At 36.4% G+C, this 576,716-nt stretch overlaps 1 protein-coding gene, 1 long non-coding RNA gene and 1 pseudogene across 2 annotated transcripts; 1 reads left to right on the plus strand and 2 right to left on the minus strand.

The window, feature by feature from the left end:
- The first annotated feature begins 39,368 nt into the window (after positions 1-39,368).
- LOC128111561 (uncharacterized) lies at positions 39,369-95,314 on the plus strand. The gene is made up of 3 exons (XR_008218673.1): positions 39,369-39,554; positions 73,651-73,749; positions 94,403-95,314. It is a non-coding gene; the product is annotated as an uncharacterized LOC128111561 (long non-coding RNA).
- A 27,289-nt stretch (positions 95,315-122,603) lies between these two features.
- On the minus strand, positions 122,604-439,975 carry Epha3 (EPH receptor A3). The gene is made up of 17 exons (XM_052740962.1): positions 439,769-439,975; positions 419,531-419,595; positions 348,643-349,303; positions 224,941-225,096; positions 223,883-224,218; positions 187,544-187,668; positions 185,142-185,304; positions 180,381-180,483; positions 179,130-179,197; positions 174,253-174,378; positions 171,660-171,845; positions 160,472-160,533; positions 159,147-159,356; positions 147,169-147,318; positions 145,426-145,619; positions 131,447-131,602; positions 122,604-125,319 (listed from the first exon to the last, which is right to left on the minus strand). Exons 1-17 carry the CDS (start codon positions 439,854-439,856, stop codon positions 125,214-125,216), a joined length of 2,955 nt encoding a protein of 984 aa, XP_052596922.1. The 5' UTR covers positions 439,857-439,975; the 3' UTR covers positions 122,604-125,213.
- An 84,300-nt stretch (positions 439,976-524,275) lies between these two features.
- LOC128111437 (zinc transporter 2-like) lies at positions 524,276-525,465 on the minus strand (annotated as a pseudogene).
- Between the last annotated feature and the right edge of the window lie 51,251 nt (positions 525,466-576,716).

Genomic DNA, 576,716 nt, shown 5'->3' on the forward strand with positions numbered 1-576,716 from the left:
ATGGAGGGTTGGAAACAAAGTTGCATCCATAACCAAGAAGTGATTTTCAATGATAACAGCTAGGAAAGGGAAAATTAGTTTCCTTCAATGGAGTGTCACTGGGTGTAGCAAACCACACACCTGTTCAGGAGTAGATGGCCAATAAAAAATGGACTCCATGTTTTTGTGTGCCCCCTCTTTTTTGACTTTTTGGTTTTTTTCTTTGTTTTTTGTTGTTGTTATTATTGTTTTGTGTTTGAGGGAAAGTAAGAACATGAAGTTTGGTGTGCAGAGATATGTTTGCACATCAAAAACATCTGGAGATATTCAAAATATTGTATCCAGGCCTCTAGCTGGGCCTAGTATGTCAAAAATATCTTGACTTATAGTACATTTGATTATAAACTATGAATACGATTGAATACAATATAGGAAAATAGTCTAGGAACTGAGGTTATTCCAGAGAATAAGAAAACCCTAATACTTATACCTTAGTTTTCTTTCTATTTATATGATAAAACACAATGACCAAAAGTACCTTGGGGAAAGTAAGGGGTCATTTGATTACAAGTTGCATCCATCACTGAGGACAGCCAGGGCAGGGAAGAACCTGGAGATAGAAACTGAAGCAGCCAGACTCGGTGATGTGAGACTCACACAAGTGGTACAGGTTTTGAAGGTAGAAAGGGATCGTGGAGAGCAGCTGAGGCTTGGCACTTTGTGACAGGGCTGGAGAGTTCAGGAGAGGCTGTTTGTGGACGTGCAGCCCAGTTGCTGCAAGAGACTCAGCATGATAGGGACGCCAGTAGAACCACCAAGATGATCACCAAGAACAGCAGCAGCAGGAGTAGGGCTAGCTGGAGCCTAGAAGACAAACTGTGTTTGCTACAGAGGACAGATCCAGAGAAGTGAGCCAAGCCCGTTGGAGAAACCCAAGATCGCGAGTGGATCCTAGACATTGGATGCTGGGTAATTTAAGTAGTTAGAGTTTGGCTTTGATTTGTTCCAATTGTGACTGTGCTCCAGTTCTCCCCTGCTGAAGTAAGAGAGTCTTTAACTATTTTGATTTTGCAGGAGCCCACAGTTGAGAGAATCTGAACTTTAAAAAGAGATTTTGGATTTTTAAAGAGACCGAACTTTTAGCTGGCATTGAAGAGTATGGGACTGTTGAAGTTATTTGTGTTTTATATTGGGATTTTAATACTAACATGCCATCTTGGGGATAAATAAAAAAGGAAAGGTTCTAATTGGAAAGTGATAGGTTTGTGTGTCAACTTGACAAGGGATTAGTTGCTCTGGCTAGTTTTATGCCAACTTGACACAAGCTAAAGTCATCTGAGAGGACAGAACCTCAAATAAGAAAATGTCTCCATAGGATCATCTGTGGAAGAGACTATAGGGCAGTTTCTTAGTGATTGATGTGGGAAGTTCCAGCCCGTTTTAGGTGACAACCTTTGGGTGGTCCTGGTTCTATAATAAAGCAGGCTGAGCAAGCAAGGAAGAGCAATCCAGTAAGCAGCACCCCTCCACGGCCTCTGCATTACCTCCTATCTCCAGGTTGCTGTCCTGGAGTTCCTGTCCTGAATTCCTTCAGTGCTGGACTATGATGTGTAAGTGTAAGCCATATAAATTCTTTCCTTCCCAAGCTATTTTGGTCCTGGTGTTTATCACAGCAATAGAAACTCTAGGACTCCGTTGTAATCCATTCTTAAGTTGATCTAAATGACAAAACTGAGAATATCACTCTTTTCCATACTGCACTCAGTGTCAACTCATTGTACTCCAAATAAACCCCATTTCCTTATGTGGAACTCTTCACGTCTACTCATACTTTAAATGTGATTTGTACCCTACAACCTCATTCTAATTAAGCACATTTCCTTTGTTTGTGTTTTATCATTCTCTCTCTTAGTTCTGCCTTGTTATTACTTCTGATCTACACCTTATTATATTTAAGAACATTGTGTTCTTAAATGTAGACCATCCTATTAAGATGTTTTTGACTGTTTCTGAAATGTAAATTTACGAGGAAAGACTAGGAGAATATTTCTGATGTTCTTCTATGTGTGTTATCTAAATTAAAGTGAGAAGAACTCTCAAGGGCTATTTTGGGGGCTCCCAGTGTTATCATTGTGTTTTTGAACCCTTGAATTCTCTGAATGTTGGCTCTGTGACCTGCATCATGCTTTAAATCCACATGATGGAGTACTATACAATTCTCTCAATTCTATACGTATACCATATATATATTCACCTGGTTCAAGTTCAAGGTGCTCTTTGAAGTACAATATCCTGGGATTCACAACCATTGATATTTTGTTCTATTGACAAGGGTATAGAGTTGTATTTCTTTTAGAGTGTTTAATGAAGACTGATTTCCTGGTGAAAATGTAAAGTAATTGAAATAACAAGCATGTCCTGTCAGAAAGCAAGTCATGGAGAGTCCACACTTACCAGTGAAATTCTATGATACTATGACATTTTTTATTTTGTATATTATACCTTATCTTTAATCCTTTAAAGAATTGTAGAGTTCAATTTAAGGGATTACTTTACAACATGTATGCAATTATTTAAGGTTTGTGAGATTATCTCTTTTTTTATATATATATACTGGTGATGAAGTTAAGAACTAAAAATAGTGCTGGCATGAAAAACTTTATATGTACTATCTTGAGTGCCCATATTTTTGAATGATGTTAAATGAGCATGGTACTTTTTAAGAATAATTTTAATTCATGTGGAATCTTGTAACCTCTACCCATTCCACAAATACATGAACCTCTGGCCTGCTTTAAGCTATTTAACATTAGGGAGTTAGAATTCAAATAGATCTCTGGTGGGAAATCAAATGATAGTGAGGTGATTGGAATATGGCATACTACTGAGCTAATTTTCAATGTTATGTCAGTGGTTTGGTTCTCAACCTTCCTAATGCTATGACCCTTTAATACAGTTCATCTTGTTGTGGGGATCCCTAGCCATAAAATTTTGTTGCCACTCCAAAACTGTAATTTTGCTACTATTATGAATCATGACGTAAATATCTGATATGGAGAATATCTGATATGGCACTTTTATGAAAGTATTGTTTGAGCCCTGAAGTGGGTCATGACCTACAGGTTGCGAATCACTATTATAAGCAAAGGTAAGCTTGCTTTACCTAGTAAAATGGTGAAGTATCAATGAGCTTTATTTAATAAGGGAGTGCCTATGGAGAAAACATGGCTTACATTAATTGCTGTATTAGTGTCCAAACTTTTGTCCTGCAACCAAAATGTGTTCCAAAGTCCACAAACTGACTGCTGGTAAGAACAGAAGAGTGAAAAATCTCTATGGGCAAGAACAAATTCCAGACCAGTTTCACTCTGTAGGAAAACGTCTTCTTTTTAGGTCATGTTTATAAATGTATCTCAAGAAAACAAAGATTTGGAGTTGAACTGCTGCCCTCTTACAAATAATAAAGTCTTTTTTGTTGTTTGTTTTTCGAGACAGGGTTTCTCTGTGTAGCTTTGCGTCTTTCCTGGATCTCACTCTGTAGACCAGGCTGGCCTCGAACTCACAAAGATCCTCCTGCCTCTGCCTCCCAAGTGCTGGGATTAAAGGTGTGCGCAACCACCACCTGGCAAAAATAAAATAAAATAAAGTCTTACTAGCCTTCTCTCTGTCTCTATTTTGGAGGCAGACCATTGGGATGGACCTCTTTCCTATAGTTGACTTTAAAATTTGGTTTCCTTGGTAACGGTAAAAAGGGAAGCTTCACTGTTGCCCCTCCTTATGATTTAAAAACCAAATGAAATGATTAAGATGTAAGAGTTTTGTAGAGGTGAATTAAGATAAACCTATTCTTCCTGGTCTAAAGAATAGAATCTGAGTTCTACCTTTGGCCCTAGGTACAGACTTGGTCAGCCCTAAAGACTAGAATATTATGTACGTACTACTGTTCTTCCCTTAAGAGTTAATCCAACTGGGCCTGCCAATCACCTGCCCATAAGATCACTTCCAAGGAAAACTGATTCTTCTGAAGATAAGCTAAGCGGATGAGAGCAGTAAGTAGCCCCTTGATGACATAATGTATTTCTCCCTCTCAGAAGCCACCCTGCTGATGCAGTTACATATAACTCCTCACTGCCAAGTCCACCTGTGTTTCTACCTTAAAAAGCTTAACTTTCCTCGTCTTTCTTTTGATCTCTTTCTCAAATACTGACCAAAAGTGATTAGAGATTAGTGCAGTGCTCACAGAGTCCAAAGTATAGGATCTCCTAGACCTGTAGTTACAGGTGCTTGTGAACTGCCCAACATAGGTGCTTAGAGTGAACTTTGCAAGAGCAGTATGTGCTCTTCATTACTGAGCTGTCTCTCCAGGCCACTGCTCATGCCTGACTTAAAAGACATGCTTTCTCTTCCTTTTCTCACAGTATCTGTCAGCATTTGTAGCTTGCATGGACTATGGTTTTTCTCTTTAATAATTTTTTGTATTTATGACTATCTTTATTTTTGTTGTTTTTTTATTAAGAAAATTTTTTATTCATTTTACATACCAACTACAAATCCCCCTCTCTTCCCTCCTCCCGCTCTCCTCTAGCCTTTCTTCCCCATCCCAATGCACCATCCACTCCTCTGACCCATGGGGAGTCAGCAGAGCCTGGTCCATTCAGCTGAGGCAGGTCCAAGCCCCTCCCCCCTGCATCAAGGCTGTGCAAGGTGTCCCACCATAGGGAATGGGCTCCAAAAAGCTAGTTCATGCACCAGGGATAGATTTTCTTTAAGCTTCCTTCTGAATTGCTTTAAATTTCTTTTATCAGTGAATCTAAGAAGTCATAAAAGGGAATTTCAATTCTCTGGTAACACTGTTTTAAGTATCTATTTCCTAAACAATTCTTATCCAACAACATATAAACATGTTCCTGTTCACTAACTTATAAGCCAAAAAAAACTAAAATAAAACAAAATGTCCTCTCAATGCTCTCTTTTGTAATTATGATTATTTTCTTTCATTTTCTATTTTTCCTAGAATTCACTTACCCTTAACTGATGCAAATCTTGCTTCCTTAAAGTAATTTACCATAGTGGTTGTGGGTGAGTTTTGTTTAACAGATGACCTGATACAAAACAAAATCCTTTTATTGTCCATGCTGATGGCATATTTAGTGATCTGTGTCTTAATTTTCTCATCTAAATTGTGACTTGATTATGGTTGATTATTATTAAAAAAATAATAGATGTGGTCTGCATATATTCCCTATATCATGTATATTAATGAATATCAGTTATTACTGTTACTTTTAGCTTATTTTTCATAATCTGAAATACTTCTAACATTATGAATGATCTCATTTTTGCTAAATGTGAAAAGTTCCCAGGCCCTGGCAAGCTGGCTCTTCCTGTGGAACTCTTGCCACTCTTTCCTTTGTCTTTCTTTACCAGATTTCCTGTTCTATCACTCCCCAGTAATCTTTCTGAGAAATCTTCTAGTTTATGTAAACCGTAGTTTCTTTTCTAGAAAGTTTATTTTATTTTTCTTTCTGTGTGTGTGTCTATGTGTCCGAATGTGCACACACATACATCAGTGTGCTCACAGAAACCAGAAGAGGATATTGGCTTCCCTGGAGAGCTGCTCAACATGGATGCTGAGACCATACTGCGTCCTCTGCAAGAGCAGTACGCACCCTTAACTGATGAGCCATCTCTTCAGGCTCCTAAACCATAATTTGTGATGTAGATTAGTTTCTCTCTTATGTTACCTTCCTTTTATATGAGACACAATAAATTGTTGATTATTTCTAGTAAAATCACTGTAATGAAACCACCCTATTGAGCCAATTTGTGCCTTGTTTTTTATTCTCAAACCTCCCAAATTTCATTGACACATTTATCCATGGGTATCTGTTGCTTGATCTCATTTTAGGTGAAATACACTTGTCCTCAGCTCCTGTTGTGGTTTGAATAAGCATTGTTGCCCATAGGCTCTCATACCTGAATACTTATTCCCTTGCAGGTAGTTCTGTTTGGCAAGGTTATGGAAACTTTAGGAGATGCAGGTTTACTGGGGGGAATTATACCACTATGGGTGGACTTTGGGAGTCTTCTCTCTGCTTTCTGTGTACCGCTGAGATGTGAGCCCTCAGTCACCACGTTTTCTCCCATTATGGATATATATCACTCTGGAACTTTAAGTCAAACCAAACTCTTCCTTAAGTTGCCTTTGGTCATGGCATTTTATCACAGCAACAAAAACCAAGCTAGGTGAACTGCTGGTTTGCCTGTAACACACCTGTCAGACTAGAATACCCCTCTGATATTCTGATTATTGCAACAAATGCCACACTTTGTTTTTTGCTGATGCCCCTCTCCTCATGCCTGCATAAGTCTACTGGATCTGAGATTAGATGGAACCAGTGTTTAAATGAATACCTGCAGAGATGTGTTTATTGCAACTCTATTCACCATAGCTAAGACATGCAATCCAGCTTAGTGCCATTCATCAGATGAAGGGACAATGAGAATGTGTTATAAATGCAAAGCGGAGTATTAGTCATCCATGAAGAAGAATAGAATCCCCAACTTTGCAGCAAATTTGACAGATTTACATTATGTTAATTAAATAAGTCAGACAGAAAGAATATTATTTTGCTATTTCTTCAGAATTGTTAGTTATAAAATGCAGAACTAAAATTAGCATAGGGATTGGAGATTTAGAAAGTAGTGTGTAGGTTGGATAAAGAATGGATGGATTCATTCAATACATATAGTATGTTGAGGGCTTTTTCTCTAAATTAAGGAATAAATAACTTAATATTCACTGGGCATTGCTAGGAAGACTCTAAGCTACACTCTTCTAAATTTCTATTGAATCTTAGACTTGCTCTCTGTTACATTTATTAGGAAATCCATAATTCTGTCAGCTTGGAGGAAAACTTGGAGGTTGGAAGGCTGTACAGCAGACTGAGTCTGAGCTGCAGTCTGCTCTGACACCTTACCTAATGATGCAGCACCGTTAATAGTGAGGAAAACACTTGTGGCAGATTGGTTTGTTGGAAGGCTCTTTGGCAGGTTCCAATTGAATGGTGAAATGCAGAACTCATGCACCTCTCTGCCTTCACATGTTTAGTCTTTATTAACTATAGAATCCTTATATCTGCTATTGGCTACAGGATTTCATCGTAAAGTGAAATGCTGTGTGTAAGGCCAGGCTTCTGGCAGATACAGAAGGCACACACAGGCACTCAGCATAAGCATATGGCTCAAACCCACAAAAATGACACGAGCAGCTTCATCACTTTTCACTTAACCTCTCCATATTCCTTCATAGTGAGTTCTTAAAGGCCAATGAACTGAAGTAAAAGCATGGGCCTAGCTTACAAATGGATTTCTGCATTAGCATCTGGCAGGGCATAAATGATACACAGCAGCCCCATCTAGAAAGCTGACAGAGAAAGCTCGTGAACATAATGTCAAGGCATATGGCTAATTAGTATATATGTGTGTGCCTATATATATATATATATATATATATATATATATATATATATATATATGAACTTATTGCTAATTATTATGTCTTAACTTACTGGAAAAAGACAGTGAATACAATTGTAATATTTGTAATGAGAAGAACTGGAAGAAGTATTGCTCTAGACCTCCTAGAATGAACATAAAAGGCTATGATAGATAGGCCAGCTAGTCACTTTCCAGCGTTGTCTAAGGGATGGTTTAAATAATGTGGATAAGGTGGGCCATTCTGCGCGTGTAATTCAACCTCATTTCCCAAATACCCTAAGGCCTCTTCAAGGGGCCCAAATAGATATAGAGGGGGAAATGGACTAGACGTGGGCACAAAGAACACAGACTTGTGCTCATTAAGGCTGATCTGGACACCAGCTGCCAACCTGCTAGTAGCTGTTCCTGTTAGATTAGATTTGACCTCTTTCTGCAGGTGTGAGGCAGCAGTTTGTCTTCCTGGGATTATGGACATAAGAACTTGCCTTCCTTGTTTGAAGTACTCATGCCAGAACATCCATTAGCAGATTTGCAAAATGCCGTATTTATAGCCGTTTCTTCTGCATATGACTGTTTCCAAACACTGAACTCATTTCCCAATCATGGAAACGTAAGAGTGAGCTCATGTGCGAGAGATTCATTAGTCTTGCTACAATCTCTTCACTTGGACAGAGTTTCTTCCTAAAAAAGTAGTATGGTCTGCAAAAGGTTTATTTACATAGGAGAGTTATATTGTAGTCCAATTTATGGTTCTAATTTCTTATTAGCTAGTGATATGTGTAAGTTTGGGAAACAAGTCCAAGATAGGCACCTTTCACTGATATATTTAATAGTCCTCTGTGTTGGTCAGTTTCCTATTAATGTAACAAAATACTTGGGATATAAACTTTTAAAGAGTTAGGTTTTATTTTGTCTTATAGTTTTGCAGGCTTTAGTCCATAAACAACAAGCTGCATTACGTATGGCATGCTTTAACACAATGCATCATGGCAGGACCACAGGACAGAGGGATGCTCTTCACTTTATGGCTAAGCACTAAAGAAAAAGAAAGGAAAAGGTGGGATCCCACTGTTCCTGTAAAAGCCTGTCATCAGTGGCCAGACAGCATGAATTAGGCCCTATTTCCTAAAGATGTTGCCTCCTTCTGATAAAGCTATGGGCTGAACACCAAACCCTTTACCACACAGGCCTTTGGGAAAGATTCCAGGCTTAATCTGTTACATTCTGTCTATTCCCCATTCCCAAAGGCTTATTTATGCTTAACTCATCATGAAAAAGCTATTCAGTCAATTCCTAAGAGTTATCAAAGCTCAGTTATTCCAGAATTGCTCCAAAGTACAAATCCACAGTCTATTGTGAGACCTAGGGAAAACTCAGTGGTGAGCACCTATAAATCCAACAAAAAAGAAAGAAGTTCCTACTTCCAAGATACATGGATAGTATCCCTATTCGAAAAGGAGTAAGACAACAGAAAGGAGAGATCAGATTAAAGCAGAAACAAAAGCCAGTGGGACAGGTATTGATTCCTAATCCTCCAGTCCTAATATTGGCCAGGTGTGGTCCTCTGAATATTGGAATGGGGTGCAAGCAAAGATGGACGAAAGTGGAATATCTCCATTGGAAGTGGACGATCTCCATTGCTTTCCTCTGTCTTCAGTATGTTTCTCACACTGTTGAGCCTCCTCTGTTAGAGCCTTGCCTCTGCGAATCAGCCATGCCTCCCTAACCTTCTGCTCTTACTGGGTTTGGTGAATATAGATGCTAAGAGGTGATGCAATCCAATAGTTTGTAGAAAGAAAGCTGGGTTGTAATTCTAACAGTGGCTCTATTCCTCTGGTTGTAAAGCTCCTACTAAGTTGAAATACTGCTGACAGGACCTTTACTTGTTCCTCTTTGGTTTTGTGGCTGGTTTTCAAGACTCAAGACTTGTTTATGGAAATTCATCTCTCCGTAAACATTGGGCACATGCCTCAAGCTTTTTCCTAAGTATGTATTCTGTTGTTAACAGTTGGAAACTAACATAGCTAACTTTCTCAAAGGAAGTGTGATCAGGATCTATCCCTGGTGTGTGGTGATATTGTGTCCCCCAATATATTGTGCACCCTAATAAAGTTATCTGGGGTCAGAGAAAATGGTGGGACACACACATTTAATCCTAGCATTCCAGAGGTAGAGATCCATCCAGACCTCTGTGAGTTCAAAGCCACACTGGAAACAGCCAGGCATGGTGACACATGCCTTTAATCCCAGGAAGTGATGGCAGAAAGCCGAAAGGTATATAAGGTGTGAGGACCAGGAACTAGAGCCGTGTTAACCTTTTTTTTTTCCTTTCCCATTGGAAACAATTTTATTTATTTTATAATTTAATTTAATTTTACATATCAGCCACAGATTCCACTGTCCTCCCTCCTCCTGCCCCCCCACCTTCCCCCAACCCACCCCCCCATTCCCATCTCCTCCAGGGCAAGGACTCCTGTCCTTAGTGCATGAGCTGGCTGTTTGGAGGCTGGGGCCTATGCAGGGACACTTTGCTTGTTAACCTTTTAGGCCTTTAGCAGCAGTTCAGCTAAGATCCATTTGGATGAGAACTCAGAGACTTCCAGTCTGAGGAAACAAAATCAGCTGAGGAACTGGCAAGGTGAGGTTGGATGTGGCTTGTTCTGTTTCTCTGATCTTTCAGTGTTCACCCCAATACCTGGCTCCGGATTTGTTTTTGTTGATAAGACCATTTGAAATTCGTGCTACATTGGTGCATGAGCTGGCTTTCTGGATCCCATTGCCTATGTTGGATACCTTGCTCACCCTTGATGCAGCGGGGAGGGGCCTGGTCCTGCCTCAACTGAATTACCAGGCCCCTCCCCCCATGGGAAAACTTACCCTTTTGGAGGAGGGGATGAGGGGAGGGTCAGGGAGGGAGAAGGCGGGCAGGATGGGGAGCATGAAGAGGGCTGAGAGGGGGATCTGTGCTTGATATGTAAAATGAATTAAATATTTTTTAAAAAAGACTTAAAAGTAGGTAAAAAAAATTTAAAAAAAGAATGTAGGATAACTAGATTCTGCTTACACATGAGGATGGACAATGGTTTTTAGACTCATATGAAATTGTTTCAGCATATGAAAGATTCAGATGTAATAGTTTAAAATGTGTGTAAAATATACGTAGGCTTGAAAGAGACAAAAAAAGGTGATATATACAGTTATAGAAACAAACACATAGTTTTAAAAAATAAAGTCTTTAAAGAGACAGTAAAATTAATATAAAAAATAAGCCACATGAAGATGAATATTACACAGAGAATCTGGATTGTGTTGTCTTTGGGATATTTAACTGCAGAAAAACATTTGATTGTAAAAGCTGTTGAGTTATGCCAAAATGTATATTTTAAAGGTAACTTGACTTCAAAATTTGGATATAAGGATATGTTGCTTTGGAAAGGAGATTCTGCTTTTGTTCTCACAGAAAGCCAGAGGCTATGGATTTATTCCAGATTAAGATACATCAGGTTTGACCAGCCAAGACCCCCTGAAAGGTGACACCAAGGCTCAGATGATTCAACATCCAGAATGGTTTCAAGGCAACTGGCTCAGACGATACAGCCTCACGGAGTACTCCATGATCCTAAAATTTTCTTTGTTTCCCCAGAAGATACAGCGCCCCCCTCCAGCAGGAAGTAGTAAGTGAACCTACGCCCAAATTCCCAAATATACCAAGCTGACTTTGGAGATGTGTAAAGGTTAAAACCTTCCTTTTTAAGAAAAGAAAAGGGGAAGTGCTGTGGGATGGTCTGTATGTCAAATGTGTTGCTGATTGGTCAATAAATAAATCACTGATTGGTCAGTGGCCAGGCAGGAAGTATAGGCGGGACAAGGAGGAGAATAGAGCTGGGAAGTGGAAGGCTGAGGCAGAGAGACACTGCCAGCCGCCGTGATGACAAACAGCATATGAAGATGCTGGTAAGCCACGAGCCATGTGGCAAGGTATAGATTAATGGAAATGGATTAATTTAAGCTATAAGAACAGTTAGCAAGAAGCCTGCCACGGCCATACAGTTTGTAACCAATATAATTCTCTGTGTTTACTTGGTTAGGTCTGACGGCTGTGGGACTGGCGGGTGACAGAGATTTGTCCTGACTGTGGGCCAGGCAGGAAAACTCCAGCTACACCTCCCCCCATGGGAAAACTTACCCTTTTGGAGGAGGGGATGAGGGGAGGGTCAGAGAAGGAGAAGGCGGGCGGGATGGGGAGCATGAAGAGGGCTGAGAGGGGGATCTGTGCTTGATATGTAAAATGAATTAAATATTTTTTAAAAAAGACTTAAAAATAGGCAAAAAAATTTAAAAAAGAATGTAGGATAACTAGATTCTGCTTACACATTAGGATGGACAATGGTTTTTAGACTCATATGAAATTGTTTCAGCATATGAAAATTATTCGCCCTAAATCTTGTAGTCTTATTCCATCTTCATTAATTCCTCTTCCTTCTATAATGGACAATACAATTGATTTTTGTCTTCACTTGTGGTTCCCCAGGAATGAACACTTAGCTCTATTTTGATTAACAGCACATTTCCCCCTACAACTTCCAGAACCAAAATACTGTTTAAAAAAAACTTTATTATTATTTTGTGAATGTAAATGTGTGTGTGTGTGTGTGTGTGTGTGTGTGTGTGTGTGTGTGTGTGTGTGTGCATACAGGGGTGAACATGATATGATGCACATATGGAAATCAGAGACAACTTTCTGTAGCTCTTGTTGCTTCCTGTGCCTTTGAGTGGAGAGTTCAACGATCTTAGCGTGCATTTTCTGTAACCTTCTCTGTGCCAGGGGAAGTGGTTTTCTCCCTGCAATTTCATTAAGCATCACAACTGTAATAGTGAATAGTCCTGGGAATCCACTCCCAGCTCTTCTACAGTCTTCCACTAGAGAGACACAGTAGTCTCAGCAACTATAGGAAACCATTTTTATAATCTTAGCACTTCTGTAAATCATTGATCAATAATACCCCACTCTAGTAGATGTGTAATTAACCTCTGAAACCTCACTTAAAATTTCCATCCTTGGACTACTGCTGGTACCAGAAATGATACAAGCAAGTCCAAATAAGGTATACTACTCTGAATAATTAAAACAAGCCTAATTTACCAGAGGGAAAACGTTGCATAAATAATAGAAATAAACCTACAGAAAATTTTAAGGAAAACCCACAGTGACTACCAGCAGGCATCTTTACCATGAATATACTGGAGGAACAAAATAGAATATTGTTTCCAGAGCTCAGAAATCTACATCCTTTCCAGGAATTTGGAATCATATGAGGTCAGAACTGTGGCAGCACTTGATTCCAGAGACACCCCTGGGTCCTGCTTGTATTTATTCTACTTTTTTTTTTTTTGCCACATTCAACCTGAAGCAACTTGACACGGGAGTCTGGGGGATGCAGCTCTTGGTGTATGATCTGTGTCTGGTGATACACAGAGCAGTAGAAAAGGGGGGATGGATCTGAGTTCCAACAACCCAAGGGGTGGCAGACACTAATGGGCTGTACTGAACGCTGTTCACTTAGAATCAATTTAAGGGCTCATTTCCGAATACTTGTCAGACCACAAAGGGATCAGGTCTCAGTAGAGATATTTGACTTGTTCTTTCCTTCCCAACCTAGTTTTACTTTTATTCAGGATGGGTTGCCAGAAAACAAAGTAGCAACCTCAAACAACATGTGAATGTGTAAGATTTATTACTTTTAACCAGGTGGACAAATCTAATTCAATCCAAACCAAATTCCCATTAGTTCCTAACTATACACTCAGGGTTCCCATTAGGTATTTCCTTTTCTATTGTTTTGCAAGTTCTTGAGAATTTAGATTCCAACCAAAACTCTCAGTCAGGAAGGACAATGGAGAACTCATTCTTTACAGTCAGACGACATATGAATCATGAGCAAATGACTATGTGCATCATTTGTAGATATCTATAACATCAGAAAGGCACACTCAGATGACCAAAACTCAGTCCAGGTAAGCACATCTTTAACAAAACGATTGAAGAAGAGAATTGTCAGGGAGATTGACTGGGGAACTGTTGGTTCCAAGTCTTAGATGATCTCATTGCTGCTTGCTTTGTGGGAAAAAACATCAGAAACAGAAAGTGGAATGACACTTGTCATCAGAACAGGCCTTTGTCTTCCATCCATTGTAACTTCTGTTATCTCTTCTATTTTTCCCTGATTTATACACCAATCTTATGTCAGACATCTGAGTGGTTGTGATGTCTTATCTATAAGAATGTCAAATGTCAGACCGATGTTTATTTTTCTTTAAGCTTATAAAACGGTCAGAGGGACGATGCAATTTAATAATACTGTTCACCTTAGAAAGTTTTCAGATGGTTAATTGAGCTCTTTTATCCATAGGGCACTTTTTTCTCTTTCCATAAAAAAGGAATCTTTACTTTGTAAGTGCTAAATAGCCACAAATATTCATTCCCTCAACAATTTGCAAATTCCTCCCTAGGGTGTAGCATGAATCTTAGAGGGTCTTATTAATAAAATCAAACCTGAGCCACGTATTGGGGTAAACACTGGAAGATCAGAGAGACAGAACAAGCCACAGCTAACCTCACCTGGCCAACTTCTCAGCTGATCTTGTTTCCTCAGACTGGAAGCCTCTGTGTCCTCATATCCGAATGGATCTCAGCTGAACTGTGCTGCTCAAAACCTAAAAGCTTAACCAGCCAAATGCTTCTAGTTCCTGATCTTCGTGCCTTTTATACCTTTCTGCCTTCTGCTTTACTCCCTGGGATTAAAGGTTCACTTTCTGGGACTAAAGGCATGTGTCACCATGCCTGGCTGTTTCCAATGTGGCTATGAACTCACAGAGATCCAGAGGGATTTCTGCCTCTGGAATGCTAGGATTAAAGGTGTGAGTGCCACCATTTTCTAGCCTCTGTATCTAGTGGCTGTCTGTTCTCTGACCCCAGATAAATTTATTAGGGTACACAATATTTTGAGGAACACAATACCACCACATTAGGGTATAGGGGAATTCTTTCTAATTGAGAGACAGGCAGGATTTACCTCACCCCATGTCTGTTAAAAGAATGTTTTTAGCACTGTTTTCTCCTGGTAGTGTTTTCTGTTTGTTTGTTTGTTTGTTTGTTTGTTTGTTTTTGTCCAGAAACTAGTTATTGTTGCATGGCAGTTTCTCCCAACATCTTTATAATTCCAATTCTACTTTCTTCTCTTCTTATTTTTTCATTAAGAAACAAAATGAAAATTGTGGAAGTCTGTGGGAGTCTAGCTCCAACCTGTTGAAGGGTTCTTGGTGGGGAGAAGAGAGGAATGAGGAAATATTAGGTAGAAAGATAGAAAGAGACAATAAGAAGGGCAGAGATACAGGATAACTTCGGGAGGGTCCTGGGTCAATACTCAGTCGCCTCGAGGTTTATTCCAAAGGTCCTTTTATCCACCACCCACGGGGGAGACAAAAGACCTCCCCCTTGCCAGATCAAAGCATGATGTATAGCCAAATGCAGACCCTTCAAGATACCTGGTAACCACGCCCCTGGCCAAATCATCCCATTATGTAGTCCTGCTGGGTAAAGCAAGCTCAGATTCTCTGACTTTGAGTAAGGTCTCACTAGGAAGCCTCTGTGGGCCACCACAGACAATGTAAAATTTTCTCATACACTCGATGTTTCATACATTTTATTTTTCCTACATTTCCATCTTCAGCTCTTTTCTAAAGTCCAAAATCTTACTAGTCTGATTGTTTTCCTTCATTAGTCACAAAGAACTCTGCTTACACCTTCAGCATGAAGGAGCTCATGTTCTGTTTATGTATCTATTTCCCTACCACTCTCAGGAGGCAAGGATTGAAGCTTTTATCAGTGCTTGGGTCAGGGTGCCGCTCAGAGCCTGGCACATGGAAGGACTTAACAACTCTTTAATTCAGCAGACTAGTTGTAAGAATAAACAGCGTGCTTACATGAATGGCAGCATGCAGGTGCTAGGCAGAAAATGCCAACGTATACCCGATACATATTTAGTGTTATAGTAAGCAATTAGTCTGAAGATGGATTTGGAACTCAGTGAGTAGATATTTTCTATATATAGTAACTAATTATATATATCAGGGTGTTTTCTTTTAACTGAAACAGAGGCTGGAAAATTTCTCACTATAAGAAGTCAGCAATCTCTACCCTATGTTAACCTAAATCCTTCTGTAAGATACCCTGACTCTGAAAGAGGCAAACACTCTCCTTTGTCATTATTTTGTTAATCATCAGCAATGATTAAAATACAGTAGGTATTCAATAAGCATTTCTTGGATTATTGAATACAACATTCAAAATATTTTAAGAGATTAGAATCAGTGCCATAACTGACAAATGAAGTAGCAGACACAAAAGGTAGAATGACAAATAATTCTAGCAAAATACAACGAAAAATGTCTGAGACGGTAGCTCAGAATATGTGCAGGGAATACACAAGGTTTTGGTTTTAATATTCAAAATCTCTCTCTCTCTCTCTCTCTCTCTCTCTCTCTCTCTCTCTCTCTCTCTCTCTCTCTCTCTCACACACACACACACACACACACACACAAACACTAAAATCAAGAAAACTATGCAACTTAAAATGTGCTTCTTGTTTTATTCCTCAGAGTATTAATAACTGTGACAATAGTTGATCCTCTTTTATTGTTTGTGATGAATCAGTGAAATTTCTTTATGTGAACTATAAGTTTAGGCCCTAAAGAAAAACAAACCTATGAGGTGTAGTGTCTTCTACTTTATAGATAAGGAATTTGAACCACACAGAGGCTCTGTAAATTATTTCAAATCATATATGTCATCCCTAGTCTTGACTGATTAACATGCAAACATTTCTGTTTCCTTTTCATGATGTCTTCCACTAAGCTCTAATAAATTTCAAAGTGTAAATGTATTTGAATATTTCCAGGCACTGTTAGTGCACTACATGTGAAATGCAGCCCTTTTATGTGTATCAGTATGTTGAATCAAGTTGAACATACTCTCTCATTTTATTTGATATATGTTGACTTTGTGTGTGTGTGTGTGTGTGTGTGTGTGTATGTGTGATTATATATAAATTGGACTTTTTCACTGCAGGGAATTCACTTCCTTTAAAGGAAAGTATCCACTGTCTACAGGTTTTCTACAAGAAGATGCTGAACACAAAAAATTCACATGAAAATGGGACACAGGAAGCATCTTCTCTTCAAAACTTGCCAGTCATTAAAAATATGCACTTGTGTCTTCTTTTCTGGGGGTAGAACCTGTTAGGAAATTTTTAAGGTTTTGTTTCACATAAAAAAATAAGAAATTAATCAGATTTCTATTTCAGCTTTGCTATACAGTTTTTAATTAGTAAAAATATTGTATGTATATATATATGTGTGTGTGTGTGTGTGTGTGTGTGTTTGTATGTTAGGAAATTTGACTATTGTATGCCATTAATTTGACAAATTGTGTCTAATAATTCCTCTAAAAATACTACTTGGTGAGTTATATTATTTGTATAATTACATGCTGTTATATTGATAGTATAAATCTACAATAGATTATAGATCTCAGCTTGACATTCCTCAATAATAGTAATAATAAGCTTATCAACTTTGCTGCTATATTTAATGCTTACTTATTCTCTCACCTCCTAGTGCTAAATTTTGTTCTCTTTACAGGATTATTTGAATTATTTCTTTTTTACTAATGCAATGCAACCTTAGCAGGTCTTAGATCGATTTTTATTGCTTGTGGAATACAGGCCTTTTTTTTCTTTTTCTAAGAAAAAAACCAGGGGAGGAACCATGTTTCCTGTGAACTTGGAAAGGATTCAAAGAATCAAGTGTTTTATGAAAAGGATAAAATTTAAGGCTGTTTGTTAATCTGCACAGAAGAGATAGGAGGTCTCCACATTCTCAGCAGTTTGCTTGTAAATCCAAATGGCATGCATGATGTGTTGAAGTATCCCATGACAGGCTTACCACATTTCCTGTGGTATTCATATACAGGGCTGTTCAAATGGCTTACCTTCTTGCTTACTGGTACGTGCAGTGTTTTGGGTCTCAACTGGCACTCTAATTAGCAGTTGCCGCCGCCGCCTTCTCTGCCTTTCAACACTGGAAATTCTTTTGAGAAAATCCTAAGCACAGAAGGAGCACATTGATAGCAGAAGGATGTTTAAAATAGGTGACATAATTCATCAAGTACTAACTCACTCATCTTCTCAAAGTTGGCAACTCTTTAATATAGCACAACAGAAATTATAGAAGTTAAAATGGTATATTTTCATTCTCCATCTTTTTTCACCTAGAGACAGTTATCAGTTTGGATTTTATTTCCATTACTGTTCTTTCTGTCTAGGAATCTGATTTAAAAGTGACCAAGCAACCAATCACAACTGGAGAAAAAAAATGTCAATGTAATGATGTCTAATGATATTCTGCTATACTTGTAGATTGTTGCCTAACCAAATTGTCATTAGAGAGGCTGAATCCAGCAACTGGTGGAAATAGATGGAGAGACCCACAGCCAAAGACTAGTCCAAGCTTGAGAAATCTTGCTGAAGAGAGGAAGGAAGGACTTAAGGGGCCAGAGGGGTCAAGGAAATCACAAGAAACTCCACAGAATCAAGTAACCGGGGGTCATAAGAGCTCACAGAGACTGAATCAACAACAGGGAGCCTTCACGTGACTGACCTAGGCCGTCACTATATATGGGACAGTTATAAAGCTGGGTCTTCATATGGAACTCATAACAGTGAGAGCAGGGACTGTCTCTAACTCTTTTACTGGCTTTTGGGAGCCTAATTCCTCATACTGGGTCGCCTTGCCCAGCCATAATACAAGGGGAGGTGCTTAGTCTTACTGCAATTTGATATGCCATCGTTTCTTGATACCCATGTGAGTCCTACCCTTTTCTGAACAGAAACAGAGGATGAATATGTTGGGGAGGAAGTGAATGGGAAGCAAATGGGAGGAGGAGGGAGGGGAAACTGTGATCGGGATAGAAAAGAAATAAGTAAATTGAAATAAATAAATAAAATGAAAATAAAAACATGAACATGCACAGTTGTGTTATTCATGTGCAAACTAGACATTATAATGGAAGAATAACATGAGATTTTATTCTAAACTAAAATTTACTCTAAACTTTCTTATGTAGTCATGGTTTTATAACAATGATTTCTAATGAAAATAAAACTCTGATAAGGTAAAATAATTTCCAAACATTTGTGTGTTAAGCATTGTAGTCAAATCAATAATAAACTTGCTATTTCTTTAAATTGTTTAAATTTCATTAATTCTTTAAGAGTGTTGTATCGTTCATCTTGATCATATGCACTCTCTTTCTACCACTTCTTCCCAGATCCAGTCTCCTTCCCTCCTCACCCAACTTTGTGTACTTTAAAAATTATTATTATCTGAAACCCATCAAGTCCAGTTTGCACTGCTCAAATATTCTTGAATGCACTGTCTTCCCTTGGAGCATGGTCAACTCCCCAGGGGCTGCACACTTATAGAAAACCAACTCTCCTTTACCAACAGGTAAGGATTGTTAATCGCTCCATGACCAATAATACGAGTTTTGCCCACTCCCATTCACATGTTGGGATTTGGTCTGGCTTGTTTTTGCACATATCTTGTGCAAGCTGTCACAACCCCCATGATTTCATATGTGTGATTTCCCTGCTGTGTCCCACACCATTGTTTTCTTATAACAATTTACCACCTCTGGCTCTTACTCTCTTTTTACTCCCTTTTCCTGAATGCTTCCTGGGCATTGATGGGAGGGGTGCAGTGTATATGCTCTACTCAGAGGTGAGCATTCTCTACTATCTTATTCTTTGAACCATGCCCAGTGGTAGATTTCTATGTTAATCACCACCTACTGCAAATAGGTTTTCAGATGAGATCTGAGTGGTGGATTGATCTATGGGAAGAACTATAAATCATTAGAGTCTGCCCCTCCCTCCTTTTTGGCTGAATTATAGTAGTAGATTCTCCCTTATATCCTATTTCCTGTTTAGCTATAGGTTCTTGACCTGATAATAGTAATAAGAATACAATTTATTCTGTGGAGTGGGACTTAAATGTAGCACGAATCTTAAAAGTTCTTATTAATAAAATCAAACCTGAGCCAGGTTTTGGGGTGAACACTGGAAGATCAGAGAGAGAGAACAGGCCACAACCACCTCACCTCGCCGGTTCCTCAGCTGATCCTGTTTCCTCAGTCTGGAAGCCTCTGAGTCCTCATTCAGAGTGAATCTCAGCTGAACTGCTGCTCCAAAGCCTGAAACCTTAACCAGCTAAATGCTTCTAGTTTCTGGTCTTCACGCCTTATATATCTTTCTGTTTTTGCCATCACTCCCTGGGATTAAAGGCTTACTTCTTGAGATTAAAGGCATGTGTCACCATGCCTGGCTGTTTCTAATGTGGCCTTGAACTCACAGAGATCCAGAGGGATTTCTACCTCTGGAGTGCTAGGATTAAAGGCGTGTACTACCACTGCTTATCCTCTATGTTTAATATTGTGGCTGTCCTGTTCTCTAACCCCAGATAAGTTTATTAGCATGCACAATATTTGGGGGAACACAATACCACCACACTTAAATCCAATAATAAAACTGTATTTTCATGATGTTCATGCTAGTGGACAAGTCTTGCCAGGCCTGTCTTTCATGCAGCTTGTAGAATTCATAGCTGGGTTTGATTGTGAATCATGTTTTTCCTCTGCTAGTATACATAACACCTTCCAGCACTACAAAAGCTAGCCAATAAAGATATAGTTTGATTTCTTGATGTTCTATGACTCAAATACGTGGTGTAATCAGTAATATGGTCTTACTTATCATTAAGTCCTTTTTTCTGATTTTTTTTTTTTTGTTGTTTTTTGTTTTTCAAGACAAGGTTTCTCTGTGTAGCTTTGCGCCTTTCCTGGAACTCACTTGGTAGCCCAGGCCAGCCTCAAACTCACAGAGATCTGCCTGGCTCTGCCTCCCGAGTGCTGGGATTAAAGGCATGTGCCACCACCGCCTGGCTAAGTCCTTTTTTTATGTTAGTATTCTTTTTTTCCCACTTTATTCTTTTTTTAATTGATTCTTTGTACCTCTATTTTTACATTTGTCTTATTAAATATATGTAAGACTGAAATAAATACATTTTTTTAGTTATTGTACCCAGATATCATAGTAGATGACTTATCTCCTTAAAACTAATGAGTTCCATTTGGATCAAAATGATTTACTTTAGATTAATGCAATATAATTACAACAAATATATAAACTTTATTATAACACAGCTTCAGTGTCCTCCTTTAAATAATTTTATCATATATATGAATGTATAAGCTAATATACTTAATAATATAAGTTTATATTAAATACATGTAAAATACCCCATATTATTACATAAGTTCAATAGATTACATTATATAACTCTAAGTATACCATCTTATACTTACTATTTTATTCAATATTCTTTTAAGTTAATTAGGCAAATAAAATAATATGTTTGCATTATCTGTTTTATATTTACCTACATAATTATCTTTAATTAGGTTCTTTGCTCTTTACTGTGTGAATAAGTATTAATGTCTGTATCCATGTGTTGTTATTTGCTTTTTCTCTTTTGTCCCTCCCTCCCACTCCCAAATAAATCTCACACAGGCTTAATATTACTCATAAATGCCTGGGCTTAGCTTGGCTTGTTTCTTGCCAGCTTTTCTTAACTTTAAATTATCCCATCTACCTTTTGCCTCAGGGCTTTTATCTTTCTCTATTTTTGTATACTTTCATTCTTACTCTGGTTTTATTTACAGGATCAAGTGATCTCTACGTAATTTAAATCAGTTCTTTTAGACCTGTGTTCTGTTTCTTTGGGAAAATATGACAGTTTACAAAAAAAAAAAAGTAAACAAGGTTGCCAATACAGCACACTAACCCTAAAGGTACAGTAGTGATATGCATACCTTCCTGATAACCATCTGCTCTCTAATAGGACTTAAGATCTGCTCAACAAGAGGAAAGTCATTCCTGGTATTGGAAATCTAGGGAACTACCCAGGACTTATAAGCCATGAGTCTTGGAGGACAGCCTGCAACCATCATTTTTCTAAACCAACATACTCCCTAACTACATTCTGAATATTTGTCCTTATACCCACAGATAAGTGTAGTCCTCACCCATTATCAAGGAAACTTATCTTAGCAACAAAGAGAGACTATTACATAAAACCTCAACCAATCAAGATGTAGAGTTGTGGAGCCTGCTCCCAAGTGATACATCTACAAAATGTTACCATTCTTTAGGGTTTGGGAACATTTTGGGAGAGAATGAAGAAAGGTAGAGTTTTCTATGATATTGTACCTCCTAGAAATGTCTGAGACTACAGCCATGAAGTCTCCCCAGCATGGTTGCCTAAGCATGATGTGAACAAGGACAACACCAATTAACATGCTAATGTGGAAGGGATACAGCTCAGGAAACCTTAACCCAAGACAAAGAACTACAAGCACTAAGGAATGCTCAGAATGAGGGAAATAGTCTTCCCCAGGGAAGAGCTCACCAATTGATGATCTGGTACCAAAATGGTGAGTCCTGAAAATATGCACAAACAACTAACATTATACAGACTGAGTGGGTTGTATTTATGTATTCATGAATATACATACCCATGTGTGTAATAACAAAGTAAAAGAGACAATGAATATGAAAGAGAGCAAGCTTGGGTAAGTGGGATGGTTTGAAGAGAGGAAATGGAATGCAGAAATGATGTAATTATATTATAATCTCAGGAAATTGATCCAATTATTAAGAAATAGAAAAGTGGAATACTATGTCCAAAAAAAGAATATGTTTGATTAATTATAATGCATCTACCTAATTTAAATTACAGCTATTATAACTTGTGTCACAGGATAAAGCTTTAATTTTCAAAATAAGAATCTGAAAAGAGAATATCAAAGTTAGAATGACAACAGGATGATCTATTCAATATTTGAAAAGCAGTCCTTTTATTTTAAAAAGGAAGTCAATTTATAGTCTTGTCAATTCTCTGCTATGGCACTGATTTGTGGTAAATAGAACCCTGAGAGCAGGAATGTGACATTTAGACAAATCTGAATTCTTGCTACTTATGCAGCTTGAATGTGTTCCCTTAAAATCATATATTGAAATTCTACCCCATAATACCTGAGTATACAACTTTATTTGGAGAATATATTATAGATGAAATTCTAAACGGTCTTATTAAATAAGATACACAAAGCCAAATACAGAGTTAAAAGTACAAGAGATCAGAGCACTAGCCTTTAGCTTACCACTGGCTGCCGTCCTTTCCCTGAAAGAGAGACCTTCTCGTGTTTGACCGTTTTATTGCCTTTCTGTTCTACCTTCTCATTGGCTCTAAACCCAACCACATGATTTCCTCTTCACTGCCTGTCTATACACCCTGCCAGGTCTCTATGGTTCGTACTGAGATTAAACGTTTGAGTCACTGCTTGGCTGTGTTCTTGAACACACAGAGACTCTGCCTGCCATGTGATCGGATTAGGGGTATGTGCTACCACCTCCGAACTTCTGCTAAATGGCTTGCTTTTAGCTCTGATCTCCAGGAAACTTTATTTATTAACATACAAATGAAATCACATTTCAGCACAAATAAAATTTCACACACACACACACACACACACACACACACACACACACACACACATACACACACACACACATACATATATAGTTTGTTAGTTCAGTTAATCAGCTAAGGTCTCAGATAATGACTGATATCTGCATAGGAAGTAATCTGGATACAGAGACAAATAATATTATTCAAACATGAAAGTAGAGATCAGGACATAATGTACATGTAAACCAAGAGATACCAAAGATTGTCAGAAACTAGGATGTACATATGGAGCAGATTTCTATTCATAACTTTCAAAAGGAGTCATGTTTGCCACTGCTCAGCCTCAGATTTCCAGCCCCTTCAACTGTGAGACAATAATTTCTGTTGTGCCAGGACCTCAGTTCATGAGATATTTTCATCAGTAGTCTTAGAAACGAAGTCAGATCTTATTCACCAAGGCCAGTACCTCCCCATCTTGCAGAAGCAGTCTATCATCTCAGGATGTGGCTATATATTTCTTTACAATAGTTCATCATAGTCCAGAAATTATGGTAGCAGATATGCTCATTAAAATCTAATTCCTAAATATAATTATGTGAAGTACCATCCTTATTTCAATACAAGGTCAAATAAATACAGAAAATAAAATAAAACAAACAAAATACAGAATAAACAAGCAAAAAAAAATATCTCAGCTCTAGGAGCCAGATAAGCATTGCTTCTATAATGGACAATAACAATGAGCTAGTGGTAAGAATGATTTCATCCACAGGAACATTTTAGTGAATGGCTGATTACCATTGCTAGAGCTGACATGATTTCATCTACTAATAGCTTGCCTCCTTCGTTTGCAGTCTCCACAGTCAGCAAAACATAAAGCATTGCATTTGATTAACTTTTTTTCTGGAGGGAAGAATCATCAGAGACCCAAATCCATATAATTTCATGGAAAAACAAAATGGTTTGATGGTCTGTTCAGATAGTTGTAAAAAACAACATTGATGATAAGTTCTGTGGAAGGGATATTAGTATGGGCTTTCATGAAGGTGTGAATAGATTTGGCATTCACAGTAAGATTCAGTGGAAGCCTGTATGCAAAGTGGGTACCAGTGTAGCATTTTCTGTGTTTAGTAGTAAAAGCTAATACAAATTACATGAACTTAGCCCAGGAAAAATAATTACTATATGGACTTTTCCTAAGTGAAGACCTTGAACACTTATACCAGGTAAGGGACTCTTATTGTCTTAGTTGTCGACTAAAATCAAAGTGATCATAAAAAGAATAATTGAATGAAAGAAGTTTTAAATACTATCCATAACTATATTTCCAGTTGTATGAATGTGATTGTTATATATTTACTCATTTTATTTACTCATATGATTTGATATTTATGCATTTGCATTTATATAAGGCATTTTTTCATTGTTTCCATTTCCTTATATTGAATACAAATGCATAAATATGGTTTAGTACTTTATTCAGTGTTTCAATTATGGATATCTATATATCCATGTATGCATACATGGATTGTCTTAAATGGATCCAGAAGATAAATAAAATTTACACTGAGATATATGCACAGAATATCAGACTCTGTGTCTCCTCTTCCACACAGAGTAAGTATGTGATGAGTAGAGTTAGATTAACTTAAAGTTTAGTCAAAATTGAAAAATGAAAAGAAGCAATGTTCATTACAAGATGTACTGCTGGGTTTATTAGTTTTAACCAAACATCATGACAAATTGTTCTCTTCTTCATTGCTTGGAACTACATTCCCCAGAGTCCCTTCTTTGTTTGATAAAAGACTGGTTCTCTACTAAGAGGACAGAGACTAATGTTTGAAAGTCAAAAGTGAAAGAGAAATCAAACATCACCAAATCAATAGGACATGTGAAATGCCCACTAAGGACTCAGTTGGCAATAGCTGAAATTACAGGTGCAAACTTCATAGGCACTTACTAAACATAATTTACTGACCCCGTGGTTCATCAGCACACTTCACGGTAGTACCTTTTCGGCACTCTTGATTTTGGGGATGGTTGGCGATAGAAGCCTGCTGTAGCTGTCCAGCATGGTGAGGGAAAACCACATTGCGTTTGCATAGCCTGTGAAAAGGACATACTCAAAATGCAGAGTACAGTATCTACTGAATGAATTTTGTTTTCTCACCTTGATGCAGTCAAAATAGCATAAATAAGACTGTAATTGCTTGGTGACCATCTGAAGTTTCTTTCTTTAATTAATTTGAATACAAAGAGAATCCCTATTTCAATGTACTGTCTACTTAAGAATTGTAATGTTTGTGTTGTTTGTGGCTAATTTTTATATTATGGGAAAAAATTAAGTTTCACAGTAGAAATTAAGAATTTACAGTAGAAATGTAAAATTAAGATTACATTAGCCATGTAAACTTCAAATTCTGTCTCTTTGGGACTAGAAAATTTTTTAATGATTCTTTTTTGTTGTTGTTGTTCCAACATAATATTTTTATTGATTGTTTGGGAGTGTCACATAATGCACCCTGATCACATTCACTTCCCTGTCTTCACAGGTCCTCTCCTCATCCTTGTGACCTCCCCACAAAAAAGGAAGAAAAAAAATAAAGAAAAAAAATACCAAGTCCAATTTGTGTGGCCCATATGCTCACTGGAGCATGGTCAAACTCCCAGTGGCCAGCCCCTTAAACCAAACTGAGTTCTTCCTCACCCCCACTCCAGCCAGAAGCCATAAACTGTGAAGAACTAAACTGCAGGATCTTCATCACAATGTTTAAGAGTTCTCTTCCTTTCCATACTTTAATTTGTAAATGTCATAGGTACTTAAAACACTCTAGAAATCAGTATGGTGGTATCTCAGAAAATTGGGAATCAACCTACCTCAAAACTCAGCAATGCCACTCCTAGGCATATACCCAAAAGACACTCAACCACACCACAAGGACATTTGCTCAACTATGTTCATAACAGCATTATTTGTAATAGCCAGAACCTGGAAACAACCTAGATGTCCTTCAACCAAAGAACGGATAAAGAAAATGAGGTATATTACGCAGTGGTTAAAAAAAAATGTCAGTATGAAATTTGTAGGCAAATGGATGGAACTAGAAAAAAATCATCCTGAGTGAGGTAGCCCAGACCCAGAAAGACAAAAACGGTATATACTCACTCATAAGTGAACATTAGCGCGCAAAGGAAAGGATAACCAGGCTACAATCTACACATCCCCCCCCCCCCCCCCGAGAAGCTAGATAAAGATAAGGACACTAAAAGGGACACATATGGATTGCCCCAGGAAGGGGAAAGGGTTAAGATCTCCTGGGTGAACTGGGAGTGGGGAATGGGGCGGGCGGGGGGGCGGGCGGCGGAGTGGAGGTGGGAACATGATGACTGGAGATGGGTGAGTTGGGGGAGAGATGGGGAGGGAGAGCAATTAAAGAGATATCTTGACAGAAAGTACCATTAAGGGGATGGGGAGAAATCTGCAGCTAGGGAAATCCCTAGGAACTCACAAGATAGTCGTCAGCTAAGTAGGACTCATAACAATGGTGAAGAGGGCATTTGAACTAGCCTTCCTCTGCACTGAGATTGGTGTCTACCCTAATTGTCATCATAGAACCTACATCCAGTGACAGATGGAAGCAGATGTAGAGACCCACAGCCAAGCACTTGGCCAAGATCCTGGAGTTCAGTTGAATAGAGGGAGGAAGGATTATAGGAGCAAGGAGGGGCAGGGTCAGGGTCATGATGAGAAAAACCCCAGAGATAGCTTACCCAAGCTAGTGAGAACTCATGGATTCTGGACTAACAGCTGGGGAGCCTGCACGATACCGCACCAGGCCCTCTGTATGTAGGTGAAAGTTGTGTGGTTGATGTGTTTGTGGGTCCCCTGGCAATGGGACCAGGACTTATTCCGGGTACACGAACTGGCTTTCTAGACCCCATTCTCTATGGTGCTATGCCTTACTCAGCCTTGATGCAGTGGAGAGGGGCTAGGTCCAGCTCCAACTTGGTATGCCAGCCTGTGTTGACTACCCAATGGAGGCCTTACCCTCTATGAGAAGGGGATGGGCGTAGGTGGAGGGGAGCAGGAGACAGGAGAAGGGGACGGAGGGGGAACAGGGATTGGTATGTAAAAGGAAGGAAAACATTTTTAAATAAAAAATATTAAAAAAATAACCCAAACATTATTTACTGATACCGTCTATGACTCATCAGCACGCCTCACTGAGAGTGTCTCTTCCTTGGCTCCTGTGTAATTAAAATTGGTTTGAAATATATGTGGAAAAGTTAATTTCATCTTTAATACGTTTTGTGAGTCAGCAACCAAGTTGGAAATGTCTGCATTACCTCTGCTATCACCAGTGTTGTTTGCTTTTACAAACACATTTTAAATATCTTATTGCTATGTGATTATTTATATCAAATGCAAATTAAAAAGTTCAATAAGCTTTGCCGTCAATACCAGTTAATAATTTAGTTTCCAGCTTCAAATGTATGATGTTCAGAGACCATGACCAATAAAATTCAAAATGAATATAAAAGGAATAGATGAGAAGGTACAGAAGGTCAAAGCATTTTACATCACTACTGTATTGCTGGCCATGAAAACTCATATACAAAGTATTGTGTGGAGGAAATTTGAATTATAAAATAAAATAGGGTCACATTAATTACAATATATAGGGCCAGGTAAGCAATAGACAAAACTGTTAATTTTGAATTGCATTTTAAGTTTCTTTTATGTCTATACTTTCCTCAAAATTATTTCAACTAATATTAAGAAAATAAACACTGTATTTCTTTTATAATGATCTCACCAATTTGAACAAAATCCATCCAATAAAAATATAGCAATTATTTAGAGGGAAATGATAGATTTTAGAAATGATCATTTTATCAAGTATATTTGAGACCTTCCAAAGAATGAGAATTACTGAGTCACAGTCTTGTCAATAACCTTGATTTTATAATCTATTTAAAGTAACCGAATTATTAGGGTCAGTTGAATACAATGTGATTTTCTGTAATAAACTATAATCCATACAACAAAAGTCATTTATAAGCTAAGCCAGTTAGTGTTCCTTTCATATAAATGACAATATTGATTTCTTATTTAAAAACTTGAATAGGAAATCAAAGGCCTTAAATGTGATACAGCATTAGATGTCAAGGATGTTGCTATTGGCAAAGGAAAAAGGGAATCAAGAGGTCTTGCTTATTGAGTTAAGATTTAGTTAGAGGTCTGGAGAGATGGCTGAGAGACTTAGAGCACTCACAACTCTCCTGGAGGAAGTCAGTTCAGCACCCATATACAGCAGCTCACAATAGCCTGTAACTCCAGTTCCAGGAAATCGAACACTTTTGGTCTCCCAGATACCTGTGCTCATATAAACATACCTCACAGACAGATAGATAGACAGACAGGCATATATGCAAATGTATGTATACAGGCAGACAGACCCCCACACACACGAACACTCAAATTAACATGAGAGAACTAAATCCTTGTTTGAACATGAATTTTAAAAAAATTGTGATTATAATTACATTTCACACTTCTCTTTCCTCCTCCCAAAACCTCGCATCTACCCCTCTTCTTGAAGATATCTAAACAAGATTATAAATGATAACTACAATCTTCCATTAAAACATTCTAGTACAAACTGAGGGAGAAAAATGTAAGAAAGTGTAAGTCGTGTGGAAGAAATAATATAAATAAATGTAGTTTTTTTAAAAAAAAGTAACAACAACAAAACTATAGTGAAAATGAGCCATAGGCGATCACTTCCTTCAAATATTATAAGTAATGGCCATAAATAGCATTTTATCAACTGACTTATCTATTGATTTTAATATAAACAAAAGCTGCATGAATTCTTTCATCAAACTATAATCATAAGAACTTAACTGACATCTAAAAATTTATTTCTCTTTGGAATGTACACATGTGTGTAGTTTTAATATTGTAGAAGTTGACAGTAAGGCAGTAAGACCAAAGAAAATATTTGGTCACTGAGATTTAAATAACTGAAGAAAATGTGTGTTGATTTGAACTGCTATGTTTGAATTTATTACTAAGTCCTTTACATTATATGTCTTTCAATAATTGTTTTAATTAATGAAAACAATCATTGTGGAACAAAAGTCTGGCACAGTATTTGACTTTAAATATATTAATTGGTTTATGAAAATTCTATAATTCTCTCACATTTTCCTGATGTGAATGTGGGCAAGGATGACTTTTGTTTCTTCTTGACAACAGCACCTGATTGTTGACCATATATAAGAGGTGGGCATTATCTTTTGTGACCACATTGGCCAATAATTGAAAGTCTCTATTCCTTATTATTTCATGTCACTCATGTGCCTTGATGGAAAGAGTCTTGAAGGTACATGAAAAATGTTAAGTTTCAGGACACCATATGTGATATATGATTATTATTTTCTTCTCAATTGAACCAGATTCTCCAGGGGATGGGAAATGAATTGTCAAGTTACCCTCAGGCCTCTGTTGCAGAGGCAGGAAAATTGGGAACTTCTTGTAACTGCCAAATGCTATTTCCTTCTAAGTGAAAAAATACATGAAAACTGGTCTTGGCAAAGTAAATATTTCGAAATGCCCTTGGATTCTCCCAAGCCATGTACTTCAATCGTAAAGCTAAAATATAAAATTCATAAACTGGATGTTACAGTAAAAAGACTCACTATAAAATTATCAAGATTTCCAATTGTGATATCAACAACTGAAAATTTATTCAGATTAAACAGGCTTCTCTATGAGTGTTTATGCTCTCAATAACTTCTCTTTTGTCTTAGAAGTATTTTAAGCCCTAATCCAGTACAAACTTATGTATTAAAACAAGTTTAGTCACAATTAATTAAAAGTACACTCTGGGTTCAGTGATGGCAGGTGCTGAGGTAGGCAATTTAAAAGGAATGTGAAACTACAGTTAGTATTATAAAATCAATAGTTTTCAAAAAGCAAATAAATATGTACATTGAAAAATGGCATGAATGTTGTAAGATATAAATGCTTACGTTCCAAAATATTTGGATCACTGCTTTTAAATCACACTAACTGATTTTGGAGCATTGCCGAATTTACTCTCAGGCTCAATGCTACTTTCAACACTGAAACAGATCCATTAGACCTGGCTTTTACAAGTTTAGTTGTTTTTACCTTTTATATGAGATTCAATTTTGCATAATTTAGTTAATATTGCTGCCTATACAAATGAGATCCACTCTACATTAGACATCTTGAAGTTATTAGTATATTAAATAAAGTTCTCTTTGTTAACTATAAATTAGATAGTAAATGAGTTAATGAGTGATCAGCAACACAAGAAATACAGTTTTGTTGTGTTAAGCCAGTGAAACTCATTAGTAATTATAGAACACATAGTATGCAAAGAAATTAGAAAAATCTTTACTCTATAGATCTCAGTGTGTTTTGGTTTATACAATTTTGGCAATAACTACTAAATATTTCTGTTATAGCACAAACACAGTAAAAGACAGTGACTATATGAGTAACTTTTGCCATGTGTTAGTAAATTCTAACAAAGAAATCTTAAAGGCTAGATGGAATTTGCTGATATATATTATATACCTCTAATTCCAACAAATTTGCAATCAAGTTTATTTTTAATCAAAGTCAATTCCACAGGTCACATATATAACATAGTATAATGTGTAAAACAATATAGCAAATGTGCAAAATTAATGCAAATAATTGAAGTCTATTTTAAATGCTGTGGTTGATACACATACATACACCAGGGCATCAGCTAGTAGAAATACACGTACGAGAAACACACGTACACCATGAAATATTTTGCATGGTGAAAATATGTGCATGTCAATCAGGAAAGAAAGAGTCATCAATGACATTTAGACAATGCCATGTGCGAAATGTTTATAATCAGTGTTTGAATTCTCATATCAGAAAATTCTCAAGGAAAATGTTCAAGTGCTGTTTTTTAATTGAACAGTGAAAATAAAACATACACAGTTTTATAACTGTCATAGACTGTGAAAATCATAAAAAGTGACACCAATACGTATGTTTAATGTGGAAGGGGGAAATCGTTCACAAGAGCAGAACCCAAGACAAAGAACTGCAGGAATGAGAAAAGGCTGAGAGGAGGAGAAATATCTTCACCAGGGAAGAACACACCAACTGGCTGTCCAATACCAAGTCATCAGCCCTAAAATCATATGCATACGAAGAACGTTATACGAATTGACTAGGTTCGATTTATATAGTGTGGAACACACACACACACACACACACACACACACACACACACACAAAACAGTAAATAAAGAAAAAGACGTTATGCATTAGAAATAAAGTGAAGGTGGATAGGTGAAAGAACTTAGAAGGAGGAAAAGAGAGGAAAATGAAGTAATTACATTAAATTCAAATAATTTAAAAATATTTTAAAATATCATGATGCTAAATCCAGAAATAATGTAAAACAATGAATTAAATTAAAATAGACTCCTATATAGATGGCATGAACAAAATCAAGAGAAGCTAAAATTTTGGACATATATTTCCAGACGTGACAGCTTGATTCCTGCTAAATATGCCTACAAATTAAAGCCAAACTCAGATCAACAGCTCAATGACAAGATGGTACAGAACACTAAAACAAAGCTATAGGAAAATAAAATGCAAAGGCAGGCTAGAGAGATGGCTCAGTCCTTAAGAGTGCTTGCTGATCATCCAGTGATCCTGAGTTCCATTCAACTTACAAAAGAGACTGATAGTTTGCTCCTGTTTATTTTATTATTGCTTATGTAGACTAATGATTATTTTAAGACCTTGAACATGTAGTGTAGAATTAAATTTGTTTTCTACTGACTGGTAGTGTTATGTTGGATAATTTACTTGTCTTAATATGTGTGAATGTAAGACAAAAAATGAAAATATAGTTTTTATTTTTTTGGTGAAAATTAAGGAAGATTTTAATAATGTTGTTGTGACACTTGAAAGTTTTCAACAATAGCTGATATTTTGGTGACATGGAACTACTCTGACAATATGAAAATAATGCTTTTATTACACAGATTATAATAAGATTGATGAAACTGTATCTGTTTACAGTTTTAAATTAGTAACAAAGAGAACATTCTTTCAACTGAGGTTTGCCTGTGTTTTCTCTGTATGGAAGAAAAGAGATAAATATATTTTCTAAAAATGTATGACCCTGAGGGGTGCGGTGTGGTAGCCAAGTTGGGAAAGTGCTTGCTGCATGAGTATGAAGCTGGAGTTCAATGGGCAGCACTGGCATAACAGCCAGTTGTGACAGTGTATGTCTACAATCCCAGAGCTGGAGAGGCACCCAGGAAGATCCCCGGGGCTTGGTGCCAGTCAGTCTAGCTGCAGCAACCAGCTTCGGGTTCAATAACAGACTCTGCCTCAAAGCAATAAGGCAAAGAGTGATTAGGAATGTACTTGAGGTCAACTTCTACCCTCCATATGCATACACACCTATGTACATGTATATCTCCCACGGGCTTACACATATGCACATCCATCAATATGCATAAACAGAAGCACCCACTAAACTACATTACAAGGTGTAAGATGCAATAATGAAGAATACAATAATGTGGCAATGCCCTGGTAAGGATGGTGTACCAAAAATTGGTTTCTTGTATTCCTTTGATTGTGAAGAGTATTCTTTCATACATTAAGTAACAGAAATAATGACACTGAGATATTTCTGTGCATGAATCAGAAATAAAGAAATTTACAAATTCTCCATTACAATACTTTGAGTATAGCCAATTGGGCTATTACTTTGAGATTAAAGGATAAATAAAGGATTTATGGTTTTCAAGAAAGTTTTAGGTGTAATTATTTCATTAGTGAAGGCAAAAAAAAAGCAACAGGAAGCTGAAATGAAAAATGTAAAGTCAAATAATGCAGCCCAGGTGTGACAGTCATTTTATTTTTTACTTTCCTTGGTTAAGTTCTTTTGCTGTAAATTGGCAAACAAGGTGTCTGATCTTATTTTCCCAGGTGTGGGATCCTCATAGACATGCTGTGTAATTCTATATTTCATTTCCATTACCTATAAACCAAGATTACCCTGTGGAGAAGTCTACACAGATGTGCCCCACAACTCCTCTCTGGCTTTCGCTCAGTTTTCAAAGAAGTTCCTTGAAATATCACCCCACACCATTTTTCACATCACCAACCTGCACCAATAATACCATTCTAGATTACCATATAGACAACCACATTGCTTCAAAAATATAACTCTAAGGAAGATATTTTATTGTGTTTAACTAAAGCTTGGTAGCTAAGTTGCCCATTATCTTACATTATCTAGAAAGGAGAGATCCTCACAGTGTACTTGTGCCCATCCAGGCACTCTTTCCTTCCTGGAGAGTTTATACCACTTCAAACCCTGCATTGTATGTATATAGCCTCCTTATCAAATCTTTATATTTAGAAAATAATCATATCTCTGAAAAGGAAAGTAGCATTTCTTATCATCCTTACATTTATCTTAATTCAAGCGATATCTCCAACTTTAGCCTAATACTCAGACAGACGTTTTGTGCAACATTCATAGATTTCCAGTGGAGGTGATTGGAGAAAAAAATCTATCTTACTTTCGAAATTTGGCTTTGCATTAATAGGGAACACTGTTCCTATGATATGAAACATTGAAGCCCAAAAAGGTTGTCTATAGTTCCTTTACTGATTTCTAATTAGGTTTTGTTGTTCAGAGAGGTTGTTCCCAACACCTGCGTTACAACTTTGATTAAATTACTGAACTATGTCTCACTCAAAAGAGAGCTGAGCCAGGCTACTGAGGGTGTTTTTCTTAGAATAGTCTATAATCAGCCGGGCGGTGGTGGCGCACGCCTTTAATCCCAGCACTCGGGAGGCAGAGCCAGGCGGATCTCTGTGAGTTCGAGGACAGCCTGGACTACCAAGTGAGTTCCAGGAAAGGCGCAAAGCTGCACAGAGAAACCCTGTCTCGAAAAACCAAAAAAAAAAAAAAAAAAAAAAAAAGAATAGTCTATAATCACTCCTTTTTAAAAAAATTATTTTTCCTCTAGAAATCAGTGAAGAACTGGTACTCAAGTGGTAGAAGTGCTACCTAGCCAACACATGCAAAAATAGAAAGGTCTGTCAGGGGAGGCATTGTGAGAAACATGAAGTATTCTATATTTTGGATGGTTGATTTTCAGGTTTAATATTTAGACAAATACAGGACTTAAAAACATACATTATAACAATGAAGACTAAAAGAATGCGTGTTGACAGTATTCTTAATATGATGGATATAGTGAATCAGAGAAACCACAGTTATGAACAGTTACAAAAAATCATGAAGCACATTTTTGATGGACAATAAGAGAAGAGCTTTGACACACCTGTAGCGAGCAGGAATAGATGAAGAGCTGCCCTATATGCCCTATGTTTGGGACATAAGCAAGAAATACAGCAATAAAGAAATAGTAATAAATGTGTTTTCAAAAGTAAAACTTCTCCTCAATTAAGAGGAAATGTATATTTCTTTTAAGACTTGCCTATGGATTGAATAATAAATGAAAACAAGTTTTTTTAATTATGAAACTTCAACTTATATTTGGAAAGAGTAGGAGTGTTCCAATAAAGAAACTAAGTAGCAAGTGGTTGGAAGGAGTGGTAGAGACGTAAAGAGGATATGAGGATCCAGGGAGCAGCTAAAATGTTAGCATTGAAGACAATGAAAGGACAATAACTGCTTCTGTTTGTCGACTTACATAGAAATGTATAGTTGCTTGTCAGCTAACATCAGCTGTAAGACATAGTGAAGGCTCAGCTTCCATGCTGTCTACTCAAAGTCCCAGCCCCACTGAGACTCACTCCACTTCCCCTCCATTAGGATGGGAGCTCCAGATGCTATGGACAGTCTTGTTCCTCTATCGTTAGGGAAGGGCATTTCCCATATCTATGCTTTCTTTTCTCCAAATGTCTTGGAGAGGTTAGTTATTTCCTGCTCCTTCAATTCTTTTGTGTTTCAAACTGTTCATACTAATACATTTTTACCTGCAAGTAAAATATGCCCTCTCAGTGACTTTGCCGATTTCTCTGGTCCTTGGATATTTCTCTAGAGAATTATGTGGGGGTTTTTTGTGTGTTTGTTTTTTTTTGTTTTTTTTGTTTTTGCCTAGGAAGCTAAATCAATTCCCTTCAGAACAACGCTATTGGTGAAATTATTAAGTCCACTCCATGTAGTTAAAAGGGAGGTTTATTTTGTGGGGTAACTTACAAGTGAAGGGTTAGTTCACAGAGTCTGGGAAAGGCGTGGCGCAGTCTGGCGGTGTTCTCTGGAGGACTCTGCTCAGTCTATCTCCAGCGTCCAGGGTCCAGGCACCAAGAGAGCCGGCGCATCCAGATCTCGGTTCTTCAGGGTCCTCTCTTGGCCCCACCTTGTAGGCGTGACAGTTTTCGAAGCCTCAGTGGGGGTTGGAACTTCCAGATCAAAGCTGGAATCCACTACATCTCCCGCTTTTGTCGAAATAAGAAGGTTCTAACCTAATACAAGACTATATACAAAGGAATGGTTATCAAATATTGTTCAGGAGTAATGAGGGATAATGACCTAGATAAGATGGGAACTACAATCAATGTGAACAATATCAAGCAAGAAACACATACTAAAATCCAGAGGAGTCTAGAGCGTAGGTAAATGGCATGTTACAAAGATCATTCCAAAAGGTGTCCTATCCTAAATAACCTGAATCTAATACTTAATATAGTATATCTAAGATTATATATATATATATATATATATATATATATATATATATATATATATATATATATATACTAAGTTGTAACTCTAACTGCTAGTCTTCAATCCCATCAAAGACCTGAGAAGGAATATAATGGTATCTGAGAAATGGAAGATGGATGCAAGCAACTTTTGGGAATCTTGCAAGAGTAGACCGAGACAGCTGGCAGCCTGGACAGTCACCTAATGTTTCTCAGCATTGTTGGTGCATTTAAATTGGCTACAGGCCTAGAGTATCTGACAGACCATTTTCAGAAGCAGGAATTCTGAAAGACCATCTTACTCTGTCTTGGCAGAGTTCAGAAGTCACTTTTCCTTGTGTCCTGCTTGTCCAGAAGGACAGCACTTGTATTGTCAGCAGTTGAGGCAAGGGTAATTCTTTGCCCAATAGGCCATTTTGTGCCAAGAAGACAAACTTTCAAATGGAAATGTCTTAGAAGCCCAACATTCTCTTGGCATCAAACTGGTGCTGCCAGGAGCAATTGTGTCTCATGTCAACAGAATTCTAAGTTATTTAAATGCCATATTCTCTAGGTCCATGAAGTGTTTGAAGATTAACTGTCCATCTGACCTATGTATCTGTAAATCTGGATAACCTAACTAACATAACTATAGATATGACAAGCATAGGTGACTATAAATCTGTAAGTCTTATCTACCTAAATAACCTAAGGACTAAGGCTTCCTGTAAACAAGGTAAACAGTCTATAAGCAAATGTACGGCAAAGGACAATGACTTCAAAATTATGATAATAAGCAAGATATTTATAACAGAGGTAGGAATGTATAGTGCAATATGCAATATGACAATAATCTTAAATATATATCAATATACAGAATATCCTAAACAGAAGTAGAACATACATACAGTATGACATACAAATTTACATTTGTATTAATATACAAATATTTCAAATAAGAGTAGAAATATATATACATTATAAGAAATATAGTTCTGTATTTGTATCAATATACAAATTATCTTAAACAGGAATATAAAAATAGTTTACATTTGTATCAACATATAAGAATCCATAACAGTGCAAATTACAGTGCAAATTACCTAGGTCTGCTATTTTACTAAATTTGTTTACTAGTATATACAATAATCTACCATAATATCTTATACCTATCCATTCCACTTCTTTTCCCCCTTTTTTTTGAGACAAAAAAAAGCAAAGGGGAAGTGCTGTGGGATGTTCTGTATGGCAAATGTTTTGCTCTGATTGGTTAGTAAATAAAACACTGATTGACCAGTAGTCAGTCAGGAGGAAGTATAGGTGGGACAAGGAGGAGAAGAATTCTGGGAAGTGAAGGCTGGGTCAGAGAGACACTGCCAGCCGCCACCATTACAAGCAACATGTGAAGATGCTGGTAAGCTACGAGCCATGTGGCAAGGTATAGATTTATAGAAATAGATTAATTTAAGATAAAAAAAACTGTTAGCAAGAAGCCTGCTACAGCCATACAGTTTGTAAGCAATATAAGTCTCTGTGTTTACTTGGTCGGGTCTGAGCGGCTGTGGGACTGGCATGTGAGAGAGATTTGTCCTGGCTGTGGGTCAGGCAGGAAAACTCTAGCTACACAACGCTGTGTGTTAGTTGTGTATGGCCATCCTAGTAGTTGTCTTAGCCTTCCTTTCTAAAAATAGAGCCAGGTTTCTTCATCTCTCTGTCCCAATGGGGGGACTTCAGGCTTACAAACATTTTCTTCTAAGAGCTGCATAAGTCTTGTAATCGAAGTCTGCTTAAAGGTAAGCATGAGATTCCCATCCTTTCTTTTCTGAGAGCTTAAGGACAATGATATACACAGAGTTGATATTCCATCATCCCAGTTTCTGAAAAGGAACATAGATTAAGTTTCTTTTCTATTTTTGTTATATTTAGTTTGGGGGCCTGTGTAAAATGTAAATAACAATTTTCTTTGATATTTAGTATCATCATCTAATGCTGATTTTTGACAAAACATAAATTTTATAATTTATATCACATAAAATTCTGCATTCTCAAGTGAACATAAGAATGATTGAAAGTAATTATTTTATTGTACAGGCTATGTAAAATCTGTTGTCATCCAAAATGCTCTATGATGATAGACGAAAGGATGAATTCTGACACTTGACACATTTTCTGTGATGAATTTTTTGATGCTTTGTTCTGTATAATTGATCATTCTCCAACAGATATGACAGATATGTCCTGTAATTAACCAATCCTGTGTCCACCCAATTTTGACAGACATTTCAACACAGTGTTCAAAACAGTTGGATGAAACATGTCAGATCTGTTTCTGATTTTATTTATACATGCTCCATTTTGGAAAACAAAACAAATGTGAGAGTCTTAACTCCAATTACGTATAGCTTTGTCCATTTCCTTTTAGCCGGTCAGAGTTGCTGAATTGAATACAGCATTAGTTATTTATATTTCCCTTGTAGGCTCCTATCACTTCTCTAAGTAAATGCTATCATGACTTTAGCCACCAAGGCCTTGCTTCACTGAAACAAAAACAAAACCTCGAAGCTCTGTGGAACATGCCTCTCCTGCTGAGCCCCCATGGACCAGGTGTTAAAATTTGGACACTTATTTTTTCATGCCCTTGATATATGAAAACAAAACCAGAAGGAAGCTTGTTGAGGAAACTGTGTTTTAAACGGTAGTCACTGGATCTGTTGATTTACAGGCTCCTGATTTACAAGCTGTGAATGAATTGAAGCCTTCAGCAACAGGAAGCGCTGCCATTGGGAAACCCTAGAGCTACAGCTGGAGCCCAGGGACCTGGTTGACTGCTTACAGGAACACTCACTCCAGGAACCCCTGTAATCAGAGTTGTTAAGCAGAAGGAAATGTCTTCAGTGCTCTTACATGGCTCTTAATCAGATACTGACAGAGTGCCTTTGATCAACACATTTGCACCACGAGGTTAGCCATCGGGTTCAGTCCGTCCGAATAGATTTCACAGTCAGCTCCCAATGTATACAACCAACAGAGGACCCATTCAAACTGATCTTGTTGCTGGCATCATTTCTGTCCTCTAAACCTCCTGGGTCTGTTGCAAGGATTAATGAATCACTTTTTTTCCCCCCGCTAGTATCTTGCCATCTCTGAATTCGAACTGAGAGAGAAATGTGAGGCATTGTCGGACAAGCCTGCTTGTTTCTTCTTTGATATTTCCACATCTTAATTGAAACCTCAGACAAGTGACGCCGGGCCGGAGCCTGGCGTTAGGCCTTTGAGAACTTGCTAGTGGAGAGAAAGAAACCTCAGGGAGGAATTAGCTACAGACAGAGCTCACTGGTGGGTGAAATGTCCCCGGCTGAGTTACTTTTTATTTGCCAGCTTGGTTGGTAACCAGAATCCGTGACTAGAAATGAAAGTGCCGTGCCCTACAGAGCCGAGAAACCCAGAGGGCACGGAGGTGCCAGTGCAAAATCCTGGCAAGGTGCAGCTCCCAATAGGAGGAGAGCATAGCTCGAGATTTTCCTGTGGCTTTAATTGCCTGTGAAATATTCCAAACACATTGTATTGGCCGATAAGTTGAACTGACTGCCTTTCGTCCCAGGGAAAGGGACTGAGGACTTCTTCATGAGCTTGACGCGGAGATAAAGCTAGATGGAAGGTAATTTTATTACGTCCTTTGAGTGTGCATTAAAGAAGCACAGGACTGGGTGAACGCTTAGCTCTGATACGTTTACCATCAGTAGAAAAATATAAATAAACACTAGTAGATTATGAATTTGTATGGAACTATGGGGCAGAGCTTAAAGTAGGGTTAAAATAAGTGTCATAGGATGCCCAAAGCTGAGTTTTCTGTTAGTGGTTGGCATATAATTAATAATATTTATCCAAGAATGAATAACTACAGTAATCCACCACTGGAGGAAGTATATTACTTTAAATAGTAAACAGAAATTTCAAAATATGATGCAGTACTTGAATCACTTAGTTTTTATTTTCAGAAGCTAGAAACAGAACACTGAGAAATTATCTACCATGCTTTAATATCTGGCCTGCAAAAACAATGGAAAAATCAGATAAACAATTACGGCTGCTTGAAGATAAATTATACTGACCTTTATAGTAATTAAAGTTTACTGGGGAACCTTTTTCTTCCATTTCCCCAAACTAGTTTTTATTATTCTAATTTGAAAGAATAGTTAATAATTCAGTGTAAATTTCAACATGTGTTTAAAATCAAGTCATAGTCACTTTATTGATTGAGACTCTAGTTTATATTTAAAGCTAAGCACAATGACAAGGAATTAATTCTCAAAACCTTTATAGAATTCATGTATTTCACCTCTCACTTAGATATATTTAATTAAAAACTGCTAAGTGTGATGCTTTGGTGTGTTTTATCAAAATAATGATAGACTAGTATAACGTTTCATGTTCTTAATTGAGAAAATTGATGTAAGTTTTTAGATGTGCCAAGGAGATAACAGGATATCCTTTGAAGAGAATGTTGAGAATTGCATGATGTACCCTGTGGGTTTATCTGCTTGTGTGAGAGTCTTCTTATGATAGACAGGAGTTTACTTGGATGAAATAAGATAATGCACATATTCCCTAGAACAGCATTACACAGCAATACATATAGTCCATGCTCTTGGCAATGAAAGTAATCTTATATTGAATATCAGTCTTTGTGATTCTCAGTTGAATATGTTTTAATATCTTACTGTATTCCCCTTTAATTAGAGGTTTAAAGAAAACCTTTGACAATGTTCTTCATTTTATTATGAAAGTTACAATTTAATGTGTCTGAAGACTACATGTTATCAGAAATAAGCTAGAAACAAAAGAGCTATTTCAATAGAAGTAAACCTAACTTCTGTTTATGTTCACTTAAAATATATTATAAAAATAGTAAATGCTAGGTCTGCTGGTAAAAGATAAATAAAAGGTCTATATAAGTCTGGAATGTGGGTTATGTTTTTGTCTTGCTTATTGTTATAACTGTCCTGTTGTATCCATTTATTGTTCTGCATCCCCACATAGGGACAGAAAGTGAATAATTGAGGCAAAAATCATAGCTAAATGTAAATAGGAAAAACAGTATGCAAATACAGATGAAAAATGGATCTGCTATTCTTCTTTCCCACATGAAAACACATGTTAAATGCTGTTCAGATTCTATGTTAGAATATACTCCAGACTCGACAGAGAAGTTTAAAAACAGGGTCTAGTGTTAGGGAGTTTGATTTTAGTTTTGTTATTTGTATTCCTTTCATCTTATTTTGTAATAAAACCACCATGGATATTAATTTGAAAATACAAATGTACTTCTGGAGTTTGTCTGAAGAGGTCCAAACACTGGCTGTGGAGCCCTTCTTGGAATTCAGAACATGCTTACTTACTCTAGTGCAGCAAGTTAAAGACAAAGTCTTCTGAGATAGTCTTTTCACATACGATCATATCAAGCCTTAGGAAACAACATAAAGGAATTTTTATAACTTCCCCTCTCACTGATTACATTTTAGGTCAACTTACAGGTCAAAAGGATTCAATTTCCAGGTTTGAGGCATGAATCTGTTTTTTCATTACTTATCTGGGAAGGCAAGGCCATTTCTGATGCTTCATTTCAGGGAGAGTTGCAAAGTTCAACAGGGCATCTAACATAGCCCACGTCTCCCCGCCCCGCCCCCAGTCACAGCAACAGAATAATTTAGTGCCCAACAAAACGCCTCCTTCTTTAACTCATGCTAAAGTATTTGTAAGTAAAAAGGCATTCTTTGGACACAAATATTGCCAATGGTAAGAAAAGAATATAGGCCTAAGATTTCCCTTTTTTGGGTAAATTAATGTTTTTACATTAAGGTTAGAGTCAGAGAGGAAACGATGGGGCAAGAGAGTGTACAAAAAGAAGATGAAAATTCCTAAATACGGAAGACAAAATGCCAACAAGAGAACAGAAAGAGTGTGTGGCAAAATGAACTTAGCCGCTACAAAGCATCTCTGACTATTTTATAAGATAGAGTTTATTTTTGTTGAATGAAAAATTTGAAATTTTTATTTCATGGGTTATTTCTAGTTTCGAGTTTTATATAGTATTATATTCACTGGAGAAAAAGAGGTATAACCTTGTCATTTTTACAGTTTAAAACTAAAGATCTTGGACCAATGAGATGACTCAGCAGGTAAGGACACTTGCCATCTGGCCTGAGAACTTGAGTTCCATTCCCTGTACTGAAATGGTGGAAAGAATCAACTTCCCAAAGGTTGTCCTCTGGCTCTTGCAAGTACACACATGTGCACATGCCCATGGACACGCACACGTACAAGCATACACACACACACACACACACACACACACACACACACACACACACAAACACACACGCACCAAATGTTCTAAAAGGTTTTTAAAAATTTAAATGCCTTTATATTGACTAAGTTTGATGATAGTAAAACTAGAGATTTTTCCACAGATGGATTAAAGAAGATGATCCATCGGGAATTATATCACATCAATATTTTACTTTTCTTTGTTTCTCTATTTTCATTTTTAGCAAGTTTTCAAAAAGGCCACTGAGAACTCTGTAAGACTGTTTATAAAAAAAGATTCCTATTTTATAATTTTCAGTCAACATTTCAGTATTACTTGTTGACAGATCAGAATGTATATAATATTTTTCTTCTACAAGATGACCTAGACATTATTCACATAAAAATTTTATTTGCTATTATAAAGAGACTGAATCAAAAATTTGTAATAAATAAATTTGTAATAATGAATAAAATTTGAGCATTCTTGATTTTATTCATAAAGATCATAAGTTTTAATGAAAACAATTTAAGAGTAAAGATTTATCAGAAATTCAAAGAGAATATTGGACACATAGCAGTTAAAAATTCAATAAATTCAAAACCTCTAAGAATAAATTAATGAAGATTTTTCCATAGCACTAGAGATGTGTTCTTAAACATGCTCCTGGTGGTGACAATGTGACTGTCACTGACTTAAGCTACTGTGGCTGTTATCTTCCAAAGTTGCCTTAGTAAATATACAGACATATCCTAATATTGAAGCTTTTTGTTGACAGGGTACCATAAGTAGCACATATCTAAAGAATCACTCTTGATTATTTCTTTTGATAGGAATATTGTTGCAGAATATCTCATCATACTGTGTGAAAGACATCTTCTAATTGGTTTCATAAAGAATTAAATGGCCAATAGCTAGGCAGGAGAGGTTAGGAGGGACTTCTGTGTAGAGAGAGGAACTCAGGATGAATTTAGCCATGAGAGAAGCCAGCAAGACAGATGCACAGAATGGAAGAGAAATAAAAAAGAATGTGGAAGAACATAGACTAATAGAGATAGGTTAATTTAAGGCATAAGAGTTAGTTCGGAACAAGCCTAAGCTAAAGGCCAAGTTTCCATAATAATAAGTCTTCATGTCATTATTTGGGAGCTGGCCATCCAAAAGATGTCTGACAAGAAAGACTTGCTATATTTGGCACCCAAATGTATGCCTGACCCATACACCCAAACATAGAGTCTGAGAAAGAAAAAAAAAAAATGTTCCAAACATAAAGTCAGATGAGGCTTTCTGCCAACCATGGAAAGGCTCAATGCTTATGTCACACAGACGCACAGCTCCTTAAGAAGCCCTGCTATGCAGCAGAGCACTTAAATGACATGCTACTGGTGGAGGACTAGTTAGAAATACCTGCCACAACACAGGCCCAGAAACTTCCCAGAGCTGGGACAAATAGATGCAGTCCCAGCCCGGGGCTGCAGGCATGATGCTTGGCTCTCACTGACCCAAAGCAGGCAGAGCCAGCCACCAGCACCATGTGCTAGGCAGAGCCACAGGGTATGTAGCCTAGTCGGCTGCCTAGCTGTTTAAGGTTTGGCTCATGTGGTCAGAGAAATGTTGCAGATGCATAAAAGAAAAAAAAACAAAGAAAGAAAGAAGAGAAAAGGAAAGAAAAGGAAAGAAAAGAACAGAAAAGAAAAGAAAAAAAACAGGTCCAGGCCAAGAAAACCTCTGAACATGTACAGTATGCTTAAAAATCGGCTCAGGGGATGAAGAAAGAAAAGAAAATGGGTATAGTAAGTCATAAAAATAAATAGTTTGAAAATAATAAGTGAAGTCTATAAAGAGAGAGTAAAGTAATATAAAAGAAATAAGCCACATATGGATGGGAAATAAACAGGGAATCTGGATCCTGTGTGGTACTCTGTTGACTTTGAAATTTTTAAATGCTAATAAAAAAAAAAACAGCATCTGCTGAGAGATATTGGATTGTGGAGAAAATTACTGAATTAAATCAGCCTATATATCTCAATACTATCTTAACTTCAGGATGGAAGTCAGGAAATATGTTACATTGTGGGGGGGGGCACGAAGGTTATGCTTTTGTTTCCACAGGAAACAAAAAGGCATAGATTTCTTCAATATTAATACAGATCAAATTTGATTGAGTGATACCCCCTGAAAATCTAGGCTTCAGGCATGAAGAAAGAAACCAAGAAAAACTATGACAGGTGACATGTATGCTGATCCCTCTACTATGGGAACATCTCTGATACTGGATCAGATATGATAAACCTTCTTAGCTATAGAGTCATCATGACTTATTATTACATGCCAACCTTTCATATGGCATGGATAAAGATTTTTATTACAATTTGGTTATACAGTCCAAACAGGCTTATAAAGTTGACAGATGTCCTTTAGCTGCCCCAAAACAGAACAGAGAATCAATCATGTGTAGCTGATTTATGCATAGTATACATTCATATATGTGTTAATGCAGCTATGTATATGCTTCTTTTAAAAGTTTGTGCATTTTTAGGGAAAAAAAGGACCAGAGACCAATGAAGACAAGTAGCCCAGATGATTCAGCCTCATAAAATGCCTCTGTTACAATTTCCTCAGTATTCTGCATAAAGAACAATTTCAAAGCTGCTAGTTAAGGTGGTTCATCCTCACAGACTACTCTAGCTAGGACTTCAGATAAGCCTGTGCTTTCCCATTACACAGAGACTGGACAAGAAATGATATACCTAGCTCTTCCAGGACTTGTCCACTATCTCAATTTTCTCAGAGTCCCCTAAAGAAGCTGTCACCTCAAGACAGAAAGAAGTAATTTTAAGAACATAATGCCCACATTTCTGACAGGTGGGTTGAGTGGTTTTTGTTTGTTTGGTAATTTATAGATGTTTGTCATCATTTAGGGGGATTGGTTGCAAATTGTTACTTGTCAGAATCAAGGAGGAAACAAAGCAAAGGAGGTTAGATTCAGGAATCCCTTTATAAAAAGATAACAAAGGGGGGATATAGTAATTATAGGATAAAGGGTAGATTATTGAATCTACTTTTAAACTAAAAAGCATCTATTAATCTCAAGTGTTTTATATTGGTATGGATTTTTGTATATTGATACTAATTAAAGGCTATTTTTAAACACACACACACACACACACACACACACACACACACACACACATATGTTTTTACTCTTAAGGTATTGTACCTATACAGCTCATTTAAAAATGTAAAGTTTTAATCCTTGAAAGCTATTTCTATAAACTATTTAAGAATATTAAAAAATATGGATTAGTAGTTAGTCATCAATAACAATCAAACTTGTGGTCATATTAAGTATGTTTTCAAGGTTGAACAGAGACATATTTTAGATAAAAAAGTGGTCTTCAAACACTTCAGAGACCTACAGACTATGACATTTAAGATGTTTTAATAACATAAGGCTTTTCGACAGTGAGACATGTCTGCCCCTGGCAGCAACTATCTACTTCAAAAAATGATGATGGGCATCAAAGAACCTCTCTATGGAAGTATGCTTTCACAGAGGCATAGTAAGCCACTGGGCAAGAAACTTCCCTTGCCTTGACTGTTGCTAGAGTTTTCCTGCCTGGCCCACAGTCAGGACAAATCTCTCTCACCTGCCAGTCCCACAGCCACTCAGACCCGACCAAGTAAACACAGAGACTTATATTGGTTACAAACTGTATGGCTGTGGCAGGCTTCTTGCTAACTGTTCTTACAGCTTAAATTAATCCATTTCTATTAATCTATACCTTGCCACGAGGCTTGTGGCTTACCAGTACTTTACATCTTTCTTGTCCTGATGGCGGTTGGCAGTGTCTCTCTGACTCAGCCTTTCACTTCCCAGCTTTATTCTCCTCCTTGTCCCACCTATACTTCCTACCTAGCCAATGGCCAATCAGTGTTTTATTTACCAACCAATCAGAGCAATACATTGCCATACAGAACATCCCACAGCACTTGACTGCTGAGAGTATGCTGTCCAAATTGGACAGGCAGGATACAAAAGAAGGTAGCTGCCAAACTTTGCCAAGACAAGGTAGGAGAGTCCTTAAAAATTCCTGCTTCACTGAAAGGTCTGTCAGATATTCTAGGTCTGTAGGCTGATGATGGATGCACCAATGTTGCAGAGGAAACAAGGGTAGCTTTCCAGGCAGGCAGATGTCTCTATCATTTCTGTAGTTTTGGAAGTTGTTTTCTTTGCACTTCCTGTTTACTCAGGTAATATTTTTATCCTTCTTGGGTCTCTGATGGGGTGAAGACTAAATTAGTTATAGTTTTGCAGTTTTCCTTGTTACCAAATTCAGAAAATAAACTCAGAAAAGAGATGTAAACTTTATAAATGTTGAGAGACAGAAAAGCTTAAATTGTTTATTTAAGAAAAGGTTTTAAGGCCTAAAAGGATACTTTTAGGCTAGTAATACAAGTTATGATAGAAAGTGGTTTAGATATAAAACTTGGATTCATCAACATAGGATAGATAATAGAGTAATTTCTTCAAATTTACCGAATACAAATGGACTGTACATTGTGGATGTAATTTTTCCAGATAATTGTTTTTATTGTATATAGTTTTACTGTGTTAGAGTTAACACCTTTCCTTTTTGCTTAGGCAAAAAGGGAGAAATGTTGTAGGATATTTGATCATACTGTGTGAAAGGCACTTTCTAATTGGTTTACTACAGAGCTGAATGGCTAATAGCTAGGCAGGAGAGGTTAAGCAGGACTTCTGTGCAGAAAGAGGAACTTGAGATGAATCTAACCATGAGAGAGATACCAGCAAGACACAGCACAAGTCAGGTACACAGAATGGAAGAGAGGTAAAAAGCCATGTGACAGAATGTAGATTAATAGAAGTAGGTCAATTTAAGTTATAAGAGTTGGGTTGGGAACAAGCCTAAGCTAAACACTAAGATTTCATAATTAATAATAAGTCTCCATGTCATTATTTGAGGGTTGGCAGTGCAAAAGAAGTACAACAAGAAAGACTTGCTATAGAATATATCTGAAGAATCACAAAAAAAATAAGAAGGGTTTTTATGTCTTTTAAAAAATAATTCTTGCTTCCAGATTTCTCCTCCACTGTAATGACATGTGATCCTAGTGTGTTTTGTATAGCTATAGATGACTATATGTCCTCAGGAGTGATTCTTGACAACATCTGATCAACCTCTTAATTTTCTTCATTCTAATGTTTGTGTAGTGGTGTCTTGTTAGATTTTCATTCAATTTCCTAGCAACATTTTAAATTTTTAGAATTACATTGTACATGCACCTGTGGGACACTTGTGTATCTTTAATGTAAAGTGTCTATTCATAACGTCTGAGTGGGTCTTCATTGAAATTGTTGCCTTATTATTGAGCTGGAAAAGATTCATATGTTCTATGTGAAATCCTAATGACAGCAATATTTTAAAAGTGATTCTCCTTTTTCTTTTGACTTTTACTTGTAAGTCTATATGTATTTTAAAGAGAAAAAGCATTAGACTATTATGTAGGAGTAATTCATCAAGATTTTACTCCTTGCCCATGGTTTTTGTTTCTTATTTATATTTTTTTCAAAATAAAAGTCTGTAACACTTTAGCCTAATTTCTCCTCCAGAAACTGTATTATTTTTACTCTTCCACTTAATTCTATGATCTGTGAGTAAATGTGATGGTAGTTATACATTGCTTTTAGGAATAAACACTAGTTAAGTTAACAGTAAAGCTGTAGCATAGGGAAGAGAAAATGGTTTTAATTTGCCTAGAATTTAGGAAAAAAAAAACCCTCCCTGTTAGTGTGTGTAGTAAACTAGGGTAGCATAGATGGTGTCTACTACAAGGTATAGAATATGGTAGGTGACTAAGCTGTAATTTCTTATTTTTTTTCATTAAGTGATGAAGAAAACGGAGAAATCAAAAAGCTGACAAGGCTTCTTCTGTCCCTATTGCTGATGCTTATCCATCATAACCTTCTGTGAAGTTTGCATAGTTCACATCCAAATGATCCTTTTCATCACTTTCTACAAGATTCATACTCAAATATGATCCACAATTCCACATATGTCATATCACTTCACAAGAGCTGTTCAGAATGCAAAATTACAGGCTAGAGATTCCATTTGTGTCAGGGACAAGGACAGAATCTCTAGTTAATGGAAAAATACAGACCCCCATAAGACAGGGAACTAGAACATCTTACGGTCAGGTTGCCTAATGACAGGACATTGAGTAGAGCCCTTGACCTTTTCACCCTGTCAACATCCTGCATAAACATCCTGTTAGCTTGCCCCACCCTATGCAGATAACAGCTTCCTGCTCCCTCTACCCTGCAGGAACTATATAAACCCTCCCGGAGAAAAATTGCACCTTGATCAGAATCTTGTCTTGATGTATTTCCTTTGTGTCTTCTGTCCCTATCATTCCATCCCTAGGGTGGTCGAGAAGTCATTGAAGCCCTGCTGGCTGGGGCATATTTGTAAAACGCTCACCTAACACACACAAGGCCTCTTCATGTTAAGCACTTCACAAACCTGGTGCAATGTGCATGCCTGTTATCCCAGCACTTGGGAAGTAAAGGCAGGATGCTCAGAAGTTCAAGGGCATCTTCTACTGCATAATAAGTTAAAGGTCAGACTCAGCTGTAAGATACTCATGAAACAAAAACAAATATATGATTTTTGAATCCAACTTCCTAATTCAGAATTTGCATTTTGACAGAATCCTAGGGGATGCCTGTGTGTGTGGTATTCACATTTGGGAAGTTCCTACTTCACTAATGCTCTGTCATTGGGACCCATGATTGGCTTGGCAGCCTGTGATAATGCAGCTTGATAAAGGGTCTTTCATAGAAGAGCAAGACTTCTTATAGAACTGGGTTGGGACTGGTAGGATAGCCAAGCATATGCATCTGTAGCCAATATGCAGAAGCCCCAAGAATTCCCCCTCTCTTTCCCAATACTTTCTTCTGGGTTCCATCTGTCAGCCTGAGATTAAGCATGTCAGCTACAGCAGCAAAAGAAAAATCACTCTATCTTACTCATGCCAGTTGGAGGATGCTTTGTGCATTCTCTCCCTCTGGCTACTTGTCTCTTCTAAGCCAGAGCATTAAGATCTGGCTTAGCTTCATCAGAAGCATTCAGTGGGAGAGAAAGTAGAGAACACGTGTGTGACAGTAGAACATGTATCAAGGAATATGCAGCTTGTATTTTCATAGGTAGATGCTACTCACGTATTTTTCTCCTAGAGTAACTCACAATGATAAAATAATTATACTGTTGACAGCTGGCCAACTTCAGAACAGATAAAACCTGGACCGGACATGTTAGTCACTAGCTGGGTTAAAGGGTGAATCACCGTCTCCCAACGCATTTTCTTAAGCTGTGTTCTGGATCCCCGGCAGCGTGTGGGAAACAGATCTGTGTGCTTCACTATGAACCTGACAGGTTTCTTTGTAGCTGATTAGATGAGAGGTCAGACTGAAGGTAACAGTCAGGATCATGCTCATTTCCTGATAGCATGTAAAGAGGATGAAAAACAGACACTGCCTTCGTAGCACTCTATTCTCTCTCCGCGGGACAGCACTGGGCAGAAATCTGGTGCTTCATCAAAGACTGGGGATCTCTTCAGCATCCATGAAAACAGAGGTTTTGTTATTTTATGGATGTGTGACACCAGAGAAAAATGCAGAGAGGAGTCCTGTAGGAGTGGGAATATATTGAGTGGGAAAAAGTGAGTGTTAATGGACACCCTGACACCACAAAGAAGCCTGGGAACGGGGGCACCTGGCTAGAAATGCAGGCTGTGCAGTTTAGTAGGTTTGGCTCAGGGGAAACCTGGGAGAGGGAGAGAAATATGCATCCGGAAAATACTACAGACTCCAGAAGAAATCTGCCACACATGGTCCAGACAGAGGTCTAGTGTGTGACAGGCAGGAGTAGCTTTCTCCATTGTGAGGCTTGTCAGACAGGAGTCTGTAGAGGAGTTTGAGCTGGAACTGGACTTTTCAAATGCAGCTTAGAGACGCATAGTATAAAGATGACAGGTATACCTGAGGGAGAACTCTGCCTCTCTCTCTCTCTCTCTCTCTCTCTCTCTCTCTCTCTCTCTCTCTCTCTCTCTCTCTCTCCTGCATTTGTGTGTGTGTGTGTGTGTGTGTGTGTGAGAGAGAGAGAGAGAGAGAGAGAGAGAGAGAGAGAGAGAGAGAGAGAGAGAGACTGTTCTCAAGAGAATCATAGATGTTCCCAAAGCCTAAATGATAATGGTTCTTGCAGACCTCCTGGCAGCTCTTCCCAATGAGGTCCTATGTATAATGTATTCCTAGCAGCTTGCCAGGGAATAGATAGAATTCATTTCTTACTGGAGGTTTTGAAACATGTCCCTTCATGTTTAAGAAAAAAACAAGGCTATTTTTCCAGGTTCCTAGGTGCTAGGTAGCGGTTTGGGGGAACGGTAATGTTCTTCTAGGCAAGTAGTATGTTGTCACTGTTAGCAACTTTAGATTTTACTCTGAAGTCTTTTACACAAATGCTTCTAACAAGACTCTAGGACTCAACTCCTTTAGTATGTTTTCTACTTTCTCATGTTACGGGGTATCACATTTGGTATAACTATGGGCGTGGCAGTAGTTAAATGAGTGTATTAGCACTCCCATCACTTCAATCACTGCCTTTATGTGTCTAGAATTTTGTAGCCTTCTTGTCTTGTTAAACTATATCCTAGATTGTTAATCAATGGCAGCTCTACTGTGGTATAGAAGAACTGAAGCGATTCCTGGGCTCTGTTTTGATTCCCCATTGAAATTCTTGCAACTCCACTCTCCTGGCTCCTCTAAGTTTCTGGTGATCATTGTTACATTCTTTTGTCCTTTTTTTAAATTTTTGTTTTGTTTTATTTTGTTTTTGTTTTTTTGAGACAGGGTTTCTCTGCATAACCCTGGCTGTCCCGGAACTCACTCTGTAGACCAGGCTGGCCTCAAACTCAGAGATCAACCTGCCTCTGCCTCCCAAATGCTAGGATTAAAGACATAGGCCACCAGTGCCCGGCCCATTCATTTTTCTATGAAATAGACTGAATCGTTTTCATAAAGTAAGTGAGATCATGTGGCACTTTTGTTCTGCATCTAGTTTATGTCACTTAGCGCAATGACTTCTATTTCCCCTCACATCACTGTGAGTGTCAGGATTTCATTGTTTCTAAGGCCAAATAATGTTCCACTATGTATTATTTATTATGGGTGGAACTTGAAAGGTCCTCCCCAAAGCTCACGTCTCTGTTGTTTCTTCCCTAGTTTGGTAGCACTGTGGGAGACTGAGGTGTTGGGGCATACAAATGTGGTTCAGAATTGTTCAGTACTGACAGGACTAGAACAGGCAGTGAGGGAGCTCTCCACGCTTGAAAGCATTTCTGACAGTTCAGTGAATGACTGCAGTAGTGTGGGAAAGCACTAAGCCATTGTCTCCTGAATAGAGAGGGCAAGTTCCTTTTGGGCAATAATGTTAGCATGATCCAAGTTAGGTAGGAGGAGGTTGAGTGAGTAGACAGAAATCTGAGGTTCTTGGTTAAACTGAGACTTGTTTGGGTACCAGAAACCTTAACATGTAATCTCAGATCTTGAGCCACATACTTCCCTTAAAGTATGTTTTCTCATAAAAAAAGAATAAAATAAAAAGAAGGTTGGGATTATGGTTTGAGAAGTGAACTGATACAAATGTTAGTTTAATAGCATACTGTACCTGAAAGCTGAAAGCCTGCCGCAGATGCAAATTCCAAGCCTTGTGATAATTCCTTAAGATTGTGAAATCGTCAAACTATAAAGTTTTACAATACTGTCTGATGGGTGGATTGCCATCGAACCATTTCTTTGGGTTCTTAAGCATGAACTCTGTAATATTAACATTCAATATAAAGTAAATACATGGAAAAAGAGTTGGGGCATAGCTGAAAGAAGTACATCATTAGAGATGGATGACCCATGATGATCAAAGTCCAAGTCCTGTTTCTGATGCCCCACTCTGTTCTTCCTGGTCTACTACCATATGAATAACCCCAAATCACATGCTTCTGGCACCATGGGCTGGGCCATTCTCACTCCTTCTTTCCTTGATGGGTTGAGCCACTCTTCTGTATGTTTCCTATTAGATGGGCTAAGCTACTCCTTCATGCCTTTCTGGCTTGATGGACAGGTCATTCTTCTGCTTCTTCCTGGCTTGATGGACAGGTCATTCTTCTGCTTCTTCCTGGCTTGATGAGCTGAGTCACTCCTCCATGCCTTCCTGGCCTGGTGGACTGAGACTCTTTGAAACCATAAACCAAAATAAATCATTCCTCCTTTAAGTCATCATCAGTTATTCTCTCACAGCGTTGCAAAAGCAACTGGAGCTCATGCATACATTATATTTCTTTTATCTACTCACTCACTGAAGGAAATCGAGGTTGAGTCTTTATTTTAGCTGTTATGAACAGTACTGCAACAAACCTGAGCACTGAATTCTCCCTTTTCGTGTTGCACCCCATTTGTCTAAGTTATAGCACACTCTGCCTTCGCTTTTAACTCTTTCTTGGGCCATATTTGCCTTTGTCAGTAGGCAGATATCACCTTGAATTTGTATACAGAGTTTCCCAGCAGTCTATCACCTTCTCATGGAGTGTTGTATGAGGAGAAACAGAGCATGTGATTGTTGAGAAGGAGCATATGAATCTCTAGGAATTTGTTTGGACACAGTAAAGGGTGAGAATTCCGTTAACTAACTAGTTGTTTATGTTCCCTTAGGGAGTGAAAGGTAAGAAGTATTTAAAACTAGAGATATTTACTCTGATTTAAAAACTCCTAAGTTAATTTCAACAATCTTTTTGGAAACTTAAAAGCCGATGACAATTATCATGAGTGTGCAACTAAAAATTAGTGCATACCATTTATATTGTAAATAAATCATAATTCTTAGATACAAATCAAGTAATTGTACATGGCCACAGTTCATCTATAACAGATATTTGTCCCGTGCTTTATATATAAACACAAACACATAACACACATATAACATATATCATAACAAACATGTTATATACATGCAGTACATGTGTATATGTATATATGTGCATATGTATACATATATGTAATATACATACACATATATGGTATATGCAGTATATATATTGCAGATCATAAGTGCTGGTTTAGAACATTATTATTGCCCTATGGTGAGAATAGTTTTCAAGTTGTCTATTGAAATTTGAGAAAACCCTAGCAACTATGTTTGACAAGAGTTGGTGTTCAGGACATAGAAAGAAAGCCAAAATCCAATATAGAATTGACTAATTAAAACTGATTGATACAACGAAATAAAAATTTTAAAGGAAAATATAACAATTTGCCAACAGATGCATAAGAGAAATAAAGCATCAAGAAAAGGTAAATCAAAACCAAAGTGAGGTTATCAACTCAAGCCTTTAGGAACAGCTATGATTAAGGTGACTAAGCCTTTCTGTGAGGATACTGCATGCTCTACCCCCTGCCTTTAATTTCTCTTTTAAGTTATGACACGTGGAACATGGTTAGCAGACGACTAGACTTACTATTATTTTTCCATATTTAAATAATTACAAAGTCTACCCCCAAATTCATTTCCTAAAAATACTGATATTCTTTCTAGAGGAAAAAGGCACGACCATTTAGCTGTTAAGGTACCTAGTTCCCATTCCTAGCATGTGAGGAAAAGAAAGGATTGGTGAGGTTGGGAAAAATAGAGAAAGGAATTCAACCTAAAATAGAGATGATGCTCTATAAAATTTGAGGGTATTTTTTGGAGAAATTATATTTACATTAGCAAAAAACAATTTTTAGATAGGCCAATAAAATTTTCTCATGTTTTACCATAAAGAAAGTTATCTGAAGCCAAGATAATTGACCAAACTCAGTAAATAGAGTTCTTGGGGTGAAAAGTAGTCCACAGGAGCACCCAGACACCAGGGAAAGGGTTAAGTTGCTTGTTGTTATGGTTAGTCTTAATATTGCATCAACAATGCCTGGGTACTGATTTGGAATATGAGAGATCTCAGATTGCACAGATGTAGGTCACACATATGTTTGGGGTCATAGTCTAGTCTAAGTGCCACTTCTCAGACTGTAGCCATGTAGGGAATAATTAAGATTTTTCAAATTAAAGTAAAGCAATGCAGACAGAGCCAATTCTTTAGAAGGCCTTTTATATGTTCATATTTGTAATTTTAAGCCTATTTCCTTTCATCCTCCTCTTCCCCTTTCGCTTCATCCTCCTTTTTCCTTTACTGGTTAGCCTTCATATATACCCAGTAATTGTCTCCCAAGTCAGTCATTTCTTCACAACCACACCCAGTTCAACAGTCCTTTTAAAACTGGGAGGCAGAGGCAGGTGGGTCTCTGAGTTTAAGGTCAGCCTGGTCTACAGAGCCAGTTCCAGGACAGCCAAGGCTACACAGAGAAATACTGTCTCAAACGAACAAACAAACAAACAAAAATACAAAGAAAACAAAAAAACAAAGCAAAAAACCCACAGAAACAAACAAACAAAAACAAAAGAAACAAACCAAACCAAACCAACCAAACAAACAAAAACCCCAAGAACTGAGCACTGATACGGAATATTATCATAGTATCATTTCTTTCATAATAGTCCAAACAAGAAGGTCAATAGAAGGAGAACTACAATGACAAACCCTCCACTCTGTTGCTCTAGCTTTCTGTGGTCAGCTATATAGCATGCTTGCTTTCTTTAATTCCAGTGTGTTGGAAATAGAGATTTCTGAAACAGAAACAGCCAAACTCATAATAAGAATGAAATGGTATTTCTATTTGCTATTCTCTGCTGTGCCTTGGCAGTCTTGTATGGGATCCAGGGGACCTGTCAGGTACAAAGATGGCCTCAGATTCCTTTAAGACCAGTGTTCTTCTTTTGGAAAGGAGCACAGAGAAGACTGCAACTATAGTGATAAAGACTATAACCTTGAAGACCATCTTAGGTTTAAGATTCAGAGAGAGAGAGAGAGAGAGAAAGAAAAAAATGGGTAAGTGGTTTACATTTAAATTCCAAGGTTATATATACCAAATTCTGTTAAAAGAACCACTTATTTACTATCTAAATATCCAGCAAGTCAAGATAAGAAGTTAAAACCCATACCGTAAATATGGTAAATAGGGTGAATTAGAAGAAAGAGGAATATGTTTGTTCTGCATGAGTTTTCAATTTGGTAAGGGAAGTAACATGTAAATATGATGAATGCAATAATACTAGTTGACAGAATCATAAACAGAGCAGACTGTTAGAATTGCATTTCAACATAGGAACCAGTAGAGCCTTATTGCTGATAAGATTTGTTTTGTAGAAAAAAAGGATAGTCAAACATAATACACATTACACTCACGTATAGAGGAAAACTCTGTGTTGGGAACTTAGGTAGTTTGTGTTATAGGATGTTTAAGCCTTTAATATAGTTCTATAGGTAATCATTTTATAAGAAACATGTATGGAAATATTTTGGATTCCCATCTCAGCAATGGTACACACAGACTAATGGAGGAGAACATAGTACACTTGGATGGGTCTAAAGTACAACTTGTGGATTAAACCTTAAATAATATTAGTTACAGTTAAGAACTCTAAAAGATAGCTGGACGTGGTTAAAACACCTAGAATCCCAGTACTTGGCAGCTAAAGACAAGAGGATTAGGAGTTCAAGGCCATCTATACCTGTGTGGGAAGATCAGGAAAACAAAGACATAGCTAAGTAATGGGTTAAGGTTGCTTGAAACTTAGCCTAGAAAACAAGCAAATACAAAATCTAAAACATCTTGTTATAGGAGCCAAGTAAAATTCAGATCAATTATATTAGTCAAACAAAGAAAGATGTATGAACATGACAAGTCAAATAGAGAGAAGGCTTTCAGAAGACTGAGCAATGTGAAGCCAAATAAGATATGTTTCTATAGTAAACAAAGGCTCATAAATGTCTGGCTGACAAAAAAGTTAGGGATGGTAAGTTGCTCAGAGAAGGTACTGACTTAGAAAATGTGTGACGTTGATTTATTTTTTTCTTCACAAAACGAGTTTTGATAAATCATTGAAGACCACTCAACAGTAATAGACAAAGTAACACAAGAAAGATCAAGCTCTGAGCATAAACTACCCATATCGAGGAATTTAATTCTTAAAGAACTAGTTATTGAATGGCTCATTGGAAATGACATTCTGCAGAAAATAAGCTTACTTGAGTGAATGTCAGCTTTTGTCTCTGAATAATAAAGATTTAATGTTGATAAAAGAGTAAAGAACCACGGAAAAAGTCTAGTGAACTAGGGAGAAGAGGGAAGAGGGAGAGAAGAGTGGTGTTAGTATTTATTATTTTCTTTAGGAGAAGAGACATGATGAGATGTGTGATACTCCATTATTTCCCTTCTTTCAAGTGTTCTTCTATGATCTCACCTGTATTACATTCTACAGCCTTCTGTCTGCCTTGGAGACAGGGAACATGGTTCACTCACATTTACAGACATTGTTTGTTTCTATAAAGCTGCAAATGCCTTCTGAATGTCTTGATCATTCTGACTGGGGATCACCTCTCTAAATGGACAGTCAGTGCTAGTATTCAGACTTCTAGAAACACATTTCCCTTGCATTTAGTTTATGATGAAAAAAATAATTCAGTCAACATACTATTTCTTTCAAGCAAATGGTATCTCTTGATAAGTTTAAGATAATTAAAAAAAATGAGGCTTAGTAGTCATCTATAACAATCAAATTTGTGGACATGTTAGGTATATTTTCAAGGTCAAACAGATATGTATTTTAGACAGACAGATGGTCTTCAAATACTTCCAAGAGCTACAGAATATAGCATTTAAGATGTTCTATAACATATGGCTTTTCATGACACTGAGACACATCTGCTCATGGGAGCATCAGTTTAATTCAAAAGAGGATGACAGGTATTAAAGAACCTCTATATGGAGTTTGCTTTCATTTGTGGCAAGGTTAGCCACTGGGCAAAGAAATTGCCCTTGACTCAACTGCTGAAAGAATGCTGTTCCAATCGGCCATGCAGGACACAAAAGGAATCGGCTGCCAAACTTTGCTAAGACAAGGTAAGACAGTCCTTCAAAATTCCTGCTTCAGAGAAAAAATCTGTCAGATATTTTAGGTCAGCTGGAAGAAGATGGATTCCCCAACATTACAGAAAAACCTTGGGTGACTCTCAAGGCAACCAGCTCTTTCTGTCACTTCTACGGTTTTGGAAGTTCTTTTCTCTGTATTTCCTGTTTAGTCTGTTAATATTATATTCTTCTTGGGTCTCTTATGGAGTTAAAGACTAGATAGCTATATTTACAGTTTTCCTTCTTACAATTAAAAAAGGAAACTCACAAAAAGGTATAAACTTTATAAGGTTGAGAGACATAAAAGTTTAAATTGCTCATCTAAGAAAATGATTTGAGGTCTAAAAAATAATTTTGGGTTGGTAATACAAGCTAATATAGAAAATGAATTAGGTACGAAACTTTGGATTCACCAAAATAGGATAGATAATGGAATATTTTCTCTGAATTTGCTGAATGCAAATGGACTGGATGTTGTGAATGTAATTCTTACCTGATCATTGCTCTTATTGTATATAGCTTTACTGTGTTACAGTTAAAACTTTTCTTTTTTATTTGGGCAAAATGGGGAGATACTGTGGAATAATTTTTTTGTACACTGTGAAGATGTGACTTCGCTATGGCACCTTCTGATTGGTTTAATAAATAGCTGAATGGTCAATAGCTAGGCAGGAAGAGGTTAGGCGGGACTTCCAGGCAGATGAATCTAGGAATGGGAGATATAGCAGAGGACATGGAGAAGAGACAGGAGGTGCAAGATAGAATAGAGGTAACACCACATGGCAAAACGTATATTTTAAAATAGTGGTTAATTTAAGTTATAAGAGCTGGTTGAAACAAGCCTAAGCTAAAGACCAAAATTTCACAATTAATAATAAATCTCTACGTCATGATTTGGGAGCTGGCTGGCGGGAGAGAAAAAAGACTAGCTACAACTGATTTTTACCTTGGTTTGAAAAAGATCTCTTAAAATAAAAAATATACAAAGTCTAATTTGAATATCATGCAAACTCGTGGCTAATTATCAATAAACTTACATTTTTGTTAATGGTTTAGTTAGCTACGTGGAATACTATCTCATTATGACATCTTATACTTTTGTACAATTGGACTCTGTGCATACTTGCTCTCATTACCTTGTGCTTCTTATATGTGCAAACACAGAAGTATGGTTTTCTTCTCCTATTTTTGTTGTTGCAATTATCTAGAAATCTACTCGATAGTCCTATCCTAAAAAGACGGTTCCATTAGCTGGAATGAGATACCTCAAAGGAAGATGACAGATCTTCCTTCATGCCAAGTTGTTAGTCAAGTATCTCCAGGATGCATTTTTTTCTAGATTGCTTTTTTACTATAAAAATGAGAGCACAAGCTCACTCACATACCTGACACTTCATGAGATGATAGAGCAGCTGTTTTTTTTTTTTTTTCATTCTTATACAGTTTACAGAGAAAGCTCATTGCTGTGTAAGATACTATTCCTGGGAAAAGATTCTTGCAGAAAAGTTTCCTTTGCATTATGCATGAAAAGAAAGACATGCTACAAAGTAGATACATCTTCTAGTATTTAATTTTATCCCAATGCATGGGACAATCCTCAAGATTCTCTAAGTGTCAAAAAAATTTTTTTTGCCTGCGTGTGTGTGCATGTTGAATGTGTAGAAATCTTTGTGTGTGCAGATGAATTTGCACATGTGTGTGGAATCTTCAGTTGCTTTTTACCTTATTTTGTGAGTCTAAGTCTCTCTATGAACCTGAAACTCTCTAATTAGCTTACACTGGTTATCTATCAAACCCCAGAGATCCTCATTTCTCTACCTCTTCAGAGCTGTGATTACAGGCCAAAGCCTTTAAGGCTGGAGTTTTATGGGTTCTGTAGGATGCAGTAAGCATGTTACTAACTAAGCCATCTTTTCAATCCTTGTAAATGTCAATGCTTATGAAACATCAAAAACACTTAGTCCTCAAAAGGATAACTCATCAATGTACTTAAAAAGTCCATGTAATTTTCAAGAAAAGGAAAACAAATAACTCTCAAATAAGATAATCTTTAGGGGTTGTCCATCTAATAAACTGCTTCAAAAGTTACTAGCATCTAAAAATGTACTCTTCCACAAAGTTTGAATTTTTTGTTGGTTGAGAACACATACACATGTTAAAGAGAAAGGAGGAGGAATGTTGTAGTACAAATGGAAAGTAAGAACAACAACTGGAGCCCAATGAAAATAGTACAGTTGGGATGACTTTCTGCAGAAATGCCTAGCAGTTCTGTGGAAAAAGCATCAACATTGAGGATTTCAGGTACAATTGAGGTCAACTAGGGGTAGGGAGGAGGAGGATTGGGGAGAGGAAACTTTGGAACAGTAACAGAGGAATTCAAAGATTCTCCAGTAAGAGAGGAGAAAGGATTCCACAATCCAAACATACCCAAGCACACATGCATGCAGGCAGGCATGCAGGCAACCAAGCCATGTACACCACACACTCCAGGAAGAAGGCAGTCAGCCTGAACAAAGATAGAAAAGCACAGTATTCTAAATCCATTAACAACAGAATGCTGCTTATAAAAATGCACCTTTCTTAGCCAGAGAAGTGTAAAGCATATTCTTAATCACTATATCTAGACACAAAGACTTGGAATCTATATTTATATGAGTTCCAAGCATGATTATTCTTGCAGAAGTTCAAGGATCACTGCTGATTCTGCTGCACCTTCTCATGTCAAATTTTGATGAAGTAGAAGAAGAATGAAAATATACTCACAAAAGGATTACAGAGTGGGCACTTTGTTGCTGATACTCTAAGATGTTTTTAAGAATAAATAATTTACTAAGATCTGTATATTAAGGTCTTTGGTACACAAAACTATGCGAATTTACTATGACAAATTGTCAACTAAGAACTAGAAGGCCTATTTCCAAATAAGAAAGTTATAATTGCATCTAAAATATAATAGAGATGTTTTTAGATGTTTAGATGTTTTGGAGATGTATTTCAGTGGTAGAATGCTTAGCTTGCATATACAAGGGACTAGGTTCATTCCCCATACCTAAAAAACATAAAGAAAATTGGACTGTTTAAATAATGTCAAAGTAAAGCAAAGACATACTAAAGCCTAAGTTTATAGCTCTATGCAAGTAGGTAGGTAGATAGAAATAGGCTATAATAGGAGAGAAAGACAGAAGAATTGTTTAACTATTTTCCATACAGAGTATGTGAACATTTTTATTAAAAACTGTGATTCATTAATGAAAAACAATTAGTTTTAGCAAGTTTCTAATTTGAAGTATACTATACTTCTTTAGGAAATCAAATGTCCACTGCTCTTAAGTTTCCAAATCTCTTCCTGTTTGCTAAGCTCACCCCGTGACAGATATCAGGTATTGTAACACGGTTGCCATTGTGTGTATGTTTACATATAATTCAAGAACCAAGACATAAATAAACAAAAGAGCCCACTGTGCTAGCCCTGGTACAAGAGCAATTCTATGCTCAAATTTAGAGATTGGAAACAGATGTAAACATTTCTAATTGTGCATGTTTCAGGCTGCCTTACATGTACAAACAGTTGCTTTAGAAATTGTGGGTGGGGCTATGCTAACACAAACACCATTTGTTTTTCAAAGCATAGAACAGGAGATGGGAGTGAATGTAAGCACATTAATCATGAGATGAAATTCATAAAGAGGCCACTCACTTGTGAACTTCTGGTGCCATTCAAAACTAAGTTTTCAAGCTGTTTGATTTTACCCCTGTGTCTATGAACTAATATCCTCAGCAGATAGGAAGGGGGTCTGGGAAGGTATTTGCTCTTTCCCTTTGTTATATCTCCTCTATTCCAGGTAAATGGCATTTGGGCCTCTTTTACTGACACATAGACATAATATTGAAACAAAATATCAAGCAACACCCAATAACAGGCTTTAGCCTGTCCGTCGAATGCCCTCATCTACTTTTTCTTTGTAGTTGTGCTTTGATTTCTAGCTTACTCCTTGCTAAAGAACTATATTTCCCATCCTCTCATAGCTGTAACTATGGCTGTGCAATTACATTCAGGACAGTTGCATATAAATAGACAGGTCTCAGACTTCAGGAAGTGGGTTAAACAGACCTCTCTACTTCCTTCACTCAGGCATGTATGAAATCCTGAAAATGAGAGCCACATGTTGAGGTGGACAAATAGACAATATATACAAAGTGGGAGCCAAGAATTTAGAACACCACAGCCATGAAGCCACTCTTCCTGCTTGGTATCATCTATATCTACAATTCACTTACGTATTGGAGAAATACGCCATCTTATTTAGTCACTTAGTTTGACTATTAGTAGCCGATGCAAGCTCTTTATATAGTACAGAATGAATTACAAATAGGATGGAGTGCTTTCTTTGGTCCAGGGACTAACCGGAGCTACGATAGTATAGAAGTGCAGTACAGGGTTCAGCAAACAGTGACCCATAGAGTCAATCTCCCACTGACAGTTTTTGTAAATAAACATATCTTTATTAGAAAACAGTGTTGCTTATTTTCATTGGTTTCTTTCATGTTAAAATGACAGGTATTGGTAGTTATAAGTAACCTCATGACTTGCAAAACCTGAACCTCCTGGAGAGTACATAGAAAGAAGTAAAAAAACCTGGATTTAGAGAGCAGGAACTATTCTTCATAGGTGGTGCTCTTTGAGAGGAACATGGAAGGTGACTGGGAGCTAACCAGGTGAATGAATCAATGAATCATTCTAAATAGAAAGGTAGTGGGAGCAAACCGGATAAGTGAATCAAAGAATCATTCTAAATGGAAGGGAAGTGGGAGCAAACCGGATAAGTGAATCAAAGAATCATTCTAAATGGAAGGGAAGTGGGATCTAACTGAGTAAATGAATCAGTGACTTATTCTCATTTGGAGAAACTGTGTGAATTCCAAACTCTCACATGTCAAACTATAAAATAAGGAATCCTGAAGAGTGTCCCTTAAAAGTATAGAAGAATAACTCCAACCTTTGAAGTGGTTGAAGTGGAAAATGAAAAGGAGACATGATTAAAGTCGTCGTCAGAGTGTAGAAAAAAATCAATGCTGTCATTTACCTGAAAGATAACGCTGACAGATGTTTGCATTTCAAGCCTAGTTGTGTTTTAATTTTAGGTGGAAAACAGGTTAGATTCTACTTTAGGAACTCCTTGACATTAAGTGCAAAGTATGTGAGTGTGTTAGAGTGAGAGAGAAGATTAAGATTTTCCTTGAAATGACCCTGCCTACTAGACATGACAGCCAAAATTAATCATGAATACCAAGTGCTTGAGAGGCTGGTTAAATTACAGATTCCAGGAAATACCATTTAAAGACTGATTCAGTGGTTTCATTCAAACTCTACAACTGGACATTTAGACATGCAAAACAGCAATCCCAACTAACTACTGGAATAGAGAATATACTTCCTGAAATGTTGCTTTAATGAATGCAACAAATGGGTCTGGAGTCTCAAGAAAATGACCATAGAGTCAAAAGTATTTTAGTAAGGCTAAAAGTTTTACTTCTACACAAATATATAACTCAGATAGGCAAGTAAAATCAGCGGGGGTCACTCTGGGTTATTATTACAAAAGCAATGTGGTCCTGTGCTCATTTTGAGTGGTCAGAGATCTGCTTCATCTTCTTATGTGATTTTACTGGCTAGTTTTATGTTCACCTCACACAGCTAGAGTCAACGGAGAAGAGGAAGCCTCAATAAGAAAATGCCTCCTTAAGGTCAAGCTGTAGCGAAACAGTAGGTCATTTTCTTACTTAGTGATAGATGTGGGAGGGCCTAGTCTCCTGTGGGTGGGACCACTCCATGGGCTGGTGGTCCTATGTCCCATAAGAAGCAAGTCATTAAGCAGTACCCCTCCCCAGCCTCTACATCAGCTCCTGAGTTTCTTGCTTGAATTCCTGCCCCAACTGTCTTAGGTGATAGACTGTGACATGGAGGTGTAAACAGAATAAACCCATTCCTCCTCTCCTTGCTTTGCATATTTCATCACAGTAAAGTTAACCCTACCTACAACCAGGATCAACTTAAAGCAATGATGCTGTAGATGATTGATAAATAAAGTGCTGATTGGCCAGTATCCAGGCAGGAAGTAATGGCAGGACAAGAAGAGAGGAGAATTCTGGGAAGTGGAAGGCTGAGGCAGAGAGACACTGCCAGCCGCCATGCCATGAGAGGATGCTAAGATACCGGTAAGACACGAGTCACGTGGTAACTTATGGATGAATAGAAATGTGTTAATTTAAGATATAAGAACAGCTACCTAGAAGCCAGAGCCATTAGGCCAAACAGTTTAAGTAATATGAGTTTCTGTGTGTTTACTTGGTTGGGACTGAACAGCTGCGGGACTGGCGTGTGAGAGATATTTGTCCTGACCATGGGCCAGGCAGAACCAGAAAAACTCTAGATACAAATGGTTCCCAACGGGTTGGCAAGAGTTCCCACCTAAAACCTGAAACAAAAAAAATTCTAGTTACACAGTGGCTTTGACAAGTGGAGTAAGACTCTTGAGAACAGGATGCAACTTGACCACAGACATTGATCTGAGAAAAGTGTGAAGCGGGGAGGGATCCTTTGCAAGATGGTTTCTTTACAAAGCTCTTTAAATCTGGGAGTTCCTTTGTGCCATTTAACCCTTTGATATAAAAGACAGCACATTTTATTTACTTTTCCAATAGTGAAGAAGCATGCACCATGACTTTCTAGAGGACTTGAAAAATGTACACTCGTCTGTCATATTCTGATACAGAGAATAGGCATCCAAAGGCCATGTAGATCAACATCTCAAGGCCAGGCTGCGTGAGGAGGGCAGCCACAATAACTTACAGATTTCTCCAGTTAACGTCTCTTGACTTTACTTTCTGCTCTTTCTACGGCTCGTTCCACAGATATGACCTTGTTTCCGGGCTGTTTAGACTGAAGGGTCCTCATGAGGAGAATGTGCTCATAGATGCCAAATACTGATCACATACACTGCTAATGAGACCTGGAGGGAGAAATTGGTCAGGAAGCTTTCAGGCAAAGACTTCCAAAAGGAACTGTTCCATTCTTATCTTTGGTCAGAGCTGGAAATAGCCTTGATCTTGTTCCTGCCAGAGGTCAGAAATGAGAGCAGTGTTTAGAGCTCTAGTTATTACTGGTTTCTTGTTTTCTTTCTTTATCTTGAGCAGAGACCGTTAGAAGCTATACCTGAAAGTATGACCAAACTCTAGTCTAGATATCAACCTCTTTTGAGGAAGAGTGATGAAATTGGTCCTCTGGATTTTCATGGTAGAAATGGTTCATATTTATTATACTATTAATAGTGATGCTATGGATCTTTACACCTTGTGTGCTCAGCTGCTGTCTTAATTTTATGTTCTCCCATTAACTGGGGATCCGCTATCTGATGGTCTTGCTGTAATCTAATTATATTTGAGTTCCTTTTCTACCTCCCCCCCACACATGCACACATGCAAAAACTCACACAATAAGATGCCTATTTTGCAATAAAAGGCTCTTTCTCAGTATTAAAATCTCCCAATATACTTCAAATGTGCTGAAAAAGTAGGTTAGTAGGTTTCATATTGTGTTCTTAACATCTGGTAGGGAAGATAATTTGTAGGAATGTGGGAGAGAGAGAGATAGGGAGGAAGAGAAAAAGAGAGAGAGAGAGAGAGAGAGAGAGAGAGAGAGAGAGAGAGAGAGAGAGAGAGAGAGAGATTGAGAACGCTGTGGAACCTCAGCACAGCCATTGAAAATTCTCTAGACGAATTCCCTTCACACACAGTGTGAGGTCTGGCCACATCCTATCAGTCTTCTCTTCTAATTGATACAGTGAACAAGCCAAGATTTTTCTCAGTTATGGGTCGGTTTGCAGGTCAGGAAGAAAATTATTCTGGATAGCTGACAATGGTTTTTTTTTTTTTTGAAGTTCTTGTTGTTGTTGTTCATTTGTTTTTAAATTTGAAAACCAATTTGAAAGAAGTAATTATTGGGAAATCACATAAGAGTGATATATTTTTTGTTTTTGTTTTGTTTTGTTCATTTTTATCTATTTATTTGTTTGTTTGTTTTTTGAAACACGGTTTCTCTTGGGTAGCTTTGGAGCCTGTCCTGGAACTCACTCTGTAGCCCAGGCTGGCCTCAAACTCACAGAGATGCGACTGCCTCTGCCTCCTGAGTGCTGGGATTAAAGGTGTGCACCACTACCACCCGACTGAGTGATGTGTTTTATATTAAGAAAATACGGGTGATGCACTTCAGGGCTTTACTAAGTCTCTTATCTTCCTTCCCAAAATTGTCACACTAAATAAATATCCTTTTCTGATTCCCAGTATTTGTCTCTTTATTGGCTTATTTTTCTTTTTAAATTTGCTTATTAAATATGGGTGGCTGGAATTGACTTGGGGCATAGGTTGTGGCCCAAGATGTCCTTAAATACAAGTAATGACTGACTTAAGCATGTGTCAAATCAATCTTAATTTAAAAAAAAAAACTATAATCATTATATTCAATGAAAGATATCCCCCCAAAATATACAAATTGTGAGTATATATTTAAACATACTTACTGTGTATAGCGGTGTATGACTATGTATAAAATATTTATATTTACATTTTCATATTGTGAGCAGAGTCAAATATTTTCTGGATACTTGATTTATATTAGATATACCTGTACATTTACAATCTCTACAAAATTTTAATTTTGTCACAATTTGGAATTTCAGTTTCATCTGGATAGGCTTAGTTTTATTGGTGTAGAAGCAGACCTTTTTTCTGAAGATGTATTAGTATAGGATACTGATTATCCATTCTGTAGGTTGATTTACAGTGTATAAAACAGGAAAGCACTTAGAATCAAACCTACATGAATTTCAAGGAAATATTTTGTAGTCTTAATATGAAATGAGAAATCTCTTTCAAATATAGTATGCACTTCTTAACATCCAGTTACATTTATCAAAGTGATTTTTTTCATCTACATATGCTGTGCACCTATGCCGTGAAGCTTGACAACGACTTTGAATTATTTATTTGGAAGTTATTTGGTACATAGGGATACACTTGATCAGAAAGTAAATTTTGAGATGTCATTTGTCTTATTTTCATCAATATCTTACATTTTCAGTTGGCTAACATTTCCAGACATTTTTAACAATTTAGCCTTACTTAAAAAATTTAAACCAGTAAGCATAATGTTTCAATCACATTTAACCAACAGAATCTGCACTTTATAGGACCATGAAAGTCTAAAATGCTGTAAGTGAATAAACGGAGGTTAAAAAAAAAAAAGTAGGAAACTTTCTTTTTGATACAGATTATAGATTTCCACTTTATATAAATAAAAGCAGGAGAATTGTGCACAAAGGTGTGACAAATATATCATTTGATATTTCCCCTTATAGATGACAGAGAAAAGAGGCCTACTACACTCATAACTTTGATAAAATTGGCATGACAAAATATAAATAAAAATACCAGAAAAATTTAACCAACGTGTTATTTATCAGGACATATATAATCCATTCATTATATGTTTGTTTCAGCTCAGAGATCTAGCAAATATTTTGATAGGTTTGACAGTCTAATCTTAGAGAGTTGTGGAGATAATTGCACCTTTATGTTTATCCATTAAATTTTCTATAACTGTAGAATATTTATTAGAGCTTGACTGAGAAAAACAGGAACAAAAATACATGCTCTACTGGTGAAACAGTATACCATATGTATACCATAGTATAACATTGCAACATAGTGATTTGCAAATTTTACCATAACCAGTGTTCTAGGAGGTGTGTAAAAAATATACTGCGTCCATTAACCTCCCCACATTTTCTCTATACGGTTTAAGTAGACATAATATTACTTTTAGTAATTTTGTATTCATGTAATGTTTTTATATTATATGCAGTTTTAAAGGGAAATTAAGTTCAAGTTTTATATAATTAAAATATTTGAAAGAATTTAATTAAGTCTAGTAGATTTCAAATATGTTAGAGATTTGATTTTTTTATTTTCATTGGGGATTTTTAATCTACTGATTATATATCAGATGCCAAAATATTTAGAGAAACATCATAGTAGTTAGTTAACTTACTATGTAAACATTTTAAAAAGCACAAATCTAAGGACCCAAATAAAAAAAATTCAATTATCTAAAATTTCTAGATTTCTGCTATAATTTGGAAAACATTTAAAAGATTCCATTATTTTTCTGTCTTTTATACTGAATTGCCCAAATAAAAATATTCAATATGCAAGCTATGACTCCATGTAGTAAGTGTATGCATATTAAAAACAATAATATTCTCAGTGGCTCATTCTCATTGGACAATAATTGACCAATTATGGCAATCACCTTGCTGTGATAGCTCGAAGAAAGACTGATGACTGGTGTGAAGATGTTCCTCATGAAGTCTTTCTTTGTGCCTTTCATATCCCAGGATAATCCATCTTTCTTTTATCTGGGCAGTCACGTTATGAACACGATATATATTCACTTTAAAGTAAAAATTTCTTAATCTGGAAAATTAATTCATATTCAGGAATAAGTAGTAGAAAAACCTTTCTCTAAGAAATATAAATTGAAAAGTAATTATGGAAACACTATCCAAATCCTTTTGAAATATTAAGTCAGAATTTATTGTAGCTGTGGAAAATCACACATTTGTATATTATGCAAAATACACTAGACTTTGAACTAAGAATAGCAGAGATATGGTACTGTGTTTTAACCAAAAACATTACTTCATGTCTGTAAAAGATGATCAGAAATTATTAGAAATCATGCATCTTTTATTTTCTTTATATAGTATTACTGCTAAAAATTATTCCTATAAAATTAGATAAAATTTAGGTTATCTGGAGCCTAAGACAGTCACTTTTTGACACTATCAAATTTAAATGAACAAATGAGTTCTGAAAAATAATTAGAATTAAAGACATCTCAACAGTCCACACATGAATCATTATCTAAATTTTCCTGAGGAAAAAATTGATAGTGGTTACATTCTGTTGTTGAGCAATAAAACATGCTCAGAATTAGTGCCTTTAAATAATGAAAACTTACTATTTTCATAAGTTTGTAAATGGTCTCATTACTTTCTAGGATCACTTTCTTGCCTGTATTCTGCTCCATGGAACCTTCAGTTGGCTCCATTAGATTTTTATTGACCAATGGACTATTTGAAAAGTTTTCTCACAGTGGTTCAGCATTCCAAAGAGCAATGAAAGACTTCAAACATTCCTGGAGAGCTAACAGAGATTCAGTCATATCAATATGATCCTTTGTGTATGTTGCTGGTTTCCTGTGTCAGAACTGATGTCTCATGATTCCAGTGAATGATGTCAGGGCAGTAGAAGTTCAAGAAAGCAAAGTTTTTTGAGAAGTAAAGTAATTTCTTCCCATAGCAAGGAGGGGTCTCAAAGATGAGTTGCCAAGTAGCACTTTGGAGGAGATGTTCTTTGAAATCCAGGGAAGTGTATTGTATGGTCTTACCTGCATGTGAGTTAGAATTTAGCTAGAATGAACCTGATTTCTTGACTTCTTTTAGAAATTTAATTAAGTATGTGTGTGTGTTTTGGTGGGGGGTGGTGATTACATGCATATGAGTGCAATTGCCTGTGGAGGCCAGGAGAGGGTGTTGGGTTCCCTAGAGATGGAGTTACAGGTAGCTCTGAATAGCATACAGTAGGTGCTAGGAAGCAACCCAGGTACCTCTATAAGAGTAATAAGAGCTCTGGACTAGATCTTGGTTGGTTCATTTTTACATATGTTGGGAATTCTGACTGGTTGACAGATTAGGTAAAAGCGTGCCAAAAAGTTCCAAAGGAGTTGGGGTGAAAGGACAAGGCAGTCAAAATACCAAAGGCTTCTGACTCATGGACATTTTAATGAGTTGGGATATTTGGGATTAGGGTTCCATAGCTTCCACGGTGTAGAGTCTATTGTAAAGAGCTGGTATTCTTAGAACCGAAGCAGGACATACAGACATTTTGTTTTCCTTAGGCCTGAAACCCTGGCTAACTGTAGATAGAATGGTGGCAACCTTACTCCTAATTACATCTGTCAATACATTTGTTTGCCAAATCAAGCCACAAGGCCATTCTAGATTCAGGACTATGAAGAGCATTGTCCATATTTTGACTGGACAATCTGTAAAGCTACACTGCAAAAGCACTTCGTTGAGTGAGGAGTGGTGAATGAAGTCATCTTTGCAATCAATCTGCCACAGTATTTTTCTGCACATATACATGTATATCGCAAACATATTTTGGAATAAATTAAGTGGATGTGTTGAAATAGATGAGACATATCTGAATTTCAAAAATGTCATTAAAACAGATTATTTCTATAATATGTGTGGAAAAGATGTCAGCACACTGACATTTCGGGTTAAGATAATAATTAGGCAGCCTTGTGATATGTTAAATGGACATATTCAAACATGCTTATTTATAAAAGAGTGTCAACTTAAAGAGACAGTTCTGGTAGCAGCACATAAGGATTTTTTCTCAGCTCTGTTCAGTTTAATATTTAGCACCATTTATCAATGACTTGTATGAAAACATGATTACTCAAATAAATGTTGACATGAAGCTGGAGGGAACAGATAGTATTCTGTATAAAAGTATGATTTTTAGAAAAATGCTCTCAACCAGATGAAAGAAGATGAAATCAAATGCATTAATTTTACATGGATAGATGTAAAGTACGAGGATAAATTAAAAATCCCCAAATGTCAGGCTTCATGACAGAATACTTGCCTAGCATGAGTGAGCTTTTGAGTTTGATTTTCAGGATTGAACAAAAAAATCCTCAAAGACTGGCTATTGGTAGGTTTGGTTGGGTGAGCATTGTAATGGAGAAGAATCTGTGCGTTTTGCATTCCGACCTTGGTAGCTGTAGCTCACATTCTATAAAACAGAGTATATTCTAAAATAATGCTTTTTTGCACTTCTGTGTTCACTTATGGAATCACTTATGTTTAAGTTGTTATAACAAGCAGTAAAACACATACCATGATCTCGTTATTTTGATTTTCAGTTAGGTTCCCAGTGCCGTTGGAAGGTCAGTTTCCTTGAGCATGCAAATGCTCACCTATCAGGGGAAGTGAATTAAAAGTAGGTAACTTTGTGGGTCAACTAGCAGGTGTTGCTTGTGTTGTTACAGTCTCTTGTTATAATATAATAAATAAATGCATTGTAAGCATAAGGAACTGAGCCTGTATTTCATGAACCCGTATAAAAAGTCAGATGAGGTGATACAAGCATGGAACGCCAGCACTGAGCTGGGCATGCAGGGACAGATCAGAGGATCCCTGAGGTTCACTGGCGAGCCCTTCTGACAAAAACCAATGAGTTTCAAGTTTAATGAAAGACACTGTCTCAAAATAAAAGTAGATAATAACTCAAGAGTGATATCCTATAACTGCTTCTATCCTCCACAAGCTGGGCACATACCCACACTAGAAAGTACATAGATAACATGAATAAATATATAATGTAACTACACACACGCAAAGCACGCACACACACACACACACACACACACACACACACACACACACACACCATGAAGTTGATAACAAAGTTACATTTACTATCAAATATTAAAACAAGATAAATAGTTAAACAATAAACACAATAGTAAAGCTTTTAAACCACTATAATGAGTGATTTTTAAGTATCTTCAGTTACATTTTATATAAAAATGAGGCAATGTGATTAGACATAATCAGAAAATATGTGGAACTAATATTTTATTTTATTTAAAAGTTTTTTTTATTTCATTTTGCATACCAACCACAGTTCCCCTTCCCTTCCCTCCTCCTGCTACCCCCCCACTCCCCCCCTCATCCTCCATCCACTTCTCAGAAAGGGTAAGGCCTCCCACGGAGACATGAGGAGTCCACAAGGTATGGCACATCAAATTGAGGCACGCCCCAGCCCCTCCCCCCTGCATCAAGGCTGAGCAATGTATCCCACCATAGGGAGTGGGAGCCAAAAAAGCCAGTTCATGCATGAGGAATAGATCCTGGTCCCACTGCCAGGAGCCCCAAAAGTAGACTGAGCCATGCAACTGTCACCCATATTCAGAGGGCCTGGTTCGGTCCCCTACAGGTTCTCCAGCAGTCCATCCAGAGTCCGTGAGTTCCCACTAGCTCTGGTTAGCTGTCTTTGTGGGTTTGCCATCATTACCTTGACACACACACACACACACACACACACACACACCACCTTGCCTGTGCAAATCCTCCTCTCTCTCTTCAACTGGACTCTAGGTGCTCAGTCCCCAGCCTAGCTGTGGATCTCTGCATCTGTTTCCATCAGTCTCTCAATGAAGACTCTATGATGACATCTGGGGTAGTCACCAATCTGATTACAGGGAAAGGTCTGTCTAGGCAACTTCTCCACTATTGCTAGGAGTCTTAGCTGGCGTCATCCTTGTGGATTTCTAGCAATTTTCCTAGCACCAGGTTTCCCCCTAAACCCATAATGGCTCCTTCTATCAAGATACCTCTTTCTTTGCTCTCCCTCTGTGTCTCTCCCACTACTTGACCATCCTGTTCCCTCATGCTCTCATTCCCCATTCCCTCCCCTTTCCTCCACCCCTCCCAGTTTACCCAGGAGATCTTATCTATTTCCCCTCTAGGGCCTTTAATGGGTGAGGTAACACAGAACCAGAAAGACAAACATGATATGTACTCACTTCCTGTAAGTGGATATTAGATGTAAAGCAAAGGATAATCAGACTACAATCCACACCCCCAGAGAAACTAGGTAACAAGGAAGACCCTAAATGGGATAGGTGAGGAACTAATAGTTTTAATTTAAATAAAAGATTGGAGTCTGATTTCTTCTTAGAATGTAGGAAGCACAATATAGCATAACTTCATCAGTACAGTCTATAAAGTGATTATTTTTCCTGAATACATTTTATTTGATGAAAGTTTAAGGAAATCGTGTTAGAAGCTTTCTGATACTTGAAGCATATGAGAATCATTTAAAAATGACACACTTGGTTCCTGAAGAATTTTTTCAAGCTCTGAGCCCCCTGGACTATCTCATATTGAGTCTGAAGACTGATACTGGGAAACCCCTGACTCCTAGCAGAGGTTGGCAAGCAACAAGGATCAAGCAATTCCAGAATATTGCTCAGGCAAAGACACACAGAAGGGCAAGAGCTGTAAGGGTGCATATAAAAAGAGAACCTGAGACTACGTAGATTAGAGAGACGACTCAGTCCATAAGACAGTTTAAGAAAATGCAGGAGTACCTGGATTCATATGCCCAGCCACACAATGCAGCATTTGGGCACAAGAGTATGCACCTGTAATACTGGAAAGGGAGACACTTGAGAATATGGGGACTCATTCGCCAGCCATGCTTGTTGAAATGTGAATGCATGTTCAGTGAGGGATCCTGTCACACAAAAAAATGAGAAAAATGGTTGAGAAGATACCAGTGTTGACCTCTGGCTTCTACAGATGCTCATCCTCCTACCCCCCCCACTCCCCACCCTACCAACACACACACACACACACACACACACACACACACACACACACACACACACACACACACAAAAGAAAGACTTAAATATGAACAGCAAGAAGAAATTCAAGAAAACCTTCAAGCCCAGCATGAACACACAAATATAGGAAATCTCACGGGATGATGGAATTGGAGCAAATACTGAAATGAAAGCAAGCACCTCCAGAAACCCATGTCTGAAAAGGAATGGGCTGGAGAGAAGACTAAGGGGTAGTTTCACAAAGTCCTGTAGCTCCAACTCCATGGGTATCCATCACTTTTCCCCCAGAGGCTTAGGAATTCATAATCATATGCCCACATGTAGATCTGTAGACATAAACATAATTTAAAATCATAAAAATTAAATCTAAAATTAGTATTCCATAAGAATGATTTAACTTAAAAGCTAGCAGCCCCAAAAATGAAGCCTAGAATATGAGTTACCACCTTCCATATGATTTTAAACCTATGCATATCCATTATGAAACACTCATGTGTTGTCATATCATGGATCATCCCCCCAAATAAACTCCAACTAAATAAAGCAATATAATAAAAGAGGCAATTATCTGATCAAAATTCATTCAATTAGAAATTAACAACTGAGAAGTCTGAATATTTTTCAAACGTTTGTAAAACACCACATCTCTAAATACCACCAAATGAATTAAAGATAAAGTAGATAAAGGCTAAAAAACAAATGAAAGCCTCAAACAAACAAACAAAGAACTCCAAACAGCAAAACACTTTTTGTATTTCCATTAGGCTTTCCTTGGTGGATATATGCAGTACACAGAGCATCTATGTGCATCATGGAGTCCTCAGACAACACACCCAGCATACATGATCACTGAAGCCAGAGAGGTAAGAGTCATGATAACCAGAGCCAATTCCAGTTAGCTTCAGCAAGGCAGTGTAATCTGGCTAGTTAATGCTTTGGTGAAGGTAGTGTAGAGTTTAGTTTTATAATATTTCAATGATAGATAACGTAACTTACAGTATGCACATGTACAGTAAGTCATGATACAGTGAATTGGAATTAAAGCACAATCCAAAATCTATAAGGAACAGCAGTATGAAAATTCTAGTGTATTTTTCAGTAAAATGATCATATAATTTGTTTCAAAAAAGTTATTAGTTTTGTTTTTATTTTATTTAAATTTCCTGTTGTTGCAATTATCCTTTTAATTGAGTGTATATGTATCTTGTGCTAAAGTTCCTTATACAACAGCGTTTAAAATATTTTGAAGCATTAGAAACTTCCTACCATATTATATCATGTCAGAAATTTTAATTTACTATTGGAAAAGAGTATTCTCTTTTTTATTGTTAAAACTACATTTAATTTCAAGCATTTTAAATTTAGCACCCAGATGTGGTAACCACCAAAATACTGCAAGTTTACACTGTTTGCTATTTCTGTCAAATTAGATGAATGACTTTCCTATAAATGTAGAAACTTTCTAGCTTATAATTATTTCAGCAAAACAGCTACTCATTCAAGTCTGCACAAAGAATTTTACAGTTTTGTATTTTCTTTTCCAGAACTTTCAACTCTAAGATGATCACAGGTTAGCCCTTTTTTGTTTCAAGCTAGAATTTCACTCAAATGGTGTCATCCTCAACTCAGTCTTCACAACCTGCACAAAGGCTTTCTAAATTCTATTTCACAAGTCTATCTCCTTAAATTCATTATGAATGATCTAGTAAATGGAGCCTATGAGTTTCAGAATGGACTAAACATCTAAAGCCTGCCCTCCGAATTAGCACATGACCAGTCTCTCGTTCCTCTGCCCAGTGTGCAGCTGACAAGAAGCAGAACCTTTGACAGCGATGTGTGTGTGTGGCCAATGGTTTCATGGAAAATTGGAGAAGAGAGAGCTGTGTTTGTACTGTCTAGCAAGTGATTTTACATCAGCCAGCTTTTCTTAATAAAGGGTAACTTGAACCACAAATTGAAGGAGCAAACATAATGATCAAAACCATTTTATAGTAAGTGCTATTGTCTTTGTCTCACTGTTAGGCTTCCTAACAAGGACCACACAAGTTTCATGGAAAGACAATTGTGAGAATCAACAGCCCTCTGTGCACAGCAGAGTACAGATATCATGCAAGGTCTTGGATTAGGTCATTCTTCGTTTTTCTACAAATTGAAAAGGCATGCTAAATTTCTGTGATTAACACTAAATTCATCCATCTCAACAGTACTTCTCTTGTAGCATCTTGGTAATGCTTTAAGTGTCTCTAAAGTTACAGCAAAATAGGCAGAATAGACTTTTCACTCTCTAGCCAAACTGAAGATCTTTGAGAAAAAAGAAAAAAGAAACATCCAACGTAAAGCAAGTATAGAGAACATTGTGTAATTGTAGGTATTGATTATGTACTGATTTTGTAACATTTTCTGCTTTTCTTCCTTTAACCAAATAAATAGCCACAGAGTTCTCTTTACATCTGTCAGATCATTGTTTCTTAGAAAATCAAGTCTTTCATGATTTAGATAAAGTCTTGAATATCCTTTATAGTTAAAAAAAAATCATGGGTACATTGATATTAGTTATTACTTAGAATCACATCTTACAACTATACTCTTGATTCTTTCCATAAAACACTGATTTTTAAGGGTTACTTACAGGTAATGCATGGATTTTAGTTTAATATGTAACAATGTCTGTATATTTAGGTCCTAAAATAAATTTTTCTGTCTATATCCTTTCCTCTTTTATTACTACAGAGTGAAGACCCATAGGAGGAAATGGGAACAAGGAAAGTCCAGGGCCCCAAGCAGTTAGGGAGAGATATTGAAGCCTCTCTGGAGGGAATAATAATAGATGTAAACTAAAGAGAGAGAAAGAAGCTCACTAAAATCCATAGGAAAAAATGTTTTTCAAATTGAACTGCCATTCAGCATATTCAGATTTAAGCAATAATCTCAATGACTTGCATGAAATAAAACTGAAAAATAGATGAGCGTCCCACCCAAGTTGACCTGAATGTCCTCTGTTAAAACTCTCCTCTTGGGGTTAAAGTTTCTTTATTAACTGTAAAAATAACTAAAATATACTTTATGTATTCTGATACTTCTGCTTTAACGATAACCCTAAAACCTAGTATTAAAAAATTATTTAATAAGGTAAAAAAATTCAGATGTTTTTGTCTCATTTAAATCTCAGTGTAATAGGAATGCATTTTCATCATGTCAAATCACCACATTTTGGAACAGCAAGCTGACAACTTCAAGAAAGATCTTTTAAATTTCTTTTTATTGTTTTGATACTTAAAATATAGTGATAAAATTCTCAGACTTAAAACATGTTTGCAAACACTTCAAGATTTAAAAGAAAATAGACTTCCAAAATCAAAATTTAGTAAACCAAGAGAGTAAATTTTAAACCACTCTTGTAGAAGAGCTCATGAGAATGTGGTGAGGAACTCCATGCCCACTGTACCAGAAGTGCCAGCTAGTAACAACTGTAATGGTTCCTAAATAAATTAACAAGCTAACAAGAGAGCTGTCATATAATTAGCTATTCTATTCCGTGGTATATATCCGAAGGAGACGACATAAGCATGGAGAACAGACATCTGTGTTCTCGTGTTCATTGCCGCATTATTCGCTGTAGTCAAGACAGGGAGACAATTTTTGAGTTACTTAAACAATGAGTGGATAAAAACATGTAGTACATACACATGAAGGAAAAGTGTTGTGTATCTAAAAAAAAGGATAGATTCCTGTCATTTAGTACTACACTGATAGAAAAGGAAATCGTTAAGTGAAATAAACAAAGCATAGAAAGACAAGCACCACATAAGTTTATTTGTACATATAATCTAAAAGCTGAATGGAGAATGATCGTCACCAGCGGCTGGCAATGTAAGTCAGCAAGAATTGGGGAAATGTTGATCCATGTTACCGTGTTTCAATCAGATAAGAGCAAGATGTTCTTGTGTGCTATTACACAGCAGAGTGACTTGGGGTAAAATTTACAGTATTTTTCAAAAAAGTTAGAAGAAAGAAGTTTTGAAACTTTCATCATAGACTTATTGCAAACTTTAGGTAAGATGTACAAATATGCATTCTATATATCAAGTAGATATAAGCTTTTAAAGGCCTACAGATGTTGTCTCAGGGAAAAAGACACAATTATATTTAAGAAGTATTGTGTTCAGTTCACAGTACTGGATAAGGAAAATCATTCATTCGTATTATACAATAAAACTCACTGTTTCTAATTTTACTTATTGTATATTATGCAACTTAACACAGCCATCTCTCTCCGGCCATTCCTCTTTATGTATAAGCTTTCTTATTTTGCATCTTATATTATGGTGAGTTTGGAGCTTGACTCTTATGTTGTACCATAGGCCTACCAAGGATGGTAAAGCTGGTGTTCTCCCATTCTTCACAGCACAGGGCACATTTTCCTTCTATGTCTGATGTTCCAAAATGCTTACTCAAAATTAGAGAATGTTAACTGGCTTAAGAGTTTAGGAAGTTGTCTTTGTTTGTTTGTTTTGTTTTTTTTGTATGGAAGCATCAATAATGAACCTGGATTTTATCTTGCTGGAAAAAATGCATAACACTAAATACAGAACATTGCTAATTTGTTTGCCATTAGTTGAGGTGATTTATTTTTTCCCAGGGCTGCTATTTGTTGGTAGTAAAATAAAAAGTAAAAAAGTTCGTTTACACAGGTTTCATTCAAATAATACTTTGAAAAATTTGGCAATAAAATAGTAGATCATGTTCTTTTAAGTAGATATATATATTTAAGTAAATATGCATATATATATTTAAGTACATATATATTTAAGTAAATACATATATTTGAGTAAAAATATATATACTTATATATGTATACATGTATATATACATATACACACATACATACATATATATATGTGTATATATATAAATGGTTGGTATCATAGGCCAGAATCTAAAAGAACTTGTTTGATGGGTGGCTACTCAATAGGACTAGTTGTGCACGTAGAGAACTTAGTCAGCCACAAAAATGTGTCTCTACAGAAATACCTGCTAATCAGCAAAATGATTTCCCTTTTCCTGACAAAAACAAGGTATTTCTTTAAGAAAAGTGATCACAGTAGCAAAGTCATGAGAAAAGGAAATGTTCCCTCTTAGATTTTATAGTTGTGCAGACAGAACATGCTAGCTAAGTAGCAGCACTCAGGGAATGAGGAGGCTGTGCAACAGAATTGAATATGCCCCTGTCAGAGATTCTAAAAATATTTCTTCCACTCCAAAAATGAAAGGTTTGTGAGTTTGGTTTAGCTTTGAGTATTTGGTCAAAATGCTGTTGCATATGCTATAGACGACCTTGGAATTCTAGCAGTGAGTCAGTGGAAAGGATACATCTAATTTCAAAGGTTCTTACCTGAAAAGCAAACTTTCATGAGTAGGTTAAGGACAGTCTGCATGTATGTTCATTTGGAGACACTAGTACTATGGCATATCCAAATTTGAGAATTGGTGGGTGTGGTGGTGCATGCTTTTAAAGCAGTTCTGGGGAGGCAGACCCCTGCACATCTCTGTGAGCTCCAGGCCAGCCTAGGCTACATTCCTCACCTTGGTTAAAAAAAATGAGACTAGTAAATGAAACCAGTCATCTATGAAAGTGTCACAAATGATATGCATTACATTAGCAAATGTTCCAACAAGTATTACATCCTTCTTTCCTAAAGTTGGAGCGGGGGGGGGGGGGGGGGGGGGGGGGGGGGGGGCGGGAATCCTGAATATTTCTAGTTCTGTTTGATGACAACTCAGTGTTACTGAGAGTTAGTATATTGTGAAAAAATGTTTATCATTTGGGAACACCATTTTTGTTTGTTTTCTTTTGTTAATTTGAAGCAGGGTTTCACTCTGCAGCCATAGATGTCCTGAAACTCGTTTAAATAGTCCAGACAGGCCTTGAACTCAGAGATCTGCCTGCCTCTGCCTCCCAAGTGCTAGGATCAAATGTATGTGCCATCTTTTTCTAATGCTGTTCATCATCTTTCATCTTCAACTGTCATAATAATGCAAATGAATTATGTTTAACAGATTTTGCAGGAAGAATCCTAGAAACAGTACATAATTTCAGTTGTTTAATTTGATGTGGAGGTATGGGCTGATAGACTGCCTAGATATTCAGCTCTAAAAGTATAGACTACAAGCATTAAGTGATACTCAGAATATGGTTGCCATCAGTTAACTAACAGATGAACTGAACTTAATGCACAGAATATAGGAATACCATCTGCTATCTTTTCATTGATAAAGGAAATGCAGGTTACATTTTTACAATGTATGCTAGGTATAATTTTTAAAAAGTATCCATGACTCCCCATCCTTCCTGGTTTTTCTATAACTCTGACATAAAGATGGGAAAATGGACTGGAAAGAAACCAGCTTGCATAGCGTACTGTCACCGTAGCACGACTGCTGTTCCAAATGTCCTTTCTATGTCACTGAAGACTAGGCATTAGCAGATTGGGGAGGTGATCAGATCACCATCAAGATTGGGCGTAGTTATTTGTGGTGGGAATGAATCAGGAAAGAGAGACTGGGCACTCAGATGTAGAGCCTTACATCACTGGACTCCAAAGCTGAAAATAGAAATCTGTGTAAAACTTGGAAAAAGAATGGTCCTCAGAGAGTCAGAGGACCACTGATGAAAGCAGCCTGTTGATAGGTGGTCCTCAGAGAGTCAGAGGACCACTGATGAAAGCAGCCTGTTGATAGGTGGACAAAGGAAGACTTTGTGTGAACACAGGCTAATTAAGTCTTGCAATTACTCAAAAGGCTTTTCTTTTGTGTGGAGGAGCTAGACATCTACGAGTGATGTACAAGTTCAGATTGAAAATTCTTATTTATATTCTCAGAGGGAAGGGCCATTTGCCTAGGAGACAAAGCCGGAGCTGACAAGTTCCCGCTTTGAGCAGGCATGAGGAGAGTGGGAAGAGGCAGGCTTCTGAAGTAGGTGAAATTGTTGATCATGAAAAGTGCCTTTGACTCACTGTTTCAATGGATTTAACCTTTATTAAATATAGAACCCCTATGAAAATAGCCATAAGCTGAGAGAATTGCTTCCAATACACACTCCTTTCTTGGTCGTCATAGAAAAAACAAAGCCTGATAAGCTCTCGAAGCTGGAGTATTCTTCTCCCATATGGGAGTTATTATTTCCAGTTCAGTGTGTCTCAAAGTAGGGGTCAGGTCTCCCAGAGGCCATCGGGGTCTGAGAGGGTTAACACAGAACAGAGCTACAGAGCTCTTCAGTGATCAGTGCAGATGATGCTAGTGAGCTCCCAGCTATATAAACCAGATGAAAAGGCCTCTGCTTGCAGGCCCTGCCCTTCAGTTGTCTGGTAATAAATACTTCAGGCACTCCATCTCCAAGAGGGGGCTCCAAACTACTATTTGAAGGCTACAAAGAGCTTATAAAAGCCAGACTTGTTTGTTTTTCCTTGGGGGAGGGGTGTAGCCAACATGAGAACCAGAAACAAGAAGGGAGAAGAGACACTGTCTTAAGAGCAGCTTCAAATGTATGGGTCTTGGCAAACTGTGGAGACAGACACACGCCTCAGATGCTACAGCACTTCTGGCCCCAGGAACAATGGACTCCTGTTGCTTTCTTTGTAAGGTCTTCCCAACATGTACCTCTAACAAGGCCTCCTTCCATGAGTCTTTGTTGTTGTTGCTGTTGGGTCTTTCATTCTACCAAACACCATTCTGTGTCAGAATAGTAACCCATCTTATAAATAACCTGCAAACCCGTGGAAGACGCAGTTGGGTTTTGTTCCTAACCATGTCTAAGGACTGTTTTCTGAACCCTTCCTATGGTCTTACAATCAGTGACAAACAAGGAGGGTAAGAGGAAGAATAGACTGTGGTAGTCCTTAGGATCAGCCCTTTTGTTCGCAAACTTTATTCCTAGAGCAATAGATAGAGTAATACATCTATGCCCATCAGTCTGCATGTTGTCACTTAAGGAATTATGCCCAAGAAGCTGACTTTTTTTAGACATTTCTCTTCTCTTTAATGGAACAAATCAACACTATCAACCCTTTTAAGCAAAATGTCCTCCTATGAGCCAGATAACTTGTTGGGCAGAAAATGCCACAGACACTTTAGTTGCCCTCTTTCAAAATTCCTCATGCAAATGAGACGTGATAGTTAGTGCTAACCTCCCACCAGGCTTGCGGGTTGTCAACTGGCTCAAGAGGGTTATCGCTTACACACATATAAACAAGACAGGAGTTGGGAAAGAGCTATGTTGTAAAGCATATGGGGAGAGTTGGATGGAGAGCAATGAGGTGTGTATATCATACTTTACTGTATACATGTATAGAATTCTCAAAGAATAAAAAGCATTAAAATCCTGCCTTATTTCGTGCAAAAACATATGTTCATGAGTCCTCCTAGGAACAGGTGTTAGTGCTAAGGGCATTTATATACAAAGTACCTTCTTATTACAGAATAAATTGATGCTTGTGGATAAGTGTGGTGTTGTTTATAGAAAGTACTACTTTTCAAAATATTATCTAGGAAATGTTTGGCAACATTATTATGATGTTTGTTGCACATTCAGAGTCTAGAGCCACACTAAGACTAGTTAAAGACAACTACCTGCATATTCACAAGGCTTCTGAATCTACATTTGCACAGACGTCTTTCACAATTCACTTACACTAAAGTTTGGGACTAACTGGCTCAAAGGAAGGATGCATTCATTGATGATAGTAACCAGTTTGTCTTCCCATCATTCAATTCTGTAAAAGGTATCACTTTTTATTTATGAAAAGTGATGGTGTATTTGAAAGCACACATAACGAGTTTGGTGTGGGCCTTCATGAGGCTTAAAGTTTATTAACCTAAGAAATATGTTCAATCAAAGAGTTAAGAATGGAAGCTATAAAGAACTCTAGATGCATATTTGGCACATACTAAGAAAAATGTCACAGATTTGAATCTGTCCTTTGCTTTGTTCTGTGTGCCCTGATGGTTATGCTTGTTTTATATTGAATAGTCATTTATAATCAAAATTACAGGACATATTTTTGAAAGATATAAACTTAATTATAAAAACAACTAAAAAAGTGTTCGTTTTCCAACAAACTGGAAAAATATGCATTTAAAAATTCTGTTTTCAAGTATATATAAGTATATGTGAAATACCTAGAATTTAGCATATCCAGAAATATATAACTTTTCTAAGATGTTTGTATTTCTTCAAGGTACAGAGGCAATTTGTCATGATCTTTTATTCTTTAATTGAATCTAAGCTTATGCAAATGATTACTGAAAATTCTCTACATAAGAAAGGTGTTAGGAAATGAGAACCTTATTAGAGTAAAATAGAATGTGTATCTCTCCAAATTCATAAGGTAAGTGAGCAAAACCTTCCAGAAGCCTGAGGTTTAGCTTGTAGAATTGTTGAAAAATTTATTTCACAAGATGATAGCAGGTGGACATCATTGTGGATCTGTGTGTTTTCTGGAATCAATTATTTTTATATTAATAGAAATAATCACCATCATACTCAAGGTCACCTATAAGATAGTACAACTACCCAAAGATGAATTTTACTTGGACCACAATTGTCGCTCACTGCTTTTTTGAACTGTAAATACATAAGGCCTGTGCATTCCCTGCTGTGCTGGGTCTGCCTCTTGGGTGAGATCTAACAACTGAAGAGCCATTCACTTGTTGTGGAAAGTGCTGAATGTGTAAGTGCTGCCTCAGCTGGGATGGAGGTGGTAAGATTAATGACTACAAACCTGTAGGGAAAATCAGTCTGTGAGTGTTAAGGGCCTTAGAGGGAGGAACGTTTTCCCCGTGAAAGAGAGAGCACACACTTTGCCCTTCCATCCACCCCACTGCCCAACATCCTGTTGCATAAGTTGGAATCTCACATGCTGGTTCTTTTGGAAATTTATATCTCTTTTCAGTAATGATTCAATCGAGCACCAACTCATCACACATCTGATCGTAAACTTTAACTGCTGTGGGACTTTTAAAGGGACCAATTTTATTTTCATCGACAACATATGCATTTCGCATAAAACAGAAATTTGATTAAAAGAAAGTCTCTCAAGGTACACGTGAAAATAAAACTCTATGCAAGTGCTTGTCTTCAAGTGGCCCTCAGTCTCACAAATACTAAGGCAGAATGGATGGCCATACAATGTAAAAGGGGAAAAATACATTTTAAAAAAATTAATGCCATGACACCCAGCAGTATTTTATTCTTTTAGGTATATTTAAAGTTTTCATAGTAAGTAAGAACAAAAGATATTCTACGTTTTAATTTATGATTCCAATAATATCTACAGCAGAAAAAACTACATTTCTTATTTTGTATTTACTGTTTATCCAGGAGAGATGACTCTTTAACACTCCCCCTTAGTGGACAGGATGAGAGTAAGTGACTTAAAGCAGACTTAGGAAATGAATATTTTTGTTTTGTTTTGTTTTTCGAGACAGGGTTTCTCTGTGTAGCTTTGCGCCTTTCCTGGAACTCACTTGGTAGCCCAGGCTGGCCTCGAACTCACAGATATCCGCCTGGCTCTGCCTCCGGAGTGCTGGGATTAAAGGCGTGTGCCACCACCACCCGGCTGGATATTTTGGTTAACATGGTTAATTAAATATTGGGGCTTGCTCCAAGCAAACTGGGTTAACAGTATCAGTTTTGCAGATACAAATACAGTTTGTGTACTGTGTAAATATTTACTGAGTCTTGTGTACCAGCAGTTCTCTTTCTAGTCACCAGAGAACGCAATAAATCAATAGTGGAGAATTAAGGGGAAAGGAGTGTCAAGAGGGTGTGAGGGGAGATATATAATTTAAGTTGAATGTAATTATGAAAAAAAAAATGTCGTCCTTGCCAAATCGTGGAGAGAACAAGCACAGATGGCATTGTGTTGTCTCCTCTACCTGTCTCCACATCTGCTTTTGTCCCTTTCCTTTGTCGAGTCAGTGTACCACAAATGATAGGATGAAAACCAAAAAGCACAAAGCAAGAGACCTGAGAGTTTAGCATCAGCTTTCACAGTAATTAACACTATGCCCCACAATAAATTAGCTACATTTCTCCAAACTTCAGTTTCCTGTGATAACGGTCAGAATTTTACTGAAGATAATTACACTTTTATCTTAAAAGAAAAGCTCACTTAGGAGGAAATAAACCTTTGAGGTAGAACATTAGCTACATAGATGGGATACATGTAATCTACTAGGGCTTCCGGAATCCAGGGGAATGTGCTCAACATTACAAGACAGAAAAAAATGTTGGAACCACAACAATTTACAGAAAACAATGATAAGCAGGTATAGAAGACGTGATTCCTATGTATTTTCTTTATAAGCACTTGTTTTCTTGAGTCTGCCTTTCTGAGAGTTAAATTTTAAATATAAAGAAATCAACAAGGAAATATTTGTTCTCAGCTAAAAAAAATTGTCTTTGAAACACACGCATACATATAACAAAGTGTAATTCCCACAGGACCTCATGCTGTACGAGCATTCTGTACAATGTGTCTGTTACGTTATCTCAAAGGAGAGAGTCAAGCATGTAAGTGACAGCGACTGTGGTGCTGGGCAGTCCAGTGATACCTGAGGCTGTTTCCAGCATTTGTTTTTCGAGCAGTGAAAAGATGAAGCATTCCCCACTTTCGTTCAACATTTTTGTTTCTGATGTTTCCTTTAAACAAGTATTTATATTTTGGTTCCTCTTTCTGCCTGAATTAATTTAGGAGAGGTGGATGGAATATCCTGAGGGTTTTTTAATCCTTTCTTTCAGGAATGCTTATGTCAACAAAAAGGAGGGTAGAGATAAAGTCATTACACCAGGGAAAGCTCAACCCTCTTCCTGTTGTTTAGTGTATAGTAAAATGGCAATTTGCCTTTGTGGGGTCACAATATCTTTAAAACAGTATAGGTTTGTGCTTCCGCCAAACAAACAGACAAACAACAACAAAATCACTACTAGCTGATTTAAATACATCTCTTGCTTAAATATTTTAACCTTTAATCTCTAAACCATTGTTTTCTTCACTGTGCAAGAAACCCTAGCTGTCATTAAATCACTGACTCTTTATGTTTACAGCTAGCAAGGAGTAGGAGAGACAGACCTATGTGTGAGCAAAGCTTGTCTAATTAGCAACAGCCTTCGCATTGCCCTGCACTGACAATAGGCTTTCAGAGCTTGCGTTATTTTGGAATACATCATGAATGCCACATGTAGAATAACTCTCCATTATTATTTTATTGTATTACTATGATTACTCATTTGCAAGGCTTCTTTTTTGTCCCCCACTCCCATTTATTTCTCCCAAATTCCTTCAGCATTAAGACCTTCAGAATCCTCCTTCTTTCTTCCTGGGTATGGGTCATGGTTTTAAGTTTTAAAATGCTAATGTTTTTATATCATCAAACCTCATATTTCTCTTTTTTTGCAGTTATTTGCTGCTTTGGGTTGCCTTAAGAGTCATAATTGGTGTCCAAGAGAGAAAGCTATTGTGAATTACATAATACACAAACATATATGAACATATACACTATTTAAATACTCTAGGTATAAGGAAATTATTTAAAGGAGCCAATGGTTAAAGATTGGACTATTCTTATTATTGTGACTTAAAAATTAGCAATTTAAGCATAGGAATTTTAACTTAAAATCCACACAACTGTTACCATGCTGTTAAACTCTCCTGTAAAAAGAAAAGCAAATAGATATGTGCATAATTTCCATGATAAGCATATGTCTGTGCCATAGTGTAACTTTTTATGTGCATGGTCTCTTTAAAGGTGATGTCCACTTATTTTAAAAAACAAAGCTGTATTTGATCTTTTCCAGGAACTATCTCATCCAAGCCAAGATGAATGTTTAATGTGGCTGAGCTTACAGTTTAACTTCTTGATGAAGATAGTACATTTACATTCATATATGATACAACAACATTTGTATTTCATTAATTGTGCTAGTAACACCAAAACAAAATAAATCAATTGCCTTAAAAAGGTAAAAATAGTACGTTCAAAATTGTTTTCTTAAGTAGTTCTTGATGATGTATTCTATACTGAATCTTACATTAAATTAATATGCATTGGAGCTTACCTAAACTTATTGGGTAACGTGTCTTATTCCTTTTTTATTTTTAAGCTTTTAAGGCTGAATAATTTAATTTTCATATATATTCAGTTTAGAGCCTAGATTATAAAAATGAATCACAAGAATGTAGGTCAATCAGTCACTGACCCATCGGGGGACTTAAGTATTGTGCTATGGATCCTACTTGTTTATCTGGAGCATCTGTGTCTTTCTTTACCACAAGTTCAGTGAAACGTCTGGCTGGAGAAGACAAAACCTGATACTGTTCAATGAGACAAAAATATAAATAAATACGTTTTCCTGAATAATGAGAGATGAGAGTTTTTTACATGCACAATACATCATTCAAAGGTTTATTTTAAAATAATCACTCTTAAGTGAATTTAGATTAAAACCACTGGCATGGTCTGAGAACAAAACTAATAGTAGATTGTACACTGAGCAAAGTTTAGGTGGGGAAGAAATCCTTTCATCTTACCATTTGCAACATTCTGTGTTGACAAAAAGCTTCATTTCAGTCATGTTCCACCCCAATTTGGGGGTAGTTGGGACTCCTTGGACACAATACCCCAGCCAAACACTTTTGTTAAGTGAACTTCTTAAAATGCTGTTCATTACTGAAGAAGAAAGAGAAGATGATAAAAAGCAGAAAGGAAGAAGATGAAGGAAGATGGAGTTCCTTCACTATTTAATTCAATAAATAATTTCAGAAATTTTCTCAAGTTTGTCTTAAATTAGGCTAAGGAACAAGTTAAAGCTGGTGACTTTTGATATTTCATATTTGCCTAGAAAATTTATCACTATCGCTTCTGAGTATTATTTATTTTACCTTCGTATAGACCATAGGCTGATTGTTAATAAAATTAGAACTCCGATTTGGGACTAGCACTGTCCCAAATTTTATCCAATATTATAAATATATTTCTAGCTGAAGTAGAATTACAACACTTTCCCCACCCTTCAATATCCCCCATCTCCTGTACTCTCGAGTTGATAGCTTCTTTTTCTTTGATTATATTTTATATATATATATATATATATATATATATATATATATATATATATATGCATATGTGTGTGTTTGACCATATTTATCATACATGTGTATGTATCTGATATATACCCATATATACCATATTTATGTATGTATATTTGAATATATATATATATATAACCTTCTGAGTCCATTTTGTCGTGTGTGTATATGGTTTCCAGGCTGACCACTCTCCTTTGGACAACCAGTAAGAGTGCTGTTCTTGGGAGAGGCTAATTCTTTTCCCATTAGTTAATTGTTTCCTGCAGTTCTTCATTATTCTACTTTAAAACTTAAGTGGTCATGTTACATGCTAACATTTTCCTTAATTGAGTAGAAGCTAAAGATAACATTATAAATAATTATCTACAATGTCTATATAAAAATCATGTAATAAAAGTGAAATATGGCCGGGTGGTGGTGGCGCACGCCTTTAATCCCAGCACTCGGGAGGCAGAGTCAGGCGGATCTCTGTGAGTTCGAGGCCAGCCTGGGCTACTAAGTGAGTTCCAGGACAGGCGCAAAGCTACAAGAGAAACCCTGTCTCGAAAAACCAAAAAAAAAAAAAAAAAAAAAAAGTGAAATATGAAAAAATGTATGCCCATGGGAACCTTACTAGATTAGTTAATAGATAAAATAAGTAGACATAAAACACTCACTTGAAAATGAATCCAAGTATTTGTATTTACATTGATTTCCATCATAATTTTAAATAAAGAGTCATCCAGATAATTTTTTGTTCAATCATAATATAAGAGAATACAACTTTGTATAGTAAGTTTTAAATATTTAAGTATTTAATAGCATGCTTTAATAAATCTTAAAACATCTGTATTTGTGATAAAGACTGAACTATCAACTATAGTTTATTACAACTATTAGTTGCAGCTTTCGGTGAAGTTTTTCGTGGAATAAAACAAACAGATGAGAGCCAAAATTTCATAAGGACTTAGAATTTCCAGCTAATTAAGGGTAAATTGCAATATAATCTCTGGAGAAAATTAGACCTGAAAGTTTTTCTCCCTTTAGCCTGTCACTTGATGTTTAAACTCTTTCTAAAGCACATCATGATGGCTTGGATTTATGAACCAGATCAAAGCAGAACTCTTCCAAAAATAAATCAGCTAATTTCAACATCAAATGTGTTTTTAGAAGGAAGGTTAGACATCCAGTTTTAAGCTATCAACTAACACTTAAATACTATGTCTCTAATCAACACAGTATCACAGAATTCTAGATACAGTATGGAAGAGGGAGATGTGTATTTCAAACTCTACCAGAGATGAAAAGAAAAGTTGTCCAAGTATCATACCATTTAGTGATAAAGATAGTAAGTTAATAGGGTGTCCTGACTGACAGTGTGATTCCTTTTCTAACATAAGCTCTTTTTTAGTAAAGTGTAAGAATCATTTCAGTGCTCTACATGGAAGGTATCCTGAGTTCTTTGTATTGTAGTTGAAAGGATGACAGAGATGTCAGTTAAAGCTAGGAAAATAAACTACTAGGCCATACATAAAAGGTCTGCAACAAGTATTCTAAGTTTGTGAGTTCTTTATGGTGGTGTTTAAGTGGAGGTGTTTGTGTTCTATCTTTTTATTGAAGAAAGTGATTCCGTAATGTATGCTTAAAATTTCACTGTCTTCAAACTGCATTTCACCTTGTCCTTTCTATCAAGAGGGGCATATCATGTGAGCTAGTTATCTGACTAGATGTCAAGTATCAGTTTGTCAATGTTATCAAAACTGAATATGTAAGAACAAAATTCATCTCAGAATTAAAAAAAAAAAGAAGAGAAAAGGGAAAGTAGTCACCTTTTATTTCATATACTAAATAGTATTCCAGCAGCTAAGATGAGATTATGTAGTTTATCACGCAAAGAAAATGTTTATGTTAAAGTGACACATTTCATTTTTGAATGATGAATATATTTTAAAATACAGCCATTTCAATAACTGATTTTGTAGAAAGCATATATCTGTAAGTTAACAGAAGTTATATTGCACATTAGGTTAAACTGAATTTATGGATGAAGATGAATGGATTTTTTAAAACACTAATTTTTAATAGTGTGTGAGAGAAAAAGTGAGGAGTGAAGGAGGAAGAGAGAGACAGAGACAGAGACAGAGACAGAAACAGAGACAGACAGGCACAGAGACACAGAGACACAGAGAAAGACAGAGACAGAGAGTTGGGAACTCAGCCAGGCCAGATGATGTCATCAGATCCCCTGGAGCTGGAGTTACAAGTGGTTGTGAGCCATCTGGTGTTGGTAATGCAGGATCAGTAAGTGCTCTTCACTGCTGAGCCATCCTCCTAGTCTTGAGATGAATGAATTTTAAGAGGCAAACTTGATCACTTAGTTCATTTCCTAAGACATATACTTTTGACACATTAAAGATCTTGCGATTATGCTACTCGAATGTGGAAAATGCTTGGGAAATTAAGACTATGATAAGATATAACTAATACAAGAAAATACAACAAAATGACATCATGTCATAGAATCATCTATTGCTCTAAGACACCATGACCAAAAGCAACTGGGGGGAAAGTTGCTTATTTCAACTTACACTTTTAGGTAACAGTCCATTACTAAGGAAACCAGGGTAGGAACCCCAGAAGGGCAGGAACTTGGAGGCAGGAACTGAAGCAGGAGAAAGCGAGGAGTACTGTTTCTTGGCTTGCTCTTCATGTTTGCTCAATCTGATTTCTTACATAGTTAAGGGCGACATAGACATTGGTGGCACCACCCACAATGACCTGGGCTCTCCCACATCCATCAGCAATGAAGAAAGTTCTCACAAGCTTACCCACAGGACAATTTGGTGGAGCCTTTTCTCAATTTTACTCTCTTCCCAAATGACTCTAGCTTGTGTCAAGTCGACACAAAAACTAGTCAGGACAAAATGTAAACACATTAAATCTGAACAGCCATTTTAAAAATAGTAACATATTATAGCCAAAGGTGTATTTAAAAAAATAGGACAAAGTATTTGCTGGAATTCAAGGTTTAGAAATTAGAATGTTAGTGAAAAAAAATCTATCAATTATACTTAAATAGTGACTTACTTCGTTTACATTACAAGATATAAAAGAAAAGTATCCTTATACTGAAAAGTTAAACTTAGTCTTTATTTATTAAAAACTCTAAAGACATTTCTTTTGCCTCATACAAATTATTTATAAAAAGCAAACAACAATAATATTTTGAAATAAGGAAAAATTACATTATTACCATGATTTAGGTTTGAATTCAAGCAGTATACTGAAGACACTAAGATTTTAAAGAAAGTGACATAGTTGAAATTTATTAATCACAATCATTTAATGAAACCTAAGAGAACTAACATAAGTATACCAGCACAGATAATGAAACCCAGGGAATAAATATCTAAAATTTAACTACTAAGGTTTCTACTAGACAGAATTCAACAACCCAAATCAACACCAAGGGTTAATTAAGTGTCTAATTAAAAAAAATCACTTCAAACACATGCTGATCATATGGGCCTAGTTCTAAATCTAACAAGAAATATGTAAGAAATATGCAACAAGTTTACAAAGACAACTGTAAACTATTATCAAGAGACATTTTGAACTATATGTACTGAAATCTATGGTGTTCACAGACTTTTATGCATAGGCTGAATACCACCATAGTCATCTATTAATTTAAAATATCTCAATTTAAATTACAAGAGACATTTCAAAAGAACGAACACACCATGTCAAGCTTCCTATGGAAGAGAATTGTGATAAAATTCTCTTTGAAAGGAAGGTCTCATAATTTTTAAAATTCCATTCAAAGTTTATATTTGTACTGGAGTAGTGCACTGGACCTCCAGAAGACCATGGCTGAACCCCTGGCCTTGCAGAGATGAGAAACTCTGATTTTACACATGAACATCCTCTTATATGTGATCACTCCCTTGGGATTATTGGGTCAGGAGAAAAAGTGAAAAATATCACTTAGTGACTCTGGCAAGTTTGGTCCTTTCTGCTGATGATTCTTGTTGACATCCATTACTGTTTTACTGTTTAAAATGTATGTGGAAGACATCATCTGGAACGGCAGAGTAAGGACCATAGAAAGTCCCATACTCCGTGTAAGAATTAAAAAACAAAACAAAACAAACAAACAAAAAAACTGAAGCATTTCAAAACCCTGGAATTTAATTAGGTGCTTATGTAGCAGCATTTACTCAGAGAGAGAGAGAGAGAGAGGCATCTCAGAAACAACCAGCTGCTTTAGCTAAAACACCCAACAAACTAGTTCTATAAAAGAACTCCACCAGTCTGGCATGGTTCACTTTATGAAAAACAAACAATAAAAACCTTCCATCTTCCTTTATACTTAATATTGGTGAGTACTGAAAGCAATTCAGAAATTCAGGAATTCAGACATGAGTCAAGAATGCTTACTCTTACAAACTATAATATTTTGCTGCCTGTCTTAGCCAAGGCATTTGACAAGGAAAAACAATATGCATTCTTGTCAAAGAAATGTCTTGTGGAAGCATCTTGAAGAATCTGTGAGAAAAGCACTAATGATTGACCTCAAAAATGATTCAGGATCAAGATCATTGTAAAAAATGAATTGTATTTATATACGTTAGCAATGGAACATATGAAACTGAAATTAAAAAGCAGTTTGAGTTACATACAATAGCATCAAAAAGAACAAAATGCTTACGTACAGATTCATCATGCAAGGAAGATTCATACACTACAAACACCACAGAAAGAAAAACAGAAACTAATATTTGTGACTGAAATGTGTGAATAGACTAATAACCAGTAGGAATTTTAATACGGTCAAGATGACAATACAATACAAACGTATTCATTAAGTCAATACAAATTTTATATAAATTTATAAGACTTCTCTGAAAAAAATAGTAATCTGCTTCTAAAAATCACATGGGACTGTAAGGGAATCATTTAAAAAGGAAAATAAAGTTATGTTTAAAACTGGTTTTCTTAATTTCAACATGTAATGAATATTGAGTGTGCTATTCTCATAAGAATCTATATATAGTTCAATGTAATGTATTTGAAGGGTCCTAAATAAACACATAGCTATGGTCAATTGACTTTTAATAAAAGTACCAAGGAAATTGATTAGAGGAGAATAATATTTTCAAGAAGAGCACTTGGATAATTGCATTTTCATATGCATTGGAATGAATTTGTGCCTCTAATTTGTACCATATAGAGATTAGTTCCAAAGGAATCATATTCTGAATGTAAGAGCTGAAAATAGGAAACTCTTAGAATAAAATAAAAAATAAACTCTTCATGATATTTGATTAGAGACTTATTTATAATACATGGCATCAAGCACAAATGAAATACATTTAAAATGTATGAATAAGATTTCATCAAAAAGAAATCTTTATTATTTCAAAGGACATATTATAAAAGTTAAGTCAACACGGAATTTTAGAAAATATTTGTAAGCCAAATATATGAAATGTAAGAATTATATAATATAAATAAGTAAATCATAGAGTAATAATTAAAAGAAAATTAATCTAAATTCAAAGGCGCAATTTTGAATAAATAAACAAACTTTGATTAAATAATCTTCCCCAGAGAAGATATACAGATTGCTACATAGCACAGGAAAAGCTGGTTAATAAAATTAGTCATTAGGGAGATGAAAATCAAAACCAGGAGACTACTTCATAACCAGTAGAATGTCTACAATAAAAAGTAAAATAAAAATGGTAGTGGGTATGTGGAAAAATGGAAACTTTCATATTAAGAAAGCTGATATCACTTAGTCTTAATGCAGTTTCAGAACATGTTGGATGGATGAGCTTGGGCCCCCTTGAAGAAGGACTCTGGTACACTGAAAGAATTTATGCTTTTGATCTTTCAGTCTTTGCTCAAAGGGGCCTACCAATACTTACCTGATTGGCTGCACTTTAGGAAAAGGACAACAAGCAAACTTATATGTATTAATGCGTGACAGTTCTAAGTGCACACTAGTTCTTGGCCAGTCAACTTGTTCTTGTGGTTCTCTCTTCAGAGTAAGTGGAGCTCATGAGATCAGTGGAGTGTTCACATTCACCTCACAGAAGAAGCAATGAGCCACTCTATTTCTCCAGCTGAAGATCACACAATTTAGTAGAAAACTAGTAAACCTAGTCTTATAACTGCTATATGTAATACATACATATTTCTTGTGGAAAGCTAAAAAGAGACCCTAGTAATTTTAAATTTATTAATTTGTGTGTGTGTGTCCATGTGAGTATATGCACATATGCGCATGCCTGTGCATGCACAGAAGCCAGAACAAGGAGGTAAAACGCTCAGAACTGGATTTGAGGTATTTGCCTGAGTCCTGGCTTGCTGGGGATCCTCATGATTTTGTAGCCAGCCCGTGCATCCTCTGACTTATCTCTCTAAACTTACAATGATTTTTAAGTCCATTAATATTTATGATAAATTGGATAATTAAGTTCTTATACCCTATTTTAGTCTAATTATATCTGAAGAGTATAAGGTTAATTTATATATTAAGGATGATATTTATGTACCAGGAATTTCATGAAATCTGAAAATTTAAAAATAAATTGCGCATTAATCTTTCTGGGAAATTTTTTAAAAGCATTTTCTCAAGATTAGAATCCGACAAATACTCTACAAAATGTATAGTACATTACAAATGCAGAAACATTTCTGGCCATTTGTTTAAGATTTTTATATATGTAAAGAAGTCACCTGATAAGTTCATAGTGGAAAGTGTAAATACCTTGAGGACCTCATGTTTCAAGGACAGTGTTGTTGAAGCAAGTGGAAAACTCCTTTCTCAAATAAGAAAGGATTCACTTGCAGTCTATGAAGAAATGCAACTAATATATTCATAATTTCTTATGTTATTTTATTTGAATGCTTATTTTGTGTTTTATAATGATAAATAACCTAACAAAAGATTTACTAGGCCAATTTGTTCACCAAGTTTTTAAATGCAACATAACCCCTTAACATATTAAAATAGAATAAAATGCGTATTTGTTCCCCAAAGGACACAAAGCTAAAGTCAAATGCCAAATGGTAACACAATCATTAAACCAGTGTTCTCATCAAGATAAAGGAAAAACAAACTTGATTTTTATACTGTTTTTGCATTAAAACCCCCAAACTGTACAAGTTGGTCATCATTTTCCCAGTGGTATACTAAGAAAGATGCCTGAGTTTTCCCTTTTTACTTGAGGACAGCTGTAAATGGGACTGAAAGTTCAGAACAATGTCTGGTTCCATGAACCCACCCACATGGTTGTATAAACATTCAGGATCGTACATGTGGTATCACTCAGTTATTAAATGGAGGCCTGAACTTTGCTGTTTCCTTCTTGTCACTGGGCAGGCCTCTCTGCTTCATCACAATGCATCATATCGGATCCGGCAAGCAACAAGCTTCTCTGAGATCAACTGCAGAAGTACAGGAAATGCGGCTGAGGAGACAGCACAGGAGGTCGTTTGTTTGCCTTGCAAGAATGAGGACCTGAATTCAATTCCTAAAATAAAAGAACTAGATGTGGTGGTACACATGTATACTCTCAGACATAAGATACCTTTTCTGCAAAAATTAATAAATAAATGGTGGGTGGTGCCCGAAATTGTCCTCTGGCATTTACATGGATGCACACACACACATGAATTTGCACCTCCCCTGTGAAAATGCACATATACTAACACATGCACACAAAATGTCCAGTAAAGAAAAACTTACGACAAGAAGGCAGGTAGGGTGAGAGTCAGGCAGGGTGTGAGAGCCCTATTCCACAGCACCCTATGGAACACAGGTACAGATCTCACCTCCAGGCACCAGTTTTAGAAGACACTCGCATTGCCATGGTAGAGACAGCTTTGTGTTCAGGAGAAGGCGAAGCACAGACAGAGGAGGCATGCCCCCAAACCATCCCATCCTGAGATAATTTTACACAGCTAATATTTTTATAGCAAAAAATGGATTTTATTATTATCTATGAACTCATACTCCTTACAACCTATAAAACCTTGTGAAACTATCAAAGCTTGTTTCTAAACTTGCAACACTCCACAACCCTGAAAAGACACGGCAATAGTACGCGTCATTCCTGGTATTTATTCTCCATCCTACACTCTGGGAAACAAACCTCTGCTACTATGAGCTTACTCTATGACATGCATTTCCCTGGGCAGTCAGCATGTCACTTGAGTTTCAAGCTGAAGTTGGACATTTAAAGCTCCCTGGAGACAGTCTGAATAACTTCTCCAAGTGCTTTTTGGACATGAAGTCCTTTCTCTAAAGACCCAGGAGATATTTAGTCCCAGTAGGAATGTGTAAAAGTGATATCTTATAAGAAGTGTAAGGAATAATATAGATCTCATTGCTCCCCAACATTCAGATCTGAAAAATTCCTCTTCCTTTTGTATGTTTACATTAGGAAAATCTTATATTTGAAGATTTGAAGATTTTTAAAGGTGAATTTTTTTTTGAAAACAAAGTAATAAAAGTTGCATCCTGTGCAGTATTGCTCAAGACTGACTGGAATCACTTCATGTCTTGTGATGTGACATGAAAGTGATATGTGGATGCTTGCTGTTATCCATGAGCAGCTCCATGTCTGGATAGCACCAGCTTCTGATTTGACTGATTTGTGTCGGGCTTAATGCTGCTTGAAAAATAACGGCTCAGCTCCTGCATGCGCATAGCTATGCCCTCTTAGAATTATCAATCAGGTTTTCACTTCCTGGCTAGCAAAAGTTCAAGAAGTCCTTGAATTTATACTGGTGATCTCAGACACTAGACACTAAAAAGAATGAATCCAGACAAAGCTAAGCTAGCTGTTACATAGGGCAGAAAACACTATTTTTGAAAGATTCTGCATATGATATCATTCATTCATTACATTGTCTTTTTCTATTCCAAAGACACATTTTTCTATTTCTGTGTAATTCATCATCTCTTTTGTTAGTCAAATGAAAACAACTATCTATTCAGTTTTCTTCCAGAGGCCACTAACCATCTGTACCCACTGTTGCTTGAAGATATACAGAAAAAGAGACAGAACTCACTTCACAGAAAAAACAAACATTGAAACTCACTTTATGCAGTGTGTTAGTTTCAATGAAGTAACTTGTTTGTAAACATTGACACAAATAGCTGTGGTAATGTCGACATGAGTTAGCACTCCCAAATTCAAACAGTTTGCTTCTATCACTGCCCATGGTCCCTGCTGGAGCCTCTGTCTGTAATCTCTAAAAATCGCTTTGAAGATGTCCAGTAGTCATTTTACCAGTCACTGCCACAAAATTCAACATATTTTACCTTGACTTTATAAATACCACGTGCCATATCTTCTAAACACGAAGAGCCTTAATATGGCATCTATATTGCATATCTCAGGATGACTGGCTGACCTGGTTAAAACAAGCTGACAAGGTATGTGGAGCTATTTAAGGCTCTGAATTATTGGCAGGAAACAGTCGAAGATGAGTTGAGGAGACCTGGTTGCTTAAGTCTCCAGCAACAATAATTTAAAAAAGAGGTCATATTAAGGTCAAAATTATTGGATGAATATTGCTAGGTTCTTTAGGTGATTAGAATATTTGTGCATATTAACATACTTTCCCCTCAAATCAATCCTGATGCAGATCCTATCAACTTGATGTGTTACGTTTTGCATTTCTATTTGTTGGTGAGAGTATGACTTAACTCTCTATGCTAGGATAGGTCGGTACACCGTGAAATAGCTCCTAGCACCAAATGACTTTGCTTGAAGAATCCTCTCAAACTTTGTGGCAGTGTCCATTGTTTGTATCATATACCAGGAAACCCAGGTGGTAGCAGTAGCTGAAGGTCTATTTGATAAGCAGAAGAGTTCTGTTAACCTGCAGAATGCTCCAGAAGGAATGCTATTAATAGCTTTTCTCTGTCGGTCCTTCAGGAGGTGAAAAAAAAATGAGAATCATAGCTAAACAAAAAAAAAATAATTCTTTTCTTTCTTCCCATAGATTACTGTCCTATCTCAATAATTTCTCTTAGTTCCAACATTAAATATTAAGTAGAATTTTCAAGAGGACACTGAGCCAATACTAGAGTAATAAAGGGAAATGTAGGAAAATTAGAATTACATTCAACTGCTGGCAGGGAGCATCAAATTTTGCACTTGGTAAAAGGAATGGAAACTTGACACAATTAAAGAAACCTAATAGAAGACATGGTCTATAGGTCAGTTGTACCCTGGGATGATTTCTAACTCAATATTTTTGTAAATATATCTTTTGGTGGCATCATATACTCCTAGTATATTTAGGCACTGCTTTAGAATAAAATGACTCACACTAAAATCCTGGCTGCTTCTTTATTTGAAAATAGTATTGTTCAAGATTACCTTAGATGACATTTTAATAATTGGCATCACTAATTGTACATAAAATAGCCCAGACATTTTGCTAATACAAAAAAAAACATAAAATATGTCATACCAGCAACAAATTTCAGATAATTAATAATCTTCTCAAATATGTTATTGTTTTGTATATGTTTTATGTTTTATATTATGTAAATAGCATAAAAGGAATATCTAAATATGACATTGATTTAGGTGTTATGAAATAGAAATTTGGTTTTGACTAGACTATGGAAAATATAGATTTTTAATTTTGGCCTCATAGATCCAGCTTCTTCTGGGAGTCTTACTTTCTTTGATGATTGGATATAGTTAAAGAAAAAGCAGTCTGACATAAAATTGTCTGTTGAATCAGCAGAAGAGGCATTTGCAACAGCTTAGAAAAAAGGACAAAAAATATACACAGAAAATCACAGGTCTCTTGACAATCACGTTGCCTTACATATTTGCCATAACATTTCTAAAGGTTAAAAGCAAAAACAAGCAAAGAAAACATGTCCACCTTTGACCATGATGTCAGTACAAAATATTGTACTGTGATTCAGAGCCATGCGCGACAGCTTTTCCCAGCATGTGCTCCCTTCTGCAAAACAGATACCTAGTCAAAAGCATTCTCTGGTCAAATAAATTTGAATGATGTCAAATGAACTCAGTTAAACAGATGTTTTCAGAACTGCCCTTTCTAGAGGCTTTAACCGAGAACAATGAAGAGATTCACCAGCGGACAAACAGAGCATATGGTCATTCCCAAACTGAACGGGTCACAGTAGCTCTGTTCCTTTTTTCAAAGGAAAGAGTTTTGTTTAAACTCTTTCAACTCTTTCATTTTCTACCTAAGGGGCTCTGGGTGTTTCATTGAAATGTTCCTATATCATAGGATTACTTATTAGCAATAAACATTCACAGGGAGGCTTGGAAGGAAATTAACCACAACTCAAAGTGATACTTCAACTATTTGTCTCACAAACTGGCATGTAGAATCATCACACGTGGCTCAAAAGTTTTAATTTTCATTGTTCTCTGTTGCTCTCTCTCTCTCTTTCTGCTTAGAGATACACTATGGTCTTGATTGATTTCTATCATACTTAAGTCAAGAAACATTCTGAATATCATAAAAAAGAAAAACACATGAACTATATAATTTACCATATTCAGCTGTGGATGCAATAGTGTTTAAACACAAAATAGTAGTGCCACATATTTGTTGTATTGTTGGAAGAAAATTAACATTAAACATCATTAGGCTTCTACAAAACATCAAAGATCCCTTATAATGTTTGTATTCTCTAAATATAGAAAAAGAAAAAAATCAGAATTGTGAATCATTACCTAGAATATAGTGCTTATTTTCCACTCATTATATTTCTAAACCCTCCTTTCTTTATACTGAAATAATCAATCTGATGCATTTGAAACTCTCTTTTTTTTTGTCTAAATCATAATTCAAGAAGACATCAGTTTTTAATGCAAGTTAATCTTAGAAAATATTTGTTTTTCAGGAAATGATGAAGAGATCCTCAACTGTTTGTATCTAAATCAGAGAAATATAATTTACAATAGTCTTGAGATTTCAGATTATATATATTCTCATATATATATGAGAAAACAGTCTAGGAAGACAATAAGTTTATGAGCAGCTTTGAAATATTTTCTCACTATTTTTGAAATGTTTCAGATATTAAAACAGTCAAAATTATTCCTACAACATTCTAAACATGGACGCAGCACGGATCAGGACTCTGGGACTGAAAACCCCTCTCAAACTCCAAAATTACGAGCAGCTGCTCCCTTCGGATGCCTGTGAAGTACGGTGCTCTGGTTCAAGAGTTTCCATGTCATGCAATCAAAGGACGGAAACATTAAGGCTGCAGATGGAGAGTGGTGACACACTGTAATTTCATACAGACACAAGATGGTTCGGTGACATAAGAATTACTAGACCATGAGTCCTTGGGTCCATGAAGTGGATTAAAGCTTTATTGCTCTTTGGAGTTCTGACAATGACAAATGTTCTCTCTGATGTTGGGATTATCTTGTCTAAACTTTTGTTTCCTCAGTTTCAGGTTTCATTTCTTGCCTTAACCATCTTCTAAGATCCCAAATAACTTCCTTTTGCCATTGTTATTGGAAGACATTTAGTAACACTAACTAGTTTAGTGCCTTACTTTTGGCATCATATCCACACGTAAATCATTTTTCAATTTCCAATTTTCTGATGAAGATTGAATGATAGGCTTAACCACATGGTCACATGACTCAACTCTAAACTATCATTAAAAATCAAAATAGAAGACAAATATGAAATAAAATAAGAGAATTCTCCAAAAGAATTCAGATAATAGATACTGTATTTTGTACTAATTGTTAGCATTAACTGACTAAAATTTTTGACAGCAAGCTTAAATACATGTATACAAATAAGTGTTTGTCAATGTGTAAGTATGCGCAACAGATGAATTCCTGGTGCCTTCAAACATTTCAGGATGCCATTGGATGCCCTAGAATTGGAGTTAAGGATTATTGTGGAACACTATACTATGTGGTTGCTTGGAACTAAGCAATAAGTGCCCTTAACTATGGAGCTATTTCTACAACAACTAATAGCAAATTTTTTCTTTGGCCTTGATACTTATTGTACTTTTTTATTTCTCCATCATTCTGTCTTTGTCATTATCATATCTAGTGAAAATTTTACTTCTAATGGTTTTAAGAAGCTAGAATCTGCAGCTAGAAAGCGGTAAAGCTATAATCAGGCAAAATTTGATGGTGTTAACATTCAGTATTTTCCTAGTACTAACAAAAGCTGTATGAAGGCTTTGCATATGGAAACACATAAAAATTTTACATGTCTTACTACTTGAATTTTGTTTTTCTAAAAGCATTACTTCCCAACAAAGCTTCTTCAGGTTGCTCTTGAATATATTAGAATTGTATATACTTTCAAACATTTGAATAAGTGTATATTGATAGCTGTAATTCAGTTACACTAGCTTGCTTGATAGTTTTTCTATTTTATAAGAAAGAAAAACATCACCACAATCTGGATTCAGAAGAGAAGTTAAAACAAGGGTGCAACAAAATGGCATGGACCTTGCCTTGGGGAGAATTCAAGGAGATCTCAACAAAAGTGACTCCTTTTCCAGATGCAATATGATTTTTTGAGCTTGGGATGTACCATGAGATTTTAAACAACCAGATACTAGAAAAGATGTTATTCTTCTCTTCCTTTTAATTTTCTAGCAATTAGCATGGTGTGGTGCAAGAAGCAAATAAGTGTTGAAAACATTCACCAGCTGAATGTAAATACTTAACACTCCACAGAGTATGAATATTGCTTTAAAACTTAAGGTAACATAGAGTTCCTAAAGAACCGTCAAGGAGTTCATAGTTTTTAAATGCTATCTTTCTGACAAAGGAAAGCAATGAGTTCAGAGGTAGACTAGCCTGAATTTACATCTAACTTGACGTTTTATTTCTCAGTCTGCAACATGAAAAAAGAAAGAGCTAAGGTTAGTCTATAAGTTCTTAATCAAAAGGCCTCTTTTAACTTTCAAAATGCAACCTGAAATACCCAGTATTAAGGATGCTAAGAAATATAACAAAGCAGGGGAGATGGGTAAATACTTTTAAAACTTCAATTACATGTGCTCTTCATTCATGCATTTCAATATTGCTAGAGCAAGACAATCTATCTATAGTTAAGAAAACACAGCAGTGATCCTGGGAGCAAAGGGTTGAGAAATTAAAGCAAGGAATGAGGGAATATGCTGGGATGAAGAAAGGGTTCAACAATGGACAGCGGTGTGTCCGATGCAATGATAAAATATTAACAAACTTAGGTCTGAGCAGATGGCTGGGTGGGTAAAGCATATGCTGTACAGGCATGAGGACACATGTTGTGACCCTCAATTGTAAAGAAACGAATGTGGCCACACAAGTCTGTAACCCCAGAACTGGAACAAGGGAATCTCTAGTCCTTGCTGGACAGGGAATCTGGACCAAATGGGTAAGTCTAGGTTTAGTATACACACACAGACACACACACACACACACACACACACACACACACACACACACACACACACACACACATTAATTAATTAATTAATTAATAAAACAATAAAATAAAATGTTATTAAAAACTTGTCAAATTGTACACTTAAATGCTTAAATTTATGGTACATGAATTGTAACACAATAATGCTATGTGAAAACAAATTGTAATATAGAATATAAATGTCTCCATAATCATATTTTTCAGTGATTGTTAAAACTCAGGGTCTTACTCATGCTAATAAGCACTCTCACTGAACACTACACCTCAAGCCCAGTGTTTATCATCCTCTGTATGTATTCCTCTCAAGCCTGAATATCAACAACTCACTGTGTCCAGGGGGTGTTGATCATTCCTATACTTTCGTTTAATAGTAGTAGAAGTTCAACATTCATTTCTTTGGGGAAATGTCATATATAATGAAGAATTCTAGTATTATATTTAATGAACTGACAAAAATAAGCTGAGAAGAAGCTTCCAATTCACAAAAATCTAATCTACTAACTAATCCACCTTCACCCAGACTGCCTTACTGTATTCATCCCTACCATTTGGAATTATTTGCAAACATTAAGGAACTAAACGAAGAAGAAAGGTTGTTTTGTTGTTTGCTTTTGACAGTTAAAAATGTGAAATTTTGCACACGCATTGTAAATATTATTCTTTGTTATCCTCTAACATATATTGAAGCATTTCATTACTTCCAAACACTTTTGACATATAATTACTTATGCATTCATGTAGCTAACAATCCAGGGGAGTCTATAAACATTTCGTTACAGTGGAAAGAGCCCACAGTATTGCCGTTACACTGCTGAGAGCTGTCTCTCGTCTTCCATTCTGTGGGTTTAGGGGATTGGGCTCTGGTGAAGTATCCTTACCTACTGACCCACCTCATCAGCCTGAAAAAAAAATTAAAAAAAAAAAAAATAAAGAAAGATAAATCTTACTAGACAAAGTATTTTCCTAAGAAAATTCTATTAATATTGAGGGGGAAAGTGGTATCTTATGTTATTTATATCCCTTTATTTGCAAACACATGTGTGGTTTATAATTTCCATATTAGGTTGCCACTGATATTGGGCTCCAGAAAAAACCTATCTCTTATTCCACTAAAAAATAAAACGATTCAATTGAACAAAATTAAGATTTCCAGGCAATATGTACATGTTCACAATAACCAAACAAAGAAGGAAACCAAATGTCCATCAAAGAATAAGTTGATAAGGAATATTTCAGTGCTGCTTCATGTAAGAACATAAATGACAACTAAAAGTATTACAAATGAAATAAGCCAACATTTTATATATATATATATATATATATATATATATATATATATATATATATATAACACATATGTTTGTGTGTGTAATATAAACTAATCAAACTCAGAAGCAGAGCATAGAGTGCTAGTTGCCAGGCTTGGAGAAGGGGGCTGAAATGAAGTGTCAGTTATTCAGGAATGCTAAGTTCTAAGAGATTTGCTGCACAATATTGTGGCTATGGTAAACAAAAACGTGCTACACACTTAACATTTGCTGAGGGAGAAAAATCTCATGCTAAGTTCATAGGACAATTTACAAGAAATGTAAAATTCACCAATATCTTATGGGTTTAGTTCATCAAATTTTAATTTTATTTATATATATATATATATATATATATATATATATATATATATATATATGAAATTTCCATTGTTTGAGCATTTCAGTGGTGCCCTCAATGGCCTGGACTACAAGCTGAAGTGGTCCAAGAATTGAGAGGGAAACACAACAAGCACTGAAATGGAGAGGGTAAGAGGTCAGCAGGTCATTGAAAATAGTGTCGATACAAAACAGTGAATGGTAGTAAAGCATCTAACTGTGGTTCGTCTCTGCTTCCTGCATGCTCCTGCGTGTGGTTTGAATCTTAAATGGTCTTATAACAAAAAACTCATAGCCAGATATTGGAGTAAAAGCTGAACGATCAGAGAAGCAGAGCAAGCCACAGCCACCACCACCACTCACCAACTCCATGAATCCTCTGACTGAAATCCTCTGAGTCTTCACCCCGAAGAGTCTTAGCTGAACTGCTTTATTTCCTGTTTCCTCACTCCTTATATACCTTTCTCAACACTGCAATCACTTCCTGAGATTAAAGGCATGTATGCTTCCCAGTATTGGTATTAAAAATGTGTGCCACCACTGCCTGGCTCTGTTTCCAGTGTGGCCTTGAACTCATAGAGATCCAGAGAGATCTCTGCCTCTGGAGTGATAGAATTAAAGGTGTGTGCTACCACTGTCTGGCCTCTATATCTAATCTAGTGGCTGGCTCTGTCCTCTGATCTTTAGGCAAGATTTATTAGGGTCCACAATATATCACCACACCTATGACTATTTTTAAATGATTAAATTTATTTTTATTCAAAGTGATATATACTTATAGACCAATAAGATAAGCAGCTATAAAATAGGAATAATTAAAATTTCAGTGTAGAATTTACATCAAATTAGTTCATATGATTTGGAGGAATGTAGAAAGTTTGGATAGAATGATTTAAGAATAATTCTTACTTAAATCTAAGGGAGCAAAATTTGAATCTTTCATCATATTTCAGGCAGTGAAATTTCTGAAAGAGTAAAAAAAGTCTTAGAACATTAAAATTATATGCAAGTCAAGCAAGGTAACTTACCTTTAGATATTACAGTTATAATGGAATCATGCAATATAGTATTAGGCCCTGCCTATCAAATGAAACACACTCAGTAAAGTATTAACAGAAGAAAATAAAGAAAGAAGGAAAAAAGAGAAGGCATGAACTCCTCGAAAATCTCTGTTTTGTTTTGTTTTCTTTCTTTTGAGTAAAAACAGTGAAATCCCCTCATACTATGTATAGCCAACTACATGATGCAAAACATGCTGTTAACTGTACCATTAAATGGTGCAATGATCCCCTGAAGGCAAACACAGGGCTGAGACAGATGTCCTTAATCATGAAAGTTCATACAAAAACATGTTCCATATGGTTTAGGACACAAGATGTATGGCTTAGCTGGCCCACGAACAAGAGGAACACACAGCTAGCCGTGGAAAGGGAAAACAATATGAGCTCAGTGCTGTGTTGATAAGAGTGTCCCTCCTAAGGCAGCCATGAAGGGCTCAGCAGCTCTAAGTAGCCCATCATACATGCAGACATTCTTTGCATCTTGAAGTTCCATTTTACTTTAGACACACGTTTCCATTGCCCCACATTTGTGAGATGATTATGAGGGGTAGGCTTTAATGTAGCTTCATCATTAGATACACATGCCCATAGCTTTAGTGAGCATAGGAAAAAAATTGTTAAAATTTATTTTAGAGTGAAAAGACCAAATTGCATCCAGCCCTATAGGAAATTGTCTGTCTCCTGCACATGTCTAAACATCCAGTCAATGTGCTCTAGTAATGTTATAAGAGACAGTTCCAGAGATCTGCCAGTAGAATTTTAATCGGGTGCTTCCTGAAATAAGAGGTTACTGTTAGGGAGCCAATAAAAGTGCCTCTTCCCTACAATTTAATAAGGAGATTTCCACCATGGGTAAACAAAAGCAATCCCAAAGCAGCATGAGATGCAAACCTTGCATAAATACATTTCCTTCTATCGTCACCAAAGTGGTACCAATAGCAACCCAGCTGGTTTTCCATACTCTGACTGTATAGGATGAAATATTTCTCTCAATCAGAATATATATTTAGAAACTAAACCACATCTTCTCAGAGCCTCGCATAATTTTCTATTAATTGTTAAGAGATATGAGAAACATTTCCCCTTTCAGACTAAATCTATTAATTCATATGTTATACATAGCAGGGAACCATATTTACAGGACAGCTATTTATTGCCCTTAATAGCTGTCCTTTTGAAATATTTCTATCCTCTAAATGTATATAGTCCATAAACTAGAAATATATGGCTTATAAATTAAAATCAGGAAATGGAAACTAAACTTACTATTATTTAACCTGGGACCAAACATAATAGCTCTCAAAGAAAGTGGAGGTACCCTGATTCACTGGAGGAAAGTTACTGCCTTCTATAACTTTTGATTTTAGAAATGTCAAAGGTCAAAAATTACTTTATTCACAGTGAAGTATAAGAGGAGGCTTGTTGTGCAGTTTTTGAGAAAAATGACTGGAAAGTTATAATGTTAAAAATTTAAAATCCATGTTGGTCAAATTTCTACAATTTGGGTTACCCAAAGTTTATCATCTGAGTATAATTGGTTCAGAATTCAATTTTAATAAACCGAAGTCCAAGAACCAGAATCAAGGTATATAATTAGGGACAGGCCATATCAGTACGTAGGTAGGCAAACTGAGAGGGGAACTTAATAGTTAACTTTAACTCTCTAACTTTATTAGCTTTATATACTTAATCTTATTTTTATGATGAAGACTGACTCTAAAATTCAGGCGTGTTAAGTTCAGCTAAGAAAAGCTAATGTTTTAAGGTCTTAAAATTACTCCATTTTGTAATTCCTTTCCATTCTGGTAAAGCATAACAAACACAAAAGCAAGTACAGACACAATACACAAGTTCTAAAGTATCAGTCTCCATTCACTTTCTACTAAACCAGCCATTTATAAAGTCCTTTCGGATTCAAATAAAAATAATTCTAGCTGAGCATCCTGAAATGGAGAGTCAGTAGTCTGAAAATCTAAGCTGCTCTTCAGGCTCTTTCACAGGATTCTTTACTAATGAGTTAGACCTAGGAAAAGCAATTGGTCTCAGTACCAGAACTCTTGGGCTGTTAAGACAGAAAGAAAGCGTGGCAGGCTTCAAACATAGAAGCTCATACTGGCTATAACACTGAATAATGAGTATAACACTGAATAATGGCTGATGAGTATTCAGCTATACCTTCCCATGAACCTTGCGCTGTGATGCCCAAGGGGACATTACAGAAGAAAGCATGGAAAGAATTTAGCAGTTTCAGAGGATGAGGAAGGGTATCATAAAACTCTGCCATCCAGATATGACCCTGCTGTTGCAACCACAAACACTCAATAGCTATGAACTTCTGCACCATCTTGGGCCACCACCTTTTCTCCACGGGTAGAAGTGGCTCTTAGGAAGCATTATCTTTTCCTGAAGAGCTAATGACTGGTAATGGATGCCAGAGGAGAGGTTTCATCTTCTTTTAATCTTGTAGCCAGTGGAGGACTAAGTGGGAAGACGAAGGGGGTTAGCGGGAAAGGAAGGGGAGTGGCCGACGGGAAGGAGCGAATGAGTGCAATCAGCATACACTGGACACATGTATGAAACAGTCAAGGATTAGAGAAGATAAACAAAGACGACACAAGCCATGTGAGTAATTTGGAGCTGTAATTATAATTTTTCAGATAATAGTTCTTTATCTCCATTTCATATATATTCTAATCTCCCATGAGTACAATTAACTTCACCCTTTCCTCACTATGGCAAAAGGAAGTATGAGTGTTTTCACAGAACCTCATGAGGAAAATTACACCACCAAGGTCCATGTAAAGGGGCTTGTATTAAATTTAATGAATAATTAAAAGTGTGTTTAATTAAATTATTAATGTTTTTTTTAACAGATAAAGATATACACACAAAAAATACACATAAAATCCTTTAGACGTTTGAAGAATTTGATGAGAAAGAAAAATAATGAACTCCACACATTTTTCAACTAATCTCCAACTATTACAAGAGTGTCCTAAACTGTATCCACTTAAATCTTTTCATTTTGTGCAGGCCTATTCTGGAGACCCTGCTCCATAACCCTTTTAAGATCTGAAGGGTTTATTTTCCCATACAGACCTTTACAATTTTAAAATATCAATATTTTATCATATAAGGTGCATGTTAAAACACAAAGGACCTGTAGAAAGTATCTATGGCATTTTCATTTGGCACAAATAAGAATGAAATCAATTATTTACCTCAATTCTCAATAATATGGGTTTGGACATATTTTTAAAGTTTATTCTAAATGTTTAATTTAATTACTTTGAACAATTCATGATAATCAAAACTCACAGGAAAATAATTAGAATAAATCAAAAAACAGTTCTAAAATCAAAGTCCAAATAACTTACAAGAAATTAAGAAAGAAGAAATGATAACATTTTTAACATAGTAAAAAATTAGAAAATGCATTATAGATTCTATATTTTGTCATATTGTATTAATTTCAAAATTAAATGATTCAATTACTACCATTAAAAGAAAGTGGTGAAAAATGCATAAAAACTAGGTTCAACTACATGAAGTAAAAAATAAGACAAGTATGTTAATAATTAAAGATATAAAGACATATATTATGCATCTTTGATTTTAAAAACCAATTCAGCTACATTTATGTCAGATAAAGTAGATCGTAGAACCACACACTTCTATGACTAGAGACAAAAAAAGATATATGTAATAATGAAAAGCCATAGAAATAGTAAATGTGTCCAGACCAAAGAAAGATCTTGACAATTAATAAGAAAAAGAGGTGAAAAAAGAGGTAACTATGCAAGGATAATTTAGATTTAAAAACCTAACCTCTCAGCAATATATAGAAGTACCAGATGGAAAAACAATAATGACAGAACTGGAAAATGCCATCAACTAAAAACAATCCAATAGTCACCCACAGACCAACCAACTAAGTAACATCACAACGTGTATTTTATTTATATTCTGATAGATCATTCACTAAGATATCTCATAAGTTGAGAAACATTTTCAGAAGAATGAGACTATACAGCCATAGTATTTAATCAAATATAATAAAAAAGAAACCAGGGACATAAAGGCTACAAAAATATCTGGATCTAAATAATGAAACAACATTTTTTTATCGTTTGAGTATTTTAGAAATGGCTATAACTTATTCTGTCCAAATCTACAGCTTCTACTCTTCTCTAAATTCTTCTCTATCTTCCCAGAACTTTTCTCTGACAACTCCAAGTGCCTTTCAAAAAATACACTAATTTCATCTAGTGATGCCTCTATGTCTATGGGTACAGGACCATTTACAGGATCTTGGTTGTTCTCATAGTCATCACTGAAAAAACCTGATTCTTATTCTAAAGTAGCTATTGATTGTTAATAGCTACTTGACTAGAGGTGAAACTTCAGCAGCCCTTCATTAGCTATGCCAGCATGTTGGCTGACCTGATTTTGTGCACTTAGTCTCAGTCACTGTAAATTCTCACGTGCAATGGCATTGTCATGACTAGCAAATACCATGTCTCTGCAGACTTCCATTATGTCTGGCTCTTACAATCTTTTCAACCCTCTTTGGAGATGTTTTAAGTCCTGTGGATACGGGTGTGACATAACTGCTGTAGTTAGGAGGAAACATTACAAAAATTTCTTGTTCTCTCTATGTTGTCTTGTGGGTATGTATATTAATGATCACCTACTTTAAAAAGAAACTTTTCTAGACCACACTCCTGCAGCTATCTGATTCTTAACAGGGAGGCCAGCAAAACACGTTGGAGAAAAGATAGAATCTTCAACAAATAGTGCTGGTGAAACTAGACAGCTACATGTAGAAGAATGAAGCTTAATTCTTATGTCTTACAGTGCACCAAACTCAAGTTCCAAATGGATCAAGGGCGTCCAAATAGTACCTGGGACCCTTATGAAGGGAAATTAGGAAGTATGCCTGAACTGTTAGCATAGGAATGTGGTTTCTGAACAGGACCTGATTTCATAGGCATGAAGTACAACAATCAATAAGTGGGACTTCACGAAGCTCAAAACAGTCTCTGTATCATAGGACACTATCATTCAAGTGAAGAGAGAGCCTTCAGAATGGAAAAACAATTCTTTCCAGCTATTCATCTGACAGAGGGTTAGTATCTAGACCACATAAAGAACTAAAAAAAAAAAATAAGAAACAAAAGTTGAAGACTGAAACTCAGCAGAGTTCACACATTATGAAATACAAAGTAGCTGAGAAACGTAAAGAAAATGCTCCATATTATTTTTTCATCAGAGAAATGCAAACTAAATTCACTTTGGAATTTCATTCTGCCCCAGTAAAAATAGGTGAGAAAAAATACAATAAATGCTGGAGTGGATGAGAGAAAATGGAGAGAACACTTAATCGATTATTTCTTACGGGAGTAAACTGCTGTAGCTACTGTGGAAATTAGCATGGAAGTTTGTTGAAAAGTTATAAATGGATCTTCCACATGATTTAGGTATATCACTTTTTAGGACATACTAGCGAGAAGCTTACTCATTCATATTAATTACTGCTGTACTCAAAACAGGCAGAAAATAGAGACAGTCTAGATGCCCATCAACTGATGAATGGATAATGAAGTTGATGATGGAATATTACTCAGCTGCTTGAAGATTATAAAATTTGAAAGTAAATAAATGAGACTGGAAACATTCATTCTGAATGAGATAACTCAGGCCCATAAAAGACTAATGTCACACATTTTCTCCATTTGGGGATGTTAGCTTGTAATCTTCTGATATATTAGTTTATAATACACATAGAGGTCAGGAAATTAGTAAGTGGCTTGGAGAGAGAGGCTTTCCAAGGAGGAAACAGAGAATATAATTATATTAAGTCCTAAATGGTAATAATGGACTAGGGAGAGTTAAATTTGGGTGCAGGATAGACCGGTGGGGAAGAGGAAGGAAAACAGGTAGGAAATAATGCTAAAGAACTTTTCAAAAGCTTGTATGGAAATCTGTGGTTATATATTGTGCACCCCAATAAAACTTATCTGGAGGTCAGAGGACAGAGCCAGTCACTAGATTAGACTTAGAGGCCAGACAGTGATGGCACACACCCTTAATCCTATCACTCAGGAGACAGAGATCCATCTGAATGTCTGTGAGTTCAAGGCCACACTGGGAACAGAGCCAGGCGTAGTGAGTTTAATGCCTTTAATCTCAGCAATAGGAAGGAAGATGGCAGGGCACAGAAAGGTATATAAGGCATGAGTAAGCAGGAAGTCTTGCTCTTGAGGCTAAGAATTTCATAGTGGTAAGCTGGTGGCTGGCTTGTTCTGCTTCTCTGACTTTTCAGCTTTCACCCCAATATTTAGCTCCAGATTTTCTATTAATAAGACCATTTTGCAATTTATGGTACAGAAATGCACTACAGTAGAAGCTACTACTGTACATATAAAAAGCTAAGATTGAGTTGCTCTATCAAAGGACAACAATACTCTTACTATAAACCACAGATAAATATAAAAAAGGTAAGAAAAACAGTCTTAGTAATGAGGCACCCCTTTGAAGTTGTTGGCCACTTAGTTTCTGTATACCCCCACACATTACAAGACATTGTCAATGATATTTGTTAACATCTAGAACCTGACAGCTAGATGCCATTGCTGAAGACACCACATACTTGAATTATAGAACATGGAGAAATCAAGCTGGCAATTACCAGGAGTCTCCATGTCTATTGGCTATCTTTCATGGTGTTGGAAGATGCTATAACATGCTAATGGAGGGGAAAAACAATCACCAATCCTACTTATGAGTCATAACAATGATTGGCTTTTTAAGACATGCCCATTGGTTCAATAGTGGCATGAACATCATGGAATTAGCCAACTACTTTCTGATTGGATTTTACTTTCTTTCCTCTACATGAAGCCTATAGCTGTCAGAAATATAGGGCCAAGAACATGTGGCTAGGTAGGTCATAGGTCCTAGAAGAGAATCTACTACTACTATTCTATTAAATGGACTAGAATAAAGCTGGCTTTCTAAGCATATTGTTATACCCACAGATCAATGCATCTTTTAATCATCATCTGAGTAGGTTCTATTTGTACAAGACTGTTTAATGCAGAGATTCCAACATCCTAAGGGGCAGAAAATAAGAGACGATCTAATGGCAAGCTCTAATTTGAACTTCTATATCATGTCCTTTCCTCCCAAGGTTCAGGGATCACTGCAGAAGAGGGACCAGGAAGAGTATGAACCAGAGGCAATGGATGGCTAGAAGGAAACAGCAGGGCAGCATCTTAAAGACAGAATCCTGTTAATTATACCACGCCCCAGTGGAAGGTCATACACCACAAAACATAAAAGCAAAACAAATTGGACTTGATGGAATTAAAAATAAATGATAACAGAAAGTTGGGTGGTTAGGGAAGGGTGGGAAGTTTGGGGAGGATGTGGGAGAGCAGGGTGAATATGATCAAAATATACTGTAAGAATTTCTCAAAGAATCAATACCATTGAGAGAAAAAGAAAACAATAATAACAAAAATAGTATGTTAATTCAAGAAATTAGCAGGATATCAAATTTAAGCAAAAATGACCTATAGAGTAACAATTGAGCATGGGTAGTTAAGGTTAAAAACACTGTATTATTTATTGTTTCTTCAAAGACAATTAAGTGCTTAGACAGAAACTAAAATCATATATACTATTATGCTTAAATAAAGACACTGATGAAAAATATCAGAGTACCTAGATTGAAATGTATGCTTTCATACATACGCAGGCTTGAATTCTATTATTTCAAAGATATCAGTTCTATCCAAATTATCTGTTGCTTTAATAAAAATACTATTAAATTATATACTTTAAAATATTCATATGCCTTATATTGTTTACTTAACAAACCACTTTCTATATACACATTTCTCACTGTACCTAGATGAGCATTCTTGACCTGTAGAGTCCAAAGGGGTTTATTGTTCCCTCCTGAAAATTCTCACATGTGAAGTAAAGGAATCAGGAAAGAAGGGTGAAGGAATGATTGCTTTAGTGTCTTTATACTAATTTATTTTATTTTTCGTATCAAAAGGAGATTTTTTTTTGTTTGGTTGATTGGTTGGTTTTTTTGGAGCAAAGGCAATTACCTGTCTGTCATTTTGTTTCTGTGTGTCTTGCAAAGAGAATCATTAATTAACTTCTTCCTGATTACCTTTTCAAGAATGTTTTCATAGTGAATAAATTAGGAATATGAAATACCTTCTGCTGCAGCAGTTGGCAGGTTTACTTGCTCTGGCATATGATAGGCAAGATTGTTTTCAGTTCCTCATAAAATATTGAGGCCCTTTATATGTGGGCTTTCTTTCTTTCAACACAGCCTGTTGCGTATGTAGGCATGACTTGGCTCATTCATAACTATGTAAACTGGGGAAACAGAGCATGAAAATGATGACACTCTGGATACTGCATCTGCAGTGAAAGCCAAGCTTTTTGTCTCTGACCCAAAACCTCAGATCTTCTGCCAGCAGCCCTGGATGTGTGGCAGGCTAACTTGATGGCTTGGAAACTGGGTAAAATCTGAGTCGTGATAGTTCTTGATGTTTTTCTCTCTCCTCCCCTCCCATCTTACACCAGGGCTTTGCTTGAAACCAAACACTATTTTGTGAGGAAGCACAGACAGAAAGTAAAAACATGTCTGAGTATTGCAGCTAGTAGCCCAGTTATGCCCTTTGGTGACAGCCAAGTAAGATAAACAGATATGTGGATGAATGAAATACAAGATGGCTCCAAAGCCAGGATGAGTTTTCCTTCTGAGAGCCAAGCTACATGGAGTAGAGACAACTTCTCCCTCAGGGAAGGCTTGACCCACAGAAAATATGAGGGATAACTAGCAATTTTCTTTCAAAATCCTGAAGTGATATTATGAAAGCATGGTGACTGGATAAGTGACTAACAAAATCAAATGAACCACTTATTTTATAGTTTTTGATCCCATTCCTGCACACCCTGTCTGAGAAGGAAGCACTTCTCAGAATTTTTAAATCTTATTCTTGGTTTGGCATTTATTAATCCCTTAAGTATTAGTAGGTCATTTACTACACACTTATTTTTCCCTTTATAGCAAGAAATTATATAATTTTATTTGCTGTCATCATAACAGTGTTTTAAAAATGTGTGTTATTTGATAAACTGTGAGATTATTCTATGGCCCAAACCCTGGATAGGTCCATATGATACAATATATTTACTGTTAGCAAGTTCTTTGTAAGTTTTCAGTAGAAGAAGGATCTGAATAGAATCAAATCTCATGTTATGCACAAGACCAATGACCCATTACTTGAAAAAGGTGATTTTACTCATTAGTTTTTCAATAATACAATTTTGTCTTATTTAAGTAATTACTAACCACTGGTAATGTCTTCTATTAGGCAATCAACTAATATCCCACCATTTTCAGATGAAAAATTGCATTAATAATACAAATAAATTAGATTCCCACACTCAAATAATGCCTTAAACTGAACTAATTAAATTAAATAAAGGAAAATATCTCTCCTGTAAGATTTTCTTTAACAACTTGAAAATATTAAAACAATCTGCACACACTAACTTTATATTATTAAAATTCAAGTTTTGGCTAGTGATATGGGTAAAGCATCATAACATGAAGCCTGGTGACCTAAATTCAATCCCTGTGACCCACGGTAGAAAGAAAGACTAAATTGACTCCTACAAGTCATCTGCTCTCCACTTTGCAAATACACATAAACACACACACACATGTTTATAAACATGTGTGTGTGTGTATATAAACATATTTGTTAATCTAAAATATTACTGTAATTTTCTTTTAATAATATACCTACCATAGAGTATTTATAATATACTCAGAAACATGAAACAGAATATATATTAAAGCATGAGCCAAGGATAAAAATGATATTGGCAAATTGTACATTCTCTGAAGGAACATATGCAAATGAATTTTGACTTCAGTCTTTTTCAATTTTTTTACAGCTGTGTTGCTGATATGAAATATATATTTGTGATACAAAGCATACCTAGGGCAGTTAAATTCAGATAGTGTTATCTATAACAATTTGTATTGGCTTCTTCCCAAGGCTTTCGATTTACCAAGTACGAGAATAAATGGGAACCATATGAAAGTCAGTAAGTTCTTGATAGTACATGACATTCTGTGTTCTCTCATGCTTGATTTCAGCAAACATTCCGAGGTTTTGTCTTCCATCATTGAGGGTGATGGACTTCAGAAATGTAAGCATTTTTCTTTGGCTTCAGATAAGAATCCCAAACTTAACACACTTCCATAAATCATTGGTGTGGAAACCTGTCAGAAAAGGGCTTAAGAGCCCTACTTTTTCTTTGTGGTATTCAGTGTTTCTAAATTATATTATTTGTTGCATGTTCCAGAGAGCATGCTTGCTTGAAGTGTTCACCATATGTCAGGCAGATCGCATACTATTGAAATAAAGTTCACTGAGATGAAATCAAGGGTAACTGTCTGTTCCTCTACCATGGCAGCAGCAATCAAAGGATTATTTAGGAACGTGTTACTACTTGAGCTAACCAGTAACATTATACCTCTAGAAAAGTGTCAAAATGGTGATGACCCAACACATTAATTCCATAAAGCATTCCGTTATTATTCTTCACATTTCACTGTCAGCTGCATTAATACCCAGAAAGTTAATAGGCTAGTGTTTTGGAATAAACATTCTGGGGTCGATTTTGACTTCCATTCTATTTGCTGTGCATTGCTAGCCGATTGGATATGATCCACCACACTAAGCCTCATCTCATACAGTATCTCTCAAAGAGCTGTGGGGAGATTTAAATAATTTAAAATTGGTCTGGCATGTGGTAAATACTCAATTGGCAATTAGCTGAAATTATTAGAATAAACATAGAAGGTATATATGTTTGTAACAGATAAATAATATATATTATTTGTAGCTTATTTTTATTACTTATTGTTTTTATTGCTTTTATTACTTTATTTTTATTTATTTATTCTTATTGTTTTTATTACTAATTTCAGTAGAAAATATTTTTTTTCATAGAGGAAATATGATAGCCCACCTAGTTTGATTTTAAAAAAAATGGTTCAACTAAGACTCTTCTCTGTCAACTTATAAGCAAGTTTTCCCAGAGAATTTCATAGAGAAAATGTTTATAAACTTCTAAAAATCTTCATTTTATGGTGTTTTTAACTCTACCACTTATTTTCCCAAGTTGTATCTAGGTCCTCTGGGTCAATGGAATGTTCATCCCAGATGCCCCATAAGAAGGGCCGTTTTAGTAGGCATGCTGATGTTATTTGTACACAGTAAGAGAGTAGAGAGGATCAGAAAAGCTTTGGCATTTTTCTTGTTAAAATTTTATAGCTAAGCTCTGGTTCAAGGATCTACTTAAACGACTTAGCTGCATGAAAAAAAATGGGAGCATTGAGACCAATGAAATAAGTCTACAAAATTCAATGAAAATGAACCAGTTCTAGCAGAGATCAGCATAGCCAATGATCCAATGTACATAACTAAAATATTAACTAGTTTTATTGACATGAAGGAAATTGACAGTTTTCCCTATAGGAGAAAAGTCAGGGATATATCCCTTTATTATATTATCAAATGTTACTATACTGTAGCAATTTGACTCAAAATTCATGTGTATACTTATTAAACATCAGGCATATGACTGAGAGCAATATGACCACACTGGTTCTCAAGGCATGAATTCATTTCAAGATGAAAAGAATTCTTTTCAGGGCAGGGTGATGATGGGAAGTAAAGAAAAGGTATTTTAGTTTAAGATGGTAAATGCTGGGAAAATATGAAGCACAGAATTAAAAATTTTTTTTTCTTGGCAGTACAAGAGAAAATCCCTTCATCCTATAATGGAGAAAGGGTGTCTGAGGAATAATATATATTGATTAAGATTCTAAACAGAGGAACAGAAAAGACCATTATATTATGGAATTTAAAAAAATGTCATTACCTAAATACTATATATAGTTTGCAATAATTGTATGGTGTTAGATATATGATATATGGTGGAGAGATGAGAACATAAGAGAAAATTAGTATTTTCTTCAAGGAGGATCTCATGTACCAATAATCCAAAGTATTCTGTATATTAGAAATACAAAGTACATGTATAGGTACATATCAGACCATGGATTTGTTTTCTGCTTTTTCAGGTGTTTATCATATTTTAAACATATGAATAATTCTCACAAATTCATATTAGAGATTTTCATGAAAAAAAAAAACCAGGAACTGACATTAGATTAATGATGTCTTGTATATGAGTTGCTTTAGAGGAAGTAAATGTGCCTTTTATGGGTCACCGTAGTCATTGCTGGCTTCATGTGTTTATATATAGGTTTATATAACCTTGCAGGCTCCTGAGGCATTTGAGTTTGTGAGCCTCCTGAGGAAGAACTAAAAACTTAAACTTGCTAGGGTATGCTAGTCTGGCTGCTTACTGGAAAATATGTTGGAGATAATGCGACTGGAGTAAGGGAAAGTTTAGGAGAGTCCTTGACAGGATGGTGACATGCAGAGGAATGAAATTAGACCTGCATCTATCCCCTTGCACAAAAACACAAAATCGATAGAGAAATCATTGATACTAGAAACACTGTACCTACTAGAGATAACACAGGCAGTACCCTGGAGGATACAGTTGTAGAAAAGGACTTTAGACAGCCGGAACTGACCTACTCTGGTGATGGGATGGCCAAACACCCTAATTGTTGTGCTAGAAACCTCATCCAGTGACTGAGGGAACCGAATGCAGAGATCCATGGCCAGGCCCCAGGTAGAGCTCCAGGAGTCCAAGTGGCGAGAAAGAGGAGGGTTTGTATGAGAGAGAATTGTTGAGACCAAGGTTGGAAAAAGCACAGGGACAAATAGCCAAATGAATGGAAATACATGAACTATGAACCAATAGCTGAGGAGCCCCCAACTGGATCAGGCCCTCTGGATAAGTGAGACAGTTGATTAGCTTGATCTGTTTGGGAGGCATCCAGGCAGTGGGACTGGGACCTGTCCTCAGTGCATGAGCTGGCTGTTTGGAACCTGGGGCTTATACAGGGACACTTGGCTCAGCCTGGGAGGAGGGGACTGGACCTGCCCGGACTGAATCTACCAAGTTGAACTCAATCCTCAGGGGAGTCTTTGCCCTGGAGGAGGTGGGAATGGGGGGTGGGCTGGAGGGAAGGTGCGGGGGCAGGAGGGGGAGAACAAGGGAATTCGTGGCTGATATGTAAAATTAAATTAAATTATAAAATAAAATTTAAAAAAAAAAGAAAAGGACTTTCTGAACTCAATTTGCCCAGGAGCTAAAGTCAACTACTGACCACCAAGAACTGTTAAAATAAGAAATAGTCTACACAGCTAAAGAAACAATTAAAAAGGTGAAAAGAAAGAAAACAGAGTGGGAGAGAATCTTTAACACCTGACAGAGAATTAATATCCAGAATATATAAAAAATTAAAAAAACAACAACAAAGAGTCGTAAAATTAAATAGCTCATTCCCAAAAAATGGGTCTGGGAACTGACCAGAGAGTCCTCAAAAGAAGAAATAACAATCTCTAAGAAATCACAGCTTTGAAATTTCTTCCTACCCAAGTCATAAAGGCAAAAATCAACATAATAACCCAAAATAAATGATAGAGAAAAAACAAACAAACAAACGGAGAACCTGTATTCACTATTGGTGGGATTGCAAACTGGACCGGCCACTCTGGAAATCTTTGTGGAGGATCCTCAAAAAGCCAAAAATAAAACCCCTCTATGTCCCAGCTACATGCTTATGTATATGCCCCAAATTCTTGTCAACCCACTCCATAGATACTTATTTTGCCATAGTCATTGCTCCTTTATTCATAATAGCTAGGAGATGGAAACAATCTAAATATTCCTCAACTGATGGGAATTGGTACATAAACAGTGTATAATACTCTTCAGCTGTGAAGAAAAATGAAATTATAACAATTTCAGGTAAACAGATGGAACTAGAAAAAAATCATATTGCTGGAGGTATTCCAGGCCCAGAGAGTCAAACATAATATGTTCTCTCTTATCGTCAGTTCCTAACTCCAAATCACCATATGCTAAGTATATAACCTAGAGCAACAGCAGAAACAAGGAAGATAAAAGGGATGAATGTGAGAAGGTGGGTTTTTAATTATGGAAGGGGAGGGAGATGAAGAACAAGGGAAAAATAACAATATGGATTTTCAAAAAGTCATCAGGCATCATATCATTATTTATCTACCTCAATTATGTGTAATGCATATAAATCTGTGTATGCATATACATGTATAATTTAAATGAAAATTTGCCATCTGTGATAACAATGTTCTTCTCAAGAGCCATAGACTATCTAACAAGAACCACAACACCAGGCATAAGAAGCCTTTTTTGAATTGTCAGGGTTGTTGAAGAGACTCCCAAAATATTATAGGACATTGCTGTGTCCTTGTTTGCCTCTCAGAGATCGGAAGGGAAATCCCTACTGCTGAAGACAGCATGATTCTTAGATCTATGACACAGAGGACCTGAGCTGAGTCTTCAAGAAGGATTAGCTTTTATGGTACGAGAAGGGAATGTGCAAGTTTCCAAGGGAGGGAAGCAAACAACAGTCCTCGCCAGCTAAGATGCCTGTGGTCCACAACAAAGGCAATCGTGGCATGCTAGACCTATGGCTCTATTAGCAGCATGCATACATTGCTGTTAACCAACAGCTCACTAATTGGACCTAAGATCGACTCAACAAGAGTGAAAGCAGACTTGGTACTGGAAACCTAGCCAAGTATCTAGGAGGCTAGTGAAGTTATGCATCTTGAAGATTACTCTCCATTCACCACTTTATTTAACTAGCATAATTCCTAAACATATTCTAAATATTTATCTTATACCTGTAGATAAGCGTAGTCCTCATCTCTCATCAAGGAAACTTCTCTTTGTAACAGAGGGCCTGCAACATTTGTAACATTGCAGAAAGCCTCAACCAATCAAAGTTCAGGGAACAAGAGATTCTGTGGTGTTTGTCCTGTCCCCAGTGATATATCTATGGTGCCAACTTCCACACCTAAGGCTCAGGGATCATTGAAGATGAGGGGAAGGAAGGATGTGAGAGCCAGAGGAAGAGTTTTGTTGTGATATTGTGTCTCCTAGTAATTCCAGAGAGACTTCACTTGTCATGTCTCATCAACATGACTGCCTCAGCAAAACCTGGACAATGATGATACCAATGGACCCCATGGACATAGGGAAGCATTTGGGGTCTCATCTACAAACAAGTACTATAGGCAACTGGGAAATGCTGAGACCAGGAGAAATGGGCTACCCAGGGATATTACCCCAACTGGTTTTCTGATACCAAATGGGATCATATACATTCTGTATATATGTCATTTGTCATTTGTCACATAGATACTGAACAGGAATATGTAAACATACACACACATTCACACACACAGACATACATACACATATATGTAAATATGTAACAACATTTTTTTTAAAAAAGGTCATTAATTTGAAAGATAGCAAGGGAAGTATAGGAATGATTGGAACGAAGAAGTGAAAGAAATGGAAATGATGTAATTATATTACAATTTCAGAGAAAACACACACACAAATATATATGTATATATGTATATGTATATATTTCAAAGAGTATATATTTTAGAATCAGACAGAACCAGTCAGACTTGCTAGCACATATGTGGTAGAAATGCCTGGTAATCATTGGCACTAGGGTTACAAAAACCCTAGGGAATTTTCAGATTACCTACCATGCAGATTCTAGGCCTTGTATATTGAGAAGTTTTGGTGCTGAGAAGAGAGGTTTTTTCAAGCTTTTGGGTCATATATGTTTTGTGTTATCACAGGTTGCAGAGAATTAACTTAGGTCTTTTTGAATGTCATTCTTTCTTCCTTCATGTAAGGACACAGCATTCATCCTTCTGCCTCTGAAAACCCCTACTAGGCTCCTAACGATGGGATTTTGATGTTGGGTTTTCGAGTCTCCAGGACTGAGAGAAATGAATGCTACTGTTTACCAACTTCCCAGTCTGTGATATTTTGCTATAGCAGAACATACTAGCACAACTATGAAAAATGATAGAAGGAGAAAGACTAGACAGGAAAGAGCTCAGGGTACAGGGAATGTTTAAGGAAGTCTCAGTCTGGACTACTGCAGCATGCACAGGGCCAGATAGTTTCCCAGGACTGAGATGGAGAAGGGGGAAACTCTCATGCCCAATCGAAAAGCTATATTCAGTTAACAATTGTTTGTAAAGGAAAAATTAGTCTTCTCCAACAGAATCTTGCTGTGCATTCAAACTCCACTTAAGGGCAGGCCCTATCCCCATCAATAGATGACCAGCACAAAACTAACTTAATGGTACTTTTGGAGATTTTGAATTTTCAGCTCATGTTGCTTTGTGCATTTTTTGACCATACTTGTCTTTTGCTTGTAGACTATGATTCCCAGTTTTGCATTTTATGGTGTGTGTGTGTGTGTGTGTGTGTGTGTGTGTGTGTGTGTGTGTGCCCTTGCACAGGCACAAGTGCATACATTTCTTCTGTTCTTTCTTTGTTTGTTTTTATTTTTTCTATTTTGTTTGTTAGTTTGTTCCATTTGTTTTGTCCTTATTTTTTTTATTAGCCTGTCTGTTTTCTTAATACAGATAAAGATGTCATGGAATTGGAAGGGTAGGGAGGTAGGGAAGATTTGAGAGGAGTTGAGGGAGGGGAAATGGTGATCAGACTATTTTGTAAAAACAACTTTATTTTCATTAAGAAAAAAAATAAAAATAAAGACAATCTCAATCCAGATGACTATAGTAAGACTGAAGATTTCTTGTCAACAACAGTTTACTATGTGAGAAAAAATGACCTGCCTCTGCTGTTTCTATGTCCGTAATCTTTTCCAGGGACCAACTGAGGTAGAGCAAGGCCTGGTACAGGATACACTCTGGAGTTCTGAAAGCTTAGCAGCTCACAGGGATTAACTCCCTGTATGGCAGGCCTGAAAGGAACTAGCATCAGAAGGGTCTAGTTCATTTCATAAATTCGTTTATGCATAAAAGTGGACTAGACTCTCGAGACGGTCACTTGGCAATTTTGAACTTAACATTTCTCCTCTATTCAAAGTAGCTAGTGGTTACTCATGAAATTGTTTTAAGTGGTTAATGAATGACTTGTGACTAGTCAAGAACAAAGTGCCTGGCTGTTCAGTGATAACATCTCAGGGCTACCCGCATGTCATCCCTGGGAACCTGAGGCAGGAGGATTGAAAGTTTTAGACCAAAGTAGTTCACAGACAAAGCACTTTTCCTATAATAATAATGATTAAATGCTCACAGAACAAATGAACATTTTTTCCTTTTTTTCTGCCAATGAGTTTACTTACCTTATCTGTTACTATTTATTCTCTACTACACTCAACATGATGAGATGCCATTTCTCCTTCAAGGCAAAATCACTTCTAATTTGTTTTGTGTTCTTTTCCTAATTACTTCTGCCTGTTTGGGTCTCTTAGTTTGATTTGCTTCTCTTTGAATGAAAAACACTTCATTTTCGTGTAAAACACTTTCTTTAAGTGGACTTTATGGCAAGAAATTTACTTTACCTCAAGTATTAGGTATGCCGTAGCACGTAGCTTGCAATTTAGTTATTTGCTTTTCAGTTATATTTGACCCATCTATACCATTCTGGCTTCCTTTATGCCAGCCGCATTCTTTCTTTTGGACAGGAACCATTCTGAAATATCTATCATAGTTTCGGCACAATCCCATCACTACCTCCCAGGACAAACACAGATATGAGTATTTGTCAATTTGAATAATATTTATCCCTACCTATTGTGAATCAAGGCAAGGCTTTAGAATCTCTGTTCAGATAATTAAGGAGCAATGATAAATCCACAGGATTTGTATTGACTTACATTAGAATTAGAGTATGATTTTCCACTTGTAAAAACATATAGCTTCAAATTGACTGGTAGAAATGGGCTGAAGGAAAGAAGACATGAGAGACTTATACATGATATCATGGCTTAAACTTTGGTTCCACCTCTGCCAGATATGTGGACTGGGGTGAGAGCATAAGAATTTTACATTCTTATGTAAAGAGTGAGTATATATGTGAAATAGATGCATAATCAAGGGAACTAGTATGAATATATTTACTCTCTATGAAAATTAGAATTACTGATGATTTTTCCAAGCTTTCTGATAATAAGATTGGGATAATAATGAGTTTTGTTACAATAACGAAGAGGACAAAGAAACCAAAAGCACATTCTTAATGACATAGATAATGCTTCATTACTTTGCTGTTTAAATGAGCACATATTTCATGTTTAAATAAGACATCAAAGACCACTTCTGTATTCCAATCTGTAAAAATATTTTCATTATGTTTATTATAAAAATATAAATGTTCCCACTAGAAATCATTTTACATTAGTAAGAGGCCATCTACATTGTGCAACATAAACTAAATGAAAAATGTTTTGAAAATGCAAGTTTAAAGTAAACACATACTGCCAATCATATATCATATTTATACATGGCTTGGTAGATACTTGGTACAGCATAGACTGGATGTGTTGCCAGAAATAAATAAAATCTATAAATCAAATTTAAGATACAAATCAGATAATATGGTACATGACTTTGCGAGGGAGTGGTAGCCTCATTGTTATGGGAAGGCAATGTAGTTCCTGTACAAAGAGATGGCCATAAGTGTTCTAGTACCTCTACTCCCCAGTCCAGAATCGTACATTGTTATGTTTACATATGTACAGGGAAGGGATTATGCAACGTAAATTCGTAAGTGGTCAGATAGAAAAAAATAAATGATGAATGAAGAGCGATGTATTGTGTAAACCACCTCTACTTTCAAATGTAAAGAAGAAACTCAGTCCAAATAAATGCAATAGATTCAACAATTTTCATCATCTACTTATTTTGAAATTCATTGTTGTTGAGTGTGTACAGAATATTGCCAAAGAAAGTGAACACTAGTATGAGCAACTTGGTTTAGAAGCAAGATTTAAGTTTTGACCTATATTCCAAAATGTAAATTACTTGATTAGAGATTATTCTAGTTGCGTTCAGGGGATATAAGCAAAATTTATGATTAATTTCATCAGCCTGTTTCCAAAATGTTCATGCTCTTATAAGTCCAATAGAAATTCTAGTAGCATTATTTGATTACAAGGAACATTGCCAAAATTTGGGAAACAATTTCACATCTGAAAGTACACACCTAACCCTTAGTATACTGAACCTACAAAGATCAGCATTTGGCAATTTTCCTCTATGATTGGAAGCTGTATTTCTTTAGTGTCCCATTTTGCATATACACATACTTGTTGCAGGATTGTTTTAACTGTCTTCTTTTTGTGACATGTGCATTTCTTGAACCTATGAAATGGTGATATCAGCATGAGAAACCAGCATCTAAAATATTGCTTCAGCATGTATGGTTAGCAGGATGCCTACCAAGCACATCCTTCTTAATATTAATGAACATGCTCACAATTGGCCTTTAGAGAACAGCAAGTCTACAATCCTCACAATGAGACACATCTCCATTGCCTGCATATGTGCATTCATTTGCTAGATGAGTTGCTATTTCAAAAATGCTATGTTTAATAATATGTGTAGAAATTCAAGGCTTCTAGTCATGCACCCAACTCACAATAGGTACATTGAAATGGAAGACCCAAAGATAGTTATACCTGATACTGATGATGAAAATGTGTGAATAATTGACCTACATCTCAGTGATGCAGATGAGTAGCTTAATAATCATCATTCTCTACAAAGAGTTCTGCATGTTTAAGCAATGATACTAAGAGACTTTCCAAAGTCAGTGACTTATTTTTTGGCTTCATGCATTTACCTATAGGCTGCTGTCAATTCATGTAACCATCTAACTTCATTTTGATTTTTCCAGTGTTGCAAATCTAAGGAGCTCTAACAAGCTTCCTTCATGAATGGAAGGAATTGATGTCCTCTAAGCACCAGAGCAGGAAAGGTATGACATCTGGTTAAAAATCTATTACATACAAGCCAATATATTACACTAAATTAGGAGGATACAGTTACTGATAAATGGAGAGACAAAAATGAGTGGAATAATTCAAGCTGTGAGTGATTTGGTTACTGTATGAGCACTGAAGGAGTTTCATTTCGTTGGTACACATAAATGAATTGTTCAACAGTTCTAGAAAGGAACACATCATTCTCTGGGTCTAGTTAAACATGTTTCTTACTGCTGACAATTTGAGATAGCATTTGGCACTTGGCTGTAACAAAACCCAAATTAAATCATCAAGGCATAAATATAAAACAATAAAAACCATCCAAAAGAAAATAAATATGCACTTTCCCCCTCAAATTAAGACATGTTTTTACATGGTATGCTTAAAGAAGTTAACATTTAAACACGTGTAGCATTTAAAACAACTACAAACTTCATCTCTATGTTTTAAACAGATAAAAGAGAATACTAAAGAGATAAGGTAGTAAATATGGCCAGATAGTTTGAGGTATAAATGCCTCTATTTTGTTTGCTTTTAAAGAAACAAAATACCTGTTACAGATTTCTTCTGTGTATAAAAATATCACAAGTCTTTTCTTCTGTGGCCATTCATAACAAAGCCGTCAGGTCCATTTTGCTAGTTAACTTGGTTTACTTTTAAGAGAGCTTATGATCAATGGCTCTACACTAGTTCTTCCGTTTTGAGCTGAAGAATTTTAATTAACTTCATCAATTAACATTAAAAAAGCAATTACAAAACAAAATGCACCCACCCACCCATCTGTAAAATGATAGGGGAAAATAAGGAGATTTTCAATTCCATTTTAAGGCATTTGGACTTATAACTGAGTGTCTTATTAGACTTGGCGCTTTCACCAGTGTCTCCAACTTTTCCATCTGTCTTAAGATGATGCTGCATCTTCTCCATCTCTTACATCCTTCTGGTACTTTACACTGGAACTGGACCATTCTTAGATTGTGTTTCTAGGGCTTTAATGCTACTGATGATCTTCTTCTGTGGCCCAACCACAGTCACACCAACCTTTTTCATGTCACTGTAAAACAGGAAAATAAATAAATAAATAAATAACTGATGAGAATCCTGGAGTTCTGAAGAGTGTAGAAAGGAGACACTTTTTTCTTTTTTAGTTTCAAATGGACACAATTATATATCCCTGTGCTTGGAGCCTGGTTTTCTAATTTTTTTAAACATTGATATGTTATTATATTTGGCCAGTCTATCCCTGTCTTAAGTAGGAATATAGATGTGGTAGTGGGTTAAGTATGCTTCTAAAATCTTTTGTCACCCACAACTTCACAATATGTCTTTGTGTAGAATGAGTACTTTTTGGAGATACACTTCAGGCAGGGATTAAGGAAATAAGAGTACTAGGTAATGGTGGACACTAAATCCAGTGTGTGTATCTTTATAAGAGACAGGCAAGCAATCAGAGTGACATGGAGAAGAAGAAAATATGCCAATGGAGGCAGTGATTGAGTTTTGCTGTCACTCATAAATCTCATGATTCACCAGCAGCTAGAAGAAGCAAGACTGTATTTAACAGAGATTCCTGAGAGAGTTTACCATTGCCTTGATGTCAGACTCTTTCCTCCAAAATTACAGAGAATCCACTTGTTACTGAAGCTGACAACTTTATGGAAATATGTGATGGCAGAACAGTAAACTTTTATTTATTATTCCAACTGAAAATAGATAATCACACATTCTCTTTGAAATCTTTTTTTTCTATTCTCTTGAATCAGGACCACTTCAGGGGCTGTTTTGACTGCTGGTAGCTAAAATCCAAGTCAATATTGTATTGTTTCTTGTACTCAGGTCTTATGACATAGAAAGCTTCTACTTTGTTTCTCTTGAAATACCCTTTCTGGGATGCTAACTTATAAGTCTGACTATGCTGAGTCCATGTGTGAGCATGTTGGTCTACTGTACACTCTAACCTATACCAAGGCAGATATTGATGTGAAAACAGTGCTGGCCCCTAGATGGGAGCTCTTCCTTTATCAACTGAAAGTGTCAGTCAAGACTAGACCTAGAGCACCAAGATTGGATCTTCATTGGTTCCTCCCAAATTCCTCACCCACAACACTGTAATTAAAATTGCTGATTCCTTAGCCTTTATTTTTTTCTGGTCATAGATAAATGGACAAAGGTATATATTTATTAAACATAAAGTAGTTTAAGCTCAGAATTATCATTAAAATAAACATTGCAAGAAAAATAATTTCATCTTGAATTAAAATAGGTAAATTAGTGTATTTTATGAGTTGCTCTTTGTTTCCTTCTCTGATATGGGCATGTTTCAGGTCCTCCTCAAGTATTCTCTTCTATTGAGAACTTCCTGATTTTTTTTTCAAGTAATACAACTTCCCTGGACTTCCTATTTCCTTTTCTTTTTTCAGTTCCTTCCCCATTTTTATTAGCATCAATTATGCCACTTTTCTGATTTATTTTGTTGTTATCTATCTTGTCCCACAAGCAGGTGAATTCTATGTGAACAGAATTTCTAGTTTAATTTGACCTTGCAAAATGACAGCACACTCAAAAATGGGTTCCATTTAGTAGATGCTTTATATTTACTACAAAAAGGAACATATATATGTCTTTAACCCCAGCACTTAGGAGGAAGAGGCAAATGTATCTCTGTGAGTTCAAGCTAGCTGATCAGTATAAGTGAGTTTCAGGACATCCAGGGCAACATAGAGAGAGCCTGTCTTGAAGAAGGAGGAGGAGAAAGGAGAGAAAGAGGGGGAACTACTGACAGTCCACAAAATAGCTTGAGCATTCCTTATTATTTCTCTATAGATGCCATCCTCAAACATACTCCTAAAGAAATCTATATAAACATGCCTTAGGTCCTAAGTCAGTGATATAAGTGAATAGTATCCCTATATGTGTTTAGCTGTAATGCAGAAGATTACATGTGAATTTGGAGAACATTGATAAATTATTCCTTTCGGTTATTCCATGTCTGGTTTTTATCTTAAATGGATCCTCTACTTTTGTAACTTCTTTGTCTTCTTGTCTACCACCCTGCCATGTCCAGAGTCTGACTACCAGCTGCTGCAGTCTCAACAGCATGCTCTGTGTACACATGACATTTGGATTATCCTATCCAGAAGAGAAATGGAAAACTTCAAGACTATAGAGTACCTCCATGTCAGAACCAGGCAAAGGGATGGCGGGCAGGGGTAGCACTTAGGGAATTCCATCAAAGGGTGCATAATAATGACCTGTAGCAATTACTGTTTGGTGTTCATTACCCAAGTTGAATCCTCTCCTGTCTCTACCATTTCCATCGCCTTGCTCATCTCTGTGCTCTCCTTTCTCGATAGAACCTCTCTAAATCTACTTCACACTGCAAAATAATATCTTAATAATGGTAATTATCATTCAAAGCATTTTCTTGGCTTCATGTGGAAATTAGGGGACTCAAGTAGCTGTCATTTTAACAAAATTCCTAAGTTTATTGAAATTTATCTGCGAGGGAAACTCTGCTGACCTTTTCACAGGGCTTGGTCTATTGAACTAGGAAACAGAAAGACATTCAATATCTACCCAGGTGTATCCCTATTCCAAGAGAATTTCTAGGGTTATTTGGTCAAGTGGATCATTACTGAACTGAGCCTGGATGTCACAAAGAAAATAGCAGTTGAAGCAATTAAATTCAAAAGATAAGAACATAAGGGCAAAAGGAAACTCAAAATGTCAAGCTAAGGGTCTTTCAGCATTTGAGATGAAATGTTGCCTGATTATGTTTATCCTTGTCATAGGGAATTAGAGAGTGCACCTGGGTGTGTAGGTATTTGTGTGTGTGTGTGTGTGTGTGTGTGTGTGTGTGTGTGTGTGTGTGTGTGTGACTGGGCTTTGCTTTTATGTGAATGCTGGCATTGGAACTCAGGTCTTAGGTTTGTGCTTGAGTCACATTACGTAATGGACAGAGCCTATTCCTCAGCCAAGTAAGGATTTTCTTTTTCTTTTTTCTCATTTTTTACTTCTTTTTATTTTAATCCTGTAATTTTGTAATAATATAGCCGTAGCCATGCATAACATACAGGATATAGTGACTCAGGGTAGAAACATTATTAAGGTGATAAATATTGATCCTACATTGTTCCTAAACTGAGGACAAAAGAGAGAGAAAAAAAGACATCTTAGGGAGTAGAAGACAGGGACATCTAAGACTATCTGTGGGGATTGAATGGGAATGCCCCAATCATACATTTGAATCTTCAGATTCCACTTAGTGGGACAGTTTGAGAAAGATTAGGAGATATGGCTTTGTTGAGGAGGTGTGTCAGAGGGGGTAAGCTGTGAAATTTTAAAAGCCCAAGCTCTCTCTCTCTCTCTCTCTCTCTCTCTCTCTCTCTCTCTCTCTCTCTCTCTCTCTCTCTCTCTCTGGACGTATGTGTGTGTTTGTCTCCAACTGTGGATCAGATGTCTGGCCCCAGCTACTGTATCAGTATCATGCTATCTCATGCTTGCTGCCGTGACGGTCAGACACTAACCCTCTGAAACTGTAAGCAAGGTATCCAATTAAACGCTTTCTCTTATAAGTTGTCTAGGTCATAGTATCTCTTCCCAGCAACAGAACAGTAGCTAAGACACCCTCAGAATCTGAATAACAAGCCTGAAGGAAGGGAGACACTCAGAAGAGGAAAACTTGCTTCCTGAATGCAAACTTGCCAATTATTCAAATGCAAATAATTATGAAAGGAAATTTTGTACCAGCCCAAATAGTTTATGGTTCACTACTGTAATGTTGACACAAATAAATTCCTAATTTTTAATTAAAAATGCTTTTGTTTCACCTGTTTTGAACAATTACTTTCTTACTCCATGCATATCTTCTAAAGGTTGACTGTATTTATACTACAAACTAGCAGTTAATCTTATGAAGAGTGTTCTGCCTTCTATATTTCTATGCTTTATTTCATTATTCATTATGGAGAATAAACATTTGCATAATTTTGCTTTTGAAAATCTGACAATTTGGTGGAAACATTTAACCGTGTGGTTATTCTTTGTCATGCTTCTAGGCTCTAAAGCAGGTGTCTTGTATATCATAACCCTAACTGTTTATGTTACTAAAATAAGAATGTATAAAAATGTTCAAAGGAAAAAAGTTTGAATGCACAAATATATCCTGTAACTGTGGCTGATCAAAACATCTACCACGGAAACTCAGAGTACTGTTGATTGGATAAGAAATCCACTCAGTAAACATCACCTTCCACTTTAAACAGGACTGTCAGTGTATTTTAGATGCACTGAAGTAAGTTTACTTTCTGAGGACAAGTTGTCCTTCCCAATAACAATAAACACTTTCACAAAGTTCTTCTGTGATCTTAAATGTTACTGATCTGAACACAATCATACAAATTGTACAAATTATTTGTTGTGTATTTATGCATGTATTAATTACACTATGTACTCCTCTTTTGGAGATCTAACATGTGCCCCCTTACAGTGACATTGTTGAAATGACTGTCAGGGTAACATCCAAAGTCTTTATACATGCAATAACTTTTAAATACCGCAGTTGAAGAGGGTAAGACTTAAATGAACTTGAAATGACTAACAGCTACATTCAACAAAGTGAAGACCAAAGAGAGAAAGACTCTGACACAGTATTTTGGTCAACTTGGAGTATATCTGCCCTATACAAACATCTTTCTTTAAGACACTCTTACATTTTACAATTGGATGAAGACCTCTAGAACTAAATGAATACCCTCTCACCCTACTTCTGGACAGAATTGATAAGTAATGGCAAGCATGTGGCTTTTGGCTAATGTCCAAATATCCTTGTATCTCTACTAGTGACTTAGTTAAGAGAGCTGCTCCATGCTCAGGTATAAGATAGAATGGTAGACTTGAAGAGCTTGCGTGTGTGTGTGTGTGTGTGTGTGTGTGTGTGTGTGTGTGTGTGTGTGTATGCACACGTGTGATCAGAAAAAAAAACTGACATTTAGAAGATGAGAAAAGGATACATCACATCAGCAAGTGAGGTAAATTGAACCTCATTTACAAAGAGATAAAGAACATGACCAATTTTTTTGGAATTTTTTTGGTTTTTTGTTTGTTTGTTTTTTGTTGTGGTGTTTTTATTTTTTGCTTTCTGTTTTCCAGTCACCATACACTGAGGGTAAGAGAAAAATATGATCATTTTCACTGGGATAACTTGGTTCTTTCTTATATTTTTCCTTTTGGGGGACAGGATTTCATGTAGACCAGACTTGTCTCAAACCCTTTATGTAGATAAGGATGATCTTGAACTTCTGATCCTCTGTTTCTTTTCCAACTGCTAGTATTACAGGTGTGCACCTCTACACCCAGGCTATATCGCTCTTGGGATTAAACCCAGGAACTCATTCATGTTATGCAATCACTCTACCAACTGAGCTGTATATCCAGCCCTCACTTGATTCTCTAGGAAACCCTTTTCCTTTAGTAACAAAGTTTCTCAAATAAGAAGATTCTTCTCAGAGTAACCCCTAAGAAACACAGTATGGCATAATTGGTTACTCTTGATCTTTAACACAGAAAACTATGTTAAGAGTGACATCCCCCATGAAGTACCGACTGTCATCCTCAACTACCACTCTTTTAAATTAAACAAAAATGTCCAGTTTAAAACTTACTGTCAGTTTCCGTTTTTTGCATGCTTTTCTTCATGGAGTAAACACTTAATAATGTATGACAATAGAAGATATTCAGCAGTTGTGGAAACTGCTTTTAGATTTTGACATGTTTCACTCTCTAGTAGATCATTCATTCACTTCTCAGTTTCCCATGGCCACAGATATGAAACTTTCATTAAAAAAATAAAACCCCACAGGAAGTCACATACACCGGAATACATGTTGTACCTGTTAATGTTTTTTTTTTATTAGGAGTTTGGGGTAATTTATCTACCAGCACTTCCTGCTATCTAGGAAGACTCTGTCCTGAAGATTTTTCATGAAAAGGGAGACACCTCAACATATGTCAATGTAGGTGTTGTATAAAGGACGCCAGGGCCCTGCTCTGCTGTGACAGCAGATACTATAACCCATCAGTCTTAAACAGACACAATCAGGTATTTATAATCCATTAATTAAGATATATATGATCTGGAGGAAATTCACCACCCTCCGTTTTCTCTCCAGTATGCCACTTACTCTGTGGAGATCTTGGCGATGGTGTCACAGGAGCTATACTCCACCCCTGTGAAGATTTCCTTACAATGTGCTGTCCGGACGCCATTAAGCCAATCACCGGTTGTGTGGAAGGTAGTGATGTCAACATTGCTTTGGTCCAGAAGAAGGTTTGATGGCCTGCAAGAAAAGAAAACATCCAAAAAAAGGGAAACCAGAGTGATTGGAGTGCAAGTGTCAAAAATCTGACACCATCAGCAGCAGGAACTTCCAGACTGCATGCGGTGTTCCTGTTTATTTGAGGAACTGATCTGCCATGAAGTCTTCATCTGTTCAAGCTGGCTCCTTGGAAGGAGACGGCAATCATCATCTTGTCTAAGTGCTCCCTTCCCTGCCCTTCTCAGCTTTTTAAACCATCAAAAATTTGCCAGCAAAATACATAAACATACCACACATATCTTTTGGTATTTGTACATTTTAATTCATTAACAAAATGGTATAATTTAGATATAGTTGCAGCAGTAAATACTTTGCTATCTGCCTTTTAATGGACTCTGTTTCAATATGCAATCCTTCATAAATGAATGATTGCTGGTAGAGAGAGTGTATAGCTTTGGTGGATAAAGAAGAATTTGAAATATAAGGTACATTTACAGCAAGACATGAAGTCATCACAGATTTCGATAATACTACCAATGCCATTTAAAAGTAAAAGTTACAGAAAGTATGGAAAATGGCAGGTGAATCATAATACATGAAATTATTCCTTATTAAACAACACCAAATGGATATTGCACATGCATACACACACACATGTATGTGTATGTGTGTTTTGTATATATGCAGAGAGATACAGATACAGAGGTAGATTGTGACTTATATTGACAGCATTTGTCAACATTCATTAGAACATATTTAGGATTGGGTCTTATTCGCACATCCAGGAAGGTAAGCCAGATTTGTTGACACGAAGGTCTTAAGCTGAAATTTAGGAAATGGTGGACACTGTGTTTCTATTCCTGAAGAGTAAACACAAGCAAGCTATGAGTAAACTCTCTTAGGGTGGGGCTGCTTTTGTTTGATTGGTTTTTCATCCCTCTTAGCTCTTAGTGACATCTTTCTTTAACTGTCCTTTAACTCATAAGACTGGGAGAAATTATTGACACCTCTATTTTTTTTTTTCACGAGGAAAACAAAGTCGCTACAAGGGCCTTGTTTGTGGATTAAAATTTAAATTTATGAGCACTTACATTGTTCCAGGCCCTATGCTAAGCACACTACACAGACATCAGAGTTAACCTTTGCAGCATCAGTTAGGCACAGATGGTGTATGATTTGTAATCGATAGAGAAGCCAACACTAACAGAAATTAAGTCCCAGTCTTGGTTTCCTCAGGCAAGGGAGACAGAACAGGGAGTTAGACACAACTTGTACTGGATCTGATATTCTCCACTGTTCTGCGACACCATTTGGTTGAAAGTTGTTTAAATTGGTTTTCCTTCTTTTTTTTTTTTTTTTCCTTAATGTATTTGTGATCGTAGGATGTGGCCCGTGATCCATACTTGCTGTGAAGAGTCGGGGAGGAATCCAGTGTATAACACATACTATCTATATAGCCTGGAGAGTTTTCTGTTTTCCTTATTTGTAAAATGGGATTTATGTAATAGAAGCGACATAGGTGTCCCATAGCTGAGAGGTAAATATATAGGTTATATTTAGAGTAATGCTTCATCATAATTGCAGAGATTTGCTATTATTCTAACATAGGTTGCATACTCATTGAATCCAGTTTATATATTTAAAACTTCAAGAAGAAACCGTTTCAGTAAATTCCAAGTTTTATATAATCCATGGATTGGCGTGATACTGTTAATTGCTGCACGAGGGGCCATATGTTTAGTCATGTGTAATATTATGCATATGATAGTGCAATGGCCCTGTAAAGTAGCTATGATTAGAGGCCTAATTAGAGTAGTCAATAACTTTTACAAGCTCATTATGAGGTCACAGGCAACTCTTGTAAATGGATGTGCTGTTCTGCCTAATGTCATTATTGTTCTCATTATTAAACAGAATATATTGTTTACATTAAAACTTTATCTACAGTAGTCTAATTTTTATAATTGTGAATATGTATCTTGGTTTTTTTTTACCTCATCAGAATTATTGTTCAAAATATTTTATCTTTTGTGAAGTTGACATTGGATTTAATCTTTATTCCTCTCTTAAGACATTTTACTGTATTTTTAAAATACCTAAGACCAAATGTGTAGTTCAATTTAGAACATACTCCTAGCTTCCTAGATTCGGTTTGGGGCATGAAATACCCATTATCATCAGTTTTAAAATGCTTTTATTTTTATCCTCTTAAAAACATGCGTCTACACTAGATATATAATGTGAAGTGTTAAAATTCAACATTTATAAATATGGGAACTCAACTTGGGGATCCAGAGGAGTCCAAGATATGTGAACAATAATTAGTATGCTCTCCTCCTTTATTTCTGAAGTAAATTGAGCTGGGGTTAATTATAGTCATATCTTATTAAGTAACTGCAAGCATTCAGATGCTCTGGAGCTGTATGCTGTCTCACGTATGAAAGCAATCACTGGTTATCACATAGGCCATATGGGGAAATGTTCCTGTTGTAAATAAGAAAATGGCTCCGAGGAGAATTCATAAATGTGCCAACTCTGCATCTCAAATGTACTTTTAATTGGGAAGTTTCATCTACCAATGTTGATGGTCCCCATCATTCCTTAACATACAAAAGATATGTAATGTACAAAGTTGATGAGTTTTAAATTTTATTTTATTTATTATCCCCCCTCGTGTGTGTGTGTGTGTGTGTGTGTGTGTGTGTGTGTGTGTGTGTGTGTGTGTATAAGAACAGTGTGTTGTAGATGCTTGTGCCACAGTGCACATGTGGATGTCAGAGGACAACATTGTAGGATAGGTTGTCTCTGTCCACTGTCATGTGGGTAACGGTGATTAAACTCAGTTCAATAGCCCTGGCAGCAAGTCCCTTTACCCTCTGAGCCATCTTCCTGGCCTAGAACTTGAGCTTTTAAGTAAGGAGAATTTCACAGCCTGCCCCAGACCTAGATACCATGATTCAGCATCTGAGAAAACTATAAGCTGATATACTATTATATGGATACACTAAAATAATTTGATTGAAACTTTCAAATTTAAAACTGATTTAAGGAACAGAGGGCAATGTTACATTTCAGTCTGCCTCTACTCTTGTCAGCTACAGTCTACTCTGGTCAGCTACAGTCAATATAGCTGAACAATGAACTTTTTGGGGCAAATCATCCTTCCTATATATAAAGTACACAGAAACATTAAGTCAAGTATGTGAAAGTTTTGTGAGAAAAGTCAAATGAGGCTAAAATACAAGACAATGAGATACAAAAGTACCTTGTATGTGAGGAATATAAAAGTACCTAGGAAGTGAACACACACAGACCAATTTCCACGTCTCCAGTAACTGTTGCATAGAACCCACGTCGTCCCTTAGTCCCATGAATAGTAATACTTTTTTATTTATGGGTTTGTGGGTACAAAGAATCAAACCCCAGGCCATTTATTCAGGATATTTATGAAGTGTGCCTAATAGCAAAATGGGAAACATTTTCTTCTCAGCTCAGGATCAGCTCAGGATGGTTTGTATTTTTAAACTCAACACTTTGGACAGACTCAACAAGAAGTTGGAGAAAATTAGTATAAACAAATTGAAATAGAACAGGACGTGTGGATTAGGGATTAGAGTGACCCCAGCTGAGTTTTTCTGTTTATGACTTGGATCAAAGTGCAACCAAGACAAAAAAAAAAAAAAGAAAAAAAAAGGAACCTAATTTTAATGCCAGTGACCTCAGAATAACCAGTCCTGCAAAGTATCATTTTTCCACTTCCAGGATTTCTCTAGGGATTTCAAATAAAAATTGGTTCCTTTCCTCCTCAGAGAGGACATCTGGAGAGTTTATCAATGGATAGGAATTTGTCTCTCACTGTGAAGAGCCTGTGATGTCTCTTCATGCACACCAAGGGAATCCAGCTTTCTGAGCAGCTGCAGGCAGCAGGGTTTTTTTAGACCCAGCCCCAGACTTTGGGTCTGAAGGGGAAATTTATAGGCCGGGCGATGTGCACCGTGAGCTCACACTTTTACTAGACAAATTAGATAGGTTTCAATCCATGCAGCTGTAAACGATGTCCTACAGAGTTCCACCTGATCTTTTACAGCTTTTCATAAATCAGTGCCTACTGGCCACAGACCGCAGTCATTAAAAAGAAATCATGGAAATTACATGTTTGCTCAGGGGAAGCAAAAAATAACTCTCCTCCCCTGCTTGCTGCCTCCTTGTATTTGGGTTTGTGAATTATTCTTTTATGGGCTTTCATACCCTTGCATTAAAGAGGTACACATATTTTTCTTCCCATCAACTCCTACTTTAGCTGCCAGTGCTTACATACCAATTAGCACCAGGTAGAGGGGAACAAATGTCAGCTACCAAATGCCAAGTCCAAGAAAATTTCCTGATAATCAGCTTGTTTCAATAATGTCCCAGATTTATTAGGACTGAGGGGTTATTCTTTTCTGGCTTTTTCTTTACAAATTTCTCTACTTCCATGCACCAAGATTGTGAATGATATATATTTCTTAAACCAAGGAACAGATGCCATGACATCTAGGAAAGATCACTAATATTAGAGATGCATGGTATAAATTATTTAAATTTTATTTTTTTATTGAGAATAGTCTCAGGGAATGCTAAGTTATTTCTTAAAGCCAAAAATATTAATGACATTTTCCCTTATCATTTTCAGTTCCTTTTGAAATTTGCTTTTAAGTTTCAATTTGATGCCTGTTCACTATATTTGAGAAGGAATGTTAGATTTTCAATTTATTTTAATGTGGATCAAGACTTGATCTCTTTATCTCTAAAATTAAAATTCCAGATACTATTAAATATATAAACTTTCCACTGGTAATGAAAAATAGCCTTGAATAGGCATTATGCATTCAAAATTATATGTAGAATAAATATGTTTCCCAAGGAAAAAATACTATGCAAGTGAAACCTTAATAAGGCTATTGTATTACTTTAATTATCTTTATCTTTTAAGAGAAACTTGAGCAGTTTTAGCTTCATGTCCACTTTTAGCACTCCCTATAGTAAAATTAGTTACTTTGATTTTAAGATTCTTAATATGAAGATGAAATTGCCTAGGTATCTAGCATATTTGTTTCCCTGTAAAATGTTCTTCATAATATTTCTCAGAGAGCAAAATCACCCTGTCAGTTCAGAATTTGAGGTCAAAGTCATTTTGAAGAATAAAGTGGAATTGGCTTTTTGTTGTAGGTTTTATCCTTGAAGTACAAATTATTTGTCAAAACATCAGCTCTCTGAAAAATATTGTTTTATGTACTCAGAGGTAAGAAGTGTTTTAAAACAGCATTTGTTTATGGCCATTAACAGGGAAATGATGAGAGTTGTTTGCTTTTGCTCTTATTTGTGCTGTAAATTCATTAACATGAGCCTTCCATAGTGAGCAGTGTAATGAAAGGCAATCTTTACAATGATTTCAATTAACTTTATATGACTTGGTCTTCAGGACCTCATTATACATATATTAATTAGAATACTTAAGTCTTTATGCCATTGGTTAATTTCATTTCACAACTTCAGCCTAATCATTTGAATGCCTTTTTAAAATTCCTATGTCAAGGATTTTGATTCTTTGAATCAATTATAATATAAATGGAAATTGGCTTTGAGCATTAGTAAGATGACTCAGCAAATAAGCCATGCCTGCAGAAGCTCTCAACCTGTGGGTAGCAATCCTTCTATTGTTAAGTGATTCTTTCATAAGGGTCACACATCAGATATTCTGCATTTCAGATATTTATATTACAACTCATAATAGAAGCATAGTTACAGTTATGAAGTAGCAACGAAAATAATTTTATGGTTGTAGGGGTCACCACACCATGAGGAACTGTACTAAAGTGTCACAGCATCAGGAAGGTTGAGAAGCACTGAAATCCTGTGTACAAAAAGCCAGATGGAGTGATGACCCACCTCTGATCCCAGTATCTGTCCTTTTGTAACCATCTTATTTTCTATGGCATTTCCATCATGATCATTTTAATAAAGATGTCTCTGAATCTTAAAGCAAAGGAGATGGATTCATGCTTCCTTCCCATAGAAGTACATTATAATTTGTTTTTCTTCTAAATTTCTCAATGGCACCTTTTTACATTTTCTCTCCTCTTCATCATCTAGGTATTAACAGACCTCCCATAATTTCAGATCTGTCACTCTAAAATGACTGGAGTTCTCAACCTTCAAATGATGTGATCCTCTTTTATTACTTCTGCATAACTATAATTTTAGTGTTGTCATGAATCATAATGTAAATATCTGATATGCAGGATTTCCAACATATGATTCCAAAGGGGTCATGGCCCACTGGTTGAGAACCACTGCTCCAAAAGAACCAAAATAGTTCCCAGAAAAGAATCCAGCAATCTTCTACTGCTGAAGTCCAAGTCATTCTGCCCCCTCAGTTTTATGATTCTCACCGTTCCACTTACCACAATGTTTTGCCCACTGTTTATTAATTCTTTATATTCCACTTAACATTTCTCTGAGTTAGAGGAGATACTATTTCCCAAAGCTCTACAGGAAGTTTTCTTTCTAGGTGGAAGCGACTGAATTGTGTTATGACCTTGGATATCCATTGGATGCTTATCTCTCTTTTCTTTGTAGGGTTAAAAATCTCCTGGTATCGAGTGACTGCACAGTGCCCACACAAGCAGCCTGAAATCTTCCCAGGTACCACCAAAAGCAGTATATTCAACAGAAGCTTTTGACCATTTCAGTGAGTGTCTTGGTACTTGTAGAATTTAACTTGGCTACTTGCAAGTTTTAACTGAGCTGTTTAGAGGCTTTACCATGATCTTTGAATCCTACAGCAATATGGAAGTTGCAAGGAGATGAAAATTATAAACTTGCAAATTGGAATTAGGGTAGCTCACTGTCAATATATTAGATCCACATATCCCCTCCATAAAGTCACACGGTAATCCATGGCACAAGTACTTTTTTAGAAATTAAATAATGCTGAGAATGTCATGCTAGAAACCTCATCCAATGACTGAGAGAACCGGATGCAGAGATCCATGGCCAGGCCCCAGGTAGAGCTCCAGGAGTCCAATTGGCGAGAAAGAGGGGGGTTTGTATAAGCGAGAATTGTTGAGACCAAGGTTGCAAAAAAGCACAGGGACAAATAGCCAAACGAATGGAAACACATGAACTATGAACCAATAGCTGAGGAGCCCCCAACTGGATCAGGCCCTCTGGATAAGTGAGGCAGTTGATTAGCTTAATCTGTTTGGGAGGCATCCAGGCAGTGGGATTGGGACCTGTCCTCAGTGCATAAGCTGGTTGTTTGGAACCTGGGGCTCATACAGGGACACTTGGCTCAGCCTGGGAGGAGGGGACTGGACCTACCTGGACTGAATCTACCAAGTTGAACTCAATCCTCAGAGGAGTGTTTGCCATGGAGGAGATGGGAATGGGGGGTTGGGCCGGGGGAGAGGCCGGGGGTGGGGGGTGGGGGAGGCGGGGAGGTGGGGGAGCGGGACGGGGGAGAACAAGGGAATCTGTGGCTGATATGTAAAATTAAATTAAATTATAAAATAAAATAAAGAAGAATGAAAAAGGATATATTGGCGATGAATATCACCAATTTGAGATTTCACTGCTTAAACATACAACCATGTCTGTGATTTCATGTTTATATAAAGAATACTCCAAACACAGCTTAGCTTTCACCTTCCCCTCCATACTGTCATGAACTTTCAGCTTCCTGTAGCACTCATTTTTATACTGTAGAGGATGTTTCATGTGTCTGTGCCTCACCCATCTGTCTACTTCTTTTCTCTTTCTCTGTCCAGGAGTATGCAGGAGTCATACCCCTTCAAATGTAAGACCCAGAAGTATGTGCTAATAAGTTCCACCACTCTGTGCATCTCATTTGCTACCATGTCCTATAGCATTTGCGTTGGTAGAACTGTTTCCTCTACTGTATCCCAGCTTCATCCTTTTTCAGACATTCCAGTTGTTTCCTCCTTCCTTACTTTTGCTTTGTCCACTTCTAGTTTCTCTGAGGTAAGGCTGCCACCAAACCATTGCCTGCCATTTGCACATGCATGAAAGTTCACTTTCCTCTAGATGATATTCAATCTTTATCATTATACAAAAATAATTTCTTAGGCTCCTACTCATAATCCTTATAATCTCTTTTTAAATCCTGTCTTATAACTGTTTATGCCATTCAATTTAGACCCATCTATTATGTTTCTTTTGCAGTTTTCCTTTCTCTTCCGAGTTTCCCAGCCTGCAAAGGTTAATACTGTCAGTTGTTTACAGAAATTTAATATAAAGTACAAAAGTAATTTCTTATGTCCAACTTCCAGGGAATTATAAAACTAAAATTAATCTCACATCCCTTAATGGCTCCTGAATGATTTGTGATTTTCTTTCATATTCTGTGAGGCATTATATAGTTTCTGAGTATCCTTCCCCCCCCATACTCAAATGTAAGCTGGGAGTGGCTGTTGCATCTTCTACCTATATAATTATCATGAGACTTATCATAATATTATATGGAGGATGCTTTTTAACTGAGATTGTGTAGTCTCACGGCTGTACTGTCAGCATACTAAGCTCATATATGTCTTTTTCCATTTACTCTACTTTTAAGGAAATGAATCAATTGCTTGAAAAGGGAGTATAATGTAAAATTTAATACAACATCCCTTCTCGCTATGCCTTGTGATATCTAATGTAGGCTTGGTTATGGGAGCATCTGACCATCTACTTTACAGTCTACTCTAGTCATGGACTCTAAGAAAGTGATGTTCATAAAGGCACACATAATAGAAAGATTCTGTTGTGAATCTGTTCAAAGAGAGTTATAGTTTTAAAGAATTCACACAGAAAATCCAGAATGAAGAGAATGCTCGCTGTCCTATTTCATTCTGTAAAAGAATAATGGCCTTGGGTTTTAATTATATGATCAGAAAATCTGGCAACAAATGCATGATGCATTAGCTGACTCCTTAAGGACAAAGAGATGCAGAGGAAAATCTGGGATGGGTGAATGTGGGTGCTTCTGCTTCCTGAAATGCTCAGTGTGCTAAGGACCTGGAAGTACCATTGAGGCCAGTGTGCTGCTCAAGTGGAAATGCTCAACTGTAAGGTTAAAACACCCCCTCCTCCTCACAGGTTCACCTTGCCTCCAGAAAGCAGCTATGCAAATCACATCATGTAACTTCTCTGCTTCAGACATTCTAATGGATTCCTTATGCATTTGAAAACTAATCCCAAGGTCTTCACTATGGCCTCATACCATAAGTGCTCTGGCTTCTGTTTGCACCTTGAGGCTATGACAAAATCATCCTTTCTCCACTGCTCTTCAGTAATATAACTCATCTCCCACTCACTCCCAAGTACCTCTAATTCGCTTCTCATCTTAAGATATCTTCAGTTCACTTATCCTATGCCTAGAATACACTGTGTGTGTGTGTGTGTGTGTGTGTGTGTGTGTGTGTGTGTGTGTGTGTGTGTGTGTAGGAAGAGGGGGCTATTGACTCTTCAAACAGCTAAGTCAACTGCCATGCAGATAAAAGCTCAAATTCAAGCTCTTCAGAGGATTTATTTTCCACATCGCTACCTATTTATTTCATCCTATAATCTGTACTATAAGCTGCATATTGTACATCTTCTGTAGCATAATTATCAATATGTTCAGAACCATCTGGCTTCCTCATTTCCAGGGACTACATAGTTTCTATTACATAGAAAGTTGGTTGCTGTGGATATCACTCTGTATGCTGTGAAAATGTTGCTCTGATTTGTTAATAAATAAAGTTCTGATTGGCCAGCAGCCAGGCAGAAAGTATAGGCGGGACAAAGAGAGAGGAGAACAGGAAGGCTGAGTCAGGAGTCTCCAGCCAGACACAGAGGAAGCAAGATGTGAATGCAGAATCGAGAAAAGGTACCAAGCCACATGGCTAAACATAAATAAGAGTTATGGGTTAATTTAAGTGTAAGAGCTAGCCAGTAATAAGCTTGAGCTAATGGGCATACAGTTCGTAAATAATATTAGCCTCTGCGTTTTTGCTTGGGTCTGAGGGGCTGTGGGACTGGCAGGTGAGAGAAATTTGTCCTGACCACAGGCCAGGCAGGACACAGGAAAACTTCAGCTACAGTAGGTCTACCATAAGCACCCATAGAAGTTAGTGAATGAATGAAAAGTGTTACTGGAGAAAGCAAAACTTTTTGAACATTCAAAGGAGTAAATCAATTCTTCTGTGTTATAAAAAGAATATCAAATTAGCTATAAACAACTGGTTGAAGTTATATTTTTTTGGATAAAACAATCTGAGTGCTATATGGATAGATGTTTGGTACAGGGAAAAACAGAAGAGGAGCTTAATTAGGCAGTCAATGTAGTAGTCTAGTTTACAGGAACAGATGTTGCAAGATGGCATGTTAAAAGTTATTCCTATACCCCACTGGGTAAATGAATAGGTATTGTTGTATTTACCTCAACTCCCCTGGAAAAACAGTATAAGGAATCTGGTTAATTGTAGGACAGAGAAAGATGAATGTTTCCAAACAAAAATTGGAGATATCATTAAACCAGTGCTTGGGAAGTTTGGTTTGAGGAATGTTAGAAAAATAGGGATGTAGTGATCCAAGATATCTGCCCATACATGTGGTACTGAACACAGCATCTTAAATTCATCTGTTGAGGAAAAACAGTCACCAGAGTTTTATCAAATAACCGGATTCTAGAGTTCTTTCTTAAAGATTCAGAGTCAGATGCACTTTGTAAATTCCCCTGGTGATGCTTGTCACCATGAAATGTGAGAAATAATATCATAAGATAAATCGATGGCAAAGATGACATAGAAATAAAAACTTTAGATCTATGCAGAGGAGACAGAGGACAAGGAACGCAAAAAGGAGAGGAATTTGATCATGACGGTCCGAGGGCCACTTCCTCGAAAAACTGCCAGAAACGACGGAGTGGGTAAGAGTAAGAGGCAGTAAATTTTATTTTGTGGCCAAAAATATCCAAAGTACATAATCATTCTCTTGAAAATTATAGGAGAAAATGAGTTCAATTGGTTTTGAAAAAAGTAACCATCACTCTGAAGCAGTGGGAATTCATTTTTATTTCTAAAGGAAAACATATATTGAAATCCTTGAGTGGCGATGAATATGGTTGATAATGACTTTGTATTGACTGGTCTCCCAAGGTAATTGCCTTTATAAAAATAAACAAACATAGAGTTCCCAGTTTTCTATTAAGCAAACTAAAACCAATGGTACTTTGTAGAAAAAAAAATCTATCTTTTCCCTAGAATTTAATGTTTTATGACTAAATATTTGGAAATTGTTTAGGAAGTTAATGCTATAGCAGCAAAAAGTCACATAATAGAAAAATCAAGTTAGAAAGTCTCTTAAACATTGGATACTTGTGTATATCCCAGCATTCTGTAATCTGATGTAAGACTATTTTCATCCCTGAAATTGAGGTTAAATATCTCTAAATCATATAGCATAATTTATCTTTATTGGGATAATATCATCCAGTGGAAGGCTTAAATGCCTTCTTACGAGATGAAGAGAGCTAAAGGGTTGTTTTTCCCTGGTACAGTTACTACTGAGCAAAGATCAAAAGAAATGGCTTCAAGGTGTAAAATGAGGACCATATGCCCTGGCTAGGACGGGTCTATAATCCAGGCAGTTGTCAAACTGTCAGGTAGATTTCCACAGAGTCTGCATTCTCTCTCTCCTTGTGAAGTTTGGAACAGAGATGAATTTTGATAGAATAAATTATGGTAAATCTCATCTAAAGATACATCAATAAATTCTACTGTAGTAACTGCTAAATGTTGTATGAAACTAATAAACCATCATTCTCTTGTAATGACATTAAAAGCATGATTTAGGTTTCCTTCCTTTTATTGAAAATCATATAAATCTTGATCATGTATGTCCATTCTACACAATTCAAAGTGGATTAAAGACTGGACCATAAGATCTGAACTATAAAATACTTACAAAAAATATAGATTTAAAAAACATCATTATATTGGTCTTGGAAATGACTTTTGGATATGGCCACCAAAGCAAAACCAACAAGTAAAAAGAAAATAAGTTTGATTACAACAAACTAAAAGCTTCTGCATGACAAGGAAATCATTAAAAAATATGAAAAGGAAGCTAAAGAATGGAGAAATCTTTACAGACAATACAGCTAATAGTAGGTTAATAGCCACAGTGTATAAGAAACTGACATGTTAACAACAAACAACCCACAAATGACTTAATAAAGCATAGACAAAAGACTTATGCAGATTTCTTATGTAAAGGGACCTGAAAAAGTTAGAATTGATACACAAACCATTCACCTATCATTGGGACATGCAAATAAAAACTACTGTAAAAATCACCTCACATCTGATAAGATGAGCATAATTTAAAATGCTATAGATGTTAAGAGTTATTGAAGATGTGAATAAAAAGTAATATTTTTGGTGGAAATGTAAATTCATATAATATAGAATTTTCTCAAAAATTAAAAGTAGAGTGAAATATTACCCAGTACTCCCAATTCTAGATGGATAGCAAGAGGAATAAACTAATTATCTTGCAAAAATACCTTCCCTATTGCATCAATGGGAGTGAGGTAAATAACACAAACACCAGCAATAAATGATTAAGAAAACATGAGAACTCATGCATGTTCTTATCATATATTGATACATTTAATATTTATGACAATGTGAATAGATCTTGTGAAATAATCCACAGATGCACAAAGAACTATGGTATGAAATCACAAGCTGAATTTAAACCTGGTCCAACACAGAAACAGAGAGAATAGATTTTACTCTAAATGAGAGTTGAGAAAGATTGGAAGGTTGTAATCAAAAGAAACACACTTGTATTATAAGATAAAAAAGCTGTGAGACTTAATGTACAACATGCTGATTGTAGAAAATAGTTTATAAGCATTAGGATATTGGCTTAGAAAGATCTTAAGATGTCTCCCTGTTAAGTTAACTAACTGATCTGAAAGTTAAATATCTAAAATGATTAAGCATTACTTAGTTTGATCATGCTACTCCATTTATAACACATGTTTATAAAACCACATTACAGAACTTGATTTTTTCAAGAAAAAAAAATGAACACACACATGTATATATATGGGTGCTCATTTCCCCTTTGGCCTCATTTTCAAAATGTTGTAATTAATGCTTGTATTTTAAATTTTAATATTTTCTTTAATGTAGATTAGGGACATTCCTTTATCTCTTAAAAATTACATTAAGTATTTATATAAACATTTTGTCAAAATTCATAATTAATTGAACCTCTTATGTATTTACATATTTACACACACACATACACATAACCAATCACACACTCACACACTGCCTGATCTATGGGTTTGTTTTGTGTTTTTGTTGTTGCTGGTTTTTGTTAAGAGTCTCCTGTAACTCAGGCTGGCTTGATCTCATTATGTGTCTGAGAATGACCTTGGATTCTTCCACCTCTCCAAGGCCGGATTTACAGGTGTCCACCATCAGACTGGGCTCACCTATTGGAAGATAGCTTTAAGCAAATAGCTCACCTTCCTTTTCCTTGAATGATGGAGGTAAAATAAGCTATGTGTTCCGCTTTCATATTTCCCAGACTTAAGCTTGGAGAGACACTTCTAAGTAAGAATCCTAGTAAAATTTTTGTCATTATTCTAAAGTCACATGAGAATTATTCTCCAAGTTAAGGAAAGACAAGCCAACAGTATCTCTCCAGTTCTGAGAACTATGGTTTCTAAGAACACAGTTGGAGGGGAGTGGGGAACATGCATTGTGTAGGGCATGCATCATGCACATCTAATGTGTCACCTTGCTGCTGCACTGGTGATGATCTTCAGGCTGCCTGGGTTCCGGATGAGCTTGTCCAGAATGCTGACGATCTGCTCAAACTTGGGTCTGTTGTTTCTGTCTTTCTGCCAGCAGTCCAGCATCAGCTGATACAAGGCAGCTGGGCAGTCCATGGGAGGTGGGAGGCGATAGCCCTCATCCACTGCTTTGATTACCTATGTGAGAAGCAGAGTTTTCAGGGACAGAAAACAAGAGACTCATTGGATGTTTTCAGTCACACTGGTAGGAATATTTTAAAGTTCAATAAGAGGCTTTTTTTTTAATTGCCCAAGAAGATACTAGCTGGCTATAGACATAAAAAAATTATCCATGCCTGAAAATGTTATATAAAGGAAGATTAAATAAGAGAAAGCAATGTGTGTAAAGGTCTTTTGCAAATCAAGGCAAAAATAAAGTTCATAGTATGGGAAATTTGTTGCTACTAAAAATTATTTTTATTATGCAGATTATTATATAAGCCATGTATTGGTTCATGCAAAATAAATCAGGATGCAGATTCTAGCCATACCACAGTTCAGAATTTTGTAAACCAGAGGTTCTCTTTTGTAAACTCCAATACGTAGTGTATTACTGTTTTAAAATACATAAAGCAGTAATTTTAAAAGCTTAATGTAAATCAGAACCATCTGGAAGAGTTCTTAATGTACAAAGTACTTTTCTCTCAATAACTGAGTTTCTGAATCATCCACCCAGGGGGATAAATCCTGAGAATTTTTGTTCCTAACAAGTTCCTAGGCCATGCTAAATTTGCTGGCCCAGGTACTATGCATTAGATGCTCTGATATAACAACAATTGGGTGAAAATATATGGAAAACTTAGTGTGATTTTACTATACTTATTGTATTTAAAAACACTCATCACATTTGAGAAAGTCCATATTATCTATATATCAAAATACAGTAGAGGCAATCTCATAAGCAGTGACTTAAAATTGGTTAGCATCATCTCATCTTGCTTTCTTATATATTTGAGTTCATGCTCAAAATTTCTGGTAAACATGAAGAAATGTGCTAATCCCATGTGCTAATACTATCTTTTTCCTAAGCAGTAGAAATATGTAATAAATTCAAGCACAGTTCCTTAAAAAAAACTCATATTATAGTTAAGATTGTTTCCTCCAGCCTGACTCAATTTTTGTGATGAAATTCATGTGCAAGCCTAGAGTATTATTAGAAACAACATGGTAGAGATTATTAATTTTGTCATTTTGGAATACTAAATTTAAGTAAGCTAAATACTGGAACAGTTGTAAAAATTTAGTCAAGAAGTGGTGGCAGACATATTCTTCTTTTTTTTTCTTTTTGTTTTTTTGAGACAGGGTTTCTCTGTGTAGCTTTGTGCCTTTCCTGGAACTTACTCTGTAGCCCAGGTTGGCAGGCATATTCTTAATAAAGTTTAGTAGAAACATCATATTCCATGATGTGCCTGCACATGCACATGAACACACACATTATTTTATTACATTTTCGTTAGAAATCCTCCTTTTTGTTCCATTCTTAAGTCTCTGATTGAGGGAAACAAGTTCTAAAAACAGCTCAATTCATACCCTTACAAGATGCAAGAATATTTTTTCTATTTCATTTAAGTATTCAGCTTTGGTGTCATCAAGTAGGCACCACCTGGCTTCATTATGCTCCACTTCCTTGCACAGCTTGAAGTTTTAATCTCAACTCATAACTCATAAACCACAAGCACACACTTACATCCTGATTGGACATCTCCCAATATGGTCTTTCTCCATAAGACATCACTTCCCAGAGAACAATCCCATAACTCCACACATCGCTGGCCGATGTGAACTTGCGATAGGCAATTGCTTCTGGTGATGTCCACCGTATTGGTATCTTCCCTCCCTTGGGACATAAAAATTGCATGTATAGTGAATAAGAAATATAACATACAATGTACATAATATACTCTGAAATCAGACATAATTTTTCAGGGTATCTATTCTGAAGGAGAATATAGGATTCTGCTACAACATCCTAATGTTCTATTTTTCCATATTTAACTTGTATTTTTTTTCCTTTCACAATTTCATGCATAAAAAAAAACTGGACTGTGGTTACAGGAAACCCCTAGTCTCTCTAGTATCCTTCCCTACTCTTTGAACATTTTTCCTCCCTATAACACCTTTTCAAGTATCTATATCCTTTTTCCTTTAAGTCCTACTGAGTTTAGCAAAGATGATATTTGTGACCATGGGTATGGAACTAAGCATGTAAGCCTGAAGGGCAAATTATTTTGCGCACAGCTATAGACAGTAACTACTTTTCTCCCAGAAGCTATTAGCAGCCAATACTTCAGCGGGGAGTGGTAGGTTCAGTGGGCATTTTCTAAGATCTGATTGGAAAACATCTTGAGAAATAAATTCACCCCTAAATATATCAAAGAACACCGAAATCACAAAAGAAATTATAAGTTCCCCAGTATTTACAACTCAAGTCATCCTCTTAGAATTTAAAGATATCACAAATAAACCTTTATTGATTTACTAAGAAATATTAGTCAAGAAAAATTATATGATGGAGACTTCTTAATAATTAGAATTTCCATAATTAACAGAAGGTTTGCACTATATATTCACAAAAGATAAAATGTGTGATCCTTAACAAATTGAACTGTAAGCATCCTATCATTTCCTCTCATGCAACTAACTTCCATTAGTAACTAGTTAACACCCCTTCAATGGTACATAAATTCATTAGGTGAGGAAATCATGAAAAGCTCACTATTGACTACAAAGCAATATTGAAAGTTAGCAGTTTTTGCTGTCCTTATTAACTAAACCAGACTAAAAAAGTTTTGAACTTTCCATGTGGGGCAATATCAAGTCACTCTGGCTTTAAATGACCACAGAAGAACTTGACCTTGAATATATTTAATTAAAAACACTAACTACAGAAGAGGATTAAAACCAATAAAATGACTGTAGAATTAAAAGGAAAAAAATGAGCATATCATTACAAATTGTTCAATTCCAGCCTTGTAGTTTCAAAATCCTTTTCTTCAGCACTAGTACAAAGATATAGAACTAATATAATGAACTAGTAAAACATCCATTGACTTAAATAAAAAAATAAAATACAGTGTTCCCAAACTATAATTTGAAGTCACAAGCTCAAGAAAGCTGAATGTGCAATAAAAGTAAAGGTTATGAGTGCAGCACATGTAGGTCCATGTCGACCACACAGAATTGTTGCTTATATTTAGATTTATTGTCTTTGCAAGAGATCAGGCATTCAAGAAAAGCTTACTTATCTTAGTCGAATCCCTTTTCTCCTAAGTTCTTGGTGCCTTAAAATCACACTGTTTTTTCCCCCCTTGGCAGGCCTTCTTCCCACTGCTTTCTGTGATAGGACCCTCCCTCCAGCTTTTTAAAGTGTATAGCATATTATTATTGTCTACACTCACCCATGCACAACTTCTGGTTTTTGTCTATCTTCAGCGCAGCACCTATTGGTTAACTATTTGCCTTCATTCCTCTACCTTACACCCTCCATCCCTTCTTGGTAACCATCGTTCCATATTAGTTTCTATGAGATCAGTTTTATTAGAATACACATGAACCACTTAGCATAGCATTCCCCAGGCCATCAATGTGGATACAAATGGTAGGATTCTATTATTTTCAGAGAAGAATATTCCATTGTGCACCTATACTGCCTTTCTTTCTTCCTTCTTTCCCTGTTGCACCTATATTCGATGAGACTAGAGAACATGGCTGTCTTCTCACTCTTATTCCTTACACATGTAGGGTAACATTAAAGCCAGGTTCTCTAAAAGGCTGCTCTTGGCATTTCAGATCAGATTATTCCAGTGACGGGGACTCTGCATTCTGGATGCCTTTATTCCCTTTGTGTGTAAATGATACTAGTGATTCCCAATTATGAAACCCCAAAGTGGCTTGAGACAGTAGCAAATGTCCACTGGGGAATGGCATCACCCTGTGTGAGAGCTGCTGCTTCAGATGATGTATGATAATCCATGAGGAGCTAAAGAAAAGGAGCCAGATGAATCCAGGACTGGGGCTTTTATATAAACTGGTTGAGCTTGAACCCCTTGTTTCAGATGCTCACTCTTTCTGTAGATAGTTCTGTTCTTGTCCTAGGATTTAACTTCATTATGAAAATCAACAGTACAATTCTCAAGAGCTAATTTAATACCTAGATTTTGATGATTTAGCCATATCCTTTCTGGAATTTTCCTTAATTCCAATTGTTCTCTCATTTTTTTCTCTCCTGTCCTTGCCTTCTCCTATTCTTTTTTTTTTTTTTAGGGGTGATTATTTCTATTCTCAGTGAGTCTCTAATTAATCTAATAGGTTAGGTATCATTGTACTTCTCAAGTGGTGCTTCCTAGTGGCCTAGGATTTCAGTAGAAGCACTGACTCTGGAGAGCAGAGTGTCCTCATCTGCGATACTGGCAAGCCAAGGGCACAGAACAATCCTGAAGAAATGTGTGACCTGAAGAAAGTGTGACTCAGAAGCTTTGATACTGTCATAACTTACAATGGAGTCTCTCTTTTGCCTGAGTAGGGTTGAATTGAATGGTATGAAAGACACACTATATTTCTTACAAACAATTAACCCCAAATCTCATACATCATTCTGCTCATGATGCTTAACACAAAACTTCTTTCTTCCTCATCATCCACCTCAACAGTTCATCTCAGATTTCTTAAGGTTTGTAGTTTGTTTTGAAATCAGCTTAGAGTTTATTAATAAATACATTAAATATGTGTAACTAGCTTTTTAATAACTGCCAAACACAGGTTTCAATGAAATATGCAAAATGTTGGATTTGATGAGATAGTGTGCTGTCATTATTTGGCCCATCTGATTTCTGAACAGCAAAACAACTTTATTACAACTTTATTGATGTACTTAAACTTGGGGCTCATTTCATAATTTACATCTTCTTGGTAAAATACCACCCAGTTTTCAGAATACTTTAGAAGTACAATTAGTTATACAAATAATTTATGATGATGCATTTTTCCATATTTTAATAGGTTTTTAAACTAAGCATTTATTTTAATGTCTTCTATATCCACATTTAAAACTCCTCAGATACTTATGCATTTGAGGAAAGATCCCAGTCCTTTGGAGCAATCCCAGAATAGCAGCATATGGACTATATCTAAAACCTCAACTTCAGAGGAATCTCCATCTCAATCTCAGCAGAATCGGAAGTTAATGCTTGCTTCCTATATTTGAAGCATCAGACCTAGTCATTTCTAAGCAGTATCCATCAATGTGAAGCTCTAAGAATTGGTGCTGCTGGGGAATATTCAGTTATTTGTCCCACTTGAATACTTCATTTTAGTAGAAATAATAGTGTTGTTTTCTGGGACCTGTGGTGATCCTCCTGTTAATTTTGCCAAGTTGCTCGACATTTCTGAGGTTATTTTACCATATATAAACTGAGGGCCATGGGGAACATGAAACTGTTAGCTTCTCTAGCAGCCTAACAGCTTGACTATCTTATAAACCTTAGCTCTTCAGTTTTCAAATTTCTGTGCTAAATGTACGTAAACAACAAGGGGGCTGACATTTACAGTGATAACTAATTTGAGCTTTTTAAGAGAGATTACCTTCATTCTAAACTCAGTATCATCTTGAACATGTATCTTGTGTTACTTCAATATAATTTATAGAATAATTATAAAGAGTTTCATTATTTATTTATTTTTGTGTGTTTTATTTAGTTTTGAGGCAGGGTTTGAGTAACAGCCTTGGGTTTCCTGGAACTTGCTCTCTAGACCAGGCTGGCTTCAAACTCATGGATATCTGCCTGCCTCTGCCTCCAGAGTATTGGGATTATAGGTGTGCTCCACCACACCCAGTGAATAAAAAGTTTTAAATACATGTGGTAGAGGTTCAATGAAATAGTGCTTAACTGCTATGTTCCAATCCAGCGTTAGTCACAGAAGTTTAAAACCTTTTCAAGTCTTTAAAATAAAATAGTGAACTGTTCTTACAAAATTCTGAAAGTCAGAATTTTAGGAAATCATGATTTAAATTTGATAGTTTTTTTTTATCAGATCTGGGCTCACAACTTTGCTAATGTTGCAACCCTTTAATACAGCTCTTCATGTTGTGGTGACCCCCCAACCATAAAATTACTTCATTGCTACTTCATAACTGCAGTTTTGCTACTGTTATGAACCATAATGCAAATATATGATATGCGGGATATCTGATATGTGGCTCCTGTAAAAAGGGTCATTCTACAACAGAAGGGTCATGACCCACAGGTTGAGAACCACTAAATAAGACACTTGGCCAAGTTATAATTTCCCCCCACCCAGGAGCTCATTTGATGTCAGTTCATTTGCTGCATGTGGGTGGCCTCTGGTTTGACTTCTAAAGGTAAGTACAATGGCTTAAATGCCTTTCTAACCTCTATTTGTTTGTGAAAATAATTCCCTGTTGATTTAAGAAGTATTCTGAGAATTCTCATTTCCTATCTTTGCCTGTGAGCTCTGTCAGATTGTACTTCAAATGACAAAGTACTCAGGAGGGTTAATCTGAATCAACTCAGAGTGATTGAGTATTGAACCTGTAGACAAATATTAGCCTCTCAGGTTGAAAGCTGAACTACAGAGATAAATCATTGTGCTGAAGGTCTTAGCATCTATCTGTTATCAGGGACTCAGCTTCACTCATTGCAGCAGACAACAAGGCACAATCCACAGGGAAGCACGTCCCAGGGGGAACATCTATTCTAATCCTAAGTAGCTCCAACCTAAGGGCCACTGAGAGAACGGTTTCCACAGATGTTGGTCGCCATGAGAGAACAGAGACAGATGGTTCTAAAGAAGCAGAAGCCCACCCTTGAACTTGAGGTGTTTCAACATTATGTAAAATGATTAAGAATTTATCAACAGACAGGAGAATACTCACATTCGGAGATTTCTAAGGATGCAAAAATGAAAGCACAAGTAAGCAATGTTTATGGTCCTTCTAGATGCTCCCAAAACAATATAAAAGTAAGTTAATATGGTGGGAATTGTGCACCTATAACACAAAATAAAACCTGAAGAATAAGATAAAATATGACCTAACATGGCTCCAGTTTTTTTTTCCAAAATTCAGTTAAATTTAGATGACAGAGTCTGCATTTTATTTATTTATTTATACACACTTTATTTTTTTCTTATTTAGAGAAATTTTTAAATTGAAGTATATTGTGATCATATTCTTCTCCCCCAATCCTTCCAGATACTCTCTCTACCTATATTTTGACCCTCTCTCCCTCTTTACTCCTCAACTTTAACTTCTTTAAAAAAAAAATCCAACAAAAAACCCTCCAAACCCAAAGTTAAAAAAAAAAAACAAACACCAAACTGTATCCAAATGAAAGCACATAAAAGAATCTGTGGAGTCCAACATATATTGGTCAATTGCTCCTGAACAGGAAGCCTGTCCTGGAGTAGCTGATACACCTATTGTCACTCTATTAGAAAAAATTGTCTTTTCCTCTCCCAGTAGGTATAAGTGACAGTTCAGTTGTTAACCTAACTACACATCTGATGGGGTTAATATCCAAAATATATAAAGAGCTCAAGAAACTAGACATCAAGAAAACTACTATCCTAATTAAAAATGGGGTACAGATCTAAACAGACTTGTCAAACTGGAAGACTGCATGTAGAAGAATTCACATAGATCCATACTTGTTATCACACAAAACTAAACTCCAAATGGATCAAAGATATCAACATAAAACCTGACACTGAATCTGAGAGAAGAGAAATTGGGAAATAACCTTTAACTCATTTACACAGGAAAAGATTTTCCAAACAGAACACTGTTAGCACAGGTTCTAAGATCAACATTTAATAAATGGGACCTCGTGAAAGTGCAAAGCTTCTGCATGGCAAAGGACACCATTATTCAGAATAGCAGACATGAAAAGAGATTTTTATCAACTACACATCTGATTGAGGGTTATATCCAAAATACACAACGAATTCAAAATACTAGATATCAAGAAAGCAAATATCCCAATTACAAATAGAGTGCAGATCTAAACAGAGAATTCTAAAAAGAGGAAACTCACATAGCTGAGAAACACTTAAAGAAATATTCAGCATCATTAGCCATCAGGGAAATACAAATCAAAACTACTGTGAGACTTCATCTTATACCTGTAAAAATGTCCAAGATCAACATAACAAGTGACATCTCATACTTGTGAATATATGAATTAAGAGGAACACTTATCCATTGCTGATGGGAGTGCAAACTTAAACAGCCACTATGGAAATCGGCGTTGTGTTCATCAGTAAGACAGGGATTGATCTTACTCAAGATCTGGCTATACCACTCTCAGGCATATATCTAAAGGATGCTTCATCCTACTGCACATGGACACTTGCTCAACCAGGTTCATTGCTATCCTTTTTAAATTAGCCAGAAACTGTAAACAACCTAGATGTCCCTCAGCAGAAGAATGGATAAAGAAAAATGCACAAGGGAGTATTACTCTGCTGTTAAAAATGACATCATGAAATTTGCAGGCAAATGGATAGAACTAGCAAAAAAATCATCCTGACTGAGATAACCTAGACCCAGAAAGATAAATATGGTCTATATTTGCTTATATGTGGATATTAGGTGTAAAATAAATGATAGCTAAGCTACAATCTATAGAACCACAGAGGGTAGGTATAGAGTAAGTGATTAGAGGGAACAGAGCTTGTTAGGAAAAGGAAATGATAGAGATACATAGCGTATTTTAGGCCTGGTGGGGCTACAGAGTAACACTTGGCCCCTTGGCTAGAAAAGGGGGGAAAGATAAAAAACAATGAGCTTTTCCTTTTATGTAACTGCTCTTCCTTCACTTACTTTCCCTGCCTGGTCTGAGTTACAGTGAGTACAAACCCATGATATCAGATCTTGGCTCTGCTCACTTCAAGATTCTTAATCTCCAGGACTGTGTCTGTAACAAGTAGCCACAAGTTTACTGCACAAATCTGTGAAGCAGTGAATCATACATTTCATAGAAAAATAACCCCTCCAGGGACCATGGATAATATATTTAAACACATTTCCATAAAGCTTCCTTACTCAGGGTTCCACTTTCAAATTACAGTCTTGATTCTCTGTCACATGAATACAGACAGATTTGTTTTTTCCCAAGCTAAAATGATCACAATAGCCATCTGTCTAAAATGAATGTTGAGAATGTTCCAGGTGACTTATCAGTTTTTGTTATAACACTGATTACTAAAATCAACAAATCATGTAGACTTTGTTTGAGTAAGTAGCTTCATTTTGTGAAGTTACATACAGGACTTGTTATGACCGATATAAAAGAGTGGGAAGTAATTTGGGCTTGGTTTTATTAATTGAGTTTGAAAGTTTCTTGTTAACATACATAGAACATTAATTAGAAATTGATTGGAAAATATTTTTTATTCATATGAAAACGAAGTATCTATCTAATATGTTTTGTACCATGTCACTTTTGATGTTAATAGCTTTTAGTTGAGAATCCTTCAAGAACAAAGAGTAGTAACATCATTTAAAATGGAAGTTTTGTGAACAAGACAAGACCAGTTAAGTTCTTCACATTAGTCATCATTTTTATTCATTGTAAATATGAAGCTATATAATACAAAGCTATCCATAATCAATCAAGTCAGCATAGTTACAAATATAAAGCTAGAATGAAGTCAGTAGAGTCACAGATCGAAAGACTACAGAATATAAAATTTTCTTTATGACCAAAGATGGGATGCTTTAACCATGCTTGAAATTTGATTGGTTATGCTCATTATGCAACATCAGAATGAAGCAAAGAGAAAATGATGTAACACTGGAAGATAGAACCAAGAGAAAGTCAAGTGGTTTTCTCAAATTTCCTAAAACAATCTGTGCAATAATTACATGCCTAAGATGATTGAGATTGTAAAAAAGAGTAGGCTGCCTGAGTGCATGGCATATAGATTAGGTAAAAGTCTACTCTTTCTCCAGATAGCTTAGGTAAAAAAGTCTATTCTTTCTCTTGTGGGAACCATGCATGTAACAGCAGATTCACCACTGGTATACTGGAATTGTGGGTACTATTTGAACATGATGGTAAGAATGTTAATTGGCATAGAAGCATGCTGATATGAATAGATAAAATACGTTAAACTGAAAAAAAATCACATAGAAAAATATTGAAAACTTATTGAGTGGCACAAATTTCTCACCAATAGCAATATGGCTCTTTTACTTAATTTCTTTATTTGTTTTGTGTTTTCATGTGCATATATATATATATATATATATATATATATATAATGTATGTATTTATGTATATGGGTATGCATGAGTATGCATATATGTGTATGTGTGATGAGAGAGGGGAAGGAGGGAGAGCAGAAGCCACAGAGCATGTACCATGGATTATCCATATGTGTGGAGGTCAGAATACAACTTCTATGATTAGATGCTTGCCTTCTGACATGGTTGTTTCAAAATAATAGTTATATAGTACAACAGGCTAAAACAATGAAGAACAGACATGTCATAATTATACTTTGAAAGTAACATGTTGAAAAAACGGAAAGAGGAAATTCTTTGTTGTTTGTTGCTGAACAGCAGAATTTGGGGGGGATTTATATCTGTGGGGCTGCATGTTCCAGTCCCGCCCACCAAATGAAATCCAGGGGCTTCCAGTGTGATTTGTGAAGGTAGAGTGCAGCTGCAGTTACGCTTCACAAACAGCTCTTTAAAACATATCAGATTGCATAAAACTACATCATATTTTAGATGTATGTCATTGAATGGCTACTGAGATATTTATTTAGTTTCTAAGGTACTTTTCCTGATGAAGCACTTGTGGCAATTGTCTTCAAAGTGCCATTCAGGCATCTGTAGGGATCCCAAGAGCATTTCAGGGAGTCTATGAGGATGAAGCCATTTTCATAACAACACTAAAATTTTATAGCCTTTTCACTTGCAACATTCCAAGAGTTTGAAGTGGGATTTTACAGAGGGTACAGGATGCATAACAATGTTGCAAAATGTGCAGTGTCAACATTTGAAATTTTTGCATAATTTACAAGTGAAAAATGAAGAGTAACAACTGGATGTAAGTACTGAAGACAGCTGATTTCTGCTTAAAATACTTATAAAAATAGAGTCACACACAAAACACACACATGCACATGCAAATGACTGCTTATTTGACCCCTTATTTCATAACACTGCTGAGAACATAAGGAAAGATCACTTTATAATTAAGACCACAGAAAAGAACAGCAATGGAGAAACAGGCAATATGTTTAGAGACCAAGCACATTCTCAACTTCCTAAATACTCTATCTAAGATTTACATTTTATTTACTTACTATTTAAATTATGTTTGTATGAGCCCAAGTTTTTACATAAGTGCTCCTGCCTGCTGATCTGTGTGTCAAGTCTCTAAGGTTTTTGTTGTTTTTTTTCTTTTAAGTACACAGTTAATTGACAGAATTTCTGCACTTCTCTTTTATTTTGCCTGAATCTCACAGAGATTTTTGAAAAAAAATGGAAGGAGCAGAAATCCTCTGTCAACAATATAGAATCAAATATAGTTCCTGATGTCTTTGTTTGGTTTCTCTCTACCTAAAGGCAACAGCATCCAGAAAGTCATTGGCATTGAAATACTGAATGCTACTTCCTGAACTGTAAAAAAAATACAGAGACAATGCAAAATACGTTAAGTGTTACTTAAGTAATAAAGTGTTATGTCTAAAATGGGTTCATCAGGTTCATATAAAATATGTGCATTTTGAACATTTTTATTTATATTTTGTAAAAGACAATAATCACTGAATATTAAGCCAAATAAATAATATAGCATTTTAACTGGATAGAACTAGTTTTGTTTAGAAAACAAAATGAATAAACATTATTATGTGTTATATATTTTATGTGGCATTAGTTTTCTTATTCATGATAACAAACTTTTCTCTCATTCAAGTGTATTTCCCCAATTATTTTGCTTAAATAATTTGTATTAATGCTACTTGACACATTCAGCTTTAAATTTCAAAAAGAGGAGCTCTCTAATATTTTTGCTTGACAGTGATCCTTCAGTTAGTATACATCCTCTACAGAACTGCTTAGTATGGCAACTCAGCTGTTTCGGTGTGTTTACATAAAAAATAGCAGCCCAATGACTTTATAATCATACTCATCTTAAGAGTAAATCATGAAATTACTGTACTAAACAAAGCTTGTTATTGGAGATTAAGTCAATGACTTCCAAATTACTGTAGACATGCAGATGCCTCTCAGAAGGAAGCTGGGAACCCCATGGGTATTTGAGAGAGTGCCAGAGGAACACAAGGATGAACACTGAAGTGCTCTGAGCAACTGTGTGTGGGAAGGGAATGAATCCACTTGGCTGGTGTGGTTGGCAAGAATCTTCTGACACTGAAATTTCAACACAAAGCCTCTTGCATCCTTATTCAGAAATGATACATGAGAATACTGACATAGCAATTCCTCCTTCCTTACTAAAGCCGAAGAAATGGTCCTCAAGTGTCTTTACTTCTAACAAAGTCACAACCAGTATAATGAAACTCTGAGCAGAAACACACTTGAATCTCCAGAAAGCAGATGGTCATATTTGTAAAACCCTTTCAGCTTCCCACTAAATCAGTCATTCCTTTGAGGATTCTGGGATCAAGGATCGAATTGGGGTCAAGGATATTCACATTAAATAGTTGTATGTCACAGAGAAATTAGAGCCTGACTCAAGAACTAGCTTATACTATAAATAAGTTCAAATATAAGTCTTCTATCAGATGTGCTTTATTAAACCTGGATGATCTTTCGGGATATGACAGTTGTTATAGGAACAAAACAAGCAACAATACTGCTTCTGGACTGTTAGAAGTTTGTAGAATGGCAGGCACTTACAAAAGGTATCTTCAGAGGACAGAGCAGTAGTGGGGAGAATAAAGTCATTTCTTAGGATGATAAGTAAATATTTTCCTTTGCTACATATGTTTTCTCCTGGGAGGAGAGAGTAGTCAGAAATACGATGTTGTTTTTGTAGACCCTGTACCGGCTGATGTTTGTGGAGAGCAGAGAAGCATCAAGGGAGACTGTTAATCGTTGTCTAACCACCCATGTTTCTAACTTCATCAGGTGTTCAGAGCTGTACATTTGAACTCACTGTTGTTATAAACACATTCTACTAGCTACAAGGGGAAATGTTTTCCTTATAGACAAAGAATATATTCATTAATGAAGTGAACCTGCTACACAAAGACATATATTTAGAACATACATGTTATGGGTGAAAGAAAGCCTCAAAACGGGATAAAGAATAGTCTTCCTTTAACTTTTAAATATTTATTGAGGACATTAATTTTAAATGCTTTAAAAATAATCTAGTAGTATAAGAACCCAGAGAATTTACCAAACATGCCTGTTATAAAGGTCATTCAATCAAAAATAGTGTGTAGTAAAGTACCAATAATTTAGGCAGGTAGAAATCTTGCTGTGTTTGGCTGTTAAATGAAAACTATCAGTTTTTCACAGAATAAATGATATTTTTATTATTCAGAGTTGTCTCCATCCATGGGAAACAAAACTGACACATGATTCTAAGTTTCATTTCTACTTGTTTGTACACCCAGATATTTATAATATGGAAAACAAAGATAGTGGGAATCCCCGTTACTCACTCTAGTTGTATAAGCAGCTTCAGGGTCATCTTCAAGCACCCGAGAGAGTCCAAAGTCAGAAACTTTACACACCAGGTTACTATTGATCAAGATGTTCCGAGCAGCAAGATCTCGGTGGACATAGCCCATATCTGAAAGGTACTTCATGCCTGATGCTATCCCACGGAGCATTCCCACCAACTGGATGACTGTGAACTGGGCATCATGTTTCTGAAATGCATTTGTAATACAGGCTAGAATGTGTTCCTTTGACTTTACAATTTCATATGCCAACATTTTTCATTATTAACTCCACACATTTTCACTAAAAACACATAATACTACCAAGACCTTTAGATAAATGAATGCATGGCTAACAAAATTGATAGTGATGGCACTACTCAGTACAGTATCATATAATCTGAATTCAGTTCAAAAGCAGGATTGTCTTGACCTTTGTATGATTCACAAGTCACTTCTCAAAAACTAAGTTTAAGAACAACATCAACAAAAAAAGCATTTCATTGAAATTTTATTCTTTTCTCTTGGTTAAAGTTTTAATCATCATAAATAGTATATGAGAAAGGTGTGTTGACCTAATTTGTATGGTTTTTGCCTGATCTTTAATTATAGCTAATCAAAGAAATTATGATTAAAGATAAAGTCATAGAGTAATTGACAGAGAAACCTTCCAATAGATTTGTATTTAAATAGCAATATATAGTGTTAAAGGTGTGATTTGGGACAACACAAAAGCCTTATACATTTAAAAAAGTTCTAAAATACAAACCATTCATGTTTGGAACTACAAGATAAAGATGAAATTTTACAATTTTCTCTTTGCAAAGTAATCCTAGATTATTTTAATTTTACTTAAAATTTAGACACGAGCCAAGCGACCCTGCATAGGCCCCAGGTTTCAAACAGACAACTCATGCAATGAGCACAGGACCCGGTCCCACTGCCTGGATGCCTCCCAAACAGATCAAGCCAATCAACTGTCTCACCCATTCAGAGGACCTGACTGGACCTGCCTGGACTGAGTCTACCAGGTTGATCTCAGTCCTCGGGGGAGGCTTTGCCCTGGAGGAGGTGGGAATAGGGGGTGGGCTGGGGGGAATGTGAAGGGGGCGGGAGGGGGGAGAACAAGGGAATCCATGGCTGATATGTAGAACTGAACTGTATTGCAAAATAAAAAAAATACTTAAAAAAATTTAGACATGAAAATGTTTAGCACAGTATTAGAAAGTATCTAATATTTCCTATAACTTACTTGTCAATATGTACATTTATATACACTATATCATATAAACACGGAAACATTATACATATGATATTTTACTCACACGTAAGAAACTGTCCAAGGAACCATTCTCCATGTATTCTGTAACAATCATTACTGGCTTACCTAAACATATAATAAATGATAAATATTTATTCATCAGTGTACTGAGTTGGCATCAACCAAAGAACATACCTATATAATACACTTTGAAACATCTAATAAATACAAGGAACTTTTTGTCCTCTAAACACTACAAAGTTGTAATAAAAACAGCCATGTCTCAAAATAAAATTAAAAAAAAAAACCACAATGCTAGGTTCTAGAACACAGGCCCATAAACTACTTCATCTAAATTAAATTATTAACCATAGTGTTCAACAGACATCCAAGAATACCTTTTTATTCTTTTGCTTCTGAGGTATTTTTAAGAATCAAACCTTTTGTCTTCAACCTCAATGCCTTAGTTTTATTTCTGTTGCTATGATAACAATACCTTGCCAAAAACCAGTAAGAGAGAAAGGGTTTGCTTCAATTCACAATTACACATCACAATCCATTATTGTGTGGAATAAACTTGCACTACTTGTTATTGTGTGGAATAAACTTGCACTACTGAGTTATTTTCACAGGTAAGAACTGAGAGATACTGAATGTATGCATGCCAGTGCACTTTCGCCCTTTTCAAAGAGTGCAGGACCTAAACCTAAGAACAATGCCACCCACTTTAGGCTGGGTCATACCACATCTAGAAGCACAGTCAAGACAGCCTCCTATAGGTCAAGCCATCCAGATAATCTCTCATTGAAACCCTCTTCACTGGTGATCCTAGACTGTGGCAGGTTGACTATTAAAATTAGTCACCACACTGAGGACACTCAGGAATTTGGTATTCAGTTGTCTGTAGTAATTATGAGCAGTAAGCTGTTTGTCATACTGATAGGAATCCCCTGGTTTTACTTTCCCCCTAATTTCTAATGTTAGCATGCCCATAGTTAATCTTTCATATGATAACATATTTCATAACATAATATAACTGGTCCTCTTCCAAGTCTATAGGACCCACGTTAGATCAGAACTCAGAGTTCTTGAAAATCCTTAAACATAATAGGCTTTGACCAAACAATCACATCCATCTAATTATATGACACAGTCCCACAATTCTTCCCTTCTAAGCATCTTCTCTGATACGGGGATACATTTATTTATTTATTTATGTATTTATTTATTTCTAATTTTACTTTCTCTCTGGTATTTTTCATTTGTATTTATACATTTTGATTATTTTAATAGTATTAGGCCTGTCTTATTTTTTTCTTCCTCGTGGTTTTAGTGACCTAATTTTAACTTTAATACAGGCTTTCATGCAGCATAGTCTGGCAGTGAAATTCGGATAACCCCTCTTTCTATTTGTTGAGTGTTCCCCTTGTGCACATCTGCCACACTCAGTAGGTCCAGCGCTAGGTGTTAATGTTGTGAAAGAGTGCTAGAGAGGCTTTGGTGGGCTTGGACCAAGGTACCCTGCACAGGGGCAGCAGATGGTGGTGTGGCGTGGTGTGGAGGAAAGTTACACTACCTGGAAAGTTTATTTGGGAGGGAGGGGAGAGGGAATGAAGGGAAGGGGAAGGAGGAAGGAGAGGGGGGAGGGAGGGAGGGGCAGGAGGGTGAGGAGAGGAGGCAGGGAGGGGGCCAGGGAGAGAGAGAAGTGTGTGAGAAGGGGGAGAGAGGGGGTGAGAGGTTTGTTTTTTTTTTTTTTTTTCTCTTAAGGGGGCTTTAACATAAGATGATGTCAGGACACTGGGTGTGTCTCCAAGGAGCAGATCAGAATGCACTAGGGATCAGACCGCTGGCCTCTTGTATCAAATAAGCTACCCATTCAGCTAGTTTGCCCTTTTGATACTACAAACTGTCTTCATTTCTTTACATTTTCCTTATATAGGTGAAAATCGACATTGAATAATGAATCAGTAACATGAAAATTATTCTTACAGCACTTACAGTTTTAATATTGAGAGGGCCGGGGAGCCAGAGCCATGGCAGGTTTCTGATAGCCCTGCTGGGGACCAGGCCTCACTGGAACTGGCTGGAGCTGAGCAAGCAGTTCTCAGGAAGAGCATAACTCAGGGGCAACCAATCAGCAGGTGCCCTACAGCCTTCTGCTGCCTCAGCAAGGGGCCCACAGCCTTCTGCTAGCTAAAGATAGCTTTTCCTACACTGTAGTTGGAAGGTCCATAACTACTAAAGCCTCCCACCAATCAGCCTCCAGACTAATCTTTCCTCCACCAATCAGCACCAGATTAATCCCTCCTCTCTGGAATTCCCTAAATCCCTTGAAAGGACCTTTTGACCTCTCTTCAGGGTAGTTATTTGCCACCCCAATCTGTTGGAACCAATAAATGCATTTGTTAAATTGCATATGTAACTGTTGGTCTTTCTTGGAGGCTTCTCTTGAGCCCTAACAAATGTATCTTAATAACTGTTTTTAATTAAATATCCAAACATTATAAACAGTTATAAAAAATTCTCAGATAATTTTCACATATATTATTCCGACTGATCCAGTGGCCTATTTTCATTAAGGCATTGATTTATTTATAGTCTCTAGGTGCAATCAATCTACCTTCTTATCTATCATATCTAAAAAAATACTTTAGTCAAAACCTTCATCATTTATGCCTTGCTTTGTCCAAATCCTAGCTAAACTTTAGTTTGATAATTTTCAAGAAGAGATACAAGATTTACTTGTGCCTTAGAAATTTGATGTCTCCTAAGATACTTTCCGAAAGTCCTGTCCTGTAGTAAAGTAATTGAATGATTTAAGGAATGAATGAAAAGAAAGCCTGCTCATTCTAAGTCTCTATATATCTTTATCAGGGCCTGTGCTCCTCCATTATACATTTTGGGGGAGAATAACATGCTACCAAACTTGAGTAGATGCTTCAATAGTAGTCAAAGACACTGCTTCATTTGGCTGGTGACTGCGCTTGTATACCACTCAGATCTCTGCTTATCAAGATTTCCTTTGGCTCTCAGCCTTATGGCTATTTCATTTCTCATTAGCATGTCTTGTAAAATGTTTGGCAAGGGAAATAAAAGTAGCTAAAAAGTCAAACCAGTCAATTAAGCCATGGCCCCATGACCATTCAGAAATCAGATCAGGCTGCCTTTAGCTCTTCCAATTTAGGTATTTGTAAACACTTCAGTTAAGATAGGCAAGCCTGGAAATATGCTTTGCATTAAGTTCAAAGATCCGGCAACCCAAATGTACAGACAAAGAGCAAACAAAATCACTTGGAAAGCAATATCTTAACTTAAGAGTTTCCTTTGTGATCTCGATGAATATGGTTAGAAACAAAGGCTCTGGAGTAGTGGTGAGAATTTGCTGTAACGTGTAGTAAATACAATGGGAAATGATCTCCAAACAGCAGCTCATCTGCACATTATGCAGTGTGCTGGTATTAAAGTTTGCACGACTCATCCTGGATGGTTTGATTAGTACACGACACAATCTGCTTCCTAAAATTGGAGTCAGTGTCATTTATTGTCATGAGAGACCCCAAAACATATCTGAGGAAATTCAATTCTATGAGGGACTGAAGAATTGCCATCAAAAACCACCGAGGCAGATTTAACAGTGCAGTTTCATTTCTGCTTCTAAATGTACTCAATACAGAAAGAAAATGGGGGGGGGGGGTTGGGGGGGGCAGTCTCTTACAGCTGTACAGTAATAGAATCAAGTCAGTCTGCTATAATAAGTTCATTTTCCCAATTATCCACAGCGGCTCAGAGATGCTAGAAGTCACTTAATCACTGCCCAATGGCAATATCTAAGAATTCCAGATTCAGCTCTGGATATTAAGGACTACAACTATCCTAACCACAACTTCCATAAAGACAAGACTTAGATGCTGTAATACAGTCCGTTGTAGTCCTATTGTCTTTACAAATTTCTAATCTTATTTTTTTGGGTTAAAATAATTGTATTCAAATTTAAAAATATTGATCATCACTAACATATTAAAGGAAATGCTAGTGGCCCAGAAACAATACCAACTGTGTCTAGCGCTCTAAATATGCTATTTCTAGTCCTGCATACACTGTTTACTTCTCTGTCTGTTTTGAGACAGAGCCTTGCTATGTATCCTGGTTGGCCTGACACTTGCTGTGTTCCCCATGTTGCCCTTAAACTCATGACACTCTTGCATGAACTTCTTATGTAGTTGATTACCAATGAGCAACATGTGGCTCCTTAAGCATACTTTTATAAATGGATGTGATATAAAATAAAAATCATTGCCACTAGCAGATAGTATTCTTTTGGTAATATTAAGTAATCGGTGAATAAAAAATATAAAAAAGAAACAAAAGAAATTGGAACAAATTCCAAAAAAACTACTTCACAGTATTTCTGAGACAGAAGAGACAGAAGATTTGCATAATGAAAACATTATAGATTTTCCTTTGTAGATAATAAATCAATACAAATATTGTAACAAATTAAATATTTTTATTTTCTTATGAGACCATTACAAAAATATAAATGCAGTATTTCCTGATTCCATTTTAACAGAAGCATTCTTCCAGTGAAATAACCAGTTATGTCCATTAATGTGTGTGCTAGTAAAAGCAGAGGACAACATACAACATACATATAACAAAGAGGCCAAACAGCAATTTCAGGTCTGTTCTTCTATTGATTTCCACGTAAGGTTTTTGAGACAGAATCTTTTCAATGACCCTGAGACTCACTGACTCAGCTAGAAGGAAATACCAACAAGCTCTGGGGATCCACTTGTCTCTACCTCATCTCCCTTTTAACCCAAGCAACTGAGTTCACAGTTGAGTGGACAGCTGCCACACACAGCTCTTCTCCTGGTGCTGGGGATCAAAACCTAGGTCATCATCCTTGTGTACAAGAACTTTACCCACCAAGCCATGTCCCCTGCCCATTAAATTTATATATTTTCTATGTATGAAATGTTAAATAAATCATTTAAATTAAAAGTAGTTTATTTTCTGAAGGTATTAATATTTTTATTCTTCTTAGCAAGGCAAGTATTTCAAATTATCAACTACTAAACAAATCATTTTTCATTCATTTTCTTATAATAAACTCAACTTGGGCATAGTGTACTACATTTTTGTCTATATCTAAATTATTCCTACTAACAACTCTGTCTTTTATACATTGGTAGACATGGCTTTATAGTTTCTATTACTAAATTTTATTCTGTACTGTCTTTGTGTCTATTTTTCTTCCCTTAAGAAAGTCACTTTTGGCCAGGTAGTGGTGGCCCACACCTTTAAGCCTTGTCTCAAAAGAAAAAACAAAAAAAGGGAAAAAGAAAGAAAGAAAAGAAAAGAAAGGAGTGATTTAATGCTATTTGAAATGCAGATATCAGGTGCCAGGGAATCATTCTCTAACAAATTTTATACATTAAAAATATTCTTGTATGTTATTAATTCTTTAAGAATTTTAAACAATGTGTTTTTGTCATATTAACCCCTTCCCCAGTCCATACTACCCTAACTTTGTGTTTTCCTTCATTGGAACATGGTTGACCTACAAGTGTCTGTTCCTTCAAGAAGGATGACTCCCCTTCTCCCATCAGTTGTCATTTCCCAACAGTTCCTTAGCGATATATGGGACTTCATGCCATCTCCAATCTCCACATGGAGATTTTTGCCTGCCTTGGCCTTGCATAGGTCATGCACATGCTGTCATAATTGCAATGATTTAATATGCTCAGTTGCCCTGTAGTGTCTTGAAAACATGGTCTCCTTGTAGCTATCAACCCCTCTGGCTATTACAGGCTTTCTGCTACTTCTTCCTTAGAGATCTCTAAAAAGAGGGTATGATACAATTGTCCCATTTATGGCTGAGCATTCCACAGTCTCAGTCTCTATAAACCGATCACTTCTGGGTCTCTATGCTCATCATTATCTACCTTAAGTTGAATTTAATCTTATGATAATGCCAGAAAACCATGCTATTTATATAAATGAGGAAAATATGCAACACCAATTCCTTTGTAATTACAATGTAGCTATCCATGAGAAATTAGTAAACAATAAAAAGGAAATAATCCAAATCATTTATACATGTAAAACCTCATTCCCTTCTTATTTTTCTTATAATACACCTATAGAGACCTTCCCAGTTATGCTACACGACATGCTGATACATTGTTCTGACTCAGTCATTGATTTGCAATCGTGAATGTATGAAAATAACTTGGATCATTAACATTGCCAAAATTCACCAAAATCATTCCTACAATTGGTGAAATAAATATCATATACATACTGGCTACTGAAAAAGTCATATGAAATATAGTACTATAGTAAGCACAGATGAAACTTTTAGAGAAAAGTGTGTGAAATAATGAAGATTTGGTATTGTCACTTAAATATGACATCATCTTCTAGCAATGTTTTCTCATCTTATGTGAAGGTAATAAAAATGTCCAAGCCTTTTGTGCCATACAGGCATTGAAAGAGACACATAAGAAATCATTTAATGCACTGTCCACAGCATTCGGTGTCATGCAAGTTTACATGGGAGATACGTAGTAAATATTGTTGTTGCTATAATTTTATTTTAATTTCTAGAAAATAATTCAATGGGAAAATATACCAGTCACATCTAGTACAACTCTTTTTCTATTCTACTAGGTAAAATTTTGCTAGTGGTAACTATTGTTGGAGCCGGGAGCATCATTTAGCTAATGGTGTGATGGCAGAAATATCAAACATTTACTGAAACTAAGTTCCATCCTTTTGAACTTCAAGTAAAATTGATAACACATGTTATTGCCTAGCTCTGAGCAGAGTGTGCCCCAGCTTTCTGCTACTTTGAAGATCACAGACTCTATCACCTTCTCCTGTTCAAGGCCATCAGGCTCGGCAAGTAACATGCCATTAACATTGTTTATGGCTGAACTCAAATAAATTAAAAAGTAATGACTATATAATGAGCTTTCCCCAAAAATTGATCTGAAAATAGCAAGTTACATAGGTTGAGTGCTTCCAAGTACACAATTAATAGTGATAATAAAAAATGACTTTTGAGCAAAACCCAAAAACCAAAACAAAACATCATCATCAACAACAACAACAAAATAAAAAACAACAGAAAAAAAACCTCAAAGAATTATTTTCCAGAATTTTCTTTTGTTGACTCATTGACTGCTGCTTACTCAGAAGTGATGAATCTAGTCTTGTATAATCTCATCTGATATTAAAGTGTCTGAAAGCACTGTTAGTTCTTTCTTTCAAGGAAACACTTGTAATGGTTTGATGCGCAAGAGGTCTCACACTGAGTAAGGTTGACTTGGAATTTGATTTCAGACCCACTGCTTCCTATTTAAAACATGACTATTTGCTTTGTAAATGCCATTTTACTCCTGAAAAGTAAGTTCCCCTTCACTCTGCTTGTGGGGGCAGAGGCCTCTCTGTACTTTGTAGACTGAAATGCTTTGGAAGTCAAAGAGCTTTAGGAAACAAAAAGGACAATAGAACAACTAACTTTTAGAGGCAGATTAACTCGATTTTGTATTAAATGAAACATATTAAATCGATACTAAAAGGTTTGTATTTCCTTCTGCCACTGCAGGAGGCCAGACTTACAGCCTCTAAACATGCCACTGAGAAGCTCACAATTGAATTCTAAGCCGACTACTCTATTATGTTTACAGTGCATGTGGCGGCTGTATTTATGGAGTGGGCTTGGCAGCTGCTCATGTTCTTATTTGAGCAGAGAGATATGGCAAATTTAGAACTTTCGCTCCAAGGAGGTAGTTGTAATTGACACCAGAACATTCCAGCATCAGACTTGAGTAAGATGTTCAACACATGCTACCTACATTTTGAACACCTTTTTGATCTCAAATATGTTTACTTTTTCCTACATTTTTGTCTTGGGGATTGTTTTTTTTTTTTTTTTTTTTTTTTTTTTTTTTTTTTTTTTTTTTGGTTTTTTCGAGACAGGGTTTCTCTGTGTAGCTTTGCGCCTCTCCTGGAACTCACTTGGTAGCCCAGGCTGGCCTCGAACTCACAGAGATCCGCCTGGCTCTGCCTCCCGAGTGCTGGGATTAAAGGCGTGCGCCACCACCGCCCGGCTTGGGGATTGTTTTAGATATTTTATTGTTGTTGTCATTTCTTTTTGGTTATTGTAATTCAAAGTATTTTTCTATTTTGGGATGCAAAGGTCATTTCCTGCAATGTTCACTGTTTTGCGTTGCTTTTGATGCAGTAAACACGTTCTTAAGTCTCAGCAGGACAGATTGCTTTTGCTAACTCATCACACTGGATTCAAAGGAAACAATGCCTGGTGGGTGAAACAATAGAACCCATCATCAGTTTAGGCCTAGCATTCTGTTTGATGGTGACCTTTACCCACTCTTTCTTAAGTGTATATGCTGGAAAAATTAGTGATGGTTCTATCCAGACTAAAACGTAATCATTTTCTCCATCACTCTCTGATTGAAGCAATCAGTCATGTAGTTGACCTTCTGTGAAAAATACACTCAATTCAATGATACTGGAAGCCTACTACCAGTAAATATTGCCCCTCCCTTTCTCATTCACTTCCTGCTCTTTACCTTCCTACATCTTCCTTTTTCTCTTAAGTTCACTTATATACGTGGTCATTGTTTTGTAATTTTTACATTACATTTTATTTTTCCAATATTACAATATAATTACGTCATTTCCCTTTTCCCTCTCCGTCCTACATTTCTCTCCTTGCTCTCTTTCAAATTTGTGGCCTGATTTTATTTTATTAATTGTTTTTACATGCATATATGTATATACATGTATATCACTTTTTTCAATCAATTCATTTTTGATTCCTGACACACTGGAAAATTAAATACCTATTTTGATCCAGGGCTAAATTTAGTCATTATCCCTGTCATCTCTGAGATATTTTATCTTGTTTGTTTTTTTTTTTTTTCATTTACTTATTTAGTTTTTTAGTGTGGTAAATGGAACTGGGCACAAGCATGCCTGGGCCAATGGAGGATATCTGCTGTTCTCTATTGTTCTCTGTCTCATTCCCTTGAGATGAGGTTGTCAGTGAACCTGAGGGTCTCACTTTATGCCCAGCAAACATAGTGACCCTCCTGTCTTCTTCCTTTCCAGCACTGCAGTCGGAGGAACATGTGGCCATGCTTTTTGCATGAATTCTGAGGATTTAAAAATGAGATATTCATGCTTACACAGTAAGTGGTCTTAACTACTGGATCATCTGCCCAGCCCCTTGTGTTAGGGTTTAACAGTAACAAATTAATGCAAAATGTTTCAGAACCTTGAGATGGTGGTGCTTTGCCATGGAAGTTGGCAAATTATATTTTCAAAATCAAGAAATAAGATTACTAAGTGTAATATAAGAATATAACATGAAACCTGGTCTTGTGAGCTGGCTCAGCAGGTAAATGCATTTGTCTCCAATTTGGATGGTTTGAGTTAGGTCTGCAGGACTCACATAGTGGAAGATGAGAATTACATTCTTTGGTTGTCTCTGACCTACTCACACGTGCTATGACACACATGCGTCCTAATACACACACACACACACACACACACACACACACACACACTAAATCCATGCTAAAATAAGAAAATTAAAACATGAAAATCTGTTTTTATTCTCATGTTTGGGGATAGAGTTAAAAATAGAAAACTGTATTTCTCAACATCTGTAGTGACTTCTAGAAAAGAACCTTATGCTGTCTGGTTGTCCATGAAAATGGAAAAGAGAAATGATGGATTCTTCTGCACCAGGTGGTAGTGGCGATGGAAGTGTAGCACAGCTCAAAGTCAAAACCAGCAGGCCCTTCACGAAGTAACACGAGAAACTAAAACTGTAAACTGAGAATAGCGCGAATAGCTGCACAAGTACAAATGGATTGACTTTCCCAGTTGGGCTCCAGATCCACGGAGCAACCACTTGATCAAGATGTCACGAAGGACATTAAATGTCTAAGTGACACTGAAAATCCAATGAAATGTGATCTTGTACATCTAAAGCACTATGATCTTTCCCTGGAGGAACAACAGAATCACTCATTTTCATAATCCCCACTTCTACTATTAATGTTTTAATTAATTGCTGAAACAAAAATATTTTCATCAATGAATATTTCGGTATTACTGAATATAGGATGATAGTTAAGAGTACGGAGGCAAGAAATAAATACAAGATTTAACATAGTTATGTTGCATATATTTAAATTATTACACATTGGTAAGTCCTCAATTCTATTTATTTCATATGGAAACGCAAATGAAAATCAAAGTATTCTTTAATTACGCTATGCACTTGTTTAGAAGGAAATCCTTTTTAACTACACTAAAATGAAAGAAGGTATCAGTGCCACTTGGAAAGGACTGCATGTAATGTTAAAGAAAAATAACATTGTGCAAAATATAACGAGTAATGTCTGTTGGTAACCATAGAGTATGGAAATGTGGTGCCAGTGAATTATCCCCTGAAGGATGCCAAATTTTCTGCCATATGTTGTCATTCACTGTATGGAGTCTGTTGCCAATTTCACTTATTCTTCACCCTGTGCTTCAAAATCTTGAGAAAAAAAAAATTCCCAGTGCATTCTCAAGAGGTTTTCTTTGGGACTGGAGCCAATAATCACAGATCTGCCTCACAGGATCCCCTTAGCCTGGCTGAAGAAATCATCATGGAAATAAATCCAGACCTCTGTGATGGCTCTGAGCCAGAGGCTCCCCAGCACAGCCAGAAATGCACCTGGAAGCCTAGGTCAAAACTACCTGAAATCCACGGAGAAACAAAGAAAGGCTTGGATCTCCTCTAAATCCCAATCTCACATCTTAGAAGCATCCCCAAGATTCCTATAATTTTCCTACAGGCAGGAGGAGAACAAGGGGGCAATGATCTGAGAGCTTCAACCAAGCTGGTGAGTAACAGGAGAAAAGGCAGCTAGTTGGGAGTTCATTCAAAATCCAGCCACTCTTTATCCTGCTACTCTGCGAATGAGATTGTTCTCTGCGATTCTCTTCAAGACAGGCTTTCAATCAAGTGACTAATGTCAAAAGTCAAAGGTTTCTGTGATGTAGAACAGCACTGCTATTCAATCTATTGCCAGAAAAAGTATGTGTTCATCCAAGACAGAATGTTAGTTAGACCCAGGCTACTTGTGATGTGAAAATCATAAATTGAGTTTATGCAGTATCTACTCAGCATAAACAAAATTGGGCATTGTGATTTTACTTACTTTTAGTGACAACTCCTTCCAGTCGGATGATGTTGGGGTGGTCAAACTGTCCCATGATGCTGGCTTCTCCCAGGAAGTCTCTCCTCTGCTTCTCTGTGTAGCCCACTTTCAAGGTCTTGATGGCTACAGAGATCTCTTTCTTTGAAGGAAGTTTTAAGCGACCACTGCAAACTTCTCCAAATTCACCTGTTAGAATATAAAAGAAAAAATATAATCAAAAATTAAAGATTCATGGGGCTGAGTAGACGGCTTAATGGGTAAAGTGCTTGCTTGCAAGCATGACGTCCTGGGTTAGGAACCCTAACACCCAGGATAAAGTCAGGCATACAATATCATGCTGGGAGGAGGCAGAGACAGGAGGAAGCCCTGAGCTTGCTGGTCACTCAGTCCAGCCTCAGTTTTAAGCTTCAGATTAAGTGAAAGTCTGTATCTCAACCACAAAACAAAATCAAAAGGAAACCATCCAAAGTCAAGTTCTGTCTTCAATGTGTACAGGCATATGTGATTGCACCTATGCATGCACATACATATGCCATACACACACACACACACACACACACACACACACACACACACACACACACCAAAATAATCAAAACAGAATAATTGCTGCTTTTAAATAATTCCATTAAAATATGCATGTTTTCTCTTTCGAGGTACAGTCCATAAGCTCAAAAATATTTTGGAAGATAGCAATATAAATGCCCTAGGCATTCCCAGGCTATTTCATGGGCCTTTCAAGGAGCCCGACATGGTTTAAGTCACCACATCATGAAAATGCAAGAGGAAAATTGAGAGAAGCATCTCTAAGGCTTTGCATTCCTTGTTCTAACAGCTAACATTATCTCAGGGTTATCAGTGGGCCAGTACAGATATTAGGGTTGAACACTGTATTAATTTCAAATGTTTGGGAAACTATTCTCTTTTTACTGTGAGGGCCAAATTGGCTATAGACTGAGGCTCACTGAAAATGAGAGGGAAAGCATCTGCTATCCATTCACTTTATTGGAGTATTGGTTTGTTGTGTTATTGACACACTTGCTATAAAGCTCTCTAGGCTTCTGGGAGGAGAACAATAATATAACAATATCAAATGAAGCATAGCCAGTTTTATCTAAAAGCTTACTGAAGAAATATTTTCTTAGCCTGGATGTCCCCTGTAAAGTTGTCTTGATGTGCAAATGATCTAAAAATTGTTGAACATAAAATATTGCTGAATTTTAAAGTTTCCAATAGAGTTGATATAAAATTTCCCTCAACTATTAGGACCCTATCAGGTTAATGATAAAATTTACCTATCCCTCTTCCAATAGATATGCTGAGCTTCCTCTGAGCAGAAGCCCTTGGCAAATAGTTCTCTGCCCCCATGGCAGCCATGATTGTTACAAAATAGTGCCTCCCACAGAATCTCTTCCTATTGTTTTACAGATTATTAGACCTGTATTGTATCATATTTAAAAATTAATCTTGCAGTAACAAGAAAGAGGTTATTTTAAAGTGTGCTTTAATTAACTGTGTGATAATTTTGTCCGTTTATGGTCTTATGTTGCTGTGATTTTCTCGAGTATGGTGCCTTTTGTATCAGTTAGAAAGAAGGGTGATAATCTTCTATTTATTTATTTACTTTTTTTTTTTTTGCCCGAATGAGTGGTTTGACCTACAAAATAGAATATTCTATTGACTTACCAGATCCATCACAACAAATTGTTTACAGTCTCTTCAGGTAGTTTTAACCCCTGACTTTACCTTATGTTGAGAAAGAAAATCTCCATTGTTTCTGAAGCAATGACTTATGCTGTAAGTTGACAAAGCCACTGAAGGAAGCCAGGAAGAACTAATCCTTGCTTCCCGGCAATAGTCTATAACTCTAGTGTTCCTCGGAGTGGAAAGAATGAAGGAGCAATATTTGAGTAACCAATTGTTTTCCCGAACTCAAGTTAGAATATGTCACTACAGATGTTGGGAAAATAGGAATTGCACCATAACGTAGAACGAAAAGCAAGAACAGGAGTTCCTTTCCTTTCATGGGGTTAGCTGAACACTGCCAGAGAGTTTTAGTGCCATTTGTGGAAAAACCTATGAGGTGAGTGCTAAAGTGATGTATCTCACATTATTTAAAACATACACTCAAAACAGTCATATGGAATTTACGCCAAATGTGTCAGCCTTTTATTTTTGATTGTTGGTTCTCTGAATTTGAGACATTTAAAATCAAAATCAAGATTTATAATTACTAGTCTTGTTTTATCACAAGACTCACTTTTATCCTGCTGTCCCCAGTTAGTCAGTAGCTTTGTGACACATGATCACCTTTTAGCTGCTGCTACTGCTGTCCCCGGAATTCAATAAATGAAAGGCAGCCATGGTACGAGAGACGGTAAGTCTGGCACCTTTGAAATCATTGCATTCCACTAAATGGTGCATTTTTTATTGCCTGTCTTTGATCATGAAATCAGAAAATGACTCTCTCCATAGGAATATACATAGATCTCAAAAAAGTTAGCAAGCTTGTTTTCCTCATGTAGCATTCTTACTGCTAGTTGAAAACTCATGACTAGCAACTTGTTAGGAGAGCTATTCACATGTTAGTTACCTGCTCCAACAACTTTGTCGATGGATATGTTGGTGGCATCCAACTCCTTTGCGAACTCATGAACAGCTTGTGTAGGGTCCTCATATGTATGTGGATCAACATATGTCCTGAGACCTGGAAGTTTTACTATTAAAAAAAGAAAAGCATGATTTTATGGAGTGAATTTCAAAATATTAGTTACTGAAAACATCTTTACTCTATTAAGTTGTTTTGATCTTTAGTCTACTCAATACTACTCTGTAGTAATTAAAAATCTGATATAAGGTCTCTTTCCCTCGACTCTCGCCCTTCATTACCCCCACTCATGTCCAGGCAGAACAAGGAATAGGAGACCATGGTAAATGAAGACCACATGAGAATAGGAAGAAGCAAAGTGCTAGAGAGGCCCACAGAAATCCACAAAGATACCCCCACAACAGACTGCTGGCAATGGTCGAGAGACAGCCCAAACTGACCTACTCTGGTGATGGGATGACCAAACACCCTAATTGTCGTGCTAGAAACCTCATCCAACTACTGAGGGATCTGGATGCAGAGATCCATGGCTAGGCCCCAGGTGGATCTCTGGGAGTCCAATTAGCGAGAATGAGGAGGGTTTATATGAGCGAGAATTGTTGAGACCAAGGTTGGATAAAGCACAGGGACAAATAGCCAAACGAATGGAAACACATGAACTATGAACCAATGGCTGAGGGGTCACCAACTGGATCAGGCCCTCTGAATGGATGAGACAGTTGATTGGCTTGATCTGTTTGGGAGGCATCCAGGCAGTGGGACCAGGTCCTGTGCTCATTCCATGAGCTGGCTGTTTGAAACCTGGGGCTTATGCAGGGTTGCTTGGCTTGGCCTGGGAGGAGGGTACTGGACCTACCTGGACTGAGTCTACCAGGTTGATCTCAGTCTGTGGGGAAGGCTTTGCCCTGGAGGAGGTGGGAATGGGGGGTGGGCTGGGGGGAAGGTGAGGGGGGCGGGAGGGGGGAGAACAAGGGAATCCGTGGCTGATATGTAGAACTGAATTGTATTGCAAAATAAAAAAAATCTGATATAAATGTTGCAGTAAGCATAGAAAAAATTTAAAAAATTGTCTATGATATACCATAAAATGGAAGCAAAACTAAGGTATCTTCCCTGCTAAAACAATGGGAGGGGGCATTGAAATGCAGGTCTCAAGAAGGAAGAATGAGTAGGCAAGGTAGTTACTATCAAATGCCATCATGCCACTGTGCTACTAAACATTTCTGATTCGGAGGCACTAGACTAGCCAAATATCTGTTGCAGTGTACTATCTGACAGTAAATCAAAACACACAAATATGCGCCAGAGGCAGAAGAGAGACTGAAGGATGAAGTAACTAAAATATTTCAGAAAGCAAAACATCTCCGATACTACTGTGGTTTTATTTATTCACAAATGAGTTCACCTATCTGAACTGAAAATTTAAGTTAGGCTGTATATTTTATGTACATATCAGGATATTATCAGTGGACAGAAATCACATATGACTTTCAACATAACTAAAGTCAACATAAATATTGCTTATAAGCTTAATAGTTATTTTGAAATGCTGTCTCAAGCATAAATCATACATGTAACTTCATGCTATATTTATTTATTGAATTATTCTGAATGTGAACATCTCATGGCTTTCTATAAATAAAACATAAAACAATCCATAAGTAAATCTTTTCCATATTATTTAGTATTATGGGATTTGGAAAAAATGATCACATTTGGAAAAAAAGGTAACATAAAGGAATGTTCAAACAATCCTTCTCTAAAAAGAAAACTTTTCAAACAAGAACATAAGATCAATCCATGAACACACTCTAACATTAAGGATGAAAATTGATTGCCACATTACATTTGTTGACATTATAGATGATTTTAATTTCGGCAACATGAATCATATTGTTTTAATATGAACCATGGATGCTTAAAAGATCTAGCTTTTTGTTTAATTATACTTAAATATAGAAGGACATCTTCTTTTCATTTAAAAAAATAAAATAAAATCAGACACCGTAATTTCTGAAAATTACTTTAGAATTGGAGCATCTCTTCTCCAAACATGTGACTAAGGATTGTATAGACCCAATAGATGTTTGAGTTAGCTTTACTGAGTATTATACAGGTGCTAGTAGTTGTGCTAAAGGTAACACAGCAGAGCATTGCCAGTGAGCCCAGCATTCCATAGTATATTTGTTCCTTAAGGCTGATTTATTTCATAAAACTATTATTCTTTTCTATAAAAATGGATGGTGTCAAAAAAATTGACACAAGGATCTATTATTTTTAATAGTAAGCTAATACAGCTCCTATCAATACTATCAATACTCAGATACTGTGCCTAAGGAAAACTGTTATGATTTCTTGATTTGGAAACCACTGAGTTACTGTAATATTTTAGGAAGTAAATATGTGTTAGAATCTTTTAGCTTTAGTCAGAGTTTGGTTACATTTAAATACTCACTTCAGATTACTGATTCTCTGATGTATTTTGATCTGCTTCTACATTTGAACAGTAAAAGAACCTAGCTTTTCTCTTAAAGAAAATAACATTTTGAACATTATATAAAGTTGAATATTTTTGTTAAATAATTGCAAATCTTTGACCTTGTTACATTTGAAGAATAAAGCTCATTTTAGGGGGAGTTTCTGGCATTAGAATTTATTTAATTGGTGAAATGCAATGTCTGAAATTTTTAAAAAAATAAACTGCTGCTTTAAAAAGTTCTCAACTGAGTTTTTAAAGTCAACCCTCGAGAAAAAATATGTTTCACTAAATAATATGAAGCTTGGATAATCATTCTTCCCTCAAAATCAATCACATTCACTTCTATTAGTTAGCATAAAGTAAATTGATTTTCCATCCACATGACATTTGTGAAAAATTATAAACATAAACACACACCCATGAGTAAAATGGTCTGTTCACTAGGGACTTTGGCTGTTGATTTTTAACTGCTCACCCTTGACGTTCTGGGAACCAGGAGGTTTGGGCTGCAATGCAAGTAATCCCTTCACACCAATAATTAAGGGCACCATACAGAGTAACTGGGCTCTGCCATGAAAACCAGATAATAAACACATGCGCACGTGTTAAGCTGCACTACTTTACAGCTCATTCTGTGCAAACACAATAATTTACATTTCCATTTTACCAGCATGAGTTGCCCTAAGGATAGAAAAAAAAAAGAGTGAAAAAAAATGCCCAGGCAGTAAGGGCAAGGGGACAGGATCTTAAGAGGCAAAACACATTTCTTTTCTTTTGAAGCAACATTATAGGATTTGTAACAAGGCTTGAGGGAATAGTTCATAGCTAGAGCTTTTTAAAGTAATACCAAATAAATGGTCTGAAATAAACCAGCTGTAGTATTGAGAGGCAGAAAGTCTATGACACGCATGTAGTTGCTGTATAGTTTTAAAGCTGAGATAATATGCATTTCTTTTTAAAATTTGTCTATTGTAAAGATATGGTGCATTGAAAAAAATTGTTTTAAGAAACTCAGCCATAAAAACCAAAATACTAGAACTTACTTGGAATTGCTGACAGACATTTATCAAAGTCTATATTCATAAGGCTTATGATCCTCGTAAAGATAGTTAAGTCAGCATGGTCCAGTATAGAAAATAGTCACAGTAACCGTCCACCTCTAACTAAGAAGAATTCAGGTAATAAGAATCAAATGGCCCAACTGAGTCAAACTAGGAAGAAACAGAAGCCCATTCTTCTGTAACTTGATGATTTCACTAGGTATATTTGGTAAGCTAACTTACCTGAGTTGGAGTAACCTGCATAGAAGTGGCATTAAATTAAGATAAAACCTTGGTGTTGTATTATAAAATGAATATTTTATTACAACTGTACAATGAAATGAACAAAAAATACTGTGTCTGTAAACTCTTGTACTGCTTCAACACATAAATTTACATTTTCATAAACATTCTTTTTTCTTTTGTTCCAATCTATTGTTTGCTTTCTACATGTAAACTAGGAAATAATTGTTTTTACATGAGTTATAGCTACAATGATAATTTTTTTAGATTTCCAAGTCAGTAACTGACAGCAAGCATCCTTTCTATTTGGAGACATTTTTTTAAAAGGCAATAGCAAATGCTAAAGTTATTCTTGCTTACAAGACTTCATTATTACTTCTATGAAGATATTTCAGACAAGTGAGCATCAGTTTGGACTTTTGCTAACTTCCATGAGATCTTGCCATTCCTCTGAAGGCCATGGATTAGTATTTGCCCCCCTGAATAAAGCTGATTTGGAAAAGTAGACACATGAAATGATTCATTTCACCAGAGGGAATAAGGAAAAAAATACATCTTTTTGTTAGATGCAACATTTTGTTACTGAAAAGTGTATTTCTATTACTAGAGGTTAAAATTGGTTGGTATAGAAATTGAGAGGAAAAATCTTGTCTTTCCCACCAATCGGATGACACGTACTTCAAATAAACAGTTTATTCTAAAAGCTCTTTCCTGGTTGAAAGAACAAATGGAGTAAGGCATTTCACATACACATTGGTTGTTTATATTTACTTGGCAGTCAAGAGAGGGAAAATGCTCCTATTCAGATTTCTGCTCAGAATTACTAATGAAGAAGTTGAGGGTATGCTTTCATTTCGGCCATGCAGAGTCGACTACAGTTCTCAGGATTCGTGACAGACATTATTTGAATATAAACCACAGGTTACCCTTCACTTTAAGTATGCTGAAATGCAGCCATGGGAAAAATCTAAAATAAATTTAATTTGTTCATTTTCCCCTCATAAGACTAATTTAGAATTCTTTTTGTTGAAGGGAGGTTACCCAATCATAAATCAACAACTGCTAAAGCTGAATTGTTAAAACAAAGTTTGGAAACTCACAGTGCCCATTCCCAAAGTGAAGCCGCTTCTCATCTGAACTATGTTTTGACTTGTGATAGCCACAGAACCTAGAGGCAAAACAAAGCAAGAAAATACATAAACGCACTATCCATGCTCAGAATATATAAAGACCCCCCCCAATAAAGCTTTCCCTTGAAACAATATTTTAGTGAAAGTTTAACTGATGCTATATTTCTAAGTCCTCCCCTGAAAGCTTCTTTTTGGGGGGACCCTGGAAGGCTGCCTAATGAGGAGATATGTAGAGTTGCCTCCCCACTGAGCAGACACCTCCAGTTCAGCTTTTATAATGGCGTTAGAATGTGTTTATAGTATTTTTAACAACTACTGTTGGAATGAATAAAGGATAAAGTCTCCGTTGGTAATGATTAGTGCTGCGGCCTGTTACCAGTGTTTGGGGTGAGAAAGTGTTAAGGAAATCTGGGGTTATTCGAAGAGTGAGGGGATAATTGGAAAAAGAAGGTGGAGACTAGGGGGTCAAAAGAAGTGTTTTGTGTTAGAGGGTGAGGATTAGAACTAATGGAGATCGGGGTGTTTGTTGTGACAGTGTCATGTTGGAAGCTACACCCACAAAGTCTCATCGACGTGACTCCCTAAACATGGGCTAGACAAAAACAATAACAGTAGACATGCTCAAGTGGACAGTGGAAAGCCCATGAGGCCTCAACCCTACACACTCATATACACAAACTACAGGCAAGTAAGGAATGCTGAGAGCTGGAGAAACAGTCTTTCCAAGGGAAGAGCACACCAACTGATTATTTAATACCAAACTGTTAGCCCTGAAAACATACATACAAGAGATATTGTATAGGCTAAACAGGTTATATTTGGGAATATATATATATATATATATACACACACACACACACACACACACACACACACACACACACATATATATATATATATATATATATGCATTCGATAACAATGAAATGACAAGACCATTATTTGACAGAGAAAAAGGAGAGGAGAGGATTATGGGAGGCTTTGGAGGGAGGAAAAGAAAGGATGAAATATTGTAAACATACTCTAATCTCACAATTTTTTAAAAATGTAGAAATGAAACTGAAAGGAGGAATGGATGAAAATACAAACAGAAGGATCTAGAACAGAAACATTCTAATCTCTTCAATGACTTCTTTGAGTACACACTCTTCACATTCTAAAGAAACTCAGGACAAGGAGAAAACCACAGTTAAGGTCAATAGTTCAGCAAAATCAACTCACCTCCCAATCAAAACATAAACGACAACAGTGAGGACAATGATGGCCACTGCTGCTGAAATAGCGATCATTACCACGTGACTATTTTCACCAGAGATGGAGAAAGCTGTGAGATTGAAGGAAAGAAATATAAGAACAAACATTACCACCATGACTGACTACGTGGCAGTGACTATAAATTCTTCCTACACCCTGCTCTTATCGGAGAAATAGTTTTTATCTGAGAAATAGAAACTCTTTCAGAAATAATACTGGAGAAATTCGCTGAATTTCAAACAAAAAAGAGACACACCTCTCATAATTTTTAACATAATTTCTCATTAATGTATTTGGTTTAATGATAAATTACTCTGTTTTCATACCATCAACATTACTTGAGTGTCTACATATAAAATATGGTGGCCAGTTTTAAGTCTCTCCATATTGGCATGAAACCCATTGGATAAAACAGAAGTTACTGGCCCTTCACAGTGAACAGGTAGAGTTTCCAGTAAGAAACCAAATGAGCTTTGGGAAGAATCTTCCTTTGAACCTGATATGGCTATTTAGTAACAAAGACAAGTTTCATTTACATCAGTATGGATAAAGCTGGGAGGTATTGTATGAACTGAAATAACTCAGGCAAAGGACAAATACTTCATGTACACACACACACACACACACACACACACACACACACACACACACACTGAGTTTAATAAAAGTTTGACTCATATAGTTAGAAGATTTGCAGATATCAGAGGCTCAGGGAGAGTGATAGGAGGAAACGTGGCATGTGGGAACCAAGTTCCAGGTGGAAGGGACTTTTCAAAACTCATGCTAATGTAACTACAGCTATTATAACATGTTACATATTAAAAACCCTCACTACAAAAGATGAAGGATGTAAGAAGATAATTTTTAATTCTAGGAGCTTAACCTATTAAATATTTTAATATAAATATATGCATAGTTTATACATACTTGCTATATATACACGATTATTATTTTCTCAGTTTCAAATACAATTTGAAGAACACTAAAGTCATGAAATGCTGATTTGTATACATCACATCACCAATAAACTCTCCCTATGTTTCCTGTCTTCTTAAATAGTCCATCATTCATTGATTCATTAATTTAGAAAGGAGGCAAATAGAAATGAATCTAATGCCAAATCTACTCATCTTCCAGATTTTATACAGCTCTCAGCTAAAAAATCTTTACTTTTTGTGGTAAGTATGAAAAACTCAAAAGAGCAAAATCTTATAACATTTGACAGTTCTATGAAATTCAGTTTTCTATGTTCAGTAATAAATATTCATTGGAACATAGACACAATTGGGAATGACTAATTTTGTTAAAGTGAGCACCATCAATAGAGATTGTATGTGAACATAAACTCAACTATTTATTTGCCCAATTACAGTTTATGGAATTTTTCCTAAGACCAATGCTTCTCTAAGTGTAATGTAAACAACAAACCACTGAGGGATGAAGTAAATTCCAGTTGTGTATTGTGGAACCAGAGTTAAGGCTGTGGGCATTGCTTATGAGATCCCAGATGATGGTGGTGGTCCTGGCTCCAGAGCATGCATCTAGCTATGTAAGAGCAAGACTTCAATTATGAAGTCTCCTCTTCATTTCACTCCTGATAATTGCACATCTAAATGCTGAATACTCTCGATACAGTATTTTGTGTCTTCATTTGTCTTCTAGATTATAATTAGGAGCTCAAAATCGTTCTCTATTTGCCTTTCTTCTCTTTTCCCTCACCATTCAAATATTTCTTCTACAAAACCAGTCTGCTGTACTATTATTGTACACAAACTCTTGGTTTCTGACACCTTCAGGACTGAGTACAAGTTTTAAACAAGGCATTTAGATTTAGGGCCCAAGTCTCTGGTTTCACGCATTACAAAGTTCATGAGCATCCTAATCTGCAGGCTTTCAAAATGCTCAAAGTTCCTGGGAAAGCACTGTGCAAGCTAATAGTTGCATATTTCATTGTGCTGGCAAAATGGTGATTGAACACAGGGTGAAATTTTGACTCAAAAGAGAAAATGGGGGCGGGAGGATACATCAAAATTTAATCAGAGAGAGAGAGAGAGAGAGAGAGAGAGAGAGAGAGAGAGAGAGAGAGAGAGAGAGAGAGAGAATTGGAAGGATGGGGAGGTAGGGAGGCTCCAGGAAGAAAGGAGGAGGTTTCCTCTGATCAGAATATATTGTATGAAAATAACTTCATTTTCAATTTAAAAAAAAAAACAGTAAAACAAAACAAACAAACCAAAACCAAGCTGTTTCTCAGGAGCAGTTAACAGATGCAAGATAAGAAGCAGGGCAGAGCAGCTGTTCCCTGTGTTCCCTAGAGTCCCCCATGCATCTGAGAAAAGAGGCTGGAATGGGACTGGAGATCACACCAGAGTGTAACCTGTTGTAAGCCCTTTATCTTGTGCATCTAGCTTCCTATTGCTTTCAGCATTGTGCAGGTGATAGAGGGGACTGTGGGCTCAGATATTTCTACTGCACAGAGTACAGTAAACAAGCAGCCTCTAGCTGCTGCACTTGTAGTATCCACTGCCATCTCCCGGCATAGACCATCTCCTCCAGGGTGACTAAATAGAACAGGGACAGGAATGCTGAAATCTGGGGATGTGGGACTAGTAAAGGATTCCTGGATCCACTTTAGGTCCTTCCTGGTGTGATGAGACTGTCCAATCTGTATGCAGCTGGCACTCCCCTCTCTAGTCTTTCCCTCTTGCCCTCTTTTCAACATGCCTGATAAACATCTTACTCTAATAATTTTCACAAACGTCTAGTGCATCCCACCTTTTGACATTTCATGTACCTCTCCATCAAGCCCTTGCTCTTGAAATTGTAGCTTCCTATCCGCTTGCCATATGTATTCCTGTCCACTGGCTACAGATGTGTGATTAGTTGGTACACAGCTTAACCTGGGTTCCATAATGCTAATAAACACATGATGACAACTCTACTCTTCATTCTGTATGATGTAATTTTTAATGACCACCAATTTAAAATTTCTGTGGACTATTTAAATAGCCTAATTGATTTAAGGTAGCTCACTGAGACAGGAAAAGGAAATGATAAGGAGATATAATGCTCTGTCTCTTCTCTTGTCAGCCATGGGATTAAGATATGAGTTCTCTGCTCAAAACATGCATTATTCCTAGAAATTAACTAAACTGTGCAAGAAATCACATCTCATTTTTTCCTTTATTTTAGAGATTATAATAACTTTACATCATTTTCTCTTTCCCTTGTTTCCTCCGAAGCCTCCCATATGCATATCCCCCTTCTTCCTTTCAAATTCATGGTCTCTTTTTTTTGTAAATTGTTACCTGCATTTATGCATATACATATATATTCCTCAATATAATTCCTAAATTGTATAATGTTACTTGTATGTATGCTTTCAGGGCTGACCATTTGGTATTGAGTGGCCAATTGGTATACTCTTCTCATTTTAATCCATGCGGTTGCTAATGTACTAATGTGGAAAGTAAAGAGTTAAATAGGATGAATGTTGCTTTGACTTAGCAAAAGAGTGGGAGCATATATATGTGTCCCTAATCTATTTACCTGGAAACTTAGAATCCATAGAGGCACGTGGACATTATTGCCCAAGGATGTGAGCCCCAGCACTATTAAATTAGTATACCTGAATAACTCAGATCATGTTATTAGCCCGGTGCATTTTCACTAGGCATAGATAGATCACTATACCAGTTTAATGGAATTTTTACAGTGGAACAAAAATATTTAGAAAATAGAAAATGCAAGTGCCAGAAAAAATGGGAAATTAGAATGGTCAGAAGAGATTATAAGGTTTCTCTTCAGTAGAGTTCTGAGCCTCATGGCTCTTTCCAGGATAATCCGGGTCTGACTGGTGTGGATCTTTGATCATCTCTGAGGGCTATTTTCATAACTGTGGCTTTGGCAGTATGAGACTGTTAGTGTCATATGTGTTTTTCTATTGTAATTAAAATATCTATTCACTATAGATACAATGAATCATATCTTATAGAAAAATAGTCTTTAACATTAAATTTCTTTGTCCCATGGGATAAAATCCATGTAATACATTAATGACTATTATCCTATGAACAAATTTTTTAAGTATGCCTCACTCTCAACACACACATGCATATGTAATTATGTACACATGTGTTTAAATTTTGCTTTCAATTAATTTTAATCTCATTTGTGATTCTTTCAAATTAATCTTTCACTTATATTTATTTTGTATTAGCACTGTAGTAATGATAAGTATCCTTTGAACAATTCTATTATAGCAGAGGACTTTTAAAATAAGAAACGTGTACATTTCAAGAAAACTAAAGTTATGGAGAAAAAATGTTTGCCAATTTAGAGAAATTTTTTCCACCTTTGAGTGAAATGGATAATCTATTCAAATTGCTTATGGATACAAATGAAGCTCTATGCACATTTTTAAAAATTTAAAGTCATTTTCTCCAGTTTGTATGTATAGGGTGTATTAAAGATTAAAACAAACCTAATGTTAAAGCTGTTAATTATTGCTAATTAACAAAATTCCAGGAGTTAAAATAAATTTAACTCTTGAAAGAGAAAAGGACACAGATCTACAACCACATCAATATAACACCACATACACAAGAACATACAACTTGCTAAAGGTCCTCTCAATACACCTCCACTTTACGACTTTTGGCTAATGTTAAAAACAATTGATCAGGTTTTTGCAGTACCCCACTTCTCATCGTAAACCAAAGTGATACATACAGTCTGGACTAGTTTCGAACTCAAACTTGCGGCTGTTGGTTCCATATCCTGCTGCTGTCCGAGCTCGAATTTGAAATACATAAATAGTATCCGGCTTGAGGCTACTAATAGTGACATTCGTGCCTCTTGCCCTCAAAATGGTATAACTCGTCTCTTGCTCCTGCTTTGGAGTAAGAAAAAAAATCATGTTAATATCGAACCTTCATAATACTATCATAGTAGATATCTTGGATTTTTTCATAAAGCATAAAAATCTTAAAGACATCATGTTAATTATTTCATTATTTGGGTACAAAGGATCAGTCTAATTTGTATGGGATGATTTACATCCTGTACAGAAAGCAGGAAAAATTAGCTTTCACTCTTGTGAATTACCTAATATCCTTATGAATACACATTCTCTTCAAAATCAAAACTGATATAAAACTTTAAAGTAATTCTAAGATTAAGCTTATAAATACAATACCTCTTCTGAGTTAAATGGAAGAAAAATATCCCATGAATATCCAATAGTAAATACTTATATTAATCTTAGAATATAAAAAAATAAACTTTTGCCTGGTGGTGGTGGCTCACACCTTTAATCCCAGCACACGGGAGGCAGAGTCAGGCGGATCTCTGTGAGTGTGAGGCCAGCCTGGGCTACAGAGTGAGTTCCAGGAAAGGCGCAAAGCTACAGAGTGGAACCCTGTCTCGAAAAACCAAATAATAATAATAATAATAATAATAATAATAAAATAATTTTTAATCATTTAAATAATTTATCTTAGTATACCTATATCTATATTACATTTAATGTAACTAATTGTAATTGATTAGAGATGAATATTTTGAGTATTTTCACATCAAAGTCTAGAAGTATTTCCCAAAATAAAAAAAAAAAAAGTACTTCCCCCCAAAAATCACAGCTTCCTCTAGAGCAGCTATCCTCAACTTGCATGTTGCAACCCCTTTGGAGTCGCATATCACATATGCTACATATCATATATTAACATTATTATTATAACAGTAGCTTAATGACAGTTATGAAAGTAGCAATGAAGTAATTTTATGGATGGGGGTCACCAGAACATGAGAAACTATATTCAGTGGTTGCAGCATTAGGAAGGTTGAAAACCACTGCTCTACCTGGTTTATATGGCACATTAAAATTCCTTTCATCAAGTACTGTTTAAAACATGAATAGATGTAGAAGTTTATTTTGCTTCTTGAATATGTTCATGTGATAATTGGACAGATACTTCTTTTTCACTTTCCTTTCCTTTTAGTTTGTGTATTTGCAGAGGCCAAAGACTGACATTGATTATCTTTCTCAATTGGTTGCCACCTTATCTTTGAGACAGGGTCTCTCACTGAACATGAAGCTAACTGAATGCCTAGATGAACTTGCCAACACTCCTTAGGTACCCTGCTCTGTCCACCTTTCCTGTTCTTCAGGGATTCCCGGGTACATGTTTACACTTGGATTTTCATGTCTTATTAGGGATCTGAGCTCTGGTCCTTACGCTTATACATCAAACTGTTTACCAAATGAACCATCTCTCTAGCTCATAATTACAGGTGCTCATTAACTAAGGATACTGATCAGATGATATCTGAGCTACTACATTAATGAACAGAGTTGAATATATTTTTACATCATTAACTTACTCATTAAAAAATCATTGCTCTCATACTCAAAACCAGGCCCTCTTTATTCCCATTAGCAAAGTAAGCATAAAAGAAGATAGATCTTGTGGGAAAATTTTACTAAAACATTCAAAATATTTATTTGGGAACAATTTTTAAATTCATGTCTGGATGCTATAAGTGCATTATGTATGTGTATGTAGTCTAAATATTAAATTTATGCATGCACATTTTTTTTTTTTTTTTGGTTTTTCGAGACAGGGTTTCTCTGTGTAGCTTTGCGCCTTTCCTGGAACTCACTTGGTAGCCCAGGCTGGCCTCGAACTCACAGAGATCCGCCTGGCTCTGCCTCCCGAGTGCTGGGATTAAAGGCATGCACAATTTTTAATGCCTAGAATTTTTATCCTATATTACCTAATGTTTTTTTTAAATGATGTTTATCAGTTGTCTGAGGAATCACTATAAAAGTGCTGTTATAGCAGGAGTTTTGACGAGAACAGACTTAAATGCCCTGTCTATTGCCATTTCTAACTGGCTTACATTTGAAAGTGACATTCTTAATGTTACTATTTGCTGCAGAGAAAAAGAGGAATTGACAAGATGTTTTTTAAAATTTCTTCTACCAAAAAAAATAGAGAGGTCACATGACCATGTTATAAACAGGTCTCTACTACTCATAAGCGTCATTGGGATATTTGAAAGAGTGTATATATCTCATGAGACAACACGGTTTTCTTCTACACAATCTCACCCTGTAACACCTTTTCCCCTACCTTTTCATAGTATTTGACCTCATAATCCAGGATAATTCCATTGGGATGTTCAGGTTCTTGCCAAGATAAAGAAATACTATTTCTGGAGGTCCGATCTTTCTTAATTGTCACGACAGGTGATGGAGCTGTAAATAGATAAAGGGAGGAGAGAGTGAGGTGTGAGGATTAAGAATACAAAGAGAAGGTATCAAGCACAGGGAGTTTTCCATTGCTCTAATCTTTGGCAAGAAGGCCTTTTTTCCCCCCATTTCCAAGGCTCTTGTGTATTAATCTGGCCTCCTGTGCTGCTCCAGCAGCTGGATTGCCTCCCTGATGCAGGACAGCCTATAGAAAATGAGCTGAATTTTTCTCCTGCTGGTGGACTAGTGGCAAGTGAGCAGATGTTTTCAATCCGCTACTATAATGTAAGCAGTGAAATGTACTTGATGCATTAAAACATGGAACTAAACATCAGGACTACCTATTTGTTATAATGTTGCAAAGTTATTAATGCCAGATTCTTCAGCTCATTCTCATTGATAACATTTTCATGTGCAACTCTGGAAGTGGACTGGAATCCATTATGTACAAGGAGTTCCATGATATCCACAGGTAATGGTAGTATTTAGTGTATTATACATTAAATATGAAACAACGTATTACAGTAAATCTTGACTTCTAACATAAATTTCATGAAATACATATTCAAGAAATAATATTCTACTTTTAAATTTTCATCTATTAAGAAAAAATTAATAAGAAATATAAAAAGATTGCTATATGTGTTAAATATGCTAATACATTTTAAAATACCTTATTTAATGGTGATTCTACATATGTTATGCAAATCATGAAATGGTAATGGAAACTCATCTATGTAGGCCAGATATAATACAGGCATCTTCATTTCTAACTTAAGATGAAATGTATTTGAAGAGATTTTCCATTTAGAATCCTTTCTTTAAGAAGAAAAATACATCCTGTCCATCCTGGTACTTACAACAAGTCTTGTTTCCCAAGATAACTGAAATGCTTTGCTGGGAGCAATGGCACTCTGCCCTAATTGAATATACTACTCTGCATTATAAACACCAAGCAAACACTCAGGAAGTTTTAGATACATTAGCCACTGAAGTCCTTTCATTATGAATGAAGCAATTTTTAATTATTTTTAGCAATGTTTAGTTTTTTTATGTTATCAGCCTCATACAGAAGCCTTATTTATTCAGGCTTAGAAAAATGGTATTATTTTATCCTTTTCTTTTGTAATTTATTAGTTCACTTAACTCCAAAAAGGAAACTTGCCCTCACCCATTCATTGATTACTTCTGTGTATAATTTGAATAAAATTAAATAAATGCTCGGCCGATTTTATTTGCTTCTGACTTTTAAAAATAATGTTTTCTGACATCATCCAAGAGCGACCAATACAGGGCTTTTCTGTCATTATAGCTTGGTTGGTTTAGTTGTATTATATGCTTCAAAATATTGAAATTATACTGACAAAGGATAAAAAGAAACTATAAATTCTTAGCAATTCTTACAAAATCAAGCACTATTTGAAATGGGTCTGTCTTCCCACCAGGGAGAACATCACTAGGTTACATACTAGCTCTTAATTAGGGGTTTCTGCAGTCAACACATGACAACTTTATATCCAAGATTTCATTCAAACTGCCCCTGTCGACAGGTGACTCTCATGTTTATTATTTTCCTAAAAGTAAAGCTTCCTTCACTACTCATCACTGAAGTACTCCAGCTAGCATCCATCACAATATGTTTCCACCCTCCTCTTCCTTTTGTTCGTTAGATCCCAATATTACCTTAGGCTCTGACGAAAGCACTGCTATCCCAAGTGGACTGGGAATGATAATATAATATTTTATGCTAAGGAAAAATGCAATTTTTTTGAATGAAAGCCTCAGTTGATTTTATTTTAATTTTTTTCTCATTAAGAAATAGTTATCTTTCTATTTCAATTAAGTCATTTACCTCTCAGGCCTACTACTCTTCATCTATTCAATATTCTGTTTTAATTGACAAAATGCCCTCTACCCACCTTTGCTGCCCTGAAGTTAATTTCAAGCATAATATGTTATTTTCATTGTAATCGACATAAACATGTTCAATATTTATAGCAGAAAATAGTAGCAGCTATGTTGAAAATTTGAGAATTATTTTCTCTCTACTTACCCTAATACAAAAATGAATTTGTAATCCAACCACTAATAAAAAAAAAACTACAGCCCTCAATGTCCTTGGAACCTCATTGAATTCTTATACAAACAATGGAGAAGTTTCTATAGTTTTTCTGCTGAAGCAAATCTTTTAACACAGTAACCTTTAATACCTGCTTCCCGAGTGTTTCAAAGAAGTTAATGTTGAAAGCCTTTCCATTTAAGCACAAGAAGCCTTACATTGAATTCTGTATCATCATGAAACTACATTATACTTCATTATGATTAAAATACATGTCAGGGTAGTTTTGAAAAATAACCAGGTCTAATATTGCCCCTTGTAAATAGCTGAGAGAGAAAATAATTCAGGTCCAGGAAAAGTTAGGAGGAGGATTGTATTAACCTTTTGTAATGAAAGCATTCATAGGCAGTTTTGGGGTCTGCCCAAATTTTACTGCTTCTGAAGTGAGCAAGACTTTGTAACTGTTGGATTTCTTCAAAGGCTTTTGAGCAAGCTGCAGGGCCCCTTTGGACTGTAATAAATAGCCTTTTGTAATCCCACACTTACTTAAGTAGAGGCAATTGCTTGAAGCTTGTGCCATCTCCGTGTTAAATGAACCTTTTCTGATTGCTGCTTTTAGGCCCCTGTTAAGTCATTTGCTCTGCTCTCTCAACACACGCCCCTTCTCCTGGCTGTGCTGCTGCACGTCCACCCCGGTTCACCAGCTGAAAGCTCATTACTCTTAGGCAATGTTCATCAATATTTTAGTATTAATAAATAATTAACAGAAATTGTTTTTCTCTCTCCTTGTAAATAATGGTCAGACATAACCAAATAATGCAGGAAGACAAATTCTATGAACACTGTATTTTATCAATGTTTTTTTTTTAAAGTTTCTGAGAGCACTTTTTAGTTCACATATTAAATCATACTTCTTTCATACTTCATGTGCTCTAAAACAATTTATAATACTAATGAAAAAGCCATTTGAATTATATTTCTTTAGTTTTCAGGTAAGAATGGTGACTTGTCTTAATTGCTAAATTCCATATTTAGCAGTCCATTAATTCATCTGTGTAAATAATACAGTACTGTATTATTTATATATTATTTATTATTATTATTTATATATTATTTATATAATATGCATATTATAGAATCAGTTTGACTAATTTTCTTCAGATTCCTCTGTTTTTTCAAAACTGCCACTTGAAGCAATGAAGGTAATGGTTGCGTTTGAGGGGGGAAAAAATAAAGCTCAACTAAAACAGAAGAATCAGAAATTAAGGATAAAGTCACTCAGTGGTCGAGTACTGCCTCGTATGTGCAAAGCCCAAGCAAGATTCTACCTGTAGTATGTGTTTTCTTTATGAGAATGCTGAGTAGGCAAACTAGTAGTTACTGGGGAACACATTCATAAATTCGCATAGATTTTAACTGTGTGTCTTTAATATGCTCTAAACAAAGGATAATTAAGGTTATTCTCCCATTTAAGAGGACAGATTGGATACTGATAACTTTAATAAGTTTTTATGCACACAAATATTATTAACTAGATAATGTACTGAGAAAAAAGGTAGAGAGAAAATTTTGAAATAAGTGAAGATAATAATTTTTCATTGCTATGAAATATGTCTTGATAGGTGAAACTGTTTCACTGGCATTTACAAGGAAGATAATATGTGGTTTTAGCTTTGTTGTCATAGGGTAAAACTAGTAGGTGAGTCCTTTATATAACAATGCAAGAGGAAGACAGTACATCAATAATATACTTAACTAATTTATATTGACTATCTTCATGTTTCTTTAAAGAATAAAAATACAAGCAAAATGTAGTGAGGTTGGTACAGAGGGTCAGGTTCATACATCACACAACTAACTGTCTTCCATGAAGCTCTCCTTGATTTATATGTGAGTGAGTAGTAATAAATTCTTAACTCCTGCCACAGTGTATTTGTGCATGGTTCTTATAGCTCATTAGCCATGAAAATAATAGTTGTTGTGGCCTTAACAGGTGACTGGACAGATAGATATTTTCTCCCTTTGTTTTCTGCTACCCTGTGTCTTCTGAGAGCTTCTGTCACAGTGTTTTTCATTCTGTGTTGTGAGGAGACATAACTCTATGGAAATTTGAGGCTGAATGATTCTCTTGATGGCTTTCCAAAGCAAAGAAATGCTTTTGAGTCAGCAACATGCAATGTTGAATTCAGGCATGTGACAGAGAGGCAGATATAATCCATAATAGTTTAGAGTTGAGACAGAGCCTAAAGGTGGAAAAAAACTTTCTAAAAGATTTTTTCTTCAGTTACCTATAGAAGAAAGACAACAGTTTTATGGTTAATGAAACCTATGTCACTGGCTCCCTGTACTGAAAAGACAGAAAAATGAGTTATATCAGTGTGGTTTCAAAAGGTTTTGCCTGGGAAATTTTTTCCTGTGTGAAATTATTGTGTAAGATATGGGGCATGCTTTGCTTGTGACCTGTATGAGACAAGATGAACCCCGATGCATGCCAAGTCAGCTGACAGATAGGGGATGGGTCCATTTGAACTATGATGCTTTTCAAGCTGCAGGCCCTCTTATTCTGTAACTAAAATACAGTCCCAGGAAGCGAAAACTTTGAAATGCAACTCCCAAAGGATCTGATTTGGTGTGTTTGTTTTTATTGGGACCTTCCTCTTTCTGGGTTTGGGAATTTCTAATGAACATCTGAGGTATCTCTGTGGTCAGGAGTTTGTGTAAGTTAAAGTAATAACAAAAGGGGCTCAGTATTTCTTGTCTAAGTGAGCCAAGACTTTTAAAAATGATCTCTATGGGAAAACACTGTGCAGTAAATGGTGGAAAGATTTTTCTCTTGAGTCACACATGCCTTCCAAATCTTTACTTCTTTAGTTTTCTTGAACATTCATTACAATGCCCACTTAAGAGTATTTCCTTTGCAGTATTTTTCAGACATGAACATTTCTATTAAATCCAGAAACACTCCTGGGTTTGATTTAGCATAATCTTTCATAGCTGAATGTCCTCCATCATCCCACCCCAATTCAACTTCCCGTAAACGTGTCATTCTCTGGAGTTCCCCTTTTGGTCACACACATCGCTATTTTTGGTGTACCCCATTTATAGTATTAGAGTTATACTTCTTTGTATCTTTTCCAGGCTTACCATCATCTCCATCTTCTGAAGGCTGACATATTTTCTTTCAGTTCAATTCTAGTTTTTCAGCTTTAGGTCAGGGCCTATCATATGTCCCATATTGGATTTAATGCTTTTAATCTCACAATTTCAAGAACTTCCACTTTCTGTACATTCAAATGAGCTGTCAGTTCATGAAGCAAGTGAAATATCCACTTCCTGATTCTTCAACATCTCAGAATTTCAACTGTTAAGTAATGCCTAATTACTATGGGCTAATAAGCTCCAAGAGAAAAACCTAGACATCTATATTTTTAAACAGTTGACTTCGGAAATCTTTTGGGTTCACAACCATTTCACAAATGTAGTACACAGTATGATATGCAATTTATTCCATTACAACCTAAGTCTTCTTTAAGGTCTGCAATATAACTACTCTCTTACTCATTGCTCCCTATTTAAACATAAAGTTTTAATGACAGTTCTGTGTTCCTCTGTCAGCATTTATGCCAGCTGTCTTTCCTGACCTCCTCAGTTGACATCTGAAAACATGCACAACACTGTTAGATAGATGGTATAGCTTACTTTACAGTCAATTGTATGAAGGGTTTTAATTTATAAAGCAGGGAAGATAATACATCAGTTATAATGCCAAGTTCCTAAAGTCAAGTAGGCACCACGGTCCTCAAGTAGTCTGCATGGTAAGCATGGAACCAGCTATGTGGCTCACAAGCTGGGGGCAGGTTAGGATATAGAGGTAGTGTGCAAAGAGAGTATTCAAATCCCAGGTGGGGCACAGAGAGATATCATGGCATTTCATCGCACCACTCAGAACCATGAATGATTTAACACGTATGAATTGTTTATTCCTGGAATTTTCCATTAATATTTTAAGCCACAGTTAATGTCAGGCTACTGAAACCAAGAGAAGTGAAATCATGAACAAGGGTAATCTACTGCAATTTATCCCCAGGTATTCTTACACTTATCGTTCTCCTTCCTCAGCCTTCTGGGACTTGACTAAAGGTGAGTGCCGACTCACTTGACTACTCTATTGTTTTTTTCTTATCACTACGGCTTCTCACTAGATGCTAATTATTCTATCTTCTAGGTAGTCATATTATTCTATCTTCTAGTCAGCCTTGCTCAATTCTACTCAAACTGCTTAGTTACCTTTTGACAGAATACAGAACATACTTTGAGTCCGGTTCTTTTCAAGGATAAATTTTCTTCAGCATTCTATGTTAAAAATAACAAAACTCATACCAAATGTATAATTAAAATATACTTAGAAGAGAAAAAATTGCCATCTGAACTCTACAGTAAAGACAAAAGTTATTTTCTCAACCAAATCCTTGTTATTGAGAGAAAACAGTCTAAGATATCATGTATTGAAAATAAATGGTGGTCATTAGAGTGGGATCGGTATTTGGATGTCTCAGTCCTACATATCTTGAACACTAGAAGGGTTAACCATCGAATATTAAAGATTTGAGGATAGTTATAAAGTCTGGAGTCTACAATTACAATTTATAATCACATCTCAAAGTCTGTGTAGAGCAAGGAAAAAGAGAAAAACTAAAGAGATGGGCAGTGGTTTTCAACCTGTCGGTCTCAGCTCCCATGGGGATCACATATCAGATCTCCTGCATATCTGGTATTTATAGTATGATTCATAACAGTAACAAATTATAGTTACGAATTAGCAATGAAATGATTGTATGGTTGAGAGTCACCACAGTGTAAGCAACTGTATTAAACAGTCACAGCATTAGGAAGGTTGAGAACTTCTGGTGCTGTGGGATGGTCTGTTTGTCAAGTGTGTTGCTAATTAGTCAATAAATAAAACACTGATTGGCCATTGGCTAGGCAGGAAGTGTAGGCGGGACAAGGAGGAGAATAAAGCTGGGAAGTGGAAGGCTGAGTCAGAGAGACACTGCCAGCCGCCATGATGAGAAACAGCATGTGAAGATGCCGGTAAGCCACGAGCCATGTGGCAAGGTATAGATTAATGGAAAAGGATTAATTTAAGCTATAAGAACAGTTAGCAAGAAGCCTGCCACGGCCATACAGTTTGTAACCAATATAAATCTCTGTGTTTACTTGGTTGGGTCTGAGCGGCTGTGGGACTGGTGGGTGATAGAGATTTGTCCTGACTGTGGGCCAGGCAGGAAAACTCTAGCTACATTCTGGCCTAGAGGAAGAATTCATTTTAAATTCATTCTTAAATATAAAATTATTTATTATTTGAAACCACCCAATGTCCGAATGGAATCATAAGCATCTTACCGTGAACCATGGTCTTAGGAAGTCTATGTGATGAATGTAATGTTTCTAAGTACAACTTCTCATATGAATGAATTTACTGTTTGCAAATAGCCACATTTAAATCAAAAAGAGCATTTGAAATTGATTAATCTCAATAATTAGAAATTGTTTATGTAGTAAATGATGCGAACCAGAACAGACAAGCTGTTTAAGGTAGCGCTTCTCTTTTGTAAAGTGTTGGATCCTAGAGTCTTAATACATACATACACATGCATCCAATATCAGTATATTTTAAGACAAATATTCCTGGCATTTTCTGTGATTTTCTTCTCTCTTTAGGTCTACTGAAGGGTCTTAAGACTGCCACTTCAGGTTCAGAAAACTTTACTCTAAGAGATCATGTTTTGTTATTCAAGACTGTGAGAATGATTGTGTTCAATGTCTGAGGAGTGTTCAGCCTGAGTTTTTGCTCTACTTAAGCAGTATACTGCTGCTGGAGCATTTGACTATCTTTTGTTTTAGACACAAAAGAAATGAAATTCTAGTACATCTATATATCTTTCCATTTTTAAAATCCATTGCACTTGAAACATAACATGCTCAAATTCCTAGACAAATAGTTATTTAACTCTGAGTTCAACTTTGAAATGCAGTATTTACCATTTCATATCTAAAAATACGTGCTTTATAGTCTAAGTATTTATCTGAGCCTCAAATTAGCAAAATGCATTCCAAATGTAATAAAAATAATCCACATGCAGAGAATAGAATCTTTCCTTCCATAATGCCAAGAATAGTTTGAGAAACTCCTCACTCCATTAAGTTTCTAAATAGCTTTAAATGTCCAAAACATACTACTTAGCTTTGAGTGTAGCCAAATGTTTAATTCTAAATTAGGCAACATTTTGCTTATAATTTACTGGTGATAGCATTTAGAAGAAATTCTTTGTTGGAGTTGGAAGAGTCCAAGTCCATAACCAATGGTGGGTTGCTCTAGACAGTACCTCGGCTTGTTTCTTTAATAAAGAAATTTGTTTAATCAAGTACTGTCTACAAATATGAAGTAATAATACAATAATCAAGTAGGTAAACATGAAGTCGTAGGAACAATTAGAAAACATCAGACAGAACTTTTGAGTGCAGACAAGCTCATTCTTATTAGAGGTGGTCCCCCAAGACTGAGGAGGGGAGTGGTTAGATGTTAGTAAAGAGATGAAGTGAGGAGAAGAGAATGATCACAATCTTTTGAAACTGAGCCCAAATAAACTGAGAACACAATTCTGATTAGAAGCAGGCTAATCACATGGAGGTTTTACTACACTGCTGGTTTCGTTTGAAAGGCCTGCTAAGATGACTATTCTGTTTTGAATCCTGATGACTGGGGTGGAGTCACCACGTTCTAGTACAGCACAGATGGTTCACTTCTGGATGCAGCTGGGACACTGCGTGGGGCTTCTCAAAAAACAACAACAACAACAAAAAGAGATGTCTCAATTAGCTAAAGAATTGAGAGGTATAATTAAAAGACACTTTTAGTATAAGAAAGACTTTCAGATAATTTCCACTTTAAAGATTATGATGAGAAAACATTATTGAATGGCAATCTACCTTGTGTTATTTGGTTTCTAGCCTCAAGCTTCAGGTCGGAAGAATAGAACAATTTATATCTATTAGGCTATACTATGTTTACAAATTAGGGAAAATGCACACTGGCCTTAAACAAATTAAACTTCAATTAACACTGTAGCTATAGACTAGACAGCAGAACCAGAGATCACTCTAAAGTGAAAGAAGTAATCCATCTCTATACAATTTCAGGTATGAGTGTTTGTCATAGGAGTTTTGCATTAATGATCAGCCAAGTCCTTTGTGTGTAAATAGTAGTCCTTTCTGTGCCCCCCCTCACATCTATCTGTTGATCAACCTTCCAATATCTCCTTGTGGCCCCATGTCACAAGGCATCCCATGGCTTTTAGGGAACTTGAACAGAAAGTTTATTTTGGGTTGCAACTTTTAAATGTTATCATATTTTCACTTCCACACATACAAACAAAAACATACATGTTTAGTGGATAATATGATATTTTGATACATGAATGTATTATACAATGTTTAAAAATAGGCTGGGAGCTTCGATTGTGCAATCAATTATCTCACAGTACTTACAAAGTATGTTAAGAATATCTGAAACCTCAAATATTTATCGCTTTTTAAAGGTGAAAACATTCAAAGTCTTTCCTTCCAGCTTTACGAAATATACTGTATATTACCAGTCTTTGCAAGGGAATAATCCCACTCATGTGAGAACTATGCTCAGGACCTAATCATCTTCCCAAGGCCCCACCTTCTAACGCCATCACATTGGTTATTAGGTTTCAGCTTAAGAATTTAGAGGGGCTACAAACAATCAGACCATAAGAGACTTTTGCGGTACAATGTCTTTGATGTTTAATTTATAGCCAAGTTTTTAAAAAGCCTGTAAAAGCTAAGGTAATATATGGTTTCAACAACACACACTAGTTAAAGGATAGGTACTTCTACACTTACAAGCTTACTACCTTTGAGGCTCCTGTGTCTCTGATGAACAGGCTCCAGGATTTTAGTCGCATTACATTGAGATGAGAGGGTAGCACTAAATCACAACCTAACACATGCATCTTGAGCCACCCAATCCTTGGTTAGCACAATTGAGGCCTCAGATCAGCGTTGTTTTTTTTTTTTTCAATCTTTGCTGAATCCTTTCATTTTCAAAGTAAGAACATTTTTTAAAAAGGTAAAATGAATCCATTGTTACTACAGACAAACTGTTTTGGGAGCGTTGTATCGCAACTGACAAATGCCAACGGTAACTGATGTGCCAATGTTTGAAGCATACACGTAGACACATGCATACATTCATTTACACAGGTTCAGCAGTGGGACTTCCATAACCTCATTCACACTTAAATACATTCTTGGGTAAGTCAGAAAGAAAGAGATTTGCTGCTTAAGGTATGATAGTGTTCCTTATAAATCTTGTATACTTGAGTGGGCTGTTGTTTAATTCTTTATTGTTCTATGAGTTATGAATTTTTATTGTACATTGTCTTTTTTTCATTTTTAAATATGGTAGAAACCATGAGAGTATGTATGTCATATAAGTATTATTTATCATGTATATGGGAGCAAACACAAATTAAAAATAATTGGAGATATTCTTAGCACATGCCTGGTGGATGGCTGGCCCATATGGCTTGTATGTGAGCCAAGCAGTCCTCCTCCAAGCTCATCAGACTCTAACTGCAGCACAGAGTAAAGGCCTCTTGAGAATGGTATAGTTGATCCTTCCTTTAGGGAGGTAGAAACCCAAACCATCCATAACAGGAAATATATGGAGTCTGCCTGACCATTTGGAAATCAGATTTAAGAAACCAGCTCAGATGCATTCAAGTTACTCACATATAGAAGTACTCACTGCCTTTAAAACACAAAGGGCAAGAGTGCTCCAAAAGAGAGGCAACTTCATAAGTTACTGACTGTAGAGAATGTTAAATATCTTGATTACCATAAAATCGTCTTCCTGACAGATCCTAATTCCACATCACTGTGATACCAGAAGCTTATTTAAAACATGGGTATGTTCTTAAACAACACAAGTTTTTATTCATTAATTCAAAGTAGATGATCTAACACTAAATAAAATGGAGCAATGTTAAATGTATTTGTACTGCTGAGTAGTACTCATGAACTGTGGACCAATAGCTGTAGGGCCTCCATGGAACTGGACTAGGCCCTCTGCATAGGAGAGACAGTTGTGTAGCTTGACCTGCTTAAGAGGCAGTGGGATCAGGGTCCATCCCTGATGCATGTGTGGGTTTTTTTGAGTGCAATGCTGATGGTGGGACACCTTACACAGCCTTGGTGCAGGGGGAGGGGCTTGGACCTGCCTTAACTGAAGGTACCAGGCTCTGCTGACTCTTCATGGTAGGCTTTGGCTTGGAGGAGGTGGGAATGGGGGTTAGATTGGTGGTGAAGGCTGGGGGGTGGGAGGAGGGAGGAGAGGGGAGATCTATGGTTGGTATGTAAAATTAATAGAAAATTTCTTAATAATAAAAAAGGAAAAAATGTATTTGATAACTCCAACCTGATAGAGCCCTTCTACATCATTGCCAAGTATTCATTCCAAACCCATTGTCAAATTCCAATTCACATATAACAAATTAAATGCTAAAAAGAGATGGTGTCTATTAATTTTTTCTAGTCTTTTTGTCTGTAAGAAGCAGGTGGGAAATAAGCTGATTTGGACATGTTTTCAAGTTTATACGACTGAGATGAACACCAGCAGAGACTCGCTGTTTTCAAAAGCTATTGTGCCTGCAAAATGTCTTTTCTGGCTTGCTAAGCTTGCTTTGTGTCAGCATGCAGTAATACTTCCAAACCTCATTTTGCCCCAAACAAATTTCTTCCTTCTCTGACCCTCGTCAATCAATCGAGAATGCAAACATTTAGTCAAAATGAATAGCTAGATTCCTCATGAGCAGAGAGCTTTGAGAACCCAAGCAGAAAACAAGACTGGAGAAACTGCAAAGGCAAACTACCTGCTGTAAATATCCGTGATGCCTGTGACTTGTCCTCTTTATTTCCAGGCATAAGCTCATTCTTTTGAAAAAAAAATGTTAAATATCTTTCAGCCAGGCATGAATGCTGAAGCAAAATTCCTGTTCTCAAGTCCATCTAAATCAGGGAAATACATTGGTGCATATTTTTCAAATTATGAATACTGCACATAACTGACCTTAGGATTTTGAAAACTGGAGCAGATTAATTTTTCTCTGCACCATAAAAATTTTAGCACATTAGAGAAAATGGCCCCAAGTTGTTCCATTTTTGGATTGTATGAGTAAAACTAAAAGGAAAATTATGTGAATACAAATATAGTAATGCTTATTTCTTTTCAGTTTTGGCTTTTATTTCAGTGTAGGTATTTGAGATTCTTACCCCAACAATTAACAAAAAATCTTCACTAGTTGACATTCAGGAAATAGTCTAAGATGGCCCTGTGTGGTCTCAGGCTTACGGGGAAAACACTCCATTTTAGTTAATGTTTGGAAAATCACCAAACCTTCATTTTTAAGCTTGAAAAATAAACCTAAATTGTTTTATTGATGAAAATGGACATTCCATATGGATTCTTAAATTGAAATTGATAATTAAAACTGTAAGTACGTGTAATGATGGACTCGTCATTGTTGCTCAATAGAGGTGAAAATCCTTGAAAACTAATTTATGAAGTTGATGGCATCCATCAACACAGTTATTAAAATCACAACTTTTTACCCCTGAAATGGGTGGATTTCATAAGATGTAAACAAAATTATTATAAAAAAAAGTCCCAAAATAGTATGGTGGGACACTATGCTTGCATATAAATATGAATACATAATTTTAAAAATTTGGTGGGTACAAATATTTAATAAAACGAAAACACAAAACATATGAGCCATCATGAAATCTATAGAAGAAAATCATATACCCATGACTGATACTTAAATGAAGAAAAACCAATGAAATGAAAAAAACCTGTTTTTTATTTCACAATACTGTATTTGGACATTTCTTAAGATCACAGATCTTTGTTTATAAATTATGGTTGATGATTTTGTTTTTTTTAGGTTTTGTGCATTTGCAAATGTGTTTGTATCTCTTTATCTCTTTGTCTATAGGAGTTTTTTGTGTTTTTTTCTTGTTTGTTTTTTTTTAAGTTTTCCTCTCTTGTTTTTATTTTTTCTTATTTCATTTCTTTATTATGATTTTTAGATGTCTTGTTTGTATTATTTTTTACTATTTTTTTCTTTATTAAGAATTTTTTAATTTATTTTACATACCAACCACAGATTTCCCCTTTCTTCCCTCCTCCTGCTCCCTCTGGCAGCCTTCTCCAGCCAACCTAGTCCCCATTCTGTCCCCTGAAAAGGTAAGGCCTCCCATGGGAAGCCAGTAAAGCCTGGTCCATTCAGTTGAGGCAGGTCCAAGCCCCTCCCCTTGCATCAAGACTGTGCAAGGTGTCCCACCTTGTAAGTAAGTCTGCTTGTGCTCTAAAGAGAGAGAAAAAGAAAGGGTATGGATTTGAGTAGGTGAGGGAGTGGGGAGGATCTGAGAGGAGTTGGGGAGCTGAAAACAATCAGAATATATTGTATAAAAAATCCATTTCAATGAGAAAAATCTGGATGTCTATTTTTAAAAGTTCAACTTAGAAGACATACATATGCATACACAAGTTATAGCATATTCACCTCATATATAGGTGTTGTATATTATGTGTTGTACAGCCAATGAGCATATGATGTTGGTAAATCCAAAAACCCTCCTTTGGAATCGACTCTCCAGGAAACTTCTATTTCAGCTGACAGTTTCTTTAATTGATGATCATGTCCTGCCTGGAGTCACTATTGCCTCTACAGTCTCATCTAAATGTCTTCGGAACAAATGCTTTTCTAATTACTTTTCACACTTAGAGATGGGGAGACTGACAGAGTTGGTGCACAAGCACCACAGCTTCCTCTTGACTCTGATAACTAAAGAACACGTGCTTTCTGCTTATCCCCGTAGTTCAGGAACACTGTCCAGTTTCCCAGGGAGCCCATGTCTGGTTGCTCTTCTCTCAGCACTCCTTCCCTTCCAATGTGTTGACTTGGTTCTGTGCCTCCTGTGTTTCCTAGAGTCATTTACCCAGTGAGCAGCTGTTACTCAGATTCTCCTCTGAACAGCTACCTATTAGGGGATGTAAACTAAGACATTCTGTATTTCTGAAGATACTGTGGGGTGCTGATGAGAGTTTACATGGCTTTGTTTGAATTTGACATGCTCAAACAATGTAAGTTTTTCTGGTTAGTGGCTTAGCTAGTATCCTTAGGAAATCTTATCACCTAGTCAAAATAGCTTTAGGAAAACCAAACATACACATACACCACCTCCTCCCACACAACACACCATATACCCCCACACACCACACTACACATGCACACACAGACAGACACATACACATACACACACACGGAAACACACACATACACATACACAGATACATACACAGAAACACACAAACATCACAGGAATTCACAGCTAAAGTATTATTAATGACTCAGACTCATACTGGGGCTATAATCTTGAGTTTTAATATAGATACTACTGAAAATTATTTGATAATGGGAGTACTGTAGAATGAAGAATAGACTTTAATGGCAACACTTTTAGTCATAGATGTCTCTGTTTTTCTTTTTGCTCCAAATTAAGATAATGCTTCTGAACCTAATCGTTCATTTTCACCTCCTGTTCTATGCTCAGAATGCAGCATACTTGGTTAGAGGAACAGGGCTGCCTCAACACTTGGCCATTCTTGGGATTCCCTGAGAAAGGCTGAGACATCAAAACAACAGACCCAGATCTCAAACAAGAAGCAGACACACATAGTCAACCAAGCAGATGGAACGATTTGCAAACGTGGAATACAGAGAACAGAGCCTCTCGGAGCCCTTGAACTTCCCATCTCTGGGCTGTTTCACAGCATTCTGGTCACTTACTGTTAAAAATGCTCAATGTGCATTTATGTGAAAAAGAAATTTCCTGTGCCAAAACCAAGAAAAAAGTTCATTAACTGTTTTCCTCCCTTATGATAGAGTGGCACTGAATATAGATTATGGGGAAAATTGTACATGCCTATGTGACAATCATACCTATGTTTGAGTTCCATTGCCTTTCCTAAATATCACAGCCATTTAGGTCTGCGCTGTCTCACTGAGAGTGAGTTCACTGTAAATTGCACACTGCATGGACCAGGTGCTGCCCATTTCAAACCATCCAAAGTGCTTCCATCCAAAATTTAAAGTTCTCTTTTGGAGGTAGCATACAGAGGACGTGTGTGTGTGTGTGTGTGTGTGTGTGTGTGTGTGTGTGTGTGTGTGTGTGTGTGTCTGAGAGAGAGAGAGAGAGAGAGAGAGAGAGAGAGAGAGAGAGAGAGATCTGTGTTGCCAAATCTCAAGCAACAGAAAATAGCTAGCTTAACATTTCATAGATGACTAGGGATCTTAGTCCGTGTGTTTGCATGAGTCTAAAATTCTATGTATTTATATTTTACTTTAAAATTAATTAAAAATTGTTATCTTCACTGTGGTATTTGTTATGCATGATATTATAATATGCAATCTTATAATATTGTATGTACAAATATTGCATATCATAATAACTGATTGAAATAGATCCTATATGTGCTAGAATAAAGTTCCATTATTAAAGACTATTAAAACATTTAAGGACATATTCTCCACTGTGCAATTCTCAAAGCCTCAAAGAAAGAAAGTTAGTTGCATGTTGGTGTAACACATTGCAGAAATTGACCTATAGAAACTTGGACTAGCACTGACTGTGAGGTAACAATAAACCTTCCCTGTCAGTTCACATAGTGAGTGAAAATTACAGTCTAGTAGGAATCAGACAGAAGGACAGAGTAGCAGGTTCCCTTGGGAAAGACTCATTCACAGGTAGGGTGATGATATCTGGTATTCACCTGTCTAACACCTTTCACCAAAGGAGACACCTGCCACTTAGGAGCTGGGGCCACTGGGCTGTACAGCAATCTTCTGTTTCTAACTTCCTGGGCCTTGCTTGCTCCAGTAAGACTCCTCTGTAACAACACTTCCATTTCACAATTACTACTTCCAGAGTATGCTTTACCAAGTTAAAGAGATGTGAGAAATGCAGGGGGGATATATACAAGCTTATTTTTGGTAGAGAACAATGACAACAATAATGTTCTGTGCTTTTATTAAGTATTTGTCTTTCCTAAGGACACTGTTTTACAAATGGCTATAAATAAATTATAAATGAGCCATAACATCTCTTGAAAAGTACTAGTTTTCAGATGACTATACATTTGCACATATACACAATTAGACAAACCCAGGGAAAGCCCAATTTAAAAACCTGAATTGAGATATATTCATTATTTTTCTTTAAAGAACTCTGTACATTTCCATACTGTAAAGAGCAATCCAGAGGGTTGAAATTAATTAAAAAAAATCACTCTAGGGATGAATACAACATTTTATAGTATGATTCTTACCCTGTGTCTGAAGTTTTAAACTGGAAAGTTAAACAAGAATAAAGGGGATTTTTTGAAGGGAACAGATTATGAAACGAAAGTGATAAATTATAGGGAAATACACACAAATCTGTATATTCTTAAGCAAGGTGCATGTGCTTGATCAAATTGCCTTTGTATGCAGCCGCTCTATGTAGGCTCATGGTGGATGATTTTGCATCTGAAACTATTTTCTGAACACTTTCCAATATATTACTTGCATGACATGTGGTAACATACCTTCTTTTGAGAGTCAAATGGTAAGTTATTCTACTTGTTTTATTTATGACTTACAGAGACTGTCTCGTTCATCAAGAATAATGCTAGCCACAGCCTTCAAGAGACAGAGACACAAGCTTTCAAATGAATGACTGGAGAATGAGTAGCTCGTGCCAAAAGATGATTCATTTGATATAAAACACATCTGCTGAATGCGCTTTGAAGCTATCCACACTTACCAATTTTCTAGGTGATTTCCCTTCTCTTCATAAATTGGAAATAAAAATCAGCAGTACCTGCTTTGATTAAGTGGCTAAGAGACCCTAGAAATGACCAATGAATCAACTTTGTACAATTAGAAACACTAGATAAAAAAACAATGTTTTCTGTCTGTAGTATTTACTTTTATGTCAATTTGGCTAGGCTAAGAGATACATAGGTGGCTAGAAAAACATTACTTCCTACTCATTCTAAGGAAGTTTTTTGTTTGTTTGTTTGTTTTTGTTTTTGGAGACAGGGTTTCTTTGTGTAGCCTTGGCTATTCTTCAACTAGCTCTGTAGACCAGGATAGCCTCTAACTCACAGAGATCCTCCTGCCTCCGCCTCCCAAGTGATAGTATTACCACTGCCTGATAGGAAGTTTGTTTGTTTTTTTAAAGCACTTAGAATTTGAGATTCTGTAAATCCTCAAGTTCAGAAATCCTTCTTATTAAGCTCTGTTTATTGGTCTCTAAGTTGAAATAATATCTTAAGCTGCCATGACAGATAAGACCCCACGCTAGCCACTAGGAAGGAAAAACTGTGGGTCATGCCTGGATCATGCCCTCAAAGTATTTAGAGTATAGGATTTGAGATTAAACACATGTACAAATTTATTATAAAATAAATTAAATTTCAGGCACATATACGAGAGGCACAGATAGCTGATGCTCCTGTTCAAATGATGTAGAAGTTCAGATGAAAAAAAAAACCACAGTTACATCCATCTCAGAAAAATTACAAAAAGAGAATGAAGATTCTGACATTCAATCTGGACTTTGAAGGATGAAGATATTTAGTATATACATCTTGGGTTAAAGTAACAAAGTTTCCAAACAGTCCCTGGTGAATAGGAAAGCATTGAATTCATTGTTTTCATCAGGATTAAAGGGAGGTTTCTATGAAGGCAAGATTGAAACAACTGTGAAAATCTTCCATTTCTCGTTTAAGAAGCTTGGTGTTTTTACTGCTTACTATAGAGAGCCATTACTTCGAAAAGTAAGTAAGAGGATCAAAACCATGTGTTTAGTCAGACTCACCTTGTATTGATTTCTGCAGAGCTCAGCAGACAGTTAAGAACAGAGCCACACAATTTGGTAAGCAGAGTGACTGCGTTAGAGACTGATGCATACAGGAGTCAAAAGGAGGCTTGATGACTTTAGTTGGGAAATGGGAAAATTCTTTCAGAAAATGACACACAGGAATTGAGTGTTGAGAGAAAGGAAATGAGCCAGGTGTAAGGAAATAAAACTTCCTACATGGCTACAGGTTAAATAGAGATTAAAAGGCATAAAACTTCAGAAGTTGTTCAGGACCACGGGGCCTGTGTTTCCATGGAATTTTTCATAGAGGGTTCTGGAAGCATAGCAAAGCATTTGGATTTAAGAATTTTCACAGACGACATGGAAAAGTAATTCCCAAATCGAGGTTACTACAGTTACCTAGACTAGAGATAATGGGAGCTTGAAATTAGTAACATCAGTGAAGGGATATTAATGTAGAGGTGATGTTGTAGACACAATAAGTCACTATCCATTGGTAAACAGGACACTGTAAACACTGAAGAAATTCAACAAATTGAATAAAGTAACAAGTAGACAGAATTTACTTGTCCTCATAGAACTTCAATTTCCTGAAGTATGGTAAGTGAAGAGACAATAATAAAATAAAATTATGTGGTCCATAAGATAGCTTAGTCAATAAAGTTCTTGTCAGATCAGCATGAGTAGCTTGGTTTGCATTCTCAGCACCCATATAAAAGTTGGTGCACCACATGTCTGGAACCCCAGCATATGGGTCAGGGTAAGGAGGCAGGTAGGTCAATGGAGCTCATTGACCAGCCTGTATAGTTGAATGATGGTTGAGAATGATGCCCAACACCAATCTCTTGCCTTCATACATGAACATACACCTAGCACACACCCACACAAACATGTATAATCACAACACACATACCCACATCAAAATAAATAAATTAATAAAAATAACATTTCCTAAACACTTTTGAGTGTGACCACTTCCTGCTTGAAGTTGGACATCTTCGTGTATGCTCATCAGCTATCTGCTCTCCTCAATGTATTTCTTTGTTCCTAAGTTTTTAAATCTATCTTTGCTGTATAGCTCATGGGCCCTAGAGGAAAATCCACTTTTATTACTCTAAGAGAACACAGCAATAAAATTAATCCAAATAACACATTGCTTTACCCATACAACAGTACATTCAACCATCAGCAACGATGCTCCTTCTTGCAGTCAATGGTAATTAGCACAGAAACCCATGAGTGGACAATGTGTAGAGTGTGAAAGACTTTGGAGCAATGTCTCCTAAATGCGATGTCTTTATTACATCCCTCTATTCATGGTTCAGGGACCTATGTGGAAGACGAAGTGGAAAGATTGCAAGAGCCAGAGGTGGCAGATGACTCCAAGGGAACTAGTGTCACCCAGATAGAGCAGGGCTGATACATACATAAGTTCATAGAGACTGTAACAGCACATGACCTATACAAGTTCAAAGAGACAAAAAAAACCAAAAAACAGCAAAAAGGAGAAGAAGTGGATACAAAGTCCCACCCATAACCAGGAAGCTATTTGCAATTTATAACTCCTGGCAAAAGGCAAGTCAGTTTTCTCCAGTGGAGTGTCTTTTGGTGGGTAGACTAGCTACACTCCAGAATAGGCCCTATGCCCAGGATTAGTTGGCCAACTCACAAAGGACTCCTTTTTGGTTGTTTGTTTTTTGTGGCTTTTGGTTTTGTTCTGGTAATTGTGTCTTATTGGCTTTTCTCTTTGTTTATTTTGGTTTTTGTTGTTTTTTAAAATTATTTTTCTCATTTATTTGAGATTATAATACAATTACATCATTTCCTCCTCCCTTTCTTTCCTCAAAATCAACCATATACCCTTCCTTGCTCTTTTTCAAGCTCCAGTTGTTATTACATACACACACACACACACACACACACACACACACACACACACACACACACACACGACACTTCAATCTGCTCCGTCTGTATAGTGTTATTTGTATGGAGGTTTTTAAGTCTGACCATTTGGTATTGGATAACCAACTGGTGTGCTCTTCCCTGGGGAAAACTATTTCATGTTCAGCATTCCTCAGTTGCCTGTAGTTCCTTGTATATGGTTAAGGAATCTGGATTTTCTAAGGCTCAGGGATCACTGTGGAAGGGGCGTGGAAAGATTGTAAGGAACAGAGGAACAAGGAATTGCTGAGAAATTCTGTATCCTATGAATGTTGCTGTTTTCTTAGAGAGAAAGAAAGAACATGCAGTTGGGTAAGGAAATGAGGATTGGGGAAGAGTGGTAAAAGGGAAAAGACATAAAAAGACATTCTTTTTTCAATAAGAAATTAAAATAAAACATCTATCTCTGACTCTGATCTACTCCCCTTTTCTTCAAATCTTAAGACTTCCAAGTATAAAATGAGTATGTAATGATCCACTCCCCTCATAATCTGATATCTCTCATCACTTGCTTATTTTGTACAGTTCTCTAGAAGGACAGCCTCTATTTTCCTGATTGGCATCATCTCTAGAATGCCCCTTCCTCAGTGTGACACTGAGCATTGGCTTCATCCTGAGTTCTACTCTGTTCAAGTAACTTTCCTATCTGAGGGGGCTCTTACTTTCCCTGGGCCTTCAATTCACACTTGGCCACTTTAGACCACGTCATCTGCTTTTTAATGTCTGAACGATCAGCTATCGCTTCTCCCCAGCTCAGTTCAAATGATTAATTCTCACGTTAGTTTGTCAACTGACTTACTACTCTTGCAGCTCCCTTTGTTTTCCTAAATCACCGGCAGATCATATCTCTCTCTACTGCAACAAGCATCAACATTCCCATCCAGCTGCCCCATCTGACCATTCATAACATCCGAAGCACGAGACCTACAAAACACAGGAAACAGTACACCTGTCTGACTAGGGGAAGAAACTGTGACTGACTCTTCAGGTATCAGTCTCCTGTGAAGGGGAAAGCAGCAGGCAGCGATACTGGCTCTGGCTCATGCCTCCTTCCTCTGTGCCTGTTGGTATTGATGGTGCAGAATTGGTTCAGCAACCAACGGATTTCAGGGTGTGTAAATAGTCCCCTAACCACGAGAAGCCCTATTTGTCACTGGACTTTGACAGATTCTATGGCAGGGAACTGAGCACTGAAGAGCAGTGCAACAGCATGATGAGTCTGTGTGTTGGGTCAGGCAATGCCACGGCTACGTAGATAGATCAAGGCTGTTAAGCTGTAGGAAGCCAAGACCCAGGATAAAAATCTAATTTGAAGTGTCTTCTGTATATGCTTAACTCAATTTGTTAGGAAACCGAAGTGAATGTGTTCACAGCAAAAGAAATTTGTTAGGAAATAGAAGTGAAGGGGTGTTCATTGTAAACAAGATCTCTCATAACCCTGCAACCCTGAAGACCTCCATATATGTTTCAGTCGATATTGCCTACTCACTACTCTTTATGGTATGACTGTGCTACACATCTGTGCTGGAAGAGAATTAACTTTTACAACCTTGTTGCTGCTTTTTTGCTGATCTGTAATATCAGTTCTCTTCGGTGACTATTAAATCCTTATCTAATTTTAACAGCTCACCCCCAAACCCCCTTTTTAAAAAGTCTTGCTAGAATAGAAATTACCACCACCACCAGCAGCAGCACCAGCACCACCACCACCACCATAAACATCATCATCATCATCATCATCATCATCATCATCAATCATGTTTCTTGTATCCCACCCAGGCTCTCGTCAAACTCACTGTGTGGCTTAGAGTTTAGGGTGACTGAAATCCTCATCCCTTAGGAGAAATAAAGATGTACAAGAACATGTACACCTTTTCTTGTTTTTTAAGGATGGTACTGGGTACCAGGGATTCATACATGCTAAGTAAGCCAGCACTGTCCCAAACCAGCTGCCCCTTCGGCCCCTCACTTTCTTTCTTTACTATGAATCATTTTCTTCACATAAATAAATTTAGTTATTATATATTGCTTTACAAATTTCTTCAGGGTAGCAGCTATGTATTAGCATTATATTCACCTGAACTATACAACATGATATGTGCCACCTAAGAGCATTTGGTGTTGGCACAGACTAAGGTGAACAGCTATACTACCAGAGATGATAGGTATGCCGTGTAGGAAGAAAGAGAATGGAAAACACCTAGAAAACCATGTTTCCAGGCACCTTTTAGACTCCAGTGTCAGTCTGTCAGATTCCTCTGAGACAAATGGCATAGAGAGCGGTGGGTAATACCCTGGTGGATAGGGAGCAGAAGATTTTGAAAGGAAACGGATTTCAAGCACTATAATGGAAAATCCCTGAGCTGCTTATAACTCATTTTCAAGTGCGGGCTTCCATGGCTAGGTTAACAATAAGCCAGAGCTGGCCTTTCTGTAAGTGAGAATGACTGGCAAGCTGCTTCTAAGTCATTGCAATCTGTAGATGAACCGGTAACAGGGTCTTAAAACGGCTCAAAACTAACAAAACTGGAAGGTTAAACTGGCAGCAATAGATGCTGTTAATTATCTCTTCCTGGCTCAAAGGCAACAAAACTTGGTAGATTTACAACAAGAAATGCAGCAAGTTATTATTCTTCCTTGTCTTAGACATGCTGAGTTTTAGGCCACTCTTACCTGACTGTAATGCTGAAACATGTAACATGAAGGGTAACTATTTTCTCTTTGGCTGGCCCTCAAAGGTCAAACAAACCTGTTCGATGTATAATACAATGAGCAAAGGTGCTGGGAAAAATAATGAAATAACAGTAGTGGTAATCATGACTAAATCTTGTCTGGAAAGACTGAGAAGAGGTGGACTTTGAAGAAGACAATGAACACTGACTGAGGTTTGAATGGTCTCAGAAGAGAACAGGAACGTGATAAAGGAAATAGCAGGGTTGAAAGGTTGTGTCTTCTGGATGGGTTTTTGTTTGTGATATTATTTTTCTTGGTTTGTTTGCTTCTTTGTCTTCCAGCACTCTACCTTTTTGTCCCTGCTTTATTAACTTTCTCCTTTTATGACACCCCTTCTCAAGGCAGCTGCTGAAATCTGCAGCTTGCCTATTCTGTTGCTTTCTCTCTCTGACTCCAAAAAAGTGTCCCTAAGCTCCCTTTGGTATCAGCCTCCCTCGCCCCTTTCCTCCATCCATCCATCCATCTATCCATCCATCCATTCATCCATCCATCCTCATCCATCCATCCATCTTTTCTTCTTTCCTTCCATTCCTCCCTCCTTCCCTTCCTTCCTTTCTTTCATTTCTTGAGACATGGCCTCACTACAGCACTAGCTGGTCTGGTGTAATTCTCCTGTCTCAATTTGCAAAATTCTGGGATTATAGGCATGAGCCATGTCACCTAGTTTCTGAATATGCTTTTCAATTCTTTCATCAACATCAAAAACTTGTAAAGACAATTATATATCCTCTTTTATGCTCAATACAGACCAGGCAGGAACAGAATGTTATAGAAATGTTTAAAAAGCTACAAAGAATAATCAAAATGTAGCAGGATAAAGTGTTTGAGTATCAGTTAATGTGTAGTGTAAACTCTATATTATACTGGTTTAGAGTTGCATTTTTACTCTATGACAAGTTTGGGGAGAAACCAATCATAAATGGGTACTAAAATCTTTTATAATTAAATCGATACAGAAAATATTGGTAATAAAAAACCAATATTTTAATTTGAATAAAAACATTTGATGCATTTTTGATATGGAGATATCAGTTTACATAAATCTGTATTTTCACAAAGGCTTTCCTATTCCAGCAAACTCAATATGCTACAACTCTGGCCAAGCAGTTCACTTAAGTTCAAGATGAAATTTGAGGGACCTGTAGATGTCATGACTGTCTGCAATCTTATAAATGGGAAGAAATCTTCTTTCTGACAATATTCCCAGCATTTGTTCATCAAATTAATCTGCAGAGTATCTTAGGGATCTCCCAATTATTTTCAGAAACTCTGTCTCAATCTGTAGTATTGGCTGAAAATCAGTACATACTGCTGTGCTGAAAGACTTTTAAAAGCTATTTTAGGAACTGTGAATCTAAAATTTACTTAGCTAAGGGTCTTCATCATCACTACTACTTGAAGATAACTAACAGGCACTTGCATTGTGGCATAGTTATTTCCTGGACATAAGCACAACTCTTGAACATAGGAAAAGGCATGTGCTCCGAAGCCTATCTCAACACATCTGACCTTGCTCCTGTGGTATTATCCTCAAGCCCTATGAAAAGAAGGTGACCTCCAACCCATCTTGTTCACATAGAGATGTTTACTAGGAAATATTCTATAGTGCAGTTTCTAACAATTTGATACAGTTTCTCACAATTAGAGACACAGATTTAATTTAAAATATATTGATATTTCAAATAGATCATCCAGGTGAGCTCTTGAAATTCCATATATTTTGGATAAGATAATGAGAAAAAAAATTTTTTCCCTGGGCTGAATGCTGTCTCCCAAGCAAAACTCACGGAAAGTCTGCTAAGGAAGAATTGAGAGACAGAGGAAGAGATTTTCAGAACAGCTGTATGACTGTGTACACAGTTTAAAGATGAGTCTCTGTACCCATGTTTCTTGATATTTTTGTTAAACACACGGAGTAGGAATTCATTTTAAAAAGAGACAATATATGAGACCACTGACGTAGGGAACAGTGATAATATCATATGGCAAGTTCACTAACTATTGAACCTTGATACTTGGTCATATACTCATATTAATGTCAAGATAATGGAGCTTTTCTAAATGAAGCAAAAAATTACAAAAAAATAGATTCAGAGCAAAGCAGCACATGCATCACAATATTGGCGGTCCTTATTTAGTTGGTTGCAATCAATAGGAGGCAAAAAAGAAGGTAAAAATGAAAGCATAATTTTGAATTTAGCTTGCCAAGTCTGATGTGGCGATGATCAGTTCCTCTGGTCACCAGGTTGCCAGCCCACCCTATGGACTTTGGACTTCCCAGACTCCAAAACAGCATGTACTAATTTATTAAAACCTTGTGTGTCTATCTCCTGCTATCTCTACCTCTTCATATCTCTATCTGTCTTCCTAAACACACACATACTGTTTCTCTAGGGGATTTGACTGATACTAATATGATTTAAAGAGTGCAACTCATAAAACTAAAGCCACACATGAAATAAAGGTATCTCTGCAGTTTTACACATAGTGGAGTGACAGAGTATTTTCTTGAATGTCACCACTAGCCACCTTTCAAATATTATCAGTTTGTGTTGGCATGAATCTGCTTAGTAAAACTTGAGGACAAAGTAATGAAGAAAATATAGACCAGACTAACTTATTAGTTTGAGTTAAATATAATGCTGATCCATGAGATCATTCTCTCTTAACTGTGAAGGAATGTGAAGCTTCAGCCTTTGGGTCTACACTTGATTCTGTTGATGCTGCTGCTATTTCTTCTCTAGAGGACAACGACTCCAGACTCCATCTTTCCCAGCCTCTCCTCCCAGATGGGATATGATCTGGGACTTTTCACAAACACTCAATCACATGTGCTAAGCACCCTCTTCCTTGTCTCACTTCCCAACGCTTTCACTCACACACTTATTCACACACACACACGTTCAAGGGAAAATGTCTTTGTGTTCCATCCACTCTCTGTGCTGCTGTCTGCAGCAGTCATGGAAAGGTTTCTGGCTGCTGTGCTTGTGACTGGAAAAAAGAAAATCAAATCAGGTTGTGCAGGTGACTACAGTGAGCACAAGAGCACCCATAAAGAAACACAGACAAGAAACACAGCTGCCTTGCACCAACTGCAGAAGACAGCCAGGCCAGCTGCTTCCCCTGCATAGAGGTGGGGCAGAGCTCATTCCCAGAAGCAGTTGTTAATGCAGAAATAACTCCCAAACTAATCTCCTATCATCTCAACAAGTATTTGGAGAACAAAAGGAAAATGGCACAGGAAACCATTTCCCTTCCTTCAATGGTTCATTCTTCAAGATAGGAGATATGTTCATGTTGGAAAAAATATGAGCAGACACTAGATGACTCAGACCACTTGATCTTGCAAAAGATAAAAAGAACAACACTCTCACTTTTTATTTTCAAAGGAATAACTGTGGTCGCCAATCAACACTGGAGACACCTCCCACAACTTCTTTAAGTGGTGAAACTTTGTGTTCTTTGAATTATAATTGGGACTCTGGAGAGAAGTATTGTAAAGTTCTTCCTTTAAATGGTTTTAAAAGTTTTTACTTTTGAAACAGAATACATGTCACAAATTCATTTTATCCCATAGCAGTACTGTTGTCATTTATGTTAGATTTAGATCACTCCTATTAGAAAGTTGTCAAAAAGAGGAAATCATTAAGCTATGTTCAAAGGCCAATTCTCATTTGGTCCCCACGCTGGTGGTTTGTGAAACTCAAGTTATTATCGCCTCCCCAGGCTAAGAGAATAGCAGGAAATGGGCAAAGGAAAGAGTGACATAGGTCTGTGGAGGTGAGCGCTCAGAAAATGTGCATCTTAGCTCCAGGAATCGTTAAAGGGGAATGCCATCAAGCAAAAGTGACCTTTCAGTATTCCCTAGACTAAACTGTGAAACATTTTTGAAAAGCATAAAATCTTTATTTATGGTAGGAATGTTTGAAATTCAAAAGATAAATGCCATTCGGAATGCAAGCATGTTCTAGGCATCTAATATGTAATGGGACACAGCTGTAATAACAGCCACTGAACCAGGGGCCTCTCTATATCATGTCATTAGTTGACTTGTTATAAGCTGATCTTCAAGCTCTTTTTATAAGGGCCACTGGGGTAAGAAAGAAATATATCACACACTGAACATCTGTGGTTCTTTTATGAAGCACTCCTCATATCAATTTTCAAGCTGTATCCAAGGCTACATATAACAATCAAAAACATGGTTTTAACTAGAAGAATAGAAACTCAGAGGTTTTTATTTCCAAAGACTGGAGAAGACAAGGTCTGGGCTCTGACTTATGCTACAGTAGTAGTATTTTTTCATGCTTGTTTCAGTGTCTTTATCAGTTTCTAGCCTATGTGCAGTCTACATGAGAGTCTGAAAGCAAATATTTGTCTATGTAAGATGTTACCCAGAAAACAGATGCTAAGTACTCAAGCCATTGTTCTAGTGAATTTCCATATGGAGAGACTGATCTTAAACCCCCACAAACCCCTATCAGGTATAATCTTCATGGTGCCTCTTTTCTTAACATATAACTACCTAGCCCTATGAAAGGTTGTATTTTATTTTCAGTGGCCAAATGACAAATAATGCCAACCCTGTTTAGTGGTATTTCTGACAAGTGAGTTACATAGCAGAAATAAGTAAGGATATATTTTATCTATGTAGAATATTGCATTCCATACCAATAAGAAGCTTGATCCACCAACAGGTGAAACACAGACAAATTAACTGATCACAGTGAATACTAGCTGATGGGAGGGTTCCTGGACAACTGTAAAGATACTCTGAAAACAAAGCCTCAGGGTAGAACAGATCATTTCATCTTACAGTTCCAAATTTGTTTGTTGCTTGTTTTGAGAGTATTTTATGGTAGCAACAGAAATGCAAATATAACAATGCAAAGTGTCTCTTTTTCTTCTCTCGCTATGAAGACCGTTGAAATCTATCCACTAATCTATATCTCTGTGTGTCTACCTAGCCTATCTATCTATCTATCTATCTATCTATCTATCTATCTATCCATCCATCCATCCATCCATCCATCCATCCATCCATCTATCTATCATCTATCTATCTAACATATATGTATGTATGTATCTATCTATCTACCTATCTGTCGTGTATGTTTGGATGTATGTATCTACCTATCTATCTGTCCATCTATCATCTATGTAAGTTTGTATGTATGCATATATGTATGCATCCATCTATCTATCATCTATGTATGTATCTATATATCTATCTGTGTATCTATGTATGTTTGTATCTATCTGTCATCTATCTATCTATTATCATATATCTACATGTGCATACTCTTCCTCTTTGAGGGACATAAAGTCCTTTTACACACCCCAGATTGGCCTTAAAATCTTGAACCTTCTGTGTCAGTTCCAGAGCTTGGGATTTGGGTTTGTGATATTGTTTCTCTTTCAAGGTATATGTGGTGTGCATGTGTGTGTGTGGGGGGTGTGTGTGTGTGTTGGTGTTAATATCATGTAGCATGAGTAGGCTCTTAGTTTCATACTTAAGCAATGGGGGGAAAGGATGATGCTCTTGGATAGAGTTAGCCACTCTCTGTGTATGCAAGATAAATTACTGTTGTCTTCATACAGCTGCAGGTGCTTCTTGGAGCTTCTTGGCAGCTGGCCTCCCTGACTTTCCATGGCCAAACCAATCAATTTCATGCAAGGGTTTTAGACCTTTTCAAATCCCCTGGATGGGGAACTCCTTGAAGATAGTCACCACATCTTAATCATCATTTTGTACATAGTGCATGAGGTATAGTAGTTGGCTCAAAGTAAGTCTTCCATCAATGCTTAGGAAACACACAAAATAGCAATTAATCAAGTGTCTTCTTTATTGCCAAGAGAAACCAGGAATTATCTAAAAAAAATGCTCAGGTTTTTGAGTGTGAGTCTATTGTTAAATGTTCTACATCATGATTAAAAATAAAACTACCAAGCACTGATCACTCAACATATACTTAGTACTATATGAAATTCGATTTTATGCATTTGTTCTTCCCATCTCAAAATTCTACCATACACACAATCCAAAGAGAACGTGTAAGGTGTTTAAAACTAGATAACCCAGTCAGTGGCTGAAGTGTCTAATGCATAGACATGAAGATCTGAGTTCAGTTCTAGAGAACCCACATAAAATCCACATAAGTTGCCATGCACCTAGAACCCTACTACTAGAGGAAACACAGAGAAACAAAGATCCTGGGGGAAGGTTGGTCACAGGCCAGTCAGTCTAGACAAAGAAGTGAACTTCAGGTTGAAGTAGAGAACAATGGGGAAGTGATACAACCCCATATGCATGGATATGAGAGCAAACCTGAACATATATATGTATAGACATGAGTACACACACACACACACACACACACACACACACACACACACACACACACACATACACACACACTCACCCATACTCAGTAAAACTAACCTAGTTTAAATTTGTCAAAGAGAGGTTTGTTCTCTCAGATCTGTTAGACCTCATTAGTGTAGGAGAGAACTTTATACCTTCTAGAACTCTATATTCTCAGTTCATCATGAATTTACATACATATGCAAATTAACATATGTACATATAAACATACAAATACAAGTTGTTGTAAAACACTGATTATTATCTAGATGTTTTATATTAAGATTTTAATAAAATTTGATTTTGTATGTATAATAATCAGAGTTAATGAAAATACCTCAGACTAATACTTCTGAAGTGAAATTGATGAGATTCCCCTACAAAAGCTTTATTCTACCTTATAAATTCACATGAAGAAATGTTCTCCATTCTAACACACAATTCTTAATTGACATACTGACAATCTACCTCACTGGTCAGCTGTAAAAACTTTCTGATATAGTTTTAATAGATGAGAAATAAAACAAGGTTAATTTAATGAAGCAAAAACAGTGTTGCCATCTGAAAACAGCCATAGCATGGCATGTCCCTAGAAGACCCAAACAGCATAGTCTTCGACGGAAAAAATATTAAAGAAGGAGAATATCTGACCCAATGCACATGCAAACAACATGGTAAGTCAGACAAATGAAACTGATGATAAAGTAACTGATGATATGATAATGATATTTAATCGTAATGTCCAAGGTAGGCAAAATTATATTTGAGGAACATTTAAAATTTCTCTTCTTAGCTACATACTAATCCTATTAAAATGTACTTCAAAAACAATAAGTACAACTAATATGATGATTACAAGTGAAAGATGGATCTTTCATAAATAAGTGCAGAATCCCCCTCTCTTGGATCTGTGGGATCCATGGCAAAAGATTATTCTCACTCATTAGCCAGAAAGAAGTGTTGGACATTCTTTTGTCATCTCATTTCTTCCTGTATCTATTTCCATTGCATTCTTCAGTCTTTTAAGATATGTGTAGCTTTCATATATATATATATATATATATATAATATATATATATATATATATATATTATATATATAAATAACCAATGTCTGTTGGTTGACGTTATACAACTTTTATTAGTTATCTGCTGTTATATATGCTTTGAGGAAATCTCAGAATTGTAGATCAATGTAATTTTCTATGTAACTTTTTTTTCTATTATATACTCTCAAAGACATCTCAGTGGGCAATAAAAGTTCATATATAAACATATACACATGTTGATGGGGAGTATAAGGAACAATCTAGATGACCTAGTGTATTTAATATTGTCTCATATCACACATGTGATCTATGCATTTGAAAACATTGAGGTTCCAAGAGAACAAGGTGGATAGAGAGATTGATACACACATGAACACATACTGAGGCATCATCCACAGGGTCTACAAAGGTACAAGTCACATAGTGTCCCAGTGCTGAGAAGGGGGATTGGACAGGAGGTTCCATCAATTAGAAAGTTTGAATTTGAAAATTAAATCAAATGTAGAATGAGACTATAAAGAACAATTCATAAAAGCTATAGTAAAAGCCTGTACTTCAATTTATATATTATCATGACTCTTGTTGTCCTAAAGAAAAAGAAAACCAAAGCAACAACAAAACCAATAAATAAAACGTGGAAGAACAATTCTAAGAACACTTCTAAGAAGAAGATTCACATTATTAATTCTGAATAAACAGGGTTTAGTGAGTTCAGATGGAACTACATTTAGACTAGATTTTAGAGATAGAGACATAACATTTTCATTTCTACAATGTTATTGGCCTCTTGTTATCTCTATCTGTGGTTTACTAGCTCCAAATCTTCAGATATGAGTAGATAACTTAGAGTAACTGCAGAACATAGGAAATCTAGGCAATAAAATGTTAGCACAAAAGAGAGAAAGCCACAGAGAGAACAGCAGGATACAGATTATGTAAAAGAGTACCTGGGGATGCCAGGAGTGGGGAAGGGTTAATTGAGGAGGGGGCGGGAGGGCAATTACAGAAGAATAGGAAGAAAGCTAGGAAAAGTGAGACTAAAGTTGTTTGAAAAAAATCATAAGGAGTCATTATTTTTTATGTAGCTAAATTATATTTAGGACACACACAATTACACGGACATATGTATATATTTATTACATGTGGAGGTTTTTTTTGTGTGTGTAATACCTAATTTTATTGTCCTTGGTGTACTCACAGAGAGTAAAGTTAAGTCCCTATTGCTGAAAACACCATACACATCAGACAGAATTTGAAGAATTACAAATTGATCTAACCTGAAAGTCTCATCTCTTAAGAGTGACCTTTCATAACACCAGAAGATGCTTTAAAAGCTTCCAAGGGAGGGAAACAATCAATAAATAGTCCTACCTAGCTGTGATGCCTACAATCCACAACAATGACCAGCAAGGTAGGATATCCCTATAGGTACACTAGCGGGGCTTCCTTTCTGGTGGCAACCAACAGCTGTCTAATAAGCGTGTCAATTCAACAGGAGGGAAATGATGCCTGCTCCTGGAGACCTAGCCAACATTCCAGGGCTAGTGAAGTCATGGATCTTAGAGGAGAACCTTATACCACTACCTTACTAAACTAGCTTAATTCATAACTACTTTTAAACTCCTTATTCTTTTATAGCAAGTGTAGCTCCCACCCCTATCAAAGAAATTTCTCTTGGCAACAGATTTAGATGATTACAGAAAACCAAAGTTAGTCAAAATGCAGAGAACAAATCACTACAGCGTGCCCAATACCAGTGACACATCTACAACTCAACTCCTATACCTAAGGTTCAGGGAACATCATACAAGGGGGAACGGAAAGAGTGTAAGAACCAGAAGACCATGACATCTTTTGTGAGATTATTAATTCCTAGAAATGACAGGAAAACTTCACCCAACAATATGGCTGCCTAAACAAGATCTGAATAGCACCAATAGACCTGCTAACATGAAAGAGGGAAACTTTGTGGGCTTGTACCCTTAGACAAAGAACTACAGGCAACTAAGGAATGCTAATAACAGGAGATATAGTCTTCTCTGGCGATGAGCCTCCTAATTGGCTATTCAATACCCAATTAGTCATCCCTGAAATCATATTCATGAAAGTAACAGTAAATGGACAGGGAAAATCGTATTTAAATTTTATCAATTTATATATGTGTATGTAGCGCAACAAAGAAAAGAAAAGCATAGATTTGAGAGGGAGTAGGGAGGAAAGTGAAGGAGAGAATAGATAGTTATATTTAACAACAAACAATGAAAAGAAAGGCAATGAATTTAGAAGGGAGCCAGGAGATGTTTGTGGGAGGGTTTTGAATGAGAACAGGGAGGAAGGAAATGATGTAATAATATTAAAAATCTAAAAAAAAATTTAAAATATCTTAATTTTAAATAGTATTTTAAATTAAAAAAATGTAGGATAAAAATCATCTGAGAATTATGGAGTAAGTGATGAGATCCCGTCTTGTGAATGGTGGAGATGATGCAGGCACTTTTGTGCAGAGTCACCCCTTTAGAGCCCCATGGTAAAAATACCAAGGACCAGGTTTACTGTGGCTGGTCATGACATGTATCTCCAAGGCCATTCTCCATCTTCTGGTCAGCATTACTGTTCTTTGCTTCATGGCACATGCCATTGGATGGCAATGTGAGAAGGATGTAGAAGAAGAGTTGGGTGAGGAGACAAAGGAGTTTGAAAACATGATGAAATGTTGGGAAAGTGTCTGGATCTTTTCCAGCAGAAGCATTTGAACAGACAGAGAAACTCAACATTTCATAAATTTTCACACTCTACTCCTTCATCTAATCTGGATTTGTTATCTGCTATAGGACATTTAAAAGTTGTCTATCCACAGGTGGAGATGAAGACTAAATAAATGGATATTCCACCAGTGGAACGTACATTTCCAGAGGTGAAAGGTAAATATTCCCACTTGAAGGAATAAAGTAAAAGGCGACAGTTTATTCCAGGCTGTAACTTTAAGATGTTTACTTTGCAATCTGTAATTCTTCCTCTACATGTTTGACCTGGTCACTGATGGATACAATCTTTATATAGGAACCAGGTCTATGTTTTTAATCTTACTGAACTTGTGCAAGTATTGAGAGCTAAGAACTAATATCAGAATTTACCACATAATCCTCTACAATTTAGATGGTGCCTTATCGAGTTGTTATCTCGAAGCTTTAACAATATAATCAAAAGGACGATCAGTAAACTCAATCTGAGAAACTAAATTAAAAGAAACACATTCACTTTTGCCCTTTATAGCCACGTCAAAGATAGAGAGAACAGAAGGAATTGAAGCACGGAGGCATTATATCAAGCACAGCCACATCCTTCAAATGGCTGGGAGGTGAGTTTTATAAGGCTACCAGTCCATTAGCCTTCACAGGAATAAGAATAAAGTAAAACAAAGAGGTATTCTCAATAGACATGGTGTTGCTTACATATAACCATGCTTACACACCTCACCCTGGGGATTGAAGATAAAGCAAAGACTTCTGTCCCCATAGGCATACAAAATGATACAAACACCAAGTAATAAATTTCTCATTTCTGTTCTTCCACATTGTGGTCAAATCTCTGACTGCTCTTGAAAGAAAAAGAAATCTGTTTAAGAAGAGCCAGAAAGGAAGCCTGGTGAATCTCTGACCCATACTCTGATTTATAGCTGGCAGTGGGAGTGGGAAGCACAATCTCGTCTATTTTGTAAAGTCCTGGCCTTCTCCTAGTTGCCGCTTTACCTCTTTCCTCTCACTGTATGTATTCAGAACTATTAATTTTCTGATTAATCTATTACCAGAAAGCCAGAGGGGAATGATAAGATAGGGCACAGGAGCTCTTGCTTGTTTTTAAATGTTTTTGTTTGACATAGGAGATAATTAGAGCACAGATTAATGCTCCTGCTTAAAGGTAGTAAATCAGCTTGAAATAGGAGATTTGAGTAAATCATTTACCACATCATTAAAACCGTAGAATTCCCATGTTCACCGGACAGGAAAAACCATAGTCACGTAATATATAGCATGGGTATTGCTCATCTTTTCATATAATGACAGTTAAACAAACCCAAGTTACACATTTTAATATGACTAGTGGCAAATACGAAATACCATTTACTGCACTAAAGTAAATGCCTTCTCTGATGGGATTGGGATTGTAGAGAGCAGTGTGGAAAGCATCGTCTCAGCAAAGGTGAAGATGGCACTGTGGACATCAGGACACCTCCTCCTGGAAGCAGTCTGAATCTATCAGAGGAAAGCCAACTCTCTCCTCCCAGACTGTAATGAAGCATTAATTAAGATAAAGATGGCTTTCCAGGCAGGTGTTGTCTATCTACCTGAGGAAAATCGAGAAGCTGAGAGCTACTGCCAGGAGATGCAAGGTGTGACAGAACAGGTTATGTCATGAAGCCATGAGGGAAAAAATAGCTTAATAGAAATGGGTTGAATTAAGCTATAAAAGCTAGCTAATAATGAGCCTGAGCCACAGGCCATACAGTTCATAATTAATATTGAGCCTCTGAGTGATTATTTTGTAAGTGGCTGCGAGATCGAGGGTGGGAGAGATTTGTCCAGACCGTGGGGCCAGTTCGATCAGAGAAACTTCCGGTAGCAATAGGGACAATGCAAGTTTCCTAATAAAGATTAAAGTAATGGTTAATGAACACCACTGAAAAGTCAAGCAGTTCCCACAGATGATGTTTATGCATCACTATGAGAGAAGGTTAAAGAAAACTACATTTTCATTAAGATAAGAGATTAGAAGCCATGGTAAGGGGAAAAACAACAACAACAACAAAAACAAAACCTAGGACTGAGAGTTAGAAAGGCAGATGCGGGAATACATACTCCGAAAGGAGTAACATTCAATTGTCCTGTCAGAGATAGAGACCCCTCAAGGGAGGAAGGGATGCTAGTCCTCAAATGCTGAGGCTTCTTTCTGATACCTGGATTCTGGGAAGATGAAGGTAGACCTGAAATAATTAGTTTAGGAAATTTCTTAGCATGCTTGGGGCCTAACCTTTCCAGCTGTATTTCTAGTCTGACTTGCTGAGTTAGAACTGCTAGAATTTGAGCTATTTGTTAAGAATAGCACCATCCAGCAGAGCCATATTACAGACAAATCATCCAGCATTTGCTATGGATGATCCTTGTTAGCTGTAGTTAAATTAACCTTCTTCAGACAGACAGCAAAGATGTTCTGGTCTTATTTGTGTTGCTTTGGTAAATTACTTGAGAAATAATAAGAGAGAAATCTTTTCTTTTATCTCACAATTCTGGGTAATAACCCATTATTTGGGGGATGTCTCAGGTGACAGGAATTTTAAAAAGCTAGTCATGTGGCACCACAGTGAAGATCAGGCAGAAACAAACACATACTTGTTCAGTTGCTGGCTTGCCTTTATTCAACTAAATTTCCCCACTCTTAAAGAAAAGAAAAAAACTATATTACTTAGGACTTCCTCATAATATTAAATAAGTGAATGATTAAATATGATTCCAATTTAACCAATATAAAAGTATATATTCTTAAATTGCCTGTCTTGCCTTTGCAAAACTTGAATGCCTGTTAGGTTCTTCAAGTTTAAAAATGTCCCAAGGAAAGCCAGGCGGTGGTGGCACACGCCTTTAATCCCAGCACTTGGGAATCAGAGTCAGGCGGATCTTTTTGAGTTCGAGGCCAGCCTGATCTACAGAGGGAAAGCCAGAAAAGGCGCAAAGCTATACAGAGAAACCCTTTCTCGAAAAACAAAAACAACAACAACAAAAAAATGTTCCAAGGAGCCCCCTTACCACCTCAGGGTCCAAAATAGACAGCAATACATTTAAAATAGTTTTGAAATCACCTTGCAAATATGGTTTATTCTGATTCAGAGGATTGAACTGAATTACTAATGTAACCACAATTGTCTAAACACGAGATTGGCGAAGAACTTGGGATTTCTTTTCCATCTCCCGTGCAGCCATGTTTTCCTCGCTTTCTCTGCCCACGCACGGCTTGGATGGACACGACAGCGGCAGTCTGAAGCTGCCCAAGGTGTACTCACCAGCCTGATTAGTTGTGATGCTCACTGCCGCGAACTGTCTCGGTGGCGAGCTCAGCTCTGACACCCCATTAATGGCATCGATCTCGAAGGTGTAGTTAGTGTGTGCCAGGAGGTCTGTCACTGTCACAGTGGTGTTGGTGAGTCCGAGCTGCTGAGGGAGGAAGCGGACGTTGGGGCTGCACGGCTCGCACTGCCTGACGTTCCACCCACATTTCTTACATATGATGTTGAAGGTAATATCCTTCCGGCCTCCCGTGTCCAGGGGCCAGCTCCAGTCCAGGATAACTGAGGTCTCGTTTATGTTAGAGATAACATTTCTTGGTGCGGATGGAGGTCCTGCAAAGTAGTTCCACAAAGATTAATGACCATCACTTCTGGTTTCTACTACAAGGTAAATGGGAAACTTTATAAAGATCTGAAGAGGTAAATAACTATACTGTCTTTATTAGCTACTCTAATTCATCCTCAGGGGATCCATGAGATTATAGGCACATGGATTCAAGAGGAACAACCTCCCCGAGCTATGAGGTGGAAGTTTCTACTCATGATTGAAGATCTGTTCACAATGTCCAACAAAGAAATTTACTACTAAGTTCAATATCCTGGTGAATAGTTAAGAAAACTTCAGTATTATGTTTATAAATTTTAGTTCCCTCCTCCCCCAACCCTTTTATTTACTGTGACCTATGACCAAGAGATAGCAAAAGGTAATAAAATTCCCCAAAGCTAAATCCCTGTCTGTAACCTCTCCTGTCCTGGTAAATACATTGTGAGATTCTAGAGTCAGATACAGAATTTTGTTTTCTTTACACAGGGTTTCATTGCAGGAAGTGATTTAAAAACGAATTCTTTTTTTGTGTGTGATAAATGTTGCATCTGTGATGAGTCAAGCATGGAGAAGGAGGCAGAGAGTTTTCAGTTTGCATATGGAAAACAGAAAGAAATGGGCGAATGCTTCACACACGCACACGCACAGACCTCAAAAACAAACCACACGGCCACAGGATAAAATAAAACTAACAAAACATGGAGGCATGGGTTGCAGCAGAACTACTCACGGGTACAAGCCATGGATGGAGGGTCTTTGTCTGCCCGGAAATAATTATTCTCACACCTGCAGTTCATTGAACCATCTTCCTGCGTCGAGCTGTGTGGCGGGCACTTAGAACACTTGGCGATACCATCTGAAGCCTTGTAGAAGCCTGGTCGACAAGCTGCAAACAAAACGGCTCTTTTAAAATTTCTGCAATTGTTTTTGTATCTTGAAATGTGTAAAACAGATTTTTGGGTGTCAGAATATGAATTCCTTATGAGTAAAATGAATTTGTCTCCTCCCATAATTTACAGCAGCAAGTCATGTGGGCAGTGTGATTTCCCCTGGTATTCATTTGAATTTGATTTGCACCAAATGTCAAGGGAAATAAACCAAAAAAAAAAAAAAAAAAAAAAAAAAAAGCCACAAGATTTAGATTATTTTGGCACTGAAGTATGGAGAATTTTTCAGCTTGTGTCTTCACAGCTTTGCCTGGCATCAGACAATTTGTGGTGAGAATAAGGCAAAACTATGTCATGTAGTCATTCTGATTCTAAGACATGAGGCAGTGTGTCCTATCTGCACCGTAGTTACCATTCAACTGCATGTTTTTACATCTCTATCTGTATAGATCTTTGTTCTGAATACTGTAAGGGACTGAAGGGGAAAAAACCACGGTGTGCCACATATCTTAAGATGGCTCAGAGGATTTTCATGAGTTATCATTATTATTATTATGTCTTGATAATGTTTCTTAACTTCTAGGACAATGGAATACCCATAAGATTTAAGTACATTTTCTTCTCTATGACTGAATCAGAAAGCACTTTTCTCATTTATACTGTTGTAGGTATGAATTGCTACTAGGTTAAAGTTCTTTGCAAACTCAAACTCTTAACTTCTTTCTTTCTGTGTGTATCTCTGCATAATGTAGCTGTATAAGTCCAATAAGCTGTTTTTCAAACACTGATTTCTGCTTACCATTAAGACTCTTTATAGAGGGCTATCTCCCATTACTTTCATTTAGTCTGATGGAATATATAACATGTTCTGTTTCATTTGAATCATTTAAAAAACAAGGAAAAACCCACAATGGGAACTGAAATCACTGTGAAGCGTCTAACAAGATTTCTCTAGAAATTATTATAGGGAAATAATTTAGCATCCAATTTCTAGGCTTTATCTTTTAAAATTTAGATTAAAAGATACCTTAAGTTTGGATGGTTTGTGGAATCTGTACATACATTAGTATGCACACAGTGCAATTTAATAATTACAAATTTAATAATCTTCTATCAAGTTTATCTTGTGAATGAAGTGTTATTTGTATTCAAAGAAAAGACAACTTAGGTGGGCAGATCTTAACTTCTATATCATCCAGTGCACTTTGCAAGGATAAAGGTCCACATACAAACTGAATTCACTCTTGCTCAAAGTTTCTTGAAATTAAATGAGGAAGACATAGAGGTAAAAGGGATCATTAGAGTCACATAAATGATAAAAATCATTCACCCAGTCTTGCTGTTTTCTAGAATAAGAATGTCTATCCCAGGATGATTTTACAATATATGAAGTAACTTTTGCTGTTACACTGAGGTGCAAACAAATAAATCCTATTCTCTTAATCCAATCTGCATTGGATTACAGTTATTTACCCCCATTGCCCTTAAGCACTGTTTAGAAACCATTCATATCTCACATTCTATCATGCCACCCGGAAATGATATAAACTACATAAACAAACCATGTATTAAGCTTCTGCTTTCAATTTAATTCACTACAGAATAGCTTTTAATTTTCATAAAGTCTTTGCTGAGTCTTTAAAAAATTAAGCTGCAATGCACTGATGTAGTTTGTTATTTTGTTTGCTTGTAAGTTTATCTGCATGTTTTTGTTTGAGGCTTTTACAGTTTCAACATCTGGCATAAAGGTATTCACTAAGTCCTTGATCAGTTTTTGTTCATGTTGTAAATGCCAATATGATATTTTTAAAACAGGAAGCCATGTCTTAGCTACATCACATTCTGTGTAGATTATTGATAACACTTGAAGATAGCTATATTCAATAAGTCTATGCACTTGAAGATACTTATAGCTAATAAGTATACATGACTTAAACTAGTAAGTAGAATTTGTTCAATCATCGTTGAATAATGAATGATAATAAAAAATAGCTATAAACATATTCAGTTTAATAAATATTTGGAAATTGACTAATTTTGCTGAGGGTATCAGATAGACATGAAGGGAAACTTATCCCCAATTCTAATCATGACAAAAAGGGCTCTTGAAAGGCTTGATGGGGCACACTTTTAATCTCAGCACTTGGGAGGCAAAGGTAGGTAGATCTCTGTGAGTTTCAGGCAGGCCAGGGCTACAAAGTGTGACCTTGTCTCAAATAAAAGGGAGAGGTGTACTCTTGAAATGTTAAGTGAGTTGTAGACATCCACAGATGGATTTTAATTTGAGAGACATCGTGAAACTTGAGTAGGAAGTGCCCAGTAAGACTCAATTAAATCCCCAAATAGATCAATATGTAAAGGCAAATTGTTATTTAGTGACGTATGGCCAGCATTGTAGAATATTTATTGTACCAAAACCCTTCATCTTGTTGGTTAATAGAGTTCTAATTTTGTTGAGAGTTGTACCCTGCCAAGTACTCCTTTATTCATATTTTATGTCAACTATAAAGCCATGGCAGAAATAAGAGCAAAAAACGTGACCAAAGTAGTAGAATTAACAATATGAGCGAATACAACTGTCTGCTTTCTCTATTCTACATGATTCTAACCTTCACTGTGAGAGTATTATGCCCATAATTATAGTAGCTTACACGAGACAGAGTTCAGGTTTAAGAAAATTAGAGGAATGTGTACAGTGTCCTCAATGATTCAGCCAGCACCTGTCTCAGAATTTCTTGAAATTTGAAAGATCAGGGCTCACTTTAATGTAAAAGAACCAGAGCCTTGGTGGTGGTGTAATGATCCTAAGAAATCACTTTAGCCACCATATGTTTGTGTTGCATCTAAAGACTGACTTTCAGAAAATAAGTCACACATAACTCAGGACAGAGTCTCCGTATGCTGACACTTGAGAGTTGCAGTGGGTGATATCTCCAACTATATCTGTCTACTAACTGAGTGTCAAATCTACAATAGATTCTCTACTAACATATGAATTTTATAGACATCCTTATTCCTTCTGAATGATTAGCATATGCACATCTAAGTGAGATCCTACAACACATAAAATAGTCAGGGTAGATATGAATCTGCTTATTTTATATCCTGGATTATTCAAACAAAGAGGGGGTAGAGAAGAGGATGAAGTAGAGAAGAGAAGCAATAATTTACCTGATATAAAGAAATTCTATGAAACAGCTCATAGAAGAAAAAAAATAAATCTGGTTTTGATTTCCCCCCTTGGGTTTTTTTTTTCATTTTTTTTTTATTTTGCAATACAGTTCAGTTCTATATCAGCCACGGATTCCCTTGTTCTCCCAACTCCCGTCCCCCTCACCTTTCTCCCATCCCACCCCCTATTCCCACCTCTTCCAGGGCAAAGCCTCCACCGCGGACTGAGATCAACCTGGTAGACTCAGTTCAGGCAGGTCCAGTCCCCTCCTCCCAGGCCAAGCCAAGTGACTCTGCATATGCCCCAGGTTTCAAACAGCCAACTCATGCAATGAGCACAGGACCCGGTCCCACTGCCTGGATGCCTCCCAAACAGATCAAGCCAATCAACTGTCTCACCCATTCAGAGGGCCTGATCCAGTTGGGGACCCCTCAGCCATTGGTTCATAGTTCATGTGTTTCCATTCATTTGGCTATTTGTCCCTGTGCTTTATCCAAGCCCCCTTTGGTTTTTTGAGACAGCATCGTGCTACATAGTCCTGGCTTGCCTGATGCTCACTGTGTTGCTCAGGGTGGCTGAGGATCCCGGGCAATCCTCTTGCCTCATCTGCAAAGTTTTGGGTTGCAGATTATGCTACCGTGTCTAACTCATTTTTCTGCCTTTAATTTTATAGAAATAAATAATTGAAAGTCATTTACCCACTGAAACATGATTTTCATATAAAATTTAAACTGTGTACATGCATTTTAGAAAAATAATCATCCAAAATGACTTAAATGTAAGCTTTTCTCCCTAACTTTACTTTTTGTCATCTACTACAAATAAACAATTTCAGAAACAGGAATGTTCTTGTCTGCTTGTCTACATCAAAGATCTTTCTTGTATTTCTTATCTACTGCTGGCATGGGAGAGGGGAAAGTGCCTTATTTATTGGAAGAACAGAGAGAGACTGGCAATTTCAAAAACATGGTGAAGCCAAGCGGTGGTGGCACATGCCAGGCAGATCTCTGTGAGTTTGAGGCAAGCTTGGTCTACAGTGCACGATCCAGAACAAGCACCAAAAAGTACACAGAGAAACCCTGTTTCCAAAAACCAAAAAAACAAAAACAAAAACAAAAAACAAAACCAAATAAGGTGGCATGTTGAACTGGGCAAGTATGTAAAAAATAAATTCTGCTGTTCTTATTGTATGTAGTATAATTTTCATGATAATTTCTTTGAATAATTCGTTGGAAATATATTTGAAAATAAAACTTAATAAAGCATTTTCACTAATAAAATAATCAATAATAAAATAATCCACAGTCAAGGACTGGGACAAGCTCTGGAAGTCTTCCTGAAGAAAGGGAAGAGGGATTGTATGAGCCAGAGGGGATCAAGGTCATGACAAAGGTCATGGTTATGCATGTTCGAGCCCATGGAGACAGAGGAGGAGTGGGTAGATGGAGAGGGTGTTAGATGGGAATGAAGGGGAGGGGCTGAGAGGAGAGGAGGAAGGGGAAACTGTGGTTGATATGCAAAATAAATGAAAGGATTGTTAATAAATAAAATTAAATTAAAAAACAAAAAAACTCTTAAGAATGAATTTTCATTAATTGTTCTGGAGAAAAAAACAAATTTATCATGGGAAGATTTTATACCTACACATGTGTGTGTTAATATATAGGTATGTATATTAACAGAGACAGCAATCTCACTTTATTTTTTTAAAAATGCATCTCCTTCCCTTGCCAGAAATTAATTTGTGCTAAAACACCTATTCAATTATGGATTGTTCATTCTTCAGAAAAAATTTTATGGAATTATTGAATACTTTACATTAAAATGCATAAATATCTGCTTCTCTTCCTTCATTGTAAAAGTAGTGCAGTAAAAATTTACATATTTCTCTCATGCAAATATATTTTGTATGCTAAACAGATACCACTTAGAAAAGAAAAACCATTTTCAAGTAAAGATTAGAAATTTGATGTGTTAATGTGTTTCTTTGGGACTGTCCTCCTGCCAAAGACTCCTTAATGGTAGAATTACCTCTTTGAGCTACTATCTTTGGTTTTACCCTGTTTTTGAAGTTGTCAGCCTTCCTGTGACCTTCCAGTAAGCCACTATTAGACAGCAAATACAAGAAATGCTTCAAAAGACATGTACATTGCAACATTTCTTTTCTGAAATTGCTTTAAGCTTTCCTTTGTATGTCTAGGTGTGTTTCTGTGTATTTTTATGCCGCATGTGTGTGGATTCCAGATTGCCAGGAGCTGGAGATATTTCTGAGCCTAATGATTCGGATGCTGGGAATGGATCTCACGACCCCTTGAATAGTTGCAAATCTTTTTAACCACTGAGCTACCTCTCCAGCCCCAGTATCTAGTTTTAAAATAAAACCCTCAGCTATAAAGTCAAAGATTCCTATGATACAGGCCAGCCCAAAAATATGCAAAGAAGATACAAACATATGTCAAACTGGCTGCCAAATTGCAGAGCTCTAATTTATAACTTCCCTTAGGTAATCTGGTAGTGAAATGGACTTGGTCAAATGCGGATAAAACTATTCATAGATTTCAACTCCATGTTAATAGAATCAAAGGGCAATTTAACAATTCAAATGTCTTAAGTGATAGGGAATGTCTTAAGTGCCACCTCTTTGTTTTTCCTGTCCACTTGTTTGATAACGTGGTCCTAGGTATGTTGTCTCAACTTGTTACACAAGGTATTTTAAAAGTAGTTATGAATAGGAACTCTCATCCTTTGATTTTTAAATGGGTAAGTGAATGTAGGATGATCGGTCTAGGTCAGTTTAGATTAATAATCATTGATTAAATGTGAGAGAGGAATCCCCTCAAGCCTACTGCACATCAGTGTAGATTTTCTAGGAATCTGACCTCATTGTGTCTTTGGTTTCTGTTACGTTCTTGTCATCAAAGTATTCCTTGATTTTTCTTGTTTTTATTCCAAAGCTTCAATGTGTTTCTACAAGCTTAGAGGAGGAGCTACGGAATAGAATGAAGGAAATTCAGACTTTGACCTGGTCTTTTATACTAAATAGGTGTCTTCTCCAGTTCATTGAAGGAGCCTTCTCTTCTAGCTTCTGAGAGATGACTGGAAAAAGACTTGCTTCTCTATTGATGACCACCTTCTACTTTTAGTCATGATGCCTTCCCCATCTGACACTTTTCCCTCATACTGTGTACCTGTGTTTAGCAATGGTGGAATCTATTAAGATTTATTCGCTGTTAACTGTGTTCTCGGGTTTTAAAACTTTCTAGCTTTAAAACGGGCATACAACTAAATAGCAGATTTCCATAAGATGAAACAAAAAAGGCTGGGAAACATTTTTAAAATGTTCAACATCCTTAGTCATTTTAGAAATAAACATGAAAACGGCTTCAAGATCTCACCTTACCCCAGTCAGAATGGCCAAGAGACAAAAGGTGGTGTGAGATTCATGGATGTGGAGAAGGAGGTGAGAGGACAAACTGGTCCACCCCATACAGGGCTTAATGCAGAGGTTCCTCCAAAAGCTTTAAATAGATATACCACACAATCCAGCTATACCACTCTTGTTATATAGTGAAAGGACTCTAGTTTCTACTGCAGAAACACATGCTCACCCATGTTCCTTGCTGCTATATTCATGATAGACAGGAAATGGAAATGGACTGGATGTGTATCAGCTGAGGAATGAATAATGCAAGGGTGGTATACAGTGAAATAATACTCAGCTATTAAGAAAATGAAATTTGCAGGTAAATGATGGATTTGGAAACAATCATTCTGAGTGAGGTAAGACAGATCCACAGAAAGAAATGCTACATGTTTTCTCTCACTTGTGGATGCTAGCTTTGAATGTTTAGATATAAGCATTTCATTTAGAACACTCATAGAAATCATGAATTACCAAGGGTCCATTGTGGAGGGGCTTTGAAGGAAACTGAAGGGAATTATGGAACAAGAAAGGGTACACTTGAATGGGGGGTTATAATGTAAAAGAGGGGAACTAGAAGGGATAAATACTACTAAAGATATCAAGACAATCATATGGAAACCTACTATTATAGAACCTTCCTAAAATCTATCTACATAATTGTAGCTAGAGTTTTCCTACCTGGCCCACAGTCAGGACAAATCTCTCTCACCTGCCAGTCTCACAGCCGCTCAAACCCAACCAAGTAAACACAGAGACTTATATTGGTTACAAACTATATGGCCGTGGCAGGCTTCTTGCTAACTGTTCTTACAGCTTAAATTAATCCATTTCTATAAATCTATACCTTGCCACGTGGCTCGTGGCTTACCGGCATCTTCACATGCTGTTTCTCATCGTGGCGACTGGCTGTGTCTCTCTGACTCAGCCTTCCACTTTCCCGCTTTATTCTCCTCCTTGTCCCACTGACCAATCAGTGTTTTATTTATTGACCAATCAGCAACACACTTGACATACAGACCATCCCACAGCACATAATACCTAAAAAGAGCTGAAATGGAGTTACCCCATAACAAGACAGCAATAATCTTCCTAGACACTATAGGCTAAATATAAAAAGGCCAATCCAGGAAATGGGTTATTTCTTTTGGAGCTGTTTACGAATGACGTCCCAAAGACCTCTGAATACAGTCATTGCTCTTGGTTACTCTCAGAACTTTACAGTAAGACCCTCTTGCTAAAGACCCCACATATTTCATTCATAGAACATAGAAAAAACCGACTGTGATTTTACTGAAAAATTCATCCCTCCTGACTTGCTTTCATAGTGTTGGAAGATTCTATGCATGCTACTGTAGGAACAAAGTAATCAATATAACCCAGCTGTGGAAAGGAGTTTTGGGTTCAAAGTTCCATCCCTAGCCAAGAAGCTATGGATAGTTCTTAGTAGCTGGGAGAGCAAGAGTCAGTTTACTCTAAGTTTAGCCCCTGATCTGTGTGCCAGGTTCCAGTGCAAGGCCACATTCCCAAGAACATTTCAGAAGCACACGCTGGCTTCCAGGGTTTTTAAGGATACAAGGTTGAGTGGAAAGAATGAGATAGAACTGCTATTGATCAACTTGTTTTCTAATTCCCCTCAGGCTAGACACTTTAAAATGTTAAATCTTCTTGGAGCCTGAGAAGATTATCTTGTGGGGGAAGAACTGCACACTCCAAAGGGCCCCAGTTTGAATTCCTAACAACAGTGTGGGAAGCTGGATTTGACAGTGTATATACCTGAACCCTTGTGGAGTGGAGACAAGAGAACCTCTGGTCACCAGTATAACTCCGTGTTCGGTGTTACAACGAAATAAAATAAGGTGAGAATCAGGACACAGGACATCTTCCTTTGGCATCTGTATTTGTAGACAGCGATGCATGTCTGGCCAACATATACATGTGTGCATCTACAATACTCATATAAACATATATGATCACATAAATTTAATTTGGTGAAAATCAATCAAAATGTTGATATTAATTTATTTTAAATTTAAAAATTATAAAATGATACAAGTATATTCTCTTTTAAAGGTAAAGAAAAGTATCAGATGACTAAATGTTAAAAATACAGTGTAAAAGAGAGTGTATATTCAAAAATGATTAGTTTGCATTGAGGATGAGTTTGATTTCTTTTCCAATTTCCAGATTAGGCATTAATACTCTTATTTAGAGTGGTGAGTTAGTGAGGATTCAATTGTTTTCTTACTGAGAAGGTCCCTAAACTTACAGAAAAAGGGAAGATGACTAGGATGGAATGGATGAGATGACACTTGTCACAGTTACTTTTTTGTCACCTTGACACACAAACCTAGACACACCCAGGAAGAGAAAAATCTTATTTGAGAAATAGCCTCCATTAGATTGATTGGGCCTGTCTATATGGCACTTTCTTGACGGCGGATTGATATGGGACAGCATAGCCCATTGTGGGTGGTAACATCTCTGGGAGGTGGACCTAAGCTATCTAAAAAAGCAGGCTAAGCAAAGCCATGAGAGCCAGCTTTTCTCCACGGTTCCTGTCTCTTCTGATTCCGATTAAATTCCTGCCCTAGCTTCCATCAGTGATAGACTATGATTAAGACGTGTGACAAATACACCCTTTCCTTCCCTAAGATGCTTCTGGTCATATTGTTCATCACAACAACAGAAAGCAAACAAGAACAAAGCCCAGGCCAAATATTAATCAGGGAACACAATAAATTTGAATAAAGTTAACAGAAGGAAGTCAAGATTATTTTAATCTGTAGTGGATGAATTAGAAATATCTTGGAAACTTCCAATTCTATACATGAAAAAGGAAAGCAATTAAACAGAAATTAAACACTCTGGCCCATAGCTGGTTAAAAATCACACCCTGCCAGCCCCAACAAATAATAAAGAAGGAAAGAATGAAATGGGAAATATTGCAGGAGCAAAGCATGTAGTGAGTAATAATTACAGAAGCGTTTTGAGATACAAGGTTGGCCTCCTTCCCAAAGCACACAGCACACTTTTCCTGCGGGTTATAATTGATGGGACTGAGCTCTGCTGATACAGAGAATGGATCAAGTTACCATAGTGAAAGAAAAACAAATGCACTTGGTAGACCTTGGTGGCTACTGTTGAAAGAAAGTAGACAGTCTTTAGCTACAAAGTGAATTTTGTCTCCCAGTGACTAATGTGGCTGACTTTTAAAAGAAACATGGTCCTAATTAAGGTTTAAAAGGCTCATTTCAATTTGAATTAACTTTAAATTATAAAACAAAGCTGTTGGTAAATAGTGGTCTTTCACTATTCAGAGCTGAGCTGCTACACCAAGCCTATACCACCAATTCCCAGCCGTAAACACAAACTATTGGCCAGAACCACCACCCACTAAACAGTCGATTTCCTGGCCTTACAAATCCAGACCTGACAGGGGCTATTTGCCAGTGCAAGGTCAAAGCAACTGTTTATTCTCCAAATGAGCTGGACTCCCCAATCTTACAGGAACTCTATTCTTTGTCCTCTGAATAGAGAAACAATGCTTGGTAGCAAGACTGAGACATTTTCTTGCATTGGAAGTGTCTCCGTTTAGTCATTAAACTGCCTGCAAATCACATCACTGACAAAATGATCAAGTGTTTCCTTCTTGGGCTACTTCCTCTCTTCAAAAAAAAAAAGTGCCTAAGGCAAAATGCTACCACACAGAATCCATAGCAATATGGTATATCTCAAAGATGGCTTGGCAACAAGACTTCAGTGTGTTGTTGTCCTATCAGATTAAGCAGGAGAGGTGCCAGGACATTGAAATATGTCCAGTGTGCTTTCACCACGGAGAATGCTAAATGAGCCTGGCTGTGACAGTATATTTTGCTATCTTTTCCCTGCATTGCTTTCTAGGAAGAACTGTCTGTCCTAAGAGTGGAATAAGATCCATTAATAGGAATGTATATGGAGAGAGAATATGATTTTCTGACATCTTAGTACAATAAATGTCAATGTGCAGTATGCAAATCCACATTCAAGACTTTCTGAATTCAATGTCCTTCTGAAGCTTTTGGCAAAGTATTAGAAGTTGTCCTGAAACTATAGTACAATTAAAATGTCTAGAGAATGTCCTTAAGAGGAACTTGGGAGGAGCTAAATCCTGTTTACACTTAGACACTCTCTTCTTTGGATTAGAATGTCCCTTCCAGCATGGGAATCATGAGTGGAGAATGAGAACTTCTACTAATCCCACCTTTATCTTTATAGTTCTGGGAAAATAGATTTAAAGTAATTAATTAAATATGAAATATACTACTGCTAAATGTCTAAGATGAGGAGTTCAAAATACAGGGGCTAAAGTTTTAGATGAGTAATTTCTAAAAGATCTATTGTATGTAAATAAAAAATGGATGATTTGGTCTCAAGTATGTGCAACTACAGGAAGACATAATAATATTCATAAATTAGAAAAAACATGATTCCTTAAATTTGAAAAGCAGTTAAATAAATAATACTATATTCATACATTTTTATGAGTACATAATGCCAATGTATTGCATTTTTGATAACATTTATATTTTATATGGAAATATGTTTATATTATTGTTACATTAAAAACAGACCAAAATTATGTATCATCTGTTCTTATGTTTTATCAGTTTTTACTAATTTACCAAATATGATGGATGTTTTGTTATCTAATAAACTTATAGATCTTCAAAGCAAAATGAGTGGACACATAAGGTAACCAAAACACATATAACCACCAAATGTGTGTGTGTGTGTGTGTGTGTGTGTGTGTGTGTGTGTGTGTGTAAGACATATAACCACCAAATGTGTGTGTGTGTGTGTGTGTGTGTGTGTGATTTGAACATTGAGTACAAGTCACGTACATGCAAAGTATGTAAGGATGCACACTGTATCTACGTCAGAAGTCTCCCACTCATCTCTCTTTTCCAGTCTGTTTACATTCACAGTCTGGTGCACACACATACACTCATCACAGTTTTTATTAGCACTTTCTTCTATTATATTATATCGCTTCTAATTCTTACTTCCCCGTATTTCTTTTAAAAAATGCAACACGGCTGAGCATGATGGTCGACTGCAAATTATGATAATCTGCTAATATGAATTTCACACTTTGGATCTCAAGTAATTACCCCTCCACTTGAGAAAATTTATCAAGAAATAGCATATTATTTTTTTAATCTAGAAATTAATTGAAAATCTAAGAAAGTTGTCAAATATGAAGAAAAACATACAAAATTTTGAGTGCTTCAAGACAAAACTGGAATATTTGTGAGCTTATTTTCAGTGTTGGTCACCTACTTTCTGAAATGGGTGAGGCTCTGACATCTGAGGAGCAGTATTATTACTGAATTTTAACAGAAATCATTGAATGTGGCTTTATTTTTTAAAATAAATATACATTAAAATTGTTGCAGATTTTTATTTCATATATATATATATATATATATATATATATATATATATATATTCTCTAAAGAATGGATTTCATTAGGACAACCATTTTAAGCTAAAATAAATGCCCAGGATGTCACCATAAAGATTAGCTCAATAGGTCTTTCCAAACACTTAGGGCCTGATAGAGAAGCATCCACACAGGCAAGGATATGGGAAAGGGGAACTACTGGAATCTAAGTGGGAGATCATTGAGGAAGAGCAAAATCTGAGATCTTAAAACCATCTTGGAATATTTTTTGTCAGAACATAAGGGCTTCTATCAAGGAATGGACTTCTTGTGTCTCAAATAATTATAGGATGACAGAAAAAAGAAACTGAAGCTTCTCATCTGTTTTGAAACTGTTAATAGAGAAATGAATCTTCATAGAATGTTTATATACACTATGTCAATTTCAGATAAAAAGTTTTGTCTTCTAGGTAAAAGTTATTATTTACATAAAATGCTATTTTCTCAGTGAAAAACTTTTCACACAAAATTTTAAATGTATATTTTAGAACCACAAAGTGTCCTCTTTGTTCTAATTTCAGTGATGAAGAAGTACCTACAAGCATGTGCTATAACAATACATACTGGTATTTGACAGTGATATGAAATAAATATAAGCAAGACTCCTTAAGGTAGGAAATATCTGACTATACATACAAACATACTTTCCTCATGGTGTGACTGGAACAACCTGGAACCTAACCTTGGAAGATACACTGCAATTAAAAGAATAAAGAGTGTCCATATATCTAAGAAGGAGAGAAATGAAAGGGAAGAATGAATGGGAGTCAGGCAGGTCATGTTGTAAGCAAACAATGAGCTATGACATGGGCAGAGAGCACTCAGGCCAGAGGAAACCTGACCCATAAGCTCCAAACCGAAAATGATGACATACAGCTTAGAGCCAACCAAGAAACTCCATGGCACCTAGGAGCAAAGCCCACCAACAGCCACACACATAAACCTCAGCCCTTTGTTTAATAAATAAGGAATTGCTTGCAAACTCCTGGAGTCTGTGTCATTGACTCTGCATCTTCTCACACCCTGCCCCCAGGGTACCTGGATTGGTAGAGTAAAAACAGCTACATGGGAGAAACATGAGGAATTGTTGCAGAAATAAAGTTCATTGCTTGTAGTCAGCAAACCTGTTTCAATCTGGAGGTCCAAGTAACTGAGATGTTGGGGACATATAACAAGAAGGCCCACAGCAGAAGGCCCACAGTAGGAGCATATGTGTTTCCTTAGTCATCTCAAAGAAGCTCAGATGTGTCCATCCATATTCAGGGTTGCCATTCCCAAATAACAAGTGACATGGAGAGAGGCATAATAGGATTTCTCTTTTGGTACTGAAACAGACACTTTTGTAATTATGTGTAAGTTTGTACGAAGTTTTACGTTTCTCCCATTTAAATCACCATTCTCCTTCAGGGTGAGAATAGTAACTGAATACTCTTAATTCTTCTTGCCTCATATTTGTTTTGCTTAGAAACTTTTGTTATGAATTTTCATTTAGTTATTTTGCTTAAATTTTTTTTATACATTTTGGTGTTTTTTACCCTACTCTAACTCTTCCCAGATCAAAACGAAACAGAAAACAACAACAACAACAACAACAACAACAACAACACACACACACACACACACACACACACACACACACACACAAACACACACACACATCTATCTATCTATCTATCTATCTACATTTGATTGACTTCATTAATTCCTTAAGGTTAATCATTGATCTTGTTTTGTATCCAGTTAATTTAGGAGTTAAGATTCTGGCTAGGAAGTGTTAGAGGATCAAGAAGGAATGGGAAGAGAGTTCTGAGACTGCTACATCTTCTTCCACTCCACACATTTTGTTGTCTTTGGAAATCTGGGTAGACAGCCTTACACTGTCTGCACCACCCTCTCCAGATCTTCTCCTAAACGGAACAGTTATCACTGCATGCAGTATAACAAGTACTATTTGCTGAAAATCTACTCCTTGTCTAGTATTGTATTTGACTAATTTTCAACATTCATGGGAGATCTGCATCATTTAGTTTTTCAAGGAAATCATGGAAGTTAAAGAATTGACTATGCTTTCCCATTATTAAGTTTGTAAACAGACATAAAAATTATGTCTGTGGACTTCCCAGACATAAAAATTCCATTTTTTTCTTATAGCCATTAAGTTTCAAATTAGCAACTAATATAGAATTAGACTCCAGAATAAAAATAGTGCAAAAGGGCTTGGGAGATAGATAGTACTGTCACCAAAATGTTTACTGAATAAGTATGAGGATCTTAATTTTAGTCCATGGATCTCGTGTCAAAGCCAGGTGAGGTGGTACAGGGCAAGCAAAGCCATGAGGATCTCTGGAGCTCACCAAACAGGTAGCCTAACCACACCAGAAAGCTACAGGTTCAGTGAATCCACACCAGTGAGCTACAGGTTCAATAAAACCACAATGTAAGCTACAGGTTCAGTGAAACCACACCAGTGGGCTACAGATTCAGTGAAACCACACCAGTGAGCTACAGCTTCAGTGAAATCACACCAGTGGGCTACAGGTTCAATGAAAGATTCAATTTTAAAAAGTAAGATGATCAGCTGGGGGGTGGTGGCACACACCTTTAATCCCAGCACTCGGGAGGTAGAGGCAGGTGGATTTTTGTGAGTTCAAGGCCAGCCTGGTCTACAGAGCGAGATCCAGGAAAGGCCCAAAGCTACATAGAGAAACCCTGTCTTGAAAAACCAAAAAAAAAAAAAAGTAAGATGATCAAAGAAGATATTCAATGTCAACTTCTAGTCTCATATGCTGGTGCACACATGTGCGCACACATACAAACAGAAAACTAAGTGCAACAACTTTATACGAGAAGTGAGGGTATAGATATTAGATCTCTTTCTTTTTTCTTTTTTTCTTTTTTTTTTTTTTTTTTTTTTGGTTTTTTGAGACAGGGTTTCTCTGTGCAGCTTTGCGCCTTTCCTGGGACTCACTTGGTAACCCAGGCTGGCCTCGAACTCACAGAGATCTGCCTGGCTCTCCTCCCCGAGTGCTGGGGTTAAAGGCATGCACCACCACCGCCCAGCTAGATCTCTTTCAAGGCATATAAGAAAGTTAATTTTCTGATTGATTCTAATACCAGTTGGTTTTATAACATGTTTTGTTTTTCCATCAATATCTGAAGCATCTAGACAAGTAAATGGCTCCTATAGGAAGAATCAGCCATGCCTGCTTTATTTCTAATTAAATGAATTTAGGATGGATTTATTAGGAGAGCATTACCATGTACTGAATTACCTATGTTCTCTATGTTATTAGCTGAAACAAGGAACTTTTATTGAATAGTGGGGAAACAAATTATTTCTAAACAAAACTTAAAAGAATCAATGTAAGGGCTTGAGAGATGGCTAAAGACCACTGGTTATGCTTACATAGGATGTAAGTTCAGTTTCTAGCACAAATATGGTGGTTCACAGCTATCTATAACTTCCTTTCTCTTAGGAGATTTGGATCTTTCAGTATCAAACTTTTCCATTTTTTGATTATTCAATGTCACATAGTGGGCAAACTCACTTAAAGTGAAAATGATCACCTTATATTGATTAGATATAATAATCCCCAATATAGTAACACATATGTAAATAAAACAATGATACAATTATATGTCCATACAAGACATATGTACCTGGATGTGATGTTGGTCACAGTTTGTGGCACTGAACAGGGCGGCACATGCCTGTGATACAGCACTTGGAGTAAACATAGGAAGATGCAAAATTCAAGGTATTCTGGGTTACACAGTGAGAGGCCAATCTCAAAAAAAGAAATAACCCCCCCCCCCAAAAAAAGAAAAGAACTTGTCAAAATGCAGAGAACAGTTAATTTGGGGTGTCTAGCCCCAGTGGAAACATCTATAACACAACGCCTGCGTTTAAGACTTGGGGAACATCATGGAAGAGGGCCAGAAAGATTGTAACAGCAAGAGGAGCAGAAAATCTGCAGTGAACTTGTGTCTTCTAGAAATGACAGTGAAGATTCACATAGGACACCTCAAAACTGTGCTTGCTAAAGGAGACCTGAACAAGGACAATATCAGAAAACATACTACCACGGAATGGGGAAATCATATGGCACCCCAACCCCAGACCTATATTGTAACAATTAACTCCCATAAGGAAAACAATAAATTTTAAAGGAAGAAGAGAGTCCTCTTTCATCTCTCAATACCTCATTGTCATGTTCTGTATGCCTAATTACTATGTTTAGCTAGCCACAGATATCTTAAGAGAAAAAATATTCCTTTGAAGCATCAATGTTATGGTATGAATCAGTTATAAAATTTCAAAATGAAATACTGGAAAAAAGATGAACAGATTTTAAAAAATACATATTTATGTGTTCCATTCGCTGATAAATATGAAAATATACAATATAACTAACATATGTACAATATTCAATAATATATAAAATTGACCAATCGTAAGTTGTAGTATAAAATTTAAAATGACTCCCCCAGTTTCTCCAAACATTCCTTTCAGAAAATGTTGATGAAAGCAACATCTTTAGAGAAAGAAAACATGGCCAAAATGATTATTTTAAGTTAGATTAAAATTAAAAGACACAAGATTTTAACTGAATAAAAATATTTATGGTTATGTTTAATATCTAATATTAACACAAAGACTGCAATTTTCTCTAATATGTGCAAACTTAATTCAAGGACTTACGTAATATATAAAAGGATAAAGCTAATTGGCAAGCTGACTATTTGTCTGAAGACTGAGAGGTTGGAACGAATTGGCACGAATATAAAAGAGAAGAAAACCAACCTGAATATCACTGGAACACAATGTGTGGGTGTCAAACTAATCTTGAGTGTCATGCAGATCAATCAAGGCATAAAATACTTGGAAAGTCGCATGCTAAGGGACTGCCTTTAATACATATTGAGTGTTGTCAGAAGTCATTGAAACTTCATGCATGAGGTACACAGTAATCAGATTTATGTTTCAAAGTTCGTTCTTGCAACATGAGGAAAATGTATTGACCTGAGTCAGGAGGCAACAGAGAAAGTCTGTTGAAGCAATCAAAGCAGGAGTTAACAGAGAAATTGTTATAGATACAGAACCACAATCCATTATTTCTAGGTAATATTGATGAGTGTAGGAGATGCATAGAGGGGATGCAGGATGATGAAAGAAAACTCAAGCATTGACTACATGAAATGATGGGTATGTTCATTCACCTAGTTGCAGAGATCATTACTTAGTGCGTGCACACTCGTGCACACACACACACACACACACACACACACACACACACACACACAAGTGCACACATGAGCAAACTATGTATTTGCAAAAGCAGTCATGATTAAACCCCCATATAGCTTTTATTTTTAAAAGTAGTTTAAGTTACTAATATGTTAGAAAAAGTGATGTAGTTTGCTGAGTTGTCTGATTCATCTCAGAACATGATATAATTAAACCAGAATATTTGATTTCTATTTTCACATGCACCAGATATTTGGCTTCAAAAACAGAAAAAAAAATATGTTTCATGGAGTCTATTAAAGCTTTATTGCTGTTTGGTAATGCATAATCTTTGTGATAAAGCAGAAGAGAGACTGTGAGCAGACCCACCCTATATATCATAATTTTAGACTAACAATTTATAGTGATTCTTACTGCTGATAACTATGAGGATATTTGATTTTGGTGGGTGCATATTAATATTAATAGCATAGATTTCAACTACTTCATTTTTAATCCTGACTCTGCCAGTTTCTATTATTTAACTGAATAATTTACAAGGCATCTTCATGCCTCAAGTTATTTGTCAATGAAATGGAAATGTTTAAAAGATGTTAATAGAGTTTTGGGAGTATTAAATGAACATGTCTTAAAATGCATATTAGAATTTAGTAGTGAACTATTTTACCAGAATTATTAAATAGTTGGATAATAAACACAAATGCTTGTAAATGTATGAATCAACTCAGTTCATCAATATATTTGAGTAATACTAAAACACATTTACCTTTTTTTTAGTTCCCTTCTTTTGAAGATGTTTGCTTGTGGGAATATTGTATTATCATCATCATTCTCTATTGAGATTATACCCTTAAACATTTTACAAAAACACAACACAAATTAGCTTCCTCCTTCCAAAGACAGCTCTTGTTAAACAAGTGATGGATCTTTTGTTCTATTCAATACTCATAACTACTGAGATTTTCATAGACAATATTATTTCTACATAACTTGTCTATAAATCCATATTCAAGTCAGGGGAAATTTCACTTTTGGATGAATGTCAGTTTACCTGGTCAAACACAGCTCACTAATACCTTTACTGTCTTCTGTAATCCTCTTGTTTACTTGTGGGAGGACCAAGGCTAAGTGGGTCTGTTAAAGGCTAAATGAAATGTTTACCTCCAACATTGTAGCTCAAAGCCTCTGCATCTTTATAGAGATTCACCCTGTCAATCTTTAGTACAGCAAGTTTTTACATTTATTTTAGAGGCTGCCACATCCACCAGCAAACACTTTCAAACTTGGCTGCCTTCCCTCCACATCTTGTCCTCACTTTGGGAAAGAATTTTCCCTTTATGGGATGTCAAAACACATAGGATGTTGCGATCTTTTAGTTTTCTAAGTCTTAGTTCTTAATAAGTACAGTGCTGTGCTTAGGTGACACTGACCCTCTGAGCTTTCTGTCACTTGCCCCAGTCTGCATCATGTTGACACTGACCAAAGTCTCCTCTGTCTGATAGGTTTTTTTCTAACAGTTAATGAGAAAGAAAAGGCCACAGTTATTAGTTTAAATCCTAGGGAATAAGTATTCAGAGTATGGAAACCACATTCACATATGGCAATAATTGGCAGGCTCTTCTAGGTGATCCCAGCATTGAGCCCAAAGTCTGATGGATACTTGCATAATTCCTTGGTGCAAAATAGGAAACTCTTTTGTACAGGTAAGTATGTACATTTTTTGTGCATTACTGGTTTTCTTTTTTCACCCAATGGATATTTCTGGTGAAACTGACTCATCTGAATAATATGGGTCCAAATTTATGGGATTGTAACAAAATTCTAAGCTTGTATTTAAAACAGTTTTGATTGCTTGAAATATAGTAATCATACTCACTCTGCAGAAAGTTTTTGGGATTCAAGCATGCAGAAGGCAATATGGTTGGGTTTCTAAGTGTCATAAACCTAGGAGCAGCAAGCCAGCTCCATCAATTACTTTCCTTCAAGAAAGTCAGCAACATTTACAGAGGGCTTTAATTAAACCTCACTTCCTGTTCATTTGTGAAGCACAGCATTCCACCTTATGAAGCTAATCATACATTTAATTTGTAAGGATTCCATTTTTCCTGTATGTATATTTATTTATACTTGCAAACCTGCTCCCTTGCCCACACCAGTTTCTGAGGTTGTCAATCTCCCTCCTGCTTCCTTCCAGTCTTGTTTTGTTTGCTTACTCTCGATAACGAATTGAATGTTCTTTAGACTTCAAGCAATCCGGGAACAGGAGAAAATTTTACCACTAAAGGAATGGCTACATTTCAAGAAAGTGCTATTCTTGCACATTCCAGAGCTGACTTCATGATGATGGGTTTCTTTTCTTTTTTTCTTTTTAAAAGGGAATGAGAGATAGTTTATTCTGGAGCCATTCTGAGTGATCATGGCCCAGGAACACAGATTTAGGTTATCCCAAATTCCATGTTCCAACATGGAAGTATTGTCACAGGGTTTTTATAGTTTTACAGAACAAAGAGAGCCATAAATCAAGACAACTTTAAAAGAGGTTGGTGGATACGTCAGAAGTAGGTTCAACACAGTGAGAGCTGGACTACGAAGAGTGACTATTCCAAATAGAAAAAGCAAACTGTATCTCCAAAACACATTAAAAGAAAAACCTCAACAAATATTTAAACCTGGCATCTCAAATTCAGTCACTCATGTAGCCCAGAAGTACATTCAAACAAACTGTCTTCAGCACTGACAGACACAGTAAAGCCATAGCTTTACCCTACCTCTTTGGTATCACCTTAACTGTGGATATAGTGCCATATTCGGAATATATGGACTTCTGTATTTTACTTGAGAAGACAGTTAAGAGATAATAATGTAAAAGGTATGCAGCTTGACACTCTGTTTCTTATATGAAAGTCAATATTGTATCAATTATTTATCTGCAAATTCCAAATGAAGTTTAGGATTAGCTATTATATTTCTGTAAAAAAAAATGTTCAGTGGGATTTTAGGGGTCACACTGAATCTACTCTCTCTGTCTCCCACTTATGTTTGCTCTCCTAGAAGGAAGCATAATTGTTTGCTCTTGTGTTTTGGGTCCTCGAAGCCTTCAGACAATAAAACACCTTAGGTCTTTCCTAACCACGCTGTGCCATCAGCAACTGCCTTGTCCTTGCTGGTCTTAAACTGCTGCAATCTGGGTTCCACCACGTATTGTACAATTGTAGTGCAGTGATGGTACATGAAGTTCTCCTAACTGAAGAGGCAAGAGCAAGAAACTCACCCCCCCACACACATCTTTCCTATGCCGCCATGCCCCTACCCCACAAGTCTGCCTTAAGTTCCTTGATGCCAAGTCTCACTCTCTAACCCGCGAGTCATCTTGACTGTGGAGAGTTAGATTTGTCTGAGTTGTTTCCTGTTTCCAAGTCCAAACTGGATAGAACACACTTTTAGTATTCCAAGCTGCTGGTGGACCAGTTAAGGTCCCTCGATATTTCTTAGTGCAAAGAATGTTCTAATTGTCTTGAACTGCAGGCATAGCTTCTTTACTCAACTGTATGCTTTCTCATAAGACAAAGAGCCTCCTCCAATCTCTCCCTGATGGGCATGTACTGAGTACTGTTTCACTGTGAAGGAATCCCTCCCATCTCAGCACCACATGGTGGGGTCAGTAGATGGAAGAGCAGACCTTCTTCCCCATCCTGCTCACTGCTTATGCTGCTTTCAGAGCATAGAGCTTCAAGGGCAGCTAACACATTGTTCTTGTGTCAATTCACGTGCTGTGCATGGGCTTCTGATCATATTTAAATTCATGTACTGTGTGGATTTAATGAAACCTGGGAAGAGTGTCATTTGACAAGCCAGTGATATGAAATTCCTGGTGGAGAAGTAAAATCAAAACAATCAGGCATCTGCCCCTCGAATCAAAGTATCTCTCAATTCTTCCACTATCAACTATTAGAGATATGAAATTGCCCTTCAGCAGCTACAGTGATAATGATATTATGTTAGAGATCCCTTTTCCATTTTAAATTATAGACAGTTACAGCAACCAGTCAGAGTGATAGTTTTTCATCATTAAGAAGGGTAATTTTATCCATATTACAAAAGTGGATTTTTATGATATTAAAAAGATTTCCAAGGAGTTTTATGGCTCTGAATATATGCATTCTTTGGTAGCAATCTAAACACTATTAACTGTTCTCTATCCTAAGTAGGTATGTAATTAAGTTTATGTAATAAGGGAATTTCTTGCTATGCAATCCTGTTGCTTTAAAACTGTAACACCCCCATGGTTGCTTTATTTTAAACCCACATTGCAGAATAAACAGACTTTCACCTCTACTTAGCATTTGTCTCCCAGGATTAGAAGATGATACAAGTTGGTTCAGTGAATAAAGTGGAGAATATGTTTCCCCTCCAGCTAAGATAATGTCTCCATAGTCACCTTCACTGTTTTATTTCAAGTTCCTTTTTCATTGGTGCAATTTCTATTCCTTTGTGTCAAATCTAACTTGAAAATTAAACACCTTTGGGGACACCGGGGAATAGCACAAGAAGAACACCATTTTGACCACAGCTGGAGTCCTGCTGGATGCTGCTGCATCAGCTGAAGTGAGTGACATGGGTGTCATGGGACGATAATGGCAGGGAGTTGGTGCTTTCAGCTGACTCCCCGACAGTCTTACTATTTTTTTTTTACTTAAATGTAGAAATATACTCCTTTCTTTTAGTTATTACTAACGAAACTGGTAATCTAACACTAGAAATAAAAGGATTAAGATTATGCATTTATTTTAAAGATTATACATTTATTTTAATATCAGAAAATTTTCCATATTCAGAATTCTCAACATTTTGAACAAAACAGTTGCTTACATATGTTTATTATAATCTTAGACAAATTGATTTTTAAATACAGATATATAATAAATGTTGTATAGTATCTATATAATATATAAAATTATTTTGTCAAGAAAATTCTCAGAGTACTTTAATTTATCTTTGCCAATATTTACAGACTGGAGATTGAAATTAACATTTAGACTTAAGGGAAAGCTACTCAACTCTTCAGTTCTAAGGAGTATCCTTAGTCATTTGGAATTTTGAAATCCAGAAACCACTTTAGCTCTTGATTACATTACGTGTAGCCATCTGAAGCTCTGGTTATTATACAAAAGGTAAATCTATTCACAAGGAGGTTTAGTCTTGGGAACAACCAGTCTTCTGAAACGGGCTATGACGGTTGATGTTCAAGTTTTTAAGCTTCCTTATCTTGCTGCTATGACATGATGTATCCTTTTTGAAGTTTAATTTTACCATGTAGGTTATATTATTACCACCTTCCTTTGTGGTTCATGTTGTGACCTTTCTAATTCATTCAGAAAGGAATCATGTCCTATATATTATTCAACATTTAATATACTAACACAAAAGTATAATTAATAGCCAGTGAAATAGACAGTCCTGTTCATCCATACATACAGATGTGTGTATGTTTCTATTACCTAATGTCATGCCATAATACTAGCTCCATTCTCAACCTCTGCTTCCCTCTGTCAATAGTATCAGTCATTCTTCTCAGAAGCTATTAACTTTTTAGCATAAACAATGAAGAAAAAAGAGAAAGGACATTTAATAACAAAAATTCACAACAGTTTCTACATTTTGGAAAATAGAGAAAGAACCATGATACTGAAAAGAAAAAGAAGAGGTAATAAATGAGATCTGTAGATATTAGAGGTCAATAATCCTATATCTAATGAAACATCAACATTTGCCATTTCTCTGGTGAAGGACAGTATGCAGCTCTAATTTCCTGAAACTGAGTGTGATTTACACTGTATAATTACTTGTGTATAGCAGGACACCTAATAAATAGAGATACAATAGAATTACTGGTAGTTAACTTTTTCTTGTGATTTATACCTCCACCGCATTATGCAGGTGGTATGTTTGTTTTCTTCTTGTTGGGTTGCTTATGCTTTTACACATTGTGGTTAATTCTGCTGACCTGTGCAAAGTCAGAATGCTGCCACTGTCTTCCCAGGCCTTGCTGTGTATGTAACTATTTAGAGACTATAAGCATAACTTCAGTTTGATGTCTGATCATTTTTTTTGGTACCGAATCTTGTCATCTATATGCTCATTGTATGGAACAAATGGGGACCTTGATACATGAAAGATTTCCATGAAAGGCCAAATGCACCAGATAAAAGTGGTTTGACACAGTGTATGAAAGATGGTGTGGCAATAAATCGACACAGTACACATTCCTAGCAACAACAACAACCAAATCAAAGGATGGGAGGGGTAGCTTAGAAAAGTAACTTCCTTTATAGCTGCTAGTAGTGAATGAAGTCATGCCTCAAATTCCCATCTCAGGAAGAAAGAAGTACACTTTCTTTCCTATGGATACCATGAGCTCCCATCACCAACAGGAAGGCTTTATAGAATACCTCGTCAAGTAACTATAGTGTTTTATGACCATCTCTGATTGTAAAATACGTTACACAAAATCAATAATAAAAATATTCATATGATCCAAGGTTTTCCCAAATTATATCTGACTGGGTCATAGTAGTAGGCTGATGTCTGGAATGCAAGTAATAGACTATATTATTGATGTGTGTCAAATAACGGAAATTGTTACAAATTAATTCATCCTAACCTAATTAACCCCGTGTGCGATATTATATGCATTCCAGACAAGTCCTGTTTTGCTCTGGCCATAAAACTAGAAAAGACAATATTTCAACCCATAAAATTGCCATTTAAGTCACTTAGAAACCTCAAAGAATATTACTTATGAAGGAGAGGTGCACAGAAATGCATTACCTCATCTGTTTGAGTTTTGGTATAATGTAAAAATGTTCTCTAACGTTTTTAATTGTACAAATAATGTTAGTAAAACACCTAGTCTTACTTTTATATATTGAATGGATAGACAACCTAAGTATCAAGACATTGCATTTCTTAAATAAAACACACACACCCACACACACACACACACACACACACACACACACACACACACACACACTTGGAGCAGAGAATGAACAAGCTTTATCATCTTTGATTTGCTAGAGCAAAAATGATTGTTTTATGTCTAAGACACCTTAGCGTTCTGACTTCTCAGGCTCATATAAATCAAGCCACATTTATCACTGTGTATATAGTGATTAGGATTGGCCTTCATGGGATCAGTAGGGAGGCTGTAAATTGCTTTTATGACATTTACTATGTCTCTTTATCTCTCTCTTTGCACATCTCTTTCCCCGCGTGCATTTTCCAATAACATGCTTGTCCCTTGGCAAGATGGGGCAGATTTAAATACAGCCAAATCTAAACTCCTCCTGTGCTCCAAATCTGCCTAGGATCTGTTCCAGGTTGATATTTACCAGTTTTTTCCTTCCTCTGAGCTGGTGATGCTTGTGAAGTATACCTGCTGTGTTTTTTTGTTTGTTTGTTTTTATCACTGACAAAAGACATGGCAATTCAAATGAATGGTTTAATCTACAGAGTTCTCTTAAACTTTCAATCTGAAGTTCTGTGGTCCTCTTTGTTATCCCATTACAATATTTCCCCAGTATTCACAGCAGAAATTCTGCATTTTCTAATTTTCTTTTGAATCATGGGATTGTCAAGTAAATTCATTTGAAAATGTAGAAAGGGGGAAGGGTAGAAAACTAGATTGTCAGATCATAGTATGTAGATGTGTTGACTTGAAGTTTCAGGGTTTTAAATTTTGTTTGTGATCTTATAATACTTACTCAACCTGTCTGAGTTTAATTTTGTGTGTATAATGAACACTAATATCCATCTAAGTAAGAAACAGTGGTACACACCTATAATCTCAGTAATACAGAGACTGAAGCAGGAAGATTAAGAATTGTGAGCCAAGCTTGACTATATAACAAATCTCTGTCAGGAAGAAAGAAGGAAAGGAGGGAGAAAAAAGGGAGGGAGAGAAAGAGTGTGGGAGAGAGGGATGGAGGGAAGGAGAGTGGGAAGGAGAGATTAAAGGAAGGCAGCAGCTTAAATGGCAGTTTTGAACACTGGAATAATTGTGTACCATGAGGAGGTGCTCACCTAAAGAAAACATTTCTGTAATACTATTATATTAAACAACCAATACGCAGCAATCTTTACTTTGTGGCATTGTTTTAATGTGGAATAGCTACTAAATATGTTAGAAATCTAAGAATTTACATTTCCATCAAAGGAAATTAAGCAACATCAAAGAAAAAAACTGAAGCAGGTTTTAAAAATATGTTTCTCCATTTAAACATTAGGGAGAAAGGGGGAATACTTTGTGGCTGATCTCTATTTTTGGAAAAGAAGCAAAGATACCTAGAAATATTAGAGGGTGGGATTATATATAGATGTTGTCAAAATGTGTTAGTGAAATATCACATCTGATATAAAACTAATGTGAACTGATGCCTTGCTGAGTAGATGTCACTGATGTGGTGGCCTGTTGTTCTTGACACCACAGTAAGGATCAAAGCATCTTTCATGGTGATAAACTTGGCAACATGGTTGGGAAATAATGCCAGAGAGATTGATTAAGTGTGAACATCCCCACCTGGTGCCATGAAAAAGGCACATGCAATTTCTAATTCAGGGATGCTGTTCCTTTCCTGTACTTACTTTTGAAACAGTGCTAACAATTGTCTGTATATATCTCCCAAGGCAAACTACCTGTTGGTGTGATGCCTTTCTAGAAATTCCTCCTGAATTCGTATTGTGTATTAAAAAAGACATTTCAAGTGGCCACATACCATGACTTCTGCATGCCTGGTTGCCAGATACCATGCTCAGGTAGTTCCCTGGTGCACAGCTCAGTGCACACATCTATCTTTAGGGAGATTCATAGGATCTATATTCCAGATTTGTGTCAACTAGAAAATGAAGTTCTGAGATGAGAATAAACCTTTAACCTCAAACTAGGTTCCATATATCACAATTAGACTCCTGGCACCCAGCATCATAATGTGTACTTTTCTCCACAAAGTTGCCTGTGAGGCCAATTCTGCATGAGGTCCAAAGAAATCTAACTTAACTCATCAGAGCTATGGCTATGCTTAGATCGGAAGAGGGCAGTAGTTTTTATTTCTCTGCACAGGTTTCAAAAGATAATGACATTTTTTGAACTCAGGGAGGATTCTCCTAAAAATAAGATTAAATGTCATTGCTAAAACAGATCAATTTGAGTAGGTTTCTGTGAGCCAATATTATCCAAATGAAAAAAGATTTTTTTATTAATCCCTGGAAGGGCATTGAGAGGCTAAGTCAGAACAGAGTTCTGAACTATAGGTTTCATTCTAAATTAGAATATATACCAGTATATAATATAATTGATTCACAGAAAAAGCATGTCTCTTAATTATTACCATATCCAAGTCTGTGTTTTGTCTAAAAAGTTAGGAAAAATAGGAACAGTATTTTTTAGAAACACACACACACACACACACACACACACACACACACACACACACACACACACTCACTCACATAATAGCCATCCGGGAATAATTTGCTGGGTGTTCTCAGATGATGTAATGAAGCAACAGGTATTTTTCTTACTAATTTATAAGATTTTAGTCGGGCTTTATGGTTCATTGAAAAGCACTCTGTTTATATTTTGTAAGCTGCCTTCAAGGTGCCAGATAGCTGAATACTTCTTATGTTACTGATGAGGTCACCGTTGAGTAGCATGCTGAGAACAGCAGGACTGACCCCAGGCTTGGGAAATGAGGCGGTCTTCTAATGCACGTGTCTTCATTTGTGTTCTTTAATATTCATCTCCAGAAGCTTTTATTCTGCAGCCAGTGTGCTCTGGGTCTCAGATGAGCACAGTCTATACATATTCTACACATACCAATGTCCTCTCCATTAAATTGTTTGGCCAAATTATTATATTCATCTCAAGATGATCATAAATTGCATAAAATTAGCTATATACTTAATTGTCATCATAAAAGAAAGCATTATAAAACAGTGATGAAAAATTAATGACTTTATTTTTTTACTTTTATTTTTGTGTATTGTGCATGTTGGGAGCAGTGAGTATGCCAAACTATGTATATGGAGGTCAAGGGTAATTTATGAGTCATTTTTCTTTTACTGTATAAACTCTAAAGACAAAATTCTGATTTTCAGCTTTACAGGAGCACGTTTACCTGATGATACAACTCAAGGACACATGAAGGAATGTTAAACTAGAAAAGTAATCTCATATACAGGCTAAACAAATAACTTGACTATGTGCTGATAATTTAATAGTTCAGACAACTAAAATTGAAAAAATGCAATGATCTCTTGACATGAACTTAATTCACATGCAAAGCTCTAATAGAGCACATTTCTCAAATAACTGAATGAGGAAAGATGTGCTGAAAATATTTTCTAAAATGGGGAGCAATAATGTATGTCTGTCCAATAGATGACAACATATTAAGGGTACAATGGACTCAGTTACAAACTGTTAAAAGCAGACTATGCTTACAATTTTCACAAGAGCAAGTTGCTATGCAAAAATATATGTATCACCCATATAAAGATGATAGTTCCTTTTATTTTAACCTATGAAAACTTTAAAGAGCAGAAAATGACATTTGGAAACCAAAAGACATGTCCGAAGTACTAAAGTCTCATAAAAATTTATTCCTTTCTCTATAAATTTATTAACAGTTTTTCCTCTTCAAATTATTTCAAAGTCACAAGTGATTAAAATAAATTTGAAACAATGTATTTGGTTTTATAACAACACACAATGATAGCATAAGACTAAAGGGAATCTACATGTCTGAAAATTTCACATGTTTTATCAGTACCAACTTGAACTGAATAAAAATGGACACCAATTTTAAGTAGATTGGTGTGTTACCAATGTTTATTGAGGTCATTGCAGAATCCATTCTAACACACACAAAAGACAGTTTCCAAGTCAGTAGAGGGATCAGTATGTTATACCAAACTGTATCTAAGTTAAATTGTCAGTATAAGAAGAAAAATAGAGGCTGGATAGAAGACTTAGCTGTTAAGAGCACTGGCTGCTCTTCTAGAAAGCTGGGTTGGATTCCCAGCACTCTGTGACTCACAGTCCTTTGTGATTTCAGTTTCAAAATTAGTAATCCTCTTCTGGCCTCAATGGGCTCTGAATTCACGTCATTCAAAAAAAATACATGGTGGGAAAACATCATAAACACACCCATTCATACACACACACACACATACACACACACACACACACACACACACACACACACACACACACACACACGATATTAAAGTAGAAATGTAACTTCAAGGAAGCATTCACAGGAGTGGAAAACAAAACCTCAATCCTAACCCTAACTCATTTAGTATACATGAAATGTGAATGAACTAAGCAATCCAAACATCTAGTAAAATTTCCCCATTGGATTAAAAAATATCATGGTCTAACTGTATGCTATTTATAAGAAATGTATTATAATTAAAGTGCAACAATTTGCTTTTTTCAGAAATATAGTTAAAAGCAAGAAGATGAAAGAAAGTATTTACAAATTATAGAGTAAGAACAAAAAACATTAATATGAAACACACCACAGAAATGAAAGTTATGAAAGATAAGGGGTGTAATAAAAGATCAATATAATTGAAAGAAAAAACTCTATTTGAACCCAACAGCATAGAAAAAAAGTCAAATTGATCAGATTTTAAATTTTGATTATAAGATTAGAAATGAATATTTAAAATTGATTTTATTTATTTATTTTATTGAGTCTACTGAATTGAAACACAGCCCAAAACAGAACTTGAAACAGTGTTGCATAACTTTGAATGAATGAACTCGGATGATTCAAGTTATCTCTTAAAAACATATTCCTTACTTCACAAATTTAATTCTTTCATAATTTGTGAGATTTGTGAATGAAAATTAACAAAAGACAGGCATCATTTTAATTGATATGTGTATTAATTCCTCTATCAATAATATGTGTTCTACGTATGATTTTCTATTGTAAAGAATCACCACTATATGTAACTAAGAAGACTGAAAGAATGGGAATAGCAAACTGGATTTGTATTAATGAGCTAATCCTAGGATGCTGATATGGGTGGGCAATGACAAGTCACTTCTTTTCAATACCTCCTTCTTGTTGATTTCAAATGGTTCTTTTGGTTTATTTATTTATTTATTTTGTGTGTGTGTGTGTGTGTGTGTGTGTGTGTGTGTGTGTGTGTGTGTGTTTCTTTTTCCGAGATAGGATTTCTCAGTGTAGTTTTGGTCCCTGTCCTGGCTCTCGAACTGTAGACCAGGCTGGCCTCGAACTCACAGAGATCCTCCTGGCTCTACCTTCCAAGTGCTGGGATTAAAGGCCTGTGCCACCACAGCTCAGCTCAAATGATTCTTAATTTTCTCTAAGAGTATCTGTTGTTTCTCTCTATTCCCATAAAACCATGTCTAGTCACACCACACCCCCAATTTCAATATTCTTGGCTAAGGTGCATCAAAACATTTCTCAGACATAGGATGGAAAATATTCCAACTTACACCGCCAGTTATGAAGTGTTACGTATACAGATCCCAATGCCAAGGAAGCATACACTGAGGTTAAAGAGCCCTTTGGAAGTATTAATGATACAGACACTTAATAAACAATCCCAGAGTTGGCATTTGCTGAAGAAGGCAATCTGTAGTCACTAAAACAGAATAATAAACAATAATTTTAAGAGACAGTTGATGGCTCAGACTCTGAACCCCTTAAATCCATAGGGTCCCCTGGAAAAGAATGCTATACTTGAGCACATCTGAAAATTCTAAACATGTACTGGCTCGATTATGATTATAATTTGTTTCTTTCCAGTCTAAGTAAATTATAAAGATGGAAACAAAACACAGACCTTTTAACCACTTGCCTCTATTACTCAAATTGCAGCATCAATGTTGTTACACTTTAGTCACCAAACTTGACATCATCTCAGTTAAACTGTTGGTGAAAACATGCTTTTCAAATGTAAGGAGAAAGACACGGTAAAGTTCATTTCTCTGAAATGTCAATACTCCTTTGTCAAATTTGTTCGTTGGGAGAAGACAGAAAAGTAAGTGTTGAAGTTAATGATTTAGTTTTATATATATATATATACATATATATATATATATATTTTCTATTTGAAACTCTGAAATGCATTTTACTGAAATTTAATTTAAGATTAAATTAATGCTATATTTTAGTGCCCAAAATAATTTACTAAATCATAGCAACCCTTTACAGAAGGCTGATCATTTACCAAGCATCCTTTTCCTATCATTTAATAGTCACAATGTCTTCAGTGACAGGACCACTGTGAACTTAATTATGGGAGAAAACTAGACACCACCGAAGTGATGAAATAGAACATGGCAGAGTCAGGATAAAATCTAGTCTTTCTGGCTGAGATTGCGCAACAAAATCTTAGGTTCAAACAAACTGTGAGTTGAGGAACATATCTCCTAAAGACTTAAAGATGTTTTTATTGATGTTTGTACTTAATGTATATGCTATATAACCCATAAGCATTCTAATGAAGTTATCCATGTCTGATGTTCAACTAGCTGTTTAGATATAAGGGAGATGAATTGTTGAGAGATTCTCTCCCTCTCTTTGACCTCTGAGAGTAGACATTTAGTTTGTGTCTGTTAATTTGGCATTAATTACACATAAATATGCTTAGATGTATGCAACTGACTGGAGTTCTGCCTTTTAAAGAACAGGGCAAGTAACAGGTCTGGAGAATGTAAGAAACAGGCTATAGGAGAAAAGCAAAACAGTAAGTAGCCTTTACTAAGAAAGAGAGGCATTAGAGTAGTTTAAACTCCATGTCCATAATGAAAATGTTTTGAGTTCATCTACCTGCCCAGGGAAAGGTACAGATGAGCTGTTGTAACACTGCAGATAGTCACATATTTTAAGGAATGCATTTCATAATTTTCCTAAGATGGCTATTTTGAGCATTTATTAGGATACATGGTGACCATGCTTTTAATTTCTTCTTTGCTTATAACACTGTGACATCTCTTTCCTCTCCCTGAAAATCAGTGCTCCCAAGATCCACCAAACACTTTTTCACTTGCCTTTTACTTTTCCATGCCTAGGCATCGCTTCATGAGAAGCTCTCTGAGGGAAAACTGAGAGTTTCAGAATCCAGTCAGTTTCTGCTAGGAAGAGAGTTGAAAGACTTACACAAAGCGAGGTTTGGGTAAGAAATTTCACTAACACAGGGATTCTGTTGTGAGGTCCTGAATTCAATTTTCAGCAGGGTATTAATTTAAGCAATTTGTAAGTTTTGATACAGGAGAAGAGCAATGCATTCTGACAAAGACTAAGATTTTTTTTTCTCTCTCTGTTCCTTTAAGGTATTTTATAGAGTGAGCAAAAGAAAGGAGCAATGTGCCCAACAGCCTCCTTTAAATTTCTAAGTATTGTGCACTAAAAACATGTTTTTCTTGAAAACTTTGATTTATATTATTACTGACTTAGGGAACATAGGTTTGGCAGTGAAACCCAAAGTCTTTTTACTTGAGGACTATGAAAAATTGACTTAACAAAAACAACGTTAAAGCGACGAATCAAGTTGGAGTCATCTTGGTGTCTCTCAGCATGTGGAGGAGAGCCTAAAAAATACATATAGGGGTGTGTGTGTGTGTGCGCGCGCGTGTGTGTGTGTGTGTGTGTGTGTGTGTGTGTGTGTGTGTGTGTGTGTGTGTGTTTATGTGTGTGCAGGGAAGAGGCTTGTACTAACCAGGAGTTAGGACAGTAAGTCTCATGCTTGTAGGAACTAAGATTAAATATTTTCTTCGAACTCTCACCCCCTTCTACTTACACTTTTGGTCATTGCCACCTAGAGTTTTAGACACTATCATGGTGGTGTCTCTTTTATTTGGTAGCCTAATTCCAGTAGTGCATAGGAAAGGTTAAATTAGGGCTTTCTTTCCTTCCCTTTCCAGACCAAAGCACTGGTGCATTTTTCATTTTTTAACTCCCAAAAGTCAATATGAGAAAACTTCCACTTTATTTCTGCCTTATTATTCTGTTTCATTCTCTAGCTCCTGCTAATTCAAATGGAACCATCTGAATACATGCAAGAACAGTCTTTCCGGTGTTAAATCCAAAGTCTCCTTCACTTCATCACTCTACTTGATGTTATACAGCATTTGATTTTTCTCAATCCATCTTAATAGCCCTCAGAATTCTGCCTTTTGACTCAGTGCTCTCTTGTTTTACTGTCCAGCTTCTGGGGTATTTCTCAGAATCTTCCTCTGGGAAATTTCAAACTGAAATACTGTCATTAGGAAGTAGTGATTGAACACATTTAAAGTTAGTCTGAGAAAATATTGAATGTCTCCCAGAACTCATCGAATTTTAATCTATTTTACATATGTATTTAGTGTCAACTTGATTAATCAACACATATACTATATATATGATTACCGAGTTTCATTCAAATGACTATTTTCAGTTGCCTTTAAACAAAACTTTCTAGTATTTCACAAATAGTAATCCCTTCTCACCAACAACAACCAACTGTGATGTGGATTATGACTCACTGTGTTTACTTATTTGTCCCCTCTTCTCAAAATTCCAAAGACCTCCAAAGCAATACAGGCTCTTGCTATCCCTTTTGGCTGTCCATCACAGATGTATGATAAAATTTTATTACTGAGAATACTATACACCTTGGTTAAGTGATACACAGATATGAAACTGGATAAAGTTGGAACTGATCTGAATGGCTCCTATCTGTCTGCTAACTTTCATAGTGATGGATGATGCTATGTCATTTGCTAGGAGAGAAAAGTCAACAACAGTCTTAGCTAGCTGGAGGCCTTAGTGACAAACAGTGGTGAGGATGCCTGAACTGGCCTACCCTGGTAATCAGATTGGTGAATACCCTCATTGTCATCATAGAGCCTTCATCCAATAACTGATGGAAGCAGATGCAGAGATCCACTACCACGCACCAGGCCGAGCTCTGGGAGTCCAGTCGAAGAGAGGGAAGAGGGATTATATGAGCAAGGGGTGGCGTGTCAAGATCATAATGGGGAAATCCACAGAGGCAACTGAACCAAGCTCAAAGGAACTCATGAACTTTAGACCAACAGCTGTGGAACCTGCATAAAACCAGACTAGATCCTCTGTCTACTGGAAACAGTTGTATAGCTGAATCTGTTTGAGGGGCCCCTGGCAGTGTGATCAGGATCTATCTCTGGTGCATGAGCAAGCTTTCTAGATCCCATTACCTATGGTTGGACACCTAGCTCACCCCTGATAAAGCAGGGAGGGGCTTGGTCCTGCCTCAACTGAATGTACCAGGCTTAGCTGGCATCCCATGGGAAAACTTACCCTGTTGGAGGAGGGGATGAGGAAGGAAGTGGGGAGGGGGAGGGGGCAGATGAGAGGGGGATCTGTGGTTGGTATGTAAAATGAATAATAAAAAAAGAACTATGAGACCATACTGCTATGCAAGATGTGCCCATTTTTGCAGTAGTGGTATGAATAATGTGGGGGTAACAAATCACTCTGTTATTAGCACCTAGAGCAGCTCCTCTAGACGGAATCCATACCTGGTACTGTGAATTTACCAAGCTTCCTCGAATCAAGGGCTAACTAATTATTTGAATCATTTTATGTACAAATTGACTGTCTCATATTTAGTTTTGGGTACCCAAAGTGCATAGTTTTCATATTTTGAAATCTGTATGTACATTGAGTAAACTTAGAAATAGAACCTAAGCAAACCCATTCAAAAACATATAGAAAAAGAGGTCTTAGACTCTGGAACTTCATTCTGTTCTTTAGCTGAATTTGAGTTTATCAAGTGTCTTCAAATCAAGGAGTCAGTTGAGCCATGCTCTGTACAGACTGACTGTCTAGCCCTCAATGTTGGACACCAGGAATGTGTCCTTCTCAATTTTTTCATATATATTTTTTTAATTTTTTTCATATTTTTAAGTGGATATGTATGTTTTGAGTAAACTGGACCTAGGTTTGTACACTTAATTTATATTTCTTTCACATACAACCTATACCTAAAACCTAAAAGTAATATATAGGAATTTTAGTGTGCCTGTATTTTGATTGAGATAAGCCATAAGAGCCGAGGGATGTCATCTTCTGCTTGTTGTGTGATGTCAGTGCTCACAAAGTTACACATCCAACACAAAGCATGTGAAAATATTAGTGGATCAAGAGAGATGAAGAAGACGATTAAGGGGAGAGTCAGGGGAACAAAAAAAAAGGGTAATGAGGAAGAAAGAGCAAAATATATGGTTCCTATGTTATTCAGAATCTAAATTTAGGTATGTGTGTATGTGTAGGAGACAGAGTTGTATGGAGAGAGAGAGAGAGAGAGAGAGAGAGAGAGAGAGAGAGAGAGAGAGAGAGAGATTAAACAAGATAGGAAAAAGGAAACTATTGTAGAATGAGTAGAATAGAATCACCCAGAGTGGGAGAGGAGGGATATGAAAGTGTGGGGGAGGTGAATATGATGAGCAAAATGACAGATAAAACTTTTTAATAAAAGTTTCCATCTCTCAGCTTTCGTGCATTTAGGCATTCCTATTTTCAGATTAAGAATTCTTACCTTGTACTAACATTTTAATGCCAAATTGTTCTTCATTGAGATTTTGATTCCTAACCAGTTATAAAATTTGTAAGAAAAACAGATCATCAACTCAACATATATTTTCAATTCTAAGACTTCCTTCTTCCTTCTCACCATGAGAAACACTGAGAGTTCCTTAATCTACAGAGGATTATATCCAATTCAAAAAGCCTAACTTCACAGTTGGCCAGTGTCCATTTGACAAATAGTAGAAGACACAGTATTCAGGCTAGCCAAAACCACAGTAGTGTTCTGATCAAATAGATCCAAACCCACAAGGCTTTGCTGAGTATTATTTACAATTTTCTGTGAATGCATGGCTAGACTGAGCTTAGGCAAGTCAGCCAGGAAAAGCCAGAGTGTCTGATAATATATCAAACCTGAATTTTATATCATTAATTTTACCGCCATTGCATAGCTCATGTCTTTGTCTCCCAAAGGTCTTACCCAAAATTCAAAGATAATTTGTCATTCCAGGCTTTAATATGTTCACTAAGTACTTTGGGGGATACATTCTTATAATGGGTAATATGGTAAAATTTAATTTTCTGAAAGCCATTGCTAACACGAAGTCCACTCTAACCACAGAAACTGTTTATGATGTCCTTGAACCCCCTCTACTTTGCTATTTAGTGATGATTTTAACAGTCAGTGACCTTGTTTTATTGTGACTTGAATTCTCTTTATATAGTTTAGTGACTAAGATAAATTCAAAATAAGGTAATCATTAAGGGAATGGATGACAAATCTTGACACTGAAGTTGGATTTGTAGTATCATTAATTATACAGTCTACACCTGCTGGAAAATTACATTATCTTCCAGAGCCTCCAGTTTCTTATCTCTGAAATAGGATTAAAATGCTAATACTCTCATTCCCTGGTTGTAGACAGCAATCATTATTAAATGTAGGATATGGAATACATCGAGGAATCAAACTCTGACATTGATGCTGATGACAACAGTGTTTTTTATTCATAGTTTGGTCTGGAAGGTGTTGTTAAACACATAGAATAATAGCTGAACCTTTTCTACTCAACTCTTTTATAAAATAAAGATTTCTCTTAAAAAGTCACTTTCATTCTATATAATACTTAATCTGATATTTTTATTGCTAATTTCTTTAGGGAAAATGCCCAAGTAGGCTTTTTTTTCTCCAATATTATTCCTTGAGATAAGAAATATTGTCAAGTAATTTGGTTTAACATACCAGTTAGGAGACTATAGTTAAATCCATGGAAAGAGGTTGACATGGTTACAATGGAAATGGAGGCAAATGCTTTTGGTTACTATAGATATAGTGGAGTAGTGGAGTATATTCTAAAAAATTCACTATATATATAATACATAAATGCATGTGTGTTATATTAAATACATATATAACATATACAGAATATGGAATATATTCTAACAAACAAGAATCTCAAATATATAGTAGAATTACTGCATTTTAGGAATAAAGAGAATATTAGGAATGTCTTTCAGAGATCGGAGGCAATTCATTCATGTTACCTAGTAACAAAATGGAAACGTTCAGAATTTTTATCTATGCTTTCTTAAATCCCAATCCAAGTCTTTCTTGTTTGTTCATGATAGATTCAGAAAAAAAAATAATCTTTGTACTTTTGACCTTCAAACTAAAAAGTATTTGTAGAATAAATGTAGGATTTCAGTTTATGGAAACCTATGAGAAGATAGGATTTTTTTTAAGTAAAATAATATTTTTCTTGGCCACTTAATTTTCCATAAAATTAGAATAGTTTTCAAGTGTTGTGTTAAAAACATCATTTTACACAATCCAAAATCAGAAGGCAGAAACATTTATTAAACTTGAGAAGCTAGCCATGATGGGAAAAAATAATAACAAAAGTAAACTCTGTGTGAACATAATAATTATATTGACTGGATATCAAAGAAATCTTTAAGAAATAATTCCTGATATAAGAAACCATAATGAGATGAACTACATAAAATAACGCTCTACCAGGTTGATCTCAGTCCCCGGGAGAGGCTTTGCCCTGGAGGAGGTGAGAATGGGGTGTGGGCTAGGGGAAAGGGGAGGGGGGGGCGGGAGGGGGGAGAACAAGGGAATCCGTGGCTGATATGTAGAACTGAATTGCATTGTAAAATAAAATAAACAAACAAATAAATAAATAAATAAATAAACCTCTTCAGCCACAAAAAAACAAACAAAAAACAAAAAATGCTATGTGAAAAGAATCTTAATCAGAAAAAAGAATTGGAAAAAATCTATGCAATGAATAATCTTTTAATGTATGGCTAGAGAAAATCAACATGAAAATAAGATGTCCATTAACCTCATGATGCTTCTGGAAACACTCAGTAATAAGTCCAAAAAGTACTTAACAACAATTGAATTGCATGACCTTCTGAAGTTGCTTAGGGTTCAGCAGCAAAAGGAATAAAAAATACTCATTGTAGGAATTCATGTTGCATAATTCAGTGGAAAGCAGACAGGGAAAGGAGAAATAAAGAATGTAGTTGATATAGATACAATACATAGGCATATTATGTCGCATTTGATACAACATAAATTAACATAGTGAAGTAAAAAAAAACCCACATCCAGGATGGAAGTTAACAAACAAAAGGCCTATGGGAGGCGAATGTTGTGAATAAGGATTGTCAGTGATTTGAGGCAATCTGTAAGAGCAATTTACACACTTATTTGTCAAAAATGTTGCTGAGGAATTGAAATATTTTTCTAACATATACCTAATTGTGGGCTTAATTGTCCCAGAAATGTTTATGAACAACATAAACTCAGATATATGAAGTTATAAAAAAATATGAAAACTTACTATAATGTAACAAAATATCCTTTGCCTTCCATTACCCATTTTATTCTCCTTTCTTTCTTACCCCCTCACATCTTCTCTTTCTTTCCTCTACGTTTGCCAAGGATCATGGTATATATCTCAAAAATCACCCTTTTGGGGCACTAAGAAAGTGTTTACAGAAATTGCTGTGCAAAGAGATCTGAAGAGAAAAGTGAACACTGACAGGAAAGAATAGTTCCAGCAATCCCCAAAAGGAAAAGGAGCTGTGGTGCAAACACCCTTAATAAAAGATGTCTAGAAATTCACAGAATGGTTTCAACAAGAGCAAGAAGAAAACTTATCAGTTCAAATGATGTCATATGTAATTCTGTAACAAATAGCTCTTGCAATTAGACCACAACACATAGTTATAAAAGATGAAGGGCACAAAGAACAAAAGAGTCTGCAGGAAAGACAGGCTGGAGAAGAGTGTTAAGAGATGAGGAAGCCTTCTTTGCTTCTGTCTCTGACTCTAAGTTCTGAAAACCAGCATACTTCATGAATATTTTTTCCAATATCTTAGAACATGTGGAGCGAAGGCCATTAGAAAAATAAGCAGTCTCGGTATACATGTGAAATGAATACCAGATGGTGCTGTGCACCCACATGCAGTATCTTTCACCACTTTGCTCCGAACCCTAATTCTCTAATCATTTCCACCTATTCAGTTTTTGCTGTGCAGCTTTTCATGAGTTAGGATCATGTCAAACTCCTCAAACAACATTAAATGGATGGATTTTACACTGTTTGCAAAAAAAAGCTATGAGTGAGGACCTCTTTCGGTTCTTACAGATTAACTGGAATAAAAGCATAAAACAAGACGACTATCAAACAGATAAAAGATCATCCATACAGGTAATAAAATTGTGTGTAAAAATCCCTATCAACACATGGAAGGTTTTAGTTTAAAATTACATCACAGTATAAAATGTTTGACTAAATATGGAGACAAGTGAATGCTTCCAATTACATGTGGTACGACTTTCACTTCAGTTTGCTATGTTTCTATTGTTTTGTCCAAACTATTACACACTCTAAGACAGCTCGGGAACAATTGTGTCAAATATTCTCAATTATCATTCAATACTAATATGTTTTGTATACACAGTCTCATTCGTGTTCATTTTTTTTTGAAGGAAATATTTCAGCACTAAGCATGGTAGGTTTTAAGATTTATTTTTATTGTTTTTAATATGTACACTTATGTTTGTGTATCTGCCTGTGAGAACAGTGCCCTCAGAAGCCAGAGGTGTTAGATCCTCTGGAGCTGGAGTTACAGGCAATTATGATTTATACAGCGTTTATGTTGGGAACCAAACTTTGGACTTCTCCATGAGAAGTACGTGCTCTTAACTGTTGAATCATCTCTCAAGGAGCAAGTATGTGGTACTTCTTGCTTCACAAAATTTACACCTTTCCACTAATCTAACTATGTCCATATTTGAACTTTAGACAATTCAAATTATTCTGTGAATATGCCTTCTGGAGCTGTATTAAACATCCAACATGATCGATGCAAACACTTAAAAATGTAAATTGAGGCACCATATAACTTGTTAATACAAAACAGTTTTATTGTTAAAAGGTAAATTTATCAATCATCTATTTCATAATATACTAGTCATTGTTGAAAATGAGCTTAATTTATATCTACCCCTCGATTTCATGGGTAGATATAAAATGGCTGTGAAGTTACACTACCAGATTGTTCTATGAAAATTCCTTTATCGTATATAATTCTGAATTATGGTAGCAGTTCAAAAGTGGAAGCTGAAGCAGGAGGCGTCTCTACCTTAATCATATATTGCAGCTAGAAGCAGATGGTTTAAAATTGTTTTTTAGTAACCACAAGAAACATTTCATGATTCACATGCAAACGTTTCCTGTGGTGCTTTAAGTCTGTGACCCATTTCACCAAAAACTAAAACAAAAACTGTATGTGATGTTTTATTTGGTGATTTGTATTGTATTTATTTGCACGTGTCCATAGGTTCTAAAGACATCCTGTGGTAACTTCATGGAAACATAAGCCACAGATGTATAACCAACCCATTATGGACAGAAGTGACAGAGAGGAATGAGGTGGGATCTCTGGAAAGCAAGTATGGCTGTGTGGTATGGAGACATGCGTTGTGCATTTTGCTGGGTATGTTTCATTCTTAAGAAACTGACTTCACTGCACAAGATTTCTTAAAGTAAAAGGCTGATCATATTGACTCAGTATATCTTAGTGCAGAAGAGTTAAGCGTTGTGGTCAAGGACTTGAACTCTGAAGTGAGATGGTGAAGGGTGAAAGCTTGTTGGAAAGCTTATTACATGATTTATATTGGACAGCTGTCAGACAATGGACATAATTGTTGAAAGTATTAAGTGTGTCATCTAAAAACAGAAGTTCTTAAGGTGGTGCCAGGAACATGGTAATTTGCCACCAAGTAGCTTACACTTCTCTTTTTTTTTTGTCTCTGTCTCTCTCTATCTCCCTGCCTCCCCTGTGTGTGTAGTATTGCCTTGTTTGAATTTGGGCTAGGTGTGCAACCATGAGTGGGTTAGATAAAACTTGCTTCTTAAGCCCAAGAGATAAACTGATGCAATAAGCATAGAAACAAACTATTCACATGCCAATTTAGTTTGCAAATATACATAACTATGAGAGAAGCTAGGGCTATTAGGGTATTTTTCTTAAGGTTATATATGGTAAAAATCAATTTTGTTTTCCCATTTCTTACACAATGTTAGAATCTTTCTCAATGATTTCTCTTTAACAATGTACCCAAACTATGTCAGCATAATAACCTGCAACAAGAAACCCGGTCCTGGAGTTAGATGTGCTGATCTCTAAATGTCATTATCAGCACTTTCTGTGCTATTGGTAGTAGACTCTTACCAGTGTGCTTATGTGTAAACACCAAGGAATTGTAAGAAAAAAAGAAATCTCCTACCAGTGCTGGGCTAATGCAATGAGGCTATCCATGTAAGGCTTTTGCCTTGCTTTCTATATTGCACATTTAACATCCTTTCATTTGATGTTACTACATTGTCATTCTCCTTTGGTTCATTTATTTACTTTTTATTTTTATTTACTTATTTATTTTGTTTTTTTGAGACAGGGTTTCTGTAGTTGGAAGTTTTCCTGTGTCCCGGCCAGTAGTCGGGACAAATCTCTTCCACTGGTGTCACCCAAGCAAACACACATAGGCTTATATTAATTATAACCTTAGCTCTGGCTTATTAATGACTAGTTCTTACACTTAATTTAACCAATAATTCTTTTTTTTTTTTTTCTTTTTTTTTTTTGGTTTTTCGAGACAGGGTTTCTCTGTGTAGCTTTGCGTCTTTCCTGGAACTCGCTTTGGAGACCAGGCTGGCCTCGAACTCACAGAGATCCGCCTGGCTCTGCCTCCCAAGTGCTGGGATTAAAGGCGTGCGCCACCACCGCCCGGCAAATATTAGCTACTCTTTAAGGTTTTTTTTTTTTTTTTTTTTGGTTTTTCGAGACAGGGTTTCTCTGTGTAGCTTTGCGCCTTTCCTGGAACTCACTTTGGAGACCAGGCTGGCCTCGAACTCACAGAGATCCGCCTGGCTCTGCCTCCCGAGTGCTGGGATTAAAGGCGTGCGCCACCACCACCCCAATAATTCTTATCTATGTTTAGCCACATGGCTTGATACCTTTTCTCATTTCTGTCTTGTCATTTTGCTTCCTCTGTGACTGGCTGGTGACTCCTGACTCAGCTCTTCCTCTTCCCAGAATTCTCCTTGTCTGTTTGCTCTGCCTATACTTCCTGCCTGGCTATTGGCCAATCAGCATTTTATTAAACAAGTGTACAAGGGCATTATTCCACAGCAGGTTTTTCGGTGTAGCTTTGGAGCCTTTCCTGGAACTCACTCTGAAAGCCCAGGCTGGCCCCAAACTCATAGAGATCCACCTGCCTCTGCCTCCCTAGTGCTGGGATTAAAGGCATGTGCCATCACTGCCCAGCCATTTACTTATTTTTAGACTGAGTTCTTTGGATGTTTCATTTTCTACTGATAGTTTCAACATCATTTTCATCAAAATTCAATTAGAGGTCTCCTTTTCTCATTCATGCATACAATCAACCCTAACTTTGCTAATTTACACTACACCATAACTCTTCCATCAGACCTTTGTCTGTATCCCCAAGACCAACTCATGGTTCTCCTTGGATAAGTAGTCTTTATACGAGTCTCATATTTATTGTCATTTCTTCCTTGTGATTTTACTTAAAATGCTTTACATTTGATATAAAGTGGCTTATATCCTATTGCATTCCCAAATGGTGTGGCTTATTGTTACCTGTGTATGAATATAAAAACTTAAAATTTCTGAAATTTGGTATTAAAATGCTTCTTTGAAAATATTATACTTTGGTGCTCTCTTACAAGAATGATTTATCAAAATAAAGAATGACTTATCATTTTACAAAATGTGCTTTTATAAAAGAGGGTTTGCCAAAATGAAAAGACTGTACCCAAATATCTCATTCCAGCTGCCGAAAGTAATTTATCAGCAGGGGCACCTTTGGGGAGCAGTTGTCACTGGCATAAAACCCTAGTGAATTCTCCTATTAAACTCCCATGGCTAGAATCTATTTGCAAATTTGTTAACAATCCAATTCCTTGACAAATACATGGTTTGTGTCTATATTGTTGATATACTCCATATATTTTATTGTCCTTAAAGAGCATCTTTAGCACACTTATTTACTTTATAGGACATTTATTTTATATCATAAATTATTAATAATTTTAAGAGAGCTACTAATTCATATCAAAACTGCATCCAGTCTAAGAGGAAGCAATCGGAACTATATTAACCACCATATTGAAAACAAAACAAAACCAAGAAACTACACATAAAATTACATTAAACACCATTTTCCAATACCTGGATATCAGAAAACAAATAGCAGTGTAATTCCAAACAAGGTAAACGGAAACAGAAAGACCTCATATGTAATGTTTTACAGTTCATATAATTTTCTGTCTGTAACACAAGGGCAAGCAATCAAATTAGAGCTCAGAAAACTGTCTGTGTACATGGGCTAGAAGCAAAATAGAGAAGATTGTACATAGAAACATTCCATCAGCAAAAGATGTCTCTTTGGATTTCAATCAGAGTATTATTCAACCCACGCACAAGAAAAATTCCTAAGACCACAGGGAAAAAATGCCTTGATTATTAGAAGTATCAGATTTGGAGCTGTATTATTTTTATAAGGCATTAAAATAAAATCTTGTTATTTTGTCTGCTCTTGGGACTCTTTTCTTCCTGTTGTGTTTCCTCATCCATGAGGGCTTTTGCCTGGTCTTATTTTATTTGTTTTGCCTTGTTGGTTGTTGTCTCTTGGAGGCCTGCTCTTTTCTAAAGGGATATGGAGGGGGAGTGGATCTGGGGGAGAGGGGAGGTGGGGGCTGAGAGGAGGGAGGGAGGGAGGGAAAACTGTGGTCAGGATGTATTGTATGAGAGAAGAATCTATTTTCATTTAAAAAATAAAGCTTGGTTTCACTAACTAAATTAGAAAATCTCAAGAATCTTGGTGTACTTGGCACACAGAGGTGCCTCTCCTAAGTGGTGAGCACTAACAGGACCTTGAATAAACACTGTGCTTAACCAATGTAGCAAATCTAAAGACCAAAGCTCCCAAGGGCAAAGTTGTTTCTTGATAACTAGACTATGTCCCACTGAAGAGCTAGTTAATTGGAATTCAAACCCATCTAACATTCAAAAGCTAAAATTAACAATAATAAGCTTCTAATGAAAACTAACTTGTCCTACAGAACAGTATATTTCTGACAGAAGAGGAAAATCAACTCAAGTCAATTCAGAACTTCTGTAGATATTAGAGGTAGTGGACTGAATGAGAACTATCTCCCATAGGTTCAGGTATGGTCCTGAAGAATGATCCTCAGTTGGTGGCACTCATTGGGCACTGTTTGGGAGGTATGCCTTCATGGAAGAAGTATGTCACTGTTCACAAGTTTTGAAAGTGTCAAGCCTCATCCAGTTTTCAGTATTCTCTCTGCTTTGTGTCTGTGGCTGAAGATGAGAACCTTCAGCTTTCTGTATTTGCTTCCTGGCTTGATTATGGACTCCTCTTTGGACATGTAAGTTAACATGAATTAATTTTCCTTTCCAGTAGTTTCTTTGTGTCATGGTGTTTTACTATAGCAAAAAAATAGTAGTGAAAGCAGAAGTTATATAGGCATGCATTTTATACAGTAAATTAGTATAACTGTGTCCTAGATGCTCTGATGGAATATAAAAGGAGAAGATACAAAAAAGAACAAATGACGTGAGTGGATTAAAAGCTACTCTAACTGCTGTGAAAATATATTAAATTAAATTGTTAGTGGGCTAAATACAATGATGAAAACATTCATGAGCTTGAACACAAAGGAATAAAAGCTTCCTGAAATAAAGAATACAGAGAAAAATAATTATAAAATGTAGAGATTCACGAGTGTCAAGACTACTTAAACTTACATAATGTAATATAGTCATTATAGTCTTCAACTAGGGGGAGCAACATTTGAACAAATACGTTTTAACAAAAGTAGAAAGATAATTTAGTGAATAAAGGACAATCAACCAAAAAAGGTTCTGAAACAACTATGCATTTGGAAAAGACTTACAGTACATAATAATTAACAAAGTTAATACGAGTCATAGACTTAATGTTCTTCTGTATAGGATGCACATAAATGTTGGAAATGGGAGAAGGGACTTTGACAGCATCCAGGCTATTGCAATGGTTCTCAACCAGTGAGTTGTGACCCCTTTGGGCATCAAATGACCCTTTCAAGGGGTTTGCCTAAGACCAGTCAGAAAACACAGACATTTACATTAAGATTCATAAAAGTAGGAGAGTTACATTATGAAGTAGCAGTGGAAATAATTTTATAGCTGGGGGTCACTACAGCAGGAGTTGTATGAAAGCGTCACAACATTAGGAATGCTGAGAACCACTAGGCTATTGTAAACCCTAGCCCCAACTCTCATGGAAGGCTTCAATCTGCTTAACCAGCAGACAGATGTAAGGTCAATCATGGGAACTGAGCTTTCAAAAAGGAGTTAGACATGAGGTAAGGAGTAAACATACAGATGTGCCTTGGTAGCTCAGTCTCCTGATGGATAGTACATCCCCTTTTTCATTAAGCATCCTTGAGGCTGCAGGATGTTGTTCCTGTTATTTCAAAACTGAGTAAGGTAAAAACAAATATGTCAGTTGACCAGACTAGAGGGTCCAATCTTAGTCCATAAATAACAGTTACATGATGTTTGAAAAAAGTATGAACAATATACCTTGGAAAGAAGTATCTTCAAGAAATTATGCTGTGAAACCTGAATTCAACATGAAAAAAAAAAATGAAACTGGGCCCTTATCTCACACATTGTGCAAAACTCCATTGCAAATGTATTACGACCACAAGTTAAGACTTGGTGTCCTGAAACTGCTAAAGGATAAAGTAGTTAATGGGCTTCAATTTATAGGCACAGGTAAGGATTTTCTTTATAGATGTAGGTCTTCTGTACTCAAGCAATAAGGTCAACAATTGACAAATGGGATCTTCTGAAGTTAAAAACATGCTAAACAGCAAAAGAAACTGTAGAGTGAAGAGGCAGGCTATGGTATAAAAGAAAATCTTTTCTAGCTGCACATCAGACAGAGGGTTAGTAATTAAAATATATAAAGGATTAAAAAATTAAATATGGGCCGGGCGGTGGTGGCGCACGCCTTTAATCCCAGCACTCGGGAGGCAGAGCCAGGCGGATCTCTGTGAGTTCGAGGCCAGCCTGGGCTACCAAGTGAGTTCCAGGAAAAGGCACAAAGCTACACAGAGAAACCCTGTCTCGAAAAACCAAAAAAAAAAAAAAAAAAATTAAATATGAAGAAAATAACCCATGGGATAATAAACAAGGAAACTTCTCAAACAAGAAAAACAGATGGCTGGTAGATACTTTAAAAATTATTCAATATACTCAATAGTCAGAGAAATGTGTATTAAAGTCACATTAAAATTCTGTTTCATTCCAGTAAGAATAGGCATGATCAGAAATATAGTAACAAGTATGCTGGTATGGATGTGGGGAAACAGGCCTATAAACTGTTTCAGGAAACATAAATGAGGGGCAGCCTCTTGGAAATCAGTCTGGAGGTTTCTCAAAAACCTAGAAATAAGACTCCCTTATGGCCTATCTTTATCACCAAATCTATATCCAAAGAACTTAATATCCTACTAGAGAGATTCTTGAACACACATGCTGACTATTTCTCTGTTCAATAGCTTGGAAATGAAATAAAGGTAGATGCCCATCAACTGATGAATGGATAGGTAAATGTCATGTATAGATAAATAACATAATACTACTCTCTCTTGCAAAGAAAAAGTGAAATACGCTGATAAATGGCTAAGATTGGGAATATATATATATATATATATATGGAGTGAAATCCCTCAGGCTTAAAAAGACAGACATTTCATGTTATCTCTTACATGTGTTTCCTACCATTGATTTTTTTTCTTTCATATGTTTAATTTGGAGTATGTGTAGAACCAGATAATTAAAAATAGATGCTTGAGGGAGGATCCACTGAGAGCAGCAAAAATGGAAGTAGAGTAGGGAAGACATGAGATACTGGGTTGTAGCTTCAATTACGGAGATGGGTGGTGGGTGGGGAGACTGAGAGTGAGGGAACGCTAAACCCAAATGAGGGGTGTGTGAAAAACTATCTAGAAACATATGATCTTGCAACCAAAGTAAAAAATGTAATTATAGTGCAAGCCCAAGCCAAACCGAATCCTAGCATGGGACAGGGAGATGGGCATGAAATCCTTCGAACAGCCAGTGTGTTTTTGGCAATTGTTAGCTGTTGGGAGAAGAGACGGTTTTTTCTCTGAGTGTAGGTTCTGCTAAGTCTACCACTCTCTGGTGTAAGACCATACGTCTGATAATATTTGGGCAGTTCAAACTGGTCTCGATAGCTGTTTTTTTTTTTTTTTTTTAAGACACAAAGCTGGATGGGTAGGAAAGTGGGGGTGCCTCTGAGAACAGTTGGGGAAATTAATGTGATCAAAATAAATGATTCCAAACTCTGAAAGATGTAACAAAAAATTAAGTGAAATTAGAGGAGATAATAGAACACAGGTGACATTAAAGAAGAGCGTGTATGTGTTGGAGGTTTTCAGGTTAGAAGTTTAAGTGAGGATGGGGTCAAAAGGCATAAGGGAGAGCAGGACAGGTAAGGTGTGGGTTTTTACCAAACTGAGAAGAAGCAGTCTGACCAGCTGCTACTTTCTAAACTAATTTTGAAAGGCTGGGAGGATTTGTGTGCTGTAGCTCTTTCCCACACAGACATACTAGGAAATGGTCACTTCATCCCCTAAGAGCTAAGCATCATTAGAGTGTAAAAGCCTTGAGGGCTTTTCTAGAGGATCATGGGAAGAAATACTTTCCAAGGAGCAATCTCCTTTTTCATAGAGTATAGACATGCCCATTCATTTATATATTTTTCTTTCTTTCTTTTTTTATTAAGAAATTTTTTATTCATTTTACATATCAATCACAGATCCCCCTCTCGTCCCTCCTCCCACCCCCTCCAGCCTTCTGCTCCAACCCACCCCCATTTCCCTTCTCCAAAAAGGTAAGGCCTCCCATGGGGAGTCAGCAGAGTCTGGGACATTCAGTTGAGGCAGATCCAAGCCCCTCAACCTGCATCAAGGCTGTGCAAAGTGTCTCACCATAGGTAATGGGCTCCAAAAAGCCAGCTCATGCACCAGGGTTGGATCCTTATCCTACTGCCAGGGGGCCCCTTAAGCAGATCAAGCTACACAACTGTCCTGCTTATGCAAAGGCTCTAGTCCAGTCCCATGGAAGCACCAGGCTGAGCTCCAGGACTCCAGTTGAATAAAGGGAAGAGGGATTCTATAAGCAAGGTGCATCAAGATTATGATGGGGAAACTACAGAGACAACTAAACCAAGCTAGCAGGGCCTCATGAACTTTAGACCAACAGCTGTGGAGCCTCCATGGGATTGGACTATATATTTTTCATAGTTGCTTTTTATTACAACTACAGGGATAAGTCATTGAGAGTTTTGTGAGCAAAGTATCAGCTATTTATCATCTATCCCTTAAAATTTAACATTTTGTCTAGGCAAATACATGACAACAAAAGCAATAATAAAAAAAAACTGATAAAAATGTGTTTCATAAAAATCTCAAGCTCTGTCCTTGAAAAGTTGTTATTGAGAGAATGTAAGGCAGTTCAGAAAATGAGGGGTAACTGCAAACCAGTAACTGATAAGGAATTTATATAGCAAAATAAGAATCTTGAATATCCATGATTGAAAAAAAATACACCCAACAGATACTGACATTCCACCAAAAGGAAAAGTAGAAATGGAAAATAGGTATATAAAGACATTGAACATGCTTAATTTAAAGAAATTCATACTAAATATAGAATGAGATGTCATTTCAGAAAAACAAATTTCAATATTTGATTGTTTATATTAAGCAAAAGTGAAAACCTCATAGAAAAATTAGAACTCACATATATTTCCAGATGGAAATATTAAATGTTCCAAACATTGTGGAAAATATTCTTACACTATCTAAAAGTTTAAATGCAGTCAGCATTCTGTTTATAGCATGTATTCACAAGCAAGCATGTGACTATTTAGAAAGCTTCATTTAAAATGTGGACACATTCAACATTTCTAAAATTCAGTATGAACTTTAGCAGCCATCTTGGGTGTGCAATGTGTGTGTGTGTGTGTGTGTGTGTGTGTGTGTGTGTGTGTGTGTGTGTGAGAGAGAGAGAGAGAGAGAGAGAGAGAGAGAGAGAGAGAGAGAGAGAGAGTGTAAAACAAAGAGAACAAAGTTAAACCAAATTAAATGGAAACTGGGCACATTGCAGAGAGTTGGGAGGGAGTCACTATGAGTTATGGTCTTAGAGCCCAAGTATACATAAAGATTTTAACATATTTTGAGATTGAATTCTGGGCTAACAGATAACCTCAGAATGCAGGACATTTCGTTTAATACATAAAGACATGTTTTTTGTTTTGTGGAAAAAACTTGAGTGAATTAATTCTTAGAAGTACTTTGTAAATTTTTTTCAATAGCTTGACATTTTAGTTTTATTTGACACTAATAGGCATTTATGGAAAGAATTAGTGCTTCTGAATTTTCTTATAACTGTAGAAATAATTAGTCATACTAATCTCAGATAACCAAAAATATCCTTGGGTACAAGAGCACAGTGGTTTATTAATTACATGCTAATTTTATTGGTAGATAGTTTACAGGTTTCGGCATTATTGCTACTATACAGAATAATCTTTCTTTAAGCAGTAGATTAAGAATTATAGATTATCACAAGTATGTTGAGGAAGCAGATATTTTTCATTTAGCCTGCTTGGTTGGCCTATCTCCCACAAGCCAGATCCAACATTAGCCTCACTAGATGGAAAGTCCCAGTCTTTTAAGTGTCAGTATCATAAAGTGGAGCAAATGATCCTTACACATAATCCCATGCAACATCACACTTCAAGGCCTGCAGATGCCAAGGCAGTAATAGCTCTTCTCTTTTAAGTACCCTCAATTGACCATAAGTTCTCTTATATCTGCCCTCTGCTACTGATTTTATTACTCAAGACTCCTGTAAATAACTTTTATCTGTTGTCATATTTTTATGGGAAGCTGGTCAAAATCAGGTATTAATTTACAAAACAGTTACATATGTTCCGTATCTCTTCTGTGCAAAATCTGGAGAATATTCCTATATTCGAAAAGTCCCACAAATTTTATGTACTACATGACTTACTATAGTAACGTCTTTGTAAAGCACACTGAAAACAAAAACATGCACAGTGGAGGCAAGGGGTTTAGATCAGTTAGGGAAGTGCTTCTCGGGAATGCATGAAGTTCAGAGCACAGTTCCCAGCACTGAGTAGACTGGATGCAGTGGTGCCATAGATTCAAGCACTGGTCCATGGAGGCAGGAAGATCAGAAAATCAGGTCATCCTGAGTTATAGAGTAAGTTCAAAGTCAGTCTGAAATCCATAAAACCTGCCTAAAACAAGAATCAATAAAGAAAAAGAAAAGCAAAAGGAGAGAAAGAAAATATTTATAGTGAATTATCCTCTTTAATTACTTATTAGATTTATCAGGAGAAATTTCATAATCAAAATACATGAGAAATTGAGGGAGAGGCACTGAAAACTATGGAAACAAACACCATAATATTTAAATGATACAATGAGGGTAGTGAGATTGAATGTGTTAGTAAAAGTCATTAAGTGTTTTGGCTGCAAGTTTGTTTAGAACAAGTACACCCTCTAACTGAATTTGGATCTCTGTCCTCATCTACTTATTAATAAAACGTTGCGGTGATGATGTCTGAATTGCATCAACTACAAGGGCTACATACAGAAAAGAGCATTGTAAGAGAAAATCTCTTCGGGGATGATGACTTTTGTCTAGCTCTTTACCTTTCCCACTCATCTCACACTAACATAGGGGAAAAAATCCATCATTTAAGCTTTGGACATCAGGGTCTAAAATAAGGGGTGGAGAGGATTCATGTTTGCAGTTATGTTTTTGAAAACGTTGTAGTCCAGGTTATCTCTGAATTAAACATGTTATTCTGTTTTCTTTAAATTATGTGGAAAAAGAAAAGCATGGGTATCACTAGTAATGAGTTTGAGTTGGCATTTTCACACTTACTTTTTGTAAGTTACTGCGGTACTGTTATATTTGAGTGCATCTGGGTGGCCACTGTTATATATGACACATGCTGCAAATGTAAAAATATTTTCCTGAGCATGTAGCTCTTATAAGATCACATTTGCTATACTGTTTCCACCGAGTCACCACAGAAAAAGAGTGAGGAATATGTTTGAGCACGTTGAACAGAAACTCCAGGACAGAAGTAGTTAAAACACTTAAATGTTCTTTACTTGAATGAGGTCATGAATGAAGATACACTTTGCTGAGCAATATTTCTGTACAAAAACTTTAGAGAGAACATGCCTAGTTAGACTGGGAGAAACAGTACTATACAACCCAGAGAAAGAAAATTTTACAATGAAACAGAATCATCTATCAAGGAACTCAAGGCAGCTTCATAGGTGGTTTGTATCAGGTGACATCATCACACAGGTGACCAGTCAGGATGAAAGGAAAACATCAAGGGCAGCTACATCAGGTAATCTAAACTTCAGGCTGAATTCCCTTTGATGCCTTCAACCTAGAAACCCATATTTTATCCACAACAGTTTCACTAACCAGAAATACCATTCAAAGAAATGTAACACAAATGTCTGCTTCTGTTAGTCTAGCACAAGCAGAAAGAGGAGAAGCAAGGGCTGGATTCCCATCTTTGTGTTCCTCCCACACGCCCCTGTGCAAGGCCTCTGCTCTGCAGTCTCTGTTGCTGTTCTGCATAGCACAAGTACACAATCACACCTATTGAACCTTTTGAGTTATTCTCTGTCATTGAGAGACATTTTGAAATTAGAATTTTTTTTTAATTCAACATGAAGCCTTGCATTTGAAAACTTAGAATTAAAAAAAAAAAATGGCAGAAGGAACTCTCCTAAGGAATCCAGCTGGACTGACTAATCCAATTCTTTAGTTCTGAGTTCAATTGAGATATCATTTCTTGGTACATAAAGTAGAGTAGGATTGAGGAAGACACACTCTATCTCTAACTTCTATGCACAAATATTTGTACACACACCCACATACACATGCATGCCCTCACACATGAAAATACATATGCATACACACTACACAAATATAAAACAAACAAACATGTAAACACAATTCCAATCTGATTAAAAGTTTTAAAGCAAGACCTGAAACTCACACTGCAAGAGGAAAAAATATTTCAAGGGAGTGGTTTCTGAAAGGGACGGACTCCAGCCCCTTGGGAAATAATGGGAAGAATTGACAACTGGGATTAGATGAAATTAAAATGCTTTTTTTTAAACACCAAAGGAAATCATTAATTGATTTAAGAGAAGATTTATACAATGTAAGAAAACTGCTAACTACAAGTCTGACATAAGATTAACAACTGAATATCCAGGGACTCAAAAAACTAAATACAAAGAAATCAAATTGAGTAAATTAAGTCAGGCCAAGAATGAAATAAATTGCATGTTTCCCTTATCTGTAGATACTAGATTTTATAGGCACAAATAAATGCATGGGCTAAAAAATATACAGACACTTCACAAATAAAGTGAAATATAAATGGCCGATAAATACGAAAAGAATTGTTCAGCATCACCAGCCATAAGGAAAGTACAAACTTAAAACTGTTTTGAGATTAAATCTCAGCACAGTCAAAATAGTCATCATTTAGGAAACAACAAATTATGTTGACATTGCAAAGCCAAAGGAAGCCTTAGACACAGCTAGTAGGAATATAGTTTAGCCACTATGAAAATCAGTTGGACATTCCTACAAAAACTAAAGCTATATACAACCCAGCTATTTTACTCTCGGCATTTACCTAAAGGATTTAACATATAAGAAAGATACTTGTACATAGATATTAATTATACTACTATGCATAAAGATCAAGTTATGGAATCAAAGGAGATGCCTATAAACATAGAATGGATGAGGAAAATATGGTACATATACACAATGGAATTTTACTCATCCATAAAGCAGAATGAATCATTTGATGGAAAATTGATGCAACTGGATACCATTTTACTGAGCAAATTAAGTCAGACTCAGAAAGAAATATACTGTGTGTTTCCCCTACTGTAGACACTAGATTTTATAGGCAGAAAAGTCCAATAGGTATAAATGACATAGAAACAGAAATGAAACTCTAGGTGAATGAAGAGGATTAACAGGAAGTGGGCGGGGTGGGGGGGTGGGGGGGGAGGAGAGTATAAGTAGATATGGTGGGGAAATGTGGTCAAATTCCATTACACACATGTGTGAAAATGTCCTTGTGTATACATGTTTGAATATGCATAGATAATGAATAGACTCCAATGTAAAAGCACATATGAAGACAAAGAAACTTGGTAAGGCCTTGTGACTTTCATCTGTGGTTCCAGCTATCTACTTGGGAAACTAAAGGCAGGAAAAACATTGGAGCCCAGGAGTTCAGAGCCATTCTGAGTAACACATAGAGACCTCATCTTAAAAATTAAGCACTCAGGTTATTGTCTCTCACAATTATTCTTATTTTAATATTAGCTACAGATAGTAAAATTATAAGCTAATAATTAAGATATCTGTAAGAGATAGTTGGTTATCCTCATTGGTTGAAAATCTTAGAATTCTTTATTCACGGAATGAGTTTATCCATCAATGGCAGAGTACTTATCTAGAATGTGTGAGGTCTGGCTAATACGTGTGTGTGTGTGATATTTTGATAAAAGAACACTAAAAGCCTTTAAAACTGCATTTCTGTGAAGCTAAGATTTAAAATTTTGGTTTTTTATGACTAAAATTTTAACTATCCTGATGATATTCTAAACCATAGGGTACTATTTTCCCATAAAGCTGAATAAAGGGGGTATCTTTTATAAAATCTATGTGGTGTTCTTAAGTTTAATATGCATAATAATGTCCAAAGGCTTCCAGAAACAGTATTTATTATGAAACTAATTACAGGGATATTTAGTTGTGTTTGTCATTTGAGATCTGGCTATGTAGAGTGGCCATTTGTGGCTGACACAGAAGCATTGGCCAAGTCTTATATTTCCATTTTCTAAAGATCTCCGCCATCACAGAATATTGAAGTCTATAATGCTTTCCATCTCACAAGCTTATCCACATACAGGCACTTTAAAATAGATATACAGTACACTGTGTAACCATTCAAGGATTTGAGATAAAGTCTATGAAAGTGGCTATAAATGTCAACATTGTACAGCATCATAGTCCTAGATTTGTGTCAGGAAGGGATATTACCAGTTTAAGGCTGTAATCAGTCATATCTTATCAAGTAATAGCATGACACATCCATTTACAGAGCTGTTTTTCTCACTTAGAATGTTACATTATAAAAATAACTGCATAGAGCATCTAACGTAGATATACAACACTGACATTGGCTGGGAGGAATTATTTTACATAGTAGTGGCCATTAATATAAACATTGCATGACTGTGCTGTTTTTAATTGTTATTCTTTTGCTACTTTTGGGAATATGTGCTTGATAGAAAGAAGGCACATCTTTGGTGATTTTCTAACATTTTCTCCTGCAAATATCAGCTGTGGTATGTTTTCCTGTCAAGCAGACATAACTCTGTGCAGCTGTAATAGCAATTGAAGTTATATTACCATATTCAGACATTCACTGTCAGAAGAAAGGAAAGAAGGACAATGTGTTGCATTTTCATCCATTGTTATGGAAAACTCAAGGTCAGAGTCCCACCCTGGATGAATTTTGAGAGGAGAAAGAAATGGTCAAGTAAGGATTTGAGATTCGAGTCTGAATCTATATTGGCAAACTTAATTTTCTCAGTTTCTCAGTTTATAGAAACACACACACACACACACACACACACACACACACACACACAATTTTCTACTTTAAAAAAAAACAGAGATGCTCTGCTCTTTCCAGTGTACTTTAGCACTGTTTTATTGTTGTTTATTTTTCAAGACAGTTTAATAGATTTGTTATAACAATTTCTCTAGAAAGTCGTTTCCTTTCTTATTTGACACCATATCATTTCTAAATTACAGCAGTTTATAATCTCTTCCAAGCCTTGTTGATATAATACTTCGGTTCACTTCACTATTTTTATTTCTTTCCTCTGTTAAATATTAATATATAATTATCCCAACACAATTGCCAAATAGACACCAGGCTTGTGTAAGTTTTAAAGAAAATATTCTCCACCTAAATTTGGAAGATGTTTAGTTTTTCCGGCCCTCAGTTTCATTGTGTATAAAATGAGAGTGGTAACAACACTTATATTACCAGGTTGTTCTACACTTTTGATGGCTGTATTATGTGTAAAGACAGGAAATGGCATCTGACACAGAAAACAATGGTAGCTATTATTACTTTTCTTGTAACCATTTGTGCCCATAAGTGAGTTTGCTGTTAAAACAAGAATGGATGGGTAAATTAATTTGGTCTCATTTGCATGACTGCACGTTTTTTAAAAGGATTAATTTCAACTTTAATCTGTATGTGTGTATGGGGTGTATGGGGGTGGGGTGGGTGGGGTGGTGTGTTTATGTGCACACGTGAGTGCAGGTGCTTGCAGAGACCCGAAGAGGCTTTCAGATTCCCCAGCACTGGAGTTATAAGCAATTGTAAGCAGTCTGATAAGAGTACTGGGAGCTGAACATGGGTTCTCTGTAAGAACGGTACATGGTCTTTACCACTGATTCTTCCTAGCAGCCTAGTTCTTGTACAGTTCTGTGCTGTGTGTATAACCATTCTTCATTGCCTCTTTCAGACTCAGGACCTAAAACTGAATTTAAAAATAACTAATTTTCTTCCTCAAACTTGCTTATGCTGTATCTGCTTTTGTAATAAACAGCATTTTTTGTTCATTTGTTTTTGTTTATTTCTATCTCTAAAAGCAAGAACCTTGAAGCTGTTAGGACTCCTCTTTCATCTTACATCCTAATAAGAAGAAACCGCTTAACTCTGCTTGCATTCAAAATATATCTACCACTTGGTCCGTTCTTACCATCTCCATAGCCACACCCTCATGCTCCACCACTCCATCTCTTGAATATTTCCTGGGAAATTTTTCTAACTAGCCTCTCTGTTTTACATTTTTCCTCATACAGATGAATCTGAATTAGCAGCCAGACAATTCTTCTCTCCTGTCCAAAAGTTCCACAGCTCTTACTTCATTAGAAAAAAAATTCATTATAGCTAAGAAGGTCCCCGCTACTCTGGTCTACCTTGAGTAGTTTCACATATGCTACACCCTACTCTTCTCCACCCACTTCACTTTGCAACAAGCAAAATGTCCTTAATATTTCAAAGCACACCTGTAAAGCACTGGGCTAAATGGCATTGGGCCTCTACAAATGGTTGGATATTGTCGAACTTTTATCACAATGCTTTATGATTCAATTTCTTTGTGAGTTTTGTTCAAATATTTCATTCTTAATGGGATCTATTTAATCATTTCTCTTAAATGTCATAACTCTTAATCCTTAGGATTTTCTGTTATTATTTCTACTTTATTTTGCTTCCACGTAATTACTGCTTGATTGCTCACTCTTTTCTTGCATTGTTCTTTAGTCTTCCATCAGATATGAATAGGCTGAAATCAGAGATGCTTTCCCTTTGTTGCCCTAGGCTGAACTTAAACTGCCTAGATAATAACTAGCAAATAAATATTACTCAAGTACTTATTGAATACATGAAACAATACATGACCATAGAACAAGAAAGCTTCTCTAAATGATAGCAGAGAGAGAGAAAGAGAGGAAGAGAGAATTAGGCAATATGCAAATAGAGAGTGCTCTTGATAGATGGAGAGACTTTTCATTGTCAGTTCATACAGAGAGAAAAGGAAATAGCATCAAATAATTCATATTGTTAAATGATTGAATTTTTATGTTAGCAGAACACCAAAAGCATCTTGGAGTATATTAAATAAGCAAGAGGTGGGCACTAGAAATAAAATCTGAGAAGGAAGCAGGGAGCAGTTGACTTGAGCTTGCTGGGCTGCAGTAGGAAGCAGAATGCCCTTTTGAGAGGTACCTCTTCAGAAGTTACTGAAGGGGAGGCTCAGGAGAAGTGATAATAGTCTGACTTTATTTCAGATCACTTGGCAGCCTAAAAAGATGGCTTAAAAGTTAAGAGAGTTTCCTATAGGATCATGAGGACTGTGTTACAGCTCTCAGAATTCATTTTAAAAAGAAGGGCATCTAGCCCATGCCTGTAATCCAGCCTCAACTAGAACAGAGGAAGGAGAATTGCTGGGACGTGATGGCTTCTATTTAATCTAAGGAAACACGAGCTCCAGATTCAGGGAGTAACATTGCCTCAGAGAAATAAGTGGAGAGTAATAGAGACAGACAACTAAAGGATATATGTTAAAGCAAGGCATGGTATTAAACAAGTGTAATCCCTATCCAAACTGGAGAATTAGAGACTCACTTACCAGATGATGTAACCCACTGGTGAGTTCAAGGCTAATGAGAGACCTTATCTCAAAAAAAAAGTGAGGCGCTGTATCCAAGGTTGTCCTTCTGGCCTCCATGAACATGGACTCATGTGTGAGTATATAACATCCCTAACCTTCACACAAAAATACACACACACACACACACACACACACACACACACACACACACACTCACACACTCACTCACACACACAAGTGAGAGTGAGGGAGAGAATTAAGATTAACATTCCATGTCTTTGACTACAATTATTTTTTTTATCCAATTTAAGCATGCTTTTATGTGAAGAGAAAAACTTCAATGTATCATGGGGGCTATATGAGAAGACATATATTTACATAATACTAATTCTCTTTTATTTTGTGGGTCACCTTGCCTTGAAATCAGACTCCACAGCCATTCAGCCATACATGAGTTTGTATCTTTGGCAAGCCTAGTACCTAATACCACTTTCAAATTTAAACTTTTGTTTTCTTTTCTTACGTTGTCAAATCTACTCTGTCTCTGATCAATGCTTTCTGTTACTCAGAAAGACTTGTCAAAACTGCCACTGCCTTGTTCATCATCTGAAATTCCTTACACTTTCTACCAGGCATAGTGATTTATATTGATCGCATCTACACAACTTTTTGCCTGGCTACTTCTGTATCACAGACACTGTCAACTGTTAAACCTTTACATAAAGACTGATACAACTTAAATTTCATGAAATGATGCCATAAATTTTCAGTGACTCCTACAATTCTTATATCTGTTGATGACCTAAGGAATCAGCATGGTACACAGAAATAATCATGTTATACTTAAAAAGATAGACTACCTCTCAGGTTTGATGTACAAGATTGTTCTCTCCACAGAGAGGACTCTTTTGACCACCTATTGTGTGTGTGTGTGTGTGTGTGTGTGTGTGTGTGTGTGTGTGTGTTTTAAATATAATTCTCCTCATTTCCCAGGTTGATTATTTTATTATGTTTAAGTTCAATATTGGCACATAAAATTGATTATGAAATTTTTTAAATGACATTATAATCAATAATAAGCTGGTAAAACAGCATTAATTCAAAGAAATGATCATCTACCAATAAAGGCAAAGTACTATGACCTGTCATGAGAATAGATAATAGAGAATTGTTTTCCCTCCATGAAGAAAGAGAGGAAATTGACAGGAAAAGAAAGTCTTAGCAGGCCATGGAGCACTTGTGTCCCAAGAAAGGAACAATAACGGCTTCTGTACTAGAGAACAAACATCTAATATCACTGTACATTCCCAATACCCAAATAGTGTTTTCTGGGAAATCATTCCCTCAGAAGACTTGCAGGATGCCAATTTAAGTGTCACTTTCTGCCATTTTAGAGAACAGTCTATAGCAGCAACCATCACAGCCGTGGTTGAATCATTGTTAATATGTTTTTTCTTGAATACTAAAAATACCAGAAAAGTCAAGAGAATACCCAAGTGTAGCCCCATAAAATCTGTCCCATCACAAGATCCTTGATCAATTGTATAATAAAAGACTGAACAAGATAAGTCATTGAATAGTTTAAGATCTAATTTACAGTATCTGTTTTTCTAATAACTATTTTAATTTTATCAGCTGAAGAAACAAAGCTAAGCACTGAAAATACATTATTAGTTTACTGCAGGACATGTTGTGCAATGGGCATTTCTTCATCATTGGACACAAAATCCAAAGTATTGAGCACTGTGCCACCTTTATGCTTCTTTGGAGAGTTTTAGGAGACATATAACTGATAGCTCTAGCATGAAGTACAGAACATAAATATGCTCAAATATTTTCTTTTATCCCCACAGTTTGTAAACTAAAGCTGTATCTTCAATGAAGCATCTTAGGGACATTATTTTATAAATAAATTTAAATATTTCAATAAATTAATTTCATTTATTAATACTTATATCATTATTTAAGAGTAAAAATTTGTTAAAAGAAGTAATGGATTGATTAGTGATTAAGTCAATCAATAAATCTGTAAATGTACCATGTAGGTAAGTTTTTTTTTTAAGTAAAATATTAATAGAGATTGTATAGTCTAACTGAAGTGGGGCTGGTTCCCATGTTATTGAGAATTGCATTCATACCATGGTTCAAAGGTCTGTAGTGAGATGTGTTCTTGTGCAAGATACTCCTAATATGTATGATTTTTTTCATTTGGTTAGACATCATATGAGTATCATGGCAGAAAATTAGTTGAAAAGCCTATTTTTTTATCTATTATTCTTGTGAGCCACTCCTCCAATTACACACGCATATCAATAGCAAGAATCACCATTATGTTACAGGGCATAGTCATTTTAACAAAGTACTAATTACTTCGGGCAAACAATTCAAATTCCTCTCAAGTTATAGTTAGATGGCAACTTAAAGTTATATCCTAAAGCAGTATTATTAATATTTTATACAATTAAAAAAAGATCCTGAAATACTTACTAATTGGTGGTATACCTATGCTTTATTTTGAGGCTATGCACATAAGGTGGAACACACAAATGCAAGGCAAATTGTCCCACACACCAAAGCCATGGCTCTAACCGTGTGGACACGGTCACTGCTCAACACGCTGAAGCCTAAGGTCACCGTGCTTGACTGAAAGCAGTCAGTCCCCTCCAGAACAGTTCAATCAGTGCTTATCAATAAGAATAGGAGCATTACTTGTCACTATTCAAGGGATTCAATTTGTAATGGCTATTTCACCGACAGGAGCATGGTGATGGAGCCACCATTGCCCAACTCAGTCTCATTTTTCTTTTTAACCTGCTAGAGCCTGTACATCCATTACCGTCACCTCTGAGATGCTCTCAGAACCCGAATCACAGACTTGGAGACAAGCTATCTGTTATCACTAACAAGTTTTATTTTAAAAGTTTATTGAGTTTTCTATTTGAAATAGTGATTGTTTTATGAAACAATAGAAGTCAATATAAAACAAGACTATTACTAATAAATAAACTTATTTTAACCATTTGTGCCATTATATCAACCTGATATCTAGGATTAACCTTTTAGAACTACATTTTTTATGCAATATTTTATTATTTCTTATCATACACACACACAGACATGAATTTCCTCTTGAAAACAACAGGAATTATTGAAAGAGTAGTCAAGGATTATATATATATATTTTTTTCTTGAAATAAGTAAATAAAATTCACCTTTTAGACTGATGATTAAACACTGGAAGATATTACTAATGTATTTAATAAAATTCATGTCTTATTATTAAATTAAATATCCTCAATTTATGTATTTGGAGCAGTCCTTCCTTGTGGCATCAACAATTTGTAGATATCTTAGGGATTTCATTGCTTTTTCTTATTTCCTTTCATTGATCCTTGGCAAAGAGGACTGTAAACACATCTAACGATAAGACAAACTAGTAGACATATATAACATGGCTGACCTACCCTCAGTTTAAAACTGTATCGAATAAGTACTGCAGCATGTACTTTTGAAACAGATGGCCTCGTTAAAGAACACTTACTTGTGAGGTTAAAAAAAAAATCAATTAGCCAAAGTTCTGCATCACAGTCGCTTAATGGTGAAGCTCACTTCATTGAATGCTAAGCAGGTGTAGTAAGTTGAAGTATACTGATAATACCTTAGAAATTTTAATATCACTTAAAATACTTAAACACATGTCTAAACCAGCAATTCAACATGTAGTTAATATGTATGGCTATAATTAAATAGTTGTAAATATGCAAGTCCAAGTCTTTCTTACAGACAAGTTCTCATTTGAGAAGAGCAACAGGTTGTTTTAATTCTATTAAGAAATAAAGGATACTTTCTTTAAAATTAATTCTTAGGACAAGCAGACATTTCTTTTTACCTGAATGAAGTTTTTTAACTGTTGTAATAATAATAAAAAAAACCCCAGAACTTCCAAGAAACTAATGACACAATTATTGAATTATAAAACCATTTTAATTCATTTAACATAGCTATTTACTTTTAAAATAAAAAGCTTCTTTTAGAATTTAAATATTCCACAGTCTGCTATTTTAAATTCTTTAAAAAACATGAAGAAATAAAAAAACAACCAACTGTATACACATTTGGTTCAGATTTTCCACAGTTTAAACTACCACCAAGCAAGTTGGCTGCATATTTAAGAATCCACAAGTCATAGGATGCAGTTCTAAACACACTTAACTATGAACTCTGAGACACCCCTCCCCCAGCCCCAGGCACAGAGAACAATGAATTCTATCCTTCCTTAAAACATTAATTCACACTCATTTTGGAGCATTTGTCCTGGGAAATTAAGGGAAACCTCTCAGGCATTGGGCCTAGTCATCAGACATGCTCTAGCCCCAAAGCTAATAGCTTTTAGAGTCAATCTGAAATGAGATTTATCAAGATCTGAAAAGAGTAGCACAGCCTCTACTTCACTTGGAAATTTTTGTGCCTGAGGTTTTGGTTGTTGAGTAATGGAGAGAGGGAGTTGGAGTCTCCCAAGTAGGACTTGCTTATGAAGCCCACAGATGACAAGGTAAGAAAGCCCACAGACCTTCTGGAATGTCCTCCTGCTGGGCCTGCACATGGCATTCCACTCAGCCTATGAAACGCCGGCTTGTTTAACAGCAGCAGACAGTGAGAACAGGGGGTCCCTGCACTGCAAACGTTTTCATTTAATGAAGTTAGTAAACCAATCAAACTTCCATGACTCTTCCTGACAGTTTGATTTCCCACCTGGAAGAGACAAGCTTCTCTAGCTTCAACCACCTACAGGGCAGAGACCAGATTCTCGCCACTCTTGTGGCAAAATGCAGGCTGCCACTATGCCACAAAGGTCCAGCAAACCCGATACTGTGTCTGAACAATGTTCCAATATGCGTGGGATTAAGAATAAATCTTTTAAAATGAAAAGTAAAGCAGGAAATATATATATAACATAGTAGTCTATGGGGTAAAGCCCATTCAAAGGGAAAGCATTTTGACTCTATTTTAAAGGACTGCTGGGGAATTATACATGTTTTTAGAATGGCATCTTGTAAAAAGTATAAACCCATCATATAGCTTGTAAAAGCAAAGCTCGTTGTCAAAATCTAAAATATATTTGAGACAAACCTCATGAACCTTTTCAGAAAAGCAGCTGTAGCCAGCCTCCTAGCTGTGGTATGAGAAGTTAAGAGTTAAACAGCCCATTGAAACTATATTCACCATCCAGGGAGGGTCCAATAGAGAATCATTGTGTAAAAGATTCTTTTAAAGTAGAAAAAAAAAAAAGAAAGAAAAAAATATGCTTTAAATCATATTAGCTAATGCACTGGGAATTTTTATAAAAACGAAAATGAATAGTCTGCAGTATAAAGGCTTAGGAAATTTTAGAGTAAAAGCCACAGAACACTGGGGCATCGTATTTTGACAACAAATAGACTACACACTGCAATCATTCTTCCCATTAGAAATGGGTGGTTTCAAGTTTGTAAAACTATAAAAATGGATGCAGTCTGTGGTGTTCCCTATCCACATCCTTAGTAACATATCTAGGAATGCAGAAATAAAAATACACATTTTATTAAAACAGAAGTTGAATTTGGTGATTCAGGGATGTTCTGCCGTGTGGTCCTCAACTCAGCTTTCGCGGTGGAAATTTGTGTTTTTCTCCAGACTGCCATGACAATTTAAGATTTAAAAAATGAACATAACTAATCAATTAATCAACTATGCAGATGTAATAATAGTTAAAGAAATACAATATCTATTATATCTTGAGCACAGAAATATTCAAAAGCTTGAAGGCTCATTCCGTTCAATTAATTACATTATAATAAGATGGTGGACATTGCTGCAATTATTTCACTTAATAAATCTGAATTTAAATGTGTTTTGTATAGTGTTATTTAACATAGGAGAGAGATGCAGCTATTATTTGAAAAACCCAGCTCTTTTTAGAGAAACTGTGTACTTTTTTGAGACTTTCCTCTGGTGGGGCTATTCGTTGGATGCAAAGTTAGAAGGACCATATCAAAAAGGAAAACAATTTAGCCTGTGAAGTTTCTGTGGCTCCTTGTGCATTTGCTTTCTTACTTGGGAAGATGGTCGTTTGGATGGATAATAGTGTTTCATATGTGTACAAGGAATCCTAAGCTCCATATGATGACATCCTTAAAAAGCATGTACTTGCTGAAAAGTGTTAAATTGATACATAAAACCTTGAAAGCATAAAGGTTGCCATGATCTATTTAGGTTAATAGTGCAGCTGGATAGCTTCAGAATGGACTGACTTTCAGTTATCCTCTTTAATACATAATGTGTCCTTTAGAGCTGTAGAAAAATGCATCATTTCCTGTATTCTGTGGGAACCTGGGCTTCCTGAGAGGCCCATTCAGATTAGAATCATAAATCTTTCTCCAGAGTACAGAAAGCCTGCTAAGAATTACTTTCTCATTCAATCAAACCCAATACATGTTTTCCTACAAATAACATCTAAGAAGAAAAGAAACACTATCATCAATCTTGGATACGTTTGACTCCTGTGTTCTTAATTTCCATGCACATTTTAAAATCAATGTATTAAAGATAGAAGAGAGCAAGTTATCTTGCAATGCTGTATTACTAGCATTTTCATTAGGAACACAGTGGAAAATTTCTCCACACATTCAATCATCCATTTAAGCATTCCATCCTACTCAATCAAAATGTACCAGTATAAGTACTTGCTACAGACAGGGTGCTTAAATTATTAAGCATCCAGAGACTATGGATGTGCTCAACTGTGGGAAAGGGGATAGATAAAATGCTTTAGGAGTTTTTCATTCTTTACACACTTTAAAAAAAATCAAAATTTTAGGGATGGCATCTTGTCTCATTGATGAATTAGTCATAATAGGCTCTGGAGTAGAACTTACCTAACAGTAGTTTGAGAACACTTGTAGAACATTCATAACCATTTGTACACCTATTTTAGAAATGCACATGCAACCGTTTTAGAACTTCTGAGTCTGACTGCTTGTGGCCATCTGGAATTCTGTCTGTGCTTTCTTTTTTCCCTGACCATGTTCTAGGACTCACTGGCTGTTTCTCACCCTAAGAGTTCCAGTTCAGCCAACTTCTACTGTCCACGTGAGTTTTTCTCCTGAGCCATGAATGTTAGCTAACTCTTGTCTTCTGTTGAACTACCACAAAATCATTTCAACAGGGGAGAGATTTGCTGAAATCATTCTTGTAGAATCAGTTTTCAGCAAAATTTGTAACTTTTAGTATTTCCTTCATAATGTTTTATTGAATGATACAGATTCTAAATACTTCAAAATATGAGAAAGTTAAGTCCACACAAGGAATATTTTATAATGTCACCTACCAACTGAGGAAAACTTGAAAATTTTAACATGTTCCTGAGAAGATTTGACATTGGAGAAAAACTTAATACATGTGCCACATTTGTAAGTGAGTTAAGAATTTATATTTTGAAAATCATTGTCACTTATTTTTTTTTTTCTCATTTGAGCCTTATGCACCTAACGGTGACAAGAACCATTATACTTGCTGGGCTGTGGTGGTGCACGCCTTTAATCCCAGCACACTCGGGAGCCGAGCCAGGCAGATCTCTGTGAGTTCGAGGCTAACCTGGGCTACAAAGTAATTTCCAGGAAAGGCGCAAAGGTAAACTGAGAAAACTGTTTCGAAAAACAAAAAAAAACCAAAAAACAAAAAAAAGCATTATACTGATAGTTTACATATTTTATATAAGAAAGCTGTGAGTTCATAAGTGAAAGACTCTATTAGTGTGACGGTAAGTCCACCTTTTCCCATTGCACACACTGAAAATGTAGAGTGTTACCCTACAGAGGAAAATCTGCTTTTCTGTCATGAGGATGCTTAATGTTTGGGAAGAGACCAGGTCAGGTGCATCTTCTCCCTTCTCTGCTGGTATCTTGAATCCAGGTTGTCAGTGATTTCTGAAGGATATATCTCCATGAGTGCCTAGAATTTAGCTTGCTCCTTGAGAACTTTCTGATGGCAGACTCAGTACTACAAACTTTATTTTGACTCACAGAAAGCAGATATAAGGGACAATGTATAGACTGGAGACACACAATTTTAACTAAATCACTTACTTGCTATTTGCCTTTCTACAAAGCATAACTTCTCCAGCCTTTAGTTTGCTGTTACTAAGGCTCTGTGGATATTAATGTTCTTGTGACAAGATGTCAAGAGAACAAGGAGTATAAATGTAAACGTGATGTTGCCGGCATAGGTAGGGCTGAAATCTGATTGACACATGTGAAGAGGGAGGCTGAAATTATAATTCATTTGACCTTTCTTCTCATTTTAAGTGTCTTGAAAAATGTTATAGGTTCTTACTGGCCTCTCTCATTTGAAAATAATCTTAGTCTACCTCTCACCAGTTATTACTATAAACTGTTGTTCAGTCTTTAAAAATGTAGAAAACGTTGTCAGATGGAAGTACCAGAAAGACATTTAAATAGCTATATAAAAAGGATGGCTGTAGCAGTTATATAGATTTTAACCACTGGATAAGCAACTTCATGTTACAATTTAGATTTCTTTCATACATGGATATCTATTCTCTACTAATTCATGGAAAGTTGGTTTTCTAACTAGCATATTCTATGTGATCTTATTATATGTTCTTTATTCAATGAAAACTCAGAATTTAGTTAGTACAAATTCTTACTTAGGCAAAAAGTTTGAGGACTCTATTGAAACCAATTGATCTAACTTTTCCATCCTCTAAATTTACCTGTGTATTGCACAGGAATAATTAACTCAAGCAGTTAACACCTGAGTATCCACAATATTCATAAGCTACTATGCAATACTCAAAGGAAGCAAGTTATTAGAATGCCTGCCTGATAAAATAGATGATTTTTCTTCTCAAAGTTTTAAAAGGAAAATAAACTTAAAAACATGTCTTTAGCTTTCTATGGAATACAATCATATAATCTCAGTGCATTGGGACTGCCGAGGCAGGAGTACTGACTTCAAAGGTCAGTCTGGTCCTAATTATGAAACCTTGTCTCCAAAACATGAAAAATAAAACAAATATACACTTGAAAAGACTCATAGGAAGGAGCAATATTATTAGCTGATACATAGACGGACACAAATACGTAGAACTTAACAAATAAAGTTCATTTATTTTTGTGGATTCTGTATTAGGAAATTCATCTTCTTACTAAAATTTATCTGTGACCCCAAAGTCAATAACTCATGTTGCTTTTCATTTGCTGACATGTGCCACACACATTTGGAGCTGATGCCAAGCAAGGCAAACTCTACTTCTCTCAAGTCTCCTCAGTAGCTGCCTATTTAGTGCCCCAATACTTACATTTTATGCAATTTTAGTGGTTTTATTGTACAAACTGGCCCCAAAGTTTACAGCTGAAGTGTCAGACAGTGCTCTTAAATGCCAAAGAAAAAAAGCTTTTAGGAAAATATGTGTGTTAGAAACACCACCCCTTTGGGGGATTAAAGGGAGGATGGAGCAAGGTTAAGTTACACTTAGTTGGCACCGAGGTTCTGGTGTGTTACTGCACAGCAGGGTGACTGCAGATAACAAGAATGTACTTCATATTTCAAAAGAATGAGGGGACTCTTGGATACTTTCATCATGGAGGAATGGTTAATGTTTTAGGAGAGCAGATATGTTTAACCTGATTTAAGCAATATGGACAAACATCAAAGTATCACATGGTACATACAATATACCAAGTATTTGTGTTCAATGTAAAGACAAAATTTAACTTAATTTAAATTTTATTTAGGGATCACTTTTCTTTGGGAGGGACTTTTCATACATAAGTTAAAGTACAGTTTAGCATTAAGGAATCATCCTTTTATTATAAAAGGTGTTTTAAACAGAAACACACAGAAACCAAACATACTGATTGGCATGAAATCTCAACAATATGGCTGCCTAAAAAGACCTGAACAATGCCAACACTAACTGACATGTCAGTGTGAATGGCAAAAATTTCACAGGTACATCTCCCTAAATGAAGAGCTTCAGATAATTAATGGCTGTTGAGAGAGGGGGAATTTTTTGTCTCCAGGAATAATACCCTAACTAATTATTTAATGCTAAGTTGTTAATCCCAAAAACATATAAATACAAAAACACTAAACAGACTCAGCATTTACTTATTTATTCATTTGTGTGTGTGTGTGTGTGTGTGTGTGTGTGTGTGTGTGTGTGTGTGTTTAACAATAATGGTTAGAGAAAAGAAGGCCATGATTTTGAAAGAGAGTGAGGATCATGAGAGAGGGTACAGGCAGGGGTAATGATATAGAATACACATGTAGAAAGTGAAAAACAATATATTTAATTTAATAAAAAAATGTGACCAGTGACTGGATGAGCTTCACCTTATTACATATGTGAATTGTTTTATATAAAGTGATTACCAGAAATAATGGCAATCAACTTACTGTTCAACTAAGTCTTTTCAAACTCTTAAGTATAACTGTTGATAGTTTAGTTTTCACGAACGTAGTAAACGTTTGTATCTATTGTACTAATGAAAAGCTTTCTTCTAAATCGGAATGATAGATAGTGAGAATTTTTGATAGGAATGAGCAAGAAGAACGAAGATGGTTAGGGCACTGCTAATAGAATGTCTCATCTAAATATGAACAGCAATAGGTGAACTTTAGAAATGTTCAGCTAAGAGGAAAGTATCATTAGTTAACTTTGAGTCCTTCTAGGGTTCTGTCACTTGTTTTAACTCATTTGAACCTTGCTTTGGTATTTATAAGATTGGTATCTTCATTTTAACAGTAAACAGAGAGGCTTCAAAAGATAAAGTAGTATCATTAAAAGAGCATGAGTAGAGTTGGAGGAGTTGGAATAAAGAACCAAATCTTTGGCTCTCAGTATTTACAAACATTAAGAAACTACTTGGAAATTTATCCAACCATGAAACCATGTATGTTTGATCTATAAATGACTAGCTTGATAAATAAAATACCCACTTTTTTAATGAATGCATAACCAGATCATAGAGACTATGATTTTATAAGGAATAGTAAAGACAGAATTTATTTCAAGCCAGAGATGTGGATGCTTTAGAACTTAGAGCTTTTATAGTGGCCATCAGAGAACATTAATTCTATAAAATACCTCCCAGCTTTGTATGTTTACTTAAAAACCTCTTTGTGATTCCGAGTTATAAAAAGGAAGTTCGTTCATTCCCTTAAGGATATTCCAACTTTCAAGTATCCCATGGTTACCTTTAAACATGAGACATTTTGAATAACATGAACTTGGACAAAGAAAAAAGCAACAAATAGAAGTACTGATCAGATAAGCATCCAAGACACATTAGACCATGTGACTCTAAGGTATTGGATGTGTGATTCTCACATACAGCTAGAAACGTGATAAAGATTAATTTTCTTAACCTTGCATTCTGTGCAGTTGCACACTGGAATGGTATGTGGCTTCCTGTTACTTTTAAAACTTTATGTATTTAATTCACAGTCCCAAGTACAGATTCCAGACTCTACTGCATGTTAGGCAAGCAGTCTTATACATATTTCTCATCTATTTTAGCAGCTATTAGTGGAAATTCCTTGATATTTTCAACCATGAACATTCAGAGATACTGTTTTATTTTAAAACAGAGTCTTAGGTTAAAGGTCATTATATTTTGGATGGTCTATCAAAAGAACCACAGATGTGAGGTATATTAGCTAAACCAAATGACTTATTAAATATTTTATTTACATTTTTACTAAAACCACATAAATTTTATTGTTAAAGGTAGCACATGAAATTGTTAATACCAAGTACAACATGGGTCACTGAACAGTCTTTGCTTTCTTTTTATTATTTCTAGTAGTTTATCTTTTTTCTGGGTATTTATTTTGGCTGTTCCTTTATTTTTCCTTCTTCATCTCTCCCTATCCCCTTCTCTTTCTGTTCTTTTATTTCAACATGGTCCAGTTAATTATAAGCTATCAAGATGGATGTAGGAACATGGAAGACGATAAAACAGAATCTAGTTTGTTTTTACTAGGTGACCAGCTGACTAGAAGATTAGATCATAAATTCAGAGATCTCAAGGAGTTTTTAAATAACCACATTAATGAACACTGAAGACGACAAGATGAGACCAAGCTCATGCACATCTCTTGACTCCTTTAAGTGAAGTCCAACTTTATAGCATTCACCATTAAAATATTAAGAAGGCATTTTCTATGAAATCATTCAAGAATATAGCCATCTTTTTTGCATGATACAAAGAATAGCTCTTTCTCTAGATGTCTGTAGATGCCATATAGGGCTGTAATTTCTAACAGTGCCTTTTATTCTTTACACCTTAACTTATGTCCACTTGGAGACACCAAAGGGAGCAGAATGAGTTAACAATAAAACTTTCTCACTATTATTGGACCAAGATTTGTTCTAAAGAAAGGAAATACAGGGTATTTTTTTTTTGCCTCAGTACTCAACCAAAACATGTAACAATGTCAACAAATGAGGAATAAGTATCAGAGATATGTATACTATACATTTTATGTGTATAACAACTACAAAATATAGAGGAAGGACATTACTCATTCTATACAGCTTTTTACACTCGATCAATTTGGGTAAATATATTGCTGTACTGAAATATTATAGTGCATGAGATTTTTTTCTACCTTCAATTATCACACTAGTTTTGTGGAAAAAAAAAGTGAAACAATGACATAGAAAGAAAATTTTTCAGGAATCCTATTTGAGAGTTGACAAAAATCTTAAAACAATATTAAACCATTATAATTTGGTCACATCTATATCCTTAGTTTTATTCATTTAACCTAAAATAAAGGCTTTTAGCAGGAGGGGTAGACAGCTAAATGCTTATATTGCACTGAATTCCTTCCCAAAGTAAATAATTTAATCTATTATTTTATGTCTTCTTGAGGAACTAAGACAGACAGGATGGTCACATTGACTATAGACCCAGAGAAGTTTTGACCTGGATAATACTGATAGTTATAAGAACAGGTGGACCAGCAGCTGCCCTAGAACAGACAGACACAGATGAGTAGGCACATGGAGAAACCCTATCAACTGAAAGAGGAAGAGGGTTCTCTGGGGATAAGATCTTAGGTAAACCTACAACCTCTTCCTGTACAAGTCAAAAAATGACTGACACTGAAAATTGCAGGTAACAGTCTCATTAGCAACAATAATAATGATATTTCAATTACTGACCACTTATTGCTAGGCAGCATCAGAATGCTTGAACCCAATAAATCAATGAATTTCCCCCTGATAGCATCATCAATGAGTTTCTATTAACTGCTAGTCATGCCCCTGCCAAACGACAGTGACTTCAAGTACTACACTTGGTAAACTGGGAAGTGGATGTTGAGAATGACTGTTCTACATCAGTGGCCCACAGGCAGCCCAGACGACAGGGGAAAAAAAGAAACCGCATAGTAATTGAAGACTGCGGCCACAGCAGAGCTTCAGGACATCGTGACAGCAGTTTGGCCACCATGCCATTCAATGATAAGTAAGATCACTTCAAATTGGAACCAACATGCCCCGCCAAGGTGGTCTCTAACCATCCTCGGCTTCATTATAATGACATCTCTATATCATTGGCTGTAAAAAGATTGGCTGTTGCCATAACGCGTTTGATGCATTATGTATCTGAACACTTGGCAGAAGTACATAAAAGCAGGACTAAATACCATCCTCACTTCACTTCATTTTTTATCCTCCCCCTTCATTATCATGACCATAAAATACATTGCTTGAAAACCCAGCAGCTGGCCTCACTTTGAGCAGTGGAATTCCCACCTTCTCTGTGAAACAAAACCTTTCTTGCAGGTTCTTATTGTGTCCCTCAGAAGTCATTCTCTGAGGGTGACAAGGTTCTGAGCCAGTGACTCTAAGTCTATCTTACTCTTTGTGCCTCCTGGGAGATCCTCTTCCTAGTCACCGGCAGAAGTCTGTAGATTGTAGCATACCAAGATCATGTGTTAGAACACATACCTCCAGGCCATATGTTTTCAATGTCTCTGTTAGTGGAAGGTGACAGCCAAGCATATGCAACTCTGATGTATTTCCAGATGGCAAAAGTGACAAAGATGTTCCAAATTACTACTCTATAGTATTTTCTATGGTTGTATCATATGAATTCTCTGTGCCTCCACTTCTGTTTGTAAGATGTATGAAATAAACCTTTATGATATTGCCTTGAGGAATAAATAACACTGTGAAAGGCACTTAGTACTGGGTCTAGCATATAATAAATTAAATACTTGAGAGATTTTTTTTTTATTATTGGGTCTGGTAGACTCACAAAAGTCTTCCTTTAATTAGAATGTGATGTTTGCAACAGTAGAAAACTAGACCAACATCCCATAGGCCTGTGTTATTTTTAAAAATTCTAGTGCCCATGGGTTTCTCCTGTAACATTGTGTTAGTAAACCAGCCTTGCTTTGACCTCTCCTCGGCTTTCTTTTTTTTTTTTTTTTTCTAACTTATGCATAAGAAAAGCTGTATCATTTACCACAACACGGAAAGGCTAAAAAGATCTTATAAAATTATTTAATAGCACTTTGTGAAAATAATGGAGTTTATAAAAGCTAGTAATAAATTTCATCTTTCTCAAAGAACATTGTAAACTTATAATACACTGGCTGATTTACTGTTATAGCTAAAGTGCTAAAAGTATTGAGAGCTTTATAGAAATAGCTTATAATAGTGTAAACGTCTACAATGTAGAAAATACGTTCGATTTCTTCACTTTTAAATGCTTTGATTATATAAGAAAACTTTTACTGATTAAAAATTACTTTCAAAATCATGGAAAAACTAGATAGACCACATATATGAAGAAATGAGAAAAGGAAAAAAAAGTGAAATTTGGAATTTTTAGAAACAAGGTAGGGACTCTGAACTTCCTCAGGTTGACTGACCCTCTTATTTTTTTTCATCAAGCAATGAGCATTAGCCCCCAAAGAAGATGCATCTTAAGAGCAGCAACAGCATTACAAAGCACAAGTATCCAAATAGAAAATAGTTAACCTACTGGGGACAGCTTTGAACTGATGTGCTTCAGTATGAGAAATGCCATAGTTGTGATTTTTAACCTTTCTCCAACACCAACCAGTGATACTGACTTGTGTGGGAAATCTTGTCTCAAAATAAAAGAATAACAAACACAGAAAACTGCAACAAACCAAACAAACAGTGATGGTCAAATGAGACTTGCTGTTTCGCATCATTCTATAAACACTGATCTGCTACCCACTTACATTTCCCTTCCAGACTCCCTTTAATACAACTCCTCCAAAGGGCTTTTCCTTCTTTTCTATTCAGCCTCTCTGTTTCCAGAGGCAAGCCGTGACTTGTTAAGTGTCAGTCAGGAGGTGTCACAGCATTCCTTTCCTAATGAGAATAGGACACCAGACTAAATAAATCAAGTTTCTCCCTGTCTGCCTGAGAGAATAACATCTAAATTAGCTACAGTGTAAAATAACCAGGGATAATTAATTATATGCTTCGAGACAACATTCATTCACGTCCAAGTATGCAGATATCATTTTAACATAGCCTACAAAGAAAATTATAAGGATGCTTACAAACTTGAATCTCTTGTCGTTTCTATCATGATTTCCTATACATTTTATAATACAGTGTTTGAGAAAGTCATTATTTTACTTACTGATTTTATTCTGTTCTTGTTCACCTTAAATTACCTTATCTTATGGAATTTTTTGTTTGTTTTAAAAAGCATCTAATTTTTCTGCAAGCACATTGTATGTGTGCTGTATACCACCTTACAGTCTCTCTAAGGAGAAAAAAGACCCACAGAGACATGTTTTATAGAAAGCATTAGACAACATCGTTAAAAAAAAAACACCTAAAGTAATAACTTCTACAGAGATGATAGCCAGGGGGAAGAGCCACGAAGAGTGTATTATCAGTTCAGGGCTCAGAGATGAACACTCTGAAGATTTTCTTAAACTGAAAGATAAACTATTAAATGGTGGTGAACAGATAAATAACACAGCAAGAGGTTAGTATTTTGATAAAACAAAACATTCTCTAGGTACAAAGAGAGTACAGCCATGAATCACATTTTTAAATGTGCCAAGAAAAGATGGTATATGAGTGTTTAGGTTACTCTAAAACTGTAAAAATAAAATCGTCCTTAGAAGTGTTTCAATTCTCAAAAAAAGATGTCCTGGAACGCTCTTTAGGACCATGTCTGAAGGCAGACACTGTAGCCAGCTTGCCTTGCCATCTCCCCTTCCAGCAGTAAACTTTGCTGAAAATTAAATGTCACAAGAAAAGGAGGCTCACCAGAACACCAGTATCCTTTATTGGAATACAGCTGTACAGAAGGCAGCACACAGAGCATGAGGCCAGCAGGAGACCTTAGCAGCTTCAAGGCACTGGGCAATAGCAAGAAAGCCTCAAAGACATTGGGATGCTGTGGATGTGCTAAGGCTTCAGACCGGAAACAGTGGGAAGTGTCAGCCTTTCATGAAGGGCCATGCAATGGCAGCAGCACAGGTGGAGATTTTGACGGTGTGTGATGGAAAAAGGCAAAGGAAGAAGAAATATGAGGTCCTGCCAATGGTGCCTACAGCCGTAAGCCTAAGAACAACGCCTACTTATTCATCTGTTCCTTTCAGAGCTCTAAATCAATCATATACACAGAAAGATCTTTTGCACAGAAAGAAAAAAAACTGACCAATGAAAAAGTTCATCCATGCCCTGGAAATATTAGACAGGCAAATTGCATATGTGACCAGTTATCAATGTCCGAAATTGACAAATGTCTGTTACAACTTAAAAAAAAAAGAAAATCCAGTTTAAAAAGGCAAAGCATTTTAATTATATCTATCACTAAAATATATATAAAAATATGCAATGGATAGATGAAACTTTATTTATAAATTAAAATCACATTATTACCTCACAACTATTATAATGGCTATTATCAAACATACAGGAAATAACCATTTTAGTGAGTATGTGGAAAAAAGTGAATCCTAAATACACTGTTAGTAAGAATTTAGTATAAGGAAAAAAGTGAATCCTAAATACACTGTTAGTAAGAATTTAGTATAAGTATAGCCATTATGGGAAACTATATGGAGGGTCCTAACTTTAATATCTCTGATATTAAGATAACCCGTCTTAAATATAGAAGATCTGGGCAATTGCCACAATACAGATGAACCTCCAGACATTGAATTATTCAAAATAATCACAAAAGAAAGTAGCAACTTATCTCACTTTTATGTGGCCCAGAGATAGAGAACAAAACATTGCCTGCCATGGTGAGGCTTGGTAGAAACTCAAAGGGTTGAAGTGGTTGAAGCTTATGATATTAAAATCCAGTGTACGTTGCATTGATTTAAAAATTAGAGATCACTCAATGGAATAGCTCAGAAAAATGTTAGAACAAAGACCCAAGGAAATGGCATAAGCTGTGAGAAACAGAAAGGTGGACAACAATGAAGGATAAGATGAAGCAGTGAGTCTGAAAGCAGTAAAGAGGAGGGTGAAAAGAACCTGTGGAGATCTAGCAGAGGCTGGGATGGGATTTAAGTAATATATCTCTAAATAAATTTGCTCACAGAATATGTGAGTACAGCTTCCCCATATACGCATCATCTGACATTCATATTATGTAACTACATCCATTAACAAGGCAAAGGACTTGGTATCAGCATCATGAAATACATCAGATTACAAGAAAGTAGAGACATTTAAATTCCAAGAGACTTTCCATATGTTTGCTTCTCATTGTTATTGGTCATATAAATTTGTTTGAGATTTAAATTGGGTGAAGAATAAATAAAATTTACCACACTCTGTCCAGGATTCCTTGTTGTTCTCCAGAAGTCTCTCCCTTTACTGACTGACCACATCTCTAACCCCTGATGAGCACCCAACACAAAATAACACTCCCATTCTTTTTGAGTTGGGGATCCTTGGAAGAGTTTTTAAAGAAATGAATGGCAGGACTGCAACTTTACAGATATATTATTGTATCTTATATACTATATATGATGATATAAAATATATTAAGGCTTAGTATACCTACTCACTACTTGAGTTTCATAGTGTATTATATAAATAACATTTAATTATATATAGTTATGTATATGTGTGTAAATGTTTGGGGACATTGTGTGTTAAAAAGTTTCTTGTTTATGTGACATAGGGATGTTTCTCAGCAGCAGAGCACCTGTTTGCTACTCCTAAGGATCTGAGTTCAACTCCTGGCATTGCCAAAATAATTTCAAATTTACATGATAAAAAATGAACACATTTGTATGTATGTATGTGAGTATATGTATTTCCACTTATCAGTCTCTATTCCATTTACTTTGTATTTCCACATATAGATTCAATAAACGTGTTTTTTTCTTCTGTATGAATCATTTGAAAATAATCTGTGTATATAATGATAGTTTCAACGAATACATGCCTCATTTAAGAACTAAGTCATTCTCATTGTGAGTACATGATCACAACTAAACAATTCAACATTGACAATATCTTATCCAATATATGTAGCACTATTTTTTTCTTCAAATACTCTGTAAAGATACTAAAATCAAGAAATTAATCATTATCACAGGTAACACTTGGCTATTTCTCTCATATCTTCTAGAAAAAAAAATGGCTCTGCCTCCCAGTTTTGGGATATTGAAGATTTCAGAAAATTAGTACATTGTGTGTCCTAAGATAATGGATGGATTTGCCTGATATTTTTTATGATTTTCTTCTAATTCCTGGGTTGTTTTGTTTTTTGTTGTTGTTGATGTTTGTAAAAATGTGAAATTAGAGATTTGCAAATATTTTAATTTTCTTTTTGTTGCTATGATAAACCTCATACCTAAAGCAATCTGCAGAGCAAAGAGATTATTTTATCTGATAGATTCCAGTCCATCACCAAAGAAAATCACATCAGGAACTCAAGGAATAATCTGGAGCAGAACCATGGAGGACCACTGCTTATTGCCCTGTCACTGGCTCATTCTCAGCTAGCTTTCTTATGCTGCCCAGGTCCACCGTCCTAGAGTCATTACTAGCCACAGTGGACTGAGCACGTCTACTAGCAATCAAGACAATCTCTCACAGGCATGTCCACAGGCCAATTTGATCTTGACAGTTCCTCAACTGTTTCCTCTTCCTTGGTGACTCTAATTTGTGTCATCTTGACAATAAAAATCAACCAGTTTAGTACTTTTTCTAGTATTACATCACCAGACACTAGAAGTTTTGTCTCATGACTGATGCTAAGTTTTGTATAATTTTCCCTTTCTTGTTATTTATTAATCTGCATAGTAATGCTTAAGACCATGTGAATACTTTATATTAACACTTTGACCACCTTTTAACTAATACTCTATACAGATGTATTTTCTCTCATGTTATCATCATCATCATTCATTTAGATTCATGAATTCCACATATAGGTTAGTGTTGATGTTAATGTTACTATTTCCATTTCATTTCTCATTTTTGTTAAGCATTATCATTAATTAATATGTAATTTTCTTATGCTAATTGAATTTCGGCCAACATGGACTCCTTCAAACCTATGTACTCTGTCCTTGTAACCATTAGTCATTGAATTCTTTCTGGCTTTTGAGCAACGAAGTACTTAATGATCATCATAGACTGCTTCAGGTATGGAATCAACCATTTCTCTGAGAGCTCCTGACTGCTTTTGGTAGAGAGTTGTAGAAACAATTGGTTATCATTTAAGAAGTGGTGTCCAAACTGGAAGCAGGTACAGGAGTTAAGTCATCATTGTATTTTGATAAAGAAGATGCACAAGCCCATGGCATAGAGTAGTACAAGTCTATGTATGCAAGTGGTGAGAGGTGTGTTATACAACAAAGGTCGGCTTCATCACTGATTGGATGTGGAGTCTAAGAGGAAGAGAAGAAGCAAAGGTGCCTCAAGGTCTATGGCTGAACAACTAAGGTATGGAATCTATGAAGGACAGGGTGCGGGTGATCTGTGCTGCAGGTTTGTAGTGGTTTGAATAAGAATGACCCCCTATGCTCATATATTTGAATGCTTAGTCATCAAGGAGTGGCAATATCCAAAAAGGATTTTGGAGGTGTGGCCTTATTGGAGGAAGTGTGTCACTGGTGGGTGGGGGGAGCTTTGAGGTTTCAAAAGCCCATGCCAAGCCCAATGTCTCTCACTCTTTCTGCTGCCTGTGTATCTGGATGGAGAACTCTCATCTATTTCTCCAACACCAATGTCTGCCTGTGTCCCTCCGTGCTCCCTATCATGATGATAATGAACTAAACCTCCAATACTGTGAGCAAGCCCCAATTAAATGCTTTTTCTTATAAGAGTGACCTTGATCATGTAGTCTCTTCAGAGCAATAGAACACTGGCTAAAGCAAGGTTGTATGTTCAGAACGCTTCTCAAGACATTTGAAGTAGTTCAGTCATGGTGACATAAAAAACCAGTTGAGCCCCACATTCAGCTGCATTCAGTATCACACATGTCTATGCATCTGCTGAGATACTGAATTGCAACTTCAATGTTTGTATCTTCGTGAATAAGAAAAGCTCCATTTGAGACTGGCGAGAAGGCTTACTAGGTAAAGGCACCTGCTGGGAAGCTCAGCAATCCGAATTCTATTTCTGCAGTTCACATGGTAGATGTAGAGAACTGACTTCTGCAGCTCTTCTTTGATCCTCCCACTTGCAATGTTGTGCAAGTACAAACAGAGAGAGAATTTTGCTTAAGACACAGTTGGGCAAATATGTTTGGTTAGCCAGATAGCAGATACCATTGTTTTTAGAAACCATATTGCTTCTGTCACAGATACTACCAGTGTGTCTCCAGAGTAACCTAGAATATGTATTAAAAAATGAGCATGTCTGTGTTTTAATCAGTTTGCATTTATAGAAATGGTGGAAGGAAGAAATTAAACCTGTATGCTAGCTATCCATGCCCTTATTTAAGGATAGTCCCTACTAAACAGAATATTTGAAAGCTGATATCTCATTATTATGGCCTTGGTATGGCAGATCACAGTTGAAGTCACAATTTTAATATGTCAAAAGTTTTTTAACATTGTGTTTTCATTTCTTTTGCAGAGCAAAACATATAAGCATACATGTACTACTATTACTAACTGAAAGGTTAGCCTCCAGCAGTCCAGGCTATGCAAAAAAGTCCACTAATGCAGTGAGGGCTAGACTTTTTCTGTCTGAGGGGAAAATAAGGAAACACATGCTTTCTGATGGTAACTTTTTTTTGACTTCACCTTAAAAAATCCTCTCTCTGAAAATCTCTGTCTCCACATAGATACATCCCTTAACATGCAGCTATATATATCTCTTTACATACATACATCTGTCTCCTGCACAGCCATATACATACAGTTACATCTCTTTTTTACATAGCTCCATATCTCTCTTCTATACACAATTCTTCTCTCTACTCTGTTACATTTCTTCACATATTATTACATCATTTATTCACTCTTTACTCATTCACTCTGACTCACTCACTCTCTCACCTTACTCTCACATTTCTTCATATTCAGCTATATTTCTCTTTCAGCACACACACACACACACACACACACACACACACACACACACACACACACACACACAAACCCTAACAGCCAAACTCTGTACAATTATGTGTTACATTTTCAGGGTCCGACCCATTCTCATATGACATGATAAGTCACACAATTTTTCTCAGGCTAGGAAGGGCACTCTGGCCAGTGAGTAATGCTTGGCCATGCACATAGTTCTTTCCCAGATAGAAAGTGACGTTGAAATTCAGGACTTAACAATAACAGTTAGTTGGTTGAGTCCTGAGTCCTGTACCATGAACTGAGGCTAGGAGTATGTAAAGAAAGTCAATTTCTGCAGGGGATTATGTCTACCAAAGTTGTTTCAAGTCGGACCTTGATTCAGCAATAAACACCTGGGAATTTGTCTTTGTGTAGTCTCTTCAGGGACAGCTATTCTATTTTTGAATTTGTTCTGAAGTCTAAAATTAGCTGTCTTTGTGAATGAGAATACTGTTATTTTCCTATGTCAGTTATGAAAAATATTCTAATATAATTTCTATTCATCATAATTATACAGATTAAGCAGAAATCATCTTCTAGACCATCCACAGCTATATGGGTGCCCAAAGATGTAAAACACACTACCAGTGGGCTGTGGAAGGAACCTCAGAGCTGTTCTTTTTAGGAAAGCAGTGTAGTGGTCCATGAGAAAAATTACTGACAGAAGCAACCAGACATTTACAGTCATTAACCCCATGGCTTTTCCAAGTGGGAGTTATTCATCTGGTGGGTCAACTTGTTAAATAATAGTTGTCACCTGTTGTATACTCACATGACTCTTGGCTTATCACCAGTATATTGAGGAAACTAATTTCCAAAGTATCTGCTACATATAAGAATTTCATAAAACCTGTTTTATTCAAAAAATATTTGCATGGAGATATTGTGTTCTCAGGATAATGCTATATTCAAAACTTCTAAGGCTAGTTCATATCTATTTCTCTGTCATTTGTATGAGTACTATGCATCTTTAGTCAGTTTGAAGAAATGGATCAAATAATCTTTTGTGGAAAACAATTCTCAACATAAAGTATGAAACAAGATAGGGAAATTTTCTTCCTCCACTAACATACTCCCATCCAAGACCATACTTTTCGCCCTATAGAAGACATAGTTTACTGAAATTATGATTGATACTTAAGATGTGAATCCCTACAAGACGCCCTTTGTCAGTTCAAAGGCAAAACTTCCTGATAATGTTAGGCATCAAAAGCTCCAGTTTTCCTGGTCATGAGTAATTAAGAAAGGCAAGAATGAATGATCTATTGGCACTTTGGAAATTACTGCTTAGCATATTAAATGCTACCAGTATATAGATCTGGAAAATGATTTGTTTTACTTTTATAGATTTGAGGCCATAGAAAACGAAACTTAAAGTTCATAGCTAAAAATTCTTCAATTTGGCCAGGCGGTGGTGGCGCACGCCTTTAATCCCAGCACTCGGGAGGCAGAGCCAGGCGGATCTCTGTGAGTTCGAGGCCAGCCTGGGCTACCAAGTGAGTTCCAGGAGAGGCGCAAAGCTACACAGAGAAACCCTGTCTCGAAAAACCAAAAAAAAAAAAAAAATTCTTCAATTTACTAGAAAATAATTGAAATAATCATTTATGACATATCATCTCGGCTAGAATAAATGTAAAATTTTGAAATTGAAATGATAATAATAGAAAAACCAAGTATTTGATAACAAAAGTAAATATTAAAGATGTTCTCTGTAGGGCCAGCATGCAGGAAAGTGATATCAGGCACACATCATTATAGGCTATCATTTTGTATCGAGGTTAGGAGAAATCTAAAATTTACTCCAAAATAGGGTAGTAAGGGTTTTCATTTATGTAAATTGCATCTGTCTTTAAAATGATATCTTAAAGTTTTTATTCTAAAATGTTAACTATTTCTACCTCTTAAGCAAGTAGTTCTTCCTAATATTAATATATATGTGTGTGTATTATATTATATTATGTTATATTATATTATATTAATATTATATTATGTTATGTTATATTATATGTGAATACAATTTTAAGACCAGGTAATAGAATATAAATGTTTACAGATACCAAGAGAATAGGCAATGCTCTAAGACAAGCAGCGTTTTCAGAACTTTAATATTTTGTCTTTAAAAGAATTAAAGCATTGATGTGCAGGAACACATGACGTGGGTGTTAATTGTGTATATTTTTCAATCTCATAAGTCCCATTTTACAAAGAATATCTCGAGCTCTCCACATCTAAATGTCTTATATGTACTGGATTCATCTTATCCATGCACTTGAGGGACTGGTTTTACTCTTGAGTTAAGGTATCACTAGATGTTGGGAAAAGAATAAAGGGACAAAATACTACATCTTATAATTTACAGTTACTAACAGGGAGAACTCTTCTCTCCTGTCACTTAATGTAAGCCTATAACTCCTGCTGGGATCAGAAGTATCGTCCGCACAACTCTTTTAACCAGTGGTTCACCTCTCCACTTGTCAAGGCATAAATCTTTTTCTATTGCTTGGAATAACTAACTGACATCTGGCAATGAGGAATGACTAAGTCGGGGGCTGAGAAAAAGTAAAGTTAGTTTGAAGTAAACCATTCAGAAGAGCTAAATCCAATCAAGGTTTGTCCTAAGTCATTTTGCTACAATATTATATTAAATAAAAAAGTATTATGTGTATGCACATTAAGTATTATGTGTAAATAAATAGTTATGTGTACACATATATCTAAAGTCTTTAAAAATTTAAAATATTTTATTTGCATTGTTTTTCATAGAATATATTTTGATTATGTTTATGCCGCCTCCAATTATTTTCAGACCCTACCCAGTTCTCTGCCCACCATATTCCTTTTTCTTTATATTCTCTTCTCTCTATGTCTCTGTCTCTCTGTCTCTCTGTCTCTCTCTCTCTCTCTCTCTCTCTCTCTCTCTCTCTCTCTCTGTCTCCCCCCACCACACACCACACACAAATGATCGATAATGATCAGTAATCTGCTTGCCCTCGCTAGCCTTATTACATACTTTTTAAAGGTAAGATGGAAATTTTTAACAATATTGAGAAAAATATGAATGAACAAAAAGTGCAATTCTTCTCAATTGTGAAGGATGTTGAAAAATATCCAAAACTGGTGTGTGTGAAAGAGTAACCGGTAAGTGGCGTATGTTATTTTTTAACCAAATGTATTTTGCATCTGTATGCCACTTGAGTATTTTTTTAAAATAAATGGTCAAAAATATAAAATATTCTCTCTTCTTTTGGAATTCGGTCTAGCATAATATATGTTTAAATATGGTCCTAACTAGTTCTGGAATTCAGCATTTCTCAAAGAATTCAATGAAACATTAATTATCATTGTTCTTGGCAAGCATATGTGGAAATTTGGAAATGGTTTGCAGTATGAGAAATATATGGAAACACATTTACTCCTCAAATATTTCATATTTCTTTTGAAAAGAAATGTTCCTATAACTATGACATGTTTTTCATGCACAATTTATTATTCCTGAATCAGAGATCTATATAACCTGTGACTGCAGTATAATTCATGATTTTTTTACTCTTAGGCTGTACATGCCATAATTAATTTTACTCATGTATGTTCCATTAAACGTCAAACCAAACTAAATATGTCAGTTCACAAGGAGAAGTTCTGTACCCTGAGATATTAGAAATAATAAAATGTTTCATTATTCTATTACATTGAACATATGCCTGTATGTTATTTAATTTGTACTTTTTCATCCATACATATTTAAAACAATGTCCTGTGAAACATGATATATCAATGCACTTACTTCTGTATAATGCAAATTAGCAAAAATTCCATTGGTTAAAATAAAAACAGCATTTACATATTATTATAACTTTGACTTGATTATATGATATACTTTATCTTTACAGGCACATGATAGTTGAATGAGAATGGGTTCAGTAATCATATTGATTAGCGTTTAAACCACAGTTGTACATCTTACTGATTTTGCTACCTTAGAAATATTAACATCTCTGAATTATGCCTTCTATCTTTATTAATGAGATTCATATCACCTACTTATATTGCTGAATGTTATGTGCAGCATAGCTAATGCCTAATATGCCTTCATACATCTTAACTGCCTCCCTCATATATCATTTTCAATGTTTATGTATGATACATTAATTTGGTGGCTGTGATTGAAACATTTATCACTATCTATGAGTTGTTACATAAATCACCTTCTTTAAAGGAATAACCAAATTGTATTGGAAAACTTTTCTTTTTAAACTTTGAAGCAAAATTCTCATAGACTGATTCAAGAGTACTTGAATAATTTTGTCTTGTTTTTCCTTTATTTTTCCTCTGGAAGGTTCTAATTCAAACAAAAGCCAGTTTGACAAGAAGATACTCAAAAATTTGATTATTGACCTCACTAAGATTTTTTTCAGGTACAAAATCATGGTTATGCTCTTCTAGCTGCTTAGATTCAAGGCTGGACCCTTTGTGCAATGACATGGGACAGTCTATTTTCCATGTAATGTTCCTCCTAGTGACTCCAATGAAAGGTCACTGTCAATATTGTCCCCTGTGAGCCTCATTGAAGAGGCCCTAGAGCTTCTGTGGATGAACATGCTAATCACATCACCAAATAATTATTGAGAAGAAATTTCACTCAGTCAGAAGAGGGGTGAAATCAATGGAGCCTTTGTGTAAACATGGTATTACAGTGTTGAAAATGCATGCCAGGAATTTAACACAAAGCCATCCCAAAGAAGAGTTAGCAGGCAAAAGGTGAACTAATGGACAGTGAGAGGTAAATCTAATGTAATTTAAATCCCAAGTTTGACAAACATAGAAATACCTCTAGTTTAGTTTATACTCAGCAGTACTCGGTATTTACAGGTTTAATACCTGTGAGTTTTGTCACCTAGTGTTGAAAACAATCAAAAAAGTACAACAGTTCTTTTTCTTCATCCCTAGATCATACAGCAGAACAATTATTTACACAGTAAATAGTGGCACTGTTCTAGATTTTATATGTAACTTATGGATTATTTAAAGTATATAGGATGATGCATATAAATCATATAAATTATATTTGAATGCCACACCATTATATTTAAGGGACTTGAGCACTGACAGATTTTGGTATGTGGAAGAATTCTAAAACTAACACCATGCAGATATATAAGAAGGTGCTTTAGGATAGGAAAGAATCACATTGGAGTAAAAGTGGAAAGCGTCTGAGACAGTTCTTAAAATTTTATGTGACGATTCTCCTCTCTCTCTCTCTCTCTCTCTCTCTCTCTCTCTCTCTCTCTCTCTGAGTGTGTGTGTGTGTGTGTGTGTGTGTGTGTGTGTGTTTAATGGGAAGCATCAAAACTAAATATGAAAATGATGCATTGCATACAGGACAACATGTTTTAGGAAAAATATATCTACTTTTGTAGTTTATATAAAATATCTGAATTTTGTAGTTTTATTCTTGAATAAATAGAGTCAGTGAAATACAAGGAACAAAAATGTTGTAAATACTAATACTTTGGTATAAGATGGCAGAAGTCTTGTTAAAGGCTTGACAATTTATTCTAGAGAATTTGAAGCTACAGAAGAATCCCGATAAAGTTCTAAGAGCAGAAAGCATGTGAATGATTGTGAGGACCATAGAGCTTATAAAGATCCCAGAGTTCTAAGTAAGGGTAAATGAGCTTCTACTAACTTGGAAAAGTGATTCAGAAAAGCTAAATAACAGGGAGGTTGCCAACTTTGTTTTTAGTGAATGTTGGGCAATGTTTACAGTCTTAAAACCAAGATGCCTGCCCTTTTCCCAGGAATGTACTTAAGACAGTGCAATTTCAATTTAGTATCTTAAAAAACTATAAACTGCCTTGGGGAGCTTAGGCATAGGTTACAAAGACACTGGTCTTCCTGACTATGATGTTGATAATTCTTGTGATTTAATATGTATTTCAGAGATACTAATTATGTAAATTTCAGAAGTATAGTCTTAGATATAATGAGTGTTACCTAAATTGCCCAGTTTCTGAGTAAGCAGTGGTAATATATTAGACATGAATTTATCATTTATTTATTATTCAGCAGTTTAAACACATGACTTGTAGATCTCAGGCCAGGACTCTACCAGTGAACTATATCACCAGCCTTCATCATATCTTCAAAGATTATTGAACATTAGAGGCAATTGGGTAACTGTTCTCAGATACAGATATAGCAGAAATCTATCACCATATAACAAAGTAAGTGAAGTCTACATCAAATGATTTATCAGGTAATCACCATTTTAAAAGTAATTAAACTGATTAAAATAACCCTGACCCATCATTGTATGTCAGATGTGGAATCAAGTAGGTCATATCACAGTGGTCAGGAAACAGAGAGAAAGATGATCTATGCTCGTATTCTATATCCTTTTCTTCTTTGCATCCAAAGCCCCAGCCTGTGCAATGGCATCACTCACTCTCAGTGCAAGTCTTCACTCCTAGTTAAGGCTCTCAGAAAACGCACTCACAGACACCCAAGAGTATGCTTTACTAGTATTGTAAGCATCCATCACGCTAGTCAAGTGAGTAATCAAGATTACCAATTCTAATTCTATCTCTTAAAAGTTCCAACAATGTTGTAAAAATCCAAGTCTCTCTGAGACAGAAGACAAATATGTACCTGTGATCCCCTGTCAAAATTTAAAAAGCAAATTATACAATTCTAGGATGTAACGGCAGGGATTAACCATTCCCATTCTTTTACAAGGAACGGTGGCATGGAATTGAAGCAAGGAACCAATGCAGGGAAAACATTAAATCCTTTAGCACCATGTCTAGAACTCAAGTTCTCTGAAGGGCATCAGCAGCCTCGTCCCTATAACTTTAAACTTTGAGATTGATAGTATTTCTTTTTTGGGTGGGCTCTATTGACTGCTTCATCAACAGATTTAAGCTATTCCATATTCCCAACATCTTCAGCATCTGGGGCTTTGCATTGCAATAAGATTTTATACATCTTCTTCTTAGAGGCTGAAGTTATGGACTGATATGCTTGTGTAGCACATTGCTTGATCCCTTAGCCTTTCTTTGGAAAAAGGTTGGAAGCTTTTCTGACTCTATAACTGTTGAGATTTTCATGTGGATAGTAGCCTCTCTATAAACAAGTCCTGTGGAAACAACCTCTGAGGTATCCCTATGAGAACAGGGTGCCACAGAGATGAAATTGTTCCAGATTAGATTATCCTTCCATACCATTGCAACTGATGGGTGGTTGTCTAGCCAATTCCAGAGCATTCCTGAAAGTGTATTTTGCATTGCCTAATGCAAATGTTTGTTTTCATCTTACTGGTGTGAAATTACACAAATTTCATTATTTTTTAATCCCACTTCAGTTTAGGATATCTATTATGAGGTCAAGATTCAGTTCAACAACTAAAGAACTCCTTACACATTTCAAAGGATTTGAATTTGAATTTAAATTCAATAGTATTTTAAAGAATTGAAGAGAACCAAAAATAATTACCTTGACTTGGCAGCTCAGGATCTGTGTTTTCAACTGAATAAAACAATCATGTGGACCAGTATAATAGAGATTCAGAAAGAAATACAAAAAAAATAATCATAGAGACACAGAAAGGCAGAGTTCTAGAATGAGTCTAGAAATCTATATAACAGAACAGAAAAATAATTTGAAAAAGTGGATCATGGATTTTGTGATACGTGGGTTCCATGATCTGAAGTATGAAATGTTATTTCCACGTAATGTTACAAGGATAAATTCACAGAAATGTTACATTAAAATAGTACAGTCATCTACACTTCACATAAGCAAGCAATTACATCATCCTATACACTTGTATTAAAGAATTAAGATAAGCAGCATACTAATAGGAGATGATACAGTGGAATTTTTTTTTAACTTTGGGTTGTGAATCAACTAGATGATGTATGTTTTCACCCACAAAGACAAAGTGAAAAGAAAGAATTAAACTCATGACGTGTCATCAGAAATGATGGTAAAAACCTTTAATCCCAAGAAAAGAGAAAAGGCAGGATGATCAGGAATCCCAAGTGATCCTAGGTAATGAAGCAAAGCACTGTTCTCAAAACACAAACAGCAAACAAGCAAACAGATGGCTAGCATAAACAATATACAAGAAATTTAAGAACTGAAAATTTCTTTAAGCACCTTATTCCTAGGCTATTAACACCAATATTCCCAAACATCTGCAATGTCTACGTTTTTAACTCTGTATACATCAATGAAGACCATCAATCGAGATGTCATGAAATTCCAAGTTTGTTCCCTGTGGTTTGAATATGCTTTATCTTTTCCAAAATTCATATTTGTATTTAATTGCCAGTGTGACAGATTGATAAGTGGTGAGCCTTTAAGAGGCATGTGGGTCATGGATTTTCCATCTTCATGAAGAGATTAAATGTTTCCATTAGAGTTGATTTCTTATCCTCTAGTGACAGATTTACATTTTTTTTTTTTTGCTTTGTGTGTGGGTGCTCTAATATGCCTTTCTCCACCACAAGGCCCTCACTGCCTGCACCTACTGAATGTTAAACTTTTCAATTTTGAGAACTATGAAACAAAATTATCTAGTCTCATGCATTTTATTGTACCAAAAAAACAGACTAAGACAGCTTAACATTTATATTTTGATGTTGCACTTTGCTTTGAGTGTTCCCCAGCCACTTTCAATTCAGAGATGCCCCTCAGTGAACCCATCACTTTACTCACAATCTTATTTTCCATTTCCTTTTTTCTGAATAAAAGCTAGGTCACCTAAACTTTTTCTCCCCTAAGTAACGCATGCCCATGGATATCATATGAATATATTTTGTTTATTGCAAACAAAAGTTCTTTATTTAATAAGATGGTCCCAGAAAGCTTGTTGCTGTTTCTTGTAATGCTGACTATGATAGCCTCCAAATTTGTCTCTACTTTTCTCTCAACACACTGCATGTTACTAATGTGATTAAAGCCATTTGAAGGCGATTCTCAATAGAACTTCCTGGATGCATACAGATGCATCCATAGTCTAAGTGGTGGAATGACATGAGATACTGTGTTATTTGGCCCCCATTTCTCATTGTTTTCTCTTCCCACGTCCCCTAAAACTTGTTTGAATATCACTAAGTATTTCATGTTTGCTTATGTTTCTTCTTAACATCAACTCTATTATAAGGTGTTCATGAGATTATACTCATCCTCAAGTTTTGTTTGCTTGTCTCCTACTAGCTCTTTGCTTAATATTTTAAAAGAAGTTTTATGTATTTTAAAATATGTGTATTACAGGATGCAAAACACAAGAATCCAACAACCATGTAAACCAGTCACAAGCAGCTCAACTTGATGGGTCCTTCTCGGTCCTCCTACTAGCTCTTCAATGTCAAATTTAACTTTGTTCTCTCTGTAGACTTATCTACCTTGCATAGATGGTGTTTTCTGCAGTCTCAGCAGATGATGCTCCTGTTGAGATTACTTCATTTCCTTGCTATCTGCCTGTTCCTGAACCCCCCAAGCATGGAGCTCTTTGGTCTTATTATATATCTTTGCAATAATTCTGATTATCTGGATAAGTTTTGACAGAGTTGGTACTCAGGGTATTTTCACTGAATGATTTCTATTGAGAAGCTTTATCAATAGATATTACTAGGCCAACAGAATACATAATGGAGCATATTATTCTTTGTGTACTATGTATCTCTCATACATACACATTCGCCTGTCTCCTATGTCAAGTATCAGCAAGAATCAACAAGATCTACTGGGATTAGAATCCAGACTGACACTGTTAAGAAAGAAAATAATGCCCAAAGATCATTAAAAACATTACTCCTGATTACTTCAAATATAATATAAAGCAAAGGGAGCATTAGATTTCAATGACTGAGATATTCTGAATGAATTTCTAAATAACACTGGGACTTTTCATACCAGAATTCATATTTCACTTTCCTAACTGCTGTGCAAATTTCTGTCAAGAAAAGTGATTGAAAGCATATCTGGTGTATCAAATCCAGCTCAGAGCAGCAACTGTCACCCTGCAGATTCACACATAAAATAATTGAACTGCCATTGCACATCGACATGGTGGCACTCTCATTGTGTTCCTTGTGTGCTCTTTGACACAGCCTTCTCAGGGAGTCAGAGAACTAAATCAACAGGGGACCAGATGTATATTATATACTCTGGACAGATATGTCCTGTATCATGTTAAATTGATGTCAGTGCCATCAAAATGTCATACTGACTCTCCAAAATACAGACATATAAAGTTTGTTTCCTTTGAAATTAAAATTTTTCTTTATTTTTTCTGAAATTTAAAGCATATTAGATAAACAATCTCTAATTTAATGATGTAAAAAGAGCTTTGTCATTGTCTGAGAGGATTCCTTTGTGATTTTGCAGTTCTGATAACACTACATTTATAACTATTATGAATAAATATATTATAGACTTCTATTTTCGTTACTACATTAGAGGTGTGATGCTTCTCAGTCATATAACAATATTTAGAGGTCAGGGTTTAAATGCAGAAGGGAGCAGAATTAGAACCTCACATAGTATTTGTTCCATTTTATCAGAGCAATAAATAGAAAGTCTCCTTTCTCTTTCATAAAATCAAAGTAGAGATAATCCTTTGAGAATGCAGACAATTTTTCAAGTTTCTATCAGCAACCAATCACAGGTTACACAAAGCCATCTCAGAATTATAAAGCACTGTTCTTACTCATTCTGCTGTGTTTATTTGACTATTCTTCAGATTATATCTATTATTCAATATTTATCACTAATATACTAATTTGAATTTATCTCAGAAGCAAGACACTAAAGAGATGTATCCTGGTGTGTCTAAGCTTGACCAAAAAGTCCAAGTGCACACACCTTGAGACAAGTATTACTAGTGCTCTTTAAGAAAAGATCTGGATCTGAGTAACAATTGTTCTACATGTGGAATTTTTGGCTTGGTTATTCATCATTTTAATGTTTCCTTAAGAATGCCAATAACACTCACCCTTCCTGCAGTTCCCGTCTATAATTCAGACTGGGCCATGGGCTATGGAATATGAGGAGCAGAGGTGTTTAAGAAGAGGGTTACCTGCAACCAAACTGTGCCCAAAGAAGTCTGCTGAGCCACATATTCATAAGACAAAGTGTCATGATTTACCAAAAGAATGCTTAACACAAAAGTCATTATTTGGAAAAGTTTAAGTCATGACCTCTAATAATGTTATTAATTGTTCAGTATCATATAAAGAAGCATTCATATTGTATACTATTATTGACTGTGGTGTACTGACATCATGGTGATAAATTAATATTTTAATATAAGAAGTGAAGATAATTTGAAATTCTTCTCTACACAAGTAATTTCTCTTCTACCGGTGCTCATGGAAACATAATTAATGCAATGTTATCCTGGTAAATGAATATGTTTTTTAAAAGAAAAAAAATAAAACCACATTTGTTTCAATAATTATTGGTCTATATAAAAATGTTTAAAAATTCTTTTCTTTCTCTTAAATACATGGGAATTAAAAACATATGTGATCCATGTAGTAGTTTTAACTCAGTGTATTATCATGCTATATATTTGAAGACATCATATTTCAGTCTATGTGATTAAAATGTAGATACATCAACAAAAATACAAAATGAGACTTAATTTTCCTTCAGATTCATTAACATGTACATTCCTGAAATTCTAGCTATATTGACATATTTCTGTTAGATAGCAGTTAGAATATTTGTTAAGACCCAACTTTCCCATAGTGTTACATTTTCTGAATTAAAGCTCACATGCCAATAATGAAACATAAAATTCCTACTGAAAAATTGCAAAGTATTATGAGATAGCAATATTTTTATGTTTCCAAATGAAAAATTACATCATTCCTAAGACACAGCATCAGTACCACATTATTGAATTGGATAATGAGAAAATTGAAAGTTGGGAGTGCCTCTATTTTTGTTTGCCCTGACTAGAAGATATTTTATACTTACTAAATGAAATGCGTAGAAATGTGGAAAATAATAAGTAGTGGATTAAATAAATTTGGAATGAAAATAAATGTTTCCCTAATATCTGTCTAAATGATTTGAAAATTCCTCTATTCAAATTCATTACATACAGAAAATAGGAGTTATAATAGAAACATTAAAAGACCTTGTAGTGCACTTTGACATTGTTTGAAATCTCAACCTTATGTAGCAAATCATACATTCTTAGAAGCTTTGGTATCACTATGGTACTACTGTTGTATTTAACAGGAATCCTTTATAGATTTTACCCTGTAGCGGGAATGTTAGTCTCAGTAGAATTAGAATTCTTGGCTTGCAATTGCTTTACCAATCATCAGCTCAGGTTGCAGCATTTGTAGCAATTAGACAAAGACACTCCTTTCAAGTCTTTGAGTTAGATTACCAGCTCTGCCAACTGTGCATTTTCCTTCACATCCTCATTGATTGGAAAGCACCTTCAGAGAATGAACCCAAGTTGAAAATCAGCCCTCCATTGCACTAAAGGACAACTTCATCTTGTTTGCGGCAGTGGAGAAGGGTTATTTTATTTACTGACCCATCAATAAATGACCAAGGCTTCAGGCTCAGAATTCTGCTTGCTGATCTCTTTAGTTTATCTCTAGGGAGGAAATAAATTGAAACATTCAAGAATTGTAGGAAATATTTAGCTAGCTAGTTGGAATATATATTCAAATATGTGTCTTTGAAATCTAACCCCATAATGAAATACACTATTGTATTTTTTACTTATTGTATTCTAGTATAGAGATGGCATACCTACTTAAAATAAAATAAAAGTGCTAATAGTATTTTGTTTAAAACACATAGAGGAAATCTAAAAAAGAGATGACAGATTTCCTGGTTCTTAAAATAGATAAAATAATTGTATTTGTCAGAGACTTGTAATGGTGATTAAATGTACATGGCTCATATATATGTATATCTTTATGTACCTGTCTCCTGTGGGTGTGGTACAATAATATCTATTAGAAACAAGAACACAGTGCTATGTGTTATTAATGGTGGTACATAAATTAGCAGTAATAGATTTTTAATAAAATTCTAAATGACAGTGGTCCTATGTTTATTCTCATGGTTTGGAATATATAACAATACCAGTTTATTTCAAGAATGCTAAAATACATGAAAAATTATCACCACATGGCAAATTTTAGTTGAGTGCGTGAATCAGGGGCAAATGCCCATTGATTTTCAATTAGCCGACATTTAGCTACAGGATATCAACAGTGACTGGCTGATTTGGTGATTAGTGTATGATATAAAAATTCCCACTAGAGACATTGAGTCAATTGGGTGTTCAGTGAAATAGCTAATCCCCTTTTCCTTATTATCCCTGAGGGAAAGTAAGAGGAAAACAAACACAGGAAATATGAATATTTACGGTATCTGATAATTTTTAAAATTTTTGATTTTGATGTTCTTATTATATTAGACTGCTCTTAAGCAACAGACTGACTATACTTATACATAAAAATCTACAAGATTTATAAAATATACTTCAAAGAGTAAAGAATTAATTTAAAGGAAAATTACCTTTTTGTACAAAAATGACATTTAAATGTTTCTTATACATTTGTTTAATTTTTAAGAAGCCTATATTTATTTACACATTTCTATATTTCATGATACATTTGTCAAAACTTACTCTGTAACACTGATGGAATTTTATCAAATCAGCTTGTCAATCTTTATAATAGACATGTCCATACAGATAATAAATTGGAAATATTAACTAGATAGAATATTATACTTTTTACTTATTACTTTAGATGACTCTAAAGTTTAAAAGAAAACACTGCAGGACACAGCATCTTCTGCCTGAGAATGTGGACTGGGGAGAGCCTGGGGGAAGAGCAAGAGTGTGGACTGGGGAGAGGCTGGGGGAAGAGCAGGAGTGTGGATTGGGGAGAGGCTGGGGGAAGAGCAAGAGTGTGGACTGGGGAGAGGCTGGAGGAAGAGCAGGAGTGTGGATTGGGGAGAGGCTGGGGGAAGAGCAAGAGTGTGGATTGGGGAGAGACTGGGGGAAGAGCAAGAGTGTGCATTGGGAGAGGCTGGGGGAAGAGCAGGAGTGTGGATTGGGAGACGCTGGGGGAAGAGCAGGAGTAAATAGGATCAAAATACATTGCATGAAATTTTCAAAACATTAATAAATTCTACAAACAAAACTTCATAAATATGTATAATCAGAGAATGTATGTTTATGTGTGTACATTTTGTAGATAGAAAAATAACCTATACCAGTTCATTGCAAATTGGATAGCTTATATATTCAGCTCCCATGAGAAAAAGAACATTATTTTATGTTTGATAAATATAATATCTTATTCAGCAGTAATGCTACTTCCTAAAATGTTTAAGCATAGTTTATTCTAGATATACATGGATAGTCAAATACTATTTAATATGTACTAATATTTCAAAATAACAATTGTATTTTGCTTATTTGCAAATATTAATTGCTTTAATCACACACTCTGCAAATGAAATAGTGAGTCAAGCATTATAGTTACTAAAGCTTTTCAAGATTTGCTTGGGAAGTCTTTTTTCCACATAATAAAAAGAACAAAAAAAAGAACTTCACTGAATTACTCTGTAAGGCCACGTCACTATTTCTGTACAGAGGCTCAAGTAGTGTCGTACAAATGTGTTATTTCAACCATCTGACCTGCTTTCATCCCCCAACAAGAAGCTGGGAAGAGTAGCCCCAGCTCTGGCCCCACCGGGCTGAGATGGCAAACCCTTGACCCTTCCGCCTGAGTGTACTCAGTTGTCAGCTTCGCCTACCGCAGCTGTTATATTCCAGAGGATCAGATGGCCAGAATAGGTCTGGATAGACCTATTAGCATCTCAATACATCCTCTCAGTTCCCTTTATTACTAGGTCACTCAAATTAATTAATTTTTAATTTTGCACTACCTCAACTATTATAAATCAAGTCAGCCAGAAGACAGGAAAGCACCTGAAACCCGAGCCTGTCTTGTGGTTTAAGTCACAAAGGCTCCACCTTTGCAATCTGTCACTTTGAAGATCAGAAAAAAGGCAAATTGTCCTGTGCAGAGATTATTGAAAAATACTTGTTTGATGAATGATGCTCCTTTCAAAAGACTACTGAAACGAGGAGGGGTGATAAATGTCTTGGATGTGTGTGTAGGTCTATAAACACAAGAAATAGATTCAGAGAGCTTTTAAAAATTCCCCTTTGAGTTTCTGCCCATTTTATATGAGACTAGTGTGTTATTTTGGTGTAATTACAGACTGCACAAATAATGACTTCGGTTTAAACCTGTCAGGAGCAGCAGTAACTTCATCAAGTCCCTGCAGTGTAACATCACTTCCATCACCATTACTCTTACTGTTATTATCGTCATTTTGCTTGTTTGGCTAAATTTTTTTTTGATGCAGCATTGTCTACAAAGAATAATGTTTTGGAATGTAGAATTATCTCAATGTAAACAACTGGTATTCTGAAATACAGAGTACAATAAGATCATTTGTAAAACATTATTCTAAGTTCCTTTATCTTTGATGTACTTGCCTGGGGTAATATCATGAATGAAACTTGTGTAAGAAGGTTCCTGATATGACAATACTTTCTGAGTGTGTACTGATGACTTTGATTATCCATATTTCAATGTGCACAATTACAGATATAGCAGATGGAATTCTCCCCCCCCCCCCCACAATATCTAGAAAGTCCAAAGACGAAATATATTTAATCATTCCTGAATACTGTATGACTTTTTATATCATGTTCTTGAGGAGAGAAATATGGTCACACTTAAGATATATGTATAGTGTGCTGGGTATGACTTTTTTAAAAAAATCTAAAATAAACCTAGCTTTTGAGACAGAATACAATTGCTTTCTGTTTCTGAGACAAATAAAGGGGAGATTCATGGCTCCCAAATAACTCTCAAGATTTATATACCTTGATAATATATATATTCAACTTCTCTAGTGTAATTTAGTATATAAATCTTTTTAAGTATGAGTAGTCCTCTATATATTTACAATTATTTTAGAAGTACTGCCATTGAAAGATTTAACATTAAAGTAAGACATTTATTAGAATTATCAATGTCATGAAGAAAGGCAGACCAATTCCATGTTGCCCGTCATGTCATGAAATTTGCTGGAGGATACTACTTCTAAAAGTGTAAGTTGGGTATAAGGATATTGCCTTAGGTGACAATCATCTGTAGATTAACAAGCACTAACATAGAATGCTTCCCTTATTTGAGAACTGTTTAATCTAGAGATAAATTTCTCAGGCTGTATGTTTTGCTAAAAACAATTGAGATTCTTCATTTTCTGATGTCCTTAACCATGACAGGATAGAAGACATAAGACTTTAGAGAAAGCTTACTCTTGAACTCCAAAATTAAAAATGTATGGCAGGAAATTTAATTTACTAGGATAAGGAAAAATCGTCTTAGTTTCCCAATTTTTTTATTGTTCTTATGGAGATTTTTGTGCAAACCCTTCCTGTTTGTTCTTTGGCAGAGCATGTTGAACCAATTGCCAAACTGAATAGAAACTGGCTTCATGCTTCCATCTGGCAACTCCATGGTATGTCATTTTCCTCCTTATAAATACACATTCTCCTTGTTATAGAATGGATCCACTGCGTCAATGTGTAAGAAACATCAGACGTTTAATAATGTACCATTGCCATTACTATTCCTTCAGTTAGAAAAAAAAGAAAAATCTTTCCTTGATTCATTATTTTCCTCATATTGAAAAATTCATACAGTGCACTTTGATCACAGTCACTCTTGCTCATACAACTGCTCCAAGATCAAGGCCTTCTCTCTTTTCTATCCAATCTTGTTTCCTCTTCGTTTTTAACCCATCAAGTAAAATTTGTGATGTCTATATATTCTGAGATATGTGTAACTATACAGCAAATTAACTGGGCTTTCCTTCTCACAGAGATATAATACAAACATTAAGTCTTTGCTACAGTATTATACTGAGAAGCTGAATATTGGTCATGATTTAGCCCAATAGAAAAGTTGAATATTGGTCATGATTTAGCCCAGTAGATCAAAGTCATTCTATTCTTTAAATATCTCCTCGGCAACTAACTTTTCATAGCTATTCATTTCTCATAGAAGTCAATTATAATAACAGGTAGTGATGCTTAGAAAACAGATGTGGAAGAAGATAGGGCGTAATGACATCACAGTTGTCAATCTTGATTTGTGAAGTGACTTTACAAATAATAATGATTCTTTGGCACGTGAAAATTTTAACTGATTGGAACATGAATGGAAATGAGTCCCATGTTTATTCATCTGTGCCTTTATTTTCATTTTTTCCTTAATTTGGTCATCTGTTCACTCACTCATTTGAATGCTTCTCTGATAATACTGTAATAAGAATGTGTACATTCATCATCTAAAATGGAAAAGCATTGGGGATGTAGGTCTTTGAGAGTTTTGGTATCACTGTTCAGAGGCCTAGCTTCAATGCCTAGAAGCATAATAGTTCAACATAATAAAAACTCTGAACTGAAATATGCATCTGCAAATTCACTATCATAACTTTACCTTTCTAGCCAGACCACACTCTCCTTCCAATGTGAATGATATCCCAGGAAAACAAAATTGTTTCATTGTGCTTCTAAATTTGTAAATACTTCAGTTGTCTTTAAGTTCATGTAAAAGTATCATGATAGATGTGGTTTTCAGGTCTTTGTTTCACTTAATACCATATTGCTAAGGTATATATATAATTTATATGTGTATTTCCACTATCTTTGTTGTATAATACTGTATTACATGTATATATTACAACTTACTCACTTACCTTTTAATCTTATTTAAATTGCCTCTAAATTTGACAGAGTTTGAATAGTACTTATAATGTACACACACACACACACACACACACACACACACACACACACACACATACCTAGGAAGATTGCTTTCTTATCCATGTTTTATCCACAATCTAATTGCCAAAGTAATTAATACATTTAAATTTCCATAAGTTTCTATTATATTTCTACTAGAAGACACAAAATCACAGTTCCCTAGATATTCATATATCTGGTTTATACACTAGGGCACATACAACTCCAAGTAAGTAGTTAGAATTAATTACTCATTGCCTTCCTACTCATATTTCACAAATTATTAATGATGTTTATATAGCTTCTGAAATTTATTGAAAATATACCTGTGCACTCTTTGGAGAAATGTCAGTTTTTTTCTGTGTTTATTTTGCATTAAATAATAGCCTGAATATATTCTTTACATGTGACTAATGCATATATTTGGAATTGATAAGGAAAATTCTGTTTTTCAATTTTTAAAAACATATTATGTTAAATTAAATATATTTTAATATAAAAATTACCATTACAAATTTAGTCATGGCTCAATAGAGGTAAAATATATGATTTCACAAAAGTAAGTAATTTTAATAGATATATACTACGTTCACAGATAAGAATAGTGTTTTGAAAATATACTCATTTATCACATGTACCTACGTATTGAAAAATATTAAAGAAAAAACTTGAACTTTACTCACATTTGGTAACATGGTTCTTAAATGCATGTAAAATAGTGAAGGTAAAATTGTCAGTAATATGAAGGGCAGAAATGAGAGTCTCATCTCTTGAAGTATCAGTATTAACAAAGCTATATGTGAAATATTGTCATAAGAGCAAATACATTATATATAAACATATTCACAATTAGACTTAAATGTCCATATTACAGTGAAAAGTCACATAATTTTATCTCTTTAATATTCATCTTCAGAACAATACAACTGTATTGAACTCTTACTATCTGCTCTTTCAAGTTTATTACCCATGAAGAAAGTGAAAGTTTTATTGCTTTCTTATTGATTGAAATCATAACCTACCAAATTATCTTACCAAGTCAAAGAGTTAACAGAAAATATACAAATAAAATTTTACCTCGGTTGAATTGTGGCATTTATTAGATTTAAATACTTAGTTTTCAATTTGGCTTTACAAAGCACCATAAAATTTCATTGATTATAATACATGAAAACAGCTGTCATATGAAACAATGGCAACACTAAATTATATGTGAGCTCTAGTATAAAGAATTTCTCTTTCTGTCAATATTAAGATTTTATATAATTATGGTATTAAAGAAATCCATATTCTGTTTTTATTCCTGGTTATAGAGCACCATTATTATTCTACAAAATTACATTTTATTGATCTTTGTTTTCATTTTAAAATGTTACTACTTTCTTTTTCCTAAAATGCGTTAATCATTGAATTCATATATCACTTTACTGCATTTGTTTTTTCTGAACCGTGGAACTCAGTACTACAACTATGGAAATTTTTCATTTAGATCCCTACTGTCAATCAGTCTTTCCTCCTATGTTCTGCCTGCCAACATTCTGCACCTTAATTGAGGCCTCAAAACATCATGTATTTCTTCTTACCTTCATACAACATAAGACAAGTCTTGATCACTTAATTGTGGTAATTAATTTGATTTAAAATCATGGCTTAAGTTCTCCTAGGTGGCTTCACTTTAAATATTGTAAATCATCACTATAAAAAATTTCAAAAGTGTTCCCTACCACAAGCTTTTCTACAGGAATACACATGTAAAAATATGGAGGGCTTTATTAAACTTCCAAGGATTAACAGGACATTGACAACCTGGCATAAATACTACTTTTAAATGTTTGTATATTGTAAATCTTAAATCCTTAATCATCTTCCCTGAGTCTGGCCACATTGATATTGAACTCCAAAGTCCTTAGATGCAATAGGACAACAACATGGAGAGCTACCCCTGAAGAGCTCTCTACCAATAGTTACTCTAGAGTTGGAAATAGTCTCACAGTCCAACTGCAAATGTGATAGGCAGTCCAGTAATACTGTTTTATTTTCCTCTAATACGGGAGCACCTATTGGTTACAGGGATACAGAAATAAGTCACCTGAAAAATCATTGCATTCACACATGCATGCTTCGAAGTATTGGTGATCTAGTCAACTGAAGATCCAAAATGAATTGGGGAGCATTCTTATCATTTCAATTCTCAGAATTCTCAAGCATTCCTAGTGTCACATTTCCATAAAGGAATAGGTGATTCAGAGTCTAAGGAAGAACTTACTTCATACCTCTTCTAGCAGATAAAGTCTTAATTGCATTTATTTATCTTCTATGTCCAGTCCTGTTCTCCTCAGAGAAAGGCAGGAGGACCACACTCTAGTCTAAATTAGAAACTGTTAAGTCTTCCTGGTGCTAACTGTAACTGAGAATCTATGGAATTCCTTTTGCTCTCCTCTTGCAGTCTGCAAGCCAGCAGCTATTCAAGACATGAGAAAAAATAATCATGGTATGGAGTTCTTAGGGTCTGGCTCAGCAGGGAGACAGAAGTAGAGAGTCTTGTCAACAACAATAACAATGGAAAGATTTTAGAATGCTTTGATCTTATGAATAGCCTTAGTACTAAAGGCAGGGCCTGCTGTCCCAGCCTTAACAACAGCGCAAAAAGAGCAGACAACCTCATTTATACAGGCTAGTTCAATGCCAAAGGCAGAAAAGTAGGGGGGACAATGCAGACCTTGGGAAGGATGCAGTTAATTTGACAGCACAATCATTGTATTTATTTCCCCAAAATGCTGCCAGCAAGGAAGGCCTTCTGCTTTTTTCATTTTGAATTTTTGTTTTATAAAGTTCACCTCATATATAGAACCAAAGAATAATACATGATACTTTAATACATAATGCTCCTGGACAGAGCTTTTTCTGTTCCAAAATTCCAAATCTTGTGTGTCACTATATTGATTTTGTGTGTGACTATATTGATGTATGATAAATATTTATCTTTTTCTTTCTTCTTTTGCTGTCTTGGGGATAGGACCATTCTATCCCCAGAGACAGGTGTTCTATTACTGAGCTGTATTCTCAGCCAAAGATCAGCATTTAGACATGGATTAGGAAAGTCCATGATCCTCTTGTATTAGACAAATTATAATATTTTATAATATTTTATCAGTCCTATCCTGATCATGTTTGAATATAAAGTATATCCCAATCTTTTACATCTTTAAAGGCAGCATATGTTATTATACATAGTAGATTCAGATACTGGAAAAGCAACTGATGTACATTCTATCTAACTCTAATAACAAAATGACCTCAAAGCATGTCAAAGTTTACTTACAGCTAAATCTGTTCTAGACTGGAGTATGGATTGAAGAGACAGAGAGAGAGAGAGAGAGAGAGAGAGAGAGAGAGAGAGAGAGAGAGAGAGAGAGAGAGAGAGAGAGAGATTCTTTTGTAAGTATTTTTAAAATTAATTAAAACAACTCAATTTTTGTGTCTTTCTTTTCCTATTCTCAAGTTGGAGAGAACAGATTGTAGGGTAGGCTGATATTCACTATCTTCCATTATTTAATCTGGCTTCAAATTCGGAAATGACTTCTGTGCGCAATTACAATTATTATCAATACTATCTTTTCCCACAATTATAATTTCTCATTTTCCAATAAGTTGAAAATATCACAGTTACTCGGCATCTGAGAAAATACATGACATGAACAAAGGAAAGGTAGGAAAGATTTGTTTAAGCTCAGTGCTCCAAAGGTCTCTGTTCATGCTTGTCTGGTTTAAGTGCTATGGGTCTGAGGGAAGCTGAACAGCAATATGGGCCATATGCATGGTAGCAGAGCAGCTCACCTTGTGTAGACAAGAAGCAAAGAGAAAGGGGCAGGACACACTCTTCCAAAGCACAGACATACAGATGTAGCTCTGTCAACCAGGCCTCTCCTCAGTCTTCCACCTTCAAGAGATGGCCTCATATTCCAAACCCATCAGTGGAATCATCCACTGACTATATCAGAGTTCTCATGATCAAACCACTGCTAAATGGTGACTAAGACTACCAGATGGGGAAAAAACTCCAGCACTTTAGCCTTTTGGTAGTAACATAGCACACTTAAAATGTAGCAATTAAAACAATCTTTATTTTCTTTCATTATGAAACTTAAAATGTATTATTCATTTCATTAAAGTTATTTGAAGCACTTGATTTCTTCTTTTTATCTTCAATATGAATTTGTTTTGTTTCCCTTTTATACTCTGGTCTATCCAATTTAACAAACACCTGATCCCTAGATGTCTAGACAACTAGGGAGTACAAGGACTTTGATTCTCCTAGTAACAAAGCTTTTCAGTCTTTAAATCTGGCTAGAAATATGTCTTCTTTGCTCAACTTCTAAATACTTTATTTTTATTTCTTAAACACATCATTCTTAAAGAAACATGTCTTATGAACATCTCTCACCTTATTCTCTAAAATTGTATTAAGATGTGTGGTTGCTGGGGCTTGTGCCATGAAACTGAAATAATTCACTTTGGAATGAACCTAAGGGTCATTCTATGTTGCAGAATACTAGTGTTTATGTTGTGAAACATTTGTTTAATGATACAAAGGTGTATTGCATTCCTATATGTGTAACTTTTATTTGTTTAACTCTGTGAAGCTGTATTGCTTTGCCTGTCTAAAACACTTGATTGGTCTAATATAGAGCTCAACAGCCAATAGCTAGGCTGGAGACAGAATAGATGGGACTAGAAGGCAGAGAGAATAAATAAGAGGAGTAATCTGGGAAGAGGAGATCAAGGAGCAAGAAATGGAGAGAAGGATGCTGGGGACCAGCTATATGGCAAGCACAGAATAAGAAGGAAAGAAAAGATATACAGAAATAGAGAAAAGTAAAAGCCCAAAGGCAAAAGTCTTAAGAAAAGCTGGCTAGAAATAAGCCAAGCTAAGGCCAGGTATTCATAAGAAATAATTCTCCATGTGTGATTATTTGGGAGCTGGGTATTGCCCTCCCCTCCCCCAAAAAAAAGAGACCAAAAAAAAAAAGCAATTCTAATTCTAACCCTTTGCTCTTCTTCACTGAAAATGGAAAGTCTTCTCTTTTCTCCTCTGAAGAGTCTTAGATGACAGTAGTTCTGCTCTCTAGCAGGAAAAAACTGCAATAAAAATTATTTTTAAAAAACTGTCAGAAATTGAAGTAGTGTTGGAAAGTGTACTTTGGAAGTTTTGTGGAGAGGAAAGGAAAGGGAGAAATGCAATTAAATTATAATCTTGAAGAGAAGTAGAGGAGGAGGAAGAGAAAGGAGAGGGAGAAGAAGAAGAAGAAGAAGAAGAAGAAGAAGAAGAAGAAGAAGAAGAAGAAGAAGAAGAAGAAGAAGAAGAAGAAGAAGAAGAAGAAGAAGAAGAAGAAACAAGAACGAGAAGGAGGAGGAGGAGGAGGAGGAGGAGGAGGAGGAGGAGAAAGTACACAGTACTTTCTGAACACATAGACTTCCATTGAGTTACAACCGGCAACACCTTTGCATGACTATTCCTTGTCAAAACTAAAGATAAAATACAGCTTTCCTGGGTCTTTAGCCCTCCATTGCTATCTTGGAAAACATTGATTATTTTATTCTTTTTTTTCTTATTAATTTATTCTTGGCAATAAGACTTTCAGCCAAGAACTTTGCAAATAATGAGTAAATGATCCTTTTACTCTCCAGTAGGACAATCTCTTTAGATAATCAAGGAAATGCAACATCTAAACCTCACACAAAACTGAAGTTTCAAGCCAACAAGAGTGTTCAACTGATAAGGGCACTTGCAGTAAGTACAAAAATAAAGCATAAGTAAATAAATAAATATAAAATTAATAGTACTGCAATCTTAAAGTGAGTCTTTCTGGAAAGATCCCCTGGTGTCCATCAGCACATTAAATTCTGAGAACAACTCCTAAATACTATAAACACACACACAAATATTAACATTTAAGTATACATTCTTTTATTTTTAACAAACTTTTTTTCTGAAAGAATAACTTGGTTTTATGTAATCATGTAACATGATACTTACTGATAAGTGTTATACTAACATTCCACTTTTTCTATTTTCCTGCTTAAGAATTTTCAATAGCTAATTAGCAGTACTGCATTCAAAGAAAATTAAAATCCTTTGACCTGAGTTATGTATCCCAATATAACTTTGTGTCTTTTTGTGTAAATAAAATAATATTTTTCAGTTGAGTCAAATGAAACTTTTTTTTGGAGTTGATTGACAGGTAAATCTAGGAAAAAGCCCCTATCTTCAAAATATCCATTGCTTTAAGAGTTAGTTTTATAAGAAAAATATCATCTTACAGTTAGCTCATTCATGAAACCTGTCACTATTTTATAGACCCTGTTTTCTAATTGGGAATCTACTACTCACTAGCTTTGGTGACCTGGCTCATTTACCTAGTTTCACTGGATCTCTAACTCTTCCTTGATGGTATAAAGTGATTGGCCTAGATCTGTAAATGAGAAACATTTATTACTCATGCTCTGTAATAATTTTAAAACCTATATATAAACTCATTTTAAGTTAATGTTTTAAAAGTTTCTTAAAACAAAATTTACTGGAAATTTAAAATATTTCATTGGATTTATTATAAATGTTGACATTTCAAAATAATGTGGGTTTTGGATAACAAATAGGTGTGCTCTTCCCAGGGAAAGATTTCTCTCCCACTCTCTGCCTTCCTTAGTTGCCTGTAGTTACTTCATTAGAGTTGAGGTCTGTTGGACTTTCTACCATTGATGTAAGCATGTCTACAAATAACAGTATGGAGATTGAACAGGTTGTAATTATGTATGTAAGGATACACATACATACACACACACACAGAGAGAGAGAGAGAGAGAGAGAGAGAGAGAGAGAGAGAGAGAGAGAGAGACAGAGACAGAGAGAGACAGAGAGAGACAGAGAGAGACAGAGACAGAGACAGAAAGAGAGAGACAGAGAGAGAGAGAGGGAGAGAGAGAGAGAGAGAGAGAGAGAGAGAGAGAGAGAGAGAGAGAGAGAGAGAGAGAGGGAGAGAGAGAGAGAGAAACTGTGGAAAAGGGAAAAGATGTGGGGAATAAATACAAGCTGGAGAACCTGGGTTTAAATACAATACAATTCCTAGACAGGTCATCTTTCACACATATAGAGTTGAGTATGTAAAAATTAGCTTCCTTAAAACTACACATACAACATATCTCTCAAGGAAGACTGAATCTCTAGATTACATGGATTTCAATTTCTAGATTTCTGTGGAAATTTCTCAGTTTAAATGCCTGTGTCTTAGTTATTAGTATCAAGAATATGGGTCCATTCATGCCCTACGATCATACATCTGTGCATTTTTTTACTTATTTTTATCACTGACAGATTCTTTCATGTATATGATGACTTTTACCCACATTAACTTCATGTATCTGCCTATCTCTTTACTCAAATCCTTCATCTTCCAAATTTGTCAGTTCCTTACTTTATGTTTTCTTTTCATGTGTTACTTAGAGTTTAATTAGAGACACCAGCATGATCACAGGCAACTTTACCAGTGCCTATAGCACTGAATAAAATGATACTCCCTGTCACAGGCACCATCTCCTGACAATAGACCCTTAAGCAGGTCTCAGAGAACACACCCAGACCCATCTTTGATGTAATATGGACTGGCTCCATTTTGTATAGGCCATGCACAAGTAACCAGTAAAATCATAAGGGTTATTTCATGCCGAGAAGAAATCTTTTTGCAGCACATGCCCCCATTCTTTGGCTCTTACATTCTTTCCACATCCCCTTATGATTTAATCTTCCAGGAAATTTTAAGTATCTTGAGAACCCAAGACGCTCCTCATGAGCATTGAATCATGCACAAGACTGTATTTAGTGAATTAAACTTAATAGGTAACCAAATTATATATGACAATTAATTCCTAGTCTCATCACATAAAGTATTTACCTTGTCAATGTTATGCCCCGTGATTTTACATACAAATTTTTCATTAAAAAAAAAAACATAGCATTGTTTTGCCTCTCACCACATCTTCCCTAACATGATGAGTGACAAATACACTCTATGTGCTAAATCCTGTTTGTAGATAAGATGTATATCTGAAGCCTTTAGATGAAAACTAGTAAATTAACTTACACTAACTGTATTAGCAGGTTTTCAAATTCCTATTCTCTACATTTGTTTTAAAAGCTTTCAAGTTTTCACTTTCAATACTCTACTTTCTTTTCTAAAACTGTTTATCACCTAATATGCATTGTCATATATATATATATATATATATATATATATATATATATATATATATATATATATATATACACACACACACTCTGTCCCTGAATGTCAACCAACAATTAAAATTATTCTCAGCAGAAACTTCTTTGTTTTTATTATTTAAGTAACTCCCAGTGGACATTTTATCTGGGGAATACGTCTAAGAGAACAGTCGTTTCTAACTAAGAATAGCAAAGTCAAAGTCACAGCAAATCCACTTTGCATTACTTTCACACACGCCAAACATAATATTGAACTACGAACAAAATGACTGTGCTATGCAGAATGGACTATAATTAACCTTGTAAATTCACTTTGCTTACAGCCCTAGCATGTTCGTACTTTGTGAAAGGACCCACAGTGCTGAAAGCAAATGTGAAATTTGCTAAGTACATTTTTGGAAGCTTAAGTCATTTGACCTTTTCAGCTTAAACAAGAGTTAGTCATTCTTGGACATGGGACATTAAAAATAAACTGCCCCAAATAATAGCTGTCATGTTCTGGGATATCCCCACTATGAATTACTGTAGTAAATTTTCCTGAAGAGTTAAAATAAATAAAAATAATATTAAGGTTCTTGAAATCATAGAGACAGTTATGAATCAATTATTCCTACACAAAATAAGATTCACAGCTTATTCCTGAAGGGACACTAGACACTCAAACAACTTTATTTCAAATTCCAGGGTTTAAATCAGTGTCAGGACTTATTGGTGCTTTTCTTAACACACTGAACAGTGATTTAACAGTCATTACTTAGAGATGTATTAGTTCCTAACTACCACTTAATATTTACTCAAGAAACACATATAAAAGAAATTATGACTGATAAATGAGGAATCAGAGACCTGAAATTGATCCCTGGAGCTTATATCTTTAATATCTAGGCAAGAATGCCTCTGAAGCTAAGGTTATTTTCAGAATTACCTAAAGAAGCCATGACTGATTTCTCAATAATTACAAACAATTCACTTAAAATTGATTTAATATTAGTAGCCAAAATGTGTTTCTTAACCTGAAAACTTCTATTTTTAACGCACATAAAACTACCTAGAAATAATATTTAAAACCTTTCAAGTATGAATAACTTGCTATTCAGAATAATTACATTCCAGACCTAACAGAGCACATATATAAAATTGACAGACTCCCAAGCATAGTGATAGATTTCTCTCTTACTATTTGAACGAAGCCTATTACATAATATACTTACACTTTCTTTTATTTCTGCTTCATTTTAATCTTGCCTGATGTCTTAACTACTAGCTGCTCTCTGACCTACACATGTGAACATTACCAAACACACATGTGCACACATACACACACACACACACACACACACACACACACACACACACACACACATACACACACTTTGCTGTATATTTTCAATCTTGTACAATAGAATGCACAGGAAGGGGGTTTAAAAGTTGATTCTCAGATGTTATGCACAGGATTCAAGTTTATTGATGTTTGTAAAATATGAATTTTCTGATACTGATTATAAACTGATATTCTTGTATGTTACTTCAAAAACATACCATAGAAAAGTAATTCTGAAAGCATGAAGAACTGAGAATGGCATGATTTGCCATTTTTAAAACAAACAACCCTGAACCATGGTAGACAGACCATCAAAACCAACTACCAAACCAAGTAAAGTTATTTGATTTTGAAAAATTATTCAACCATGGATCAGTTGAAGTTCTAAATATGTTTAAGAATTGAAGATCTCTCAATTTAGACTTATAGAAATAGTTTATGTTATAAGATGAATTGTATACTATTTAGTTAAGTTTATGTTGGTTTGGTATTGGAGGGTAAATCCTTGGCTGTTTGGGTTTCTGAAAAATCTAGGGAAAAGATGTTGTTAGACAGCTGACTTTCCTCTATTAGAGAATTTTCTCTTGTTAGGACACAAGTCAGTCCAATTTAAGCACTGTCTGTGTACCAGGATTGCTTTGCAAACCTGGTATTCATGTCACTTTGACCCCAGAAACTATGAGGCAGATAACATTTTCAGTGTTCTCCAATTTATGTATGAGGAAATTAACCCAAAAGGATAAGTAATTTGTACACTGTTTCATGCTAAGTTAGAAAGCTTTAGAGTCATGGCAAAACGCAGGTCCTTTGATTCCTCAACAGATACTGACTAAAGCATTGATATATTTCATCTTCGTTTTTTGTGTTGAAAATGTAAGCGAATATATCATGTAATGATCATGTTGTTTAAGTGGGACCGATATAATTTAAGCATGTACTAATAATTCAAGTGCACAATGATGAATAATTTTACTTTTCCTGGTCCATGTTGCAATCCTGCAATGCATTTGGTTTTCTGAAACATAGAAGACTAAATGGCACTTTGTCTTAAAAACAGAACATTAACAATTAAAAAGAAAATGCATATCATAATGGTGTTGGTATAGGCAAATGGTACCATCACCCACATTTCTTTTTCAGAAATAAAGGAAAAGGCAATTCCTCACCTAAGCATCCCATTAATTCCTCTGTACAGATTTTTTTATTTTAAAAAAAGGATGAACTCCTGTGAGGTCAACTAAGTTTTCATTAATTTAGTAGAATCTCCTTAATCATTTTTATGTTACTTCAAGACATCTGCCTTGAAGGTCTCAAAACCTTACATTTCTGTTCAAGAAGACTGGCTCTTGTAGCAGATAGTTTGTCTATGTTATGAAGTTAGATTTTGAATAAATTTGGTGGGAAATGATTTCTATAGGAAAGGGTACTTCTGGGCTTCTGAAATAACTAAAGGTGGGAGTGGAATCAGCACTAGAACCTCCTATCCCAGCACGTGTGTTTCCATGAAAAAATACTACTCACAGTTCCAATTGGTTCCTATTTTCCTTTAGACATTCATATAGTACATAAATTCATCAGTAATAACACATTGATAATAAAAAGGTCCATACATATTCACATAAGATATCCTCCCATTGTGTATAGCTTCAGAATCACGTTCTAAAAATGTTTCATGGAATAGAAAGCACTGGCTCTTATCTTAGAATCAATGCAATCTGTAACAACAACAGATCATGTTTTTATCTTTAAAAGCATTCAGATTTACTAACCATGTGTTAGTATCATGTTTAATAGTTCCCTTTGGACTCTTACAAAATAGTCTCGGTTAAAAAAATGCAAAAATAATGACAACAAATGTATCTATAATTTTAACATATTTTGATGACTTAATGTAAACAACATAGAAAGATTTAAATTCGTGACACCATTATTCCATCCTAAGGAAACTTTAGATTACCTTGTATACCATTCAAATATATATTTAGTTCCACAAACAAGTGCAATCCCATGAACCCTGCTGAGTAAGTCTTGACTCTATTACTGGAGAATTCACAGAAAGAATCTTAGCCCATCAGATCTGACAATTCCTGTGAAATGGTGACCTTCCCATAGAGTTTACAGCATATCCTTGGCCACTAGCCAGTTCGAGGATGTTTAAATTTCTGGATGGCAGCTCAGTGAGCTTTCAAGTGTTCATCTGCTTTACCTACTGTGCTTAATAAAGAGTAAGTCAATGAATGTTTTCATTTTCTTTTCATCACTAATAACTGTCAGCCTTAGATGGACAGAGTCAGTTTAAATCCAGCTTCTTCTGTGTAGCTCCTCACTAAAGCACCAACACCTCCCTTACACCACCCACCATCATTACCCAGATTTGCATTTGAAGCAGTGTTTCTCCTCATGAAATCACAACCATAAATAATGAAACCCTTGAACATCCTGTTCTTTTTTTAATATTGACATTTAAAAGAGTTTCACTATTATGACAAAAATTTTCAATAATCCACCTTCAACTTCTAGAAAGCTGAAAAGTTTGGGACAGTTTTCATGGAAACACAGAAACTTGTGATCCATCATCTTTCAAAGAAAAGTAGCTACATGTGATCCTATTAGGAAACATCCTCACTGATAACTTGGAGAAGTGTGTGTATGTTTAACTACACTGATATGCCTTAGAAACTTCAAAGAATTAATAGTATGTACAATCCTAACAAATTTTGGAAGCTGTGTGCATCAGTTTAACTGGAGATTAAATGGTGCCTCATCTAAAAACTAACACAAAGCAATAGAAGACTGGATGAATTAGCATAATACTATCTGAAATTCAGTTTAATATTTTACTATAGATTTCAGCAATTTGTTAAAAATTAAGAATTTACAGTATGTTTGTAAGAACACATTTAATCACCTAATACATATAAATACTAAGTACATAATGATATGTATATATGTATAGGGTATATTTAATATGTAAACCTAAACTATGAAAGTGTGAATATACAATGTTATTTACATATATTACATACCTATTTGCATACATACACATGTGTGCATGTGTACAGATCTATCTACCTGCATGCAACTATTCTTGCATAAAATGCTATTTATGAGCTTAAAAAAAATAACAGAGCCTGTAACAGATACGTCAGCCATCTCCAAAACCCATTCCCAATCTGCCACTTGGAGATCTGTCAAGCTCATAATGAGGCATATTGTGCAGGCGTAAACACTGGGCACATAGCGAGTGTCTTTCTGAATGCTGGTTCCTCACTTCGCATCATCTCCCATCAATCATGTCCTCAGCAACAGCAGGGGCAATGGCAATAGAAGCAGAGGTAATTAGAGGCGTGACTCAGTTCCACATGCCCAGAAACCAAAAGTCAGACTATACCCTGTGAAAAATCTTTTTGTGTTTTTGTCTTACGTAATTACATATTGAAGCAAGGGGTTAGTGTTAATGAATGTGAAGCTCTGGTCTCCCTAACTAACCATTAGCAATGTATTTTTTGTTTCTCAACTCTTAGCTAAATTAGCTTGTATGCATTTTGGAAGCAAGAACTTGAAAATTTTCACAATATGGTGACTTGGAAAAACATTATTAAGTAAAGCATATTCATTTATTAAATAACTGCAAGTGTTGGGTTTCAGAGCCACACCTAAATTTCCATTGTGACATGACATAAATTAGTAAGTTCTCTTAGTCCTATTTTGACAAAGTATGGTCAATGAAGGCTTTTTGTTGAGGATCAATGACATTTTATGTTAGTGATTATGGAAATTGAAATGTAATTATACTTTTCATATTTAAGACAAGGTTCCCAAATCTATCCAGGTTGGGATAGATTATCATAAAACATATTTTAAAAGTTGAAGAATAAAGGGAATATATAAGATGAAAGATGTAGGTGGTAGTCTGGTGTACTGCCGAGCTCATTGCTCTCTTTTTGTACACTCAATTATATATTGTTTCTTAAACTAAAAATATAAAAACATTAAAGTATAAATTTAGTGTGAACATATGTTGAGGGCATATCTGCATATATACTCACCATATATAAGTGCATACAATTTTTTTGAGTTAATAAGGAAGGAAAATAAGACTCCAATGACCATTCCCTTAATTGATAGAACCAATCCAGTTGTCCAAGGACCAACCAGTTTTGGCAACGGAAGCAGGGCTGAATATGTATTATGTGTCTCAGAAAAAGAATGGGCTGAAAATCACTGACAGCAGATTAAGAAGCATGCTTGCAGGAAGTCCAGTTCTCAGCTTCCTATCTCCTATGATGCAGATGGGAGGGCCTCAGGTGCCTCTCCTTCCTTGTCTTTCTACAGGAAGGAATAGGGTTCAACAACAGTGTTCCGTGAAGTTTCAAAATTCAGTTATTTATCAACTGTGACCTTAGACATTTGTTCTCTTTTTCCAACTTCCAGTTTCTATTCCTTTGAAATGAGGAATAATAGCGTGCTCCTCATAGAAAACTGAGAGACTTACAGGAAGTTCCAGGCTCAGTTACATAACAACAACAACAAAAGACAAAGATATGGTCCTTTTTCTTTTTTTAATAGATACCTGTTATTGGCATGCTGTTTTATTTTTAAAGACCCAGTTCTAGAATTAGAATTTGGAAAATTTTAATGCAGAGATGATTAATACATAAATATTGTAATACAATATATCTCGCAATATACTCCCATCTACCTGCCACATTTGTAGCACATTACAGTAAAAAAGAATCAAGACATGTGAAGTGTGTCTGGAAGGATCACACTCCCCCTCTAAGCCCTTCCTGTCTGACAGCTTCTATGCTCTGTTTCGACTCTCATCTCTTCACGACCAAAGCAGGACCACTAATCATCAAGCCGTTGTGTAGATCTTGGCACACATTTTTCACTGCTTGAGAGCAACTTCACTTGAACAATCCTGAAAGTTTTATTATTTCTCCAAATACTCTTAACTTTGTCTTTTTTACGAGTAGGCATCACTGTTGAATCAATGAAGCAGTTAGTAGGCCTCCGGTGCCTGCAGAAGTTATGTTCGTCTCTAATAAATCCAGAACAAACGATGCTGAGACATTATTTTAAAATGTGTTAGTTTGGGTTTCAATTTACGCTCTCATGTGGGGTTTTACCTTTCATTTCTGCAAAGAGATTCACGTAGACTAGGCTTTCTCTGCCTTGATTCAACATGTATGTGTCTGCTTCCATCATAGTGCTCTGAATACTTCAGTTTGTGTTAGGATGTCATGAGATGTCAGTAACTCTTTACTTCTCTTTAGTAGTAAGAAACATAAATGCTTTTAGACATTGCTAAATGTCCCGGAGTGATGGAGGTGATCAAATCAGTTGATTAAGCACTTAAGGGTCAACTTAACACTTTCATGGATGATGTGCTAAAATAATCCATACTAGCATTGGCTTGCTGTTATTTCCCTAAAATCTGAGGGCTCCTCTAGGGTTAGGGCATTTCTCTGGTTTGGTTACTGATGCATTTCTAGGAATATTTGGTGTAGAAGTTAGCATAACTTTTGTTGGGGGAAAGAAGACAATGTTGAAATATTTTACTCTATAGCAATGGAACTGTCTTCCTGAAAGTTTAGCAACAAGTCTTCAGGAATCTTTAGACAGCATTCAAAATTGGTATACTACTGTTCTTAGGAGCAGTATGCTTACACTTGTATCATGTACAAAGACTGAGAATAAGAAATATACTCTTCTTGCACTACATAAATTTTATATGTTAATCACCTCAATATTCTACATGACTTTGATACCTCATGACTGATCATTTGAAGATTTCATCATACACATGGCTATATGAAATTATAGCAAATAGGTCTCAAACACTGATTCATATATATATTCCTTTGTAGTAGCTACCAGAGAAGAGCAATATTCTTTCCCAACCTGTTATATACTCAAATTTGCTTATGAATTTCACATTTTGCTTCCTTGTTTATTAATTTGAACATTCTTTGTTGAAACTTTCACATTTGGGGTCTTTCAATATTGAATATCTTTTTGCATTGTATTTATTTCTCCTTAGTTTATTCTATGTGTGTGTACATAAGTGTACATGTAGTATATTGTGTGATGCATATACACATGTGTTTGCACATGCAAATTTGGAAGAAGAGGAGAACATTGGTCATTGTGGTAGTTTGAATAATAATGACCCCCATAGGCTCATAGATTTGAATGCTTGGTCATTAGGAGTGGCACTACTTGGTAGAGAATAGGTCTAGCCCCTCTCCTGCTGCTTTTAGATCTAGGTGTAGAACTGTAAGAAATCATGTCTGTCTGCATGCTGCTGTGCTTCCCATAATACTCTTTGCCATGAGGATCATGGGCTACTTCTCTGAAACTATAAGGAACCCCCGATTAGATGATTTTTTATAAGAGTTATCATGGTCATAGTGTATCTTCACAGCAATAGAACACTGACTAAGGTAGTTGTCTTCATCTCTTCTTTATCCCCCTTGAGACCGTCTCTCAAGCCTGATCCTTTTGTCTTCATCCCCATAGTGCTAAGCGTTACTGGTGCATTAGACTGTGCTAACAGTATAGGTGGGTGCTAGGATTTAAACCCAGGTCTTAGTGCTTTCATAATAAGCGCTCTTATCCACTGAACCATCCACACAGTCCCTGAATATTTCATGATACAGAAAGTCTGTATCCAAACTTGTGGTGGTTCTCAGTTCCATGATTACTCTTCATTGGGACTCCAGGTATTCTCTAACATATATGTCTGATTAGAAACTGAAGTTGTGATTGTTTTTCCGAAGAAAGATCAACAGCTCTACACTGCAGTGTTGACAATAGGAATATGATCAAATTTTACTTTTTAATGATATGTTCCCAAGTCATACATCTTTCCCTGAATACAGATCTACCTGCTAACAGGATGTATTGTATGCATCCTTGAAGATGAGATACCACAACGGAAGAGCATGCAAACTGCATTTCTCAGCACCTTATACTTTCCAAGTAGCTCTTATTTGAAAAACACCAACATCAAATGTTATCATAAGTTATCCTTCTCTTCACAATTGTTCTCTATTAATGTTCAGTGCCAGCTGCCACAGCTGTAAGGTTAACCCTCATTAGCTCTTGAAAGTGCTACTCTGGAACTAATGAGGGATTGTCAAAACTCTAAACACAGGCAGAATTGTAGGGGAGAAACCACAGGGGACAAGGTGGTAAGCATTCGGTGAACATGGATGGACAAAAGGAGCCTTTGTGAAACACTTACCAACACATTTAACAGACTCCAAGAACCTGAAAGGGAGAAAAAGACAACGCTCCCCATTTCATTTACACGTTGTTTGATTTCCCTTACTTTGGAAAAATGTTGGTTTAGAAGATCAATAAATTGTAATATATACTTACTAACCTGTGTTTATAATTGTTACACGAGTTTTCACAAGAGTTTGCAGTGCATTTTGCATGATATAGAATATGGGATATTTGATAATATATGAATAGTTATAAAGTACAACAAATAAAATCCATATGTCCTTTACAAAAGTCAAGCAAGACTACATTTCATAAAATATATTTAGAGAAATGGCATTCAGCAAATTAAAAACAATGAAGGCTATTTATATATAAAGTTGATTGAGCTAAATCAAAGAAATATCAACACTTTTTACAGGTTCAGTTAGGTTTAATAGTAAATTATTGTGACACTTCCATGAGCTACCAGATAAAGCATGATACATCAACTTATGTATGTTAATAGTCAACATATCCTTATTCAGCATCTCAAAGAGCGATATCATTTTTACTTGGAAAGGTCTAAGCACTTTACAGATGAATCAATATCTGACAAATATCCAGAGAGTGTTTTACAGAATAATACTATAATAGAAACAATTTGTTTCAAGTACAGAAGTACTTTTTCTCCTAAACTGAAGTAATTTTAGTCATATAGGCTTACCACAGAGGACACTGTCCCTGCATGTTTGATTCATGACTCACAATGGTCTCTCAAGAAACAAACTTCTCAATATTCCAATTACTTGTGCTTCCCAAAGATCACACATTTGCTAGTCAAGATTTACTTCAATTACTATTTTTACCTTTGAATCCTGGATCAGAAGAGGCATCTAAAGCCCCAAAAATTTTGTATATTGATAATAGTAACCAGAGCATTAGTGGTGATAATAATAGAAGATGACAATGAAAAACAGGAACTTGGTTTCCGCACAGATATATTACCCAGAAATTCTATAAGCGATATCTGTGCTTTATGTTAGATCTCAGGAAAAAATACTTAAAGAAGGACCCTTACAATCATTTCTAGTTTGGAATAAAGAAGGTCTATCTTACTGTTTTTATCTCTGAATTGATAACATTATGTAGTTAACGCTAATCCACACACAGTGAAAAATCCACATTTTCCTAAAACAAGAATCTTAGTTGCAACTGTGTGTTGGATGTGTGTGATATCAGCACGGCAAGGAAAAATGATTAATTTCAAGCCTGATAACTTGAGCTCTGTTCCTGGAACCCACATGATGCTAGGAGAGAAGCAACTTCTGCAATTTGTTCTCTGAGCTCCATGGACACACTGTTGCACACCCATGCGCGCTTGCGCTCGCGCACACACACACACACACACACACACACACACACAGAGAGAGAGAGAGAGAGAGAGAGAGAGAGAGAGAGAGAGAGAGAGAGAGAGAGAGGAGAGAGAGAGAGAGAGAGAAAGAGAGAGAGAGAGAGAGAAAGAGAGAGAGAGAGAGAGAGAGAGAGAGAGAGAGAGAGAGAGAGAGAGAGAGAGAGAGAGAGGCTAAAGAAATAAATGAAAACATTTTTAAAAGCACTGTTTAATGCTCATAACATGTGTAGAAGTCCCAGTGAATTTTATGATTATTCATAGTCTTCATTGCTAATCCCTGAGTCAGTATGGATTTTTTTGAACAGCTGGATCAATATTCACCTTCCCAAGTATAACCATGATTGTGTATCTCCTACACATGTTTGCAATTAAGTTATCTCTGACTACTTTAAAAATATCATTTGTAGTCTATAAAGAAGAAAGAACTCGCAGATCTTTCTAGTATCTTAAACATGCTCCTCTATGGTTGAAATGTATACTGTTTGTCTTTAGCAAGACTAAAGAATTGAATCATGATACCATAAGAAATCACAAATCAAATACACTCCCTTCTCTTTATTCGAAAAATTTTTACTTTAATTACATTCTAGGTAGTGTAGTGACATAATTTGATTGGAGATTTTCAGTACTGTCACATAGTAATTCATGTAAGATCACTTGGCACATATATCCCACAACTTTCAGCTTCTCCAAACCTTTTTAATATTTAAGGAACTGCATATATAGATTATCCAAAATGAGGAAAGCCATTCCTTCACAGCCAAGTCAACCTATTCAACACATATCTCCTTTCCTTCTTGATTTCTGAGTTGCATGATTCTTTCAAAAGAAGGTCATTAAGTACAACCCACCCTTTAAAAAATAACTGTTAGGAAATTAGCATACTATAAAAGTAAGATTAATGTTTTTGAAGATTAAATATCTTACATATTATAACATACTTTAAATTGTGTTATTGTACTTCTTCACTTGTTTCTTAAACTATATTGTCTTATAGTAGTTGAAATCTCTGTTTCTGAATGGGCAATAAAAAAATGTCCACCTTTAAATTAATGGAATATTTGAAACAATTTCTTGAAAAAGCTCATGCTATGTGAAAAATGCAGTAGGTCAAATAGAATATGGGAAAATCCCAAAGTGGCTGGTGTTTACAAAAGAGAAAAGTTGACAAAAATGATTTGAAGATGGTAAGGAAATATGTTGCAGGGGGGCAGGAAGATTTAGAGAAGTGGATATGACAGATACATTATACACATGCGTGAAATTTTCAGTGAATAAATAAAAATATTTTAAAAGGTAACAGGAGAAAGAAATTATGCAGGATTACGTAGACTAAGTTTTATAGAACTAAAAAGGAACTTCCTCCTCCTCTCCCACCTTCTCCTTCACTCTGAGCTGAACTCAGGATCTTTGATTCCAGCAGTAGCCAAGCACTCTACCACTGAGCTACATCCCAGGCAAACCATAAATCTTTCCTGAAAGGAAAAACATGCTGTTTGAGAGAAGGTGAACAAGGAAGAGATGATAGTAAACACAAGTAAATAAATTCATTGATAATATTTCTCTTGTCAAGATCACTAAACGCTAACAGAAAGATTTCCAAATGTGGGTTATCTTATTCAAGTCATGAAACAGATTGAAACAAGAAAGAGAGGAAGGCTAACACATTTCAGAGACGCTGACTGAAGACACTAATGATGTGTATCTTTAATATACTGCTGGATATGATATAATGAGCTGAGCAAGATCTTCATTGGCCGTCTCATGGTATTTCCATTTGTGGGTGAGGAACCAGAAGATCAAATTTTTTTGTCAAAAACTTAGCAAGTAACATTTCTCACACACTTGCTAGTGACGAGGACCTTTTGCTAACTAGAACAATTAAATGCAAGCTGAGCCTCAAGGACTGGCTTGCTGAAGTTTGAGCTTCAAGTTAATGTTCCAATAACTTGTTATATAAATTTGTGAGAAGACATATGATCCCAAATAAATCAAGTTATAACTATTACGAAGCTGTCATAACACATCTGTTTAATTTCTTATCTGAAAACTTATTTATATTATTCGTTACTAGCAGCATAAATAAATTCACTGACTTGAAAGATTATAGGTAATTTAATATTAAAGACAAAGAAAAGCAGGGAGCTATCATCTTAAACACATGAAAAATCTAAATAAGTCAAGATAAATCCTTGAGTTATAAATAATGTAATTCTCATGTTAAAAGGAATAGAGGAGGATTCAGTGCTGTGAGAACTGTGTAAACAAAAGGGATAAAAGTTTCAAATGTTAATAGTTTTCGAAAGGTACTAGCTCTTCACTGGATACAGGCATAAATTTAGTGTTATTAATTTTTATAAAGAATAAGATAATACTTATCAAATACACAAAATTTGAAAATACCATAATTTCTTCATGTCATCTATCTGTTACTCTTTAATGGCACTTTAGATGTGTCTTTGTTTTGCTGATTGTACATGTATCTGGCCTAATAGTAGACAAAGTACTCATTTCAAACTACATAAAATCCATGCTTTTATTTGCATGGTTTAGAACAATGTGAACTAAGTTCTCCTCAGGACTTATATGCTAAGAATGCATAGTTGACAGAAACTACTACATAGTTATTTTCATCCTATCAGGTTGCAGTTGAGAATCACTGTTAGTTTCTTACAGATTCTGGAAAGACAGTGTCGAAAAGATATTTATAGACTTTCTCCTCAAGGATATTCCTCTCTGGAAATTATGGGAAAGCATTTTTTTTCTCAATTTATTCATCTACCAAAGCATTTCAAAGCTCTAGACAGTGCCTATGGCTGTGTGCACAGACTCAAAAGCACTAAAAATATTTCAGTGAAGTCTTTGCTTTTGTGTTTCCTCTGATCAGCACAACGAATCCTTAAATCACCCTGTACTTGAAACCTGACAGCTGCTCTAAGAGTTTCTGAGCTGGCACAGAAAAGAGTGGAGAAGGAAAGTTGGAATCTTAAGTTATCAGTAAACAAAACAATTTTGAGCAGTCATCAAATAGTCTAGCAGTCTTGGAATATTATATCAAACACACTTTTCTATTAAGTTTCTAACATGGTAAAGCATGGAATAAAGTTAACATTTCACAATTAGAGTGCCAATAAAGCACAGAGCAACAGATTCCTCAGTGACAGTAATAAGGTATTCGGTACACTAAGTCTAAACAAATTTTGTGTGAGCAGGAATATTTATAGTAACTTCCTGCTATCTGCCTCAAATGCCATTAATTGATCATATAAAAATCCATTAGCATTTTCATTTTTTTTTTTCAAAATAAAACTGAAGTAGATAATACAGTTCATTAGCAGGGATTAAAAAGGTGGGGAGGGGGGTGACCATGCCTTTCCCTGGAATCAATGCAAAATATCCCACACCTTCAATTTATAAAAGGAAAAGAAAAAAAAACTGGTGAAGATTTATGCTGCTATGTAAGAGATAACCAAGTGCTGAACAAAACCAGATGATATTGTTTTACAAAATTATATCATCATTAGGGTATTCAAATTTATCCATTTTTTTATTCTTATTTACAAATATGTTTTTATTATTTTGGAATGCTGGAGTTTAAAGCTGAAGCCTTGTGCATAGTATGATAACATTCTAGCCCCGAGCTGGTAATCTATCCAAGATCTAGCATGTAGCCAGATAAAGTTTAAATTATGTATATTGCAAATGAAAAGAGATACAGTGATTTCTTCTTTTGTTAAATGGGAGCCATGACTGATTTAAACAGAGGAGATATGCTAGAGGAATTTCTAGAAATCCAAAATGATGTATGACTTCTTACCTTCCTTATTCATCCCTGCCTTACTCATCAGCTTATGCCAAGGCTGGTCCTTCAGAAGGGCATCTATTGCCCACATTAATTGCAATAAGTGTTCTTTATCCTCTGGACTACCTATTTCCTGTTTTCTTGGCAAGCAACTATTGAAAGGTTTTTATTGCCAATATTTCCTTCCTATCTTACTCTCTGCCTCTACATAATCACTGAATTATAAAGATATACCATTTTCTCTGTTTTCCTGGATTTCATCTCTTGGGCTCAAACAAAGGAATAAGGACAGGATCCAAAACAAGAAAGTTCTTTTCTAATGAGAGGCAGAAAGGGAGTTGATCTGGAGAGGATGGGAGGTAGGGAGGAACTGAGAGGAGTAGAGAGAGGGAAAACTATAATCAGGATATATTGTATGAGAAAAGAATCTATTTTCAATAAAAAGAAAAAAAGATGGAAGATCAGCTACATAATATTGTATCTTATTGCAGAGGGGATTACTGTCTTGTAACTTTTCTTCCACAGGAATGCCTGTTTCCACAGTAGCACCAATAGCTCACACCCCAGAGTTCTTTCTTAATTGATTTATTTTTTATTGGCTCTTTGAGGCAGGATCTCATACCATAGCCCAGCCTCACCTGATGCTCACAGTATAGCTCTGGTTGTCCTTGTATTCATAGCAGTTAACCTGCCTTGAGCTCCTAAGTACTAGGATTACAGATGTGAGCACTGCATTGAACTATTACTTATGTCTTCAATAATTTAATTGAAATTCTATTTTCTCTCATAGGCAGATCCAATCACTTTTAAAGATAGATACATATTTTCATTTTAAGGATTTGTCTTTGTGTGTGTTTGTGTGTGTGTGTGTGTGTGTGTGTGTGTGTGTGTGTGTGTGTGTGTGTGGCACATGTGCATGCAGAGGCTAGAACAGGGAGTTGGATACCTTGGTGCTGTAGTTACAGGTGGTTATAAGATGCCTAGCATGGGTACTGGGAACAAAACTCTGCAAGAGCAGCAATCACTCTTAATTACTGAGCCATCTATCTCCCCAGCCCCACCATACTTTTAAGTACAAAACAAATTAATTCATCAATGATGATATTTGTCTTTTGTTTTTTATTCTAATATTCAACCCTGAACTTAGCACATCTTAATGACTCGATAAATGTTGAATTAAATTCATGGTCAAGTGATACAGCCTGATAATTTTAAATAATACGGGAAAAGTGGATTACTGTAAAAGTATAAATTATGTATATTAAAATGTCGTACATAGAATTTCGCCTCTGGAGAATGCTAATTTTATTTCTATGCATTGTTTGAAAACTGATGGATGTGTTTGTTGAATACAAAACCTTTGTATCAGTGTAATTTTCCTATCAAGTAGGAATTGTCACATTTTCATCATTCAGATCACTGAACATTAAGTGTCCTAATTATCTGCCTAGATTGGGAAAATAATTGACATATCAGATTAGCTAGTTAGGAAATGGTCTAGAAATAAAATTTGAATTTTTCTAAAGATGTCACTGTGACAGAGACTAAAAAAAACCAAAACAAACAAACAAACAAAAAACCACTCTCATGTGTCTTCTGTATGTTTTTGGGATTTCAGCATAATGATATAATAACAAATGGGAACTCTGTCCTTTGGAGTATGTAAGAATCATTAAAGACAACTCTTTATTTTCTTGCTATTCCTAAAGTTTCTAAGCACAATAACAATGAGTCTAAAACCAACACAAAGCCATCTCATAATTAATTTGCAATTTTTATGTTTAATTTTGAAATCCATATTAATCTCTTCCTCTACTATACTGGCAAAACTCATTGTACACAGGGTAGAAGACTAATTGGTCTGTCTTACATCAAAATTACTAATTTATGCATCTGTCATTCTGAGGAGACTGTGAGCTCCTGGAAGGTAGATACAATGACTCATACATCTGCATTTCTCCCTTGTCTGGCATATTACTATTTCGCACTAATAGACTATAGGGAATGCTTACTGAATTTCTCATTTCACAGACAGTTTTGCAAGTGTAAGATTTTAATAAGCTGCAAATCTAAATTTTCTTTGTTGTCCCCCAGACATAGCTTATGGAATCCCCCAAAAATGATCTTTTAAGTAACAATTCATCCTTAAAATTTTGAAAACAAAATAGATGTCAGAAATAAACAGATGCATATAAGGCTTTTAGTAGATTCTTGATGACTTTGTACAAATTCTGGGGAGGGCCTTATTTCCTTCAAAATGCTCCCATACAATAGGTACACTTGCATTTCCCCTTTTCTGTCACCTTTAAGCAAAATGGCAAGAAAGAAGTTTGGGCTAACATTGAGAACTTAATCTTTGGGTCCAGCCAGCCTGGTTACCTGTCTCAATTTCAACACTAATGCATTGAGGTTTAAAGGCAAGGTGTGAATTTCAAAACAAAAACAGAGGCTAAAGGGATGGCTTAGTGGTTAAGAACACTGGCTGCTCTTCCAGAATCCTGGGTTCAATTCCCAGTACCTCCATGCTGGGCCACAATTGCCTGTAACTCCAGTTCCATATGATCTGTCATTCTATGGGAACCAGGCATGCACATTAGGTATAAATATACATGTAAATAATAATGATATGACAATAATAATAAATTAAAAATAAAAGCAACTAATGTTATTAATGTTAAGCCCAAACAGTATAGACTTGTTAGGCTATTTTGAGGTATAAAAAAAATTGGTCATTGGCACTTCTTAGGAGAGTAGCTCAGTGTCTGTAATGTAGTAAGTGGCTAATGCAAAAGAAATTCTTTAAAATTTTAATATCATCCTAAAAATGAAGTAGATGTCTAGTTAAATATTTGTAAACTGAACAGTTTTTCTTTTTGGGATAGTCCTTCATGATTTTATTTGATATTAGTTTTTACAAATACCATACACCATAAGCAAATATCCTATTAAAAAGCAGAATTCAAATGGAATGTAAATATTTTTCTCCAATCCTGAATCTCAGTAAAGTGTAATTATAATTGTTTTTATTTTAGAACTTATAAAGCCATCTTAATAATGCCATACTTATTGCATTTTTCTGAACAACACAGTGAAATATAATGCTAGAGTGTACAATTTGTGCTTATTTAATACATTTCAGTGTAAATAATTTTCTCTATAAGTGAATGTGCACAAGGACGTAGTGTTGCCTATGAGTGGATATGTGGGAGACAGAGGTCAATATTGCATATCACCCTCTACTGCTCTCCTTAGTTTTTTTGTTTGCTTAGTTGGTTGGTTGGATTTTTCTTTTATTTTTTCCTTTCTTCCTTCTTTTCTTTGTTTTGTTCTCTCTTTCTCTCTCTCTCTCTCTCTCTCTCTCTCTCTCTCTCTCTCTCTCTCTCTCTTTCTCTCTCTCTCTCTTCCTTTATTCCTTTTAAAGAGAATTCTTTCAAAGAACACAGAACTTGCTGATTTGACTAGACTGGCTGACCACCAAGCTCTAGGATCTAAGGCTTCCTTTCTTCCCTCTATCAGCACAGGGGTTACATACGAATACCACCACATATGGCTTTTATGTGAATACCAGAGATCTAAGTCAGGTCTTCATGCCAGCACAAATAGAATTTGACCCGCTCTGCCACCTTGCCTTTCCCTTATCTAGTATGTTTTTATAAACCATGCCTATAGTCAAAAGAAAAGTGCTATAGTCTGTTCACATTTTTGAAAGGACAAGCCATATAGAGAGTACTATATTTCCTTTACTTGGGCTTCTGAACTGTGATTACTGAATGTCCATCAGTGGACTAACAGACTCTGTTCTCGTGACAGAGGCTAATAGCAAATAAAAGTGTGAAAATGAACAAAACCCACAGGACTGTGCACTAATATTTGTCTACATATTTGTACCCTTCAAATTCAATTGATACTTTCAACATGATCAGTACAAAAGTCTTACCTAATTGTAAATAAAATTTTTTGAAAGTAATAGGATTATAATGTTACATGACTGATATATACAAAATTATATATGTATATAATTTTATATAAAATATATTTTAAGTGATTTTTATATCAAATACACAGATTTAAAAAATAAAACTCAAACTGATGACAAAATTCAGGTTCTCAAATAATATTTAAAGTATAAAATACACATAACATACAACTCAAGGGAAATATTATAGTATTTTGAGTAACAGAAAATCAAAATAATGGGGAAAGATAATCTTTTTATAATTTATAACTTTCTTTTTAAAAATATTTTTGCCTATTTTCTTCATACAATATATATTGATCAGGTTTTTCTCCTCCAACTTCTCACAGATTCTCCCTGCCTCCCTTTTCCCAGAACTTCAAGTTCTTTGCCCCCGACCCACACCACAAAAAGCTACACCACAATAAACAAATACAAATACATTAGCTTTGGATTTCTAAATAAAATGATTTTCTTAGAGTATTTAAAAATCCAGTTGGTAGCCAACTATTATTGAAGAACGGGCTATATTTTATAAATATTAAGACAATATTACTGAGATAGGTGAACCTAGATATAGTCACCAAAATATCTAATCCTGTTTGAGTACCAAAATGTATCCACCCTCAATGTCAATAAAGGCAGATACATTCCACTTCAATTGCTACAGTTACATCACCATCAATCATTAGCTAGTAAAAAAACCACAAGCCTCGAAGATGGCTCAGCCTGTAAAGGTGCCTATTATCAAACCTGAGTTTGATGCCCAGGATCCAAATGTTAAAAGGAGAACTTATTTTCTTAAGCTGCCCTAATACCTTTACAAAGTGCACCATTGTATGTGGACATCCTTCCTACTAACTAAATAAATTAAAATACAGTGAAAAAGTAGCACATATGACACCTCCACAGGGTGCAGCTCAGCACCCCAGAGTTACACCCATTAATATTTCACAACAGATCATGAATCAACACATCAAATGGGATAAATTTAGCATATAAATAGACTAGTAATTTTGAGCTATGTTGTGCTGCCAAGTGAGATCAGATCAGGTTAATTTATTTTCATTACTTTATAATAAACTCACAGGAGACAAATTCAACTGTAAAGAAAAAAGAGAGGGTTCTTACCTTGGCACATGAAACCCCGTTCTTCATATCCGGCATTGCAGGTACACTTGCCAATAGGGACAAGCCATTCACCCTCTGTGCTGCAGTACATCCTGGGAGGATCCTCCTCTTTGGAATTATTGACACAAGAGCCCCTAACCTCCACCAAAGACTGGGAGTCCATGGGTACTGTGTCTGGAAACATAGCCAGATTCTTCACTGTAAACGGGCACTTTTTGAAGTACACTCTCACAGACACCAAGGCAACGCAAGCACCAACGTCTTGAAAAGCCAAATAAAACCCCTTTTTGTTGACTGGTCCCACTTCTCTAATCTCAGTGTTGAGTTTCAGAATGCGGTCCCCAAGATCCATCTGAGTGAAACTTTCATCAGCGGCAATGGTGTCAATCTTTGTAAATTGATGCTCTCGGAATTTCACACCATGATCGTCATCAGACTCCATGTAGTACAGGTTAAAGGTCTCCTTGCAAGTCCCCAAAACCAATGGAATGCTGTTGCAGTCCCGTAGTGTGAACTTGAGCTCCACATAGATCTTCTGAGCTGAGTTTCTGGGGACCCAGTTTGTCCTCAGCCAATTATTTTGGCTGTGGTCCATGACATTGCACACCTGGTAAGTCCTGATGGGTGTGTAATGTTCATCAACACCACTGATCTCTTCCCACTGAAGCATCAAAGCAAAAAGAGAGAGCCAGAATTAGTGAGGTAAGTATAATGATGGCACCCACCGAACAAAAGCACCAAGGCAAATGAACTCACAAAAACAGCATAAACAAAAATTTGATGTTATACATTTGAGAGGTCTGTGGACCAACTCCTAACCTTCTAGCGTATGTTTACTATTGGCAAGCCTTGGGAATTCAGTGCCACAAAGCAGTTCATAATTGAATGAATACATTTGCTTTACACTGTAAGCTTTTAGATACTCAGGAAAAGGCCACTGGGCAAGTCATTATGTGAAGCCAAACACTGCAAGATGAAAACCTGGAATAAATGGTGAATAGTGATTCACATCAAAGACTTGTTACAATTTTGTGTTTGGTCTGTCTCTTTTAAAAGAAAATGAAAACTCACAGTGCCTAAAATTAACTATTTTTCTTTCAAACACGATTGAAGTAAATTCGGTAGACAGTAAAATTCAGAGACTCTAAATGATAACATTGCCATTTAGTTTCATACAAAACATGTTTAAAGATTCTCACTCATTTTGGTGGAGCCCTGTTGGGAAAATGCCAGCTTCTCCAAAATAAATACTTAGTTATTATATGTGAAAAAGAAACAGCCATACAGTGAATATTTCAGTTCTTTCTGCCTTAGTTTCCATACTGGACTTTTATATGGACAGGAAAAAAGTTAATGTGCTGTTATTATATTAGTTAAATTTATATTAGCATAACTTTTCTCACTATAAAAGAAGATTTTTAAAGTTTTTAAGAGTTTAAAACAGTGAAGAACTACATTTTGTGATCATTATAATAAAGCTTGAGAAATTTAATTTAATACGATATTGCTTATATTACTCATGCTGCTAAATTTATTATGCCAGCTGCTCCAACTGTTATTCCTGTGTGTGTATTTTTTATATCTCACATACAGTTTTGTCCAGACTTTTCAGGAATACTAGTCTTTAATTGAGATGCTTTTTAATTCAAAGTCTTCAATGGTTCCCAAGTGACTACGCAAAAACTTTTAAACTCTTGAAGTTTGGAATTTTAGTTTCTTCAAAAATGATCCCAACTTACATGCTAATTTTTAAAGGGTTCAAATAGAGAATAGAAACTGTCTTTTCAACAAAAACTGTTTTACTGTTTTCAAGAGCCACGTTAGATTTTCTGGCCTTCATTCCCTTGTTTATAGTTTAATTAAATTGGAATGTGTTTTTCTTCCTCCATGACATTAATAACCCTATTATTCTTAGAAAATGTCACCCATTAGACATCATATTTATTTGTAAGTTTAATTCATCAAGTGTTCTAAGATTAATTTGATTTTTTTCTAAAGTGAAATTACTAAATTTATATTTGAAATACTCAATAATAAAAAGATTATTGGGGAACGAATTATACATTATTTTTCATCTAATATATCCAGACATCATTCATGAGCATGAACCCATAAGAAATTATTATTGGAGCTAGGTATGTGGTGCAGTGGTAGAATCTGGTCAGTAATATGCAAAGTTCCATGTTTGATTTGCAGCTAGAAAATTTTTAAATTTTGGAGATTAGTCATTGTAGTATACATTTTAATTGTACTCTTAAATTTATCACAAAGAAGAAAACTGAAGGATATAAAGGGAATAAAAAGGAAGAAGTCACAAAGTATCCTTATTTTCAGATGATATGATAGTATTAATAGAACTCTAAATATTCCACCAGACACTCCTACAGCTGGTAAACAGTTTCAACATAGTAGCTGGATGCAAAATTTACACACACACAAAAAAAAATCAGCAGACCTCCTAAATACAAATAACAAACTGACTCAGAAAGAAATCAGTGAAACAACACTTTTTACAAAAATCTCTAATAATATAAAATATCTTTGGGTAACTCAAGTCAAGCAAATAAAAGCATGGTATTGGCACAAAAACAGACAACTTGATCAGAGGAGTAAAACTGAAGACTTAGGCATGAATCCACACACCAATGGACAGCTGATTTTTGCTAAAGAAGCCAGAAACACATACCAGAAAAAGACAGCTTCTTCATCAAATGGTGCTGGTCAAACTTGATGGCTACATATGTCCATACTTATCACCCTGCACAAAACTCAACTCCAAATGGATAAAAGACATCAACATAAAACCAAATACATTGAACTTGTTAGAAGAGAATGTGGGGAATAACCTTGAACTCATCGGCATAGGAAAAGACTTTCTGAACATCATACCATTAGCACAGACACTAAGATCAACAATTAATAAATAGAACCTAATGAATCTGAAAAACTTCTGTATGGAAAAGTACACTGTCATTTGGACAAAGTGACTGCTTACAGAAGGGGAAAAAAGTTTGTTTTTTTTTTTTTTTTTTTTTTTTTTTTTTTTTTTTTTTTTTTACCAACTACATATCCAACAGAGGGCTAATATCCAAAATGTATAACAAAAATTAGATATCAAGAAAATAAATAACCCAGTTTAAAAATGGGGTACAGATATGAACAGAATTCTCAAAAGGAAACTCAAATGTTTGTTTACAAAATTTAGTCATCTGGGATATCCCAAACAAAACTACTTTGAGATTTCATGTTACACTTGTTAGAATGGCCAAGATCAATAAAACATGTGACAGCTCATCTTAGCAAGGTTGTGAAATAAGGGGAACACTCTTCCATTGCTGGTGGCCATGCACGCATCTACAGCCAGCATGGAAATTAGTGTGGGGGTTCCTCTGAAAGATGGAAATGGATCTACCTCAACATCCAGCTATACTACTGTTGGGCAATTACCCAAGGATATTTGACTCTACCACAAGGACATTTGTTCAATGATGTTCACTGCAGCTATACTCACAGTAGCCCATAATTGGAAACAACCAAGATGCTCCTCAACAGAAAATGGATAAAGAAAATGTGGTACATTGCACAGTAGAATGTTACACAGCCATTAAAAAAATAAAATTGTCGCAAAGCTACACAGAGAAACCCTGTCTCGAAAAAACCAAAAAAATAAATAAATAAATAAAAATAAAAAAAAATAAAATTGTAAAAATTGCAGGTAAATGGATGGAACTAGAAAAGAGCACCCTGAGTGAGGTAACCTAGACCCAGAAAGACAAATATGATATGTCTTCACTTATATGTGGATATTAGCTGTCAATCCAATGATATCTAAGCTACAATCTCCAGAACCACAGAAGTTAAGTATACATTAAGGGTCTAGGGATGCACAGATAGATCTTCCTAGGAAAGGAAAATAGAACATGTAGTTATGGATGGTTGTAGGAAGGACTGGAGTGGGATGATATGATGGAAAAAGGAGAGAAGAGGAGATGAGCTAGTGAATGTGGGAGAGAGAAGACTAAGTTTAAGGGACATTTGAAAGATGACATGGTAACCTAATACATTAGAAGATTCCTAAAATGTATACATATCCATAGGAGATCTAAATGAAATCACCAAATGGGGAAACAGATCCCCAGTTGGCCATCTCTTGTCACCATGTGAAACTTCCAGTACTGGGATTTGGTTATATCTAATTGAGTTGTTGGCGAAAAGGGACCCCTGGAAACACACAAACAAATCAGGCTGTTGCAAAGACTATAGCGTGCTCTTGATGTACTGACTGCAAAGCTCCGTTGCTGAAAACAACACCTACACAACATATTGAAAGTGGAGAAGTTGAGCTGGATCATACATAGAGACTTTACCTCTATATCCTAGTGTCTTTGGCACAGGCATGTAATCTGCATGCTACCAAAGGAGAAGCATAAACATCTGCCCAACCACAGACACTTTGATCTACAATGGCATCCTGCAAGACATGCTAAGGCAATGGTGGCACAAAGCTTATGGGAGTAACTGACTAATATGTGATTTGGTTGAAGGCCCACTCCACAAGATAGAACACGTATCTGACATTGCTTGGGTGACCAAAAAGTTGAGACTACCCAGGGATTTAGGGTAAACCCAAATATTACCCTTCTGAAAAACAACAAAAAATAATAAAAACAAACAAACAAAACAATAAAATGATTCTATATTCATATATCAGTGCCTTGCTCAGCCACTATCAGAGAAGTGGGCACAAATACAGAGACCCACAGTCAGACATTATACAGAGAGTAAAAGTCCTTGGAACACTCAGCCCAAAATGCAGTATCTCCAACAAATCCCTTCCCTCAGGGCTCAGGAAATCCCATGGAAGAAGAGGCAGAAATAGCATAAAATAGTGTAAGAGCCAGAGATGATGGAGGACACCAAGAAAACAAAGTCCTCTGAATTAGCCAATGTACACAGGAACTCACAGATACTGAGGCAGCACATAGAGGGCCTGCATGGCTGTACACCAAATAAGTTCTTAGAGTTGAAAGGAGAAGTGGGCACATGCCCCCATCCGTAACTCAGAAGCAATCTCCAATTGATATCCACTATCAAATGAAAATTTAGTTTCCTCCAAGAGAATCTCATTGGGGCAACAAACTACTCTCAAGGGCAGGCCTCACTCTCAGGCACAGATGGCCAATCAAAAATGAATTCACTCAGGATAATGTTTTGTACTTCCATCCATTTGCCTGGAAATTTCATGATGTCATTGTTTTTCTCTGCTGAGTAGTACTCCATTGTGTATGAGCCAGCTTTTTGGAACCCAGTGCCTGTGATGGGACACTTTGCACAGTCTTGGTGCAGGGAGGAGGGGTTTGGATATGCCTCAACTGAATGTACCAGGCTCTGCTGACTCTCCATGGGAGACCTTGTCTTGGGGGAGGTAGGAATGGGGGGTGTGTTGTGGGGAGAAGGCTGGGGGACAGGAGGAGAGAAGAGAGGGTAATCTGTGGTTGGTATGTAAAATGAATAGAAAATTTCTTAATAATAAAAAAAATGAAAAGAAAAATGAACTCAATGGCAATTTTGGAGATTTCTTGCCTCTTCATATCACGGCTTATCCTTTTTCATTTCTTCTTATTTTTTATATTATCTTATTATTTTCAATTTTTGTTCTTAATTATTTTATTTATATTTTTTCTTCTCTATTTTTACCCTACAGGTTCTTCACATATATGCTATGGCTTTTATGTTAGTGTTTTATGGGATTCCTGAATATATGAGGAGGTGAGTCTCTGTTTCTTATGCCTTCTCTTGGCCTCTTATTCTTCTGTTTGTTTTGTCCAATTCTGATGTGTTATCTTTGTTCTATCTTATTACATTTTGTGATTGTCCATTAGAAGCCTGTTAGTTTTCTAATGAGAGACAGAAATGAGATAGATCTAGATGGGAGGGGAGATGGGGAGGAACTGGGAGGAGTAGAGGAACAGATACTGAAATTAGGATATATTATGTGAGAAAAATATCTCTTTTCAATAAAAGGGGGAAAAGAAATACAGCATTTTTAAAAACCTTAAAGTCTTATTGGAGAAATACAAACCATTTACCTCAGAGTATTTAAATGATCAAAAACAATTTGTGGACCTTGCAGGTATATAAAACATGGTCTAGATTATTGTTCATTTCTCACCTAAAATATTACAAAACAATATGAGCAATAGCAAAAGTTATTTTAAAAACCTTCATAGGCATGAAGAATCAAGCATAGGCATGAATTTTGTTGAGGAAAAATAGGCTTAACTTCATTGTTATGACCAACATAAGAGCAACAAAGGAACACATTGATACTATTACAGATAACTTTGGAAACAAAATATAAGAAATATTTGCATATTAATGTAGGGAGAGTAAATATCTACGCTACACTTTTTATAATTGTCCTCAGGAGTCAGAGAGGTGGCTCAGCAAGCAAAGGGTTGCCACCAACCCTGATGACCCGAGGTCAATCCCCAGGCCCCACATGGTAGAAAGAGGTGACTTCAAAACCAACTTACAATAAGGACAAAAACAAATATATAAATGTAATTAAAAATAATCTCTAATAACATTTTCCAACATTCATTGCGTACGTGGTTTTATAGAAATCTTCTCAGAAGAAATTCATGCAAGAGATATCTTGCTTCCAAGGAGCTTACGGCAAGGTATCTATAGTGATAAAGTCACAGTCAAGGAAAAAGTTCAATTTCAGAAGGGAAAGGGGCTGTGTTTGTTGTTCAAAAGTTTCTGGTGTTAATATAGTGCTCTACACTGGACTGTAAAGCAAGTCTGGATCTATTCTGTGTCCTTACAATTAGATCATGACATTGTGACTTGAAAGAAAAAATAAGATCAATTGGCTTCACATTTTTAAATCCAACTTTCCTCATAAGAATAGACAAATGCTTACTTGATCAATGAATTCTTTGCAAATTTCTTTTGCTATAAGCCATATTCAGCTAAACATCAAGCAGCACCTTCTGTAGAGATTTTCATAATTTGATGTAAAAATATGACTTTAATTAAAGAATTCTCATTGTAGTTTAATTTGGCAAGCTATCACAAGTCCTTGAATACAGAGTTATGAATTGCATGAAGATAATGCAAACAACACCAGCATGCCTTTTACCGAGACAGTCGCAGGGAGCAATTACCACTTCATTAATTTGTAATGAAGACCTAATTGCCTGAAAGTGATGCCATCTCCAACTATTTACAACACCAGATTCTCTAACTCTGGCAATTGCTAAGGACAAGAGACAGCAGAAATGTAATCTCTAGAGTAACATTTTTTTTTAACACCAACAATGCCAAAACAGCTAAAAACCTTCTTGCAAGTGCATGGTTTATCAGCTCAAAAGATATTCAGCTTTGTCATACCCCCCCCACTCAGAACTAATGTGCATATTCATAAATTCTTACAAACAGTATGCCATACAATAATTGCCCGAGGGCAAACATGGAGAAAAAATACAAGTGATACATAGAAGTGATACACAGAATTTGGCTATAATAAGCCTATTTCTCTTCTTTTTATTATTTTAAATATAAAAGAGGGTCTAAATCATCTTGCCTTCTGCAGAAGAGGTTAAGGAAAAACTATAACATTTTCTTCAATTCTCTAAATCATCAATTTTAATGTTTAGCCTGCTTTACAGATCCATATGCTAAATCTGTATTATCTGGTCAAAGAGCTCAGACTGAGTTCTTTATTTTTCATGATCCATATTACCATAACTACAGCAAACAGAGGCTTCAGATTCCCTGTCCTTGGAGGAAGCATTCCACAACTTTTTCCCAAGAGATTTCATTAATAGTTTCTAGAAAGCAAAGTTCCTATTCCATTGGAGCCAAACATGTACTATTTAGGGAAACAAACACTTTTAATAATTAATTGCCATTTAACCTAAAAACTGTCTTTTCTATGTACCACAATTATATTAATTAAAGATTTATTTTATGGCTTATACTAATACCTCTCATGGAGAACATTTTTAATGAGTTGAGAACAGCAAGTTATGGCAATGAAAGAAGAAATACATTTTATCTAAGTTGGGAAATGTTCAATTATTTAGTATATACATAAGCAACTATGTTGGAGGACATAAATAAAGTGAGAAAAGTTACTTCCTAATTTACCTCTAAGGACATAAAACTAGATTCTCAAGAATTTGCAGATGACGAAAATAAAAATAACACCAATAGTATTATTCTGTTTAAAATTACTTGTAGATTCCAATGCTTCACAGGAAGTCATAAATCTATACTTTCCTAATATGCTAATGATTGATTGTGATATCAAGTGGTTTAGTGTTCTTCCTTTATCCACTCATGTCTCTCAGTCATATAGTTCTCCTCTTTGTACAGCTATATCTGCTGCAAAACCTCAATGTTTGTCCCATAAATATTCAAGAACTCTCCAACAAGCAGCATTTGAAGTCTGAAGAGGCACGTTCTCCTACATTAAGGATGCCACTGCTAAGCTCATCACAGAGATATGTTGACAAAAATTATTGCATTTCTGTTTATGCTAAGAAAGCATTCTTAGCCAAATCTCAACTAAAAAGTATGTACAAATATGTGAGCATACATGCAGGGATATATTTCTAATAGCTTAGTATAAAAGTTCAGTTGTTTCAAGAATTAAGACAAATGAATAGGATTATAAAAATATACTTTTTTGATTATGTATGTGAATCTAAAGAGCATCATGCTTGTGATCAATGTATCAGTGAGAAAGAAGATTGGAAGTCAACATTCAAGACAAAATTTGGACCAGAGTCAAGGAGAGAAATGTCAAAAATGCCATGTCTGGGAAGGTACGGTTGGAAATCATGGTAACAAGTTCTGTATATACATCCCCTCACCCACCTTAACCTCTAGACATTTGATAACAATATTAGCACAATATCACTGGATATAGGGAAGACAACAGTCTCATGTAGATAAGACATATTGGAAAGAGATGAAAAGCCAATAAGAAGGTGCAAGGCAGAATTACTGACGAGGAAAGGCTGCAAAAGGTTACAGAGTGAGCACATCAGTCAGGAACAAGTGACATAAGGTCTCCATTTAGGAGTCTCAGGATATTGTTCAGGTTGTGGTGATGTCTGGAGTTATAACAGGATGTTGTTAAAGACACCAGGTCCCCAGAAAGCTTGGGTGGGTGGGACCTTTAAGTTTCCTCTGAGCACCTGTCTTGGTTGCTACATGATACAGCACGTCCAAGGTAGACTCACAGAAACGTCTGTTTCCCTTCTCAGGTGTTTAGTTTCATAGGATGCTGAGACTGACCTAAGAACTACAGAAGGCTCAGTTCCACCAAACCTCTGTCTGCAGTTTCAGTTCTCTCTTTCCAGATGGGACTAAGAAGAGCGATGTGGAGACTTCAGAACTTGTCATTCTCTCAGCCTCGTCTCTAACTATGATGTCTCTAATTTTCTTGTTTCAGTGATTCTTGATTCTGGCCAGTTGTTAGTCAGACAACTTCTGAAATTCATTGTTTGGTGGGTCCCTCCCCACCTTTTCTTATTTTGTTCCAATATACAGGGACTTAGTGGAATTAGCGAATATTTGTTTGAGAACCAGTGAATTCTCTTTGTTATTTGGCCTTCACAATGTCAACACCCTAGTGGCATGTCAGAGGGCTGCAATGTCAGTTTCCATAACACCTGTGTCACAGTGAAACTGTTTCCACGTCATGTTTAGCACTCAGCTCGACAGGTACTCCAAATTAATTTTGTGCCCTAAATTCACCAGGACACTAGCATGCCTCGTACAGAGATCCACCTACATAACCTCTCTTTCCTCCCACAAGGAATTGTCAGATGTTAGTACAATAAACAGAGTAAAGCTAATCACAGGCTTCTATTTCTGACTGGTATAAATGTGAACCATGCATTATCAAAAACATGTCAGCAGCACACAGGAAGTGGATGGCTACTTCCTCCAACATATTTACTCTGTTATAAATGAAACACAATTGCTTTTATGTAGAATTTTTTATAGTATGCTATAGGTTAAGATACTCTGGTGATTTTTAGACTATCTTTTTAATAAAAATTTCCACCAACTTTGAATGCATGAATTAAATATTTCTGTGAATAAATCCTGGGCTAGAAACATATGAGTATTAAGAAGAGAAATAATTGTGATTTTTGTTGTTGTTGTTGTTGATGTGGCTGTTATCCTGAAGTCGATAGTGAATGAGGCAGAGCTGACAGAATCAAAGAAGGTACACTTACTAATACACTTGCTATCATTTGAGGCATGCACAGACTTACTGGGAAAAGAAGGATCAGTGATTAGAAGAAAACACCAGGAAAGCATTAAAGAAGCAATAACTAGAATTTCAACAATACCAGTATGGTGTACACACAGAAGAGAGAAGATGCAACCCACAGATGGTTAAGAGTAGAATGCCTTTAAAGAGCTTGGTTCCAGCGTTGGAGGGCAGTGATGTCATGGAATAACCTTTTTGTACACTGTGAAGATGTGGCACTCTGATTAGTCTAATGAAAGGCTAAATGGCCAATAAGTAGGCAGGTGGTATAGGTAGGACTTCTGGATAGAGAGAACTCCGGGAAGAAGAAGAAGAAGAAGAAGGAGGAGGAGGAGGAGGAGGAGGAGGAGGAGGAGGAGGAGGAGGAGGAGGAGGAGGAGGAGGAGGAGGAGAAGAAGAAGAAGAAGAAGAAGAAGAAGAAGAAGAAGAAGAAGAAGAAGAAGAAGGTGGGATCACCAGCAGATGGAGAAGAAGCAGCATGGGCATTATGGAGTAAAGGTAACCCAGCCATGTAAAAGAATTTAGATTAAAAGATATGGGTTAATTAAAGTTATAAGAACCAGTTGGAAGCGGGGCAGTGGTCACGCATGCCTTTAATCCCAGCGCTCGGGAGGGAGAGCCAGGCAGATTTCTGTAAGTTCGAGGCCAGCCTGGGTTATAGACTGAGTTCCAGGAAAGGCTCCAAAGCTACACAGAGAAACCCTGTCTCAAAAAACCAAATAAATAAATAAATAAATAAATAAATAAATAAATAAATAAATGAATAAATGAATAAATGAATAAATGAATAAATGAATAAATGAATAAATGAATAAATAAATAAACAAAAGCAAGAACTAGTTAGGAGCAAGCCTAAGCTAAGGCCACGCTTTCATAATTAATAAGAACTCTCAGTGTGGTTATTTGAGACCTGGCAGGCAGGACAGAGAAATGGTTACACTGTGATCAGAGTCAGTCACCAACAATCAGAGCAGGGGGACCTGGGGCCCTTAGAGAATCTGAATTGGCCTGTATACTTCATTTGCTTCTGTGAGAAACCTCTAAAGAGAGGCACATGGTTAGATCTGGACGAGATGTTGGCACTTCAGAGGTAAGGGAAGAGGAGAGACTTAGAGGGAGTACTGAAAAGGTCTAAATGACAGCTTCAGTATTACCTCTGCTGAGTCAGTGCTTACTCAGGTTCCCAAAATAACATGAAAAGCTGTCCCAATGCATGCTGTAAATGCTGAGTGTAAGACCTCTTGTTAAAACAAATTTCAGGAAGACTCTTCATCTTGAGAGAGGCAGTATCAGGACAAAACAAAGTGCTGGTATGCAAACAAGTGTAAATGTATTCTCATTAGACACTATGTGTCCTTTCTGAAACAGTTAATTCATATTGATTAAGCACGATGTGCCAAGCACTACATTGACATTCAACAGTGAAGGAGACAGGAAATTAAGGAAGTGCCATTCTATGTGTATGTGTAGCTATTATGTATAAGGTACCCATATAAATATAAATACTATTATGTGTGTGACTGCGGTGCCTCTATGTTATTTGCAAATGCATGCATTCCCACATGTGGAGGTCATAGGAGGATGCTGGATGTCCTGTTCCATCACCTTTGGGCTTTTTCATTTAAGAGGGAGGTTTCTTGCTAATCTGGAGATGGGCTGTCACCACATTGATTTTTTTTACCTCCACCCCCACAGTGCTGATTTCTAGATGGTCTCTAATTTGGATCAAATTCTATTCTGAAGCCTCTGTGCCAAAAAAACTAAGTTACTACTCCATAGAGATTAACTAAAATTAAATGGCAGATGATGTGCCAAGTGGCAAACATATTGCAATTAACAAAGCACAGAAATGTGCATTTGGTTACATAAGGCATTGGATTAAAAACAACCAGTACTTTAGTTATATCAGATACTGTCCTTAACTGACTGAATATCAGGCCTCTGACAAATTTATTTTAGAAGGAACAGAGTGAGAAAGAATTTTTCTAGAAACCATGTTTCAACAAATTTATTATACAGAGTTTTAGAATTGATGACATGAATTTTATAAGACAAGAAATTTAGAAGTGAAGAATATAGTGTTAGAAAGAAATTGAATACATTTTAAACTATGAAAAATATCATTAAAAACAGGGTAACATAAGGGAATTCCTAGCCAGAGGAATTAATATTCAAGAAATATAACACAAGGGCTAGAGAGATGGCTCAGTGATTAAGAGCACTTGTTCTTATAGAGGATCTGGGATGAGTTCCCAGGATCGACATGCTGGCTCTTGTACCACAATTCCAGAGGATCCAATGACCTCTGTAGATACTGCATGCAGGCAATATATATATACATATATATATATATATATATATACATATATATATATACATACATATATATATATATATATATATAATAAAGTATAAGATATACCTACAGGTATCATACCTAAACAGAATAACATTAAACACTTCCAACTCCATCTGATATTTGAATTTAGTTTTCTTATAAATGACAATATGAAAGGAGAATAAGAAATGTTTTCAGAATAGATGCTTGATGTTGTACACCACAAAATACTTCTATCTACAATAGAAAACTACAAATGAAAAGTTTTCTATTACTCAAAATTACACCAGAAAAGAGGAAGTCAATTATACTGGGTAGTGAATCATCACCTAGTCTATGAAAACTGAAAAGAAAAAAAGGAAAAACAACACAATATAGGCATTCATCAGAGACTTTCTCTACCTTTATTTTCATGTACTGCTAAATGACTCTACTTTCTGTAGAATAAATTTCTCCTAAATATTAGGGAGCAGGACAATGAGGCTATCGTGTTTCCAACCCTTAGAAGAATGTTCAAGGTGAAATTGTCCAATAAAAAAGGTAATTTTAGAATTGAGTGTAACTGCTTGAAAATGATGGGAGAAAATTCCATGCACATGGGCTTAACGTGTCTAGACTGAAAACTGCTAAGATAGGCACTTACAGAATTATTACAAATGGCCAATGACTTAGAAATTAATGCACAGCAGTGACAGCAGCACACTGCACATCAGCTACGAGACCATGTAATTTCCTGCTCTGATAATAGGTCACAGCCGCCGAAATCCTTAGCAATTTGCAATATACCTGTACAGCACTCACAGTGACGGAAATGAAATTAACTTGTGTGACATGGATCCTGTGCTAAGTTTTATGGACCTTCTGATAGGAAGTTTACAATTTAACCAAGCATGTGTTACTCCTAGGAACACGTCTCTGCAATCAAAGTTGCTCTAAAGTGAGAGGCTAAAAGTGCAGACACTTCAGTGAGGGATACCTTCTCAGAACTGTAGCAGCCGAGCTGCATGGAAACACTCTCAGTTTTCTAACCTTGAATACCCTGTGAATTCCAGACTTACAGGCTTAAGCTCTGAAGATAAACAGACTAGGTTTGAAATTGAGTTCTGATGTTTAATGATTAAGATATCTAATAAGCAATGATTTGATTTATGCATCAGCAACATGGAAAAGACTATAGTAAAACTTTTGGACATAGGCTGGTACTAAGTAAATTTGTGCATTTAAAATGATTTTACCTGTGTCATTCAGGGCCAGCAGTAAGCATGCTACGTTATTATTCTACTAAAACTGAGTTAGCCCACATGATGATTCTTAAAATAAAAACAACACACTGATTGATTTTCTTATAAGAAGAATGCATTTTTAATTTAAGCTTTCTACAGTTCACTTTTCAAGCTTATGTAGAGTTTCTTTAATTTTACTTAAGGACACCACAACTCATGACAAGCATAAGCTGTCTTACTCTCTTAAAATTCAGTGAGGATAATTCATAATAAAAGTTAAGGGAATCTTTTGTTCCTTAGCATTTTATTATAAATGAGCCTGTCATCATTTCTTTGCAAATAGTTCGCACTACTTCTGTATCTAGTAAAACCATTGCCAGAACTGTACCACACAGTACCAAGCAGCATAGCACTACACTATTACTAGGCATTTATTTCATTGTCACAGTTCTATTTAAAAAATGTGTGCTTAATACAGTATGCTGATGGATATATTCCACATTTTAGTAAAAATGGAAGCAAACGTTGTTCTGCCTTTTAATTTTATACTGGCTAGTGTGTTAGCCTTGGTTATCTCATGCCTAAAATGGAGATTATAATAGTAAATATGTTATAGGAATTCTTCACCCTAAAATAGGAGACGGAGAGCAAATACCTCCAGAGTAATCATCTGCTAGCTAAGCAAATGCTTATTATGTATTTGTATTCTACTAACCTCATAGTAAGTGTTTACAACATGATCAGATACTGACTAAGCACATGCTTATTAATTACCTTGATTTTACCAAACCAAACTGAAAGTATGTGCTTGCACAGTGATCATATGTTAACTAAGGAAAGCAGGTGATTGTTAGGTACCTGAATTCTCTCAAAATTTCTGATACTACCATTATGATAAAGATGAAAAATTGTAGCTTCTGGAATTTTAATGTGTAAGACTAAAAAGAAGATGTTAGTCATTTATCTATTTAACAGAAATCCACTGTAGGCCAGAATGTCTGCTATGCCCTGAAAACTTCCAACAATTGCAGTTCAGTGCTATTCTCATGGAGTCAATATTCAACTTGAGGGGAACGATTAATAAAACACACACACACACACACACACACACACACACACACACACACACACACACACACACACATTGTGTACCTATGTTAGAAAAGATAGGTAAAGCAGTATGAAAAAATAAAACAAAAATAGAAATATAGAAGGAAACAGAAAAGAGTTGAGTAGAATTTTACATACAATAAGCTGTATACCTAGCCATTTATGAAGATACTTGAATGAAATGAGAACTTAGGTAAAGATATGTTTGCATCTTAGATAGAAAGAACAGGGAGGCTCTGGGCTAAGAAATAGGAGAATGCTGGGTGAATCGAAGCACTGTATCATGGTTAATGTGGGTGAGGGTGAGAGTACAGGAATCAGTGGAGAAGTACTAGAGGAGAAATGGATCTGACTAAAGATTAGGAAATCCTTTTAAGCCCTATACAAGAATCTGAAATCTTTTTCACATTGGAATTCAGTAAATGTTTAAGACAGAGGAATGGTATAGAAAGGTCATGGACCGGCTGCTATGTGGAGAAAGAAAAACCTACAAAGCACAAAGCTTTTAGATAATGAGGTCAGAAAGTGATGGCACTGGTGGAAATGGGAGGAAGAGATTAGACTCTGGAAGTACCTTGCGACTGAGTACAAGGATCTGAAGAGAGATGAGTATGGAATACTGGAGAGGAGGGTGAGTGTGAGTCACAACACCAGAGCGGAGGTTGGGAGTCCGACTCACATCATCAAAAACTGGCTGCTATTGATGTGAGAACCAGAGAAAAATCATAATGCAGTACTTAGCAACGTATTCAGACAAAAGTGGAATATTAGTAAAAATAGGTGAGGAAGGAAGACCATTAAAAGGAATGCATGCCAGGAAGGGAGAAGCACTGAATACCATCTAAGTTTGGATATCACTAGACAATTTCCTGTGAGCCAAAGCTGGTTTTCAAATGATTAATTCAGCACAATCAGTCAAATATCTGCTAGACGTTAGTGGCTGATGCTGGAACTTTGGCAATCAACATAACTTGAATTCTCTATTATATCCTGTTTTTTCTTGTAGTCATATAGAAGGAGAAAATAAAAAGCTAAGGTTGTACATTGTCTTGTACGGTGATGTGTCTCTTGAAGTATCAATGGAGACTGCAAGGAAAAAAGTTAATTTGTTTTTCTTGAGAACTGGGAAGTTTTGTGGGTTATTTTTTTTTTTTTGGTTTTTAGTTGGTGAGTTTGTTTGTTTGTTGATCTCACAGGAAGATTTACTCAAAAGATAGTATTTGAATAAAAGACTGAAAAGACGGCTTGTGGTAGTGGAAGAATGCTTGGGAAGTGTTTTAATAAAGGGACATGGACACAAGAAAAAGAAAAAAGAGGAAACCTTATATGAAGTAATATCTGGGTGTCACAGGGGAGAGGGAGAAAAGTAAGAGGAGTTGGGTCCCATCTTGAGATGTGAGCAGAAGATAATGGCTCACTTTCCCATGTGGTCATTGGAGCTGCTAGTTAAAAATCAGTGGGAAGTTGGAGAATTAAGAAGTGGTTATGTGGATGGTTTAGACTATGAGGATTTTCTCATCATGCAAGAGCTGGAGAACAAGTACAGAACTGGAAACCTTACACTGAAAGGGTTGGGGAGACCTGGAGGAGAAATGAAGACAGAGGAATCGAGAGTTATTACCTCTACCTTATGGAGAAATAATCAGGATATCCTCATTGTGACCCTTACTGGGACCCAACACCAAGAGCAATGCCACATAATTCAACTACTAAAAGGAAGATAATGTAATTAACTTTTTAAAATTTATTGGTTTTATTTTTTAATATTATAATTTAATTGTAACATTTCTCCTTTCCCTTTCCTCACTCCAAACTTACCCATAAGCCCCACCTTGCTCTCCTTCAAATTCATGGCCTCCTTGTGCACTAATTGTTATTGCATGCCTATACATGCATATGCATATATATTCCTAAATATTCTCTGTTCAGTTTGTATAATGCTATCTCTAATGCTTTCTTGGTTGCCTGAGTGGCACTATATAACAATTTGGTGCATTGGAAACTTCTCTTTGCATTAGATGGAGACCACTACACAAAACCACAAACAATCAAAATGCAGAATTAATTAACTTTTGAATGAAAATATTTCAGAAGTGGTACTAAGACTTGAAAGTTGATATCTACTTTGAGAAAACTAAAAGCTTTACAATAACCCTGGGGTTGTAAGCTAACATTTGAAAGTCCACTGACCAATGTAGTTCTAGGAAATGGGGTCTGTCAGTACTGAACCTTTTATCACTGAAAAGTTCTCTGTGGTTGGCTTTATTGTCAACTAATTCTACAGATGAGAGGAAGTTTTGGCGGGGGGCATGGTGGTGTCACTAAATTGCCTCATAGCATCTATTAGGAAATGTATTTCAAGCACAAAATTCTTTGATTGCTGAAGCTTCCTATCTTCCTATTTTCCCCTAATTTGAATTTGTGATCTGAAAATAATGTCATTTGCAGAAACAACAGCAGAGCAACTAGGAAACATGATGGGAAAAGGGAAATCTTTTTGTCTCACATCAGGATAGTCTACTATATGAAAGACCAAATGTTTTTAATAATGTTAATGGTATGGATAAACCTGATTCACTCCTGATAATTAACCCACAAAGTAGAAATGTCAATAAAGTTCCAACAGGAGTTGCCCAAGGATTAAGGCAAGGCTTTTATCATACTAGGGACTGGCAGCAAAGTTTGCTCATAGAATGAATTTGTTCTTTCCTGCATTGATGGCTTGACATAGCTCATTTTCTTTTTCATTTTTGTTAACTTTTTCATTTTTGGTAGTTCCCAGATAAGTATATTTTTCCTTATTCCACTCATATAGCACCCAACTGTCTCTTTTCTGAGCTCTGCTGCTTCCTGATATCTACTCCATAAGTGATATCATTCAATTTGCACTTTGATAAGATTTTACTCTTCCTCAGATGATGGTCATCCGCTCCTCAACTGTGTGCTTTCATTGCCTCCTAAACAATCCTACCATTTCATAGCATTTAGGACTGTATTGATAAATAGGTTACATTTATGACATTGTCACAAAATATGGAAGAAAATCAACTGGTAAAGAAGAAAGTTCCATTTGGTTCATGGTTTTCGAGTGTCTCGTCCACGATGGGGCTGCTCTAGCGTTTGGATCTATAGTGAGGTCACATATTTCAGTAGGAGCACATGGTAGAGCAAAACCACTCAATACATGATCGTGTGTGAAAGGGAAGGAGAGGGGAGATAGGCAAACAGCATTCAAAATTGTGTTCCCAGTCATCTAAAGACTTGCCTCTAATTCCTAGCCAAAGGCTTTTTGGCTTCACAATAGCATTGGGTTGGGAATCTAGCCAACCCATGGGCTTTTGGGAGATATTCAAGATCTAGACTACAGTCATTTCCTTAGACATTTTCCATTAAAAGAAATGACATACATTCCCTGAAGGTTAAAAATTACAGGAGCTTCAGGAGTGAAATTTCTTTGCAGAGCTGGGGATTATTGAAAGAGAAAATTTTTTTCACAAACATGAAAAGAAGTCCTGGAGACTCAGGGAGAAGATGTTTTAGCTGCAGAGACAAACATGGATCAGAGGTATCTCAAGGCCCTCTGGAAGAGCTAGCACCCTGGTTCTGAACTAAGAATTTCAGCCTGTGAGAAAAATATTACTGCTGGTAAAGACACCCAGTCTCAAGAACTGCGTACCAGTCACTCACTCCAATCATGCTCCATGCTATACGGTTTGTACGAAATATAGCAGTTTAATTTTCAAAGAAAGTCATGCCTATATATGAAAAATTAATTGGTTGCCATATTATTTTATTAATGGGTGTTTTGTCTGTTTTCATAGATGTAGTTACAAGATAGTTTTGAAGATATTTAGGAAAAAAGAAATTAATAAAATTCATGATGATCAGATATGTCCAGACAAGCTTACAATTTTTCTTTATGGCTGTCTTTTAGTAAGTGGCAGGGAGATTTAAGTAAATTTTTTTCAATGAGATTCATAAGTCACGAAATGCAATGTAACTTTTAGGTTATGTTTCACACATTGATGAAGATTAAACAGCAGAACATGGAGCTGCAACAGGCAGAGCACTAGCTCTTGGAGAAAATGTGTCTGAAGGTCCAAATTTCTACACAACGAGACAGCTGTTTTCAACTCACGTCTATGATTGAAATTATGTTTTTAAATACAAATAGCTGAGTTAAAAAATGTTTCCTATTACTAAATCTGAGTGGAAAATAGCATGACTAATAACAGAGGAAGACATATTAATAATAAATTATAGAGTGTATTGCAGAAAACCAATGCCTTCTTACTATTCCACTTTTTGAAAAATTAGAAAACAGACTATTTACAGTAATTCTCTTAAAAGAGTTGTTGAGAGGAAAACATAATATAAAAGGAAGCAAGGACTGTTTTTAGGAGTGAAAGAAATTTGTCAATTCAAATAGTCATTAAGAAATGAAAACTTCAATAAAATATGTTAAATAAGGATTTTTAAAAGAGAAGCTTGGCTCAACTGGAGGACACATTTCCTTTCTTCGTCTCTATTGGGAGAGTTACAGTTGTCCTTTCAAACAGGCTCTTACTTTGAAACCCGCCTGACCTGAAACACACTGTTTAGTCCAGAATAGCCTTGAACACACAAGGGCTGCTCCTGCCTCTGCCTGTGTTGGATAACAGGCATGTACCACTACACCACTATAGTTAGTTTTCAAGACTATAATTGAATAAGAAGTGAGGATTTATACTATTCTTGAACATTTGAAAACAAATGGCAGATTTTCACTTAATATCAGTTCCCAGCCCTGTTAGTACCCACCCGCTATTCTCTGCGAGTCCCTATCCTAAACTTGTGACTTCGCTTTTGTTTTATAACCCGTTTTGGTAACAATCTAGGGCAATCCATGCAACTGTTGGACTTGAACTTCATGTATGACTGAAGGCAATGGTTTCTGCTTGTCTTGAGACTGCCAGCACCAAGTAGTTTAATGCCCCTGAGCTCCTCTTCAGTACATGCTTGACTGTGGAAAGCCCGATTCTTTGACTGGCCTAGTATAGGTTTCTATAGCTAATGTGAGTTCATAAATGCTATGGGTTTGTCTTGCCCAGAAAATAACATCTTACAGGACTTCTTCCTAACTCTGGCCCTGACATACTCTGTTATTCCTCTTCCTCAATGTTCAAAATGCTATTAATATTTTTTCTTTTCTTTATTTTTTAAGGTTTTTTTTTTCGTTTTACATAACAATCCCAGTTCCCCTTCCCTTCCCTTCTCTCATCCCTAAACTCCACCAACCCACCCCCATCCACTCCTCAGAGAGGGTAGGGCCTCCCTTGGGGAGTCAGCGAGGGCTGGCATACTAAGCTGAGGCTGTACCAAGCCCTTCCCCTCTGTGTCAAGGCTGAGCAAGGTATCCCACTATAGGGAATATGTTCCAAAAAGCCATTTCATGCACCAGGGATAGGTCCTAGTCCCACTGCCAGGGGTTCCCCAAACAAATCTAGTCAGCCACATAACTGTCCCCCACATTCATACTTTTTAAGCAAGCAAGAATCCATGTAACAAATTATACTCCTGGTATAGGAAAGTGATCTGGATAGAAAATGAAGGAAAACTGTAATTTCATACTTAATCAAATCAAAAGAACTCTGAATTAACATTAGTTAAACTGTAGATAAAAGCCAGTGAGAAACAAACAAGGAAGTCCTCAGCTTTATGGAACCTGACTTATGATAAGCACTTGTTCCTGAGAGTCCAGGAATAAGAAACGTGAAGTCAGAGTTGTAAAGTAAGAATTGTCAACTTGGGTGATGTCGCCTGGGTCACAACTGTCGAGAGAGATAAAGGAAATGGAAAGGATACTAGAATTTTCTTCCATAAAATAAATCAAGGAAATCAGTGGAATGTGGTGAGAGAACATAAGAAACAGCAAGGAAAGCAAGAGAAAACAGTATCCTTGCTACTGCAGGCGTTGATGTAGATACTGCTCCCATTAGACTGCTGTACACACGCGGACTACACCCACACCCACACACCCATGAGAGAGGCAGACATGAACATTGCTACACACATACTGGAGATATCAACAAATATTTTGTATGCTAGCTAGCAATTAATTTTAGAACAATATTCAGTAAATTAAAGAAATATTCAGGGCAGTGAGATTTCTCAGTAAAGGCACTTGCTGCTGAGCATGACATAATAACTTTGATTCCCAAGACCCACAAGTTGGAAGGAGAAACTAATTACTTCAAGTTATACTGTGAGCTACACATATGTATCCAAACTGGAGTACACCAACACACATCCAAGCACAGGTTCTTATACAAACACACACACACACACACACACACACACACACACACACACGCACACACACACATACTAAACAAATAAATAAATGAAATACAACAAGAAAATAGTAGCTGGGTGGCGGGGCACACGACTTTAATCCCAGCGCTCAGGAGGCAGAGCCAGGAGGATCTCTGTGAGTACGAGGCCAGCCTGGTCTACAGAGTGAGTTCCAGGAAAGGCTCCAAAACTACACAGAGAAGACCTGTCTCGAAAAAAAAAAAAAATAAGAAGAAAATAGTGGTAGGTTTATAGTGGTATTTACCTGCATGGATATATCATTTAGTTTAAATGAATAGCAGTTAACATTTATTATATTAGTAACAATTCACTTTATAAGCATTTGTCTTTGTACTCATCAATGAAACAAAACATAAGTATATTTATTATAGGAAAATTAACTAAGTGTCCTGTAAATCCTTGACCTCTGGAAAACACGAGTCTGACCTGATGACAAGTAAAAGCACTTCTGTGTATTAATTTACCAAAGAAAGGACATGCACATTAAAATTATAGAGATGAGAAAAATTCCGTTCTATACTGTCCCCCCAAAAATTTCACCATAGAAAATGATAGTGGCTGGGCGGTGGTGGCCCACGCCTTTAATTCCAGCACTCAGGAGGCAGAGGCAGACAGATCTCTGTGAGTTCGAGGCCAGCCTGGGCTACAGAGTGAGTTCTAGGAAAGGCGCAAAGCTACACAGAGAAACCCTGTCTCGAAAAACCAAAAAAAAAAAAAAAAAAAAATGTGAGAATGTAAACCTCATATTAAGCTACATTTTTTTTTTTTAGGAACAATACACAGGTGAAGAAAAGAGTTGAGATTCTATTGCAGGATGAAATCTCAACAAAGCTGAAATTGGCTTCACACAGAATAGTGCAATATTCCTAAACAGGAACATAAAAATTATTAAAGAATAAAAACAGACCTCAGGTAACAATAAGCTTAACAAAGCCAGTTCCCTAGACAGGTGCACAGCCTACCATTGCCTTGTTTAACAAGTCGTTGAAATGTTCTATTTCTACAATAGAATTTCCTATAGAATTCTCAACTCACAACATGTTTTTCTCTTGTCATGTACCTAAACACTGACTGCACTGTGGAATCAGTATGCTAGGTTGAATGAAACTGTAAAAAGCACCAGCTGGCTGCATTCAAAATGGCACTTGTCCAGGTCTCAAATATCTTATTTATATATGGTGGAATTCTGCCAGCTGTTTAATATTGAAGGCTAATAAATGTAATTGGCAGTACTACATAGGCACAACCCACAAATATCAGAAAATGCATTGCATTGTGAAGTTTGACTTATTCTCATTTCTCATAATTGAATTTATGACAGTTGAAAATGGTTTAAGCAGTTTTGCCTTTGAAATAAAAAAAAAGTTTTTTAAAGAAAGAAATGTAAACTAAGTTGTAGGTGAGTTGTAGGTTTGCCATTTGGTCTGCATTGTGTTAAATGCAGTAGTAGGTAGTGATGAGTAATCTTTGCATCATATGTAGAAGAGCAGAGGCATTTAGTGAGCACAGACAGGGGAAGGATATTGGACCCTTGAAGAGGTCACAGTCTTGTATGAGGAAAGTTTACTTATCTCCTGGAAATGTGGCAAGATTTGACCAAGACACGTTTATGAGAAAAAATAAGGTCAAAACCCTAGTGTGCTGGACTCATCATAGTGATGCAATATTGTGATCAAGGTTTCCATTTCTAAATGCAAACAGTAGACAAGCACTACTTCTTACTGAACGGAGAAGGAGGGAGGAAGGAGGAAGGAGAAAGGAGAAGGAAAGAGGGAGTAAAGTAAAACATGAATTGTTAAAATAATCAATGTTTTAACAATAGACAAAATTACGTTCTTCCTCAAAATGGTTCCTTTTTATGAGACAATGACATTCTGCCACTAAGACACCATTTCTTCTAAATCAGGCTTTATTTCATTCCTGGAAGTTATCGCATTCCTGAATGTAATCACATAAGAAAGCTAAACCATCATTTGTGTAAGTGTTAGTGTACGAATCAAGAACACTCTGACAGTAGACATGAAGGAAGGGGAGGGTGGAGGTGAGGTTTTGACAGCCATGTGGAATAAAAATTCAGTCTTCAATTCCTGTACCCTCCATTCTCTACCGGGTCCATACGTGCATGTCTAAGGGATGACAATGCCATTAATTTTTACACAGTTCTTTTAATCATTGAATCTAAAAGAAGTGTTTGCTGCATTCAACAATAATCTTTTCCGTGGAAAGGCTAGAACTCTTGAGAACTTCCTTATAATCATTGATGATTTTAAAAAATTCTATTAGCTAGGCATAACTTTTGCAAGTTTTTTTGTTTTTTGTTTGTTTGTTTGTTTTTGAGACAGGATGTCTTGTAGCTAAGAGCTGGCCTCAAGCTCACTAAATAGCTGAGGGTGACTTTGAACTACTGACCCCATACTTCTATCTTCTGGGTGTTGGGGTGTTAAACACCAGGCCCAACTTTAAGTTTGGTTTCCAATAGCACTTCTATTTTAAATATATAGTTATGTGGTGTTTTGTATGAGTAAAGGAGGCATAAAATATATCAGAGAAACAATCTAGAAATAAGGGGAGAAACACAGCAAAATTAGCTAAGAGAAACCAAGGATGTTTTCCACACCATGCATGTTCATCTGTCTCTTGGGAGTAGAGAAAGGTTTGAGAATGCTTAGGTGAGCTGGTGATACTAGAATAACAGTTATGAGATTGACATATTTGGAAGTTCTGCAGCAGGTCCTTTTCCTGAGCCCTCCATCCTTCTGCCCAAATTCAAATCATTTCGCTAAAACACACTCACCATTACTAGATACAGAGAAAACTTGTAAAACGATTGCTTCTTAAGAGTTTTATTTAATTCTGTTTCAGCACTCACTAAGGCTACCGAGGATTCTGGCATGAAAACATTTGTGTTCCATGGGTACAGTATCTTACACTGGTTTTTTTTTTAAAGAGCATTTCAGCATGTGTTTATATTTTGGATTATACTCCTAAAAAACACAAGGGTTTGGTTGTTCCTGGACTTGTTTATTTGAAAAGCCCTCCTCCAACTGCTGCTTTGCAATCTCTGCTTGTGATTATTGAAAATAAAATCACTTATGGCATATCTAAACTAAATTCAAAACAACCGGGGTGTAATTAGATTAATGCCAATGTAAACTACCAGCTCCATGAATGGAGGTCTTTTAAGCACAAACACAATGCAGTAGCTTTGATGCCAAGAAATCTCTGTGGCTTGGAACTTCCTGTAAGATGCCATAGCATACAGGGGCCTCAAGTTTGATGAAGTCGCTCAAACAAATCAGCCAGGCACTTACCTACTTCTCCAAGCGTGACCTCATATTCCCTTCACCAGGACAATGGAAAGCATTATTTTCCCACAGGGGGATGTTTTTGTTGTTGTTTGAAGGGTTTTGTTGTTGTTGTTGTTGTTGTTGTTTTAAGTTTCTGTCAAATTCTAAGTTGAACAGGAGTGACTATTACCTTATGTCAGTGATGTCAACTATTTGATCTCTGAAACATTTGAAAAATACCACCATACCCAATGTACAAATGTGACTTTGAATGAAATGAATATTTTAATAGAAAGGTATAACTTTAAAGAGTGGCAAGAAAAGCAAACAAGACATTTTGAAAATAATATACTTAGTACATTTTACACCCATAGGATTCTTAGTTGCTCATTTAAATTCTAACAATTCTATTTAACCTGAAAATATAATAGAAAAATACTATGTGTTATAATACTGTAAACTCTAGAGAACTGCAAAAGAATTTCAGATGCAGTGAAATGGATTAAGTCTACTTTTATTTTGCTACTTCTTCAGTCATTAAAAATATAAAGTGTCTATTCATGAACTAGAAAGAACAAATTTTCTCTGTAAAGAAACAATCACATTAATAATAAAAAAAAAAGTCCTAACACTTACACCTATCTTCTTTAAAAAAAATTGGGATTGGGGAAAAGTAGATTGGTTGTCCAAAGGTTGAATGTGTGTGTGTGTGTGTGTGTGTGTGTGTGTGTGTGTGTGTGTGTGTGTGCTGAGATGTGTCTCTGTGTGTGTAGAAAGGTAGAAAGTAGTTTAAGAACTTTAAAGAGCAGTTGACTAAAGACCTAAGAGAGAAGCAAAGGTTCAAAATAAAACTGAAAATGTCGATGTCTTCACATGCAGCTCAGCATTTTCTCTCATCTATGAATAGAACAGCCTTTGATAAAGAGACGAAACAAGAAGATATCTAATGTCCAAGATGAGAAATGACCGAAACTTTCACTCTACCCAAAGCATGATTCGGGAATGTTCAAAATGGGATCAAGACATATCTGGGGTTCAGTAGCATCTCTGGGAGGTGGAGCATATTAGAAATTACATTAATGTTTATAGGATTTTAATTTTATGCTGTTTCAATTTTGTGTCCTATTTATCAAAAAGTAGAAGCAACCATTTAATAACTGAATTTATCAATAGATACATATGCATAAAAGGATAATTAAAATCATTATTTTAATTATCAGGGTCCATCATCAAAAAAATTGGGGATGCTTTTAAACCACATTGAGATTCTGACTTTAAGAATCCTTAAATTGAAATTACATTTAAAATAACCTTGCCCTTCAAGACTCAAAATATCAGATATTATAATAATGTTTCAGTTCCTTCTTTGTGTGAACCAATAAAAATAAAGCCTATTACTCACAGGAAATTATTCTTTATCTAAAACATTAGAGATGTTATTAATCTATATGCTATTTATTCTGTAAAACAGTAATACATGACTTTGCACATTTCATGGGAATGTTCTTGTTTTTCTAAGATTCACTTTAATAAGGAGTATGGTGAAAATCTTAATTCTGCCATTTTTAGTCTTAGATGCATTAATTTGTGTTCATTCTCTCTCAACTTTAGCACACATATATTCTTTGTCCAGCTAAAACAAAAGGATCATATGTTCATATAATTCACAGACAGTATTAATAGCTAAGGAGAAAAAAAAAACACTGCTTTTGCTTAAGCTGCACATTCTATGCTCAAATGTTGTATAGGTATGGATTCTTTTCCATTCAGGGAACTTTGTCTTCCTCCTGGCGACATGCAAACTAGACCCCTTTAAATATAATCACAAAAAATAAATAGATCTTTATGTGGAATGTACAGAATCTACTGAACGCCTCTTCAAACTCTAAATTTGCTACATCAAACATTACGGGATTTCCCAAGTCTTCTTTAAAAATGACAGTTGCACACTTTAAGCTGCAATGACCTGGCCATTCTCCATAGCTAACAGCCACGTTTTCTGCACCACACAGCATGCACCACCAGCAATTAGACATTCCCAGACTGATCATTCACAGATGTCAAGAAGAGCTGAATAAAAATGCTCAGGATAGAGGTATGTTTGGAACAGAAAAGGGCCACCACTGAGCATGGCATATTCCGGTTAAAGAAATAAAGGGTTGTGGGAGATCCATATTTGTTGTTTGGTTCAAGAAGTGAACTGAAATGAAAACAATGGAAGAGAAAAGATAGGAAAAAAAACAGGACAAGAAAAACACATGATAGGGTGACCAGTAAACATGAGAAAAACCTTAGTGTAACATTCCAACAGAAAGGTGTGGACATGATGATTATCATGTATCTGTGTAGTTTAAAGGACCCATCATTGCCTGAACAGTCTGCATTCAGGATGTTACTAATATTCACAACATCTCTTAGACAGTGTTCTCTAATTTTGACAAACAATAATTGAAAGAATTGGAAACCACTTCTACATTGAGTTTTGTTTGTTTGTTGTTTGTTTTCCTCCACCACCAGGCCTCACAGGGTCTTGGATCTGCCACTCATCACACATGGGTCTGTGCTTAGAAGTGGTTGTCTCACAGAACTATCTGCTTGGAAGGGTGTGACTTTTGTTTAATATTTTCTACTTACCATTTTAAAAGTTCTAAATTTTGAAGAAGATACTTTCTATTTTACCTGTGTCCCCCAGCCCAACATTGTCCAGTTGGTAGGGTAAACAGTAGGGAAAGATTCAGTCATTGTTATTGACTGATTATGTGACTAAAAACTGAGAAACATACAGGTCTTAAATAAGAAAACACTGTTTCAAGACTGTCTCCACTACCCTTTCCCTTATGCTGGCTTGCATTTATTTACTGAGCTTATATGGCTCTATCATTATCTGTCGTCACAACTGATTACATACAAAATACAGCAACTTGAATGCATTTTCTCTCAAATAATTTAATCCAGAATTCAGGATTCAAAGTGTGTGTCATTACATAGCTACTTGCTCTACATTTGTTATAATTATTCAACCAGACAGTAAGCTTGGACATTCTTTCACATCTGTTAAAACTCTTCTACAATTTTGAGAACAAAATAGATATCAAGTAATTGTTTATAAAATCACTGAAATCTTTAGAAAGAAAAGTAGAATAGGGATTTGTTTAAATAATAAGAGCAAGTGGCTATTATGAGTCTGTCACACGTAAACAACTTCCTTACAGTATAGGAATAGTTATATTTATATAAAAGAAGGTCTTTCCAATGTATTTCAAAAGACTAAATATTATATGTTAATGAGTAAAGAAAATATTCTTTTAAAGCAGTTAACACTTTATGAGGCTTTTAGCATTTGGTCAAATGTCTGTGACAAATATCTCTTTTATCTTGCTTTTCTCAATTCTCTGGAAATCATGTTAATTCCTGTAATCTGCATATGTCTTACAGATTATACCAACTACTTGCTAGAGTTATTTCCATATACGATTCAGTTACAATCTTTTAACTTCATGCAATGTTCAGGTTTGCCACATCATTTTTTTATGGAATTAAGATATTTTATTTTTCCTTGCTGGGAAAAAAATGACAGAGAAAAACAAACGGCAAAGCTGAAGTTGAGGAATCTTGGAAACCGTTCACTTGTTTTATCAGCTGCACCTCAAGGCAAGCAGAGCTTCACCTTGCGTGGCCCTAAAGCACAACTGAACTGCAGCCTTCCAACTGCATTGTAAATATATTAAAAAGCAGTGCAAGGTTTAATATGCTGATTACTGTAAAATAAGCTGCAAGTCAAAACAGCACTTGACCCAAAGCATCACTGTGGCTTTCCAACCAATGTTTCCATCACATACCAGTCAGCAAAAGTGCACACCATAAATCTAAGACTGTGCTCTCATCTTTCCTTTGCTTGGGGGAACTGAGTGCATGTACACAGACTTGGAAATCAAGAGAAAGTGACTCTGCCTCTGTTTATAGTATAGTGGGAACTGGGTCTAAGGAAAAAAAAAATATATATATATATATATATATATATATATATATATATATATATAAAATAAGTTTTGGAATCATAAAAGAAAAACAACAATGTTTAAACATTTCTACATTCTAGCCAGGTACATATAAAATAGTTTAAGTACATAGACATTGCAATGGAAATCTTTTCTTTTTTTTTTTTTGGTTTTTCGAGACAGGGTTTCTTTGTGTAGCTTTGCGCCTCTCCTGGAACTCACTTGGTAGCCCAGGCTGGCCTCGAACTCACAGAGATCCGCCTGGCTCTGCCTCCCAAGTGCTGGGATTAAAGGCGTGCGCCACCACCGCCCGGCGAAATCTTTTCTTAAACACAGTGTTTTTTTAGAAAATAATTATTGATCTAATAATTATTTATAAATTTTAATAAAGGAATGATTTTTTTCCTGTTATACGAAAATAAGGAGATGGGTTTTGCAAATACCCCTGAGCACAGAGCACATCATTTTATGTAACTATTATATTCTTGGATAGCTTGAATTAATAGAAACTTACAAACCACTTGAGCTATGTTTCCTAATGCATAATCAAGATATTAAAACTACTTAGCTTCTAAATCTCAGGGTATGAAAAAAGTGTTCTCACTGATTTCATCCCATGATAAACTCAAAAATGAAAACAACTACATACCAGAGAGATTTGCACCAAACCACAGCACTAAACATGAACGAAACCCTGATGGCAACAGGTGGTTACACAAGTGTGTTTGACTTGGTCTCACGTATTTGTGCCTCTGAAGTAATAGGAACAAGTATAAAAAGATCTAGGCCAGGATTTTATTGTCCATATCTGTCCCAGAATTTTTAGATAGAGTTCATAAAATATCAGCAACATTTAGCATAGCCCCAAAGGCTGTCTTCATGGAAGTTATCCATGTAGCTCCCAACTCTGCCCTGCCACTGACCTCAGTCTAAGCAAAAAAAGAGAGAAGTTTCAAGTTTTATCCTGGACTGGTCTGGACCTACAATCATGAAGAACCTTACTATGGGTCAAATAATTTATTTCGGGTTATATGATGGAGAATGTTGTGGATGTGTCCTGTGATGTCAGAAATGAAGTCAGATTATGGTACTTTGCTCCCAAAGCTCGTGTGTGTGTGTGTGTGTGTGTGTGTGTGTGTGTTTAATTAGATGTATTTAAAACTCTTTCTCTGATAGTCTCTCAGCACTCCATTCCCAGTATGATAATTGGGACAGATCAGAAAGTCTTGAGGTCAACATTAAAGTAAAAAGGACACTCAGAGGTGATGTATTAATTAATCTTCCAAGTCAGTTCCATTTCCAATATTATTCCAGTGCCTGGAACTTCATTAAAATATGAAAAAGCACTGGAACAACCCATTACTCCAAGAAATTATAAATAACATTTCTAAAATGGCTGGGTGAACTAAAAGCAATCATTCCTTTCAAGTTTTAAAAGGGAAAAATAAAATAATGTTATATGGTATTGTCCTTTGCTTTTGAAAAGATTTCACAATTAGTAAGCTATTGCATGTTATTATCTAGGTTTTGTGCTGTGAATATTTTCTAAATGTGACTGTCTTGTTGGATATAATGTATCATAACTGGAAGTACAATATTATGACCTTAATCACACTGAAAAAATGTGAGGTACTACTGAAAGGCAGCAATCAATATTAAATGCTTCTTATTTATTTAATCCCTAAAAATATAACATGAATTTTTATTTGTATTAGGACATTAAAGATAGGTTATAGGCCTATAATATAAATATTTATAAAAATAAATAACTTTTGAATAGCAAAATATCAGAAATATTAATGTTTTAATGCTTAAACTTTATTACTAGCATTAATAATACCAAAGAAGTCCTTATATTTTCCAAGGAACCTAAAAGGAAGCTCTGTCCTCATAGAATAATGACCAACACCTGATACCTCCCAGATAATATTACATCTCTAGTAATAAATAATAGCTCAGAGGAGCCACTATTCCCCAGGGTTGAAAAGTTCAGAACAAGAATTTCTTTAAAGAAAATTTGGTACCTCTTTACAGTGACATATGACTCCATGGTCAGACCTCCCTTCAAATCACATCCTCACTATAGTGTATGTGTCATTGTGTGTTTCATGGTACAATTTATTTACAGCAACCGAAATGTCCATTAAACATACTTAGAAGCCAAAATAACATGAATTTAATGTAGCCAAATATGAATATATGTATATACAAATACTGTGTATATGTACTAATACTATATAAGCTATGCATGTGTCTTAATTGTAAACCCTCAAAATATAGTTTATTAATTAGTAGGAGTTTATGGACTGCGCCCTCAGTGACTTAAGATGAAGACTGTACTCAATATTTTAATAGAATGCCAAAGGAGACATTAAATGTCAATGGAAAGATGAAAAAACAAAAATCAAATAAAAACAAAACAATCCACCCTTTAACTATGGTTCCTTAGGAATATTGTTTTCACTGTTCTCAGACTTACATTTTCATTTTGTGTAAAATTCTAGATGTGGTTAATTCATCAGCCAATAACCATTTAAATTGAATATAATCTAAATAAAATGTGTTTTGAAGTAAGCGAATGAGAGGTGGGAGAAGAGGAAGGAGCAAGAACCAGCATGTAGGAATGTAAAATGCATGTGCTCATGCCAGGACCACAGTTGGAATCTCCCTGAGGAAGGGCACAGGATGCTGTGATGAAGCAGTCCATTTAATTAGTGATCACTAAGCAGTACTAACAGCTAGGAGATTTGCTGTTTTAGACTTGTACTGGCATCTTGCATAGCTTTTCAAAGTTCATTCACAACAAACGAAATCTTAAGCATAATTGATCATTTCCACCAGAATTTCTGATAAAAATTAAAACATCAACAGGAGAGGAGAAAAACCAGCTCTCCCCATCTCAGTTTGCTGTCAGCTTATGACAGTCTTTGAAGTTGTTTACTGAGGCCTTACCAAGGTGAGGGAGTATCAGATCGGAAGGGAGAAGGCAGATGCAGGAGAGATAAATCTTTTTTTATTGCTAGGACTCCAACTGTGGACAGGCGAGCCGGGGCATCTGGCTTGAGGTTGCTGCTAGAAGCCCCCAGAGATTTCAACACTCAGTTGTCAGTGCACACTAAAGAATGAACACCAGCCAGACAAGTGTCTTTTGCAGATCTGGTGTATAGAGTTGCCGGCAGGTAGCTGATGGAATTCTGCACATGCTCGAAGGGAAGTAGGAATTGTAAGTATTTAGAAACAATTGAATGTTTTGAGAAGTTAAACTCTCTCTCTCTCTCTCTCTCTCTCTCTCTCTCTCTCTCTCTCTCTCTCTCTCTCTCTCTCTCTCTCTCTCTCTCACACACACACACACACACACACACACACTCTCCCTCTCTGTCTCTCTGTCTCTCTCTCTCTCTCTCACACACACACACACACACACATACACTCACACACACATACACACACATTCCTTTAGTCTATGCCACTTATCATCAAGTATTTTAATTTTTCAAATCAATCATTCTTCTATATGAAGGAAAACTTAGTATGAATGCATATGTGATATGTAAGTAGTACATGTTGGTTTACGTATTTGTTGCTGTGTAATTTCCTGAAACCTAAAGGAAATTATCTGAATATACTTAATTTTCTGATCTTCAATTTGAAATCTATATTCATCCCCAGGACTTATTTTCCTATAGTGTGTTCCATGTGCATTTCCAGTAATTTACACCAGGAGTACTGTGAGTGACAGGTATTTTAACAGATATTTAATTGCACATATAGAGCGGATACACTAGATTTAAGACAGCTAATGTTTATACCATACTTTAAATTGTAGTTTTAAGGAACTCTGTGAAACTCATATTATTGCTCTCAATCTGCAGACAGGCTCACAGAGACTTCGAAGGGCTATGTTAAAGTCACAAGAATAAATGTAAACAGAAAGACAATATTCTCAAGTAAAGGACTGTACTGAAATATCCATCACCTCTGCTCTGCTATGATATTGATGTAGCCGATCCAGAATGAAGTGGAGGTTATGTCATTAAAACAACTGACAATTAGGCTGAATCGATCTAATCAGAAGGGGAAATAAAGTCCACGAGAAAATAACATTTTTACTCTTATTCTTTCTTTCACTCATCTCCTTTCCTTTCTCCTCTCTCTCTCTCTCTCTCTCTCTCTCTCTCTCTCTCTCTCTCTCTCTCTCTCTCTCTCTCCCTCTCTCTCTTTGTTAGATCAAGAAGGTAAGACAATATGAACACTGGGATTCTTTCAGAAACCAAGAGAAATGTTAGGTGAGAGGTATTCCTTTAGGAAAATATTTTCTTTATTTACATGACTCGAGTTGTGAAAATGGAATAGTTTGCTGACTAGTGTTAGGAGTACTTGTTTACAAACCTACACAATGACAGCAGAATTTTATGAATGGAGTCAAAAATCTAAATGAGTAAATCTATCCACAAGGCTCAAAATAAACTATGGCATAATGAAATATTTATCAGTTCTTAAGGATGTGCTATAATAAATGATAAACATTTTTATATTACACACATAGACCGCCACTTGACTTTAAAGAACAAAGTTCACTAGTGTTCACTGGATCTTGAAACCTAGACACAGCTGGTATAAAATACATTCTAAAACACTGACATTTTTTCCAACTTAAAGTGTTTCCAAATTTTCCCGGAGCAAATTGTACCTGTAAACACCAATTATTTTTACAACACTTTAAATTAGGTAGCATTGGCACTTGTAACCCAATTTGTTCAAGTATTATGTTAGATTTCATCAAAAAAGGGGTATATTTTCAAAGACAACATTCTACTGCCAAATATAACCAATATGTGTTTATTTCCTCAGGTGAAAGGTTCAGGGCCAAATTGAAAAAGAAAAACAAAACATTATTTCTTCATTATAAAACATTATGTCATCAAATTTTTGGAACTTTACTTAATTTACAAATATTTGAGGGGGTGGGGAAATGTTTTCATAAGCAAAAGCACCTGCCGGAATTCCAACCTCCTGCACTATGGCTACATGTGTCCAATAAGGCTATCTTAAACAGCAAGCTTCCGGTTCAATGAGACCCTGGCTCAGAGACTAGGGTGGAGGGCAGCAGAAGATACCTGATGTCTTTCTTTGGCTTTTATATGTGGAAGGCAATACACAGATGCACATCACACACCACAGAAACATAAAACATTTCTGTCAACACAGGAGCAGGTAACGTTATTTTTATATACTTCTGATAAAAAAAATTATTCATTTTACATACCAACCACACATCCCTGTCTCATCCCTCTTTCTGCTCTCCCCCAGCCTCCCCACACCCCATCCACTCCTCATCCCCTCCTCCAAAAGGTAACTGCTCAGGACTGAACCAGGCCCTCTACATACAGGAGTCAGTTGTTTAGCTGGCCAGTTTGAGGGACCTCTGGCAGTGAGATCAGGATCTATCCCTGGTGTATGAGCTGGCTTTCTGGAGCCCATTACCTATGGTCGGACACCTTGTTCAACCTTCATGCAGTTGGGAGGGGCTTGATCCTGCCTCAACTGAATATTGTCAATTTTAATGTCCATGTGCCACAAATGAATCCCCTGAATAAGGAGCACCCCCTAAACAATTGTCCCCATTGATGTAGGAAGTCCCTCCCAGTTGTGGGCGGCACATTATGGTAGGAGCTCAGATAAAAGGGCATATTTCAGAAGGAGGTTTATTCTTGCCTTTCGAGACACTGACTCTTTTGACCTTTCCTCTTGCTGTCGAGTTGATCTATTATGCTGTTGCTGCTACTGATCCCTTCTCTGTCAGTACAACCAGCACTCTGGCTTCAAAGCTTTCACCATGGAATAGAGACCAGTAGTTCTCCATGAACTTCCCGAGCTCCTGAGCCCAGACTGGGACTACAGTGACCACATTATCTGATCTGTGTGACTACCAGTTGTTGCCCTGCAGAGAGAGACAGCTCTGCTGGTCCTACCCTGGTTCTTGAAGCAGCCGGTCTCCAGGACGGAGTACTGGTTTCTCAGCATCTCAGATGTCATTTGGCAATTGTTAAGCTTTTAAAACTCTCCTAATGAATCTGAGATCTGTTCCTCTGGAGAGCCTTGACCAAAACAAAGTGAGATATCCAGAGTATTACGACGATAGGTACAACGGTGTGTTTTGGATAGGACTGTGGTGACATTTGAACCTTGTGATAAAAGCCATTGGGAGCTCTCAGAGTTTAATAAGCTGTTCTTTGGAGGCTGGAAAATAAGAATGCTGAGAGCAAGCCCCTCAGCAGCATTCTGCCAGGGCTTCTGTATCAGTTCCTGCCTCCAGATTCCTGCCCTGATTTCCTTCAGATACGGACAGTGATCTGGAAGTGTAATGAAATAAACCCTTTCATCTTCAAGTTGCCTTTGGTCATGGTGTTTCATCACAGCAATAAAAACCCTACTTAAGACATATATCCAAACTACGCATGATACTTATAAAATTCTTCATATCTGTCCAAAATATCCACATAGTGGAAGGAGAGAACAAACTTCTCCAGTTGTCCTCTGACCTCCTCATGTGTGCTGTGGCATCACTGCACAAACATACCACACACACACACACACACACACACACACACACACACACACACACACAGAGAGAGAGAGAGAGGGAGAGAGAGAGAGAGAGAAACAGAGAGAGAGAGAGAGAGAAACAGAGAGAGAGTGGAGAGAAGTTAAAATAATGAAGTAAAACAAAAATAAATCCAAATTCATAAATTTCTATAATTATAGGTACTTAATGAAATTAACTAGTGTAAGTTTTTTGCAAATGTCTTGCTTTTTTAGTTAGTTACCTCTGCTGATATTGCATTCTGATATTTATGATTTAATTTGATACTTAATAAAAGTAGAAAGAAAAGCCCTTTGTGAGCACATGAGTAATGTTAACTTATAAAATTACTCTCTCTGAGGAGTGGATGGGGGGATGTGAGGGGGCATGTGGGAGGAGGGGAAGGAGGGGGAAATGAAAGTATGTAAAATGAAAAAAGGGGGGAACATGTAATTAAAGGTAATAATTAATTTGATTTATATTCATGGCAGGAATTGTCTTTTGAAGAATGATGGTCGAGAATCAATTAATCTAAATGTAATTTTACTACCTAAGGTGATATTCAGATTATTTAAATGCATATGTTATTTACAAATTAATTAAAAATCAGACTTTAACAGACACACTCTAACAACAGATAGCAAGCTCCCTCCATAGAGCTGTGGATACTCTCAATTTTCTGCTAAATATAATAAAGCAGTAGTCATATTAAGCTTGCCCACATATTTTTCTTGATCAGCACTACTCAAACTGCTTGTCAATCAGGAAGAACACTCGTGTGCTTCTGAACAAATATTGCTATCTTTACTTAAATGTTTTGCACCTTTCTAAAACTGCTATGTGTGATACTAAAACTGCTATGTATGAAAACATCTATTCCACCAGAACTTAAGACCCACTGATATTTAATTCATAATTTTCCTCAATGGAATATGCACATACTCCTTGAACACGTAATCAAATAAAGCATAAACTAAAATCAAAATGATTGCAGTACCAATAAGCACTCTGTCCAGTGAGTAAAAGTTGCTACATTAGGGAAGCAAGGGGATTGGGGAGTTTACTAATACATAATATGTTCAAAACTGGCATAATGCTATCTCCTACCTTGTATGATAATTGAAAAAAATAAAGAGGAACAGAAGCAGAGCTTAGTCTCAAGATATTCAAGGAGATTTTTCTTTTTTAAATTCAGTGAAGTTTAAAAAGGTAAAAACTTACTTTTAGAATTATTCATTTTAGAGTTAGTACATTTCATATGTCTAGCAACTATACAACTAAGACGCTGTTCTTACAAACTTTACTCTTTACAACATTGAGCCAAATATCATTGAACCATGATAATGTCGCTGTAGAAATATCACCAGATAGAAGATGATAAACTAAGACAGAATTTGCTCTCATAATGGACTTGACATCTGACTGGTATGGAGAGAGGTTGAATGTATGGTCACTGAAGCTAATTGCCTAGTGACTGTAGATACATATAATATGTTATTTTTATCCTTTTGGTTTTCTAATCTACTTTCCTCTCTGGACAACCTCTGTTAAGAAATATTCCATAAGCAAGAGAAACAAAAGATGCAAAGTGGGTTTATCATCATTAAATTTAATATATGCTGTGTCAATAGTCATAGTTTATATGACAGAACTCTAATTATTAAATATGAAATTATAAGAGTTTTGAAAATCTCATCACCTTAGTCAGTGGACAATTTAAGTGTAAATCTCTACTTGTGCATTCATGAAACATACATTCGGAATAATTTGCACTAATTTTTACTTTTGAAAGTATCAATATTATCCTATTTTTAGAATTTTTTGAATTTGTACAATTTACTTGAAATGCTGAATCAATTTCTAGTCCCAAGGTCAGTTCACTCTGGTCCATGGAGAGAATCTAAAGTTTAAAACTATTGTCTGACAGTATTTTCACTGTATTGTCCATGTGACATAAGGAAAAAGGGACACTCTTTCTTGTCATCCATCCACTTGACATGTTGTATTTTTTATTAGCAATATAGGAGAGATTATCATTGTACTGAGTATGAGCAGTCACTCATTTTCTTTTTGTCATTATAGTTTCATATGAAATCATCTCAGTGAGGAAACATTTTCTTCTCTTCCAACCATATTTCTCCAGCAACATTGCGTATGTATTATTCTAATAGTTCTCAATGGATCCACTTGAATTGACTGACCAATGGAAAGGTTAAGTTGGAGCAAGAGAAAGCATTGCAACTAATTAATATGTCAGAGGAGTACAGCCCCAGCCAAAAGAGTTAATGAAGCTTGCTAAGGACACATGTGGGTCTTTTGTAATGCAGGTCTGACTGTACAGGCTAGTTAGGTTAAATTGTCTGTCAGTTACTGGCCAGTTGGCCACCACCTGGCTGCCTAGTCCAGTCTTTCCCTCATCCCAATAGCCCTCTTCCCAGCACTCAATGGCAAGCTGCTGCCACTAAACAGCTCCCAGGCCTCTGACAAGGTTTGTGCACACAATGGGCTCCTGACATGTGAATGAAGGGCCAGGGCTGTGTGCTGAATGGGGAAGATTTTCCCCATTTAAACTCATAATGTTCACAACAACACCCATAAAAGAAAAGGGCCATCCTTGGTGTCAGGCCATTAACATTTATAACAATATGCTAATAACCTTCTAGATTACTTTCAGTTTCCAAGGATATTTAAATGCATGAATTGATGTCTTCAGACTTAAGGGGGGTGATGAGGGAAGAGAAAGGAAAGGGGTATTTGGTTAGGAGGAAGAGACCAAAAGCAACTGGAAGAAACTGCAGTTTATCTAGGAGAAAACTGCTTTTCAAACATTCCAAAGAAGCAAGATTATATAGTCAGACTTACATGATACTTAAAGAAAGCGTTATCAGAAATAGTCCCCTCCCTATGAGGTGTGCATGTAAACTTGACTGCTACTATCCTATTGTGGATTCCAAAAAGTCAGAGAAACCTTTGTGTTTGTGTTTATTCATCTCCTACAAGAGGATTTCCATTGAAGTCCAGACAGACCCTCGAACCACAGCCCTAAGAACACTTTCTAAATAATGACAACGGGAAAAAAAATCTGACTGTAAGAAAAAATAAGACATTTTGAAAACACTATCCAGTGGTATATCATGAAGTAATTTAGAAAGGAATAAACAAGCCTCACTGTGCTATAGAAGCTGCTTCCTTCCTCATTCATATCTCATTCATCATTTCCTTAAAAATTAAATAAATTGAAAACAGAGTGTGCCATATTATCTCCCACCATATTCATTCAGCGTGAGCATCAAAATTAAGCACTAATTTGTGTCATAGTCACTCACTGCCTGTCACATTGTTCATCAGAACTCATTGCTCTGACAGCAGCTCAGACTTCAGTGCTGACTAGTGATGCTTGGACCATTTGAGAACTAATGTGCACCATGGATTTCAATATTGGATTCTTGCTACACAACTGGAAATGTTGGCTTCCATGGGAAACGAGATTTCAAGAGCATGGTGTGCAAATTTTAGATTTTAATCAAAAGGAACCGAAGGCTTACCACAGAAGTAGGTACACCTCCCAGAATTCATTGGCTCCACTTTACTGAGCAATAGGCTTCCTGCTGCATAAAACTTTTCAAACAACTTTTGTAACATTAGAACATCAAAGTGTTCAAGTATTATCAAGGCTAATTTGTACCAATATGCATATGCATGGCCTTGGTATGATACAGAGTTCTCTTCCTTTCATGTCAAATCTCTTCAAAATATTCCTCTAGTCAGCCAAGCAAACGTATTAGAATACATTTGTTTGAAAGAAATGGTTATGAAGAGTAAAATATTTGCTTTTCTAACTGTAAACATCATGAAACCTCAGAAATGTGCTGAATTTTAATGGCCCTGTAGACAATAAGCCAACTATATAACTTCACTGGAGGCAATAATTAATAAATATAATGTTCTTCATAAATGCTTTTATAATTTACAAACTACCTTCAAATAGATTATTCCTTTTGATTTTCTTACTTGGGGTGTCAAAATTCCCAAGTGTCCTTTTTTCCCCCATGATATCATGTAGAAAATGATCTTTTATTATAATTCCTATTTGGAATTTGGTATTACTTATTTGGGGGTTGGGATCTCACTGCACACTTTCTTGTTCTGCCTTCAATAAGAAAGGTCACAGGGGACATTTGTCACAGAAGAAACCTGTAGAAAGCATTAGTTCATATGTCAACTCTTTGGCTGCATTTTACAACAAAGTTGTGTTCATGCCACAGACTAGTAAAACCTCCAGAGGTTTTATTCCACTTCAGTGGGACAGAGGATGAGCAGAGGTGTTCTTGATTGGCTGGGTCTAACGTAATCTCATATGACAAATTGTTGTGAGGAAAAGGAACTGAGAAGTTATTTCAGTTATAGCCAAGGTCTTTAAATTTAAACTTTGGTAATGTTACATCTCTAAAGACAATTTAAAATTGTATGTTTGCCTATGAATGAAAAGCAAACATCATTTAAATAACCGTTATGGTTATAATTAATGAAGAATATATAATATTAGATTATGTACAGTATTTCAGAAACCAAACTAAACCCAATTACTCTATACAAGTGTAAGATTATTATATCAAGTTTAATATATGTTTATTTGTATATTATATAAAATACATAATATTTATGCATTATATAATTTATTCTAGCTGAGTAGCACATACACACACACATGTAATTTCAGAAAGAGAAAAGTATACTCTTTCCTGTGTGTCTGAATGCCTTAACAGACTATTAAAAAATAGTGATAATAATGTGATAAAATTTGCCTATTGTGAATTTTAAAGCTTCTCTGAAAAGTCCGTATTTATATTTTTATATTAGCTTATGTTTTAGTAAAAGGAAGCATAGTTTCATAGTCAGACAATCTAAAAGGAGGGCTGAAATTCACAGAACAAAGATTGATTGTCTTAAACACCAGCCAAGACACAATTGAACATAGACAGAAAGTATTGTTGGTGCTTATTCAGCTGAAAAATGAGAATATAGTGTGTCTTTGAGTACTTATTTAATTAAGAAATGAGCTTCATACAATTTGTTGACAATGAATTATGAAAACATCTTGGAGAAGTTTTCATAAGTTTTTTTATTCTAGTTTTATCATTGATGGTGTGTTAGAATTATATCACTATTGATGTTTCCACTTCTTCATAAATTAGTGTGTTTGAAGATTATTTCATAGAGTAATAAATTTAAGTATAAAATGTTAGCAATAAGAATTCAACATACAGCTAGACATCCATTTTGTGTTACCTATTTACAAGATAACAGCTCATAAATACAGTGTTTTCACAAATTGTATTATTGTATTTGCAGGTAATGTATACAATTATATTATCTACAATCTTTAAAAATTGAATTTAGTTCATTATTATATTTTTAAATACATTTATGATCTGATGGAGTATACTATTAAAATTTTTCTGTGTAACTAAAATGTAAATGGAATTTCTTAATTAATATGAAGTTATATATTTGGTGCACCAGAGTTCCAAATAAACACTAAATGTGCAAGAATTAAGTACAAGCAAATAAGAAATTTAGAATTTTGCAGCCAATAAATGCTCTTTTTTTTTGGTTCTTTAAAATTATACTATCTTCTATAATTTTAGAAAATAACTTAAGAAACAACCTTCGGGAAATAATGAAAAACAAAAACAAAACAAACACAAAAATAAAACTTTGCACTTCCAGAGATCCAATCACAGAATACCACCAGTGCCGAAGTTATCTGCTTCCCATCAAGACCTATGTTTGGCACAAGAAGCATTCAATTCATTCATCATTGTCAATGCACTCGTACACTAATTATTTCAAATTGTTTCCTCAGCCAGAGGTCTAGGACAAATCAGGCAAGCCAAAAATAGCAGTTATGAATAATTATGCATAATTTAGCTCAAGGCCCAGGCCAGTCTATCATTAAAACTTTTAGTTGCCACTCTGTGATCTGTGCTAATTGCAAACTTTAAAATTAGTTCAAGGCTGTCTTTCCAGACAGTGCCAACCTCAGGACTTCTTTCTAGTGACTTTCAGCTAGTTTGAACTTTTTAAAAAATATCCTGGTTAAAATTTTGGTAAATATGTAATTTTCAATACACTTATGCATATATCAAATGAGAGATGACAATTAGTGGAGTAATGTTAAAACCTTTTTGATTAATAATAATGTTTACAAATGGTGCACATATGTGATAATAGGATTCAAAATACAGTGATAATCTACCTGGGAATTATATTGTGTTCCAGTTGAAAAAATATGGGCTTAAGCAATCTGCAAATATTTGTATTCTGTATGAAATTAGCATTAGATAGTCCCTACACATTCCAAAGGAAGGCTTTCTTCACATTCTGCTATTCATTAGCAAACTCAAGAATCCTCCTTTGGCCTTTGTTTAAGACAAATAGACAGACAACCCATGAATTTTACCACTGATACTAAAATCTCAAATATATACAAATTTCAAACTATGCAGTAAACTTAATGATCAAAGATGGTACATTTAAATTTCTAGCCATTCTTCAAAGTGTTCTTTATTCACATCTGCGAATGTTAGAGATGCCCTTCATTATCATTCACTCCTCCATCCATTCCTACTCATGTTGTGTCTCATTATATCTCATCTCTTATTACAAGAAGAAAATGTTATTAAAAGTAATATAAACATCATTTGTTTTCCCTATTGCAGTTTGTTTATATTTTATCTTATTTCGTTATTTAGGTGCCTGTCTGTTTTCAAGGGAGATAGAGAAAGGGTGGAGATTAAAATGGGAGAGAAAATGGAGGCTAGAGGAGTTGGGGGAGGGGAAATCAGAGTCTAAATACATTGCATGAAAAAAAAAATCTACCTAAACTTGTTATTTAAAATTATCTCATCTTCAGGTCTCCAAGTTAATACAAATTTTTACCTTTATTCAGGTGCTTGAATTTTAGGTCCTAAAGATGTAGCAGAAAACTGTCATTCTCTTGAGTTATTTTCTTTGTATGAGACACAGGATGCCCCATTGCACACCAGACACATTTCAACGAGAAATGGGCCAACGTACAGGAATGTTTTTCCTGGCTATGGCCTGTCATATAAATGCCTTTACTCCCCCCCCCCTTTTATACTTGCTATGTTTTCATGCTCATACTTTCAGGTTCTTTGTTAACTGGTGGTCTTGGAGACGCCGTCACTCAAAATGCCCGTGCAGTACTGCCCTGCAAATCAACTAAAGATTTTGTTCTGTGTTGGTACCCCATCAACATTATCACAAAGAAAGATTTAATAGTGTGAAATTCCTGATGAAAGGCCACTTTGGAAGCCAGTTAGAGGCAGAGTGTCTGAAGGAGTGTAGGAACCAAGAATAGCAAGGCAGAGGAAGGAGATGGATCTTAGTCATCAAGGCAAAGGTTGAAGAGAGCAGATAACTGATTTGTCTCTACCATTGCTAAAGTAACATGGTTGGGACTAGAAGATAGTTCAGTTGATAAGGCACTTGCCTTGAAGTCTTGAGGACCCGAGTTCACTCTGCAGGACCCATGTGAAAAAAATCTGGCCATGTTGTTACACACTTCTGATCCCAGCACTAGTGTGAATCAGAGACAAGAAAGATAACTGAGCTTTGTTAGTCTAGCCTAATTTGTGAATTCCAGGCAAATGTGAGACCTTTTCTGGGGAAAAAAAAAGTCAAATATGTTCAGGTCTGAAGAATGGCTCGTTACTATTTTAATAATCTTATTTGAAAACAGATCTCTATGAAAGAAACACTCCCTATATCTCAGTAACCCTCACAGTCAATTGCTGTGGGATGTTCTGTATGACAAATGTGTTGCTGATTGGTCAATAAATAAAACACTGATTGGCCATTGGCTAGACAGGAAGTATAGGAGGGACAAGGAGGAAAATAAAGCTGGGAAGTGGAAGGCTGAGTCAGAGAGACACTGCCAGCCGCCATGATGACAAACAGCATGTGAAGATGCCGGTAAGCCACAAGCCATGTGGCAAGGTATAGATTAATGGAAATGGATTAATTTAAACTGTAAGAACAGTTAGCAAGAAGCCTGCCACGGCCATACAGTTTGTAACCAATATAAGTCTCTGTGTTTACTTGGTTGGGTCTGAGAGGCTGTGGGACTGGCAGGTGAGAGAGATTTGTCCTGACTGTGGGCCAGGCAGGAAAACTCAAGCAACAGTCAATATGGACTATCATTCATTTCATGGCTCACAGCTGGCAAGAGACTTTAACAATTCAAGTGGTCTTTGTCTTACCAATCTTATTGCCTCAAAAGGGCTCAGCACCACTTTCTAGACCTCATTTTTCTGTTTTGAATTCCCATTGATGTTTGATGACTTAATAATTTCTTTAAATCTCTCAGGATGATTTCCTGTATGGTAAATGGTTATGTCCTCATGGACATAACTCACATATGTACCCAGCACTAAAGCAATGTCTAAGAACATAACCCTCAGATCAAAAATTCTGGAAAACCAAGTATGAAGAAATTTACTTTTCTCTTTACACTTTTAATGTAGGAACATCTATTGGTTTGTGATGAAAACTATACTGAAAGCTTGTGAGACAATAACAAAAGTGAATCTCTTTAGTGATAGATTTCACCAAAAAAAAAAAAACCATGGTGAACATTTGTGAGCAAGGTGAACAAAACTGTATTAAGACCAAAGCAAAGTTTTTAATCAACATGCATTCATGAAAAGTTTGTCTTATAACATGATCCCAACTATGTTAAGATGAATGTAGAGAAAAGGGAGAAAGAATATATATTCAGAATTAACATTGCTTTTCTATGACTGGTAGTACATAGAGTTATTATTTATTAATGAACATTTTATAATTATTTATTTATGGACATTGATAATTTTTAAAATCCTATACTGACTCTTTCATGCTCTTAATGACCTGGGGAGTTACCCCATGATGTAAATAACAGGCACTGGCTGGATACTTGGTGTTGCTTTTGCTATTTTTCCATATGACTTATCAAACTTTAACATACTACAAAATTTAGTTATTTATTGTAGCTAAGTAATACATTGAAGCTCAAGATTTCATAGCTGTGTAAGAAGAGAAACCCCTAGAAGTTAGAATTTCTATAATTATTACTCCATAAAATTATCAATTTCTAACACATTATCTTTAACCGATAGATTATAAAGTTGATTGGGAACATTTTTCATTCAAACTTAGTATACAATTCTCAGATAAGAATGCTTTTAAGACAAGGTCTGCTTTTTGAACTCAGTGTGTAGTGAAAATGCCCTTGTACTTCTGATCCTCCCTTTTTACTTCCTTGTTATGGAAATTAGAGGCCTGCACCTTCAGACCCAGTTCATATAGTGCTGGGGATTTAACCCAGGGCTTCCTAACTGAGCTGCAGTCTCAGCCTAAAGTTTCAAGTGTGACTTTGCTATTTACTTATATAGCTAAATTTGTTACAAGCCTTTCGCTTTTCTATGAAGGATCAAAATATGTACAAAGAGAGAGAAAACGGGAATAAAAGGAAGAAGGGGAAATCAGATATCAAGTAAGGAGGGAGGGAAAGGGAGAGATAAAGCAAGGGAGGAAAGGAGGGAAGGATTCAAGAAGCAAGCAAGGGAGGGAGGAAGAGGGAGAGAGGGAGGAAAGCTGAAAAGGAGAGAGGAAGGCCAGAAGGAAGGGTGAACACAGGTAGGGGAGGAAGGAAGGGGAGGGGAGAGAGGCAAAAGGACGATAGGAGGAAGGAGGGAGGGTGCTTCCAAGCCTGTGTAGAGTCCTTACAGCCATAATCCTTCCTAAGTGTCAGGCTCATACATCAATACTAAACACAGAATCTCACAAATCACCATGTGAAGGTGATGTCACATGTCTGTATACCCCAGTGTAACAATTACAGAGATAAAACACTCACAGCCACAGGAGTAATATTAGTAGGTTTAAAGAATTTACCTACTTAATAATGCAATGTATTTAATCATCCCTTTTCTGTTTTGGGCACCTGCTCATGGATTGTTTCTCCACTATGGTTCTTGCTCGTTAAATACTCCTGCCTATGACTTTATTGTGGAAAAAAAAATCAGTGGGCAATTTGTTATGGGGGTATAGGCTTCAACAATGCCAGGTGGGTTCCACAACAGTTTTGCTAAGCAGTACCAGTGATGAGAGCCAGGGATGAAGAATGGAGGTGATTACAGGGGTTTCACCAACAGAGACTGATGGTATAATCTCTGGTCCTTCCCAACTTTATTTCTTTCATTTTTCTACAGATTATTTGGTTTAGTTAAATTCTTCTCCTGGTTAAACCAGAAGTCAATAGATTTCTGATGCACAAAACTAATTATTCTGATTCTAAAAATGAGAAATTGATTGATATGATATAACCAAAGCAATAAAAGTGATTGTATCATCACAATGTCTGGTAAATGTTTGATAAATGTTGTTTATTAAGCTCACAAAGCACATTAGAAATATCTGAACGCTTACCAGCCAGAACATTACATAATGAATTAAATATATCAAAAAATAAGTAAATAATGCATGTACTCTTATGGAGATATGAGCAAAAATATTTATAATATATTGCCATTAGAATAAATTATTTAGTTTAATAACAAAAAACATGATTATTTTCATTTTCTTTTCCTTTTACATACATGGAAAACTTTACATTAAAAAAAACAAGAACAAATACATTTATGTTTTCCATTTGCAAAGGTTTCCTAGATTTCATTCCTTTCAAATATAACTGTTTTAAACAGAGCACTTGATCCAGATTTCTTAGAGGGAGCTGCTTGTGTTGAAAGGGAAAGGCACAGCATAAGAAAGATTTCCTGGAAAGATTATGTTTATTTTAAGCAAGGGTTCTGAAGGCCTATAAAATATTAACATTGTTTATTGTGGATGTAAAAGTAGTGACATAGTAAACAGCATCTCATAAATTCATTTTGCCTTCTTTAAACAATGTTAACTTCCACAGTTTTTGCAACACAGGCTCTTTCTCACGTTGGAGAAGTTGGGGAGTTCTTGACATTTTCAAACTACCAACAAATAGTTACATTTTCTTAACCACCTTGGTTTAACAACAAAAATAAACACTCTCATTGTACAGTTGTAACTTAATTGAGAAGTAAGCAAAAAGGGCACATAACTAGCAATTACACACTCATTGAAAATGATATACAATAATGTGGTAGAGTCTGTGATAATGCATCTTTTTTGTGTGTGTTGGGGGGAACAGGTCAAAATTTTTGAGAAGACTCTGGAGCTAAGTGTAATAGTCATCTTTTCTGTCTCCCCTACTAACTGGTTGGAAAACATCAGGTAATTCATTTGTATTTCTTCTACTTTTTTCAACTGTAACATAGTGTTATGTGGTTTAAATCTGTGAATACTTGCAATTTGTTGATACACATTGAGCTATGGAAACAAGTGTAAAATGGGTAAATGATCAAACAAATGCCTGTCTTCCACAACAAATGGTAGCACCAGAGACCGAGCTGAATTCTCTACTAACCCTGCTGAAAAATTAAACCCTACCCATCAACTCTTCCCAACATTCTCTTTGGCTTTATTTGAGTTTCTTCTCCCTATAGCCAATGTCGCCATCTAAATATCATATACATTATTCATATTGTTCATTGTCTGTCCCACGCAGCTCAAAGGATAATTTGTTCTTTTATTTATTTCCACGTCCCAAGAGACATGTAAAGACAAATTCCTGGAATTAGTACCTGCAGGATACTTGTGAAATCAATACAAGTACATTATGAGCCCCAGAGGGTTGCATCTCTGTGGCTTGGTTCCTGGCCCTGTTTTTATTCCCCCAAGACTAACCTTTACGACAATCATCTGTGTGAAACAGCCTGGTGACTGAGATAGCAATGGACTTAAGTACATGTCCCAGAACATAAAGGAAATCAGTCCAACACCTCAAGAAGTGTGACAACCTTTGCTTCTTGCTCCTCCTCCTTTCTCAACATATTTTCAGGGGATCTGGTTTTGAGACAGAACACCCTAAGAACTAGCTACAGGTGTTGAGGAGAGCAGCTAAGGGTGAGAGAGGCAGCCTGGTTAATATGGGTTGAACAGGATTTGTTTTCATTCGGCAGTATCTGACAATTGTTTGAAAGCTGGACGATGGACTATCTGACAATTGATTTGAAGGTGTCCATCTTAGTCTAAACTTTTCTGATCAAAATATCACTCAGAATAGTAAAGTCTTTAGTCTAAACTAGTACAGGGTTTGCTCTACCCGCATGTCCTTTTTTTTTTTTAATCCTTCATGTCATCATGATTTCATTCTTTTATATCTGCAAACTAGAGTGTCCATGAAAGTTTATTGTCCCCTCAGTTTTGGACTCTCCACTTTAAAAATTAGGCACTCTACTTCTGTCACACCATCCACAACGTGTGGGAATTGATGCTGTGTCAATTTTGAAACCTATCCAAACAACAAGAGGTGTCCTGCTTTCTGTCCTGGGCCATCTGGCTGCCTTGGTTACAATTTGTGCAGGAAAAAGACTGTGAAGCAGACATGAGTCAATACAGGGAGAAAAGGACAGAAATGCTTGCAAACAGACAGAGAAATGTGTACAGATGAATGCCCAGGGTCTGCTGAGCTCTGAAAAGAAAGACGTTCTTTGCCACACATCAAGATCATCTAATTATAGATTTACAGACTGCCTTGCTTCAACAATTTGCAATTAAATTACCAATTAATATCATTCCCTTTTTCCTTTCATAAGAGAAGCGGTTGCATTTTTTTTTTCACTAAGAAAAAGAGAAAAAGTGCAGACACTAGCAATCGAGGTCTTGAAGTCTTACCTCACAGTTGAACGAAACCCAAAAATAATGGATGAGTTTTTCTGCCTGTTTCCCAGATATCTGAGCCTGGTGCTTAGGCTTCATCTTGCCCAAAGCATACCAAATTGCCCTCCCCATCCATAATGAGAGAAGCAGCATGATACGCAAAACAAATTGCTTTAAAAATAAACAACTTATCGGAGGCCAGTTACTTGCTCCTCATTTCATAACGTGTCTTAACCTTTTCCAATTTCATCTATTTTCTTCTTGTTTGGTACAAGGAAGTGCTGGAACTCTACCATCCAAATAAACCAGATGTGAGGAACACCCACTTACACAGGAAGTTCGCTCACAGGAACAAACCCACATGAAAGAACTTGTGCCAAGTTTCTTTAGACACAGCTTCTCTCTCTCCTGGAAAGCATTCTAGCCATTGGCTTCTTCCTGATAAGGTTCTTGGTATTTATATTTATGTTTTGCATTTATAAAACTCTGTCTTCTTCCCCCACAGTGTAAACACCGTGCTCTAAAAGGCCAAGTTTGCCAGTTAATCATCTTAATCACCGTGCTGTTCAGCCCTTGGACTGTTCTTTCTTCGCCTTTGGATTCTTGCAATCTGTTTCTTGTAACAGGGAAACGAGGTTCTTTTGTTGTGTTGAAGGAACTGACAGCTGTCCTTACTTGTACCACTGATGCAGACTTGGTTCCCAACATTCAAAACACACAGCTGAGATGAATCTGCTCAGCGTTTGCAAAGAGGAAAAGGGCAAGCTCATAAAAGAGACCATGAAAACCTTATTTTACTCTCTCAAGAAAATGCAGCCCTTAGCACACAGCTATACGAGAAGCTGTCTTTAAACATCTTAACACTGCTGAAATGTAACTGGAAAATAGTGATAAATTTGCTTCATTTTATTTATTATTGTTATTTTGGGAGGGGGTTGCAAAAACTTATAAAACCTGCCATTTGTACTGACCACTTCATGTATTTAAAATTTTAATTATTTTTAATTATGCGTACGTGTCTGTGTGGGGTATAAGCACATGAGTGCAGGTGCTTGCGGAGGTCAAAGGAGTCGGGTTTTCTGGAAGCTAGACTTACTTAGATTTTGAGCCACATATGTGGGTGCTAAGAACCAAATTCAGTCCTCTGCAAGACCTGTACATGCTCTTAACCTGTTCTTAATTTCTGAGTCATATCTCCAGCTCCTTCATCTTTTCTTTATTCACAGTTTCTATGAACAAAGCCACCCTGAATATCAAAGCAGATTGCAGTAATAGTGTGATATAAAATGTTGCTTTAACGTGTTTTTTTTCCTCTCTCGTTCATAATAGCATACATTGTTCACTACAAAAATTGACTATCAATGCACCTTTGGGAAGAATAAATAAAATAGAATATTAGCCAGTGTCTGACACACAGTAGACATTCACTAAGTGCTGGTTAGTAAGCATTTATAATTACTAAAAAAAGTATTTTGTATACTTCCTAAACTTTGAGCCTTTTGCTTTAAGTAACAGATTTTATTATAGTCTAAACACGTGAAATATTCATAAATTATTAAAGTTGAAAGTGGTACAAGAATACTAGCCATAACTTGGAACAGTGCATACACTACTGTGGAATTCATATTCTCCAAAAGGCCTCTAGTCTGGTGTTCAAGCCAGGCACTAGCTTTCTATTGTTTAATATGCACCTCAATCAGATAGATGCACATTAAGTGATTCATGATTGACATTTTAAACAGACTTCAATTACAGTTACTGATTTTTTTTGAAACCATAAAAAACCTTCTCAACATTTAAACATGATTTAACATAAATTTTACATCATTTAATGTGATTTTTCCTATTGGAAAATTCCCTGTAACATTCTATATAGATCCAAGCACAACCATGAACTAGTTAAAGTTACCCTGAGCTCTCTGGGTAAGTGGATCATCAGAGCCACACACTTGTTCTTTGCTTTGCTTTGTTAGTAAGATTGCTCTAGTTTTTAAGATATAATTTCATTAATTTTAATTAAAATTTCAAGTTGAAAGTACCTTAAGAAATGAAGTAAAACTGTAAAATTATTTGTGCAAAATTTTTTAAGAGATCTCTTTTCTTTTTCTCAATAAACAGAACCTGAAAAAGTAATCATACTATTCTGCAGCTATTGAGGGACTGAAGCCTATGTCAATGAGGTGTGGATAAATTAAGCCACATTTTGTAATTGCCATTATTCTGCCATCACAGTCACAATCATTGTATGCATGATCTTGGATAGTTTGTGTGATTTAAAGAAGTTGGCTGAGTGTGTAATTTATATTGGGGTTCAATATATGGATATTTGCTAAGCATATCAAATAACATGCTGCCTTCATCTCACAGTTCCGATGTTCTGAGTTACAATCTATTTGATTCTGAAAACTTTGATTGAAGAGCTTCACATAATTTATAGAATTGACCTAGGTAGATCAGATAATTTAGGAGACTTTTTGCAGTGTTAAACATTGAAACTGCAGAAACCAAGTCCCAGTCAGTGTTTTCAAAACTGATGTTAGAATGTGTTTTCTGTGCTCTATGGTCACACACTCATTAGAAGGATATAAGCATTAGACAGTAATTAGTACTCCTCATATATCCTGAAAAAATTCATCAAGGGAGGGAACAATTTTTCTATATGTATTATTTAATTAGCTCAGTTTTTAATATATATCTATTGAGCACTCACTTTCTTCTGCGCCTTTGGGATAAGTCAAGAAACAAAACAAAAAAGTGGGGGAAAAGGAGATATAATAATAAATTAAATACGCCACAGGGAATATTAGGAGGTGAGAAGTGGTAATGAGACAGCAGCAGTTAGTGGTGCGGGCTGTGCTGGGAGGGAAATGCAGCTTGGATCCCAGTGCTCAGCACATACCCACTGAGAGGTTGGCATTCAAGAGGAACTGAAATGAAGGGTGGGGGGGGGGAGCATCTCCTGGCTGCAAGACAGTGGGGGATACATTTGCAGGGAGAGGGAAGAATAACACTGAAGTTCAGACACAAAAGAACTAGCTCCTTCCAGGTCAAGATGGAGGGTCACTAGGATGGACCTGTATGGCTGGGGGGAAGACAATAATATCACAGTGCAGAGAAGCAGAACAGACTGTGCCCGATGGGTGACTCTGACAACATTGGCTTTTACTCAGAAAGACAGTAGAAGATCATTGGGAAATCGGTTTTGAAAGGCGTGACCTAAGTTGACATAAGCTTTTTTAAAATGTCTGCATGCCTATATATATATATATCTGTGTGTGTATTCCTGTGGCTGAAGAATAGCATATGACAAGACACAGGTGCAGAGGTCAGAGGATATCTCACATGCTATGTCTTGCCATCTCCTTTGCCGTGTGTGTGTGTGTGTGTGTGTGTGTGTGTGTGTGTGTGTGTGTGTGTGTGTGTGTGAGGTGTGTGACCGGGCATCTGTACTTCCGGCCCATGAACCTCTGGGAATTCTTCTGTCTCGCCCTCTCACCTTGTTTACAGATGTGTGTGGCTGCATCCAGCTCTATGTGGATTCTGGAAACCGGAACTCAGTCTTCCGTCTTGGACCGCCATCACTCTACCCGCGGAATCATCTCTCTCTCGCTGACTTGGTGTTTTCACCAGGACCAGTTTTTATTGGATACAGATTGCTACTATACCTAGACTGGTGCAGAGGGATGAGGCTAGATTTTACAACTATTCAGGGGTGTAAAAGTAAGTGGTGACAGTTATGTGGCTAGATCTGTTTGGGGAGCCATCGGCAGTGGGACCAGGACTTATCCTGGGTGCATAAAATGGCTTTTTGGAGCACATTCCCTAGGGTGGGACACCTTGCTCAGCCTTGTCACAAGAGGGAGAGGCTTGGTCCTGCCTCAATTTAATCTTAATTTGACCTTAATCTCTCTGAGGAGTGGATGGAGGTGGAATTGGAAAAGGTGGAGGGGTGGAAGAAGGGGAGGGAGGGAAAATTGGGATTGGTGTGTAAAATGAAAATAAAAAACTTAAAAAAATGAATTAATTGCCGGGTGGTGGTGGCACATGCCTTTAATCCCAACACTCAGGAGGCAGAGGCAGGCAGATGTCTGTGAGTTCGAGGCCAGCCTGAGCTACAGAGTGAGTTCCAGGAAAGGCGCAAAGCTACACAGAGAAACCCTGTCATGAAAAAACAAAATAATAATAATAATGATAATAAATTTTAAAAAAAGTTGATAAACTTTTATGGATTTTTAAATATATATTTTGAAAATCAAAACAGCAAGATTTTTCTACCATTGAAGGTGAAGTGTGAGACTATGAAAAGATTTAAACTGGGCTTCAGAGGTTCTAGGTCAGCCACTTGGAAGCAGATGGGGTCACAGATTGAGAGGAGGAAGCCTATAAGAAAAGTCTATTTAATGGGACAAAGTGGGGAAGGTGAGATATTGAGGAGTCTGTCTTTTAGAGAAGTCTACAACAGAGAGCCAAGAGACAACAGCCAGATCCCTGAAAAAGAGGCCTGTGCTATGTAAACATTAAAGTAGGAGACTGTAGAATCACAGGACCCTGGGAAGTAAATAGGACATGGTCTCACTTCTATGACTCATAGACACATCTCAAAACAAAGATGAAATCCCACTCTTGGTACTTTGTAATTTGATCATCCAGTTTCATGTAAGCCATGCTTACATAAATTTTAATTGCTGCCTAGTTACTAGAGCTCATAAATATACATATGTATTAAAATATAATAAACTTGTGAGCACTATGTTGGTGTATCCCTATAACAGTGAAAATGTTCTCATTTTGTATCATATCACCTTTTGTTTTGAAAAAAAAATGACTGAGTAGTAAATGCATTCATATGGTCTTTCAGAAAAAATATAGATGTGATTCTGAGGATTGAAGCTCTCATTGGGAGGATAGAGGTACAAGATGCAGAATTTTTATGAGTATATAATAGTGTGTGTTTTATTAGTCCTTCATGACATGTTCACACTGTGAGCATGCCGAGCCTGAGCATTATTCATAAAAACAGATGATTACAATCACCTCAGCATACTGAATGGTCCTGACCCTGAGTTAAGCCATCCATGTGGGAAAGAGACTGAGGGCAGAGAAGGAAGGCCTGTGCAATGGAGAGCCTTTTATCATAACCAGCAAGAGCACGAGGAGGCGGCTGAGGTTTGCAGGAGAAGACTGAGAGCACTTCCTGTATTTGGATGTTAATGTAAGAGTCCCACATGCTATTTTGCCACCCATCATTTGTGGGGTTGTGCACAGAGTTGGAGTTGGAAGTCAGTAAAGTGGGAACACATAGATTCAGATCCATATAAATATCCTAACAATGATGATCACTTTTCCAATCTTGAGAAAAATAGAGAACTAGATCTCTTCTATGCTGCTTTCATGAATCATTAATTATTCTGTCCCCCTTACTGCATTTAGTTTACTGACAATGTATCTCTCACTAACAAATTTAACGCATCAAGCATGGGTTTGGTAGTGTCTACTCCTGAATAACAGAAGAGAAGGTGTCAGAATGTATTCAAATTCTCAAAGAAGCTAATTCAAAACTAAAAGTATCAAATTTATATGTGTGCAGACACAAATAATGCTCTGATTTTTATCTCTATCATTTTAGTATCATGTGAAGTGAATAATTCAATGATAAAATAGATATTTAATATGTGCCAGCAACATACAAGTTTCACATAATTGGAATACAGGAGTTTCATTTTTTTTCTGTTACAAATGAAGTTCAAATTCGGAGACTGACTACTTGCTAAAAAACTCTCCTGTATATATTCAAACTGAAGTACATGGGCCCCTCCTATAGATACCTATTTTGGCCTCTTTTATTTCATTTTTCAATACTCAATGTGCATTGTTTTCTACCTTATAAATGAATGTAGAATATATCCTAGAATATCTATCACACTTTGCTGGAAAACACTGATTATTTTATATCTAGTTTAAAATTCAAGGCATCTGTTCAAAAATAAACTCCACAGAAGCCTCATACTGTTTATTACTACTTTGACATTCACATCTGTGGTGTCTGTTGTGTGACTACATATAATTTGACTTTGTAGGAGCCTAAATAATTAATCACAGAAACATCAGCATGCCACTAATATTTTAAGAATCACAAACCTTCCCATGCCAATTGGTATCACTGAAAACACTGGAAGTTTAATAAAATGAATATTTAGTCAGCAGTCACAGGACTTCTGAAACCATTTATGATAACCGATGAGCTGCAGTGATGCCCCAGATCATGTCTGTATTCACAAACACTCTACAATATTAATTTCTTTATTCTGTGAGCAAAGGGATATATGGATATTTATCTAGGGTTGGAGAGAATGCTCAGTGGTTAAGAACACTTGCTGCTCTTACAGAGAATTAGGTTCAGGTTCCAGCACCCATGTCAGGTGGTTCATAAACCTAACTAGAGATCAAGTGATTCTGATGTCCTCTTCCCGGCCTCAACAGGCATCTACATACATGCAGGACACATATATAAACAAATACATACACACATAAAATAAATAAGTAAATAAATACCTAATGTTTGGTGTTACTTAAAATATCACCTACTTTTGCCTAACTCATATTTACACACAGGTAAATCTGCTTTACACATAAAGTACCTTAAATTACTCTTAGTATTAGAAAAATATACAAAAATCTATACATTTGTTACAGGATATTATATGGTGCCTTTTCTTAGTTTTCTGTGCACTGAATGTAGGCAGATTTTCAATAAGTACATGCCAATTATTCAAAGTTTATGACTAGAGTCTGATGGATGACGTATCACTTCTTTGTGTCTGATTTAAATGTGAGTTTGTAATTGTTTCATATTTCAGAAAAGGAATTCCATAAAATAACTGATGTTCAAAACTATTGATTGGTCCGTGCCCATGCAGTAGTTTTTCAAATGCCTGGTACTGCTTCAGTACACAGGGCCTTTAAGTAAATATTTACAGAAGGAGCAAGCAGCCTTGAAAACAGATTTGCTTACAGCCTTTATATCTGAATCTGCAAAGTCATGCCAGACATTCCTGGTTTCAGACAAAACCAATATTCCATGAAACTCCTTGAAGTGTGGAAACATTGACGGTCATTTTGGCATGTTTCAATGGACTACTGAGGTTCCATTTGCTTTGCCACCAGGTGTGGGTCTCTTTCAAAGGACCATGACCTGTGATCACTGTTTGCTAAGTCCACAATTCACATTATAAGCTTATACCTCTCTCTAACTCAGTACCTTCAGGCCTCGATACTGATATTATACTCCATTATAACAGTTGCTTTATAATACATTTTAACTCTAACGAAATGCGGTTTTTGTTTGTTTACAAAATGTAAGGGTGAACCTGTTTTCCTCTCTTTCTATATTATGTTAGTGTTGGTTGCATGGTGGTAATTTTTCACTTGGTCAAGCTAAATGGTAACAAATACTTTCTTTAAAGAACTAGCATCTGTTCTTATATGTGCATGTTAGTGTTTATGCTTTAGATATGTTTATTTCATTCAGAATATTCAGAGGTTAGAGAGCTAATAAGGGACTGGAGGAGGAGGAATCTTCCAGGAAAAGGAAATTAGAATATAGTGTTATAAGGGAATAAAGGAAAAATTAGAATAGTATGATGAAATGAGGAGGGGAATAAGGGGGCAGGGAAGAATGGGAATACGGAAAGGGATAGCTAACATTAAAGGCCTTTGTGAAAATCCACATCAAAAGCTACTTATGTAGAAGTGTAATAAAATATCTACATATGTAAAATGAATTTACATGGACTTATATAGTGAGGGAGATAATGTTCAAACTAGACAAAAGGCTACTAAATAAAATCCCCAATACCAGGAATAGGTTACATCTTTATGAGTCATTAGCCAAAGGGATTCCATACCTTCCCCTGAAATTTCAGTCTATTTTTCCTGCTGTTGGCTATATTCCCACAATTTGACCACGAGACCCCATTGCTGAATAAACTACATACTTATGTCACTGAACATTGAGAAATCAAGCTGGTGGTCGATCGATGATAAGCTTCACCTGTACTAGTAGCCTCACTCTGACTAGTTCTCAGAGTGCTGAAAAGTCCTATACATATAAGAGAAAAGTAATCTTCAATCCCACCCAGCTAGGAACACCAAAAGCTAGTGGCCTGCCTGCAAGATATACCCACTGGTATAATAGGGGCACAAGTGTTATGGGAGCAACCAGACACTTTTTATTAAATTTAAGGCTAGTTCCGTGAAATGAAACCCATACTTGACACTGTTAATGACGTCAAGAACCTGAGACTAGCTAGAACATGGGCCACACTGCTATTATTCTACTAAATCAACATAGTAATAAAATGATTCCTAATGACACATTACTATACCCATGGAGCATTGCATCACTTCAAACTCATGAGAAAAAAATATTTTTCAGTAGATGATAATTAACAGAGAGAACCACAACTGGACAATGTGCTGAGAATGACAACATTTGGTTCACTCACTCTTCAAGGGGATGTCTTTATCATGCCCCTCCCCTCAAGGCTCAAGGGTCTACAGGAAACAGGGAACTGAAAGGTTGTAAGAGCCAGTGGTGTTAGATGATCCCAAGGAAATAGTGTTTTCAAAATACAACATGGTTGATATAAATATGAACTCACAGAGACTGGGATGGTATTCATAAAACCTACATAAGCTTAGAAAGACAAAAACCCCAGCACAGACAAGAGGAAATGGACACAAACTCCCACCCCTAGCCAAGAAGCAATTTGCAATTGACAACAGCTGGGAGAAGAAAAATCAGTTTTCCTCAGTGGATTCATACTGTGAATATTAATCATAATCCAGGGTAGGCCTCGTGCTCTAGAGCAGTTGGCCACCACAAAACAGACTTTGTGTGTGTGTGTGTGTGTGTGTGTGTGTGTGTGTGTGTGTGTGTGTGTAATAATACAATTAGTTGGTAAATTTGAGAGAGGGTCAGGGAGACATGGAAGAGTTGAATCTAGGAGACAATGGAGGGAATGATGTAATAAGACCTCTTAATAAATGCATGGCCTGTAAAAATATGTAAACAGTAATACAGCTGGATAGGGTGGTACATACTTGTAACCTTGTCACTTGTAAAAGCAAAGCAATTATAAAACACATACACACACACACACACACACACACACACACACACACACACACACACACACAAACATAGACACTAAATAAATAAACCAACATTCCCCCCACCAGAAACTATATAGTAATCCTGTGGAATCACATGAAACCCAGATAATGTCAATGTTCCTTTTCTATGTGTGTCTTATAGTACTGAAGAAAAAATCCAGGAAAGCTCTTGCATGATAGACAAATGCTTCACCACTCACTGCTCGAGCCTACACACCTGATTCTGTACAGTTAGACTTCTCATTTTCTTAGTTATATTTTCTTAAAAATTTGTGAATCAAACCTAGATTCTTCCTCATTAAAACACTGGCTAATTAGTTAAACAATTGCAGGAGAATCCCACTTGATATAAGTCACAGGTGATTAACTGTTCATTGTTTTAATTTCTGAATATGACTTTTATTGAGCATTGTGCTCAGTCTCTGCTCTGTTTAAAAAATATAGAAATGGATTTTGAACTGGGTGAGTGGGAGGGTCTTACAATAAGTTTACATATGGATTAGTGGCTGATATCATCATACTAAACCCCAAAAAAGTGCAAGAACAAAAATCATTTATGGAGAATTTAAAGAATCAGTTTTCCTTTACATTAATCTTATTAAGGAATGCTCATGCCGTCCTTCCTGGATGACAATACAGGTATATGTGTAGTTCCCAAGGATATAGCCTGAGGAATGTAATATACATAACAAATTAGCTTCTATATCAAATAACTCAATATTTAAAAATAAAAAATATTTATTTCATTCTAAATGTTTCTAGATTAAATTAGTATTCATACTCAAAAGATAAACAAAGAAGAACAAGAAAATAGGCCAAATGTAAAATAGTTAGTTCATTTAGTCGTTAGTGCTCTGAGAAGGGCCCTGCTCTCTAACTTTGGACACATTACCTGTGGAATACTCCCTGCATATGTCAAGGCTAAAAAAAAATCACTCATCTCCTGCATACACACTGCTAAAAGTATATTTCTATGTTACCATTGAGAGTCATAATTTCTGTAAATGTTATAGCTGACATTTCCTTGCTTTTCAAAGAGAGAGAAAATTAAAAAGAACAACTTGGTGAGCACATGTGATGTAGGAAACCACAGCATTTGGAGAGCTGTACTCAACATTTCATTATTCATTTTCTAATTGACTCTTTGTGAACAATTCATGACTCTGTCTTAGGATATTTTTTAAGTAATTATCATTTTTGTAATGCAGCTACAATACAAAATTAACATTGGGAGAAAACTTTTAACTTCAGTGTCTACACACACTTTGCTGCTAAAATACTCAGTTTTATTTGCTGATGTTTTTGTTTACTTCATGCTAATTTTCAAATTCCTTTGACTATCTGTATGAAACTGTAGTCTTAAGAGTCTTCATGTCATTAAGTCTTAAGAATTATCCTTAATATGGTAACAATGTATAGTTTCAAATATTGAAATAGCATTTAAGAAGTTACTTTCTTTGTGTTAAGTGTTACAGTTGCGTGTATGTGTGTATTTGTGGCTAGATGTGTGTGTGTGTGTGTGTGTGTGTGTGTGTGTGTGTGTGTGTGTGTGTGTACACATGTTCATAGGCAACTAAGAATATTTCAAAAAATATTATACACTAAGGCCATCTGTGATGTGACAGTATATCACATGTTTAAGTTCACTTAATTTGCACCCTTTACGTTACTTAAAACACAACTTTTCAAATAGATTTTTAGGATCAGCTTTTAATATTGAGCTTGTATTTTCTTTCCAGATATATTTCATGGACCAGTACCACTATCAGTTCATTCTGAATACAGGACTGACATGCTACAATTCTTGTGCACTACAGTTTAAGAAACAGTCAAATAAGATAACCAAAATGAATGTCATTCATTATCTATTACCCACACCATCATGAAAATTATCCTGGAGTCCTGAGCACTTAACAATCCAAACTCATTCATTAATATATAAGGCTTTATCCTGGCTCACAGTCTTTCTCTCTCTCTCTCCTTTCAGAATTAATATCACTTATGTCTTCTCTATATTTGAATGTCTGGGCTGTTTCATCTGTCGATGCAAAATATTGTTGTGTTGGTGCATTGCATGTGCACCTGTTGAATCCCCATTCTTCCTCAAAGCTTCACAACTGCTAGATATAATTTTCCTTGATTCCTGTCCAGCAGAATTGACAACACTATCAATGTAATAGTACTGTATCTCTACTGTATGTGAGTGGATTACTACAATTACACTACAGTTACTGACTCACCTAGTGGTTTCTCCCACCAGGCCTTAAAGTTTCTAAGAAAAAAGTTATGGACCTCCCTTGGATTAGTGTGAAGCAATGATGATGGGTGTGGTGGAAGAGACAGATTGTCTATTCTCTATTTTTGACCATTTGATATACTATATTCATATAATCTTTGACTCATTTAAATTCAGCGACTTTTCTTTTTCAAAGTGAGAGGAAAATTACATGGTATTTTTGAAGACTATTAAACAGTACATATGTAGAAAACACTAGGAGCAGTATATGTCACATGGCAGAAACTCTGGCATTGCATCCTAATGCTTACTGTTGCATTCCACTGCCTCCGATAGTTCATGCCTTATAGGAGAAGCAACAACAGTTACTGAACAATTGGATGCTATGTAAAGCACTCACTTGGAGCCAATAGTAACCATTGTCCCATTAGAGGCTGTTATATGACATCCTCTCCATTCTGAAATAATGCATTTTACTCATTCATTCAGATCATTTCTTTCACAACAAAATTTATCATGCAAGATATGACCATCCAGGAAAATTTCGTACAAAATAAGTATTGAGTCATAAAATTTCTGTGTAGTTTCATATTTCTGCTTCTAGAACTTGTAATGATTTAAATTGTCACCATACTTTATAACTGTCTAATTATTTTAATGCTATATAAGAATGCCATATCCTACTATAAAATACATGCTGCAAAATTTTGGTGAGAGTTTTAATTCAGAAGGCACAAAAACCAGACTGAGGAGATGTCACCAATGTTAGGGGCCCTTGCTGCCTAGCAGCCATGTGAAAGCCAGTGTGGCTGTGGGAATCTGTATACGCTGTGCTGGGAAGCAGGTGTTGGGGAGGAACCTTGCCAAAACACAGGAAACTCAGGGTTCAGTAAGAGAATCTGCCTCCATGGAAGGAGCAGACAGGGATAGAGCAAGACAGCCAACACTCTCATCTTTCCTTTGTGTGCACATGGGTGTAAACGCATGAACACACACAAGTATAAATGTGCCCCCACAAAACTCATATATGGATGCATATATGCGTATTCCCCAAACCCACAAAAATTAACACAACAACAAAAATTGTGAATATTTACCGGTTAAGATATATCATATATAACCTTATTTTAGAGTAGTCACACTAAAATTACACAATTTTTTAAAAATTTAAAATTATTTATTAGAGCCAGAAGTCTCTAAGATTTCCCTTGGCAATTGAGCTAACATTTTTAAATAGATCTGTATTTCTATTTGATCTAAGATAAAATCAATTTTTAGTTCTCAGAGAAATAGTTAAGTACCTTTTGCCTCCAAGTGACAGCTTTATCTATGGTTTATAAATTCAGTTGTGAGGAGGATAAATACAACCAGAAGAATGAAGAGCTAACTGTATTCGGTTCTCTTCCTCTTAGGCTTATGATACCAGCAGTTTTTAACACTTGAGGTAATAGCCCCATGTGACTGCTGTGTCACAAGGCTTGGCTATTATTGTGGATGCTACAAAGCATGAAATTCAGGGATTCTAAGATGTATAATTTTCCTGTATTTAAATAATCAAATCTTGATTTTTTTTTTCCCTCAAGAATGCACATGGTAGGAAGCTGAGAAGAATGAGAAGCATGGAACTTGGTCCAGAAAGCAAGAGTATGACACCAGAAAGTCACTCTGTAATCCCAGGTTCGATGAAGCCATAAGCAGAGACTAGACATCCATGCTCTAGCCTTCTGTCTCTGCTGCTTTTAAAACAGATTCACCATCCAAACATATTATGCTGTTGTAAATATAGTAAAAGTCTCTGCTTTTTTTTTTTTTTTAAAGTGAAGCATCTCTATCAATGAACTTTTCACAAATTTCCGTGATAGGATTTTTTTGTTTGTTTGTTTGTTTCTTTTGTTTTTTTAGAGATAGGGTTTCTCTGCGTAGCTTTGCGCCTTTCCTGGAACTCACTTGGTAGCCCAGGCTAGCCTTGAATTCACAGAGATCTGCCTGGCTCTGCCTCCCGAGTGCTGGGATTAAAGGCGTGCACCACCGGTGGGCCCATGATAGGATTTTTATGCCTGCACGTTGTGTAACTTCACTGTCTTTATGACACTCCAGAAACCAAGTGATTCTCTATCACAGTTACAATACCAGTTCTACTGCAACCAGTCACCACCCAACACATCATGGAGTGTGCAACGACATAAAAACACAGGAATCCCTGAATGAGGAATGCTTACCAAAACAATTCACAACACCCACAATGTTTCAAATGCATTAACTCTGAATAAATCCATGTTTGTGCCTGTCAGTTTTATTGAGATTAAAAGTGTAAACTCTGGTTGAATTTGGTCTTAAATTAAATCTTTGGGAAGGATGATAAAGGTCACTTTGGGAAGAGTCCTTAATACAACTGTCTTGAGGTCTGGTCCCTGGTTCCTATCTACTCTCTGGGGATATTATATTCAATATGTATTTTTATATAAATGTACAACGGAATAGAACGTATTGAATCTGAGAGGTGGAGAGGAAAGTGAGGACAGTCTTGAAGACTTGGGGAAAACTTAAAATGCCTCTATTAAGTTTTCCAGAAAAGTGACTAGTGCTTCTGGGACACACACACACACACACACACACACACACCCGCCATTATCCTTTTCAGGTTTAGGTGACATCAGCCATTTTAAAATTCATTGTTCATACTTTCTCATGGTCTCAGGCAAACCAAGTATCTTACATTGCCTAATCTTCCCCTAATTCTGGACATGAAGGTAGTTTTGAACTATTTTCATTTTGAGACTCTTTATAATAAAATGGCACATTTCTATTTAAAAAAAAGGGAAGAGGAGGAGGAGGAGGAGGAGGAGGAGGAGGAGGAGAAGGAGAAGGAGAAGAAGAAGAAGAAGAAGAAGAAGAAGAAGAAGAAGAAGAAGAAGAAGAAGAAGAAGACGAAGACGAAGAAGAAGAAGAAGAAGAAGAAGAAGAAGAAGAAGAAGAAGAAGAAGAAGAAGAAGAAGAAATAAATTGCCCTATAATTATCAAATTGCATTTTTTCCTGCAGCCTGCATTTTCTTGACTCCTAGTAGTACCTTCATGGAATTGGCCATCATGCAATGAAGGGACAATGAAAACCACAGTACGTTCATCTGAAATGTACTTATTCTTTTTTGTTGTTGTTGTTTTGGTTTTTTGTTTTTCGAGACAGGGTTTCTCTGTGTAGCTTTGTGCCTTTCCTGGAACTCACTTGGTAGCCCAGGCTGGCCTCGAACTCACAGAGATTCCTCCTGCCTCTGCCTCCTGAGTGCTGGGATTAAAGGCATGTGCCACCACCACCTGGCTATGTACTTATTCTTAAATGAAGATGCAAGAACATTGTGATATTTTCATAAGAAATGGAAAGTTACTATTAGAATAACATGTGTTCTTTTGTATTTAATTACCTTTCTTAGTCCTGACTCTTGTAAAAAAAAAAACAAAAAACTTTTATCTTTCTTAGTTTTCAAATCCATGATCTCTTTGTTTTGTGTCTTTATTATAAAAGCAACTTGTTTGAAAGAAAAAGAGGAAGGCGAAGGAAGATGGAAAGTGAGAAAAAACAGTGAATAAACAGAAGTAAGGAGCTAGAACTTGCTACTGGGAGGAAGAAGAGCTTTTGAAATTTAAGGATATTCTTCATAAATATATAATAGCATATATAGAATTCCATTTTATATAAAACCCACTGAGATATATGATGGTTCAAATAAGGACCAGTTCTCACATGAAACACTCCTGAGGGCCTCTTACAGCTCTCTCTCTGATTCCTAAACATCCTTCAGCTGCTCTGTAATAACCTATTCATGATATCTTTGACTAATGTATTTTAGCATATCAAATAAAGCCAACCATAATGTGATCTAGGAACAACTCAGTCATTTCTCAGACAACCTTATACTGTAGCAACTACTTGACTGGGGCTTCCATAGTTGTTTTCTATTTCCCTGCCACTTAACGCATGATTTTTCTAGTCTTTTCATTTTAATTCCATTTAAATTATCATGAGCAATGTATGACAGATGTACACATTATAAATATTTATAAATATTGAAGATCATACATGCTGTTCAAACTGAACTCCATGGTTACCTAAGACACGTGATTCTAAAAGCAAACTTCCTTCTTAAATTGCTGATATAACCTACAAGTTATCAGTAAAAGACCTGTTTTTCTCTTGCTGTGTGTTTATTGTAAAATTATATATAATCTTTAGATAGATAGATAGATAGATAGATAGATAGATAGATAGATAGATGGATAGATAGATAGATAGATAGAAAGAAAGAAATGGGAATAGGATTCATGAATCATGTGTAGTATTAGATTTATTTGGAAATTCGGGTAAAGTAGAGCCCCAATAAAAAGGCTAATGGAAACCTGAGTAGGAAGTGAGAGTGAACCTCAACATGCTGAGCAATGATATTCTGTCACTGGGGTTCCAAAACATGGGCAACAGCAGAATCATATTGAAAGCAAGAACCAAATCCAGTTGCTGCCCTCCAACCCAAACTTCTTAAAGCTGTAGGTATGGTTTGAACATTAATTCTATTTCTAACAATTGTTTTCTATGAAATAAGAGTATATTTATCTTTTATTTTATTATTATATTTCTATGTGTCTGTTTGTATTCTAATGATGTGGGTGAGATGTGGTTTGGGGTGGGTGGGGAAGGAGAGAGGATCTAGTAGGAGTTGAGGGAGGGGAAATCATAATCAGAAGATACTGTATAAAAATACTTTCAGTAAAGCAAAGATTATGGGGAGGAAGTAAGAGGCTAGAGAGAGAGAGTTCAGTAGTTGAGTGCACTGGCTGCTCTTGCAGAGAACCTGGTTTGATTCCTAGCACCCACTTTGCAGTTCAGAACCATGTGTAGCTCCAGGTCTAATGCCCTCTTACGGCCTCTGTAGGCACTGCATGCATGTGGTACACAGACAAACATGGGCAAAACACCCATAGGATGTAAAATAAAATATAAAAAATTAAGTTACAGCAGAATATATTGCCTTGTTGACTATTTTCTTCTTGTATATCACGCAATGGAGGTGTATATCACTAGCAATGGAATCTCAGGTGTTATCCTGGTCATGTACCTATATAATGATTAAAAACATGGATAGTCATAGAAAATCAACGGATGGTAAGAAGTTATACAAATACATGAAATGCTTTGTAGGCATCAAGACCTTCAGTGTTTCAGCTCCAATAGCTATCATTAGACATTTTTTAATAAATATTTTTATTTTATAATTAATTAAATTTTACATATCAGCCACAGATTCCCCTGTCCTTCCTCCTCCCATCCCCCAGCCTCCCCCCACAATCCACACCCCATTCCCACCTCTTCCAAGGCAAGGTCTCCTCTGGGGAGTCAGCCCAGGCTGATAGATTTAGTTGAGGCAGGTCCAGTCCCCTCCTCCCTGCACCAAGGCTGAGCAAAGTGTCTCAGCATAGGCCCTAGGTTTCTAAAAGCCAGCTCATGCACCAATGACAGGTCCCAGTCCCACTGCCTGGGGGCCTCCTAAATAGTTCAAGCTCACCAACTGTCTCACTTATCCAGAGGGCCTGATCCAGTTAGGGGCTCCTCAGCTATTTGTTCACAGTTCATGTGTTTCCACTAGTCTGGCTATTTGTCCCTGTGCATTTTCCAATCATGATCTCAATATCTCTTGCTCACATAATCCCTCCTCTCTCTTGCCTGTTGGACTCCTGGAGCTCCACCTGGGGTTTGGCTGTGGATCTCTGCATCTGCTTCCATCAGTCATTGGATGAGAGTTCTATCATGACAGTTAGGGTGTTAGGCCATTCGATCACCAGAGCAGGTCAGCTCAGGCACTCTCTTGACCATTGCCAGTAGTCTATAATGGAGGTATCTTTGTGGATTTCTGGGGACCTCTCTAGTACTCTGCTTCTTCCAAAGGCCAAGTGACTTATAAAGGCAAACTTATCATTAGACTTTTATTAAGAGTGTTTCACATCATTTTTCTATAAGAAAAATTTAATTTCTCTAAAAATATTTGAAAAGAAATGAATAGCTGGAACATATTAAACCTAGTGGTCCAAACCATGAAGTTAAATAAAAAGAAAATATTTTCAATAAACCATACTTTGTGAATAATTACTTTTTAAAAATATTCATCAAAATTCTTATTTAATATTCAGTGGAACAAGAAAATTGAAGCTGCTTCCATTTGTATGGATATGATATGTATACATATGGTATTTTTTGTCATACATGCAAATGAAGAAAACTTGAAAACAGTGATTTTTCTACATATACTATTCATAAAATATTAAAGAAAAAAGTCATTATTGAGAAGTAAAGCAGTGCATTTAGTTTAAACACCATTCTTTACATATATTTCAACAAGTTAAGTTTTTTTTTTTTTTTTTTTTTTTTTTTAGATTTATTATGTATACAGTGTTCTGCCTGCAGGCCAGAAGAGGGCACCAGATCTCATTATAGATGGTTGTGAGCCACCATGTGGTTGCTGGGAATTGAACTCAGGACCTTAGGAAGAGCAGCCAGTGCTCTTAACCGCTGAGCCATCTCTCCAGGCCCCAAAGTTAAGTTATGATAAGTTGGAGTGAATGTCATTTTAAAATTTATTACATTTTACTTATCTCTGTAATTTTTTTTTGTGTGTGTATACATTGTGTGTGCACTAGAATGGAAGTCAGAGGTCAGCATGCAGAAAGAGGCAGTTCTATACCTTAAAAATTGAAGTCCCAGAGATGAACTCAGGTTGCCAGGCTTGGCAACAAGGGCCCTTGCACACCAACTATCTCATGGGCCCATGAATGTCATTTTCAACTCATTATAGGTGTGTGTGTGTGTGTGTGTGTGTGTGTGTGTGTGTGTGTGTGTGTGTGTGTTTGTGTAATGAGGTAATTGTCAATGTGATCAGAAAATAAAATTTTGATTTTGCACATGGTAAAAAATCTTGGAGTCAAAAAGTTCCTGGTGTTAAAGAAAAATACCATCAATAGGAGGACCTTGAGAAGCAAAAATTTGTTCCTAATATGAATTTTTAAGCTATTTAAAAATGGAATGATCACAGTGGGTTTATGAAGCATTTAAATATTCAAAAATAGAAAGAAAAATTATTTGAATTCATTTAATTTTTTAACTTTATCATTAATGTATACTAGGTGAGAATCTTTAAGCAGAAATTAATTTTTTTAAGTGAGATTAAATAAAAAACACACAAATCACTTTATAGGTTTCCTTTACTTAAAAATCCCAATTCTATGTATGAAAGTAGAAGAAACAAAGTATTATATTTTAAAATAAGTTATGTTTTAAGAATTTAAATCCAGTCTCCCCAAATTTAAATAGTTTTGATACAGAGAGGATGCTTCACGTAGAAATATAAAATTTTAGCATACGTGGAAAAATGAAGTCTATTTTTAAAGCACTAAAAATACAACATTTTGATTTTCACAGATTGAATGTTGTTAGAATCCAGTTTGGATAACTTCTAACATTATCCATAGCTTCTCTTATTTCATGGTGCCTTTTGTTTCAAGGAAAGCTTTCTGAAGCTATAAAACTTGGTCACGGTTTTCATCTCATCAGCATATTGGACGAAAGTGACAGATCCAAGGCAGAGGAGCAGAGGCAGGACTTCCAAGTGACCAAGAATCACGGATGCTGCCTGTGTGTCACAAAACTGATTTTTCCCGACCAGCTCTTGAACCATGATTCACAAAGGCAACTCCCAGGTGATTGCTGCTCACATTCTGTTGTCAAAATATTTTCCCCTGCATTTCAAACCTCAACCACAAAGTGAAAGTAAGAAATCCAGGAGACTTTTAGACATTCTGACTTCACAAAATCACAGATAGTGTAATTTTGCAAGTCAATCCAAATTCCGTTGTCCTTTAACGCAGGGGAGCGATTGCTTGTCTTATGCACCGCCGTTCTTTTTTTACTTTTTGCAGTTTCTTTTTTACTTTAAATGCTCTTAATTCTTTCGCCAAAGGGAACTTATTTGCAGCATTCTGATGTTTCATGACTAGATAATAATCATTATAAATAACAATATGAAGCCAACTTTAGCTAGCTTTGTTTCCAATTGTCTTGCAATACATAGGCTTAAATTATTTAATTAATATATTAATTAATATATCATCTACTAAAGTAGTTAATGCAATTAAGGAAAATACAATAAACAGAAATTATAGAAAGATTATTACGAGCAGGATATTTGATAAGAGTTAAAAACAAGTTCTGTTGGTAGGGTGATTTTAATTTGAAAGTAGGAGAAATGCTAAGAAAACAGATTACACAAAGCTATCTCCTTGAAGTTCAGTGGTTCAAGAATACACTGGTAAGTGAAAGCTTTGGGGATTGCATTATACACATGCATGCAAATACATATATGTATATGTATGTAGACATAAAAGGAAAGATTTATAAAAGCATGGAATTGCTTCTTGAAAGTTCTAGCTATGATTAAACCCAAGATTCAAAGGGCTAGGAAAGATAATTGCTTGTATCTAGTTTATAAAATTAAAGAAATACAGTGTCAGGCGATATGTCAAACAAATCCTTTCACTGGAAAGTGAAAATGTAAACTTATAATTTATAACTTTACAAAAAAATTTCAAGATTCAGCTTCATAGTGGACTCCCTGATGTGGGTACTTGGATCCACCAGAAGACTACCAAGTACTCTTAACCACTTGAGCCGTGTGTGTGTGTGTGTGTGTGTGTGTGTGTGTGTGTGTGTGCATGCACACACATACACACACTCACACATACACACATGTATACACACACACACATATACACTCATACACATGTATATTCCACACTGCACGTACATATATACACAAACACACATGCACACATGTATACACTTGTATGCATGTATATGCCACACTGGACGCACGTATACATACATACACACACACATACAAATAGACCAACAGCAACAACAGAATCGTTTCCTTGTTCCCTAAAAATTATGAGATAAACTTCAAGCACTGACCTGAAAGTGGGAAATCATGTCTGCAAGATCAAAAAGGGGAAGAAAGAAAAGAGCTGAGGGAACCACAATGAAGCAGAGAAGAAACTGAAAACCATGCACTAGGGTAAACACCTAGGCCAAGAGGAAGTAGAAAACGAGGCCGGAGACTTTTGTCCAAGTTTGTGCTTAACAATCAAATGAGGAGCGAGCACCCTGAGACGCAGATTCTGATTCAGGAAACAGGAGGCAACCCTGATAACTTCCATTTCCACTTCATCTTTGGGTGCTGATGCTGTTGATTGACATATATACCACACTTTGTATTACAGGATTTTATATACTCTAAACCTCAGCACCAAACCTATGTCTCACTACAGACATACCTAACTTATTTTCTCATAAAGTCTTTGAGATTAACAATGGGAAATTGTTAAATTGTGCAATCAAAATATGAAAGAATCTATTTACCCTAATTCTTAATATGTGGGAATCCATTATCTTTATGTCATTTTCAAAGGAAAACATATGGTAAAATGTTGTTTTGGTATACAAATTAATTTCCTGTGGTTAAGAAAATAGCTGCATATGTGTATATAATGCGTTAGTAAAATTGACAATATGGAATTCATATTTTTCTATACTTAAACAGGATTCCACAATATATCATAGATTGTATAAAAAAACTCAAAGATATAAAAGCAAAATTAGATATAACTTTTAGCTAAGTAGTACTATATGAGTCCTCCAGCTCAATCCTGAGTTTTGATTTATTTTTTTATTTTGATTTATTTTTTATTTATTTTTATTTATATTTTTATTTATATTTTTTATTTTGATTTGTTTTTCTGACTATCAAAGCTGTGTTTTATCCCAATTATTGAATTCCCTTACACCTATAGGAAAGCAAATCCTGGGTTCTTTCATTCTCTCCTTTCCTAAGCAACATGGAAGGCCTGATGATGGGTTTTGGCGTTTTGTCAACGTCAAGGTGTGCCAGAAAGAAAAGCAGATACGCAGATGACAGATGGATGAAGTATCCTTGACAGAAACCATCCCTTTGTGAAGGAATAGTTGATAGTACTGTGCAAGTAAGTCAGTATGTTTAGGTGTCCAAATCTAAAGATGGATGCCAAAAGTAAATTATAGTAATTAAAATCACTTTAGAAAGAATACAGCCACAGAGAGGAGAGCACATAAATTTATTTCTATGAGAAATATTTCAAACTGTTTGTCTTTCATTCAAACTATGCTCACAAAGAAAGTATGTCTGAGTATTTATTACTGCTTTGAGAGGCATGAGAATTGTCCAAATGCATGATCTGGTTTTTCCAAATAAATAAACATAATTTTCTTAAGTAAAAGATTCATTATAAACATGTGGAACACGGAAATCCCATACATCTTAGTTAGCTGTGTCTGAATTGGAAAAGTCTAAAATTTATATAAAAAGCTAAAAAGTTAAGGCAGTGCTAGTTTTAGCATCTTAACAAAATCAAGTTTTTAAACAATCTGGACAAGTGAAAGATATTCAAAATAAATGAGTGGAACATATGCTTCCACAGTCGAATAAGGATTTCTATTGTACTGGAGCATATCACCAGGGTTAATTTTTTTAATCTTTTTTTACATTTATTATTATTATTATTTTATTAAGAATTTTTTTATTCATTTGACATACCAATCCAAGATCCCCTTCTTCCCTCCTCCCGCCTCTCTAGCCTCCCCCTCCCAACCCACTCTCCATTCCCTCCTATAAGAAGATAAGACCTCCCGTGGGGTGGTAAATTTAGTAGAGGCATGTCCAAGTCCCTCCCCCTGCCTCAAGGCTTTGCAAGGTGTCCCATCATAGGTAGTGGGCTCCAAAAAGCCTGCTCATGAACCAGGGATGGATTCCGATCCTACTGCCAGGGGGCCCCTTAGACAGATCAAGCTACACAACTGTCTCGCTATGCAGAAGACTTAGTCCAGTCCCACACAGGTTCCACAGCTGTTGATCTAAATTTCATGAGTTCTCATTAGTTTGGTTTGGTTGTCTCTGTAGGTTTCCCCATCATGATCTTGATGCCCTTGCTCATAGAATCCCTCTTTTCTCTCTTCTACTGGACACCTATTTTTAAGGCTATAACTTGGAAAATTACCATTACCAAAAATAAACTTGAAATATAATATGAAATTTCAAAGTCTTGTCAAATCATTTATCCTTATCTTATCACAAAAATTCTAAATGACCATACTCAGATTATCAATAAAATGCCAATAATAATTAACATATTTAATCATCTTAGTACAGCAATTAATGAATCCAAGAGAAATTTTCTGTAGCTGCATGGGATATCAACATTAAATTGTGCTGGTCCATTAATATAATCTTTCATAAGAAGTACAGAGCTTTCTTCAGAAAATGCATTGAACATTCCTTATTATCTCTGAGAGAGGCAAAAGATAGTACCATGTTCATTTCAGTGGTCTACTGAACTCACCCCGTGCGATGGGTAGGAAATCCAGCCCAGCTCCCCTTGAATTGTTTTTGAATCTAGTAGATTAACTAAAAGAAAACAAAAATAACACAAAGAATGTAAGCTCAATGAATTATTTGTTTGCTTCTGTTAATAATGTCTGTTTTGAGTATTACTGTCTAATAAACACTACTGTTCTTTTTATTATAAATACATGATAAGTACAACAAGCAGGCTACAAATAATAACTGTAGAGAAACTAGATCTAAAGTTGTTATGGCATTTTAAATTTGTATGTTTAGGAGAGATTAACAATCAAACAGTGATGCATTCTGACAGAATGATACTCTTACAAGGGAAACAATAAAAATGCAAAATAGTTAAGAAATTAATTTGAACACAAAGTGACTACGGAAACAACGAATTCGAATTACCATATAATTCCCCCATGAGTTGTCTTAAATATGTACTTATATGATTAATATTCCTCATTGTATATGTCATCTTCTTACTGCAACATGATAATACCAAATATATTATACAAATTATATTCATCATGTTTAAATTATTAGCATATATAATGAACAAAGTGATTCACTATGGAGCTGAGGAGTAGCTGAAGTAAAGAAGGCAATGCTTTAGAATATCACTTGTAAAACCTTGGTTACCTATAAAGGTACTCCACTAAAAGGCACAAGTGATTTTTCTCATAACATTACTATTGACTAGTCTGACTCCTAAGCCGTATGTATAAAGTAAAAGTAAAATGTAATGTGCATGTAGTTACATTTTATTAAATATAAATGAAAATCATTTTTGTCAGCACCAAAATTTTTGACTTTCTTATAGGTCAGAAATTAATGTATTAAAACGGTGCTTCAAATTTAATCAACAATAAAAGTTCACTTTGTTGATGTGATGTATTATTGTTGTCATTCTGACCTGTTAAATAATAGAAACTATGGTTTTACCTCATCCTTCTACATTAGAAAACAACCTCATGATTGACTAATGGAAGGTGTAAAGGAGGGTTACATAAACTAAGCATCTATTATTAATGTAGACCAGAGCAGGCAATCAATAACAGCAAGAATTGCATTTTAAAAATCTCAAATATGCCTATGTCAAAACACAATGCTAATCCCCACATTGGACACCACACATTCACGTGTTTTCGAGTCTGAGAAAATTACTGCATTCTTTGAAAAATCCCAATTAAATTGTTACAAATGAAACAACATAGTCCAGTATACTAAGGAAGAAAATATATGTGATAGAGTCTTAAATATTAAAAATGACTAAAAATTTCAAGGAATGTTCTTGCTTGGACTGTTAGATAATAAATACATTAAATGGCTATAAAGCTCTTGACCATTCAACTAAAAATTACAAAACTTGAAATTGAATTTTCTCCTTTGTAAATGAAAAATACAAATTTAATCTATTCTTTTAAAAATTTAAAAATTAAAAATAATAAGGGTGTCCATAAAAGTCATATTATATTACTAATAACTACCTAACTAAAAATGTCTCTAATAAGTGTAAATCAGTGTGTAAATATGCATGCATAGTTAAAATGAAATTTTCCCATCTGGGATGACAATATTCCCCTCCATGAACCACCTAAAAAATACTCCAACAATAGGCATGAGAAGCCCTCTTTCTTGGTCAGAGTTATCCAAGAGACTCCTAAAACATTATAGGCTATTGGTATTGCCTATTTCCCCTTGGAGGTAGAATGTAATCCCTGTGGCTGAAGATACCATAAACTTAAGAAACATGTCTTAGCTGTGTCTAAGATAGACCTGATCTGAAAGCCTCCTCCCTGAGGACTGTCTTTTATGGTAGCAAACGGAGACATAGGAGCTTCCAAAGAAGGTAAGAACCAACAATCCTACCGAGCTGTGATCCTACAAATCACAATGATAAAATATGTCACAGTAACTTCCGGGTGCAGTAAAGGAATGCACACTTTGGTGGTAAAAACCTAGGCTCTCTAATTGGACTTAGCTCAACAAAAGGAAAACTATTATCTGGTACTGGACACCTAGCCAACTACCCAGGGCTAATGAAATCATAGGTCTTGGAGGAGAATCGACAACCATCACTTTAATGAACCAACGTAATCCAAAACTACATTCTAAATATTTGTCCTTATGTCCACAGTAAGAGTAGTCCTTACCCCTCATCTAGGAAACTACAAAAGGCGAATACCATTACAGATAGCCAAAAAAGTGAGGGATGACTCTTAGAGCCAGAGGAGGAGGGAGTTTGCTGTATGATTGTATCTCCTATGAATGTCAGAAGCTCCAGCAGTAGTCTAACATGACCGCCTACACATGAGCTGAACAAGGACAACATCAATAGACATGCTAATATTGATAGAGAAAAACTCAGAAGGCCTCAACCCTACACAACTACAGGCAACTAAGGGATGCTGAGAGTGAGAGAGGCTTCCTGAGGGAAAAGCACACCAACTGATTATCCAATAACAAATTGTCAACCCTAAAGGCATACATACAAGTAACGTTATACAGCGTGAGCTGGATATGTTTAAGAATTTGTATGAATATGTATACATATGTATGTAACAATAATTACCAAAAAAAGAGGCCATGAATTTGAAAGATAGGAAGGAAGGTCCTGTAAGAATATTTGGAGAAAGGGAAGGGAAGGGAAAAATGATGTAATTGTTTTATAATCTCAAAAATAAAATAATTTAAAAAGATTATGAACTAATATTAACTTAATTTCAATGGAAAGTAGTTATCTTTATATTATAAAATATAGCCACTGCATGGATTATAATTTTCATAAATCAATCATTTCCTAAAATATTGGTTTAAAAGTTAATTGTGCATTTAACTACATTGCAGTTTTCTCTCAAAAAGCAATGAAAAAAAACTCAAAGCCACTTACTGATTATTTAATCTTCTAATTATACTTAAGAATTTGGAAAACATAAAAACATATATCTTTACTATTAAATTTAAATGCATTGCCAAACTTCTTTTTGGTAAAAATATATTGATGGCTCATTGCAGCTCACAGTCATTAGTTGATTTCTGTGTTTTAGGTGAGATTTGCATGGGAGATTCTTTCTTGAAAGTATTTGTCTTAGGGTTTCACAGAATGCTAAATCAAAATAACAAATGGCTCTGCTAGAGTCCTTAACCTTACCTCTCAAACTTCACAAGCCTCCATCCTCTGCAAAGCCCTCAACATTCTTATCTTTGCAGTTCCCACAGAGCATCCCACAGAGCTCTTAACACTCAATTGGTCTTCTAGCCTAAAGTTTCAAAGTCCTTCCACAGTCCTACCAAAAATATGGTCAGGCCTGTTACAGCAATACCTCCACTCTGCTGGTACCAACTTCTGTATTAATTAGGGTTTCTAATGCTGTTACAAAACACCGTGATCAAAAAACAAGTTGGGGAAGAAAGGGTTTATTTGGCCTCTACTTCCAGATCATAGCTCATCATTGTACAAAGTCAGAACTGGAACTCAAGCAGGGCAGGAACTGATGCAGAGACCTTGGAGAGATGTTGCTTCTTAGTTGCTTCTTCTGGCTTTCTCAGCCTGCTTTCTAATAGGGCCCAGGACCAACCACCAACCAAGGGATGGCACCACCCACAATGGGTTGGGCCTTCCCCCAATTGATCACTAATTGAGAAAATGCCTTACAGCTGAATCTCATGAAGTCATTTCCTCAACCGAGGCTTCTTCCTCCCTGATGACTCTAGCTTGTGTCAAGTTGACACACAAAACCAACAAGTACAGTATTCATTAGATCATTGTCCCCAGTGTCTCTAGTGCTCTAAACAGATCAAGGTGTCATTATACATGTGATAGTTGAATTGGTACGGGACAATGTTTGTGTGCCACATCACATGCTAAGATGAATAATTGGCTTAATTTCAATATTTATAGCCAGTTTAAAAAAAGAAAAGAAAAGCAATGTGTGAAGCAAGGAAGAAACAACTGACATTGTCTCCTTAGTAAAGAACTCAATGGAAGGCAATTTTATAACTAAAGAATTACCTTAAATTGCTCCTGATGTTAATGATGAGGAAAAGGAGCCAGATTAATCACATCTGCATTTGGATTCTGCTCAAAGAACAGCTAATCCAGAATGAATAATATTACCACAAAGTCAATTAAAATAAGTGTGTAGATTAATTAAATTGTTTTCACCTTCTCATAAGTTGCGCTTTTAGTATACTTAATTTATGGTGAGTAAAGAAAACACCACCATTGCTCACAATTTTGATCCTGCTAACTATCAAACATTTAATTTTGTCATGCATGGTTATCTTACAATATTACTGTACTAATCCAATCATATAAATATACTTTGAGCCACTGTGAGCTTATAACAAGCTATGGAGCCAGTGTTCTTGTAAAATTACTACAGGGAACAACAGTTCCACTTTGACTTCTGAATTGTTTATAATCAACCATCAACACATGACCTAATGGGGAAGACTGGCTGACATCAAAACAGTTTTTAAAAGTTCTTAATTTAGGTTTATAAGGTGCCCTTTGTTTGTATCCGAATGAGAACAACACAGTCTAAGAATCATAAACACTTTAAAGTTAATGGTTGCTGAATGGGTAATTCCATAACAAGTCTCTAGTTACATGCAAGTGGTCCTTTTATAGTGAATACCCTGAGAGCAGTGCCCACTCAGACTGAGATAAGTAGATAAAGTCGGGGAATTTGAGAGTAAACCAGTGTGTGATTTTTCTGGTGCATTGACTAAATCTCAGAGGAAACACATTGTTTTAATTCCCATATTGCTAGAGGTAAGAAGTATACTTTCTCCTCTCAAAATATATGAAGATCCTATAATTTCCTCTAAAGTGTTACCATCATTCAAATGCCATGGGAAGGAGTTATTTAACTGCATTGATTTGTACAAGTGTCATATTATAGTCTGAGTCTTATCCACAACTCCTAATAGAAAGAAATTATTTCCATTTCTAGAAAACTGAAATTCACAATTTGAATTTTAACAAAGAATTGGGAAGTTGTTTCTGAAGGCTGTTAGGTTCCTGTGAATTATTTAGTTCTCTGTTGTTAGACTCATGCCAGTTACTTATGAAAGATGTAAGTTGCTTGTTACCATATTTCATATTCTGATGAATTGAGTTCCAAATATTTTGGGGGTGTAATATAGAAATGGATTATTTTAATAATGTCAGAATGCTTTCTCCTTTAACAGATACATGGCCTATGTTAACTTTTTCAACTAAGGTATTTTTAAATTGGAAACATTTCTCAATGTTAAGATTCTACTTCAGTGGGGTTTGACAATAAAATTTTATTTGGAAATCACTGTTCTAAGTTTGGAAGTACGTGGTTTTACATTTCAACATATTTACTGTGTCATTTTACAGTTTTTACATAGGGGTGCATGAAGAGGCAAAGGGCTGACATTCCTGAGATGGGGACGCCATCCTCACAGGACTTGACTCTTTGTTTGGCATGAATATGAGATCTGGTCGACCCAAGCAAGTTTTTTGTCTTATTTAATGCAAATTCCCGTGTTAGAATTGAATAAACTTGTACAAAATAAGTCCAGAGCAAATGAATTCGAATTGGTTATAGAAAATTCTAGCAAGAGGGACACCTATCTGTCATTCTTTGGACTAATTTTACTGTCACAATTCCTACTGTACTGAACAGATGAATTAGAGCTTCTGAGAGTCATCCTCCTTTTTCTTTTCCTATCATCTGCCACAATGGAGAGAATCAATCCAAAATCCTTTCCTGGCCCGAGCTCTGTCTCAGTGGTGGTTGCATGAGGCCCAAGATTAGATCGTACTGTCATAAACAAGTTCCCTTATGACATCACGAAGAATTGGCTGTAACGAGAATTGGCTCCATCTTCTCTTATTCTTCATAGAAATGCATTCCATTTCTTACCATACAAACCTCATTTTACTTTTTCTTCTTGGTTTGCAGTGCTGGAGATTGACAGACCTCACACAAGCTGAGGAATATTCTACCACTGAGCTACATCCCCAGGCTCAAAGATGAAGGTGTCAGAATTAAATTTTAAAATAAATGTTGTCAGACAGTGTGGATGATTAAAGCCTCACAACATAAATCTCTGGAGTTTCCACTCTTAAAAATCCATGAATACATTAATATTTTTTTCAAGGACATTCTAATATCTAATTCAGAATTGCTTCTTGCCCACTTACAAAGACTGACAGTTAACCTAATATCCACAGCTACATGCATTGCTTAAGTGCTGCTATGTACAGTGTTGAGAAATTGTAATAAACTAAATGAGATAGTCTCTTCCTGAAGCAGATCTTTTCAACTGTCTAACAGTGCTTCAGCACACTTTGTGGTGATGTAATGGTTGCATTTCATGAAAATATGGAGTTATTTATAATTATCAAATAATCATTTCAAAGTGTACATCCCGCTATAATAGCTAAAGGATTTCAGATTCCTCTAGTAATAGACATATTTTCTCATAAAACCTTCACTTCTAAGCGGCCTTTATAGCCAGTAAAAATAACTATAAAATCAGTACCACTGAAGACAAGTCCATCCTTTCATTACCTTTTGCTTTGACTAAAGAATAATAGCTTTCTGCTCTGTTCACATCATCACCTCAGTTGCACAAACCACAGTTCATACACACTTATCTTTATCGTTTTCATCACTTTCTATTACAATAAGGAGCATGGCTTTGGTTTCGGTTACAGAAAGCAGAAGGACCTTTTAATCTGCTTCTAAATGATACTTAAACAGTCCAAAAAGGAAAAAAAAATAACACAGGAAGGGATATATGTTATTCTTGGTGTTGTAAATCTCTGTGTAGCCCTCTGCCATAAATAATAATGGAATTTCAAAATTAAGATTTGTATTTTGAGCAAAAGTTAACTGTAGCTCAGCTCTCTTTTTCATTTTATTTGTACATATTGGGATATTCTATTGAGAAGAAATTTAGAGAAGTCGGTTTTGATATGCCTCAACCTGAATTTATTTACTATTTTTAGATTTTGTTAATTTGAATGCTTCTGTGGATTCGTGTTAATATTTTTATACCTTTCTAAACATAATAGGACATTTTAATAGAGGTTTTGTGCTTCAGCTAACAACTGTTAATATGTTAGTGGCAAAATAAAGTATTTTAGCTGTTGTATATCAATGTTAAATTTAATATATAGTGTCATATAAGTACTTATGGAATTTTGTGTGTAATACAAGATTTCTGCACAAGGCAGTATATTGGAAATTTATTGTCCTTATGGAATTTTTCTCTTAAGAAAGAATGTTGGATTTACTTCTGTACAGAGCTTAATTGTAAAAGAAAGTGTAATTATGCGCCTCTTCTTAATCTTTACAAATAGCAGGGAGAAAGCCTTTAAATGGAAACACATAAAGTCTCACCATAAGACTTCCTGTTTACCTGATTTCATAGAATTCTAGGAGATTACAGCCCAAATTGCTCTTGTATCGGAGCCTTTCACAGGTGTGAACTGTACCATTTTTAAGCACTGAACATTTTAAAACATTTTCCTTGCTGCTTGTCTTTTCTAATCAGAAAAAAGTCCCAAAGGTTATACACTGGCACTGCTAACATACACCCATGAAGCTATCAAAATTTCAGTGGGGTAATATTTCCTAACAAATAATCTTATTATATTAAACTAGTGGCGTGTGGGGGGGGGGGGGGGGGGGGGGGGTGGTGTCAGTGAAGTTTTAGTAAATGATCAACCCCAAATGTGGAAACCATCACAAAGTAGTAGTTTTCTGTTTCTGCACACAGGTAACTAATGTACGACTCATTTAGATACATTTTCGAGTTTAGAACTATTTTCCAAAATGTGTCTAACAGTGCAATATTACTCCTTAGGTATAAATGGCATCTTTTCAATGCATGGTTTCTTTTAGAGTGTTCTAGAAACAAAACAACTCATTTACTTTCAATTCAGGAAAGACTTTTGAAAGATTCCAATGTAAAAAGTGAAAATGTAATTCAATTATGATATAAAAACAATAATTAAGGCAAAGAGCATTTAAAATACCTAAAAATATGCATTGTCTTTTTCTTATAAAATTAGGCTGCCTTGGTACACTGAAACCAGAATATCATAAAATCTTGATTATTAACCTTCAGATGTTGAAGATAAGCTCTGTTGAGTCAGAATTTGACTGATGGCTATGAAAATGGGATAGAATAGAACACTCTTTTTAGAAATAAAAAAGTTCATGGAAGTTCTTGGACATAAGGAATCTAAGTTTTATGAGCAGAAATAAGACATTACATTTTAACTTAAGAAGAACCCTCAGACATTGTCATAGCTCAACACACATTTTAATGAAAAAGAAGTTAATTTTATTATAAATAAAGTGTTTTAAATATCTGGAATAACCAGAAGCAAGGTACAGCTTTGAATTCTTGATATTCAGGAAGATATTTAAAGAGTCATATGTTATGGATTTTACTAAAGACGATACAAATTTGAGTGATAGCTACACACACACGTAAACAGATTTTTTAATGTAATACATTTGGATCTTTGTAATAGTCTATTGAAGATCCATCTATTAAAAAATTCCAGTCATTTTCTTCAAATTTTAGGATTATGGTGTCAATGGAAAATATCAAACTGACTGATGGGGACAGTCAGAAAACATTTAATTTACTGATGAAAGAGAAGGTAGAGTTCAAACGGACTTCAGTGTGGTTTTTCTTGGTAGTGTAATTATATTGTGAAGACGGCCTACAGAGGCTTCTATTTTGGGATGGTCCTTTTGTGTTGGTCACATATGTTTTCAATATACTCACATGAACACATGCATGCATGCATATCCAATACAGAACTTACATTCACCTTACATCTGTGCTTGCTGGGAATATTTCTCAATATTCAGTTTTTCAAATGTACTTGTTTATTACGAACTTGTTTAAATTATTAAAATATAGAAACATTCACCAAACATTCTAAAAAATCTTAAGTTATATTCATGTCTGTCAAATGAAGTGCAACAAATAATTTAATGTATCTTTTCTAGATGCTGAATTTGCAACAGTAATATACTTCCTCTGGGGTTCATGTCGTAATTTTCACTCTTTCATATATATGTCACTGCATAGTTTTTATCTAAGAACTCATGGCAAGGTCATCTTTCCCACCAGAATTAATATTTACAAGGGCATAGAGCATATCAAACTTACAACATTTTCCAGACTGAAGTCTGAAACTAACCATTAGCTACATGTTCTTGGTAAACAGACGTAAACAAAACCTTGTGATTATGAAAGATATGTTCTACTAGAATAAGAAATTCAGTGTACCTTACTTTTCTTGACCCCTCTTAACAGTTTCCAAAACTAGGAGTTTGAAATTGAGTTTAGGATTCATGACTTTTTGAATTATTTATATTTTATTTATGTGTTTGCATGTGAGCCTGTGTGAGCATATGTGCACCACATGTATGCAAGAACCCAAGGATTCTAGAAAAGAGCATCAGATTCCCTAGAGCTAGAGCTATATGCCATGTGGTTGTGAGCCACCATGTGGATGCTGAGAACTGAACTTGGGTCCTCTGTAAGAATGGTGGACATCATGAACCACTGAGGTATCTCTCCTGCCTGAGAACTCTGACCTTTTCATTTTTAAGTGTAATAATTCTACTAGAAATACAAACATGGTCATATAAAAATAGGCATAATTCCTAAAGGTTGTCTTTTGCAGAGGAAAAAAATTAAAGATATTAGAAACTGTACCTTTTGCTTTTTCTGAGTTTCAAAAGTTTTTTTACACTAAAACACTTGAAATGGTTTTAAATATTGCTTTCAAGGGTAAAAAAAAAGGTACATTTTACAATGGACAAATGTTTTAAGAAAGACAATTGTACCTCAGAATGTAGGGAAACCATTATTCTCATTTTAGATTAAATTAACCAGTTCAGTCACCTGGAATACACATAATTACCCATGAAGGAATTTATTTTTCATAAAACAAGGACATTAAAAGGCTCTAGTCTAGGCCAGAAATGTTGATAACACACAGTAAAGACTGTGAGTTTTTCTTTTGAATTATCAAATGTAAATGAGTCTTATCTATGGTAAAACAGGCAGAAAAAGTAAACAGACTAAAATAGTATGCTTAAAAAAAAGTATTTGTAGTATTTCACAGTAGCTAAATTTAATAGGATTCTCATATTTAAAAAAGCTGTAATATTTTAGTTTGTTGCTATACTTCGGGTAATAATTTTAGTTCTTTTCCTTCTTAAAAAGAAAAAAAAAACACACCTTAAGTTGCTTTGGCATATTTGTGGGGAAACTGTCTTTATTACGGACAGTTGTGGGAGAGGGGGGAAGATCCAAATTAAAGTATGGCAAATAAATAATGATTGTTTTAATTTTTAACCTCACTGACAATTTGTTTTTCAGAATAGAATTTACAGCATCTTATGTCCACAATGTATGTACCCATCCATAAAATTGTGGTCACAGTGTAGGAACAGCTCAGTTTTTCAAGAAAACTCTATGATTGGCACACACACACACACACACACACACACACACACACACACACACACACACAGAGCCTGTGCTGCAAACAGACTTTTCCTTGGAGTAGTGTTTTGCTTATCCTAAGGATTAGTAAAATGAGCCACATGGAAGCCATTGCAAATCAGTTTCCCAGCCTGACTTTTCAGTGTGAAGATTACCTGCCATCTTTTGAATTAAGAGACATATCTTTTAATATTACTACTCAAAAGATATTATCGATTGCTAAACCAGGTTTGCAAATCAGGAAATGCATTAACGACTAACAGGAGATTTCCTTTGGGCATTCTGAGGGAAATCAGAAATGTTAAAATTGCAAGGGAATTAGAAATCAGCCAACTCTACCAGGAAAAAAAGTACATATTGAGGACGGTATATTTCTAAGAAATGGGTTTCAGTGTCATTATGCTTATAGGGCTTATTCATCTATCACTCTTAATTATTATAGAGAAAGGGTAGTTTAACCTCTTCATAATCTGTTGATGAAACAATTCTGGTATTAATCAAATGTACAATTTAGCAACCAAATTGAATGAATTTTCCAAGTTGTCTCAGTCTTCTTTCAGGCTCAGCTAGATAAGTGGTCAAGATTGTTGTTTTGAAAGCAAATAAAACTCAGTTTGTGGATTTTTATGTATTTAATTAATTTTGTTTAATAATTTATTTTTAAGTCTTAAACATATGCAAGGACATACTTTGCAACATTATTTTAAAGGTCAGATTTCCATAGGTTTCAATCTCATAGGATATTAAAAACTTACTAACAGAATACAAGTGTTTCATAAATTCATGTAAAATTTTAATTACCAATTGTGTTTTTAAGTCAAGTTTACATTTCCCTTGATTTGGAAGTGTTATCCAAATCCACACAAGAATTTTAAAAGTTACACTTGAGGAAAAGAATTGCTGAGTTATTTTCCAGATGTGAGGGAAGGGAAAAGAGCTACCTGCTAAGTCCTTCTCTTTTCCCAGTGACTCAGTGGCAGGATCCCTCTTCCAGTCAGAGAGTCTAACAGACAATACGTTAGAATTTTTAAGTAAAAGCCAAGGGTGGTGACCGACTTCTACAATCTCAGCACTTGGAAAGATCAAGAGCTCAAAGCCAGCATGGGCTACATGAGCCCATGATTTTAAAAAAATCAAAAATCAATAAATAACATTTTTATAGGTTAAGCATTGACATCACAGCAAGGCAAGAAAGATACTGAAAAGCAGCTTGCTTTCTTAGAAGTCTGATGTCATCAATATGCTATTTTTGCTTTTTGGCAGGTAAAGGGAATTTATTGCATCAATTAATGCTAAACATGTGTGCTGAAATTCTCCCTGAAAGGCATAATTGGCCCCTACTTAATTTGCTATTTTCCAAAGTGCTCTTAGCTACCTTTTTAAAAATAACTCTCTTCAACAGGGCTCAAATATGTTTAATGTAAACTAAGATAAATCACTTAATTTTATTTTTTATCTTAAGGTATATATATAAAATGAGTGGGTTTCCGCAGGAAGCAGCACCTACAGACCTGCATTTTGGAGCATGTCTGTTTCCCCCTCTTCTGTGGCAACTTTCAGAGTCAGCTCACACTCCATTCTTATCACATAAAACCCTCAATCATCACACCCTGGTTATGGCGACAGTTTTCTCACCATATTTTCTCTGTGTAATCCTGGAGAAAACTTTATTTGTGGGTGAGGCCAGTGGTGTCTGAGTGCTAAGAAAAGAAAACCGAGGCCCAAGTGGGTGCAGAAAAGCCTTCACAGGCTTTATCTCCTTTTCTCTCCCTCAACTTCCTCTAACTAACAGATATTCAAAACTGTGACTAACTTTACAGATAAGCATGATTTATGTGCCTCACCAGTTTGGGAGTTCAAAGTCCCCTTGCTGATTTCACTTAATTTCTCCTGTCAAAATTCTCAGTGTTTTGAGGTTAAGCTTGCAAAGTCACAAAGCAAATTAGTTCGGTCACAGAGACCGAGGTGGACCATCTAGTGCTGTCCTGGAGTGAAAGGACACTTCACCAGTATACAGGATTTGCAGAGAGGAGAATGCCGTCAATATGGATAATCAGAGGGCGAGTTGGAGCCTGGAGCCTGTAGTATGTTATTGTGATCTGTTTCCTCAGCTGTATCAAAGAGGTGCCCTAATACTTATTTTAGGGGTGACTGATGTAAGGTCCAGTGAGGAATGAATGGCGAAGAGACAGACAGTGGAGCAGTGAGGTTATAACCCCAGTGGGGAACAGAGCATTGAAAACACACTTAACTAAGGATTCAGCCATTATTTTAGAGGAATATTTTCGACCTGACACATCCATAAAAATATCAGGAGCAGTGAACACTTGGATCACCCCCACTTTGAGGAAACCCTCTGTGGATCGTTTCAAGTTTGCCAAACTCCAAAGAGAAAAATGGTACCACTCCGAGAGAGGATTTGGGCCTCAGGGGATGGGGGTGGAGGGCGACACTCCGATTGTGTCAGAGGGAGGAGGCTTCTAAAAACACTACTTCAGCAGTGAGTCGGGGACTAACAGGTGGCACGGGCAGGTGACTTTAAAGAAAACTGGAAAAGAAAAACAATTCCTTTATTTAGAAACTGGAGGAGCGGAGGAGTGAAGACTGTGGAGAGAGCAAAAAATAGCAAGGAGAGTCAGAGAGCAGCCAACGCGACAACTGGGTCATCAGAGGTCTCTGTATGTCAGCAACTGAGAGAAGATGCTTGTCCAACCCTCCTCCTCCGCCTCCCTCCATCACCCGGTGGGCGGATGAAGGTAGATGGAAAAGATACCACCGAGTCACCCCCGGACGCCAGGTTGAAAGGTTTGGTTGATAGCCAACGGAAGAAGCGGCAAGGAAAACAGAGATCTGGGGTCTCCTGCGTAGATCAGGATTTGTTGAGGGGGGAGGAGGGGAGGGACTGAAGGGAGGAGGGGTCGCGTTCTCTCTAGGCCTGATCGGGTGCAGGTGGCGGCCAGGTGGGGAAGAAAAGCGCGGTGGCAGCCCCGAGGCTGCAGGCAGAGGGCGCGCGTTCGTTGCTTGCTAGCCAGCTTTGGCTAGAAACGGTCGGGAGTTCTGTGTCCAGGCTCCTTTCAGACTGCGGCCAGCGCAGGTGACGCTGGCAGCCAGCACCGCACCGCCGCATGCTGCGGGACGCCGGGCGTCCAGAGCAGCCAGCATCCCTCCTCCACCGCGCCACGGCCATCCCGGCTCCGAGCCGCGCTGCAGACACGGTCCATCCGCGCCGGATTGAGGGGGAAATGGCGTGAAGAGCTCCCCAGCCCCGGAGGGCTGACAGCTGGCTGTTTCACACCCTGCCTGGGTTTTAATGACGACAGCTTCCAGGGAGAAAACAGTGAATGGGGCTGGGGAGGGAAGCGCCCCGGCTTCCTCGGCTCCACTGGTCCCCTACTTCCAGCAGCTGGGGGTTAAGATGCCCTGGCGTGGGTGTGGTGGCAGCCAGGGGTGCTCGATTCCTTTGTGGCCAACCTTACAGCCATTCCCTGTAAAGTGCCATAGTGCTAAAAATTTACTAGGGGCACACACTTCTAGAACTTAATCCATAGTGCGTTTTTGAATGGGGGCAGTGCAATGCAATGCAAAGAAAGAGAAAGAGGCTCAGTCGTCTCCTCCTCTGGCCACCCCTGTCCCTGACGAAGACCGTTCACAGTAGTTTGTTTGTACAGTGCTGCGATTTGTTTCCCCCCTCCTTCCTCACCTATTATTCTCAGTTCACCATGTTGGTTTGGATTATGTGGATTTTCACCCTTTGCTTTGACTAGAACAGCAGGACGTGGTTTAGAAAATGAAGGGGTGTGTGGGGTGGGGGGGGGGTGCACATTCATGGCTTCCAGTTTAATAATGTCACTTCAAGTTTGAAGCTTTATTTGCTGAACTGGTTTTGATTCCAACCACCCTCCACGTGCATGAGCCCAGGTTTTCAAAGGGGAGAGCAGGCTTTGGCTCAAACTCTTAAAACTTTCCTGGACAAGGCTTTTGCTTCTGGAGAAAAACATCAGTAAGTGTGTAAACTTAAGAGGAGAAATAAACGTGCATAGTCCTTTTTTTTTTTTTAATCTGAGGTTTGGGGGATTTCATAAAAAAAATTGATCACCCAGATGATTTAAGTGATAAATATATTTTAAGCAAGAACATTTTTATATTATCATTGCCTTTAGAACCTGTGTTCTCCTCTCCATCTTTCTAGTCAACTTATTTTCTTTTCACTTGCATAAACATTCTTTATATTGAGCCACCCTTTTAAAATGTATTTAAAAGAAAAATGGTGGGAAGGAAAATAAAAATTGCCAATGCTCATATTTTTTTTGGGGGGAGGGGTATCTGCTAAGTTCAAACAAATACCTGATACTGGACAGCCGTGAACAGACCTGCCTGCAGAGTTTGAAATCAAGGGCACACAAGAATCCGTCCTTTGAACACAGGAGCAATGGCTTCCAAGAATGATGGATTCATGGTTTGGAAACTGTTGTACATTATTAATATCACAGCACTGTTTTTCTTCCTAAAGCCATTACAGCAGAACCATCTAAGGTTTTTCCTTATTTATTTCCTTTTTTATGTTTTTGAGGAGTAAATATTTAATCCCAGCTTTCTATATACCTGGAAAAATAATATAACAAAGGTTTCACACCAATCAACCCTTTATTTGAAAAATGTGTGAAAAGCTACTTGCACACTTGGTAGAAGCCCCTTACTGACCCTCAGTGGTGATAAAATCCAGATCTCTTAAAACAACCAAAGAGAGACACCGAATCTGCTCTCAATCTCGCTGAAGCAAGAATTGAAAGAGCAAAGTTTATTGAACACTTTACAGACAAATGCGCATGTTAAAAAATAAAGTTGGCAATCTTGAAAAAAAACTCTCATAGAAGTTAGTATTCTTCCAAGAAATACATATTTCTCTGTACATCTAGTGTTTATGCCAAACAAAACCATTGGAAAATGACTCAAATCAAAGGTAGCCCACATCCCAGATCTCTAAGTAAGCACTGTCTGTAAGAACTTATCGAGTTTTGATGATTTGTGGAAAGTTTTATTAATACTTTCTTGAAGATTTTATGACTTGGAAAATGTAACTTTCAGGAACGTTTGTGCTGCTTCCATTTCCACTGAAGCCACTAAATCAAATATATTGTAGAAATACGCTTTGCCTTAAAAAATCCTGTGCATATGTAACTGATTATTTGATATTTAAAAGCTGTGTATATTTTATTTCAGAAAAATTTTCAATGTTCTCCTAAGAAATTGAACATTTAGTGATCTTTACAAGGAAGAAGTTCTTTTAAATAGTATTAAACATGATTTGACCCTTAAAGAATATTCAGAAATTTGAATGTTCAGGTGGGGATAATACACTCAAGATAAAGAATCTTACTGAATCATCTCTTTAAATTCAAATTAATGATCAAGTTAAAACTATCATATTTTATATGAGCAAGGAGCAAACCAAGAGTAGATTCAAGTAACAGAAAACTTTATGTGAAACTTTATCAAGTTAGTAAATACTTGAAAATACCTTTAAATTATGATTTGATAATATACTTTGCTTTAAGAGTGGGTATTAGTTTCATTATTTATGGAAACTTCTAATTTCTGCTAATTCATGGAGAAGATACATTTACGTACAGTATAGCCATGACTTAAACATGGCAATGGTGTTTTATGTAGTTTTCATTTTATAGGTCTAGTCACTTCTGGCTTATGAACATAACTTCTTAGTTTAAGGGGAGAAGAAAAATTGTATGCATCATAGAATCAGTAGGAAAAAAACCTATAAGCAGTTCATAGCCACAGTAAGGCTGCTTTGCATGTCTAAATCTACTGTACTTGCTAGAATACTTAGTATTTTAAAAGGATTATTAATTTTTCACTTCTGAAAAGAGCTGATGTCAAAATGAGGTGAGTAGGGTCTTAAAGTGAATATTTCCTCACTTGAATTTAGTGGTATCAATATTATTCTTTTGGAAGATACAGATTCACAATGAATTAATTTCATGATCAATTTTGAGAGGTTACAAGAACTTTCTTTTTTGGCACAATCACAATATTATCATAGCAATTCAGATTGTCAGTAAAAGCTTAAACAAATTTGCTGATAATCCTGTTAATGACCTAGGTCAAGTGTTAACTGTTGTGGGTTATAAAGCAGTGAAATTAAGGTTTCTCCTACCTCCAGGCAAACAGCACAGTTATAACTATTGGGGGTGGGTGGAGGGGCAAGCTATTAGGAGAACTATTAAATTACACAAATGTATAATGCATTCAATTATTTAGTCTAGCATGAAGAAATGCTATTAAAAGCAAATGTAAGCCTTCTTTGGAAAAAAAAAAAGCCCATAAAGATGACATGATAGCTTAGCTCTCTGTTAATGTTTCAATCTCGGGGAGTTTTTATTTGAGGGTGAGAGTTTATGTACATTGAAGGTAATGCCGATTCTGAGTAAGTTTTACAATGAAGAAATTATTATTTAAATATTTATTGTGTCAACATTTGCCTACTGCTCTAAGAGAAGAATAAAGCAGACATCTGCAAGTTTTATTTTTAATCTTCAATCACATAATCGCCTCTTGTACTTAGCAGAGATTTCATAGACAGTGTAATAGCCACTCCAGAAAAGTTTTCCAATAAGTAGTATGTAGGTATATAGACTGAATTTTATTGAACTTTATTTTAAAAACTCATTTTCAGTATAAATAGTGCAATGGGTAAATGTGAATCCAATTTGTGAGGACTGATGGATGGAAAATATTGCATATAATATTAAATAAGCTGTGCATTCTGCTTCAGACTGCTACAAATACTTGTGTATAAAGAGTACTTCAGGCGGTTCTGAAGTTGGCTGAACTAATAAAGGTCAATCACTTGACTCTGTATCAAGTTTTAACTTCTTTCCAAAGTTACTGTTCACCATTATCTGAGTCCCTGCGAGATGGAAACAGAACAAGAGTACAGAACAAGCATAGGGTCTATCCTGATTAAGCAGTGCAGTACTAAATTTGCTTTGAAAAAGTTATTTCCCATTGGAAGTCTCTTCCTGTGCCATATGAGTGGAAATAACTGATTATTGTTAGCAAAGTCTTTATTAACTTCTTTGTGGGTATTGAGACCAGATTTTAAATGATCCTCCAAATGGTGCTTCTCTATTATCATCAAGAAGGCCAGGGAGAGAAAGTTGAATTTGGAATCACTTTCTTGAAAGCATGGTTAGAAAATCACTAATTAACTGATGGGTTGGAAAATTCATATCAAACTCAGTTACTTTTCTTTAGTTTGGACTCATGGAGTTTCAATAGTTTTATTTAATTACCTCAGGTTTTGTTTAAGCTCTCGTAAAGACAAGTTCCTTCAGCTCAACGGCCTGGTTTTGTTCTGCCATTTCTGTCCTGTCTAACTCCATGATAGGAGAATGTATTCTAGCAGATATGCCCCAGTAAATTGTCTGTAGTTTTAAAGTACAGTTTTCAGCACAATCTACCTTCTCACATATCTTCAGTTTTCAAAATGAACCATTTCAGTTCACCTTAGCTCTATATTGGGGTCCAGATTACTTTGTTAGGGGAATTGCATAGAATTTGTGGCACAGATCTGGGATTTTCACTTTCCATATGACTCAATTGCTAAGAGCCAGGGTATTGGATAATAATTCAAGCATCACTGGAGTATTATCTAGCTTAAACTATTCATCCTAACTCTTGTTTAAAAGTGCTAGCAACCTCATAAAGAAAATGAGACAGTAGGCATATGGTAGAGTCTGAAAGACTAATCCTGTAAACAATAGACACATAAAAACTTTCACATGATCAAATTAAATGATATTACATGAGTTTTATGAGTATTTTTACCATTATATATCTAAATTGTTCATTTGTACCTGTCTATTGGCATACATTATGCAATCATACATACATAAATGTGGTTTAAAGCCAATTAAGATTTAATTATACTTATTTAATTAAATTAATATGCATTGTTTTTATATGAGTGTGAATAAGGTTAAGGGCATTAATTTTTTGCAATTTAAAAAAAGGTTAAGTTGACCTACAAATGTAATTTCATCTGTATCCTGTTCATCACTAATTCAGTGAATTCATTGTCTGGATAGTTTATATACATTCCATTTGGAAAAATACAACTCATCAAAACAATGTGGCAATTATATTGTTTTCTAGTTACTGTTTTAATATATTTGGAAAAATAGTTTGAAACTCTGACATACTGCTGTGTTATTCATACAAATATGACTACTGGTGTCTATTTTTTTCATGAAGAATGACAGACCATTTCTTTCAAATGAACATTTTAATTTGTGCTACTAAAAAATATTTTTGGCAAAGATGATTTTCCCCACCACCATGATGAAAATAAAATCAATTTTTATTTTGAAAACAGACAAACTTAATGAAATCTGCCAAATTGATAAAGACAGCCAGGACACTGAGGAAAGAAAATTAAACTGTCCCATTAGCAGTGAAAGTAGGTCATCAAACATTTGAAGCAGTCCTTGTAAGAAGGGGTTTACATATATTTTTTTCACATGTGCATAAAAATAATCTATACAGCATTGGCTTGACGAAGTATTTGTGAGTGTTGCACACCTACTGTGCTTCCCGCCCATCACTTGTTCTCTATTGTTAACTTGCTCAATAAAACATTAAATGTTCAAAATCATTAAGAGGAAATTAAACTTGTACGTGTTGCTGCCAGGCAATCAATTATTTAGAGAAGTTACGTTTTAAGAGTATGTATTCACAAATCTTTAGGACTAGGTCGTGAAAAGTCTGTAGAAAGGCGTGATGAGTCTGCTCAGTACACACAAAACCAAATATTCTCAATATTAGGTTTACACTTTGATCCATTGAAAAGCCAGGGATGCCCGTTACAGGGACAATAATTAATCCAACATCAAGGAAATGCCGTTAGCTGCCCATGAGCGGTCTTTCTAATTTGCTATTCAGTTATTTACTGTATCCGCCCAGGAGCTATTCATCAATCAATCATTAAACGCCTACTCCTATTTGTAAGAAAGCCCTTTATTTAAAAGAACCCATCTTAAGCTCACTTATACCCCTGCAAACATCACTGTTGGTAATGGGGCACGCATATGCTGCCCCTGAGAACCTGTATCGCTGAGCACAGCATCGCCCGGCGGGATCCACATCACTTCAATAATGCGGTTGTAACATAAACATACGCACACACGCGCGCGCACACACACCTCGGATCCAAAGAACCCCCTTCCCTCTAGTCCATTCATAAATGCCAAAGGATCTAGCAGGAGCAACCTGTCATTATCTTTAAAACACACCGCGGGATCCAGAGAGAAGACTAGCCTTTTCTTTGAAACTTCTCAGAGTACCACATGGTCATAATTAGAAAATGAAATACTGCCTTGGCTATTTGGCAATTAACAGACTGGGTTGTGAAAAAAAAAAAAAAAAAAACGGAGGGTTTTCTTGCTTTCTGCTTCAAATTGGCAAACGTGGCAATCGCTTGAATCGCTATCAGATTAAAACCAGATTTATTATTATTTTTTTTTCGACGGTTTCCACAATCCCAAATCATCTCCCAAAAAGTATATTGGGACTGCTACTGGGCAAAGACAATCTTTCGCTGCCACTCCTTCGGAAGGCACCTCGGGGAACAGCGCGCGGGTGCAGGAACTGCGGGCTCCGTTCCGTTCTGGGGGCGGCGCGGTACCTGGCTTACCTTCGTTGGAAGGCTGTGGGCTCAGTTCCCCGGAGCAGCTGAGGACGCAGCAGCCGAGCAGGACGAGGATGGAGAGGTGACAATCCATGTTGCTGGTGCACCGGGCAGTGAGAGGAGCATATCTCCACGAAGCATGCCACTGATGTGAGGGGGAGCGCTCTGATTGCTGGAGAAGTTACCATGCTCCGCTCGCAGTCTGATGTCAAGTTTGACACTGGAGATAAGGAGGAGTCTGGCTGCCTTTCCGCGAACCCCGCTCGGGGACTTCGCTGGGTCCTAGTGCCGCCGGAAACGGGCGCGGAAGAAGAAGAGCAGGGCAGCCCGGTGGCAGGCAGCCAGGTCGGATGCACCCAGCCGCGGAGGAACGCGGTGGGCTGGAGGTCGAGGGTGTTGCCAATGGGGCAGGGAGGCGAGAAGTTGTGCTGGGACAGCGATGGAGAGTCGTGGGAGCTATGCGTTTTCGCTGAAAGGCAGTTGTTTGTTTGCTATGCTTGATCAGTTGTCTATTTCCAAAAGAGTCCTGATAGAGGTTCTGTGAGTAGAAAAGAAACTAACGTTCAAAAAAAAAGCAGTATTCTTAAAAAAAAGGGGGGGGGGGAGGCATTGGTTTAATGTTTATATAATTGCGAGGACCACTGCAAATTATCCCTTTACTGTGTTCAGTGTGATCACAATTCTCTTCGTGCTCCAGCAAGACAAAAGTACACATCCTAGATCAGAAAGTCTGTTGCGTCTGCCACATGGCATCAGACTGTTAAAAGGGATTTGGCACAGCGATTTCAGCCCACCAGGGCACAGTCCAGTTCCGAACACTGGGGAAGTAACCAAGTAACAATCGCCCTCCCGGGACAGTAGCAATCCTAGCCACAGCAGTAGCTTCGGGGCCACCACTCACTCCACAGGGTGCTGGAATTGTAATATAAATCAAACTCCGAGTTCTGAACAATGAATGCCGCTGCCTACACCAGCTAGCATTAGAACTTTTCTGTTCCGTGAGACTCCAACATAACTCACAGCTCCCTGTTCAGCCTCCCAGCCACCACTAATCTAGTAATATTTGAAGACTGCTTTTTAACATTGAAAATCCAGTAGCTGCCAGAGAATAACGCCCTTGGACGTTCTCACTTACTTTGCAGGATGGTTATAAATGGTCTCATGCCGAACAATCTAACTGCAGTCTCTTTTAGCCATGTACATTTTGCAATGCATACTAAAAGATATTTCAATTATCTTTGAAATATGTCCTAGAAAGTGATTTCTCACCCACCCTCTCACCACCCATCCATCTCAGCCTATCCTGAAAAGAAACACGATGATCACCTCACACAGATCCAAAACGGAAACCTAGGCTGGCCATGCTCGAACACCAATGATCAGTGTTCGAGCTCTGAGAAGTGAGGCTGAGTAAGTTTGAAAAGGTCCTGGTATCAGATATTCATTTCACAAGCACTGCACTTCCGGTGACCCAACACAATTTCCCCATGAATTTAGGCTAATGGCTTCTGATATGTTTGTTGGCTGCTTGGTGAAGAGGGGTTGGCTTGAGGAAGCCAGATGGAAGAGACCGATCCTGTTCACACACTCTTCCGTGGGAGACTTATTTGTCTCCCTAACTCCTTCTCACAATATGCCACCAGGGGCTGCAGAGCCCACCACTGCTAAACCTGTCTCTGTTGAAAAAAAGAGAAGCTGATCAGAAAAGAGGGGTAGGGAGACCTTGTCAGGATGTTTACAGTTCCACCACGGCAGATCCATTGCTTCACAACTGAATGCGATTTTTTTTCCTGGAAATTTGAAAGAAATGACATTGATTTCAGATTGCAATTTGAATGCATCTGGAAAGGTCATGATAATTAGTTGGTCTTTATGAACATGAACTGGCTTTCCCCTCCCTATTCTGTTACTTCTCTGTCACATCTAACAAACACTGGTGCCTGTGAAAAGGACATTCATGGTTGAACAATACTACAAGTTGGTTAAAAAAAAAAACCAAACCAAACCAAACCAAAACAAAAAAACCATGAGTTTAAAGCAGTGACTAGGCTAGGCACATAAAATAAATGATAAAGGGTTTCTCATCTGTAGACTTCTTAGGCCAAAAGACATCTGAAAATGAGAGTTCCTGGAGCTGAGGATGTAGCACTCTTGGTAGAGTGTTTACATGAGGCCCTGGGTCCTAACCCAGCATTACAGAAACAGGGTGTGTAATGCAGCACTTGAGAGATGAAGGCAGGAAACTCAGAACTTTAAGGTGATTTTCCATCACACAATCAATCTGAGGATATCCTGGGCTACATGAAACCCTGCCTCTAAAACTAAAAGAAAGAACCAACAAAGGAAAGGAAGGAAGGAAGAAAAGAAGGAAAAGTTCTCACAACCTCAGTACTGTTTTGGACAGATGTGAAAAACAGGCCAATAAAGAGAAAAGAAAAATGAGTTTGCCTTACAGTAGGATTAGAAGCACAGACAAGAGGACAGTGGATTCTTGTCCAAAAGGAGGTGCTGAACTGTAGGGAGAGGTAAAAGTGCCATAGTTAAAGAAGGGCTCAGTAAGCACTGTCAGGAGACTAAAGGAGGGCAAACGAAATAGGAAGAATATCTGGTTGAAGAGAAATTTTTTTTTTAATTCCAACTTATGTGGGGCATAAAGTACTCTTTTTTTTTTAAGGAAGAGTGTTAGCGTCAGAGGACAGAAAGGAAGCCAGAGCACATGGTGATAGTTTAGGGAACTATTCTTCACAGGGCAGATTGAAAACTGCACAGAAATCCCCACGCCACAGGCCAACATGTTTGCAACCTATCCTAGACTAAAGAGAAAGAGCAAAATCAAAAATCAAGAGATAAATTGACCATGTCTGAGTTTTAGGAAATTATTATAGTCATAGGATAGGCCTGGGCATTGTCAGGTGACGGTGAAGGGCTTCCAAGAGTGAGAATTGAAAGGGATCTCTTCTTCCCACCACAGAGAGGGAATCTGAACCAGAGACTTTGAGACCTAGTAATTTGCAACTGAACCACTGCTGGGTGAAAAACAGGAGTATTCCAAGACATGATGCTTACATCAGAAGTCGTTACAGGGCAGTATTAGGGTCTATCAGAAAGAATGATCACCTCCTGGATGCAGAAGAAAGTACTTTTTTTTTTCTTTTCAAGAAAAAGCAGAGTTAGGGACCTGATTTAGAAGTTAAAGGAACATTCCTGAAAGAGATAGCAATTGACCCATATCTAGGAAAAGGAGCAGGGGTGGGTAACAAAAAAAAAAAATGTGCTTCAGAAAAAAAAATGACTGTGAAAAACAAGCTTCTTGGAGGAAATGGAACTTCTGTTATTAGAACATCGATGCTGAGGTGGTTTCAGAGATTTGGAAGAGAAGAGAGAGGAAAGCTTGGAAAAACCTAATCATGAGTTCTGAGGACTTTGGGACTGTAGGATGATTAGGGTTATAAGAGACTTAATTGGCATTTAAAATGGGAAAGTTTCGACAAAAATAGCAATACCAATAGCAAGAGAAGGTAACACACCAACACTCCTTGATGATGATTGACATAGCTGAAGACACAGATCTCCTGTGGGGCTCTTCATTCAAATCAGTCTACAAAGCAGTTGGTTTAGTTTTGCTGGCTTTTGGGGAGATTTTGACACTAACAGATCCTACCTTTTAGGGATAGCGTAAGCATTATATAATGGTTAGGATGCTATAGAGAAAATGATATTCTAGTGTCTGACATATTAAAAACGTTTATTACACTTTATAAAAAAAAGTCACTAGTCAAAGTGGAGTCTGGACTGTTTGATACTGAGTAGTAAGAGAATTTCAAGTCAAACAAGCATGAGAAAATTGTCAAAACTTCACAATAGGTTCATCTTACAACATGAAGAATAGTGGTGTCTATGCATCCTTTTAAGTTCTTATTTGACTGAGTGCAAAAAAGATTTGAAGATGGAAAATGGCAGAGATTGTTATGTTACATAAGTCTAGTTGGAATAACCCGAGGGAAATGAAGTATGAGGAGACAGAGACCTTACCTGGGTTGTTCTGATAGAGATTATATGTATACAAAGGTAGCAAGGTACATGTGTGTAAGAAAAGGGTAGGCAGGGAGATCAGTTGGCTGAAGATCAAACTGGAGCACATACCAATATTTACCATCTTGAGATGGAAGTGGAGGACAAGGATGTAGAAGAGATGAGCTCAGTAGAAGAGTGAAATAGCCTTGAGAGTTTTCACGGGCATACACTGTAAGCAGCACAGCGTGCACATAAACCCCAGTAAGATCCTAATAGGTGAGTGACTACTGGCTGTAATACATTTTACAATGAACCTCTACCCCTGTCCTGTACTCTGCTACTGTGGCCAAAGTCACTGTTGACCTCGGATTAATGACTCTCTCTTTTTCAGATATATGCAGAAGAGTGCTGAGATTGTGGTGACTCTTATTGGCTGATGTTCCTTAGCCTGACAGCTGTACAGTTGAGACATCCTGTGTTGTGTGTATTCTGATTCCAGGACTAGTACTGCTCTTTAGTCATCTTGACGCTTGTAACACATCTACAAACACATCTCTTCCGCACAGAAAGGCTTCCCCACCTCTTCTCTTTTTTAACAATCTTAAATATCTCATTTGCTCTTAGTTTTCACACACACGTGTGTGGGCTACAATATTGTATCCAGCATATGTACAATAATCAATATAGGCTATTTATAATTTCCATCTCTTCATATGTCACCAGGTTTATGTTGGGAACCTTCACACTCTCCTCTGGATTTTTTTGAAAAAGACAATTAGTTGCCATGTGCTGTACTTACACTGTTGCATATCAGAATTCCTTCGCTCTGTGTCTTCTGGTTCTCATTATATGCCTTCTCATGCTTCCCTTTTACTGCTTTCCCCTGCCAGTCTCTGACTTCAGACTTCTACATAGCAACCTTCTTGTTTCCACAAAGGGATGACAACCTGTTGTGCTGTGTTGCTGTTCCCGTCTTATTCCACTTAGTGTATGCCTTCTGCTTTTATCCACATTGTCAAAAATAACAAGATTCAAGCCCTCCCAGACCCAAATATTATTTTATTGCATCGATCTAACACATTTTTAAAATGCACTCATCCATTGGAGGACATCTCAATTGAGTTCATTTCTTGGCTACTGTGAGTAATTTGGTACTAGGCATGAGCATGTAGATCTCCTTTTCCATAAAGATTTATTTCCTTCCCATGTATGCCCAGCAATGGGATTGCTGAGTGGAAGTATGATGATGGTGGTGGTAGATGTGTTGTTAAGAGCCCCAAGTCTGCAAGTTGGATCTCAATGATGGAGTCAAGGGAAAGAGGGGCAGTAGAAGCAGGGTTATGTGCCTACCTAAGCAGTGATGCAAAGAACTGGCTGAAAATAAGGTGTACTAAAGTTGGGGGAAATGGGCTCTATTAAGACACATTGAGACCAAGCCAGAAGTTTTGAGGGAAGCAAGAGCATAAACTGAAATTTAAGAGATGAGTGGAAAATTGTGAGTAGCTTAATTTACAGAAAGAAACATCGTAATTTCCCCAGAAGATCGCATACAGCGAGGGGAAATGATGCCTCTGAATTGAATTCTGATAAAAAAAAATTATTCAAAATGCAAAAGGAGGTTGAATTTATTATGGTAAACCAGAATGTATGTTGTAAAGGAATGGTAAGGAGAGTGAGTCAGAGGGGTCAACAGAGATGCAAAGTCCAGGAAGGGAGCAACCAACCGAAAGTAAGGGGAAGGTTCCTCAAAACTGAAAAGAAAATCGCCTTTGTAGTTAATGGACAGAACAGAAGACCCAGAATCTCTTCCTAGACTAGGTTTTGAGATGCAAAACGCCCCCCAGACTATGTTTTCTTAAAGAAGGATAAGACACCAGGGACTCCATTATGCTGTGGGGACTCCATTATGCTCACAGGGTGAAAAGCAAATGGAGAGAATGAATCTTGAAGAATGTGCCGTTTTGCAAGTAAAATATAGAAAACGATACTTGCCGTAACCTTTACAAGAAGTCTTCCGAAGAAAGGCTTGATGGAAGAATGCTTTCTGAAAGATGATGGGTTTTTTTTTTTCCAGAAAAATGCTGAGTTTAGTTTGGGATTTAGAAAGTCTGCATATGTGGTACAAATTCATCCACTCTATTTTAACGTTGATACTTACTGAATTAATATATCTTGAAACTGAACATAAAAGTTTTTGCAATCAGTGTAAAAATTAACCTGTCTGGAGTAATTGAAAAAAAAATTAACTATAAATTAGAACTTCTTCACCCAATTGTAAAGCTCCCCAAAGAGAAGTGGAAAAAAATAGATCATAGATATGATTTGCTTGGTAGAATTCACAGGTACTCTTACAATTCAGTTCTGAAATATATTTTCACTTTTGAAACAAACTTTATTACCACAAGTACTGCTTGGGCTTCCGTTTTGTCAAAATAGCATCAAAATAATCCAGGATCTCATTTTAAAAATCCGAGAAAATATCCAAAACTTAAAGAAAACTCTGAGCTAGCATTTCGGGACTGATGTGATGAGAGACTAAGAGAGGGTGATGGTTGATGTGAAGCTTCTAGTTCCATATAGTCCTCATATAAGCCCATCTGTGAGAAGTAATCCATGCACACACACATATTCATCCTGACAGACTTCATCATTCATGCACCCGATGCACACATTGGATTGGTGCTATCCATCAGGATTCTCTGGAGTAGATCTAGAGACCTCGTTCACCTGAAGGATCCACTTTACCAGATAGACAGCAGGGCTTACAATACTGTTCTGCCCAAAAGCTCCTCATGATGTCTGTATGACCACCTTGGCAAAGTTCTTTTTGTTATGTTTACATGCAAGGAGGTCTGACATGATCAAAATGGGAAAAAGGGATAAAATATGGTTCAATAAATTAAAATGGATCTCCACATAAGCCTGGAGGTCAACCTACGGCTGCAGTAAAACATATTATGCTATACCTTTGAAGGTATGTAAATGGGACCACGCCTTCCTTACTGTGAACTGGTATTACTATTGCCAAAATCATTCTTATATGCTCTTTCTCACTTACTTATTTGCATTATTATAATTGTTTCTGATTTTTCAATGTATGAATTGTCTTTTGGGTACTCTTAAATGAGAAAATAAATACCTATCCCTTCTGTAAGAGAAAAACACTATCTGGCAAAGTAATATATAAAAATCCATTTCATGGGGCTGGGCAGTGGTGGCGCACGCCTTTAATCCCAGCACTCAAGAGGCAGAGGCAGGCGGATCTCTGTGAGTTCGAGGCTAGTCTGGTCTACAAAGCGAGTTTCAGGAAAGGCGCAAAGGTACACAGAGAAACCCTGTCTGGAAAAACCAAAAAAAAAAAAAAGAAAATCGATTATGTGATCATAATGGCTTGATAATTTCTTCAACAAACTATAGATGTATTAAGAGGCCAAATTTCAACTATACAAGGAGATTTTCAGGCTTAATAACCATAAGAACACTATTATTAAAACAAGCTCATGGCTAAAGACAAAATGACTTTGTATTTATAAATAGTAGAATGTTTTTCTGCCTGTCTTACTTAATTCTTTTCTTTCTTCCTTCCCTCCTTTCTTTCTTTCTTTCTTTTTTTTTTTTTTTTTTTTTTTTTGACACAGGACTTCTCTGTGTAGCTCTGGCCTTCTTGGAACTCACTCTGTAGACCACGCTGGCCTTGAACTCAGAGATCTGCTGCTTCTGCCTCTAGAGTGCTGGGATTAAAGGCGTATACCAAGCCACCACCCAGCTAATAGAATGTTTTTCTAAAGCTGAAAAAAAAAAAATCTGTACTTCCTGACAATGTATTTTAAGTATAAAATTTTAAGCATTTTCATTTTCTCTGTGTATTGTATTGTGATTCAGTGAAGAAATAATAGCAACAAAGGCCTTCAAGTTGAAGGTGATTTATTTTAGGATGCTCCAACAGGTGATACATTACTAGCTTGGTAAAAATGAAGGTGCATTCAAAGACTTTCTTCCCATTAAAAGATCGGAAAGTAGACTTATTTACAAAATGCCCTGTGGTGGTGCATTGAAGTCATACTGCATGTGAAGATCACATTCCTTCAGTTTTGTCTCGTAAGTATCTGGTGAGCCCGAACATAAAATAGCATTACTCAGTACAGAATAATTAACCTATTATGTGCTTGTCTGACCACAGCCGTTAATTCAGCTGGGAACCGGAAAAGCAATCCATAGTGAGCTCGAGAGCTCTCATTTCAGCAATGTTAAACATTTGTGATTTTTCACGGATACTCCAGTTTCCACAAGTGCCCATGCAACCTCACCTGCTTTTCCAATTTGTCTCCTAGACTAGGCTCTGGGTCAATGATCCCTATTATGTCATGTCAATACAGTGGCTAAATGATGATAAATAATTGAATATGTGACAAGTAATCCACATCTGAACGTCAATCATCTTAGTTAGGTACTATTTCCCCAGCTGAAGGGACAGTTTACTTCCATTTCAAATTCTATGTTTTTATATCGCTACACATTTTATATTGGTGAATATACCCCTTAAATAAAAAATAATATGTATTTGTAGAGATTATTGCAATTCAAATAAAACTGAATTTGATTAGCAAATTGATGTAAAAATTGATTACCATTGTGCATTTTAGAAAAATATTATTGTGTTTCACAGTTTAATGATAGTAATGAAAGAAATTAAAATGTGCATATTATACTTTAATATTTCAAATGTGTAATATTTGATATTTATATTATTTATTTAGTTTATACATTTCAGATAGTTGTCGTTTTCAAGCACGTGTTTGAGTAAAGCCCCAAGAAAATGAGTTTTAAATTCTGTTTCAACTTTTAAAACTATCATCCTAATGTCCAAAAGCTGTAATACATTTACAAGTCAAGCTTACACACGGGCAGTCTGTCTGTTGAAGGTGCCATTTCTAGCAAAACAAATGAAGGAGCAGTACCATACACAACCACTTCATCAAAGACTTTTATTGTTAAACCCTTGGCTTGGGAAACTGCGATGCAGCACGCCCTCCACTAGAGGGCGGAGAAGAGGCAGCAGCCACTGCCGCGGAAGACTGAGGTGTTTAGTACAGTGTTCCAGACTACTGAGAGGCCATTGGAGAAAATAGCAAAGATTTATTTGTTAGTTCATTTTAACTAATTTTGAGTTGTAGAAAACTCTGAAAATATTGCAAATGTCCATGCACATCTATAAATTCTGTCTAATCACCCAATCTAGTTCCTACCTGGCCAAGATATGATTTCGAATTCATCATGGTTAGAAAAACCAAGAGTCACATTTGATTCTTGGTCTAGGGAAAGCTACAGTTTTCCACACTAAAAAGGGCAGAGATGGGTGGTACATTGTCTCCTTTCTCATTCTCCTTGAGAGATAATGTATCTCCAATTAAAACATTTAATCAGAATGATATGAATGTAAATTTACAGTCTACTGAAGTCATCATCTGAAAAACACGGTTTAGGTAAAATTTAATGTAAATGGAAAGGAAATGCAGCAAAATTGAGAATGAAATAAACAGGATATCCAAAGGAGCCATTATTTAAGTTTTTCCCCTATAGGAACAACAGGAAAATGTGTCTGCTGTGGAACTCACACTGAACATATCCAGGAAAAAACTACTAGGGAGACATTAGAGAATCTTACCTTGTCCTTTAAATTAAAGGGGTACAGACATATTTCAAAAAAAGCGAAAGGAAATAGACCAAATTCCGTTCCTGTGGCTTGGTCCCATCAATACGAAGGAATTACTCTGGCATAATTTTCAACTGTGACAAGGAGCACATTTTGGGTAGGAATAGAAAATTTCTAAGAAGGATTTTGGAAGAATAACAAGACAGCTAAGAACATGAAGGATTAATATAAGACAAATTAATTGATATACAAAATGTATGAAGCTATTTTAACTCTGCTGTAAAATGCAGTACTTACCTCTCTTAAGGACCTGTGGAGAGCATGCTTGCACACGATCCGTAATATTTAACACTGTATCTTGTTAAGCAGTATTCTACCTCAGTATTTTATTTGATGGGGTGTTATTCTTCATCAATGGAGTGATATGTCAAATTTGGCGTAAGAAGCCCAATAAATCCAGAGCCCTTCACTGTAAGAAACATAAGAACCACACAGAAGTACAGTGAAGACTCTCAGATCATCCATAACCAAAGTTTCTGCCAAAAAAACGAAAGAAAAAAAAAAAAGCAACAAAAACTACTTCATCCAAGACACCATACAATTAAGAAAGCAAAGTATAATTTCCAGGGAGCCAGTTTAGTCTGGTTTTGTTTACCATTTTACTCACAGCCTCCAGAGCAGTGTCTGACACATAGTCAATGTACAATGCAATTTTTGTGGGTAAATGAAAAAATAATTCAAATGCGTGATAATATATTTAAAGTATAATTTTGCTGTTTTGTCGCTTTTCAAAATATTTTATTTTTAGATTATGTATGTTTGTGAGTGTCCGTGTGGGGGATTGTGTACATGATACAGCACCTGCAGAGGCCAGAAGAACGTGTTGGATCTGCTGGAGCTGGAGTTATAGGTAGGTGTGAGCGACCTGATGTGAGTCCTGAGAATGGAACTAAGGTCCTAGGCGAGAGCATCAAGCACTCTTGTTCACTCAGCCATCTCTTCAACCCCAGTTTTTGTCATTTTCAGAGTTCATTTAATTCCTGGCTTCAGTCCTGTGCTTACTTGCTTAGACTTTAGTTTTCATTTTCAAAGACTTTAACGTAGTTCAGAAATGCAGGCAAAGGAAGATAATAGCATAGCCATAAGTAATTAAGTCCTATTCCATCATATTTGAGTAAATGAACAAATTGCTGCAACTCTGGAAAAGTTAAGCTGGTAATTTTTATATCTCATCTTTAAAAACACAGATAATGTTTTCAGTATATGCATTTAATTTATTTAACATTCTTTATGTTAATGTGTTATCATTTATGATATGTTGATCTCATAAGTAGGGAAACAAAATTCCCATTCAACAAAATTATGCAAATATTTTCCATCTGCAGGATTGTCCTAGTTCTTTGTTTTTAATTCTTTGACAGTAATATTTTATAATTTTTTCCAAAATAGAATGAAGGGTGTTTTATACTGTTAAGCTTCCATCAAGTCAGACCTCAGACAGAGAGCTCTAGGCCACATGTAAATAATAAGGGAATAGCTATTATGTATGGATATGTTAAATATATGCAGACATAATCATTACATCATCCACATTTCAACTTTTAGACTTCCTTTAAAAGTTTGGCAGGAGTGGGAAAAATGAATAAGAACAGTATAAAGTTTCTGTGGGTCAGTGAAATTCTCTGTAGAATATGGTAATGAAGGATACATGTGTATCAAGGCAAATAATGTAGGGCACCAGTGAAGGACTCCAAACTGTGGTGACCAATGTCCCTTTCTGTTAGAGATGTGCATGTGGGAGTGGCTAGGAATATGTGTGAAATCTCTGTCGCTATAAATCTCAACCTGTTTGAAAAATCACTTAATAAAGTTATTTAATGCCTACGAAGTCTAACATGTAGTTTTAATTACTTCTATGGTAGGTTGCATTCATCAAAGAAATCATCAGCAAATGAACAATATTTTAAAATGAATACGAAACATCTCAATGCAGAATGGCAAGAATCTAACTATAACACCTGGTCTTTGGAAAGAATCTGATTGGAAGTCATGAAATTGAACGTCTTTGGTTTTCCTCAGGGTCAGCAGATAACATGGGAGGACAGCAGGACATGAGTCCTTCACGCTGCTTTCAACACTCAGGAGTCAGCAGATTTCCATTAACACTACTTGACTTCTTTGTTTTCCTCCTCAATCTACAATGACTATAACTCTTTCATACTCACTTGCAATTAATTTATCAGCCTTACAACTAAACCGAGGGAAGAATTTTGAGGCCTCCAAACTAATTGAGTTAATTATAAGAAGAAAACAAAAAGTCAAATTCTTTCACCTTTGTTCATACATTTATTGAGAAATTTAAGAATCATAAGGGTGAAGAAAAACTTTCTAGAAGATTTCATTATCAGAAAAAGGCAGAAAAACCAATTCAAGACACTAATAGATAGCAATACCTTTTCTGAATACCCATTTTAGTTATTCAACAATCTGTATGGTATTATATTATCATTTCTGATGATCAGGGAAGCAAAGCTGCAATTTAACAAAATAATTCAAATTTTTATAGAGAGGTTTTTCATTTGGAGAAATGAGTCCTTAAATATTTCCTTGGAGGTTCCTATGCTTCATGAAGCATTTTATTCGAGGCCTTATTGGTGTTGAGCATTTTATCTTCAAATGTTCAGTTGCCATTTTTATACTTTTTGAAATCCTTTTAATTATTCACTTTCTTTATAGTTGGTTATATTTTAAAATTAGAAACAAATTATATATCATGAACTTTTAATTATTTGAAATATAACTAGGCAATATACATTTAATGTGAATGGATGTTGAATGCCATCAAATGCTTTTCCTTTTTTTCTTGAATGAATTATACAATTTGCATGCCTTATTCCAATATGAATTAGCCTTATTGATTTGAATGTTAAAACAAATTTATAATCCTGGAATGTATAGTCATAGTCCATTATTTTTAAGACCATCTATCTTTGTGTTGTCTTAATATTATATTGAAGTTTAAAAGAAATAAAAAGTGTATATATATATATATATATATATATATATTTTTTTTTTTTTTTTTTTTTTTTTTTTTTGGTTTTTCGAGACAGGGTTTCTCTGTGCAGCTTTGCGCCTTTCCTGGATCTCACGCTGTAGCCCAGGCTGGCCTCGAACTCACAGAGATCCGCCTGCCTCTGCCTCCCGAGTGCTGGGATTAAAGGCGTGCGCCACCACCGCCCGGCTAAGAAGTATATTTTTAAATAAATTTATTTTTAAATACCAGATTTGAATTTGACAAAATCTAGTGCATACACGATGTATTTATTATGCTTTTTGATCCAGTTTAAGTAACATTTGTCTACTTTAAGTGGAAATTTTTTTCTTTGATTGTGTTTTAGAAAATTTAGAAGTCTAAATAGTTAAGTATTTCATCAATTCATAGCTCTTTATTGTGTGTGGCATGAGGAAAAATTTAAATACATATATTCACTCTGATTGATGTCCAGTTATACTACAATTTTTAAAACATGTTTCTTTGCTCACTGAGTTGTCTTATAATTTTTGTAGTAAACCTCATCATCAGCATATTTTTTCAAACTTTTCTTCTTCTTCTTCTTCTTCTTCTTCTTCTTCTTCTTCTTCTTCTTCTTCTTCTTCTCCTCCTCCTCCTCCTCCTCCTCCTCCTCCTCCTCCTCCTCCTCCTCCTTCCTCTTCTTCTTGTTCCTCTTCTTCTTCTGTCTTCAGCTATGTTCTTCCAATAATACCACATTTTCTTAGTGAAAGTCTTAAGATTAGGTTATTTTGAAGCTTTTCTCTTCCATTTGAAAGTTGACAATTCTGGATAACTTGTGGCTTTATAGGTTATATGACTTGTGTTAGTATTTTCCAAAAAAAATGTGTGCATGGAATTTTATGGCATTTATAGCTATAGAAAAGTTGCTTCTTGGTGATGCTCACCCTCCAATCTGTGAACATGGAATTCTTGACTGGTCTCCTCTGTAATTTCTCCACTGAAAATTTTTATAATTTTGTCATTTTTAGTATAAATATCTTGCCCATTGTTTGGCAAGTTTCTTTGTGTAGTTTTAGTTTCTGATGATAATGTACATTTCATTTTCAGCTGTTTTATAAAAGTATAATTCTTCAGATTTATTGGCTTTGTATCTTTCAGCCTTGATGAATTCATTAATTGGTTCAAGTAGTTTTGTATATGCCTTAGGATTTTCTGTGTTCTGTTTTCTGTGAAGAGAAATGTGTTTACTTTCCCTTTCAGTTGCATTTTATTTTCCTTATTTAATGACTAGGAACTCTAGCAATAATGGTGAGCAGAACTAAAGAGAGTGTTCAGTTTGTTCTTAGTATTTATTTTTCAGAGAAACTTTTTAGTATGTCATAGAGCTAGAGTTTCCAGAGAAGTGGGACAGGTAAAACACACACACCTGAACACACACATATGTATGAGATAATGATCAAATCATAAATCTCCATACATAATTACATAATTTTTGTAATGTATGATTTATATACTAATCATAATGATGATAGTAAAAAGACATACTACAAATTGACTAAAGAGATCCTGAAGAGATCATAAAGGCTATCCAATTGGAACTCTGGAAAACCTACTACTCACCTGGCGCCTGAGTATAGAAAGTCTTGTAGTTAAAGCAGTAAGAAGTTCCTGCTTGAAGGCGGGCCTACTGCAGACCCATAAAAACTGATTTTCTAATCTCCAAAGGCAGTCTGTAGCAGAGTGAATGAGAGATGGCACTGAAGACGAGTCTCAGGGTTGTTCTGCAGAATCCTTTCCTGATTGATAGGAAAGGTCTGATATTTTTCTTCCATTCAGTCCTTCAACTAGATAACCCATATGGAAAGCAATTAGCTTTACTCAACCAACATTTACCAATTTCAATGTTAATTTCTTTCCTCCAACCCCAAAACAGTGCTTAAACACTGTTGAATACCTCACTGACCAGCTGAGTAATAAAATTATTAAGTACACTACTAATAATGATATTAGCTGGAGACCTTTGGAGTTGCCTTTCATCTTATCAAATTACTTTTTGTTCAGGAAGGGAAAAGCTTTTAATGTGAATGGATGTTGAGTGCCATCAAATGCCTTTTCTTTTTCTCTTGAAAGAATTATAAAAATTTCATGGCTAATTCCAATATGAATTAGCCTGATTGATTTTGAATATTAAAACAAATTAACAATCCTGAAATGTATAGTCATAGTCTGTTGCTGGAGTTATCTCCAGTCCCACCCAGGGCCGGCAGCCACTCAGACTCAAATAAACACACAGACGCTTACATTATTTAAACTGTTTGGCCTAGTGGCTCAGGCTTCTTGCTATCTAGATTTTATGTCTTAAATTAACCCATTTCTATAAATCTACACCTTGCCACGTGGCTCGTGGCTTACTGGTATCTTACAACTTGTTTCTCACGGTGGCGGCTAGCAGCGTCTCCTGACTCAGCCTTCCAGTTCCCAGAATTCTCCTTTCCTTATGCCGCCTACATTATACTTCCTGCCTGGCTACTGGCCAATCAGTGTTTTATTTATCAATCAATCAGAGCAACACATTCACAGCATCCCCAGCAATCATCTGTTATTTTTAAGACATCTTTGTATCCTATTGGTTAATAATATGTACTGACTTCTGTTTATACATTCTGAGTCATAGTGATACTTTTCTATTTCATCACTTTTGTTTTCAGGTTTTGACATTAGATATTAAGATGTTCAAAATCTATGTTAGGGAGCATTTTCTCTTGTTTTGACAATGTTTATGGATAATTTGATGAATATTTAGCAAGTTTGATCAAAGAAATATTTGTCTCAGAAATTTCTTTATGGGTAAAATTTCAAGAAGAAATTATGTGTCTATAATTGCTTAGCTCTTATTTTATTTTGAAGTAGGGTCCCACTATGTATTCCCGGTTGGCCTGGAACTCTCTATATTGACCTCAGTGGCCCCATAAATACCCACCTGCCTCTGACTCCCAAGTGTTGGATTAGAGGTATGCGCCATCATGCCTGACATTTGTTTAGTATTTATTTTATCCCTCTCAGCAGCATTTTTAAATTCTTACTGCAATTGTCTCTTAAATTTATGCTAATTAGTTTACTAAGTGTTACTTCAACTTTTCTATTTAATTTTTCATCATTATTTTGGTCACACTACAAGCAAATTTAAATGTCTATTTAATATAAGCTCTTGATCTTTCTTGACATATCCAAGGATAAATATATATGATAGAATTGATGATGCACATTGTTAGCCTTTAAGCTGTATTATTTTTTCTGGATAATTTCCTTGTAACCTTATTAGAGCCGTTAAAATTTTATAGTGTGCTCCATTGAGAAATGCCTAATAGCTTTATTGGGTTTAAAAAATCCCTAAAAGTCACTTTCCTCTCACTACTTTTATGAACGTTTTACCAGTTTACACCATGTGAATAACAATATCCTATGACTGTTTTATCATGATGTCTAAAATTCTATTACTTAGTGGATCCCAAATACAATTACAAATTATTTAATAATCAAAAAGGAGGTGTACAAGTTTTGTTTATATACATGTACTGTTGCTTTTCCTCATTAAATTTCACTCTGATCTTGTTAAATAAAATTTAGGTGTAATTAATACACATAGCTCAATAGGTTTAGTTTAAAATATATTTGTCATTATTGCTTAAAAGTGATGGAAGTTGGAGTTTGCAGAGAAGACAATGCCACTCACAGTGAAATCACTCTATCAGAAAAACATAATCATGAAAGATAAAGAAATTATTAGTTAATGTACCCAGAAACTGTATGAAATTCTTTGTGCTTTATTCAACTTGTAGTTATTTTTATACCATTGGTGATTCACTATTGTGGTGATATTGTGTTCCTGAAAATATTGTGCACCCTAATAAACTTATCTGGGGTCAAAGAACAGAACAGCCACTAGATATAGAGGCCAGAAAATGGTGGCACACATGCCTTTAATCCTAGCATTTCCAAAACAGAGATCCATCTGGATCTCTGTGAGTTCAAAGCCACACTGGAAACAGCCAGATGTGGTAACAAGAGCCTTTAATCCCAGGAAGTGATGGCAGGAAGCAGAAAGGTATTTAAGGTGTGAGGATGAGGAAGTAGTCCTGGTTAAGCTTTTAGACTTTTGAGCAGCACAGTTCAGCTGAGAGGCATCCAGTCTGAGGAAACAGGATCAGCTGAGGAATTGGCAAGGTGAGACGGATGTGACTTGTTCTGCTTCTCTGATCTTCCAACATTCACCCTAATCCCTGGTCCTGGATTTGATTTTATTAAGAAGACCTTTTAAGATTCGTGCTGCACACTATGTTATTGTTAAGAGGGTTCCTTATTTCATCTTCCACTGCTGTGGAAGAATATGACAGGCCGAGTGGATCATAAGCAACAAAATTTTGTTTGGCTTGCAGTTTTAGAAGGTAGAAAGTCCATGGCATCAGCGTCAGGAGAAAGCTTTTCTGTAGCCTTTTGGGAAGCACAAGAGAGCATCTGAAACAGACAGGGAAGAGGAACCCAAAACTGTTTGGTCAGTAGTACATGTCCACCAGCAGGGGACCTATCCACACTCAAAACAACAGCTCTCATGAGCTAAACAGCTGGACCACTCTACACTTTTACAATGACAACTAGGAAACTTGAGACCTCCACTGTGCTTCTGAGTGCTCCTTCTGAACCCACATTTATGTTGTCATTGTGACAGTTCAGAGGGAACACTCACAAGCATAGTTGAGGTCTCAAGTTTCCTCAATGAAACACTTACATGTATCACACAGATCTTCATTTATACATGGGTAATGATAAAAGTTATGAAGAATATTAGTTATGCATACATGTTGCATTTGAAGAAAACTTTTCATGAAGACCCTCTTACACCAAGGCAAAATCAATAAGTTACTCAGGAAAGACTATTGCCATTGTTAGAATCTCATACATGTAAATGCTACTATCATGATATTTGCACAAATAAGGATGGGTTTTGGCTTGCAGTATTTTCTCATTTACTTATGAAAAATAGAAAATAGACCCAAACATTCTTGTTTTGTCCTCTTTATCAACAAAGGCATGGAGTCACTAATGACTGCTTCCCATTCCTACAGGAAAGCAAGGGGAAAATTTGCTAGGAAAATGGCTATATAATGACTATCTTTTTCTGAAAACCTCAAAGAATCCAGCCTTTGTATAACAGATATGGAATTGCATCTGCAAGTTCTGAAGGCTTGTGCAGGCAGCTAACTGATCCAAATGCGAGCCTATCCCATTTCAAACCTACTAAACCCTGGGGATCAAAAGTAGATCTATGTTTTCAGAATTGGACTTGGGCCTTATTCAGGAAGTTCAGGCCTTTTCTCCTAGAAAGTTAATTTTAAAATTTTTTAAAATTATTTTCATAAATAATTGAGAAATGCCATACAGATATTAAACATCACCCATTTAAAACACAAAATTCAATTTTTATTAGCATATTTACATAAATGCATAGCCTTCACTACAATATGAATATAGAATATTTTAACAAGTTCAAAACAAACCTCAGACCCTGAATTAGCCTTCCTGTACTGATTCAACCCAGTTCTAGCCAACCACTGGTCTATTTTCTCTATATATTTGCATAGTCTAAAAATCATATAAAATGATATTACACAATGAGTGGCCTTTTGTGAGAAGTTTCTTTCATTGAAGATAAAAGTTTTGCCATTCATCCAGGTTATAACACATAGACATTTCTTTTTTCAATTGGCAAATAATATTTATTGTATGGCTATAACCCATTTCATTTATGTAATATGTTGGCAAACATTGGGCTGTTTTCTCCCTTTTTTTTTTTTTTTTCTGTTGGGAAGAGGAAGGCTGAATCAGGAGTCGCCAGCCAGACACAGAGGAAGCAAGATGTAAAGGCAGAACTAAGAAAAGGTACCAAGCCACATGGCTAAACATAAATAGGAATTATGGATTAATTTAAGAGTAAGAGATAGTCAATAGTTAGCCTGAGCTAATGGCCGAGCAGTTTCATTAATATAAGTTTCTGAGTGATTATTTTATAAGTGGGCTGCGGAACTGCGGGGACTTGGTGGGACCCAGAGAGAAAATTTCCAGCTACATTTTTCTTTCTCTCTTCTGTTCTTCTTACTCCATATTTCTCTTTTGACAAAATCTTGCTGTGTATCATGGGCTGTCCTCTACATTCTATATATAAGATATCAATATGTAGTATATTCTATGTTTTCCTCTGATCCAGCCCTTTCTGAGTGCTAATATTGTAGGTGTGCATTACTATTCTTTGCTTGCTTCCAATTATGGAAAGCATGGACAGTACAGCTACAAAAATGTCTACTCTAGGTCTTGCATACATATGCGTGCATATCTTGAACAGCCACATAGAAATTTAATTGCTAGGCCCTACTGAAACTCTATGGTTGACTCTATAAGGAACTCCAACCAATTTTCCAAAGAGCTTGTTCCATTTCATATCTAACCAGCATTACCATTTGATTTTTCTCCAGGACCTGATATTGTTCATATTTTTTATTATAGCTATCACAGTGAATGTGAGACAGTTTTTCACTGTGGGTTTGATTTGTGCTTTTTCAATGGTGTTGTATGATGCTATCCCTAGGCAGGTAGGAACAAACTTCTATTCACCTCACATAAAGAACCAAGACAGACCAAAGTACCAAAGTAATGATACCACTGAAGTAAAACTTGGTGAACCAATGAGTATATTCGGGGTACTTACAGGTCTAAGTAGGAGTGAGGGGTTAATTACAGGAGCAAAGATGACTCAGGGGGAAATGCATCACTAAAAGTTCACCCCACATTGGGAACATCTCATAAAACCTGGAACCGGGTACTCTTCACAGGACTTACTGGTAACTTGATGGGTCACAACTCTCATACAAGCAGCTTGACTGGTTGGAGTCTCCTCCCTTAGTAGATGTTTGCTGCTTCCTTAACCTTGAGTGTGTGTGTGTGTGTGTGTGCGCGTGTGCGCGCGTGTGTATGTATTGGCATGGATCATGTTCCAGCTCCCTCTGGTTTGTAAGGTTATTTACTTTCCAAGTGTCATGAGCCTCCTCCAAGACAGCATATTTCAACTTAAAGGCAATTGCTACAAAGCAAATAATTAATGGGGTTTGTCCTAATTAGGGTCTCTCTCTCTCTCTCTCTCTCTCTCTCTCTCTCTCTCTCTCTCTCTCTCTCTCTCTCTCTCTCTCTCTGTTGTTTTTAGAAACAGGATTTCTCTGTGTAGCTTTGTGCCTTTCCTGGAACTCACTCTGTAGTCCAGACTGGCCTCAAACTCACAGAGATCTGCCTGCCTCAGCCTCCCGAGTGCTGGGATTAAAGGCATGCACCACCACCACCCGGCTATTGCTGTGAAGAGAAACCATGACCACAGCAACTCTTATAAAGGAAGACATTTAATTGGAGTGGCTTACAGTTTCAGAGGTTTACTCTATTATCATTCTGTTGGGACATGGAAGCATGCAGGCAGATATAGTGCTGGAAAGGAGCTGAGAGTTCTACATCTTGAACTACAGGCAACAGGAAGTGAACTGTCTACTACTGAGCATAGCTTGAGCAAAAGAGGCCTCAAAGTCTACTCACTTACTCTAACAAGGCCACACCTACTCCAACAAAGCCACACCTCCTAATAGTGCCACTCCCTTTGGGGGTCATTTTCTTTCAACCCACTACAGGACTGATCATCTTTTCATGTGCTTATAGTTTCTTTGGATATTTTCAGTGAGGAAACAGGTATTCAAAGTCCTTTCTTATTTTTAATGGCATTACTAACATTTTTATTAAGTACTGTTAAGTTCTTATGTATTTTGAATATTAATCATTACCAAGTTTTTCAAAATTCTATTATAATGGCTTTATTTCATTTTCACTATGTCAGTAGTAAATCAAATAAAATACTAATTCTAACTTAGCTTAGCTTTTTTAAAAAATTTTACACATTTAATTTTTATATGATACTCAAAACCTAAGAGACCATAAACATTATTGTCTAACAAAGATTGAGTCCTATGGTTTTTTTTACAATTTATTTATATCTCTTGATCTTACATGTAAGGTCTATAATTACTTTGATTAGTTTTAAGCAGCATGTGAGAAGAATTATAAGGTATACATCTTAATTCTCTTGCAAGTGAGTGTCTACTGTAATGGCATTTTCTGAAAAAAACTACCATTTCTTCATTCTATTATCTTAGAACCTTTTTCTAAATCATGGAGTTTTGCTTATTTGCATCTTGCTTATATTCATTTGATTCCAATCAGTCAAGATGTTGGCTGCCATTAAATTCTCTTAACTCTAATTCCAAAGTGACCTATTCACTATATAAAAGCAGGATTTTAATAAGATTTTTGTTTAAAACTGATAAAACAGAGGAACAAAAACGTGAACAGTTTTAAGGATAAATTAATGATAAATATATTTCTTTCTTTTTTGCTGTAAAACTGATGGTGTCTGGAACATTTGCAATTTCGAGTTGCTTTCAAGTTGCCCTCAGTACTCATCAATTTTGAATATAACATACTGTATTTTTCTTGACACACAGCCAGTGCTACTTTTCAGTTACCCTCATGGTTTCTCCATCCACAAGACTGGGGCTCATCTGTGAGTGGGAGTGTTTTCCAGGCCCTTTCCAAAGTTCACCAACTGTTTCCTTATTTGATCACTAAGACAGTATTTTGCTGTGGGAGATATTAGTGGCTTCTAGGAACAGTGTCCCTGGAAGAAAATGATCAGACTTAGTAAAGTTTCCTCATGTGCCTTCACTTAGAATATACAAGATCAAAGGGGCACATATATTTTTAAAGACTTCTTGGCATTCCCAGGACACTTTTACAAAATAATAATAATAATAATAATAATAATAATAATAATAATAATAAATAATGCATTTTAACTTTCAGTAAGAAACATACAAAGCAATTGAAGGAGATGCTGCCTATGGTCTTCCCTGTGACTCTGCAGCTGAACTGGTAAGGATCTGGGCGCCCCTTTCTTTTCTAACTGTTATATTAGAAACAAAGTCCAGTTTGTCTTACACAGATCGTAATCTTAGAAATACAGTTGCCACATTCGCTGAAATGGTCCAGTCCCTAAAAGCCAGCTATTTATCACCTAAGGAATGTAGAAAGATTTACAGTAAAATCAGCTTTTAAAGTATGAAAGATGTGCAGTATCGATTGTGGTGGGAACAGCAAAAAGTCTGCATTTTAAGCAACTTTGTCTGCCTTGAACATCAGCAGATGCCGTTGATGAATCCCAAATAGGAACATGTGAGATTTATCCTCTGCTACGCTCTTCTCTCAGCCAACATTATCCATTCACTCAGGAGCACTTATGTTCCTGGAACAAGAACAACAAAGAGAAAGAGCACTTGAAATGCATCATGGAAGAATATTTCTGCCCAGTGAAAAAGAAAAGCATTGCATAGCTGTATTTCATTTATAAGGCAATGCCTGTGGACTTATAATATGGCTTTTCATGCTATCAGAGAATATTTTGGTGCAAAATCTTATTCAAAAAAAAATTTACAAATTCATCACTATTCAAGTATTTGAATATCTTGACCTCATCATCCACCTTTTGCAATGAACCTACAATAGCATTATTTTCTGTGAAAATTATAAAACACATGACACAAATACTGACAATAGTGCTTTTCCTTATGTGTATGTGTGTGGTATGTGTGCTTATGTGTATACACACACATATATGTGTGAGTGCATGTACCTGCATCTAGAGGCTGGAGGTCGATGTCAAGTGCCTTCCTGTATGCTTTCTATATTTTGTATTTTTGAGACAAGGCATCCCAGTGAACCAGGAGCTCACTCATTTGTCAGCAATAGCTACTCAGGGATCTCCAGCCACCCTCTTAGCTCTACCCATACAGTCCTAAACTTATAGACACTTATCAGGCCCAGCTTTTTATAGGTTCTGGGGATCCAAACTCAGGCCTTTGTGCTTGTACAAGAAGTCCTTTATTTACTGGGCCACCCCCCAGCTTTGAGAATGCTTTGTCTAATCTAGTCGGGCTAATCATACATATTGTGTATTTATTCCCCACAGTGTAACTAAGTTTAACGAACACACATCAGCATTTGTCACAGAGCAGGAACACCCACAATTGAAGTAAGAGAAAGCAAACCAAAATGCAGTTACTTGCCCATTTATTAACATCAGTGAATAAGCACAGAATTTTAACAACTTTCTTCCTGGTAAATTGGTTTAAAAACAAAACTCTAGAAATAGTTATAAAGATAGGCATAAACAGAAATAAAGAGAATACTTCAGGGGATGCTGGGAAATAGAAAAACTGCATGGGAAATTTTAAAAATAAATTTTAGAAAGTGTGCAAAAGCATATTGTAGAATTAAACACTTTATTAGCTGATGCACTTAAAATTAAAACCATGTGGAGAGTAGATTAGAAGGAAACAAATACAGCAAACAACAGATGATTACAGTGGGCAGGGAAATCAAGAGGAATTTCAATGTCCATAGCCTTCATTTTTAATTCTGAAACTTTTATATTATAATACATTAAGATAGAAAAAAGTTACTGTTTGCTTTTTAATGGCAGAGCCCTTAAAAGAAATAGCAACATACAGTAAAGCAGATGGATCATCATAGAAGGTTAAATATTCTGTGGTTTTTCCCCCCCATTAAAACTTGAATATCAGTGATTATTCTGAGCAAATGATGGTGATTTCTGCCAGGAATTGACCAAAAATTTCAGTCTCAAGAGAGAAACTACTAGGTACTTTAAGTCTACTAGACAATTATAAGAATGGCAAACACAACTAATTTATTTGCTGTATTTAAATATGTATATCTTACATATGTATGTGGATTGTACATATACATTCATAAATGTATGTGAGTATAGTAGTCACCTCCCATACCTGAGGTTTCTGTATCCATGATACAGCCAACAATAACTGGAAAATACTTTGAAAAGTAATTGTATCACTACTGAACATAAATGACAAGAAAGCAAACTTTCTTGGTATTATTTTTCTAAGGACATTAAGATTATTATTTACATTGCATTTCCACTGTGCTATATATTATAAATTGGAGGTGATCTAAAATATATAGTAACGTGTGTAAATCATATGAAGATTCTGCACCATTTAATCTAAGGGGCTGCAGCATCCATATCTTGGTAAAATAGGGTCTGTTATAGCTACAATATGGATTGCTGCATGTTTTGAATGCTTGGTCTGCAGCTTGTGGCAACTGCTGTAATTGTCATGGTGACAATTACACTTTAAGAGGTGAAGTCTGACTGAAGATGGTTACAAGGAATGGACACTTGACATTAACACCTGTCCCTGATTCTTACCAAGCAGCTGCCATGTAAATAAGATATTATGTCACTTCTCATCACCACTGATGGGACTGCTGTGCCCTGTTTTCTTTGCTACGATGGATTGAAATTTCTCTGGAACACACATAAACATACAGACACCTCCCACAGACAGAAACATACACACAATTTGAGTGAGGTTATGCACATCAGTCATAGTGAAGTTTGAGGTCATTATAGTAGATTGACTTCCAGAAAGCATAGAAGTCTTTTCACACCATATGGAACAGACCCAAAGCTCCTTCCTTCCCCTAGCTCTCCCCAGGATCTTGTCCTACTTTTCATTTTATTCTTCCCCAATATTCTTGAATTTGCGCTTATATTTTAAAAAATAATGATTCTGATTTCCATCACAGATTTCACCTCAATCTGTTCACTATTTCCTCTTAGCTTTCAGATGCAGAAGTTCTAGTCTTTCTGAGATTTATCCTGGAAATGCTGTCTTGACTTAATCCTCTCATGAATCCAGAATAGTGCTCTTACCTGTTTATGTCTTATTTCTCTTTCCAAGGAGCCATCACAACCTCCAGAGTGTCTCAGACTAAGAAAATTATTTCTATAACTGCTTCTTCTTTCTTAATATATCAGCATACAAACACTTTACCAGTCACATACTTAATCAATTATTATTAAATAGCTGCCACGCCCAGGCATTATTCCTAGTACTAGAGACACAGCACAGAAATGATGAAAACGCAGGAAATCCATCCTCTACTACATTACACACTTTGAGGCAAGAGGAAGAAGGAGAGATAGAAACATCTTGGCATTTTTAACATGTTGGATTGCATGGAATAACTGTTAAAAAGAAAATTCAGAATATCTGAGTCACAGGGTCAGACTATTTTGATTAGTGACATTTCTATTGCAGTAACAAACACCATGACGAAAAAGACTTATATATATATATATACATACATACATACATATATATATATACATACATACATACATACATACATATACATACATACATACATACATACATATATATATATACATACATACATACATACATACATACATACACACACACACACACACACACACACACACACATATATATATATATATATATATATATATATATATATATATATATATATATATATACCCGTTTAATGGGATTTACAGTTTCAGAAGGTGAGAGTCCATGGTGGCAAAGAAAAATCATGGTGTCAGGGAAAGTTGACATGACGGGAATACCCACCTGCCTGTGCCTATAGCAGAGTTGGAAATGTGGGATGGAGAGTTGTGAGTTTGTTGGATTAGACCAGAGACACCACGATGATATGGATGTTCACAGTGTTAGAATTCTGCCCTCACCCCAGCTACATGACTGCACATGTGCAGTTTAGGGTCTTGTGTCTTACGTCATCAGTGGGCGCTGGTGACTATGTGCTCAGGGCATGGTCATGCAATCAGGGCATGCATGGTGTAGCTCCCTACCGGGAGCCCTTAAAAGTCAGATGCAGACCCCACTCGCTCTCTGCTCTCTCTGCTCTGCTCCCCTCTCCCCCAACCCCACCATCTTTCTCACTCTCCAGGCCTGGCTCTCCTCTCTTCTCTCTCCTCCCTTCCTCCCTGAAAAGCTCTCTGTAACTAGGTAGTCGTGGCCATGGCTCATGACTTTTCCGCCAGTAACCAGAACCACGCACCACCAGCGCCACGCACTGCAACCAGTGCCGTTTATCATTCTTTCACACAGACTGCGATCTGAACTCTATGTTTCATTCAGAAGGAGATGGGATGTCCTTAGACAGTACAGGACGGGGGATGATTATATCTCTTCTCCTTCAACAAACTTTTTAAATCTATAATCCATGTAAGTATCCTCAATTTACTCATCTAACTTTATTTATACTGCAAGATGGTTTCTTCCCATTTTGTTTAACTAAAAGTTACCAGCAAACAATGGCAAAATCTGCACAGATTTTCTTACTGCCTTGCAGCTCAGATCTTTGCTCAATCGCCCATCTACTTCTGCATGCAAGCAATCTGCCTGACTTCTGTGTTTTATACTTCTGTTCACTGTAATATCTATATGCCAGTATCTCCACCTCATTACCAAACAGTTCCAGCTGAACTTTCCACAGTCTTCTCTAAATCAGGTTTGGAAAGTCAAATCTATTTTTTTATTAAATATTTTTCTTTGCAATGCCACTCACTTAATGTTAGCAATGGTTATAACTTCTATCATATTTATTGTCATATTTATTCTTATTAATAAATCCTCTACTGAATAACATTTATTTGTGGTTTATAATTAAACTATCTTTTATTTATTTTTTATTAAGAAAAATTTTTATTCATTTTACATACCAATCACAAATCTCTCCTCTCTTACCCACTCCTGCCCCTTCAGCCCTGACCCCCAACCCATCCCCCATTCCTGCCTCTGAAAAAGAAGGCCTCCCATGGGGAGTCAGCAAAGCCTGGTACATTCAGGTGAGGCAGGTCAAGCTCCTCCCCCTGCATTAAGGCTGTGCCACCATAGGTAGTGGGCTCCAAAACGCCACCTCATGCACCAGGCATGGATCCTGATCCTACTGCCAGGGGGCCCCTTAAGCAGATCAAGCTACACAACTGTCTCACTTTGCAGAAGGCATAGTCCCATGCAGAGGACTGGTGGGTGCTGGTGACTATGTGCTCATAGTCCAGTCCCATGCAAGCTCCATGGCTGTTGGTTTAAAGTTCATGAGTTACCACTAGCTTGGTTCTGTTGTCTCTGTGGGTTTCCCATTATCATCTTGATACCCCTTGCTCATAGAATCACTCTTCCCTGTCTTCTACTAGACTCCTGGATCTTGGCCTGGTGCTTGGCTTTGGGTCTCTGCATCTGCTTCCCTCAGTGATGGCTCTGTGTTGACAGTTAGGGTACTCACCAATCTGATACTGGGGTAAGCAAGCTCAAGCACCCTCTGCACCACTACTAGTAGTCTAAGCTGGGTCATCCTTGTGGATTCCATTTTTAAAGCATCTTTTAAAATTATCATTGTGATCTTTCCTTTCGGTTTATAATTTACTATGTCATATTTCTTGAGAAAATATATCTCTGTGCTCCTGAAACTGGATACATGTTCACACTTTCCTTCAAGAAAAAAATAAATCGCAATCATATACTCATGTCTATAATTGTTTGAAAAAATGTCATCATCTGTGTTCCTGATCTAAAAATATTTCTTCAGTTCAGATAGAATTAAGTGTTATTGTTATTGTGGGACTCATTGTCTTAAAAAAAAAGTCAAATTTTATTATTCCAAAAATTTTACATCACAGGGCAGGCTGAACTCAGGGCTTGAGCCCTTTTGGTACTATTCTCTGTGGGTTTTTGCTGTTGTTGTTGTTGTTGTTTGTATCCACATTTTTTTTTAGAAAAATATTTTTAATTAATTAATTTATTTCACATCCCAACTGAAGTTACCCCTCCCTCCTCTCCTCCAGATTCCTCCCCCTCCTGCAAATCCACTTTCCTCAGATTCTGTTCAGAAAGGGGCAGCCCTCTCATGGATATCAATAAAACACAGCATATCAAGTTGCTGTAAAAATAAGTGCTTCCCCTTGTATTAAGACTGGACATGGCAATCCAGAATAAGGAATAGGTGCTGAGGAGCCAGCCAAAGCATTAGGGAAAGCCCCTACTTCCATCTTTAGGAGTCCTACAAGTAGACCAGCTACAAAACTATATGTAGAGGTCCTATATGTCACATATATGTAGAGGGACTAAGTAAGTCCCATGCAGGCTCCCTAGTTGTTGGTTCAGACTCTGTGAGTTTCTATGAGCTAGGCTAGATGTTTATGTGGCTTTTCTTGTGATGAATTTGATGCCTCTGGCTCCTACAATCCTTCTTCCCTCTCTTTAGCAAAATTTCCTGAGCTTGGCCTAATGTTTGGCTGTGGGTCTCTGCATTTAATTCCATTATTTACTGGATGAAAGCTCTCTGATGACAATAGAGGTAGTCACCAATCTTATCACAGGAAATGGCCAGTTCTGGCTACCTATGCACTATTGCTAAGAATCTTAGCTTTTGTAATCCTTGAAGGTTTGTGGTAGTTTCCCTTGCATCAGGTTTCTGCATGACCCCAAAATGTTCCCCCCTTCCAGTCATCTCTTTCAGTACTCTTCCCCTCCATCCACTCAATCAATATGATCCCTCAAGTTCTTATCCCGCCACCCCCCAAATGTGCCACCACCCCACCTGCCCATCCAGGAGATCTCTTCTATTTCCCCTTCCCAGGGAGATCCATGCATCTCTCCTCGGGCCCTTCTGTTACCTAAACTCTCTGGGTCTGTGGATTATAGCATGGTTATCCTTTACTTTACAGCTAATATTTACTTATGAGTGAGTACATACCATATTTGTCTTTCTGAGTCTGGGTTACCTAACTCAGGATGATTTTTTCTAGTTACATCCATTTGCCTTCAAATTCCATTATGTCATTGTTTTTAACAGCTGAGTAATACTCCATTGTGTAAATTACCATATTTTCTTTATCCATTCTTTGGTTGGAAGGCATCCAGGTTGTTTCCAGGTTCTTGCTATTATGAATAATGTTGCTATGAACATAGTTGAGCAAATGTCCTTGTGGTATGATTGAGTATTCCTTGGGTATATGCCCAAGTATGATGATAATTTATTTGTGCTGAAATGTGATTTTATTTGTATGTTAATAAATAAAGTTGCCTGGGGATCAGAGCTAAAAGAAAGTCATTTAGCAGAAGTCTGATGGTGGTGGCACACGTCCTTAATCTGATCACATGGCAGGCAGAGTCTCTGTGTGTTCAAGGACACAGCTAAGTGGTGACCTGAACCTTTAATCTCAGCACGAGCTATAGAGACCTGGAGGTCTGTATAGACAGGCAGTTTTGAGGAAATCATGTGGCTGGGTTTAGAGCCAATGAGAAGGTAGAACAGAAAGGCAATAAAAAGACAGGTCACACAGGAGAAGGTCTCTCTCTCAGGGGAAGGATGGCAGTGAGTGGTAAGCTAAAGGCTATTCGCTCTGATCTCTTGGGCTTTTAACTCGGTATTTGGCTCTGTGTTTCTTATTTAATAAGACCGTTTAGAATTTCATCTACACCCAAGAGTGATATAACTGGGTCTTGAGGTAGATGGATTACCATTTTTCTGAGAAACCACCACACTGATTTCCAAAGTGGCTGTACAAGTTTGTACTCCCACCAGCAATGGAGGAGTGTTCCCCTTGCTCGACATCCTCTCCAGTATGATGAGCTTTTGCTTGCGTTTTTTATCTTAGCCACTCTGACATGTATAAGATGGAATCTCAGAGTTTTGACAACACCCTATCCTCTCTGTCTTTCTCCACAATTGCCACTTAATATGCCTTTTTGAGATTTACTTTACATAAATTTGTTCTTAGTTATTCAGCTGGAATTTACTAATGTATTTTCTATGATACAAAGTTACTTTATTTTCTGAAAGCATTTGTTCATTTTATATTGTATAATCAGTATGATATTTATACATGTAAGTCCTCATCATTTCCTAATAAGAAGCATTGCAATTCTCTGGGTTTTGCTAAGGGAATCATTGTTCCTTGTACATGAGAGTGATTTAAACTCTAAATTCAAACTTTTACTGAACAGAGCACATATTCTTATCTGCGCTTATATAAGAGTTTATATAGGATAGTCACAAAAAATTTAAACCCATGTAGACACTATTGTTAACTATTAACAGTAATTCACATTTTTGTGAACAAAACACATGGTAGAATCATGACCTACTCAATTTCTTGATGACAGATACAGTTATGTTCAGTCCTTATATTCAGATATGTAAGTTGAAATGTAATTTTCAGGGTGCTAATATTTCAAATAGATTCTATAATTCTTCATTATCTCTCCTCTTGATGACATATGATAGTCTATTTAGTAAGAACTTCTATCAGCCTGAATTAAATTCAGTTCAATATAATGATGAATTTTTATACTGAATAAGAAATAGAAATTCTTATTTTAAGCATTTGACACATTTATGTTTTTAACACCGAGTAAACTAAAGGATAATATAGCTTTTTATTACATATCTTTAAATGGACACTAGTAATAGGTTACTTACACTGCTAACTATGATATGACTTATATAATTCAACTCATTAACTCTAATAGTAGAAGATGAGCTACTTATCCATAAACAAACAAAGAAAACAAACAGTTGGAGAACAGTGAGTAAACATACCCAATTCCACATATTTATTAAGGTGGGAAGTCAAAGATTCTCCAAGTTTCTGCTCAAGTATTTAACCACTGAGAAGAGTTAGGTCCTAGTGAATTTACTTATTTATTCATTCTAAAATGACAATGAAATTCATCTTTAATAATTTTGGACTCAGGCAGTCTGGATGAAATGTCTATTCATCTCCAGTGAATTGTATCAATGGGTGAACTATTTATCCTTTCTGAGTCTTTGTTTTCTCGTGTGTAGTATGGAGAGACAAATAGTATATATGTCATGGAGCTGTTAGGGAGGGGAAAGCATTTAGTGTGATATTCAGTATATTTATATTGTATTCTTTCCACTTATTCATGATATTGAGATAAAAATGTCATTACGTTAAGTGGGTCATAGTCCTTGTTCTTAAAGAAAGGCCAAAGGGTAAACCAATAATTGTTAACATAACATAACATAACATTATCAAAGGCTGATAAAGCTAGAGTGTTCTCTCCACATGCATTGCATGGCCTCTTCTTTATAGCTTGTCCTGTCAAGTTTAAAAGTCAGTGTTGAACTGTTGCCTTTTGACAATGATGAGTTATCCCAGAGCAGGAGGTGAGTGGATGGTATGATAGAACCAGATGACCTCTCCCAGACCAGTTCCATGTAAATAAGGGAGGTACTGAGACAGTCCTCAAGGATGGTATCAGCAATAGAATAAACCACTGAGACTTATACCAAGCACTTCTTAGAGCCCCTGTAAGAGAGATTCAGATGTTATCTAGAAGATAAGGTCAGTATTTATTCTCAATTAGTTGACTGATTTGATACCTTTGGGAGAACCAGGCAAGAAGTACAGCATTCAGATTTTCTGCTTCATGTCTCCTACAATACCATCATTCATCATACACAGGAAAAAAAACACAAATGGTAAATTATTTTCATAATTTCTGGAGCTATGAGAATGCCAGTGATATGGCTTGTAAAGCAGTCAGGTAGGAACAGGGCGATGTTCCTCACTGTATAATGTTAGTCTTCTGTAAAAATAGCCTGGATTTCCTGAGCAATAGAAGGTGAGAAGGAAGGTTACAACACACTGACTGTTTTAAAAGCCTATTATGTGTTGCACAATAAATGTAAAAAGTAATTAAGAGTAAATAATTCCTCACTGATTAAATATTTAACGAACGTGTACTTAGTGCACACTTCCAGATGTTGCAAAGTAATGATCAAAAAGATTAGGTATGGATTCTTATGGAGCTCAAATCCTACTGGAAAAAAGATAACATGGGGAAACAAATAAAACAGACCCCAGGAATGATTTGCAGTGTTGGAAGTGTTATAAAGTCAAAATAAGGTGTTGGATAAACCAGTGACAAGGGGACAATGTGTGAATCTGCTCTCAAATATGAGTTTCTAAGCTGAGACCTGAAGGGTGAGGATCATGGAAATATGGGAAGACATGTCAGAAGACACTTTGGGTATAGGTTTAGATCTGATGCTGATATCACAAGGAGAGTAAATCCAGACCATATGAAGCAATCAACCCTTCAACAATGTTGAAGCACAGGGACTTGGAGGAAGTTGAAAGAGATCTGCTCTGCCCTCTGGACAGGTTGTAGCTTTACAGTTTATTCTTAGGATTATAAGCCTAGTAAAACAGTTTGAAACCTATCCGAGGAGAAAGTGAAGTCAGAGAAATATTTTAAGTGAGAACTTGTAATTCCACCCTTTATCAGGACTGATAAACTCTAGCTGGTTTTCTTTTTAATAGTTATTGCAGTGCACAATTTGTATACTATATACTTTTCTATTTTATAGTGTACTTATCAGTAGTTTTTAGTATATTAACCAGTTTATAAAACCTTCACTTTGATCTAATTTTAGAGAAATGTCATCATCCAAGAAGAGAGACCTTTGTTTCTTTAGCTCTTTCTCTTTATTTTCATCACTCAGGGTTCCCAAACACAAAGACATATGTGTGCACACATACACACTCAAACACACACACACACACACACACACACACACACACACACACACACACAGTGTTTAAGCAAACTTCAGTCTATTTCTTATATATGTTTTATATCCACAATTTTTCTGCTTTGGTTATCTTTGAACAATACAATCAACCATAGGGAGAAATTTAGAAGACATTGTGGTTTACAAATGAAGTATCTGCTGACAGGCTAATGTGTTGAAGACTTAGTCCCAATACTGTAACAGTCAAAGCAGCAGGAGCTTGGGAAATAATTGGATGGACAGGATTCTGACTTGATCAGTGAAACAATCTATCTGTTGATGGATTCATAATTACATGGCATTATTGGGATGTAGTGGAATTTCTAGGTGGAATGGCCTAGTTAGAGATACTAGGTCTTTTGAGGAGATGTTTTTAAAGGCTACCTTTATCCTGTCCATCTGTCTGACTTCTGTCTGTCACAGGATGAGTTCTTTGGCTCCATCATGCCTTTCTGTCATAATCCTCTGTGTTATGAGTATGGGAAACAATGTAGCCAACTGATCATGATCTCAAACTGCAGAAACCATGGATGAGAATAAATAAGTTCTCCTGAAAATGTGCTTATGAGTATTTTCATGATGGTCAATAGCTGACTAACAGTGAAAATCCAGGGTGAAAACAATGGCACATTTAGATGCTGGGATTTTGCTCAGCAGTAAGAAGAAAGGAGCAGTAAGGCAATTGGGAAGACATGGAGCTATGTTCACATATAATATTACCTTTCAATTGGTTCCTTCATCAAAGTGAAAAGCCTATATATTATAGCTTTCAAAGATATGGTGTTTTGGAAACATATCCAGTGAAAAGATTCAATGATTGAAAGAAGTTACAAAAAGAAAAAATGAGTAGATAGAACACAAAGATCTTTAAGGGAATAAAAGTGCAATGTTGGGCTGGAGAGATGGCTCAGCCATTAAAGACTAGGCTCACAACCAAAAATATAAAAGTATAGTATTAGAAACCATAATATTGAGTATGTGGAATCATGCATTTATCTAGATCCACAAAATGTACAAAATACTGAGCATGAACTTTAAACTCTGGAGTCTATTTAATCCTGGTCTGTTTTGTACAAAGGAGGACATCAGTTTAATGACAAATGTGTCTTCTGACAGGAGACACTGTTAAAGGTGAAAGCTGAACATCAATATCTTCAAGACAGAAATGTGAAATCTGTGTATCTTTCACTCAGTCTTTCTGTGAATATACAAATCTAAAAAAATAAAGCCGGGATCTCCCGCTCCCCCAAGCTCTCTTTCCCTCGACCCTTGCCTTTCACTACCCCCACTCATGTCCAGGCTGTTCATGTAGATCTCATTCCATTTCTCTGTCATTGTGCGATCCCTGTGTCTTTCTTGGGGTCCTGTTTTCCAGGTAGCCTCCCTGGTGATGTGAGTAGCAGACAAGTCATCCTTTTTCCACATCTAGTATCCTGCTATGAGTGAGTACATACCATGTTTGTCTTTCTGAGTCTGGGTTACCTCACTCAGGATGATTTTTCTAGATCCATCCATTTGTCTGCAAACCTCATGATGTCATTGTTTTTCCTCTGCTGAGTAGTATTCCATTGTGTATATGTACCACATTTTGTTTATCCATTCTTCAGTTGAAGGGCATCTAGGTTGTTTCCATGTTCTGGCTATTACAAACAATGCTGATATGAACATAGCTGAACAAGTGCTCTTATGGTGTGGTTGAGCATTCCTTGGGTATATGCCCAAGAGTGGTATAGCTGGATCTTGGGGGAGATGGATTCCCAATTTTCTAAGAAAGCACCAGAGAGGGAGAACAAGGAATAGGAGACCATGGTAAATGAAGACCACATGAGAATAGGGAGAAGCAAAGTGCTAGAGAGGCCCATAGAAATCCACAAAGATACCCACACAACAGACTGCTGGCAATGGTCGAGAGACAGCCCGAACTGACCTACTCTGGTGATGGGATGGCCAAACACCCTAATTGTCGTGCTAGAAACCTCATCCAACTACTGAGGGATCTGGATGCAGAGATCCATGACTAGGCCCTGGGTGGATCTCTGGGAGTCCAATTAGCGAGAATGAGGAGGGTTTATATGAGCGAGAATTGTTGAGACCAAGGTTGGATAAAGCACAGGGACAAATAGCCAAATGAATGGAAACACATGAACTATGAACCAATGGCTGAGGGGTCCCCACTGGATCAGGCCCTCTGAATGGGTGAGACAGTTGATTGGCTTGATCTGTTTGGGAGGCATCCAGGCAGTGGGACTGGGTCCTGTGCTCATTGCATGAGTTGGCTGTTTGAAACCTGGGGCCTATGCAGGATTGCTTGGCTTGGCCTGGGAGGAGGGGACTGGACCTACCTGGACTGAATCTACCAGGTTGATCTCAGTCTGTGGGGAAGGCTTTGCCCTGGAGGAGATGGGAATGGCGGTGGGGGGGGGGGGGGGGCGGTGGGGGGGCTGGGGGGGAAGGTGATGGGGGCGGGAGGGGGGAGAACAAGGGAATCCGTGGCTGATATGTAGAACTGAATTGTATTGCAAACTAAAAAAAATTAAAAAAATGAAAAAAAAAAGAGCCATAAAATTTCAAACTGTACAAGCCTCTACGGTGGCTCAAGCCTTTATTCCCAGGACTTGGGAACAGGATGCAGGAGAATTTCCATGAATTTGAGGCTCGTCTATAGAATGAGACACAAAACATTGAAACACAAACAACACACACACATACACACACATACACACACACACACACACACACACACACACACACACACACATGCACCTATATATGCATATGTTAAACATAGTTGTGATTTGAACTAAGGTGCCCTTTGCAGAAACAATGGAATGTTGACGGTTTTAAAACTATTATTTTCATATATAATGGATATACTGGGTAGTAAAGTTTCATTTACTCTGGAGGTTAAGTTAGGAACAGACTTGAGTCCAGGAGTTAAGACCAGCCTGGGCAATGCAGCAATACTTTATCTCCAGAACAAAGCAAAAGAATGAGAACAATAAAATCAGAACAAAACCCTTGCGTGCAGTGTGCTGGGCTGGAGAAGGGTAAGGGAGAGGAAAATGGAAGGCTGATCCCATTGTTTAATACTCAAGCAATAAGACTAACTAATATTTGGTTTTTACTGTATCAGAGAAAGATAAGGAGGTCTCATTTTAGTTTTTGTTAGTGTATGGGAATGCATGGCAGCAATCAAGTTTGGTTGTTTTTTTTTTTTTACATATTTAATAGAATGTGTGGTTTCACATTCAAAAGGAATTTGACATAGGCACAGAATTGCGTTTCTGAAATTTAGGAGGAAAGTAATAGGACACAGAAGTTTGGAAGATGTGCCCGGCTGGTCTGTGTGTTGTCACATCCACTCATCCCCTTTCCTTCTTCTGCTCTGCATCACTAGTGGCCTAGTCAGTGCTGGCCAAGTTTTATGATGTTTGAACAATGGAAGGCACTAGTGAAGTTTACAAGGTAAACGACAGAGGTGTGGGTGTCTCCCAGAACTGGCAGAGTAGCCTTTGTGGACCTGCCAATCACCTCACACTCTGACTGTGTCTAGCTTGTATCTCTCCAAGACCTGATGTTCTTTGATGCTTTGCTCTAAGAATGAAATGTGGCAGTTACCTCATTGTTTTCTCTCTGCACTTATTATTACTTTGCCATCTAACCATTGAGTTTCAATTTAGTTCCTTCATAAATCCTAGAGAGATTATTTTATTTGTTTTTTTAGTAGACCCTAACTTATAGATGTTATCAGTGTGTGTGTGTGTGTGTGTGTGTGTGTGTGTGTGTGTGTGTGTGTGTGTGTTTTACTTAAAGCTGTGGGAAAGAATAAATGTAATAGTAGGGTTTTTTTTGTTGTTGTTTTTTTTAGACAGTAACACTCGTAAGGCAGAACATTTGTCCTCTTTTTTCGATTATACAGTTCCAGGGCATAGAACAATGCTTAGACTTTATGAAGACTCAATAAAAGCTTTTTGAGCAACAGATCTGCTGTGGGATGGTCTGTATGTCGAATGTGTTGCTGATTGGTCAATAAATAAATCACTGATTGGCCAGTGACCAGGCAGGAAGTATAGGTGGGACTAACAGGGAGAAGAACTGAGAGAACAGGAAGGTGAAAGGAAGGCACTGCTAGCCACCACCATGACAAGCAGCATGTGAAGACACCAGTAAGCCATGAGCCACGTGGCAAGGTATAGATTTGTAGAAATGGTTTAGTTTAAGATATAAGAACAGTTAGCAAGAAGCCTGGCATGGCCATACAGTTTGTAAGCAATATAAGTCTGTGTTTACTTGGTTGAGTCTGAGTGGCTGTGGGACTGGCAGGTGAGAGAGATTTGTCCTGACTCTGGGCCAGACAGGAAAACTCTAGCTACACACATCCATAAAATAATTAGTTGATTTCTGGGACCACTGTTAACATTTTATTTTATTCAAAATTAATTTAAACTCAAACTATCCTTACTTCTTAAAAGTAAGTTTTTAAATATGTTAAAGATTGAAAATATGTTACTTGTTTTGTTTTGTTTTTCTGCACTTTAATCAATACCACTGTTTCTCATTAATCTTGCAGGGACAATTTAATAAAAAATGATTAAGTTTTGTGCAAACGGAGTGAAAAACAAATAACGATTCCTATTTCAAATACAGCATTCACAATATAGGTTTACAAAATCAAGATTTGAAAAGACAAGAATTTTTGTTTAACATTCTACAAAATTTAAAGTAGCAATCCAGAGGAGACAAAATGAGTATTGAGTTTCTTACTTCATTTTTCATTTATTTTTAAAATTTGTCTATCTATCTATCTATCTATCTATCTATCTATCTATCTATCTATCTATCTATCTATCTATCATCTATCTACTTACTTACTAATTTCTGAGATGGGTCTCATGTAGGCAACCTGGATTTGACTCACTAAATATTGGAGGATGAATTTGAACTTAGGATCTTCCTGTCTATATGTCCTCAGTACTAGGATTACAATCGAATGCCAACATATCTGGTTTATGTAAATCTAGGGTATTGTACATGCTAGGCACAAACCCTACCAACTGAGCTGTATTTACAGCTCTTAAACTGAATTTCTTTTCAATAAATTGAATTGTATCTCTAGAGCTATTTTAAACAAAATACGATGGCAAAGATAAGAAGATTCCATTTGCAAAGATTGTAGTTGCTTGCCAAGCAAACTCTATCTCTCAAAGACACACATGATATATATGGAGATACAATGGGAAGAGGGAAAAAATGGGAAAGAACATTTATCTGAAGGAAGTAAGTTGGCAAGATAATTATGGAAAAGGAAATTTGAACAAATTAATAATTTAAATGAAAGAGAGTCTTAAACCAGAACATACTGACATATATCACATATATTTAGCGATACATGTATGTGTGTGTGTGTGTGTGTGTGTGTGTGTGTGTGTGTGTGTGTGTGTGAGATATAAGATATATGAATGAGGTAAAACTTCCTTATGTTGTTCAGGTTAACTATAAATTCCTGGTTTCAAACTTCTCCTGTCCCAGCACTTAGAATTCTTGAAACTTCAGGTATGCACCATGGTATTCAGTTTATACTCAGGTATTTTTAAATTGCAAATCTGTTTCTCATCTTTAGCAGAATCTGGTTTCTGAAAAGTGAAAGTAAATTAGCAACTTTTCTATTTATGCTCACATTTTAATGAAAATACTGAAATTATTTCAATTTTACCCAGTAGTTTATATTCACTCTGATCCTCTATCATTTCTAACCCCTGTTGTTTCTATGACAAAGTGGATTTTCTTCTAAAGATAATTTTAAAGGGACATTGATCAATATTTTTCCTGCAACTAGACTCTTCCTAGAAAGTATAATTCATGAAAAGAAAATAAAAAAAAAAAAACTTGTGAAGGATTGCTGGCAAGAAAATTTGACATTTTAATGTCCAAAGAGAGTCAAATAAACATGATACCATTTTAATTTCTCCTATAAATGTATGCCTCTCAACAGCAATGTTTAATATAAAATTTCCCCCCTGGTACTTATTTTTCTTTTAAATGAAATTTATTTTTATTGTCAATATCTCTGGTATGAAAGAAAGCATAAAATATTAGATATCCCTTTATAAAATTTCAGTGGTACATTTCAGCAAAAGTCCAATTTAATTAATAGGATATGGTAAAGTAAAAATTAACTCTGCTGAAATATGGAGATACTAATGAGGAAAAAGGCTTTGTTATATTGGGATTGAGACACAGTCCATTGGGAAGTATCCGTGAAACCTGGGAAAACAGTATCTAGTTTCTCAGATGCCAAAGACAGTGCTCATCTTTGTGATCCTGATGCATATTTCCTGGTGAATGGAATACTACCCTTCCTCCTCATCCAAAGGAAAATATGGTGCTTTCTTTGCCATGATCAAACCAGTCTTGTTAGGGCTGGGAAGATGACCCAGCTAATCTCCTTGCAGTGCAAAAAAGAGGACATGAGTTCAGTTCTCAAGCACCCTCAAAAGAGGTGGGTGTGGGGGGATAGGGGATTGACTCAGTGTCTCAGAGCTTTAATACTCTTCCAATTGCCAATCACCCCAGCCATCTGCACAGCTCCCTCCTCTGACCTCTAGGGGCACCAGGCATGCACATGGTGCAGACACACAATCAGACAAAACACTCATACACATAAAATAAAATAAATGAAATAAAGAAAAGCTGGGTGTTGTGCTGTACTTCCTTAATCACAGTTCTGGGAAGGAGAAGACAGAAGGCTCTTGGAGGCTCACTATTCAACCAATGTGGCAGAATTGGTTTACTCCAGTTTTAGTGAATAACTGACCTCCTCTCCAAAAAAAAAAGGTAGAAAATGACAGAATCAAACCCAAACCCCCAATGCAAGTCTCGGTATCCACACACATATGTGAATTTGTATACACACAAACACACATACCATACCACTTTTCTCCATGATACAGAATGTATAGACTTGATTTAAATAAACTCTAACCATATCAAAGCTTCATGCTTCATGATGATTTACTACTGAAGCTACCATTTTTGTTGAGATGCTACTAAATCCACGTTTCCAAGACACACCTTTGTTTGATGGGACAGGTCATATTCTGTAACCTTGGCTGCCTGGAACTCACAATGTAGTACAGGCTATCTTCAAATTTATAATAATACTTCCACTCCCTGATTATCTAATTCTGGGATGATAGATGTGAGCCACCACAACTGAAAAAATACAAAAACAAAAAACAAAACTCATCCTTTTGATGTTCTATTCTGTGGATTCTAATAGGCATTTGACAGAGTGTACAATTTGTTTGAAAACATTATTAATGAAAGATTTCCTTCCAATTTGTGGGCCATTTAAAATTCTTTTACACCCTCTTGAACTTGGCCAGACTTGTTTCTCTAGTAACAGCCTTCTTCTTTGAGAAGAGACATGTGCTCCTCTGTACTGCTGTCAGGAAATTAGGAGCCCTTTGATTCTGGTCCATGACGCCAGAGATGGAAGCTGATTTTGGAGTAGTTAGTAGTAAGGACCATAATGTAAAATATGTATTATAAAGCTAAAAGTTAAAAATAGATTTTTGGTTGCAATAAATAAACCTCAGATTAAAAGAAAGTGTCATAGAAGTTAGTATTTAAGACCCTTCAAGCTTTTGATGTTTGTAGAAAATAATAGCATTCAGCTAATGAGTTTGTTTTCTGAGCAGGTGTTCACTAAAGAAGAATCTCTAGCCAGCCAGCAGAGATCAGTTTATTGGCACTCTACATTATAACATAACTTATTTTACAGACCTTTGCTCAGTTTCTGAAAGTCTGTCAGTCAGCCTCATTCTCAGACTCGAGACATTATCTGTACATGATTTACAACTTTTCAAGGTGTATACATAAAACATTTTCACAGTGGTATGACTGACAAGCATAGCGAGTGGTCATAAAATGCAGTATTAATTCACGTGGTTTTCCGGAGTGGTCTCCTGTTTATAGATGAATTGTTAAAACCCCATTTATGTGTGGGCATAAGGACAAACATTTATAAACTGTTGTTGGGGATTATGCTAGCTTAGCAAAATAGTAGTTGTCGATCCTCATCCAATAATCATGACTTCACTGACAAGTCATTAGCTGGGTTTCCAGTGCCACATATGGTACTCCTTTTCTTGAGAGGGTTTTAAATCCAATTAAATGCTGTTGGTTATCTCCAAGGTATAGGTTCCGCGAGTGAAGCCTCAGGTTATTGTGGTATGCTGGACACTGATATGGTTCATATGTGTCATAGCTGGGGTGGACTGGAGTTTGCCTTCCTCCTCTGGAAGCTGGCATAGTGACTTACGGTACCATGAAAGCTAGTTCTCAGGGAAGGGAAATTTATGCAGAGTCACTTTGCTCTTTTCTTTCTATACACTCAAGGTCAAAAAATACACATAATAAAACAAAATTAACAAAATAATTATTTTACCACAAATAAGTACACATAAATCCAGGTACAAAGCGCAGCTCATCTGACACACGTCTATAGTATTGTAGGAAGGCAATTTGAGTATGAGTCTGCTTTACACTCTCTGCAAAGAGAACTATCAATACTGAAAAAATATAAAAAAGTAATATTTTTTACCTATTTGTAACCAAAGGTAAAACAGGAGAAAACAAATGTTGATTTGTGTTTACAAATATATATATAGATATATATATATATATGTGTGTGTGTGTGTGTGTGTGTGTGTGTGTGTGTGTGTGTATACATACATATTCAAAGATGTAGTATGATAAATGATGTCTCTTTGTTGGGAATGTGGCTGCAATATCAGAAAAGATTTAATCAGTATTAATTTGCATAAGGCTGAGAGTATATTTGCAATACCATCTATTTCAGCTAATCAGGTCAGTGAGAAAAGGTGATTGCCCCTATGTCCGACAACCTGAGCTACATGGTATAGGGACAACCTACATGGTATAAGGAGAGAACTGACAGCTCTAAGTTGGCTTAGAACCTACAGACATGAACCATGGCAAGCTCCCTCCCATAGGTCTTATATATATTGATATATATTTGTGTATGTATATATATATAATTATACATATTATATTATATACACACATATGTACAATATTATACATATTACATTATATACATCCATAATGTAATACAATATTATGCATATTATATTATACATATATGCATAATCTCTATATAGAATTATATTATGCATATATGTATATGATGTAATATGTATAGTAATTGTAATAAATCCCTTCTTGAAGGGCTTTACCAGGTTGCAGAATTTAATTTTTATGTTTTATTATTTTGCAAGTAGTGTGTGTGAATAGAAAAAAATGTTTAAAATGTTGGAAAACTTTATCTTCCCCTAAAGAAGACTTTGAGATACAATACATTTGTGAGGTTAATCTGGAAAGTAATTGGCCTTGGACTAATTCCAAACAGTAAAACACAGAACAGATTGACTCTTCATTCATTATGGCAAAAAAAGGAAACTTTTTTTAGAGCAAATTTATAGATAGTTTAGAATGCATGTACATATCATACTTTAAGTTTTTCATAGTGTCATTTTACTATATTATATCTGCAGATTCCAGAAACCTGGAAAACAAATTCTTTCTTTGATTTTTTTTTTCTTCACAAACTTCTGCAAAGCTCTTATCTTTGATTCCCCATTCACACATTGTCAGGCCAGTTGACCTCTGCGTTTGGTAGATTAATGGCACAGCATCCAGCAGATATCAAACAAACGTGGCACTTCCAAATCCACAGCACCAAACTGCAAATTGGAAATGCACCCTGGCTAGATTGTCAACAAAGGGGACCCTGGGTGTGTGATTCCACTCATCGTTCGTCTGAAGCCATTATCAGACAGCTGAGATCAGACAACAGTGACAGAACATGTGCCTGATTGTTAGCATGTCAGATGTACATTATTAAAGACAGTGAGCACAAGCGGGGAGACAAGAGGAAAAGGAGCTGGCGCCTGTGTTTATTTGTAAGAAAAGACATCTAACGAGAATCGTAGCTGACTCCCTATGACGAAGGCCTGGTTTTCCTCTGTTCATTAGAGAATGGAGTTGGAGGGATTTTATGCTACATAATGAGAATGATTGGGAACTTGTTTTAGCTGCTTACTCATTCTTATCAATTTTCCCTCACAACTCATTTCCATCTGGTTAAATCTGTGATTGTTTCTAAAAGAATGGCTTTGATTAACTGAGACTGCTTTGAATCCACCCCCACCCCACTCCTAAGTCTTTTTGCAGAGTGAGGAAGAGCAAAGAATTCTGTTTTTTTATTCCTAAGTTTGAAACTGAAAGTAAAAATCAATGAGCTAGATTATTATATATTGTAAACACAGAGGGATGAAAGAAAGAAGTTTCACAGGAAATATTTGAGAATCTGAAAATCTATCAGTCACATTCTCCAACATGAGAAATTGCCTGTACAGGGCTCAAAATTTTTCAGTGTATATGTACACACACACCACATACTTATGGTGTTATCAAAGACCAATATAGCTATTAACTATAAAGTGCTATAAAATTTGAACAATGTGAAATTTATTTAAAGTGGTATATTGGATTTTTTTTGTAATTACAGGAGTAAATCAAAATTGCATGTCCAAATTTTTAAATATTTATATATTTATATATAGAAAACATACTTTTCTATAACTCCTCTAATTTTTATGTTTTTTAAATATTTCCTTACAGATTCTTAAAGATTTTTGTAATATTTTTAATTCTTTATAGTGAGACTACTTATAATTAGCATCATCATCATGTGCCTTTGATCTATTTGCACAAATCTTGAATGATTGAGGCTTCAATATTGAAGTATTTATTTTAAATATATATGACATCCCTGACATGGTACTTAGAGACAAATAGCTGAATGGCTAATCCATAGTTCACTAACATCATCAAAGGTCTTATTCTCAATATTTATGATACTCGGAAGAAATATTGTCTTTTGATATTTCTGCCACACTGTCAAGAGATGATTGCTTCAGAGTAGAAAGATGGCCCAGAGATTAAAAGCAATTGCAATTTTTGGAGAGGGCCTGAATTCAGTTCCTGGCAGCCATATAGCTCAAAACTGCCTATAATTCCCACTACAGGAGATCTGAAAAACCATCTTCCCGTGGGCAAGGGCATATGCAGGGCAGACCCCCTACACACACAGGGACAGAACAAAAAATAAATATTTAGAAAAAGTGGCTGTTTCAACTTTAACTACCACATCTAGTTTGGCAGCTGACAGAAGGAACCACAGCACCCTTTTGATAAATCCTTTGCATTATCTTCCCATAGTTCACAGGCCAGAGGTGCAAGCCACTGCTGCTTCTGACTGAAAGGAAGAGCCAGGGAACAGAAACATCTGGCAAGTCGCCCTCTACCAAAAAAAAAAAAATCAATATAAAGAAGCTATAGAGTAGCAACATGGTGGGGCTGAAAAAGTACTTGCTATGAAAGCGTGAGGGCCTGAGCGTGAATCTCCAGAGTCACGTAAAAGCTGGCAAGACACAGCACCTATTTGCCACCAGTGCTCAGCCATGGAATTGAGAGTCAGAGACAGGAAAATCCCTGCAAGCTCAGTGAAGAGAGAGAGAGAGAGAGAGAGAGAGAGAGAGAGAGAGAGAGAGAGAGAGAGAGAGAGAGAGAGAGAGAGAGAGAGAGAGAGAGAGAGAGAGAGAGAGAGCAAATAGATATTATCTCAATCAAGGTAGAATATGAGGACTGGTACCGCAGGTGTTCCTCTAACCTCCACACAAGCATCAAGCACATGCCTGCATCCACTCACACGTGAGCCTGAGCATATGGAGCCACCCACACACCTCCACCTCCACATCCGCAAACATAAAACACAAAGCAAGAAAATAAGAGAAACAGGAAGTTGGGGAAGCTGTTGAAGCTAGGAATCATATGCTAAAACATAAGGTGAACAGATATATTTTTTAATGATCCTTTTGCTCATTAGTAATAAACTTCTTCCAGGTACAGTGCCATCTACCTCTAATCTCAGAACCTGGGAGGTCCAGGCAGGGAGATTGTGAAGTAAAGGCTAGCCTGGGTTATATAGCTAGAACCTACCTTAAAAGAAAAGCCGGGCAGTGGTGGCACATGCCACCCAGAACACAGGAGGCAGAGGCAGGTGGAGTTCGAGGCCAGCCTGGGCTACAAAGCGAGTTCCAGGAAAGGCGCAAAGCTACACAGAAAATTCCTATCTCGAAAAAAGAAAAAAGAAAAGAAAATCTAACATCTGTAGTGATAGTCGAAATAGGGTAAATTAAAATGTACTTTGGGGAGGTGGGGCACAGAACAAAATCCTTGCCTTTTACAAATACAGACAGTAAAGTATTAATTAATTGAAATTAGGTACTATCCTTTGAAAATATAGATTTTCCTTTCAGGAAATAAATATTATTTTCAAGACGAATTTTAAGACATCATCACTTTTTTAAACCTTCTTTTCTTTGTTCTGCACATTTATTCTGTGCTTTTGGAGAATACAATAACACAACACAGCTTGACACACTTGCAATTAATCAAGTTCAGTTGCTATTTTGAAATAAAGAACATACAATTCTCAATTATAATTAAAGTGGTACTTTAAATGAATGCCCTGGTGTCTTTACAGTATTTGGTGTGTGTATGTGTGTGTGTGTGTGTGTGTGTGTGTGTGTGTGTGTGTGTGTGTGTGTGTGTGGTGTATGTAGTGTGTAGTATTTGTGTAGTTTTTTGTGTGTGGGTGCTTTTTTTTAGTAAATCTATTCTGCATGTGGTTTCTATTTTAGGGTCTTAGAAATATGAGCATAAGTGTGTATATGTGTGTATGTGTGTGTGTGGTTGTGTGTGTGTGTGTGTATGTAGTGTCTAGTGTTTGTGTAGTGTTTTTGTGTGTGTGTGCTTTTCTTTAGTAAATCTATTCTCAATGGGGTTTCTATTTCAGGGTCTTAGAAATATAAGCATAAACTTTTCCAAATGCTGTTTTTCAACTCATGCAGGAAGGACTACATACAGACTGCTCTGAGTGCCTGACACTCTTTGACTTCTATAACCATAAAATAAATAATTAAGAATGAATTAGATGAAGAATAAAATATGGGGGATTATGGAGAAGGAATTTTACTTTGGAGAAACTCCCCGAAGACATCTCATCTGATCGTTTAAATCAGTCTGTGGGAAGGAAAGCATCCATTTGAACTTCACTTTACAGAATGGGATAAAGGATGCATTCCAAAGGCTTCTTACATGTCTTTTTCCCTCTCATGTAGGACCACATCTAAACCAACTGATACGAGAGTCTAACTTGAAATTCTTATAGTCAAACACATATAAATGCCAAACTACAAAATGACTATGGTGATTGCTCATCCATTTAAAAAATGCATTCTGATTTAAAAGTTAATAGTTCAATTGTGACTATTTCCTTTCCTTTCCTCCAGGGAGATGAAGGACAAGATTGTGGGCAACTTCCCTTAATGCTGCTGATAGTTATGGTATCTTTTATTCGTGTCTTCCAAAAATAAAATCTACTATATTCTGTTACCACTCTATACAGATCCAGTTTCTGAATCCTCTATCCTTTACCCAAGTTTCTATTTGTTTTCAAATTTGAGGACCTCTAACCCCACACTCTTGAGTAAAGACTCTATGAACCTAAGAGAGAACCCAGGGAAAAACCCACTAGAAAATAAAAGCATACGAAATGTTCTTGAACATTTTAAAACTTAAGAAGAGAAGAAAAAGCTTCCAATGTGTATTAGACAGTTGAGAACCTTAATCAAAACCTTTTCCCCCCTTCTCTTGTTCTCTCTTTCCTTCTGTTTGTTATTTCAAAAGAAAAATATAACTCCATGTGTGATCTTTGAATTGCCTGCTGTTCCAGCATCAATATGTCAAGAAATACAAACACAAAACAGAATATTGTTATCCCATTTAATAAAATGTGTATGTGTATTCTGGGTACACACACACACACACACACACACACACAGAGAGGGGGGGAGGGAGGGAGGGAGGGAGGGAGGGGGAGAGAGAGATTATTCTCTCTTTTCTTTTTAGTTTTTTAAAACAATTTCAAAACATAATTTCCTTATTGATTCTTTGGGAATTCCACATCATACACTCCAATTCTACTCACTTCATGGTCCCTCCGTATCTGCCCTTCACCTGTGCAGCAATCTCCAAAAGAAAATTAAAAAAATTCAAACCAAACCAACCAAAAAAAAAAAAGCAAACCCACTTTGCTTGTCCATCTTTCCTGCCTCCCCAACACCCCTTCATTCATTTTAGTGGCATTGGGGGCTAGGGTGTGTCCTGAAGTATACCTTTTGTCCTATCAACTTTACTAACAAATGTTCATTGCAATGATCCTAAGTCTGGTTTAAGGCCTCTGGTCTCTGGTACATCATCATCACTGAACCCTCATCGAAGCTCCTCTCAGATATCCTTGTGGGCTGCCATGAGTTATGGAGAGCCTGTGGGTATCGTCCATCAGAACGAGTCCCTTCACATGCTTCAGTAGGTCATAGATGGGGCAGATGTTAGGGTGGGCCAACCCAAAGCTCTGGATGTGGGCCTGGGTGGTAGTTGAACCGGATCAGATCTGGCACCGGGGCTGCCCTCACTTAGGTGGAGTCAGCTCTCCTACGCTCACACCATCAGGGCCAGCTCCCCCATGCTCTTAGTGAGGAGCAGGACCATCTGAGAGAGAAATTCTTTCTTTTCTCCCTCCCTTCTTTCTTTCTTTACATCCCTACCACAGTTTACCCTCCCTCCTCTCCTCCCAGTCCCTCCCCCCACCTCACCTCTGCCTGCCCCATCCCCATCCACTTCTCCTCCATTTCTATTCAAAAAAGGGCAGGCCTCCTGTGGATTTTGACAAAGCATGGCATATCAAGTTGTAGTAAGACTAAGTATCTTTCCTTGTATTAAGGCTGAGAAAGGTAACCCAGTATGAGGAATATGATTCCAAAAGCCAGTAAAGGAGTCAGAGACAGCCCCTGTTCCCACTGTTAGGAGTCCCACAAGAAGACCAAGCTACACAACTGTCACATATACTTCCAGTAGAGGGATTAGGACACCAACTCAACTATATATTCGACCTGCAGTCTGTCCTGCCTGTGGGATGTGCTGGGGATGAAGGTGACGCAGAGATTGTAGAAGTGCCCAGCCAGTGACTAGGCCAGCCTGAGAGTCATGCCACAAGAGTGAGCCCACCCCTGACACTGCCTGGAGCACCAGGATGAAGAGACCTAGGATAGAAACAAATACAACTGGGGTGGGGGGGAATGTCAGTGTAATGATGCCAAACAATACTCTGCTATACTCATAGATTGGTGTCTCGCCCCATAGTCATCAGAGAGTCTTAATCCAGCAACTGGTGGAAACAGATGCAAAGACCCACAGTTAGGCTGATCGTGGGGAATTCTGCTAAAGTTATGGAGGAAGGATTGTAGGAACCAGAGGGGTCAAGGACATCACAAGAAAACCCACAGAAACAACTAACCTGGCACATATGAACTCACAGAGTCTGAACCGACAACCAGAGAGCCTGCATGGAACTGAGAGATAAATTCTTAAGTAAAAAGGTATATTACTGAGAACTCTAAGTTGGTGGGTAAAACCTAGGATCTTATATTTTCAAATGTATTTCACTTAGTTCTTTCTCATGTCAATATTTGTTTCACTTTTCCCCTTTCCTTTTATTTCAGTTGATTTATATTGTAGCAAAATTGGTTTCGACAAATGTTAAAATATCTAATATTTTTAGGTAAAGAGAAAAATTTTTCTCATGATTTTTTTCAAGTTTATGTGGAACAAAAATAAAGGGAAGGGGAGTTGATTAGGAATAAAAGTGCCATTATTAAAATGGCAGCTGAGCCTTTAATCCCAGCACTCGGGAGGCAGAGCCAGGCGGATCTCTGTGAGTTCGAGGCCAACCTGGGCTACCAAGTGAGTTCCAGGAAAGGCGCAAAGCTACACAGAGAAACCCTGTCTCGAAAAACCAAAAAAAAAATAAATAAATAAAATAAAATAAAATAAAATAAAATGGCAGCTGAACAAATTAAACATGACTCTACATGTTTTTATTTCATTCCTCTTCACAACTAGCTATTTATAAAATTGTTGGCAAAATGTCTAAAATCAATATTTGGTTGCAAAAATCATATGCGAATTTTTAGAATGTGGTTGTTTCTATAGTTGGCCATTATACTTAACCTCTTTTCCTCCAAGGTAGACTGAATTCAATGGAAGGATAGGTAGATGCCATTTATAATGCGGATCTGGCATATATTAGTCAGAATATTCATTCTAGTGTCTAGGAAGACAGTGTTTTGCAGTATGAACAGTTGACTTCAGATCTTGTGATGAAATCATATCTGCAGCTTCTCGAGATCCCAAGAAAAATGCATTTTTCTTACTGTTAATTCTAAATCTAGACATAAAGCCAACATTTTGAAAGCAAATATGGTAGGCTTAAAGTGACTTATTTAACTTAAAATATACATCAAAAATAAAAATTAATAGTAAATCTTAAATGGCAGAGGTATTTCTCTTTCTTTTAAGGAGTCATCAGTAATTATGTAGGAGGGGCTAAGGGAAAGCAAGCTGTTTATTTATTTAGACTCCCAATGGCCTTTTCTAGAATTCTTGTTGTATTACCATATGTCATGTAGAATACTGACCACCTTACAACATTGCCCTACCTAGGGTAGAGCTCCTACATACATTCTAAGAGTGGATGTGTTTGAGAAAAGTTGAGTAAAAACATACCTTGAGATCCCAAGTTCTTCATTCATTAACTGATGTATGTTAGTTTATTGGCTCTTTGTAAGTTCCAGAGGTGTTCATTACATTTAGTCTTCTGTCCTGTCATTTATGCCCCTCAGTACACCAAGATCTTCAAATAACAGCACTGTCTTATTTTGGAATACCTACCTCAACATTGTAAAATACTATAACACACTTTGATTTTGTTTATGATTCACAACAGTATTGTGAAGACAACTGTGTATACATTCAGAGTCACAATTAACCAAAGATAAACTGAAGCTAAAGGAGGCAAACAACCCTTGAGAGCATTTATATTTCAGACTCCAAAGTAAGATTTGGGGATTTTCATTGTCTGTCTACCAACAAACATGTGGTCCCTTGTAATCTGCTTATTTCATTACATTCAATGCCTAGAATAATGAAGGCAAATATTAGATAATCAATTAATACATTTTGAAATATATGTCCCTCCAAATAATTTGTCTGAATCAAAGAAACTTTAATTTTTTTCTAAGCATGCATATAAATTAAATTGGTACTACCATTTGTTTCAATATAACATAGGATAGCTTTTATATGTTTAAAAAATAGTTAACTATTTTCAACTCAGGTTCAAAACTCAGTTTTCTATGTAACATGTAGTGAATGATAGTCTAAGTGAATAATAAGTTCTTCAAATGTGAGATAAAAGGTGTAATTATATCAAATAACAATTAAATACAACTGTGATAATTTCCAGCATAATTCCAGAGCATCATAGATGAAGAAGTTGGAGGATAATGTGAGTGATGCAATGTGTTCAAAGACATCTGAGGTATCTATTTTTGTTTGTTGGAAGATTTTTTATAGTTTTCTTACCAAAGTAATATGTTTGCTGTTATTATTGTTATTATTTTTCCTTGTGTTTCATATTATGCTTGGAAACAATTACCTCAGCCCATCAGGAAACACTTTGGAAAACTAATGGCTACCTACTAGTGAGCCAAAGTCATTTGCACTCAGAACAAGGCAACACAATTAAATATCTGTTACCATGGACACATGCAGTATCCCTGACTGATAAATCTAAGACTGCTAGTGCAAAATGCCACTCCAGTAAACATATTTCAAATATCTTATTTTATCACGAGCATACTGTCATGTATGGGTAACTTTTGCATTTTGTGTGTGCATGCATTTGTGTGGTGTGTGAGTGTGTGTAATGTATTCACACATTTGTTTGTATGCATTTAATGACTTAAAGTAAGGTATGAGTCCTTGACTTTGTCAAGAAATGAAGTTTTTTTTTTTCTATGTGTATATCAGTTTCCTTTTAAATAAATTTGCAAATAAACTTGAAGTTTAAATAAGTTCAGAAACACTGCTGTTGAATCTGGGAATGTTTTCTAAAGATCAACGTAAATGCTTCCATTTGTAAATTGTAATAGTATACTTTTCCTAATGGCCTTTTTGGAAAGATACAAAGATGCACTTATGTGCCAAATGTTTCCTATGCTTTTTGACTCCATGCTTCAGTAAGATCTGCACATACGTATCATCTTTGCCTCATCCCAACCATGAAAAGACCTTTTGATGTAAAGCAGTATCTTCAGCCACTATACATTACTTAGAGAGGACAGGCAATCAAATGCCTATAGAAACCAGGCAGTTCTCTTAAATTTATAAATCAAGTAGTTAAATACATTATAGTTAAAAGACTCTGTACTTGTCTATTACCACTCTATACATATTTTTATCTATATCATTTATATCTATACACATATATTTCTTTACTCACATGTCTGTTGTCTGTCAGTATATATCATGTATCTGTCTATGTAGCGACCTGTCTGATCATCTGTCTGTCTGTCTACCTACCCACCTACCTACCTATCCATCATCTTTCTATGTATCTCTATCCAGCCATTAATTCAGTTAGCTATTTTGCTGCAGGGCAGATGAGAGAATGGAGAACCTTTTGTTTTGTGGGTTTCTTTTACCTGAGTGTCAGTTTGGTAAGGAGTTAAGCTAGGATTTAAAGTATTTGAATTAGACTCTTTTTGGTACATACAAATATAAAATGAAAAATTCTAAATGACTTTTTGTTACTAGTTCCGTTGCTGGAAGAATAAATAGTTATTGTGCGTTCGTGATGTACTAGTCACAGCTAAAGCATAACAATGTATGCTCCACTTTACTCTGAATGACTTTTTGCTGATAGCGTTAAGTGCAAAGATTAGATTAGAAGAGTGATCGCCAATGTCAACTGACTTATGTTTATGTTAAATGAATTTTTGTTTATTTCCAAAGGAATAGCTATGTAAAGTGAAGAATTAGAGACTTGATGTTATAGGGTGATGATGATGCTGAGGACTGTGTCAGCTTTCTTAAATGAGAGGGATCCAGCTCATGCTCTGTCACTAGGGGAGGCATATAGTAGCATATGTATTTAAGTAGTAAAACTTGACAATTTAAAGGGGGAAATATGCTTTTATAGAATTTCTTGAAATAAGGAGAAAGAAATAATGTTTAGAGGGACAAGGAATGTGTTGATGTTCCTGACTGATGTTCCTTGGGAATTCAGAGGAAGTACCTACATTCTAGATAAAGAAGGAAGGATTAATGTGTAGTCCTGAATGGCAGAATAGTAAATTTCAATGGAAAGATTTTCACTCTTTAAGATGAACATGTACTAATGAAATAGTTAATGGATTCACTTGTGATCTTCTTAGTAGAATATTAAACCAAGTTTCCAAATGAGGATCTTGAGGAAACTGAGACACAACATTAGTTACTTACTCCTTTCAAATCTCTTTTCAGGGAAAACATTGAAGGATATTCTTCTCATGGAGTATGGTGTATTTTGAGAGACACTGCCAAGTTTATATCTTTTGAAATGTTCGTTTAGCTATTTAGACAACAAAATAGTTAAAATTCAAAGTAACTTTGCTGTCATCCAAATTAATTGCAGAGACAAATACGAATACCATATTTTAGAACAATGTTAGATGAGCAATAAAGATTTACTTTAGCATGACCCATCACAAAGATGTAGCTCTTAAATGCCTACAGCTTTGCTTTTAGCACATCCCAAAGATGGCATACAATGAGATAAGGACTTGGAATATTTTTACCATCTGTGAGTATTTCAAACTCTTGGCCTTGTGGGAGGATAAATTAAGGAATTCAGTTATCTCAAGTATATCAACATTCCATTTTTATCCATTTGTCAGATATTTTCTTAAGTACTTTTCTTCAATATTACAATCTACCCAGTTGTAAAGTAATCTATGCTTTACTCATTTTTATAATAAAGTCATGTATTTCTCCTCCCAAAATCATTATTCCTTATTAGTAGTAGTAGAGTATGATAAAACATTGAAATACTTGAAAGCATTAAACATATAGATATGTAAATTTCATAAGAAAGAACCAAGGGGGAAATAAATTCCAGAATGTATTTAATTTATCTGGTATATAGTTACTTCAGTTCTGTGCTTCTACAATTGGAGACATTAATCAATATTCTCTTCATGTCCACTATCAGTAAGAAGGTCCCTTCTCAGGGGACAAGACAGCAATTGTATCTGATGAATAAAATGATTAGAAATCAATATAAGTCGGAAGGAAAGATTAGCCAATTGTGGAAAACTTCCAAAAATTAGCCTCTCATTTGAAGTGATTTACAAAGTTTTCTATAAAACCCCCATGAGGAATGTTGTAATCTAGCAGGAACTGAAATGAGATCCTATCATCAGTAAAGTAATGGGGTTGGAGTAGACAATCCCTCATATGATTCCCGGAAATTATGTCACCTCTATGCCAACAGAGAAGTGACAGGGAGACACAGGACAAGCTTCTAAGAAGCCATGAATGGCAGACTACATAGAGGACTGTGGTAAGAAAAAAATCCATTGTACTGTGCAGTTTCAGAATGAAAATGCATAGGAGTGAGCTCTGTGGTACAGAACTTGGGGGCCAGTGCTTAGAGGACCTGATCAAGTGAAACAGCAACAGGAAGCAAGGTAAATGACCAACAAGTAAGTGTGCTCCAGAGAGAGAGAGAGCAGCAGACTTGCTACAGCTACATCACGAGTTATGTCATTGTTGGCACAAGCATTGTTTGTGACTTGGGTCAGCGTGCACACAAGTGGGAAAGCCCTAAATTTATCCAAGGGGGTATATTTTGTGGCTTCTGGATTGGGCTTTGGCCAAGAGAAGTGTTACAGACGCCTGTGGTACAGGGTGACACATATTCACCCTTCTTCATTTCCAATTAGAGTGAAATATATTGGGGGAAAAAACTTGAGTATTGAACTAAGTGTTCCATGTTGGATATTTCTTAGCTACTAAATTGCTAAGTTTCTGTTGAAAGTTCATTTACCCACCCTCAGCATTGCTTTGGTAGTATGTCAACTCTTCGATTGAACTACAGCATGTGGAAGCAATTTGTTTGAAGTTAATACATCAGGTTTTTTTTTTTTTTTTTTTTTTTTTTTTTTTTTTTTTTTTTTTTTTTTTAGTAAATAAGTACATGAAAATTTTCTTTTAAGTGAACCACAGATCAACCTCCTAAAACTATTTTGGAATTTTCTCAACATTAAAACTTTGTTGTAGGTAACTTCCAAATTAAAAAAGAAAACAAAACAAAGTGACCCAGATTAACTTGATCCAACGTCTAGAAATCTTAATGAATTTCTATAGAGTTAGAGTAGAAATTCTGAAGCTGTGCACTTCACTTGCAATTTTACACTTTCACTATTAGTTACATTTGTGTGCATTTATTCACCACACATACAGAGGGAAAACAAAAATAAAAAAGTCAATGATGTAGTTAAAACTAGAAAAACAATTAGCTTTAGATATATCACACACACATACACACACACACACACACACACACACACACACACACATATCATGACTCTTGAAAGTAAAACATTTTACTTTGGAAATTTTTTGACCAAGTTTACCCGGTAACAGATTTTGATGTGTTGAGTTGAACAGATTTCAGGACTGACAAGAATAATAGGTCTTATAAACATCTTGACTACATTGTGTTTGAAAAGTACTTAAATATTTTAATAGTGGCCAAGTGAGTATTCAGCAGATTGACTTTACACACACTGTTCTGTCAAATACTATCCCTTTCCAACTCAAATTGGAGAACTAAGAGTATACATTTGGCCATTCATGTGTGCCAGGTCCTTCACCGTGTACTTTGCATCAATGTTCATGTTAAGCCATGAAAACATTAAACGTGAGGAATGTAAACTCTTCAGTCCTAGCTTACAGATGTAGAAAATATGACCTGAGGAAGTAATACAACTGTAGAAGGTCTTGTAGGAAGTGAATTCCCCTGTGGGGCTGGAAAATGGAGGGTTTGAATTCTGAGACTGATACATTGATGTCTGGATCATCCATTCCCACAATATTCATATGTTATCTCAACTCTGCTAGTGAAATAGAGAAGTCCTTAAAACAGTACTTTGTTGTTGCCTGTGGTGAGGACTAGGGGTATGCTGGTAGAGAACTTTACGTAGTGCTTTTATGTACCGCTGGGTACAGCACAAAGGACAACTGATTTGCTGGGTCCCTCCACACCCCAGATTATGTGACTCTGCTGCTTTAAGAATGATGGGAAAGGCAAGACTATCACATAAAGACCCCAATTAATTTAATATCACATTCAATTAAATATGTACTTTATATTTGTTAAGAAAGCATTGATTGGCTCCAGACCCCCTTATTATCTAGTGACCATTGGTTTTATCCACCCCACTTTAATCACTTCCTCCAATCCCTATGGTTTTTTTTTCTGCCTCCTGACCTCCCCTGAATATACCATGTTCTGCATCTTAATGACTCCTGTCTCCATTTCTCTTCGTTTGTGCTTTATCCTCTTTGTCTTTGCAGGGACCTTCATTTGTCATGGCGGTGTAAATGCCCCCAGGAAAATTGAGAAGCCCCCCCACAACCTGACTCTTGCCAGGTATAGAACTCTGCCATTCTTTCTGCACCTCTTTTCTTACACTCACTGAATTTTATTTGCTGCAGTTGACACTGGTCCCTTCAACTTCAGGAAAACATCACAGCCACTGTCTCATGGTAGGTGTGAATAAGACCAAAACTCAAAGATGCATTCTGCATTAGAATGACTGGAAATGACGAGTCTGATTTATTTTAGTTTTTCCCCCTTTGTTTTATTATGAATAAGAAAACAAAAAGAAAAATTAATATAAACCAGATGTGTGTGTGTGTGTGTGTGTGTGTGTGTGTGTGTGTGTGTGTGTGTGTGTGTGTGTGTATGGGAGAAGCTTTTTGGTATAAGGCCTGGATGTCAAGTGGGTGCTTACCTGGTATAGTGGATTTACATACCCACCAATATAAAAGTAGCAAAATTACTTGATTTTGACACAAACCCACAGAGTATCCAGCATTCAGCTGGGTCCAGGTGCATGACTGCCCTGTAACCTTGGTGCAGTGATAAATGCTAAGAGCAGAAGTTTCTTTTGTTTATTCTGCATAGTGCAAACCATACCAGAATGCCTCTATATTCTTTTAGTAACCATGAAGATGCAATTGACTAATTTTTAAACTCACACATAGATAAGAAATCCAAAGATTTTTCACAGATCTGAACAGAGATAGGGGGCTGAACGTAACATATTGATTCTTCCTAAATTTTCTAGCAAATTAAGCCTAAAGTTTGACGTGGATATCTTAATTGAGCTAGAAAGCAGATTCTAAATGTGTGAGTAGATTCTAAATGAATGTACTGAAAGCAAGTGGCTCAATTGAGGTTAGCAAGAAGGAGCATTAGCTGAACAGATAAACGAGCAAAGATGAGATCAGTTATGGGTAAGAGGTTAAGACCAGTGCCTCCTGTGAGTGAATGGAGTGTACGACCATTGTGAAGCTCTCTGGAGGGCCAAGCAAAGTACATGCTTCAGTGTTAATTTGTCTAAGAAATGAGGAAGACAGAGACCTTAGATGCCAACTCCTGTCACACTGCTTGGGAGCTACTCCTGATGGCTATTGAGACCTCTGTTTGAGGGATGCTTGCTGTATGGGCTGAATGATCTTCAACTCTGGAGAAATCCATCAATCATACCTATGATATAGTGGAAGAAGGATGAGTCTATGCCCTCAATGTAAAACCACAGCCATATATTGGATGCATGAGCTACAGATACAACTATGGGCCTTATGAAATAAAGATACCAGCAAAGTAATGGTATTCACAGTTACGAATCTGCTTTCATGAGACACTAATTAGGGTAAAGGTTTAGAACAAGACAGTACCAGGTATGTCTACTAACAAGCAATATTCTGCTTTGCTGAATACACATATTTTAATTTCTTTATGTTTTTCTTTCTATGTCTCCATGCATAACCATAATGTATACCACAGTATACACAATGCATCTTTGTTAAAAGTGAGAATATAATGATGTAAATGTGCATGCTAAACATCCTGAAATTCAAAGTTGGAAAGATAATTGATTCATAAGGATTAAATATAAAGGTCCAAATAGGCCTTTTTATGGTTTAAAGTCACCCAATAGAGAAAACAACCTTGTATAATCCAATTTGGTACGTGACTAAATTAACTGGTATGACTCAATCCTTACCCCAGGATAAAGAGCACAGGCCAGATCAAATGCCAGCCAAGAAACTTCCACAGCACGGCCTCTTCCACAAAGAGCACAGCTCACATGTGAATAATCGGGAATTGGCTGTCCAGGAAAATCCTCCCTGCCATGATCTGAGTCTCCCTTTAGAAATGCTGAAAGATAGGAAGAATAGGGATAGGCTAGCACTGATAATGCCCAAATGCTAGAATGCTAGCAAGCCTCAAGAGCTTACCTGTTCTCATTTTGCATCCTTCCTCTGGTAGTTCCTGAGAAAACAGTAAGTGTAAGTGTATTTCACTGAGCACAGAATCAGTAGTAGTCTAATAGGGATATGAATGTAGGTGTGCCTGACTCTTAACTCTGTAATTTTTTTATAACCATCCTCTCCTTGGGAATCCCTACTAAGAAAAAAAAAAACAGTGATAATATTCCTAATAAAGTGTTTTCTTGTAATATTAATAAGATATACAAACACCGTAGGCATAGGCACATGTATGCACACATGAGACAGTGAGAGACACACAAAGAGAGAGAGAGAGAGAGAGAGAGAGAGAGAGAGAGAGAGAGAGAGAGAGAGAGACTATAATAAAATGACACTGAACTTGACTCTCCTTTTAATGTTTGACTACCCAAAACTTCCGAGTCCGTTGCTTTTCTTTTTGCCTCAGCCCCACACTGGGAAGGAAGACAAGCAGTCTCAGGTCTCTCGTTCACCGGAGAAGTTGAAATCCTGTAGGCTCCAGCCTGAGTAGACAACCCTTCACTTCACTTCCACTCCCTAACCGCGTCGGGTCTCCCACGCCAGTCTCTGTTCACTCTCAACAGCTGTTTTTAGCACCCTTGTTAATCCAGCCTGCTCTGCCCAGAAAGCACCACTGTAGAAAAACCTTTTAAAACCTGCTCCCCTCTGTTGACAAACACCATCTGTTTGACACCAGAACCAAATCTGGGGTGGATCATCTCTTCTCCAGGTTTGGGCCCACTGCAATGTTTTCCACAACCAATGAAAGGGACTGCATTCTGGGATGTTTTCCTCTCTCCCTTGGACTTGCTCACTGGGCTGATTATCTTTTACAAATGTGATTTCAGGCATGCTGCCTGATGTCATTTGTGGAATCTTGCTGGCCCTTTTACAGATTCAAGTAACACAAAAGTCTTGTTTCAGCAACGGACATTTACAGACAAAGCCATGGACTCTTCAAAGTCCACTTTTAAAGGCACCTTGTGGATCAGTCCAGACCTCTGAGTACATTTCAGACTGAATCATGTGTCTGGGTACCATGTGGGGAAAGATCTTCAGACACAGGCTCAGAGAGAAAATGTTTGCCCTACTGTTTTGACCAAGCAGACATTGATTGTAATCCATTCTGGGTACGGGAGAGGGGCATTGCACTCTGTGCAATTGAGAGGCCCATGGAGTAGTAGCGTCAGTGGACAAATTAAGTAGTGCATAGCATGGCTAGTTTTGAAATCAAATGCTTGGTGCGGAACCAACAAATTACCTTTGGGATGTTGTTGCCTTATCCCAGTAGTACTCAGTCTTCTTAATGTTGTGACTCTTTAATACATTTTCTCATGTTGTAGTGACCCCAACAATAAAATTATTTAGTTGTTACTTCATGACTCTAATTTTGCTCCTGTTATGAATCATAACATAAATATATGATATGTAGGATATTTGATATGTAGGTCATGACACACAGGTTGAGAACCATTCCTTATCCTATAACAAAGATTCTCGTCTTTCAGATCCATAGGCAACATGATGTGTTCATGGTTCCATGAGGTGATAAACACAAACCAACTTAAGTCCATAGATTTTAAAGCAATATGAAACATCCATTGTCAGCATAGTTAGGTTTCCCTGGTGTGTGTTCATAAACAGTGAAACAAGTAACTAAAGAGGAAAGGAAGAATGTAAATACAGGGACAAACAAAATCTAAAACAAGACTTGTCAGTGTAACTCAATTGGAAACACAAACTTTACTAAAGAAATTTATCCTGTAAAAAATACTGACTGGATTTTCTTCCGGGTCAGCATAGGTCATGAATCAACTTTAACCTCTGCTAAAGTCCACCAACTGGCACAGCATCAAGACTACAGTATTCCTGGCATTAAAATTACACCTAATCTGGAATAGCACTACATTTCACTGAGGCACCTCCCATATTTTCTTGCGTATTAAAAAAAAAAAAAAGAATAGCATGCCTCTGCCATGGAGATACTGACTTGTTTTTACTTTCTTAATTCTCAGTGTCTTAAATACTCCACTGAAAGCAATGAAAATAAAATTAATTCTTTGCCACTTAAAAACAGCTAGGACAAATGTCACTGCATGTACCTTCTTTGAATTACTTACGATAGTTAACGTATCATAAAGTTAAGTAAAACAAGGCCTTTGAGGAGGAAAACATATCATGCATGACCTATTTAGAAAAGTATTGCTATCTCCATCACTTCTGTACTTAACAAAGTAATTTTCCCTCTTATTTAAAGAGGACACATGGAAATTATGATGCGTGGCTCCATACTCGGTGCCCATTTTACTCATCAAGGCCTGGATACTCAGCTGTATTAAGACTGCTTACTCTGTGCAGTCAGTTACTCTTCCATAGTTTGCAGTTCCAGCTTTGACCAGTGCGTTTGTTCCTCTTTCAACAGGCTAGGCCAGCTTACCTTCATCTTGGAAGATCCCAATGTACTTTTATCTGGTTATACATGAAAGAAACAGTAGGCATGGCCATCACACAGTGATGAAGGCAAGTTCTCAACCAATCCACCTTTCTCCAGGAATGCCACGTGTGACTTTATGTGAATGCCCTCCTCTTCTAACGTAATACATCTGATATACCCACTCAGGGCATAAAGAGACAGTAAAGTTCACAGGAAGAGAATAATCTGGCTAGTCCTCCAATATGTGTATAAGGCATATAACCTTGGCTAAATTTCTGGAGATTATTTGGCAATCATAGGAGTGTTGTATTCTCAACATTGTCAGAATACAGCTATTGTTACTTTAAACATTCATAATTTAATAACAGTCATCATCTATTTTTTTAATTATAGAGGCAATGGATTCCTCTATTAAAGTCCTACTGAAAATTTTTGCATTGTTCCCTATCATCTCGCCATGACTGGGACATTCTAGACATTTTAGAATGTGGGCTCAAGAATTTTTCTAAATTATAAGAGAATAGACATTCCTATTATTAGAATCCAGAAACTCTTTTTTACTATTAAGAGTTGCTATTTTATTAGCCTTCTTTCCTGGTTTCTGAAACTTGCAAAATGGCCGTAAGTTTCCCAGGAAGCTCTGGTTGAGTAAGCTCCATACTTGGGCCCAAAGTACATAGTCTTAGCCAGTGTGTGGGCTTTACTGGACTCTGCTTGAACAGAGAATCATGCAAACCCAGAGCCCATTGCTCACCATATACAGGAGATGTCTTGGGTCACAGAGGCAGCAGTCCATGGGTTCAGAATATTGTTTTGGAGTACAGAATCCAAAATATATGCTCTGGGATATTTCATCTTTTAGATGTCCCTTCTAACCCCACATAGTGCTACTTTCTAACATTATAATAAAAGGACTCTACCCTAAATCCCTTGGTCTCAACTTTGAGTCCAACTCAGAGAACATAAAAGCAAAGTTTATATACCTCAGGAACACCTGTTCCACCATCACATGTGGGGGTAAGGACTCTACTGGAGTGGTATTATTTTGTTCATTTTTTCCAGAATGCCCCTCTTCAACAATGAGAACAAAGAATCAGTACAATAGGCTGGGCTTAATGAAAGCACCTTTGTGTGGATTATGCTGACCAGTATTGGCCTCACCTGTGCATTTGACATACTCTTGGTCATTGCCAATGCTTTGTCCAGATGACTGCCAATAATGAGAAATCACATGCCTAAGGTTGCCTCTTTCAGTATAATGAACTCAGATAACATCTAATGTGCAAAGAAATGAATCAAACACCCTGTAAATTCTAAACATGTCAAAGCCACAATGGCAGGTGATACTAAAATATAGTATACTGTATTTTAGGGGCTATTGATAGCGACTCAAAATACTCATTTCACCTCCAAAGCTACCCAATACTGAAGTCCTTGGGGGAAAACAAAACGAAACAGTGAGGTGAAGAATCACTTTCTTTTCCAGCCTCGGGCAGAAGTCCTGATGGAGCACAGTGATGGCTTTTTAAGGGGAGTTCAAATTCAGTTCAGTGAGATAATGCTCACTTGCACCTCCAGTCAAAGTCAGAGATGAACTGCTGTAAGAGCTGGATTCCATTCTTAATTTCTGGGAACAGCTTTCAGTCCCAACACCCGCCTTTCCCTTTCTTCTCTACATATGTGTGAGACAATTAAGAGCCTGGTGATTGCTCCACTAGTGGTGGTGAGGACTTGAGCTACAAAAGCTCACCCCATTCCCACTGTCTCTCAACTATACAGACCCTAAAGGCATCATTTCCCCTCTCTTTTTTATGCCATCCATAAACCCGTTACGGGATTGCTTCTCTTTTCCTTCATATGTTGTCAGGATGTAAGCAGTAAACCTTTCTATAACCTCCTGGTAAGTTTGTGACATCATCAATATCTATAACCCAACTGAGTTTTGAGTTAAGAGAAGAAGGCCTTTCCATCTTGATGGGGTGACTGCCACAAAACACATCTCAGTCACTCTGACGTTAGAAATACACAAAGTAATGACATACAGCATTGCAGCACTGATGATATTGTATTACCAAAGAGATGTAGGATTTTTCTAAAAGTTTATCACACTGTGTAGAGTATTTGTGATGTCTAATGCTGTCAACTTTCAGGATCAGGAAGCGACTGAGAGATGAGCCGTTGGGCTTGCCCGTGAGGTATTATCTTGATTATATTAATTGAAGTGGGAGGACCCTCTTACCAAGGGGGGCAACATTCTCTGACTGGGATCCTGCACTGTGTTAATGTAAAAAGGGAACTGAGTATGGACATCATCGCACTTTTCCTTCTCAGTTTTATGACTGTGGATTCCATGTACCTAAGTGCTTTGAGCTCCTGCTCTCAGGACAGTTCTGTTATGACGGACTGTGCCTTGAACTGTGAGCTGAAACAAGCTCTTTCTCTCTGAAGTTGGTTTTAACCAGGGCTTTTTATCAACAGAAAAAGAAGCTAATAAAATAGCTAAACTGCAAAATTTGGACAAAAATTTTTCCAAGCAATATATAAATGTGTGTGTGTGTGTGTGTGTGTGTGTGTGTGTGTGTGTGTGTGTGTGTGTGTGTGTATGTGTGTGTATGTACACAGGATTTCAAAAACCCAAAAAGGAACTTTAGGTTAGGTTGAGGGAAAAAGTAAAATAAATTTTATACCTACAAATGCTTCAATTGAATGAGTCCAGCATTCTGTCCTTAACTCTCGCCCAACCCCCTTCTCTGACACACTGATGCACACATAGAAACTCACTCAATTAGAAAACACTCCATAAACCTGTAATTTACATAGGATCAAAGCCTTTCTGCTGTTAGTGATAGATCATATTTATTTTGGGTTCTTTGCTTTTGAGTATGATGCTGAATATGAACATATTGGTTATTATTTCTGTAGTGATATCTTTCTGAAAACTACACAAAGTTGAGGTTATGAACAGTGGAACATAAATCTCAAATATCCCATGTCATAAATTGGGTTCCCATCACAAGGCATTGTTTTATTTTAACTGAAAACTCACAACTTTTCATTTAGCACATTTTACTGCTTTGGGGATCATACCAATAAACTTCTGTTGGTAAGCAAAATTTCATCAGATTCTTCTTTATATTCCACAATATTGTGCAGAAGTGTGCTCGATGATTTTTTAATTTGATATTTCTTCAGTACTGTTTTGGGGATTATAATACAACATTCTCCCTTTCCTTTCCTCACTCCAAACAGCCCAATAACCCTCTCTACTCCCCTAGATATATGGCTTTTTTCACTAATTATTACTACATGCATAAATGTATGTGTATAAACATATATATTCTAAAATATAACTTGTTCAGTCCATATAATATTACTTGTATATGTGCTTTTGAAGATTATTATTAACGATGTTTTTCCATAATGGATATGACACAATTCCTTTCTAATAAAGATATCCATAAAGTATTTACTGAAGGGAAAAAATTGATTGTTCTTAGTAAAGCAATGGAATACTTATAATTTAAAACAGATGACATATGAGTATAAAAGAATAAGGTAATCGTAAATGTTAATCAGAGAAGTTGCCTGATTATTGCCCTCTTCTCTCATGCAATAAGAAGAATTCATTCCTGCACATTTCTCTGGATTTAGACTTTTCTTGCCAACAGTCATAATTGGCTTCTAAAGGTCTGGAGGAAAGGCCTAAATCTTCCAGAAAGGTTGTTTTAGAGACCTTGTCCATTCTTCCTTCCAGAGGTGGAAATGTTTCCTCAGCATGCATGCCCTCTTCTTTATGGGCTCATCTTTATTCTGAACAGGGATGCAATATTAGGACACCCTGCAAGGACAGCACAGGAGCCCTGTTAAAGCTATGACTCACAGCATCGGCATTTACTGATATCCCTCAAACTGGAATGTTTTGGAAACATGAGCCATCATCAGCACTCTGAAGTTTCCAAGTGTGGTAGTTTCTGCTGTGGGATGGTCTGTATGTCAAATTGCTTTGATTGGTCAATAAATAAAACACTGATTGGCCAGTGGCCAGGCAGGAAGTATGGGCAGGACTAACAGAGAGAAGAACAGAGAAAACAGGAAGGTGCGGGCGGTGGGGGGGGGGGGGGGACACTGCCAGCCACCACCATGACAAGCAGCATGTGAAGATGCTGGTAAGCCACATCCACGTGGCAAGGTATAGATTTATAGAAATGGATTAATTTAAGATATAAGAACAATTAGCAAGAAGCCTGCCACAGCCATACAGTTTGTAAGCAATATAAGTCTCTGTGTTTACTTGGTTGGGTCTGAGCAGCTGTGGGACTGGCAGGTGAGAGAGATTTGTCCTGACTGTGGGCCAGGCAGGAAAACTCTAGCTACAAGTTTCAGTAACAACACTCTCGTTCCTTAACCAATTCATGTAAGGTCATTCATTAACAATCCTTTTATTTCTACCTTCTCACAACCTCTGATAGGGACCAGGCCATTAAATAAAGAAAGGTTTCCTAGTCGAGGTAGCCAAGTCCTTCAGGGTAGAAAGTATCATGTCTACAAAGCACCAGCGTAGTTCTTAAATTTGTCTCTCAAAGTTCTTCTTTTCCCTTTAAACCACCTGATATGCTAATGGAAATGAAAAGAGGATTTCATTTCCTTAATGGAAGCTACAATCCAAAGAGTAGGCAGATATGGTATCCTACTGCATTGGGCCTGAGATTTTTTTTATTTATTTTTAATAAATGTGTGCTATTCAGAGTTAAACAAGATGTATTCATGTCAGAGTGGGATGCCAAGGTCAACAATGGAAAAGACAGAAAAGAAAACATACAAGCAACCGAAAAAAGTCTCAGAAATGTGTGAATACTCAAAAACAGATTCCTAGTAGCCATAAAGTAAAGTAGTTAAAACCAAAAGTCATTTATATTTCAGCTAAGAAATACCACCCTTTGATATTTAGATAAAATTATATCTCGTGCAAATTCCTGTTTGGGATATCTTACTCCAGTGCTTCAAGGGAATAAAATTTTCATGTTCCTTTCTGATAAACATTTCTACTCTGAAATTCAGAAAGTTTCCTTCACAAGGCCTTTTTATTGTGTATATTCCCTTATTATAACACCAAGTGATCAACTTAAGAATTTTGAAGAAGAAAAATTACTCCCATGATATGCAGTTCTCATCTGCATATCATCTTCTGTGTATGAATATAGAAAGTCTCATATCCTCTCTTATAAGGATAAAATGATTTCATATAATCTAAGTGGACCTTAAATGTGACCATACCCAGCCTGTAAGATGGAAATGGGTAAAACTTTACAGCCACATACAAGGAAGAGAATGAGATGATTCAATGGAGTTGACATAGGCTTAGAAACTTTGACTTGAGAATACAATGATGTGAACATGAGTGAGGAGTGGTAGAAGCCATAAGGAATAAGAGGACTCAAAGCCTCAGTTTCTACATAGAATCTCAGAGGACACACAGCCCTACCTTTGATTTATCATATCCACACTGATTTCAGACTCAGAATTCCTGAATTATGAGCTTCTGTTGCTATATGCCAACAAATTTGGGGCAATTTGTTGCCAAAGCCATAGGAAAATAACACACCATCACTATGCTCTTAATCTTCCTTACATTTCCACCCCTTTCTGCTTTCTTTCACACCTAGCCTCTCTTACCCCACCAAGCCAGAAAGCTCACTCTTGTGGTTATTTTGTTCTTTGAAATATCTACCTTTGTTGACTGACATCAGAAAGAAGTCATAGCGTAAAATGTTCTATCCACTCAGAAATGAGTAAAATGGCTTTGAGCCTTCCAAAAACCAAGTACTGAATCTTTAACTAGACTGTATTTCTAATGTTTTTTCTGTATAAGCAACTTTCCCCCAACTTTCAGCTGAGTAAGATCACAGTAGAAAGAACCTAAGTCAAATAGTTTTGTTCTGTAGATAAGAACAAGAACAGGGAATTCCTTACAAGCAGAAGAAGTAGACTTATTCTTTCTCTGAAGGCATTATATAGCTACAGACATAAAACAGAAATAAGTGGCAAAAGCCCAAATGACACAAATATCCCAGACACTAAAAACTACACAGAATATTGTTCTAGGGACTTTTACAAACTGTCAGTGGGCAGGGTAATGGTGTTTCATCTGTATTCACAACATATTGTGACTTAAGACTAGTAGTACTCTCCAATAACTGGTTGGATGTATAATATTATTGTGGATTTTCTTAGCAGATGGGTGCCAAACACTTTGAGGATACCTGTTTCATGTTCAGAGAGATGGTTGGTCATAAACCTAGACATGGATAAGATTCCCTGACAGTAGGAAACAGTAATTTCTCTTCTTAAGTTCTACTTGAGTAATGGTAGTCAGTAGTGTGCGACTAAAACATTTCTATTTCATGATGCATCTCAGTTGTAGGTTCTTAATACTTCTTTGAGGTAATTTACCTCTACTCTGAACCACTTGGATTTCTACTTATCTGATAGACAAAAGTACATTAGCAATTAGATTTAAAGAACTAAACAAGATTGAGAAATCACTCACACAGATTTGAGCTTCACATTTCAGACAAAAGGCTCTGACAGAAGACCGCTGCTTTTAGCTCTCAGGCTGATGTCTGAATCTCTCAAGGAGGCATAAAATAAGAAAGCATTCTCTAGGGAATCTGGGTGTGAAGCTTCTCGGGTGGCTGAGAAACATGGCCTTCTATTTATGAATTGATAGGTTTCTTTGCAGGCCACAATTGCATGATATAACCTAATATTTCTAGCTGAAAGGTAGAATTGGTATTTTGAATTATTATCATATTTTTTTCTCAAATAAATTCAAAGGCAAATTATTAATTCATATCCTTATCCAGAACAGAGCATTTTCTTCCAAGATGTTAAAGGCTGCAAAGCAAAATGTACCCAAGATTTCCTTTCTAGTTTATCATATTCAATCAGAACCATTTTTGTATAAAAAGATTTTGAAGTTGATAATTCTATTGTGTAATATATAATTTTGGTTTGAAGTCTATTTAATAATTTTCACAGTTATTTGGACCAAAATGTACAAGTAAATAATGTATAAGCCTATAAACTGTATTGGTGTAAATTAAGAGTGTTATATAATCTATTCAAAGAGGAATGATCATAGAAGTTATTATGAAATGATCTTTTTCTCATCATTGAATTAATGGTTATTGTGAGTTGCAGAAATCAAGAATTTTCAAAATACTGCTTTTTTGCTTTTTCCTTGGCTGCAGGATATGAATTGCTTAAAGGAACTCAAGAGCTCCTTTACTTACGGAATTCACCTTCTTACATATGTGCGGTTTTTATCACACCGGAGAGTAAACTGAGCCCCCCAGCATGTTTGCTCCAAACTCCTTGTCAGAGAAGCCTTGTACTTATCACAAGATTCTCAGGAAATTAACACTCTGTTGCTCTGAAGAGTCCTCAGACAGTCCAGATAGATGAGCAGATTGCCTCTGCAGTTCTTCCATCCCTTTGTCACACCTTAATAATTATGCACAATAAGGACGAAAATGCCTCCTATTGTGCCCTGTTCAGGGTCACAACGGAACAGAGGAGGCTGTTGTGAGTACAATGCGTCAGGAGTATTAACTAGATCCCACCTTTGATCAGGCCCTGTGTGCCTGCTGATGAATTGAAATTGAAGAGCAGAACTTGAAAGGAACACTTGGAAAACATGTTCCAATTTGATTACTGGAAAGTCAAAGACTGGGCTGCATTATAACCAAAGGCATTATATATAAACCAAAGAGGAATGGATAAGATACAATCATCTCTAACCTGGAATAGAGAAAGAATCTGGAAAAAAAATCACAATAAAACCCATTGGCAATAATTATTTACACAAAAACAGAAAAAGCCTTCAGAAACAGTAGATGCTTTAATAAGCTTCTCTTGTAAATCAAATCTGTCCAAATGAGTTAATATATACTAAAATAATGATTTGGTTTGAAATAGCAGAGTCTTTCCAATACAGTTTGTAAATAATGTTAGAAAATAAAAGCTAATAATGTTGAATTAAATCCATACTTTTCTCAGTAATAGATACTGAAAGAGTATTTTACAGTCGGCTTCTATAGTGTTTGTGTAAGTCAGTTTGGCAGCATTTCTTACTAACTCTGCTGGGAATAGAAACCACAGACTGGAATCACAGGTGTGACATTGTACTTCTCACTATCACAGGAACAGGTAACACGAAACTACATATTGTTAAGATAATTATTCAGGATAATTGGTATGCCACGTTTCTTTTAAAAAAAATTAAAATTATTTTTGGTTCGACAATGTATTCATTTAGCACTGTTTTTTTCACTTTTAAATGAATTCAGTGCCTGAGCAAAGTGCTGGATTGACAGTCTTTTGGAGAGACTTCTGTTCATCCCTCAAATGAGGACAGCATGCCAGCAGCATGGGCAGCTTCCACTTTTAGGCAGGTGGAGCTCTCAAAAAAGAAAATTCACACTCTTGTCAATGCCATTTAACGGTCTCCCTCACACCAGGTTCACATGAAATGGGCTGTTTGGGTTGTGACTCACATCTCACTTGCCTTCCCATGCTAAGCTGAGGTTCTCCAGCCAATTTGGGGATTAACATAAATCTGCCCCTGTCACTGGTTCAGGGTAAGAGCCTGAAAAATTAATACCACCACTGCTAAAACCCAATAATGTATCATCTTTTATCTGGGAAGTTCATCCTCAGTCAGACCAGGAATAGAATGAAATACACTGGAGACAGTGGGTGCTCAGCAAGGATCTGGTTTGTTTCACATGTGTGGACATCACTTGAAATACAACAGCTCACCTTAAAATTAAAACATCTTTTCAGTTGAATGTCCCTCTTACTGGTTGGACAACGTTCCTTCGAGCATTATAGCTTTGTTCTCTTTGGAGTAGACCAAAGGCATTGCAGATTTCAATGGTATGATTTCTTTATGTTTACTTTTTAAAGAGTTAATGGATCTGAGTAGTTTTGTCATTCCATCTCTTTATCTGATATTATTAGTGGAAATTCTCTATGTTGTCTGTACTGATTAAGTATAAGAACAGTATTTTTGGTATTACAGATGCTTAAACCCAGAAAACATGCCATATAAATTTTCAGATGGGAGAAAGAAGTTTAAGAGCATAGTAAAAATCTGATGAGAAGTGTAATGTGGATAAGCTATGCTAAGAGATTTGTAAATTAAAACCTTATTATTAACATAATAAAACAAATTCAATACAGTTCCAATGGACTTTCAGTAAGTCATTAACTTTTGGAGAAATGAAGCAATATAATAAGTGAAAAATATTATATGGATTTATATCATAAAGGAAAATTTAGAGTTGTAGCTTCTGTATTTCTAATAGAAATGTTATAGCAGAAATCTGTTCTTTATCTTTGATGAGGAAATACTGTCTTAGCTGACATTCTCTGGTTTGTTTTGTCCATCTCCTAAGACTTGACAGGACCTACTGTAACTTCTAGCATCATATACATCACAGACTTTGAGCTAGATGACCTAATATACTGTATATTGGCCCAGTCTTGCTTTTGTAAGTTCCATGTACTTTCTATTTAAATAAAGGTGAGGTTTATTTTCTTTATTCAAATTTATAAGTACCTTGAGAAAAATATGTAATCAATGGTATTAACTAAATGAATAAATCTTGAGGCTTGTAAGTCACCTCATGTAATATGTGCATAAAAGCAAATGGCTCTATCATGGCTCACCTAGAATGTGATTGTGCAATATAATGGTATTGCATCACTCACAGCAAGGTAATTTTCTGTCTTAATTATGCATTAAGAATGACTTTTTGTGTTCATTTTAAATCAATTTTTATTAATTAAATTTGATCTTCAACATTGTCATACATGTATAAAACACATTCTGATTATTCTCAACTATCACTGTTGACCACTCTTTTCCCTTAGAAATCTTTCCCCCCACATTAATGAATTATTTTATGGCCTTCTCAATTTATCTAAGGCAAATGGTATGACCATGAGTTTGGAATTATCTATTGGAGGTTGGGCATCCCCAGTGAATAGACATTTTCAGACAATGATTCTTCCTCTCACAAAATCTTTCAGTCATCAAGAGTTCAACAGAGAGGGGTAGGAAAGAATCCATGAGCCCTTTCACAATTGATTGTTGACGAGCCAGTCCTATACAGGTCCCTGGAAGTAACTGTAGTTGCCCTGAGTTTAATACTGCAATGACTGTGTCATGGCATTTCACAGCCATTCTTATCTTCCAGTCCTAACATTCTTTCTGCCCTCTCCTCCAGGATGTCCCTTAAACCTTTTTGGTGGATAGTCTTGTTTATTGTTTAGCATTCAACCACAGATTCTTCTCAGTATCTCAAGCTGTCGTGTGTCCCTAAAATTGCTTCCATTTATAAATCAAAGAGAGACTTCTCTCATCAAAGTTGAGAGTAGCATTTTTCTATGGCCGTAAACATAGATATTTAGAAGAGAGTTTGATGCTCTGTTAATTTAACTAAACAACAGTAATAGGTTTGCTGCTAGGGTCCGTGATTTCCCCAGCTGTATATGTTTGACCTAGTTATAGTATGATGCATGAGTTCTTTTATTTGGAGCTGTCTCCAGATGAGAGATCAGTTGTTTACCACCACTATAGTTATGCCACTATGCACAAATGGACGTACATTATTGGGCAGAGGGGTATTGAAGTTCTTTAGATTCACATCAGGGTGAGACTATTGATGTCTTTTTTCCCTTGGGCAACATGGGTAACATCTTCTGACTATGAAACCTACATATTAAGAAAGAAGTTTTCAGCTGTGTTCTAGTTTGGTTTCTCTTCATCTTGCCATCAAGGTATGTGATACCTTCCTTAGTAGAACTTTATCATCTAGTTCTGACAGGTAACCAGTGTTGTATTGTTTTGGTGGGGCTGTCTTGACTTACAACTCATACAGAGGTATTCCACAAAGAGTACTGAGATTTTTTGTTTACTAACCCTACCTACCATTTCTAAGATAAGCATCATCCACATATTCAGGTTATCTCCCTTCTAACTCATTTTTAACAATAGTTTTTAATTGGGTTACAAAATAGTATGTCTACTTCTGGCTTTTCTCCTGTACCCTTCATTGTGTTAAGTAGCACCCGTCTCCATCACTACTTTAACTCCTTACTCCCTTAAGGCTTTCACCTCTACTATTATTCCACTCTAATTTACTATGATCTATTCTCCTCCTTCATAGGTATTCCAATTCTCTGTTGTCCCCTTTCAAGTTTCCTATCTTTCAAAAGGCACTCCATGATAAATACATGTGACTAAGGTTTTTAAGCTGTGATCCACGTGTGAAAAAGAACATGAGATGGCTGTCTTTCTGAGTCTGGGGTACCACACTCCGTATACAGGTTTCTAATTTCATCCTTTTACCTGCAAATTTCATATGATTTTCTTTTTCTTTGTAGCTGAATAAAAAATTCCATTCTGTATGTATACCACTGTTTCAACATTCATTAATCAGTTTCTGGAAATCTATGCTGATTCCATTTTCTAGTTACTGTGAACAGAGCAGGAATAAACATGAGTGGACAAGCATGTCTGTGATAGGATACAACAGGTCTCAACTACAATGTCAGTCAGTCATTCACTGTAAGGAATTATTTACCTTAAGGAGACATAGCTCATCTTCCATGTAAGATTCTCAAAATGTCACATGTCCAGTCTGTCATATATCGTAATTATGTTTTTTTCATAAATTCCTATGCTCTGACTGGTCAAGTGCATGAAGTCATTGCTCATTTTGAAGCCAGTGACATGTATTTTACTGAGCTTGCTGTCAAGAGCAGCATCTATGTTGAGCTTCCAGACTCAGCTACATCAGTGGTTCTAACACTGCTCTTCAGGGTCCAGCAGAGGTGGAGATGACAGAACCTGCTTGGTGTCTGCCCCTGGAGCCAGCACCATGAGGAAGCACTGTTTAAGTTTAATCGTCTTTAAAGAAGTACTGTACTTTTATATATAGCACATTTATGTAAAGAAATATTGGGGGGAAGGTGTGGGGGAGCAGGAGGAAAGAGAGGGAGATCTGTGGTCGGTATGTAAAATGAATATAAAAATTAAAAAGAGAAATATTAATCTTTGAAAGCATTTTCCTTTGTCAATGAAAGCAGCAGCAGAGCAAAGAAAAGCCTACAGAGTAGAAGAAATCATTATGAAATCATATATAAAATAAAATTATATTAGAACAAATAAGGAATTCCTGCAACTCAGCAAGCATAAAAATTGCCTGTTAAAACATGGTCAAAAGACTTGAATAAAAAGCTCTCCAAAGAAGATACAGAAGTAGCCAGAAAACACACTGAAGGGTTTTACATATACTTAATCATTAGAGAAATACAAATAAAGACAATAATGAAATAATCACCTACATGCATTAACATGGTCACGACCCTATTAAATAGGCAGGCAGCAAATGCTGACGAAGCTGACAATGTAGTATAAGAACTGGATGTTCATGCACCACAAGAGGTAAACTGAAACGCTGGTGCTTTGAAAAAAATGCTGTGGAAGTTCTTCACATAGTTAAAAACAGAAATACCATGTAATCTATGAATACCAGTTCTGGATATTCAAAGAAGACTCTTACAGAGAAATGTGCACGTTCCTGCTCACTGAATCATTATCTGAAATAACCATGAGGTGGAAGAAATCCAAATATCTCTTGATGGATAAATTGAAATAGAAAGCATAGACTATACTTATACTGCAGTATTACCCAGTATTCACAACGAAGGAAATGACGTGTTCTCCAAATGAATAAATACTGCGGGTGTGATAGAAGGTGAAACAAGCTACTGACAAAGGATACATATTGTTATTCTGTTCACAGGAGGCATCTCAAGGAACGAAAATTGCAGCTGTATGGTTGCCAGTAATGTCCAAGCATAGTTTCCAGAAGAATTCTCTAGTCTGTATTTTCAGAGAATTGCATGCCTTATTCTGATTTTGTTATGAAATTTTGTTGGAATTGTTAAATACAATTACTGTATGATGAAAACAATCATGTGATGTAATTTAGTCTGGCTTGTCAACTTGACACAATCTAAAATTACCTGGGTGATGTACCTCTGGGCATGCCTTTTGGGTATTCCTGTTTGCCTTCATACATACAGAAAGACCTGTTTTAACTCTAGGCAAGACTATTCCCTATGCTTGAGGTCTTGGATTGAAAACGATTGAGAAGGGGAGCTGAGCACCAGCAAGCATGCATATATTTATTTGGTCTATTTTCAGATGGTGGACATTAATGTGACCAACTGTTTCATACTCCTGAAACTTTAATTTCACCACTATTATGGAATAGATCTTAGAACTGTGATATGTAATAAGCCATTTATCCCTTAAGCTGATTTTATTGAGGAAAGGAAACTAAAACATATTGCTGATAATGTTTATCCCATTAATAGTTAATTGTTCTGCTTAATGATTCCACATATAATCTCCACTTGCCATAAAGTGTAATAGTTATTGTATGCTGCTGCATTTTTTTATAATATTTTGCTAAGGTGTTTTACATCTGTAGCAGAGAAGATATCGGTCTGTAGTTTTCTAGACTTTATTTTTCTTTTCCTATGCCATTGCTTGTTCATGATACAAGGGTAACACTGTCCTCGTGGAATCAGTTGGGAAAGAGTGCAGCTAATACTCAATTATTTATTTTGTGTTTATGTTGCTAGTGCTCTTTATTTTTATTTGTACGGATCTGAATTAATATCTCCTGTTGTTTTTAACCTATAATGCTTATTATATTTGTTACATTGTTGTTTGATGTAAGAAATCCTTTAACTAACATATATTACATATTTATATAATTTGTATATATTTATTTATGTGTATATATATATATGTTTACTTGAGTATATATACTTGATTAACATTAATAATTTGTACCCCTAAATGGGGTTTGTTGTGATATTTAACACATGCCAATAGTGTGTATTGAAATATTTTGTTTTTATTTTGCTGGTCAGATAATTCTCAACTGACATTATTTGATTCTTTCAGTACTTTGAACATACTACAGTGCTGTCTTCTGACCTACACGTGTGTGCACATGCATGAATGTCTGCACACACATATGTGCATGTGTGCAGATACCTGTGCTTGTATAGGTGAAGGTTAAGTGTCATTCTGTAGGCACCACCCACCTTGCTGTTTTCATGCATGGTTTTACACGATCCTGGAATTCAAGCAGAGCTGGCTAGGTACTGAGCCCCAGAGGTCTATCTACCCATTGCCACCTCCCTAGGGCTGGAATTAGAGGTCAGTACCATCACACCTGGTTTTCTCCACATGGGTTCTGGGGATTGGATTTAGGTTGAAGCAAACACTTTACTGACTGGGCTATTCCTAAGGCCTCTCCATTATTCTGGATTAGAGGCCAGCTACTGTCCTTAGTGAAAGCTCCTTGTGAATGCCTTATTATTTTTGCTTGCTGCCTCTTGTGTTCATCTTTGTCCTGGACTTTTAACATGCTGATTAGAATATGCCTAGGTAAAGATCTCCTTTTGCTTCTTCAAAATGCTGATCATTGGAATTTAGGATACATAGAATGCTATCTCGCCAAATTTGAGATGTTTTCTGACATTATGTCTTGGAATATTTTCATTTTCCATTATTTTTGCCTTTCCTTTGTGCTATATCTACTATGCACATATTGATTCATTTAACTGTGTCTTCTATTTCTCTGAAATTCTGTTCATGTTGTCATATTCCTTTGTACCCTCTCTTCTTCACATTGAACATGCTCAATCTATCTCCAAGTATACAGAATTTTAAAATGACTGATCAAATCTCTTTTTGAATGCCTCCACTAAATTTTTCACTCCAGTGTAGTAGTTGATGACTGTAGATGAATTTCTATATGGTCTTATTAAAAAAAAAACATGGAGCCAGATATAGGGGTTAAAGCCTGAAAGAGATAAGAGAAATAGGAACAGCCACAGCTAACCTCACCTCACCAATTCTGCAGCTTACAAATGCATACGACTTCCTGTCTACCCACACCTCCATGCCTTGCTGTTCTGCCATCTGATTTGCTCTCTCTGTCCATCTACATCACTTCCTCTTCCTGCCCAGCTCTGTCACTTCCTGTCTGTCTGTACAGACCTCCAGACCTCCATGGTTAACTAGTGTTGGAATTTAAGGCATGTGCCACAACACTTGGCACTGTTTCCAGTGTGGCCTTGGACTTACAGAGATCCAGACAGATCCCTGTCTGCTGAGTGATAGGATTGGTTTGTTTCTTACCAGCTTTTCTAACTTAAATTAACCCGCTTTTCTTCTGTTTTGCTTCTGGGCTTTTTTTTTTTTTTTTTTTTTTTTTTTTTGGTTTTTCGAGACAGGGTTTCTCTGTGTAGCTTTGCGCCTTTCCTGGAACTCGCTGTGGAGACCAGGCTGGCCTCGAACTCACAGAGATCCGCCTGGCTCTGCCTCCCGAGTGCTGGGATTAAAGGCGTGCGCCACCACCGCCCGGCTCCTTACTTCTGGGCTTTTTACCTTTGTTTATTCTAGATGTCTTCCTTCCCTTCTTACTCTGTGGCTGGCTGTGTGGCTGTGTGGCTGTGTGGCTGTGTGGCTGTGTGGCTGTGTGGCTGTGTGGCTGTGTGGCTGGGTGGCTGTGTGGCTGTGTGGCTGTGTGGCTATGTGGCTGTGTGGCTGTGTGGCTGGGTGGCTGTGTGGCTGTGTGGCTGTGTGGCTGTGTGGCTGTGTGGCTGTGTGGCTGTGTGGCTGGGTGCCTGGCCCCTAGTATCTGCCTCTCCTTCTCCCTTTTATTCACTCATTCCTAGCTCTCTATTTAATCTCTTCCGCCTGGTAGCCCCACCTATTTCTCTCTCCTGCCTAGCTATTGGCTTTGCAGCTCTTTATTAGACCAATCCGGTGTTTTAGGCAGGCAAAGTAACACAGCTTCACAGAGTTAAACAAATGCAACATATGAAAGATTACAACACATTTTGCATCCTTACACAAATATTCCACTGCATAAACAGGTGTAACACAACTTAAACTAATATTCCACACCAGAAAAGCGTACATGTTTAGATACTCAATTGTAGTCACTCTAGATAAACAGAAATCTGTCTTCCTTGGGTTCATTGTTTGCTTGTGTCTGTGCTTTGTGATTTGACTGGACTATTTTACTGAACTCTGCTTTCTCACAGGATAAAGTTTCTGATATTGTCCTGTAGAAGGTACAACCTTGGGAGTGAATGGTCAGCTTTTTCTTTAAACATCACAAGGATGACTGTGAATATAAATTTTCTTGTCTCAGTCCATATCTCCCTCCTAAGCTTTGGGTGGTCTGTCTCTAGTGGCATCACATCCAGTTACTGCTCGCTAATTGGTAGCTAATTGGTATATTGTTCCAACAAGGCTCTGGGGTTTAACTTTTTCCACAGTCTTTTCCAAAATAAGCATGGCCACATTCATAGGGGAAGAATAAATAACTTGTTTCATAACATCCTTTGAGGTTTATGAAAAAGTTCTTCTTTTTCTTTTCCTAAATCTTTTTGTTAAACTTAAGCATGACCTGCTTGTTCATACTGTGGCGCTATCTCCTAATTGTTCTACAAGATCTCCATTGATGCATATAGTGCCCTAGGACAGGTTGCTTCTTTTACACTTCAAATAAAGTCAATCCCTTTAAATAAAATTATTATAACAACTGTCTTGTAGCCAACATCTTCCCCGTTTAGTAATTTTGCTAATTTAAGATAGAGGACATACAAAATGAACAGCACAACTGTAGCCTAGCCTAGAATAAGGCACTGGGATGGTGGCATCAGTACATGGTATTATTGATGGTAATATTTTCTCACCTGCTTTTACTAGCAGGGAGCTTCTATCATATGTAAAAGCTATATATAGGACAACTGTGCTTCACTATTGTTTGGCCCTCCATACCTGGGTTAGAGTTTCCATTCTACACATGGTAGCCAGAAGGGGAAAAATGAACCTAAGATCTCTTGGCATTCTTTCCTGGAACAAAAAAAAGACTTTGCAATGTGAGAGACTGGGGAGAAAGGACGAGGGATGTTAAAATATCTTTTTCTCTGGGAGAAGGCAGTACATTAAACTGAAGCAGCAGAAAGAGCACTTTTCATCTGCCCATCGCACCTGCCTTCCTCAGACTCTTGTCTCATGGATGTGTGGGAGAACAGGAGCAAGTTATGGATGAAATGACACAGAATGAGACTGCACGGACTTTTTGGAATACATGTTTCTCCGTTAGATGTATGCCTTTAGGACAATTTCCAGAGACTTAAGAAGTTGCTTTTTATAATTTTCATGAGTTATGGTTGTTCTGCTGGAAGTCATGGTTGTTTCATTTTTGGAAAAGGGTCCAAGAAAATCGTCACAGCACGATTCCACACGTGTTTCTTGCCCTATGTACATTTTGTTCAGCTTGGCATGTTTCTCATAGAGTCTTTATGTATTTTCCAGTTCTTCCATTTACACATGTGTTTTGGAAGGAGGATCTGATGGCTCTGAGTTTTGTACACTTTTCTCAATAGTTATTTGTTCAAAAATATGTGATTTTTCTCTATATCTAGTCGAATAGCTAAACCTCTTCCATTTTACAGATTCCATTTTTCCCTTCTCGCCATCTTTCCTGCATTGTGGGCTGTTTCTTCTCTCCATCTTTTTTTTCTACTTATACATGCCTACATATATCAAAACAAGAATTGTTGAAAATATTTTCTCAATAAGCTACAGCATACTTCCTTGAAGTCTTTACAAATTTCATTTATTTACTTTTTAGTTACAGTCATCTAAACTTTCAAATTACAGACAGCAACCTAGGAGAGAAGTGTAAGATTTACTGTCTAACCCCATTTGAAGTGATAAATATAACTGCATTCCTATCTGATTATCTCTTAAGCTTTCTGCTAAGTTCTTCACATTTGATTTCTTTCCACCTAGTTCACATCAGTCTCTGCCAGTCACCTACTGGAAGCAGTTTATATATATATATATATATATATATATATATATATAATTAAAATACAGGGAAAAACGTTAACTCATAGTTTTATTCCAAAGTCTGAGACTGTGTATGATATTTTGTTGACAGTTTAAACATCAGCAGCATATTAGGGTTCATCTAGACACCAGAAAATATCCATTTAAATGTAGTATTAAACCAGGCAACTAGATATTCTAAGATGATGATCAGGTCATTTAACTTAAATACATCACTTCTCACAATTCAGAATACTGTTATAGACATTTTATTAAAGGAGGATTATGTGACAGTCTATTTTTGTGATATTCTGCATTTCATACTGAAGAAAACTAAAAGTAAGGTAACATTAACATTTTATTCTGCTTCCCACAAATCTACTGTGTTCATATCTTCTTTTTCATTGTATACACAGGGACCATTCACTATGGCTTACAGTAAAGAAACATTGTGATCTGAAATGCCAAACTCAGCATCATATTTCTTGGTTCTAATATCATTAGACAGTCATATATTATAGCTGTGACAGAAAGGCTATGACAGATGACACTTTGAGAGTGTTGGGGGAGAGAGCTCATAAAGTACTTAATCAAATGGTTGCAATGTCTAAAAGGATTAAAGTCAAGCAGACTCTGACTCACGAAATTATGTTTCCTATTACTATGTTAAGACTGACAATGAAATACTGTCTATATTAAATATGTGTGTGAGTGTATAATCCCTGTTAGTCTCAAAATACAAACTCCATAGGAACAAACACGTATGATTTTCATATTTATATTATAAATATGCTATGTATTTCCTATTATTTCTGTAATCTTAGTACTTATGTAGCATAAATTTATGAATATTATGAACACCAAAGACATCAAAGGAAAGGAGAAAAATGGTTGGGGGAAAAAAAAGGAGAGAGAGAAACAAGGGGACCGGGAAAGGAGGGAGGGTAGAACAGAAAGAAAGGAGAAAAGTGGAAGAGCAAAGATAAGACATTGCTTTTAAGATTTGTAGATGTGTATGAATAGGTTAATCTATTACTACCTTGTATTGTTCTTCTATAAAATAAAAGTGAGCAATTTAATTCCAAACCCCTTTCCTGTGCTTGGACTGGGTACAAAAAATGATGTTCACCTACCAGCAAATGTGATGAGCGCTCAGATGGTGGTTAAAGACTTCAAATAGAGCAGTTCAGCGCGTGTTTTCCTCCAAGATCAAATTCCCAGGATGATCATAGACTGTGATGAAGCTGTTATGTCCCAAATGTCTTCTTAGAAATCTATTGTCAGATTTTTTTTCTTGTGATAATGTTGGATTTTCCAATAGAGAGCTATCGACATGACTCTGTACGATGCCCACAAAGGCGTCCTTCATTGCTCCATTTTTCTTTATGGTGCTATTTTTGCTGTTATAAAGAAGATCTACTTTAAATGCACAGAGATTGAATGTTTAACTAACTTGCAGTTTCATTCTATGAAAAATATTACTGAAAATATCTTATTTAAATAATGAAAGACATGATAAACTTTATGTAATTGAGAAAATAATGGAGACACCCTGAGTCCACAGGATGTATTTTGATTTCTCAGGCTTTTAATAGGAAGAAATATACTTCAAGTTGGTGGATTCATAAAGAATGCATAATTTTTAGAAATTGCTTCTGATGGCAACCAAGAAATGCTGAAAATGTATAAAGGCATGACTAAAATTAAACTAATTATGTTTTTTAACTTGACTATGTCCATCTGCTTTGGATATGTTTGATACTTTTCCTAAGGCAGAAAGATTTAATTCAAACTCAAATGTTTGTAGATTTCAAATACACATTAATAACTAGTAAACCAAAGACATTCTACATCACTATCTCCTTTCTGAATTCCAACTAAACAAGAATACTATAAAATTCTGTGATTTTAATATTGTCTCAGAAAATTTTATGGCAAAATATGAACCTCTGTGATCAAAATTTGCATCCACACTGCTGAAATGCACAGACATAGACATACTCAAATAACCACAGAGACATGCACAGACAGAAACACACACAGACAGAAACACACACAAAGATACATGGGCAGATGGACAGACACACCTATGCATACACACACACACACACACACACACACACACATGCACACACACACTCATATACTGAGAAACACACAGACACATTCACAGCTTAGGTTTAATGGAACCCCATCCTGTCCACAAATTTTGGTACTTTAGTCAATTCTGAAGTATTTCACTCTATACATTAGGAAAATTAGTTTTTAAAAATGAACATCATATATTTGAGGTCAATTATCCACTACTCTCCATCAACTACACTGTATTTGTGTAAACTTGAACAAAAATAGTAATCATAAGGGTCAGTTGAAGCTAACATGGAAACAGTTCCTTTGCTGAACTGGGGAAGTCATGTTAAGTACAGATGAAGTGTTTAACATAGTATAGAGTATCAAAATGATCCTATTTTGTTTAATAAAATATGACCTTTCCAAATCACATTTATAGTTTTGAAATGCCCATCAATCGTTGGCTCAAAGGATCATGAGTAAAGCTTAATTTATCTTGGCTGTGATCCTAGCTGTCACAGACACTCAAAGGCTTTATTGTAGTGTTACCGAAACACAAAAATTGCTCAGCTACTGGGGGCATCTTGAGGTAATGGACAGAATATTTCCGTGCATTCATAAAGCTTGTAGAAAGCATGAGAGTCACAATAAGCTTCTTGAAAAAAAACTGATAGACAGAGCATTTGCACTTTCAAAGCTGTGGTTCTAAACAAGTCATCAAAATTTATGTTGTCCTCACAAAAAGTAAATTGGGGGTACCAAAAAGGAATTTTTAAATTTGTGGTGCACTTAGGTCAAAGTAACTTAGGGAAAACTCAACACAGTTTCATTGATTTGAGAAGAATGTTAAGTTTAAGAGGCTCCATGTTACCACATTAAGATAGTTCACTTCCTTGGGTAGCAGAGTACTCACAACTGAACAGCATTTAAAAACTGGAGATTGAATGTCAATATACAATTTGTGGCTCTTGGATGTAAAGACCTTTAATAATTGTATTCGTTCATATTTATAAAGGAGTTTGAAGGTCCTCTGCATGCTCTGAACTTTAGCTTATCTTGATGCTCTCAGAATTTATGCATATATTTGAGATAACTACTTCGTTTATTCTCCCAAATCATACATATAAAAATTTGAAGACATACATCTCTTTTCTTTCATTATAATTTCAAATTAAGCTTTTGGAACTGCTAGCATATGTAGCTTATATTTTATGTGCAATTAAGTAAAAATGACCATAGATGATGGTTAGGCATGGAAGAGAAAGAACTAAATTTGCATTGCATAAAGAGAATGCTAGAAAAATTAAGGTAGAAAGTTAAGTGTCTAAACCAAGACACTGGCCATTGTTTATATTCAATTTTTGCATTTTTTCATTACTTATTGGTATATATATGTGCATACATACATAGAAATTTATGCATGACTGGAATTCAGAGTTAGCTACAATGAAAAGAACATTATATAAACATTTTATTCCATCTGACACCTCTGAAAGATGAGCAAATGATAGCACACCATCAACAAAAAATTTAAAATTCAAACTCACATATTTTGATGTCAAGAAAAGTCTCTTTAATCAGCAAATACAGTCAGTGTGTAATATAAAATTTAAATTTATTTATTTTAATATAAGATAAACTAGCTGAAGTTAGAATTCCAGGTACCCACTAATATCTACGTTTGGTTCTGTATGAACACATTACCAGATTTTGTTACTATGATTATTCCATAAATCTTCACGCCAATGTCATCTTATTTAAGTGGTTTGATTCTATCAGTTTCTATGAGAAAAGTCTGTTAGAGGTTAAGGTGAGGCTCAGTGATTACTAATGACCAGAACTCAGATCTCCAAACCTAACAAAAAAGGGCACACAGTGGCATATGTGTCTGTCATCCCAGTACACTGAGGAGTGGCTGGAACAGTTTCTCAGCTTGTGCGTCGCGACCCCCATAGAAGTCACATATCAGCTACTTATGACAGTAGCAAAATTACAGTTATGAAGTATAAATGAAATCATTTTATGGTTGAGGGGTCACCCCAACGTGAGGTACTGCATTAAAGGGTCACAGCATTAGAAACGGTAAGAACGACTGCTCTAGAAGGTGTGGGCCAGCTAATTTAGCCTACCCAGTGGCAAGGAGACCCTGTCTTAAATAAGATGGAAAGGCAAGGATCAACACCTAAATTTGTCCTGTGACCTATGTACATGTACTATGGCATGTACATACCTGCCCACCCCTTCCCACAAATGTTCATTCATACACACACACACACACACACACACACACACACACACACACACACACCTGTTTATCACAAATAAATGTATGAATAGGAAAAACTGGTTAATATAATAGTTAATATAATAACTTCTGTAAGTGGTCAAACCATGCTTACAACTGAATGATGCAACCCATGAATCATCCACATGCTTGGTGATCCCTGACTTAAAGGGAAATTTTCCTACCAAGTTTCATTCTGGTATCTCATTGTACAAAGGTACTTAACATCTATTACTTCATTTCTTAATGCCTATTTACATAATATATAGACTTTGATGATGACGACATCATGTGTTCAATAATATATATTCATCTCTGACATGGTCCAGAAATTGAGAGGCCATTTGAAAGAAAGTAAAAAAGATAAACCACAATTTCTTAGCTTAAAAAGAGAACAAACAATCCTGGAAAGTATTAGAAGAGATATTTAAATAAATGGGAGGATTTTTACAAGCATGCTGGTCATAATTATTCCTTTAAAAGAGAAACATATCCTCTTGATTCTCCTGATAATTCTCATAATTGCTTAACTGTTTTTCCTGCCTTTACTCTGGCTATCTTCCAAATAATTGAATTTACTGTGTCCTGAATAATCTCCGTTAAAGATAACTCAAACTGCCCTCTCTCTGTTTACACTTTAATGGTTCACTGATGCTTAGAATTAAAGATCTGGCTTGTGTGCATGACAGCGAATATCACTTAGGTTCTGCTAGCTGCTTTTGCTGTGCATTGCATATGATTTGAATGCACTGGAGGACAGACTTCTCTCCTTTAGCCTTGCTCATCCTCTAGCTGTTACATTTTGTCTGATGCTTAGTCCAACTCTTCACTGCTTGTCACTGCTGAAGAGCAGCCCTCTCTTTCTGAAAACCTTAGAACCTATTAGTCTATGTTCCATGTACCTTCCATGTTTGTCCCAAGTCCCTATGTGGTACCATGAAGGTACCCATCCCAATGTCATGCTTCATTTGAGATTTGAAATCTCCCTAAATATCAACATTCGCATCTTATTAGATATGAGAATTAGTGGTTAGCTGATGAATTAGGGGCAAAGATTCATGAAGGAACGCAAGTGTTGAAATGAAAATCACCCCAAATACAATAGGTCACATGACAAATCATGCACATGCCTAATGACGTCGTTGATGGAGCTCAAGGAAGACCTGACTATCAGAGAGTAGCAATACAGACTACAGGGCAGAGCATGTGTACTCCTACAGGGCAGAGCATGCGTACTCCTGTGTGTTCAATGCATGTACTCCTGACTACAGCCCGCCTGCCCAGGTAGCCTGCTATTCCTTCCGATGGCCAGCTACTGATTTTCAATGACTGACACCCCATGTCATTCCTCAACTAGTTAATCTTTCAAAAATGGTTAGATACAACGCCAGTAACATATATTCTACTAGCATTTCTACATACTGCAGTTGTCAGTTTTGAATTCTAGTTTTTGCTTTCCGACTAAATGGATATGTTTCTGATTTAATTATATGGTGTGTATATATATATATACATATATATATATATATGTATATATACACACTATTTTTCTGTAAATAAAGTTATTGTAGCCTTTTAAAAATCAGATGTGAAAGTGGTCTATGAAATGTTAGTTATAGAGGCTTAAGAGCATTGTCTATTAGAGAACCTGGGTTCAATTCCCAGCACCTACATAGTAGCAAACAACCATTTGTAACTCAAGCCCCAAGGATCTGATGCCATCTGTCAGTCTTCTTGGGTACTGCATAATATGATACACAGACATATATGCAGGCAAAACATTCACATATATATGTATATATATTAAAAATAAATAAATTTTAGGAGAAAAAGTTAGTTCTGAGGTCAGGCCTGTCTCTCCCCACTATAGGACAATTTCAGTAGGTCTCTCTTCTTTCATGTAAAAGGAATACTGTCATAAAACAGCTTCCAAGAATGCTCAAAGCCTGAAGGGTATCACATCTATGGGAGCACTCTCTGGAATAAGCCCCAGTGCATTTCTTGCTTTTGCTGAAGAGGCAGTGTATTAATCTATAGGCATTTGCCAGCTCATTAAAAGGTAAGTTTCCTGGAGAAAATAGCTACAGCAAAATGCTGAGCAAAGGACTCTGATGGAATCCTAAAATTCAAGGAAAGAAACTGGGAAAAGTTACAGGTAATCTTGGGGGGTGGATGCAGAATGGTCACAGGAAAATTAAAAATCTGTTTCCAAAATTAAGCTAGACTTGCTCATAATCTTTATTCCATCAATTATTGTCTGTCACTCTAATTTTCAAATAGTTTAAAATGCTATAGTGACTAGAGGAGTAAGTCAAGTGGTCTTATCCCACCACTATCAACTAAAAGGCATTTATGATCTCTGATAAAAGGAAAACTGAATTCACAATCTAAAAATTAGTTTTAGAAAACACCAGTCACAGACTATCTTTGGATATCTATAATTTTACACCCTTGATTGAACATTATTTTATCAACTAGAGTAGATAGCCACAAAAGGATGCCCCAGTTCTGCAGCAACATGTATCTTGCTCAATTCTTGGTTCAAGACATAATGACCCTGGGTGGTAAAGGAAAGCCCAGATTCCCCTTCTGGAAACTGTGCTGTTTCCTCAGAGCCTTCCCAGCTGTGGTGTTGGGATGACATCAGGATACAGCCCTAACACAGCCTTGCTAGGAGCTGACCCTTGTAGAGAAGTAGGGCCATGCTGGCTTTGTATCTGCCTCATGCCTGTCCTGAGGCTGGCTGTGGGCTCATGAGAGGAAAGGAGGAGAGGCTCCACTGTGAAGTGGCTCAAGCTATTTCTTGAACTTGAAGAAGATTCAGAGTCCTGGCTGGACACTCAGTGTGCCACCCATATGCCCTGGCCATATCCCTGTGGCACCTAGCCAAGCAATTGGTCCAAGAGACCTTGAAACTCCCAGCAGTCCTTCCTTTCCTGAGAGTGCTCTCAGTTTGGTTAGTTATAGTGTAAAAACATAACTTCCTTTGGAGGAGATCCCTAGCTGTCTTCAACACGGGCTGCACTTTGGCGTTCTGAATGATGGTTATGCAGACAGACAGATTATGTGGGCCGCTGTCAGAGCCCAGACATACATGCTGTGCAAAGCTTCCATGCTATCCACAGACAGTAGCAGATTCTTCACAGATGTGAAGTCCACAACTTTGGTTTTCCTTTCCACAAGTACAAAGATCACATCTCCCAGGATAATTAACATTGTCCCCAAGATAAGGATGGAGAAGATAAACGTGTGTATAGGATCCACATACTTGTACTCAAGATTGACATATACAATATAGGCTGCAACTGATACACTCACATTTTGCACAAAGTTCCCAACCACATGGATGAAGGCAGCTCAGACATTGGGATTCTCCTGTTGCTAGCTCTTGTTATCATGGCTATGCCCCTGGCCATGGCTATTTCAATTGTTCAGAATGATGAAGAGTCAACCCCATTATGATGTTCAACAGCCACAGTGTGCTGATCAATGTGTCCCTTTGATCTCATAATCTAAAGAAATCAACCAATATACAACCAAGTATAGGAGCCCACCAGTCACCACCCAGATAGACTGCAGAGACAACACAATCACCTCAGCTCACTAACAGCAATAGATCATGGTCTTGGTAGCTGATCATGAAGAGACACAGAGGGAGAAAGAGCATGTTGGCAAAACCGGAAAGCAGGTGAGCTGCATCAGTCATGATGGCTAAGCTATGTGCCAGGTGCCCACCAAAGGCATCTCGGATCAAGAACATCAGATAGATGGCAGAAGCCACATATATCTTGAGCCTGACCCAGTACTCCTTTTTTGGGTCAGGGTGACTGACAGAATCCTTCTGGGCATGACAATAACGGTTACTCTGTACATCCAGCTCAATAGTCTGCAAGTCCACATGAGGTACCAGTCATTCTTACTTTTCCACAGAGATCTAAATGTGACCTGTTTCACAAGCATGTTATACTGCAGGCTCTGCATGTCTACGAGCTCCACAGTGCTATGCCTAGTGTGATCCCTAAGTTTTGAACAGAATACTCACATTGAACATCTTCATTTTTCTTGGTTCCCTATGATCAGTATTTTTAAGTGCCTGTTATTATAATTAAAACTTTACAGCAAAAATATCAAAACAGAGTTTTTCCTTGCAAATTATAAATCATAAGATCATATTATTAGCCACTCTTCTTTTGTATTAATGCATATTAAGTATACAGAATAACGATTCCACTGTGATATTTTCATACATGCATAGTATCTGAATTGATCACCTTCACCCCAACTATCCTCGGTTTCTCACCCATAGTTTCTCTGATCGCTTTCTTTTCTTTAACAGAGCCCTTCAATTTCACATTTCTTAAAACATGATGATCTCCAATTATGCACACATTCCTGAAAATTGCATGATATTATTATCACTGCAAAAACTCTTATATATATTAAAACTACACCACACACACTTTTATATGTATGTGTGCTAAACTCACATATATATGCAGCTATGATGATTCTATATTGTGGCTAATGTGAATACTGTCATAATAAACATGGATGGACAGGCCTATAAGGTGTTCTGACTTAGATTACTAGGAGTTTGTACCTAAGAGTGGCATAGCTAGATCATTGTTACTTCTATTAGGACTAATTTCTATAGTATCTGGACTAATTTACTTTCCTACTAATAATGTATAAAAATTTTCTCTGGACACTTTCTAGTATTTTAGTTTGTTTGTTTGCTTGCATATTTGTTTGTTTGATTGATTTTTGTTTTCTTGATGAAAATAACTATTGTGGCTGGGTTGTGATGAAATCTCATGGTAGTTTCGATTTACATTTTTTGTTCATGGCTAAACATAATAAAAACATTTTAATGCACTTATTGGCTAATTTCCCTTCATCTCTTTGAAAAATGTTTGTTCATTTAACTTGCCCAGTTACTGGTTAAATCATGAGTTCTTTGGTGTTTAAATGTTTTGAATTATTTATGTATTCTATATTCACTGAATATCTGGCAAAGATTTTCTCCATCCCTATACAGGCTGTCTCCGATCCAACAACCATTTCATTCATTGTGAAGAAGCAACAGCAAGTTATATCACAGAGCTGTAGTAATAAAAACAGCATGGTGCTGGCCCTCAAACAAACATTTAGATCAGTGAAGTAGAATACAAGATCCAGAAATAAACTCACACAGCCAAAGCCATCTGACTCTGGACAAAGAGGTCAAAAGTACACAGCACTACAAAGACAGTGTTGGCAAACACAGTCAAGAAAGCCGGAAGCTACACACAGGGGGTTGATACAGGACCCTGTCTGTGACTGTAGAGAATTCAGGTTAGAATACAAGGTAACCCTCTGTCTAAGAATTGGAACTTTGACATTATTAGAGGATAATGCGGATGAGATGATTTCAGATCTAAGTTGGGCAAGGACTTTCTGAATACTTTAGTTCCAAAGCAAAGTTCTTTCTGTAAGCCTCTTTTTCACTATATCACAAACAAATGAAGGCACTGAAATTCTGAGTTTTATGATTACTTTTATACTTGTAGAATTCCACACTGTGTGTGTTTATCTTCACTGGCACCTTACCTAGACCCTCTTGATATTATTTTAATCATATTCAGAAGTATTTTGATAATATGAATTATTTTCCTCTTAAAAAATAATAACAGGGTTGCTTCTTGAAAAAAAAAAATGTTGCCAAGAAAGCCATACTTACAATGTTCCTTCTTTCATTATTTTTGTATTTGAGAGGTTGCCTGTGTATCTACAGGTGTGAGTGTGTGTGGGGAGGGTAGGTGGGTGTGTGTGGGTGTGGGGTGGGTGTGTGCATGTGTGTAAGTCAGAGGTTAACCTCAAGCTCCGGCCACCTGGCTTTTAGTTGTCTTATTTGTTATTTTTGTTTTGTTTTGAGATGGGATCTCTCAGTGGGACCTGGGGTCACCAGCTGATTGGTTGAGGAGTTCCAAGAATCCTTCTTTTTCTACCTCCCCAGGATGGGGATTGCAGTACGGCCCATGCCCTTTGTGTATGGGAACTGAGGATGAAAACTTAGGTACTCCTACTCACAGAGCAAGCATTTTACTAGCTGGGTTATTGTCCCAGTTCACCCTTTTATTACTTTTTCAAGCACATAAGGGCTTTCCATTTTACTTTTCATTCTAGGTACATATCTGATCATGAAGTTGAAATTGAATTTTGCATCATATGTTAAAACAGCTCCAGAGTATTGTTTTTTCTATTACCTTTGTTATTTTTGTGTGTGTGCATTCAGATGTGTGAGGGTGAGGTTGAAAGGAGGTGTGCACACACACCACAGCACTCGTGCAGAGGTCAGGGAACAACTTATAATTCCATTCTCTCCTTCAACCCTTGCAGAAACTGGGGATTAAACTCGGGTTACCGGGCTCAACAGCAGGTGCCTTTAACAGCAGAACCATCGTACCAGCCTCTCTAGCTCAATCTTAAAATCACCCTTAAATACAAATGTTCTATTTTAAAGAACTGAAATCTATTCAAAGATTCTAAACTAGTTCATACGATATCCTATTTCATTAATTGTTAGGTTTACATTACATTAGGGGGAACTGCATTTGTTTTATTATTCTCCAAAGTAGCTTTATGATTTATAATGTTTTTTTTAAGCTATGAACAAAAACACAGCTTAAATAGTGAAGCTCCACTACTGATGTTTTCCAAACCTCCATTCAGAGTTGTTACCACATAAAATATTTGTAAAAATATAAAAGGCATAAGCTACTACTTATCATGGATTCTTTTTCAATTGGAAGAACAAATTATTGGAGATTCTTGTTATGACATCAAGACAGCATGGAGGACTCAATGCCATGCTTCAGGACACTGGCTGTAGGAGAATTCTCTGTTTGAGCTGTTCGCTCCCCCTGCAGCATCCAGACTCAGTGGTGTAATCCTGTTGATGACTAACTTCCATTGTGCAAAGAACTTAATTACATACTGTGGTTCAGTTCCTATTTTGCCAGGCAGTCGCTCAGCCATAAAAGAATGCTGTAGAAAGTAAGTGGTGAAATGCAGAAGAAATTGAAAGCACATGATCGCAGTCGGGAGGCAAATAAGTACTTTTCAAAGAAAAGCCAGAATTCTTTAACTGGGAGCTGGATCACACTCCTAAAACAAAGCAAAGCTGGCATCCAAAGGGAAATATTTTGTAAGTTCCCTGAGTGAGCAACATTATAAAATTACTTGAGCTATTTTTGTTGTTTTGATTACTGGTCAATTGGTAAAAATTCATCAGGAAAACTGAAAAGGTTTTTAAAGCCATAAAATTTTGAAAACGAGTAATGATCTCCTTTAGAGGAATGTTCAGCATATCTTCTATGGTGAGATAATTGTTCTATTCTTTGATTTATAATTGTAAGTCAGGGGGAACAGAGAAGAGGGATCCTTGTGATAATGTTATGAAAGCTGGGAAGATTGAAAGTTTTGGATAACTTTCTCCAATTTAGAGAAGCCCCAAGTCTAGTTTATGATATGAAGACACAATCTTTGAAATATTAAAATTTCTGTCTATGAAAGCACTGATTTAAAGCACGTATCTACAAATGAAACTACTTCATTTCAGCCACAGTATTGAAGCATAAACTACACTTCCCAGAAAAAGGAGACTTCCCAAGGGCAGAGATGCAATGTACCCAGAAATTGATGCTCACTCATTAGTTTTTGTTTTAGCAAAGAGGATGTGTATGGTGTGTGTGTGTGTGTGTGTGTGTGTGTGTGTGTGTGTGTGTGTGTGTATGCAAAATCATACTCCAGATGTTAATTCCAGCACATTATTTTTTACCTTTTACGTTACTTTAAACTCTATGGTAACTTTTTAAAGTTTGTCCTTCTAAGCTCTATCCTTGTGTTCAGAAGGAAGTTCTTTGGAACTGTCACGTAGACTAATGGCTGAAATGCATTAGGAGAGGGACAAATCTGACATGACTCATGAGCAGTGTAAGTAAGACACAGACAGAGAGCACAGGGAAGACACTGACATGACAGTCAAACCTGCCTGGGCTTGAACTCCAATCCTGTCTCCTGCCTGTGTGGACTCCAGGCTGCAGCTCCTCGGAATGTTCAATTTCTGAGGTGTGAATTTATGAAGATCGTGGCATGACTTGGCATGAATTGCAGGCCTGATAGGAGTATTGCCTGAAATAATGTGTATACGTTTGTGCACCTGATTCACGTATGACAGAGCTCTGCAAATGTGGGCTGCAGTTTGGGAAAGCAGTGGGGTCATAGTGGTATCTGCATTCTGAAGTGTTACCAGTGCCTATCGCTGTGAAGTCCTACAGAGAAGAAGGCCTCTGCAGGCAGGATGTTTGCATCACAGCTGGTTCCAGAACCAAAGGCCTCCTGTACCTTGAACTCACTTATGTTATCAGTGAATGCACACACTTAACTTTGAGTGTGAAATCCTAGTGAGAATTTATTCTGGTGAGCTCTAATGGATTGTTTATTATATAATTTCTCTGTAAAGTTTTAAAAGCTTTTTAGGTGAGTGGGAATGCCTGGCACGTTCCTTTGGCTCGATGGTTTAGGAAGGTAAAAGTGACACTTTAAAACCAATCCGAGATTGTATGGCAGCATCTGCCATGCCTAAATTAGAACAATGGAGTTTTAGTCATGAAAACATGAAGCTGCCATCCACGAAGGACTAAAGTTCACAAATAAGGATGAAATAAGAAAAATTGCAAATGACACAAGCAAGAAGGTTCTGCTAGCAATCTAGACATCAGAAAATTGATAAAGTATAGTTGCTAAGATAAGATGTGATCTTATAAAGGTCAAAGATTTACTTTTTTCCGTATTTGGTAAAACAGGACAAAACAATGGTGTATAAGAAGTTGAGTCATTTAGGCTGGGCGGGTTGGAAGGAAGATTAATGAGGACTAACTTCCTTACTGTAGAGATCTGCAAGGAAGAAAGATGAATGAGAATGATAAAGACATTATGCTTAAAGGCTTTAATTTTTAAACTTTTTAAAATTGCATTTTATTTATTTAGTGTATGTGCATGGGAGTGTGTGTGTGTGTGTGTGTGTGTGTGTGTGTGTGTGTGTGTGTGTGTAGGTCAGAGGGCAACTTGCAAGAGTTGGTTCTTTTCTACCATGTGTGTCCTGGGAATTGAAAACACCTGAGTCAGCCAGGCTGGTTTTTTTCTCTCTCTCTCTTAAAGACTTTAAAACCACAGAGTACTGAACTAAGAGTCGGGACTGGAGAAATGGCTCCATGGTTGGGGTACATCCTGTTCTCCAAGAGGACTGGAGTTCAGTTCCAGCATCCAAATCATGTGCCTCACAACTGTCTATAACTCTGGTTCAAAGGATCTGATGTGTTATTGTGGCTTCTCCAGGAACCTACCTACACACAGGGCACACATGTGCACATGTGCACCCACACAGACACACACACACACACACACACACACACACACACACACACACACACACACACACACACATACACACACACACTCACAACCAATAAAAATAAATCTTTAGAAAAGAAAGTATAAGAGGTCACATAAGGAGAAATAATTCAATGTTATGGTGTAATTACAAGGAAAGGGACAGAATCATATTTACAAAGTGAGGATACAATAATTTCATGAGAGGCTTTTGGAATTTGGAAATAACACTAATTTATTTAAAACTATCTCTTAGACAGTGAAGTAGCCACAGAAAACTTCTCTTAATATGTCAATATTATTCTTGAAAGAATTTTACAAAAGGATACAAAACTTAGCTTTGAAACAAAATGAACCAGAAGAGACCAGGCTTGTTTGCGTTACTGAAGACTGGCTGGCTATGAGAGGCACAGATGAGAGGAGACTCCCTGGGGAAACTTTCCCACTCATCAGCTAATCATATCAGCAGTCTAAGTAGGTCACAACAATCCTCAGGATACATGCCCTCTGTAATATCTGACCTAGAAGACTCCTTGTGTGTATGTGCTGGGGATGGTAATGGTTTCAGAACCAGAGCACCCCACAGCTAAGTTCATCAAGTGGAGATTGTGAACAAATGAACATGTTAATACGAAGTGCATCACATGACCAGAAGGAACACCTATACAGTAAGTAAATGAGAATTCCTTTAACCCACTATGAAAAAGTCTACTTGAAATATTAATTTGCCCCTCACATGTTTTATAGCACTCACAATAAATGAATACAAAATGTTTGGTGTCTACCAACGAAACACTTGAGGTATTTTTTTTTTTTTATACCTCAACAATCTCTATTTACCACCAGTTAATCAATCATGTATTACTGATGAAAAAGAAAAATGATAAATCATAAAAGAAGTGTTTTGAGTGCTTATAGCATAGGAAAAACGGTTTCTCTTCTTCCCAAAGAATGCACTATTAAGAAATCTGTAAGATGTGTTTTAAATGTACACCCACACAGCCAGACAACCACTGCCACCACAAAGAGGGGGAAATGGTCCAAAAGAGACTGGAATGGAGATCTTTGTACATCCTGCCGAAAGCCAGGGCCTTTCAACATACTTGTGGCTTCACTGCAGGAAGCAGACGCGTATTTGTTGATGAAGCCATTATGTAGTTATGAAGTATTCCACTTTTCACAGAGGCTATATGACTTTAAAAAAATCTTTTTGGTTAAAACAGAGCAAATTGGAACACTATATTAAAAAAAAATGAGAAAAGAAAGGAATAAGCTCAGGCTCCCATTTAGCACTGCTAGAAAAGTGGACCCTCAGTGATTCCACTTAGGATTTCCTTGCACTTAATCTTGGCTATGAAAAGATGAGTCCCTTCAAGTTGTTGAAACTAGTGATTTGTGTGTGTGTGTGTGTGTGTGTGTGTGTTTAATAATTTATATATATCCATTGCTTCTATACAACAGAAATGCCCAAATTCTAAAATCCCTAGAACTGCATATATTTCCTCCTATCTGAAATATATAATATCATTATGACTCTGAAGATGAATACTTTTCAACTTTTATTTTATCAAATAGTAAACTGAAGAAAAAAACATTTTCACTCAATTCTATGAAATGACTCAGTTATTCAGAATGTGATTTTCAAATGATAAGATATTTTTCCTGGCATAAATATAATTTAGATGTTAGGCTATGAAATAAGGTGTATTATTTATAATATATACACATTAAAATTTATTGTAGTATAAATAAATGTGTATATTTTTATAGTTACTTATATACATGTTCAGGTTTGTATAATAGCATTTATAATATATTTGGAACTGTATAATTCATTTTATAGATTGAAGTCTTTAAAAAATTATATGGTAGATGTTAGATTAGCTTGTGCATTGCAAATATTATGTAATTTCATGTACATGAGAACTTCACATTTATCCATTGTCCTATAATTACCTGTGTCATTCAACTTCCTTTGTCAGTACCATGCCTTTTAAAAAAAAAAAAAAATATATATATATATATATATATATATATATATATTTCATGATGTGTGTTTCTGAGTGTGTATATGTGCATGTGGGTGTAGTATCTTCAGAGACCAGGGGATCCCTGAAGCTGGAGTTACAGGCAAGTGGGAGCAACCCAACCTGGGTTCTGGGAACCAAACTTGAGTCCTGTGCAGGGCCTTTATGAATTCTTGACTACTGAGCTTTCTCTCCCAATCCCAAAACCATATCCTTTTAGAAACCTGCTCATGGGTTCGCAGCATCCACATGGTAGAACACAACTATGTATAACTGTAGTATCAGAGGATCTGATGCCCTTTTCTGGCCTCTGCTAACACCAGGCATGCCTGCAGGACACGTGCATATATGCATAGTGACAAAACACTGCAAGAAAACAAAAGGCAAAACCAAAAAGCTAAAAAACCTGCTAACAATTCTCTCTTTTGTTGTTGGTCCTGGATCCCATCTACGAGTAAGGTCATTTGCATGAACTGATGCAATATAGAATTGTGGACTAACCTCACAGGATTACTGTGTAGAGGAGCATTGCCTTGAACTCTTGATCCCCAATATACATGGGAAATTTTATATGATTTATTATAGATATATCATAAAATATAATGAGCACAGTAGTTTTTGATACTAAGGATCTGATATTTTCCTGTTTTATATTATAGGTGCATGATTTTACTATATATTTATACTATAAAACACTAAAAAATACAAATGGAAAATCATATATTAAGAATAGAGTTTTTAGTATCTAATTGTTTATGGTTGCTCTTTGAATTTTGAGTCTTACTTTGGACAACATTATTCTAGATTTCAATGAAACTGATATATAGATAATCAAAGTAGAATTTCACTACCAGATATAAGAAGACACTGTACTTTTAAAGTATGATCATTAAGTCACATTTCTACTTGAGAGAGTGTCTCATAACGTGTAGCACTTCCCTTTAGTGAACAGATCACACTGTCTACAGAGGTCTAAAGAACTATTTTTGATAAATTGTGTACCCAGTTTTTGTTAGTGATTTGGGTGGTGGATGCCTTTCTTTAAAGTGTTCTGAAATAAAACAGCAGAGGTTTTTCTCTCTGTGACAACTACTTCATGTGATAACACTGAGACCATTGAGGTTTTGTGAGCACTGAGTCCCTGTCCTTGTTGTTAATGACTAATTAAAAGCTGAAGTTCAAAGACAGATTTGAACTGATTTCAAAAGATGTTATGACTAGCTATTGTTGCTTCTTGTGCATTTTATTACCTTGAGGAAATGACACTCTAAGTGCCTCAGTCAACATAGTTTTGGATTATCCTGAAGATTTAAATGGAACAAAAAGTTCACTGTATTGTAACACACTGTTCATCAATCAAATTTCAGGACAAATTTAGGCTCCATGGAGAGACTGGATTTTCAAGCAATCAAACAACACCAGGGTTGAATTCATCTCTTAAAGCTCCATGGAACAGCTTATTTGTCAAATAGTGATCAATTCTGCACAAATTTACGGTATGTGGTTTGAAATTATGGAAATGGTAACTTATGGATACATGCTAAGATTATTTCTCAAGCCTGATGAAAATGTTTGCTTCATTATAAACAGACGAGAGAATTAGCCCTAAGGAAAAGCCCAGGCTAAGGTTTGTGTACTGTTCAGGTTGTTGCTGTTTTAAGTGTACACCACTGTTTAACGGTTTTTCCATCATCAATGACTGCTATAATGTTTGGCACAATGTAGGCATGCACAAATTATTTCCTGTTTGAATGAACAAATGGATGAATACTTAAAACTGTCCTGGGTTGATTTAAAGGCAAGTTCAAGCAGAATGGCTCACTCTTCTGTATTTCCTAATGGCTGTACGTTTTTTCCCAAAAAACTTTTATTGACATCTGTTAATTATACACAATAATGGATTTCAATATGGCGTTTCCACACAGGTACATAATATATTTTGATAATATTTAGTTCCTTGATATTTTCTTATCCCTTTCCCACTGCTCTTAAAATCCTTCCTCTTCCCAATTAACACGTCTCTATTTTCACGTCTTCTTCTTTGATTCAGGGATTTCACTGGGATTGTTTGTAGGACCTTAGCTGGGAGGTCATTTGAGAAGCAACCTTATCAGTGGTTGTATCACTGTGAAAAATACCTGTCCCCACCTCATCAACTTTTATCTGTATGTAAATCCTAGAGAGGGGTGGTGCACCATGAAACACTTTACTGTCTGTGACAGGGTTTTGGAAGGCCTAGTCTTGAGGATATCTTGCTTAGGGTCTTAGATATTTAGTCAAACACACTATATTGGAGCCAAATATGTATATTTCTTACTTTGATTTAGACACACTGAGTCAGAACATCTGCGTGTTAATCCCCAAACATGCTTTTGACGGATTCCCTTGTTACTTTTAGGTGCAATGCTATTTGAGAACAGTGGACTAGAATTAAGATTTTAGGAGAGATGGAGCCAAGATGGCCTTGGTGCACACAGTTCCTGTGGTGGGTTAGAGGTGGAGGCCTGATGGAGTCTCCCGGCACACCGGCTCCCAGTATGCCACACCAGGCTACAGCTGATAATCTGCAGCAGTCAAGCGGGGCTCAGTGCACAGATGAGAGATGCCACCACCAATCAAGCCAGTGTCCCCTCCCACTCTCTCAGTCAGCCCTGCAGCCTCCAAGATGGAGCCCTAGCAGAGGAACCAAAGCCCTAGCCCCAACACTGATCTGCTGCAAGAAGTCTTTAGAGCCCGCTATGGGACAACTAAAAAAAAAAAAAGATAAAATTCAGGTCCTACTGGAAGATGCTTTTAGAAAGTGATTTCATGAAATTGGAAGGAAAGAAAGATGGTGCAAAGGAGCTACTTGAGAAGAATGACTAAATTAGAGACACGGCAGGGACGGATATCGACATGGGAGAGCAGCAGCAGCTGACAAAGAACACGGCATTTCTGAATGTCAGCCTGCAATGTGGAGTCGCTATTGCTGTTTGCCTTGCTGGAAGCAGGAGAGTGCAGTCCAGGTGTTGCCCCCAGGCTGCAAGCACACTGGTCATGCCCAGAGGCCTGTACCAAAGGCAGGTGTGCCAAGGCCTGGAGCTAGCGGAAAACCCTGCCCCCAGACACCCTATCTAGCAGCAGGAGGTCCTAGAGGAGTATTGGCAATAGTCTAGTTTTTATGCTGCTGGAGAAGCCAGAAATCTTGACCCAGACCAATGACTCATTGCAATGAGTATTTGCACATAAAGCTGTTTGGGCAAATATATATATAGTTTTTATATACTGTGGGACACACTGCAGTTTCCAATGCCACTTCTATGAGCAAATATGCAATTGAGAGGTGGGAAAGATGGAGAACAGAGCAGCACATGGGAGGTGCAGAGAGGCAGCACTGGAGACGCAATGGAGGGGAGAGGGGTGGGAAAAAGCTTTGGTGGACAGGAGAGGATGTTGCTGCCAAGTAGGGCTGGCAGGGTGGTGGGCAGCCGCCTGGAGCTTGCGTAGGCTCAGCCCCGACTGGAACACCTGAAGTCATGTTGATGTCCAACGCCTGTCCTGCGGCCAGAAAGCATGTATAAGCCCATGACCCATGCTGCCCCGGACTGTAAAGGTCAAGGAATGCTCTTAGGCAGTGATCTGGACGACAGCAGACTCACAGGTGAGAATGAGAGGTATAGAAGGCTTCTGTGACAAGCCCCTCTCCAGTAAAAAAGAAACAGTCCAGACAGGAAGCCATTGAAGAGAATTCTTAAAAATCGCGATAGGGATCCTGATGTGAAGCTCTCCATAGCTGATGTCTACTGGCAGGGGTGGGGTGGGGAAGGACTTAGTTTTCTTTAAGGGGCTGGCCACTGGGAATGCGACCATGCTCCAATGAGTATCTGAGCAACACAAATTGGCCTTCCTATTTTTTTTTCTTTTTCTTTCTCTTTTCTTCTTTTCTTTGGGGGAGATCACAAGGAAGGGGGAGTAGACCTAGGAAGATAGGGAAGTGAATGTGATCAGGATTTTTTTTTTAAAGACAACAAAAAAAGAAAGAAAAAAAAGATTTTTTTAAAGGAAAAGAAAAAAAGAGAACAGTAGACTGAAACTGTAAGATCTCTGCCCCATTAACTTCTAATTGGTGTTCAGTGTGTCTTACTTATGACCTCTGAGTGTCAGTTAATGAGAAATAAACCAGAGGATCCATCTTCTATTCTTAAAATGCACCTCTTGTATGCTCATCTTTCTTTTCTCTAGTCTTTTGCATGAATTACTTACTGTTAAATGAGCATCAAGTTACAGCTTGTGTTAATAACATGACTGCTATAATACCTATTTATATTTCTGTGTGTCTCTGTATGTTTTCTTTTATTTACTGTATATTCCTTTACTATTTATATTTTTCCTTCCAGATATTTCTTCTTGAATGCCAGAAAGTCATTGTGTTTTGTATCTTATTTTGTCATATTTGAAGTATTAAGTTAATGGGAAAAATATAGTGCAAATTCAAGTCTTTAATGCAAAAATAGTTTTGTTTTTTGTTTTTTGTTTTTTTTTTTGGTTTTTCGAGACAGGGTTTCTCTGTGTAGCTTTGCGCCTCTCCTGGAACTCACTTGGTAGCCCAGGCTGGCCTCGAACTCACAGAGATCCGCCTGGCTCTGCCTCCCGAGTGCTGGGATTAAAGGCGTGCGCCACCACCGCCCGGCTGCAAAAATAGTTTTGCATTTCCTTTCAGATCCACAAATCTTGCAGGATAAATTCAAATACAGCTTTAGTACAGTCATTTACTTGCAAACTTAAGTCATTCCTAAAATAATTTAGATAGACAGGGCATCTGCAGCTTTTGCCTTGAAATGAACATAATGTGTCCAGTTTTAGATCAAGGGCCCTTAGCATTGCAAAATGAATTTGCTTAAGGAAAATGCAAATCTAGATGTCCCCCTCATGCTACCAAATACCTTGTCTTCTGATGGTCAGGATTGGTGTAAAGCAAGAAAAGGTGGCTAATGAATATCTAATTCAAATCTGGATACAAGCAAGAGATCTGCTCTCACGTTCAACTAAACAGTCATGTAGTCACAGTGTCTCCTAAATACAAATCCTCATAGTCATTCATTAATGGTGTATTTTGTGTTCTACAGAAAAGCTTCACACTGCTGTTGGTGGTGGTTTACGTGCAGAAACCCATAGCTAGTTGAAGTGCAAAGAACAAGCGATGGTAGTGTGTTTAGTTGTTAATGGGAGAGCCATATGCCTCCCTCTTAGAATGTAAACACCAAGGTGGGGTAGATATTAAGTAAAAAGGTGCCTTCTGGCCATGACCTAGCCATTGCCATCATGAATGCATAATAGCTATGGTTATCTGCACAAGACTTGAGCAAGATTGGGCACACCAATATTTCATAGTGGAGGGACAAGTTTCATGGGCTTCTCCTGCACAAAGAGGAGTATTGGCAACTGATGGTTGCTGAGGGAGAAGCATCATTTTCTTCTGGGGCAGGGCCACAGATATGTGGTCACTCTTGCACCAAATCACCTCCCACCCACACTCAGGTCATATTGAACTCTGTGAGCCACAGAGAAAAAGAAGGCACGAAATGAAGAGAGGAACTGTTGAGAGGAGTTCAAATGTGAGAGAGAGGAGAAGGGGGGAGAGGAGAGCAGGGAGAAAATTATTGAAATTCATTGCATAAATGTATGAAACTATCAAACAATAAAATGAATGAAAAGGGAGACGTGGTCTTGGTTTCTGAATTCGTTTGCCAGATGTGTAGATTTTACCATATAAATGAAGAGGAAGGCACAGGACTGACATGATCATTTCAATTCACAGGTCTTATGGATATGTAAAGAGGTATGGGCATACCTTAGAGTTAAAACCACCATCAAAAATTAGAAATTTAGCCTAAATTCTGTAAGTGGCATGAAAGAAAACTTGACTGTTTTGAGCATAATAACTGTTCATGGAAAATGTATTAAAAATGCTATATCCCCGAGAAATTGAGGATGTGATGAGAAGTTATGGGGACAGAATACTAAAGCAGTTGGCACTCACTGAGAGAATACAAATGCAGTTGAGTTGTGGGGGCTGTAAACCTCACAGCTTTCAGAAAGGCACCACCATGCTGAATGAAACTGCGGAGCAGTAATTGACATGTGTTCTTGTGATTAAAACTGTGTTTTTTTAAATTGATAAAAATATTCCATTCAGCATTGCCTCAGATGCACTCATACAGCAGGAACAGAACATGAAATCGGCACAAAACCAAGATTTTTTTCCTGAGCCACAAAGGTTATTAAAACACTGGTTTCCCCCCCCCCCCCCCCAACGCCAAAAAAAAAAAGTAAAGTACCAAAAATATTTTATTCTGTGTACATTTAATAAAAGCCTAACAGGGCAATTCTGAATTACAGACTCATATGTATTTTTGTCGTGGGTTTATTATCTCTTTCAGTAAAGAATTTCACCCATAGCTTCTGAAAACTGAGCAGCTGGTTTCAGTTGATTGATGGGTATGTTTTTATGAAAACAACCAACTACAAATGAGCTAGCTTATTGCAGTTGGTTCTATTTCATTCACTGTCTCATGCAAAGGTTCCATCTGGAGCATTGTCAGTCATCAAAACTGCAAGCCCTTTGTTGAGCTCTGAAAGACACTACACATTGTCCAGAAGGAGCTTCCTTTACCGTTAACTCATTCTTTCCTTATTAGCACAAAAGGAATTTGCTATTCCAAAAAGATTTAACGGAGGCAAGTCACTAAACTAAGCTGCTGTGGAGATGTCAGAAGTATCTTCACAGAGTCTAGCAGCTCAACGCCCTAGAAGTTCAAGAAGATTCTGCCCTAATGATGCTTTCAAACTGTATTTAAATTCTCAATTACAACTCCCAATTGGAGTCTTAAAATTCTCAACTTAAAGACACTGACACTGGAAATGATAGAAAACACAGTATGGACAATGCTCTACATCTGAAAGAAATAGGGCATTCCAATCAGCAAAACAATACTACAAAGAATTGCCTGATCCTATAGCATAATATCAAATAACCGTTACGGTCACGGGATGAAATGTATAAGTCAGCAGCCTTTGAGACTCTCCATTTTTAGCTGACTCTGTTGATTTCCTCATTTCCTTGTAGGGTGGTTACACCAGACAAGAAAATAAATACTCTGGCTCCATTTGTGGTCATTCTCCTGGCTAAAGAATCCACCTGCTGTGACTGCTACTCCTGTAAAATAGTCTGTATTACCCATGGCCCAGTTAGGTTTCTGCAGAAGTAGAATTTCTAGGCCATTTTCTGTGAGATGAGCTATTCTTTCTATTCATGATAAAGTAAATCAGGAATTCATGGCTTATGAAATAATTCCTAGAAAATTGGATGTCTTAAGTAAACAAATTGCTATTTTGTCCTTCCCATGCAGAGAGATAGACATGAAGTAATGCTATGTGAATGTATTCATTCCAATTAATCCCAATACACCAGCTAATGATCAATTTGAAGAACAACAACTTTGATGATCCTTTATAGATCCTATGAGGACTTACGGGAGAGCATGGAATTCCTATACTAGTGTCCGTTTGTCACACAAGTACCTGACAATTCAGCATCTCCTACCTTATAATAAAATGTCAGTCTTTCATGTAATTTTTAAAATTAAAATATGATTTCATTATTTCCCCCTCTTCCCACCAACTCTACTCATGCTCCTCTCACTTCCTCTTCAATTCATGGCTTCTCCTTTAATTATTACTGTTACACACTCATGTGTGTGTACATATGTATGTGTTTGTGTGTGTATACATGTACATATGTATTATATATGCATAAACATAAAAATACAACCTGCTGAGCCCATTTAATGTTGCTAATATTTGTATTTGTTTAGGACTACCAACGTAGCACTGGATCGCCAATTAGTGGGCTCATCCCTGGGGAGACCAGTTCTCCTTCCCTTAATAGTCATTAATTTTCTATAGTTCCTTGTTCAGGGTTGGCCCCTGTGATATTCCCTTTTACATTAGCAATTTCATTCTGTTTATCATGGTTCAGGTCTTGTTTAGGCAGCCATATAGTTGAGGCAACATGGGTATAGCTTCCTTGCCACTTCTAGCACATACAATCTGGCAGCAGACTTTCTGGTATTCTGGCTGTTACAATCTCTGCTTGCTCTTTCTTAATGTTCCATGAGCCTCAGGTGTGAGACTTACACCTCAGGTATCAATTGTGGATGGGGAACTCATGATCAGTAGGCTACATTTTGATCAGTTTTGGCTTTCTGTAACAGTCTACAGCTGAAATGAGGTTTCTTGATGAAAGATGAAAAATATACTTTTGTGGGTATAAAGTTAGATACTTAGAACTGAAGATAGGAATTACATAAATTTAGTAGTGTTAACAGTAGATTCTTCTCTAAGATCTATGACCTCACTAGCCCTGGGTAATTGGGTCAGTTTCCAGTACCAAATGCGATTTCTCTCCTGTTGAGGTAGTCTCGTATCAATTAGATAGCTCTTGGATACTGGTGTGCTGTAAATGCCACTATTGCACCTTAGGGGTATCTGAACCCTTTTAAATCAATGCTTGCATTGCATCCTAAGAAAGAAAAGCCCTTATGGAAAGGACTTGTCCTTTTCCCTGAAATTTTGACAGCTGATAAAGACAGACTCCTGCCTTGTCAGAATACTCCATGGCACCATTTTAGCCAATAAAACACTATTCAGCTCCAGTTCCACTGGTGTAAGACAGTAAGTATACAAAGCACAGTTTCTAACCTTGATGGTCCAGCATTGGTTAGAAGACAGACAGACAGTAAGTGACATTAATATGCATTTATGTAAATACATTTCAATTAATAGGAAGAAATAAAAGACAGATATTATAGGAGTGGTGCATGGCCTGGTAGAAGAGAATTCTTTTTAAGAGTTCACTAAGACAGCAACCAGCCAGACATGAGTAAAGAGAAAAGCCCAACCTGTCCATATCTAAAAGGCAGTCTACAAAGAAGGAGAGGCCACATCAATGGTCATGATATGATACTAAGCAAATTTTCTTTCTACTACATTTTTAGAGGCTTACAACAAACAATGTACTAAAATGGAGTGAAGATATAAATAGGTTTAAAAGATATCTTTTTTGCCATTTAGAGAAAAGGTTTAGAATATTTAGAATACATTTTGGAATAACATGTCTATTTAACCAGGCAGGTACTCTAATCTGTAAAATGAGATTAAAATGTCTGTAAATGAGATGTATTAGGAATATTCACTGTGGCGATATGTCAATAGTACCTAAAACAATACAAATTAGACTTTTCTTCCTTTTGAAGGATGATGGCATATGGAAACATTGCATTAATATCAGCATTATTTATTATCATACAATTTTCTCTATCATTAAACCTGCTCTAACTCAGTTTTTACTTTAATAAGCATATTATTTAATTTCAAAATCTCAAGTTGAATATAGTATCAGTAATAAATTATAGATGGATAATTTCTGGGTAGTACTGATGAAACACTTGAAAAATCATGTTGATGTCAATATCTCCCAGGTATAGAAAGTATAAGACCATATAAAAGGAAATCTTACAAGTAGCATAAAAGTGAGCCAATCACATGTGAAACAACATGGCAGATACTTAAAAGCCTAATACTAGGTTTCCACCAAGAAATCATAAGGTCTAAAAAAACCTTTTCCTTTAACATTCAGTTGGGACCAGGCATGGTGGTACATGCCTTCAATGCCAACATTCTGGAGGCAAGTGGATCTTTATGAATTCTAAGACAGCCTAGTCTACATAGTGAGCTCCTAGACAGACAATGTTTCTCAAACAAAATAAAACAATGACAATAACAAAACCCAAAATTCTATTGAGAGAAAAATTTCCTAATGTAAACATTTGTGACTCATATTTTTTTTCATCCTTCAGTCCTATTAAGTATATCTATCTCATTCTGCAATTGTCGCTACCATCTCATATAAAAATTCATCAGGAACCTCCCCTTCTTGGCTCTGAGAGCTTCCATTCTGTTTCCAGTGTCTGTGATTTGGCCAGTCTAAATACATTCTATATATGAAGTCAAATGGAATATTTTTTTTGTTTTTTTTTTTTTTTTGAGACAGAGTTTCTCTGTGTAGCTTTGTGCCTTTCCTAGAACTCACTCTGTAGACCAGGCTGGCCTTGAACTCAGAGATCCACCTGGCTCTGCCTCCTGAGTGCTGGGATTAAAGGCCAAATGGAATTTTTTCATGATAGGCTGTTTTAAATTTATTTAATGTCCTCAAAGTTTATACATGTAACAGTTTGTCATAGTTTCTCCCTTCCTAAAGCTGATCAATATTACATTGCATTTTATGTGTGCTCATGATGCATTTATTTCATTTGAAATCATTTTAATTTAGTTGCATCACTTTATGTGGTATCATGCTATAATTTGATGCATATATGCATACATACTTGCATATATAACCATAAATATATGTTCATTTTGTTCTGGGAAACATGGCTTAATGCAGGCCTCCATCTTGTCTCTCTTTATAACCAAGAAAATATGGTGTGACAGCTTTACTCCAAAATGCTTTTCTACCAACAGTGGTGTTCTTTCAAACCTTTCCCCAGGAACAATGAAAGTATCTGAAAGCATGAGCCAAAAGAGTATTCTTCCCTGCTTTCAGATCATTTCTCCTAGTATTTGTCACAAGAACAAAAGAAACAATATTTATTTTATCTGCCTGCCCATCAATGGACCCTTTATTCACTTCCATCTTTCGACTGTTGTGTATAGGGTTTATAAAACAGAGAAGTGCATGTATTCATTGGTAAAAATAATCTTATTTCTTATTCATGTAGGATCAATATTGGGACAATTGGACCATGTTATAACTTTTAATTTTAATATTTTGAGAAATTTCCACACAACTTTCCCCGGGGTTGAACAAACTATTATAACATCCTCACAAAAATTACTGTTTCTTTTTAACTATAGTGAGATGACATATCATTGCTGTTCTATTTATTTGCATTTTTTAACAATTAATGATTTCAAGCATTTGTTTCTTTCCCTATACTTTGGCCTACTTGTGTATGTTCTTTTGAGAAATTTCTTTCTTAACTACATACTATATTATGTATGATCAATTTTCATGTGTGAAAACATGTTATGGGGTGGTCTTTCTGCATTCTATGAAAATGTGTTTCTATGGTTGGTTAATAAAGAAGCTGCTCTGGCCTATGATAAGTCAGGTTATAGCTAGGCAGGAAATCCAAGAGAGAGACAGGAAGAAGAAAGGCAGAGGCAGGAGAGACATCAGCTACTGCCCAAGGAGCAACATGCCAGCAAAGCATAGGTTAATAGAAATGAGTTAATTTAAGATGAAAGAGCGAGCTAGCAAGAAACTTAAGGCACTGGCCTTGCAGTTTGTAATTAATATAAGCCTTTGAGTGATCATTTTATAAGTGGATGCAGAACCGTGGGGCTGGGTGGGACCAGAGAAACTTCCAGCTACATTGAATAGAGACATAAGATAAAAAAGGTAGATTATTGAAGCTATTTTTAAAAAGCAACTACTAGTTTTAAATATTTCACATTAGATTGGATTTTTGTATACTGTATACAAATAATGTACATTAATACAAATTTGAGATTGACTTTGTTAGAAAATACTGTACATGTATTTCTAGTCTTGTTCAAGGTATTGTACCTATACAATTCATTTAACAATGTAATGCAAATTGCTAGTCCTTGAAAGTTTTTATTACCCACTGATTAAGACATACGAAATGCCAATTAATAGTCATTACAATCAAACTTGTAGTCATATTAGGTATGTTTTCAAGGTTAAAAAGAAATACATTTTAGATAGACAGGTCATCTTCAGACACTTCAGAGATCTGCAGAATATGACATTTAAGATGTTTTGATAACATAGATTTTTTTTCTTTTTTTATGACAATGAGATATATCTGCTCCTGAAAGAATCAGTCTACTTCACAGAAGACTATGGCATTGAAGAACTTCCATATGGAGTTTATTTTCTTTGTGACAAAAGTTAGCCACTGGGCAAGAAAGTGCCCTTACATAGACTGCCAGACATTCTGCAGGACACGGGGAGAAGTGACTGAGAGACACTAGGGCTATAGGCTGAAGATGGATGCCCCAACATTTCAGAGAAACTTTGGGTGGCTGTCCAGGCAGCCAGCTGTCTCTGTCATTTCCAGGATTTTGGAACTTGCTTACAAAGCACTTCTTGTTTAATTAGGTAATATGATATCCTTCTGGGATCTTTGATGGAATTGAAGATTAGATAGTTATAGCTTTTCTCATTAACAAATTCAGAAAAGAAACTCACTAAAGAGGTGTAAATTGTATAAGTTTGAAAGATATCAAAAGATAGTTTTGGGTTGTTAATGCAAATTAGGATAGAAGGTGAATTAGATACAATCCTTTGGATTCACAAAGACAGGATAGATGATGGAGTATTTTCTCTGACTTTGTCAAATGCAAATGGACTAAACATTGTTGATATATTTATTGCCTGTATATATTGTACATACTTATTGTACTTACTATATAGTTTTTCTTATATTAGTTATAACCTTCTTTTATTATTTTAGATAAAAAAAGGGAAATGTGATGATATATTGTATACCTGGGGGTCAGAGACAGCACTAAATGAGACATAGAGGTCAGGTAGTGGTTGCACACATCTTTAATCTTATCACTCGGAAGGCAGAGATCCATCTGGATCTCTGTGAGTTCAAGGGCACATTGGGCTACAGGAGAGAAACAGAACCAGGCAGTGGTGATACATGCCTTTAATCCCAGGAGGTAATACAGCAGGGCAGAGAAAGTTATATAAGGCGTGAGGAAACAGGAACTTGTTTTCTTGAGGCTGAGGATTTTGTAGAGGTAATCTAGTGGCTGGCTGTTCTGCTTCTCTGATCTTTCAGCTTTCACCCCAATATCTGGCTCTGGGTTGTTTTTTTGTTTTTTTTTAATTATAAGACATTTTAAGATCCGTGTTACAGAAACATGAGCCTAATTCATTAAATGTTAGTGTATTCCATTTACTAGTGTTTTGTTGAGGTTTAAATACAACTAGTGATATCATTGTATTGGAGAACCAATAGAGCAGCTTATACCTGGGAGATGATAATTCTCCATCTCTCAGTAGTCATTAGTTGCCAATAGTTCCTTTTCTCACAATGGAACTCCATGAAAATTCCCCCTTGCACATCAGCATGTCTATCAATATGGCCATCGTTCCAGGCTTGTTTATACAGCTATTTCTAGGAAAGACTACTTCATCACAGACATCCTGGTACCTCACAATCATACCACCTCCTCTTCCACAATGTTCTGTGAGTCATAGATGTAATATGTATCAGTAATAATCAAAGAAAAAGAGCACATCAATTTTAGAGTGGAGGGGCTAGAGGTAAAGGAAGGAGGGTACTGGGAGGGGCTGGAGGGAGGAAAGGTATGGGAATGGTGAGTGATGTAATTCTATTTTCAAGAAGAATGCTTATTTTTAAAAGTCAGTGTTGAAAAGTCTATTGGTGTCTTTTCGTTGTCTGGCTATGATATCAGAGTAACAACATCTTCATAAAATAAGTTAAGTATTCCTTACTTTCTGACTTTCAGGAAAAAAAATTAGAAGCATTAATTTTAGCTCATTTTTAAATGCTTGATAAAAATCTGTGAAATAGATCGTGTAAGGCAAAATATATTCCTTCTCATTTCTGAAGTGAGAAAGTTAGTGAGTAATTTTTCTTTTAAATCCTGTGTCCTTTACCATTGTCTGAAAAGCAACAAGATTCTCTCTGCTCTACAGATGCTGCTCGGTAGACATTTGAATCTTCCAGTGATCTCAAAGCCTGCTTGCTTCCTATAGAAATTTTATATAAAACTAAGGATCTAATGCATTGCTTATCACTTGCAATGCTTTAATAGCTGAAAAATGAGTCAGAATCAAATTCAGGACATTCAATTAGAATTCTCCCAGGAATAAAATTTAAAGGGAAAATTTATCCAAGCTTAGTTTTACTTTTTCTGAATATAATTTTATGAAGTGTTTGAGTAATATTATCAAACACAGCTGGTTTCACACACATTCTTGTAAGAGACAAAAGTTAAAGAACATTCGCATGAAGATGTGATCCCTGTACATTCTTCTCCGTGTTTGGCAAAAATCTCTGAAGATGTTGCTTAAGCCATTCCTGTTGCTGAATATTCCATCTGATGCTCAAAAGTTTCATGTCCTGCTGTACAGCTCAATGACCAAACTCCCAGAGGTAATAATCCTGAATTTTGCAGAGTTTTGTAATCCAGCCTTCAGTGCCAACTCCTAGAACAGCCACTTAGCATTAATCAATGGTGACGACAAATCACTTTTATTAAATTTATCCTGGGAATCAGCTGTTTAAAATGAAGTAAATAATCCCTTCTGAAATAGTTATAGACTGTGTCCACATACTAAAGAGAAATAGAAATTTCGGGCAATTATCTTGACGAGTTTGGTTTTCAAAATTTCTCTTGCTTGAATCACGATGGACAACTGAGCCAAAATGAACTTCAGGCTTCACATATTCTAAGACTTAGTGACTAGACTGTTGAAAAACAGTTTTGCTTTAGCTCACAGAAGGAAGTTGAAAATTGATAAAAGAAAACTCACATCATGCTGTAATATTTAGTAGAGAAATTTAGATAAATTTACTATGCTTTATTGCCCAGTCCTGTACCTTAACTCTGGTCAGTTAATAGTACTAGTTGTCATCTGTTTTGTTATAAATAAAATTTGTATTTTATCATTTGATAGGGTTTTGGATAATTTAAGAGTTCTTCAAGATTCACATATAAGGGTTTTGTGTGTAGGGTGATTATACTACACAATATAAAACTCATTTAAGTATCAGGAGGTAATGGTTAATGTACTTTTATTACTTTTTATTTTTATTACCTTTTTATGTTGATTTCATTATCAGCTTGAGTGTATTGAGAAATGCCTAGGCTGTAGTGTGTGTGTGTGTGTGTGTGTGTGTGTGTGTGTGTGTGTGTGTGTGTGTCTGTATCTCTGTGTGTAAGTATTTTCAGAGATTATTAGATCATGAAGACTATGACATAATCAACATGGTCAATAGATTAAACCCTTGATAGACTCACATAAAATCACTATTGGTGAGAGGTGGCAGATGCTGTTAAGTTGTAGGGAGTAATGCACTGTGTTCTTGGAGCCATAGATTTCGCTGGTCTCTTCCTGTCCCTCTTACTCTACTTCCCAAAAGTTATATTCTAGCATCCCCTCCTAACTATGATGGACAGATACCCAAGAAATAAAGATCCAATACTAATAATCCTTCTCATTGAGTCATTCTCTGTAACGTTGATGTCCGTGATGAGAAAAAAAAAAAACCAAAAAACTAACATTTAAGGCCTAGCAGGAAGGCGGTGGGAGTTAGCCCACAAATCAGGTGGTAGGATGCTGCTGGTAAGATAAGGATGATAAGAACTTTGGCTCTAACATGATCCCACCACAGTTTGTTACTCATTTCATAAACTCACACAAATGAGGTCACCAAATATTGAACTTGGACCTCCAAAAACTTGAGATAAAATGAAACTTTCCTTTCCTCATCAGTAACCTCAGTGGGTATTTTCCTTACGGATGCAAATCTATAAAATGTTTTTGTCTGATAAGACAGGGTCTGTCTGAAAAAGTGTTTAGAATTTAGGTTTAACAGAAATTAGAGGAAAGAAAGAAAGAAGGTTCCTTAGTTTTCATATGAAATACCCCCAGTTATGCTTCTAAAGGTGTCATCCTTACGTTTGATAGAATATATATAATATATATTTTTTAAAAGAGTGGCTTTGTTGGTGATAATACAAGGCCTGGGTAAAATAACTGAAGGTCGTAGCATCTGAGAAGAGTGAGAGTGTAGACTAAGAGGGCCTGGCTCTTAGGGACCCAGTGTGATTAGCAAAGACAGGAGAAAGAAAAAGAGGAAATGGGAGCAGGATTGAAAATAATAAATAAAAATTAGTCTCTGAACATGAGAATGTGTAAAGATGTATTTCCTTAGGTTACAAGTATTACCCACTAAAACAAGTAGCCAATTCAGAGACGCCACCTAGTTTTAGCCCAGGATCTATGCCAAGAACAGCAGTTGAGAACGTTTGCCTAACCCACTGTGAGTGGAGATGAAATAGGATAGAGTTGTTAAACCAAACGTCCCATGCCAATAAAAGTAAATTGACATGTTCATGTGCTAGAAGAGTATATACTCTGATTTGTGATCATTTGGATTATACCTTCATGCCCAATGAATGACGGGTTCTCTGTATATTTTGATAATGGTTAATGAAGAGGTTGTCACAGCAAAGATAAAATGGTCCTGCTTCCTGCCTAAATCAAGGGGCTCTGCATAATAAGGTTAAAAGCAATATAAATTATAAAATTTTATTTCCTTAGAAATATATTACTTTATTTTTAATATTAGCTTACAAAGTATCAAAATCCCATACAGGATTTTCAAACTTAATTCAAGTTGATTGATTCTGGCTCCCACCTTCCTTTCCCTTTTCCTTGCTATACTCTTTTGCCTAAAAAGTCTACATTGTTTGACCTATTATCTCCTCCTTCCCTCAATGCCTTTTTTTAATTTTTATTTTGTTTCAATTTCATGGCCCCCTACTCCAGTTTCCTGTCCCTTTCCCATATTTATTTCCACCTGGATGTGCATGTTTCACAATTAGAGCCTAGGATTTGCAAATGAGAGAGACCATATGGTATTTGTCTTTCTAAGTTTGAGTTAGTTACCTCATTTAGTGTAATTTTTCCAGTTTCATCCATTTTCTTGATAATTCCATAATTCTGTTTTTCCTCATAGCTAAATAAAATTCCATTGTATATATGTAGCCAATTTTCTTCTTTTTCTGTTTTTGTTCTTTTGTTTTGTTTTGTTTTTCGAGACAGGGTTTCTCTGTGTAGCTTTGCGCCTTTCCTGGATCTCGCTCTACAGACCAGGCTGGCCTTGAACTCACAAAGATCCACCTGCCTCTGCCTCCTAAGTGCTGGGATTAAAGGCGTGGGCCACCACCACCCAGCCGCCAATTTTCATTATTTCTTTATAGCTGAGGGACACCTAAGCTAATTCTCTTTCCTAGCTAATGTGACTAGAGCAGTGATGACCATGAATGCCAGTTTCTCAGATGTAGGGTACAAAAACCTTTAGGTATAGGATTATGAGTCATGTAAGTGGGTTATTTCTTGTGTTACTAGGCTGTATGTAGAAATTGGTAACCTATATCTATGTCCTGTAGTTATATTATTAGCTCTTTGATTTTTTTTCCTTTGAGTAACTTCCATACTTGCTTCCACAGTTGCTGCACCAACTTACATTCCCACCATCCCACCGTCCATCGGGGAATGAGTGTATCTCTCCCCTTATAGCATCCTCACCAGCTTCTGTTGTCATTTGTTTTCTTGATGGTGGCCATTGACTGGGGTGAGATGTAACCTAAATTTGCATTTCTCTGGTGGTTAGAGATGTTGAACACTTCAAAAAGTATTTGCCTGCCATTTATGTTCCTTCTCTTGAGATTCTCTGTTCTGATCATCGCCTACTAAATCATTTCAGTTTTGTTTTTCTGGATTTTATTTTTTGCAGCTCTTGATTTAGCCTTGACATTAACCCCTTATCTGAAGTATGTCTGGCAAACATGTGCTCATGTCTGCAGGCTATTCTGTCTGTCAATTGTTTCTTCTGCTATCCAGGTTCTTTCTAATTTCAAGCAATCTTACTCATCAATCCTCAGGGCTATTTCCTGTACTATGTGTTCTATTTAGAGATTTGTCTCCTACAACTATGTCCTGGAGTACTTACCCACAATTCCCTTCGAGTTTCAGTATTGCTGGTTTTGAATTAAGATCTTTGATCCAGTTGCACTGGTTGGTGTGGATAGTGAGAGATGCTGCGCTGTAACTTCATTCTTATGCAAGTTAATATCCACTTTTGCTAGAACCATTTACTGCAAAAAGCTACCTTCCTTCTAATGTAGATTTTTGACCCCTGTGTAAAACTTAGGGGTCTAGAGTAGTGTTCATTTGAGTGTTTTCTATTTTGTTTCATTGTCCACTTTCTGTTTCTGTGCCAGTATTATGGCATATTTATCACTATGGAACCATACATAGACTGATTTTAATTCAGGTAATGCCCTATCTATGGCTGTGTTCTTTCTTCTTGGAATTGATTTGGCTATCTGTGGTCCTTTTGTTTCTATACCAACTTCATATTTTTTATTCTTTTATTCTGTGAAGAATATCATTTGGAATTTTGATGGGCATTACATTGATTTTATTGATCACTTTTGGAAATATAATCATTTTCATATTATTAACAATGTATTTCACAGCCCTGGGGTAAATTTTTTTTAAAAAAATCTAACCTAAGTGTAGCAGAAGACAAGAAATAATAAAGATTAGTGCAGAAATAAATGAAATAGAAGCTACAGAACAGTGAGAATTAGCCCAGAAAATGTTGGCTCTTTGGAAAGTGATCTTCATTTATTCAGTTCTTCATACTCAATAAGCTGTAGCATCCATACACAGTACGTTTGTGCTACTCATTGAACAACTCACATAGGGCAGGTCCTTTTAGCTTTATAGAGAAATACACTAATGACTGAGCTTATATTATTGTATTCTTTGCTCTTGCTTCTCCAACCCCCTGTTGCTCATCCTCTGTTTTGGAAATACACTCATACACACACTTCATAAAAAACTTCCTTCTCTTGGAAACAAATGAAAATTGGAGTAAGAGACTACCTGAATTTCCATCATTCATATGCACAAATACTCCTTACAAATAGAAGTTTTCACATGAGAGAGTGCTCATATTTTCATGAGAATATTTCTCAAGCAGCACAGAGATAACTCGATGTAGGACCCTAAAAATCATATATTAGATAACCTAAATTTTGTTGTTGTTCAAGGATCTTATTTTTTTTCTTATTTTTTTCTTTTTATTTTACAATACAATTCGGTTCTACATATCAGCCAGGGATTCCCTTGTTCTCCCTACTCCTGCCCCTCTCCCCTTCCCCCCGGCCCACCCCCCATTCCCACCTCCTCCAGGGTAAAGCCTCCCCTGAGGACTGAGATCAACCTGGTAGACTCAGTCCAGGCAGGTTCAGTCCCCTCCTCCCAGGCCAAGCCAAGGGACCCTGCATAAACCCCAGGTTTCAAACAGCCAACTCATGCAATGAGCACAGGACCCGGTCCCACTGCCTGGGTGCGATCAACAACAGAAAGGGAGAACAAGGACCATGGTAAATGAAGACCACATGAGAATAGGAAGAAGCAAAGTGCTAGAGAGGCCCACAGAAATCCACAAAGATACCCCCACAACAGACTGCTGGCAATGGTCGAGAGACAGCCCGAACTGACCTACTCTGGTGGAGGATCTTATTTTTTAAGATGTTAGATCTGCCCTGAGGCTGTGACTTCAGCTGTACCATGCACCTACACAGGTCTAAGCTGTGTAATCTTCAAGGTTAAACAGGCTTTCTACATGCTTATTTTATGAAGTGACACAGTGAAGAGAAAAAGAAGTACTGAATGGACAGGTCTAGTAATGATCAGGGGCATTCTTGTGCTGAGGTTGCCCCTGTGAAATGAGCTTTCTAGTTCTATCCTACAGTTCTTCTGGGCAATGTGTACAAAATGCTTTAACATAACTGTCAATTCAACATTTGTCTGTGGTCTGTATTATACATCCTCTATAACATATCCCCCGTACATTTTGTAGGTGGTGGTGTTTCTTATGTTTGCCCAGATAATCCACCTGTATTTTTTTTTTTTTGGCAGTGCTGATATTTGCTTAACCATTCTGTGTCAACAAAGGAAACTAAAACCTGGTAGAGAAAATAGAAAAATAATGGGAAAATGAGTTAGAGGGATTTGTAGATTGACCTGTAGTAACCCATGAAAGAGCATTGAACGTGGCAGTGCCACAGGTTTCCTAAGCATGCCAGTGACTCCTTCTTCCCGGACACTGACAAAACTGGGCAGCTCTGGGTTCCTAGGAGTGGGTTACTAGTTGCATACTAAGTTTGTTGCCTGTCTCTGATGCAGTTCTGAATCAGTTATTAGACAGAAAGGGCTCTTTGTCTCTTTCTCCCTCTCTCGTCGTGTTTATCTCTATTGTATTCCCACATGTGCTGTTAGCAGAGAAAATATAATTATTTATCACTATAATTTCGCTTCCAGCAAGTTCTAATTATAGCACTTCAGCACAGTGAATACTGACAGGATTGTATGCAGAGCTGCTCGCAGAAGGGAATAAGTTACTTGTATTTATCAGCTATTGTGTGAAAGTTGAGGGGAGTGGGAGAGGACTAAATCTCCCACCAGGACGGCGAGCTGTTAGTTTAAACCAGGACATGAATTTTTCCTGCTTCCTTATTACATGTGGTACCTTGCAGCCTTCAATGCATTTGTTTCAGACTCATATACGATTATGACTTTTAAATAATGCTTTGGGTTCTCAATTTTATTACTTATTTATGCACCCATTGTGAAAGTTAAAAGAGTTGATGTTAAACTATAGAAATTTTACTCATGGGTTGAATTATGTTGAGGGAAAATCAGCTTGGCATTTGGCTAATGGTGTTTAATATCTGATGATTTTTTTTGCATGGTTATTTAGTAAAAATCATTGTATGTGCTACAATAATTTCTGGTAACAGCTAGAATTCGAATTGATTATTACACCAAATCACATAATACCTAAATTACAAGAAATAAACATACCTTACTCGTAAAACAATAGTTCAAGACATGATACAAAATATGGAATATCTGAATAAATTATTTTTTTATTTTAGATGTATTTTTATGTGTGTACCTCTTTCTCTCTCCCCCCACCGTGTGTGTGTTGTGTGTGTGTGTTGTGTGTCTGTGTGTGAGTATGTATATGCCTCATGTGTGGGTTCCCATTGAGGCCAAAAAGACCTCAGATACCCTGGAACTATGGTTACAAATAGTCTGAAGTTGCTCAGCATGGGAGATGGGAATCAATCTCAGATCTTCTGTGATAACAGCATGTGTTCTTTACCACAGAGCCTTCAAATTGAGGACTTTTAAAAAGAAATGTTACTTAATGACTATCATCTTGTTCGGGTTTTTATATATTCTTTTTTCTGTTTTGTCCTGTTTATAAAACTTTTATTTGTTCTTCTGTATTATCATATGTAACTACAATGTATTTAGATCACCCCAAGCCTACATTCCCCTTTCTAAGAATATGCTTTCATCCTCTCCTCACATACTTCCTTTGACTCTTTCTTCTTTCCTTCTTTCCTTTCTCATCAGCCTCCTCCTCTGCCTCTTCTTCTTTGTAATCTACTGAGTCTATTTAGTGCTTCCCATATGTGCAGAAGTATAGGATATTATCCATTAGGAATACGGAAAATCAATCCTGCCCACACTGCTGAGGAAAATACTCTCCTTCCCCAAGGGGCATCAACAGTTCCCAGCTCCTCAGGTAGGTGTAAGGCCTCCTGAGCTCCTTCCATCACCAGGCTTGAGTTTTGATTGGCTTGGTCTTGTGCAGCCTTGAGCTGGCAATCACAGCTACAATGAGTTCATGAATGCAATGGTCCCGTCATGTCCAGAATATATCATTTGACATAATCTTTTCTCTCCTCTTCCATTATGTTCGCTGAGCCTTGTGGAAGGGGAATGTGAACAGATGTCTCATTATGGGCTGAGCACTCTTCAATCATTTGTTCTCTGCATTTCAAATAGTTGTCAGTGTCAGTCTCTCTATTAACCAAGACTCAATGCATAAACAAGTCACTTTGATGAGGGAGTAAGATATAAGTATGAGCCTAAGTATAAGTCTTTAGAAGATAGCTTAATACTATGTTCCTCAACAAAATATTAGTAGAGCCTATAACCTCCCTAGACATGGATTCTTGGACAGGCTTATAATATTATACATGAGTTCTTTCCTGTGCAGAGGCCCTTATGCCACAGCATATTGCATCGGGACGCAAAATATAAAATTGCAACTCATTTAGGAGGCCTTGAGAGGAGCCTGAATGTTAACGAAAGGGATTCTAAGATCTTGTGAAGAGAAGTGTATTGTTACAGCAGAGTCTGAAAGGGTAGAAAGCAAGTCTTTGAACTTGGGAGGTTTCTTTGTGTTTTTCATTGCCTCAGTGTCTCTGTTCTCCAAAGGAGCAGAGGCCAGTTATATAAAGATCTTATGTTTTGCACATGCGTACTCTTCCATTTGTTATGTCCATTTGGTTTTGCTCAAAACATGATCTTCCTTCTTCCTTTATCTCCATTCAACACCAATAGTCTGAGTTCATCATAGCATGTGTATATTATAAGATAAAAGGTAAGGGATCTTAGAATAAGTCTGAGCTTATATTAAGAATTAATGTCCAAAGTAAATATTGAACATGGAATAAATTTGAGTTACACATCATGTTTCTATGCCACAGAAAGCCCTTTAAAGAATCAAATGATAATATTTCTCATAGTCTTCATGAATCTTTCATCTCTACCCATGTTGTAACCTTTTCTGCCCTCTTAGATTATCCAAGAACATTTAAATATCTCTTGGACTCTTTCTTGAATAACTGGACCAATTGTTTTGCCCATTTTGATAATATGAATATCAAAAATATGTTTGATGTATTTATTTTATTTTATTTTTATTATTAAGAAATTTTCTATTCATTTTACATACCAACCACAGATCCCCCTCCTCCCTCCTCCCACCCCTCAACATTCCCCCTGAAACTCAACCCCCATTCCCATCTCCTCCAAGGCAAGGCCTCCTATGGGGAGTCAGAAAAGCCTAATAAACTCAGTTGAGGCAGGTCCAAGCCCCCCCCCCCCCCTGCACCAAGGCCATGTAAGCTGTCCCACCATAGGTGGTGGGCTCCAAAAAGCCAGCTCATGCACCAGGGATGGTCTTGATCCCACTGTCAGGGGGCCCCTTAAGTAGAACAAACTACAAAACTGTCTTGCCTATGCAGAGGGCCTAGTCCAGTCCCATGGAGGATCCACAGCTATTGGTCCACTAGTTTGGTTTGGTTGTTCATGAGTTCCCACTAGTTTGGTTTGGTTGTCTCTGTACATTTCCCCATCATGATCTTGATGCCCCTTGCTCATAGAATCCCTCTTCACTCTCTTCGACTAAACTCTTGGAGCTTTGTTACTGGACTGGACATTGTTAATACGTATAATGGAGTTTTTATCTGAATCTGTCAAATATTAATGGACTAGACATCTTTAATGTAATCTTGACTGTGTATATTGTATATACGTACTGGATATAATTTTTCTTGTATTAGTTATAAGCTTTTTTAAATTTTAGACAAAAATAGAGGAAATGTGGTATTGTATTCACCCAAATATTGTGCATGCTAATAAACTTATCTGGGGTCAGAGACAGAGCAGCCACAACATTAAACATAAAGGATAGGCAGTGGTAGCACACGCCTTTAATCCTAGCATTCCAGAGGCAGAAATCCATGTGTTCAAGGATACAGACAGGCATGGTGACTCATCACGCCTTTAATCCCAGAAAGCAAGCCTTTAATCCCAGGGAGTAGTGGTAGAAAGCAGAAAGGTATATAAGGCGTGAGGACCAGAAACTAGAAACATTTGGCTGGTTAAGCATTTGGCTGGTTAAGCATTTGGCTGGTTAAGTAGTCAGGCTTTTGAGCAGTTCAGCTGAGACCCATTCTGGATGAGGACTCAGAGGCCTCCAGTCTGAGGAAATAAGACCAGCTGAGGATCTGGCCAGGTGAGGTAGCTGTGGCTTGTTCTGTCTCTCTGATCAACACCATTGACCCCAATAACTGGCCTTGGGTTTGATTTTTTTTAATAAGAACTTTTAAGATTCATGCTACAGAGCTTGGTCTAGTGCTTGGCTGTGGATCTCTACATCTGCTTCCATCAGTTACTGGATGAAGGCTCTATGATGACAGGGTATTCACCTATCTGATTACCTGAGTAGGCTAGTTCATGCACCCTCTCCACTATTGCTAGTAGTCTAAGGTGAGAAGTTCCCAGAAATCCACAAGGATGTCTGATGTATTGTATTGTCAAGTGGATATTACAGAATCCTTAGTGAGAATTTTTTTAGCTCATTTCAAAATTTGTTTATAGTATGGTGATTTGATCTTCTACAATGGCCAAACCCTGACTCTTACTTTAACAATAACACAAAGGTAAAAGAGAAAGTCTCTGTGCCATAATTGCTCCTGTAAGGAATTAAAGAGACAACATGCTAGAAATATGGACAGGACTACCTAGAGAGACAGCACAGATATAAATGAAACCCCCAGTGTTAAGGTAAGGACTACAGTGTTTGATCCTTTCTAGTCATGTGACAATTTTGAACTCACTAATATTCCTGTAGTCAAACATCTGTGTCATTTGGCTGCTTCTGGAAGATGATACAAAAAAAAAAAAAAAGAGAGTGCACAGTCCTGCCTTTTAACAGGAAGTTTTCTAGCTAATCATTTCAGTGTGTTCTCTGCAGCAGGGCTCACATTGTTAACACCACACTGAAAAGACTTGATGATGTGTAGCTTGCAATTAAAATATTTATCAGATTATCAAGCTTTCAAGCATAATTTCATTTTAGAAGAAAGTACAAAGTAAACAGCCTCCCAAAGAAATGCAGAACAATTGCTCTAGGCGAGACAGTGGCAATGTGAGTTCTGTAGAGTGAATCACGATAACACCCTGCCCACCCAAGGCTCACACACACTGTGTCCTTACAAGGAGACTGAGCAAGATGGAAGGAACTCATGGTTGAGAAAGTAATACCTCCCAGTAGACAAAATCCCAATTATTATGCATTTTTGAATAACTGTGAAGAATTGATTTTTAGTTTTTAAAGAGATTTGCTTTAGGGATTTGATTGTTACCCAAGCTAGCCACATCTCCTGAGGATTGAGGATGGGGTAACTTGAAAAAAAAAAAAAAAAAACAGCATTTCCGTGACTGCAAGAAAACAAGACAAAACAAACAAATAACAACAAACCCCTCTTTGTTCTTCAGTTAAATAAAGCTACATGTCAAAGCTGAATTTAAAATCCATCCAAAATCAATACAGAAAAGTTCTCTCCTCAGGAGCAGGGATTGGCATCACCACAGAGTAGAAAACTTTAATCAGTGTTATTTAAGGAAACTTTGAGGAGTGTGATGCCAATCTAGACTCAATGCCAAAATCTACATCAGGAATGCGTGTCTCTTGCTGGCATCCCTGTGTGGAAAAGTGACAGCTCATCCATCTTGCCTGTTGTCCTATTCTTTGGGGAGAATGTAAGAAAAATGGCTGGGATAGCCAGACAGATTCATGCCTACACTGAAAATGTGTAATAGAATAGCTAGGACAAGGCAGAGTGAAGGACTGAAATACAGGGGTTTTATGAATTAGTTCATAATCTGTTTTCTACATTAAACTAAAAACATTTGCCTCTTATAATCGCATAAGTAGATGGCTTGAAAATAAATTTTAGGGTATGTTCTAGACCAGGAAATCAGTCACCTCCATACACACCAAGTACAAAGATGGCAGTAGAGTCTGATGATGGAAAAGAGTCAGCTGGCATCTGCAGGGTCAGAGAAGACTCATTGCTACTACTGGATCACACAGAGCATTAAGAAATAGTTGTGGTCCGCCTCTTGAATTTTATGAAACCATTTTGACTCAATGTGTTTACTGATTTGTATTATGACCCAAGAGTTGCTATCCTGAAGATGGCTTATTAAAACGAATTTCAAACTTTCTCAAAGTGGTTGTCCTGAAATTGGTAATGTTGCTAAAAAAACCTAGGTATAATGAAAGATAATTACCTCTTGAGGTAAAGACAGCATGCTGTATACGTAGTAGAGCTATGTTACCTTATATTCTCAATGAACAGTGGCTCATGTGTTACTTGTGCATTAAAGGTGAAACAATACTTGAAATATTAATAGTTTCATCAAGAAGCATTTTCAAAGTGAATTATTTACATGAGTAAATATTAATATGGATGACACTAATAGATAAAATTTAGGAATTAATAGCTGACCCCTTCAGCATGACATGGATAACTCAAAACCTAAAAGAAAATTATGTAGTCTAGAATAAGAAATAATCATGAGATAAATTAGGTCAAGAAAATGTGATATTTTTGGAAATTTTAAACCTGTTTATGATATTCTTATTCTCTTATTTGAAAATCTATTCATTTTACAATGTTAATTTACTATTGAATAAAATTTGTTAAAATTGGATAAAATTAAGACTGAATTCTTAGACAATATTTCAAAGACTCAAATGTGCTTTTAAATCAATAATAATTACATATTGAGATATAATATTTGTATAGAATTGTTATCTACGTGATAATTCGATGCATGTATACAGTGTGTTATAATCAATTCGGAGTAATCCATGTCCCAATTCACTTCTGTCTATCTCCTTTAAAATTTCTTCTTTCTCACATCTCCACAAATCTTATTAAAATGTATGCCTTTTGCCTATATGATGAGCAGTAAGTAGCTTCCTGTTATTTTAACTTTTATCTGGTGTGACAGTTAAATAATTGCAAAGTCTTGACCCTTCTTAGAATCAAGACACTGAAGCCCCTTCTCCCCTAATGTGGTTTTGTGATTTTTTTTTTTCATCTAGTCAGTTGTGGGAGAAATGAGGTTATGCCAGATGGAACATCTGCTTTTGTTCATTGATATCCCTGGACATCTATATAATTTAGTTACCTAAATAGATGGAGATATGACTTGAATAAAGAGAAATAGGTGGACAGCCTATAGCTCCCCAAATATAACTGAGCTTCCGGATTTTCAAGAGCAGACAGCTATGACAGTGGAAAATCTCCAAGCTGAATACAGAAGAATGAATCCCATACAGCCATATTTAGGTGAGGCACAGAATTAACCGTTTCTGTTTTGAGACTCTAAATTTTATTTGTGTTACCTGGCAATCCATAAGTAAGAAACTTCATTAGGAGTGAGTGTGATCACACTTTCATTCACTTCTTATTTTCTTCATGCGGCCAGGCCTGTTCATAACCCTTAAGTAACCTTTCAATTTGGGCTTGTTGATTTGTAACAGTTTTTTTTGTATTTTAATTGTTAATATTTTATATGTTTTAGGTATTATAAACACTGCCTTCTGATTTGTGAAGTAACTATTGATTTTCTCCAGAGTCCCTCAATGAACATAAGTTAAATGGGGTTTTTGTTTATTTTATTTTTACTCATTATTTTGGGACAGGGGATGTGGATAGGAAGAGACAAGAGCCATTTGTGCTTGATTAGTATTCATAATTATAGATTGTGTAAATACTTCCGTGGGGTTTAAACAGGTGCCTTTACATTGGGAATAGTGAAAAGTGCACTTGTGGGAAAGATGGAGTTCATAGCTCAACTTCCAGCTTAGCCTTAGCCAAGATTGTGAGTTATATGAGATGCTTCCTAGACTAGGCAGTCTTGGACACACCCTTGGTGCACTGACTTACCAGTCACTGACTGGATCATATTTCTCTCATCTATTCTGCTGGAGATGCTGTGAATGTGTTGCTTGGATTGATTGATAAATAAAACGCTGATTGGCCAGTTGTGAGGCAGGAAGTATAGGATAGGCAGGATAAGGATAGAAGAGAAGTCTGGAAAGTGGAAGGCTGAGGCAGGGAGATGCTGCCAGCCTCCATGATGAGAAGCAACATGTAAAGACCGGTAAGCCACAAGCCACATGGCAACTTATAGACTAATAGAAATGGATTAATTTAAGACATAAGAACAGCTAGCAAGAAGCCTGAGCCATGAGGCCATACAGTTTGTAAATAAGTCTTTGTGTGTTTACTTGGGTCTGAGGGCCATGAGAGCCAGGCAGGAACAGAATAACAACAGCTACACTATTCAGATAATATTTTATTAAAATAAGATTGGAGAGAGAGATTTGTGTTCTTTATTTGCAACATAAATTGATTTTATGAATTTTTTATGGGTCAAGTAAATGACTCAATAATTAGAATGCCTATATGCTTTCCCTATACAAAAATGAACATAGTGAGAACACTCGCTGTGGAAGGACTATATTGTATTACCAATTGCACATACATGAATGTCACAGACAGTTTTTTATGAACTATCTGCATCATTCTTGTCCTCAAACAATTGTATAAAGAATAATGACAGATAATAAATTCACTAATACGTTAGTCAACAGCGTATTCTAGCAGGTTTTCCAGGATACTCCAAGGAACATTCCTGGGTGGGGAAGCCAAGTCTACTTATTCCAAACCAAGTAAGATGACATTTTAGTGGTTGCCAGATGATTTATCAGGGTTTCAGGGGTTCCTCCTGCACATCCTCCCTAGTTGGGATGGTGGTGAGACTCTAAGAACATTGTCTGGAAATGATGAACTCATTTAATTTTGGAAACTTTCTTTTCCCACCCAATGTGTTTGTGTAGGATACGGTACAAAATCTGTTGATGTCAGCTACTCGTTCAGTGTGGGTTCAGCCATGTTTATGTTCCAGAGACCTCACAGCGACATCTAATGTCTACAAGCCACAAAATTTGATTATTGTAATTCCCAGCCTTCAGATCCTCCCACTTAAATCTTCTCTTCCTTTGAAGATGGCTTCAAGGTTTATTGCATGCCAATTGCTCAATAATTATCTTTGGAGATTTTGTCAGATTCCTAAAATACTGAAGCTGACTTACACAAGACTGTTACGTATCAATAATGAATAAGAGTATTCTTTATAGAATAAGCAATTCCTTTGGTAAAAATTTCCTCCCATGATTAAAATTATGGACTTATGGGTGGAAAAGGATTCCAAAATGTCATTTGGACAAAACCTTCTGGCTTCACTTGAACCACCCAAGACAGACATGATTAATTGCATGGAAAGATAGCTTTGCTTTTATAACTGGTAGGCCAGGGGATTTATAATTTTAAACATCTAAAATTTGATCAGATTTGTTTTTAATTTTCTAGTATCATGACTGAATTCCAAAAGGTTTAACTAAAAGAAATTTTCAACATCCTGGGTAGTCCAAAGTGGTGAGTCATGTATCCTAGCAAGTCAGTCTATCTGTTAATATCTCCAATGGGGTACACTGTGTTCTTTTCTGATAGCCTGATCCCTTAGCAGATGTCTTCAGACCTTTAAGCTGCATGGAAGAGTTTTCCTACTGGACATGTCCTCGTTCCCTTGATAGATAGGCCAGGATCTATATTAAGAATATGGTCTACCGCCGGGCGGTGGTGGCGCACGCCTTTAATCCCAGCACTCAGGAGGCAGAGCCAGGCGGATCTCTGTGAGTTCGAGGCCAGCCTGGATTACCAAATGAGTTCCAGGAAAGGCGCAAAGCTACACAGAGAAACCCTGTCTCGAAAAACCAAAAAAAAAAAAAAAAAAAAAAAAAAAAAAAAGAATATGGTCTACCAATGCATTCAGAATCACCAGTTCCTGAGAAGCTAGAGAAGGATAGGCTCTTTTGGGGGATGTTAACTCTAAGCATTATAAAAAGCAGCCAGTGAAGTCATCCATACCAGTGGACCATTGTTATATAACAAACCATTCTAAATTGTAATAGCTTAAAGTAACTATTGTTTAGTGTTCCTGAGTCTATGTGTGAGCTGGGCAACTATTTTTGTTTCAGTAGTGTTAACTTCTACAGAAAATACCAGTTAAAAGAAGCAGAGATGCATTTCCTAGTATGGACTGTTATATATGCTTGGGGTCCACTTGCTATAGGGTGATCCAAGATAACCTTGACTGACCTAACAGGGCTATATTACTCAAGCTATCACATTTTTGGTAGTCAATTTAGGTTTGTTTTTACAAGAGTAGCACCATAGAATAAATCGATTAGGAAGGCATGCAAAAATCTTTTTAGATCTAGGGTTGTGTGTACGCATCCTGAATCCTGTATCATCTTACTGGAACAAAGAAGTCAAAGACTGGCTGGGAGTAAGCTCAAAAAGAGACGATGAAATTGTAGGGCAAAAAGCAGAGATATATGGGAGTTATTAACTCTTAATTTAAAAACATGCAGTTAATGATTTCACCACACCATCATATTACCTGTGTGTTTACCCTTTGCACACTAGTCTTCCTAGCCTTTTGAAAGAATAATACTTGACAGGCAGGTGTATATTAATATTGTTATGAATGACAGTAATATTAGTCCATAGTCTTTTACAAAAAAACTGGGGTTCTGGAAAAGCCAAGCTTGTGATCACAGTCTTCTTTGTTTGTTTGTTTGTTTGTTCATTTATTCAAGATCTGATTACCCTTCATTTGTTACTTTTTTATTTTTTGAATTTATTTATTTTAAAAACTTTTTTTTTTCATTTTACATACCAATCCCAGTGTCCCCCACCTCCCCCAGTCCCACCTCCATCCACTCCTCAGAGAGGGTAAGGCCTCCCTTGGGGAGTCAACAAAGTCTGGCATACTAAGTTGAGGCAGGACCAAGCTCCTCCTCCCTGAGTCAAGGCTGAGAAAGATATAAGACTCCTAGCAATAATGGAGAGGGTGCCTGAACTTACCTTCTCCTATCATTAGATTAGTGACTACTCTTATTGTCATCATTGAACCTACATCCAGTAACTGATGGAAGCAGATGCAGTGATCCCCAACCAAGCGTTGGGAAGAGCTCCTAGACTTCAGTTGAAGAGAGGGAGGAGGGGTCACAGGAGCAAGTAAAGTCAAGATCAAGACAACTGACCCGAGCTGGTGGGAGCTCACGGACTCTGCCCTGTCAGATGTGGAACATGCATGGGACCGAACTAGACCCTCTGAATGTGGTTGACAATTATGTGGCTAGATCTGTTTGTGGAGCCCCTGGCAGTCTTTGTATTTATACATAGCATTTAAAACACACATTAAGGAGTTAATTACACTTGATGTCAGAACAGTGTTTTGGTATCTTTCACTTTAGGTGAAGCAACAGTGTGCCTCAATTTTGAAACTAATTGTGTTTGGATCTTGGTTCCAAATTTCATTTGTATGATGAATTTCTATTATTTCTCTTCTTTGTGCTTCTGTTTTCTTGGTGATTAGAATAAAAATTACTGTATTGAAGTGTGAGGAAAGTTGCCTGCATTTGTATTAGAAATGGGTGAGATATGTCACCCATGCTTCATCGTCTCCCCCTCCACACGGCCAGAATTCCTCCTTTTACCATCAGTAACCCCATGGTGTTAACTGTACGGCCTCTTACACTCCTTTGACTCTTCTTGCCATTCTACACATGCTAGGGTTTCTCTGTAGGTCCAGTGTTATTTTTTGGGTCAGAGGAGCAGGGATGGAATTTTCTTCACATTAGTAAAAGTTTGAGCTGGGCAGTGGTGGCACACGCCTTTAATCCCAGCACTCGGGAGGCAGAGCCAGGCAGATCTCTGTGAGTTCGAGGCCAGTCTGGGCTACAGAGCGAGATCCAGGACAGGCACCAAACAACACAGAGAAATACTGTCTCGAAAAAACAAAAACAAACAAACAAACAAGAAATATTTGAGCAGGCTGTAGTGGCGCACGCCTTTAATCCCAGCACTTGGGAGGCAGAGGTAAGTGGACTGCTCTCTGAGTTTGAGGCCAGCCTAGGCTACAGGGTGGGTTTCAGGAAAGGCTCCAAAGCTACAGAGCTACACAGAGAAACCTTGTCTCAAAAAACTAAAAAAAAAAAAAAAGAAAAAAGAAAAGAAATGTTTGATCTGCTTCTCATATTCACTAATGCCACTACTTATTAGAAATGTATGTTACCTTCCTTCACACACATTTCTAAACATACCTACAAGATATGCTAAATGTACTAAAAATAACACCACATATAATCTAAGGAAAGTAGAGTGGTACTACTCTGTTAGGTAAGCGTGTCCTTGTCTATTTGAGCTTTTCCATCCTTTCCATCACTTCCTGGCAACAGATTTCTAGAAATGAGAGTTAAGCACTGCCTTTATGGGCTGGTCTGAGATGTAGTGGTTGATTTCTAAACTGTACACTGTGTTCCCAATATTATTTACTTTCCTTATTTGGATTGCAATATATAAAGGAGGGGGAATTTGGAAGGAGTTAAGGGAGATGAAAGAATATGATCAAAATATATTGTAGGAGGAAAAAATAACCATTATGACCAATTAGATTAGGCATCTAGAGACTAGATGAACAGAGATATCCAAAGAAATAAATAGGAGATGTTGATTGAAGTTATATGTAAGTGTAACACTTTCTATATTTTACAGCAAAAGAATAAATGGATTTTTGAGGGGATATCTAGTTTTAAAAAAGCAGTCTTTCATATCTTTGATCAGTAGAATTGATCATTGACATTTTCCCCCTTGGTAGAGCTGGTAAAATCTTCCCTTTTCAATCCTTCATAAGCCCATGATTCTTTTTTTCTCAAGTCAATTTTTAAAATACTGGAAGGCAACCTTCATTTTAAAAGGTGGTATTCCAGCTAGTCCTAAATCTAGGTGGTTATGGCATAGAGGTGAGTGTAAAACTTAGGGCTATGCATAGCAGTATGAATATGCCTGTTATCAGTCAATCATTTAAGGAAGAAGTCAATCAGTATGGACATTTTTAACACATAAGAAGGAATGATAGCATCCTCTGTAGACACTAAAGATCAAATCAAATAGAAGTTTTTCTAGCATATTTTAATCAAATAGGTTTTCATAGTTTTTTTTTAAATAATTGAGAAGTATGTTTTAAGATATTGATACTTCATACATTTGATACATTTGTTACTCCTTATCAATTAGCAGAGGTAATATGAATATCAAGAAGTCTTTACTGAAACCTCTCTTCAATATAGAATATAGGAAATGCTCTATTGAAAACTGTACCCCACCTACTTTCCCAAGTACCATCACCTTGCTTTGCATTTTCCTCTCTTTTTCCACATTCGGTTTATAAGTTTCTAAAAGACTATTTATTGTTTATTATATTTATTGTTCTCTACATGTCTTATTTGTACATTTGGCTTTCAAATCTGTCTTCTATTTTAACATTTTTTGTTTCAGCTCTTTGAGAAGGGAGGTCTTTGCTGTCTTCCCCACTTTATTGATATATTCCGAAGAATATTAGTTGTTTACTGATAATAGACATGGTGACTCAGGTAAGAGATGGATCACTATTGTCTGGACTATAAACGTAACAGTGGAGTGGAGATGTCGAAGACCCTCCTTAGATCTCATCTAAATTAAAAGATGAGAAATGTGTCCACTTAAATCCTGTGGATTTGGTATCTCCCTTCTCCTAAGTCTCTTCACCACCTCCTATTTTTTTTTTTTGTGGGGGGGGGAGGGTGGTGGTTTCGAGACAGGGTTTCTCTGTGTAGCTTTGCACCTTTCCTGGAACTCGCTTTGGAGAACAGGCTGGCCTCGAACTTACAGAGATTCCCCTGCCTCTGCCTCCCGAGTGCTGGGATTAAAGGCATGCACCACCTCTGCCTGGCTCACCACCTCCTATTAATGTACACCTCTGCCAGATAAGTGTGGAACTCTCATAGCAGGAATGTTTTGTTTCTTGTTTTTGTTTTTGTACTTGTTTTTTATTTTCTGTTGTGGACCCTTATCGTTTGCACCATTCATATATATGCCTTGTTCAACTGATATTCTACATCTCACTATGTTTCCTTGAACTCATCTACCTTGAGTTCCTTTTTTATTATTTTTTGTAACAAAAATATAATTAAGTAACTCCCTTTTTCTTTTTCTCCCTCCAATCCTTCCAATGTACCCCCTTGCTTTCCCTCAAATTCCTAACCTTTTTTCTTCAATAGTTATTGCTACATATCTACTATAACACACACACACACACACACACACACACACCTACATAAGAATAAAATCTGCTCAGTCTATATAATGTTATGAGTATGATTTTGATTTTAGGATGCCCACTTGGTATTAGGTATCCAATCAGGGAACTCTTCCCTATGGAAGACTTTCTCATCCACTTTCAGCGTTCCTTGTCTCTGGAGCAGGCCCCATGAATTTCTTTCTCCCAGCTCAGCAAGTATTTTGCTTTTGTCCTTCTTCAGGTCTTGTTTAGGAAGCCATATTTTTGAAGGATCATGGATAAAATGTCCCTGTCATGTTTAGTAGACACAATTTCGTACAATCTATGCTGCCCTTACCCACAATCTTCTCTGAGGCTTGGGTTTAGGACTTAAGTTGTAGATGTATTAGTTTGTCTTGGGCATCTATCACAGGGTCAGTTCCTTTCCTCCTTAATACTATGTTCCACACATATATGATGGAGAACCATAGGACAGAGCTGTTCAATGACCCTTTCAAATCATACAATCTATATGTTCTGTCTGCCTACTTTGATTCTTCACAACAAAATTCAACGGTCTCTATCCTATATTCTTGCACGAATATAGATATTTTTTTAAAAAAAGAATAAAGTTTCAGTTTCTGACATGAAGCAGATGCACTAGAATGTTTTAATGTGATAAACAATATCACAAGTAATATTAACCACCCCAGCTTAGATCATTACTTAACTTTGTATATAATTAGATTTACATATTATTTAAGTAAAGGCATAATCATGAAGTAGATATCCTCCCTCCCAGGGGCTCCCAAATCAAGATAAATTATAAATCCTAACCTATAATATAAGTTTATCTATATAAATTACGTATAGGAAGATGACAAACTCAGACATTTGAATTCTGTAAATTAGTCCCATAAAAGACACAGGAGCATGCTAGGTAAAGGGAGAAATGTGTAAATTGAACAAGACAGACTTGCCAGGGAGGGGAGGAAGTACAGAGATGCACTTACAGTTTTAAACAAGATTGTCTTTATGTGTGATTCATTCCTGCTGAAAAGGATGGGAATAAAAACTGGAAGGCTTTAAATTCTACAGCACCGACTTTTCTGTGTAGGAAATACTCGTCCAAACGTCAGTGAGTTGATCGCATATTGTTGCTGCCCACTGCTGTGCTGGCGAATTCACCGCTGATCTGAAAAGCAAGAGCAAATTCATTTGGAATGAATAATAGCGAGGCATAGCTAATTAATGCCGGTTCAATCCGAGCCTCTTAGGCAATCACGACAAATTGTACAGTACGATCCCGTGATTTCTTTTTTTTTTAATCTGACAGCGGTGTATGGGGGATTGATCTGTGAATGTAAAGATGGCATCAAAATGGCAGAGCCAGAACTCACTGCTCAGCATTTATGTCCTCAATGAATTACGGGTTTTTGATCTGGCAAAATTGCCACCAGAGTTAACATTCCTGAAATGCTATCATAAAATGGAATTCTGAAGCAACTAGCTCATCTGTCTCTGACATCCCATGCTGCTTCCCAGAATCTGAAACACAGATGCAAATATTTTCAGTCTCCTTAGAGGGACAAATCCTGTTTAAGTGCTTCACTTGAAATAAGCACAAACACTAGGTCTACATGGCCAGGTAAAACTCTCCTAGCTTTAAGGCATTCAAATAATAACTGAGTGAAATAATTATGAATATGAAGCAAACAAACCAAAGCATTTTCTCATCATTGCTTAGGTAATAGACGCTGGGTAGCATCTATTTTCTTAGTATTAATTCATAGTATATTTTTTTCTCCCTCACCAATTTTAAGCTAAACCTATTCAGTAAATGTTCTGTTGATCCTGGAGAAGATGCATTCTTTGTTAGATGTGCATTTCTTTTGACTCAGTCATATTAATTTCTTTATTCAGATCCTTACTTATCTGGGTATATTTGATCTAAAGGACAATAAAATTATATACTTTTTGCATTTTTAAAAATTATTATTACTCTCCATGTGTGTAGGGACATGTAGAGGTCAGCAGAAAGCTTTGTGGAGTTCTTCTTTCCTTCTACTTTTATGTGGGTTCTGGGGTTGAACTCAGCACACTAGGCTTTCATGACTAGCACCATTACCCACTCAATCATTTTACCAGCTCAAATTATTTTCTTATATGTGAAGAATATACCTGAAGTATTTGATACCATATATTTTGAAACACATTAATAAAAAGCTTATTTTTCATACATTATGTCTCATAAAAGCATTCTTCTTCCCATCATTTATAAAACCTCCTACTGCTTGACAGCCACATGAGACCATATTATCATGGACTAATAGCCTGTTGGGCAAACATGAGGACCTCATTCAAAGTCATACTACTCACATCAAAAGCCAGGCATGGCTGCACATTCATTGGCCCATCAGCCTTACCGGAATGGGGAGCTTCCATCTACTGAGAGATGCTCTCTCTAGGCAATGAGTCAAAGAGTGAAAGAGGAGACAGTGTCCTACTCTGGTGTCCTCATGTATGTACATATGTACATATGTGCATAGCTGCATACTTGTATGCATGCACCACACCACACACACACACACACACACACACACACACACACACACACACACACACTCTCTCTCTTCTGATTCACTTTTTTATAAATTATATTTGCTCTACCCATTTTATTGGTTTTGGTTTTTAATACTTTTAAGCAATATATATATATATATATATATTTATATCTATCTATCTATATAGATAGATAGATAGATAGATAGATAGATAGATAGATAGATAGATAGAAACTTAAACCTTAAAAACAAAAATATTACCTTATAACTTCTGGATTTATTCCTTTATGTATTTTTTAATCTCAAAATTGCCCTAGCAATATTTCATTGTCTCGATTAGCCCAGTTCCTTGATTGCATAAATTTGGTGAAAACTTGCTCACAGGTAATTGTTCTGCCATTTCCAAAGCAACAGGAAAATGACTTTTAGGTTTTTTTTTTCTTAAACCAATGAGTGGTATTTTAATTCCATGGTCCTCTTCCTTAGGAATACTGCAGACTTGACTCCAATCCACATGGATAGCCTAGAGAAGTGCAAGACTCTATTATTTATTTATTTATCTTTATAGGTAACTTGTTTTATACACACACACACACACACACACATATATATATATATATATATATATATATATATATATATATATATATAATGCTTTTGGCATTTTCTTCATCCCTTATAATTCAATAATTTAGGCAGGATATGTTTTTGGTTTTCAATGTTCTCTATTAGCATTTCTGGGAACAAAGTGAACCTTGTCAATGTGTCAGTTCAGCTATTTTCTGATTTCAGAAAGGTATTTTTCCTTTATTTTTTTCTTACTCTATTTGTTCTGCTTTCCACATTGGGGAGGCTCCAATTTTCCATATGTTTTTATGCTGGAAATCTAGTGTTTATTTTTCAACCCCATTTTCCTGATTTTTTTTTTCTTCTTCAATCCAAGTCATAATCTCAGGCCCACTGTCTTATTACAGAAATTGCTGGCTAGGACACAAACTCTGCCTCTACTTTGTCTATGGTCACTGGCACCGTTCTCATAGCTTCCTAACTCCAACCAGCTCTCCTACCACCTACTGCCTCCGGGGTTCTCTGATCATCTAGTCTTTGGTCTTCTCCCTTCTTGCCAAGACCCACTTTATTCCCTCTGTATTTGCTGTGTGTCTTCTATGTTTCCTTCAGGCATTGGTAAGACTGTTTTCCAGAGCTTCCTCTGATTCTTTGCACCCAGATTGCACTATTCTTGCATCATTTCTTAAATTTTTTTTTTGTTTGTTTTTTTGGTTTTTCAAGACAGGGTTTCTCTGTGTAGCTTTGCGCCTTTCCTGGAACTCACTTGGTAGCCCAGGCTGGCCTCAAACTCATAGAGATCCGCCTGGCTCTGCCTCCTGAGTGCTGGGATTAAAGGCGTGTGCCACCACCGCCCGGCTTTGCATCATTTCTTAACTGCTTTGTTTCTTCATTCTCTGAAACCAAGATGAATTCTCTTTTCTCTTTCCTCTCTAACTGGCAAAATTTTTACTTTATGCTGGTCCTCAAGAACTAGAATAAGTAGATTCTCATGTAGACCAGGTTAGCTTCTCTCTATGCCTGTTTACTTGGGTGATCAGATGCCGGCAAGGCACATTAATTACCATTACTAATTGTTGTTATTTTATACTTAACCTCCCCCAAAAAAGGTGGGAGAGAGAAGCTTGAACACTTTATATTTTATTTCCTATTATAACTGAAACAGGTGTTTTGTTATTTTTCTAGATCTTTTCATTATCAAGAGATAAAGCCCCCATTCAGGCCCATCCGAGTTGGTAACGTGGCTTCAAATTCCAGTGCATAAACCCAAAGGAGGAAAGAGCCTGCGTAGTTTCAGATAAGTAAGTGGTTTCTGTATTTTTAAAATTTGTGCTAGAGCATTTTTCCCTTACCACTGTCTCTCCCCTCCCTTCATGTTTCCTTCCTTTCCATCCTCCTTCCTGCCCAGCCTCTCTTTCTCTTCCATCCTCCTTTTCCTCTGTCACTCTCCTTCTTTCACTACTTTCTTCTGTTGGCTCCTCTTTTTTTGGTCAGAGTACCTGAAATTAATTCTGTAAAAATGACAAATCCCGCTGACTCCACTGATCTCCATTTGTATGTATACTTTAGGTCCTTTTTGTATGTGCAGACTGAACATGTCTTTCTATACATGTGTTGCTAGTAAATCTGAGGGTAAGTGTGTGTGGTGTGCCCTTGTAATGAATGCACGTGGAGCCCAAAGTTTGACATCAGATGCCTTCATGAATCACTCCCCATCTTATTTGCTAAGATAGGGTCTCTCATTGAAACTGTAACTAACCAACTTGACTAGTCTAGCTAGCCAGATTCTGCCTCAGCCTTTGTAAGCCTGGGATTACCGGCATGCTGCCACATGCACCAAGCTTTAACATGGGGTCTGGGAATCCAAGTTCTAATCATTATGCTTTCACCTATAAGATTTTTCCTGGCCTGATAATTAATGATTAGGTAAATAAAAACAACCTTTTAGCTTCCTTTAAAAAAAAATCCCCTTGATTATGTTGGAGATCTTTTCTAGCAATTTTTTTCAAGAAGAGAAAAATTACCAATCATAAAAATAGAGAAAAATGTGAGTTTACCCTTGCACTTTGTAAATAACAGGAAACTGATAACTGTCATTTTTATGTGATTACATTAACAAGGTTCATTTAGAATGAGTATCTAGATTGTATGACCTTATAATCATAAGAGATTGCATTTCTTTGCACTCAGATCAATCGTAATGTCATATTTGTTTGCTTTCTGTTTTGAGAAATGGACATACTGTTTAAGGTCTTACTTCACCCACATATGTACTTCCTTTGATTTTGAATAGGCCAATATTCCTAGAATTTCTTGGGCCTAGGAAGTAATTAATAACTATGAAGCACTTGCTAACAATAACTCAAAAACTGTGGGCTTTCTTTTTAATGTCTTTTTCATATAGAGGGCTATAGAATCGCTCACCCAGGTGACACCCCTAAAAATACTCTGCAACCGCATTCGTATTCAGCATGCTAAATCACATAATAAAAGCTAGAAATGATCTCCAGCTTAATTTGAAAAGATATAACACCACAAGGCTTAATAAAACATTCCTGAGAAGAGCAGTGACATCCCACTGCCTACAATCCATACTGATTGCATTTTGTTTAGCTATTGTTATCTTAGTTCAGAAGCCACAGGTGCATCTAATAGAAAGCTTCATTTTTCTTCCTTTTGCACAGCACCTGCTAAGGTGTATCTATTTTCCTGAATAGCATAAAATGAATTGAAATAAATGTGAGTACAATGCTACTTCTACCATGTAATGCCACGCTCTGTGTTTGAAATGCCTCCATATAATTTGTGTTCCTTCTTTTACAGATGATTATTATAATGACACCCTTGTTTCAGATTTTTTTTTTTTGTACATTGTTCCATGGATGCAAGCATACTGTTTCCCAACATCAGTTTTCCATGGCAATAAATTATAACACAGATACAATCCAGTGCCAGAATTGATTTTTTGTGGGTGGGTTGATCTACAGAGCAATAAGATTTATGAATATTTGACATCATACCTGTTCAATGGACTATCTATTTATCTCACTGTCATAATCGAACATGTTACAAAGACTTCACTTTAGTTAATGAAATGGAAGAAAGTGTCACTGGCTTTTTACAAGACAGCAATCTCTTAATAGATTTCTAAGGAATAACTTTGTCAGCAACCACATTTTAATTCTTTTAGTTATCGTTCTTTTGTATTCTTTTAGTTAAATAGCTAAATATGTGCATATTCTTATTACACTTTTTCCACATGAGCATTATGGCCATACAAAGTCTACTGCTCTCATGTGCAGAGAGGTAAGATATGGACTTCAGTGTAGTTTTGTACACCAATAGCTTAATCATGTATAAATCCTGCTGTTACATGCCTTCTTGTTTAACTTTATTTTTAAATAGATAAGAGTTTCTCAGCATCTCTATTTTTTTTTCTTGATTTGATTCTCTGGTGTCATCTTGGTTCACTTGATTTCACCTGACTTGAATGGTACTCAAATCTAAGTCTGCTTCGAACTACATGCAGCTGAAGTAGAACCAAGGGACTGACCTTCTCTGAAGCTGATACCTTTCTTATTTTAACATTTTCTAGTCAGGATTTATTTCTTAAATTTGGGAAAGTAAAAAACAATACTGGTTCAAAATAATCAATACTTTTTATATATTTTCTTTTAAATCTATGTTAACCATTTTTACAGTTCCTTTGTTAAGTAAAGATCAGTTTGGTTTCTCTATAAACATGTATTGAAATTTATGTAAAGCATAGAAGCCAAAAGTTATAAAAATAGTATATAATAACTCACTACATTAGCATAAATGTGTTATAAATTAGACTGCAAATGCATCTTGTGACTTGAATAGTCAGTTTGTATTTCAACTAAATATAATGGGGTATATAGGCAGGATCTATTGTTTTCATCCCTATAAATCTGCATCCTGTGTGTCATTAGACACATGCCCACTCACTTGTAAGCATTAAAATATAATTATAAGAATATGAAAGCACATACAATAAAAACAATACTTCATGTTTCTTAAATTTTATTGGCAAATGCAATATACTGCTTAAAAAAAGCATCAAATTTTGAGCTTCTTTGTGAATGTATGTTTGAAAATATGTTGTCTGCTGTATTTTTAATAGAATGTCTTGTTTCAAAAAAATAAACATCTGGGACAAGTTTGGAATTTTTTTCTTGTCCTCATAGATGCTGATTGGAACACCATCAACTTCATAGGAAACTTTCGGCACAATCCCAACAGCTGCAAGAGAAAGACAAACTGGCCTTTCCAAAATTGCCCTCTCACAACCTCCTTAATATTTGTAGGGTGCTGTCTGCACTTGGTAACTAAGAACAGAATAAGCAAGAAAAAATAAACCTCGCTGAATTCATTTTATGAATGTGGATATATACAAACATTTCTAAAAGTTGCCAGAGCTAATAAGTAATTTTCTGTTCCCTTTTCCAGGACAGTCTAGGTTTTATTTTAATTTTTTTTTCAGTTAATGAAGTTTAAATAGAGCCTATTTTAGTTCTTTTATTTTGCATTACTCTAAATAGCAGTCAGATTAAGGATATGATTTTCTTTGGTTTATCTTCTGTTCAACTCACAGAGTGTCTTGAGAGTCCTCTATGTTTGTTTTAAGTGAAAATTCAAAGCAGGCACCTGTCACTCTGTCTTGTTATGTTGTGTCTTTTTACTTGTAGTAGATTGCAAGTGGTCCTGAGTATGGATGTGTTTGTATTGAAGCAGGAGCTTGAGAAAGTAAATCAATCCGCTTGCTACTGAATTGAGTGTACACATCTATCCATTCACTCTAGAAACAGGAATGAGAGATCTATGTGCAGAGTTTTGGGCACATGTTTTCTTGAGTCTAAGTTGAGCCTAAGAGAAAGATAATAATTTTGAGTCTCATATTGAGTGATTTATTTCTATTAACCTTGATTCATTCTTAGAACTTAAACTTTACTATGAATTTTAGGAATATGTTAGTGAATAGTACTTAAGATCCTAAATAAAAGTTGATCATCCAAAGATGAAATGATATTGGTCTAGGAGATACCTTTCCTTTTTAATCACTTAGATAATTTTCATTAATGTCAAAAAGAGATTTTATATAAACTGTACATTTCTGCTTTGCTCAGCACACTTGTACCCAGAATGTGAAATGAGTATTTACATGCTACTGGATATATGATTTAGAAGATAAAATTCCTGCCCAGGACTGCTAGCAGCATAGTTATAATCTCAGGCTGTTAAACTGCTGTGATGACTCCTCACATAGGGAACCAGCTATGGGTCTTATTGATTTCCATTGAAGAATTGCATATGGTTGTGGTTTTCCTGGACAATTTCCCAAACTGGTTGACTTAAGTAATATTTCTTGCCGTATAACTAGTACAAATTCAATTTGAGTGTCATGACTGAAAACTGTGTTCCATTAGCAGTTTCCTTCTGAAGATTGCACTGAGGCCTGCCTTGTTTCACTGCGTTTGATCTGATGCCTTCTGAGCCTGGCTTCTAAACAGGATCCATCCTATCCGTTCAGTATGTGGCACCAAACTTGGATAGCACGTCTCTCATTGCTGGGATTCACTTTCTAGTTTTTGTCAGTTTCAGGAAAGTATGCTTTTTTTTTTTTTTTTTACTTCTAATTTGGAGGTGGAAAATGTAGCAGACTGGGTGTGAGAGCAAAGCCAGCTCCTATGTCAGGTCAAAGAGCTGTGGTAAGATTAGATATCATTCAGTGTCTGTTGGAGCCCACTAGGTTTCCTAGTGGCTATACCCAGCAGGACTGCATAAGAGGTTGATTGGACCATGGGCCTGGGTACCAGGTGACTGTAACTAGCAAGGGGGAGGTCTTCTGCTCCACCCCTTGGCATTGTTATAAATAGACCTTCGGAATAAAGTTCTGGGCTGGTGGATAAGGATCCAGGCCCAACCGAGACTATCCTGTCTTTTGTCTCTGTTTCTCACTCCCCTTTTTTTCTAACTAAGTCTCTTATCCCTCATTCCTCCTGAGTTCCTGGGGTAAATAAGTGTGAGGGCTGGTCCCCTACAAGTGTCAATGTAGTTTCATTGCCATATAATGTTGTCCTTTTATAACGTTTCCAAAAGCTATGACATTTACGTTGTAGATCCTTTAAAAATTGATGTCCTTCAATTAACATCATTTTTCATCTTCAGATACTAGGCTATCAATCTCTAGGATATTAAACTTCATGCCACATATTTCAGCACTTTCACTCTATTTTCATTGTGGCCTTTCCTGGCTAGTTTTATGTTAACTTGACACAAGCTAGAATTATCTGAGAGGAGGGAACTTCAATTGAAAAAAAAAAAAAAGTGCTTCCATAGATTGGGCAGTTGGCAAGCCTGTAGGAGATTTTTCTGAATTAGTGAGTGCTCAGGGAGGACCCAGCCCATTGAAGGTGATAGCATCCCAGGGTTGGTGGTCCTAGGTCCTATAAGAAAGCAGGCTGAGCAAGCTGTGAGGAGCACACTCGCAAATAGCACTCCTCCATGGCCTCTGCATCAACACCCACTTCTAGATTTCCATCTGGTTTGAGTTCCTGCATTGCCTTCCCTCAATGGACTGTGACTCAGCATTTGTAAACCAAATATACTCTCTCCTCACCACGTAGCTTTTTGTCATGCTGTTTCATCATAACAATAAAAACCCTACCTAAAACATGGCCCCCTATGCTCAGCGTTTCTCTCTGGCAACTCCAGGTTTTTCAGTGTTCCTCCATGCAAAGCCACAAGGAGTGGTCTCGTTAACTGACCGATGCATGGTTCAGCGCCAATGTGGTAACTTGAATGTGAAATGTCCTC

This window comes from Peromyscus californicus, unplaced genomic scaffold (assembly GCF_007827085.1).
Source record: "Peromyscus californicus insignis strain IS unplaced genomic scaffold, ASM782708v3 Scaffold_16__1_contigs__length_79575227, whole genome shotgun sequence".
Lineage (NCBI taxonomy): Eukaryota > Metazoa > Chordata > Mammalia > Rodentia > Cricetidae > Peromyscus > Peromyscus californicus.

Bases quoted from the DNA above. Each gene is read 5' to 3' on its own strand.
- Epha3 (XM_052740962.1), bottom strand. From the start codon at position 439,856: ATGGATTGTCACCTCTCCATCCTCGTCCTGCTCGGCTGCTGCGTCCTC. The intron at 419,596-439,768 runs GTAAGCCAGGTA...GTTTTCTTTTAG, and splicing joins CCCACAGCCTTCCAACGAAG to TTAATCTACTAGATTCAAAA. The intron at 179,198-180,380 runs GTGAGTTGATTT...TTTTGCCTCTAG, and splicing joins GTTTATGTTTTGATTGGGAG to GTTCTGTGGCTATCACAAGT.